We start from the raw sequence: 576,716 nt of genomic DNA, 5'->3' as shown, positions 1-576,716 counted from the left end.
AATTGGTCTAATAAAGCTTTTTTTCACTCCAACGTCTCCGTGTCTTCCTTAAAGTGGAGTTCTGCCAAAATTTTTTTTTTAAAAGCCAGCAGCTACAAAAGTGTAGCTGCTGACTTATAATAATCAGACACTCACCTGTCCTATGGTCCAGTGATGCGGGCGTACAAAGCCTCGCTCCTCTCGCCCTCCTCTCCACGACGCTGGCATCACTACTGTGCGCGCCCAGCTGCGGCTTCCCAGCTGGGCACGCACTGCGCGAGTCGCGCTGAGCGCTGTAATTGGCTTGGCAATCTCGGATCTGGTGGACAGATTACTGGGAGGGGCTGGGGAAGACCCAGCTGTCATGGTGCACATTGGCACCAATGACAAAGTCAGAGACAGATGGAGTGTCCTAAAGAACGAATTTAGGGACTTAGGAGCTAAATTGAGGAAAAGGACCTCCAAGGTAGTATTCTCAGGAATACTACCGGTACATCGAGCCACACCAGAAAGGCACAGGGAGATTAGGGAAGTAAAGAAGTGGCTGAAGAGCTGGTGTAGTAAGGAGGGGTTTAGGTTCCTGGAGGACTGGGCCGACTTCTCAGTCGATAACCGGTACTAGAGAAGGGGACGAACTGCACCTAAATAAGGAGGGTGCAGATCAGCTGGGAATGAAGATGGCCAAAAAGTTAGAGGGGTTTTTAAACTAGGTGATGGGGGGAGGGTCCAGAGGTAGAGATAGTCAGCGCGGAACATATTCCAGAGGGTAGTAGTATTTGGGGCATTAATGGTAGGTTGACCAAAGCACATAAACCCAAGGTAAGTATAGTAGCAAGTCCTAGTTGCAATCTTGGAACACCCAATAAGAGGATAATATGCGACCGGTCTAGTGGCATGTTCCCCAGTGCCAGGAGCCTGGCAGACAAGATGGGTGAACTAGAGATACTGTTGTACGAGGAGGATTTGGATTTTGTGGGAATTTCAGAGACCTGGTTCAACAGCTCTCATGATTGGCTGGCAATCATTCAAGGGTATACCCTTTATGGCAAGGATAGAGAGGGTAATAAAGGCGAGGGGTATGCCTATATATCAAGAATAATGTACAAGTGAATGTGAGAGATGATATCACTAAGGGAGCTAAGGAGGAGGTGGAATCCTTATGGGTAGAGCTCCAAAGGGATGAAGCTAAGGGGAAAATAATACTGAGAGTATTCTATAGGCCCCCTAACCTGAGGGAGGAAGGGGAGACAGATCTCCTATCACAATTTGGATTAGGAGTAAGGATGGGAAGTGTTATCATAATGGGGGATTTTAATTATCCAGACATAGACTGGGCGGAGGGAACCAGGCATTCATCTTAGGCTCGCCAGTTCCTAAATGTCTTTCAGGACAATTTTATGGGTCAGATGGTAGACGCACCAACTAAAAATAAAGCATTACTGGATCTACTGGTTACCAATAATACAGACCTGATCACGGATTTGGAAATACAGGGCAATTTAGGTAACAGTGATCACAGGTCGATTGCCTTCATTATAAATCACACAAATAGGAAACATAAGGGGAATACAAAGACACTGAATTTCAAAAGAGCCAACTTCCCTAAACTACGAACCTTGCTAGAAGGCATAAATTGGGATAAAATCTTAGGAACAAAGAACACCGAGGAGAGATGGGTTTGCTTGAAGAGCATATTAAATAAGGGCATTAGCCAATGCATCCCTTTGGGTAACAAATTTAAAAGAGCGAACAAAAGTCCTGGATGGCTTAACTCCAATGTTAAAATGCATATAAAAGCAAAGGAGAAGGCCTTAAAAAATACAAGGTTGAGGGATCATCATCAGCATTCAGACTTTATAAAGATTGCAACAAGAAATGTAAGGATGCAATAAGGATGGCTAAGATAGAACATGAAAGACACATAGTGGAGGAGAGCAAAAAAAATTCCAAGAAATTCTTTAAGTATGTAAACAGTAAAAATGGGAGGACAGACCATATTGGCCATATAAAGAATGAGGAAGGACATCTGGTTTCAAAGGATGTGGAGATGGCGAAAGTATTGAATTTATTCTTCTCCTCAGTCTTCACGAGGGAATCGGGGTGCTTCAGTAACCAAAACTGCAGTGTTTATCCTCAGGACACATCACAGGAAGCATCTCCATGGTTAACAGAAGACAGAATTAAAATTAGACTTGAGAAACTTAACATTAATAAATCACCGGGACCAGATGACTTGCACCTGAGGGTACTTAGGGAACTCAGTAAAGTAATTGGCAGACTATTGTTCCTAATTTTTACTGACAGTCTACTGACTGGAATGGTACCAGCTGATTGGAGAAAAGTCAATGTAGCACCAATATTTAAAAAGGGCCCAAAATACATCTCTGGGAATTACAGACCAGTTAGCCTAACATTAATAGTATGTAAAATCTTGGAAGGGATGATAAGGGACTATATACAAGAATTTAGTAATGAGAACAGTATCATTAGCAGTAATCAGCATGGATTCATGAAGAATCGTTCTTGCCAAACCAATCTACTACCCTTCTATGAGGAGGTGAGTTGCCAGCTAGATAAAGGAAGGCCCGTAGACGTGGTGTATCTGGATTTTACAAAAGCATTTGACACAGTTCCCCATAAACGTATACTGTACAAAATAAGGTCCGTTGGCATGGACCATAGGGTGAGTACATGGATTGAAAACTGGCTACAAGGGCGTGTTCAGAGGGTGGTGATAAATGGGGAGTACTTTGAATGGTCAGGGGTGGGTAGTGGGGTCCCCCAGGGTTCTGTGCTGGGATCAATTCTATTTAATTTGTTCATAAACGACCTGGAGGATGGGGTAAACAGTTCAATCTCTGTATTTGCCGACGATACTAAGCTAAGCAGGGCAATAACTTCTCCGCAGGATGTGGAAACCTTGCAAAAAGATCTGAACAAATGAATGGGGTGGGCAACTACATGGCAAATGAGGTTCAATGTAGAAAAATGTAAAATAATGCATTTGGGTGGCAAAAATATGAATGCAATCGATACACTGGGGGGATAACCTCTGGGGGAATCTAGGATGGAAAAGCATCTGGGGGTCCTAGTAGATGATAGGCTCAGCAATGGCATGTAATGCCAAGCTGCTGCTAACAAAGCAAACAGAATATTGGCATGCATTAAAAAGGGGATTAACTCCAGAGATAAAGCGATAATTCTCCCGATCTACAAGACTCTGGTCCGGCCGCACCTAGAGTATGCTGTCCAGTTCTGGGCACCAGTCCTCAGGAAGGATGTACTGGAAATGGAGCGAGTACAAAGAAGGGCAACAAAGCTAATAAAGGGTCTGGAGGATATTATTTATGAGGAAAGGTTGCGAGCACTGAACTTATTCTCTCTGGAGAAGAGACGCTTGAAAGGGGATATGATCTCAATATACAAATACCGTACTGGTGACTAGGGATGAGCCGAACACCCCCCGGTTCGGTTAGGCACCAGAACCTGCGAACGGACCAAAAGTTCGCACGAACGTTAGAACCCCATTGACGTCTATGGGACTCGAACATTCGAAATCAAAAGTGCTCATTTTAAAGGCTAATTTGCATGGTATTGTCCTAAAAAGGGTTTGGGGACCCGGGTCCTACCCCAGGGGACATGTATCAATGCAAAAAAAACTTTTAAAAACGGCCGTTTTTTCGAGAGCAGTGATTTTAATGATGCTTAAAGTAAAAAAAAAAAAAAGTGAATTATTCCTTTAAATATCGTACCTGAGGGGTGTCTATAGTATGCCTGTAAAGTGACGCGTGTTTCCCGTGTTTAGAACAGTCCCTGCACCAAATGTCATTTTTAAAGGAAAAAATCTCATTTAAAACTGCTTGCGGGTTTAATGTAATGTCGGGTCCTGGCAATATGGATGAAAATCAGTGAGACAAACGGCATGGGTACCCCCCAGTCCATTACCAGGCCCTTTGGGTCTTGTATGGATATTAAGGGGAACCCCGCACCCAAATTAAAATAAGGAAAGGTGTGGGGCCACCAGGCCCTATATACTCTGAACAGCAGTATACAGGCTGTAGGTTTGTTGTTAAGTAGAATCTCTTTGTAATTTTGAACGGGTACATTTTTAACATGTTTAGCTCCAGCCAAAAAATCTTTTTTAAGCTTTTTGGAAAACATAGGGAAGGGTTATCACCCCTGTGACATTTGTTTTGCTGTCTTTCCTCCTCTTCAGAAGATTTCACCTCACTTTTTGTCCCAATGGATTGGAAAGCATCAGTGGAAAGGAGAAATGTTTTTCCCATATTAACTCTTACAGGAGAGAATTTCCCTTCCTAGGGGTAGATTTATTCTCACTTCCTGTTGTCTCCTTCCGTTTGCAAGTAGGAGTCGTTTGTAAGTTAGTTGTTTGAAAGTAGGGTCCTGCCCTATATACTCAGCAGAAATTTGGGCCTTAGGTGTTGCTGTGGCCACAACACTGTAAGCCCTCACAGGGCTCTGCTGTGAAATATTAGATCAAGAATTGTAATTACATGCCCCTGTTGAACAGGAGCTGAAAAATTAGGCTTTAGGCACTGGTGCTGGTGCCACAACACTGCAACCCCTCACAGACACTCTAGTTGGAATGCAGGAACGAGACCTGCTGCAAAGTATTGCATCAAAAATTGTAATTACACGCCCCTGTTAAACAAGGGCTGAAAAATTGGGCCTTAGGCACTGGTGCTGGTGCCACAACACTGCAACCCCTCACAGACACTATAGTTAGAATGCAGGATCGAGCCCTGCTGCAAAGTATTACATCAAAAATCGTAATTACACGCCCCTGTTAAACAGGGGCTGAAAAATTGTGCCTTAGGCACTGGTGGTGGCACCCAGAACCAAAAATGTTCTTACAAGCTATCAGCGTGATGATTGAGGAGGAAGAGGATAATTACTCAGGGATAGTCACTCAGCATCAGCATAGGCAGTCTTTGAAGGGATCTGAGATTTCAAAAAAAATTATTCGGTTACATCAGCATCAGGTGCTTGGTAGCTGGTGGTGATCCAAGACTCATTTTTATGAAGGTCAGTCGATCGACCGAGTCAGTGGACAGACGCACCCTGTGATCGGTTACCACGCCTCCAGCAGCACTGAATGTGCGTTCCGAAAGAACGCTGGATGCAGGACAGGCCAGTAGCTCAATTGCATACTGTGCAAGCTCTGGCCAGTGATCCATCCTCAAGACCCAGTAACCCAGAGGATTTTCGGTGGGAAAGGTGTCCAAGTCTGATCTTGCCCCTAGGTATTCCTGCACCATGTAAAACAGACGCTGGCGATGGTTGCTGGAACCGATCATACCTTGGGGCTGCGGACCAAAAAATTGTCTGAACGCATCGGTCAGACGGCCACCTTCTCCACCGCTCCTTCTTTGACTGACCGAAGCCTCAGCAACACGTTGTCCAGAAACAGGAGTTTGTAACCTCCCAGTCTCTGGGAACGCGTTGCACAGACCTTTCTGCAAGGCCTCCCGAAGATGTTTCATCCTCTGCTCCCTCTGCGATGGCAAGATAAGGTCTGCAACCTTACCCTTGTAACGTGGATCAAGGAGGGTTGCCAGCCAGTATTGGTCCTTCTCCTTGATACCACGAATACGAGGATCCTTACGCAGGCTTTGCAGGATCAGGGAGGCCATGCAGCGTAGGTTTGCTGAGGCATTCGGTCCGGAGTCCTCTGGGTCACTAAGGACGACATGGTCCGCAGCCACCTCCTCCCAGCCACGTACAAGTCCATGTGTTTCTTGGGACTGATCCCTTAAAGACTGCTGCTGATGCTGAGTGCCAGGCTCCACCTCCATACTGACACAATCTTCCTCCTCCTCCTCCTCCTCTTCCTCCTCGTCCTCTTCCTGTGTGATCGGCGGGCACGCAGGAACACTGTCTGGATAAAGGGGGCCTTGAGAGCTAAGGAAGTCCTCCTCTTCCTGCCTCTGTTCTGCCTCAAGTGCCCTGTCCATTATTCCACGCAGCGTGTGCTCCAACAGGTGGACAAGGGGGACAGTGTCACTGATGCATGCACTGTCACTGCTCACCATCCTCGTGGCCTCCTCAAGTGGTGACAGGACAGTGCATGCATCCCTGATCATGGCCCACTGGCGTGGGGAAAAAAAACCAAGCTCCCCTGACCCTGTCCTGGTGCCATAGTTGCACAGGTACTCATTGATGGCCCTCTGCTGCGTGTGCAGCCGCTGCAGCATGGCCAACGTTGAGTTCCACCTGGTGGGCATGTCACAGATTAGGCGGTTCTTGGGCAGGTTAAACTCCTTTTGGAGGTCCGTCAGCCGAGCACTGGCATTATATGACCGGCGGAAATGCACACAGACTTTCCTGGCCTGCCTCAGGACATGCTGTTAGCCCGGGTACCTGCCCAAGAACCGCTGCACCACCAAGTTAAGGACGTGAGCCAAACAGGGCATATGGGTCATTTGTCCCTGTCGGAGGGCAGAGAGGAGGTTGGTGCCATTGTCGCAAACCACCATTCCTGCCTTAAGTTGGCGTGGCGTCAACCACCTCTGAACCTGCCCCTGCAGAGCTGACAGAACCTCTGCCCCAGTGTGGCTCCTGTCCCCCAAGCACACCAGCTCAAGCACCGCATGGCATCTTTTGGCCTGCGTACTTGCGTAGCCCCTTGAACGACTACGGAGCACCGCTGGTTCCGAGGAAGAGGCCATGGAGGAAGAAGAAGAGGAGGGGGTGGAGGAGAGAGGTGTGTCACAATCATTAGCATTTTGGAGGCGTGGTGGCGGAACAACCTCCAACACTACTGCACCTTGTCCTGCATCCTTCCCAGCTGCCAGCAGAGTCACCCAATGCGCCGTGAAAATTAGGTAACGTCCCTGTCCATGCCTGCTGGACCATGAGTCAGCGGTAATATGCACCTTACCGCTGACCGCCCTGTCCAGCGAGGCATGGACATTGCCTTCCACATGCTGGTAGAGAGCCGGAATCGCCTTCCGTGAGAAAAAGTGGCGTTTGGGTACCTGCCACTGAGGAACCGCACATTCCACAAACTCACGGAAGGGGGCAGAGTCTACCAACTGAAAAGGCAGCAGTTGAAGTGCTAGCAATTTTGCCAAGCTAGCATTCAACCGTTGGGCATGTGGATGGCTGGGAGCAAACTTCTTTCGGCGGTGCAGCAGCTGGGGCAGGGAAATTTGCCTGGTACAATCTGACGTCGGTGTACCACAATCAGATTGCCCACAAGTACGTGGCTGTGACACACCTAATTCTACACCTTCATTCCTCTCAGTGCAGGTCTCAGAGAGGACTGAAGGTCTAGTGGGGTTGGAAATCTCAGCTGATGAGGAGCAAGCAGAGGTCCTCTTTGTTCTTTGGTGTGGGTCTTTTAGATACGCTTGCCAACGAACTGCATGGCAGGTCAACATATGTCTGGTCAAGCATGTGGTACCCAAGCGGGAGATGTTTTGGCCATGCGAGATACGCTTGAGACATATGTTGCAAATAGCAGCGGTGCGATCTGATGCACTCGTCTCAAAAAAGGCCCACACCAAAGAACTTTTTGAATAACGCGCACATGTAGAGCTTTGGGGTGTGATGCAGTCAATGTGCTGCCCTTAGGCTGGCCCCTGGAGGGCATCCTGCCTCGTTGGTGATGTGCCGCCTCCTCCTCCTCCTCCTCCTCCTCTCTCCTATCAGGCACCCACGTTGAGTCAGTGACCTCATCATCCCCTCCCTCCTCATCACTGGAGCAAACCTGGCAGTAAGCTGCAGCAGGGGGAGCATGACTGCCAGATTGCTGTCCTTCTTGGGCACCCCCTCTGTCCGTGCTCGTGTTACTGCCTTCATCGAGCTCAGTATCATCATCAGAGCCTTCCAAACGCTGGGCATCCTCCTGGAGCATGTACCCAACACTGTGGTCAAACAGTTCGAGGGACTCCTCAGGAGGACATGGTGGGGCTAGGGAAGGAGTCACTGATGACATTGAGCCAAGGGAAGAGGCCGCTGCTTTGCCAGACAAAGTACCCTGGGCATGGGTGAGAGAGGATGAGGAGGATGAGGACGGCTTGGTCATCCACTCGACCAAGTCTTCCGCATGTTGCGGCTCAACATGGCCAGCTGCCGAAAAAAAGGCCAAGCGTGTCCCATGGCCACGTGCTGATGAGGATGCACCGTCTCCACGACCAGCACTAGACACAGAGCCTGCTTGCCCTCTCTTATTGGCTTGTGACTGTCTGCCTCTCCCTCTTGGCCTTCCAGACATACTAATGGCCTGTAGCTGCACTAAGCTGGGATATATATATATATATATATATATATATATATATATGTACTGATACTGCAGCTAGCAAAATCAACTGCCTGCCTGTAGTATGAGAACACCACCAACCTTCTACAGGTAGCTTTAGCTGAACACTGTGAGGTGGACGCACCCCACTAACTTGTAGGTTTAGCAGAACACTGTGAGCAGGACGCACTGCACTAACTGTAAATAGTCTAGCTGCCTGACTGTGGTACTAATAGGACCAAAAGAACACCAGCAATTTTCTTCAGGTAGCTGTATTTACTGTAACAAGACAAGCCTGCCTGTCAGTAAGAAGATAACAGAAACGGATCTAGCTGAACACTGTGAGCAGGACGCACCCCACTAGCTTGTAGGTTTAGCTGAACACTGTGAGGTGGACGCACCCCACTAACTTGTAGGTTTAGCTGAACACTGTGAGCAGGACGCACCCCACTAACTTGTAGGTTTAGCAGAACACTGTGAGCAGGATGCACTGCACTAACTGTAAATAATCTAGCTGTCTGACTGTGGTACTAATAGGATCAAAAGAACATCAGTAATTTTCTTTAAAATACTGTAACAAGACAAGCCTGCCTGTCAGTAAGAAGATAACAGGAACGGATCTAGCTGAACACTGTGAGCAGGACGCACCCCACTAGCTTGTAGGTTTAGCTGAACACTGTGAGGTGGACGCACCCCACTAACTTGTAGGTTTAGCTGAACACTGTGAGCAGGACGCACCCCACTAACTTGTAGGTTTAGCAGAACACTGTGAGCAGGACGCACTGCTCTAACTGTAAATAGTCTAGCTGCCTGACTGTGGTACTAATAGGATCAAAAGAACACCAGCAATTTTCTTTAAAATACTGTAACAAGACAAGCCTGCCTGTCAGTAAGAAGATAACAGGAACGGATCTAGCTGAACACTGTGAGCAGGACGCACCCCACTAGCTTGTAGGTTTAGCTGAACACTGTGAGGTGGACGCACCCCACTAACTTGTAGGTTTAGCTGAACACTGTGAGCAGGACGCACCCCACTAACTTGTAGGTTTAGCAGAACACTGTGAGCAGGACGCACTGCACTAACTGTAAATAGTCTAGCTGCCTGACTGTGGTACTAATAGGATCAAAAGAACACCAGCAATTTTCTTCAGGTAGCTGTATTTACTGTAACAAGACAAGCCTGCCTGTCAGTAAGAAGATAACAGGAATGGATCTAGCTGAACACTGTGAGCAGGACGCACCCCACTAGCTTGTAGGTTTAGCTGAACACTGTGAGGTGGACGCACCCCACTAACTTGTAGGTTTAGCTGAACACTGTGAGCAGGACGCACCCCACTAACTTGTAGGTTTAGCAGAACACTGTGAGCAGGACGCACTGCACTAACTGTAAATAGTCTAGCTGCCTGACTGTGGTACTAATAGGATCAAAAGAACACCAGCAATTTTCTTCAGGTAGCTGTATTTACTGTAACAAGACAAGCCTGCCTGTCAGTAAGAAGATAACAGAAACGGATCTAGCTGAACACTGTGAGCAGGACGCACCCCACTAGCTTGTAGGTTTAGCTGAACACTGTGAGGTGGACGCACCCCACTAACTTGTAGGTTTAGCTGAACACTGTGAGCAGGATGCACCCCACTAACTTGTAGGTTTAGCAGAACACTGTGAGCAGGACACACTGCACTAACTGTAAATAGTCTAGCTGCCTGACTGTGGTACTAATAGGATCAAAAGAACACCAGCAATTTTCTTCAGGTAGCTGTATTTACTGTAACAAGACAAGCCTGCCTGTCAGTAAGAAGATAACAGAAACGGATCTAGCTGAACACTGTGAGCAGGACGCACCCCACTAGCTTGTAGGTTTAGCTGAACACTGTGAGGTGGACGCACCCCACTAACTTGTAGGTTTAGCTGAACATTGTGAGCAGGACGCACCCCACTTACTTGTAGGTTTAGCAGAACACTGTGGGCAGGACGCACTGCACTAACTGTAAATAGTCTAGCTGCCTGACTGTGGTACTAATAGGATCAAAAGAACACCAGTAATTTTCTTTAAAATACTGTAACAAGACAAGCCTGCCTGTCAGTAAGAAGATAACAGGAACGGATCTAGCTGAACACTGTGAGCAGGACGCACTGCACTAAATGTAAATAGTCTAGCTGCCTGACTGTGGTACTAATAGGATCAAAAGAACACCAGTAATTTTCTTCAAAATACTGTAACAAGACAAGCCTGCCTGTCAGTAGGAATATAACAGGAACGGATCTAGCTGAACACTGTGAGCAGGACGCACTGCACTAAATGTAAATAGTCTAGAAGATAACAGGAACGGATCTAGCTAAACTGAATACAGTGTATATATATATATATATATATATATATATGCAACACCTGGGATGCATATATATACACAATACACTTTAAGTGCAGCTAACTGACTGACTGTCCTGCCTAATCTAGCTAACTCAAATGAAATGACACTGTCTCTCTCTCTCTCTAAGCACACCGGAACACACTGCACAGGGCCGCCGTGCAGGCGGCCTTATATAGTGTGGGGCGTGTACTAAATCCCCTGAGCCATAATTGGCCAAAGCCTCCTTGGCTTTGGCCAATTATGGCTCTCTGTTAAGGCGGCGCTGTGATTTTCCAAGCATGTGGGTCATAGTGCATGCTTGGCCAATTATCAGCAAGCAATGCACTGCGATGCCGCAGTGAATTATGGGCCGTGACGCGCCACACGAATTTGGCGCGAACGGCCCATATCGTTCGCAATTCGGCGAACGTTCGAACAGCCGATGTTCGAGTCGAACATGGGTTCGACTTGAACACGAAGCTCATCCCTACTGGTGACCCCACAATAGGAATAAAACTTTTTTGCATAAGAGAGTTTAACAAGACTTGTGGCCACTCATTAAAATTAGAAGAAAAGAGGTTTAACCTTAAACTACGTAGAGGGCTCTTTACTGTAAGAGCGGCAAGGATGTGGAATTCCCTTCCACAGGCGGTGGTCTCAACAGAGAGCATTGATAGCTTCAAGAAACTATTAGATAAGCACCTGAATGACCGCAACATGCAGGGATATACAATGTAATACTGACACATAAGCACACATAGGTTGGACTTGATGGACTTGTGTCTTTTTTCAACCTCACCTACTATGTAACTATGGAATCTTTTGGGACCTGTGACGTGTCCCAGAAGATTGCAGGGGGGGAGGGGGAGAGTTGAACTTCCTTCCATTGCCGTGGAGCCCCGGGAGGAAGTGGGAGCTGGATGCCTCTAAAAAGAGGGTATCTGCTCCCCCCCACAAAAAAATGAGATGCCAAATGTGGTATGTCAGGCGGTCACTTTGGATGGAACTCCGCTTTAAACCTCTTCACAATCTCTCCAATGCATCCCCAAAAAAGAAAAAACTCATAGTGCCGTATCTTCCAAACTACATTACACTTTTCACTCATGTGCTCTTGTGTGCATACCATCATGGTATGATGAACCAGTGATGAGTGACTTTATTATTCCCCTTTTGCCTAAATCCTTACCAAACAAATATTTACCAAAATATTACCCATTCTTAGGGTGTAGCATGTTGGTAATCACCATCCCCTTTAGCCCCAGAGCCCCTTCTTCTGTGACAGTGGATGGGGGTTCTTCTCTCAGCAGCCAGTCTTACATTTTAAATCGTGGCAGCTGTGCGGTGCTCCATCCGCACACCCCTGTCATTCATTCACATTCATTCATATGCGAATTAATACATTTCAAGCCCTGTCTACCACCATGGCAGATGGACTTCTCAATGAACAATGAGCGCGCTGATCAACACCCTCGTAGTCCACTGACACCTCCTGCAGAAACTATCTGCCCACATGTCGATAAGAGTAGAGAGCTTGTGGGCAGTGTCTGCAGAAGCTTCACATTGAAACCGCAGCCCACTGATCGTGATTGCAATTCTTTTCAGGCTCCTGTGTAAAAAAATAATAAATGCACATTTTTTTACATGTGGATATATTATTATTATAATTTATTTTTTTACCAAATTTACCAAATGTATTTTTTTTTTTACAAAAGGTGAACTTAGCTTTTAATGGCTGAGTTGATCATATTTGTGTATATTCATTTCTTCATACCAATAACACATGGCTATGGCCAACTGCTCATGTACCTGTTACAATTGCTGTGCAAAAAGTGCAAATACCATTAACAGGAGGCACTCGGGTTGCTTTACTAAAGGAAAATAGGCTGCTCACTCTTCAAGAGAAGTTGCACTTTGCAAGAAAATTTTCCACAGAGCTTAGTAAATGTAATGCATTTTTCACTTTTTAAAGCATACCCAATCATGTACAGGTATACAAAAAAAGCAGAAAAACAGTATTCTTGCTAACAAATGGTTGGATGATGGAAATCAGCAGAGCTTTGCCCCATTCACTAAGCTCTGGGATAATTCCCTTGTGAAGTAGAGCTTTCCTTGCAAAGTGAACAGTCTATTTGCATTTAGTGAATCAACCCCACTCCGTTTTTGTCTACTGAAGCTAGTTATCTTCCAGACAGTACACCACTTATAACCTTTGCTACACATTCAAGTAGCATGCACTCATAAGGGATTATGTGAATCAACTCTTGTGCGGCCCCCTGATTTGGTTGGTTCTTCTATTGTCCTCATGATATAAGCTGTTATGCTTCATGTCTGCATTTTCATTAAAGTAGTAAACTATAGGCAAAACTTTTTTTTTCAATTTTGGATAGAGTAAGGGAGGGTTATAACACCTGTCACATTTTTTTTTTCTCCCATTGAGGAGATTTGTCATCATTTCCTGACCCATATCCAAAACATGAAGTGAGTGGAAATCCCTGCAAATTAAGAGAACCCCTTGGGCCCCCCAGGTCACCAAATCTAGTGTTCCCATTGGAAGATTTTCCCACTATTATTTTTCTAGGGGTAACCCAACATTTGGGATTTTCTTTTTTTTTCATTTCCAATAATAATGGTAAACAGGACAATTAGAGAGGGTGAATCTCCCCAAAGGTTGCACAGACAGCAATAAAACCTAGTTGGTGCTCTAATCCATCTCCACTCTGTCTAAAACTAAAAAAAAGTTTTGCCTTCAGCTTATACTTTAAGTCTCTTGGGTTCTGATTATTGACCCAAACTTTTTTAGGTTTGGTCTCTCACAGTCTTTTTCGGCACTAAGAGATTTGGATCTAGTGTTTTGGCTCCTTTATTTCTCTTCAGGTTATGTGGCTCTGGTTCATCCAACATTCCTGTGACCCATGGTTGTTTAGCGTGCCGCTCAGGCTCGATCACTATGGGGAGTAGTGTAGGTGATGCTGCATCCACTGCAGGAGTGCCAGCAATAGATGGAGCTCGTCCCAGCACCTGTAGTCACTGGAAGGATGAGAGGAAAGTAGGGTTGCCACCTCATCCTTTTAAACCCAAACACAAATTAATTACACAGGTTCTGAGGCTAATTTCATGCAGGCAATGCATTAAGGGAGTTTAATTATCCCCTTAATCAGCCACAGAACCTGTGTAATAAATACGTGTTTGGGTTTAACCACTTGCCGACCGCCTAACGTAGATATACGTCGGCAGAGTGGCACGGGCAGGCAGAATCACGTATATATACGTGATCTGCCTCCCGCGGGCGGGGGGTCCAATCGGACCCCCCCCCGGTGCCAGCGGCGGTCGGCATCTGACTGGGAGCGTCGGGAGGCGAGGGGGAGACCATCCGATCGTGGCCCCCCCCTCGCGATCGCTCCCAGCCAATGGGAATCCTCCTCTGCCTGTGTGTAGTTTCACACAGGCAGAGGATGTGATGTCATCTCTCCTCGGTCTGGCAGTTTCCGTCCAGCGCCGAGGAGAGAAGACATGTAAGTGCACACAACACAAACACACACAGTAGAACATGCCAGGCATACCTTACACCCCCGATCCCCCCCCGATCGCCCCCCGATCCCCCCCCAATCACCCCCCCCCCTGTCACAAACTGACATTAGCAGTATTTTTTTTTTTTTTTTCCTGATTACTGCATAGTGTCAGTTTGTGACAGTTACAGTGTTAGGTCAGTGAGTGTTAGGCCCCCTTTAGGTCTAGGATACCCCCCTAACCCCCCCTAATAAAGTTTTAACCCCTTGATCACCCTCTGTCACCAGTGTCACTAAGCGATCATTTTTCTGATCGCTGTATTAGTGTCGCTGGTGACGCTAGTTAGTGAGGTAAATATTTAGGTTTGCCGTCAGCGTTTTATAGCGACAGGGACCCCCATATACTATCCAATAAATGTTTTAACCCCTTGATTGCCCCCTAGTTAACCCTTTCACCACTGATCACCGTATAACTGTTACGGGTGACGCTGGTTAGTTCGTTTATTTTTTATAGTGTCAGGGCACCCGCCGTTTATTACCGAATAAAAGTTTAGCCCCCTGATCGCCCGGCGGTGATATGCGTCGCCCCAGGCAGTGTCAGATTAGCGCCAGTACCGCTAACACCCACGCACGCAGCATACGCCTCCCTTAGTGGTATAGTATCTGTACAGATCAATATCTGATCCGATCAGATCTATACTAGCGTCCCCAGCAGTTTAGGGTTCCCAAAAACGCAGTGTTAGCGGGATCAGCCCAGATACCCGCTAGCACCTGCGTTTTGCCCCTCTGCCCGGCCCACCCAAGTGCAGTATCGATCGATCACTGTCACTTACAAAACACTAAACGCATAACTGCAGCGTTCGCAGAGTCAGGCCTGATCCCTGCGATCGCTAACAGTTTTTTTGGTAGCGTTTTGGTGAACTGGCAAGCACCAGCCCCAAGCAGTGTCAGGTTAGCGCCAGTACCGCTAACACCCACGCACGCAGCATACGCCTCCCTTAGTGGTATAGTATCTGATCGGATCAATATCTGATCCGATCAGATCTATACTAGCGTCCCCAGCAGTTTAGGGTTCCCACAAACGCAGTGTTAGCGGGATCAGCCCAGATACCTGCTAGCACCTGCGTTTTGCCCCTCCGCCCGGCCCAGCCCAGCCCACCCAAGTGCAGTATCGATCGATCACTGACACTTACAAAACACTAAACGCATAACTGCAGCGTTCGCAGAGTCAGGCCTGATCCTTGCGATCGCTAACAGTTTTTTTGGTAGCGTTTTGGTGAACTGGCAAGCACCAGCGGCCTAGTACACCCCGGTCGTAGTCAAACCAGCACTGCAGTAACATTTGGTGATGTGGCGAGTCCCATAAGTGCAGTTCAAGCTGGTGAGGTGGCAAGCACAAATAGTGTCCCGCTGCCACCAAAAAGACAAACACAGGCCCATCGTGCCCATAGTGCCCTTCCTGCTGCATTCGCCAATCCTAATTGGGAACCCACCGCTTCTGCAGCGCCCGTACTTCCCCCATTCACATCCCCAACCAAATGCAGTCGGCTGCATGAGAGGCATTTTCTTTATGTCCTCCCGAGTACCCCTACCCAACGAACCCCCAAAAAAGATGTCGTGTCTGCAGCAAGCGCGAATATAGGCGTGACACCCGCTATTATTGTCCCTCCTGTCCTGACAATCCTGGTCTTTGCATTGGTGAATGTTTTGAACGCTACCATACACTAGTTGAGTATTAGCGTAGGGTACAGCATTGCACAGACTAGGCACACTTTCACAGGGTCTCCCAAGATGCCATCGCATTTTGAGAGACCCGAACCTGGAACCGGTTACAGTTATAAAAGTTAGTTACAAAAAAAAGTGTAAAAAAAAAAAAAAAAAAAAAAACACATACAAAAATATAAAATAAAAAAAAATAGTTGTCGTTTTATTGTTCTCTCTCTCTCTATTCTCTCTCTATTGTTCTGCTCTTTTTTACTGTATTCTATTCTGCAATGTTTTATTGTTATTATGTTTTATCATGTTTGCTTTTCAGGTATGCAATTTTTTATACCTTACCGTTTACTGTGCTTTATTGTTAACCATTTTTTTGTCTTCAGGTACGCCATTCACGACTTTGAGTGGTTATACCAGAATGATGCCTGCAGGTTTAGGTATCATCTTGGTATCATTCTTTTCAGCCAGCGGTCGGCTTTCATGTAAAAGCAATCCTAGCGGCTAATTAGCCTCTAGACTGCTTTTACAAGCAGTGGGAGGGAATGCCCCTCCCCCCCAACGTCTTCCGTGTTTTTCTCTGGCTCTCCTGTCTCAACAGGGAACCTGAAAATGCAGCCGGTGATTCAGCCAGCTGACCATAGAGCTGATCAGAGACCAGAGTGGCTCCAAACATCTCTATGGCCTAAGAAACCGGAAGCTACGAGCATTTTATGACTTAGATTTCGCCGGATGTAAACAGCGCCATTGGGAAATTGGGAAAGCATTTTATCACACCGATCTTGGTGTGGTCAGATGCTTTGAGGGCAGAGGAGAAATCTAGGGTCTAATAGACCCCAATTTTTGCAAAAAAGAGTACCTGTCACTACCTATTGCTATGATAGGGGATATTTACATTCCCTGAGATAACAATAAAAATGATTAAAAAAAAAAAAAATGAAAGGAACAGTTTAAAAATAAGATAAAAAAATAATAATAATAATAAAGAAAAAAAAAAAAAAAAAAAAAAAAAAGCACCCCTGTCCCCCCTGCTCTCGCGCTAAGGCGAACGCAAGCGTCGGTCTGGCGTCAAATGTAAACAGAAATTGCACCATGCATGTGAGGTATCGCCGCGAAGGTCAGATCGAGGGCAGTAAGTTTAGCAGTAGACCTCCTCTGTAAATCTAAAGTGGTAACCTGTAAAGGCTTTTAAAGGCTTTTAAAAATGTATTTAGTTTGTCGCCACTGCACGTTTGTGCGCAATTTTAAAGCATGTCATGTTTGGTATCCATGTACTCGGCCTAAGATCATCTTTTTTATTTCATCAAACATTTGGGCAATATAGTGTGTTTTAGTGCATTAAAATGTAAAAAAGTGTGTTTTTTCCCCAAAAAATGCGTTTGAAAAATCGCTGCGCAAATACTGTGTGAAAAAAAAAAATGAAACACCCACCATTTTAATCTGTAGGGCATTTGCTTTAAAAAAAAATATATAATGTTTGGGGGTTCAAAGTAATTTTCTTGCAAAAAAAAATTATTTTTTTATGTAAACAATAAGTGTCAGAAAGGGCTTTGTCTTCAAGTGGTTAGAAGTGTGGGTGATGTGTGACATAAGCTTCTAGATGTTGTGCATAAAATGCCAGGACAGTTCAAAACCCCCCCAAATGACCCCATTTTGGAAAGTAGACACCCCAAGCTATTTGCTGAGAGTCATGTTGAGTCCATGGAATAATTTATATTGTGACACAAGTTGCGGGAAAGAGACAATTTTTAATTTTTTTTATTTTTTTTTGCGCAAAGTTGTCACTAAATGATATATTGCTCAAACATGCCATGGGAATATGTGAAATTACACCCCAAAATACATTCTGCTGCTTCTCCTGAGTACGGGGATACCACATGTGTGAGACTTTTTGGGAGCCTAGCCGCGTACGGGACCCCGAAAACCAAGCACCGCCTTCAGGCTTTCTAAGGCCGTAAATTTTTGATTTCACTCTTCACTGCCTATCACAGTTTCGGAGGCCATGGAAAGCCCAGGTGGCAAAAAAACCCCCCAAATGACCCCATTTTGGAAAGTAGACACCCCAAGCTATTTGATGAGAGGTATAGTGAGTATTTTGCAGACCTCACTTTTTGTCACAAAGTTTTGAAAATTGAAAAAAGAAAAAAAAAAAATTTTTTTTCTCGTCTTTCTTTATTTTCAAAAACAAATGAGAGCTGCAAAATACTCACCATGCCTCTCAGCAAATAGCTTGGGGTGTCTACTTTCCAAAATGGGGTCATTTGGGGGGGGTTTGTGCCACCTGGGCATTCCATGGCCTCCGAAACTGTGATAGGCAGTGAGGAGTAAAATCAAAAATTTACACCCTTAGAAATCCTGAAGGCAGTGATTGGTTTTCGGGGCCCCGTACGCGGCTAGGCTCCCAAAAAGTCCCACACATGTGGTATCCCCATACTCAGGAGAAGCAGCTAAATGTATTTTGGGGTGCAATTCCACATATGCCCATGGCCTGTGTGAGCAATATATCATTTAGTGACAATTTTTTGTAATTTTTTTTTTTTTTTTTTGTCATTGTTCAATCACTTGGGACAAAAAAAATGAATATTCAATGGGCTCAACATGCCTCTCAGCAAATTCCTTGGGGTGTCTACTTTCCAAAATGGGGTCATTTGTGGGGGTTTTGTACTGCCCTGCCATTTTAGCACCTCAAGAAACGACATAGGCAGTCATAAATTAAAGGCTGTGTAAATTCCAGAAAATGTACCCTAGTTTGTAGACGCTATAACTTTTGCGCAAACCAATAAATATACACTTATTGACATTTTTTTTACCAAAGACATGTGGCCGAATACATTTTGGCCTAAATGTATGACTAAAATTGAGTTTATTGGATTTTTTTTAGAACAAAAAGTAGAAAATATCATTTTTTTTCAAAATTTTCGGTCTTTTTCCGTGTATAGCGCAAAAAATAAAAACGGCAGAGGTGATCAAATACTATCAAAAGAAAGCTCTATTTGTGGGAAGAAAAGGACGCAAATTTCGTTTGGGTACAGCATTGCATGACCGCGCAATTAGCAGTTAAAGCGACTCAGTGCCGAATTGTAAAAAGTGCTCTGGTCAGGAAGGGGGTAAAACCTTCCGGGGCTGAAGTGGTTAAAGGATAAGGTGGCAACCCTACAGAAAAGATCCCTGGTGACGCACTTCCACGGAGTCCTATGATGGTAAGAGAGAGACAACCTTAACCTGGGCTCCCACAAGGCCAAATTCAACATTCCTATAGCTCTATGTTCGGCATTGTTCTGTTGATCTCTTGGTTGATTAACTTACTTGACTCAGTCTCATCCTTCAAATTCTTCTGGTTAATCCCCTGGTAACTTATCCTTGGTTCATGGACACCAAATTCAATACTACAGTCACATGCAGAGGTCCTGGGGCACCTTGGTATGGATGATGCACAAAAAACTTCCATGAAACGTCACTGTTAAAGGTGAAGTACAAAGCTGAAGAATCAGTGACTTGACAGTTTTAAGCTGCGTCATCCAACTGTGAGACAGCATTGCATACCTACGTGTTATCTATTTATATTTATTTTTAATATGCACTTACTGTGAGTCAGTGTGTCAGGTGCTCCTTAAATAATACATTACTAGTTGAGTGGAGTAAAGCAGGACCCCCAGCACGCTCTGTGTGTACACAAACAGTAGTTACACTACGTCAACACCCTCCACTAACAATGTAAAATGTAATGGAATCCTGCACCTTTTGGGAAGGATCTTTCTTTCAGCAGCTGTAATAAATGTTGGGGGTGCAGCTACTTATCTAAGTATGAAATTCCAATTGTCTTTTTTGTGGCTGAATTCCACTGTGCGTAAATGGACATTTACTTTGACTCAGGCATGGATGTATTAGGCATTAAGACATTTAGAAAATATTTTAATGACTTCTATATGCTCTGTCAGCTCTTCTGTTTCTAGATTTGTTTGGAAAGTGTGTAAGATTGGACACAGGTTCCTCCTCTACCATGATTAGATGAAACACAGGGGGCAATAATTTATCTCATATGAGTATTGCTTTTCAGCAGGTCTGGATAAAAGACGTAGGGGGTGATTTATTGAAGCAGTCCTCTGTATTCACTCCAAATACCCAATGAGGTTCGGGTAAAACATTTTTTTTCTCTTTTATTCCCTTAAACCAGATTGGTGAACACGTTCCGTTTATGGGACCCAATGCCTACAATAGATATGTATTAGCCATGCAAAGAAAAAAGGCAACAATTACAGTTTTTAATACTTTTAAAAGGCAGATTATTATAAAATGTATAAAAATGCTCTGAAGGGCCCTCCTTATTGTCTTAATTTTGCATGTTTTTAAGGAAGGTTACACCTCACCCCCCCCCCCCCCTTCTTTATTCTGTACCCACAATTATTTTCCAATATGCTAAAAATTAACAATAAAAATATATTCAACCTAAAATGTATATAATGAATATGTAATGTAATGTAAATAAAGGTTAAATCACAAATGAATAAAAATCGTATTATAGTTTTAGACAGGCACCAATGTGGTAAAGTATTATAAAATGTATATAATGAATATGTAATGTAATGTAAATAAAGGTTAAGTTACAAATGAATAAAAATTGTATTATAGTTTTAGCTAGGCAGCATTGTGTTAAAGTTAATTAAATCCATGCGCTAATGGAAAAGCAAGACCCACTACTTCAATACAAGTTTTCGCACACTGATGAGAACAGCTGCCAGGCATTACACTGTGATAACCCCTTCTTTTGGGGTAACCTGTGATCTAGAAAACAATATATACAGTACACTATATTGTCAAAAGCTTTGTGACGCCTGGCTTTACACGCACATGAACTTTAATGGTATCCCGGTCTTAGTCCGTAGGGTTCAATATTGAGTTGGCCCACCCTTTGCAGCTACAACAGCTTCAACTCTTTGGGGAAGGCTGTCCACAAGGTTTAGGACCTTGCTTTGTGCACTGGTGTACAGTCATATTGGAACAGGAGGGGGTCATTCCCACCTGTTTCCACAAAGTTGGGAGCATGAAATTGTCCAAAATGTCCGGGTATGCTGATGCCTTAAGAGTTCCCTTCACTGGAACTAAGGGGCCAAGCCCAATCCCTGAAAAACAACCCCACACCATAATCCCCCTCCACCACATGATTTAGATCAGTACACAAAGACATGGATGAGCGAGTTTGGGGTGGAGGAACTTGATTGTCCTGACTTCAACCCAATAGAACACCTTTGAGATGAATTAGAGCGCTTATGGAAGAATGGTCAAACATTCCTATAGACACACTCTTAAACTTTGTGGACAGCCTTCCCAGAAGAGATGAAGCTGTTATAGCTGCAAAGGGTGGGCCAACTCAATATTGAACCCTACGGACTAAGACTGGGATGCCATTAAAGTTCATGTGTGTGTAAAGCAGGGGTGCCCAACCTTTTGAGGAAGGAGGGCCATTTTATCGACATGGCAACCGGTCGCGAGCCATAATGAGCGTAAAGGGGGGATGGCAGGTCTGTGTCCACTCTGCATATGCATATGCAACCCACTCTACCCTAAGGGCCCTCCGATCCGCCCAGACAGAAGGGGACAGATCCCCTTCTGGTTTTTTTTAAGGAGATCAGATTGCAGATAGGCGGGTGTAAACGGACATGAGTCCGTTTACATCTGCCGCTCTATAGAGGTGAATGGAGAGTCCGTTTTAGTCCACCTGAAAAATACCCACTGTATAAATGACAACGGTCCCAAAAATGTGTCAAAATTGTCCGACGTGTCCGCCATAATGTCGCAGTCCCAAAAAAAAATTGCATTACTAGTAAAAAAAAAAAATAATAATAATAAAAATGCCATAAAACTATCCCCTATTTTTTAGACGTTATAACTTTTGTGCAAACCAATTAATATAGGCTTGATTTTTTTACCCAAAAATATGTAGAAGAATACATATCGGCCTAAACTGAGGAAAAAAACGTTTTTTATATATATTTTTGGGGGAATATTTATTATAGCAAAAAGTAAAAAATATTGTGTTTTTTTTGAAAATTGTTGCTCTTTTTTTGTTTATAGTGCAAAAAAAAAAAAACGCAGATGTGATCAAATACCACCAAAAGAAAGCTCTATTTGTGGGGAAAAAAAGACGTCAATTTTGTTTGGGTGAAACGTTGCACGACCGCGCAATTGTCAGTTAAAGCAATGCAGTGCCAAAAAAAAAAAGTGCTCTGGTCAGGAAGGGGGTAAAAGCTTCCGGGGTTGAAGCAGTTAAGGAAAGGAAAAGAAAGAGGAAAAAGAGCACATGAGAAAAGGAAAGGCAGCTGAGGTTGTGGGAAGAAGAGGGAAGGGTAGGGCACTCCATCATGGCTGGTCTGGGGGTAGAAGAATAGCACCCTACTTTTTAATTATATCAGTTCCTCTTTAATGCCCAACTCCATCCAAATTGTTTGTACAAAATGGGGAAGGTATAGAACCCCTGTCAGATTTGTGAAAGCAGGGGTTTAGTACACCTTTATAAGAAGCCCTGCCCCTAAGAGTAGTTGAGGGTTGGGTCACTCCTTTCTAATTTAAATACCACTGCCAGGCAAGGGAGATCGTGGTTGATGGAAAGTAGTGACCTGGTACAAGCTAAAGATGGGAGCCGGTCAGGGATCTAGAGCAGGGCCGACACAAGGGGTGGGCAGGAGTGAAAGCTGCCCTGGGCGCAATGGTTTACTGCAGGGATATGGGCGCCCCAACCCTAAGGGAGGGGGGGGAAACGCAGTTTGACATCTTTGCCCTGGGCACTGAATGGCCTTGTTCCGGCACTGATCTAGAGTACTTCCCTTCTGGGGGAGGCCCAGAGCATAGACAGGAGAGGTGTATCTTCACAAAAAGAACTTAATGGAACTTAAAGGAAGGAAGAGCTGGTTGGCAACCCTCTTATCTTGTACAATATCTTACAAGTGTTGCTGGGGAGAGAGAGGCTGTATGTAAAGCGGAATTGCTCTGTACCACGTTATGCTATCGTAGTAAAGCATTAAAAAAGGCTATTCGAGTGGACAATCGTTTTTTGAGTACAAATTGAGAAGCATCCTGTGGAGACAGGACCTGGCTGGAAGTATGTAACTAGCCAAAATGGTGGAGTTTCTCCTGAGAAAGGTGTGTTAGAAACCCACCTTCTTACTTCTTGTGAATTGGAGTCTGAGGCCTATAGGATACCGTCCAGCATTGGCACCATCTCATCACTGGGGGTTCCAGTATCCCAAAGCCTTTCAGACGCACTGCCGGACGGTATGTGCGTCCAACCGATCTGGTAAGAGTACCCATCCTCTTATTTGAATGTTTTCTCCTATTGTGTGGTTATTTTCTACTTCGGTTGAAGATTGAAGAGAAAGCCCCCCCCAATAATTGGACACTTCATATTTGGACTTTTAGCTTTTTTATTGTTATCACTTCATAGCACTTTGGGGACACACTTTGTTGTCAGATATTATTTATTTTTCATTATCTTTTGTATCCATTCTGCCCGTGTGATTGAGGTATTCTGGATGCTTATATACACATATTTTAATGATTCACGTTGACATTTTTTAGCACTACACTTATTTTTTGCATTTCTCTTCAGACTTGGTTTGTTTGTGTGTTAGCTGCTTTTTGTTTATGATTGTTTGGGTTTAGCGCAGTATTTTCACCCTTTCCCTACACATTTCTGATTATATTTCTTCAATATTTCTTCAGCATTTCTGTTCTTCACATGTTGCTGCTCTAAGATTTTATCTCACCTTGTTTCTAGGAGTTTTAATTCATACTGGTCTATAATAGCTTTGTTGTCCTTGGATCGCAGATGCGGCTTCCTGTACACAAGCCAGTATCATTATCTGTTCTTACTAGTGTGACCAGATGTCTGATGTTCTCCTGGGTTTGTGAAGTTCATCCACCATGTAATCTAGAAGACTCTTGCCCTGTCATGTCTGCTGAAAGACGCTATTGTTCTTGAACTCACCTACAAACAAGAATCTACTATATACATGTTAGAATAACTTCCTTTCAGTGGAACTCCAGGAAAACTGCTAAATACAGAGTTGAAATACAAATGTCCACCCTTTAACATGCCAAATAATATGTAATTCTATTAAGCCAGCCCTGTGACTCTGGGCAACCAGTTGGACAGGCCATCCAAGTTCAGGACACCTGTGAAGACTCTGAAGCTAAGTAACACATTCTGGTCTGGGTCCTGGGATATTGAAGGGGCAGTGATACACAGATAAAATCATCACTCTGATTGCTCCTCCTATCAGGAGGCTTCTGAAGTTAAACTGACAGCACTACCAGCTCGATGAAAAAATCTTTCATTACATTTACTTAATCCATAAATTAGATTAGAGTCCAACTCTAGCCAAAAGTTTTCTTTAAACAAGGAAGGGGTGTGGGAGGACCTACCATATCTGGTGGGGTTTTATTTCTGTCTGTGGTTACATTGATAAGATTTCCCCTCACTTTCTGTCCCAATAAGGCCCATGTCACGAATGAGGGGTGCAGTAGTCACAGTGACAGGGAAGCATGGACAACAAAAGGGACATTGTCAAAAGTTCTACCCCTTTCCTATTCTGCTGAACATATTTTTGTCCTCATCAGAGAGTTTTTAAAAACTGGGGAGAGGATTAAACCTTTGTCAGGTACCTCAATGGTGATTCTAGCATGGTTCTAAAGGCTCAGGGATTTTACTCACCTAAGCCCCCTCTTGATCCAGCGATGTGCATGAGAGCCTTGGCTGTCCCAGGACTCCCTCTCCTCATTGGCTGAGACAGCAGCAGGAGCCAGTGGCTCCTGCTGCTGTCAATCACAGCCAGTGAGCCAATGAGGAAATGAGAGGGGGTGGTGCAAAGTGGCTTGAGAACGAGCCTGATTGGCTGCCCCATTGCAAGCTGCTTGCCCTTGGGGCACTCGGCAGGAGGGAGGGGTCAAGAGTGCCGGTGAGGGACCTGAAAAGAGGAGGTTCAGGGCTGCTCTGTGCAAAACCACTGCACAGAGCAGATGAGTATGACAAGTTTGTTATTTAACCACTTCAGCTCCGGAAGGTTTACCACCCTTCATGACCAGGCCATTTTTTAAAATACAGCACTGCATTACTTTAACAGACAATTGTGCATTTGTCCATTTTTTCCCACAAATAGAGCTTTCTTTTGGTGGTATTTGATCACCTCTGCGGTTTTTATTTTTTGCACTATAAACAAAAAAGGATCGACGATTTTGAAACAAAAACCAAAATTTTTTCATCAATTTAGGCCAATATGTATTCTGCTACATATTTTTGGTAAAAAAAAAAATCACAATAAGCGTATATTGATTGTAGATGCTATAACTTTTGCGAAAACCAAACTGAGGGATATATATAGATTTTTTTTACTTGTAATGGCAGAGATCAGCGACTTATAGCAGGACTGGGATATTGCGGCGGACAAATCGGACACCTACCTGACACTTTTGACACTATTTGGGGACCACTGACACTAATGCCCCGTACACACGCTCGGACTTTGTTCAGACATTCTCAAAACAAAATCATAGGATTTTTTCCGACGGATGTTGGCTCAAACTTGTCTTGCATACACACGGTCACACAAAGTTGTTGTAAAATCCGATCGTTCTAAACGCGGTGACGTAAAACACGTATGTCGGGACTATAAACGGGGCAGTGGCCAATAGCTTTCATCTCTTTATTTATTCTGAGCATGCGTGGCACTTTGTCCGTCAGATTTGTGTACACACGATCGGAATTTCCGACAACGGATTTTGTTGTCGGAAAATTTTATATCCTGCTCTCAAACTTTGTTTGTCGGAAAATCCGATGGAAAATGTGTGATGGAGCCTACACACGGTCGGAATTTCCGACAACAAGGTCCTATCACACATTTTCCATCAGAAAATCCGATCGTGTGTACGGGGCATTATACAATGATCAGTGCTAAAAATATATACTGTCACTGTACTACTGACACTGACAGGGAAGATCAAAGGGTTAACTGTGTTCCTAGGGAGTGCTTGCTAACTGTGAGGGAGGTGCTTTTACTGGGAGGAAGGTAGAGACCCATGTTCCTGCTTAGCAGAAACACAGAATCAATACATTCCCCTCTCACAGAACGGCGGTCTGCCTTATTTACAGTGCCTTGAAAAAGTATTTATACCCCTTGAAATTCTCCACATTTTGTTATGTTACAATCAAAAACTTGAATGTATTTTATTGGGATTTTATGTGATAGACCAACACAAAGTAGAACATAATTGTGAAGTGAAAGGAAAATGATAAATGGTTTTCAAAATTGTTTACAAATAAATATGTGAAAAGTGTGGCATGCATTTGTATTCAGCCCCCTTTACTCTGATACCCCTAACTAAAATCTAGTGGAACCTAAACAGTAAATAGAGTCCACCTGTGTGTAATTTAATCTCAGTATAAATACAGATGTTCTGTGAAGCCCTCAGAGGTGTTTTAGAGAACCTTAGTGAACAAATAGCATCATGAAGGCCAAGAAACACACCAGACAGGTCAGAGATAAAGTTGTGGAGAGGTTTAAAACAGGGTTAGGTTCTAAAAAAATATACCAAGCTTTGAACATCCCATGAGGCACTGTTCAATCCATCATCTGAAAATGGAAAGAATAGGGGACAACTGTAAACCTAACAAGACATGACCATCCACCTAAACTGACAGGCTGGGCAAGGAGAGCATTCATCAGAGAAGCAGCCAAGAGGCCCATGGTAACTCTGGAGGAGCTGCAGAGATCCACAGCTCAGGTGGGAGAATCTGTCCACAGGACAACTATTAGTCGCGCACTCCACAAATCTGGTCTTTATGGAAGAGTGGCAAGAAGAAAGCCATTATTGAAAGAAAGCCATATGAAGTCCCGTTTGCAGTTTGCAAAAAGCCATGTGGGGGACACAGCTAACACATGGAAGAAGGTGCTCTGGTCAGATAAGACCAAAATTGACCTTTTTTTGCCTAAAAGCAAAACGCTATGTGTGGCGGAAAACTAACACTGCACATCACCTTGAACACACCATCTCCACCGTGAAACATGGTGGTGGCAGCATCATGTTGTGGGGGATGCTTTTCTTCAGCAGGGACATGGAAGCTGGTCAGAGTTGATGGCAAGATGGATGGAGCCAAATACAGGGCAATCTTAGAAGAAAACCTGTTAGATTCTGCAAAAGACTTGAGACTGGGGCAGAGGTTCACCTTCCAGCAGGACAATGACCGTAAACATACAGCCAGAGCTACAATGGAATGGTTTAGATCAAAGCATATTCATGTGTTAGAATGGCCCAGTCAAAGTCCAGACCTAAATCCAATTGAGAATCTGTGGCAAGACTTGAAAATTGCTGTTCACAGATGCTCTCCATCTAATCTGACAGAGCTTGGGCTATTTTACAAAGAAGAATGGGCAAAAATGTCACTCTCTGGGCTGAATACAAAGCACACCACACTTTTCACATATTTATTTGGAAAACATTTTGGAAAACCATTTATCATTTTCCTTCCACGTCACAGTTATGTTCCACTTTGTGTTGGTCTATCACATAAAATCCCAATAAAATACATTTATGTTTTTGGTAGTAACATGACAAAATGTGGACAAATTTCAAGGAGTATGAATACTTTTTCAAGACACTGTACTTAGGCAGATCGCCATTCTGCATGTCTCCCAAACGATCAGCGGTCCCAGCGGACATTGCTTCCACCGGACCCGCTGATTGGCTCCCGCCGTGTCCAATCACAGCAGGAGCGGTGATTGGACACCTGACCCGCTGATTGGCTCCCGCCGTGTCCAATCACAGCAAGTGTGCGTGGCCCAGACCCGGAAGTGTCAGATCACTTACTAGGTATGTGATCTGGCACAGAGCAGCCGCCCTGCCGCAGTATATGTGCATGGGATAGTCCAGAAGGGGTTAAAAAAAAGAAAGAAAGCCTTTAATATCACTTTGAAGTGGTATTAAAGGTTCAGCTTTTTTTTTTTCTTTTAAAACAAACATGTTATACTTACCTGCTCTGTACAGTGATTTTGCACAGAGCAGCCCTATTCCTCCTCTTCTCTGACCCCCCTTCAGCCTTTACAACCAGTTTAAGAAGATATGTGGCCACTTAATGGAGGAGAAGTGGTTCAACCTTAAGCTGTTTAGAGGGTTCTTTACTGTTAGAGCAGCAAGGATGTGGAACACCCTTCCGCAATCAGTTATGTCTGCGTGACGTGTCGATAATTTCAAAAACTCTTGGGCGCCTTAGCGAATGCAATATACAGGGGTATAGAAAATGGTATTAACATAGACACACTCACACACCAGGGGCGGATCCAGAGTCTAGTCTCGGGAGGGGCACTGCCAGAAAATAAGGTGTTGCTTACGGAACTAAATTTATTGTATAAGACAGTGTACAGTGTACAGAGGTCAGTAGGATGTAGGACAGTGTACAGGGAACAGTAGGGCAGAGAACAGGGGGTCAGCAGGGCAGAGGACAGGAGTTGAAAAAACAGAGGAAAAGGGGTAAGTAGGGTGGAAGACAGGGGGCAACAGGGCAATGTACAGTGGTCAGTAGGATGTAGGACAGTGTACAGGGGGGGATCAGGAGGGTATACACTGGAGGGATCAGGAGGGTATACACTGGCGGGATCGGGAGGGCACACACTGGGGGGGATCAGGAGGGCACACACTGGGGGGATCAGGAGGGCACACACTGGCGGGATCAGGACAGCATACACTGGGGGGGCTCAGGAGGGCATACACTGGGAGGAGGGATCAGGAGGGCATACACTGGGGGGATCAGGAGGGTATACACTGGGGGGATCAGGAGGGCATACACTGGGGGGGAGCAGGAGGTCATATACGGGGGGGCCATCAGGAGGGCATACACTGGGGGGGATCAGGAGGGCATACACCAGGGGGGATCAGGAGGGCATACACCAGGGGGGGGAATCAGGAGGGCATACACTGGGGGGAGCAGGAGGGCATACACTGAGGGGGGAGCAGGAGGGCATACTCTGGGGGGATCAGGAGGGCATACACTGGGGGGATCAGGAGGGCATACACTGAGGGGGGAGCAGGAGGGCATACACTGGGGGGATCAAGAGGGCATACACTGGGGGGACATCAGGAAGGCATACACTGGGGGGATCAGGAGGGCATACACTGGGGGGATCAAGAGGGCATACTCTGGGGGGATCAGGAGGGCATACATTGGGGGATCAGGAGGGCATACACTGGGGGGGATCAGGAGGGCATACACCAGGGGGATCAGGAGGGCATACTCTGGGAGGATCAGGAGGGCATACACGGGGGGGATCAGGAGGGCATACACAGGGGGGGGATCAGGAGGACATACACAGGGGGGACTGGGAGGGCATACACTGGGGGGGTTGGGAGGGCATACACTGGGGGGGGGTTTGGAGGGCATACACTGGGGGGGATCGGGAGGGCATACACGGGGGGGATCAGGAGGGCATACACTGGGGGGATCGGGAGGGCATACACTGGGAGCAGTCATAATGCTTTAAGGAGCTCAATTTCTGACTGGTCTACATGAAAATAAGATGTAATCCCATTTGTCAGATAACAGCACCTCTATGATAAGCTGCAGTAACTCAGCAGACTCAGCATAGAGGTGCCTGTAAACTAATCCACAATGTACTGCTAGCAGAGCTCACCTCCAGGAACATTCACTCGGCTCCCTCTGCTCAGCTGCTCACAACTCCCACTTCCAGACAAGCGTGATCTCGGGGGAAAAGGCACATCTCCATCCTGCCCACTCAAGCAGCAGCCTGCAGGAGAGAGGCTTAAAAACTGCTGGGGGAGGTACAGGGGCAGAGAGTGCAGTCCCGAGGTTTCTGATTAGTAATTAATGCTTAGAATGGCTGCAAGTTGTCCCGACCGCGGCTCTGGTTACCTGAGGTGCACTGGATGGGAAGAAAAAAATGCTCCCTTGCATTAGGGTTACCCCTTTGTTTAGGTGTAGGGGACAGCAAAAAACACTTTTACTTACCCAATCCTCCACTCTCATAGACTCTGGGTTGTATGACTGGTCCCATGCTCTGGCGGTTGCAGGTCTTCTGACATCATATAGTCCATTACAGAGCACATAACCCCACATTGAAGATGGGACAGTCCACTGCTGGAGCATAAGGAAGAAGTTACACTTGGCTAGAACGTTGAGCTGTAGATACGAGTTCATCTGAGCTTTTTCCAAGGTTGTTGTATGTTAGTCTCTTAGGAGGACGGATTTGCTGTCTAAGCCTTGAGTATATGCTCTCTAAAGGTTCAGGCTCACGATTCATCCCCCAAGAACTGCAACTAGGCTCTGGTTCTTCCAAACTGTCAGGAGCAGTCTCTCTTCCTGCCTCAGGGATAGGGGGAACTGGGGCTTCTCCAAGATTTTGTACTTCAGTGTTATTGGCAGGTTCCAATTTAACCCCTCCAGCCCCTCTCCCAGGGGAGTGTGCAGGCCCTTCTGTCTCAAAAGGCTGATGTTCTACCCTCTTGGGTTGAGATGTTTCATCCCTGTCTTTCATGGGAGGCTGAGAGACTCTGGTGGGATCCACGAGTGGGGAAATCCATAATCAGTCAAGGGTCGGCCTCCTGGGGGGTAGATTCAGGTGTCTGACGCGTTCTAGACTTCAAAGTAGGGAGGCGAGGTGCATCAGAGCAAGGAGGTGGAGATACCCGAATGGCTTCGGATATGGGCAGTAGGTGTGGACCCGTCTTCCCTTCAGGGCGAATCTGGTAAACGGGAAGCCCTGGTAATAGTTTTCAGACGATGTATGGTTGAGAACGCCATCGATCAGCCAACTTATGTTTTCCTGGCACCCCCCAAATTGCACAGTAGCACCCGATCTCCTGGTTGCAAGTCCCTCACCTTGAGATCAAAGTTTGTTTTGTTTATCTGTTCTCTAGCAGTGGATGCTTCCTTGGCTTTCTCATAGGCAGTCTTCAAGCTTCTCTGAAGTCTATCGACATATCCTCCATATGAGGCCTGAGAAGTGTGATTCAAGGACGTTCCAAAGGCTAGATCTACAGGCAAATGAGCCTCTCTTCCGAACATCAACCGGTAAGTTGAGTACCCAGTGGAGTCATTCAATGTACTATTGTAAGCGTGGACTACTGCGGCAATGTAATCACCCCAATGTTGCTTCTTTTCCAGGGGTAGGATTCCTAACATGTTTAATAGAGTACGATTGAAACATTCTAGTTGTGGATCCCCTTGGGGATTATAAGGTGTGGTTCTAGATTTTCGGATGCTCAATAGTTCACACAGTCTTTTTATCAGCTTGTTCTTGAAATCCCAGTATGCAAGTATAGGCGCAAAAAACTGGGAATGGCAATAAAAACAACGAAATAAACCAAAATCCTTGCTATCTACAAAAATATATACCGTATTTATCGGCGTATAACACGCACTTTTTTCCCCTTAAAATCAGGGGAAAGTCGCAGGTGCGTGTTATACGCCGATCCCCTGCGATCCCGAGCTGTCACAATTTTAAAATCGACGACCGCGATTTGAAAATGGCGCCGCCGGCGCCGAAATACACCGAGCCGGTCCTCGGCTCTTTCCGGCGGCTCTCGTTTACTTTCGGCTCCACTCGTAGTCCCGAGCGGAGCTATCCGAACCTACTCGGCTAGGTTCGGATAGCTCCGCTCGGGACTACGAGTGGAGCCGAAAGTGAACGAGAGCCGCCGGAAAGAGCCGAGGACCGGCTCGGTGTATTTCGGCGCCGGCGGCGCCATTTTCAAATCGCGGTCGGCGATTTTAAAGCTCAGGACAGGGGATCGAAGGCTGCACTGGGAAAGGCTGCACTGGGAAAGGCTGCACTGGGGAAGGCTGCACTGGGGAAGGCTGCACTGGGGAAGGCTGCACTGGGGAAGGCTGCACTGGGGAAGGCTGCACTGGGAAAGGCTGCACTGGGGAAGGCTGCACTGGGAAAGGCTGCACTGGGGAAGGCTGCACTGGGGAAGGCTGCACTGGGGAAGGCTGCACTGGGGAAGGCTGCACTGACGAAGGCTGCACTGACATGGCTGCACTGACATGGCTGTACTGACAAGGCTGCACTAACAAGGCTGCACTGGGGAAGGCTGCACTGACATGGCTGCACTGAGAAGGCTGCAATGATGGGCATTTAAATGTAAGTTTTTTTTCCTTCAACTTCCCTCCTAAAAGTTTTTTTTTCCTTAAAATTCCCTCCTAAATTGGGGTGCGTGTTATACGCCGGTGCGTGTTATACGCCGATAAATACGGTACATATATATATATACTTGTATGTATATACATACATGAATGGTTGGAGGAAAAAGGAAGTATCACATATGAAACCAAAAAGATGTATGTAAAGATATTGGAAATATATGTGGAGAAATGGTGAATGTGGTGAATGAAAAAACCACATGAAGGATATATATGTAGGTATGATAACATTTATATCACAGTCATAATAGTATAAAGGAAAAATCCAAGGATCCAAAGGATGATAAATCCACAAATAGGGCTGCCTTCAACGAGAACCGAAACCAGATTCCAAAATCCTGAGAAGAAACAAAAGAGAGAGGCGCCTCTGGGTGTAGACTTAAAATAATTTTATTCATAAAAAATAGTGGCGGTCAAACTCACATTTTAGAAGTCATCAAAAGGCATGTAAATGTGAGCAGGTCATAGAAACATCATCCATCATAGCGTGTACATCAGGTCAGTCTAGAACCATTTTGCCGCTGGCTGGAGGCTCTTGATGAAGGGGCGCGGCTGTCACATCACCGCAGCTCGTACGCCCTGCAACGCGTCGCTCGACCAGTGACATCATCCCTCCTCGCCGGTTGTTTTTCTTCTGTGATCTGAGCCTCGATTTGTGTCCTGTCACCGCTGCGGCCGGCCATACATCTCAGCGGTGCCTCTCTCCAAACACGGGCAGAGCCTCCAGCCAGCGGCAAATGGGTTCTAGACTGACCAGATGTACACCCTATGATGGATGATGTTTCTATGACCTGCTCACATTTACATGCCTTTTGATGACTTCTAAAATGTGAGTTTGACCGCCACTATTTTTTTATGAATAAAATTGTTTTAAATCTACACCCAGAGGCGCCTCTCTCTTTTGTTTCTTCTTGAAATCCCAGCCTTGGTCTGAATGCAAGCGCTGAAGTAAACCGTAATGGGGGAAAAACTTGTCCACCAGAGTTATAGCAACAGTACTAGCTTGTTGGTCTTTGTTTAGAAAGTCCTGAGAATAACAGGTACTGTAAAATGATATGTCACAACCAGGACATTGTCCCGAACTGACAAGGCCTTCTTAACAAGGTTACATAGTGGATCTTCATGCTGATCCCTTCTCAAGTCTTCCCTGGTCAGCTGAGGCAGTTCTTGACTGCGCACTTGACTCAAATCACAGGTGACTCCCACAGCTTCAGCTCCCATGGCCCCTTTATGATGATGCTCTACTCCATGGCAAACGGCACGCAGTCTCTCAGGAGGCAAATGGACCCAGCACTTCAGGCCAAGTCTATGCCATGCAGTCTTCGGGATAGGGCATTTACATCTCGATTTCCCACTCCTGACCGATACTTCAGGCTGAATTGAAACTCCAACAATGCGGCCAACCACCGATGTCCAGTGGCATCCAATTTAGCAGTAGACAACTGGTAGGTCAAAGGAATGTTGTTCGTTTTGACCCCAAATGTAGCTCCATATATGTAGTCTCGCAACTTGTCTACTACTGCCCACTTGAGGGCCAAAAACTGCCACAGGATAGTTCTTCTCAGGGGGAGTGAGACTCCGACTCACATATGGTACTGGACGAAGCTTCCCTTCCCATTCTTGATACAGAACACCCCCTAGCCCTTCTTGGGTAGCATCCACATTCAGCTAGTAAGGCTTTGAAGGCTCGGCATAGGCCAAGACTGGAGCTTCAGTGAGTCTCTCCTTTAAACATCCAAAGACCCTCTCACACTTCAGCATCCATTGATCCCGAATAGACTCATGTGGCTTTCTGGGTCCCAGCTGTTTGGGCCCCCTTGAATTCGGCTTCTGCGGACCTCGTTCACTTCCCTCTGCAACAGCTCTCCAAGAGGTTTTGCAATTTGTGCAAAGTTCTTCACAAATCTTTTATAATAGGAACATAATCCTAGAAATTACCTCAGTTTGGTAACAGTACTTGGTCAAGGCTTAAAGGTAACAGCTTCCAGCTTTCGTGGATCCATGGCTACTCCATCGGCTGAGACCACATACCCCAAATAGGTAATGGAAGATTTCTCCAATGACAGCTTCAGTCCCTCTGCATGAAGTCTTTGGAAGACTCTCAATTCATGCTTCATGCTCCTCTAATGTTTTGCCAAAAACAATGATATCATCCAAGTACATGAGCACTTCTATCAGATTCATGTCACCCACCATGTTCTCCATCAACCTCTGAAAGGTGGCCAGGCTCCTATCAATCTCTGCGGTATGCGATCAAACTTAAAGAATCCTAATGGGCTGCCGAATGGCGTTATCAGGATGCATAGGTATCTGGTAGTATCCACTCTTCAGATTCAATACACTGAACCATTTGGCTCCCGACAGACACTGCAAAGCATCTTCTATGCGAGGTGTGGTATACTGATCAGGAATAGTTCTCCGGTTCAGTGTTCTATAGTCAATACTCATCCAAATGGACCCATTTTTTTTGCGCACTACCACAATGGAGGAGGCGTAAGGACTCCTGGATTCTTTAATGACTCCAGACTTTTTCAACCCGGCCAGCTGCTCCCTGAGATCTTCAAGATCTGCCCTCTCTCTCGAAAAGGGAGATGTATTCCCGCTACCCCCTGCCTGGGGCCGCCCCCTTTGGGGTCAAATGCCTGACAAGTAGGTATTGGATTACTAGTTCTGGCTTCATGTTGTTGTCCAATTGCAACCTATACTTCAATACATTTTTTCCTTGCTATTACAGACATCAGATATACACATCAGCCCCTGATGAAGCGAGGAGAGCTTGCGAAACGCGTCGGTTTGGAGATGTATCATGTATATCTGTATTTTTCATATTTTGATGTTATGTCATGATGGTTATGTTTTTAGGACCATTTTATCATGTTGCTGTTCTTATGTATTTGTCACCTATGTTTATGACTTGTACTGGATGATATTTATTTCAATAAATTTTGTTATTTCTATACTCTTTCTATTTATATGTGATCACCATGGACACTTCATTTAAAGTCCCACGGGCGAAAAGGCCTGTCTTCGCTCAGTCGAATTCGGTGTTAGGCACTTTTGGCGCGGCCCACATCAAAATCATTTTTAGAGAACATCTTTTCCCACCTGGCCAGCTGAGCTCTAACCCTTTCTTCTCATCTGGGAGATAAAGTGGGACACTGGACCGGAGGGACGGGGTCCTTCTGAACCAAGTCATCCGCTATCACTGAGTAGCCGCACTCACTCTTCTTATAACCAAACAAGGGTACCATGGGATATGTAGTCCTTAGATATGGGAAGTAAACAGCAGAGGAGAAGCTGCAAAGCATGCAGGGAATCCAGAAAGTTGTGGAAAGAGACGGCCAGCAGACAGGCAGAACTCACAACATGAAAGAAGATTTTTCAAGTAATCTTATACTGAATTATCAAATATAATTATTGTTTGTATTGTTATTACACTTCAGATATTATAAAATGAAAGAGTATGCTGTGACCATGGAAATCCTTTGAATATAATAATTAATCTTACAGCAACATACTGTATAACAATAATTTGAGAAAGCTTTGTTCAGCTTTCCAATTAAGATTTTTACACAATGTGGTCTAACCACTGTGTGTTATGTATGAAAGGAATGAATGCCTTACAAAGCAATCTGCTGCCAAATTCACATTTCTTCTGCACACTTCCTATAGACATCAGAGCTATACAGCTGAAATTCATTATAAAAGCCTATATTTTAACGGCTTAATACTTGGGAATGACAGAACGAGACCGTGCCATCATAATTTGGCCTCACTTCTTAACACTGGCAGAAACCATATTTTGGCAGTTTTACCTACTCATGTGATATGTTGGCCATAATGCATAAGGTAAAGCCCAACTCCAGCTAAACCTTTTTTTATGTTTTTAAGAGTGAGGAATTGTTAAGCTGGCCAATGGACATATACTGATCCATTTTTGATCAGTGTGTAGGCTCCCCTGCTCAGCACTTGATTGTTTAATCAAATTCTGTTGAAATAACATGTTGTAAAACTATCTCTTGATTAGTGGCTTCAGCCAATCAGCAGGTGCCGCTGTCAGAAAACAATGCCCCAGTGGGGGGAATTCCTTCATGCACCTTGACTGTGTGGATGGAGGAACTGTCATTTTTCTTTGTTTTTTTTTAAATAACACACTGAAAACTTTTATTCTTTTTTCGGTGTGCTTGAATGATATATCTAAATCGTTTTTTTAATTGAGTAACAGCGGACAGTTCTAAATTTGTTGCGGCTGCGGAGATCACATCTAGGATGGAGGCTTTTGGAAGTCAACACTTTTTTGGATGTCTCAGTGCTTTTTGATGTCTACACAAGGGAGGCTATTACAGGTAAATAACATGCATAAAATACATTAAAGTGGTTGTAAAGGATGAAGATTTTTTTACTGTAATGCATTCTGTGCATTAAGGTAAAAAAAAACTCCTGTGTGCAGCTCCCATCCCCCCCGTATACTTGCTTGAGCCTGATTTCGGTCCAGCGATGTGCCCAAGAGCAGCAAAGCTGCTCTTTATTTCTCTCCTCATTGGCTCAGAGGCAGCAATTGAGGAGGGAGCAGGGGGTGTTGCTGAGCTGCACTGTGTGTGCCAATGGACACACAGAGAGCAGTTCAGGAGTAAACCCGCATGAGTACCCCCATAGCAAGAAGCTTTCTTTGGGGGCACTCAGCAGGGGGGAGGAGCCAGGAGCACTGGCGGGGGACCCGATAAGAAGAAGAAGATTGGGACTGCTCTGTGTAAAACCATTGCACAGAGCAGGTAAGTATAACAGGTTTGTTTTTTTTTTGTTTGTTTTTTTACCTTTACAATCACATTAAATGCACATAGAATCATATAGAAAGATTGAAAAAAAAATGGTCTAGGGACAGGTCTGTTTAATCCTTCCTAACTGGTGAGAGCCAGCTGTTCAAAAGTTTATAAGGCCAGAGCCATTATTTGGGCTTTCTGGTCATAAGATTACTGTGATTGGCTGTCACAGTGATCACGTGTTCAAGAGTGACTTGGAGCATTCAATGATATTCAACAGTTCTGGGGGCACAGAGTAAGCATGCTCCCAACAGAAAACAGCAACACCAGCTTTTTATACATATGTGGCAGCCCACCGTTAAAGCTTGCTGCCAAAGTTGGGAGCATGAAATTGTCCAAAATGTCTTGGTATGCTGATGTCTTAGGAGTCCCCTTCACTGGAACTAAGGGGCCAAGCCCAACCCCTGAAAAAAACCCCCCACACCATAATCCCCCTCCACCAAATGATTTGGACCAGTGCACAAACCAAGGTCCATAAAGACATGGATGAGCGAGTTTGGGGTGGAGGAACTTGACTGGCCTGCACAACCCGACAGTCCCGAGTCCTGACCTCAACCCGACAGAACATCTTTGGGATGAATTAGAGTGGAGACTGCGAGCCAGGCTTTCTCGTCCAACATCAGTGCCTGACCTCACAAATGCACTTCTGGAAGAATGGTCAAACATTCCCATAGACACCCTCCTAAACCTTGTGGACAGTCTTCCCAGAAGAGTTGAAGCTGTTATAGCTGCAAAGGGGGGGCCAACTCAACATTGAACCATACAGACGTATGGCATTATGCCATTAAAGTTCATGTGCGTGTAAAGGAAGGTGCCGGCGTTAAAGAAGAAAAAGTACAATTAAAAATTATGATCGCTACAAGAAAAAAAAAAAAACTGGTGTGTGTTTGTGTGCATGGCCAGCATTAAGCACATAAAGAACCAATAGGCAAAGGCTGGATGCTATGAGACAAGCAATTCTTCTTTCAGACACTTTTGGCCTATTATTAGGTATTAGCTTTGAAAAGCATTACGTCTGCCAAGGATGATAAAGACATAATAGATGAAGACAGCTCACATATAAAATCTCATCCCTCAAAAATTTTAAAGCTGTGATTAAACAAAATAATGTAAAATAGCTATTGAATACTACATCTTTGAGTATAGACATATGAATATACCTATTAACAATAAATTAGAGTGATGCTATTTGTTTACAGTGATGAGGGTCATATGAGGATGTCTGAAGTAACTGCAAATGAAAAACGAATTTATCCATTAGCAACCCAATGGTCTCTGCTGTCAGAAACACACAACTATCTATTGCAACACTCCACAGACTCTCATTTTGAAATTATTAAGGTCTAGGAAGATCTATTAAGGTTTTACTAAACCCACAATAGTAAAATCAGTCTATATATGCAGTAAAACATGCGTATTATACTCACTGTGATAACTAAGGCTTTAATCCTGAGCATTATGTAAAAAGGCTGTTTGATGCTGTCTTCTCTGATCCCCCCTTCTTTTACTGTCCTCAATCCATCAGCTGATAGAACAATGCCTTGGAGGCACTCCGCACACACTTGGTGTGTATTGCTAGAGAGTTGTTTTTTTTTGGGAGGGTGCAAGCGATCGGCACAGGGCCAATCGGCACTAACCAGACAGAAAGTCAGGGGTCATGCAGCCTCATAGGACAGTCAGAGTAGAATGAAAACGCCTCCTACAAGCTTTCTGTTTCAATAGTTTTTATTAAATGTTTTGTGGAACAGAGAAAAAGAGATCATTGGGTAGAGCAGCGAACAATCCTCGCACGCTCCAAGCATGTATCATAGGAGACATACAAATGAGAGGCTTAATAGAGATTAATGTAGACCATAACGCACAACTTATGTCTGCCATGTAGTCCCTAACATACAACTAAAATATAATGCAGGGCAGTTACTAATTATCCCTTTCATGACTAAGCCTATTTTTGAAATTTGGTGTTTACAAGTTAAAATCCGTATTTTTCGCTAGAAGATTACTTAGAGCCCCCAAACATTATATATATTTTTTTAGCAGAGAATCTAAAGAATAAAATGGCGATTGTTGCAATATTTTATTTCACACGGTATTTGTGCAGCGGTGTTTTAAACGCAACCATTTGGGAAAAGGGACACTTTCATGAATTTAAAAAAAAAACAAACAGTAAAGTTACCCCAATTTTTTTGTATAATGTGAAAGAGGATGTTACGCCGAGTAAATAGTTACCAAACATGTCATGCTTTATAATTGCACGCACTCGTGGAAGGGCGACAAACTACGGTACCTAAAAATCTCCATAGGCGATGCTTTAAATTTTTTTTACGGTTACCAGGTTAGAGTTACAGAGGAGGTCTAGTGCTAGAATTATTGCTCTCGCTCTGATGATCGCGGTGATACCTCACATGTGTGATTTGAACACCGTTTACATATGCAGGCGCAACTTCCGCATGCGTTTTCTTTTCTGCGCGAGCTCGCAGGGACGGGGGCGCTTAACAATTTTTTTTCTTATTTATTTTATTTATTTTTATATTTATAAATTGTGTTTTTAAAAAAAAAAAAATTTGATCGCTTTTATTGCTGTCAAAAGAAATGTAAACATCCCTTGTTACAGTAATAGGTGGTGACATGTACTCTTTATGGGGGGATCGGAGGTCTAAAACCGGCACCATTGGCAGCCAAGTAAACGGGAAGTGACGTCATGACGTCGCTTCCGTGTTTACAATTAGGAGGCTGGAACGTTCCAGTACGTCCCCAGCTTCGTTCCAGTACGTCCCCAGCTTCGTTCCAGTACGTCCCCAGCTGCCGGAGGTGGCCGATTGGTCATCGGCCTCCCGATGGAACAGGAGGCCCGGTAACAGCGGCGGGAGGTGGCGGGAGGGGGGACGTCCCCTCCCGCTTCTCCGGTATAACAGCCGAGTGGCTTTTAGCCGCATCGGTTGTTATAACTGGATAGCCGATCGCCAGCTCTAAAAAACAGTTCTGGGATAATGCCTGCAGCTTCAGGCATTATCCTGGTATAACCCCGGAAAGCAGAGTACACACATCTGCGTACGCTTGGCGGCAAGGGGTTATAAATCACTGATTGAACGTTTGAACTTCTTAAACTCTGCGAGGCAACCATCCAACCAGGCACCCAGTGTATTATGTGCATGCAAAACGTCATGCGCATAGATTCACAACATTAGGGGAGTAAAACCATGGTAAAGGGGTCTAGGTGACTATGGAGCCTCTTTCCCATGTTGTGAGATAGGCAAGGTTCTTTCAACAATCAAGCAGTACTACTGTCTCTTATGGGGGACCCTACTCCCAACAATATACCCAGGAGTGTCTGGTTTAAAAAGAATGAGAAGCATCATGAGGGCTATGGAAGCACAATATCAAGATTTAGCTTTAGGTAAAGAGGTGAAAGAAAAGAAGGAAAAGGAAGAGAGGAAAAGGTGGATCTATCCAGGTATCCCTCATTGATCATCCAGGTGAATGGTTCTATGTATCAGTGACCCACAGGTATGTAAGCCAGGGGGACCATATTTTCTCAAAAAAGGATTATTTGTCTCGTAGAACTCTCACTTTTTTTTTTGTTCAACATGATCCACATAGGTTTATGTTTAATCAATGCCGTGTCTAGAACAGGGCTTTTCCACGCAGACGCAATGGCAATTTTGGCCGCCAGGAACATGAAATATGTTGGCGTCTGACATTTTCCAGTGGGTTACACTAGTAAGGCGACTGGAAAATGTCAGACGCTTTACTAGTAAGGCGACACTAGCGTCTTTAATGATATTAACCATCATAACCGAGAATATGAATGTGTGAACCCTCATTTAAACGCAGTGAACCTTGGGACACATCCACCATATGTGTGTTGATGTAACCACCTGACCACAAACCCTGAAGCAGGAGGCTGAGGCACCTGGATACATTTTGGTCTAGTGCTCTGGCACTAAGTACCATCTGGCATACACTTTGTATCCCGCCTCGATTAGAGAAACATTAAGAATACCTTTGTGGAGTCTTGCGCTTCATTTGCTCCAGTCCTCTGCCTCAGGGGCTATCCTGAGCCTGGGAAGACAAGGATCGGCACACATAGAAGGCGGGGGGTCGGCAGCGCAGGAACCTGTTCGCGGTCCACCTGTCATCTGCCTGCGGTTGATAGGGGAACCGCGATCGACGGGTTGCTGACCCCCGGTTTAGATCAAAGAATATTTATGTTTTAGAATGGCCCAATCAAAGTCCAGACCTAAATCCAATTGAGAATCTGTGGCAAGACTTGAAGATTGCTGTTCACAGACACTCTCCATCCAATCTGACAGATCTTGAGCTATTTTGCAAAGAAGAATGGGCAAAAATGTCACTATCTAGATGTGCAAAGCTGGTAGAGACACCCCCAAAAAGACTTGCAGCTGTAATTGCAGCTAAAGATGGTTCTACAAAGTATTGACTCAGGAGGGGGCTCAATACAAATGCCCCCCACACTTTTCAGATATTTATTTTGTAAAAATTTTTAAAATATATTTCTCATTTTCCTTCCACTTCACAATTATGTGGCACTAGTTTGTGTTGGTCTGTCACATAAAATCCCAATAAAATACATTTACGTTTTTGGTTGTAACATGACAAAATGTGGAAAATTTCAAAGGGGTATGAATACTTTTTCAAAGCACTGTATAAACAAATGGCTGGAAGAAGTGAGCTTTATTGTGAGCGATGGATCTTGTCATAATAAACTTCCCACTGCACAACCTTGCTGAATCCTCCAGTGAAATATAATATAAAACATATAAAATATAGTGGATTACATATGATGTATTTATATGCCTGTATAAAATATGAGAACATCTAGACAAAAAACACAGATGGTTTTAATACACATTTTTACAAATTTAGGAAAATTTCAAGTACTGTCTTTTTTGATTCACTTTAAACCTCACTGAGAGAGGATATATGAAAGATACATCAACATCTGCTGCTCCTACCATTTATTTATATTGCATCAACTTTTCCCATGGTAGATAAATGGCAAACAAAAACAAAATGTATAAAAATACATAGCAGTCGAAATTGTTTATAGAAGACGATTGAGATAATGGACCCCATCGTCACGAGTGAATGAAGGACAATTGTCATCTCAGATGATCCCCTACCGAACTGGAGGAAAACTTTTTTTCTGTAGACATTTGTAATCATGAGTCTTATTAAGGAATAGGGATCAGCCAAGTTAGTTTTACCAAAATTGTGCCAAATGGCAAAATGTGGGTCAATGGGGGAGGCAAAATAAATAAAAAGGCTATGCAATAAATTGTTAAATACACCTCTAGATAAAATCTAATTTTGGTTAAGAAGAACAATGAGCCAGAGTTTCCAAAATCACACTCATGACAAATTTAGTTATTTTGTTGCAAAAATGATTTTGCCCAAATCGCTTCACTTATCCGTAGTGGGGCTACTGAAGAAGACAAACTAATGTTCAAAGTGCAGTATGTAACCCTAATGCCGCGTACACGCGGTCGGACTTTTCAGCTACAAAAGTCCGACAGCCTGTCCGACAGACTTTCGAAGGACTTTTGGCAGACTTTCGACGGACTTTCTAATGACCGGACTTGCCTACACATGATCACACCAAAGATTCGTACGTGATGACGTACACCGGACTAAAATAAGGAAGTTGATAGCCAGTAGCCAATAGCTGCCCTAGCGTCGGTTTTTGTCCGTCGGACTAGCATACAAATTAGCGGATTTCTGGATCCGGTGGAGTTACGACGTAAAGATTTGAAGCATGTTCCAAATCTAAAGTCCGTCAGATTTGCGACAGGAAAAGTCAGCTGAAGGTCCAGTGAAGCCCACACATGATCGGATTGTCCGCCGGATTTGGTCCGTCGGACCAGTCCGGTTGAAAAGTCCGACCGTGTGTACGCGGCATAAGGGCTCATTAAGATGAGCGTCGGTCTGCAAAAAGCAGTGATTTTTGCTTGTGGAGAATCTAGCCGTATGCATATGTTGTGTGCAAACAGGGGCAGCTAGATTTGTACCCTCTACACGTCAATGGCTAACACCGACACTGTTTGCATGTTACCGCTCATCTGAGCAGTTACATGCTACGAGGGCCTATGCTATGACTGTCCTGGACGCAAACAGTTTGCATCCAGGAATGGCATTTCTGTCCACATACATTTTTGGCAATAGCTAACTGTCCAGCTTGGATACAGCCATAGCACAGAGTGCTGCTGCTGTGTTTAACCCCATCTGAACATAGCAGTGTAGCTGTCAGGGAAGAAACCGGAGAAGAACTGGCAGATATGCTAATATCCATTATGGCTGCGCGAATCCGCGCATGTGCATTAGCAATCAGTGCATAACGGCGAGCGCACGTTAGCGATGGCTAACGTACGTATGCAAAACGTGCTAATTACCAGTGTTCTGCTGGCTTATATAAGGACTCCAAGTGCTCTCATAAATCGCTGGATCATCATCAGCTCTGTATCCTGTGTTCTTTGCTCCTGTTGGATTACCTGTTACCCACCCGGCTTACCCTGACCGGCTCTGGCTTCTCTCCTGGCTCTGAACCCAGCTTGTTTTACGGACCTGCTCTTGTCTGTTCCAGATTGACTTCCTGTGTTTGACCCTGGCTTACATACTACACCTCCTACACCTACACCTCCTGCCTCTGCTTCTGACTGCCTTCCTGTATTTGACCCCCAGCCTGGCTTCTGATGACGTCTCTGCTTTTCCACCTGTTAAGATTCGCCAGTACCTCCAGGGAATCATTGGCTGTGACCACCTTCTCTGCTCCTGGGTGTCCGCTCCTGGAACCATCAGACAGCTTCACCGGCAGGCAACCGTGCATCTCTGGGCATAGCACCCTCTGTCTTCAACTCCAGGGGTGCTCTGCACTCAGCCGCAAGGGGAGCCCTCTCGTCACCTCAGCCTCCAGCCTGGTACGTGACAGTAGCGCTACCTCCAAAGGGGACGCTGTAGATATAACCGGTTCCTTACAAGCACTTTAATGACCCTGTAATCTGTTTTTCATTAAATTTCCGTAAATTCATACATTCGGGAGGATCCAAAATACGAATTGCTATGCTTCCGAATTTTGTACGAAATACGAAATTTTGTTTACGAATTTCGGATCCAAATTCCTAACGAACATTCGCAATTGTTACGAAAAGTTAAAGAACCTAAAAGTTAAAAACCCAGGAAGTCAGCACAGCACAGGGATGGTGGGAGACCCTCATAATGATAAATTCATCATAACGAACATTCGTTATTGTTACGAAAAGTTAACAAAAATTCGTATTTCGTACAAAATTTCGGACACGAATTACGAATTTATGAATTAATTCTAATACGAAACGGAACGGAACGAAACAAATTTATTGACGGCGCACATGTCTACTGTGCACATCACACATCCCATAGTCCATCCTAGGAACAAACAAAAGAGTATGACTACGTTCCTACATACAATGGGACAATGGAGAATAAATGTAGTCACCTTCTAAAAGGAAGTCAGATCACAGCAGCAACAGAAAAAGGAAATTGGAGATTTAGGTGTATTTAGGTGTACTGCGCTTATATGCGTAGGAGCGTAAACTCATTCTACTGGTTATAGTAATAAATTATTGTAACCAGTAGAATGAATGTACACACATATGCCCACATTTAGGCATGTTTACACGTGTATGTGCGTAAATTACGTTGGAAAACTCCTTTAAACGCAGTTTTTTTTTTATACCCCTGAACATGGCTCTAAAATACGCCTGTGAGCTACACAATGTGCATATACATATTATAACCTAGAGCTGCTTTCAGGGGCATAAAAAAAAATGCCAGACGCCTTTAACAGCAGCATTTTTTCTTTTTTGAGTTAAAACAGAAATAAACTCTCCATCACTATTATTTTTTATTTTATATTTTACATTTCTTCAGTTGCTTCCTGGTTTCTGGCCTAGGCCAAAATAATGTCTTACATCTTACATTTTCTTTCATCTGAAGCAGAGGAAGAGGGGCTTTCTCAGCTAAGCACACCCACCTGCCTGCATGCCTGAGCTAAGGGCAAATAGATTCCAGGAAGTAAATGCTACATGAATCATCTGCCCTTACTCAAGATGACCACTGCCAGAAATGCTAGGGGGGGCATTTTTCAAAGTGATTTCTCAACTAAATAAAGCATTGAGACATGGATGGATGGGCAGTTTTCTTTGAATATTAACAATGAATTCAAGCGGAATTCCACCCAAATGTGAAACTTCCGCTTGTTTGTTCCCCCCCCTCCGGTGCTACATTTGGCACCTTTCAGGGGGGAGGGGGGACCTGGGACCTGTTTTTGTCTCTCAGAAGTTTGGCCCCCCTCCTACTTCCTCCGCCGCCGGGCCAGTTAGAAAGCGCAGCACGCTTCGCGCATGCGCAGTAGGGGACCGGCTGTGAAGCTGAAAGGCTTCATTGCCGGGTTCCCTTACCGGCAATGGTGACGGCTGCACCCAAGAGCCGATCGGAAGTTTGGCTGGGGTGCCGACATCGCGGGCTCCCTGGACAAGTAAGTGTCCATATATTAAAAGTCAGCAGCTACAAGATTTGTAGCTGCTGACTTTTAATTTTTCTAGGTGTGGGCGGACCTCCTCTTTAAATAGCCTTTTTGGGTCGTGGTGCTCAGATACAGTTTAGTTCTGCTTTAAGAATATATACTTAATTTTTTTTTTTTTTTCTAATCAGTTTAGTGTTTTTCTTTAGTGATTAGAGTATGGTCACCTTTCAAAGGGAGTTTACTAAAATCTAAAAAAAATGTAAAACTAGAGTTTATTGTCACTTTAAGATGTCGGTGCTTCCTCCGTGAATATAAATGCTGGGTATTTTTCTGACATTTTCTAGAAGTAAAGAAGTGGCTTGAATAAGCTGCAAAGCATCTTCAACATTACAGAACAAGTCCAGTTGAATGTGACAACTACTACAAGATAGTTATAAAAGAAGTAAGAGCTATTGATTCAATGTTCTGGGTTGTTTCCTCGGAGGGGGGGGGGGGGCTGTTTAAACAGAGTGGGTAGACCATTGGGGTCAGCTGAGGAAGAGGAAGGTCCCTCAAAATGTGTCCTGTGACCCTGGACTCCAAGTGGACATTCCTATCCATTGGACATTGGTGCTGAGAATAAGGAAGCCGCTGCATTACACTGGGCTGTCAGAGCCATTTCCCTATTAACAGTCAGCGGCACAGAGATTCCTGCAGCAGCTCATCATCCATCCACTCAGCTGCACCCTTCCTGTCATCTTCCCCTGTGGACCCATATATATATATATATATATATATATATATATGTGTGTGTCTTTTATACTTTTTTGGGTATTTTTAACTTTTTTTTGTAATTAAACCTTGTTGGAACTTACTACACCAGAGTGGTTGTGCTTTCTCCCTCCCTTCTCCTCTCTATTGATTCATTTAACTCCTGAAGGCATATCACTTTTTTACTTGATATTTGAACAGGTATGCAGTAAAAGCGGAACTCCGCCCAAAAGGGGAATTTCTGCTGTAAGGCCTCCCCTCCTCTTTCAAGAATGGCACTTTTGGGGAGGGGGGAGGGAGCGGGTACCCGAGTTTGACAGGTACCCCTTCCCATATTCGCTCCGTTCACCTAGGTGAAGGGAACAGAAGTTCTCCTTCCCCTCCCTCCCTTGCAGTCTTTTGGGACATTAAACAAGTCCCAGAAGACTGCAGGACCATTCACAATGCACAGCAAGGCTTGCACATGCTCAGCGGTCACCTAGCTGTGAAGCCGCAAGCTGTCACAGCCAGGTGCCCACAGTTAAGATGCCGGCACCAGGAACCCAAAGGCTAGTGAAGGACGGGGTGAGGACGGCTCTGGATCATGGGACAGGTGAGTGGCTGTTTATTAAAAGTCAGCAGCTACGGTTTTTGTAGCTGCTGACTTTTAGTTTTTACACAGGAGACTGGAGCTCCTCTTAAAGGAGTGTCTTTTGAGAAATAATGGTAGCAGATATTATCTTTGTATGAATATTGCTGGTCCTTGTTTGCACAGACAGTTGTTAGATCTTTTGTGGTTTCTGCCCACAGATCTGGCTATGTATGGCGTAGCAGTTGAGAAGGAGTTTCCTCTTCCATCCTGGTGACATTAGCTACACGATCAATATTAGAAAAACAAGCCATTCCTTAGATCTCCCTCAAATAGCAGGTCGCCATTATTTACATTGGGGTCAAACGATTCTAGTTCCGAGCTGATCTTTCATGCTTAGCTCCAGTGACACAACTTTCTTTCAATTGAAGGCTAATTATTTAAGTAATGTGTTTGCTGCTTCCTCGGCCCGTGATGAATGAGGCCAGGAGCTTAAGGTCCTCAAGTAAAAGCAATCCTGTGTTTCCCGGAAAAGACAAACAAGCATGTACTGTATCAGGTTTAAAATAGAACCAGGCTCTGAAAAAAGCCAACGTGCTTTCCTGTGAAACGCCACAAGGGGGTCTCCCTGTAATAGGCTTCCCCACAATGACTCAATGTGCCGAAACCTTCCCATCTATCATCTGCCTTCCAGCATCGATTGCTGGAGATACAGACAAAAAAACTATTGTATGTCTTCGTCAAACATAAACCAAATATCTGCCACTAAACAAACACACCACTGAGGATCACTGGAGGAAAACCTCATTTGTATCTGGACCTTCAGATCTGTCCCTTCATTCATTAACTGGAAAACAAAAACAGGTTTTATGTGCGCTGCATGGTAATTGGTGGACACAAAGGGCCAGATTTGCTAAAAGGTGTCATTGGAGTCAAGCGGAGATTAATGGCTTCCTATAGATGAAAAATCACTTGGTGCTCAGTGCCTTATTTCGCTGAGTCTGGAAATCACTTTTTGTGAGACAACATTGGGTTTAATAAGAGCTGTGTCAATATTGACATTGACACTAAATTGGGGCGAGCCAGAGCACGAACAAGGCTCTCCCAAAGACATTTCTTGAGTTATTTACTGGTTTTGTATGCTATGAACATATGTATTATCCCTTTACAGATTGCATTTTAAAAATGGCTGAACGGGATGTATGTGTGTTCCCCATAGCGACAAATCACATTCTATTCATCTTTTATTTTAGCAAAACATAGAAAATTATCATAAGAATTTGGCTGACTACATTCCTTGGCAATTCTCTTCCACACAGAGAGGAAATCTGTACACACTGGTGCAGTGTCAAAAGGGATATATCTTTTCCCCTGCTTATGCGGCAACATTTGGCTGAGCCTTAATAATAGGTCTCCCCCCTTTGGAATAAGTAGAATATTTAAATACATAGGTTTCTATACCCCCTTTCTTAGACATGCCATCGGTCTTTATACTTGAGGGGATTCTGTACTTACTCATTTAATACATTGGTACTGTACCTATGGGCCATTTTTTGGTACTATTGATACTTTGTTGGAAACACATATGCCCCGTACACACGGTCGGATTTTCCGATGGAAAATGTCCGATCGGAGCGCGTTGTCGGAAATTCCGACCGTGTGTGGGCTTCATCGGACATTTTCCATCAGATTTTCCGACACACAAAGTTTGAGAGCAGGAGATAAAATTTTCCAACAACAAAATCCGTTGTCGGAAATTCCGATCGTGTGTACACAAATCCGATGGACAAAGTGCCACACATGCTCAGAATAAATAAAGTAATGAAAGCTATTGGCCACTGCCCCGTTTATAGTCCCAACGTACGTGTTTTACGTCACCGCGTTTAGAACGTTCGGATTTTCTGACAACTTTGTGTGACCGTGTATAAGCAAGACAAGTTTGAGCCAACATCCGTCGGAAAAAATCCTAGGATTTTGTTGTCGGAATGTCCGATCAATGTCCGACCGTGTGTACGGGGCATTATAGTGGGAATTTGTGACCACTTACCTCTGTGTGTGATCTATAGTCTAACATTTTTTACATCTTTAATCTACCCTGTATATGATTGCTATACATCAGTGGTATCTACCATAGACCACATGATATGTCTGCACTTTATTACTGCACACATGCATTTGAAATGTTAAACTTCGTCTTTCCGCTTGTCTGTATAGTTTTGTGAGCTTCTCCCATACCCTGAGTCACAAGTTTAACAGCACCTACCCAGTATATTTCCTGAGGAAGCTAATATTTTAGCAAAACGCGTTGACTAGCAAGTTTTTGGAGGCATTACTGGATCAGAAATCTCTTTTTCACTTTGATACATTACCAAATCAATCCTTATACCTTAGATCCAGCCCTCTGTAACTGCATTATTGGGTAACTGGTAACTGTGTTCATACAGGGTGTTGTTTGTATGTTTATATATTTTTTAATTATGCTGTAATAAAATTTATACTTTTTTTATTGATTCTCCCTCTCATTATGTGCCCACAAAGTCCACCAATTTTTTGACTTGTTCAATCCTTATATAAAGCCCAAATAAGCTTTCCGTTTAAATCAGCTAAATACAGTATCTCACAAAAGTGAGTACACCCCTCACATCTTTGTAAATATTTTATTATATCTTTTCATGTGACAACACTGAAGAAATGACACTTTGCTACAATGTAAAGTAGTGAGTGTACAGCTTGTATAACAGTGTAAATTTGTTGTCCCCTCAAAATAACTCAACACACAGCCATTAATGTCTAACCCGCTGGCAACAAAAGTAAGTACACCCCTAAGTGAAAATGTCCAAATTGGGCCCAAAGTGTCAATATTTTGTGTGGCCACCATTATTTTCCAGCACTGCCTTAACCCTCTTGGGCATGGAGGTCACCAGAGCTTTACAGGTTGCCACTGGAGTCCTCTTCCACTCCTCCATGATGACATCATAGAGCTGGTGGATATTAGAGACCTTGTGCTCCTCCACCTTCTATTTGAGGATGCCCCACAGATGGTCAATAGGGTTTAGGTCTGGAGACATCCTTGGCCAGTCCACCACCTTTACCCTCAGGTTCTTTAGCAAGGCAGTGGTCATCTTGGAGGTGTGTTTGGGCTTGCTATCATGTTGGAATACTGCCCTGCGAAGGGAGGGGATCACGCTCTGCTTCAGTATGTCACAGTACATGTTGGCATTCATGGTTCCGTCAATGAACTGTAGCTCCCCAGTTCCGGCATCACTCATGCAGCCCCAGAACATGACACCACCATTACAAAAACAGAAAATGACTCCTGTGCACAAGTGGTCGACCAAATAGATGAAAGGGAAACACAGGCCTTGCTGCCCTCAAGGATGGGGAATCCTAGCAGACAAAGAAATAAAAATAGAAAAGGGCGCACCAGCCATGTGCATTATCTTTTGTAAAACATTTATTGAGTAAAATGATAAAAGGAAATTACTCACAAGCAGTAGTAAAATCATGTGCCGTAAACCTTGGACATCAACTAACAGCAAGTGGTTAAAATGATGAACGAAGCCTTCCAAAAGGTCTTTAGAGGAATATATAGCACTGCCCGCTAACGCGTTTCGAAGGGCTCGTCCCTTCTTCATCAGAGCTCAGCAGTCTTGCTGTTAGTTGATGTCCAAGGTTTACGGCACATGATTTTACTACTGCTTGTGAGTAATTTCCTTTTATCATTTTACTCAATAAATGTTTTACAAAAGATAATGCACATGGCTGGTGCGCCCTTTTCTCTTTTTATTTCCATGACACCACCATGCTTGACTGTAGGCAAGACACACTTGTCTTTGTACTCCTCACCTGCTTGTCACCACACAGGCCTGACACCATCTGAACCAAATAGGTTTATCTTGGTCTCATCAGATCACAGAACACGGTTCCAGTAATCCATGTCCTTAGTCTGTTTGTCTTCAGCAAACTGTTTGCGGGCTTTCTTGTGCATCATCTTTAGAAGAGGCTGTCTTCTGGGATGACAGCCATGCAGACCAATTTGATGCGGTGTGCAGCGTTTGGTCTGAGCACTAACAGGCTGACACCCCACCCCTTCAAACTCTGCAGCAATGCTGGCAGCACTCATACGTCTACTTCCCAAAGATAACCTCTGGATATGACGCTGAGTACGTGCACTCAACTTCTTTGGTCGACCATGGTAAGGTCTGTTCTGAGTGGAACCTGTCCTGTTAAACCGCTGTATGGTCTTGGCCACCATGCTGCAGCTCAGTTTTAGGGTCTTGGCAATCTTCTTATAGCCTAGGCCATCTTTATGTAGAGCAACAATTCTTTTTTTCAGATCCTCAGAGAGATCTTTACCATGAGGTGGCATGTTGAACTTCCAGTGACCAGTATGAGAGAGTGAGAGCGATAACACCAAATTTAACACACCTGCTCCCCATTCACACCTGAGACCTTGTAACACTAACGAGTCCGAGTCACATGACATCGGGGAGGGAAAATGGCTAATTGGGCCCAATTTGGACATTTTCACTTGGGGGTTGTACTCACTTTTGTTTTGTTTAGACATTATTGGCTGTGTGTTGAGTTATTTTGAGGGGACAGCAAATTTACACTGTTATACAAGCTGTACACTCACTACTCACGTTATGTCACATGAAAAGATATAATAAAATATTTACAAAAATGTGAGGGGTGTGCTCACTTTTGTGAGACACGGTACATTCCAGGTGTGCAAAACTAAAGGTGTGCAATCTCTTATACTGTAGCTGTTTTTTTTACTTTTTTTGATGCGTTATGCGTTTTGCATTTTTTTATGCTTTTTTGGGCAGTTTGTTGTTGGGCAGATTAAAAATGCAAATCGCGGCAAACTCGCAGTAAAATCACGGCAAAAACTCACTACTTTTCTGCAGCTTCTCAAGTCAATTCAACCAAAAACGCACTGTTTTGTGTTTAAAAAAATCCCTGACCCTTTCCAAAAATGCAGCGGCTGAAAAAAGCATAGATGTGAACGTGTCCCATAGGAAACGCTGTTAAATGGATTGTAGCGTGTTTCTGCAAAATGCACCAAAAAATGCAAAGGTATGAACCAGGCCTTAGGAAGTGGCCGTAGCCTGTGTTCAAAAGCCTGTCACCTTCCACCGTGCTGCAGAGAAGAATCCTTCTCTCTGGGGGGGGGGGGGAGAAGTGGTCTCTCTGCAGAGGTCCGGAACACCCTTTTGCTGAATCAGACTTCAAGCTCTCCAATTATCAAAGCTCATGCTCCATGCTGATTGGAAAGCTCTAGCTTTGACTCAGCAGGGAGCATGTCAGACTTTTGCGGAGGGATCACTGCTTTCACACATAGAGCAAGGGTCCTTTTATAGAGCATGCTGGCAGGGTACAGGCTTTTCTACTTAGGCTGTTAGTGCTTTCTAAAGAAAAGGGGACTTTATTAGGGCTCATTCATGCAGATGGCCAAGGGTCAGTAATAGCAGGTTACCGTGCACAGGACAGCTATGCATCCCCTCACACAGGGGTATGCATTTTTACACCTTGTGTGAATGAGGCCTAAATACCAGTTCCACACTATAAACCGCACAGGAATGTGCTGCGCATTCCTTTTCAATTCACATATGATTCAGTGTGGTGCGATTTGGAGCCATTCATTCTGAACAGGCTCAAATTGCACTGCATCGCGCCAAAAGTAGGGCATGACCTACTTTTGAAAACTCAGGGCAACTAGATCACTGCATTTGCGACCTACATTTGGGGTGTTCTTACCTTAACATTAACACCTCTTGCAGATTGCAACTGCAGTGTGTTTTAAAAACGGTTTAGGAAATGCGCACAGACCGCATGGTACACGATTTCCTCTACTGTGTTCTAGTATGATCCTAGCCTAAAGCCTCGTACACATGATCTGATTGTTGGCAGGGGATTGTCTGTTGACAGACTGTTGGCCTAAAATCAGACTGTGATGCCCCGATGGAAAATGTGTGATAGGACCTTGTTGTCGGAAATTCCGACCGTGTGTAGGCTCCATCACACATTTTCCATCAGATTTTCCGACACACAAAGTTTGAGAGCAAGATATAAAATTTTCCGACAACAAAATCCGTTGTCGGAAATTCCGATCGTGTGTACACAAATCCGACAGACAAAGTGCCACGCATGTTCAGAATAAATAAAGAGATGAAAGCTATTGGCCACTGCCCCGTTTATAGTCCCGACGTACGTGTTTTACGTCACCGCGTTTAGAACGATCAGATTTTCCGACAACTTTGTGTGACCGTGTGTATGCAAGACAAGTTTGAGCCAACATCCGTCGGAAAAAATCCTAGGATTTTGTTGTCGGAATGTCCGAACAAAGTCCGACCGTGTGTACGGGGCATGAGTACGCTCTTTCAGACAATTGTTGTCCAACTTTTGGCCAACAAATGTTGGATGGCAGACTAGTAAATTTTCAGTGGACAAAGGTCTGTTGTCAGATTTTTGTATTGCCAGTACACAAATCCGTCACACAAAAGTTGAAAGTACAAACACACATGCTCGGAATCAATGCTCACCAAACACGAAATTAGCAGAAGGTGCCCAAAGGGTGGCGCTCAAGAACTGAAATTCCTTGTAGTACGTCACTACGTTCGTGTTTGTTGGCCGTTAATTGTGTACCGTTAGTATGCAAGACAAGTTTCTGGCACACGCCCTTTGGAAAAAAATCAGACACTCGGTTGGCCAACAATCTGATTGTGTGTACGAAGCTTAAGGCCCCATACAAAGATTTTCTTCAGATTTTTGTCTTCAGATTTACCAAAAGCATATAATATGAGGTCAAACCTAAAGAGTTTCAATTTGTATGTCATCAGGCAGGCCCTTGCAGTACATGGTTTTGGTAAATCTGAAGACAAAAATCTGCAGAAAACCTAATAATGTGTATGGGGTCTAAAGCCTCGTACACACGGTACGATTGTTGGCAGGGGATTGTCTGTTGACTAAAATCTGACTGTTAGTACGCTCCTTTTGACAATTGTTGTCCAGTTTTCCGCCAACAAATTTTGGGTGACAGGCTAGTAAATTTTCAGTGGACAACGGTTTGACGTCAGATTTTCGTATGGTCAGTACACAAATCCGTCACACAAAAGTTGAAAGTACAAACACACATGCTCGGAATCAATGCTCACCAAACACGAAATTAGCAGAAGGGGCCCAAAGGGTGGCGCTCAAGAGCTGAAATTCCTCGTAGTACGTCACTGTGTATCGTTAGTATGTAAGACAAGTTCCTGGCACACGCCCTTTTGACAAAAATCAGATGCTCGGTTGGCCAACAATCGTACTGAGGCTTTAGGCCCCATACACGTGTAGCAATAACTCACGGTGGAGCTGCTGGTTTAAGCGGGTCTGTTATCTTCACTCTGCTTCCCTCTGTTTCACCGGCACCGGGTCTAGGGTTCCGTTGAGTTTACTTCTGGACGACACACGCACCAACACTGGAGTACGTTTTCTATGCTTTATTAAAACCAACAACTTAGGAAGTAGCAGGAAAGAGGTAGAAAGGAAACTTGCAGAAGAAACTCAAACATTCTCTGGTAGGGTTCTCTTGACAAAATGTCCTGGTAGAATTCAAATACTATTGGAAATGCGCTCCCCTCGTGGGACACACTCTTTGCTCGTCTGGATAGGCCTCTCTCACCGGTCTAGCAGCCAGCACGTAGCACGAATCAAAGTCTCTGCCACAGATTTGTTTGGGAATAAAATCTGTACGATCCTCTGCCACAGGATGTATAGATTTTCTGTAGTGAAAGTCAGTCACAGTGCCTGAACCTTTAAGCCGAGCCGGCAGTACTATGCTGTATAGTTACTTTTGGATACGTCCTCCAACCGAGTCACCAGGCCCCTCTATAGACCAGCACGCGGCGTGATCCTTCCATGACGGGTCCTCCCCTGGGATCTCCTCGGTTGTACAGCTTCGTCACACAGGACCGACAGCTCAGGACCGTTCCTCGGCCGCGGTGGCAGGCTCCAGACAAGCCTCTGGGCCCACCCCTGCGCCGCTGCATCGTGGGCTTCCCAAACGGAGGACCATGAGGTAGCTCCTTAACGCATACCTGTCAGCCAGGAGGGCCAGCAGGTGGCTGTAAAACCAACCCTAAAATATGGCGTCTGTCCCATAAATACCCTCGCCCAGAATGCAACTCGGAGGACCACCTCCACCGAGCGTGCCTCCGGGACAGAGGAGCATCCATACGCTTCAACACGTTGCCTTTCCAACACTGACCAGTGGCAACAGCGCCACCCACCGGTCAGCACGGAAACACCCACGTCAGCCAAGCTGGAACAGAGGTGAACTTTTAACCTTCCTAACGCACAATTTACTAAATTTACCTAACATGCGGTAGATTGAAAATCTACCAGCGCTACACACACTATTCAATTTTCTGCAGCTTTTTTCCTTCAGATTTACCAAAAGCATATAATATGAGGTCAAACCTTAAGAGTTTCAATTTGTATGCAATCAGGCAGGCCCTTGCACTACATGTTTTTTGTAAATATGAAGACAAAAATCTGCAGAAAATCTAATGTGTGTATGGGGTCTAAGACTTTGCACACCTTTGGATGATGCACCTGGAATGTAACTGATTTAAGCAGAAAGTTCAATTGGTCTTTGAAGTAAAAGTGCATATAGACCTTAAAAGCCCATACACAAGGTCAGAAAATCTGAAGACCAATCCTCTGAAGAAGACCCCAAGTACAGGGGTTGAAACGCGTCAGGTTCAAATATTCATGCTACCGAGTGTTGTTGTGAATATATGTCTGCCAATATATGTTCAGCCTATTAATATGTAATGTACATTTTATCTCAAATGCCCCCCACTGGAGCTCATTGTTTTAACTTTTATGGTATACTTTAATAAATTTGTTATATTTTTGATACTGAATTTGATTTTCTTTATCATTGTGCTGCCTAAAAACCCCATTTTGGGGGAACCTCTCTCTTGTTTAGAAAATCTGAAGATAAACTTTGTTCGATGAGCGGTCTGACGATTTTCTGATTGTTAGAATGCTGCTTTTGACAGCCGATTACAAATTTTTGGCAGACAAAAACTGGATGTGCAGGCTTGAAAATTTTTGTCTGATGTGACCACAACGTCCGGTTTTCTTTTCATTAGTACGGTTTTCTGACAAAAAAAATCTGAAGAAGAGCAAGACTAGGCATGCTCAGAAATGAAAGAACACATACGAAACAATTCAACACATTACGTCACTTCTGACGTTGAATTCTGTTGGTGAGTACCCTCTTCACTTTCGATTTGAGACTATCATCAAACAAAAAACTGACGAAAATTTGTCCAATAATCTGACCGTGTGTACAAGGCTTTACACTAAGGGCCGGTTCACATCGGCGCGGCATCAAAGCTGTGCCATACAGCTTGACTTCATCGCAGCTTGCATACAACGTCGTTAACAAAAGTCAATACAAGCCGTGCTGAAGTTGCCCTGAAGTATTGCAAGAACCTTTTTCTAAGTTGGAGTGACTTGAGTCGCACCAATTAGAATGGTTCCATTGCAGTTAATCGGGTGTCGCCTGTCAAGTCGCGGCAGTGTGAACCGGCCTTGTTCACACAGGGTTAATCAACACGTACACCTGTGTAAAAGCCATCTTTGTCAGTATTCCGTGTATCCCTGTGCAGGCAGTCCCATTCATGTCAATTGGGATGCAGCAGCTCCATGGGCACAGCCGCTGCTCCCAATTTGACATCTGTCCAGGTGCGTGTCCCCAAATGCACATTGTCTGTGTTCGGGGACACACACCTGCATTGACGTCAAATTGGGAGCAGCGGCTGTGCCCATGGAGCTGCTGCATCCCAATTGCCATGATTGGGACTTTTCACACAAGGATGCACAGAACAGCTATGCATTCCAAGTAGGCAAAGACGACTTTCTCACAAGTGTATACATTGATATGCCCTATGTGAATGCTGCCTAACCTTTTATTTTCTCCCTCTTATGCCCTGTACACACGATCGGAAATTCTGCCAGCAAAAGTCCGATGGGAGCTTTTGGTCGGAAAATGTAATCGTGTGTATGCTCCATCGGACTTTTGCTGGCGGAATTTCGGCCAGCAGAAGATTGAGAGCAGGTTCTCAATTTTTCCGAAAAAGTTCCAATCGGAAATTCGGATCGTCTGTACAAATACCAACGCACAAAATTCCTACGCATGCTCGGAAACAATTCGACGCATGCTCGGAAGCGTCGCACTTTTTCTCGGCTCGTCGTGGTGTTGTACGTCACCGCGTTCTTGACGGTAGAAAGTTCAGAGAACTTTGTGTGACCGTGTGTATGCAAGACAGCTTGAGCGGAACCCCATCGGAATTCCGTCGGAAAAACCATCAGAGCTTTTTCCAACCAAAATTCCGATCGTGTGTACGCGCCATTAGTCTGTCAAATATACTATTCCAATCTTTTTGTTTGATAAGCGGCAAAATAAGTTATTAATCCTGCCAGGAATCTTGTTAGCTGATCACTTCCTATGCTCTTTGCCTGTGCTGTTATTGGAGGCCATTGCTCCCAGATCACTCCGTGGACTAACTTTACATATGCTATTATTATTTTTTATTATTATTATTATCTGCATTGTTCCCGTTTGCTAAATAATGTATTACCTGAAAGTGATTTGCTGCCCTCCATAGCATCCAGTCCCTGTGATAGCAGAAATATTTCTTGTTGCCCATAGCAACCAAGAGGAATAAACAGCAAGGAATGACGAGTTTCGCTTTGATTGATTGATGGGTAACAAAAATGTTTCTGGCTGTCAAGCCGGAGATTGAAGAACCATGTTGGCCCCCTTTCCCCCCATTTTGACTTTAAGCAATCCTTTCTTTTTTTTGTTGATAGGTCTTGGGACTTAGATGAAGGCCATTACACTGAGCAGTAGAATGTCCTCATGCCTCTTCTGGAAATTTCTGTAGCACATGGTCTTGGGTATATTAAAAATGAGTGAAGATACAGTTCAAGCTGCAGCTGGTAATGGATTAAAGCTGAACATCCTTCCCATCAGTCTTGCACAGTTGTACAGCCTCCTCTTCTGCATTGAAATGGCTTATGCCGCGTACACACGGTCGGACTTTTCCACCGGACTGGTCTGACGGACGCCGACGGATCATAGCCGGCGGACAATCCGATCGTGTGTGTGGGCTTCACCGGACCTTCAGCGGACTTTTCCAGTCACAAATCTGACGGACTTTAGATTTGGAACTTGCTTCAAATCTTTATGTCGTAACTCCGCCGGACCCAGAAATCCGCTCGTCTGTGTGCTAGTCTGACGGACAAAAACCCACGCTAGGGCAGCTATTGGCTACTGGTTATCAACTTCCTTATTTTAGTCCGGTGTACGTCATCATGTACGAATCCGTCAGACTTTGGTGTGATCGTATGTAGGCAAGTCCGTTCATTAGAAAGTCTGTCGGAAGTCCGTCAAAAGTCCGTCGAAAGTCCGCTGGAAAGTCTGTCGGACCAGTCCGGTCGAAAAGTCTGACCGTGTGTACGCAGCATTACTCTAATTTCACTGGACATTGAGAGCTTCTGTCAGTGTTCATCAGAAGCTGCAGTTAGTTAGATAAAGTCCACCTCATTTCCTGACTGGATGACATCCAGCATCATCTAGCGCTTTACATCCCAGCCTTACTGTTTCTGAGACACCCCTTTCATTGGACTTCTGTTCTTTTAATAATGGAGGCTCAACATCACATGTGGGTGTTCCCTAAGGTGGTCTGCATTGAAATAAAGTCTATCTAGAAACACACACTCCTCCAGACTCACATCCACCCATCAAGGCATTTTATTATTTTCATAACTCTGCCCAAGAGCCAGTCGACTGTTTGCATCAGGGCTGGGGGCTCTTCAGAGGAGTACTGAGGCTGGGGGCTGTGATGTTTTCAGGAAACGATGTAAAGCACTCTGCCGTCCCCACCTGTCGGTCATGATCTTCCTGCATTGCATAGAGAAGCACAGAGGCCCATTGATGATGTCAATGGGTCTATAATAAGGTATTTAATTGTAGTGCTAACCCTGCAGGAGCTGCTGGAATTTTGGCCCTATTTCCCCCATTAGAATACACACAGCCAGGCACACAGCACATTTGGCATTCTGCTTGTGGCTCAAAGATCAGTCTAGGGGTTTCTTTTTAGGGTGTGTATTAGAACAGAATCTTGGAAAGGGATGGGGAACATAGTATACCCCAGAACTGCAAAACTGTACAACTTGAGGACTGTTTGACTTCTGGCTGCTATGCACAAAAGCTGTATTGCAAAACCTCTGGCTGTATTGCACTTGTAAAAGAAATGTCCCAATAGATCTTTAGGCTGATCTTTACCCTTTCCAGAGTCTCAAAGCACCACACTGTTACAGTCTGAAGCACTTTGGTCTTGTACTCACTTACCCACAGGACAGTTGGACTTCTTCTCATCAACTTCCTCCGGGCACTCTCTGGTAAGCTCACACTCTAGACAAATGGTCTACAGTAGACCCCCCAGCTAAGCTTATCTGAACCTCAATGTCTTCACTCTGGCTCCTCTAGCTTATCTGCCCCCCTCCACCCCCCCGGCAGAGTCTCTGAACAGGGGTCCCCTCTTGAAGGACTGGACCCAGGAACACACTGCCAGATCTCAGACTACTTATGGGCTCTCCCTTTACCTTCTAGAGCATGGATATGCAATTAGCGGACCTCCAGCTGTTGCAAAACCAGGTCCCATCATGCCTTTGTCTCTGGGTGTCATGCTTGTGGCTGTCAGAGTCTTGCTATGCCTCATGGGACTTGTAGTTCTGCAACAGCTGGAGGTCCACTAATTGCATATCCCTGCTCTAGAGATACACCTCCCAGGAATTGGTTGGATTTCCATAAATATTCAGGCTGCCTGTTCTGCCCCCACTATGCTTCCAGAAGCCTCTAGAGGACAGGGGGGAGTAGCAGAACAGCAGCCTGTGAAACACTGAACAGCCCTGAGCAATCAACCCCCTGGTCCACTGTTTACAGAGGAGCAAAACTAAATTTCCATAGCAGCCTGCTCTGAACTAGGGTACTACGTAATGAGGGTGATACATAATGAAAATGAAAAGATTTTGAAATTAGCATGTCAAGAAGGGTGAAGGAGGAACCAAGGGATGTAAAATATAAGCAGATTAAACTTCAGCCTTAATGTGTATTTAAAGCCAAAATCTTCTTTTGATACAGTGGGAAGAAGTTAGAAAAATCTGTTTTGGGTGGAATGCAGCTCCAGTGATAATACAAGGTATTTTCCATATTATTGTCATGAAGGTGATGTCCATAGAATGCTTACTTGAAGCTCAATCAGTTCTTTTATGTCATATGAGCACATAGCTGGCAGCAGCCATGGTTGGCCCTCTGATTCACCCTCTGCACACCTTCAGGTGTTTGACAGCAGGAAGAAATGCTGATAAAATCTGAAATCTGTCTGGAAAACTATGTCAGTGTATAAAACCATAGTGTCAGCAGGTATAGGCCTCCGTGTCCATATGTCCCTCTGTGATGGAATGGAAGATTGATCTTTTATGATGTTTTCAGAAAGATATATCTCTGTATCATGCCTGCAGCAACATTCTAGATGAACAGCATTCTGCAGATCTGATCAGCTGTCCAAAGGAGACGTTTTACTGGGTTTCAGATAGTAGACATTCTGGAATTATTATTATTGAACATACATTTTGACTTTAACACGTTACTTGCTGTACCATATTTTTTATGTGAGCACTTCACATACAGTACCTTGAAAAAGTATTCATACTCCTTGAAGTTTCCCACATTTTGTCATGTTACAACCAAAAACATAAATGTATTTATTGGGATTTTATGTGATAGACCAACACAAAGTGGCACATAATTGTGAAGTGGAAGGAAAATTATGAAACATCTTGAAGCCTGCTAAGAAAAGCTGTGAAAAGACTTAAGGGTCTATTCTTTAAAAATCTGCTGTACGACTGTCACAAGCATTCACACAGCTGTCTTGAATGATCTCTGTATTTTGTTTAACCACTTCGCATTTTTTTTTGCTAAAAAAATTACATAGAACCCCCAAACATTATATATATATATAAATATATATATATATATATATATATATGTTTTTTTAAGCAAAGACCCTAGAGAATACATTGGCGGTCATTGCAACTTTTTATCTCGCACGGTATTTGCGCAGCAATTTTTCAAACGCATTTTGTTTGTAAAAAAAACAGTTTAAGGCTAAAAAAAAAAAAAAAAACAGTAAAGGTAGCCCAATTTTTTTGCATAATGTGAAAGATGAAGTTACGCCGAGTAAATAGATACCAAACATATCACGCTTCAAAATTGCACACGCTCGTGGAATGGCGCCAAACTTCAGTACTTAAAAATCCACATAGGCGACACTTTAGCATTTTTTACTGGTTACATGTTTTGAGTTACAGAGGAGGTTTAGGGCTAGAATTATTGCTCTAACGTTCGCGGCGATACCTCACATGTGTGGTTTCAACATGTTTTCATATGTGGGCGGGACTTACGTATGCGTTCGCTTCTGCATGCGAGCACACAGGGACAGGGGCACTTTAGAATATTTTTTTTTATTGTTAATTTTACTTAAAAATTTTTATTAGACGCACCGGAGGGTGTCAGGAGGGAGGGGTCCCCTTCTGCCACCCGTAAGAATGATCACGCGGCGGAACAGCCGCTATGATCATTCTTATGGTGTAGGGAATCACCGGCTGAAAATGCTGATATCTGAATGATGCTTGTAGCTACAGGCATCATTCAGATATACCACCACAAAGCCGAGGACGTCCTATGATGGCCTGCCAACAGCAAGTTCTTAACCACTTAAAGGTTGGGGAAAAAAAATTGTGGGAAAAAAAAATAGCAAATAAAGAAAACATAATATAGCGTATACAATTGTGACACAAGTCATATTGTAATTGAATGTTATTAAAAATGACCTTTCCTTTTCAATCTGCAGCCGCTGTAATTTTCTGTAAATTCAATGCAATATGGCTACCTGGAGGTGTTCTGTACACAGAATGTGAACTGACCACTACCCAGAAATATAATTTCCTGCTTGTGTGATTGGCTCACTGATTTTCCCAGAAATCTGCACTAAGCTACAAGTCAGATTTTAGGCATCCCCTGCAACAAAAATGTAATTTTTGGTGAGATACTCCGAATAGGAACATGTCTAAAGGGATAATGGGAAAGAAGATGTCCTCATTAGTGCCCTGCAGGTTCACAGCTGAGAGATAATTATGAAACCACTCCCATTACACTTACTTATCACAGGCGCACAGAGGAACATACAGGGATTTCTTCAGAATAACAAAAGGTAGGAATCTGCAACAAATCTGCAATCCTTGCAATGGGAGCCGGCCACGAGCATCGGCTCCCCCCGGCCGTGTAGCTCTTCAAAGAGCCGACTTACAGCTATGGCAATTTTCGTGAACTACCCGACCTGCCGCAGTATAATGATAGCGGCTGGTCGGCAAGTGGTTAATATGTCTTTTTCCTAGGATGATCAGCTCCATCTAGTGGCTATAATGTGGTGTTTTCTTGTAAACCCTTTTGTCTTACTTTTATCTATAGGTAAGCCTAGAATAAGGCTTACCTATAGATATTTCACTTGTAGTGTGTCGATGTCGTCATCGACGCATGCGCTGTGAAGAAATGGACCACCGTGATGTTTCTCCCCTCAGCTTGTGCCGTGACTGACGGCTCCTACGCACATGCGCGGAAGTGACGTCAGGCGGCTCTGGCCAGTCACAGAGCCAGATTCCGCGGCCCCGGGAAGGAAGAGGGACGAAGATGGATGTGGCCTGCACAGGCGACAGTACAGGCTTCGTTTGCAGGTAAGTGTCACATAATGGGCTAGTATGCGATGCTTTTATTTTGCAGACCTTGCTGGGAGCAAAAGAGGAAGTAAAGCCCATCGGGGTTTACTTCATCTTTAAAATATAGCAATCACTAGATGGAGCTGACAGGGATTATTTCTGACAGCTCTGTGAATGCCTGTGACCTTTGCGCAGTGATTTTTTATAAACAGACTCCTTAAGCCCCGTACACACGATTGGATTTTCCGACGGGAATTGTGTGATGACAGGCTTTTGGCGGAAAATCCGACCGTTTGTATGCTCCATCGGACAATTGTTGTCGGATTTTCCACGGACAAATGTTGGATAACAGGTTTTAAAATTGTTTATGTTGTCAGATTTTCCGAGCGTGTGTACACAAGTCCGTCGGACAAAAGTCCAAAGTACAAACAAGCATGCTCGGAAGCAAGGACGAGCCAGAAGCAGATGGTCTTGTAAACTAGCATTCGTAATGGAGAATTAACATTTGTGACGTGGCAAATTATGAAATCTCAAAATGCAGCGCACAATTCTCTTCTTCTTTAATGGGATAATAATGAAGCTGCTTTGCTGGTGATACTGATGGAGTTATTTATTGCAAACACATTTTCTAGTGATTTTTTTTTCTAGTGATATCAAGAATAATATTATTATGCTTTTTTTTTTTTTTTTTTTTTTTTTTTTTTTAATTTGGGCAAGTTACCACAACACCATTATCCTGGAGTTTTTATGATCAAAGATACAACTATGTTGGTGTCCCTTGTTAATTTTACATTGTATTTTTTTAAATGTAACTGTCTACTCCCAAACTGTCATTTAAAGTAAAACACATAGCCAAGTATTATTCTACACATTTTTTTTATTGTGCATTAACCACTTCAGCCCCGGAAGAATTTACCCCCTTCCTGACCTGAGCAGTTTTTGCGATCCGGCACTGCGTTGCTTTAATTGACATTTGCGCGGTCGTGCGACGCTGTACCCAAACAAAATTGACGTCCTTTTTTTTCCCACAAATAGAGCTTTCTTTTGGTGGTATTTGATTGCCTCTGATTGCTATAATAAATATCCCCCAAAAAATATATAAAAAAACTATTTTTTTTCCCTCAGTTTAGGCCGATATGTATTCTGGTTTGGTTTGCGCAAAAGTTATAGCTTCTACAAAATAGGGGATAGATTTATAGCATTTTTATTATTATAATTATTCTTTTACTAGTAATGGGGGCGATCTGCTATTTTTATCAGGACTACGACATTATGGTGGACACATCGGACAATTTTGACACATTTTTGGAACCATTGGCATTAATACAGCGATCAGTGCAAATAAAAATGCATTGATTACTGTAAAAATGTCACTGGCAGTGAAGGGGTTAACAGTAGGGGCAGTGAAGGGGTTAACTGTGTTCCCTGGGAGGTGATTCTAACTGAAGGGGGAGGGACTAACTATAGGAAGTGACAGATCGTGGTTCCTAGCTAATAGGAACACACGATCTGTCACTCTTGTCAGAACAGAACAGGGAAGTGTGTGTCCCTGTTCTGTGTCTCCTGGTCATGATCGCTCGTGGCCAGCGGTCATTGCGACCGTCGGCCACGAGCATTGCTGTGCAGTAACGTGATTTCCCGCAGGGGAGCCAACCTGCCACAGTAAAACTGCGGCGGCTGGTCCGGGAAGCGGTTAAAAAAAGAAAACAAATAAAATTAGACATGCTATCTGCCAATAGAACTTAACCAAAAAGTGCATTCTATACATCCAAAAATATAGAAAATATAACAAAATAAATCATTATTATTCAACCAAAAAATAAAATAAAAGCCTCATGCATGTTTCCTGCTTCTTAATATAGGGGGTCAACAATGCCAAGAGTTGGTGAAAGCAGGGGTCCGTCATCCGGAGATAATTCCGACAAACATCTGGAATATTCTCCTGGAGCTCCCGCAGCAAAGGCATATGACATAATTGGTCACGATTAATAATGCAACCAATTTTTGGTCCAAGAAATCCTCCTCCTCCTGTTCCTGGACTGGACTTGGGTCAAAGCAATAACTCCAAGCCAATAATAAATAACACGTTATCTCCTCCGATTCTGCAACATGTCTGGTTGACGAACGGCTGTTCAGAAACAAATTGAGAAGCACGAACTGAAAAGCGTGAACTGAAAAGCGCGAACTGAAAAGCGCTAAATGAAAAGCGCGAATCAACACTAACCAAACTTCTACTAACATGAAATTAGCAGAAGGAGACCAAAGGGTGGCGCTAAAGAGCTGAAAAATCACGTAGTACGTCAGTACGTTCGTGTTTGTTGGCCGACAATTCCTTGCCGTTTGTTTGCAAGACAAAATCCAGGCTCACGCCTTCGGACAAAAGTTAGAGGTTTTGTTTGCGGAAAATCCGATCGTGTGTTTGAGGCTTTAGTGTCTGCTGCAGTGGATTTCCTGACAGAGGCCGAACAGGATCACAACAAATCAGCCCACTGATGGTAAAAATTTGGTTCCCTGGATGTGCCTCCAGAAACTTTGGCCACAATCAACAAAGGTTTACAAGCAGCCTGCTGTTCACATCGCCCTGCCAGCGCTGACTGTGTTATTAGAATAGTTTGTATAGCTTCTCCAAGATAGAGTATTTGGACACATTCAACAGGAAGCAGGCTGGAAGCACTGCACAATCCTTTTTATATAGATCAGAATTATTATAAGTACAAAATGATTGGTAAACCAAAAGTGTTTTTTTCATCATTGCATATCTGTTAAATCTGCTTTCTTAAAGTAACAAATGCAATAATTTAGAGAGTGTACTCAACTTTTTATTAGAGTCCATTCACACAATGTTTTTATGGTAACGCACATTACATGTGTTGGTGCAGTGTGGTGCTGTTCATTCTGAAAGGCACCCCAATACACCTGTCAATAAAAAATGTATTGCTGCGCAGTGCAACCAACATCAATGCACTAGCGTGCATTGTGGTGCAGAGTGCTGGCAAAAAAATAGTAAATGTGTTGTTCTTTGGCAGTCAGATTAGACTTGCAGGAAAATATAGGTAAAAAAAAAAATCTAAACCACTGTGTACATTGTTTTAAAATTTTTGCTTTCACCTTTTTAGCATATTTTTTTTGTATCCCAGTGGTGATGACCTCCTCCAGCCAATTCCTGTCAAAGTGCACTCACTCCAGCATTGGGCTGCACAGCATTGCTCTGGACCGGCTTCCCAATCATGGCAACAGCATATCTGTTTGAGTGACAACACAGGAACATAATTGGTAGTCCATGATTCCATACCAGGAAGCACCTGAACAAGGACCGCCATGGCAGGATCATCAGGTGTTTACTTACTTTTGACCTCTACACTTTAGTTTACTTACTCCTGACCCTCGCACGCTCTGCATCACCTAGTCCTATCCCCTTTAATTTAATAGGATCATCCACTTCATATAGTGGCCATAATGTGGTTTTCCCTATATTTACGCTATTCTTATGAACAAAGAACATCTGACCTGATGAGAAAATAGCCCACTAACATTTGATTTTGCCAACATTCACACAGAATGAATGTACATGCAGTTTCACAGGATGAATAGCTGTGATATATATTTTTTTTTATAAATACACTCCTTAGTTTATAGTTCCTGCTGCTGCTGGTATCTCAGTTAGGCCCAGTGGAGTGATATGCCCTCCACCTCTCTTAATAGCTGAGTAGCTCTGCCTGGAATTTGGAATGAAGGAGACGAAGCATGTAGGGTGGGGGTGTGGCTTCCTATCCTTGCAGACTACTCCAGGTTGTATGCCCCCAGGGGTTCTTTGGGCTACACCAGGTAATGAACAGGGCCACTAATCCTTGCACATTGGATGATACTTCGCCTGAAAGCACGCTCACCAATGCCTGGGAAGAGGTGGAGGCCATGGTCATGTAAAGAATCAAGCTTTAAAGCAGTCCACGACTCTTGTGTGTAGTACAAAAATACAGAGTTCCTCCATAAGATGTCTCTTGTCCTACACACTTGTACCACTGATGCATGTGTTGCGAGGTACATGTAGAGCCATTGCCCTCGCAACCAGTCAGCATATCTCCGTTATGTCACTTCTAGTAACAGATTGGGGTCCCACTGAGCACATAGCACAGACCTCAAATGTGCTCACACTTACCTCTTTCCTTTCCATACCTAGTGACCAGGTCATAGATCTCCCTAATGCTAGTCTGCTCCCGGTTACCTGCTGAGATGGACAGCTAGGGGGGAAGTCAGAGCACTGACCTCCTCACTTCCAGAGGACCTATCACCTAACCAGGTACCATTCCAACAACTGGTTGCTGTTCTTCTTTGTGACTACCCATGGCAACTATCTCATCTTCTGTGTCTTGCCGAGTAATCCTCTGTTGTATTGGTGATACACATAGCTCATAGTGCTATTACAGTGCCAGGTTCTTTAGGAATATGCACTGCTTAATTGACTTCAGACCAGGCTCTGAGCAGTTAAAACAACTTTTACTGTAAACTTGGCACAACATGTATGACATACAATATTGTCTTTCTCCTAACTAAATCTTATGCCTTGTACACATGGTCGGATTTTCCGATGGGAAATGTTCGACGTGAGCTTGTTGTCGGAAATACTGACCGTGTGTATGCTCCATCGGACATTTGCTGTCGGAATTTCCGACAACAAATGTTTGAGAGCAGGTTCTCAAATTTTCCGACAACAAACTGTTGTTGGAAATTCCGAGCGTGTGTACACAATTCCGATGCACAAAAGTCCACACATGCTCAGAATCAAGCAGAAGAGCCCCACTGGCTATTGAACTTAGTTTTTATAGTGCTGTCGTATATGTTGTACTTCAGCGCGTTCTGGCGATTTGAATTTCGACAACATTTGTGTGACTGTGTGTACGCAAGACAAGTTTGAGCCAACATCCGTTGGAAAAAAATCTGCGGTTTTGTTGTCGGAATGTCTGATCCTGTGTACGAGGCATAACTGTGGCTGCCCCAGATTACTTGCACAGGTGAAGAATCTCTGGGGAAAGTCCATACTTGGGAAGACCCGAATTGAGAAGTCCATGTTCTTTGGATGTCTCAATGGATCAGCGCTCTAAAGCGGACCACAGGTCCCCATAAACCTCTGCTTGTGTCCCAAACTTCCTAAGCCCCTCTATTTGTGTTCTTCCCCCCCCTAGGATCTGAAGCTCTTCTCTTTTATATATCACGGGGGACCCTTAGAGAAGGCCCGCAAACATTTGAGAATGTCGGCAAAAACATTAACCCTTTCTCCCTAACCTGGGCAGCAGGATGCTAACTAAACATATAGTAGGCCACCTGCCTACAAGCAGTGTGTGACTGAGACTATGCCTCCTCCTGACCTGACTTCTGACTAAGCTGTCTGGTCCCTCTACTCTGCCCATGTTTTACTAAATTGTTCATTCTCTGGCTTTTTCTGATGACTTCTGCAGTAATGTGTGTCTGTGCACACTGCAGACTATAGGTTGCAAGTGGCGCCATTTATCTCTCAGACAAAAACTCCAAAAACATGTACATACATTTCTTGCTCGGGGGAAGTTACGCACAGGGGAGAGACAGATTTTGAATGAGTGTTTTTGTAGCTCTTTATGAATTCCAGAGTTTGTCTTCTTATTGACTAACCCGGGACCAGCATAGAGGTGTAGCTTTTACTCCCGTAGGCAGGCCCGGACTGGGACAAAAAATAGGCCCGGGCATTTTAGACTGAGCAGCCAATTTTTCCATGGACCTGGGGGGGTGTATCGGTCCTCCACGCTGTAATGTGCAGTAACACTGATATAAATATAAAGGGGACTGCACTGTAATGGTTACCCCCCTTACATCAGAGTCCGCACAGAGGTCCCTTACATCAGATTCCGCACTGAGCCCCCTTACATCAGATTCCGCACTGAGCCCCCTTACATCAGAGTCCGCACTGAGCCCCCTTACATCAGAGTCCGCACTGAGCCCCCTTACATCAGAGTCCGCACTGAGCCCCCTTACATCAGAGTCCGCACTGAGCCCCCTTACATCAGAGTCCGCACTGAGCCCCCTTACATCAGAGTCCGCACTGAGCCCCCTTACATCAGAGTCCGCACTCAGCCCCTTTACATCAGAGTCCGCACTGAGCCCCCTTACATCAGAGTCCGCACTGAGCCCCTTTACATCAGATTCCGCACTGAGCCCCCTTACATCAGAGTCCGCACTGAGCCCCTTTACATCAGAGTCCACACTGAGCCCCCTTACATCAGAGTCCGCACTCAGCCCCCTTACACCAGAGTCGGGCACTGAGCCCCTTTACATCAGAGTCCGCACTGAGCCCCTTTACATCAGAGTCCGCACTGAGCCCCTTTACATCAGAGTCCGCACTGAGCCCCTTTACATCAGAGTCCACACTGAGCCCCTTTACATCAGAGTCCGCACTGAGCCCCTTTACATCAGAGTCCACACTGAGCCCCCTTACATCAGATTCCACACTGAGCCCCCTTACATCAGAGTCCGCACTCAGCCCCTTTACATCAGAGTCCGCACTCAGCCCCTTTACATCAGAGTCCGCACTCAGCCCCTTTACATCAGAGTCCGCACTGAGCCCCCTTACATCAGAGTCCGCACCTCAGCCCCTTTACATCAGAGTCCACACTGAGCCCCCTTACATTAGAGTCCACACTGAGCCCCTTTACATCAGAGTCCGCACTGAGCCCCCTTACATCAGAGTCCGCACTGAGCCCCCTTACATCAGAGTCCGCACTGAGCCCCATTACATCAGAGTCCGCACTGAGCCCCATTACATCAGAGTCCGCACTGAGCCCCCTTACATCAGAGTCCACACTGAGCCCCCTTACATCAGAGTCCGCACTGAGCCCCATTACATCAGAGTCCGCACTGAGCCCCATTACATCAGAGTCCGCACTGAGCCCCCTTACATCAGAGTCCACACTGAGCCCCATTACATCAGAGTCCGCACTGAGCCCCATTACATCAGAGTCCGCACTGAGCCCCATTACATCAGAGTCCGCACTGAGCCCCATTACATCAGAGTCCGCACTGAGCCCCATTACATCAGAGTCCGCACTGAGCCCCATTACATCAGAGTCCGCACTCAGCCCCATTACATCAGAGTCCGCACTCAGCCCCCTTACATCAGAGTCCGCACTGAGCCCCCTTACATCAGAGTCCACACTGAGCCCCCTTACATCAGAGTCCGCACTGAGCCCCCTTACATCAGAGTCCGCACTGAGCCCCCTTACATCAGAGTCCGCACTGAGCCCCTTTACATCAGAGTCCGCACTGAGCCCCTTTACATCAGAGTCCGCACTGAGCCCCCTTACATCAGAGTCCACACTGAGCCCCTTTACATCAGAGTCCGCACTGAGCCCCCTTACATCAGAGTCCACACTGAGCCCCCTTACATCAGAGTCCGCACTGAGCCCCCTTACATCAGAGTCCGCACTGAGCCCCCTTACATCAGAGTCCGCACTGAGCCCCTTTACATCAGAGTCCGCACTGAGCCCCCTTACATCAGAGTCCGCACTGAGCCCCATTACATCAGAGTCCGCACTGAGCCCCTTTACATCAGAGTCCACACTGAGCCCCCTTACATCAGAGTCCGCACTGAGCCCCCTTACATCAGAGTCCGCACTGAGCCCCTTTACATCAGAGTCCGCACTGAGCCCCCTTACATCAGAGTCCACACTGAGCCCCTTTACATCAGAGTCCGCACTGAGCCCCCTTACACCAGAGTCCACACTGAGCCCCCTTACATCAGAGTCCGCACTGAGCCCCTTTACATCAGAGTCCGCACTGAGCCCCCTTACATCAGAGTCCGCACTGAGCCCCTTTACATCAGAGTCCGCACTGAGCCCCCTTACATCAGAGTCCGCACTGAGCCCCTTTACATCAGAGTCCGCACTGAGCCCCCTTACATCAGAGTCCGCACTGAGCCCCCTTACATCAGAGTCCGCACTGAGCCCCTTTACATCAGAGTCCGCACTGAGCCCCCTTACATCAGAGTCCGCACTCAGCCCCTTTACATCAGAGTCCGCACTGAGCCCCCACTTACTGTAAGGGGGAGCTCTGTGGACTCTAATGTAAAGGGGAACACTGATTTAAGGGGGTCTCTGCTCACTAAAGTCCCCCTCTTGTATCAGAGTCCACAGAACACCCCTTAAATTAGTTTTCTATACACATTGGAAGGCTGGAGAGAGGGTGAGCTTACTCACCCCAGGATGAGGCTCAGGAGCGGGCTGCCTGCAGCTTTTAAATCTTTTCTTCCTTCACCCCATAGATGTGTGGGCGGGGCAGACGCAGGGGGTGTGGGCGGGGCAGACGCAGGGGGTGTGGGCGGGGCAGACACAGGGGGTATGGGCGGGGCAGACACAGGGGTATGGGCGGAGCAGATAGAGTAGAGGGGCGGGAAGAGGAGGAGCAGTGGAACTGTCAGCGTTGGCTGAGCTGTGTGTGAGAGAGACACACAGCTCAGCCGCTCAGCCAATCAGCCGCTATCGTAGTTGCGCCAGAGCCCAGAGATGACACAGGCACGGCCGCATAGCGGTGGGTGAGCGGCGGCCGTGGCCTGTGTTAACCCTGTCCAGGCCGCGGGCGCCGCTTACCTCCCGCTGTGCGGCCTGATCATCAACAGGCTATGGAGCTGGAGGTCCCAGCCCACCGGGCAAATGCCCGGTCTGCCCTATGGCCAGTCTGGGCCTGCCCGTAGGAGCCGTTGGGATTTTGCCCAGGTTCTTCCCCAGTGGATAGCCAGGCACATGATTTCAACCACTTTTCCTCAATAACCAATCTAGGGGTGTTGTTTTTATTGTTTTTATTTTTGGAGAACTTGAATGGGGTTGAAGGAATTGAGTGGGATACTCCAAAAACAGAACTATGTACAACAAATTCCTTTCTGAAAAACCTGAAGGAGAAGTCCTTGCTTGTAACAGACTGTAGACTTGTCTTTGTAATGAAAACAGTTGAAAGCAAACTCCTTTCCTTATGCCGCGTACACACGGTCGGACTTTTCGTCTACAAAAGTCCGACAGCCTGTCCGACAGACTTCCGGCGGACTTTCGGCGGACTTGCAGCAGACTTTCTAACGAACGGACTTGCCTACACACGACCACACAAAAGTCCGACGGATTCGTACGTGATGACGTACACCGGACTAAAATAAGGAAGTTCATAGCCAGTAGCCAATAGCTGCCCTAGCGTGGGTTTTTGTCCGTCGGACTAGCACACAGACGAGCGGATTTCGGGGTCCATCGTAGTTACGACGTAAAGATTTGAAGCATGTTTCAAATCTAAAGTCCGTCGGATTTGAGGCTAAAAAAGTCAGTTGAAAGTCCGGAGAAGCCCACACACGATCGGATTACCAGCCAGCTTTAGTCCGTCGGCGTCCGTTGGACTTTTGTAGACGAAAAGTCCGACCGTGTGTACGCGGCATTAGAGCCACAAGAACAGAGTCCCTTCACAAAGATTTAGATATACTAAGCTCTATCCAGCTGATGTGCCTTTTAGCAAACACACAGCTGACTCTCTAGCACACAAGGGGTGGCAGCAGCCTAAAAGTCTCAAAGATCTCTCACAGCAGTCTGTACTCTCAAAATTTCCAGGGACAGTTGGTGGCCTCCTTCCAACTTCCAAGCAACACCTTTCTCCAGTGATACCAGACTAGATCTTCATCAGACAGCCCCTCGGTCAGCTCTCTGTAGCTTCAGTATCCAGGCCCTCAGGTCACCCACCTGAGGCCTCACGAACAGCAAGCACATGGCAGCATTGCCCTGCAGGGCAGAAGTCCTCCAGACTGGACCAATGCTCTGCAGAAAAAGACCCAGAAGCTCAGTCTCTCAGCATATTTATGTAGACTCCCAGCAGCCTTCAGGGCCCTGCTCCCTTGTATTGGGCAGGGCTGCATAAATATTCATACTGCAATCTGCATAGCTCCACGCCTATGTTCCAGAGAATTCTACAGCTCTCTGGAAAGCAGAGGGAGCTATCAGACTAGCAGCAGCTGAGAACACTGAACTAACCTAATTAATCAGGCAAGCTAAATTTACCTAACAAAATACACCCAGCTCCACTGAACACAGTGAGCCAGCGCTAAATCGAACTAATCCTAGCACTTATCTAGGAGGGTGATAGAGAGGGAAGGAGCTCTGGCTTTTCTCTGACTTCTGCTCCATACCTTTCTGGGCCCACAACTTCAGGAAAAGCTCAGCAATGGCAACCTGTGCATTTCTCTCATGACATGTGATCTTTAAAGCATAAAATATTGAGTGGATTATTTACAGTAAGCCGATTCTATAATATAAAAGCTTGAAGAGCAACTTGCTTCGAGTAGCTCACACTGGTATTTCATATCAGTTACAGAACGAGACATTCAGAGGTGAAAACAGATGGTCACTTTAAACCCTGCCTCTGGCTAAGTCCTCTGAATGCCATCTCCCTACCAATCTGTCTGTCTGTCTATCTATCTATTTATATGTGGCAATACCTCCGAAGGAACTGCTGGTAAGTTTAGGTTCTCTGCTCTGTGCCTCGACTCCTATGCCCCGTACACACGATCGGACTTTCTGACAACAAAACTGTGGAATTTTGTTCGAAGGTTGATGGCTCCGACTTGTCTTGCATACACGCGTTCACACAAATGTTGGCCAACAATTACGAACGTAGTGACGTACTAGATGTACTACGTGGCTTTTCAGCTCTTTAGCGCCACCCTTTGGGCTCCTTCTGCTAATTTCATGTTAGTAGAAGTTTGGTGAATGTTGATTCGCGCTTTTCTTTTTGCGTTTTTTATTTAGCGCTATTATTATTATTCTTGATATCACTTAAAAAAAAAAAAAGCCTTCGAAAATTAGTTTGCAATAACTCCATCAGTATCACCAGCAAAGCAGCTTCATTATTATCCCATTAAAGAAGAAGAGAATTGTGTGCTGCATCTGGAGATTTCATAATTTGCCGCATCACAAATGTTAATCCTCCATTACGAAGGCTAGTTTACAAGACCGACCACTTCTGCTTCTGAGCATGCGTGAACTTTTATGCGACGGACTTGTGTACACACGATCGGAACAACCGACAACAAAAATTTGTTGCCGGTAAATTTGAGAACCTGCTAGCCAACATTTATTGTCGGAACGTCCGCCAATAAATGTTCAATTGAGCATACACACGTTCAGACTTTCCGCCAACAAGCTCACATCCAACATTTGTTGTCGAAAAATCCGATCATGTGTACGGGGAATTAGAATGACCTCAGCCCCTCTGGCGCACCTGGTTGAATGAAAGTCACTGTAAACTCATATAAGGACACAAGTATAGTTCCCCTGTCCTATTTGCTGTTTATACAGTATCTCCGATCCATAGGCATGCGCAGGGGGTGTGCCGGGTGTGCCTGGGCACACCCTAATCACCCTGCGCGGCGCAGATTCCCCCTGCTGATATTTCACCAAAACCCCCCAATAGGGGTCCTAAAAAATTTTTTAAACAAATAAAATAATAGAAATAAAAATCGACTGCCTACTAACACCAACCATGGCTTAATACATTTGGGGTGCACACCCTAATGCAATAGGCTGCGCACACCTATGCTCCGATCACTGTGATTGGTCTCTCTGCGCAGTGATCACAAGGTACAGAGCCACGTGAATCAGCTCTGTAAACAGCATCTGTGAGCCCAGCCATCTGAGCACAGCTCAGTTCACAGCCATGAACAGGCATAGGGGACAATCCATTGATGCCTTAGTGTAGTTTTACTGCTACAGTGTGAGCCAGCTGCACTGAATCACATATATATGTGATTCTGCATTTCCATGTAGGGGGCGTATGTGCCCACCCGTCTGTGCTATCACTGGCTCCAGCACATGCCAATCACTGGTTTCAGGCCAATGATTTATGACTGGGACCTGCCGATCGCTGGAGCGAGTGAAAACAGGGAATGAAAACCAACACATCCCTTTCTAAAAGAAGCACACAGTACGCACAGTAAACATAGTTAGGCACACATTTAACCCTTTGATTGCCCCAGATGTTAACTCCTTCCCAGCCAGTGTCATTAGTACAGTGTCAGGGTATACTATTAGCACTGATCACTGTATTAGTGTCACTGGTGATGTCAGTCAGTGGCAGTTAGCCAGTTCGCACAAAGTGTCAGTAAGTGTCAGATTGCCCGCTGTCCTGCTACAAGTCGCTGATCACCACCATTACTAGTATTAAAAAAAAAAAAAATTCCAGTATATATCCCATAGTTTGTAGACGCTATAGCTTTCACACAAACCAATCAATATACACTTATTGGGGATTTTTTTTATCAAAGACATGTAGCAGAATACATTTTGGCCTAAATGTATGAAGAATTTAGAATTACATTTTTTTTATTGGCTATGTTTTATAACAGAAAGTAAAAAATATTGTGCAGCAGAACTTAGACTAGGAGGCCAGGTTCACACTGGTACGACAGTCATACCACTTTTGATGCAACTTTGCCCTGCGACTTGATGTCCGACATGCGTCCAACTTCAATGAACAGGGATCCGACTTTGATCCCTGACAATATTAGGCACTGTGCCTGGCATGAATCTTTAGGGGGAACTCCACGCAAAATGTAAAAAAAAAGTCATTGGTTCCCCCTCAGAGAGCATACCAGACTGTTCGGTCTGGTATGGATTTTAAGGGGAACCCCCACAAAATCTATACCAGACGCTTATCCGAGCACACAGCCTGGCAGGTCAGGAAAGGGGGTGGGGACGAGCAAGCCCCCCCCGAACCGTACCAGGCCACATGCCCTCAACATAGGGGAGTGGGTGCTTTGGGGCAGGGGGGCCCTGCGCCCCCCACCCCAAAGCACCTTGTCCCCATGTTGATGGAGACAAGGGGCCTCTTGCCGACAACCCTGGCTATTGCTTGTCGGGGTCTCATCAACATGGGGACATGGTGCTTTGGGGTGAGGGGGCGCAAGGCCCCCCTGCCCCCAAAGCACCCATCCTCCCATGTTGAGGGCATGCGGCCTGATACAGTTCGGGGGGGGGGGGCGCTCGCTTGTCCCCACCCCCTTTCCTGACCTGCCGGGCTGTGTGCTCGGACATGGGTCTGGTATGGATTTTGGGGTGATCCCCATGCAGTTTTTTTCAGAGTGGGGGTTCACCTTAAAATCCATACCAGACCAAAGGGCCTGGTATGCTCTTTGAGGGGGAACCCATGCTATTTTTTTTTTTATTTGGCATTGAGTTACCCTTCAAGATCATCAGATCACAAGTCGCATGTCAAAGTCGGATCAGCTAGGACGGCGATCCGATTTTGATCCGACTTCAGTGATATTCAATGGGCTGAAGTAGGATCAAAGTCAGACCAAAGTAGTGCTGGGAGCATTTTCAAAGTCGGGCCGACTTGTTTTGGACCAGTTGAGACGGCTCCCATAGGAAAACATTGATTTTAACACGTCATGCGACATGAGCTCCCAATGTCGGAGTGTTTGTCGCACAAGTGTGAACCCGGCCGGAGAGAGACAGGCAGCACCTGCAGCCAATCAGGTGTGCTAAATGCACATATGTCAATAAGAAACATGCTGAAAGGAAGAGAAAGCAGAACAAACAGAGAGATTACCTCTTTAGGCTCCTTGAAAAAAGGAACAGGAAGGGTGAGACTTTAAATGAAGCACACGGTCGAATGAAAAGGTCAGCATTTTAATATATATTGCAGTGTATCAGAAAAGAGAAATGGTAACACATATTGATGATAATAATGGTTAGTAGCCCAATGCAATTCATATATATACAAACATATAAAGCCATATGATACATGGCAGTTGAAGAAATAATAGGTAACCAACGCATTAACTTCTCTGGAGGTATCCAGAATTGTTGAGTATAAATATCATAGTACAAAAACATATAATATGGGATCTTGAGCCATTTGATAGAGGTAATAAAAAATGACATATAAAAAATGACATTGAAATCTAATGAGCATATGGTGAATGGAAATTTGGCAGATAAAGGAGCTCAACGCGTTTTATGGATTTATCCACTCTTCAGGAGCAGCCACATGATGCAAATTTGTAATGATATGGGTAACTTTCTATAAAGTCTGACAATTTTTCCAAACAAATCTCTCTCTCTCTCTCTCTCTCTCTCTCTCTATATATATATATATATATATATATACACATATATATATACACATAGCTTTTCAGATAAAATAGTACGAAAGGTGCTGGACCCTCCGGCCAGGCCCCCGACTTTTTGGAATAAGAGTGGCTTTTACAGTTGTAGAAGGTGTCGGGCTTGCAAGGATGTAGAAAGACCATTAAGAGCATTGGAGAGTTTTACATCCACCTCTAACAATAAGGAGTTCGCTATCAAAGAGCTCATCACGTGCAACACCTCCCATGTTGTCTATGCTCTCCAATGTCCGTGCGGTCTTATGTATATAGGCCGCACTAAGAGACTTTTAAGAATCAGGATCGCAGAACACATAACTAACATTAAAATTGGTTTTAAAGACCATAGTGTCTCGCTCCACTTTAAACTAAAGCATAACCAAGATCCTTCTGGCCTTAAATTCTGGGGCATTGACCATTTAAAACCAAACTGGAGGGGTTCGAATTTGGTACGTGACCTGTCCAAGAGAGAGACCCAGTGGATCTTCTTGGCGGACACATTATCGCCAAGAGGGTTGAACGTGGAGCTTGACATTAACTGCTTTATAAGCGATTCATAAATGTTTACTATGGGGTAGAGGTGGTTAATGGTTTCGGAAAGCTTGATCGGCCTTAGGCCGCATACAGTTATGGCTTATGCCATATACAGGTGTGGCTTGTGCGCAGTTTGTAATGCCCAATTAGGTGCTATACCCTATGTTTTATATAGGTGATGATAACGCATAGTTTAGGCTGGTAGCCATAATTTTTATCATGGATGTATACTTTCTCTTTATTAATTTTATGTGTATTGATGTATGTCGTTTATATGCTTATGGGTCTCACCGTATCTGAATGGGCCTTGTTTTTAATAATTAATACCCACTATTGGTTTTTTCTAACCTATTGCATAGGAGATTACATTGTGAATGGCTCTATTTTTATGTATCTGTGTTGGCGTATTTACCATTCACACTTAATGTTTCTGATGAATTATATTTGACATATGGTTTATGTTTTTTATATATATTTATGTTTTTAATATGCTGTGTTAACATGCAGTGAGCACTTTACATCGATTGTCTGATATGCTGCAGTGTCATGCAGCGTTTTGTCGATTGTATGCTGCTGCACGTTTATACATGCTGAAGGGTTAATGATAATACATTCAGTATGTGCGCTGATCGCATAGGATCTTATACTATTTTATCCCCCTTATTTTTAAATTTCAATGTGCAATGTCATATTTTACTGTTTACAAATTCACCGGCTGGCGCTGTCTGGCCTGTGAGTGGGCTTACTCGCCTATGCGAACTAATGTGCAGAGCGGCTATAAGTCTTCCCCTTCTCCTGTGGAGAAGCCGTCAGTATGTCTCTCGGCGGACGTCTTGCACCTGACGTCACGCCGAACACTTGTTCTGATTGGTTAGGGCTGATGGGGTAGGACAATATAGCCTGTCCGTCAGTCGTGTAGGCACGCCCTCTGTTGAAGTCAGGATATGACGAAACGCGTCAGGGCGTGGCCTACACGACGCCGGAAGTGACGATTGCGCTCCACCACAGTCTGTACTGCAACCAGGAAGTCAGAAATTGGTGCCTGGAAAGCGGAACCGGCTGGAGTCGATTACGGTGAAGTGCTGTGTCTAAATGCTTCCTTGTGATATGCTCTTTTGATTGCTTTTATAATGTACGTATAATGTTTGAAGGGGGGATCTTTGTGTGATGTGAAGGGCTATATATATAATAAACAGGATTACGCTATGTGCGCTTTATCTTTTGTTGTTTGGTGATATATGAGCCTTGACCATCTTGGATTCCTCTGGAGGGTAGCAGACAGTGGCTGGTGGCTTGGATTTACCTTTTCTTGGATGCTTACTATTACTAGGCTCTGGTGAGTTTAACCCCCTGAGGGGAGTGTGTTCTCACAGGGGGGAAGTGGATGGATCGGTGGAAGGTGCACGCTGAACTTTTCTACTTTTGATCACCTATGAACACTATCTGAACCATCATTTTACTGCTCTTCTCTCTTGAAGGACTTTTTCTGCATGTGTAGTTGGCCACATTATCCGTTTAGCTCAACACTAGCGCTGTTTTTAGTGTGTTACTATGATCACTTTGCTGATTTTGGTATGTCACAATTTATGATGATATATATATATATATATATATATATATATATATATATATATATATATATATATATATATACTGGGGAAACCCCACTCTCTATATACTTACAAAACAGCTGTGTTTGAGATGAGACACTATGACCTGGAAACCCAGAGGGGCATCATTACTGGGAGCTGTGGCACATGATTAGTCCAACGCAGGGCATTGTCCAAGGGGGACAGAACATCCAGAAAATTACGTTCCCAGTGAATACCGTGAATATTGACAGAGCCATCATGAAGGGGCTTCTATGAAAAAAATATTGATATGTGTATTGATACTGTACATGGTATACAATCTATCCTGTGCTCAGCAATAGGGCAGGAAAAGTGGTTATCCTTAATAAATCTGACTACCTAGCGGAACTTAATAGAATTGTCTTCGATTGTCTTCGATGCTGAAACATATGAAAAATTGGGGGGTAATCCCACCAATAAATTTAAAGTCAAGCTGAGACGTTTGGTAAAAAATGCCCAGGATGAAGGTATTGTTACTAAGAAAGAGGCTAGATACCTGGTGCCCGATGCTCCAAGGGTACCAGTTATCTACCAATCACCTAAAATCCACAAGAATCCATCCAAACCACCCGGGAGACCCATTGTGAGTGGAGTAGATCATTTGTTTGCTAGAATTGGTGAATACCTTGACGGTTTTCTACAGCCATTGACACAGAGTTGTCCAGCCTATCTTAAAGATAGCAGGTATCTCATGAAGTTATTACAGGAGGTGGAAGTCGATGAAGGTCATATTTTGGCGAGCATTGATGTCAACTCTCTGTATACCAATATTCAACAGAAACATGCTATTGAAGCTGTAGTATGGGCTTTGAACAGCACTAAAATGAAAAATAGACAAAAAGATTTTTTGGTACATACCTTAGATATGGCCATGAGTCTTAACTTCTTTTGGCATGACAAGCAGTTTTTCAGGCAAAAAAGAGGAGTGGCTATGGAGGCTAAATATGCTCCCTCAGTGGCCAATCTATTTATGAGCCACTGGGGAAAAGATGCTATTTTTGGTGCTAACATACCTCAGCTTAAGTTTTATAAGCGTTATATTGACGATATTTTCATTATTTGGGCAGGATCACATGAGTCCTTTTCACACTTTTTGTCAAAATTTAGTGAGAATAGTTTTGGTATTTCCTTCTCAGCAACTTTTGACAATCAGAGTATCAACTTCCTTGATTTAGTTATCCTTAAAGATAACCATCAGCTGTTCACTAAAACCTATTTTAAGGAAGTGGACCGTAATGGTTATATTCCTTTGGGGAGCTGCCACCATCCCTAATGGCTTAGTTCAATTCCCAAAAGCCAATTCATGAGAGTCAGGCGCAACTGTGCAAAATTGAGCACTTTGACATTCAGGTGGAAATCCTGTTTGACAGATTTGTAGAAAAAGGTTACACCCTGCGAGAGTTGAATAAAACAGTAAGAAGCATGAATAGAGACTATTTGTTCAAGAAAAAGGAGGCAGGTGAGAGAGATTTTGGAATTGCCTTTATGACAGGTTTTACTCGGCAATATAGACAAGTGGAAAAAATTATCCGCAAGCATTGGCATTTGTTGTTGAAGGGCAATGATCTTGCCAAAACCTTACCTAGTAGACCCTTGTTCATTTACATTAAGCCCCCCACTTTACGACTAAAATTGGCACCTAATGTTGTGGATCCCCCCAAGAGGACGTGCACATTTTTGGATCAGGTGGGCTTTTTTAGCTGTGGGAGGTGTGTTATGTGTAAAACATCCAAACACAGGGTGAGAAAGACAACAGAGTTCACAGCCCATTCCTCTGGTGAGTCCTTTAAAATTAATACATTTATCACGTTGGGTACTACCCATGTCACATACCTTTTGTCATGTCCATGTGGGCTGCAGTACGTGGGTAGGACCACCAGAGCATTGGGAGTCTGATTACGTGAACTCGTTAACCTGATTAAAAAGGGTTTTAAACATCATAGTTTGTCTAATCACTTCAGGTTATTCCATGGAAGGGACACAAGTGGTCTCACCTTCTGTGGTATAGACAGAGTCGAGGGACATTGGAGAGGAGGTAATCTTAAGAGAGTCATCTCTCGCAATGAAACTCAGTGGCTCCATCGTCTTAGGACGATGAGTCCCCTTGGGCTGAACATCGAGTTGGATCTAAACTGTTTTTCCTGTATAATTTTTAGTATTGGAGTATCCTTTTATTTAGGTTCTGTTTGGATTTATATTTTGTATGATTCATATTTTTTGATTTTTGATTTTTTCATTATGTATTTTTAATTTCATTTATTTATTTTTACGTTTTTTCTTTTTTTTTTTCTTATTTTTAAGGTATTTTCTTTTCATTTTTTTCTTTTCTTTTTTCTTTTTCTTTTCTTTTTTTTTTTTATTTTTTATTTTATTTTTATTTTGTCTATTTTTATTTTTTATATGCGTTTATAGCCTTCTATATTTATTATGCATTTTTCAATGTTGTTTTACTACCAGTTCCACCAACCTGAATTAACGTCTAGTTTTGCATAGAGGTTCCTTTGGATTGTATCCAACCAGTAATATGGCATTTCAGTCTCTCCTGTGGATTGTGCTTTGTCACCAGGAGCAACGTTTCTTTCTAACCAACAAGAGGACCGCTGTGCTAAAAATGATTGGTTGTTTCAAGGGGAGGTTTCTCTCTCCCCTTAGTATTTAAAGACGGTCTGTTCAAACCTGAAATTAGGTCCTTTGATGATGCCCTGTGGGAGGGCGAAACGCGTTGATGCAATTTCCGGCACGACTGACGTCACTTACGGTCTTGTGGAACGAACACCAGGGGCTGCGTTTGTTGTACTTCCATTTTATGCCTGTTTTTAACTTACCTTTTGTAAGTATGCATTTCCATGTGCAATAAAACTTTTTATTTGCTGTACTTCACTATCAGTCCATCTTTTTCATTTTGGGTACCTGTTTATGGTTTAGAATCATCTTTAAGAAGTCTTTTTGATTTGATGACCTGACATTGAATCCGCCATCGCTGGATACCATTATTAAGTGGATTTGAGCACTTTAGTCACTTTTTATGGACTTTATGTTTGCTATTTTTTCTTTTTTCTGTTTAAATGATGTTTGTGAGTGATATATGATGTTTGTGAGCGCTGTTTTTATCTATTTACATTTTTCAAGTGTTTAGCACTTTGTGTATAGCAGCTACATTCACTAACTTTTTTATGTTTTTACACCTTTAGTGTGAGTGTTTATATTTAGAATATATATCTTTTTACAATTATATATTGTGTATACAATTATATACATAGCAATGTCAGTGAAGCCCAGACAGAGAGAAGCAAGAGATAGATGTAAGATGAAGGATGAGGGCTATGCCACCAAGAGAATTAATAAAACCAATAATGTTGTGTATCAAAAGCTTTTTTGTTTTGGATACTGTGGTCTGATGAGACCAAGATAAACTTATTTGGTTCAGATGGTGTCAAGTGTGTGTGGCATCAACCGGGTGAGGAGTGCAAAGATAAGTGTGTCTTGCTTACAGCCAAGCTAGGGCTGCATAAGTGCTGCCGGAACTGCAGAGCTACAGTTCATTGAGGGAACCATAAATGCCAGCATGTACTGTGACATACTGAAGCAGAGCATGATCCCCTCACTTCAAGGACTGGGTTACAGGGTAGTATTTCAACATAACGACCCCAAACAATCCTCCAAGATGACCTCTGCCCTGCTAAAGAAGCTGAGGTTAAAGGTGATGGACTGGCCAAGCATGTCTCCAGACCTAAACCCTATTGAGCATCTGTGGGGCATCCTCAAATGGAAGGTGGAGGAGCGCAAGGTCTCTAACATCCACCAGCTCTGTGATTTCGTCATGGAGGAGTGGAAGAGGACTCAGTGGCAACCTGTGAAGCTCTGGTGAACTCCATGCCCAAGAGGGATAAGGCAGTGCTGGAAAATAATTGTGGCCACACAAAATATTCACACTTTGTTCCCAGTTTGGACATTTTCACTTAGAGGTGTACTCACTTTTGTTGCCAGCAGTTTAGACATTAATGGCTGTGTGTTGAGTTATTTTGAGGGGACAGCAAATTTACACTGTTATACAAGTTGTACACTCACTACTTTACATTGTAGCAAAGTGTCATTTCTTCAGTGTTGTCACATGAAAAGATATAATAAAAATGTGAGGGGTGTACTCATTTTTGTGAGATACTGTATGTTTTTGTACTATGATATTTATACTCAAAAATTCTTGATACCTCACGGAGAAGTTAATGGGTTGGTTACCTATTATTCCTTCAACTGTCATGTATCATATGGTTTTATACTGTATGTTTGTACAGTATCTCGCAAAAATATTGGCCACAATTTAGAAGGGCACCCACATTAAGAGATCTAATAGCAAAAAAAATCACATGAAATTGTGTTTTTTCAGGGAAAAGTTTTTTTTTCCTTGTAAAAGGTGTTATGCGTGTAGAAACACCAATTTAAATGGTCAAAAATGCAATAAATTCATCTCTAGTACCACAAATAAAGAATACCAAATATAAACATTCATATCGTGCAGAACAGAAGGGGTAGTGTACTTATTGCAATGTCCCTGTTCATTGCAATATGTAGGAAGAACCAAGCGACCAATGTGGAAGAGAATACAAGAACACATACAGAATATTAGGAACGGTTTTCCGAAACACAGTGTCTCCAGACATTTTGCACAGTGTCACAATAAAAACCCTATGAACCTCAAGTTTTGGGCAATTGATAAATACAAACCCCACTGGAGGGGAAGTAATAAAGTTAGAGAGCTGAGTAAAAGCAAATCAAGATGATTTTTGAGCTCAATGCTTTCTCGCCACTGGGGTTAAATATTGATTTTGATCTGAACTTCTTTATTTCTGATTTTTGATAGGTGTTTTTGATATATGCCACTAGATGGAGCCAAATAAGCCTTTTAGATATAAGTGGGTTTTTAATTTTAAAAAAGGGGTCATAACAAATACGTCATAATTATTTTAATATAATATTTTAAAACACATATATAAGTTTACCATGGTAACCGATACACAAATCGTGGCTCTTATACCACAACGTTCATCACATGGCTTCATTTTCCTTGAGAAACTCACGTGACCTGTGACGCAACGCATTGGGAGGAGCCGGTGACGACACTTCCAGTATCTCATTACCCTGGATGTGTAGTGAGGAGAGCTGTCTCAATGCCAAACTGATTGTTTAATGGGGTTTTATTTCGAATGTGAGTGTATATGATGTAATTAATTAAAAGCAAGTATTTTAAGGCAATCTTGCGCAATGATTATGTTTTATTTGCTTTGAGAAATTGAATTTGGAAAAGTATTGTTTTGTTTATGGAGAAGTCCTGGTATTCCTGAAGCCATTAGCTGAAAACCCGTGTACGATCGAGCTGATCCGTTTGTGGATTATTGCTAAAAGTGCCAAAAGACCCAAGGGGGTCTTTATTTGAGGGGAGCAGACATTGCACACGGAGGTGGTGGTGATTACCTGCCAGCACTTATTCTTTGCAGAAACTGTCAAGGAGCATGGATTGAGTTTATTCACGTCTCTTCAGCAATCAAGAGTTTTATTTTTATTATTGTACATGTGGACTTTTTGCATAAATCTTTTAAGATCACATTTTGTCACGTACTCACTGGAGTTTATTATGAAGCATATATTTGAAATTTAGCGCACTTTTATTTGTTTTTATTAACTTCTTCATGTTTTCACATGAAAAGATATAATAAAATATTTACACAAATTTGAGGGGTGTACTCACTTTTGTGAGATACCGTATATATATATATATATATATATATATATATATATATATATATATATATATATATATATATATATGAATTGCATTGGGATACTAACCATTATTATCATCAATATGCGTTACCATTTTTCTTTTCTGATACATTGCAATATATATTAATACTTTGACCTTTTCATAAGACCTTACCAGGTCGTTGCTTCATTTAAAGTCCCAAAATACCCTTGTTTTTTTTAATGCCCCTTATTCTCCTCCATTAACTTTTCAATTATCAGGATTTGGATGGGGTATAACATCACTGTAATCCTTAAAGCAGTCTTAAACCCAAAAGAAAAAATATAATTAAACCCAAAAGAAAAAATATAATATATAGAAGTTTACCAGTTCTTAGATGTGGTGGCTGCATTCGTTTTCTTTTTTAGGCCTTTTACCCTTTATTTTTACCTGGTGATCCTGCCAGAAATTCTTTTTTTTTTAACTTCCTTTAAAAGACTAAGCTGCCCAGCAAAAGTCAAAGCTAGAGTGTTGAGACAAACCATTTACCCCAAAAATGTATGTAAAACCTTTATCCCAAAAGGAAAAAAAATGGTTTGCTGTAACTGCTGAAAGTATGTGCTGAAGTTTGGCTTCAATTTGTTAGTGTGTCTAAATCTGTGAGTACATCTAACACTAAAGCTGGGGACACTCTAATACAGGAGGTGTGTTAGTGGACAGATCACCAGGTGAAATAAAGGAACAATTTCGAAATAATGCTGTTTTTGTTAAGCCAAAGGTGATTTAAAGTGTCATTGTAATCATTTGATGAAGATTTTTCTTTTGTTTGTTCACATTGCCACATTCGAATTGGAAAAAAAATCTAAAGTTTTCGAATCGACCGATTCAAAATTTATAAATTCAAATGTTTTGAATCGAAAAAAAAAAAATCGGTAAATTAGAAGAAAACGTAACCACTTGCCATTATACGGCGGCAGGTCGGCATGTTCCCGCAAATAGGTGTCGTAGCAGGCGCACACGCTGTACGGCAGGCGACCCGATGCACGTGGTCGGCGGCCACGATGTCTGCCGACCACCCGCAATCGTGAGAACGAGAGCCAGAACGGGGATCTGTCAATGTAAACAGATGGATCACCGTTCTGACAGGGGAGTTAGAGAGAGATCTGCTGTGATTAGGAACAGCGATCTGACAATTTTGGAAGTTTACCATATATCCTCACAGGGTAAAACTGTGGATACACTTAATAAGAATGTGCCAACGTCTCAATAGTATAGGAAAAAGATGTTTTTGGAAATTTACAAGTTTTTAGAATAAAAATATGAAAATTTATTTAATTGTATAGAGTTAAAAAACTTATGTACAGCACATAAAAGAAAACACACGTCATAACAAATTACATAAAATGTTTGACCCTGGGGACTCAGATAACACTCAAATTGTAATAAAGAGTTATGCAATTGATAATTATAATGAAATGTAACCAGTAGCACTATTCAACATGAGTATAGTGCACGAGGTGGTTGAGTCCAGACGAGGGTCACAAAAGGTTTTATTCACTCGACATGTTGCGCGCCTATCAGCGCTTCTTCGGGAGCTACAAATCTGATAAATATATAGAGAACATAAACTAAAATAAGTATATGTGTGTATATATATATATATATATATATATATATATATATATATATATATATATAAAATATATAATCCAACATATAAGATATGATATAAACAATAATAAGAGAGCACAATCATTTAAGTGAAATTCCTTTGGAAGAGACCCCAAATAGCGGTGGCCATCGGGGAGAGGCAGAAACCTACCAAGGGGGACACAGCTACAATTAGTAATAGATGGAAGTAAAAATTGCACAAAGATCAAAGTAACAGCGTAGCATATAGAAAGAGGCTTAAACAAAATAAAATTTTGTAAAGATGAGTACTCACATAATATGTAGATTGATATGGTAAGGTGTGCAGCAGAAGTATGAAATACTTCAAACAGGTAGACCTTACTAAAAGAATTTTAATATAATTCTAAAAGAAAAAGAAATTAATTAAAAAATATATACCCTATATACCCTATAAGTCGACCCGAATATAAGCCAAGGCACCTAATTTTACCACAAAAAACTGGGAAAACTTATTGACTCGAGTATAAGCCTAGGGTGAGAAATGCGCAGCTACTGTAAGTGGAAAAGAGGGTCAACAATGCCCATTTGCAGCCTCACTGTGCCCATTTGCATGCCTCACTGTGCCCATTTGCAGCCATAGGTCCCCCGAACTTCAAACTCGGTAGTTAAGGGTTCCTTGATGCCCCCTAGCTGCAGCCAAAATTTGGAGTCTCTGGACCCAAAGGGTCCCGAAATGACATTGCTGCAGATGGACACAGTTGACCGATTCTGTGGCCCCGTATCCTGGGGCCACTTGCTGCTAGGAACCCCAAATTTGGTCTGCAAACCCAGTGGTACCAGCAATATAACATATCCAAAGTTGGGGTTCCTAGCACCAAGTGGCCCTGAGATACGGGGCCCCAAAGTCGGTTCGGAAAATGTCAAGCACTTTTCTGCAGCAGAGAATGACATTTTCTGAACCGACTTTGGGGCCCCATATCTCGGGGCCACTTGGTGCTAGGAACCCCAGCTTTGGATATGTTTTGTTGCTAGTTCCACTGGGTTTGCACACCAAAATCCAAAGTCAAATAGTGCTACTGGTTACATTTAATTATAATTATCAATTGCATAATTCTTTATTACAATTTGAGAGTTATCTGAGTCCCCAGGGTCAAACATTTTATGTCATTTGTTATGACGTGTGTTTTCTTATGTGCTGTACATAAGTTTTTTAACTCTATACAATTAAATACATTTTCATATTTTTATTCTAAAAACTTGTGCCTACAAAGTCCATCTTTGTAAATTTCCAAAAACATCTTTTTCCTAGGAACAGCGATCTCTCTCCTCCTCCAGTCAGTACACTCCCCCCACAGTTAGAAACACCTCCCTAGGGAACGCTTAATCCCTTGATCGCCCTTGTCAGAAACCATGAATCAGACTGAGACAGAAGTACAGTTAAATCTCACTTGTTTAATAATAATAAAAAAAGGTAAACAGAGTAAATGTAGTCAAAACATAGCCAGAGTTCAGGAACCGGAATGAATAATCAGACAAGCCAAAACGTCAGGGAGCCAGGGATGAGCATAGTAGAACAGCAAGCAGGATCTGGAGCCAGAAGAAATGTCAGCCAAGCAAGTCTTTAACAGGAACACAGGCGAGCGTCTCTAGAGATGTGACCAAGGCAAAGGCAGAGATCGTCTGGGCTGGACGGCTTAAGTAGGCAGGACTGAGAGCAGGATATCATCAACAGGTGAGTCACTGTGTAGAGATAGGAGCTGGCAATTAGCCGACAACTGAGCGACCAGCTCAGAGAAGGAAGGGCTGAGCCCAGCCCTGACAGTACCCCCTCCTCAATGACCCCTCCCCCTCAGAGGACCACCAGGCTTGAGGGGACAATCGGAAAGCAGAATTCAAGGCACTATTGTAAGCAAACTCTACCCATGGTAAGAGGTCTGACCAGTTGTTATGATGGTCAGAAATAAAGCAACGTAGGAATTGCTCCAAGGACTGATTGGCTCTTTCTGCTGCCCCATTAGACTGTGGGTGATACGCAGAGGAGAAAGCAAGCTGAATTCCCAACTGTACACAAAAGGCTCGACAGAACCAGGACACAAACTGACTACCCCTGTCATAGACAATCACCTTGGGTAGCCCATGTAAGCGAAAGATCTCCCGAGCAAAAATGGAAGCCAGTTCCTTAGAAGTGGGCAACTTCTTAAGTAGAATTCAATGAGACATTTTCGAGAACCGGTCAACCACCATAAGGATAACTGTGTTGCCCTGGGAGTTGGGTAACTACAATGAAATCCATAGACAGGTGTGTCCAGGGCCTCTCTCCATTGGGTATGGGTTGTAGGAGGCCCACTGGAAGGTGTCGTGGAATCTTATTCTGAGCACACAAGGAACAGGCAGCTACAAAGGCAGTTATATCCGCACGTAGACTAGGCCACGATTCTTTCCAGGGTGGCCAGCAGCCTTGGAAGAATGGTAAGTCTGAAGGACGGCAGTACGGAGACTCTCTGGGACAAAGCAGCGGTCACAAAGTTTCTCAGGAGGAGCATGAACATGAGCAGTAAGAATTTTGTCACTCAAAGGAGAAGTGAGAATGGTGTGAACCGTAGCCAGAATACGATCAGGAGGAATCACAGGAACCTGAACCGACTCCATCTTGGAAGTGGAGGAAAATTGTCGTGACAAAGCATCAGCCCTTACATTCTTAGTACCGGGTAAGAATGAGACAATGTAACTGGAACTAGACAAGAAAAGAGCCCACCGCGTCCTTCTGGTAGAGAGGCGTTTAGCCTCAGACAAGAATGTGAGATTCTTATAGTCGGTAAGAATGAGAACCGGCACAGTGGTACCTTCGTGGAGATGTCTTCATTCTTTCAGAGCTAAAATGATCGCTAAAAGCTCTCTGTCACCAATCTCGTAATTGCACTCCGCAGGTGAAAATTTCTTGGAAATGTAGCCACAAGGATGCATAGCGCTCTCATAGATAGGACGTTGAGACAGAAGGGCACCAACTCCAGTCTCAGAAGCATCAACCTCAAGGATAAAAGGTAACGTAGGATCAGGATGTGCCAACACAGGAGCAGAAACAAGGGGAGCCTTGAGACTCTCAAAGGCCTTAATGGACTCCGGAGACCAACACTGTGGGTTACTATCCTTTCTGGTCATATCAGTCAGGGGCTTGACCAGAGACGAGAAGTTACGAATAAACTTCCAATAATAGTTGGCAAAGCCAAGAAAACGCTGCAGAAGACTTAAACCTACGGGTCAGGGCCAATGTAGGACTGCTGAAAGTTTCTCTGGGTCCATTGAAAAACCAGCAGTGGAAATGACATAACCCGGAAATTTAACCTGTTCACGATGGAATTCGCACTTCTCCAATTTACAATAGAAATTGTTCTCTCTTAGTTTCTGAAGCACACGACAGACATCTGTGTGGTGGCTCTCCAGGGACTGGGAAAATATGAGGATATCGTTGAGATAAACCACCACACATAACTGCAACAAATCTCAGAGGACATCATTAATAAATTCCTGGAAAACTGCCGGGGCGTTACAAAAGCCAAAAGGCATTATGAGGTACTCATAATGGCCTGTTCTGGTATTAAACACAGTTTTCCACTCGTCGCCCTCCTTAATACTCACAAGATTGTATGCCCCTCTCAAATCAAGCTTTGTGAAAACCGTTGCTCCCTTGAGGTGGTCAAATAACTCCGTAATCAACGGAATCGAATGGGGATTCTTAATCGTGAAACCATTGAGACCCCTATAATCAATACAAGGTCTCAGTTCACCACTCTTCTTCTTCACAAAGAAGAAACCAGCACCAGCAGGAGACGAGGATTCGAGGATGAAATCTTGAGAAAGTGCGTCTGCAAAATACTCCTCCATGGCCTTATCCTCCAAGACCGACAAAGGGTAAACCCGGCCAAGAGGGGGTATGGCACCAGGTTGAAGGTCAATTGCACAATCATACGACCGGTGTGGAGGCAAACTAACGGCTTGACCTTTGTCAAAGACATCGTTAAAATCGCGGTACTCCTACGGCAGGGAGGAGAGAAAAGAAGTGCACAGGACCTTGGCTACCTTCTGAAAGCATGTCTTACTGCATTATGGCGATCAGGAGAAAACCTGAGCACGGAGCCAATCAAAATAGGGGTTGTGCCTCTGTAACCAAGGATAACCAATAAACAGCGGAAACTTAGGTGAGGAAATAAGTTGGATTTGGATTATCTCATTGTGAAGAGCCCCTACGGCCATGGACAACGGAACAGTCTCATGAGTCACATGGGCAGGCTGTAGAGGTCTCTCGTCAAGAGCCTCAATGGCAAGTGGAGTGTCACGCAGCTGCAGCGGAATCGAGTGCTTTGATACAAAGGCAGCATCAATGAACAGGCCTGCAGCCCCAGAGTTAATTAAAGCCTGTATCTCGACGGACGACTAAGCCCAAAAAAGGGTAACCAAAACCAGGGGCTTATCCCTCTGGATAACTGGGGAGGAAACAACATCACCTTAGGTCTGTCCATGACAGGACCTCAAGGTTCAGACGTTCCCTGGACGTGTAGGACAAGACTTCAAAAAGTGACCTGCCTGGCCACAATAAAGGCACAATCTTTCCCTCCTCCTAAGGCAATGATGGTGAACCTTGGCAACCCAGAAGTTTTGGAACTACATTTCCCATGATGCTCAACTTCACTGCAGAGTGCATGAGCATCATGGTAAATGTAGTTCCAAAACATCTGGGGTGCCAAGGTTTGCCATCACTGTCCTAAGGGTTCTCTCATCCGCAGAGAGACACGTGAAGCCCAAGTGCATGGGTTCATCTTCACTGACCGACTGAGTACCAGGAGGCATGGGAGGTGAGGGAGGCATGGGTGGGATTGCAAAGCTCAGAGACAAATATACAGGAGGCTTCCGCAAGCGCTCCTTAAAAGGGAGTCATTCTCTGAGTCTGGAGTCAATGAGAATGGCAAACGTGATCAACTTCTCCAACTCAGTGGGTATATCTTGGGCTGCTATCTCATCCTTGATGGTATCCGAGAGACCATGAGAAAAAGCAGCCACGAGGACCTCATTGTTCCAAGCAACCTCTGCTGCCAGAGTACGGAATTCAATGGCGTAATCGGCAACAGTCCTCGTACTCTGTTTGAGGGACACGAGGCACTTGGCAGCAGAAGCGGAGCGTGCGGGAACGTCAAATAACCTTTTAAAGGAAGCCACAAACTCAGGGTAACTCAAGACGACAGGTTTTTGAGTCTCCCATAGGTTTGGGCCTGGGTTTGCCCAGGCCAAGGCTCGCTCAGCAAGCAAAGATATCACAAAACCTACTTTGCTTCTGTCCGTGGGAAACGCCTGGGGCAGCATCTCAAAGTATATCTCTGCATAGGACTGGATCGCCCCCAAATCGCTGGGGAAGCAGAGCGGATCCAGACATACCTCTTATAGAGGTAATACTCGAGGCGGGTGCCTGCACAGAGACAGGAGCAGCAGCAGGGATGGCCTGCAACACAGGTTGTACCGGAGCAGCCACAGTGGGAGATTCCAGGTGAGCCGTGCGACTCAGGAGCGTTTGTAACGCCATGGCAAACTGATCCATGCGGTGATCCTGCTCATCCAATCTGGAAATAATATTACCAACAAGGTAATAAAAAGGTAAACAGAGTAAATGTAGTCAAAACATAGCCAGAGTTCAGGAACCGGAATGGATAGTCAGACAAGCCAAAACATCAGGGAGCCAGAGATGAGCGTAGTAGAACAGCAAGCAGGATCTGGAGCCAGAAGGAATGTCAGCCAAGCAAGTCTTTAACAGGAACACAGGAAAGTGTTTGTAGAGATGTGACCAAGATGTAGGCAGAGATCATCTGGACTGGACAGCTCAAGTAGGCAGGACTGACGAGCAGTATATCATCAACAGGTGAGTCACTGTAGAGAGATAGGAGCTGGCAATTAGCCGACAGCTGAGCGGCCAGCTCAGAGAAGGAAGGGCTGAGTCCAGCCCTGATAGCGCCCTAGTATTAACCCCTTCCCTTCCAGTGACATTTACACAGTAATCAGTGGCTATTTTTAGCTCTGATCTCTGTATAAATGTCAATGGTCCCAAAAAAGTGTCAAAAGTATCCGATCTGTCCACCGCAATGTCACAGTCCCGCAAAAAATCGCAGATCACCGCCATTACTAATAAATAAAATAAAAATGCCATACATATATCCCCTATTTTGTAGAGGCTATACATTTTGTGCAAACCAATCAATATACGCTTATTGCGATTTTTTTTACCAAAAATATGTAGAAGAATACATTGGCCTAAACTGATGAAGAAATTAGTTTTTGGGGGATATTTATTATAGCAAAAAGTAACAAAGATTACTTTTTTTTTTCAAAATTGTCAGCCTTTTTTTGTTTATATTACAGAAAATAAAAACCGCAGAGGTGATCAAATACCATCAAAAGAAAGCTCTATTTATGGGGAAATAAGGACGTCAATTTTGTTTGGGTACAATGTGGCACGACCGCGCAATTGTCAGTTAAAGGGATGCAGTGCCGTATCGCAAAAAAAATGGCCTGGTCATTAATGGGGAAAATCTTCTGGTCTGTAAGTCTGTAAAAGACAAAAAACTAATTCCGAATTCGTATTCTGAATACGAATTGAACGAATCAACCAAATTGAACTAAACCAAATAACTAGATTAACTAATCTAAACTAAATCAAACACATTTTTTCATCATGCACATGTCTAGTGGAGGCAGCAGCTTTTATTGGTTGCCCATAGCGTGGAACACCCCACCCCCCACTCTTTTTATTTTTATATTTGAAGGAATGTTTGTTTGAAGGTCTACCAGTGTATGGCTACCTTTGGGGTTGAACATACCATACATACCAGGGGCGGACTGACAACTCATGGGGCCCCCGGGCAATCAGAGGTTATGGGGCCACACAGTATACACATACATGTACACACAGTATACACAGACATGTTTCTATTGGCTGGGAAGGTACTGGAGAAGTGGGGCAGCTATAATCTTGGGATTTTTAGACCAAAAGGATGTCGGTAAGGGACATTTCAGAGACAGATGTAAAAAAAAAACACAGATTTTTACATACTGTCCCTGGTTTTACTGAGGCTGGCAACCCTGATGGGGCCCCCTAGTGGCTCAGGGCCCTCAGGCAGTGCCCGAGTGGCTCAATGGTCAGTCCGCCCCTGATACATACCATATGCTACCCTTTGGGGTTGAACATACCATACCTCCCAACATTTTGAGATGGGAATGAGGGACACCTACTAGCAAATGTATGTAGGCATAGGACACGCCCCCTGCCACACCCCCTTAAAGGAGAATTAACAAAAAAAAAAAAACTAAAATCTTAATCTAATCTTAATTAAATCTACAAGTGCTTTATTTTACCACTACTATTTTTTTATATTGGCTTTTAAAATTTACAAATGCAGCAATTTAGAAATTGGATGAAATGTTTAGCGCTGGGAAACACTTTTTGAAAGATAAAAAGTGCATTTTATATACAACTATATAGATCAGACCAAAATGAGGGACAAAGGAGGAGGAAAGAGGGACAGAGGGACATTGCTCCAAATCAGGGACAGTCCCTCAAAATCAGGGACAGTTGGGAGCTATGCAGGTCACCTTCCATTGTTCTCTTTGCCCTTTTTCGAGCTTTCCCGGCACCTGCATGGATCTGACCAGCAATCGACTTGTAGAATGACAGTCATTTAATGAGCTCTTAACTTTTAATACATTGACAAGGACAAACTGCCTTTTCGCGAGCTTGTCTCAAGCTGTTAGTTGTTATGTAGAATAAGCTTGATTGAGGTCATGCATGCAGCCACTTTGTAAACTGATCTCTCCTACTCTACTGAGCCACCAAGCATGCTTTGCATAGGGGCGCACTCATACATACACAACATTCCTGTCAAGCCAACTCTCTCCCTCTCTCTCTCTCTCTCTCTCTCTCTCTCTCTCTCTCTCTCCAGCTTGAATGTGCAGCCTTAATAAAACGCACAAGGCTGTGAGTGCAAATAGCAGTCCTGCTGCAGCCACAGCACAGGCTAAGGGGACCAGGCTTTGCATGTGCAGCCGAGTGGCTAATCTTTGGACTGCAAATGAGTGGAGACAATAGATGCTGGCTGCCAATGCTCTAAATATATCTATTGGAGCTGAAAAGACGTTTTCACTGGGGGTGACACCAAAGTAGTGCAGCTGGAGCAAATCCTTTCCTTTTTCTTTTTTCTTTTTTTTTTTCTTTTTTTTTTACAGTGATGAAACTTTGTATCCCAAATTTCCCAGGGAGAAATTAGGAAGCCCTTGAAAGGAAACCTGCAGACTTTTTTTTTTTTTAACAAGTTGAGGACAAGATGGCATTGGTGATGTTGTATGCCCTGTGGGCAACCCTGATGGTGAGCATAGAGGGCAGTGGGCAGAGGAAAGGCACAGACAGCACAGGGAGAAGATATAACCGGATCCAGCATGGCCAGTGCACTTACACTTTTATTCTGCCTGAACTGGATGGCAATTGTCGTGAGGGGGCTACGGAGCAGCAATATAACAACGCGCTGCAGAGGGATGCTCCGCAAATGGATCAGGATTTTTCCTCCCAGAAAATTCAACATCTGGAGCATGTCATGGAAAATTACACGCAGTGGCTGCAGAAAGTAAGTGTGATCCCCGTCCTTCTCTTCTCCAAGCCAGGGATTCCCAACCTCTTTAACTCAATCTTCTTTTATTGAAAGAAACAAGGTGGAAAATGCAGTCAGCATAGAAAATAGCACTAATAGTAGTAGGTAAGGGCAATAAAACATATGTATAGGGAGGTTACAAAAATATAGTATTGTATGTGTATCAAAAAACAGCAGTTAGGATTCCCAACCCCTTTCTAAAAGTTGGGATTTATAGAGTACCCCTGGAGAGGGTCACCTGATTTCAGATACTACTTCATGTGGCTTTACTTATTACCGGTTCCTCCTAACTGGGTATAAATGTTTTACTAGCATTTTATTATGGGTTTTTTTTTTTTTTTAACAATAATTTTTTTAATGAAATTTTGGTAATTCAAGTAAGAATAGTATAATATGCGACATACTGAACTATGATAAAGATACACGGGGGGTTATTTACAAAAGGCAAATCCACTTTGCACTACAAGTGCAAACTAAAAGTGCACTTGAAAGTGCAGTCTCTGTAAATCTGAGGGGTAGATCTGAAATGAGGGGAAGCTCTGCTGATTTTATTATCCAATCACGTGCAAGATAAACTGCTGTTTTTAATTTTCCTTGCATGTCCCCCTCAGATCTACAGCGACTTTACTTCCAAGTGCACTTTCAGTGCAATTTCAAGCGCACTTTGCACTTGTAGTTTGCACTTGTAGTGCAAAGTGGATTTGCCTTTAGTAAATAACCCCCTGAGTATCTTAAGAATTATAAATGAGGTTTCCAACAGAAAAAAAAGGAACCTATCAACAAAGGTTATGTGCATCATAAAACAATAGATCATCGAATTCAGATATAGACATCAAGATGAGATTTGCTCTATACCCAGAACTTCCACTGCTTATCAAATGTGCCCCGTGTAGCGTTCTTATGTGAGAACTTTTTCTTAAGACTCTGGGGGTTATTTATCCACTTTGCACTGAAAGTGCACTTGGAAGTGCAGTCGCTCTAAATCTAAGGGGTAGATCTGAAATGAGGGGAAGCTCTGCTGATTTTATCATCCAATCATGTGCAAGCTAAAATGCTGTTTTTTATTTTCCTTGCATGTCCCCCTCGGATCTACAGCGACTTTACTTCCAAGTGCACTTGCAGTGCAAAGTGGATTTTCCTTTAGTAAATAACCCCCTCTGTTTACACCTAGGCAGTTTTGGGCATTTTCTGCTGTAAGCCTCAGCTCTAAAAATGCCCAACAAGACAAATCCCATTCATTTCAATGTCCCCTGTTCACATCTAAGCGTTTTGTCATCTGAAGCAAAACGCCTGAAGCTCAAAAAAGTACAGGAGCTTCTTCTTTGGCAGATTACAGGCGTTTTCTGCTTTTTACATTGGTTAACTTTTAAACTGTACAAAATTGCGGCAAAAACGCAGAAAAACATTGCGGCAAAAATGGCGCAACTTTCTGCCTGAAAACAAAATGCCTAGGTGTGAACAGAGCCTAAATGAGTACTGAATGTTCACCAGATTAAAAACTTCAGAGGGGTTGGGTGCTTGGTTCTTGGTCCAATGCCTTGCTATCACTGTTTTCGTTGCAGATGTGAAGTATTCATTAGGTTTTTTTTTTTTTTATTAACTTGTATAATGCCCATTATAATTGCTGAAATCTAAATAGTAAATCGGCAGTGAAGAACTTCCGGCACCCATAGAAGGCACCCATGAGAAGCCCCTTGGGGTACCAGTTCTCCAAGCTATTTGAGCACATAGGTTGTAGAACTGATCACAATCTCTGCGTTTTATAATAATAATAATAAACGTTATTCTATATAACGCCTTTAGCCCTCATTCACATTGGAGCAGGGTTGCCAGCCATCAGTAAATTTACTGACAGTTTGTAAAAATCTGTGATTTTTACAACTGTCTGTAAATATCAGGGGCTGATAATTTATCATGCTGTGTGGACTTTTGTAAGTGTAAACCAGGCACATTACTTATTATGGGCATTGTCGGTGTTTCCATATTGTGATTATACTGTTTAAATATATCGATTGTCAGTTTTTATTAGGAGTTCTGTTATTTTTCAGGTTATCAGTTAAAAAATGTGCTCTGTCAGTAAATTTCCCATGTTTTGTCAGTAAAAAATGCTGTGGGAGTTTGGCAACCATGTATTGGAGCGACTTGTCATGCGCCAAATCGCATGTCAAATATACATATTGGCCAGCACACCACGGATCGTCAATTATGTCCTAATTTTTATGGAAGAATGATCCCATCGCAGAACAGGTAGTGCAATGTTTAGGAGTCTCGCAGGACCCATTTGTCAGGCGATGATCATTCTTCAATAAAAATGTGGACGTCATTGACGATAAGTGGTGTGCTGGCGAATATGTACATTTGTCATGAAATTTGGCGCATGACAAGTCGCTCCAATGTGAACGAGAGCTAAAGGCGCGATATGATGTGCTGGCAAATATGCACATTGGATCTGCGACGCTTCCGGTTCCAACTGGTTGCTGCTACAGCACCCTTTACTCCTAAAGCCTTATCCAGGAAAGTGTGCGATGGGAATATCGATACTAAATCGCATGACAAGTCGCATCCTATGGCCGGCAATCGCACTGTTCAAATCGGTGCGACGCCGACTTTGCCGATTCGAAAAAGAAACTATTGCACTACTTTAGGTGATTTTCGGGTTGCACTGACCTGCGGCTTTGAAACACAAATATATGGATCAGCTTTGCAGCTACAGTGTAGGATCGCATAGGACGCAGCGGAGAAATGCTTCTCAAGTGGAAAAAAAAAAGTTGTTCTGACAACATTTTGTAGATGTGGGTCAAAGGTTAAATTAGCATCAAATGTCAGCCCTCGATTTTTCAATTTCTTTTCAAATAAAAAGTATATTATTTAATTCTGTGCTCATCCTGCTTTAAAATATACACAGGGGCTCAAGAAAAGATTGCAGAACAAAAGTGGTCGCCTTGCTCATAGCACCCGATTTTCATTGTTCATTTTAAATTGTTCCACATTTATTCTCGTTTAATTTATTTATTTTTTTTAATTTGCGCAAATCGATCCCAGCATAACCGTAAGCTCTGGTTCCCATGAGTGCAATTTGTCATGCGATTTGTTAGTTCAAAATCGCACGACGCATCGCACCCCATTACCGGCAATGGAACCGCTCAAATCGTTGCGACTCAAGTTGTAGCAACTTTGAAAAAGGTCCCTGCACTGCTTTTTTTGCAATTTCATTGCAACTTGCATTGACTTCTGTTAAATGAAGTCGCAAGACGCAATGAAATCAGAAGTCGAAATCGCACTGATCTGCAGCTTTGAAATTGCACCGAAGTAGCGCAATTTCAAAGCCACACTGGAATGTGTGTATGACACCCGGGACGACAGAAGCTGGGCAGCTTTTGTCGGACATGCATGCTGGAAAATCAGTGACCGACTGGCTCCCAATCAGCGCTCTCAGCCAATAGCCGGAGTGTCCTGGGTGGAGGGGGGGGTGTTCTTTTGTCAGGACACAATGAGGGAGATTGCTGTACCAACATCAGATTGTTAGTACAGCAACTCTGACTGGAGCTGGTCGTTTTTAGAAGTTACTAGGTCTAAGGCTCGTTCACACTGATGGAGCTCCAAAGTCATGCGAATTCAAATGCGACTTTGGAAAGTGACTTATGCAACTTTACACTCAAGTCACAAGAAATTTGCATCAAAGTAGTGCAGGAACCTTTTTAAAGTTGCATAGATTGGAACGGGTGCAATTGAGATCAATGGGCTGTGACTTGTCATGCGACTTTATGGGTTTGACTTATTAAGACTGGAGAGTGCAAAATCTGGTGCAGCTCTGCATAGAAACCAATCAGCTTCCGGGTTGTCAAATCTTAATTGAACAAGCTGAAGTTAGAAGCTGATTGGCTGCCATTGCACAGCTGCACCAGATTTTGCACTCTCCAGTTTTAGTAATCCAACCCCTTTGTGTCCAAAGTCGTAAGACAAGTCGCATTAGTGTGAACGGAGGCTAAGATGCCTCGTTTGTTAGGTCAAACAAATGTTTGGAAACATTTCTACCTATCGGGGTCTTGAACACGCTGAAGGTATAAGCTGGATGAGGAGCCTACCTTCTAATGTCTATGTGACATCTCCTGATGATCATGAGCCAACGTTCCTCGGGGGGATCACAGAGATCAGACCAGATAGGAACCTTACCCGATCGTTACTGCTTTTCTGTAATAAACTACATAGAACGTTCCTGTTCAGGGCAGAAGATGATCCAAAATACACCGAGAGATGGTCAGAGGGTCATACACGTGTGGCTCTCCACTAATATCGAGGGGCATTTTAGCACACTGTGCATATGTCTGCGATCGATTGCGTACAACTGCATTAACATCTTATCACTTTAATGGTGGCCATACACACTTTATTTTTATTATCTGATTGATATGCCAATCCAGAAACAATTGAACAGCCATAACCTCCCTTCCAATCGATCTAGATCAGATTCAATCAAACTGAGTTGAGTGGTCAGGGCAGAAAACTATTGATCATTTTGCATCAATCAGCAGCACTGAGGTGGTCATGAATTCATTCACATTTCGATGGATCAGATCCTGAGATTGCACAGTGGAACAGAGATGACATCGATAATATACAATCATAGCTTCCAACTATCAGTCGAATTTTCAATGTGGGTCATATCGATCAAATGGACTTTTGACTATAAACTGATTATTCTTGATCATTTATCAGTTTGTATGGTCACTGTTTGTAAAGATCAGTGTGCAGAAATGAATGATCAGTGGTAGGAGGGCAACATTTGCTTTTGAAAATCGATCTTCTACAGACGTGTTGCTTGGAGCTCAGAGGCTCTGATGGAGGAACTGTATGGAGGAATCTGGATGGAGGAATCTTTTATATGAACAATCGGGTTCCTCTTTTGGTGTCAGTGTTCTGCACAGTCAGAATGAGAGGATGGTGGCTGTAGAACGCTTTTACTGCCCATGATTTATGTCAGATTGAGCATTAAGTGGTGGAGATGTTGCTCAGAGTAACAAATGAAATTTCCTCTAAAGCCGTGTACACACGGGTGGACTTTTTGACCGGACTGGTCCGACGAGACAAATCCGACCATGTGGGGGCTTAATTGGACCTGCAGCGGACTTTTTCTGTCGAAATTCAGTCGGACTTTAGACTTGGAACATGTTTCAAATCTTTCCGACAGACTCGAATCCGGTCGAAAAATCTGCTCGTCTGTATGCTAGTCCGACGGACGAAAACCGACACTAGGGCAGCTATTGGCTGCTGGCTATCAACTTCCTTGTTTTAGTCCGGTCGTACGTCATCACGTACGAATCCATCGGACTTTGGTGTGATCGTGTGTAGGCAAGTCCGTTCGTTCGAAAGTCCGTCGAAAGTCGTCGGAAAGACCGTCGGACCTTTGTTGCCGAAAAGTCCGCCCGTGTGTACACAGCATTAGTTGATTCTTTGTAAAGTAATTAGCTGCCATTGACAGTTGCAGTTTTTATAAGTCCTCATCACTTGTCTCTTTAAGCAGCACCCTATTGCTTAGCCTTAGACCATCCCGATTTTGGATTTCCTTCTTGCAAAGTGCAGTAACCCATAGCAACCAATTGGAATTCCCTTTACGCAAGCTAGATCAGAACAAGCAAGATCACAATTGGTTGCTACATTTTGCTCTTTCTGTTATATTATTGGTATTTTCTTGATGTTCCCGGTTTGGGATACAGTCCCAGGTTTGGAGATGATGTCAGCTGGAAATATTGGTCCCTGGAAATGTCATCAGTCTTTGGTCCACACAAATCCCTGTCAGTGTACAGCATGTTAAACCGAGTTCCTCTCATCTGGTAATATACGTTGTGTGTCTCCAGTTAACATTTATATGAAGGCAGCATTTTAAAAATGTTTGCATTCCATTTTTATGAACATGCCATAATTGGGGATTTACACTGGAACGCAAGAAAAAGCATTGCACAGCATTAAAATGTTCATAGCAGACCGCACATTGGTGGGTGTCCCTGCTATTTACACCTATTGCAGCTGGCAGGTTTAAAGCCGCCTTACCACGATGACCATCAGATTCATCGAGTACTTAGCAGTCAGCGAATACATTCACTCCGCCAGATCCAGTGTAACCAGCACAGGGGCTGAGTGGCCAGTGCAGCACATATACCAACCAATCAAAATCTATCTTGTGCTGATCTGACTTCAGGGAAGTAAATTCCACTTGTTGCTATGGGTTACAGCACATAAATCTTTGCTCCTTAAAGTGGAACTAAACCTATTGATTTACCGGTTTCAAAAAACTGTTGCATTGCCGGCATACCTGGATTGCTAACTGTCACGTTTGCTTGTGCCCTCAAAACTGTCAGACCAAAAATGTCAGACCATGAGATGGTTGGTGTCATGACTGATCACATGTGCAGCACCATGGCAACTGCAGATCAGACAGAGGCCAAGATGACAGCTACCTTGCCTTTAAAGAATAGGAGGGTTTGGTTCCACTTTAAGGCTAGACTTAGACATCTAAAGCCGCTATTCCTCTGAAGCTCAATCCGAGCTTGAATCGCTTCAATCAGAGGTGATTTAAAGGTGGTGAGGAGGCAACCTGATGTCTCCTCACTGCCTGTTTTAACCCCATTTTTGCCGAACCATTGCACTGCACCTAGGGGGACATTTGCAGCGCTTCTCCATGCACTTGAATGGGTCATGTTTGGGGGACTTGCCACACGCCAACTGCAACACGTTGCATAGTTTTTGCTGTGGGCGCAAAGCATCGTGACTGCCGCAGGTAAACATCCCTGCCCACTGCCATTGCAGTCAGGGGGGGTAGTTGGGGGAGGCACTAAAAATGAAATTCAACCACGCACTTTTAACATCTCTACCTAAGTAGAGATGTAAAATTTCTGGAAATTTTGAAGCCATAAATAAAGAAAGTTGCAGTGCCCTCTAGTGGCAGAAATGCATATTTCTCTTGTTTGAGAACTGCAAGTACAGTGTTACTTGAATTGTATTCCAGGATTTGATTGTCTTTAGCTGAGAGAACGTGCAATGATTTAAGACTTCACATAAGGTCTCAGAAATCTTTCATTATGGTCTACATGTTTTATAGTTTGGATACCATGTCATAGATATATTTTCTATCATTATAAAAGAACATATTACATACTTCCTTGCTCGCTGGAACACAAGCAGGAATAGATGCGCTGAGACCTTCTGGAAGGGCTCAGCTCAGTTGCTGTTAGATGGGGACATCAGGATGTCGATGTTGGTGGGAGGGGCTACGCATTTCAGAGCAGTCTACATCCCTTCGTCAAGCCCAATAGACTGTTTTCTATGTACCCTTGCTATGACTGGAGTTGATCAGGTGCAAAAAAAATGCCAGTCACCACACATAGTATGAACAAGTCCTAACATATGTTTCTTTCTTCAAACTCAAATGTAGCACAACCACATCTGTGCTCACAATAACATGAAATAATCAATCAATCTGTGCAAGCAATAATTATAATAATAATAGTGTACCCCACACAGAATATATATAATAATATTTAATTGTTCATAATATATGAACAATTTAAAATACACTAAGAAAGAAAATGGAAATCTGTGATATATAGAAAAAAAGTGAGTTCTAAATCCACAATAAAGTGTACTTATGTGCAAAAATCTTTTAAAGAGATAGACAAAATGAAATATCTTGCGTGAAGCAGTGCTCCAAAAACTTTAAAGCAATCTTGCGTGAAGAAAGTGCTACTGATAATATCTTACACCACAGTGTACCACCACCTCACACTCTGGCCCCTCACCTCACGCTTAGACCCGCACAAAGGTAAAGTCTAAAAATGCCAGTCCTAATATTGGGTATATATTCACGGATGTCTTCAGCCCCTCTGATATGGTATGTACAATATTTTAAATGACAAGACTCCAACCAGCACATATACATGAAAAGAATGGGGATACCATCATGACGTAGTACCAAATCTATCACGATTTATTAAAAAAGGTTAAAATACTCACAAATATAGTGCACTAGATGGTGAACATACAGCAACAACGTTAGATCTGAAGGTTCCCTTAAGAGTGAGCGTTCCTGGATTAGATGCTAGAGTTGGATGACATGCAGACAAACAGGCGCAAAGACGTCACACGGCCCAGCTTCTTGATGCGTTTCGTCACATGACCGTGACAAAATCATAGGACCCTAAAGCCGCGTACACATGGGTGGACTTTTCAACCGGACTTGTCCGACGGACCGAGTCCGGCAGACAAGTTGACCGTGTGTGGGCTTCATCAGACCTGCAGCGGACTTTTTCGGTCGAAAATCTGACGGACTTTAGATTTGGAACATGCTTCAAATCTTTCCGACGGACTCGAGTCCAGTCGAAAAATCCGCTCGTCTGTATGCTAGTCCGACGGACAAAAACCGACGCTAGGGCCAGTAGCCTATTGGGCTACTGGCTATCAACTCCCCCATTTTCGTCCGATCGTACGTCATCACGTACAAGTCCGTCGGACTTTGATGTGATCGTGTGTAGGCAAGTCCGTTCGTTCGAAATTCCGTCGGAAGTCCGTCGGAAGTCCGTCGAAAGTCCGTTGGAAAGACTGTCGGACCTTTGATGCGGAAAAGTCCGCCCGTGTGTACACGCCATTAGTTGATTCTTTGTAAAGTAATTAGCTGCCATTGACAGTTGCAGTTTTTATAAGTCCTAATCACTTGTCTCTTTAAGCAGCACCCTATTGCTTAGCCTTAGACCATCCCAATTTTAGATTTCCTTCTTGCAAAGTGCAGTAACCAATAGCAACCAATTAGAATTCCCTTTACGCAAGCTAGATCAGAACAAGCAAGATCACGATTGGTTGCTACATTTTGCTCTTTCTGCTATATTATTGGTATTTGCCTGATGTTCCCGGTTTAGGATACAGTCCCAGGTTTGGAGATGATGTCAGCTGAAAATATTGGTCCCTGGAAATGTCATCAGTCTTAAGTCCGCACAAATCCCTGTCAGTGTACAGCATGTTAAACCGAGTTCCTCTCATCTGGTAATATACGTTGTGTGTCTCCAGTTAACATTTATATGAGGGCAGCGTTTTAAAAATGTTTGCATTCCATTTTTATGAACATGCCATAATTGGGGATTTACACTGGAACGCAAGAAAAAGCATTGCACAGCATTAAAATGTTCATAGCAGACCGCACACGACCACGTGTGGGCTTCATTGGACCTGCAGTGGACTTTTTCTGTACAAAAATCAGACGGACTTTAGATTTGGAACATGTTTCAAATCTCTCCGACGGACTTGAGTTCGGTCGAAAAATCCGCTCGTCTGTATGCTAGTCCGACGGACAAAAAACGACGCTAGGGCAGCTATTGGCTACTGGCTATGAACTTCCTTATTTTAGTCCGGTCGTACGTCTTCAAGTACGAATCCGTCGGACTTTGGTGTGATCGTGTGTAGGCAAGTCCGGTCATTAGACAGTCCGTCGTAACTCCGTCGAAAGTCCGTCGGAAAGACCGTCGGACCTTTGTTGTCGAAAAGTCCGACTGTGTATACACGGCATAACAGATGACCTAGGGCTGGATTCACATCATCCATTTCTGTTTTTTAGTGCATTTTTTAATGTGCATTGTAATGCATTTACACACATTTTCATTATTCTATTGGCACTAGAACCTGGACATGTTGCATTGTTACCAATGCACTGCAACACAGCACACAGATGCGAACAGGCTCTTTGGATTTAATGTCTTTTTATGACACGTGTGTTTTTATGCATTCCAAAGGTGTGAATCAAGCCCAACTCTTCCTCTCCTTAGCTAAGGCAAACAAAACAAGTTTGGGTTGGAGTTATACTTTATTATTATTATTATAGGGGATTTATATAGCGCCAACAGTTTGCGCAGCACTTTACAACATGAGGGCAGACAGTACAGTTACAATACAATTCAATACAGAAGGAATCAGAGGGCCCTGTTTGTTAGAGCTTACAATCTAAGAGGGAAGGTGAAGTGATACCAAAGGTAATAACTGTGGGGGGTGAGCAGATAGAGAAAAGAAAAATACAGTTGTTAGGTGTGGGTAGGATAGGCTCCTCTGAAGAGAAGGGTTTTCAGGGATCGTCTAAAAGAAAACAGAGTAGGAGATAATAAGACAGATTGGGAAAAGGAGTTCCACAGGATGGGAGAGGCTCTGGAAAAGTCCTGGAGGTGAACATGGGAGGAGCTAACGAGGGAGTGACAGAGCAGGAGGTCTTGGGAGGAATGAAGAGAACGATTGGGTTGATATTTTGAAACTAGGCTAGTGATATAGCTGGGGGCCGAGTTGTGGATGGCTTTGTAAGTTGTTGTTAGTGTTTTGAATTTAATTTGTTGGGCGAGCGGAAGCCAATGGAGGGATTGACAGAGAAAAGTAGCTTACACAGAACGATTGGAAAGGTGGTTGAGCCTGGCTACAGCATTCATGAAGGGGGGATAGCCTATGTAAAGGTAAGCCCATACAGAGGGAGATACAGTAGTCAAGGCGAGAGATGACTAGCGAGTGAATTAAGAGCTTTGTGCTGTCATTGGTTAGAAAGGGGCGTATTTTGGAGATGTTGCGGAGGTTGAGGAGGCAAGATTTGGACAGTGATTGGATGTGGGGCTTAAAGGATAGATCAGAGTCCAGGTTTACACCTAGAACCTTGGCATGCGGGAATGGGCTGATAGTTGTGCCATCGATTTTGACATTGAGATCAGGGGAAGGGGCACGTGAGGACTTTTAACCAGCATGGCTTTTAATGTGTGTCTATGGCTGTGCCGGGACATCAGACTGAGAACTCCTTTGGGTCTGCATCTGATATGAATGCCTCAGTGTTCTTTCCAAGGAGCAAAGTACTATACAAATGACCAAATCCCTAGATTTCTGTGGTTAAATGAAGAGTTTTGCATTTTATAAACCTGGCAACTATGCAATTCAAGACACAAGCATGGAACAAAGAGTGTGGTTGCTCGGGGTAACAAAAACAGCTCTTCTTTCAGACACTTTGACAAATGAGGTCACTTTACCCTCTGCTACTAATTAATAGTAACTTTACATGTTTGTTTTCTCGCTGACAGCTAGTCTAAGGTTTCAGGTCGTGGTCAGTGTGTTCTTCTTCACACTTGTTTTTAGAAGGTATGCCCTATAATTGACTCCAGCCAGGCTCACAAAGTGCAGGGATTATTAATAAAGTGCCAAAACACAGCGTCTATTTATAGAGGATTCTGCTGAGCAAATGTCAGAGAACATACCTGGGAATGAGGCGGACCCGGCTAACCTTTCTGAAAATGTATTTATGAAATGTTTGAACAGGCTCTGTCTTCACATGGGGAGATGGCGTTATCTCAGCTACAAGCCATTGTATTCTGATCAGTACACAGTACCTTAAAGGCATAGTTCACCTTTACCAAAAAAATCTGCCTATCTAGGTAAGGGGTGTCTGTAGATAAAAGACAACTGTGCAGCTCTGACCAAAGTTGAATAATGGCCTTGTTATAGCTGTAGGACATTTACACTCACCGGCCACTTTATTAGGTACACCTGTTCAATTGCTTGGTAACACAAATTGCTAATCAGCCAATCACATGGCAGCAACTCAATGCATTTAGGCATCTAGACGTGGTGGAGATGACCTGCTGAAGTTCAAACTGAGCATCAGAATGGGGAAGAAAGGAGATTTAAGTGATTTTGAACGTGGCATGGTTGTTGGTGCCAGACGGGCTGGTCTGAGTATTTCAAAAACTGCTGATATACTGGGATTTTCACATATAATCATCTCTAGGGTTTACAGAGAATGGTCCGAAAAAGAGAAAATATCCAGTGAGAGGCAGTTGTGTGGATAAAATGCTGTGCTGAGGTCAGAGGTCAGAGGAGAATGGGCAGACTGGTTTGATATCAGAGAAAGGCAACAGTAATGCCCTGTACACATGATAGAATTTTCCGACAACAAAATCTATGGATTTTTTTCGACGGATGTTGGCTCAAACTTGTCTTGCATACACACGGTCACACAAATCTTGTTGGAATTTCCGAACGTCAAGAACACGGTGAGGTACAACACGTACGTCGAGCCGAGAAAAATGAAGTTCAATAGCCAGTGCGGCTCTTCCGCTTGATTCCGAGCATGCGTGGAACTTTGTGCGTCAGAATTGTGTACACACGATCGGAATTTACAACAACAGATTTTGTTGTCGGAAAATTTGAGATCCAGATCTCAAATTTTGTGTGAAAGAAATTCCAATGGAAAATGTTCGATGGAGCCTACACACGTTTGGAATTTCCGACAACAAGCTCCTATAGAACATTTTCAGTCGGAAAATCCGACCGTGTGTACAGGGCATTCCCCAAATAACCACTCGTTACAACCACTTGTCTGATGCCTGATCTGATGAGTCTTAATTTTAACTGCGACATTCAGATGGTAGGGTCAGAATTTGGTGTAAACAACATGAAAGCATGGATCCATCCTACCTTGTATCAACGGTTCAGACTGGTGGTGTAATGGTGTAGGGAATATTTTCTTGGCACACTTTGGGCCTCTTAGTACCAATTGAGCATTGTTTAAATGCCACGGCCTACCTGACCTTTTTTGAGTCCATCCCTTTATGACTACAGTGTACTAATGCACCATGTCACAAAGCTCAAATCATCTCACCACTGGTTTCTTGAACATGACAATGAGGTCACTGTACTCCAATGTCCTCCACAGTTACCAGATCTCAAGCCAATAGAGCACCTTTGGGATGTGTTGAAATGGGAGATTCGCTTCATGGATATACAGCTGACAAATCTGCAGCAACTGCGTGTTGCTATCATGTCAATATGGACCAAAATCTCTAAGGAATGTTTCCAACACCTTGTTGAATCTATACCATGAAGAATTAAGGTAGTTCTGAAGGCAAAACGGGGTTCAACTGGACATGCCTGTACATAGTACAGGTACATACCTGTTGAAACCTAACTGAAAAACTTCCAGAGATCTCATCATGTTGTCCTGCCTTATTGCTAGGACGTTTCTAAGAGTCACTCTTAGCTGTTACTGTACTGATATAACAGTTCAGCGATTTTAAACATCATCAAACAGCACTGGAAGCTGCATATTACCTTCAACGGAAAACGCTCATTGTTCATCAGTGGCCATGGGGCTGACATAAGAGAATATCTTCTTTATTTCGGGACACCATCACAGAATAAAGGAGCCTCAAGAAAGATTCTTATTGGTCAGTGTGGTCACATGATACCGACCAATGAGTGGCTGCCAATGTTTTTGTTATGCTGGTACACAGCCTCCAGCACTTTGCAGTGATGCTTTAAAGTGCTGGACCACAGCGGCGGCTGGTGCTTAATATTTTGGGGGGGGGGCGACAGACAAACCTGCCCCCCTCACTCGCACAACCGCCACTCTCCCCCCGCGGGAGATGGACGGGAAGGCGGCAATGGGACTGTGGGCCATGATCAGAGGTGGTGCGCGCTCTTGGAATCTGCCCCTGGCCCCCTCACTCACACTAGCCCCCACTCAGACTGGTCAGACAGGAAGGAGGCCATTCATGTCCTTACCTGCTGGATCTGGGGTAGAACTCCTGGAAGCTGCCCCTCCACCTGCTGCAGCTTGCCGAGGAAAGAGCCTCTCTTCCCATTGCTTCTCCTCCCGCCCGAACAGAAAGTGGGTCCTGAGACCCGATTGGCAGGGAGGAGAAGCAGAAAGACATTAGCGAATATTAATTTGCTAATGTCACTCAACTGGGTGGGCACAGGGCGCAGTGCTCTGTGCCCCAAGCCCACCCTTTTTTTAAGCCAATTAGAGCCTCTGGCTCTAATCATGTGCTTCAAAAAAGAAGAAAAAATTAAAATCTATGCGTCCGGCGCCCAGCATGTAGAGTAGGGGACGGGCGCATGGATTAGGGGGGGCGGCGCTCCTCTGCCCCTAATGGATTGGCCGCCACTGCTGGACCATTATATCTGCTTGAGAGGGAGGTGGCAGATAGAGATCATATAAAGTACATATGACAAGGACCAGAGGGGTGGGGAAGGTGTTGTGAGTTAGTTTTAATTTTTTGTGAAAAGGAAAACTAATACCCTTTAAATATTTTGTAATGTTACATGAATTATATACTTTGTATCTACCTATACACCACTCTATACATTCAGAATGAGATGATTATTTTACCTTTTTCACCATTGCTTCCTGCTATATCACTAGTGGCTTGTCTCTGTGATGAAGTTTATTCTTTCCTGTGCCTGTAGTGCGTGTAGAATGATTTACATGGTTGTAGTTACTATCGGTCACTGGGGATTGTGCTGGGGTCCTTGTTTTCTTTAAAAGAATTTACAAGATACAAAAGTGCAGATCGTGAATCTGTACATATCTAGTCACACAAGTCATGTAAGAAATCCAGTGATCTGTGTTTTGGTAGGAAATCACTTCCTTTTGATGTTAAACTGAACATAGGGTAGATAATTCCTTGCAGAAAAAATTTGGTCTACGAAATCCTAAAAAGTCAAATAGTTCCTAACTAGCATTAGAAGTGGAGACAGAGAATTCACTACAACTGCACAGAAGTCTCATAACAATGGGATGCTTGACTCTGTCTTGCAATCAATGTGTCCAGTTTACAAAAGTAGTTGAGAATCCTAACAAAATTTAGTCACTTCAATTATACTATCATGTGGAAAGCAATTTCCTAGTTACTTTTTTTTAACTCTTTCAGTAAACCAGTCCAAATGTCTAGCTGTACTAATGACATCTATTATCAGTACTTGGATCTGTCAGGAGCGGATCCGGGGGGGGTGGGGTTTAACGGGGCAAGTGGCCTCCCCACCCCCTGACAAAATATTACCAACTCTGTGACACAGCCACCCTTTTAAACTAAATTGCCGGAACTGGTGGCTAGGGCCACCGCGCCTGGCATCTAGCAACCAGTGACTTCACAGTCTCAGTCAGAGTGAGGCCTGCGCCTAGTGATGCATTGCACAGCTGTCTCCACCCACCTCCTCCTTCTCCAGCATGCAGAGGTATGAGAGGGAGAGACTTGGCAGTAGGGAGGGACTGGTCGGTGTGTGTGATCTTCATGCCAATGTCTCCACTGCTCCGCTATATCTCTAGCGCCCGCGGCCCACCACCACCCGCTGCCTGGCTGCATTGCATGCAGAGAGAGTAATCTGCAGCAGCTGACCCGACCTTTTCTGTCTGTGTGCTGCTGCTGCACTGCTGGCTGGGCTGGCTCAGATCCATGGCTGCCCGAGTTCCCCTCCTTCCCCCCGCAGCCCATCCGAGCAACTGTCTGAGGGACCAGAGTGGACCACTCACCAGAGCCCAGCCCCAGAGAGGGGATAAGGTGAGGATTGGATGGAAGAGTAGTATACAGTAATGAAGGAAAAGGTGAGTGACACAAGTGGGGGACAATTATGAAGGAGAAGGTGACACAAGTGGAGGACAGTAATGAAGGAGAAGGTGACACAAGTGGGGGACAATAATGAAGAACAAGGTGACCCAAGTGGAGGGCAGTAGAGAAGGAAAAGGTGGCACAAGTGGGAGGACAGTAATGAAGAAGAAGAAGAAGAAGGTGACACAAGTGGGGGACAGTAATGAAGGAGAAGTTGACTCAAGTAGGGGGACAGTAATGAAGGAGAAGGTGACTCAAGTGGGGGGACAGTAATGAAGAAGAAGAAGGTGACACAAGTGGGGGATAGTAATGAAAGTGACACAAGTGGGGTACAGTAATGAAGAATGTGACACAAGTGGGGGACAGTAATAAAGAAGAATGTGACACAAGTGGAGGACAGTAATAAAGAAGAAGGTGACACAAGTGGAGGACAGTATTAAAGAAGAAGGTGACACAAGTGGGGGGGGGCAGTAATAAAGAAGAATGTGACACAAGTGGGGGACAGCAATAAAGAAGAAGGTGACACAAGTGGGGGACAGTAATGAAGAAGAAGGTGACACAATTGGGGGGGCAGTAATAAAGAAGAAGGTGACACAAGTGGGGGACAGTAATGAAGAAGAAGGTGACACAAGTGGGGGACAATAATGAAGAAGAAGGTGACACAAGTGGGGGACAGCAATAAAGAAGAAGGTGACACAAGTGGGGGACAGTAATGAAGAAGAAGGTGACACAAGTGGGGGACAGTAATGAAGAAGAAGGTGACACAAGTGGGGGACAGCAATAAAGAAGAAGGTGACACAAGTGGGGGACAGCAATGAAGAAGAAGGTGACACAAGTGGGGGACAGTAATGAAGAAGAAGGTGACACAAGTGGGGGACAGCAATAAAGAAGAAGGTGACACAAGTGGGGGACAGCAATAAAGAAGAAGGTGACACAAGTGGGGGACAGTAATGAAGAAGAAGGTGACACAAGTGGGGGACAGCAATAAAGAAGAAGGTGACACAAGTGGGGGACAGTAATAAAGAAGAAGGTGACACAAGTGGGGGATAGCAATAAAGAAGAAGGTGACACAAGTGGGGGACAGCAATAAAGAAGAAGGTGACATAAGTGGGGGGGCAGTAATGAAGAAGAAGGTGACACAAGTGGGGGATAGTAATGAAGGAGAAGGTGACACAAGTGGGGGACAATAATGAAGAACAAGGTGACCCAAGTGGAGGGCAGTAGAGAAGGAGAAGGTGACACAAGTGGGGGGACAGTAATGAAGAAGAAGAAGAAGGTGACACAAGTGGGGGACAGTAATGAAGGAGAAGGTGACTCAAGTAGGGGGACAGTAATGAAGGAGAAGGTGACTCAAGTGGGGGGACAGTAATGAAGGAGAAGGTGACTCAAGTGGGGGGACAGTAATGAAGAAGAAGAAAGTGACACAAGTGGGGGATAGTAATGAAAGTGACACAAGTGGGGTACAGTAATGCAGAATGTGACACAAGTGGGGGACAGTAATAAAGAAGAAGGTGACACAAGTGGAGGACAATAATAAAGAAGAAGGTGACACAAGTGGGGCGGCAGTATTAAAGAAGAATGTGACACAAGTGGGGGACAGTAATGAAGAAGAAGGTGACACAAGTGGGGGACAGTAATGAAGAAGAAGGTGACACAAGTGGGGACAGCAATAAAGAAGAAGGTGACACAAGTGGGGGACAGTAATGAAGAAGAAGGTGACACAAGTGGGGGACAGTAATGAAGAAGAAGGTGACACAAGTGGGGGACAGTAATAAAGAAGAAGGTGACACAAGTGGGGGACAGTAATAAAGAAGAAGGTGACACAAGTGGGGGGACAGTAATGAAGAAGAAGAAGGTGACACAAGTGGGGGATAGTAATGAAAGTGACACAAGTGGGGTACAGTAATGAAGAAGAAGGTGACACAAGTGGGGGACAGTAATGAAGAAGAAGGTGACACAAGTGGAGGACAGTAATAAAGAAGAAGGTGACACAAGTGGAGGACAATAATAAAGAAGAAGGTGACACAAGTGGGGCGGCAGTATTAAAGAAGAATGTGACACAAGTGGGGGACAGTAATGAAGAAGAAGGTGACACAAGTGGGGGACAGTAATGAAGAAGAAGGTGACACAAGTGGGGACAGCAATAAAGAAGAAGGTGACACAAGTGGGGGATAGCAATAAAGAAGAAGGTGACACAAGTGGGGGGGGGCAGTAATGAAGAAGAAGGTGACACAAGTGGGGGACAGTAATGAAGAAGAAGGTGACACAAGTGGGGGACAGTAATGAAGAAGAAGGTGACACAAGTGGGGGACAGTAATGAAGAAGAAGGTGACACAAGTGGGGGACAGTAATGAAGAAGAAGGTGACACAAGTGGGGGACAGTAATGAAGAAGAAGGTGACACAAGTGGGGGACAGGATAAATGTGTCACTGTTTTAAACAAGGTTAGGACTGTATGAAATACAGTTTTGTAAGCATTACCTTATTTTCTGGCAGTGCCCTTCCTGAGATTAGACTCTGGATCCGCCCCTGGAATCTGTATTATATTGGAATGGGCAGAACTCAGTACAGTTTTATCATGTTAAAGAAAACCTTTACTGAGAAAAATATGATCCATTGCTCAATTTGGATATGCTTGATTGACCGATATGTGTAAATATTTTAAAAAGAGCATTTTGAAATATGATTTGTACCTATATATGTACATGGGGGCAGCTGTATTGCTTAATACATACACAGACTCCACTTCATTGCTTTGCAGTGCTATACAATGGTTATTCTTTACTGCTCCTCTTCACAGTGCAAGTCTAGTGCCGCGTACACACGGTCGGACTTTTCGTCTACAAAAGTCCAACGGACGCCGACGGACTAAAGCTGGCTGGTAATCCGATCGTGTGTGGGCTTCTCCGGACTTTCAGCAGACTTTTTCAGCCTCAAATCCGACGGACTTTAGATTTGAAACATGCTTCAAATCTTTACGTCGTAACTACGACGGACCCCGAAATCCGCTCGTCTGTGTGCTAGTCCGACGGACAAAAACCCATGCTAGGGCAGCTATTGGCTACTGGCTATGAACTTCCTTATTTTAGTCCGGTGTACGTCATCACGTACGAATCCGTCGGACTTTTGTGTGGTCGTGTGTAGGCAAGTCCGTTCGTTAGAAAGTCTGCTGCAAGTCCGCCGAAAGTCCGCAGGAAGTCTGTCGGACTTTTGTAGACGAAAAGTCCGACCGTGTGTACGCGGCATAGGAGTTGCTGACTCATTAAAAACACTACACTCCCTGCGCATTTCTTACTTCAAAAGTCCTAAAGCAGCAGCAATGAATCAATATAAAGTGAATATAGTCCTTGCGAGCAGCTATGGTATATGAATAAAAAAAATGTAAATAAAGATTAAGTATGAACCTACTTTATGTGTTTAGTGAATCGCTCACACCCTGCACACTCTCATATAATTGTGCTAAACTCAATAAAGAAAAAAACAATTAGTGCTGCGCTTCACCTTCACTCTATAGATCCTCCTATTATATCATAAAATCGTGATGACAAACTAAATAAAAAACATCATAATGCCCTCGTGTAGTTAATTATAACTTAAGTGAAAAACATAACATAAAAATTCATAAAGTCAGTCCATCCATTTGTAACCATACTATGCAAATGCGCTAAAAAAGTTTCCACATAGTATAAATCTGTAAATAAATTTGTGCGTGACTTCTTGTTAAATCCCACAACACTGTGCTCGCATTGATATGCATCGTTAGCGCTGAGAGCTCCCTCTACATTTCTACACCTATATTCCTGCCTTTCCTATAATAAAGATATGAGAAAGCAAGGAGTAAAAATGTAAAAGTCATATAGAAGTATTGTAGTAAAGTAGAAGTCCAGTCGAGTCTGCCCATTTTTAGTTTTTTTCATTAACTTTTTTGTCTAAATATGGATCTATGTTTGTCCCGAGCATGTGTGAAGCCATTTACTGTTGACTGCCTCACTACCTCTGCTGGAAGCCTATTCTAAACCTCAACTACCCTTTCAGTAAAACACTACTTTCTTTTTTTGGTGGTCTGTTTGGGGAACAAAAAAAATAATACTTTCTAAGATTAGTTTTGAACTTTCCTCCAGTTAGTTTGAGGTCATGTCCCCGTGTTCTTGATTTTGTTTCTTTTATATTAAAATAACTGGCCTCCTGAACCTTATTCACACCCTTGATGTATTCAAAGGTTTCAATCATGTCTCCCCTTTCCCTTGTTTCCTCAAGACTGTACATATTAAGTTCCTGATGTCGCTCACCATATGTTTTATCCTCCAGACCTTTCACCATTTTTGTTACCTGTCTCTGGATATCAATATCTTTGTATATGTGAGGTCTCCAGAACTGGACACAGTATTCTAAATGAGGTCTCATTAAAGATCTATATAGGGGAATCAGGACCTCCTTCCTCGGAATCATAACCTCCTTCACCCTGCTGGTGATTCCTCTAGTGATATAAAGATCTATATAGGGGAATCAGGACCTCCTTCCTCCTGCTGGTCATCCCTCTAGTGATATAAAGATCTATATAGAGGAATCAGGACCACCTTCCTCCTGCTGGTGATCCCTCTAGTGATATATAGATCTGTATAGGGTAATCAGGGCCTCCTTCCTCCTGCTAGTGATCCCTCTAGTGATATAAAGATCAATATAGAGGGATCAGGACCTCCTTCCTCCTGCTGGTGATCCCTCTAGTAATATAAAGATCTATATATGAGAATCGGGAACTCCTTCCTCCTGGTCATCCCTCTAGTGATATAAAGATCTATATAGGGGAATCAGGACCTTCTTCCTCCTGCTGGTCATTCCTCTAGTGATATAAAGATCTATATAGGGTCATCCCTCTAGGGATGCATCTTCGAATTCTATTCGCCGGTCTCACTGTTGGCTCATTTTGCAATTATCTGAACACTGTACTCCCAATATTGTACTCTTTGAAGGGATTCTTTTTACCTATGTGCATTATTTTACATTTAGAGACATTGAACTGCAGCTTCCACTGCTTTGACCAATCTTCCAGCAATGCCAAAACCTGCTCCCACCCCCATTCTAAGTCCTTTACTAACTAGCCTGTATATAAAAGATGTATTACTTACCTATTCCCTGGGCACTCTAGTCTGGTCACTGGCTTCAGTGTAGAGGAGGGACAGCTGACAACGGATGCTGCATAGTAAGCCTATGGGTGACGTCACTGCATAGGCATTGCAGCTTTTGTTGGTGATCTCTCCCCTTCACTGAACCCGGCTGCTGGAGAAACCACATGACTGGACCCTAGAGCCCTCAGAATAGGTATGTATACATATCTTTCCTCTACAGGCTAGTTAGTATTGGACTTAAAATGGTGGTGAGAGCAAGTTTAAGATTAGATACGATTAGACTGGACTTCCACTTTAAGGTGAACCCTGTACCCAGACTATATAGACTAAATTACTTACTTTTTCTGAACAAGCAGTAAAAACACTCAAGGACAGTCTCTCACTCACCTCTGTAGCTATAATGATTGTGGGTAAATTAATCTTCACAACAGAGGCACTGAAATATTTGCTTTCTCCATATTACTGTCTATTGCACCAGACTCTTTATAGCCTGCCATCTCTCTAATGTAAACACACAGCAAGTGCTTCTAAACTGTAGCATCAGACTTTTGCACCTGCATTATTGTGCCTTTTTATAAAAATGTTTTCTGTTTTAATGCATTTTTTGATGCATTTTCAAGCAATCCCATTAAACACTTGCCTACTGGGCACTTTTACCCCCTTTCTCCCTAGGCCAATTTTCAGCTTTCATCGCTGTCGCACTTTGACTGACAATTGCGCGGTCATGCAACACTATTCCCAATCAAAATTTTTTATATATTTTTTTCACACAAATAGAGCTTTCTTTTGGTGGTATTTAATCACCACTTAAATTTTTTTTTCTTGCTAAATAAACGAAAAATGACCGAAAAATTTGGAAAAAACCCCCAAAACGTTTATATAGTTTGTTATAAAATGTAGCAAACAGGTAATTTTTCTCTTTCACTGATGTGTGCTGATGAGGCTGCACTGATGGGAAATGATAGGCTGCACTGATGGGCACAGATGAGGTGGCACTGGTGGGCACTGATGAGGAGGCACTGACGAGAACTGATAGGCTGCACTGATAGGCACTGTTGAGGCGGCACTGGTGGACACTGATGAGGCTGCACTAAAAGGTAACACTAATAGGTGCCACTGATAGGTGGCACTGATGGGTGGCACTAATGGGCACTGATTGGCAGAGATTTGCAGCACTGGTGGGCACAGATTGGCAGCACTGGTGTGCACTGGACCGATAACCAGTGCCTTTTTGGAGAAGCCGGTTATTGGCTCTCTTCTCCTCTCCTTGTGCTGCCAGAAGAGGAAAGGAGTGCCGATAACTGGAATCTGTTTACCTCTGTGATCTATGATCAGCTGTGTGATTGGTTCTTTACCTCAATCTGTGAACAGCAGTGTCCAGAAGGACACTACGATCACAGATCGCGCCGCGCGGCCCCAGCAACGTGTGTGCAGCGGGCACGAACACGGGAGGCCATCATATGAAGACTAGACTAGAACTAGATGACCGTGCTGTAGCCATCATTCGACTATAGCGCGGTCGACAAGTGGCCACTATCTATGAGGCTGAGAACACACTACGCCACACCAAAACAAACATTCTCACCATTTTCCAAGTTGCATGGATTTGTGGGGAGTGCAGTGACTAAGTGATTAGTATTTCTGCCTTGTAACACTAGGGTTGTTGGTTCAAAGCCAACCACAGAACTACCTCAATGGAGTTTGCATGCTCTCCCTGTGCCTGTGTGGGTTTTCTCTGGGTACTCTGGTTTCCTCCCACACTCCAAAGATATGCTAGTAGGGTAATTGGCCTCTGTATATGTTTGAATGTGAGTTAGGGACCTTAGACTGCAATGCCTCGTACACACGATCAGACTTTCTGCCAACAAAACCGTGGAATTTTGACTGAAGGGTGTTGGCTCAAACTTGTCTTGCATACACGCGGTCACACAAATGTTGTCCAACAATTACGAACGTAGTGACCTACTAGAGTGTTGATTCACGCTTTTCTTTTTGCATTTTTCATTTAGCGCTTTTCAGTTCGCGCTTTTTAGTTCTTTTCTCAACGGCCGTTCGTCAACCAGACATGTTGCGGAAACGGAGGAAATAACGTGTTATTTATTATTGGCCTTGGAGTTATTGCTTTGACATTATTTTTTTAGTTGAATAATGATTTGATTTGGTATATTTTCTATATTTTTGGATGCATAGAATGCACTTTTTGGTTAAGTTCTATTGGCAGATAGCATGTCTAATTTTTTTAATTTAAAGCACATTAAAAAAATTGTGTAGAATAATACTTGGCTATGTGTTTTACTTCAAATGACAGTTTGGGAGTAGACAGTTACATTTTAAAAAATACAATGTAAAATTGACAAGGGACACCAACATAGTTGTATCTTTGATCTTAAAAACTACAGGATAATGGTGTTGTGGTAACTTGCACAAATAAAAAAAAAGCATAAAAATATTATTCTTGATATCACTAGAAAAAAAAATCCTTTGAAAATTTGTTTACAATAACTCCATCAGTATCACCAGCAAAGCAGCTTCATTATTATCCCATTAAAGAAGAAGAGAATTGAGCGCTGCATTCCGAGATTTCATAATTTGCCACGTCACGAATGTTAATTCTCCATTACGAACGCTAGTTTACAAGACCGACCGCTTCTGGCTTCTCCTTGCTTCCGAGCATGCGTGTTTGTACTTTCGACTTTTGTCCGATGGACTTGTGTACACATGCTTGGAAAATCCGACAACAGACATTTGTTGGCAGAAAGTCTGACAACAATTGTCCGATGGAGCATACACACGGTCGGATTTTTCCCGCGAACAGCCTGACATCCAACATTTCCCTTCGGAAAATCCGATCGTGTGTACGGGGCTTAAGCCTCTTGAGAGTAGGGACTGGTGTGTACAATATATATGTAAAGCACGGCATAAATTGACGGCGCTATAAAAGGCACTTGAAATAAATAAACAATGTGCATTGCATAGGTTTGAAGAGGGATTCCTCTTGTTGTGGATCTGATCATGATGCCAAAGCATGACAAATCTCTGAGATGTAAACAGGAACTAAGAAACTGCATTGGTTAATGAACTGCTTTCTGCTGAGTATTTGTGCAGTAAAATATGTGACTATAAGCCATATTTGGAGCATGTACAAAAGATAAGCCCATTTGCTACATCATACGCTGACCTAGCATGTTAAGAAAATATTCTCTCCCGCTCTTGCATCTGTGAAGCTTTAATAGACACTTCTGACCCGTCGGATTAAGTGTATCCAGATTATGTGCAGTTTTGGGGGCACCGCAGGAGACGTAGAACTCAAACACGAAGGCTAAACATTTATCTGTTGGGGGGCCAACATGCTTAGCTCGGTATTAAATGCCACAGAACACGGTGGTGACTCTTAACATTAAAAAACATTTTTCTCATAATAAATCATATTTTTAGAAACTCCAGGAATTTAAACTCTTCATAAGAAAAGCCCTTTTTTGTTCGAGGCAAGTCTGTAACCCACAGCAGGGAGCTAAGAGAACAATTCTTCTTGTATGTGAACTTTCTTTTGAATTTAAGTGGATCCTTCACCTAGCACAGGCAGAAACAACGCTGTGCAAACAACAGTGCAAAGTGTTAGGAAAGGAGACGCTACCCGTATCAACCAATCACATCGTAGCCATCAGGTTTCTACTGCCGGCTAGAAAAATAAAACAAGCATATCATTGCATGGCATGGCCACAAACACTCTTCTTTCCTTGTAATGTGTTTGATGAAAGACCTCAGTGCTGGCTTTACAGATGTACAGTATATTATGAAGTGTTATTTCTGTGACCTCAACTCAATCTGTGCTTTTGCTGGAAAATTACTTAGAGGTCCTAGAAAAAAAAAATGGTGGCTGTTGCAATTTTTTATCTCACACAGTATTTGCGCAGTGGTTTTTCAAATGCAATTTTTTTTTTTTTTAAATATACAACTGCAGTCTGCTCACATAATCTGTAATAAAAACATCTTTGCCATTCTGAAGCTTCCCTCCAACCACTTTGCATATTATTTGATATATACTGTGATTCTATACTTGCCGAATATGCTGCATAAATCTCCCTCCACTGAGTCTGGCTGCAACCATTTTAACTGCGGGCAGCTGCCTGTTCACTTCCTGGATTCACACAGACACACAGGGGCACACCTCCAGCCCTGCAGCTCTCATTGGTCCTCTTAGGACTCATCCCCCTTCCCTTCCTGGCAAACTCTCACGAGAGTGGGGGAGAGAGCTGTGCATGATGTCATAAGCCTAGGCTTTTTAATACCTCCCAACTTTTTGAGATGGGAATGAGGGACACCTTTTATCAAAAGTATGCAGGCATAGAACACACCCCCTGCCACGCCCCTTTTAATGGAGAATTATGCCAAAAAAAAAGATTGTTTAAACCCGCAAGTGCTTTTTTACCACTACTGTTTCTTTATATTGGTTTTTGCCATTTATAAATGCAGCAATTTAGAAATTGGATGAAAAGTTTAGCACTGGGAAACACTTTTTGAAAGATAAAAAGTGCATTTTATATACAACTATATAGATCAGACCAAAATGAGGGACAAATGGGGAGGAAAGAGGGACAGAGGGACATTCCTCCAAATCAGGGACAGTCCCTCAAAATCAGGGACAGTTGGGAGGTAAGCTTTTTAACAGACAAAAAACAGGAAGTGGGCTATATAAGGTATTTACCGGCAGAAAAAAAAATGTTTTACTATCAAATTTAAAACAACAAGGACAGTTCTGCCCACTCAGACTGACTGACCAAGGCCCATGAGGGCAGTACACAACCTGCCACTTCATATGGAGGGACACACTATTTCTGCTTAGAAATAGTTTGCTTACGTTGATAAGTTCATAAAACGTATGTTATCTTTCCGTACTAACTTTATGTCTTTTATATTTTCTGGGTTTATATTGTTTTGGTCTCCTTCACGGGGCTTACTCACTCCCTGGGATTTCCCAGGTAGAGCTCTATTGTTATTACATGCGATTGTGACTTTGTAAACCATGTTTATACCCATATCCCTTCTTTTTCTCTTCTGTATCCCTGTGAAATTTCAATAAAACGTTATGTAAAAAATGACTGAAGTTCCGCTTTAAAGTGGATGTAAACCCTCTCTGTAAAGTGAACAGCCTCAGATGATACGCAGAGATAAAACAAATCTCCCTACATAAGTTTTACATGTATATCTGCTGTCTTTACAAATCTTTCTTCCTGTTTCAGCAGTGGGAGTGGATTCTGGGTATACACAGTGTGTGAGCTGATTGGAGAAAATGCACACCCCCCCCCCCACCTCCACATAGGCAGAGGAACCAAGAAACATGCAGAACTGTGGCATGAATAGACAAGTTCTCTGCTCATCTATCTCTAATCACCCCCCCCCCCCCCCAACACAATTTTTCAGCTGGTTTTATCTCCTGTGTTGGAGAGCTTGTCAGAAGTTTGCATGCTGATAACAGAGGAACGGAGCAGCAGAAAGACACAGAACTAAGGCTTCATGCACACGAGACGCCAGTGCAAACTCTGCTAAACACATGTTTTTAAAAGCTGAAACCTGTGTTTAGAAACGCATGTTTTTCTGCATTTGCATGCCGCGTTTAGCCACGTTTTACCGCGTTTGTGTCTAGAAGTGTCTGCAGAGCAGAGAATGACATTTTGCGAATCAACTTTGGGGCCCCATATCTCAGGGCCACTTGGTGCTAGGAACCCCAAATTTGGCTAACACAGTGGAACTAACACTACAACATATCCAAAGCTGAGGTTCCTAGCATCAATTGGCCCCAAGATACGGGGCCCCAAAATTCGGGTCGCAAAATGTCATTCTCTGCTGCAGAAAAGTGCTTGACATTTTGCGACCCAACTTTGAGGCCCCGTATCTCGGGGCCAGTTAGTGCTGTTATAGTGCCAGTTCCACTGTGTTTGCACACCAAATTTGGGGTTCCTAGCACCAAGTGGCCCCAAGATATGGAGCCCCAAAGTAGGGTCACAAAATGTCATTCTCTGCTGCAGTTTACCATCATATTTCTGTGTTTTCTGGTCCAAAAAATAGGGTTCCTTTAAAAACACTTATAAACCCAAACGTGGCTAAACACGGTACCTGCATTTAGCCGTGTTTAGCCGCGTTTGGCGTCTGAAACGTGGAAAACTTTTGCGTCTGAACCCATTTTTTTGCTTTTGGAAAAACGAGGTTAAACACAATTGCCTAAAAACACCAAAAAAGAGACTGTGTACATGGACACATAGGATAACATTGAATGAGTTCAGGGGCAGTTGAAAAAGGTGTCCAACTGCCTCTGAACGCACATTTAACAGCGTCTCGTGTGCATGAGGCCTAAGAGCTTTGGAGAGACATAAGTAAACACTACAGATAGATGTGCTTAGGTCAGATTTCATGAATGGTTTTTACATCCTGTTTAATGAATTTTAATACAGAAAAACACAAAGTATAATTACATTTTATTGTAAAATTTAAACGATGATGTTACGCCAATTAAATAGATACCTAACATTTTAAAACATAAGTGCAAAACTTTAAAATACTCCAGTAGCGCTCCTCCGATACCATCTAAATTACATTAAAAACTCGGTGATGACTAATGAACAGAACCAGTCTATTAATCAAATAAGTAAAAAGTGTCTCCAGAAGAGTGTCATCCAACAGAAGATTTAATGAAATCTTGATGTTTCGTGAGTCCAATCACCAAAGATACACCAGGTGAGTACCACTTCCCTTTGACACGACACCACAATCACCCGAAAGCTATGGCTATGTAAAAATAGCGAGTGGTTTAAATCTTATTCAGGATTTCATCCAGGGACTAGTAATCCACAACAGGGTATACATCAAGTGATGTCACTCAGATATCTAATATGTCATGCGCACGCTCATTGAATGGCGACAAACTGCAATACCTAAAAATCCCCATAGGCAATGCTTCAAAAATGTCTACAGGTTACCAGTTTAGAGTAATGCCGTGTACACACGAGCGGAATGTCCGATAGCAAAAGTCCGACGGAGTCTTTTCATTGTATAATCCGCTCATGTGTAGGCCTCATCGGACCTTTTTTTTTAAAAATTCAGACGGACCTAGAAATAGAACATGTTCTAAATCTTTCCGCCGGAACCTATTCCTATCGAGAAAACCGCTCATCTGTATGCTGTTCTGATGGACCAAAAACGATGCATGCTCTGAAGCAAGTATGAGACAGAAGCTATTGGCTACTGGCTATTGAATGTCCTTTTTCTATCCCCGTCGCACGTGCTGTACGTCCCCGCATTCTGGACGGTCAGACTTTGGTCGGACCTTAGTTTGACCGTGTGTAGGCAAGACCGCTTGAATGGAACTCTGTCAGAAACCTTCGGAGTTTAGTCCGATGGCAAAACCGGTTGTGTGTACGTAGCATTACAATGGAGGTCTAGAGCTAGAATTATTGCTCTGACTATAACGTTCAGTGCATCTAATTTAACCAATAAAAGGGGGAAAAAAATTATACAATCCCATATACACAATTTTATACCCACAATTGATCCAGAGGAAGGCAAAAAACCCCAGCAAAGCATGATCCAATTTGCTCCAGCAGTGGAAAAAATTTCTCCCAGAACCCCCAATAGGTACCAACAGGTAATTAATGTTTCCTGAATCAACTTCACCTATAAATGTTTGTATCCAGTTATATTATGTACATTTAGGAAGAATCCAGGCCTTTTTTAAAGCAATCCACTGAGCTGGACAGAACCAGCTCTCAGTGGTGTCTCCAGCTTTCATATTTAGGGGGGTCACATGGGGGGACAGGGACAAAAGTAGGGGGGGCAACTATAAAATGCAATATATATATATATATATATATATATATATATATATATATATATATATATATACATACACGGTATATATATATATATATATATATATATATATATATATTTTTTTTTTTTTTCAAGAATAGAATCCACTCCAGAGCTCTTGTTACATATTCACCTTTGTATTATGTTCCACTACACTGACCTACCTGATTCCTATACTGACCTACCTAATTCCTACCTCCTCCATTGGGGGGCTGTGTCACATCCTCAGCTCTGAGGGGCCCATGCTGGGACCTACAGTCTTTCAGTTTTGGGGGATCACACATCTCCAAATATGAAGGACTACAAGTTCCAACATGAACTCCTCAGTTCTAAGGATGTGACTCCCTCCAAAATTGAAGGACCACAAGGCCTAGCATGAACCCCTGAGATCTAAGGATGTAACCTCTTAGAACGCAGGGGTTCATACTGGGACCTGTAGTCCTTCATTAGGAGGATGAGATCTGTGGGGATGGGGGTGGATGAGTGCCATCGCTTGGGGGATGGGTTCAGTGGCAGTGCTTGCTCATTTGCTGTCACCTGTTAGTCAGTGCCCACTCGGTTCTCCCTGCCTGATTGCAAGAGAGGGGAGGAGGGATTGGTGTGAGAGGATGGGGTGGAAGATGTGGAGCAGTATATGGGGGAGGGCGGGCAGTGGGCAGTATACAGTAAGGGGAGCAGTATACAGTGTGGGGGGATGCAATGAGCAGTATACGGGGGAAGGGGGTGGTCAGTATACAATGGGGAGGCAGTGAGCAGTATAAAGGGGGGAGCAGTATATTTGGGAGAGGGGGTAGTGACCGGTATACGATGGGGAGGTAGTGAGCAGTATACAGGGGGGAGAGGTATATTTCGAAGAGTCGGCAGTATACATTGCGGGAGGGGCAGTGAGCAGTATACAGGGGGACAGCATTTGGCAGTATACAGTGTGGAGGGAGAGCAGTGAGCAACATACAGGCCTTAAAATATAATAATAAAATACAATCTAAATAAATTATTATACAGTATACAGTGACAGGATGCAGCTAGCAGTATACAGGGGGTAGCAGTGACCATTATACAATGGGGAGGGGCAGTCACCAGTAAACAGTGGGGGGGGGGGGGGGGTATAAAGTGTGCTAACCACAGTAGGGAGCTGAAGAATTGCATATGGAGGAAATTGCTGCAGGAGTCACTCACCATATGGATGGAGGTGAAGCCTCCTGGGGTCGCCATCTATGCTCCTCCTCCATGTTCTCTACAATTTTCAGCAGCCACCTGTGCATGTAAGTGAAGATGGCTACACCCCCGCCCCACCCACCAGCTGAGTCAGCACGTGTAGCTGCAGGCTGGGAGAGAGATCATCAGGTCTGCCAGCCAGAGGAGGTTGCATGCACAAAAGCTGCACTGCACCCGGAGGAGAAACCAGAGGTAGCATATAGTTCCCTATGGGCTCCCTGGTTGCTTAAATAGACATGCCCGCACAGTTCCCCTGCAAAATGGCCGTGGCCATCTGGGTAGGAAGGGCGGCACATAGAGGAACCAATATGTTAATTTGTCTCCTGCCACGCTGAATGCCTGCAGGAGGAGAAGTGGGAATTCAGCGGCAGCAGGAGAGAAATGGACGGTTCGGTTCTCCTATGTGCTGCCCAGCAGCTCCTCCTTCCTAGGTGGCCATGACCCACCGGGCAGCTGCTTTGGGCCCCAGGAGCACTAGGCGCGGAGGAGGAAGTTAAATCCTCCTCCGCTTTTAACGCTGGGCAGAGAAGGAGTCACGGTCGTGACGTTACTGGTTGCTAGACGCCAGGTGGCTCTAGTAACCAGTGGCCAGAAGTAAAGTTAGATGGAGGCAGAGCCGGAGCCAGTGCTATAGCGGTTCTGTCTGTCCCAGTCCCCTGCATTACAGACTGCTCCCAGAGTCCCAGTGTCAGTTTCTTTTAATTGGGGGGGCACAGTTTAATTTTTGGGGGTCATTGCCCCCTCTGCCCTCCCTAGTGACGCAACTTCCAGCTCTATTCCAAATCTTCACAACTCTTATGCCCCGTACACACGATCGGAACATTGATCGAACATTCCGACAACAAAATCCATTTTTTCAGACGCATGTTGGCTCAAACTTGTCTTGCATACACACGGTCACACAAATCTTGTCGGAAATTCCGAACGTCAAGAACGTGGTGACGTACAACATGTACGATGAGCCAAGAAATATGAAGTTCAATAGCCAGTGCAGATCTTCTGCTTGATTCCGAAATTTGTGTGTCGGAATTGTGTACACACGATCAGAATTTACGACAACGGATTTTGTTGTCGGAAAATTTGAGATCCAGATCTCAAATTTTGTGTGACGGAAATTCCGATGGAAAATGTCCGATGGAGCCTACACATGTTCGGAATTTCTGACAGCAAGCTCCCATTGATGTTTTCCGTCGGAAATTTCCCTTAGCTAAGATGGCGGCGGCAGCATCCAAAAGCCGATTCAAGAATCGGCCCAGTTGAGAACACCGCTGGATGCCTGGGCAGGTAAGTACCCTAATAGTAATAGTCAGCAGCTACAGTGTTTGCATTTTTTTTTAGGAGGTGGAGGGGGTTGGAACGCCTCATTAACCATTTCAGCACTGGAAGGTTTACCCCCCTTCCTGACCAAGCCATTTTTTGCGATACGGCCAGTAGTGTATTTAGGTTTTGTGCTGCCCTAGGCCTGAATAAACTCGTGCCCCCCCTAATTTAAATATGACCCACCCCTTCCTGTCAAGGCCACACACCTTTCTATTTAAGACCCACCCTCAAGTTTTGGAGTGAGGACACTAGTTCTGAGGGCCTGGGAGGGGGAGGGGGAAGGATTCCCTTAATTTTCATAGATTTCCTCTCACTTCCTGTTTGGCTATGGGGCAGGAAGTGAAGGGAAATCTCTGCAATGGGACAGGGATGGTAAAAAAAAAAAAAACTGACAGGGGTTATAAGCTCCCTTATTCTATACAAAATGAAAAAAAAGTGTTTCCTATAGTTCTATTTTAAGCACAAATTTCTGATAATTTTATGGAGAGTACTAAGAAAATATAAGCATGCCAATGGTGCAGCAGAAAACACATAGCACAGTGAGGAAGGTTTGTAGTCCAGGATGATAGGACAGTCAAAATTAGCACCCCCCCACCCCATCCCACAAAGTTGCGGAATGGTAGCCTCCTGCATACCGGAAGAAGTGCGGCCGCTTTATGGGGGCGCTAGACTAATTTGCCCCTCGGCCCAGTCCACCCCATAAGATTGGCGCTACACTAACAGCGCAAGCCGGCGGGGACTCTTTCCGCGCTGCCCCCCTGCAAAGTGCTGCCCTAGGCCTGGGCCTTGTCGGCCTAGGCCAGGATACAGCATTGGATACGGCACTGTGTTAATTTAACTGACAATTGCACGGTCGTGCAATGCTGTACCCAAATACAATTTATGTCCTTTTTCCCCCACTAATAGAGCTTTATTTTGGTGGTATTTGATCACCTCTGTGATTTTTTTTTTTTTTTGCTCTAAAAAAAAAAAAAAAAGCCCGCCAACTTTGAAAAAAGCCAAAACAATATTTTTTACTTAAAACACATACAATAAAAAAATTGAAAAAATATAATCTCTTCATTAATTTAGGCCAATATGTATTCTGCTTCATGTTTTTGGTAAAAAAAATCCCAATAAGCGTATTTTGATTTGTTTACGCAAACGTTATAGCGTTTACAAACTATGGGATATATACTGGAATTTTAATTATGGCTTGTTTTTTTTTTTAATAGTAATGGTGGCGATCCGCAACTTATAGCATGATTGCAATATTGCAGCGGATAATCTGACACTAACTGACACTTTTGACACTTTGCGGGTACCAGTGACACTAATACAGTGATCAGAGCTAAAAAAAAATGCACTGTCACTGTACTAATGACACTGTCTAGAAAGGGGTAAACATCTAGGGCAGTGGTCTCCAAACTGCAGCCCCAGGGCCAGATGCGGCCCTTTGTTTGCCTTTATCTGGCCCTTGAGGCAATATTCCTGCCACTGACACAAACAATGGGGCACGATTCCTTCCAGTGACACCAACCATGGGGCATAATTCCTTTCACAGACAACAAAAATTGGACACTATTTCTCCCACTGACACCAACTATTTCTCCCCCTAATACCAAAGATTGGGCATTGTTTACTCCCACTGAGCACAGTCCGGCCCCCCTAAAGTCTGAAGGACCGTAAACTGGCCCTTTCTTTAGAAAGATTGGAGACCCCTGATCTAGGGCGATCAAAGGTTTAAATGTGCGCCCAGCCAGTGTTTGTGGGTACTGTGTGTTGTGCTTTTACTAGGGGAAGAGATTTAATTCTAGTCCTTGCTTTTCAGGAACACAGAATACATCCCTTCCCCCGTGTCAGAACGGAATTCTGCCTTGTTTACATAAGCAAAGCTCCGTTCTGAGTCTCTGCCCGATGATCCGTGGGTTCTGGTGGACATCAAGTGCCCGGCACACGCAGATTGGCTTCTGCTGTGAATATTCTGCATACGAAAATGCCAAATCACACATATATATATATACATGTAATCTGGCGTACAGCCGCCACCCTATAGCAGTAAAACTGTAATGCCGCGTACACACGACCGGTTTTGCTGTCGGAATAAACTCCGAAGGTTTCTCCGACGGAACTCCGACGGAATTCCATTCAAGCGGTCTTGCCTACACACGGTCAAACCAAAGTCTGACCAAAATCCGACCGTCCAGAACGAGGTGACGTACAGCACGTACAACGTGACTAGAAAAAGGAAGTTCAATAGCCAGTAGCCAATAGCTTCTGTCTCATACTTGCTTCAGAGCATGCGTCGTTTTTGGTCCGTCGGGACAGCACACAGACGAGCGGTTTTCCCGATAGGAATAGGATCCGTCAGAAATATTTAGAACATGTTCCATTTCTAGGTCCGTCAGAATTTTCGAAAAAAAAAAAAAGTCAGATGAGGCCTACACACGATTGGAATAGACGATGAAAAACTTCCGTCTGACTTTCTGTCGGACATTCCGCTCGTGTGCACGCGGCTTTATAGGGTGGTCAGCAAGTGGTTAAAGGAAAGATTTGTATGTCTCCACTGATCCCAATTAGCTCTCTTTTTTTTTAGATGTGAGGAAATGATCATCTTTCTTATGTTTTAAGAAGGCAAAGTCGTGTTATATTTACATATCAAATCCCCTTCTTCACTGCCAAAGTTTTCTAGCCAGACAGTGACTAATACCTCTGCAGATGTCTTTATGGTAAGAAATTCAGGAAAAAAGCAGAACTTGCAGCTATACAAAATGTGAGTAACTTGTTTGGCTCATCTCATTGACCTTCTATAGATCTTTCAGGTTAATAAGTTTAGCACTAACCTCCTTACAAATGATTGCTTTCTTGCTGTCATCTTCGGATAAGCATGCTCAATTCACTCATGTACCCGACACCAGTTTTGGCCTATAACATTAGTCAAAATCTGCGCTAAGCTGCAAAGGCTTGTCTCAAAGCAAATAGCACACCAAACCATATTTATATATTTGTTGAAATCCATGAGTTCCAGACTATGTATAGGCCACAGCTGTTTACTGTTTGAAATAAACAGATTATGAACGATCATAAATACTCTCACAAGGGCCAGACTTTCTGGCAAATGCCAGATTTGGCAGAGGGCTAGTCCAGGCCAGCAGATGCAACTTCTTGTTAAAGAAGAACTGTGGCCAGGCTGTAGACATTGAAATATTTGCATATTTTGAACAAGCATAAAATGTGCTCACTGATCTCTGTAGCTGTAGGCACTGCGGAGCACTTCATTCCCCAAGTTTAGGGCAAAAGCAAATTCACTTTCAGCAGCTCAGCTCCCCCTGCTCCCTCCTTCCAGCTGTGATTCCTCAACCTGCCAACCTTCTAATCTTTAAAGTGAACACAAAGGGGAGACAGAGTGCTGTAACCTAACTTTAATGATTTCACTGCAAAAATAACAAACATGGTATACTTACCTCCTCTGTGCAGTTGGTTTTCACAGAGCAGCCTGGATCCTCCTCTTCTCGGGTCTCTCTTCGCTGCTCCTGGCCCCTCTCTGCTGACAAGTGCCCCCACAGCAGGCAGCTTGCTATGGGGGCACCCGAGCAGATTCACAGCTCCCTGTGTCCATTCAGACACAGAACCCCGACCCGGCCCGCCCCCTCTCTCTTCTGACTAGCTAACTGACTTTGATTGACAGCTGCTGCTGTGTCTCAGCCAATCAGGAGAGTCCTTGACGGCTAAGACACTAATGGACATCGCTGGAGAGAGATGGGGCTCAGGTAAGTAATTAGGGGGTGCTGTGGAGGCTGCTACGTACAGAAGGTTTTTTTATCTTAATGCATAGAATGCATTAAGATAAAAAAAAAACCTTCTGCCTTTACATCTCCTTTAAGGAGAAAAGAGACATTTCCCTGTTGGTATATTAAGTGAAAGGATCCACGTTCTGCCTCATTACGAACAGCTCAGTCAGGCTTGGTATTAATTCAGAAATGATCCAGTAGACTAACAACGTTTGATCTTTAACATTTGTGTTTATAAGTCGGTCTGATGAAATCTACCTCAACACTATATGAGTGGCGCTGCCCGTGATGTACAATAGGAAGTGACTGCGGAGGGGTGTTTACATAGTTCCACCGTTTCTCACTGACATGAAGTGAACATTTGGCAACACAGTAAATGGATTTGTTTACTTCTCCCTGACAGCAAACCTCACAGTGCTCCGGTATTGAAATGAGCTTATTCCAGAACTTGGAAGACAATATAAGTGATACTTTGCGCTGTGATGCTAACAAACAGCGTTGTATGTTGCTGTTGGACGGCTTTGCTGACTCGTTCACATACGGGCTCTCAGGACACTGGCAGGCATCTGGTAGACTTTAGTTGGCTGCAGAACCTTGATTTTGGCAGAACTTAACTTGTCAGACATGTTCTCGAGTCATCTGGTTGATTGAAACTTTTTTTTTTTTTTTTTTTTTTTTACATGTCCAGATGAAGGGTTTACAACATGTGGATGGCTTTAAAACTCAACTCCGAGTCCCCTCCCCTATCACAGAGCTCCTCTACCCCCAGTAGTTTTTATTTTTTAATCATTATTCTGGTCATGTGATGGCCAGGTTTCTCCTAAAATATATCTAAACCCCAACATTTTGTATATTGCAATCTACTCATTCTTACATGTGGTGGCTACATTCATTTTCTTATTTTACCTGTTGATCCAGGCCTATTACATACCTGGTGCTGGAGGCCAATGGAGAGAGGGCTTCCCTTGCGGCTAAGTTCCAGACTCCCCTGAAGGTTGAACGGTAGGAGTCAGGCTCAAAGAACCACGGGCTGCATGCTGGAGTTGCTTGCACAGATGCTCTGATTGGAGTATTGTCAGATGAGACACCAGGATATTGTCTGCAGACAGGTGGAGCCCGTGGGAAGTAGCAGGATTCAGGCAGAGCAGGAGTCTGGAGGGAAATCAGTTCAAAGCCAAGGTCAGGTACCGGGTGTGGATAAGAGCAAGCGTGGTCAGAAGGGTAGCCAAGGTCATACATGGAAGAGCAGGATAAGACAATCCCTTCAGCAAGCTGAGATCAGATCAGGAGGCAGGCAGAAGACAGGTCCAGGGGCAAGCCGAGTCGATAACAGGTATCCACAGATGCAAAGTAAAACAGGAACAAACATACTGGAGAGCCGAAGATCAACCAGCAATCACAGAAAGGAAATGGCTCCCTCATAAAGGCTGTTTGGCACCAGTTTGGGCCGGCCGCGCGTCAGCGCGCATCTGTGCGCCAGCACGCATTTGTGCGTGTGCCAGCACGCATTTGTGTGTGCATTCCTTCGGTCATGTAAGATACTGGCAGGAACGTCAGGTTCGTGAGCATCTGCTGCGGATAGAGTCCTGACACGGCCTGTAAGTTTGTTATTTTTCAACTTCCTTAAACAGACAACACTGTCCAGTAAAAGTGGCAGTTAGAAGGTAAGGATGAACTTGGGTTTGGTGTAAAGACGCTGTAAATGTTGGCCCAGTCAGCCATGGTTGAGGCATTCCCAGCCTCACAGCGGCATATACAAAAGGGGCAGAGATGCTCATGACATCATTGATCTAATAATATGGACACATATTAGGTCAATGATGTCACAATTATCCCCACTCTTTTGTGTATGTGCAGCTGCAGGGTGAGGTATGCCCCGGCCACTGCTGATTGGGTAGGCACTGAAAGCTCCCTTCCTGGTTTGGAGGAACATGGGTTTGGACCAAAACCCAAGCTCATCCCTACTAGAGGGTTGAGACAATCTATTTATGTTGACAGTGGTGCTTACAGTATAGGGGCAGCTTTTACGCATTTAGTTAAAAACATTTCCCAAAAGAAAAAAGCTCTAACGAACAGGGCCCTATGATTCCTTCTGTAATAACTTGTATTGTAACTGTATTGTCTGCCCTCATGTTGTAAAGCACTGTTGGCGCTATATAAATCCTGTATTATAATAATAATAATACAGTCACTATTTCTAATGATTGGTATTTATTATATTTTGTTTGGACTAGATATGCTTTAACCTATTCTCAGGAGTTGTTGCCTATATGGTGTAAAGCAGGGGTAGGCAACCTTTCAGAGTTTGAGATCTACCTGGACAACATGGAGGAAGTCAAAGATTCCCGGGGGATTGCGTCTTTGTCGCCCCTTATTTGAAAAAAAAAAAAATCAAGCCCCCAATAAAAAGATGACAAGAAGAACGAATAGTGTGTCACAGTAGTGGGTTCAGCCCAACTTCAAATCACTCCTCCTCACAGAAGTATCCTACATGGTAGTGTTCTCTGCCCCTCCCACACACACATGGTAGTGTCCTCTGCCCCCCCACCCACACACACACATGGTAGTGTCCTCTGTCCCCCCCACACACACACATGGTAGTGTCCTTTGTCCCCCCCCCACACACACATGGTAGTGTCCTCTCCCCCTCCACCCACACACACACATGGTAGTGTCCTTTGCCCCCCCCACACACACATGGTAGTGTCCTCTCCCCCCCCCCCACACACACATGGTAGTGTCCTCTGCCCCCCCCACACACACACATGGTAGTGTCCTCTATCCCCCACATGGTAATGTCCTCTGCTCCCCCACATGGTAATGTCCCCTCCCCCCCTGGTGGTGTTTGCCCCCTCTACCGCCCCCACACAGTAGTGTCCCCTGCCCCTCATAGTACTGTCTTCTACATCTCCTCCACAGTAGTGTCCCATGCCCCCCCTAATGAAGTGTTCTCTGTCCCCCACAAATAGTAATATTTGCCCCCTTCCCAACACACAGCCGTGTGTAGGTAACTCTCTCCTACCTTACACCAGCTGTACATCAGAGTGGTGTAAGAAGAAAAACAGTGCTGGATGGAGGGCGGGAGCTGCCAGAGTTAACTTTTCATGTTAACAAGCTGATGATTGGTTGCTTCGACCGCCGAGCTGGTTAACATACAAGTGTAAAATGTGATAAAATCTGCACCTCACCTCTAATTCACATGCATACACATTAAGTGAAAACATCAGCTGTCCCTTTAAAGTAACCTCAAATAGCAAAATATATGTAAAGGTATGGCACTACCAGATTGTGAACAACAGTCATACCAAAATATAAAAATAAATTCAAAAAAACATTAGTCCATGTATATTGCTTCAAGTGTCTTCCAATCACCGTGCCTCAAAACGGATAATATGCTCTCATGAATTCATTTTAATAGCGCTCCACGACTCCACCTTACAACTTAAACTTACAGGATCTCAACTATCGGCTATGGATTCTGTTTATCCACTGAATCCTGAAAGGAGCAGTAGGGGGGCAGGAAGTTTGGTGGCACGCATGGCTCAGGCATAGTCCATTGTTGTCACTATCACAAAGCCAGTCCAATGATATGCAGCTAACACTGGAGGGAGTATATATATATATATATATATATATATATATATATACAGAAAGAGGCTAAAGTAGATGTGAGGAGATCAACAGCACTTAGATGCACAAAGCAAGGATGGAGGAATCTGCAGGCAGCCGCAGCATCCGCAGCTGTCAGTGAATGCATCCGATAGGAAAACAAAGCCTGCCCATGCTTTCATTTTACTTATTCTATCTATCACTATCTCTGCACTCTAAGTTTCAGTTGTATTTCTGAAAATTAATAGAACACAGAAATACAGAGTGTTTTATGGCTCAGCCAGACCAGGGGTCAATTTATAAACTAAATTAATAGAGCTGATGTGACCTGCAATTGAGAATTGAATTATAGCTGTAAGTGCACTTTGCTCTGTGAAATGGGTTTATGGTGGGAAAACACATACTGTACAAGAAACCAGCTTGCACTCATTACTTTAAAACCGATACAGATGCTGTAAACCTAATGATTACCTGTTGCTGCTTTAACACTAATGTATTAGGTGTACATGTGTTCCACACATTCAGATTTTTGTGCAGACTTTGCCATCAAATATATGTGATGTATCTCTTCAAACCAGATAGCTAACTTTTCACACTAATAGATCACACTCACATTTGTATACTGGTTCGCAAACGACAAATTAGAGTGACTGGAGGGCTTACTATAGTTAGTCATTTCTACTCATTGTTATAATAACACTGTAACATCTAAGGTCAGATTAGATCACATTCAGACAGTGCTGAGGGCATTAGTAGTGTCCTAAAATACCCAGAGAACCCTGGGGCACCACGCCTAGGGTGAAAGGTTGAGGAGTTTCCTTGGTGAACTCATGTCTTTTTCAGTTCTCACAACATCTCTTTTTGCTCTATCCACCTTTTCTGTTTCTACCATTGCCTTAGCACCTTGAGTATTGCTCATCCATAGGACGAGAGGCACCTCATTTTCAAGGGTTGGGCTTGGCCTCTTAGTTCCAGTGAAGGTAACTCCTAACCTCCCTGGCGGTAATCCCGAGTGTGGCTCGGGGTTAAATTTCAGTACCATTAGTGCTAAACCCGAGCCGCACTCGGGATTGCATTGCAGGATCCTAGTGCAAGTTACTTACCTTGTCCCCAGGATCCTGGGATGTCCCTTCGCTGGTTGTGCGGGCTCTGACCTCCGCCCGATGCCTCTGTGTGCCGGGCTTCGCGCCCTGCAAGCATCACAATGCGTGGGGGGCGGAGCCCGGTGACAAATTAAAAAATTTTAAAAATTCATAATACATACAGTACACTGTGATCTTACAGATTACATTACTGAATGAAATAATTTCACATCCCTTTTGTCCCCAGTGTTTTGTCCAATGTCCTGCATGCAGTTTTATATTATAAATACTGTTCTTTCTGCCTGGAAACTTGCGATTGTCCATAGCAACCAAAAAGTGTCCCTTTACATCAAAAGTGGTTTTAGACCAGCTAGAAAACAGCGATAGTAAATTAGAACACTTGCAGAATTGAGCGATAGTGAATCGTGGGGAAATTAATTGTATTATTATTATTATATTATTATTTTTTATAATTATTCATAGTTATTTATTATATTATAATGAATGATTTTGTGTTTCAAACTTCATCATAGCCGGGATATCTACTAGACTCTTGTTTGGACAGATTTAAGAGTTATTCCTAAGAATTACAGGCCTACAATATAAAAAAGCCAAATTTCTATGCAAAACAATTGTACTGCTTTGAGACGCAAAAATCTGACATAATCATACCGCCAGGGTGGCTACGGCTTGACTTCAACCCGGATAGAACACCTTTCGGTTGAATTTGAGCAGAGACTGCGAGCCAGGCCTTCTTGTCCAACATTAGTGCCTGACCTCTCAAATGCACTTCTGGAAGAATGGTCAAACATTCCCACACTTGTGGGCAGCCTTCCCAGAAGAGTTGAAGCTGTTATAACTGCAAAGGGTGGGCCAACTCAATATTGAACCCTACGGACTAAGACTGGGATGCCATTGAAGTTCATGTGTGTGTAAAAGCAGACATCCCAATACTTTTGGTTATATAGTGTATAATATATATATATATATATATATATATATATATATATATATATATATATATATATATATATATATATATATATATATATATATTAAGATAGAGAGAGAGGGAGAGAGAGATAGATAAATCAGTTGCAAGTAATAACAGTTTCTGCCTTTTGAGCTATACTCCTTTAGAAAGAAGCAATTAGCACTCTGACCCTTTCTAGGAAGTACTAGCTGCAGGCCTGATACACTTGGCTGGAGACCTGGGGCCAGGGCCTAGCAAAGCAGCTGTCTGAGCACTTGCACAACCAATCTTGGCTCAGGGTGCTCAATAAAATGATTGGACAACATTTGTTTTAAAATCCTCAACAATTTATTACAGTTAAACTTCAAAGGCAGGGGAGGTAGATGGAATACCCAAATACATTGTTAGTAGAAGTAGAGGTTTTCTGAAGACATGCTGTTACTTCACCTACTGCTTTGGTACAACATACCTGAAGTGCCAGATCTGTACTGCAAAAGTTCCTGTGTTTTTCTGCACCAGTCCCCGTATAATTCAGAATGCCAATGGGAGTTCTAGTGCCTTTTCATAGCCTTTTAAAAAAGGAGGCATCTGGATAAGGCCAATATGCATTGCTATTCGATATATCTGCACTCCCACAGAGGCCTGGAGTAGAGGCAAAGAGTAGACGGAGAGCCAACATGACTGGGTCAGAAGGGGTTTGAGACAAGGTGGAGTAATTAATAGGTGGGGCACGTAAGTATGGGCACTTACCTGATTGGTGTAAGAGGGGGGCAGGAGTGGCTTCAAGAGTTGGTATGTGGTAAGGGTCTGGGAGGCGCTCAGTCAGAAGAGAGATCAGACAGGACATCTTCAACCCTGCTGTCTTCCGTTACTGCAACAGAAAGAGAAAAGGACATTTGCCATGAGTGACTTGGAGAGCTTGTTACAAGAACATATTTGGGGGGCACACCATACAATGCGTTTAAATTCAAGATGGTGCTGCTATAAGACATACAAACAGTACAAAATATTTTACAGCGCACACATACAAGAATGACATTTCCTGCAGGGCTAGTTAAAAACACCTGAACATATTCAAAATATACGGGGGTTTGGTCACACTATATGGTCATATAGTGCTAAGCCCACTTACTGCGACAAAGTACCCCGAATTAGTGGGTCCTACACTAGTAATAGAATGGAAGATCCTTTGTCTCAACCATGGGAGCTGAACTCCTCTATGTGGGAGAACTGAAGGGGATACATCCTAAACACTGGTGGCCACTAAATAGGAGGTAATGAGGAGGGGGAGGGGTGCTCCAGCCCAAAAAACCTGGTCAGGGCCTGTTACAATATACAAGAACATATTTGGGGTGCACACCATACAATGCGTTTAAATTCAAGATGATGCTGCTATAAGACCTACAAACAGTACAAAATATTTTACAGCGCACACATTCAAGGAGGAAATGTCATTCTTGTATGTGTGCGCTGTAAAATATTTTGTACTTTTTGGAGAGCTTGTTGTCTCAGCTCAGGGCTTCTGCAGCAGCGAACAATGACAAGGACTGGCTAAAAGAACAAGTGACTGAGTTGCTAGAGGGAGTCGGGCAGAGGGGCCCAGTTTCATCCCCTCCCACCTCCACACGTGCTCAGAGGTCAAGTTCTCCGGTGCGTTAGAGTCCAGATATTTCTCCCAGGGTTCGGCGCCGCTCTGGGAGCCCGTCATCAGACCCTTCAGGGCCATCCCCCAAACGCCGGCCTGCTGTGGCTCAGGGGTGCCCTGGGAGGAACTCCCATCCTCGGTGGAACCCGGGGGGCGCAGCGTGGCAAGCTCCCTGCTCCCGCCACCTCCCCCGCACCTAGTACTCACCAGGACCAGAGGGTGGCACCGCGGGCAGGTGCTTAGCGCGGGAGAGTGATTCCAGTGGGACCCGGCCTGTTGCCTGATGCTCTACCTCCGGTGATCGGGGCTTCCAGGCGGCAGTGGGGGCTGCATCCAGCGGTCGGAAAGAGGCGGCTTCCCGGCTTCTGCTCTGGAGCGGGAGAGCCATGCAGGGACATGCAGTGGACTTAATTTTTGTTTGGTCTGATATGGTGGCTCGCACTCAGTGGCCTGTGCGGTTGTTAGTTTAGATAAGGCAAGGATTAAGACCAACAGGGAGGTGTCTCGCTTTGCCGTGAAAAATGGGGGATTCGTTTTTCGGCATGTGGACATGGAACGGGAACCTTGGCAGTATTTGAGTGGTGATGGGGTGCATCTCAATGCAGTTGGGCTTGACATGTGGTGCCTGGGTCTGCAGGATGGCCTTCAGAGAGCCCTGCGGGTGTGGAGAGGCACACAAACATAAGGTATCATGTTTGTGCGTTGGTGGCGGGGCACGAGGTCCTTGGATTAGGGGCAAAGGGTACATTTGTAGGGACCTGTCTCTGGTACGGCTCCCATTATTCTGGCTGGTGGTACCTGCAATGTTGGGTTTGTCTCCGAGCTGGTGCTTTCTGCGGCTGGAGGCCTAAAAATGGTGGTTTCACAGGTATTGGGAGTATATGCCCACAAGGACCTCGGGGGCCTCTGGAATACTGTCTGATATATTATGTGTTAATGTGGTAATATGTGAATATGCTAATATGTTATGTTATATATCTGGTTAATAAAAAGCTGCTATGGCCATTAAACGCCAGTTGGTGTCACGTTTGGTTTATATAGCATAAGGGCTTGGTGGAGTGGTGGTCAGGCAATGGGTTAAAGCCTCTTTGGTACCCTAGTCATGTCCACGGCTCCCTATCCCAACACACAGAACAAATATATTGGAGATTAGTTGAACTGTTTATAATTATAGGAGTCCTTTTACAGCTTATTGTAACATTCAACATAAGTTAGAAGGTGTATGTGGGCTTCCCCTGACTTTCAGCGGACTTTTCCAGTCGCAAATCTGACGGACTTTAGATTTGGAACTTGCTTCAAGTCTTTACGTCGTAACTCCGCCGGACCCAGAAATACGCTCGTCTGTATGCTAGTCTGACGGACAAAAACCGACACTAGGACAGCTATTGGCTACTGGCTATCAACTTCCTTATTTTAGTCCGGTGTACGTCATCACGTACGAATCCGTCGGACTTTGGTGTGATCATGTGTAGGCAAGTCCGGTCGTTAGAAAGTCCGTTTAAAGTCTGCCAAAAGTCAGTCGAAAGTCTGTCGAAAGTCTGTCGGACAGGCTGTCGGACTTTTGTAGCCAAAAAGTCCGACCGTGTGTACGCCCCATTAGTGGATTTGGCAGTGTGGTTTTCACAGCTTGGTCCCTCGTCTTTTGTCATAATCAATTAAAAATCTGCCTGTCTATGCATGGCAGTCACTAACAGTGGGGATCCTTAAACCCTAGACCAGGATTTCTCAAACTTTTTCCAGTCAAGGCACTCTTTAAAATCCTGCACAATCTGGAGGCACTCCATTCTTAAAGGTAAAAAAAACTAAATGAATAGTATTACATAATTGCAGCATCCACACATGTAGGGCACCGTAAGGCTGACGGAGAGGGTCAAACAAGGATGCTGCATAGATGCCCGATGTCCTGCTTATCAACTGATGATGTCATAAGTTGTTATGATGCCAGCGGCCCAAGGTTGTAATCAGTGGCGGCATGTCCATACAGGGTGCAGGGGCGCCGCACCACTGTCCATGCATCTTGCCCCCTAATTTACATGCGGGGTGCCGGACGCATGAATTTCTATGTTTTTTGTTTTTTTTTAAGCATGTGAATAGAGCCTTAGGTTCTAATTGTCTTCAAAAAAGGGTGGGCTCGGGGCGCAGAGCGCTGCACCCTGAGCCCACCCACTTGTGTGACAATAGCAAATTAATATTCACTATTGTCTTCCTGATTCTCCTCCTGGCCAATCAGGAAGCCCCGTCTTAGGACTTCCTGGCCAATCATGTCTCAGGACTCACTTCCTGTTCGGCCGGGAGGTGAATGTCTCTCTGCTGCAAATGCACGTTTGCAAATGCACGCATTCACATCTCCAGCGGGGGGGGGGGACTCGCCGCCGTCTGTCTCCTGCGGGGGGGGGGGGGGGATTGGGGTGGTGGGGCGATCTTCGCCCTCCATCTCCCTAGAGAGGGGGTGTTAGTTTGCCACCTCCCCAAATATTGAGCACCAGTCACCACCGCTTGTAATGCTGATCAATAAAAGCCAGTGGCTTTGAGCAACAAGAAGGAAGGCATAATGCACCTGCTGGCTTGTTGATATTTTTTGGGGCAATTTGGGGCAACTTTTAGGCATTTTGCCGAAGCACCCCTGAGGAACCCAGAAAGCACCCTGAATGAAAAGGCTGCCCTAGACATCCCTAGCCCTTTGTAATTCATTAAAAATCTCATCATTCCTATTGTCTCCCCAAGATAACACTGTCTGCGAATGTTTCTTCAGACTTGTACCCTTTTCTGAAATAAGTAACAATGCTTTCACGTCTATACAGTCCAATGTCAGTTTTAAGGCAATTCACTTTCAGTAATTGGAGTTAGGACTGCAATTACTTTTCTTTCTCTTTTTAGCCTCTGAGGAAGAATGGCAGAACATGTATGAACAACATTTTTTTTAGGAAGGCATTTCCCTTCAATCTGGAGATGTGCCAGATAAAAGAAATATAAATATAACCAATACGGGACTTTTATAGTTTCCGAGTATGACATGTTCTTTCAAATAAATCAGTGCCTATCTGTGGCAGATGAGGAAATTCCCTGAAGTTTTTTTTATGGTTGTACTCTGAATAATACTATGACAATCACTACAGAATTAGTTAGGTTATATATCATTGAGTACTACTGGATGAAAAAAAAATGTATGTTTGTTGAGCATTCTGTTAAAGTGAACCTATCAGACTAGAAACACAGAAGCTTGTTCTTAAAGATAAACTCTGTATTTATGATAATTTCACATGGCTGTAATTTAATATCAGCTTTCCATTTTAATCTAAGACCAACTAAGATTTTCTAAGACTGCCAAAACAATTGAATGTCTTTTTTTTTTCTTACAACCTTTGCAACAGCATTGTCTGCATTGGGGTCGATATACTAAAACTGGAGAGTGTAAAATCTGGTGCAGCTCTGCATGGTAGCCAATCAGCTTCTAAAATTAAGCTTTGACAAAAAAAAAAAAAAAAAAGACTGAAAGCTCATTGATTACTATGCAGAGTGTAAATGGGAAATGATACTGCGCTAACTCTTGTAAATGTAAAGTGAAAAGCTGCTACATAAACAATGTGACAAGGATAGCGAATAGTGAAATAATAAATAGTGTAGCACTAAAAAGTAAACACATGTATCTATATGCACATGAATGATACATGAATCAATCATACAAAAATAAAGAACAAAATGAAAATATAAAAAAGTCCAATAAATGTGAAGGTCCTAAAAAGGACCCGTGTAAGTCCACCACCAAATAGTGGCTTATCAGAGATGGAGTACACTGGCACAGTCCGGCATGGAGAGCATCAAAGATGGTACATCTTCAACCAAAAAAAGGGAAGTATATCTACTCTTAGTGGAACAGGTGGACTCGAATGTCAGCGACAATGAGTCATAAAAGCAAGATTGCCAAAATTGGCAAATCGGCAGAACTCCAAGGAACACAGGACCTCCAAACACAACTCCAAAGGGTGTGCAGGTAACAACCAAACCGGACCTCAAGTGTAGGGAACAGCAGGGCTGTGATTCAGAGTTGGAAGGCCAGACTGGACCGCAAAGGAACTCTCATCCGTAAAGTTATAAAAAGAAAAAATGCCTCCATATGGTATAGGTCAAAAAGATAGTTTTTTTAATTTCTAAAAACCGGCATACATCAAAAAGATAAAAATTGTGATCACAAAATAAAAGGAGAGAGGGGTAAGGTCTTAGCTTTCTGCTTCCCACATTGCCCCTCTCTTCTTTTATTTTGTGATCACAATTTTTATCTTTTTGACGTATGCCGGTTTTTAGAAATTAAAAAACCTATCTTTTTGAACTACACAATATGAAGCCATTTTTTCTTTTTATAACTTTACAGACGAGAGTTCCTTTGCGGTCCAGTCTGGCCTTCCACGTCTGAATCACAGCCCTGGTGTTCCCTACACCTGAGGTCCGGTTTGGGGGTTACCTGCACACCCTTTGGAGTCATGTTTGGAGGTCCTGGGTTCCTTGGAGTTCTGCCGATTTGCCAATTCCGGCATCCTTGCTTTTATGGCTCGTCGCTGACATTCGAGTCCACTTGTTCCGGTAAGAGTAGATATATTATTATTATTATTTCACAGGATTTATATAGCGCTTTACAACATGGGGGCAGACAGTACACTTACATTACAAATCAATACAGGAGGGATCAGAGGGCCCTGCTCATTAGAGCTTATACTTCCCTTTTCCCTTTTTCGGTTGAAGATGTACCATCTTTGATGCTCTCCATGCCGGACTGTGCCAGTGTACTCCATCCCTGATTAGCCACTATTTGGTGGTGGACTTACATGGGTCCTTTTTAGGACCTTCACATTTATTGGACTTTTTTATATTTTCATTTTGCTGTTTATTTTTGTATGATTGATTCACGTATCATTCATGTGCATATAGATATATGTGTTTACTTTTTAGCGCTACACTGTTTACCATGTTACTCTGCAGAGCTGTACCAAATTTTGTACTCTGCAGTTTTCAAATCAACCCCACAGTTTTAGAACCGAACACCTCCAAAAAATTTATTTTTTAGGACCATTATATTGGCCTGCTACATTCCCCTGCATTTTCTTCTCTAACATATTGCAATGCTCGAACCCAATGTAATTAAAAAACTAAAGTGAACATTGATTGGTTTATTGGACTTTCTCCTGTTTAGCCAAGTGCTTGTTTGAATATGGAATTACGACTGTATGTGTTTTAATAACATATTGGCCTAACCTGATGAAGAAATTTGTTTCTTAAAAAATAATTTTTGGGGATATTTATTATAGCAAAAACTAAAAAATATTGTTTTTTTTTTCAAAATTGTCGCTCTTCTTTTGTTTATATCGCAAAAAATAAAAACCGCAGAGGTGATCAAATACCACCAAAAGAAAGCTCTATTTGTGGGAAAAAGGACATCAGTTTTGTTTGGGTACAGCGTTGCATGACCGCGCAATTGTCAGTTAAAGCGACACAGTGCCGTATAGCAAAAAAATGGCCCGGCCATTATGTGGGGAAATCCTTACGGTCCTTAAGTGGTTAAGCCAGCAACACAACGCATTTGGACTACACATACTATGGGGTTGATTTACTAAAACTGGATATTGCAAAATCTGGTGCAGCTCTGTATAGAGACCAATCAGCTTCCAGGTTTTGTTTGCCAAGGCTTAATTTAACAAGCCAAAATTAGAAACTGACTGGCTACCATGCACAACCGTGCCAGATTTTGCACTCTTCATCTGTAGTAAATCGAACCCTATGTCATAGTTGTGCACAGCCAATAGCATTAGGGTGTGCACCCCAAAGCTCAAACGCACATGCGTTTATTTTTGGGGGCTTTGGTGAATTATCAGGGGTCTAAACAGACCCCTGATGTCTCACTTTTGAGATAGAGAATAGGACTGAGGACAGAGATTCCCCAGTCCCCTTCTCTGCAGCCTAGGCTGCACTGAACAGTGAATGAATGGGAAGTGCTCTGTGCTGAGCGGCTTCCTATTCATACACAAACTGAAGCACAGTAAACACCATTTTCTAAGCTTCAGTTATGAATAAACACAGTGAGTGATCAGTATCGATCACTAACCGTGTTTATTCAGAAAAGGATAGGACCAGTAAATTACATATTTGCTGGCCCCTTCCCCCGCTTTCCATTCTGAAATGAATCTTGCAGCAGCCAGTGGGGGAGGAGAGGAGGGAAGCATGCAGCGCTGCAGGGAAAAGAGGGGGACACAGGTAGCAGGGGCAATCTGCCCCCCATGCTGTGCCCAGGCACACCTGGCACACCCCATGTGCACACCTTTGCCCTATGTAATAAACATCTAGCTCCATCCCCTTTGGGGTAAGTGTCTGTATTGCCCCAGGCTATGTTAAAATGTTTGTTCCCACAAAAACAGGCTACAAAGTATTCAATGGCTGTCATCCTGTAAAAAAAATACCAGCCTGTCCAATTACCAAGCTATTAATTGTGTGGTTTGGGCCTTTAAGGGCCTCCTCAAATGTTGATGAAGGTGGCAATGTTAACATTTTAATACAGTACAACATGTTGTTGGCATCACTGGCTGCAGAGCAACCTATTAACTGCAAGACTGAATTCTGGCCCTGGATTTTTTAGAGATTTGCCCGCTGTTGAGATACTGTATCAGCGCCTGGTTCTGAAATAACTTTATACTTAACTCTGACTCATTCCTGTAAGTGTTTCGATATTCTCTTCCAACTGTTATAGTATCCAATATTCTCTTTGGCTGAAGTTTACCAGGATTAGGTCTTCTTCTAGAACAGTGAAGATCATACACAAAAATAATAATAATTTAATCTCAAAGTCTGGTAACCATTAAATGTATTTTTATGTTTTCTCATGACAAGAAATTATACTCAGAGGCTTCTTGCCTGACTGTAGGAAATGAGCAACGGGCGAAAACGAAGAAATAGTGTAGAAATACCAGATAATGATAACTTAAACACGATCTGTACTTTTTGTCACAGATAAGACATTTTCCATGTCCAGCTCTGGCTGTCATCACACAACAAGCTTGTAGGAACATTCTCTCGGAAACACCATGTGGACTCACCACAAACCATAATAGGACATACTTGAGGTACAGTACAAAGTCAAGCATCCCATCGCTAAGTCTCTACATTCCTGGTGTTGTATTTAGGCAACAAAACAATGGAGATTTCAATGCACATTACTTTACATAGCTAGTGTACAGATAGAGATTCCTTTATTGAAGGGAAAACGGGCAGGTAAGCTAGTCCTCAAGAAATACACAACATCGATGATGCTGCTTACCCAACTACAGCATGGTTTAACCAGTTCAGCTCTAGAGCAAATGTTTTCATTTTTCTTTTGCATACATGTAAAAATCCAAATTTTACAACAAAATTACTTAAACCCCAGAACATTATTTATTTATTGAAAGCAGAGAACCTATAGAATAAAAAGATGATAGTTGCAAATTTTAATGTCACATGATTTTTGCACAACTGTTTATTAAACAAATTTTCAGGAAAAATATAAGAACATTAATTTTAGTGCAAATACACACTATAATACCCATTTTTTAGTAAAATATAAAAGGTGAGGTTGTGTCAAGTAATTAGATACCAAACATGCCAAGTCTTAAAATTGGGTGTGCTTGTGATATCGCAAAAAACTACGGTTCCCAAAAATCTCCATAAGTGAAGCTTTAAAAGCCTTTAAAAGCCTTTACAGCTCATCAGTTTATAGTTAACCAGTAGCTCTTGTGCTAGAATGTTTGCTCTCATTCTGATGTTTGCAGCGATAGGTTACACGACTGCAGTATACATACGTGCATGCACCCTGGGTGAGCATTTACATTTGCGCATGTGTGTGCAGCAACAGGGGTTATGGCAATTTCAAAAACATTTTTTATATATTTATTATAATTTTTATTTTTTAAACTTTTTTCTTTTCTTTTTTTTTATGTTTTTATTTTTACTTGATTGCTATCACAAGGGGTTAATACACCCCCATGTGATAGCATTGGACAGGTGCCAGGTACTCTTTTTGGAGACATTAGCTGTCTAATAGACCCTAAATGTCTCCCCTGCCCTTCACACCATCTAACGGAGCACAGATCTGCTTAGTTAGATGTGTCCCCTGGCTGTACCAGCCAAAAAATGGATGGATCTGAAACCAGAAGTGAGGACATTATTGTCACTTCTGGTATCTTTGTTTACATGTGAGAGTGAGGCATGTAAATGCCTCGATTTCACACCACTCTCCATCCTGAAGCCGGCAGTTGTGGTCCTGGGCTCCGCAGAAGAAGGGGGGGCGCACTGCACTGCCCACTCTATGAAAGTGATAGGTGGCTACACACATGCTGCATCACTTTCAAGCGGGGAAGTACTCTCATTTCTCTGCTATCTGCATAAGTCACGTCTGACCAGTGGCGGCCGCTCCATTAGGGGTGCAGGGGCGCCGCCCCCCTAATCCATGCGCCCGACCCCTAATCTACACGCCGGACAAATGGATTTCAATGTTTTGGGTTTTTTTAAGCACATGATTAGAGCCTAAGGCTCTAATTGGCTTCAAAAAAGGGTGGGCTCAGGGTGCAGAGCACTGCACCTTGAGCCAACCCAGTTGTGTGACATTAGTGAATTAATATTCGCTAATGTCTTCCTGCTTCCCCATCCCAGCCAATCAGGAAGTGGGTCCTGAGACCCGATAGTCCAGGGAGTCTTAGGACTCCTAACCAATCTGGTCTCAGGACCAACTTCCTGTTCGGCCAGGAGGAGAAGCAATGCCTGTTCGGCCGTAAGGAGAAACAACGTCCTCTTGGCAAGCTGGAGTGAGGGGTAGCAGAGGCCTCCTAAGTTAAGGCCACTGATCCCCGCTTTCTCGTCTACCTCCCGTGTGTGGGGGGGGGGGGGTGGCTCTAGTGTGAGTGAGGCAGGTTTGTTTGCCACCCCCCTCAAAATATTGAGCACCAGCCGCCACTGCTTCTGACAGTCAACATCAAACGATCCCGGAGGATGGTCCCACCTTCTCTCCAGCACACTGCAGGCGACTGACATCCTAAGCTGTGTATGTCTCCATATGAGACAGTGTAGGGGTGGTGTCCATTCTCTCCACTCAGGCCTCAAATTTTAATGAGCTCTGTGCTCTATGCTGTGCAGTGTGACATCAGATCCCTGCCCCTGCCTGCTGGAGCTTAAAAATGCTGTGTAAAATGTGTACTTTAGGAGGCTGTAGAGAAGAGAAGGCTCCAGGTAAACAGGAACTATACTCGTATATGTAGAAGGATTTGTTTCATCTCTGTGACCCGAATTTGGCCAAAAGTGGGTTAAAGTCAGTGCCGGGACAAGGTCATCTAGAGCTCAGGGTGAACATGCCAAATTGCCCCCCACCCCAAGATGTATGAGTATTATGTGTCAGAAAAAAATCCCCTCTCCCCCCAAAAAAATCAAGTACTAATCTGCATGCTTACCCATAAGCATAAATTCCCCCTCCTCCCAGTACAAATCCACTCTCCTGCTGAAATCCCCCCTCCTAGCACAAGTCTTTTCCCGCATCCCCCCAGCTCAAATCTTCTCATTCCACATATGCTTCTAGCACAACCCCCCTCCCCCCAAAAAATTCTCCCTTCCTTGCACAAATCCCCTACCCTTTAAATTTCCACTTGAGCACAAGTCCCCCCACACTCAAAATCCCCTCTCTAAGCACAAACTCCCCCTATCTTCCAACCTAGCACAAATTCCCCCCCTCCCCTCCAATTTTCCTTTCTAGTACAAATAATGCCCCCAAACATCCCTACTAGCACAAACCCCTCTCCCCCCAAAAATTCCCCTCCTAGCACAAATCCCCTTCCCCCCACCTTTTCTAGCACAAACCCCCCAAATCCCCCTTCCTAGCAAAAAACCTCTTCACTCATCCCTCCTCTCAACACAAATCCCCCCCAAATCACCACTCCTAGGACACCTCCCCAAACTCCTAGAACAATTCTTACCTCCTGCCTTCCCTCCAAATCCCCCCTCTCAACATAAATCCCCTCCCTCCAATTTCCTTGTGGTGCCCCCGCACCTCACATGATACCACAGTGCCCAGGACAGTAGCCCCTTCTGCCCACCCCTTGTCCCAGCTCTGGTTAAAGTCCACTATGGGCTGACGATAATAGCTGGTCCAGACTCTGGAGGGATTCCGACTTTAATTTTGGGATCCACCCAGATGCCTGGACCGGCAGCTGGCTCAGCCTCTCAGTGCATCACTGCACAGCCCAGGGCCCCAGTGAGTGCTGGAGGAGCAAAACAGACAGCCGGTGACTGACAGTCACTGGCTTCTGCTCACTGAAGACCATGAACTGAGCGATCAGTGGTCCTATAGTCCATAGGCTCCCATAGCCTAGCAATTGTTAGTGCTCCCTCTTCTCCCCTGCTCTCTGACAAAGGGGAGCTGGAGCTGCAGGAACACATGACCATACTAGACCAGATTAAAAATAGGTAAATCCGCAGATTTTTTTTTATACAGGATATGCAAGATAGGTATGAGGAAAGGGGAGGGAATTGTCACAGAATGTCCCACACTCCGCTTGAGTGCTTCCGTCAGTATACCACTTCCTCCCAGTCTGGACTCAGATATCAGATATTCCAACCGCTCATAAGCACAAAACAAGGCGACACTTGTTTCACTGCTAACATGGACTATATTTATTAGAACCAGAATACAGTCTTATATACAGTAGAAGGGGAGGTCCCCCCTCCTGCTCATATTACTCTAACAATACACTTGTAACCTAATTAACCTAATTAGTTTACTAAATAATTTACCCAGATCAGATGACTCAGAGACATGACCTGTAGGACACAGACTTGTGGTCACCGAGCTTCACACAGTAGTATAAACACAATAGCAGGAGCTAATTACAATTAACAATGCAAACAACAATCTCCCCCCTCCTCAGCCTAGTCATCAACAAACTATAGTAGGAGTAGACTGTTCATCTCCTAGCCAGTCCTGGAGGCCAATGTGATCAGCTCACACAATTAACATGTTGAGTTCAGAATCAAACAAACCAATAATAGTCTCTACATACATCCTGGGAGATATTGTGGATAAATATTACTGTCCCATTTTAAGTAGTCCAAGATATATTTTCTTACTCACCCTGTGCCATGATAGCACAGGGTGACTTAGACATAAGAGGTGTATGGGGAGCTGAAACAAGGGCATCCCCTACTTTCCAAGGGATTCTGAGTTCCACAGGCCCTCCCGTCACAGGAATGTTTTTCAAAATAGTTTGAGTTAGGATTTTCTTCCACTGTGCCATGATAACAGTCTTGCTAAGGTGGATAAACAAAAAGAGATATAAGGACACAAAGGGGTTGATTTACTAAAACTGGAGAGCGCAGCTCTGCATGCCAGCCAATCAGCTTCTAACTGCAGCTTGTTCAATTAAGCTTTGACAAAAATTCTGGACGCTGATTGGTTTCTATGCAGAGCTGCACCAGATTTTGCACTCTCCAGTTTTAGTAAATCAACTCCCCAGTCAGGGACTACACCAGAATGTGGAGAGGGTATCTACAACAATACAACAATATAGCAATAGCTAAAACAATTCCATTCAAGCATATAGTCTTAACTCAAAATAGTGCCTTCTATTGCTCTTAGCCTCTTCCAAATCGTCAAATGCTGTAATGTGGGAGATACAGTACAAAGAAAAAATTGTTGCCAACACCCCTTTATGTACCAACCATGTATTTCTGACTCCAATGGAACCAGCAACCAATACTGACAATATGTCATAAAATATAATATCTTTATTAATACATTATAAAATGTGAACACAATTAAAATCATATTGTGGCTGACATAATTTTATATCATAACAACTTTCAATCTTACATCATATGAAATACCCAAATTGACCCAGAAGGGACCATAATTAGATTGTTATATTATTGGTGTTCCAGTATTTGTCCAGAAGATGGGATAACCCAACACGTTTTGAATATTACTGTATCTTCAGCAGGGGGATGGGTGTGCAATATCTAAAATGGATTTATGACATAATATAACATATTCATAATTAAATAAAAACCAAAACGTTGCCGAACTGAACATTCAAAATGAAAAAAGGGTCTATATGGTGAAACAATTCATGCTGTTCTCCATGGTGAAGAAAACGATTATCAGAAATCCAAAACTCTTATAATATATATCCAATGTGAATGAATAAGGCAAATGAATATACCAATCACCCAGGTGCACCTCCCCCAGAAATCTTTTCTTATCCTAGAAATCTTACTTTCTTACCGGAAACCTTAGACTCCAAATTATAAGAGTAAAAAGGCACTGTTCATAAGCCCAAGATAAAAAGGTCCAATCTGCCTCCCCTGTTATGGAAGTGGGGGTAGTGTCAGGGCTAATGCTGAGGATCGCTCCATCACAATGACCATGAAAAATAGATAAAGGATTTCACATAGTGTAAAATTTGTCTTTAGTAAATTAACCCCAATGCGTACCACTAGGCAGATGGAGCAGAGGCTGAGAGGAACATTGTTCCAGGAGGAGCGATTGGACACTGCAATACTGAGTAACCTTCAGTGGCCATCTTTACTGTGGGCAGGGTTAATAAATAAACACCATTTTATGGTGCCAGTATTAAAAGTACTAGTTCCTTATTCCTCGACCACAAGGGCAAAAGTGACCTTACATCATGAAATAAAAAAATTTAAGTGTATTGATATCCATTGATATCTTGCATCAAAGTTGTATTTCTTTTTAATTACATCTATACAGATCTAAGTGCCATGTGCAAAGCTGTGAATGGATTTGCATTTCAAAACAGACCAGTTCCATCAGGTAAATCAAGCAGCAAGACCCCAGTGTAAAGCATGATGCTGCTAAGCAGAAGCTTATCCTCCTTACCACATCTGTGCAATGTCTTCAAGAACTAAAGCATGCCTGAAAACAGATGTTCTCCATTTTGTATCAGACATACAGGACAGAACATTTTTTAGTTGGTTCTACATTACTTAATGGAAATTATGGGGCATTGCGACGTTATGTATGTGCTATGAAAATGTTTACATGCGTCGGCCAAAAGTTGCATTTTTTTATCTTTGCCTTTCTCCTCAAATTTCCTCCTCATATCTCCAGCCATCTACAGTGCCTTGCAAAAGTATTCACCCCCTTGGCATTTTTCGTGTTTTGTTGCCTCACAATCTGGAATTAACATGGATTGTTTGAGGATTTGCATCATTTAGATTACAGAACATGCCTACAACTTTAAAGATTTTTTTTAATGTGAAGCAAACAACAAATAGGACAAAATAACAGAAAAAGTCAATGTGCATAAATATTCACCCTCCTAAAGTCAATACTTTGTAGAGCCACCTTTTGCGGCTATCTCAGCTCCAAGTCGCTTTGGATAAGTCTCTATGAGCTTGCCACATCTTACCACTGGGATTTTTGCCCATTCCTCCTTGCAAAACTGCTCCAGCTCCTTCAAAGTTGGATGGTTTGCACTTGTGAACAGCAATCTTTAAGTCTGACCACAGATTTTCTATTGGATTGAGGTCTGGGCTTTGACTAGGCCATTCCAACACATTTACATGTTTCCCCTTAAACCACTCAAGTGTTGCTTTAGCAGTGTGTTTGGGGTCATTGTCCTGCTGGAAGGCGAACCTCCGTCCTAGCCTCAAATCACACACAGATTGGTACAGGTTTTGTTCAAGAATATCCCTGTATTTAGCACTATCCATCTTTCCCTCAAATCTGACAAGTTTCCCAGTCCAAACTGCTGAAAAACATCCCCACAGCATAATGCTGCCACCACCATGTTTCACTGTGGGGATGGTGTTCTTTGGGTGATGTGATGTGTTGGGTTTGCGCCAGACATAGCATTTTCTTTGATGGCCAAAAAATTCAATATCAGTCTCATTGGACCAGAGCACCTTCATCCATACATTTTGGGTGTTTCCCACATGCCTTTTCGCAAACTCAAAATGTGCCATTTTGTTTTTTGCTGAAAGTAATGGCTTTCTTCTGGCCACTCTGCCATAAAGTCCAACTCTATGGAGCGTACAGCTTATTGTCGTCCTATGTACAGATACTCCAGTCTCTGCTGTGGAACTCTGCAACTCCTCCAGGGTTACCTTAGGTCTCTGTGCTCCTCTCTGATTAATGCCCTCCTTGCCCGGTCCGTGAGTTTTGGTGTGGGGCTGTCTCTTGGCAGGTTTGCTGTTGTGCCATGTTCTTTCCATTTGTTTATGATAGATTTGATGGTGCTCTTAGGGATCATCAAAAATTTGGATATTTTTTTATAACCTAACCCTGACTTGTACTTCTCAACAACATTGTCCCTTAGGCCCTTTTCACACTGGGGCAGTTTGCAGGCGCTATTGCGCTAAAAATAGCATCTGCAAACCGACCTGAAACTACCGCTGCTGTGTCTCCAGTGTGAAAGCCCAAGGGCTTTCACACTGGAGCGGTGCACTGGCAGGACTGGCGGAACACCCTTTAAAAGTCTATGGGAGAAATCAAAAGTGCTAATTTTAAAGGCTTATATGCATGGTATTGTCATAAAAAGTGTTGGGGGGTGTCTATAGTATGCCTGTAAAGTGGCGCTTTTTTCTGTGTTTAGAATAGTATGACAGAAAAATTTCTAAAGGGAAAAAAGTCATGAAGTAATAGTGGTGTCGGCTATAGTGAATTGTCTATGGGAGAAATCAAAAGTGTTTTAAGGGTTAATATGCAAGTCATTGTCATAAAAAGTGTTTGGGGACCTGGGTCCTGCCCCAGGGGACATGTATCAATGCAAAAAAAGTTTTAAAAATAGCCGTTTTTTTCGGGAGCAGGGATTTTAATAATGTTTAAAGTGAAACAATAAAAGTGTAATATTCCTTTAAATTTCGCACCTGGGGGGTGTCTATTGTATGCCTGTAAAGGGGCGCATGTTTCCCGTATTTAGAACAGTCTGACAGCAAAATGACATTTGTAAAGGAAAAAAAGTCATTTTAGGGCTCCTTCACACAGACATGTCCGTGTACGGAGCCCGCTCTGCTCAATGGGGGATCGCTCCGCCGATCCCCGCTGAGCAGGCATATGACAGGTCCGTCGCTGCACACTCTCCCCTATGGGGGATCGGATGATGACGGACCGTAGAGTCCGTCGTCACCCGATCCGATCCGAAAACAGATGGAAAAGTAGGTTTTTCCTCCGTTACACTTTTTCGGATCGGAGTGGACATGTCACCTCTGACATCCGACGCTTCATAGAGATCTATGGAGGGTCCGTTTAGGTCCGCCTAAAAAACTGACAGGCGGACCTGAACGGATCGTCAGTGTGAAAGAGGCCTAAAACTACTCGCAGCTATAATGAATTGTCGGTCCGACAATACACATAGAACTTCATTGATAAAAATGGCATGGAATTTCCCCACAGGGGAACCCCGAACCAAAATTAAAAAAAAAAAAATGCGTGGGGGTCCCCTTAAATTCCATACCAGGCCATTCAGGTCTGGTATGGGTATTAAGGGGAACCCTGTGCCAAAATTTAAAAAAAATGGTGTGGGGGTCCCCCTAAATTTCATACAACGGTCTGGTATGTATATTAGGGGAATCCCGCGCCAAAATTAAAGAAAAATGGTGTGGGGGTCCCCCTCAAAATCCATACCAGACCCTTCAGGTCTGGTATGGATTTTAAGGGGAACCCTGCCTCAAAATTTTAAAAAAAAATGGCGTGGGTTCCCCCCAAAAATCCATACCAGACCCTTATCCGAGCACGCAACCTGGAAGGCCGCAGGAAAAGAGGGGGGTGAGAGGGCGCCCCCCCCGAACCGTACCAGGCCACATGCCCTCAACATTGGGAGGGTGCTTTGGGGTAGCCCCTCAAAGCACCTTGTCCCCATGTTGATGGGGAGAAGGGCCTCATCCCCTCAACCCTTGCCTGGTGGTTGTGGGGGTCTGCGGGCGGGGGGCTTATCGGAATCTGGAAGCCCCCTTTAACAAGGGGATCCCCAGATCCCAGCCCCCCCTGTGTGAATTGGTAATGGGGTACAAATGTATCCCTACCATTTCACAAAACAGTGTCAAAAAGGTTAAAAAAACACAAGCGACGATTTTTGACAAGTCCTTTATTAATTTCTTCTTCTTTCGGCTTCTTTCTTCTGATCTTCCTTCGGTGTTCTTCTTCCTTCATCTTCTTCTTCTCCATCTTCTTCTTCTCCATCTTCTTCTTCCTCCACTCTTCTCATCCCGCATCTTTCTCCTGCTTCTTCTCCGCTCCGTCTGCACGATCCGCCTCAGTGGGAGTCTTCCGCTGTGTGCTGCTTCGGTTCTTGTGACACTTCTTATATAATGGAGGGCGGGGCCACTCGGTGACCCTGCCCTCCTCTGACGCATGGGGACTTCCCTATGGCCATAGGAAAGTCCCCGTAAAGTTCCTGTGCGTCAGATGAGGGCAGGGTCACCGGTTGGCCCCGCACTCCGTTATATAAGAAGTGTCAGAAGAACCGAAGTGTCACATGGTAGAAGACACCCACTGAGGCGGATCGTGCGGACAGAGCGGAGAAGAAGCCGGAGGAAGATGTGGGACGAGAAGAGCAGAGGAAGAAGAAGATGGAGAAGAAGAAGATGGAGAAGAAGAAGATGGAGAAGAAGAAGATGGAGGAAGAAGAAGAACACAGAAGAAAGACCAGAAGAAAGAAGATGGAAGAAGAAGCTGAAAGAAGAAGAAATTAATAAAGGACTTGTCAAAAACCGTCCCTTGTGTTTTTTAACCTTTTTGACACTTTTTTCTAAAATGATAGTGGTACATTTGTACACCATTACCAATTCACACAGAGGGAGCCAGGATCTGGGGGTCCCCTTGTTAAAGGGGGCTTTCAGATTTCGATAAGCCCCCCGCCCGTGGACCCCCACAACCACCGGGCAAGGGTTGTGGGGATGAGGCCCTTCTCCCCATCAACATGGGTACAAGGTGCTTTGGGGGGCTACCCCCAAAGCACCCTCCCAATGTTGAGGGCATGTGGCCTGGTACGGTTCAGGGGGGGCGCTCTCTCATCCCCCCTCTTTTCTTGCAGCCTGCCAGGTTGCCTGCGGTCTGGTATGGATTTTTGGGGGGCCCCACGCCATTTTTTTTTATTTTGGTGCAGGGTTCCCCGATTTTGAGGGGGACCCCCACGCCATTTAAAAAAAAAAAATTGGTGCGGGGTTCCTCTTAATATCCATACCAGACCTGAAGGGCCTGGTATGGAATTTAGGGGGACCCCCACGTCATTTTTTAAAAATTTTGGCACGGGGTTCCCCTTAATATCCATACCAGACCTGAAGGACCTGGTATGGAATTTAGGGGGACCCCCACGCATTTTTTTTTTAAATTTTGGTTCGGGGTTCCCCTGTGGGGAAATTCCATGCCGTTTTTATCAATAAACTTTTAGGTGTATTCATTATAGCCGCGAGTAGTTTTAAATTACTTTTTTCCTTTAGAAATGACATTTTGCTGTCAGACTGTTCTAAATACGAGAAACATGCGCCACTTTACAGGCATACTATAGACACCCCCCCAGGTACGAAATATAAAGTAATATTACACTTTTATTGTTTCACTTTAAGCATTATTAAAATCACTGCTCCAGAAAAAACGTCCGTTTTTAAAACTTTTTTTTGCACTGATACATGTCCCCTGGGGCAGGACCCGGGTCCCCAAACACTTTTTATGACAATAACTTGCATATTAACCCTTAAAATTAGCACTTTTGAATTCTCCCATAGACAATTCACTATAGCCGACACCGATATTACTTCATGACTTTTTTCCCTTTAGAAATGTAAAATTTGCTGTCAGACTGTTCTAAAAAAAAGTGCCACTTTACAGGCATACTATAGACACCCCCCAGGTACGAAATTTAAAGGAATATTTTACTTTTATTGTTTCACATTAAGCTTTATTAAAATCACTGCTCCCGAAAAAACGGCTGTTTTTAAAACTTTTTTTTGCACTGATACATGTCCCCTGGGGCAGGACCCAGGTTCCCAAACACTTTTTTTGACAATAACTTGCATATAAGCCTTTAAAATTAGCACTTTTGATTATTCATGTTCGTGTCCCATAGACTTTAACGGTGTTCGCGTGTTCGAATAAATTTTTTGCCTGTTCGCATGTTCTGGATGCAAACCGAACCGGGGGGGGTCAGGGTTTTCATGTTGCTTCCAGCTGAAATGTATGTTTCTTTTCTTTTTTGATGTCCATAATACATTTTTAATGATTTCTGTTTTTCATCTAAAAAATAAAGATACTACTAGAAGAAGACAACCGTAGACAAAGACCATGCATGTCAGACTCAAACCTTCCAGTTATATCTTATAGCAATTTGGTTGTGTTTGTCTATATTGTGCTATATTGTTTTGTTTGGCATCAGTAAATAAGTAAATTTACATGTGTTGGATAATTGCATTAGATGGCTTATCTTGGTTTTATCTTACTGCCTATTTTTGTTAGATCATAACTTTAAGGCCTCATGCACACTGGGCTTAAAGAAATTCCACTTTTACAGGCAATCAGCCTTTGTTTCAGCTTGTAAAATTACTTCTATGTTGGCTTATGTGTCCATATATACATACTCGTTTATAGACACATTAGAAAAACATTTACATGCTAAAAGCTAACAAACAAAAAAAAAACATCAATAGCACATTCAGGAGAGTAGCTGAAGGGCAGAAAAAACGCTGAACACATGTAAATGCATCTAAACACATCTAAACATTACGAATTAACGAAAACCCGTTTAACTAATTTTTCCAAATATCAGTAAATTCGAAAATTCATAAATTCGGAAATTCAAAATTTGAAATTCGAGATTTCGAAAACCCGCAAAAACTAAAATTTGAAATAATAACTAACTAATAATAACTAACTATTAAATTATTGGTAATAGAATTTCCTTTCAAATTTGGCTGTTAGTGAACGTAACGAATACAAATTTATCCGAAGTTACAAATTATCCGAAATAATGAGAGTAATAGTAAAAACTTTTTATTATTATTATTATTATTATTTATTATTAATTAGTTCCGTTCCATTAGTTTAGATGCGGCATTCGTTATTTCGTATAATTCATAACTTTGGATAAATTCGTATTCGTTACGTTCACTAGGAGCCAAATTTGAAAGGAAATTCCAATACCTATAATTTAATAGTTTGTTATTATTAGTTAGTTAGTTATTCTTTCAAATTTTCGGATTTTCTTTCTTATTTTTGGATTTTTTAATTTTCAAATTTACGAATTTACGAATTGCGATCATAACAAATGACCTGAAAAACGGAAAAAACGAATGAAACTAAAACTACCAAATTTTCTTGGCAGTGCACATGTCTACAACCCATTCAGTTTAAAATAGCAATGAAAGGCAAAACATTTTTGTGTAGATATAAAAAAAACATAAATACCTTTTTTTCCATTTTTTATAAGTGATTACATTCCCTCTATTCTCAGCTGCATAAGAGCTGGGGGAGGGGAAGCAGAAGCACACTGCGCTTCCCAGTGACAGGCTGTGCAGGAGGGATTTTTTTGTTTTTGAAAGCCCATGGTGCGTGAAACACACTTAAAAACTTCACCTGGTGCCAAAAAAATGTGCACACACATAAAGAGTGAAACACAAAAAAAGTGGTTACACAGGCCCTCTAAAGTCAGAGGGCCCTGAATCCCTCGGGGTGTTAGGCTCCTGACGGGGACAAGGGTACTTACACTTGGTCCATCTGGCCGAAACCAGACGGACCCCTTTCTCTGGAGGGACTGCCGAAACAGACCCCCCCAAGTACTCAGTGGGGCTCCCCTGAAGGGAGACCCCATAAGAGAGGGTGAAGCAAGCCAAAAGGCCATGTCCGCCCCCTCCCAAGACTTTCAGGGCAGGCCCGAAGACCCTACTCATCAAACAGTGCAAAACGTGTACAACACAATTCTTCCAGTCCTAGCCAAAAGGCCCGGCCCAGGAGGCAGGTACAAAAAAGCGTGTAATGGTGCAGTGACCATGGTGCCTTAAATCAAAGTGACCGGTGATTATTTGTCTCTCCTCATGCAGGAACCTTTTCCTCACGCTATGTTTCTCTTCATAACAAGTGGGGTACCTGTCCCTATCCTGACCACTTGCAGAATGCATGCCAAATAAAGCAGGGCACTGATATTTATCAACAGTGGCCACAATAAAGAAGGCCACCGAAGGTTATTTAGTGTTGCAGTGTCCAATATGTCAACTTCTCCCCCTGGAACAATATTCCTCTCGGCCTCTGCTCTATCTGCCTAGTGGCACAGCAACATAGCGCCATCCACAGCATGGAGGATAAACTGCACCTACCTGCAGCCTCACTCAGCACAGTACACTTCCAGAGGACATCGAAACAATGAAAGCCTTTTTACTGTTTACTAAACCCAGTTGATAATTACATATGTAAACACTTAGGTTGCAAACAAAAGAGAGCAAAACCAAAAGGAGAACCTAGTCAAGCCTGAAACTTTTAGGGATGTTTGTGAGTAGTCATAAAAGTCCATAAAAGTCCATCACCATTCCTCCCTTGCTTTCCCCCTAAGGGGAAACTTCAAGAGATAGAGCATCAAAGCCTACATTCTTGCTGTGGCTTGGTCCTTCAGACACTTCCCATGATGATGACCGGACAGATTCCCAGCAGAACTATTTATCTACTTCCCAAGATGCCCCACACTGGCATGGACGGGACTGGCAGTACCTGACTATCTATGGTCACATTCTACTACTACTCTTCTAGACTCTAGTATCTACTTAGGATACTACACTACCTCCTCACTGGTCCTTAGTGGTCCTTAGTAGGGATTAGCTTCGAGTTCGAGTCAAACTCATGTTCGACTCGAACATCAGCTGTTCGCCAGTTCGCCGAACAGTGAACAATTTGGGGTGTTCGCGGCAAATTCGAAAGGCGCGGAACACCCTTTAAAAGTCTATGGGAGAAATTAAAAGTACTAATTTTAAAGGCTTGTATGCATGGTATTGTCATAAAAAGTGTTTGGGGACCTGGGTGCTGCCCCAGGGGACATGTATCAATGCAAAAAAAAGTTTTAAAAACTGCTGTTTTTTTGGGAGCAGTGATTTAATAATGCTTAAAGTGAAACAATAAAAGTGTAATATTCCTTTAAATTTCGTCCCTGGGGGGGTGTCTATAGTATGCCTGTAAAGGGGCGCATGTTTCCCGTGTTTAGAACAGTCTCACAGCAAAATGACATTTCAAAGGAAAAAAAGTCATTTAAAAATACTTGCGGCTATTAATGAATTGTCGGTCATTGATAAAAACGGCATGGGATTTCCCCACAGGGGAACCCCGAACCAAGATTTTAAAAAAAATGACGTGGGGGTCCCCCTAAATTCCATACTAGGCCCTTCAGGTCTGGTATGGATTTTAAGGGGAACCCCACACCAAAATTTAAAAAAAATGGCGTGGGGTCCCCCCAAAAATCCATACCAGACCCTTATCCGAGCACGCAACCTGGCAGGCCGCAGGAAAAGAAGGGGGATGAGAGAGCACCCCCCCATCCTGAACCATACCAGACCACATGCCCTCAACATTGGGAGGGTGCTTTGGGGTAGCGGCCCCCCCAAAGCACCTTGTCCCCATGTTGATGGGGACAAGGGCCTCATCCCCACAACCCTTGGCCGGTGGTTGTGGGGGTCTGCGGGCAGGGGGCTTATCGGAATCTGGAAGCCCCCTTTAACAAGGGGACCCCCAGATCCCGCCAACCCTGTGTGAAATGGTAATTGGGTACAAAAGTACCCCTACCATTTCACAAAAAAAGTGTCAAGAATGTTAAAAATGACAAGAGACAGTTTTTGACAATTCCTTTATTTAAAGTCTTCTTCTTTTTATCTTCTTCGGTTCTTCTTCCTTCCTTCTTCCTTCGGTTTCATCCTCCATCTCCTTCTTCCTCTGGTTCTTCCTCCGATCCTCTGCTTCTAGCTCCGGTGTTCTCGTCCGGCATCTTTCTTCGCTGCATCTTCTTCCCCTCTTCGTTCTTGGGCCGCTGCGCATCCATGGGAGGCTTCCAATGTGTGACGCTACTCTTCTTCTGACACTTCGTAAATAACGGAGGGCAGGGCCACCCGGTGACCCCGGCCCCCTCTGACTGTTCTAAACACGGGAAACATGCGCCCCTTTACAGGCATACTATAGACACCCCCCAGGTATGAAATTTAAAGGAATATTACACTTTTATTGTTTCACTTTAAGCATTATTAAAATCACTGCTCCCGAAGAAATGGCAGTTTTTAAAACTTTTTTTTGCATTGATACATGTCCCCTGGGGCAGGACCCAAGTCCCCAAACACGTTTTATGACAATAACTTGCATATAAGCCTTTAAAATTAGCACTTTTGATTATTCATATTCAAGTCACATAGACTTTAACAGTGTTCGCGTGTTCAAACAAATTTTTTGCCTGTTCGCATGTTCTGGTGCAAACCGAACAGGGGGGGTATTCGGCTCATCCCTGGTCAATAGATCTACTCTCACAGCTAAATATAAGCCAAACTGGGGAACTACACTTACCATTACTGCCTCCATTGCAGCCAATCTATACTTCTGCTGTCACTCCCTCCTTCCCCCGTCGCTACGCCACAAGTGTGTCCTTTTAAAGCTGTAGGGGCACATTAATAACATCACAGCTGAAAGGAGGGCAGAAGCCAAAGCATGCAGTGGGGAGACATGGGCATTCAACAAACCCGGAAGTGGTGGATGCTAAAGATTCTACCAGCGGCCCTTTGGTGCTTATTATTATTATTATACAGGATTTATATAGCGGCAACAGTTTGCGCAGTGCTTTACAATGTAGAGGGGGGACGGTACAATTACAAATACAGTTCAATACGTGGGTGGGAGGGCCCTGCTCATGGAGCTTATGATCTAAAGGAAGGGGAGGTGGTATAAAAGGTAATAGCTGTGGGGGATGATCTGATGGAGGTGGCTCAGGTACAGTTCTTAGGTGGAGGTGGGATAGGCTTCCCTGAATAAGTGAGTTTTCAAGGATCACCTAAAGGCGGACAGGGTAGGGTCTGCCCAGACATATTGGGGCAAGAAGTTCCAGAGGATGGCAGAGGCTCTGGAGAAGTCCTGGAGGCAAGCATGGGAGGAGGTAACAAGGGAACTAGAGAGCAGGAGGTCTTTGGAGGAGCAGAGGGGACGATCTGAGTGATATCTGCAGATGAGGTTGTTGATGTAGCTGGGGGTAAAGTTGTGGATGGCCTTGTATGTTGTGGTAAGTATTTTGAAGTCTATATGGTGGAGTAGGGGAAGCCAGTGAAGGGATTGGCAGAGAGGGGCATCGTCTAGCAGCAGCATTCATAGAAGACTGAAGTGGGGATAGCCTGTGTAAATGTAGGCCAGTGAGGAGAGAGTTGCAGTAGTCGAGGCGGGAAATAACCAAGGAGTTAATTTTTTTTTTGTGTCATTGGTCAGGAAGAGGCAAATTCTGGAAATGTTGCGGAGGTTAATGCGGCAAGATTTAGCCAGTGATTGGATGTGGGGGCTGAAGTAGAGGTCAGAGTCTAGGATTAGACCCAGCAGCCTGGCGTGTGTGGAGGGGCCAATGGTTGTGCCATTGATCTTAATGGTAAAGTCATGGGGAGAAGATCAGGGGGAGGAAATATTACAAGCTTAGTTTTATAAAGATTAGGTTTGAGGAAGTGGTGTGACATCCATACTGATACGTCACTCGGTAAGTTTGTGATACGTGAGGAGATTAAGGGGGTAAGTTGAGGAGTGGAGAAATAGGGGGTAAGTTAATATGTGGCCCTCATACCCTAGGAGCCAGTGGTCAGTTTTTTCCTACCTAGGAGCTTTCTTAGAGCCAGTATAGGACTGGCTCCTGCTTGGAGGAAAGTTTTGTTTTATTCCTTTACTTACTTTCTCATTTTTTGCGATGGCCAGTGCCTTTTCTTTTATGCATTTTTTTCCTCTGACCTTTCCTAAGAGAAAAATTAAATGCCAGCCATTTTTAGGGATCCTGTAGAGAACACAAATGTTGACTCATTTGTTATGCCGTTGTCTCTGAGGGGTTGATCTAAGGGAAAAAGACTGTGCATTTTGCAAAGAGCAGCTGCTCCAGAGCTTAGTAAATGAGCAGAAACTCTGCAGACTTCCATCATCCAATCATGTGCAAGCAAAAATGCTGTTTTTTAATTTTCCTTGCATTTGATCGGGTATTTTTTGCAAAGTGAAGCTTTACCTCATTTACTAAGCTCTGGAGCAACTGCATTTGCAAAGTGCACAATCTATTTGCCTTTAGTAAATCAACCCCGAAGTCTCAAGTAACATGTCCTGAATCTCTAGTGACTCTGGTAGCAGGTCAGCAGTCTCTGACCATCTACTGTAATATGTCCATTAATCTTAACAGTTTCCTGTAGCATTCCATATACTGAATGTTCAGTGATGTTAGGTGATGCATTTTAGGCCTCTTCTATTAAGTAAGTTGAGCATTACTGTATTACAGTGTCTAATAAGTTTTCTTGATGTATATTTATAATTATATATGTACACATATTTGCTTATTACACAGGTATGCCTGCCGTCCTTAGCAGTGCTGCACAGTTATTTTTACTTACTGTTCTTATCTTAATCTAAGTCTAAAGCTGGCCATAGATATCAGCCAACAACTGTATGTGTGTGTGTGATTTGTCTCACTACATCTTTTTGCCCAGCATTTTCCTCAAAAAGGAACATTCTGGTTGCACAAGCCTTTCCGATTTATGCAGAAAAGGAGCCTGGAAGGAGAATGCATATACAGTATGTCCAGGGCTGGATTATATCATGATAGGAAAAGCAATTAAACAGAGTTTTTAACCTGTTAAGTCACTTTGTCCACTGGCAATACCAAGTTGAATCTTGTGGGGGAAGATCATAGACATTAGATCTTTACACAGGCTGCAAACTGTTAGATTAACAGACTGTCCTGTGCAATCTACAGCCACCATTAATGAGGACAACACAATGATGGCCAAAAAACAATCCGTCCCTTCCCAGAGTGATGACCCAGGGTTGCATTTGAGCCATTTAGGGCACAACCTATCACCAAATTGTTCCATTTCCCTAAAAAAAAAGAAAAAAGGAACCAAGCTTTCACCTTGCATGCACTGTGCCCATCCATTATCTGTGTTAAGAATGATTTCAGCTGGTCAGACACTGACTAACAAGCAGAGCCCTCGGCCTTTTCAAAGTAATGTCAGAACTGCTAATCAGGTTTTAGTGCAAACTGTTACTTGACAGAAAGTATTCTAACAGCCTAAAACAATTTTTGACAAAAGATTGTTTTTATATTGAAAATAAGAAAAAATATCAGCCACACTCCAATGCCCCGTACACACGATCGGACTTTCTGACAACAAAACCGTGGAATTTTGTTAGAAGGGTGTTGGCTCCAACTTGTCTTGCATACACACGGTCACACAAATGTTGGCCAACAATTACAAACGTAGTGATGTACAAGACATACGGCAAGCCGATAAAAAGGAAGTTCAATAGTCATGCACCACCCTTTGGGCTCCTTCTGCTAATGTTGTGTTTGGTGAGCATTGATTCTGAGCATGCGTGGACTTTTGTGCGACAAACTTGTGTAGACATGATTTAAACATTTGTTGGCGGAAAATTTGAGAACCTGCTAGCCAACATTTGTTGGCGGAAAGTCCGCCAACAAATGTTCGATGGAGCATACACATGGTCGGACTTTCCGCCAAGAAGCTCACATCCAACATTTGTTGTCGGAAAATGCGATCGTGTGTTTGTGGCATAAGAGTGGTGAAACGCATCAAGGAAGGTCAGTTTTGGGTTGGAGACATCACTGTATGCAGTAAATTCACTGATTATTAAAAATACTGCAAGACGAGCTAATTGGAATGCGGGTGATATTTTTTCCTATTTTCAATGAAGAGTGGATATGGACTGTGATGTCCCAGGTTGTCCATGTGCAGCAGACGCTGGTTTTGAGCAGAGCTATGGATCTGTGATCATTTTTTTATGCTTAAGTATTTTTATGATATAAATAGCAGAAAGACTTCTACTCATTCTGAAACAGTGGCCAACAGTCTGAGTACTACAGACAGACGTACACAAATTAATTCAGATACAGTTTTTCTGGACACACCAGGGGAATGTAGTACAGAACAGCTGTGGGTTTGGAGGAGGAATGTTACAATATGACAGGTCTCTTGCCTCATATACATAAAAACAGAGAGAAGAAGTTGAAGTCAGTATGATGCCAAGTTTCTGAAGATGATTCGAGGATTACTGATAGAACACAGTGCTGAGACAGATATGAAATAAACAATAAATTACCCATAAAGATCAACAAATGAAAAAAAAATATATTCAAAGTTCATGTATTTGAGCCCTAATGTACAGTATATGCCTGGGAAATGGTTTCTAAAATGCTATATAGTTATTATTTAGTCTTTATCATTGATTCTAAGTTACAAAATGTAACGTTTTATTACTGTGTATGTAAAGCCAAAACTTTTTTTTTTTTTTTTTTAGGATTTGTTTGGTTTGTCTAGAGTAGGGAAGATTTAAACCCCTGACAATTTATTTTTTACAATCTGTGTACTACTGGGGGAATTTCACTTCACTTCCTGTGCTGGAGGAAAAATATCTACAAAAGTAAGGGGAATTCCCCTGTTAGACAGATGTAACCAGCACCAGAATAGGTGTCGCCATTGTAAGATTTACCTTCCAAGTGCCATAAAATTTGGGATTTTCCATCTATTTTTGTCTTTCTGCTAATGGTCATAGACAGATAAAATGAGTGAATCTATCTAGGGGAGTTACAGGCAGCCAGTGGCATTGCTAGGGGGTGGCTTTTGGGGCTATAGCCCCGAATATGGGGCCCATAGCCCCGAGTCTCTGGAGGGGTCCCCATGGGGAGGGGAGGTTCTCTGGGGACCCCGATGTAAGTGGGGGGCTCTCTGGGGACCCTGATGCAAGGGGGAGGCTCTCTGGGGACCCTGATTTTTAGGGGGAGGCTCTCTGGGGACCCTAATTTAAGGGGGAGGCTCTCTGTGGACCCTAATGTATGGGGGGCTCTCTGGGAACCCTGATGTAAGTGGGGGGGGCTCTCTGGGGACCCTGATGCAAGGGGGAGGCTCTCTGGGGACTCTGATGTAAGGAGGAGGCTTTCTGGGGACCCTGATGTAAGGGGGGCTCTCTGGGGACCCTGATGTAAATGGGGGGCTCTCTGGTGATATATACACACGTATATTACTGTATATACATGTGTAAGCCTACCCAAGTGTATGACTTTCTTTACTATGCTGCTATGGGCTCCAGCCCCAGATATTTTGCAGACCTACCAACGCCCCTGCAGGCAGCAATAAAAAAAAAATTGAAAAGGATTCTAACCCTTCCTGCTCTATTGAAAAAAACGTTTGGATCCAAATCCTTTCTACTCTACCCGAAAAAAAGTTTTGGCTATACATGTACTGTAATTGCCACCTTCCAACTCATTCTGCTTTGCCTCCTTTCTGTATGTTAGAGCCAAAAGTCTATTAAGTGAAGCAAACTGTTAACTCCTAATTCCTCTAATGGAGTTGTCCTGAGCAAAAGTGTTTTTTTCTAAGTCAAAGTGAGGCAGTATGTGACCAAACATTTTAATTACCAGGCGTGGATATTAAATCATTAAAAATGGATAAACAAAAACATTTCTGACATGGACTTTCAGCTTTGTTACCCGCTGACTCTGGAACCCCACTGGCACAACATTCAATGAGCTTACACCACTAATCCATTTACTTTAGAATGAACTTGGTGAGAAAGAGGCCAAGTCATTTCTTCTGTATTTTGATGCAAATTGGGAGAGATTAAAAATTCCATTATTACTGCCCAGGAACCAACGTCACATGCCATTGTATGTCATATAAGTTATAATTGTTTAATTTACTTTTGCTACACATCCTCATTGTTGCATGGAATACTTATGTGCTTATCTTACAGAAATGGGTTAGTGACAATGTAAAAGTTATTTCTGGTAAAAAAACTTAATTGATAAGGTGGGCAGTGGGCATTATTATGATTAATAAAGTGATTACTTGTACACGGTAACCAGATTATCATTAACAGTGCTGGAATTTTTCCTTAATTGGAACTGTCAGTACACAAGTCAGTCTAACCTAATTTTCATATTACTGAAATATCTATAAGTTAAGATAACTCCCACTGCAAGCTCAACTCTTACTGCTTAGAATACACTACAGAAACTTAGATGCATGATGACTATATCTACATAAATGCATGTTGACTGGTTGACTAAATAGTTTTATTATTTAATTAATATAAATGCAATGATGGCTATGATGTCACCTAGTGTGCACTGTATTGTTGCTGTCTAAAGGATGCTTCCAGGATACCGGAGCGGTCTCCAGGCCATAGGACCAGATGCAGCAGACATGGGCATGGGGATTAGTTTTCATGCCAGCCATTCCAGAAACATGAGTAGCTTTATTATGTTCGAAGTTGTGGTTGTCATTAAAATCTTATGCTAGAATAAAACATTGTAAATTTCTTTTCTTAGGTTCAGCAGTGTCTGTGCTGAATTCAAAAGCTTTAGTGACTCTTTAGCCCCTTAGTCTGGACAATCATCATCTCTAAATGTGGACTCATTGCATACATTATAAGGTTCCAGCATGGGCTACAGCTTCAAGTAAATTAGTGCCAATATTCCATGCAGAGCTTTTTTTAGCATCCTGAGGAACAATAACATGAGTTGACTGCATAAGTAAATGGCTATTATGTTGTTGGCTACATTGGTTCAGTATTCAATTAAAAAGCATATACGCCCACTCCTGACTAACTGTCATAAGAGCTGCTTGGAAAAAAGAATGCAACTTTGTTTTTAGACTTCAAGTCTGCTTTGATAATGAATAGACCTACATTTAGTTAACCTCCCTGGCGGTATGATTATTTCAGATTTTTGATGCTGAAAGCGGTACAATTATTTTGCACGGAAATTTGGCGTTTTATATTGTAGGCCTGAAATTCTTAGCAATAACTCACTTAAATCTGTCCAAACACGAGTCTAGTAGACATCCTGGGTATGATAAAGTTTGAAAAATGAAATAAAAAATTATAATATAATAAATAACTATAAATAATTATAACAAATAATATTATAATAATAATAAAAATTATTCAATAATGTAATCAAATCAAAAACAGTGAAATTTGCTCAGTTGCAGAATTGTTGCTGTCTTTACTTTTAGTGTTTGATGACGAATTTCCCCACGAATCACTATCGCTCAATTCTGCAAGTGATTCTAATTTATTATCGCTGTTTTCCAGCTGGTCTAAAAGCACTTTTGACGTAAACTGACATTTTTTGGCTGCTATGGACAATCTCCAGTTTCCTGGCAGAAAGAACAGTATTCATAATATAAAACTGCATGCAGGACACTGGACAGACCACTAGGGACAAAGGGGATGTGTAATTATTTGATACAGTATACTGTATCAACACTCGCGGAGAACGGAGCTCGGCACTGTGAATCGAGCGAGACACGGCGGCTCGCAGATCACAGCAGGGAGACATCGCAGGATCCAGGGGACAAGGTAAGTAACCTCTACATGGATCTGGCTCGGGGTTACCGCTTTTGGTACTGAAAATCCACCCCGAGCCAGACTCGGGATTATCGCTAGGGAGGTTAACTACTTTTAATAATTATGTGTATTCATAGTCATGATGTCTATGCAGACCTTAAAGAGCTGAACTGTATAAGAGCAAGACCTGGGCAAAATGAACCATGATATGTCATGGCCACCAATTCTGGTTATTCTCCAGACTAGAACTGGAAATATGCAACATGTCAAACATTACATCATAAACTATTTAGGAATGGCACTCCATGGAAAACAGCCTTGTCACTCACCCAATGGATACCATCCTTGGCAAAGTGTGGTATTGCAGGTGAAATGGCCTTTGGACCTTCCAATTGTTGTTATTCTGTAATTTTCCAAAGGGATGATTAAGCTGGAGAGGCATAGGAGGCATTTGCCCCCTGGGTCAGTAATACAATATGAAGGGCGGGTGACCATTGAATGTAGATGCTTCACCAGACAGTGATCAGAATGGGACCTGCAGCCAGTGATACATGGTAGATGTCATATAGCTATCTCAAGGTCGGACAGGGGAAAGGCTTCCAGCACTTACTTCCTGCGCAGCTCTAAGAAGTCATGAGAGCAACTAAGAACCACAAAGGAATCTGATGTTGGAAAATGTAAAAAGATGTCCTAGATTAAATCAAGTTCTTTAGGAACACCCAACTTTTACCATACCCACCAATCAGTGCAGTACCTTGGCACACTTTGTGCAGGGCTCTTTCTTTAGCCCACAAATCTGTTCCTAACATGACAGGACCACTTGGTTGTGTTTGATCCCTCCCGGGCCAAAGGTTTATGACCCTCATTTGTATAAAGGATTATTATAAACTGTTGATACCTTATTTCTACGAATGAAGTGGTAAGGGCTAACATTATCTAGTATTTGTAGAGCACAAGAGGTGGATTCCAATCTATGGGGGGGGGGGGGGGTTTAATTAAAAAAGAAACAGAGATTACCAAGTTCTGTGGATCAGTGAATCAGCTCCATCAGTTTCAAGAATTAAACTGAGTCAATCAGATCACTCGCCTCTAACTGGAAGCTCCTATAATGGTAGGCTCAACCCTCCTACAAAAAAAGTTACAGTATATCCAAAGTACTGTCTTCATATTGTATTAAAGGACCTTTATTTATGATAGTGGTGAAAGTCTATACTAATCTGAGGGTAGAGAAAATTACAAACACTCACCAACCATTCAATGGCTTTATAGTAAAGGTCAACTCTGATTCAGTGTATCAATGTAAGTAGCCCCAACATCTATCACATCAACTTCATGAGCATAATATACATGTTGTTTTCTCTATAAGAATGATTAACAGCATGTCCAAAATTGAATGGAACCTGCCATTACAGTATCTGCACCTCTAATGTGATTTACAATCACTGCTAATTTGGGGGAATTATCTTAATTCTTTCAGGATTTTAGCTGTTTACTCAGATGTACTAGTAATCACCCCATGATTCATGATTAATGAGCCTATTGGTGTTGTATTTAATTGTTCTACATTTAAGAGAATTGTCTTAATTGTAAGTTGTTTGACTAAATAATTATAGCATTATCTTTGTATGCTAAAGCGGGCTTTATATAAACAATAATATGAACAATGAAAATAAAATAATGGTAATATATGGTATAATGTGCTCCCTAAAGTAAAATGTAAGCACATTAATGATATAATTTACTAAAGGTTGACCAGAACAGCAGACCTCTGTTTGGAAATCTCAAACAGCTCCAAAGGAAGTTTCTGGTTTTTAAAAATGCCCTTTGCAGTAAAAGCATTGTGTATGTTAATGGAGAGCATATATTAAGATATTATTGGAGTGTTTACTTTAAAGTAGATTTACAGCTTGAAGTTTTTTTTTTTCAAATTTACATTGGTCCAGCTTGGTTACACTCACCTGGGATGTCCGCCATCCAGTGAGTGCCTTGTTTTTTTTTTCAAAGAATACAAGGCATCCTCTGATTGGATGAGGCAGAGATTGTGATGTTATCCACCATTCCTCTCTGCATCGTCCAATCAGAGAACGCCTTATATTCATTAAAGAGTGTTATAGAGTTGCAACAATCTGTCCTTGTTCCCCAACTGTGAATTTACATTCTGGCTTCCAATGGAGACTATGGGGCTGATTTACTAAAACTGGAGTGTGCAAAATCTGGTGCAGCGATGCAAAGGAAACCAATCAGCTTCCAGGTATTTTTTGTCAAAGCTTAATTGAACAAGATGAAGTTAGAAGCTGATTGGCTACCATGCACAGCTACACCAAATTTTGCACTCTTCAGTTTTAGTAAATCAACCACTATAAATTGCTATTTTAGCTGACTTCACGCAGCCATGGCCCACTGCAGCCACTGTCAGGAAACCCATCCTGCGAGATGCCATGGTGCCATTGTTGAAGTGCAGGAAGTAGAGCAACAATTCTTTTTTTCAGATCCTCAAAGAGTTCTTTGCCATGAGGTGCTATGTTGAACTTCCAGTGACCAGTATGAGAGAGTGAGAGCGATAACACCAAATTTAACACACCTCCTCCCCATTCACACCTGAGACCTTGTAACACTATGGAGTCACATGACACCGGGGGGGGGGATGGCTAACTGGGCCCAATTTGGACATTTTCACTTAGGGGTGTACTCACTTTTGTTGCCAGCGGTTTAGACATTAATGGCTGTGTGTTGAGTTATTTTGAGGGGACAGCAAATTTACACTGTTATACAAGCTGTACACTCACTACTTTACATTGTAGCAAAGTGTCATTTCTTCAGTGTTGTCACATGAAAAGATATAATAAAATATTTACAAAAATGTGAGGGGTGTTCTCACTTTTGTGACATACTGTATATATATATCTATATATATATACCTATATATATAGATATATATATAGAGATACATAAATTACCACTAGCATTGTCCATTGTTATCATCCAACCCACTTCATGTGAGCCCAAGGCGTCAAGAATACGCCCCTGAGTGTGTGTCATAAAGCCACTCTGAGCTTACAGTAGTATTCTGCAGAACACCACATGGCCAGACCAAAGACTTCATGATTTAAGATATGCATAATGTGAAATGCATAATGAAAAATTCCTGTGCCCTGCATCTGGTATCCATTTATACAATTACTTTATGGTTTTCATTTATTCTGGTACTTTTCTATTCCTGTTGTTTTTTTGTTTTTTTTTCTTTCTTTTTCTATTTTTATTATTTGGCGGTTCTCATCACCTGTTATATTGCTGATATGTGATATTGTGATATTGTGTTGAGGTATCAGTAGGGTCCTCTTGAATTTGACGTGGATGATTAGGGACAGCTGACCTGCCTATACAGATACCGAACCTGTTATCCTTTGAGCTATATTTTTGATAAGTATATTTGCAATGTATTGTTGGGAGTTTGCTCTGTACACCACATATTTTCTTGTAATGATGATGTAATGATGATGGATGCGTTGACATTTGTTTGTAATGTTTTATTTGTTAAACACTAAAACTTATATTTTATTTTATATTAATATTATTTACTTTATATTAAAAGAATGCATAATGAAAAAAATAAACTGCATAGGAGCATTGGGGGTTGGGAGTTTAAAAACATAATAAATATAAAATAAAGTTTACCCCAATCCATTATAATTTCCCTTTAATATTACAACCATTGAATTTACAGAAATAAGAGGAGGTAGATTAATCATGCATTTGGGTTATATAACTGAAAGAGCAAAGCGTATTTGATTATTTTACTTTCATTATGGTTTTTAAAAAAAAAAGCAGTCTTGAAAGCAGCAAATTAATGAATTATTCAGAAATGCATTTACTGTGATGAATAATAATAAAATCAAGTACAGTAACTAGTGGCAAAATCATAAATGTAATCAAATGTAAATGTTTACATTTAAATACCACTACGTTAACTTAACGTTAACTGTTCTAAAATAAATAATTTTTTTCTCTTAGGTAATTTTGCTATTTATCTTAATTGCTTTGACATTAAAAAGATTAGTGTGGTGAGCACTTTGAAATATATGCGGTAGAAACCAGACCACAGCTTACAGCTACCCCAGCATCGACTTTAAGAACTGATCTGAGTGTGATGAGATGGCTGAGTCATTAAAGTAAAGGAAAAAAAACCCACTAATTTTTCACTGTCGGTTTCCCTCAAAATATTCCACCATGGCCCACGTCTGGGTTGATAAACAGGCTTTGTTATCTTGATAAAGCTACCCCACGTTGCTGGCACCAAGCATATTTTATGGTTTTTTTAATGATATCCTATTTACTGTCAAAATAGTAACAATAATTAAAATGACATGTTTTATTTCATATTGGATTGTTTTTGTATTGCTCTTTGAAGTTGGTTGAGGGCGGCATTATGTATTGAGAAAAATATGTTCTTAAAGAAAGCCTTATTCAAAGCTTGAAGTTGACTCACAGGAAAAGCCATTAATAAACCTGCAATATATTTGAAATAGCAGTAGTTGTGGAACAGGGAACAAACTATCTTTAGGTAATTATACAGCATCATGATTAGACCGTGTATTCTTTAGGAGGTTGAAGGTTCAGCCTCATGGTATATAGTCTTTAAAATGTAACTTTGAAGGAGGTGTAAAGGGTTTATGTGGCCTAAGTCGAGACACATTCGCTATTTAATTACTCAATAGTCACTTTTATTTTTGTGTTACTCTAGAGCAGAGGTCTCCAAACTATGGCCCTCCAGTTGTTCAGGAACTACAGTAGGTGACCGCGATATTGTGTCAATCTCGCCGCTTTTATCGGCGAGATTTGACACCTGTGAGCCCCGTCGCGGGAGCCAGCGCTGAGATGGCTCGCTGATCAGGAAAGGAAAACTTTTTTTTCCTTTCGTGATGAGCGACAGGCAGTGCTTACAGCCGTCTGGTATGAATCATGAGGGGGAATGCCGCGCCAAATTTTAAATGAAAAAAATGGCATGGGTTCCCCCCCAGGAGCATACCAGGCCCTTAGGTCTGGTATGGATTGTAAGGGGAACCCCATACGCCGAAACAATCGGTGTGAGGGTCCCCCCCAAAATCCATACCAGACCCTTATCCGAGCACGCAGCCCGGCCGGTCAGGAAAGGGGGTGGGGACGAGCGAGCGCCCCCCTGAGCCATACCAGGCCGCATGCCCTCAACAGGGGGGTAAGTGCTTTGGGGGAGGGGGGCGCCCTGCGGGCCCCCCCACCCCAAAGCACCTTGTCCCCATGTTGATGAGGACAAGGGCCTCTTCCCTCTTCCAGCTCTTTTGCTAGCGGGGGCCCGGTCTGCTGCCGCTGTCTTGTCGCCGCTGTCTTGTCGCCTCTTCTCTTCTCTTCTTCCGATGTTGACACGATGCTCTCTCCTGCTGGAATGCTGTGTGCGAGCTGCCCAGCCATTTATATAGGCGGTAACCCCGCCCCCTTGTGATGTCACAGTCCCAGCATGCGCAGGGACTCTGGTGTCATAAGGGGGCGTGACCCCAGAGTCCCTGCGCATGCTGGGACTGTGACGTCACAAGAGGGTGGGGTCACCGCCTATATAGATGGCTGGGCAGCTCGCACACAGCATTCCAGCAGGAGAGAGCGTCTTGCCAACATCGGAAGAAGAGAAGAGAAGAAGAGAAGAGGCAAGAAGAAGAGAAGAGGCGACAAGACAGCGGCGACAAGACAGCGGCAGCAGACTGGGCCCCCGCTAGAAAAAGAGCTGGAAGAAGATAGTGGGGGAGTCCGACAGAAGATACCAGAGAAGAACCGGACAGCGGCAGCAGACCGGGCCCCCGCTAGCAAAAGAGCTGGAAGAAGATAGTGGAGGGGCCCGGGAGAAGAAGCCGAACACTGGGAGAAGACACCAAAGTCAGAAGAAGACCCCCTGCCTAATAAATTACTTTTAAAACCTGTGTAGTGTGTTTTTTTTATTGACACTTTTTTCCTAGGTGAATGGGTAGGGGTCCCATGTACCCCATATTCATTCACATAGGGTGGGGGGCCGGGATCTGGGGGTCCCCTTATTAAAGGGGGCTCCCGGATTCCGATAAGTCCTCCACCCGCAGACCCCGACAACCAACGGCCAGGGTTATCGGGAAGAGGCCCTTGTCCTCATCAACATGGGGACAAGGTGCTTTGGGGTGGGGGGGCCCACAGGGCGTCCCCCTCCCCCAAAGCACTTACCCCCCATGTTGAGGGCATGCGGCCTGGTACGGTTCGGGGGGGGGGGGGCGCTCGCTCGTCCCCACCCCCTTTCCTGACTGGCCGGGCTGTGTGCTCGGATAAGGGTCTGGTATGGATTTTGGGGGGGAACCCCCACGCCGATTTTTTCGGTGTATGGGGTTCCCCTTACAATCCATACCAGACCTAAAGGCCTGGTATGCCCCTGGGGGGGAACCCACGCCGTTTTTTTCATTTAAAATTTAGTGCGGCGTTCCCCCTCATGATTCATACCAGACAGCTGTCAGCACTGCCTGTCGCTCATTGCGAAAGGATAAAAAAAGTTTTCCTTTCCCGATCAGCGAGCCAGCGCGACATGCACAGCACCCTGTCGCCGAGAACCAGCGCGATGGTAGCGCGCTGGAAACACAATCTCGTGGTCAGGTACTGTACAATTCCCATCATGCCTAGTCATGTCTGTGAATGTCAGAGTTTTACAATGCCTCATGGGACATGTAGTTCCACAACAGCTGAAGGGCCGTAGTTTGGAGATCCATGATCTAGAGCAGTGATGGCGAACCTTGGCACCCCAGATGTTTTGGAACTACATTTCCCGTGATGCTCAACTACACTGCAGAGTGCATGAACATCATGGGAATTGTAGTTCCAAAACACCTGGGGCGCCAAGGTTCGCCATCACTGCTCTAGAGGAACAGAACATGTAAATAGCTTTTTTCAAAGTTCACTCATCAGTTGTGGCCAACAATGGCTGCATGTTGTTTAGGACGTGTGATAGTCATGTTCAAGCTCTTAGTGTCCAAAGTTGAATAATGCTCTAGCTATAAGTTTAGGTCATTTATGTATCTTCCGAAGAAATACACCCAGAGATGGCACCTCCAATCCTGCTTTGTTGTTAGGACATCGCTATGCCACTCCCATCTGTTACTGCTCACATCCACCATCACAGGAGCTGATTCAAACTCCCTTGGATGTGCTCTCTATCCCCATCACAGTAACTTTAAGCTCAGCAATGATTCAACAGAGGAGACAGGGAACCGTGCATGTGTGGGGGTATGAAAGCTTGCCCCTTTGATAGGGGAGAAGAAAAGGAACAGCTGGGAGTGTCTTAGCAACATCCTATCAGGGCAGGAGGTACCAACTCTGGGAGTTTTTCAGCCAAGTCTTAGGAGGAACATAGATGGTCTACACCTATAGCAAGGGCATTGTTCAACTTTATTTAAAGCTTCACAGTTTTATGTTTTTACCCCTTGCCTGCATAGGCATTTTTTTTTTTTTTTTATAAAAGTAAACTGACACTTTAATGTGCCCCAAACCATCAAGGAACATCAGAAGAAGCTTTAAAATGCAGGCAAACTGAATTCTCACCACATTCACTAAGTTAAGGGAAATTTCCATTGAAAAGTAAAAATTCCCTTCCCATCAATTACATCGTTTTAAAAATGTAACTTGGAGGATTTAATGTTTGTTCTTTGGCGTGGGGGGTTACAACCACTTTAAATATGGGCATGGTCTTCACCTCTCATTGATAAACACTTGATTGTTCCTTTGCTTTTAGTGCCAGTGCCCTATTATGTTCAAGATACACATTTCTGAACATTAGGATAAGAGAACAACAGAAGGCAAAGGCACTGGTAACATTCCAAACTGCATAAACCTCCCATTGACTGAAGGATTATTCTGTTAGTTAGTCTGAGAAAACAAATAGAAAAATAATTGCTTTCAAACCAACATATGATATTCTGAAACTTCCTAAACAAAGTTTGCAGGATATGAGGAAGTATGAGCTTAATTCAAGGCACATTCCCTATTTAATTACTCAATAGTTACTTTTATTGCTGTGTTAATATATGGGAATAGAACAAATAAATACACTTTTTTCAAAGTTCACACAGCTTTTGCGGCCGATAATGAGAAAGTTAATAAAACTCTCCAGTAACAGTCCTGCTCCCTGACAATTATCTGTGTATCGTAAAACCAGGTAATAACCATCCCTTTATCAGGAAGAAAATAGGGCACTGCCTGCATCTCAAACCATCTGCTTTCAATCGCTAACATCAGTTTTCCCATTGAGTATAGGGCTTGGAGATGAGTATGATAGTATTTGAAAATGCACATAGATAATTCCAAATAAAGAAAACCTCCATTAAACAATCCTAGGTTAGTAATACCAATGAGAATCCAGCTATACACTATATTTTTTACATCAATACATAACCCTATATATATTATTATTATTTAAGGTACTTATATAGCACTGTCAATTTACATACATTGTATATTCACATCAGTCCCTACCCTCAAGGAGCTTACAATCAAAGGTCCCTAAACTCACATTTATATACTAGGGACAATTTGGACAGAAGCCAATTAACCTACCAGCATGTCTTTGGAGTGTGGGAGGAAACCGGAGTACCCGGAGGAAACCCACACAGGCACAGGGAGAACATGCAAACTCCAGGCAGGTAGTGTCATGGTTGGGATTTGAACTAACAACCCATGGTTACTGCTAGGCGAGAGTGCTAACCACTACATCACTGTATTATATATAGTCATTTGGTGCTGCATATCTGAACCTAACTTGATAAGAACATAAACCAATGCACTTACTCTTACCGCCTGATCCCGGAACAATTCAGAATCAAAGAAGGAAAGACAAATCAGCACGGACACTGGTAAAATCCTCTTTCCGTTGCCCCAATTTATATTGTGCAATTAGACTTCTCTATAGGTTGGGGCACAGAGGTGGCTCATTGCTATTCTCTTTATGACCATTAAATGTATTAGTAGCCAGAAAACAAGGAAGACTCATAAGTTGGTGGAGATAAGATAAGATAATTACTTTATTGTCATTGCAACCATTCACAATAAAAAAATTCCTTCATATAAAACACTCACAATATTAATAAACGAATAAATAAAAGCATACATCGGTAACAACGCACACAAACCTAACCCCCCTTACACTTTTCTGCTAAAGTACGGTAAGAATACCAGGCCAGAATACAGTGGTCAGCACACTCTCAATAGAGGACCCATAAAAGGACTCTAGGATGTTTTTACCTATACAGTGTTTCCTAAGGAGTCGCGGAAAATACATACGATGCTGACATTTAACAGCTCTCATGTTTGCTGACCAAGTTAAGTTTTCTGTTATATAAACACCTAAAAACTTAAAAACAGGGACTTGCTCTACCAATTCTCCTTTGATATAGAGTGGCGCCAGGTCAGTTTTCTTCTTCCTAAAATCTAGGAAACCCCCTTTGTGAGCAGCAGGTCTCTCCTCTCATGCCACAGCTCTCTGAATTATGCTGGACTGTTTTGTAACTTAAGCTGAGTGCTGTCACCTTCAAAGGATGGCTAAAGTATGTAAAAATCTTTGCTTTTGCTGGTTCAGTAAATAGCTAAAATGCATTCCTGTTATGAACTCCTTCTTTTAACCTCCATATGGGAGGTGTCCATCAATTGAAAAAGTATTTGTTATAGTAGTTATCTGCATGCAACAAACTATTGGCTATTCCTATCCCCTCCAAAAAAATGATAAAGTCATGCTGTTAAATAGAGAAATGTATACGGTGTATGCTAGCATTATATCTTTTACATAGGTCATAGGTTTAGGTTTAGCGGTTGTTTAAATCCAGCTGTATGCCTTGAAAAACATTATACACATGGTCCTGAGGTCAGTCACTTGGCAAAATAGACAAATGTGAGAGCACTGGCTGGTCATCGATTGCATAGCAGACCCCTGCAGGGAACAGCCTGAAAGGGAACTGTAAGCTTAAAATAGCTCAATGGGAATGGGCCATTGCCAAAACATCTGATACGTTTATAGACTATCGCCATGGAATAGCAATACTATGAAACACAGGTCTTCAGTTTCAGTGGTACGTGTGGAAATTACATAATGATTACCTTACCATACATGCTTACTCAGCAAGCGTATGTCTTTGGAAAGTTGGCTGACATTGAAGTGATCGAAGAAACTGGATTCAGTGTTGGCGTGTTTGCAATCATAACTGTACTGTTATACCTAATGGTTTAGAAATGATCTTGTTCACTAAGCTTAGATAGAATCCAAGTGCTAGCTTTCAGTATGTCAGCTGAACTCAACCATAATATTATTACTATTATCATTATTTACATATATGCAGCATGATTTCTTGTGGTGCTATATAGAAACTTTACATCCCAATATCAATCAAAATCATTCAAGGTGCTATAACTAGTTTATAGATACATTTTTATTTGGTTTTTAGTTAGATTTTAAGAATAAAGTAAATTGATAATTCATAAACACACACACACACATATATATATATGTATATATATACTTTATTATCAAAAGTATTGGCACGCCTGCCTTTACACGCACATGAACCTTAATGGCATCCCAGTCTTAGTCCGTAGAGTTCAATATTGAGTTGGCCCTCCCTTTACATCTATAACAGCTTCAACTCTTCTGGGAAGGCTGTCCACAAGGTTTAGGAGTGTGTCTATGGGAATGTTTGACCATTCTTCCAGAAGCGCATTTATGAGGTCAGGCACTGATGTGCACCAGTGCACAAAGCAAAGTCCATAAAGACGCAGATGAGCGAATTTGGGGTGGAGGAACTTGACTGGCCTGCACAGAGTCCTGACCTCAACCCAATAGAACACCTTTGGGATGAATTAGAACGGAGATTGTGAGCCAGGCCTTCTCCTAAACCTTGTGGACAGCCTTCCCAGAAGAGTTCTTGACAGAACTTCAAGTGAATCTGTGCTTTGCCTCTGCAGACCAGGTTAGGTTTAACGCGGCCTCTCAGCAGAGACCCGAAACCCCCTGCAGATTCATAGCTAGACTCAGTGCTTTGCTCATGTAGAACAGGTTTGCTTTATTTTGGTCTCTCTGCAGAGGTCCGACACCCCCTTGCTGAATCAAAACTAGAATGCTCTTACCAGCAGAGAGGCTGCGATGATTGCAGAACTATGGATTGGACTTAGTAGGGGGTGTGTTGGACCTGTACAGAGAAACCACTGCTTCCACACAGAGAGCTTGGGGTTGATTTACTAAAGGCGAAAAGACTGAGTACTTTGCAAAGTGCAGTTGTGTCCAGAGCTTAGTAAATGAGCAGAAGCTCTGCTGACTTTCATCATCCAAACATATACATGCAAAAATTCAGTTTTTTTTTTTTTTCTTGCACGTGATTGGGTACTCTTTGCAAAGTGAAACCTTACCTCATTTACTCTGCTCCAGAGCTTAGCCTTTTGCCTTTATTGAATCAATCCCCAAGTGTCTTTCTCCACTCCGTGCTGGCAGGGGACAGGCTTTTCAACTCAGAGTGTGGCTGCTTCTAAAGAAAATAAAATTTGGTTTATTTAACCTGAAATGCATTTAGCTGATTTAAACGTAAAGATCAGGTGAGTTGAATGAGGCAAAGCACAGGTTTGCTATAAGAGCTGGCAAGGCATTAGGAATGACAAAGTTTATCGGACTTCTTTGAGGACTTGGTTGGTGGACCTGGTACAGGATTGCTGCTGCTTTTATGTGATTAATTATTGATTTACATAGTGCTGGCAAAGTTGGCAGCACATCACAGAGAACACTGAAACATTTACACCATTCTTTGCAGCTATCCAGTGTAACTAGACTGGTCATACAGATGCATACACGCAATGCTGTGGTGACATGGATGAAAGACAGTAAAAGTACCAGCGTGTTTTTTTGGTCCTTGGAGAAAGCTGGAGCACCTAGAGGAAACCCATGTAACAATGGGGTGAACTTCATAGAAGGTAGTGGCATAGTTGACAACATTGCAAAAAAAATATGTGGGACACTTGTAGGCATGGCTTAGCAAAAAAACTACAAGTGCGGCGCGCAAAGCGCGCCACAGCAAAAAAATGGGCGTGGATTACGTGAAATAGTGGGCGTGGCTTTAATGGGAGTGGCTCAAGAGGGTGTGGTTAGAGTCTGAGATGAATGAGGGATGGAGAGGGAAAGGGGGAGAGGGAAAGGGGGAGAGGGAAATGATGGGACAGCAGCCCCAGATCCTACACAATAAAAATATGTGTATTCTAGAAAGTTTAACAATCAGCAGATAAAGATACTCCAAACACCTGGTGTTAACGCTTCAATCATCCCGGCACCATGGTTGTTATGGTGTCAGGATGATTGAAGTGCATTATTTCTATTATTACATTATAATATAAAATTAAATCATTTAACTCACCATAATGCCGAATCAGTGGGATCCCTGAGCGTGTCACTAGCCACGTTGCCTGCCACCAGCAGAGTCTGTCCTTGCATCAGGTGCCCCCCGCAGAGTCAGTATAGACCCCCTCAGTGCAGACCCCCCTCCATCAGTGCAGACCCCCTCAGTGCAGACCTCCTCCATCAATGCAGACCCCCTCAGTGCAGACCCCCTCCATCAGTGCAGATCCCCTCCATCAGTGCAGACCCCTACATCAGTGCAGATCCCCTCCATCAGTGCAGACCCCCCTCTATTAGTGCAGACCCCCTCTATTAGTGCAGACCCCCCCTCAGTGCAGCCCCCCTCTATTAGTGCAGACCCCCCTCAGTGCAGCCCCCCCTCTATTAGTGCAGCCCCCCCCTTAGTGCAGCCCCCCTCTGTTAGTGCAGCCCCCCCTCAGTGTAGCCCCCCTCTATTAGTGCAGACCCCCCTCAGTGCAGCCCCCCTCTATTAGTGCAGCCCCCCTCAGTGCAGCCCCCCTCTATTAGTGCAGCCCCCCCTCAGTGCAGCCCCCCCTCTATTAGTGCAGAGCCGATTCATTGGCTGCACAGATCGAGCCCCCTTCCTCTCTCCACTGACTGAACACTAGGGGAAAGATTGAGTGGCGGCGCCGGCCGCCATTTTGCTGGAGCCAGCTGCTCCAAAAATAAAAAAAAACAACATTCCTGATTTTCCTTATGGAAAATCCCGATTCGGGACAGCCTCCAATCGGGACGAGGGTCCAAAAATCAGGACTGTTGGCAACTATGTAGTGGGCCTGGTGGGACTTTAGCCCAGGCAATGAAATAGTGCTAAACACTCAGACTATCAACAATCAGGCACTGCCTGCAATACAAAGTGCTGCTTATTAATAATCTGGTCATTTCTGCGTATTGGCTCAGCTGTGGAGATGCTTCAACTTGTAGTTCTTCAGTAGCATCCTGATACCTGTAGCTTCCTTACAGAACTGCAGCAATATCAGATTTTCTCTCTATTTCTGGCCTATTTCTGTACATTTATCTGCACACAGTTCACTTTAGGTTTCCCTATTTCAACAATGATTCCTGTTCTTCGACTAGTCATTTTGGTCATTTTCAGTAACGCTGCCAAATTTCAATCATTTATTGTAAAATATTGTCAATTTATGTTGGCAGAGACATAAAGCATATGTTTTTCTGGCCTTGTATGAAATTGTATATAACAGTTACCAAAAATACAGGGTGCAATTTTGTATTTACTGTCGCCTCTGAAAATAGCACATGAAAGGAAATATTGGAAGTAAAAAATGCATGGTCAGTATATTACTCAGATATACTTAGAAAGGATTGTCTGTTGTACTGGCACCTTACTGTTAGCTGGGTATGGCGTGTAATGTGAAACGACGGAATATGTTAAAGGACAAGTACAGTTACTTGTGGCATAGCTAATGTAGCAAGCTCTGCCAAGAGAGCATCTGGCTAATAAAAGTAATATTGTTAACCATGTGGTGTCTGCATTTTAACTAATACACATTTGCTGACTAGTAGAATCACACACTAACATGCAAAATCATTTTGTTAGATGGTATTAATTTATGAGATTAGGGTTGTTTGATATAGAAAAATGACAGAACAATAACAATTTTTGAGTACCAGCATCCAAACGCAAGAGAAATTATCCTTCCTTTTGTGATCTTGCACCTAAGAAGCCCTTTTATTTAGTAGTACAAAGGTTATTGTCAACTGACTGGATATAACTCGTTCAGGTCCGCATCCCCAATACATAGTGTGCAAAAAAGTTCTTCAAAAATGGGACTTTAATGGACCATGAACGAAAATGATTCTTAAAAAATTGAAAATGTATCGTTCATGGTCCATTAATGTCCCACTTTTGAGGAACCTTTTTGCACATTTCATTTAGTAGAAGGACTGCTGTAACTTTCCCATGTTAATGATCAGCCAACACTTAGGGGACTGCATATCATATTTCACCCAAGATTCACACAAATTTCACTCAATATTCACCCAATGTTACAGAGTTTGGTGGAAAATGGGTGAATTTTGGATGAAAGTTGGATTAGTCTTTGGTGAAAACATTATTAACTACAGCCCTTATAGATGCCTGCTTATAGTTTCACTCTTTATTCAGTGCTTGAATAGAGTTCCCATCAGGAAGACTATAACCAATTAGAGAATTCCACACATTGAAAATAACTGAGACATGTTAAGAATATTTGAATCAACCAGATGACTCAGGAACATGCCTGCCTTGTTAAGAATTTTGTGTATACAGTATGTATTATATTTGTAAATTTATCCTTATGCCTGCAGTTTCATTTTAAGTCCTAATTACTGTGGTGCTCATTGTAAAAATGCTGGTTGTGGGTTTCAAGACTAAAATAAGTGATTCTATTTCCAGAAATTACATATTAGCTTAGCAAGGCCCTGATTGAATGTTTGTGCTCTCAAGACTCCCTTTGAGGTGCCAACTTTATTCCCAACAGCCAGGGTAATCAGAGACTTGTATTTAAAATACACTCCTCTTGCTCCACAGGAGACAGATATAGGCAACAGATTTGTTGTGGAATGGATTTGTATTTTTTAAACCTACTTTTATATAAGATATAAGTTAACATTGTAATCCTATGTATTTAGCACTACTGAGGTCAACTATGTAAGTAAACTTAAAGGTGAAGTCCACCTTAACACTAAAATCTCTAAATCTGCAGGCATCCACGACCTAAGACTAACCTATGTAGGCCTGTAAAGAAGAAATCACCGTACATACTTTTTTGAAGCTGTTTCAGTCCAGTCCCACGCTGAGCTGTCAGCGGCGGCTTTGCTGTGGTGATGGGTGCAGAAGAGGCAGCCGACAACGGAAGCCCCATAGTAACTCTATGGGTGACGTCACTTCCCATTCATTTTTCAGCCATTGTCAGCTGTCTCCTCTGCAGAGCTTCCCCCTCGCTGGAGACCGGACCAGAGCAGCTTAAAAAAAGATATGTATAGTGATTTCTTTTTTAAAGGGTTAGATAGGTTGGTCTTAGATTGTGGATGCCTGTAGATTTAGAGATTTTAGTGTTAGGGTGGACTTACCCTTTAGGAGATATATGAACTCTGTGCTGGTAATGTTGTGACTGGCACCACAGTGCTGGCCTTATCAAGACGAGGCAGTAGTCTCTTAACTGTGCATGCACAGAAGGCCTGGCTCTAAGGATGGTGGAATCCAAGTAAGAGCATGTATTATTTCAAAACTGTTGTCTAGTAATAGAAGCAATATAACTTTCTATGTTCCAAAATTGTATCCCCAGTTCTTTAGGACTGGGGATACCCAAGGTCGCCCAATTCATCCAGTGACAGTTGGCTCGATGAACTTGTGTTTTTAGTCCCTCACAACCCAGGTTGACATTCCCTGTCCAAATCTGCTCAGGGAAAAGTGGATTGACTGGAAGGGATTCTCCCAGCCCATTACTAATAATTGCCCCAACACAGCCAGAGCTTGTAGGACTTTCCCTTCCTTCCTGCATAAGTACAAATTGACATTCTCCTGATGAAAACTTGTAGGCCCGCAGAAAGAAGCTTTCTTTCTGCATATTTACTAATGTATATTAAGGCAGGCCATACATTATCGCTAGTAGAAGGAAAGAAAATTGCTTCAACCCATGGTTGATGGAGAAGTACCTCAAGCCACTGTAGTCTGTCAGCGGGTGGTCTCTTTGTCATCAGAATACAATGATCACTCCTGGCAGCTATAGCCGCCAGGAGTGATTAAATGGAAATAAAAACAACAGGCTGGTAGTACTTCAGTCGATCGATAGAACCAGCGTGCCCAAAGATGGATCGAAGTTCAGCCGGTTCCTGCTGAACCAGCTGAATTTTGATCTGTCTATGGCCAGTTTAACAGCTTATGTTTTGAAGCCATGATCATCATCTTATCTGTGCTGAAATGGGGCTGCCTGAGTTGGTTTAATCTACATGAATTCTTCCTCTTTTAAGTCCTATTTACCACATGTTTAGTGGCAGTGCAACTTTTTGTATCAGACATGGCACCTTGGCAAGGGTGGTGGGGCTTGACAGGAAGGGAGTAGGGTGTCTCATCACCACAACGCTAAGACTTTATACAGGGAACCCATCTTTCTTTCTGATTTCCTAGACAGCAAACAACCAAACACCCCAAAAAACACCACAAATCTCAATAGGAGCTTAACAATACCTTCATCATTTACCATACCCTCTCCTGTGGTCCAGAAAAGCCCTCTCACCTTGACATGCTGGAAAACAACCTTGGAGATCAGCATGTACCTGTGCCATCCTAGTATCTAAAAAGAGATTGATAACCCTTGATAATGGCCTCTCTTTGGATAGTGGGGCACAGAGGTGCCCACGTTTGACATGTAGATAAGGCTACAGTTTTGCTGGCTATATACAACTTTACAGCAATTTAAACTAACAACTTTTAATCACAAACACCATAAATCAGATTGAAGGAATCTCAAACAATATGGTTGTCATATAAATGAAAATTTTGGTAGGATTCCTTGATGTATTAGTTAGTTATGAATAGTTTTTGAAAATTTAAATTGTTTGATGGTGGTTGTTTTGATAGAATATTGCTTTGTCTGCCTAGCAGCAGGATAAAAGGCTTTCCCCATGTAGAATAGGATTTGGTTAACAGTGAAATAATTCTCAGACACCCTGCGGTGGTTGCTGATATGTTGGTATATTGTCTGCTAGGACATTTGGAAAAGCAAGCCAAGTTTGCTTTAATAAAAAGTGACTTGATATACTTTGTGCAGGAGTCCAGCTCTACTTATGAAGTGGGATCAGAGGAGCTGTGCAATGGTTCTGACATGAGTAGCGTCATACAGCACTTCATACATTTGTCTGTGTAGGCGTGAGCCTGGTGTGTTAGACCACCATTTGTATATATAATCAAAGTCTGCCAAGCCTAAGTTATTAATGAAATGTGTTTGTATCTCAACCATCTCAGTGCACTGTTGTGATTAAGTGCTGCTTGTGAATTGGCTGCGGTCATTTCATTTTTTTGTCTGTTATGTTAAAACAGGCTAAGCCATCTTCAAAGAAAAAAGTTCTAAGCTGTGTGTTTGATTAAAACTCATTTAATATTTTTAGTGGACATTTTGGAAAACAAATGTAAACTCAACTCTCTCTGAGCAAACTTTGAAAGACACATGTTTTATGGGAAGGAGCACTGTCACAGTGACTAAATCCAGACAATACAGTGAAGACATTTTTATTCTCAGCATTTTGGACTCCTTAGTAGAGTTTAAACTTAGAAGTGGTGTCCCGTTTACTTGTTTCTGCCTGGCCTTTGGACTGCTTCCATTCTCAGTCATTTTGGAACCCAAAATCTCTTGAATGGTGTTTTTGTGTATTTCTGTCCAATTGTTATAATGTTTTCCAGTCTCCACTGACTTCATTAAATTTTAGATCTGCTTTTTTTTTGTAGATTTTTGTCTTTACATCATAAATATGTGTTATTTTGAAGCCAAACAAACACACATTTGACTTGCACAGACAAGAATTCATATTATTGGTAAGAGGACATAATGATCACTCTGGGAAACAAGAAACTAACCAGAAACATCACCTCTCATTACAAGTTGAGAAAAGATCTTAAAATGCTGAAAATTAAAAGATAAGTTGACCTTAAACCAGGTTAGGTTCAAAACGTGTATCTTAAAGGGGAATTCCAACTATGCAAACAAATGGCAACCACCCCAAACTATAGCTAGCCTTTGCAGCAAGGAACACATGGAAGGGAAACGCACATCAAAAACAAACAAAAATTCCCAGCTCACTCACCAGCCTGCCTTTAAGAAAACCGAATTGACCCTGTCCAACAATTCACATTAAAAACTAGGGATTTAGTCACACAGATTTACAAACATATGTGTTATGCCGCATACACACGAGCGGACTTTACGGCAGACTTTGCCCGGCGGACGGGATTTCGTCGGACAATTCGATGTGTGTGGGCTCCAGCGGACTTTGTTTTCTCAAAAGTTGGACGGACTTAGATTTGAAACATGTTTTAAATCAATCCGTCGAAATCGAGTCCGGTCGAAAAGTCCGCTCGTCTGTATGCTAGTTCGATGGACAAAAAGCCACGCTAGGGCAGCTATTGGCTACTGGCTGTGAACTTCCTTATTTTAGTCCGGTCGTATGTCATCACATACAAATTCTACGGACTTTGGTGGATTGTGTGTAGGCAGTCCGTTCATTCAGAAAGTCCGTCATAAAGTCAGTCGAAAAGTCCGCCGGGCAAAGTCTGCCGTAAAGTCCGACCGTGTGTACGCGGCATAGGCTGCAGTGGCCACAACAAGGCATCCCTGTTTACTGTGGTCCTAACTCTATAATTTTGAGCGTCTCCCAAACTGGAGCACACATACAATAGTTGGATAGATTAAGGGTGGTTTGACTGGAGGGAGCCCATCCCTCCTTAAAGGTATAGGGATGCACGAGACACCCAGCAAGGGGACAATGGCAGCTGAAGGTATCCTGTGCGTGCCTGCACCAATTCACAAACTTTATGAACAAATGGCAACCCCAATCTATAAATAGCCTAGGCAGCAAGGAGCACATGGAAGGGCAATGGACATCAAAAACAAACAAAAATCCCAAGCTCATTTACTAGCTACATGTTGTTTTTAAATAACATGATGGGTAAGATTTACTAAAACTGGAGCATGCAAAACCTGGTGCAGCTGTGCATAGAAACCAACCAGCTTCCAGGTTTTATTGTCAAAGCTAATTGAACAAGCTGAAGTTAGAAGCTGATTGGCTACCATGCACAACTGCACCAGATTCTAAGTGTTTCAGTTTTAGTAAGTCTAAAACCCAATGTACCAAATCTACCACCTTGTAACAATTATGTAATTAAAGGCAAAAATCAGCACACAAGGGACCAATTTGTGTTGTAAGTTGCTCGATAATAAAAGTCTTTTCCAATGATTTACTTAGTGGTCTAAATCCTTGTGATGAAGACAGAGAAGATGCTACCCTACTGAGTTGTCAGTACACTCACATGCAGGAGGATAATTCATGTTGAATGGGGGTTATGTATAGCACTGTAGAGCAGCAGAAACTGTGTTTTACACAATGTACAATTGTATTCTTCACTCTAGCTCAATGATTCTTCAAGAGGGCAATTTGTCATACACAAATAAAACTTTTTTTTTTTTTTTTTAGTGAAAATAAACCTATGGGGAACTCAAACATCATAAAACAAATTGGTTTCAGAACAAAGTTCCATATGCCTTTGCTTTTATATGGCATCCCTAGAGTGATGTCCAAACACCCTTTATAAATTTAGCTTTTTTTTGTAAATCCAAAAAAATACTTTGCATTAATTGATAATTGCTTTTCTTTTAACTACCTGCTCAAACCCTGCTTTGATAGTTATTACACTTCTGATTGCTGCCTGCCCTGACTCATGTCTGGATAATAGACTTCACTACTACCATTGCTAGCTTGGCAACAAACCAGCCACTAGTCCTGATTGCTCCTACACACAGCATCTGCCTTGAGACATCTGACCATCTTGAAGCCATCTGACATGGTACAGTACATGAACTCTCTCTCTGAGGGTTACCAGCCCCAGTTCAAATATAGCATTGTGCCATAAGTCCTGGGGGCATCCAAGTACTGGTAGGTCTACTTGACTTAAAGTGGTTCTAAAGCCTAAACGTTTTTTACCTTAATGCATTTGTTGCATTGAGATAAAAAATGTTTAGGCATCGGCATCCCCCCTCACCCCCCTTTGACTTACCTAAGCCCTCATTCCATCCAGCGCTGTGCATGTCTGCAGCTCTTCTCTCCCCTCACTTCTATGTCTCACTGGCTTTGCTGGGGCACCAGGAGCCATTGGCTTTCACTGCTGTCAATCAAAGCCAGTGACGAGGGATCGAGGGGCGGGGCTGGGTCCCACTGTCTGTTTCAATGGAAGCAGCAGCGGGGCTCGGGAGCGAGTACGCATGCATGCCCCATGAGAAGTGGCTTACGGTGGGGGCACTGGACAGAGAAGAGGGGCCAAGAGCACCAGCGAGGGACCTGAGAAGAGGAGGTTCGCAGCCACTCTGCAATTCCATTGCACAAAGCAGGTAAGAATAGACATGGTTGTTATTTTATTTTTTTAATTACCTTTAGGTTCACTTTACGGTAAAGGCTGTTGCCTGAGTTGAAACAACGGTGATGTCTCACCAATTTTGCATAACAGGTTGTGAAAAGGTAGGAGCAAGAGGCTAGGAGTCTTGGAACAGCTCTGGAACCAAAACCGATTTTTCTGGTGACTAGGGTTTGCTTAAGCTTCAGAGTAAGTCTAGAGCTGTAGCTCAACTGCTGGAACCACTCCAGAGCTGACAAACACTGAAAACTGCCAGCCCTAGTTTAAAAGCCATGCTTAAAAATGTTAAGTGGTGGGACAAGGATTAGTCACCAGTATTGCCTGTGAGCACTCCAAAATGTATTTCTTCTTCATGACCAACCTACTTTGACCATCTTGGCAGAGGAGCTTTCACATCTACAATGTGCCCCTTGAATGGTGTTGATGAACCGATCGCTGGAGGGGGATCAAGAAGTAGGAGCAGAGAAGGAGGATGTGTGGATGCGGATTTACATAATAAAAGAAAGAATAGGGAGATCCTCGCACAGCAGGTCCTCAAGTATAGCTGTCTTACTTAACCATAATTTTAAACAGCTTTAAATTACAAAATGCATTGTGAAGGAACTATATGTGTTATGTTCGTTTTTTTCGTTCTAAACTAGAGTTATCCTTTAAGTATTGGGGACCTCTGGTGGATTAGAATTTCCTGTATTTTAGAGCTACATTTATGCAGTTAATTTATCTTATTGTAAATTAGCATCTGGTAACATTCAGAAAATTACTGTTTTGCTACTTTTACAAGAACTTATTGTCTAAAGCAAATGCAATGCAGAAGAAAAATCACATTGGATATTTCAGTTGTAACACATTACTGTGATCGTTGATCTTTACTGTATGTAATTCAAGAACATGTAGAAAATAAGGCATTTGTACAAAATAATCTGCTTCATTCAGGCCGTTTAATCCATGCTATTTTGATTAAAATCCTCAAACACATTTGCAATGGAAACATAATAATTTACCTTTCACTAAACCAGAATAATGACAATCTGTTAGTGATTTTCACCCAAGTAAACCATTACTTGTAATCGCTATGATCACATTTGCATGCGATCAGTATTTTATTGTGCAGTTAAAGGACAAATATATGTTTATTACCAACCGGGCTGGAGAAGTTCTGGTTTAAATTGCCTGGATCATCATAATTATATCTAAAAAGAAAATGTTTTTTAAGTTTTGGATAGAATAGGTAAAATCCATTGGTGGGGGATGCGGTTTTTGAGCGATTTGTCGGGTCAATGGCTGGTGTTAGCGCTTCAATCATCACAACACTATGGCTGATATGGTGTCAGGATGACTGAAGCTCATTATTTCTATTATTACATTGTAATATAAAATGAAATAATTCAACTAACCATAATGCAGAATCAGTGGGAGCCCTGAGTGTGTTACCTGCCAACGTTGCCTGCCAACAGATGGCGCTTGTCAGTTTTCACATCGCCTGCCACTGATGCTCCTTGTTGCTTGCAACGTCACCTGCCACCAGATGTAGCTTGTCACTTGCCTCGTTGCCTGCCACCAGGTGCGGATTGTCGCTTGTCACGTTGTCTGCCACCAGATGCGGATTGTCACTTGCCACATCACCTGCCACCAGATGCGGATTGTCACTTGCCACATCACCTGCCACCAGATACGGATTGTCACTTGCCACATCACCTGCAACCAGATGCAGATTGTCACTTGCCACGTCGCCTGCCACCAGATGCGGATTGACATTTGCCATGTTGCCTGCCACTAGATGTGGATTGCCACTACATTGGTGGCAGCACAGACAATGGTTCAGTGAGCACTCAGGCAGGCCTCGGTGCAGTGGTGAGTTCCAGGTGAAGGGGGAACAGCGGTGATGTGGGGCGGGCGATGAGAGATGATGTCATCTCTCTGTTCGCCTGCCATACCTCGGTGTAGTGTTCGCGGCCAGCTGTAAGGGCGGAACAGTGGTGATGCGGGGCAGGCGGTGAGAGATGATGTCATCTCTCTGCTCGCCCACCGCCGCACCTCTGAAAGTGCAGCCTTCGTGGCCCGGCTACAAACAGGCCACGGACCAGCACCGGTCCACGGCCCGGGGGTTGGGGACCCCCGCTTTAGCTCTTATGAGCATTTAGATATTTATAGTTTTAATGAACCAGTATATTCATTGTATCAAATGTGTCTATACAATGGCTGCTGGAACACAGCATTCCACATTTCCATGCCATCAAGCACAAATGTGAGCATTTTCTGTTGGTGGCAAAGTATAATTCAAAATTCAATGCATGCGATCAAGGTAGGTAAAATACTATTCATCATATCAATTTGATTTTGTCTTTGCCCTGTCTATATTTGATCTTGGAGCATGGATGGAATAGGGAAGACTAGGATATCATAGCTAGGCCTTTCATCCCTAGAAAATTCCTGACACATGGTCATCCCCTATATCATTTCAACACAAAAATCATGCATTGCTTTCCTTGCATTATCACTGGAGATATTCTGTACTCTGTATGTTTACAACAATCTCCCAGAAATGTGATTTCTTGTAATTGGCTCATGGTTTTCCAGCAATTTTTCTCTGATTCCAATTTTGAAGCTAGTCACAATACTATTGCGAGCATACCCTACTACACAGAGCATTGGAAAAAGATGGTTAGAAGAATTCTGCAACACAGCAGGAGACATAAGTGTGCAATAAAGTTGGATGGATGGATAGGACTGTTTATTTCTCCATAAAAGTAGGGTTACAATTTTATGGTCATGATAACATACCAGATTTTACCAGCAGAGGTCCCTATAAGCGTGGATGTTATAGATCACTGATTAAAGCTGGCCATACACTGAATTGATTTTGCCTGGTTTCTGATGAAACAGATGAAAACTGCTGATGTTTAGCCTGCAGGCTGCATGAAAAGAATCAACGTGTACATGGCCAGTAATTCAGGAATTGAGAGTGTCTTAATTCATAGAGGGGTCTAGAACAGATGACATTTCTCTTCAGTGCCATATAGCTCAATAATGTAACCTCAGTGATATACAGTGCTTGTTGCCCATGGAGACAAAACAAATGCATATTTCCAGAGCTATGGTATACAGTATAGTGCTGAATACTGTATTCATGGGCACCCATTTCTTTTTTAGGCACACTTATTTATGAGACCTTATTAACCCTATTAATCTATAATGTACATAGGTAGCTTTAAAATACCTGTTTTATGTAATTGATTCCAGTGAAAAAACTGTAGAATGTGTTTAGATGCCCCGGGTAACATGGGTAACATAAACAGCTCTCTTTGGAGACACTTTCACCTGTAAGACCAAATTTTGTGTAGAGGACATTGCAGTTTTTATAGAGAAGCAGGTCCCAATGGGCCACATTTATTATAGCGTTAGAAGGAAGAACTGTTGATGTTGCAAACGATTAGAATCTAACTCTAATTTTTGCCCTTCAACTGACATTTCTCCAGGTTCCGCATATTTGCTCTCTTAATCCCTCCCCAACATTTTGCCTTTCTAATCCTAGACTGAGGAATCCTTTCCGCAAATTTGGCTGACAAAAGGAGGCCAGCCAATAACATATAAGGCTAGGTTCACACTGCTGCGAATTTTATTGCGAATTTGAGCCGCTGCGATCGCTCAAATTCGCAAGTAATTTTAATAACATTGTTTTCCATGAGTGCTGTTCACATCAATGCGTTGCGAATTTAACCTGCGTAAAAAAAGGGTCCTGTCCGAGTTTGATCCGTGTGCAATGCGAATTCAGCTCCATAGATTGCAAAATTTGCAGTAGAATCGCAAGAACACACAAAGAATTCGCAATGCAAATTTGCAACGCAATCGGATCAAAATCGCGCTAAATTCGCACTGCAGCAGTGTGAACCTAGCCTAAAAGGAGAATGGTTGAATTTAGCTTGCCATCTCTTGATACTCTGAGCTGTGAATGGTGTTTGACTTTAGATTTATCTCTTCATCCACTGGACATTATTATATCCAGAATTTAGGAATCCATTAGTGGCATTTTTTACAGTAATAATTTCCTATTGCAGCAAAATTCCAACTACTCTTCCTACTGTCTGACTTATCATATAACAAGTTAAAAGGTATGCTAAAAATGTCTGATATATGAAAGTAGATTCCCCAGTAGTAAACTTTTCAAGCACCCTTATCTAAATTGAATTAAACATTAAATTCAATTTAATATAATTAAGCATGTTACCATTCACCTATGGACGTAGAGTACTGAGCTCAGCTATGAGAAGAGACATGGTAAGACAAGAGTGGTGAGGTGCAGACCAAAACATAATATGGGCAGAGACAGAGCTAAAACAGAACACTGAAATATTAGGAGAATTCAAGCCATAGTACCAATGGAGTTGCAGCCTCGTATGAGAACTAAGTGTTAGGTTGGCATTTTTTCCAAGTGCCCACGTGTAATGTTTACAATTAATTTTTGGTTAGTCAATTCTAGATTATAGTCCTAAATATATAAGAGCCCCCAAGTACCTAACGTGGGGTTACTTTATAAAAACGATTACATTCACTGCAAAGCTGGCACCTAGAGGTGCCTGGGTGTGCCATCAGACATTGAAGGGAGTACCAAATCCAAAGTACTCTGCTGAAGTATATCAAAATCTATTTTTCAGCATCTTTGTAATCATGCCTCGCTGTATACAGTCTTTTTTAAGGTTTTGTTGATGGGCTTTGGGCTTGTGTCAATGGCATCAGTTCTAGACACCACTGAGGTAGTTCGCAATTTATTGATATAGGTGCATTAAACCTGCTGTAAACCTGATTCTGATCTGCTTAAAAATGAGTTTTAAATTCCTTGTCTTGTATGAAAATGCAAAACCCACTTGAAACAAACAAAAGCCATCAACAAAGGCCCCCTAAGCAAAACAAAACTTACCTCCCCATGCTCCCTTATGGGAGCCGACATCTTTACCTTTTTTTTCCAGGTTCAGGATCTTTGGCCATATTGGTTGGCCAGGCTGGAATGGTGTAAGCTCCATGCATGCACTGGGAAGTGTCAGTAGCGTGTAACGCTCCTGTTCCATGACAGCTGTTGGTCTCATTTGAGCATCCTGGTTTTGATTGAGCTGCACTCTGTCTGTCTGACTGTCACCTGCGGGGTGATTGATGTAGGCTCCTGGGTGGAGACCAAGCCTGTTTTAAGCCTGCCAAGCTCTCCATGTCACACTTGTGATTGTTTGTAAGTGTTTGCAACAAGTGCTTCAAGCTCCCTGTTTGTCTGCGCTATTCCCATACCTGTACCTGTGCCTTCGCCTGCTCTGCCTGCTAGTTTGGATCCCCTTGTTGACAACCTTGGATCGGATTTTGACTGCGCTCAGAACTCAGCCTGCTTTGAACCTGGACTGTCACTGACCACTCTGCATGTTTGCCAACTACAAGTACATGTTCACTGTGTTAATTACAAGTACCTGTTCACTATGCTCAGTTCGCACCTGCCCCAGCGTGGTGGCCAGGCACTATAGCATTGTGTATAAGACCTGGGGACAACCGAGTACCAGTAGGCCTGCTTGCCTCATGGAAATAGGGGCTGCTATAGGCAAAGAACAAAGAAGCCAGCTATAGTGCCTGATTATCAACATTAGGAAGTTCATCCATTCTGGCACTAAAGCATATAAGTGAGTTGTGGGAGGAAACGGGTAAGCTTGGTTGTTCCTGATGTTAAGACACTTCTGTGGATACCTGAGAAGACATCTCTGGGTGATAACTGTTCCATGATATCAGACCTGAAAATCAGTGAAACTTTTTTTTTTTAAACAACTTATAAAATTAATGTACTTTAGGAACAGAGTTTCTTTCACATCTTTGTCTATGAACACAGCTTAGTGTGGTCTCAAGAATAGTCCCATATTAACAAAGCAATTATCATCAAAATCATGTGTGAATACCACGAGAGTAAATTACTGCGTCTTACAATTTTTCACACATTTTTAGTTATCATTTTGGTGATGGATGTGAGGAAGAAGTGAATAGAACCCATTGTAAATTATTCATGTTGCCATCTGTTTAGAGTATAGCTAATCCCATTTAATTGGGGAATGCCTTGAAAATTAGAGGTGTATAGTTGAGTTGGCACTTGGTGACATAAGGACAATACTATAGGCATTCAGTGTATTTGGAGCCAATATGTATACTTGGGTGAACTAATTAATTCCCTTGTCTTTGTATGATTTTCAGTATCTCAGGTTGCCTTCATTTATGTTCACCCTTGAGAAAGAAGCCACTTATACTCAATGGTATCTCAGAGATGAAGGTCTTGAGAGCTAAAGTGCACCATGCATACTGATTACCAGGAATATTTCTGGTGATGATTAAAATGCAACTTGCTTTAGGAGAAATGTTTCAAAACCAGTTAACAACATAAAATAGATCTTTTCGAGAACTCTTTAGGCTATTCAGAAATATGCCATGTCTTTAGTGTTTTTAATTAAATGCATGCAATCTTATTATACCTGTTTTTATTTGCACATGTACTGACCCCTTATAGTTTCCTCTTTCCTTACTTATCCTTTTTCCGTTTTTTTTTTTTTTTTTGTCATTCCATTCCTTCCTCCTTCCCTTCCTTTTTTTCTTCCATCATGCCATTCTTCCCTTCTTTTCCTATCTTTTTCTTCAATCACTCTATCCTTCCCTTCTTTTCTTGTCTTTTTCTTCCTTCCATCATTCTGTCTTTCCCCCTTTTCCTTGTTTTTTTTTTCTTCCTTCTATCATTCTATTGTTCCCTTTTTTCCTTGTCTTTTCTTGTCTTCTTTGTTCAATGCACATAGACTGATCCCTTTTCTTACTTTTCCTTTACTTTCCCTTTTCTTTCTATCTATTCTTTCTTCCCTATTCTTTTCCTTCTTTCCTTCCTTTCCTTCACTTCTTTCCATTCCTTTTCTTTTCCTTGTGTCCGTCGTTTCTTTCTTATTTTCTATCCTTGTCTTCTCCTTCCATTCCTTCTGCCTTTTCTCCCTTTTTGTCTTCCTTCTGTCATTCTGTCCTTCCCTCCTTCCCTTGTCTTTTCCTTCCATCATTCTATCCGTCCCATCTTTCCTTGTCTCCTTTTCTTACTTCTTCCTTTTTTTTTTTTTCTAACTATTCATCCTTCCTTCCCTTTTCCTTCCTTCCTTCCTTCCTTCCTTCCTTCCTTCCTTCCTTCCTTCCTTCCTTCCTTCCTTCCTTCCTTCCTTTCTTCCTTTTCGTCTTTCCTTTTCTTTTCCTTATATCCATAATTTCTTCCTTCTTTTCTTTCCTTATCTTTTCCTTCCTTCTATTCTCTTCCTTCCTTCCTTTGTTTCTTCCTGTCATTCCTTGACTTTTCCTTTTCGTTTTTTTTTATTTATTCCTCTGTTGTCTCTTTTTTCTTCTCCTTTCTTCCTTTACTCACTTTTTATGGCTTCCATGTGGTTCTCTATAATAGTTACATTTGTAAGGCTACACTTTTTAACAGTGCGTTGGGCAACATCTGTATAATTACAGGCAGTGTGTGACCCCTGATATTCATGTAAAAGAAAAAAAAAACTATCATTCAGAATGTTTTTCCAGGTTGGTACTTTTTTCACTTAGATAAGACTGGCTCCAGGGATGTCTGCTCGGAACATAATATGCACCCTCATCCAAAACAAGCATGCATGTTTATGTCACAATCATTCTACAGAACAATTATACGGTGACATTTTCCAGCATGTGCTCATTATCCCCTCAGGGTGGACTATGCTCAGAAGCAGCCCTGACATATAAAGAAATAGAAGATACATTGCGTGGAGATTAATAGCCATTATTTGAAGGTTTGATTATGTACTGTATCTACAGGTAATAATATATTTATTTAATTTGATGCGACATCTGATGTTTCTTTGCAAACTATAAGCTACTATTTTCAGCATTTTTTGTAATACTTATGTAACATAATACACAGTATGGATATCCGTAGTTGAAGTTTATAGGTTTGACCCTGGGGAAAATGTGTGCAAAGTCAGAGAAGGCGATATGACATATTTGTATAATATTATGACATTGTATGGATGGTAAATTATACACAGTCCCAGCTTGAGTACTTTTCTGGGCATATGAAAACTGTGTATCTACGAAAAGTCTCTCTAACACATATTACACACACACAGCTATACATACCATGACCTGAGTGACATAAATATACCAAATGTATGCATTATCTCATGTAAATATATACACGCGGTGAGGACAGGGTATGCATTTTCTGGAAAGGATTTGACACTTGGAGTTTCCAAGTAACCCAAAACCAAGTGTGTGTTCACGTATGTGTATGCGTGTGTCCAAAAAAAAAAAAACCTGCCTACTGAGGTTGCAGTAAATTTCTAATATACTGTATATGTCAATGAAAATGTTTCCCTGTAACGGATTTTGATATTCCTCCATTCCAATCAAACATGGACATTAGGCATCTAAACCCGACACCAGCGGACCCCTTTAAAGTGGTTGTAAAGTTATAAGGTTTTTTTATCTTAATGCATTCTATGTATTATGATAAAAATCTTCTGTGTGCAGCAGCCGTCTCTCAACCACTCTATTACCCGAGCCCATCTTGATCCAGCGATGTTGAAGGAGTGTCTTGGCTCCAGACTCTCCCTCCATTGACTGAGACAGCAGCATGGCACCATTGGCTCCCACTGCTGTCAATCAAAGTCAGTGAGCCATTGAGGAGAGAGAGAGGGGGTGGGATAGAGTCACAGATCCATGTCTGAATGGACACTCGGAGAAGCACCTCCGATCGGGTGCCCCCATAGCAAGCAGCTTGCTGTGGGGGCACTTAGCAGGAGGGAGGAGCCAGGAGAGCCAAAGAGGGACCCAAGAAGAGGAGGATCTGGGCTGCTCTAAGTATAACATGTTGGTTATTTTTAAAGAAAAAAAAAAAGAGACTTTAGTATCACTTTAAGACTCTAATGAAAGCTATGGACCCTCTCCCCTGAAATATTTACATAAACACAACTTTGCATGCATATATATATCTCTGTTTCCTCATCGAGGGTGGTGCAAAATCTATTCCCTCATTGAGGGTGGTGGATGCGGGGTAGATAGACAAATTCTCCTCTCTGTACCATTGTATTCTGACAGCAGGAGTCCTCCACTGATTTGTTGCAGCAAAACAAAAGTTTTCCAAAAGTTCCGCTCAACAGAAGTTGATAGATTGACTTCTCTTGAATGGTAACAGCCATAGATGGATTGAAATTCAGCCAGTCCCTGCTGAACCTGCTGAATTTCGATCCATTTGTGAGCAGCTTTATCTTCCATATAATGTTTTTGTTAGGAATATAGTGACTTCACTAGTGCCTAAATTACTTAAACATTCCATTGGGAAAAATGTAAAGAAAATGCAATTTTTCAAAGAAAATCTTTTACTATCCTATTCTTTTACTATTTCTAATAAAATCCAAGGATAAAAATATTTGTATCCAAGTTTGTTGCCAAAATTAAATCACTATCTATACCAAAAATAAAAGTCGTATAATACACCTAAAGGATATAATGTGCTGAATGGAGACATCAATGAAACCAAAAATACAAAAATGCTCTGGGGCTTATTAAAAAGGTATTTTGACTGAAAAAGTCCCAGGGACTGAAGTAGTAAAGTACACCTGTTCTCAGTCTAAAAGTGAAGGTGTGTTCACACCAATCTTTACAGGACATCCTGGAAGGCGGCCAATTTGCTCAGTTATTCAAATCTCACCTTCAATTGAGCAAAACCATAGCTTTGCTTTAATCTCTCAACTCATTCTAGCATGTACCTTTTTAAGTTATTGTAGCCAAATAATGATTTAGGGGCTTTGTTTCCTGGGTACAGTTCCTAATAATGCTTTTTCCCCAAGTGCTTTTTATCAGCCATTTTTAACCAAGTGTCAGAGATATCAGAATGCTAGGACCCTTATGCATGCTTTATTTCCTAAAGGAGTAGTATTCCTGCAAAAATCTACTTTAACTGGAGAAATTTTAATGAAAATTAAATGTATATTCCCATGGGGAATAAGTTTAAAAGGCTAAAAATAAAACCTATGTGGCTCACAGCCAAAGTTAAAAAAGCTTTAAACAATAAGAAAAGAGCTTTTAAAAAATATAAAAATGAAGGCACACTAGTGTCCTTTAAATGTTACAAAGAATATAACAGAATATGTAAAAAGGAAATCAAGGACGCAAAAACTCAAAACGAATGACAGATTGCAAAAGATAGTAGGACAAACCCCCAAAAATTCTTCAAATATCCCCAAATGATCCACAATGGCTCAAAAGTGATATGGTCCAGAAATATTTAGACAGAATAAAGGTGGATAAAGCACCTGGACCAGATGGCATCCACCCACGGATCATAAAAGAACAGAGCTCTGTAATTTCAAAGCCATTGTATCTAATTTTTAGGGACTCATTATTGACGGGAATAGTACCACTGGATTGGTGCAGAGCCAACGTGGTGCCTATATTTAAAAAGGGAACAAAGTCTTTACCAAGTAACTATAGACCTGTTAGTTTAACTTCTATAGTTGGGAAGATACTGGAAAGTTTAATAAAAGACCACATAGATGAGTTCTTGCTGGAAAAAAATCTTTTAAGCAACAGACAGCATGGATTCATGAAAGACAGAAGTTGTCAAACAAACCTGATTTCTTTTTCTGAGGAGGTAAGTAAAACCTTGGACAGAGGGGTGGCTGTGGACGTGGTATACTTGAATTTTGCAAAAGCGTTTGACACAGTTCCCCACATGCAGCTCATGTGTAAGGTCTACAGGCTTGGAAATATCAGTTTGTAAATGGATAGAAAACTAGCTAAAAGACAGAATTCAGAGAGTAATGGTTAATGATTCTTACTCTGAATGGTCTAAGGTTATCAGTGGTGTGCCCCAAGATTTAGTGCTGGGACCCTTACTTTTTAATAACTTTATAAATGATATTGGGTCTGGGATTAAAAGTACCCTTACAGTCTTTGCAGATGACACTGAGCTATACAGTGGAATAACGTCCTTACAGGATGTCTCCAATTTATAAGCCGACCTCAATGCAGATTGGGCAACTATGTGGCAAATGAGGTTTAATGCTGGTAAATGTAAAGTTATGCACTTGGGGGCTAAGAATAGGCATGCATCATACATACTAGGGGGAGTACAACTGGGGGAGTCAATGGTGGAGAAGGATCTGGGGGTTTTGGTAGATCATAAGCTCAATAATAGCATGCAATGCCAAGCTGCGGTTTCCAAAGCGACCAAAGTCCTTTTTTTGGATTAAGAAAGGTATGAACTCCAGAGAGAGAGATATCATTTTGCCCCTGTACAAATCATTAGTAAGACCTCATCTGGAATATGCAGTTCAGTTTTGGGCACTGGTTCTCAAAAAGGATATCAGGTAACTGGAGAAAGTGCAGAGAAGGGCAACCAAACTGATGAGAGGCATGGAGGAGCTCAGCTATGAGGAAAGATTAGAGGAACTGAATTTATTCTCTCTTGAGAAGAGGAGAATAAGAGGGGATATGATTAACATGTACAAAAATCTAAGAGGTCCGGTTAGTGAACTTGGTGTTGAGTTATACACTTTACGGTCAACCCAGAGGACATGGGGGGACTCTTTACATCTAGAGGAAAAGAGATTTCATCTGCAAATACACAAAGGTTTCTTCACAGTAAGAGAAGTGAAAATGTGGAATAGACTCCCTCCAGAGGTGGTTCTGGCCAGCTCAGTAGATTGATTTAAGAAAGGCCTGGATTCTTTCCTAAATTAACATAATATAACTGGGTACTAACCTTTATAGGTAAAGTTGATCCAAGGAAAATCCGATTGCCTCTCTGGGATCAGGAAGGAATTTTTTCCTCTGCTGTAGCAAATTGAATCATGCTTTTCTGGGGGGGTTTTCGCCTTCCTATGGATCAACTGTGGGTATAGGATGGGGTAACTGTGATTGTATGATATTTTTATTCATTTATTTATTTTGTTTTATGGTTGAACTAGATGGACTTGTGTCTTTTTTCAACCTGACTAACTATGTAACTCTCACAGTGCACACACACACACACACACACAAAAACATCCTATATAGCAGCTAGACAAAAATACTCATAAACAAAACATTATATTACAATATAAGCAAGCCTTACAAATAATACACAGTCAAACTTTGCAACATTTTAAACCCTTAAAATACATATGTATAAATAAATATACAGTATATACACTCACTGACCACTTTATTACTTTATTAGGTACACCTGTTCAATTGCTTGGTAACGCACATTTCTAATCAGCCAATCACATGGCAGCAACAATGCATTTAGGCATCTAGACATGGCGAAAACAATTTGCTGAAGTTTAAACCGAGCATCAGAATGGGGAAGAAAGGGGATTTAAGTGACTTTAAACGTGGCATGGTTGTTGATGTCAGACGGGCTGGTCTGAGTATTTAAAAAAATCTACTGATCTATTGGGATTTTCACATACAATCATCTCTAGGGTTTACTGAGAATGGTCCAAAAAAGAGAAAATATCCAGTGAGCGGTAGTTATGTGGAGGAAAATGCCTTGTTGATGTCAGAGAAGAATGGGCAATACCATATCTGAATGCACAGCACATTGAACCTGCACACTGTCGCTCCATTTAGCTAAGAACAGGAAACTGAGGCTACAATTCGCACAGGATCACCAAAATTGGACAATAGAAGATTGAAAAAATGTTGCCTGGTCTGATGAGTCTGGATTTCAGCTGCAACATTCAGATGGTAGGGTCAGAATTTGGTGTAAACAACATGAAAGCATGGATCCATCCTGCCTTGTATGGTTCAGGCTGGTGGTGTAATGGTGTGGGGGATACTTTCTTGGCACACTTTGGGATCCTTAGTATCAATTGAGCATCATTTACACACCACGGCCTTCCTGAGTATTGTTGCTGACCATGTCCATCCCTTTATGACTACAGTGTACTCATCTTCTGATGGCTCCTTCCAGCAGAATAATGCACCATGTCACAAAGCTCAAATCATCTCATCACTGGTTTCTTGAACATGACAATGAGGTCACTAAACTCCAATGGCCTTCACAGTCACCAGATCTCATCCAATAGAGCACCTTTAGGATGTGGTGGAACAGGAGATTCGCATCATGGATGTGCAGCCGACAAATCTGCAGCAACTGTGTGATGCTATCATATCAATAGGGACCAAAATCTATGAGAAATGTTTCCAACACCTTGTTGAATCTATGCCACGAAGAATTAAGGCAGTTCTGAAGGCAAAAGGGGGTCCAACTGGTACTAGCAAGGTGTACCTAATAAAGTGGCCAGTGAATGTATATAATACAATGTCCAAATCATAGTGACAAATAAAATGAATTAGTCCAAATACTGTATATGATCCATGTGAAGTGATTATTAAACCCAAAAGCAAACATTTATTATATTTCAGCTTACAGGTTCCTAGATTTGATGGCTGTATTAGTTTTCTTTTTAAGGATTTCTTTCTTCTATTTGTCAACCAGTGATCTGGCCTGTAAGTCTGTTTTTTTTTTTTTTTTTTAGAACAAGCTCTTCTACAGATGTATCAGTTTACAGAGATGAGAAAAAAACATGTACCACTGGCAGGGGTGCTTACAATGATCTTTTTTTTTTAATATTCATGTAAAACCTTTATCCTAAAAGGAAAAACACTGTTTCCTGCATATGATTATAAAGTGTGATCTGGAGTTTGGCTTAAATTTGTTAGTGTATTCAAATGTGCTAGTACATCTAACACTCCCCCTACTCCCACCATGACAATGCTGCTGTCTGACGGTGTCTCCCTTGCTCATTCATCCAGAGTGGAGGCGCTCTAATGCCTCGTACACACGATCGGAAATTCCACCAGCAAAAGTCCGATGTGAGATTTTGGTCAGAAATTCCGACTGTGTGTATGCTCCATCGGACTTTTGCAGGCGGATTTCCCGCCAGCAAAAGATTGAGAGCAGGTTCTCGATTTTTCGGTCGGAAAAAGTTCAGATCGGAAATTCTGATTGTCTGTACCAATTCCGACGCGCAAAATTCCTACGCATGCTCAGAAACAATTCTACGCATGCTCAGAAGCATTGAACTTCATTTTCTCTGCTTGTTGTAGTGTTGTACATCACCGCGTTCTTGACTGTCAAAAGTTCAGTGAACTTTTGTGTGACCGTGTGTATGCAAGGCCAGCTTGAGCGGAATTCCGTCGGAAAAACCATCCAAGTTTTTTCCAACAGAAAATCCACTCGTGTGTATGCGGAATAATACAGGAGGTATGTTACTGGTCAGATCATCATGTAAAAACAGAGGGGAAAAAGCCTAAAAAAGAAAACGAATGCACCCGCCACATCTAATGATTGGTAAGCTGCAATATATTCAATTTTTTTGTTTTGGGTTTATTGCGGCTTTAAGTGAACATGGCAAGATGGCAGCCCTCCACCAAAAGGCAAATGTTCTCACTGGAAGAGCCAACCTCCTGGTGATAGGTATGTCATAGAGCACTTCATATAACATCAATCAAATGGAACCCAATCCTCCACACTCAGCATCCTATGTAACCACAAATAATAATGCAATGCCGTTTTCTACTTCAACTGAACACAGACCTCACCGGTTGTATTCTCTTTTACAATATTTCACATTATTATTATTATAATACAGGGTTTATATAGCGCCAGTAGTTTGCATAGCACTTTACAAAATTGAAAAGAAAGAAAAAAACTTTAGAAAAAGGGAATGTTGATACAATACAATGCAAGAGACGAGGGTTAGGAGGGCCGTGTAATTGAATAATATAATGACATCATTATGCCTTCTCTGATATTGCACTCCTATCTTCTCTGTGCCCTGCACATCTACCTGTACTGCCATCCCATAGTTATACCTCTGATTGCAATACATACAGGGGTTGATTTACTAAAACCGGAGGGTGCCAAAAGCTGGTGCAGCTCTGCATAGAAACCAATCAGCTTCCAGGTTTTATTGTCAAATTTTAATTGAACAAGCTGACGTTAGAAGCTGATTAATTCCCATGCAGAGCTGCACAAGATTCTGAGTGCTCCAGTTTTGGTAAAAATCTCCCCCATTGGGATGGCCAAGCGTGTCAAACCTAAAATGTTACATAGTTACATAGTTACATAGTAGGTGAGGTTGAAAAAAGACACAAGTCCATCAAGTCCAACCTATGTGTGTGTGATTATATGTCAGTATTACATTACATATCCCTGTATATTGCGGTCATTCAGGTGATTATCTAATAGTTTCTTGAAGCTATCAATGCTCCCCGCTGAGACCACCGCCTGTGGAAGGGAATTCCACATCCTTGCCGCTCTTACAGTAAAGAACCCTCTACGTAGTTTAAGGTTAAACCTCTTTTCTTCTAATTGTAATGAGTGGCCACGAGTCTTATTAAACTCTCTTCTGCGAAAAAGTTTTATCCCTATTGTGGGGTCACCAGTACAGTATTTGTAAATTGAAATCATATCCCCTCTCAAGCGTCTCTTCTCCAGAGAGAATAAGTTCAGTGCTCGCAACCTTTCCTCATAACTAAGATCCTCCAGACCCTTTATTAGCTTTGTTGCCCTTCTTTGTACTCGCTCCATTTCCAGTACGTCCCTCCTGAGGACTGGTGCCCAGAACTGGACAGCATACTCCAGGTGCGGCCGGACCAGTCTTGTAGAGCGGGAGAATTATCGTTTTAACTCTGCAGTTGATCCCCCTTTTAATGCATGCCAATATTCTGTTTGCTTTATTAGCAGCAGCTTGGCATTGCATGCCATTGCTGAGCCTATCATCCACTAGGACCCCCAGGTCCTTTTCCATCCTAGACTCCCCCAGAGGTTCTCCCCCCAGTGTATAGATTGCATTCATATTTTTGCCACCCAAATGCATTATTTTACATTTTTCTACATTGAACCTCATTTGCCATGTAGTCGCCCACCTCAATAATTTGTTCAGATCTTTTTGCAAGATTTCCACATCCTGCGGAGAAGTTATTGCCCTGCTTAGCTTAGTATCGTCTGCAAATACAGAGATTGAACTGTTTATCCCATCCTCCAGGTCGTTTATGAACAAATTAAATAGGATTGGTCCCAGCACAGAACCCTGGGGAACCCCACTACCCACCCCTGACCATTCTGAGTACTCCCCATTTATCACCACCCTCTGAACACGCCCTTGTAGCCAGTTTTCAATCCATGTACTCACCCTATGGTCCATGCCAACGCACCTTATTTTGTACAGTAAACGTTTATGGGGAACTGTGTCAAATGCTTTTGCAAAATCCAGATACACCACGTCTACGGGCCTTCCTTCATCTAGATGGCAACTTACCTCCTCATAGAAGGTTAATAGATTGGTTTGGCAAGAACGATTCTTCATGAATCCATGCTGATTACTGCTAATGATATCATTCTTATTACTAAAATCTTGTATATAGTCCCTTATCATCCCCTCCAAGAGTTTACATACTATTGATGTTAGGCTAACTGGTCTGTAATTCCCAGGGATGTTTTTTGGGCCCTTTTTAAATATTGGTGCTACATTGGCTTTTCTCCAATCAGCTGGTACCATTCCAGTCAATAGACTGTCTGTAAAAATTAGGAACAACGGTCTGGCAATCACCTGACTGAGTTCCCTAAGTACCCTCGGATGCAAGCCATCTGGTCCCGGTGATTTATTAATGTTAAGTTTCTCAAGTCTAATTTTAATTCCGTCCTCTGTTAACCATGTAGGTGCTTCCTGTGTTGTGTCATGAGGATAAACACTGCAGTTTTGGTTACTGAAGCCCCCCGATTCACTCGTGAAGACTGAGGAGAAGAATAAATTCAATACTTTTGCCATCTCCCCATCCTTTGTAACCAGATGTCCTTCCTCATTCTTTATGGGGCCAATATGGTCTGTCCTCCCTTTTTTACTGTTTACATACTTAAAGAATTTCTTGGGATTTTTTTTGCTGCCCTCCGCTATGTGTCTTTCATGTTCTATCTTAGCCATCCTAATTGCACCCTTACATTTCTTATTGCATTCTTTATAAATTCTGAATGCTGTGGATGATCCCTCAACCTTGTATTTTTTGAAGGCCTTCTCCTTTGCTTTTATATGCATTTTTACATTGGAGTTAAGCCATCCAGGATGTTTGTTCGCTCTTTTAAATTTATTACCCAATGGGATACATTGGCTAATGCCCTTATTTAATATGCTCTTAAAGCAAACCCATCTCTCCTCCGTATTCTTTGTTCCTAATATTTTATCCCAATTTATGCCTTTTAGCAAAGTTTGTAGTTTAGGGAAGTTGGCTCTTTTGAAATTCAGTGTCTTTGTGTTCCCTTCATGTCTCCTATTTGTGTGATTTATACTGAAACTAATTGACCTGTGATCGCTGTTACCTAAATTGCCCCGTATTTCCACATCTGTTATCAGGTCTGTATTGTTGGTAATCAGTAGATCTAGTAATGTTTTATTTCTAGTTGGTGCGTCTACCATCTGACCCATAAAATTGTCCTGCAAGACACTAAGGAACTGGCGAGCCTTAAATGAATGCGCGGTTCCCTCCGCCCAGTCTATGTATGGATAATTAAAATCCCCCATTATGATAACACTTCCCATCCTTGCTGCTAATCCAATTTGTGATAGGAGATCCGTCTCCACTTCCTCCCTCAGGTTAGGGGGCCTATAGCATACTCCCAGTATTATTTTCCCCTTAGCTTCATCCCTTTGGAGCTCTACCCATAAAGATTCCACCTCCTCCCTAGCCCCCTCAGTGATGTCATCTCTCACATTCACTTGTACATTATTCTTGATATATAGGCATACCCCTCCCCCTTTTTTACCCTCTCTATCTTTGCGGTATAGGGTATACCCTTGAATGTTTGCCAGCCAATCATGAGAGCTGTTGAACCAGGTCTCTGAAATTCCCACAAAATCCAAATCCTCCTTGTACAACAGTATCTCTAGTTCACCCATCTTGTCCACCAGGCTCCTGGCATTGGTGAACATGCCACATAGTTTAGACCGGTCGCATATTGTCCTCGTATTGGGTGTTTCAAGATTGCAACTTGGACTTGCTACTATACTCACCTTGTGTTTTTGTGCTTTGGTTAACCTACCACTAATGCCCCCAATACTACCCTCTGGAATATCTTCCGCGCTGGCTATCACTGTCTCTGGACCCTCCCCCCCATCGCCTAGTTTAAAAACCCCTCTAACTTTTTGGCCATCTTCATTCCCAGCAGATCTGCACCCTCCTCATTTAGGTGCAGTCCGTCCCTTCTATAGTACCGGTTACCGACTGAGAAGTCGGCCCAGTCCTCCAGGAACCCAAACCCCTCCTTACTACACCAGCTCTTCAGCCACTTGTTTACTTCCCTAATCTCCCTCTGCCTCTCTGGTGTGGCGCGATGTACCGGTAGTATTCCTGAGAACACTACCTTGGAGGTCCTTTTCCTCAATTTAGCTCCTAAGTCCCTAAAATCGTTCTTTAGGACACTCCATCTGCCTCTGACTTTGTCATTGGTGCCAACGTGCACCATGACAGCCGGGTCTTCCCCAGCCCCTCCCAGTAATCTGTCCATAAGATCCGTGATGTGCCGAACCCGAGCGCCCGGTAGACAACATACTGTTCGGCGCTTCAGGTCTTTGTTACAGATTGCCCTCTCTGTCCTTCTAAGAATTGAGTCCCCTACCACCAGAATCTGTCTTTCCTTTCCCTTTGCTGCCCCCCCACTCTCACTGGAGGAGTTCTTCCCCTGGCAGCTAGGAGAGTCCCTCATCTCCAGCAGTGCTGGTCCCTGACTGGTTACACCAATGTCACTCAATGGAGCGTACTTATTGGGATGCTCCAGTCCTGGATCGGCCTCCCTGGCACTTCCCCCTCTACCCCTCCTGACTGTCACCCATCTACTCTTTGCTAGTGCCTGCACCTCTTTGTCTCCACCCGCCTCTGTGCTGGCCCCTGCCGGCACCTGCCGTGTACGTTCCTGGCTAACCTTTAGCATGGAGGGACTTCTCAGTGCTGACAGTTGCTTCCCCAGATTCAGAACCTGGGCTTCCAGGGAAACAATGTGCTTACATTTTGCACAGCAGTATTCGCCCTCGATCGGATGATCAAGGAATGCATACATGCGGCAAGATGTACAAGGAGTCGCCTCTCCACACCCGCCGGGCATCGTACCTATTAAATTTACTGAGGATTTGGGGATTTTACCCTGTCCAAATTACCTAACAACTAGCTTCCTGGCACTAATACTCAAGACAATACACAGGTACACGACAAGACAATACACAGGTACACAATACACAAGTACTAACGATCCACGCACACTACTCAGACAACACTCAGATAGTGATAGTGATAGTCTGTTGTGATAGTGTTAGTTCACCTTTATAAAAAAAAAGTGGTGGTTTGTTCGTTCCTCGGGGAGACACCTCATGCTACTATGGCCTGTTTAAACACACCTCTGGAGCCTATATAGTTATACTGACTGTGGGCAGGTAAAGGAGAGTTCGATATATCCAGTTTGGAAGGAATATATATCTGTCCATATGAATTATTGTTGAAGCCCTTGTTACTGTGGACCGAAAACAGGTAGAAGGGTGTTGTTTGTTCTACCCTTCTCCTCTCTATTACTCTCCCCCTTTAATTATTTGGATACTCACGGTGTATCTCCTTCCTCCCCCGGTGAACCTTATGAGTTTATACACGGTCGCTGGTATTAGTAGGAAACTGCCTCCTGATTTACACGACCCTGCAATTGTCAGTTAAAGCGGCAATGGAGAATTCTGATTTACGTTAAATTTCTAAATTAAATTTAAGTGATTCCTGGGTGATCATCTGGGAGCTCTCCATATGGAGATATTTTTATGTTGACAAGTGAGACCTGTTCCTTTCAACTACCCCCAAGTGTGTCCTGACGAAGCAAAACAGCGAAACGCGTTGACGCACAGGGGCTCACTGTCGTTTATTTGGTGTCAACTCTCTTGTTTACACTAGATACTCATTACTATCATATGCCTATCGTATGTTTTTAATTCTTTTTTACTTGACCTGTTTGATATTACTTATTAATAAAATATATTTTTGTACTATATCATTATCCATCTTGCCTGTAAAGTCCGAATTAGGGCCCTGTGGCGCTTTACCCCTTCTCTCTTCCAACCAAGTTTATACGGATGTGGCTTTAGGAGTGTTATTCAAATTTTTGCGGTTCTGTAAACTCTCCTCCCCCCCTTCCCACTTTACTTACCCCTAGGGTTGCTGAGCTGTCAGCAGGTACAGCAGTCCGGGGATTTGAAATCCCTGCTCTTCCTTCTGCAGTGCTTTGGGGATGGAACAGGTTGATTCTGATTGGTCAGCGCTCTTGCAGTGAATCAATCTGGCCCATCCTAGAAGCACTGCATGGAGAACAGGGAGAAGATGTAAGTAGCAAGGACCAGGGATGGTGGATAGGGTTTAAATGAAGGGGTGTTGAGACAAAGAGATGTCTCCTGAAAGCAATCAAGGGGTGGGTCAACCACGGTATAATTTGAACATGCTATTAGCTTTATTGATGAATTACAAAATCTAAATTGATCCAGCTGGGACGGCACAAAGACCTTCCAGGTGGAACACATTCCTCCAATGTATCAACTTCTAGAATAAAAAATACAAAATACACTGTAGTAATTAACAACGTTGTCAATTTAGAAAGATGCTAGACATCCAACCCCGCTACTCCATGAATGAAAATCCCACCTCCAGAGAAGGAGTGGTGTGTGGGGCTACTGTAATATGTCCTGCACTCTGTAGCAGTTTTCCTGAGTTTTTGAATGTTCTCAATAATATATTGTGTCCATGAAGGAGCTAATGAATAAACTTATGATCATGTAGACAGGAAAAGGATAAGCTTCCCTTAATAATGGCATTGGTGCCGCTGGTAGAGATATAAAAGAACAAGTCAACCATTCCAATAAAGTAAATTGCAGCAGTCTGTGGTTTTGATACACAAATGTATTGTTCAGGTCTCCGATATTTCAGCAGTAAAATAAACACACTAATGCAAAATTCGCTGATTTGAGTAGTGTGGAATGCCGCAGAGACCGTCACAGGCTGTATGAGACACAGAAAATACGTCACTGTCCACAAGCAAATGCACTAGTTGGCAATCAGGCACTGTAAGTGTACACAGGAGGAGGGAAGCTCTTAAGTAACGTGAGCCTGTGATGGGTTCTTACCCTTCCTGTGCCATGGCGTCCTGGCCAAAATGTATGATCACTCCATGTGTCAATGCTGATGGGCCGTGGAAGACGGCTGTGATAGCCGGAGTGTTACGGTATCCCTGGATCATGTGGAATGGCTGTTGATTTGTCCAGAAGGGTTTTGATAAGCACTTCCAGTTCAAGGTCCGGGAAGCAGAGCTACGGTGTCCTGTAAGTAAATGTCGAAGTAGACTTGTCCAGAAAACCAGTCCTTGGATGTTGAAAGTAAGGTATCACCTTACGGTCATGGATTAGGAATCATTGAGGAGCACGGGGATGAGCCTGCGTCGGCTACGTTGACGGGTTTCGTGCACTCAACCGTGTACTTCGTCTGGACGTTGTGCGTAGGTGATCATAGTCTTTATATAGGACGCCATATCCAATCACATTCCTCTACGCACATATACTATATACAACCATCTTGTGATGACACCTAGAACTACAGTTAGTAAAAGCAGACAGGTAAATTCAATGAGTTAGTAAAATAGATAGCACGATCAAACACGACATAGAAAACAAATCATATATGTCATGTTATTATCGTCGCTCCAAGCACTAACACTATATAAGATGGTAAAAAATGGTGGATAGGGTGGCCACCTCATCCCTTTAAACTCAAACACATATTAATTGCACAGGTTCTGTGGCTAATTTAATGCAGATAAGGGGCTAAGTGTATTTAATTACCATCTTAATCAACCACAGAACCTGAGTAAATAATTTGTGTTTGGGTTTAAAGGAATGAGGTGGAAACTCTAAAGGTGGAGAGGGTGTCCAATGCTAGTTCAACTTTTAATTTTTTCTGTAAAGGTGAGGTCACCCTTTAATATAATATTTAGATGTACATACAGTTATATTACATACGTAGATGTGCTAATATAAATGGATGCCAATGGGCATGAATTAGCTTGAATTAGCTGAAGGCCAGTGGGCAAAGTCTGGTCATTGATCTGCAAAGCCTAGAATAGAACACAAGCTGTGTTTTGCAGGGACAGAAAAGGCCACACATGTGGATTGAACTTTGAAGAGTTAACACTGTTCCCATGGCGGGGAATTTATCACATCTCTGGAATTAATTGATAGATAAGCCAGTGATGGCAGCTCCTTCCTAATCCTTCGGGAGATGGCCCAATCCCCGGTGACATGATGCAGAGCCTGTGCTGCTTGTCATGTTGTCTTAACATTCAGTATAGGTTTAAAGTTCACCGTTTTATTAGAATTGGGGCGGTAAGAATGGTGCTCCAGTTTATCTCCCTTAAATAAGCCACACTGCTCAACTTCTTGAAAAAAAAAATGTTTTATTTGTTTTACTTATGTGGACAAATAGGAAAAAAAAGACCACCTTAATTTGTTCATAAATATGTCATATTAATAAAATTAGCAGGTTTATCCAGAAAAATGGAGGAGACTTTTAAAGTAAGCAATATTTATGTTCTCCAAAGATAATCGGTACACATCCACTACCTAATGGCCTTGTAACATATTTTTCACATTGTTTCTTACTTTGCTTTCTGCTTCTTGTAACTCTCTATGTGAGTTCACTAACCTCTCTTTTTCCCCCTCACTTCCATTTGTTTTTTTGTTATTTGGGGCCATGTGTACTGCTCTATGCACACTACACATCCCAGAGTCCATGGTCCATCTTGGGAGTGAGCAAGAGCAGGTGGATACATACAGTGGGACCAGTGGCGGCCCATCCATAGAGGGCACATGGGCGCTGCCTCCCCTATCCATGCGTCCGGCCCCCTGATCTACATATCAGTGGTGCCAGACCATGGATTCCAATGCGGCAGGGTGTTTTTTTTAAGCACCTGATTAGAGCCAGAGGCTCTAATAGGCTTCAAAAAAGGGTGCCTCGAAGTGCAGAGCATTGTGCTTCGAGCCCACCCAGTTGTGTGACCATAGCAATTTCATTTTTGCTATTATCACACTAAAGTTCCTCCCCACCAATCAGAAGGCAGGTCTGGGAAACCTGTTTCCCTATAGGCCAAAGCGTCAGGTGATCCTTTTGGATGCCTAGCACTTTGGCGGAAGAGGAAACACACGGCGGAGGAAGCTGGAGGAGCGGACAGCAGAACCGCTGCGGCCGCACTCCAGGAGAGGAGGAGAGGACACCACAGCCTTGCCACACGAGCAGGTAAGTGCCGGACCACCACGCGCAGGGGGTGTGCTGTTTCAGTGCCATGCCACGCCGCCGGCGAGGAGATGTTGTTTGCCAACTCCCAAAAGAAGAACCCACCAGCCACCACTAAGTGGGACCAGGGAGAACCGATAGCCACTCTCTAACAGCAAGACCCATGACTCTGAAAATAGCACTACATACTCCGACACTTCGGGTTGGGTGGGGAGTATGTATTGCAGATGTATGTACAGTAAACTGATGGATATTAATATATATATATATATATATATATATACTGTACATAAAGCAATACGTGAACAGTAGAAATACTGTAAAGGAGACATTAAATTGGTGTAGAAACTAGAAAGCATCTCCTATTAAACTCTACACTTGGCCAATCCTAACTATGGAGTACTGCATAACCACGACAATCTAGCAGCCTATAATTCCCCTTCTTTAGCTGGCCAGTTCATTGCAGCCCAACTCTTGTAGCGCAGCACTCAGGCTAATGTCCCTTTAAAAACGAATACAGGCATTGCATATTTGCCTTTTGGCTAAGATCAAGTGTAGTATCTGTTCTTATCTGTTTTAATATCTGATACGTCCCCTATTGGGGACCATGTATTGAATGGATTTTTAGAACAGGGAGATGGACAAAGATTTTGATCTATGCACTTCATGCATCAAACTGGTATTGCAGTACCTCCAGGACTATTGCACCAAAAAAAAGATAAAAGAATTAAAAAAAAAAAAAGAAAAACTGATACAAGCACTGGCTCGCAGGGAACAGAGCCTGTCTCTGTGATGAATCGAGCGGAGGACGAGCCGCTCACAGTGCGGGGAGACATCGCAGGATCCTGGGGACAAGGTAAGTAAGCTTTTCCTGGATCCTGCGATGCGATCTCGAGTCTGGCTCGGGGGTTACCGCTTTTGGTTCTGAAATTCCACCTCAAGCCAGACTCAGGAATATCGCCAGGGAGGTTAAAAGCTATAGCAGGCGCGTGAGCCTGCTGCACGGCGGGGGGTGCCAATGCGCGTGGCTGGTGGCCGCAATGTCCGCCGGCCACCCACGATCGCTCCACAGAGAGCCAGAACGGGGATCTGTCAATGTAAACAAACAGATCCCCGTTCTGACAGGGGAGTAGAAAGAGATCATCTGTTCCTAGTGTTTAGGAACAGCAATCTCTCTCCTCCTCCAGTCAGACCCCTCCCCCCCACAGTTAGAAACACCTCCCAGGGAACACATTTAAACCCTTGATCGCCACTAGTGTTAATCCCTTCCCTGCCAGTGACATTTATACAGTAATTAGTGCATTTTTATAGCACTGATCGCTGTATAACTGTCAGTGGTCCCAAAAAGTGTCAAAAGTGTCCGATCTGATCACCGCCATTACTAGTAAAAAAAGTAACAATAATAAAAATGCCATAAATCTATCCCCTATTTTGTAACTTTTGCGCAAACCAATCAATATACACTTATTGCGATTTTTTATTTACCAAAAATATGTAGAAGAATACATTTTGGCCTACACTGATGAAGAAATGTGTTTTTTTACACATTTTTGGGGATATTTATTATAGTAAAAAGTAAAAAACATTGCTTTTTTTTTTCAAGATTGTTGGTCTTTATTTGTTTAAAGCACAAAAAATAAAAAACACAGAGTTTCAAATACCACCAAAAGAAAGCTCTATTGTGGGGAAAAAAAAGGATGTCAATTTTGTTTGGGTACAGCATCACAATTGTCAGTTAAATTGTCAGTTAAAGCGACGCAGTGACGTATCGCAAAAAAAAATGGCCTGGTCATTATCCTCCCTGGCGATATTCCCGAGTCTGGCTCAGGGTGAATTTTCAGTACCAAAAGCGGTAACCCCCGAGCCACACTCGGGATCGCAGGATCCAGGCACTACTTACCTTGTCCCCAGGATCCTGCGATGTCTCCCCGCTGTGTGTGCAGGGTGTGTCCTCCACACGATCTATCACAGTCCGTTCCCTGCGAGCGTCGCGACACACGGGGACGGAGCACGTCGCCAAATTCTAAATGTGAAAAACACACAATACATACAGTATACTGTAATCTTACAGATTACATTACTGTATATAATAATTTCACATCCCTTTTGTCCCTGGTGCTTTGTCCAGTGCCCTGCATGCAGTTTTATATTATATACACTGTTCTTTCTGCCTGGAAACTTGAGATTGTCCATAGCAACCAAAAAGCCTTTACGTCAAAAGTGGTTTTAGACCAGCTAGAAAACAGCGATAATAAATTAGAATCACTCGCAGAATTGAGCGATAGTGATTTGTGCGGAAATTCATCACCAAACACTGAAAGTGATGACAGCGACAATTCTGCAACTGAGAACATTTCAGTGTTTTTGATTTGATAACATTATTGAATACATTTTATTATTATATTATTATTTGTTATAATAATTTATAGTTATTTATTATATTATAATTTATGATTAAGTGTTTCAAACTTTATCATACCCGGGATGTCTACTAGACTCTTGTTTGGACAGATTTAAGTGTGTTATTACTAAGAATTACAGGCCTACAATATAAAACGCCAAATTTCCATGCAAAACAATTGTACCGCTTTGAGCGTCAAAAATCCGACATAATCCAAAAATCTTCTGGTCCTTAAGTGGTTGAACCAGAGTTTGGTGTCACTTTAATTTACACTCCTTTAATTTACTAAAGAAGTAGAGCATAGTCACCTTTCAAAGTGAGTTTAGCTTAGTGAAAAAAGGGGAGTGAAAATTCACTTTGTAAAGGATACACAACGTGCAAGCAATAGCAAAAATATCCCCCAATTTTATTAGTGGTGAAAGGATAGTATGTGAAGTTCCATTAGAGATATTTATCTTTTCTGTCCAGGTGACAACTGAAGGGAAAGGCTAACACCCCGGTCGGCTTTTTATTGCTATCTGTGTCCTTTTTGCAGACTTTCCCTCACTTTCTCTTTAGTGTAACCATTGCCATTGCAACCTTTCTCACCATGCCTCTTCTTCCACTAGCGATACCTAACCTCATAGCAGTAATTATAAACTTTTTTTTTCTCCTTGTACAGAACATCAAAGCTATTGTAGCATTAATGTACATTTTATATTTCAATAAAACTTACAATGCCCCACATATTTAAGCCAGTAAGCTATACTTATATGATTGTACTGTGACAATTAGATAACATTGTACAGATGCAGAAATCTCTGTGGTTTTGAAAGGGGTTCTCTTCTTGGTTCATTTTTTATAGCTTGGGTTTTAGTGGTGGCTTTGAGGTTGGCAGCTCCTTGTTTTGAGCAATTAACCACCACTGTGACATTGACAATGATGTATCTGTGGTTTGGGGCAAATGACATATAAAGCAATAGCATGGTATACAGCAGAAAATAGATACCATTATATTGTTACATTCTATATTTGTGACTCATTTTAAGATGTTGAAAGAAGAAATAATAACAGTGATCACAAGGAAAAGAATCATCATTGCTTTAGTTTGGCACCACCAAGTATTACCAGTTAACATGTTTTCCTACTTTTCATGCAATTGGAATAATGGTTACATTGGAGCAGGCCTTCACCCTCCACCATCCTCCTTCTTTAGCAACTTTTTTTTTTGTTTAATCGAAATACCTTCTTTAGGGTTCCCCTAACTCTCCTTTCTGGCTTTTCCCTCCTAGGTGAAAAATAATGTAGGCTCCTGCTGCCCGCAACCTTCTGGGATACTCATGTCATATATCTCAGGAAGCTTTGACAATCTAGAGAGAATCATCATCAGGAAGGTGACAGTTTCTTCCTGGTCCTTGTAACCGGTTCTATGATGACATAAGAGAGGAAGATGGTGGAGGGGAGGACCATTGGATTTACCGGGTGTCTGAATAGGTTTATTATGGCTACTATAGCAAAAAGTTAAGAGAAAATTTTTGAAAAACACATTGTTGGGACATTGGGAGTTCATCTTTAAGGATTGGACATCCTGATGAATGTTGTCTACCAGTGGCATCACTAGGGTTGGTGTCACCTGGTGCGGTAAAACACGGTGCCACCCCCCCTTAACCAAGTATAGTCCCCCCACAGTACAGACCCCCCTCTTCACTAAGAATAGACCCCCTCCTCCCTCAGTCCAGATCCCCTCTTCCACAAAGCACAGACTCCCTCCCACAGTACAGACCCCCCTCCCTCAGTATAGACCAGCCTCCCTCAGTCCAGACCCCACTCTCCACTAAGTATAGACCCCCTCCTCCCTCAGTCCAGATTCCCTCTTCCACAAAGCACAGACCCCCTCCCACAGTACAGACCCCCCTCCCACAGTACAGATCCCCCTCCCTCAGTATAGACCAGCCTCCCTCAGTCCAGACCCCACTCTCCACTAAGTATAGACCCCCCATCCCTCAATCCAGACCCCCTCCACTAGGTACAGACCCCCTCCCACAGTATAGACCAGCCTCCCTCAGTCCAGACCCCACTCTCCACTAAGTATAGACCCCCTCCTCCCTCAGTCCAGATCCCCTCTTCCACAAAGCACAGACCCCCTCCCACAGTACAGACCCCCCTCCCACAGTACAGACCCCCCTCCCTCAGTATAGACCAGCCTCCCTCAGTCCAGACCCCACTCTCCACTAAGTATAGACCCCCCATCCCTCAGTCCAGACCCCCTCCACTAGGTAAAGACCCCCTGCCTCAGTACAGACCCCCCTCCCTTAGTATAGACCTGCCTCCCTCAGTCCAGACCCCCTCTCCACTAAGTATAGACCCCCCCATCCCTCAGTCCAGACCCCCTCCACTAAGTTCAGACCCCCTCCCTCAGTACAGACCCCCCTCCCTCAGGATAGAACCGCCTCCTTCAGTCCAGACACAAAAAGGAGGCAATGAAAAGAGAACAGGTTACTATTTTTATGGAAGCACACGGTACAACAAACACATATCAGGAGCATAAAATATTGGGGTAATGCACACTTTAACCACTTGGCGCTTTAAGAGGTACAGGGGGCACGCTCACACCCGCCGCGTCACTGAGGAGCCGATGTGCTTACCGGCAGCCGCGATGTCCACTGGGCACCCGCGATCGCTCCTGACAGAAACAGAATGGGGATCTGTGTGTGTAAACACACAAATCCGCGTTCTGTCAGGGGAGTGTGGTGTGATGGTCCCAAAAAAAATGTCACTGGTCCCAAAAAAGTGTCAAAAGTGTTCGATCTGTCCGCCGTAATGTCGCAGTCCTGATAAGAATCGCAGATCGCCACCATTACCAGTACAAAAATAAAAATAAAAATCGCCATAAATCTATCCCCTATTTTGTAGACACTATAGCTTTTGTGCAAACAAATCAATATACCATCCTCTGGAACTCCCTGCCCCAGTATATCCGATCAGCTCCAAACCAGTCAACCTTTAGGAGATCCCAGAAAACTCACTTATTTAGGGAAGCCTATCCCATACCTACCTAACAACTGTCCCCGAGCCACCCCCCATCAAATCATTCCCCACATCTATTACCTTTTGTACCACCACCCCCGCCCTTTAGAATGTAAGCTCTATGAGCGAGGCCCTCCTGTCCCTTCTGTATTGAACTGTAATTGTGCTGTCCCTTCTCTACATTGTAAAGCGCCAAGTGTAAACTGTTGGCGCTATATAAATTGTGTATATTAATAATAAAAATAATAATAATATACACTTATTGCGATTTTTTTTTACCAAAAATATGTAGAAGAATACATATCGGCCTAAAGTGATGAAGAAATTTGTTTTTTTTTTATTATTTGAGGATATTTATTATAGCAAAAAGTAAAAAATATTGTGTTTTTTTCAAAATTGTCGCTCTTTTTTTGTTTATAGCGCAAAAAATAAAAACCGCAAAGGTGATCAAATACCACCAAAAGAAAGCTCTATTTGTGGGGAAAAAAAGGACGTCAATTTTGTTTGAGTACAGTGTCCCACGACTGCGCAATTGTCAGTTAAAGTGACGCAGTGCCGCATCGCAAAAAAATGGCCTTGTAACAAGGGGGCAAATTCTTCTGAGGTTGAAGTGGTTAATAAATAGGGTAATGGGCTTAATGGGGCAAGTGTGATTTACTAAAGGAGTGGAGAATGTTCTCTTAGCTATAAAAAGTAAAGCTATGATCACATTCATTTCCCAGTCACGTGCCGGAAAATGTAAAAGAGGATTTTTCCTTGAACCCGATTGGATGATTGCAGTGAACATTCTCCTTTCCATTAGTAAATTCCCCTAGTGCAGAATCCAATTTGAAAATCCAATGCCAGTGGTTTAGCTTTGCAATCACTGAAACCATCTACTGTTTCAATTACACATAATAGTGCACATTCAATATAAATGGAATGTTAGAATGCATAACATGTTTTACAAAAAAAAAAAACCACCTTGGAGAAGAATCATCATAATACTATTCATTTGTTCATATTGAATCAGTTTCTTAAAGCCACATTTTTACCTTTCTGTATACGGGATATTTTACTATGAATGTCATAACAGATTAACGCATGGCGCTTGTCATTTCAAACAAAAAGAAAACATCCGACTCTACTCCCTACCGATGATTCACAAGGCCTAAGAATCCCAGAATTCTCCTAGGAGTCTTTAATATCCTCCTGCTAACTCTCCCGTCCATGTAATCCCTCAATATGCAACAGAAGCCCTCCAAAAAAAAAAATCCATCCTTCTTTAAAGGTTTGCCTTGAAGTACTGTGCACACAATTTTCTTCATTAGTGAGGTTGAATGATATGAACCCTGACTGATTGTATCCCTATAAAAACAGAATTATCTCAGTGAAGGGACTCTATGGGATTTGGAGCTATGGGTAAATCCATGGATATCAAGGGGAAATCTCCTTTTCTGGAGGGTCTCTGGCACGGTGGTGGGACCGTGTTCATGGACTTGATTAAGCTCAGCCTGTGTGGTTTTTGTGGGTTGGAAGTCGGAGGTGTTAAATAATGGACTCGTGGTTAAAGCTCTTTTAAAATTCAAATTCAACAGAAGAAAAAAAAAAATAAAACATTCATTTTCCACACTGGCGTCCCTTTTTTTTTTTTTTTTTTTTTGCTCTCTTTTGCTTCCGTTGGCTTTTATGGACACAATTTTTGTTTTGTTTCACAGTTAATTTAAAAAATACCACAGACACGATACAGGGAACACATATATATGGAGCAGATTATTGCAACCCTTGCGTCCAAATTTGTGAAACCCCCACAATGTGTTTGTTATGTGTTCCCATTTACACAGCATGCCTAAAAAATAATTTAAAATATAATCCTTTCTGGTTGTTTCTTTGGAGCATTTTGTGTTGTTCTTGAATAGCTTGCATCGTTCAGTTCGAGATTGGTTTAAAAGTACATTACTATACAATGTACCACCCAAGCTGTGCTATTTTTATAAAGGACAGACAGTGTACATACTGAGTTTAAAACTGATAATGAAATTCTGCCAGCACAGTATGGACAAGGTTATTTATGGCAAACATAACTCCCACGCCTGCTCCTTAAAGTCTTACTAAACCCACAACAGTAAAATCAGTCTGTATACAGGCATACCCCACTTTTATGTACACAATGGGGTTTATTTACTAAAGCTGGAAAGTGCAAAATCAGGCTCACTTTTGCAGAGAAACCAATGGGCTTCCAGGTTTTATTACAAAAGCTTAATTGAACAATCTGGGGTTAGAAGCTCATTGGTTTCTATGCAGAAGTGAGCCTGATTTTGCACTTTCCAGCTTTAGTAAATAAACCCCATTGTGTACTTAAAAGTGGGGTATGCCTCTATGCAGTAAAGCATGCTTGTTATACTCGCCGTGGAACCAAAGGGTTTAATCTTCTGCATTGTGTAAAAAGGCTGTTTGACCCTGTCTTCTCTGATCCTCCCCTTCCTCCACTGTCCCCAATCTATCTCCTGATACAACAGAGCCTTGGGGGAACTCTGCACATGCTCAGTTTGGTGTGCATTACTAAAGAGTTTTTTTTTTTTGTTGGGGGGGGGGGGGGGGTGCATGTGATCAGCACAGGGCCAATCAGTACTGTCCAGTTAGGACAGTTAGAGGAGAATGGAAACTCCTCCTACAAGCTTTAACCAGACACTGATAGAAGTCACAAGACTGCTATATACTGCTGATGAGAAAAAGGTATTTAGCAGTTTATATTTACTAAAATAATTTCATTTCTATGTTCTGTGTACTGTGGGAGACCAGATATAGTGAATGCAGGGTCCTGAGTTTGGTAAAACTTTAACCTCCCTGGCAGTATGATTATTTTGGATTTTAGGTGCTGAAAGCGGTATAATTATTTTGCATGGAAATTTGGCGTTTTATATTGTAGGTCTGTAATTCTTAAATAACACACTTAGATCTGTCCACCAAGAGACTAGTAGATATCCCGGATATGATGAAGTTTGAAACACAAAAACATAAATTATAATATAATAAATAAATATAAATAATTTAAAAAAAAAAATAATAATAATAATAATAAAATAAATGTCCCCACAATTCACTATCGCTCAATTCTGCAAGTGTTCTAATTTACTATCTTGTTTTCTAGTTGGTCTAAAGCCACTTTTGACATAAAGGGACACTTTTTGGTTGCTATGGACAATCTCCAGTTTCCAGGCAGAAAGAACAGTATATATAATATAAAACTGCATGCAGGGCATTGGACAAAGCACTGGGGACAAAAGGGATGTGAAATAATTTCATACAGTAATGTGATCTGTAAGATTACAGTACTGTATGTGTTATGATTTTAACAGTTTTTTTAATTTGCCGCCAGGCTCCGCCCCCGTGTGTCGCAACGCTCGCAGGGAACGGAGCCTGGCAAGGAGAGGCTTCGGAGGAGGACAGAGCCCGCAGACACTGCGGGGGACATCGCAGGATCCCAGGGACAAGGTCAGTACAGTGCACCAGGATCCTGCAATTTAATCCCGAGGGGTTACCGCTAATGGTGCTGAAATTTAACCCCGAGCCACACTCGGGAATACCGTCAGGGAGGTTAACCACTTGCCGACCGCTGCACGCCGATATACATTGGCACAATGGCAGCGGTTTCCGCCATTATGTCGCAGTTACGATAAAAATCGCAGATTGCCGCCATTACTAATAAAAAAAAAATAATAATAATAAAAATGCCATAAATCTATCCCCTATTTTGTAGACGCTATAACTTTTGCGCAAACTAATCAATATACGCTTATTGCGGGTTTTTTTACCAAAAATATGTAGAAGAATACGTATCGGCCTAAACTGAGGGAAAAAATTAGTTTTTTTTATATATTTTTGGGGAATATTTATTATAGCAAAAAAGTAAAAAATATGGCTTTTTTTTTTTAATTGTCGCTCTTTTTTTGTTTATAGCGCAAAAAATAAAAAAACACAGAGGTGATCAAATACCGCCAAAAGAAAGCTCTATTTGTGGGGAAAAAAAGGACGTCAATTTTGTTTGGGTGTAACGTCGCACGACTGCGCAATTGTCAAACAAATCGGCACAGTGCCGAATCGCAAAAAGTGCTCTGGTCAGGAAGGGGGTAAAATCTTCCGGGGCTGAAGTGGTTAAAATTACACAAAAGGGGAAAGCTAAGATTCTTTTATAGGTTTATTTCAGTAAATAAAACGGTAAGCAGCAATTTTTAAAATATGTTTGTAATGCGAATGTGTAAGAAATATAAAGTAGGTATTATCCCCATTTGGCTGCTAACGTGGAAATACACTTTCAGTTAAAAATACTTACAGAAAAGCTTCTTAACGTAATAAAATATGTGTGTTATATAAACTTTTGTAAATGCTGGCTGCACGAGTTACGTTTTTTTTTTTTTTTTTAGATGCAATCATTTTAATCACAAGATTACCAGTTCAAGTGCTAACACATTTGACATGAGTATATTGCCCTGGTAAGAATAGATGGATGTAAAGTTTACATTATCCCATGAGTAAATCGATCACCTGCCACTGGCACGAGCCTGCAGATAGATTTCCTATTATAGATTCTGGAAGTCACTCCGCCCATTTTAGTTGTGTTTGTCCATGTCATGGCAGTATTGGAGGGGTTATAGAATCTTTGAAGGCCCCTTCCTTGGTAAACTATGAAAGGGGTTGGAGAGCTGTCTCAGGTATGGCATCCATTCTTCAGAGGGTGAGTTTGCAGTAACCTGGTATATTTGGTACTACAGCTTGTATCTTTAATTCAAGTAGAATTATACCCTATGCAAAATCGTCTTGCCTATATACGGCCAGTGTATTTAACCACTTCAATACTGGGCATTTTCACCCCCTTCCTGCCCAGGCCAATTTTCAGTTTTCAGCGCTGTCGCATTTTGAATGACAATTGCGCAATCATGCAACACTGTGCCCAAATGAATTTTTATAATTTTTTTTCCCCCCACAAATAGAGTTTTCTTTTGGTGTTTTTTGATCACCTCTGCGGTATTTATTTTTGCGCTATAAAAAAAAAAGAAGAGTGACAAGTTTGTAAAGAAAAAAAATATATATATTTTACTTTTTGCAATAATAAATGAGCAAAATGGGTACATTTCTCCACCTGTGGTGGGAATGCCCCAAGATCAAAGCATTTTGGGTAACAATTGCACCATGATTTGAAAAACTGACCCCTAGACCTATGGAGTTTACACCACTAAGCTTCCTATTCCATGGAACGCCGGGCTCCATTAAAGCCTACAGGAAGAGTATTACACCACACTTATTGAATGCAGCTAAATTAAAAATCCCCAGATTTTGGAAAAACAGATTGTCTGCCCAACACTAGAGGACTGGAAAAAGGAGGTTAACCGAATAAGGTGGAGTAGTGAGGGACCAAAAAGGGGAATTTGAGAAGATATGGGCAGGCTGGATACAGTGTGCATCTGAGATGGGCTAGGAGAAGAGACAGGGAATGGGAAGGTAGGGTGGGTAGTGGATCCATAAGGTCCCTAGTATAGCTGCTTATGGTCTTAGCCATAGAGGAATAAAGAGTCGAATTATGAACCTTGACCAGGATTGATTTATGGTTTTTTTTTCTCTCTTTTTCACTTCCTCTCCCCGCAAATTTTTTCCTGCCTAGATAGTGTGGCGTGAGATGCCTGCCCCTAACGAGGAGTGAGAGAGAGAGAGAGAGAGAGTCAAGTCATGTGGTGGGTGGAGGGTTTGGCACTCAAAATGGAGGGAGGAGTGGGTCAAGAAGTTTGTTCATATGCAATAAGGTTGATAATATGTTTGTCACATGGTATGATTATTTTTAACACTATGGCCATTAGAGACCTCTTATATTATATGAGGTTTTGGTAAACACATGGAAGTAGGAGAGGGGATCATTCCTTTTTTTTTTTTTTGGAGTGTCACTTAGAGTTGGGGAATTAGGCCACAAAGGCAGTTATACACAATTATGGATAATCAATATTTAATCACATGGCACAATCCCAATTTTTTCTTTTTTTTTGTCACTAAAATGAACCATGGCCAACAGTGACCTCTTTGTGGGGGTGGTCCTTTTTTTTTTTTTTTTTTTTTTTCTTTTGACATAGGAGGGTATAGTAGGAAAATACATGACTTAAAGTAGAAGGAATGGAGTGGGAAGGGATAGAGCAGACCTACCCCAGGGGTGGAGGAAGGAGGGGGGGGGATTAATAACCTTTTTTGGGTTTTTTTTTCTCTTTTTTTGGAGGGGGGGATAGTATAACTGGTAAACTTTTGACAAGATAGCTTTGATTGTTTTTTGCTTTTTGCATGAAGGGAGTAAAACCTTCTGAAGATCAAGTGGTTAATGTACTTTGAGGCCTCATGCCTCATGCACACTGGACGTTAAAATAATGTTATTTTATTTCAGGTACTTATATAGCGCCATCAATTTACGCAGCGCTTTACATATACATTAACATCGGTCTCTACACCCTTAAAGAGCTTACAATCTAAGGTCCCTAACTCACATTCATATACTAGGGACAATTTAGACAGGATCCAATTAACCTACCAGCATGTCTTTGGAGTGTGGGAGGAACCTGGAGTACCCGGACTTACAACGTGACTTAAAGCCACCTTTTTTTATATACACCTGTAAGGTAAAAGGCATAATGAGCTAGTATGCACCGCATACTAGCTCATTATAAAATACTTACCTTAGAACGAGGCATCGGTATTTTACCTGGTCCACGCCGAGGTAGATGACATGTTACCTCGGCGTGTCTTCCGGGTATCGCGGCTCCCTAGGGGGTTTCCCCTGTGCGCTGCTGCAGTAAGCAACTTATTGCAAGGGGAATATCTCCTGAACCGTACAGGTTTAGGAGATTTATTTTTTTTACCTACAGGTAAGCCTTATTATACTGTAGGCTTATCTGTAGGTAAAAGTTAAAAATTTGACTATACAACCGCTTTAAAGTTGCCTCCAGGACAGGCGACTTTGGCTGTGGCCAATCACAGAATAATCAGCTCTCTGGGAGGGAGGGGTTTGCCTGGGTAATCTATTTTCTTTTCCTGTAAAGTCGCTTCAATATAGATGGGAGATCCGACTTGGGGGCGACTTCCATTGAAATCTATGGGTACAAGTCGCCTTGATGTAGTACAGGAACCTTTTCTGAAGTCGGAGCGACTTCAGTAGTGTACATTAAGACGGCTCTCATTGACTATAATGTAATTCCTAATGTCAAGCGACTTGGGGCGACTTGAGGTCTGACAAGTCGGATCCCAGGTCGCTGTAGTGTGAACCGGCACTTATAATGGATGAAAATAAAAAAACAAACCATTAAAGCCGGCAGGTCTAGCAGTAAAGGTATAAAAGATATTTCATGCTAGCAGCAATAGTTGAGGTCTCAGTATGTGAATCTATGAATCTGGCAGCTGAATTTATTTATTTATTTATTTATTTTTTGGACATTCCCACCTAAACTGGCTTGCACACATCTATAGTAAAAAAGAAAGTAAAAAAAAAAAAGCATTAAGTAAGAAGAGAAAAAGAGTGCAGTAACCCCGAGTAATTAATCATGATCTCACCTGACAATAGCACATGAAATACTATTGGTCGTTATGGGTTAATGCACTTTGCACCTCGGCTTTGCTCATTTCTTGGCCTTACTGAATGAGCCCGTATGTATGTATGTATGGGACGGGTTCCTTTTAGCTCTGTCATTGAATACATATGTGAGCCATAAGGATTTTAAGCAGATGGTCCATTTCACCCTCTCTACATAATCCTTCGCTTTACTCCCGAAATACTTACAATTCCTGCCTCCCATCCACCTGTAATTCTTTTTCCCTTACAAGAATTGTTGTGAGCTTCTGTAATATTAGAGATATAATACTGATAATATGGGTAGAATTATCTTGCACAGCTAATATAAGGAACCTATCCTTGCTAAGCCTCTCGGTATGCAGTTCAAAACTCAACTCCAGGCAAGCAGCGAAAATACCGTAGATGGAGTACATATATTGGAACCTGTCAAAGAAGTTCCACCGCTGTCCATCCAGTCCTGAAATTTACAAAGCTCTGTCACATTGCACAGTCCTGTCCAGCAGGGGAGGGGACTTGATCTTTACTCACTCCTATCATTATATTCTATGCACTTTAACACCCTAATTGGCACCTTGTGCTACTTCTCCTTCACTCAGTTTGAGCTCTGCTGTAGAGGAGCTGGAAGAGGCTGACACCAAGTTGTATTTAAGTACTCACACTTATTTTAAAAATATATTTAACCGCTTCAGCCCCGGAAGATTTTACCCCCTTCCTTTTTGTGATTCGGCACTGCGTCGCTTTAACTGACAATTGCGTGGTCGTGCGACGCTGCACCCAAACAAAATTTGCGTCCTTTTTTCCCCACAAATAGAGCTTTCTTTTGGTGGTATTTGGTCACCTCTGCAATTTAAATTTTTTGCGCTATAAACAAAAAAAGAGCGACAATTTTGAAAAAAAAGCAATATTTTTTACTTTTTGCTATAATAAATATCCCCCAAAAATATATAAAAAAACACATTTTTACCTCAGTTTAGGTCGATATATATTCTTCTACATATTTTTAGTAAAAAAAATTGCGAAAAGCGTATATTGATTGCTTTGTGCAAAAGTTATAGTGTCTACAAAATAGGGGATAGATTTATGGCATTTTTATTATTATTATTTTTTTTTAATAGTAATGGCTGTGATCTGCGATTTTTATCATGACTGCAACATTATGGTGGACACATTTTGACATTTTTACACTGTTTTGGGACCAATGTCATTTACACAGCGATCAGTGCTATAAAAATGCACTGATTACTGTATAAATGACGCTGGCAGGGAAGGGGTTAAACACTAGGGCGCGATCAAAGGGTTAAGTGTGTCCTAGGGAGTGATTCTAACTGTGGGGGGGGCGGGCTACAACTCACATGACAGCGATCACTGCTCCCAATGACACGATCGCCGGGAGACCGGCGGACATCGAGTCCGCAGGTCCCGTGGGCACGGTCACGCTGTACGCGATGCACCTGCTAACTCCGCCAATTAAAGGGGATGTACTGGTACGCCCATTTGCCCACCGCTGCCATTGTGCCAACGTATATTGGCGTGCAGTGGTTGGCAAGTGGTTAAAGGTGTATAAACTGCTTACCGACCAGCCGCCACAGTTATACTGTGGCAGGTTGGCTCAGTTGCGTGAATCGCCATGGTTGTACATTGGCTTGTACATGGCAATCTGTGGTAGCACACGCCGCCAGGGGGGAGCCAATCAGCAGGTTCGGTGGACTCGATGGCCGCTGGCAATTGTTCCTCGCAGTGACAGGATAGGGATCTGCCCTAGTAAACAAGGCAGATCTCCGTTCTGACAGGGGATCACACAAAGATTCAGTCTTTCTGCTATGCATGATGACAGATCTGTGTGTTTTCTCAGGCAGCCCATTAGAAACACACTGAGGGAAACCGTTAACCCCTTGATCACTCCTGATGTTAACCCCTTCCCTGCCAGTGTCATTAGTACAATAACAGTGCATATTTTTAGCACTGATCACTGTAATAATGTCACTGGTTCCCAAAAAAGTTACAAAAATGTCAGCTAGGTGTCCGATCTGTCCTCTGCAATGTCGCAGTCCCGCTAAAATTCACTGATCACCACCATTACTAGTAAAATAAATAAATAAATAAAAATGCCATAAATCTTTCCCTTATTTTGTAGACGCTATAACTTTTGTCCAAACCAATCAATAAACGCTTTTTCTGATTTTTTTTTTTACCAAAAATATGTAGCAGAATACAAATTGGCCTAAATTGATGAAAAAATTTGATTTTTTTTTTTTTTAATTTATTGGGTGTGTTTTATAGCAGAAAATAAAAAATATTGTGTTTTTTTCAAAAGTGTCAGCCTTTTTTTTTTGTTTATAGTGCAAAAAAATAAAAACAGCAGAGGTGATCAAATACAACCAAAAGAAAGCTCTATTTTTGCGATAAAAAGGACATCAATTTTATCTGGGTACAGTGTCGCAGGACCGCGCAATTGTCAGCTAAAGTAATGCAGTGCGGTGTCGCAAAAAACGGCCTGGTCATTAAGAGGGCAAATCCTTACGGGGATGAGGTGGTTAGTGGACAAAGAGCATTCATTTGTGTCTTTTATAGCTGACTGGAGTTCAGCTTTAGGCTTGATTCCCACCTATGCATTATTACTACTTTTTGCATTTTGCTGATTTGCACTACAGAACGTGTTCCATAGGAAACCATGTTGAATGGACTGTAGTGCAAATCTGCAAAATGCAAAAAGCACTAAAAATGCATAGGTGTAAATCAGGCCTTACATCATCATGCATTATGTAATTTAGTCTGGGTGTGTCCATATTAAAGCCGTTCTTTGCCCTGTATTAAAGAAGTAGAAGTGAGCGGCTACAAATACTGTGCTGACTTTTAATAAAAGGACACTCAGCTGTCCAGGAGTCCAGTGCCATGCTCACCTAAACTGGTTCTTCTTCGGGTCCCTGGTGGCGACATGTTTACTGTGGGCAGCCGGCTGTGATTCCTTGCAGTTTCACAGCCGCTTGCCTACTGCACGTATGCAATGTGTCCCAGAAGGTTGCGTGGGAGGGGAGGGGGGGGGGACTTTGGTGGTTTGCCGTATCAATCTGACAGGAAGTGGGAGCGGTTACCTGTCCAAACCAGGTACCCGCTCCCCCCGCCCCCCCCCCCCCAAAAAAAAGTACCAAAAACAGAGGAGGTGGAGGAAGGAGGATATAAAGCAGAACCTCCCCTTTATGGTGAAGTTCAGCTTTAAATACCCATATGTAGGGTCCTAACAAAAACAGGTTCTGTTAGTCAATTCATACAACTTTCACCTAAGATTCCCAGGTTTCACTTAAAATTCCATTAGAAAAATATAAAATAGAAAAATGCATGAATATAAAAAATAATATAAATAAGAATGATGAACAGACCCACAGTATTATGAGTTTAAAAATTTAACAACTTGTTTACAGCTTTATACAAAAATCTTGTGTATTAAGTTTAATTTATATTTAGGTCATTTTATTGTGTTCAAATCTGAAGTTTCACTAAAATAATACCTGGAAATCCTGCCATGAAGGTCATTGTTCGGGTACTTGGGGTGGCAACGCTCTTCCTTACATCGTTTTAGCTTACCAAAAACAGCAGAGATTGTCTATGTGGTTTATAATAAGGATAATGTGTTTCTCCTCAAGGGCCTTGTTGACTCCTCTCCAAAGGATGAGTTGACCAGGGCACAGCTAGGATGTACATTGGTTTTTGTTCTTGTTATTGGTTCTTCCTGGGACTTGAAATGGCTCCCTGTCCCCTCTTCCCTTACCCTATCCCTCTATACTACATTCCCCATGGCTGGTCCTAAAATTCAAGGTGTGCTTTTAATATTGCTTTGAAAGTTTGATATTGATGAAAGCCCTTTCACTTGAATTGCATGCCTTTAGAAGTATTGTAGAACAGATGGATCTAAAGTCATATGTTGGGAATGTCTTATTCTTTTTGGAAAAGTGAAAATAAAGATTTTACAAAAAAAAAAAAAAAAAGCTTGAAAGCTTAAAACAAAATAAATACTAATAAAAAAGTGACAATAAAGTTTGAGAAATGATTTGAGAAATTCTGAGGCTTCTCTACAGTCACATAAAAAAGGAAGTAAGTCCAACATGATAAGGATCCAAAGCACACAAGCAAATAAACTAAAATGTCTCCAGATGAAGAAATGAAGGGTTTTAGAATGGCTTAGTCGAAGTCCTGATTTGAATCCTATTGAAATGTGTGCGTTCATGCAAGGAAACTCATAAACATCTTATAACTGAAGAAATCTTGTATGGAGGAGTGGACAGATATTTCAGTCGATTTCAGAAACTGGTGGGGACAATATTAGCTTCTGAGGCCAAAGATGTATTTACTTTTTTCTACATTATGCTTCTACATCTATTGTTATTTTTGTGGAATAAATTGCTTTTAAATTCAGGTTAGCACAGTGGCTAAGATGTTAGCACTTTTGCCTAGGAGCACTGGGGTCACTGGTTTGAATCCCAACCACGGCACTACCTGCCTGAAGTTTGCATGTTCTCCCTGTGATTGCGTGGGTTTCCTCCCACACTCCAAAGACACGATGGTAGGTTAATTGGCATCTGACTAAATTGTCCCTAATATGTGTATGTATGAATGTGAGTTAGGGATCTTAGATTGTAAGCTCCTTGAGTGCAGGGACTGATGCGAATGTACAATATACACTATACTACCAAAAGTATTGGGACACCTGACTTTAAATGCACATGAACTTTAGTGGCATCCCAGTCAAGTTCCTCCACCCCAAACTCGCCCATCCATGTCTTTATGGACCTTGCTTTGTGCACTGGTCCAAATCATTTGGTGGAGGGGGGATTATGGTGTGAGGTTGCTTTTCTGGGGTTAAATTTGGCCCCTTAGTTCCAGTGAAGAGAACTCTTAAGGCATCTGCATACAAAGACATTTTGGACAATTTCATGCTACCAACTTTGTGGGAACAGTTTGGGGATGGCCCCTTCCTGTTCCAACATGACTGAACACCAGTGCACAAAGCAAAGTCCATAAAGACATGGATGAGCGAGTTTGGGGTGGAGGAACTTGACTGGCCTGTACAAAATCCTGACCTCAACCCGATAGAACACCTTTGGGATGAATAAGAGCAGAGACTGCGAGCCAGGCCTTCTCATCCAACATCAGTGCCTGGTCTCACAAATGCGCTCCTGGAAGAATGGTCAAACATTCCCATAGACACACTCCTAAACCTTGTGGACATCCTTCCCAGAAGAGTTGAAGCTGTTATAGCTGCAAAGGGTGGGCCAACTCAATATTTAACCCTACGGACCAAGACTGCGATGCCTTTAAAGTTCATGTGCGTGTAAAGGTAGGCGTCCCAATACTTTTGTTAATATAGTGTATATGTGTAAAGTGCTGTGTAAATTGATGGCGCTATATAAGTACTTGAAATAAATAAATAAGTATATCACCTTTACATGTAGGAACGGTTTGAATGAAGATCTAATGTTTGACTCTTCAATGATATTGAAAGAGTCAACAAATTCCATGGGGTGTACTTACTTTTTTGCTGTTTGGCATATTGTAAGCAGGCTGTTTTGTAAAATTGCTACAGCAAAAATAACTAACCTTTTACAATTTCTGCCTGGGATATGTAAACTTATGACCACGATTGTCCCATTAGCAGGTCAATGACTGATTTTACTTGTCTAAAGTGTCTGCTTCTTTTTAACTCAGTAAAACATACAGAATAACAGAATCACTTTGAATTTGCAAATGGAGCCTGCGGAAAATCTCTTTAGATAATAATCTTGTGAAATTTGAGAAACATTTCTGTATCTTGTTCTTAAAACATAACTGAAATAAAGTTAATGATTAAGGCGAGCTATCCATGTAAAATCTTGGAGATTTATCGTGAACGCGGCGAACATTCCCTGTCGCTTCATTCAGGTATTCAGGCTCAGCATTTCTTAAATATTTACATTTTAGTCATTCCAGAAAAGAGGACTGCTCAAGAAAGCAAACAGACCAGGCTTTTTAGAGATACTGATGCTTTGTCAATAATTACCCACCATGATGTTTGTCCGGAAAGTTGGGGTATAGTTCTATTTAATGGCATGTGTGAGTTTCAGCCTGTTCCCACTACAGTCAAGACCATAAGTCTTGGCTCTGAGTTTGTGCCTTAGGAAATTGTAAACAGTTCTATTCTCTTTTATTAGCTTTTCCAGATCACAGATTAAATTCTACATTTCACCGAGAAGACAGAGCATCTGGAAAGTGATCTGTAGAAACATCTGTATTTATTCTTGCATGTATTTTAGTGCGCCTCTACATGACTTCATTGTAGGAGCAGGTTGTGTTTATGTGAAGGACATCTCTTCAAGTGGATTGTTCTCCCCCATCATTATAAACTGCCAACACTATGTAAAGTATATGGTTAAATATGTCCACTTACATATATCAATGCTCTTTTATTTGTTATCCCTTGCCAGATTCCCATTGGGGCATGTTCTGCCTGTGCCCTACTCCCATGCCAACATTTTTAAGAAAATTATTATCATTGGCTGTCGGCTTCTTCTTCTTCCTTGTTCCCTTTACCGATCCACCAATGACACCAAAGTCAGATCTCACGCATGCGCAGTATGAGATCTGGTGCTTCTGTTACTGTTTACATGCTGCCATGGCTGCTCAGAACATAAGCGGCATTAAAGTGATTGTACATGTTTTGGTTTTTCTTTCAAATAACAAACATGTCATACTTACCTGCTCTGTGCTCAATGGTTTAGTATAGAGCAGCTACAAGCCTCCTCTTCAAGGGTCCCCCGCCAGTGCTCCTGGCTCCCCCCTACTGAGTGGTGACTATAGCAAATGGTTTGTTATGGGGGCACTCCGCCATTGACACACGTAGCGTGGCTCGGCCCTGCCCCTGCTCCCTTCTTACTGGTTGGGTAAATATAAGGGGGGGGGGGGGGGGCTGCACACAGAAGGTGTTTTACCTTAATGCATAGAATGCATTAAAGTGGTTGTTAAGCCACTCTGAATAATTTATACCATCCCCTCTGTATCCTAATCCTGTGTTCCCTGTGTGTGTGATTTAAAAAAAGAATGCTGATTATACCTCATTTCAGAGCACCGATCGTCGCTCACGTGACCGGCCCGTTCTCTCCTCTCCCTATCTGACAGCTGCAGCGGGCGGGGCTGAGATCCTCTCCGCTGATGTCAGGTGGGACAAGAGGAGGAAAGGAGGAGAGAGCTGGCCGGTCATGTGAGCACCAAGCGGCACTCTGAAATGAGGTATAATCAGCATTTTTTTTTATAAATGACACACACTTGGGGGACAGAGGATTAGCACACAGAGGGGATGGTATAAAAAATAACATTGTTATTTCAGCAGCAGGAGGGGCGGGGGCAGGCACTGTCACAAGCTGAGAGGTAGAGAGGGAGGGGGGGAGAGCAGAGAGGAGAGCTGTGGATGACGGAGGCACGTAAACTGACCACGGTGTCAGGCTTAGCACCCATGGTGAATCGTGGTCAGTTTACAGAAGGAAGGGTAGAAACTGGCAGGATCAACCAGGTATTTCAGGTGATACAGAGAGGCCAAATTACACAGCACAAGCACTGTGCTGTATAACATGCTTTAAAGAGACAGGATCCTTTTTTTAATTTTTATTTTTAGGTTAACAAATGCTTTAAAGTAAAAACATTCAGCCCTTAGAACCACTTTAAGATACCCAACATGTTGCATACATTACCCGACAGAGTTAGTGGTTTATTGTGTGTCATGTTCTGTGCAATTGTATATCCATGTTTGTAATTGCATCTATTGTGGTTTCATTATCACGCTTTTCTTACTTGCTTTTTAACTTTTCTAATAAAATGTACTAATTTTTAAAACTGTTTGTTTTTAGAGGAGTCCTTGCCCCCCAAAGTCCCATTAGAGGAAAATTTGTTCATAGCTTGTCTGACATAGGGATGTGGGCAGCTTCTCCTACACTATAAACAATTAGCAATTTCTTGCAGTTCAACATTCAGCCATGGTAATGTATAAACATGATTAAAGAAACATCTGAGGTAAAAAAGCATTTTTCCACAGATTTATTTAAGAACAAGTTCTCCCTAGAAGACACTGGTGACGTAGCCTTCCCAGGGGCCTGCTCTGAGACCCTGGCTAAGTCACCAGTATCTGCTATATGGGTACTTCCTGTTCAAGTCTATGGGACATGAGTACGGCCAACACTAGGTTTTTACTGGAACAGATATTAGGCAAGGTACGTATTGACCTTCTGGAGAGGGATTCCAGATCTGTGTACTCAAGAATCTAGAAAGGGGAGCTAGGGAAAATGTTTAACCAACAAGTATATGAATTATAACAAGATTTTATACAGAATTTCAGTAATTTGGTTTACATATATTTTAATGAGGAACTAAACTCTGGAAAGCTGAGGGCAAACATAGGCAAGCAATGGACAATGGACTAGTCACTGAAATTGAATGTGTTCTCCTGACAGCTGATCTTTTCCCCATTGCTGATTTACAATGCTTTGTTTTTCACTAAGTCTCCATATGGAGGCGGCCATCTTGATAGAGGCAGATATTTGCTTCCTTTGCTTAAATTTACATTGTAGATATACAGCTATGAGACTGTAGGTACAGGAGTGCCTAGGCACACTCACATACTAGGAAGTGCTCTGCTATTTTTTGGGAGTAATTCCAGACAAAAGGCACATTTGTATGTATGTGCTCAGTTCCACAAAGTGTCCTTTTTATTAAAAATCAGCATCTACAGTATTTGTAGAAAGAGAAAAGAGACGGGGGGGTCTCATCCATCTAAATGCAAACTTTTTAATGAAAAAAAGCAATAAAAATAGTTAAAAATGCACTCACTGCATGATTGGGATAAACGGAACATCAGTGGTAAGGAGAAGTCCTGGTGCTGTAGCCTCGCTAGGCAGAGTCTGTCAGGCAGCAGCTGGCCTTGGTGCAGGGATCGTAGGGTGAGCCGCTGTAGTCATTGCAGAGAACTGCAGGGAAGCTGGAGTGCTGGTCCGGAAGAGTGTACAAGCTGTCAGGCTGGCGTGGAATGCAATTTGTCCTCCGTGGTGGAGCAGCTTCCTGGAGCCCTCGGCAATCTTTGGGAGCACTCGCTGATGATGTCAGGACATAGGGAGTGTGGTTACATGCTTCGGGGCAACAATCTCTGCCCCTTTGTCAAACCAACCAGGTTGGTTTAACAAAGGGACAGAGTTTGTTGCCCCGAAAATCCCTGCTCCTTCCACAGACCCCCCCCCCCCCAATCCAGATCCTTAACTTATGGGTTACTGGCAATGCAATAGTACATTTTTGATCTTATTGCTACAGTATTTGTAGCTGCTGACTTTTATTTATTTATTTTCGTAAGAAGGAAGAACTGCTTTAACTCTCAGTTCTACTACTGAGATCTACTATTTGTTACATTTAGGACTACCTCCCTAATAATACAGCTGAATATCAGTTATGAGCCCCCAGTTATTTATCACACTCCTCCATATAAGTGTAGATCTCTGCATGTAGAACATAACTCATGTCTGTACAACTCATAATATCCATAAACAGTAAACAAGTCTACTACTAAACTACTACACCCCTACTACAACCCTCAGTGGATCTTCTAATCAGATCAGAAATTGGGAAGATTCACTCTCCGATGAACGTCATACTAATGATCACATGAGTAAAAATAAGCAAGATTGTTTTGTTTTAGCTTGTGAACTTATCTGGAATCATTTGGAGGACAGGAAGATACATGATCCTGTTGTATCTCCAGTTGTGAATTGGTTTTTCGTAGAGAAGAGATGGAGCTTTGAAGACAGGTGATCTTATCTTTCCACGCAGAAATGTTTTACCGTTAAGAGAAAGTTAGAGAAACAGAGAATGTTGTTTTGGCTACAGGAGAGGATAACTAAAGTGTGAGATGGAGGAAAATAAGATAAGCTTCTGAACATACAATGTGAATACTGAGTATTAGGAAAGGCTTTACCACTCGGCTGCTACCTGCTGTCTATGGATGAGAGACACTTAGCACTATTGATGGTTAGAATAGAAACATAACAAAGTTCAATGCAACTTCAGAAAAGCAGCATGCCCTAATGTGATAGACTCAGGTTTGGTGTACGAGAATACAGTGGTGACTGTAGGGTTGATTTGCCAAAAATGGAGAGTTTGGTAAATTGAACAAAGTTAGTAGCTGATGCACTCTCCAGTTTTAGTAAATCAACCCTGTGAGTCTTTAAGTGGTTGTAAATCTTTCACCTCAATGCATTAAACTTCTGTGCTACAGCACCCCCCCAGACCCCCCTTTTTATTACCTGAGACCAAACTGATCCAGCGATGTGCTCCAGCCGCTTTCGCTCTCCTCACTGGATAGATTGATAGCAGTAGGAGACATTGGATATCGCTGCTGTCAATCAAAAGCTTTGACACGGGAGCGGGTCCGAGTCCCACTGTCTGTGTCAATGAAAGCAGCAGTGGGACTCAGGAGCAAGCCCGCACGGGTGCCCCAATGGAAAGCGGCTTTCCGTGGAGGCACCCGATGAAGAGGAGGAGCCTGGAGCGTCCACGGGGCCAGAAGAAGAGGATCGGGGCTGCTCTATGCAAAGCCAGAGCAGGTAAGTATAGGCGTGTTTGTTATGGAAAAAAAAAAAGCGAGGGTTTACAATCACTTTAATTAAAGCTAAACTCCATGCACAAAAACTTTCATTTATATTTAATTCCTTAATAGCCACAAAGGATATAAATCCACTTTGTGAGCACCAAATGTTTTTTCAAACCCGGTTATTACCTTGTAAAAGTAGCGGTGACGTCTTTACTGTGTTGTACATAGCCTGTGCAGAGAGCAGAGTTGAGGGAGGGACCCAGCAGGCCCTCCTCACTACAGGCCACCTACAGAAAACTACAGGAGGGGCGGAGACCAGACCAGTCACCCTGCACAAGGAGAGAGAGACCAGTAGTGACCGATCTTTATTACTAGAAGCTCCTGTAAAGTTTCATACTGGAATAAATACACAAAGCACACGAAGAGAGGAATACACATGACTCTTATATTCAGGCAATACAGTAAAACCTTGGTTTGAGAGTAACTTGGTTTGAGAGCAATTTGCAAGACAAGCAAAATTTCTTAATAAACTTTGGCTTAATATACAAGCTATGTCTTAATATACAAGTAGCGTCAAGTCACAACTGGGTATAAAAGAGAAGAGAGACACCTCTAAGTGTAGCAATATGGTTACATTTAATGAAGGTACAGCATTTAGCAACTCCCATGGTTGATAATTAAAACTGACACATCTAAGTATGCAGGCATCAGGGGTAGACCGTCCTCTGCACACCGCCATCAAAGTCATCCCTTCCATGCTGCGCTCCACAAGTGCTTCAAGCCTCACTTTCAGGGAAGTCTTCCCAGTCATTGCAGACTGACAGCGGTGAGAGCCCGCGGTACGGAGGACGGTCTATGTGGACAGCTTTACCCCCCCCACACACACACTGCAAGGGTTAAAAGCTCCTTAACTTTAGTGGATGGGGACAAGGTATAATACTTACCTTAATGCTTGCCTCTAGGCTGAGAGAAACCAATTGATTCCTCCATCCACATTAAACAGAGTGGATAAAGGAATTCCAGCTGCCTGCAATTGTTTTCAGCAGCTGCTGAATACCCACACAGTGCCTGCGTTTGATTGGACGCAGTCAACAAATTTTCTGACCAATTTCTTTGACATAAGTTGATCAAAAGACTGACTTTTGTTGAGTGAAGGGTTGCCAACATCTTGAATTTTTATCTAATTTAGCAGGAATCTGATACATTTCGGACTGTATATGACAACGCTACTTTTTATTCCAGGAGGCTCCCTCTATCTGTGAGTGATCCGCTGAAGCTTCCTCTCTGTGGTGCTCCAGGCTACGGATGCACTATGATGTCATCATGTACAATGCAGAGCCAAAAGCCCTACGTTCTAGAAGGGGACACAGAGGAACCACTCACAAGCCAGAGTGGAGGAGAGCCGAACTGCCAGCACTTGCATTTACATGCGTACACATATGAGCATAGTTTTCCGAAAACAAAATTTTGCATTTGTGAAAATATGTCCATATGCATGCATGTGTAAACATGTCTGTGGACAAAATTATGCTGCGGCTGGGACTCCTGGGCACCACAACAGACGTGTTTTACTCTGTACAGCTATGTGCAAGAGACCTTGGTCATCATTTTTTGTAAAACTGTTTTTAAAGTTATTACTGAATCTACTAAGGTCCAGCTTTACAAAGATTCTGAAGTGTGGTTACAGTAACTGAAGTGAACCTAGGCCTGGTTTAAAAGAGCGTGAAGTTAACATATGTTCACTTTCCGGGAGATTTGAAAAGAAAACCTCTTCTTCACATGGCTGGAAGTTTGGAGAGTGCACAGGTTTTGGCTTACAAGTCAGATCCAGGTTCATTTCACTTCATTGCAGCTCACCTCACATCACTCAGACCCCAACTGTGAGCTGGAGACCCCTTTCACCCAGGGCGGATTCCGTGTGGAGTCTATTCCGATCAGCAGGGGATCAGCTCACAGATCCCATGCTGATTGGAGAAGAGCGGGTTTATGACATATCCGTGTGCACTCAGTTCCTGCAGAGTGAACACGGACAGAGCCTGCTCTGCTCTATGGGTGGCTTGGGAGTAAACAGGCTCCACTGTCCGTTTACCCCCGACTACCCTTCGATCCCATCCGCCTAAACGGAAGACGATGGATCCCCTTCTGCTTTTTCTTAGCTGGCCTGATCAGACCAAGAGGTAGGCAGGTTTATACAGACACAAGTGCGTTTACATCTTCGTGTCCATAAGGATGCATGAACCATCTGATCAGGTCCACCTGAAAAACTGACAGGTGGACTTGATTGGGTGGCCTGTGTGAAAGAGCCTTGCAGTTTGGGGCAGTAAAAACAATTATTCAAGACATGCCCAGGCCATTTCACGTGGCCCTCGCACCTCTCCTGCAGCTATGACACCCCCTTGACTCTGCCCTGACCTTGTTCCAGCAGTCAAGATGACAGAACTCCTCTGCTAGATTCTGTGCTTCTCCATTTAGCCACAGAGATGCTTGTCTCTACCTCCCAACATCTCAGCAGTTGGCAGCAGAAAGGAGGACAGAACTCCTGCTACATATCCTGCGCCTCTCTGTGCAACAGCAGCACCTCCTCATCTACACCTCCCCTGGTCTCAGCATTCAGCAGACTCTGGAATCTGACTCCAGTCCTCCTCTGGACCCCTCCAGACCCTGCACTTTCTGCTTCCCAGCTCCACACCAGCTTCTTCCTGCCTGCAGCACAAGGTAAGAGGTGCACTGTGATGTAAGGGAGGGTGGGGGACTCTTATCTTCTGATGGTGAGGGGGCTCCTGACATCTGATATAAGAGGGGGTGGGGTGCTCTGGACATTTAGTCTTACAGATACAAATGGCCCTTTGGGGGCAGCCATAATGGCCGTCATGAAATTGAGTTTGACACCCCTGTGCTATAGGAGTCCCACAGATATGGCACATACATACTTACATTGGTCCAAGCCGAACCCATGTCACTACAGAAAAATTTACCATACCTGAAATTCAGCTTTAAAGAGGAAGTAAACCCTGGTGGGATTTACTTCCTCTTTATTTCCCTGCAAAGGTAAAGCATAATGGGCTACTCTGCATCGCATAGTCACTTACCTGACATAGGAGCCTGCAATGTCTCCATTGTCCCCACGAGCAGGGAGCGTCCATCTTCGCCCCTCTTCCTTCTGGGGCCACGAACTCCGGCTCTGTGACTGGCCAGAGTCGCGTGACGTCACTCCCGTGCATGCGCACGGAAGCTGCCAGTCACGGCATGGCCCCTATTAGAAAGGGCATGATGTACCCTTTCTAAAGGGTGTATGCGCCGTAGTCATCGGATCTTGTCTTTTTAGTAAATATCTCCTAAACCGTGGAGGTTTAGGAGATATTTCAAGCACCTACAGGTAAGCCTTAATATAGGCTTACCTGTAGGTAAAAGTGATTGTACTGTATGTACAACCACTTTAAGTAGCCGCAAACATACCAGAATACTTTCATCAGTCATTTCACAGCCAGACTGAATTCCTCTATTAAGTTCCTGAACTCAGTAGGTGAATAGAGTGAGAAAAACTGCACTGAGATGAGATAACGTCATTTGCAATACATTAGCCTCGCTTAAATTCGCATTAACACTTTGCAGTTTTTTTTCCTATTGAATCTCAGTGCATTCATTTTGACAAAGTTTCATGTTTAAGTTGAAAAGCAAAGGATTTGTGTTTTAGGCAGGCCCAGCGTGAGATTTCCTTCAAAAAGAAAGTATGACTCTTCAGGGGCTTAGGTCAGAATATGGATGAAAATGCAAAACAGTCTGGAAGCATTCCCACAATCACGCTTCCCGTACAAGACGCAGTCCTCCAGGCTCCTCTGCTATCATTGCTTTTCACCAACACTTTACCCACGCCCCAGCAGTAACTAAGATAAGACACCTTCAGGTCCTCTTTACAGGGCTGCTATCTGCTATCTTCTATCTGCAGTTGATTGCTCCTGTGTTTTACCAATTGAAGCTGTCCCATAGTTCCCCAGCTTCAGCGATATATTCCTCGGCATGTTTTATAGAGCCTGGTTAAGTAAACATCCTCAAACAAATCAACTCAAGAGAGCTTAAAATAAACAGCGCTACCGTGCCAAGTTCATAATTGCTTGCACATTTAGCGTTTTACCCCCCCCCCCCCCCCCCAGCCCGGTCCGTGAACATAAAAAAAAATGGGTTTTCTCGGACGGGCCATAATTGTTTTCGATTCACAGCTTCCCAGATTCGTGAGGATGTTTACATTTTTGGAATTTCTTTCTACAGATTGTCCAGGACCCTCACTCTGAAAAAATATATATCTTCCCTAATACCATGTATCATGGACAAAATGGCAGAGCGGAAGTCTTTGTGTCGCTAGAGTCGGACCTTTTAGTCCTTCTGACCACAAGAATTTCATTGTAAACAGAGCTTAAAAGTTGACAGGAAAGCGAGAAAGCTATAAAATGATGAAATGGACTAAAATAGAAGGCAATATTTAATATTAGATCCCCAACAGGACACGTTTGATCTAGCATCCTGTTTGTAGCTAAATATATTATTACTGTGTATCCAAAGGCAAGTTTTTTTTGGTCTACAAGACAGGCAAGGGAACGTTCTTGAAAGGGACACTGGCGGCAAAATTTTAAGAAAAAAATGGACCCGGGGTTTTACTATTCCATATTCTATCCAGAATTTAAAAAATTGCTTCAAAGAGCAATTATCCTCTTCAATTGAATTTGGTTCATTGATTTACTGATTGATCAATTACTCCAGTGTTAATCTATTATTTTTCTGCATGCTATTACTATATGTAATGAAACTCTACCAACATCTAAATCAATAAAATTAAACCTCTCATGAGAGAATATAAGGAGTGCCATATCTGTCCTCGTGAAAATGCTCCTGCTCCAGTGCTCTGTGCTGGCATAGACTTGTATTGTAAAGGTAGAGAAGAGGTGTGTCTGACCAGTTCTGTTACAGATTGGTGACTATAAGGTGCCCTGGGTCAAAAACTGGCCAGGCACAGTAAGAGCCCTTGCACACTGGGGCGGGGGCGGCGTCGGCGGTAAAACGCCGCTATTAATAGCGGCGTTTTACCGTTGGTATGCGGCCGCTAGCGGGGCGGTTTTTCTTCCAGAAGCACATTTATAAGGGTCAGGCACCAGAGGCGGCTCTAGACTTTGTGAGGCCTTAGGCAAAACTTAGACATGAGGCCCCACTCACGCCCATAATGGAAAAAATTATTCAATCGATAAAAAATTAATGGTATAAATCGCCTACATTAAGAGCCTTAAATACTATGAACTATGAATTCACAGTTTCTATAATTTTCTGTAACCAATTATCCTTTAATCAAATATCATTATACAAAGGTATGTATATATATTTTTTTATTACATCCACACAAATATAGATACAATTTGTGCAGCTGCTACTAGCAATGTGTTTAAGTTATAACAAAAGTCAAAAACCGTATTTCTTCATTTACATGGAGGTCAGGTTAATATAACCCAACAGAGTTTCCCCTCACATCAGAGTCGGGAAGGATTCCCCTTACAGTGCAAAGGGAAATTTGATGTAAAGGGGAATGCTGCAGATCATGATGTAAGAGGGAATGCTGCAGACTAGTGTAAAGGGGAACTCTGGTGTAAGGGGGGCTCTGGTGACCAGAGATCACCTTCCACAGAGTGAATGCACTAAGGTAAGGGGGGTTACTGATACCAGGGGGGACTTTTATATCAGTGCCACCATACCTTACTGTATTCACTCCCCCTTACATCAGTGATCCCCCTCAGACTATCCTTGCAGTGCTGTCACTGACCTCCTCTCAGGTGCACCTTGCAGGGCTCAGTCAGATGGTCCTCTATGGACTTCAGCTTGGTGGCTCTAGTTTCATCCTATATTATCCTCTCCAGAGTCTACACACATCTGACTCCTCACGTGACCCCCGTCCTGGCAGTGCTCCCGCTCTTGACTCCTCTGAAGGCTCCCCCCCCCAGAGACTGCAGACATGATGCAAGAGATGGTCAGAGACTGTGCAGACATCACATAGGAGATGGTCAGAGACTCTGCGGATATGATACAGGAGATGGTCACAGACTGTGCAGACATGATACTAGAAATGGTCAGAGACTGTGCGGACATGATACAAGACATGGTCAGAGACTGTGCAGACATGATACAGGAGATGGTCAGAGACTGCAGATATGATACAGGAGACAGTCAGAGACTGTGCGGACATGATACATGAGATGGTTAAAGACTGAGCAGACATGATACAGGAGATGGTTAAAGACTGAGCAGACATGATACAGGAGATGGTCAGAGACTGCAAACATGCTGCAGAAGATGGTCAGACACTGTGCGGTTATGATACAGGGGATGGTCTTAGACTGTGCAGACAGGCACCAAACACTAGAGCCATAGCCACAGTTGACCCCGCCACAGAGACAGGGTGCAGAGCAGACAGATGATCTCTCTATACACTCCTTGGGGAAACTTAATTTTAGCAGACCATCACCTCCTTTGCAAGCAAAACACATAACCTTTAGTAAATGTCCAGTAAAGTTTTCTGAGCCTGGGAAGTAGTGTAGTTGTCCTGGTCTGTGATCTCATCAGAGTTGCGGGATACTGATAATTTAACAGTAATCTGAATGCACTGATTGCAGGCTGACACAGACAGGATGTTTCACAAATCTGGTATTTCTGCCACTAATCCAGCTTGTTCTGCAAATACATTAGCACCTCATCTTAATGGCAACTTCCATGGATTGAAGAAAGAGCTTGTGAGCTGGCCTGGGGAGAGCTCTGGTGACTGCTGGGCTGGACAGTGTGATGAACTTTCTAAACCTGCTCCACCCACCTCTACTGCTGCTCAGACTGTACAAGCCTCGATCCAGCCAGGCCAACCTAGGAGGATCGTCCTTCTCCTGTATGGAGACTGGTATGGCTGCAGCTACAGAGAGGAGGCACCCAGCGTGCACAGACAGAACCTCTGCTCAGGCCATTTCCCATTTCTACCGCACATAATGAGCTAAGTGCAGCTCGCAATCCGGCGCCCCTCCTTCCAGCTCTGGTGCCAGCTTTCTGAGAAGATTAGGAGGACGGTAGTGATCATGAGCTGTTCTCTGTGTGAGGGGGATATTACAGCTGGCCCGGCTGGAACCTGCATGGCTTTACCCACTTACCTGCCAGCCTGGGGACACTAATCAGGGACATTCCCTCTCACACACGTTAGGCAAAGTTTGACTAATTAGAGAGCCGCCTCTGATCACAACAGGTATGTAGATTACAGTCAGGTGAACTATTTAGATGTGACCTCTGTGAGATTGTGAGACAAGCTGTGGATGGCTTTGTATGATGTTGTTGTTAGTATTTAGATTTTTATTGGTTAGGCCAGCGGAAGCCATTGGGAAGATTGGAAAAGGGTGTAAGGGTGCACACTGAAAGAGTCCTAAAGTAAAACCCCAGGAATTATTTTTATTGCCAACTTCCCTTGGTCCAGCTTTACATAATGTAATTATCCATATTGCATATTTTACAGGCTGCTGGAGACGATGAAAGCCTACATACAGTTATACCCACAATATATCAGGTCTTGCTCAAGCAGCTTCCCCTCTGCACAAAGAACACTTACGGTTGTTCAGCACTGCTGCCATTCAGAGAACACTTTGTATTTTGTGAATACAAGGCATCATTCACCCCTCCTCTCCACCTTGTCAAATCATAGAAAACTTCTTGTATTCATTATAAAAACACATTCTACAAGTCAGAGAAGAGATGGCAGCACCCATATTTCTATTTATCCTGACAGATTTATTTTTAAGGGAAAAGCTTGAAGTTTGCATTCTTTTAAATACTATAACATTTACAAATCAAGACTGTAAAAGCATAAAGTGAGTCTGATCTGATAATCAAATACCTACGTTAACAAAAGTGCTGAAATCCAAACATCTTTTAGGTCTAGGCTTTACACATTAAGGTACCCCCTACCTGGAGTTGTCACCTTCTATTTCTCATTGCACACACTGTGTTTTGCTATTGTGCCCAAATATATATTTTCATGTGTTGTGTGTTTTGCATTAATTTTAAAAGACTTCAGCACATCAAGCCATGCTTTAAAATGCAAATGTTCAATGCCAGCCTTACAGATCAACACACCCTGAGCCTGTCATGCTAATATATCTTGTAGTATGGAATCTCGAGTAACAAGCTATGTACCATACCTGCTCCTTGGTCCCCTACCCTACTAAAGGCAGCATGAGAAGCTGGCGACGAGTGATGTTGTCTTTGAGCTCCCTGCAGGCTGCAGTGCAATCTGGGAGTTGTAGTCTCTGCAGAGCACAGGCACCAGAGGGCCAAGTCTGTTGTTTGTGCTGTGAAAAACTACAACTCCCGCCATGCACTGGGGCCGCCGACTTTGGGAGAAAGGCTAGGAGGACGGCGCCGCGGCGGTGGAGCCTGCTATTGGATGCAGCCGACTGAGCCGAGAGCCGTCCGTGGAGGCTCATGAGCTCACACAGGCGGCGCTGGCGTCAGTCGTGCAGTGCTCGCTCACCCCAACGGCTTGCATGTACACATAATCACGGCTCACGAGGGATATTTCCTTCCACCCCCGAGTCCCCACACTTATGTCCTGTCAGGCAAATTAGGCGGCCGCGGCCCGCGAGGCCCTTGTGGGGGGTGAGGCCTAAGGCAATTGCCTAATTTGCCTAATTAAAGAGCCGCCTCTGTCAGGCACTGATGTGGACGAGAAGGCCTGGCTCGTAGTCTCCACTCTAATTCATCTCAAAGTTGTTCTATCCAGTTGAGGTCAGGACTTTGTACAGTCCAGTCAAGTTCCTCCACCCCATACTCGCTCATCCATGTCTTTATGGTCCTTGCTTTGTGCACTGGTACCCAGTCATGGTGGAACAGGAAGGGGCCATCCCCAAACTGTTCCCACAAAGTTGGGAGCAGGAAATTGTCCAAGATGTCTTGGTATGCTGGCGTCTTAAAAGTTCCCTTCACTGGAACTAAGAGGCCAAGCCCAACCCCTGAACAACAACCCTAATATAGTGTAAATTAATATGAAAATTGAAGGACCTGGGTAGAAAATTCTTAGTTACCTCAATCAGATGCAGACACTGTTCTGGTCTGACAGCCACAGATGCCAGATGTCAGAATGGAATAGATGGCAGGGTAAACTCCCCCATTAACCTGTTTTGCATGGATGGAGGAATCAATAGATTTCTTTCATTAAGCCCATAGTGTATGGCCAACTTTACTCTAGAATCATTGGAATAACTACTGTATAAAGTTTTCATAAGATTATGAAAATGAAGCTTATTAGTACAATGTCATTTCAACTGTATACAGTATCTATCTCTGTGACTTCAGCTGGGCTTAAAGTTGGGTATGCACATACTGATATTTGGACAGTTCAGCAGGAACTGTACGAATTCCAAGCCTTGTGTACCGCTGTTTGTTCAACAGAAGACAGTCTAGCGACTGGCTTCTGTAGAACAGGTCTTTAGGAAAACCAGCATTCAATCAGCACATTCAGCCAATGGCTACAGCACTGATCTGCGTATTCGAAACAAAAAAAAACTGGTTGAATGAAAATAAAAATCAATTCATGTATACCCTGCCTAAGTGTTCTAGAACAAAATATTTTTAGTCAAAATATTTTTATTGAAAACTCCTAGGCACATAAAGTAACTAGAATGTTGGTAAATTCATTCAAACACAATTCTTGAAGAGCTCAGGAAATGCACATACATTTATTTTAAAAATAGAGAAAAAAAAGAGAATTTACTGAAACAGGAGCAGTGAGTTAGATAGACAGTTAGCTATACATGCACTATATCAACATACACTTTAAAGTGGTTGTAAACCTCAGATATGAAATATGAACAAAACATATCCTTCTATATGGTGTCTCAATCCAGAGCACTAAGTGCCATTTCTGTCTGCTGCTTTGTTCCTCCGCTATCAGCACAAATCACTTCTGACACATTTTCCTGACACCAAAAGAAAAAAGGTGACAGGGGAGGGACCTCCAGCTGATTGACAGCCTCAGCTCTGTTCCTGTGTGCTGTGTGAAGGGGCGGTGTGCCCCATTCCCTCCAATCAGGTCTCAGAGCTCTCCTCAACAAGCTCGCAGTGTTAATTTCAGATCTCTGTGCCCTTTTACTGGCAGCTCAGACAAGCTTTATAAATTCTGAACTTTGAATGGATGAGAAGGAAAGACAGCAGATAAACAGGTGCAACTTATGTAGGAGGACTTTATTTATTTCTGTGCATCACCTTTAGCTGATCACTTCACTGGGTGTAAGAGTTTACAACCACTTTAAGCTGATCAATCTGTTTGTACAATCACAGTTAGATCTACCACCAGCTATACAGTGTATTGGCTTACCTGATTGCATACAGTCAGGTCCATAAATATTGGGACATCGACACAATTCTAATCTTTTTGGCTCTATACACCACCACAATGGATTTGAAATGAAACAAACAAGATGTGCTTTAACTGCAGACTTTCGGCTTTAATTTGAGGGTATTTACATTCAAATCAGGTGAACGGTGTAGGAATTACAACAGTTTGTATATGTGCCTCCCACTTTTTAAGGGACCAAAAGTAATGGGACAGATTAACAATCATCCATCAAACTTTCATTTTTTAATACTTGGTTGCAAATCCTTTGCAGTCAATTACAGCCTGAAGCCTGGAACGCATAGACATCACTAGATGCTGGGTTTCATCCCTGGTGATGCTCTGCCAGGCCTCTACTGCAACTGTCTTCAGTTCCTGCTTGTTCTTGGGGCATTTTCCCTTCAGTTTTGTCTTCAGCAAGTGAAATGCATGCCCAATCGGATTCAGGTCAGGTGATTGACTTGGCCATTGCATAACATTCCACTTCTTTCGCTTAAAAAACTCTTTGGTTGCTTTCACAGTATGCTTTGGGTCATTGTCCATCTGCACTGTGAAGTGCCGTCCAATGAGTTCTGAAGCATTTTACTGAATATGAGCAGATAATATTGCCCGAAACACTTCGAAATTCATCCTGCTGCTTTTGTCAGCAGTCACATCATCAATAAATACAAGAGAACCAGTTCCATTGGCAGCCATACATGTCCATGCCATGACACTACCACCACCATGCTTCACTGATGAGGTGGTATGCTTCGGATCATGAGCAGTTCCTTTCCTTCTCCATACTCTTCTCTTCCCATCACTCTGGTACAAGTTGATCTTGGTCTCATCTGTCCATAGGATGTTGTTCCAGAACTGTGAAGGCTTTTTTAGATGTTGTTTGGCAAACTCTAATCTGGTCTTCCTGTTTTTGGGGCTCACCAATGGTTTACATCTTGTGGTGAACCCTCTGTATTCACTCTGGTGAAGTCTTCTCTTGATTGTTGACTTTGACACACATACACCTACCTCCTGGAGAGAGTTCTTGATCTGGCTAACTGTTATGCCGCGTACACACGGTCGGACTTTTCGTCTACAAAAGTCCAACGGATGCTGACGGACTAAAGCTGGCTGGTAATCCGATCGTGTGTGGGCTTCTCCGGACTTTCAACTGACTTTTTTAGCCTCAAATCCGACGGACTTTAGATTTGAAACATGCTTCAAATCTTTACGTCGTAAGTACGACGGACCCCGAAATCCGCTCGTCTGTGTGCTAGTCCGACGGACAAAAACCCATGCTAGGGCAGCTATTGGCTACTGGCTATGAACTTCCTTATTTTAGTCCGGTGTACGTCATCACGTACGAATCCGTCGGACTTTTGTGTGGTCGTGTGTAGGCAAGTCCGTTCGTAAGAAAGTCTGCCGCAAGTCCGCCGAAGGTACGTCGGAAGTATGTCGGACAGGCTGTCGGACTTTTGTAGACGAAAAGTCCGACCGTGTGTACGCGGCATTAGGGTTAAAAAGGGTAAAGGGTGTTTTCTTCACTAGGGAAAGAATTCTTCGGTCATCCACCACAGTTGTTTTCCATGGTCTTCCGGGTCTTTTGGTGTTGCTGAGCTCACCGGTGCGTTCTTTCTTTTTAAGGATGTTCCAAATAGTTGATTTGGCCACACCTAATGTTTTTGCTATCTCTCTGATGGGTTTGTTTTGTTTTTTCAGCCTAATGATGGCTTGCTTCACTGATAGAGACAGCTCTTTGGATCTCATATTGAGAGTTGACAGCAACAGATTCCAAATGCAAATAGCACACTTGAAATTAACTCTGGACCTTTTATCTGCTCCTTGTAAATGGGATAATGAGGGAATAACACACACCTGGCCATGGAACAGCTGAGCAGCCAATTGTCCCATTACTTTTGGTCCCTTAAAAAGCGGGAGGCACATATACAAACTGTTGTAATTCCTACACCGTTTACCTGATTTGGATGTAAATACCCTCAAATTAAAGCTGAAAGTCTGCAGTTAAAGCACATCTTGTTTGTTTCATTTCTAATCCATTATGGTGGTGTATAGATCCAAAAAGATTAGAATTGTGTTGATGTCCCAATATTTATGGACCTGACTGTATACTGTACTTTGAATTGATTATTTAATTTGGTGATACTCTCAATTTTCCTTTGCAACCCCAAGCAGCATGAATGGGAGAGTCTCCCCTACTGGCTATTGTATTCTGACAGCCAGCACTAGCAGCTGTCAGAATACAGGAATAGTCACTGCAGCTGGCTACAGTCACAGTTCAGCCAACTTTTTTCTGCCAGGCTCCTTCAATTTCTTAATCGCAGTTTGTCAGATCAGGGAGAGTCGGCAAGTCTCCCCATGGTTTGAATTTCAGCTGATTAACAGGAATCGCTTGAAATTTGGGCCATGCGTGGCCATCTTTAGTTAGACCTTCATGTCAAAACATTTTGTTAAATCTAAAGGGGAATGCACAGAGATTGTACGATCAGACTGTAACGTCGGTGATCATTAGACTTTGATGTCTGTATTTATATAGTTTCATAGTTACACAGTAGGTGAGAAAAAGTGAAAAAAGACACAAGTCCATCAAGTCCAACCCATGTGTATGATTATATGTCAGTATTACATATTTTATTTTAGCTTGACAGAACACAACAAGAAAAAAGTGTATGAGATGCTTTCCTGTTTTGAGGTATCCATGTCTTTTATAGGGAACGTGAAGTGCAGCAGGAGCGTGCGCTCAGCGCTCCCTTGTGGCATTCGTAATTGCAAAGCCTAAGGTTATGATTGCTGCCAAGAACTGACGGCATCCTCAGGTGTGAGAAACTCAGAGAAGTACCACATCCAGCTGCCCTGCCAGCATTCTCCACCTGCTGTTCATTGCCGAGCCAGACCAAAAGTCCTTGCTGAGTGGCAGCCAACATCTGAAACAGCTTAGTCACCAAAGGATCCATAACCAGGCTGCTGAAAACATTTCCTGTAAAACAAGCTCATTTTCCAATAAATCACCTGCTGTAAAGAGAACCTGTCACCAAGTTGGCACTTTCCATTATTCCTTTTGTTGTGTTCTGAACTAAGCTTCCAGGGTTTATTATCTTCTCTGAGCATGGGCAGTGCATACATTAAACAGCCCCATTACTATGAACACTAAATGGGCTGAACTAGAAGCCCAACATTAATGGGCTTATTTATTGCAGAAAACAGGAAGCAATCTGCAAAGTGTAGTCTTCCACAACAGCCAATCAGAATTTCCTTTTTAATGACCAAATAGCCATAGGCAGAAATCTAATTGGCTAACTTGGTTTACTGCCCTTGGCAATCATTGTTGCCCCTTGCAATTATTAAAGAAGTATTGTGAAAGCTCTTTTGGCCATACTTCTCCCGTGGGTCACTGGAGTGAGCTTAGCTGCAATCCTTTGACCCAGATTCAGCTGACAGTGGGCTAAAGTTTTCTAATGACTGTTGTCACAGAGCCGGTCCAGGGCTCAGCAGGGATCCTGATAATAATGTTGGGATCTTTTCTGATCCCTCACCAGCAGCTGGTTCAGCCTCTCATCTCGCCTCTGAGAGCCTTAGCCGTTTCAGCCCTCTACTTTGACGCTCCAGTAAGGGCCAGTTCACACCAGATGCAGTTCCATACGCTTTTTTTTTGCACAAAATGCATGCACAGTGTTTTCCATGTATTCCAATGACTCTAGTTCACACCATGCAGTCAGTTTCTGCTCAGTTACTGCACCGGAAACTGACTGCATGGTGTGAACTAGAGCTATTAGAATACATGGAAAACACCGTCCATGCATTTTTAGCGCAGGAAAAAAGCACACGGGACTGCATGGAACTGCATCTGGTGTGACCTGGCCCTAGGAGCTGGAGGGGCAGAGCAAAGAGCCGGTCAGCAGCCTTTGATCGCTTGGTTCTCAGTCTTCGAGGCAGCGGGGGGACAGATGCATCTACCTAGGTGACTATGATCTTTTTTTTTTCAAAAACCCACACTTCTCTTTTAGATGAACCTAACTAGGCTGGGATGGATGTAATACTCTAATGAGATCCCTGATGCTTAATTGTATGCTTACTGGACTCAATATTGCCCCCCCCCCCAGGTCCACATCTCAGTCCTCATTTTAATTTTAGGCCTCTATGCAGTATTAGGTCTTGCTAAGGTGACCGTGATACTTCACAGCCACACCTTGTTATGTTCTTATGTTGTGGATTTCAAGGTGCTCATCCCCTCTACACCCATGTTTTTCCAGAGATGGTTAATCCCCGGTGGTTGGTATTAGGTGTGCCCCCATTGTGATCATAGTTGTTGTTTTTATTTATTTATTTATTTAATTTATTTGGTATTTTCTTTTTTTTTTTTACCTTCTCCACCGTCTGTTAGATATGGTCCTGGATGGTACATTTACTATTTTATTTGGTATTTTCTTTTTTTTTTTTTTCCTTTTCCACCGTCTGTTAGATATGGTCCTGGATGGTACATTTTATTATTTTATTTGGTATTTTCTTTTTTTTTTTTCCCTTCTCCACCGTCTGTTAGATATGGTCCTGGATGGTACATTTTAATATTTTATTTGGTATTTTCTTTTCTTTTTTTTCCCTTCTCCACCGTCTGTTAGATTCGGTCCTGGATGGTACATTTTATTATTTTATTTGTTTGTTTTTTTTTCCCTTCTCCACCGTCTGTTAGATATGGTCCTGTATGGTACATCTTAATATGGGATGACAGTACCCAGAATTTTCACGATAGCTCTTATCTGGGTATATCCTTCTAGTTTACAGGTTAGACTTTGATTGATTGATTGATTGATTGATTGATAGATGCACTTTGATGACACAATCTGTTAATATACAATCTACACTGTTGTACTGTCAGAATGTCAGGATATTGATCCTTTTTTTTTTTTAATGTATGTTTGTTGTTTGCTTTTTGTACTATTGTCTACTTATTACAAATTGTCAATAAACAGTGATTATTAAAATAATAAGGACTGTCTCAGATAACATTCTACTTTTTTGGCAAACGGACAACATGGTAGCCATTACTTACAATGCACTCCCTCATTCACTGACTATAGGAGGCTGATCTTACCTGTTGTAAAGTGATCTACCAATTTCTAATGTACAGGTGTTACTGTCGCTCATAGTAAGAAAGAGGAAGAACATGTACAGACAACCTGATATTATGTTAATATTCTGCTTATTTTATCCGGACGGAGTTCTCCATTAATCACTGCATGATGTGTTTTCAGTCAGTTGTAATACATTGTTATTGAACCTGGTCACTGTGATTAACCTCTATCCTAGTATAAAAAGTATTTTTTTTTGTCTTGACATCGATGGCTTAGGTAGAATAATAGGTGATTTTCAAAACATGAAAGTTCCTGCTGGTATTCTTCATATCTGAGCTGCCAGCTGAGTATGTATGGAAGGTATAGGGAAGAGCAGCAGCAGCGGACAATGGCAATCAGTGAAAGTTGCCCAAATGTATTTAATTTGCTGATACCTTTTGGATTGCATTGAAAGAGAGAATAAATAATACAACTTTTCCAGCACTCTTCATGTTTTTAAATTGGACATATTGTGGAGGTTAAGTGCATATATGGTAGGTGACATGTATTTGCAACACTTGCAGGTATTTTTTTCTTCTTAGACATTTAGCACTCCACCATGCCTCCATATGCTTTTCATTTTAGAAGAATGGAGCAATCTGTGGTCAGCCATTATCCAGAGGTCAGCATGTTCAGCAGCATTAACCGGGGTCAGCAAGTCAAGAGGGGCCCAGAGCAAAAATAAAGGACATAGAGATAGGGGTCACATAGCACGGTTGAAGCAGTGGCAGACAGCTGTAGGGTTAAAGGAAGAAGATTCTCTTACCTGAGTAGGGTTTCCGGGAAGGTGGGGGTCTTCTAAGCTGATTAGTGGGAAGGAGCAGAATAGTGGCATTCTCAGGTTTACTATCAAACTAAGAGCATCCCACCCTACCTCCACCTTGTTATTTATAATTTTTTATAGACCAGAACTGTAGCTAACGTGTGGTTTGAGGGTCTGTGAAGGCTTTCCTTTGTATAAGGTAGGTGGGAGCTGTTTATGGCATGTTGTGTCACTTTGTATGGTCCAATTGTTGAGACCCCAGATCAAATCGATGTACGGAGGGGTATTCTGTGGTAGGTTTCTGCAATCAACACCAAGGTGGTGCAGTGAGGCTGAGTGGCTACCAATATTTTTGGCCTCTGGCTGGATGCTTATTTCTGGTGCCTTCAGGGATCGTCAACCCAGCCTTCTTGTTATTGTTAATTTTTGTTATTTATTAGATTGAATTTTGTAATAAAGGGCTAATAGTGCTCTGGCTGGATGTTTCTTTCTGCTGCATTCAAGGAACATCAACCCAGCCTTATTATTGTTAATATTTATTGGATTGGATTTTGCAATAAAAGCCTACTATGTCCACTAAATCTCGTCCAGTTTGTTCTGGATGAATACAAATGGTAAGGTACTGGGTATGGACTAACGATAGTAGGGGCAGGCTCCCTCTGAAATATTCTTGTCATATAATATCCTGGTGCTTGTACAGTTCTGATGTTCCATAGCCCCTGCTGCAGCCTTCTACATTGTGACTATAACTAAAAGCAAAACTTTGTTTTGCTTTGGACAGAGTGGAGAGGGATCAGAACACTCATCAGCTTTTATTGCTGTCCCATTAGGGAGAATAACCCTCTCCATTTGTCCCGTTTAATGTTATCAGTGAAAGTAAAAGAAAATCCCTAATTTTGGGTTGTCCCCAGAAAAGTAATAGAGGGGAAACCTTCCTATGGGAGCAGTACTGGACACCTGGAGGGTCACATGGGATTCCTTTATTTGCAGGGATTTCCTTTTACTTCCTGTTTTGGCTATGGGACAGGAAGTGAAGGTAAATCTCCCTAATGGGACAATGATGGCAAAAATAATCCTTACAGAGGTTATAACCCTTCCTTACGCTATCCAAAAGTTAAAAAAAAATAATAGTTTTACCTTTTTTCTACCTTATTGGAGGGCATATAAATGAAACACATAATAACTTTCTTGATCCCCCTCAGTCTGGATTTTGTCTTCAACACTCCACAAAACTGCTCTCCTAAAACTAACAAACGATCTACAAGTGGCCAAAATAAATTGACACTATTCTGTACTCCTACTCCTGGACCTCTCTGCTGCCCTTGATACAGTTGACCACCCCCTCCTCCTCAAAAAACTACACGCCTTTGGTCTCCGTGACTGTACACTTTGCTGGTTCTCTTCCTACTTATCCAACCGCACCTTTAGCATTTCTTACAACTCTACTTCCTACTCTCCTCTTCCTTTCTCTGTTGGGGTCCCCCAGGGTTCTGTTCTTGGACCTCTCCTTTTTTTAATCTACACCGCCTCCCTGGGTCAACTGATAGCCTCCCATGGCTTCCAATACCACCTCTACACTGACGACACCCAAATCTATTTCTCTACCCCTCAGCTCACTCCCTCTGTCTCCTCACGTATCCCTAATTTACTATCAGATATATCAGTCTGGATGTCACACCACTTCCTCAAACTCAATCTATCCAAAACCGAACTTATAATTTTTCCTCCCCCATATGCCCCTTCCCCTGATCTCTCTGTCAAAATCGATGGCACAACTATAAGCCCATCCCCACATGCCAAGGTTCTAGGTGTAGTCCTGGACTCTGGACTCTCCTTCAAGCAACACATTCAATCACTGTCCAAATCCTGCCGCCTCAACCTCCGCAACATCTTTCTAACCAATGACACAACAAAGCTCTTAATTCACTCGCTGGTCATCTCTCGTCTCGACTACTGTAACTCCCTTCTCATTGGCTTACCTCTACATAGTCTATCACCTCTTCAATCCATCATGAATGCCGCTGCCAGACTCATCCACCTTACCAATCGCTCTGTGTCTGCCACTCCTCTCTGTCAATCCCTCCACTGGCTTCCGCTCGGCCAAAGAATTAAATTCAAAATTCTAATAACTACGTACAAAGCCATCCACAATTTCGCCCCCAGCTACATCACTAGCTTAGTCTCTAAATACCAACCTACTCGTTCTCTTTGTTCCTCTCAAGACCTCCTGCTCTCTAGCTCCCTCGTCACCTCCTCCCATGCTCGCCTCCAGGACTTTTCCAAAGCCTCTCCAATCCTATGGAATGCCCTACTCCAATCTGTCTAATTATCTCCTACTTTATTAGCTTTTAGACGATCCCTGAAAACCCTTCTCTTCAGAGAAGCCTATCCTACCCACACCTAACAACTGTATTTTCATTTTTACCATCAGGTCATCCCCCACAGTTATTACCTTTTGTTTCCACTTGACCCTCCCTTCTAGTAAGCTCTAACAAGCAGGGCCCTCTGATCCCTCCTGTATTGATTTGTATTGTAAGTGTACTGTCTGCCCCCATGTTGTAAAGCGCTGCGCAAACTGTTGGCGCTATATAAATCCTGTATAATAATAATAATAACAAGTTGTTTTTTTGGGGGGCATATTTCTAGCAGTTGTCAGCTTGTAAGAACTGATCTTCTTAACCTACTGCATTCTTTTTGCTGGAAAAAACACCTGAAATTTAAATACACATCCAAATGCTTTAAAGTAAATTTTCAAATCAAAAATTGCATATGAAAAATACAAAAACATTCAAATAAAGACCCCTGAAAATTTCTCAGGTCATGGTGTGAATGCTTAGGGAGAGGGAACTGAGGAAATGCTTCTTTCTGCCTGCAGCAGACAGCTGATGTTATCTCAGCCTAGGCAAAATCAATGGTCTGGAGCTCGAGGACTGCTTTTAAAATAGTAGTAGTAAACCGCCGGCAATTTCGATTTTTTTTTTTTACCTGCAAGGCAAAGTTATAATGTGCTAGTATGCATCGCCTTACCTTAGAACAAAACCCTTCCAGCGGCTTCCATCTTTACCTGTCTCCCTTCCAGGTTTGTGGAACCCAGTTGTGTGAGTGGCCGGAGCCGCAATGACACGTGCGCAGGAGCCGGCATATATTATATTATTTTCAGTTACTTATATAGCGCCATCAATTTACGCAGCGCTTTACATATACATTGTACATTCACATCAGTCCCTACCCTCAAGGAGCTTACAATCTAAGGGCTCTAACTCACATTCATACATACTAGGGACAATTTAGACAGGATCCAATTAACCTACCAGCATCTCTTTGGAGTGTGAGAGGAAACCGGAGTACCCAGAGGAAACACACGCAGGCACAGGGAGAACATGCAAACTCCAGGCAGGTAGTGTCATGGTTGGGATTCGAACCAGCGACCCTTCTTACTGCTAGGTGAAAGTGCTACCCACTATACCACTGTGCCACCCCAATACCACTGTGCCGCCCCAATTGTGGCACAGGACTCTGAAGGAACGGCCCAGGTAGCTATTTCTTCAGAGCGCATGCGCTGGTAACATCACCGGCTGCATGTACAGTAAATATCTTCTAAACGGTGCATGCTTAGGAGATATTTACACTACCTATAGGTAAGCCTTATTATAGGCTTACCTATAGGTGAAATTCATGTATTGGAGTTTACTCCCACTTCAAAAGAGGTTTTGTTCCCAAAAATATACAGTTTCTGTAAATTGTGATAGAATTGTATTATTGCATGTAAAGTTGGTGAAATTGATTTTTTCAGTCATATTAATGGCTCTAAATTACAGTATAACCTATTTTTTCTAATTCGCTTGCTGGTTGTATAGTTTTGAACCCACTCTACTTATTGTCTTCAGCTGCTCCCGCCTGTCAGTATAATAACATCTGAAAGTCAATACTTAACATTCTGTCATTTTTAATTCTAATTCCGTTGACAGACTGAAGTGATAAAATGATTTGACAGGGAATTGGCACAACACATGCTCTGAGACATCACTTTGCCGTCACTTTGAGCTCTGTAAGAGTCTTTCTTTGTCTAATACAATTGCTATAGCTTGGGGTTTTAACAGAGGACGTGTTGCTGGGCAAATCATTGCATATGGTAGGTTTTAAAAGAGGTCATTTTGGGGAATTGGCTGTGTTAGAGGATGAGGTCAAGAGAAACCTAAACTCAATTGAATGATCCCTGGGTAGCCAAACACCATCAGATTTTTTTTCTTGATTTAGACAAATAAACCAATTCTATCCAGATTACTGAAAAAAAAGTTCACAACAACACCACAAGTTTTCTTCCCATCTTTGGCCAAATCTTTTATTAAATGAATACAGTGAAACCTTATCACCATTGTTCAGTATAAAGGAAACTCCTACAACAGATGCCACAGATTTTGTCACCTATAAATACTCTTTAATATATATTTTAGTGCATGATTACTTAATTACGGCTTCACTCCAGACAGATATAAATACACCAGTCTCCAGTTTTGTATTCATTAAAAAAATATTAAAGTGATATTAAAGGTATGTTTTATAAAAAAAAAACAAAAAAAAAAACCAAACATGTCATACTGACCTGCTGTGTGCAATGGTTTTGCACAGAGCAGCCCTGATCCTCCCCTTCTCAGGTTCCCCTGTTGGCGATGCTCCTGGTCCCCCCCCCCCCTTTAATCAGTGCCCCCATAGCTAGCTGATTGCTATGGGGGCACTGATCAGGGCCGTCTTTAATGCAGGGCAAAAAGGGCAGTTGCCCAGGGCCCAATTATTGTTGGGGGGCTCAAAGCAACTGCCCCATGAGCAATGCTGCCCGCAAATATTCTTCCCGTGTAGTGGGTGCAGCCGATTCCCCACTTCCTCTCCTGGCCAGTTGATACAAGTGGCCCCACTGTGAATGTAACAGGGGAGAGGCAAGCTGTGGCTGTATGTGCTGGAGCCGCTCCTTCCGCTTCGCCCTATATTAGCACCGAGCGCCTGTTACAGGAAGTAAGGCAGAGCAGCTCAGTGTTTCCCCGCTCGCTCCTGCCCCTTCTCTGGTCAGTGTTCCCCCCGTTCAACCCTTCTCTGGTCACTGTTCCCCGGCTCTCCCCTTCTCTTGTCAGTGTTCCCCTGCTTGCCCCTGCCCCTTCTTTGGTCAGTGTTTGGTGTTCGCCTGCTCGCCCCTTCTCTGGCCAGTGTTCCCCCGCTTGCTGCTGCCCCTTCTCTGGTCAGTGTTCCCCTGCTCGCCCTCGCCCCTTCTCTGGTCAGTGTTCGTGTTCGCCTGCTCGCCCCTTCTCTGGTCAGTGTTCCCCCGCTTGCCGCTGCCCCTTCTCTGGTCAGTGTTCCCCTGCTCGCCCTCGCCCCTTCTCTGGTCAGTGTTCCCCTGCTCTCCCTTTCTCTTGTCAGTGTTCCCCTGCTTGCCCCTGCCCCTTCTCTGGTCAGTGTTCGCCTGCTCGCCCCTTCTCTGGTCAGTGTTCCCCCGCTTGCCGCTGCCTCTTCTCTGGTCAGTGTTCCCCTGCTCTCCCCTACTCTTGTCAGTGTTCCCCTGCTTGCCCCTGCCCCTTCTCTGGTCAGTGTTCGCCTGCTTGCCCCTTCTCTGGTCAGTGTTCCCCCGCTTGCCCCTGCCCCTTCTCTGGTCAGTGTTCTCCTGCTCACCCCTTCTCTGGTCAGTGTTTCCCCGCTTGACGCTTCCCCTTCTCTGGTCAGTGTTCCCCTGCTCGCCCTCGCCCCTTCTCTGGTCAGTGTTCCCCCGCTCGCCCCCGCCCCTTCTCTGGTCAGTGTTCCCCTTGCTCGCCCCCACCACCTCTCTGGTCAGTAGGACTAAGATGAAAGACACAGAGCGGGCTGTGATTGTTCTCCTTCACCCTTCTCCTGTTAGCAGCAGAGGAGGGTGGATTGATAAAGCAGCAGCTGAACTGGAGCAGCTTACAAAGGGGGACACTGTGAGTTACAGGAATCAGTGTGCAGTAACTTCTAGCAACCAATGGGTGAGTAGTGATGGTGTGCAGTAAGCTCTAGCAACCCAATCAGTGAGTGGTGATGTGTGCGGTAAAGTCTAGCAACCCAATCAGTCAACGGTAATGGTGTGCAGTAATCTCTAGCAACCCAATCAGCGAGCGGTAATGTGTGCAGTAATCTCTAGCAACCCAATCAGTGAGCGGTAATGTGTGCAGTAATCTCTACCAACCCAATCAGTGAGCGGTATTGTGTGCAGTAATCTCTAGCAACCCAATCAGTGAGCGGTAATGGTGTGCAGTAATCTCTAGCAACCCAATCAGTGAGCGGTAATGGTGTGCAGTAACCTCTAGCAACCCAATCAGTGAGCGGTAATGGTGTGCAGTAATCTCTAGCAACCCAATCAGTGAGCAGTGATGTGTGCAGTAACCTCCAGCAACCCAATCAGTGAGCGGTGATGTGTGCAGTACGGGGGAGCATTACACTGAAGGTTTTTTACCTTCATGCATAGGATATAAAGCAGATAAGCGAAGCTTCCCCTTTTGGGTGGAGCTTACCAAGCTGTGTTGCTGAAAGTGTTATTAAACCCTCAGAACTACAGTATATTACCAAAAGTATTGGGATGCCTACTTTTACACATGTGAACTTTAATGGCATCCCAGTCTTAGTCCGTAGGGTTCAATATTGAGTTGGCAGCTTTGCAGCTATAACAGCTTCAACACTTCTGGGAAGGTTGTCCACAAGGTTTAGGAGTGTGTCTATGGGAATGTTTCACCATTCTTCCAGAAGCGCATTTGTGAGGTCAGGCACTGATGTGGACAAGAAGGCCTGGCTCTCAGTCTCCACTCTAATTCATCCCAAAGGAGTTCTATCAGGTTGAGGTCAGGACTCTGTGCAGGGCAGTCAAGTTCCTCCACCCCAAATTCGGTCATCCAAGTCTTTATGAACCTTGCTTTGTGCACTGGTGCTCAGTCATGCTGGGACAGGAAGTGGTTATCCCCAAACTGTTTCCACAAAGTTGAGAGCATGAAATTGTCCAAAATGTCTTGCTATGCTGATGCCTTAAGAGTTCCCTTTACCTACTGTGCATGTGCAAATTGCATTGCACACTCTGATTGGGTCTACTGCAGGAGAAGGAGGAGGGGGGGTCGAACGTCCAGCTGAGTTTGCCTCAGCAAACTCAGCCAGAAGTGGGAACGGGCACATGGGCGGCCCAAAAAGGTGCCAAATGTGGCAGCGGGGTGGGGGGGACAGATAAGCGGAGCTTCCACTTTTGGGGAGCTTACTAAGCTGTGTTGCTTAAAGTGTTATTAAACCCTCAGAACTACAGTATATTACCAAAAGTATTAGGATGCTGTCACATTTGCCTTTACACAGCCATGAACTTTAATGGCATCCCAGTCTTAATCCGTAGGGTTTAATATTGAGTTGGCCCACCCTTTGCAGCTATAACAGTTTCAATTCTTCTGTCTTCTGGGAAGACTGTCCACAAGGTTTAGGAGTGTTTCTATGGGAATGTTTGACCATTCTCCCAGAAGCGCTATTGTGAGGTAAGGCACTCTTATTGGTTAGAAGGCCTAACTCGCAGTCTCCACTCTAATTCATCCCAAAGGTGTTCTATCAGGTTGAGGTCAGGACTCTGTGCAGGCCAGTCAAGTCCCCCCCCCAAAACTTGCTCATCCATGTTTTTACGTCTTTAAAAATTCCTATAGACACACTCCCAAACCTTGCGGACAGCCTTCCCAGAAGAGTTGAAGCTGTTATAGCTGCAAAGGGTGGGCCAACTCAATATTGAACCCTACAGACTAAGACTGGGGTGTCATTAAAGTTTATGGCCATGTAAAGGCAGGCATCACAATACCTTTGGTAACATAGTGTATGTAGTACTGCAGACCTCAGTAATTACCTTGATTGCTGTGTCTTTCTTTCCAAGCTTTGGTTGTTTTCCTTTTACTCTCTAAAAATTCCCCCTTCTCATGTTCCTATTCTCATGTGGCTCTGTCTTTTAACAGGGTGCCATGGAGCTACCTTTGCTGGCACAGTCAGAGCTGGCACAACATAGGCTTCTCAGTACCTTTCTTGCATTCACCTGGGTTGGAAAGCCACTCCCCTGCTCCTCCCTTCTTCCAGCAAATGATTGGCAGTGGCTGGAGCCTGCACAGTCCCCAGGACATTATGCGAATGTGATCTATTCAGAGCATGTGCCCCTCTATCTAGAGGTGGTCCTTCAGAACCTGGAACTGTCAGTGGTGAAAAGAGAGACCTTTAAGGTTTCCTCTACACAGGAAAAAAAGGAAATTTGGAACAATGTATAGATTGCTTAGAAAACATAAAAGATTAAAAATTGGCGCATGTACAGCACTACTGCTGTAGCCTCCCTGACGGTTTTCCCGAGTGTGGCTCGGGGTTAAATTTCAGCACCATTAGCGGTAACCCCGAGCCACACTCAGGATTACATTGCAGGATCCTGGTGCGGGTTACTTACCTTGTCTCCAGGATCCTGTGATGTCCCCTGCTGTGTCTGGGGGCTCTGTCCTCCACCCTGATGTCCTGTGTGCCGGGCTCCGTTCCCTGCGAGCATCGCAACGCACGGGGCGGAGCCTGGCGGCAAATTCAAAAAAGTGAAAATTCATAACACATACAGTACAGTGTAAACTTACAGATTACATTACTGTATGAAATCATTTCACATCCCTTTTGTCCCCAGTGCTTTGTCCAATGCCCTGCATGCAGTTTTATATTATATATACTGTTCTTTCTGCCTGGAAACTGGAGATTGTCCATAGCAACCAAAAAGTGTCCCTTTACGTCAAAAGTGGTTTTAGACCAGCTAGAAAACAGCGATAGTAAATTAGAATCACTTGCAGAATTGAGCGATAGTGAATCGTGGCGACATTTATTTTATTATTATTATATTATTATTTTTTATAATTACTTATATTTTTTTATTATATTATAATTTATGATTTTGTGTTTCAAACTTCATCATACCCGGGATATCTACTAGACTCTTGGTGGACAGATATAAGTGTGTTATTGCTAAGAATTACAGGCCTACAATATAAAACGCCAAATTTCTATGCAAAATAATTGTACCGATTTGAAGCGCAAAAATCTGAAATAATCATACCGCCAGGGAGGTTAAATGCCAAGCAAAAAAAGTCAAGCAAAGGACCTGGCTCTTCTGTCTTGTAAGACTGTGTATATCTCAGGACAGGGTGGAAATAAATGAAAGTCCTTTTGCAAAAAAAAAACAATCCTATACATGTATTTCAACTGTATATTTTACTGTTAGCCTGGAGTTTAACTTTGAAGCTAGTGCTGGTAGACTCTTTTGTATCACTAATGATATATGATTAATATTGTATGACTAAAAAACCTTTAATCATAACAATGTAAATATTGGTTACAAAGGAGTGAAAGGGTTAACATGTGAAGAACTTAGTTGACCCCTCTCATTTGGAGTCTCTCCATTGCTCCCAGGGTTAAGTATTTACTGGAGATGTTCCAAATGTGTAACATGACAGCCTCGTTCCTGGCTGTATGACATAGCATTTTTACACCAGTAAAACCATTTTCCTTCACTTAGTGGCTGGAGTAAAATTTTATGAGCTAAATATTGAAAGACTATATTGTGTCACCATCCGGCCTTTGTTTTAAATTATTTCCTTTATCTGTAGCAGCTGTGAGCAACCTGAGGTCCCCTTACTCTATAGTGACCCAGCATTTCCCGATAACTGGTGGCAAGCTAATGGTAGCTGTCAAACAGCCTAAGGGCCACAGTTAAGACTATTGCTATGTGTATTTAGTCAAAGTGCTAGTGGATCTAATTTTAACTTAATGAAGAACTCCAGGATCCTGCAGAAAAAAAAAAGTCAGCAGCTACAAACACTGTCACTTATCTGTTCAGGAATCCAGCAGTGTCTTCACCTGAGCCAATTTTTTTCAATTGGCTATTGGGTGCAGCCGCTGCCATGTCCACTATGGGAAACTGGCAGTGAAGCCGTTCTTCACAGCCGGTTACCTACTGCACATGCGTGAAGTGCGTTGCACTCCCTAATTGGACCAGCTGCGGAGAAAGTTGGAGGTGGGACAAACTTCCATCTGAGTTTGCCGCAGATACCTGGGTTCGCCCAAAAGGTGCCAAGGGAGAGAGGCAGATAAGCAGAGCTTCCCCTTTTGGATGGAGCTCCACTTTAAAGAGAACCAAAAGTCAGAAATAGGTATTCGTCATAATCTGAACCACCATTCTTAGGTTGTTATAATAGTGACCCCTATTTTTCAGAGGTGGTTGTGCTGTTATTTTCTTGTATTCCATCCTTGTCATGGAGGCTGAAATGAGCACAAAGCTCATAACTGATGTTCTGCCCAGGCTGCTGTAGGGAGGTAAATCTTTCAGAATGTAATTTCATTTTTATTTTTTATGTAATCCTCCTATGTGGCTTTTTTGATTGTCTTCTGATAGAATGGCCTTATGGTCTGAGACGTCTGATATAAAAGAAGGAAAATACAAGTTAAAAAAATTAAAAAATCAAGAAACTCCTAAGAGCTAAGGCTGCACTATTGTAACAAATTGGAAGTGCACATTATGACAAATGACTGTTGGTGACAGTCACCATGTTTACATCGTCTGCTGCCTCTCCATCAAACAATGGTACTCGCAGTCAAGATTTAAACTATGTCTGTTGGCTCTTTGGCGCTGTGACATACCATAACAGCGGAAAAAAGGGGTGGGAGGGTGGGCAGCTCTTCCATCCACTTCTTCCGAAAGATGCAGAATTCCCTGGGGCACACGTTCCCTGAGCTCAGGCCCATTCCATCCCCATGTTGACACCAATCATCACCATCCACCCCTTTGTCCGGCATCTAGCCATGCCCACATCACTCAAGGCTCTCTGTCCTTGGGGGGGGGGGGGGTGTTCAAGAGGCCTTCATTTCCTAGCCCTTCACATAGTTACAAAGGTACATCATAGGTAAGGTTAGAAAAGTAACAAGGACCATCCAGTCCAACTTGTGTGTGTTTGAGTTTATTTTCTAAGAGTATGCATCTTCCTGTGTATTGTGGTCATAGAGGAAATCATCTAGAAGTTTTTAGAATTTGTCAATATTTCCAGTTGATACCACTACTGGTAAGGAGTTCCACATGTTTGTTGCTATGACCATGAAGAACCCTTTCCATAATTTCAAGTTAAACCTCCAACCTTAGGTTGTGGTCATGTGTCCTCATCAGAATCCTAAGATTAAGCAAGTTCTTACAAGCTTAAACTGATTGTAAAGTCCCGTTTAAATAATTAAAAAAAACAAACATGTTATACTTACCTCCTCTGTGCAGTTGGTTTTGCACAGAGCAGCCCGGATCCTCCTCTTTTCTGGTTCCTCTTTGCTGCTCCTGGCCCCTCCCTCCTATCGAGTGCTCCCACAGTCAGCAGCTTTCTATGGGGGCACTGGAGCTCCGTCACAGCTTCATGTGTCCATTCAGACACGGAGCCCCGCCCCCTCTCTCCCCTGATTGGCTGTTCGACGTTGCTTGACAGCAGGAGCCAATGACACTGCTGCTGTGTCTCAGCCAATCAGGAGGCGTGTCCCAGATATCTTAGACATTCAAGGACATCAACACAGTCAGCTCTATTGGGTTTTTCCTGGCAGGAAAAGGGGGCAGGGAGCCTTCCTGGCTGGCAGAACACAACGATCACTGCTAGTGGCTATAGCCGCCAGCAGTAATTGCATGTGAAAAATTTGACAGGCTTGATCGACTTGAATACAAACAGCCTGCCCAAAGTGGATCGAATCTTGGCCAGCCCCTGCTGAACCAGACAAATTTCAATCTATGTAAGGCTCGCTCTACCTAAACAAAAATGAAAATATACATTTTGATATTTTTTTTTTTTCATTTGGAAAAGGGGTTAACTTATAGGAGCAAAAAGCTTACCATTTCACCTGTAGTTTGTCTGAACCAGTGTAACTGCTGCTGAACAGCTTGACTTGTTAAGAAGTGAAAACCCAATGGCACAACTGTTAATAAAACTATCATACAGGAGGACTCAGAGATACAAAAAAACTGCTGTGCTAATGTTAGTGCCAGACTGCATCATATAGTATATGTCATTTTGAAATTTGCTCATACTTCCACTTTATTATTGCTTTAGCAGGGTCGAGAACAGACTTAAAATGCAGACTTGTATTAACAATGTAAAACTCAGAGAGTTTTGCATAAAGTACGTGTCCGAGGATAACACACACCATGTTTACATCATCTGCTGCCTCTCCATCAAACAATGACACTCGCAGTCAAGATTTAAACTATGTCTGTTGGCTCTTTAATGGAATGTGCATATTTCCGCAGGCCGTGCTATTAACATTGTGAATGTTTTCGGGTTATTTGACTGATTATTACAATGCATTTAGTAAACACGCACATGTTAGAGAGTGTACACTTGAGCTAAAAACCACTGAATTCACTTGAAAACCACACGCGGTGGAATATTTTTAACATCATATACACACGCTACTTTTACTGTTTACAAGCATGCACATTTTTGGACTTCTTAGAAATCTGACAATTACAGAAGGATTTCTTTTCGGTGACCAAGCCAGTATTTAGACACATATGATGGGTGATGGTCTTTGGTCTAGGATCCATCACTCTACCACTGACCATGGTATGTGATTATTAGATCATGCTATCAATGGTGACATGCCTTTTTCGATATACAGTATGTTGAATTAATATTGGGCTGCTCTCCACTCTCGAACCCATAGAGAAATAGAAGATTGCTATGTGTCGTTTCAGCAACAGAGAGTCTTGTGACTGCACTTAGCAGGTACTTTTTCACCGCTTCAGTTCTTTTAAATTGCTAGAAAACCACCATGCTTTTTTTTTTTATAAAAACCTGCAAGCTAATTATTATTATTATTATTATACAGTATTTATATAGCGCCAACAGTTTACGTAGCGCTTTACAACTTGAGGGTAGACAGTACAAATACAATACAATTTGATACAGTAGGAATCAGAGGGCCCTGCTCCTTATGCCGCGTACACACGGTCGGACTTTTCGTCTACAAAAGTCCGACAGCCTGTCCGACAGACTTCCGGCGGACTTGCGGCGGACTTTCGGCGGACTTGCAGCAGACTTTCTAACGAACGGACTTGCCTACACACGACCACACAAAAGTCCGACGGATTCGTACGTGATGACGTACACCGGACTAAAATAAGGAAGTTCATAGCCAGTAGCCAATAGCTGCCCTAGCATGGGTTTTTGTCCGTCGGACTAGCACACAGACGAGCGGATTTCGGGGTCCGTCGTAGTTACGACGTAAAGATTTGAAGCATGTTTCAAATCTAAAGTCCGTCGGATTTGAGACTGAAAAAGTCTGCTGAAAGTCCGGAGAAGCCCACACACGATCGGATTACCAGCCAGCTTTAGTCCGTCGGCGTCCGTTGGACTTTTGTAGACGAAAAGTCCGACCGTGTGTACGCGGCATTAGAGCTTACAATCTAAGAGGGAAGGTCAAGAGATACAAGAGGTAATAACTGTGGGTGATGTGCTGATTGAGAAGATAAATGTACAGTTGTTAGGTGGGGGCCAGATAGGCTTCTCTGAAGAGATGAGTTTTCAGGGATCGTCTGAAAGTGGATAAAGTAGGAGAAAATCGGACGGATTGGGGTAGAGCATTTCAGAGGATGGGGGAGGCTCTGGAGAAGTCCTGGAGGTGAGCATGGGATGAGGTGACAAGGGAGTTTGAGAGCAGGAGGTCTTGGGAGGAGCGAAGAGAACGATTAGGTTGGTATTTTGTGACTAGGTTAGAGATGTAGCTAGGGGCCAGGTTGTGGATGGCTTTGTAAGTTATAGTTAGTATCTTGAATTTAATTCGGTGACTGAGTGGCAGCCAATGGAGGGATTGGCAGAGGGGTGTAGCAGACGCTGAGCGGTTTGTGTGGTGGATGAGCCTGGCCGCAGCGTTCATGATGGACTGAAGTGGGGATAGCCTATTTAGAGGTAAACCAATGAGGAGGGAGTTGCAGTAGTCGAGGCGGGAGATGACCAGGGAGTGGATTAGAAGCTTTGTGGTGTCATTGGTTAGGAAGGGGCGTATCTTGGAGATGTTGCGAAGACAGAGGCGGCAAGCTTTGGATAGTGATAGAATGTGGAGTCGAAAGGTTAGTTCAGAGTCCAGGATTACACCTAGGACCTTGGCGTGGGGAGATGGGTTGATAGTTGAGCCGTTGATCTTGACAGGGAGATCAGGGGAAGTGGCACCTGAGGGAGGAAATATCATGAGCTCGGTTTTGGATAGGTTGAGTTTGAGAAAGTGATGTGACATCCAGGCTGATATGTCTGCTAGTAAGTTGGTAATGCGTGAGGAGACAGATGGAGAGAGCTGGGGGGTGATGCTAATGTTAATGTTAAGCTAATGTTATGATGTGCTAGCAAGCATCGCATATTAACACCTTATGTGAAACTTACCTTAAAATGAAGCCCTCCAGCGACGCATTGTCACTGCTAACAGGGCTTTCATCTTCTCCCGGTCTTTATTCCGGGTTCATGTCCTCCGGCCTTCTGATTGGCCACGCCGTGATGTCTTCACTCCCCTGCATGCACGTGGGAGCCGCTATTCAGGGCACAGGACATTGAAGAAACGACCCGGATGGCCGTTCCTTCAGAGCGCATTTGCCAGTGACGTCACTGGCTCATTCACAAGTAAATATCTCCTAAACAGTGCACATTTAGGAGATATTTATTTACTGTACCTGTAGGTAAGCCTTATTATAGGCTTACCTATGGGTAAATGTCAACCATGGGAGTTTACTCCCACTTTAAAGCCTAACATTCGTCCAAGCTATACAAAAATATGGCAACCACCCCAATTTATAACTAACCTTTGCAATAAGGTGCACATAGAAGGACAATGCACATGACAAACAAACAAAAATTTCCCAGCACACTTACCAGCTAGCCTGCAGAATAACCAAATTGACCCTGTCTAACAATTCACATTAAAACAAGGGTTTAGGACTCAGGAGTCTCAAAGTGGTGGCCCTCCAGCTGTTGCAAAACTACAAGTCCCATGAGGCATTGCAAAGCTGACAGTTTCAAGGATGACTCCCACAGACAGAGGCATGATGGGACTTGTAGTTTCACAACAGCTGGAGGGCCGCCAGTTTGAGACCCCTGGTTAGGTGAACACATTTGCAAATATATGTGGAAGCTGCAGTGCCCACATGAAGGCTCCTCTGTATACTGAGGTCCTAACTCTATAGTTTTTAAAGTCTCCAAGGTGGAGCATATACAGCTGTGGATAAATGAAGGGCAAGTGTGCCTGGGGGCAGGCCAAACCTCCTTAAAGGCACAGGAACACAATGGAAGAGCACAATGGCAGCTGAAGGCATCAAATGTGTCCCCACACGAGATCAGTGAATAAGCTATACAAAAATATGGCAACCACCCCTATTTATAACTAGTCTTTGCAGTAAGGTGCACATGGAAAGGCAACGCACATCAACATTGGTCTAAACTGAAAAAAAAATGCAAATTAATGCCAGCCAAAGCATAATGATCTGTACCTACTGAGGTCAGATTCCAGTGATGCTAACACTAAGTGGTTCATATCTTCTTGCCTCTTTAATATAAATCAACTTATTTAGAGCTAAGGGCATGAGAAAGGTTGAAGCCAAAATAAATTGGATAAAGCTTCACTGTATGCAGGAATCTATTCTGCAATCCACTTTAGCGATGACTAATTAATCCAAGATCTGCTTTGCTGGCAGTTTGCCTGATCCAGTTCCATGATTAATATTATAAGGTTTAGATCCACTGGTTGTTTTTTTTTTTTTTAATTTTTGATAAGTCCTATCTCCAGCCTAAACATATTATTTGTTAGTTGTGGGAATGTATAAAACCTCTGTAAGGTTTTTATTTGTAGTCTGAGTCTCTATTAGGAAGATTTTCCTTCTGGTACAGGAATTGAGTAAAAAAATACAGTATCTTCAAAGGATATACAAACTGCAGCCAATCACTTTTTTGTAGGAAACGGGGTAGAGTCTGATCTTCTGTCAGGTGATTATTTCTATCTTTGGCTCAGTGACAACCGCTCCTGTCATTTCTTGTTCTGCTGTCACCAGGAATGAGAAATGAGGGGAAATCTTCCAAAATGAGTCACAGACAGCAGTAAAAACATGATAGAAGAATTTACTCTTTCTAAGTTTATCCAAAACTAAAAGAAAATCTGTTATGGCTGATATTGGGCTTTAAAGTGGTATTAGCCTGCTAAGAAATGTTGGTGTCCCCAGGAGCTCTTTTCATAATGTGCAAATGTGTTCAGCATATTTGCACATTAAGACAGACTTACCTTACAAAGTGCCCTTCTTGAGAGATCTGACGGCCTTAATCTCATCCATTGCTCAGTTGCCAGTGTTTCCATCTTCTCTTGGTCCTTTGTGGGTTTGGAGTCTTCAGTCATCTTGATTGGCTGCAATGACATAACGCCCCCACTGGCACATGGGAGTTACTTAAAATCTTTTGTAGAGTAGAAGTGAGGGAAGTTAGGTGCCAGTACTAGTTATGCTGACAAGAGGACCTCATCAGTGTTCTGCTGCTCCTTCTAGTCACAGGCTGGGGCAGGGAGGTGACCAAACTGTATTGTTTAACTGAAGTAGAGAAAAATCAGGTCACCAACCTGGCCCTGCTGTAAATACCAGGACTGGTTGAATTACAAATCCTTTGCAATCCATAGCATCTCTTATATATGAACTCCTGGTCCTATATTGTGATAATGAAGAATAATCAACCGTATGCCACTTCTTTTGCAACATCATGTCTGTTACAACATGATAGGCCAGCCTGCTTAAAAAACGGAAGATAGCCAGTACTAACCTATGATTATGACCTGTGTCTTATTAATAGCTAACATGTAGTTACTTTTTGTTCTGCCTACCCTAAGAATTGACCATTGCCACGATGCAAATGCAATCATAATATATTAAACATGAGCCTATTAAAAGGTTGGCCAAGATGTAAGCATTTGTACAGACTGCCAGTTGTGTGCTGGTGGGAACAGCTCAGAATGCTGATTTGGTTCCAGCTCAGCATAAGAAACTTATAAAGCAAATGGTTTGCAGGAAGTGGGAAGCGTGCTTGTATGAAAGAAAGATTAGCGGTGAGATGGAAAGCATCGTAGCTTTGTGTCTAGCCCTGATATCATACGGTGGTCCTGGCTTAAATTCTCAGCAGGAATGATATCTTTATGGAATTTGCATGCCTTCCTTGTGCTTGTGTTCATTTTAGAGCTCACAAAACAATAATAAATAAAAAAAAACTTACCGGAAGGTACATTGGTTTGGACCGAATCAGTCTTGGAGAAAATATGTATTTAGACTGTGGTGGACAATAGACTGTAAGCCCCTTTTGAGGGGTAAGGCACAAAGTAAAAAAAAACAATGTTCTCTGCAATCTATTGAGGAAGCAGCTCTGTACCAATAAGAGAGAGGGCATGAAAATCTAAGGTGAATACAGGGGCCGATCATCTTCTGCATAGCCAGGACAGGTTGTGGTCTTGTGCGCCAGGACTACTATGGCAGCACACAGCCACTCACACGTATGAGAAAAGATTGTGGACTACCACCCTCTGATATTACAGTCTGTCTGGGTCCTCGTTCCTGTTACCTATGCTTAATGCTCACCTGCTTTGAGTTCATTAACCTTGAATTGCTAGAAAAGAAGGGTCTTGTCTATGTTGTTGTGGTTACAGGGTCACTGGGTGAAGTAGGAAAAAGATTGTGATCTTATTTTTGATGATTAACTTTCTCAGAACGTTTGTAGGCTTGAGTCTAGGTTGCTTCCAAAGACAAGCTGGTCTTTCCTAACTCAAAATAGGTTGATGTCTAGAAGCTCAAAAACATAAGAGGTTTTAACTCAGGATAGAGAAAATCTTGCCCTTTTATTTGCTCAAATATTTAAGGAAAACATGCCAATGTATTTCAGGGACCTTAGAATGCCCCTTCTTTAGGAATTATAATGCTTAGGATATAGTCCCGGCGTGTTCTCTTTTAGCTTCTAATCTCAGAATGTGACTTATGAGGCTATCAAATCTGATCTTGTTAGTAGGATACAGGCTAATTAGTCAAATGGGGTTGTAGAGGAGACACACAGGAGAGTTGGCAGACAGAAAGTATATATCTGTCCCTGGATCAAGAGCAAAGGATACATATACAAGCAGATAAGTGACCTGTAAATGGTTGACAAAACATAGCTGAATTGCATTTGTAGTTTGCTAAAGCATTGTGTATAAACAATTGTTCTTTAAAAAAAATCCTTATCATGGCATTTCTCAGGGTGGATTTCCTCATAGTGACAGTGAACCAAGTCTGCGTAATATGTGTGTTTGAAATTGCCACATGTAGTCTCTACTACAGCTTTTCTCAACCTTTTCAACACGGGGGAACCCTTGAAATAACTTTCCGGTCTCAGGGAACCCTGCTAATAATGACTATATCTACAACTCATGATACATGAGTGTGATGGTCAGTGGGAAGAATGCTCCTTAAATTTGTGGTCATTGGGAAGAATTATCACCCTTACAGATCGCTAAAAGGATCAATGATGTCAGTGGGAATTTATCTGAGAGATAGAAACTGCCCATTGCTCAAGGAACCCCTGGCAACCCCTGGAGAAACCCTAGGGTTCCATGGAACCCCGGTTGAGAAACCCTGCTCTACTAAAAGTCTGTGTGCAAGGACGAGAATGAAAGTATAACTAAAGACAATTTTTTTCTTTAGTTTTGTATAGGGCGGAGAGGAATTAGAACACCTGTCAGGTTTTCATTGCTGGCTGTGTCCCCATTTGGGAGATTCACCCTCTCAATTTGTTATGTTTACCATTATCTTCGAAAGTGAAAGTAAAATGAATTTTGGGGTTTTCCAAAAAAAAAGAATAGAGGTGAGATCTTGCAATGGTGACACTAGTTCTGGTGACCCTGGGAACAACCAAGGATTCTCTCACTTTGAAGGGATTTCATCACATTTTTGGCTATGAAACAGGAAGTGAAAGGAAATCTTCCCAAATGGCACGCAGATGGCAACAAATATCTGACAGGGGTTATAACCCTCCCTTAAATTCAAAATGAAAAAACAACATTTTGCCTTTAGTTCTACTTGAAGGATCACAATTGGGAGATAGAAACAATGTCATTATATAACAAAAAGTATGGGTCTTCACTGAAGTATCTCCAGGTATTATTTAATTAAAGCCGCAGATTTAAAAATATTGGAAATGGCTTTTGAAATTACATTAGTATGATTTTATTGATTTGATTTACATATATTTTACCTCCTGGCTCAGCTTACAACTCATCCTTGAGTTTCCTCAGCGGTATATCATGTGAGTTTTTTTTTTATACAGATACTTACATTTTCCATAAAGTGTCATTAAACCCACATCCTAAAAAATGATCAATAAATGGCGTATTACATGCTTGTCATACTCACTCAGTCACTGAGATTCGTTTTCTGTATTCTGTAAAACAACTAGTTGATCCAGCTGTTCTCTGTATCCCCTTCTGTCCATGTCCCCAATTTGACTAGGGACTTTGCAGAGCAGTGCTGGCAGCTCTGCACATGTTCAGTTTTCAGTGAGTTTCTATGCTAAGCATTTCCCCCCCATCACATCTGAGCAGCCCATGTGGCTATAGAGTCACACATGTGGGTGTATACACAGTGGTAAATGACAACCCATTCCCTCCCTTCTCTTCTATGCCCACTTTCCAGCTAAACATAATGGGGGTGGGATAGTACATGTTTTATTTTAAGACACAGGCTGGAGAAGCGTGACACAGCCTGTGACTGCAGAAATCCCACACCACGTTATTGCCAAAAAATATTAAATATTTGATTTCAAATATATAGCTGTCAGACAATTTAAAACAGTTTATTGATATTAATTATTTATTTTCATTTTGTAGCCCAAAGGCTGTTTTTTTTGTTTTTTTTTTTATGAACATGTGACCAGCAGCAGAGGACTAGAAGCTCCTCCTGCTTATGTTTCCTTGCAGACAGACTGGGAGAGATCTGGGTCATGTGACAGTTGTATATCAATTAGGAACAAGGTACTTGGATTGTTATTTTGCTTTTTTAATAATTACAGTGCCATCATCCTTATACAGGCATAGAAGACAATCTAAATTAAACAGTGTATGTATTACTTAACGTCATAGGCGTGCGCAGCCTATTGCATTAGGGTGTGCACCCCAAAGCTCAAACACACACGTGTGTGTATATATATTTTTAAATATATATATATATATATATATATATATATATATATATATATATATATATATATACACACACACACTCTTATAAATAAATGTGAACAAACATTTTAAAATGTATTAAAACATTTTTTAACACTTATCAATGTTAAAAAAATAAAATAAAACACTTTATTTTTTAACTGATTAAAACATTTAATTGTTTACACTAGTGGTCGAGGGGCAGGAAAACTCTGCAGCTGAGCCATTCTTTTACCGCCTTTTAACCGCTACACAAGAGTCAACTTTTATATCACAGTCCCCCCTTACGTCAGAGTCCCCAGAGTTCCCCTTTACACTGGGAAACCTGATGTAAAGAATGCCGATGACTCTGGTGTAAAGGGAACTTTCATATAAGGGGGTCTTTGGTCACTAGAGTCCCCAGCATTTACTCTTATATCAGGTTTCCCAGAGTCCCCACTTTTATCAAAGTCCCCCTTTATATATACACTGTAAGGGGGGCTCTGACACAAAGGGGATCTCTTCAGACTGTGATGTAAGGGGGGCCTCTGATGTGAGGGGGTCTCTGGTTACCACAGAGTCCACTGAGATCACACTTACTTTAGAGTTCCCCTTTACCCCAGGGTCTGCAGAGTTCCCCTTTACCCCAGAGTCTGCAGAGTTCCCCTTTAAACCAGACAATAAGTATTTCTAGAAGAGGGTCAGGTCAGCCATAGCAGCCCCCCTCACAACACAGATTATTTTACCTTATATGATCAGCCCCCTTTCCCAGTATGTGTGAGTATTGCCCCCCCTCCATGGGACTACAAATCCCAGCATAGCAGGTCGGACTCCCATTTCTCAGCTTCTCCCTGGTACTCCACATACAGTGTGACTTGCACTGCAGGAGAGGACACCCTCTCTCCCTGCCTGCTGTAGTGCCGCCCTCATACTGCCAGAGTCTGTGCCCCCCACTCTCTCCTTACCAGTCAGTGACACGTCCTGAGTCCCAAGTCTCGGCGGGTCTCCTTGACCTCAGTTTCTTCCATTGTCGGCACTCACTGCAGGGCGGAAGAAGGGAGGTGGGGCACTCGGAGGCGGAGCAGGGAGGAGAAAGTTACATCCTCCTCCTCTGCCTGGGACAGTCCTGGCAACCAATGGTTTTCTCGGCAGCGGACAAAGGGCAGTAGTGGGCTGTGGAAGCCCCGGGGTGGCAGTGGGCAGGACCTGATAACAAAATCAGTGGGGTTAATCCAGCCCTGATGTTACTTCCTTATTTCCGGCTACAGCATCACTGAAAGCAGGCAGCGCAGTGATATTCAGCTGTCAGGGATGCTGTAGCCGGAACTATAGAAGTAGCATCGGAAAATGCGGCCGCTTGCCTGCTCACTCTGTGATCAGTGGCTGTACTCACAAGAGTTACACAGCCAACTAAATAATAGTCCCACCACTCGCAGAGTAGCAGCGCTGCCATTGTTTATTAGAAAAGGCGCCGAAATAGAGATCCTGCACATTCTGCTAACAAAAAAGTCCTGGGGTGTGTTGGATGTGCCTGGGCATTAGGGTGTGCCCAGGCACACCGGCACACCCAGTGCGCACGCCTATGCTTAACGTATTCAGTTCAATCACATGGCACGCAGGGTCTTCTTTCTCATAATTCTGAACGATGGACAATTTGGTGATGCTCTCTCAGATCTAAATCAAATCAATATTTGGTGTGACCACCCTTTGCCTTCCAAATAGCATCAATTCTTCTAGGTACACTTGCACACATTTTTTGAAGTGATTCTGCAGGTAAGTTTTCCAAACATCTTGGAGAACTAACCACAGATCTTCTGTGGATATAGGCTGCCTCAAATCCTTCTGTCTCTTCATGTAATCCCAGACAGACTTGATGATGTTGAGATCAGGGCTCTGTGGAGGCCAAACCATCACTTCCCATACTCCTTGTTCTTCTTTACACTGAAGATAGTTCTTAATGACATTGGCTGTATGTTTGAGGTCATTGTCCTGCTGCAGAATAAATGTGGAGCCAATCACACGCCTCTCTAATGGTATGACATGATGGATACATATCTACCTGTATTTCTCAGCATTGAAGACACCATGTATCCTGACCAAATCTCCAACTCCATTTGCAGAAATGCAGCTCCAAACTTGCAGGGAACCTTCACCATACTTCACTGTTGTCATATCTTCAGTCTTCCAGGTTGAATGAAATGGGGGAAACATTCAGCCTGGAAAAGTCTGGGCATTTTGCAGCCAAATTAAATTACTGAGGGGAACAGCACCAGAATGTAGGTGGGTATGCAGCCAGAACTGCATTTTTATTGGTCAATGGATGGGAGACAATTTTCTTACAACATTTATATACAGGGTTAGGCTTTAACTTTCATTAGAAGGTCCAGCTCCTCTATTCCCAGAAACTGCCAATTTTAATAATTTTGAATATCTGATTGCTGTGAAAATACAGTATGTTGCAGCAAATACAAATCTAATTGTCAATGTCAAAGGCATATCTACTGTGAGTCCTAACTCTGAGCTATAAACTGAAGGAATATGGGATTCATTACTTGTATTTACCTTAGAGACACATTGGAGCGGGCTGTTCTCTAACAAGCTGTTATTGTATTTGGGGATGTATATCTACATCAGAAGACATTGTTTAATACAGGAGAAATCTGTGTTTGGGATCTTACAGTCAATGCTATAACTGTGGCTGGATTATTTTACACAATTATTAGTATTATTATTATACAGGATTTATATAGCGCCAACAGTTTACGCATCGCTTAAGCAGGATGGTTCAACGGGAAGATACTGGGAAAAGCACATTGAGGCCTTGCTCTTAACCTCTTCCCGTCCGCGCTATAGCCGAATGATGGCTACAGCGCGGACCTACTCTGCCGGGAGGGCGTCCATAGACATCCTCCCGTGCTCGAGCGGTCTGTGCGCCCCCTGCAGGGCGCACGTGGTGCACTCTGTGATCAGCGAGTCTATGAGACTCTGCTGATCACATATCAGAGTAAGGGGTCGATCCCGACCCCTTACCATGTGATTAGCTGTCAGCCAATGACAGCTGATCAGGTGATGTAAACAGAGCCAGTAATCGGCTATTTTTTCTCCTCACGCTGGTAGCGTGAGGAGAAAAATAAATGCCGATCACCGGTGGCTGTGAGAGGGACATCAGTCCCAATCAAGAAGGGCCTCCGCAGAGGCTTCTGTGCCCACCTGTGCCACCTATCAGTGCACAATCAGTGCACAACAGTGCCGCCAACCAGTGCCCACCAGCGGCACCTACCAGTGCCCACAGTACTACCCATCAGTGCTCACAGTGTCACCTATCAGTGCCCACAGTGTCACCTATCAGTGCCCACAAGTGTCACCTATAAATTTCACCAATCAGTGCCTCATCACCAGTGCTGCCTATCAATACCACCTACCAGTGCACATCAATGCCACCTTTCACTGCCCATCAGTGACATCTATCAGTGCCCATCAGTGCCATCCATCAGTGTCACTCATCAGTGCCACCCATCAGGGCCCATCAGTGCCGTCTTATCAGTGCCTATCAGTGTCACCTTATCTGTGCCTATAGTGCAGCCCATCAGTGCAGCCTCATCAGCGAATATCAATGAAGGAGAAAAATTACCCATTTGCAAAATTTTATAACAAACTATGAAACATGTTTTGTTTTTTTTTCAAAAATGTCTGTCTTTTTTTGTTTGTTTAGCAAAAAGTAAAAACCCAAGTGGTGATTAAATACCACCAAAAGAAAGCTCCATTTATGTGAAAAAAATGATAAAAATGTCATTTGGGTACAGTGTTGTATGACCGCGCAATTGTCATTCAAAGTGTGAGAGCGCTGAAAGCTAAAAATTGGTCTGGGCAGGAGGGGGGTTTAAGTGCCCAGTAAGCAAGTGGTTAAATGAAGGAATGTATTGTATGTGGCACATCTGGGAACTGTGGACTGTTTATGTGTTTATTTTATTAGATCATTTTAGGGTTTATCTCTAACTCTGCAGCCTTTAAACTCCTGAGAAACTGAATATCAGGAAGCTGATTGAATGTTCATCCAATGTACAAAACCAATGAACAGTGTAGAGAGCAAAGGCATTAGGCCGGGTTCACATATGTGCATGACGTGCGGGTGTGACTGTCTCTCAATGAAGCCGGTTCACACATGTCCGGGGCAGCCGCGGTGTGAATTCCAAACGGGTCCTGTGCGTTTTTGGTTCTGGTTCAGGTGAGAATTCAGGCAAAAAGTTGGACGCGAATCGCACCTGAACCAGTGAACAGGAACGCATCGGACCCCAGGCTGGAAATCACAGCTGCACATATGTGATCCCGGCCTTAAACTCTTACCTGCTTGTAGACATGTGCAGAATGAAAACATTTGTTTAGTTTAGTTTAGTTTCGATTAGTTATTTACATAAATGCATTTAGTTAAATTAGTTTAACCCGTTTAATTTGTTTTCGGAATTCATTTTGTTTATTCATATTCAAATCAATTCGAATAGTTTTCGGAATTCTAATCGATTTGAATACATTTCGAATCAATTTCGAATCGTTTCCTAATTCAATCAGTTTTCAAATTTGAATTTGCATAGTTTTCTAATTCTAAAAGTTTTCAAATTCTAAATCTTTTCAAATTCGGATAGTTTTCAAATTCAAATAGTTTCCAAAGAGAATAAAATAGAATAGAAAACAAAGAAATAGAATAGAAATAAATAGAATAGAATAGAAAAGAATATAACAGAAAATAAAAGAATAGAATATACTAGAGTAAAACAGAACATAATAAAACGGAAAATAAAAGAACAGAATAGAATAGAAATGAATAGAATAAAAAAAGAATAGAAAGAAAATAACCATCTTCATATTCTAATCTATTATTTTCTACTCTATTTTATTTTCTATTCTATTCTATCCTTTTCTGATCTTTTATTTTCTAGTCAAATGTATTCTATTAGAAATTCGTATTTCGGAAGATGGTTATTATCTTTCTATTCTATTCTGTTCTGTAGTTTTTTTCTATATGATTCTGTTATTTTCTATTCTATTCTAATCTATTCTTTTCTATTCAAATTTTATTTGATTCTATTAAAAAATGGTTATATTATTTCTATTCTATTCTTTTCTATTCTATTATATATTTTTTAAATTCTATTCGATTCTTTTCTTTTCTATTCTTTTATTTTCTATTTTTTTCTGTTTTACTCTATTATATTCTATTCTTTTATTTCCTGTTATATTCTTTTCTATTCTATTTTATTCTCTTTGGAAATTCCAAAACTATATGAAGTTGAAAACTATTCGAATTCGAAAACTATTCTAAACTGATTTAAAAACGATTCGATTCGATCTGTCCAAAATGTGTTTTCGTTATTTCGCATACGTTTAAATTTGTTACTATTGTAATTCAGAAACTCGAATACACCCAAATTTTCAAAAAACTAAAATTTGTCTGAATTTCAATTTGAACAAAGCAAACTACTGCACATATTTACCTGCTTGCACCATCTACATTAGTCAGCCAGGCTGGTGTAGAAAGACCTGAGGTTGGGAGACCCGGGCAGGTAGATCTGTAATGGCCCATTACTTTTCTAGTAAGAGGTTAGCTCATTTACGACTGCGCTATGGCCACTATGGCCACTCTCAACACTATACACGCTTATCTGTGTTCTTTATAGCTGGGAATAATGGTGAATACCTGTACAGAGAGTACACTGGAGATAAAGATGGTCATACAGAAGATCAAGGGGAGTCCAATATTTATCATGTCTTTTTTGGGCTGTCTTTTATGTCTTTTATCATCGCTCTTTTTTGGGCTGTTAGAAAATAAAACCAGCCAAAAATAACAGCAGGCACAAATTAATAATTCACAGAAATGTATATGTGGCTAAATTATGGTAACACTTGGCTACATTGAATAGCAAGATGATTTTTTATGATCACGGACCAACCAATTTAATTTAAGGACCACATTCCTGGATTTAATGGATATGGAAGAGAGAATTGGGATTTTTTAGGTGCAGAATAATTAGAGATAATATCAAATATAATGATAAAAGATTTTTTTTTATTTTGAGAGGCATAGAATAGTCTTTTAAACATTCTATAGAATAAGAGTCTAGCTGGGAATCAATTCTTCAGTAAACCAGTTTTTGGACTCCCTTTGATCTTCTGTATGACCATCTTTATCTCAAGTGTACTCTCTGTACAGGTATTCACCATTATTCCCATGAACAATTATTTATGATTATTCTCATAAATAGCATCCCACTCAGTGAAGTCCAGGGTGGCTCTGGTAACACAGTTGAACAGCTGGAGGGTTCCCAGGCCTGAGAACACAAGGTCACCACAATGGAACAAGACTACTCAGGTAGCAATCTGGGAGATGCTCCCCAGAGTAGCTAGGTATTCTGGAAAAGCAGCAAGCTATTAGGCCTTTTAGGCCGGCCATAGACAGAGCAAATTTCTTTCCTGCAACCACGGGTTGCAGGAAAGAAATTGGATCAATTTGCCCATCAACACAGTCTGTGTTGATGGGGAATCCTTTCTACCAAGCCATTGCATTATTCTCGGTGGGGGGGCAGGGGATGCCACCCCCGCAAGGACAACACAGTGATTATTTGTAGCAGCTACAACAGCCGCTAGCAGTAAACACATGTAAAATCTGGAAAGCTGGTTGTATGCAAGTTCAATCAACTTGAGTACAATCAGCCTGCCCATACATGGTTTAAATGTGCTTGTTCCTGCTGAGCCGGCCGAGATTCGGACCATCTATGGCCAGTTTCAAGCTCTGGCCTGGTTGCATGCACTTGGGTTCTGACAGTGAAAGGCCTCTCACCTGGCTTTAGATATCCATCCACCTCTGCCTTAGTTGTGGCCTCTCTGAACTGCTGAGGGAGGGAGGTAGAAAAACTTCTCTGGGAATATCCAGGGAGTTGTGAGAAAAAGATTTAAAGAACCTGCGCTTGCACCTAAGCATAGGGAGTAAATGGTCACTCAACTACAATTTTAAAATCCATTTATTGATTTTAACTTTCGGTTGAATTGATTATCGTGTTTCTTTTTTAACTCCATGGAGTTCAGATTTATTCAAAATCATGACCATTGTGACTTCACATATGGAAAGTTTTAAACACTAAAACACACACAACTGTAACTAAAGGAAACTGCTTCTTAACAGTCTGCATCTGCCAAGCCTTTCATTTTCTTTATGTCGTCAATATAATAGTCTCTATTTACATGTTCCCTTCTCATTGTATCTGCTGTCATGAATTGTAAGAGTTCAGTCAGGGCTTCCTTGTCTCCCCTCTATTGGAGATGACCTGAAGGTTCCACCAGATGAATTGGTAGAGTTCTATGTTCAGAAAGAAGCCGATTTTGAGATAAACGGTTCTCAGAGTATAAAACACAACTTCTTGATATATTCTAATGGTTTTATAGTTGATTCATTTTATGTAAAGAAATCATTTAGTTATAAAGTTAATAGACTAACTAATGAAAGAGGCTGGAGGGATGTCCTCGCAACATCTTCGGAGCTTCCACTCTCTTATCTCCCACTCAAAAGGAAGTGTTAATAGAAGAGCCCTGACAGTGCATTTACTGGAGAAGAATGAAAGATTTCTCTATATAGCAAAGGTTTTGTCCTTGTCAATTAGTATCGGGAATACTGAGGTTCCTCTGAATGAGAACACCAAGATGCCTCTCCGTGAGTGTGGGAGTCTTCTTAATAGGTTTAATCATGTTGACAATGCACAGACAAAGGCTATTTGGTGGTTTTCAACTTAAAGGCAACCCTTGAACAGTTTTTGTCCCTCAACAATCCCCAGGACACAATTATATACCATTGAGACAAAAAGTTTGTTTTATTTTAATTGGACAGTGGCGGTACAATATCTCCGTATGGCGTCTCAAACAGCACAATTTCCTTGTTATTGGATGTGTAAATGACCCTATGACACAGTTATGGAATAGTTTGTCTCTGTGCAGGAAAGATTAAATAGCATGAACAGAAATATCGACACGGTCATTTAAGTTTTAGCATGGATTCAGGCTGTGTACAATGTATTATTATACATTTTATTTACTGCCAGTTCACATATAGAGACCACCCATACTGAAACCTTGTTTCTGTTTCCATATTCATCCTGATGCATCTCATCATCTTTTAACTGAATCTGAGTATACATAGAAGGCCTCATTTAGATGAATTTGTATCTCTTCAGCTATAGAAGAAATATGAAGAATGACATTGTTTTTTATTTTTTGTAAACCACAGTAACATCCAAGTGGGATACCCCTAATGAATGTTACATTAACACAGAAATATTATTAAATAATAGGAAATTTACTAAATATTTTCTACTTCTTCAGACTAAACAGCTGTGTTTTTTTTAGATGTTACAGCTGTTTGGTTTATTTTGTATTCACATTTGTACATTATCATAAAGCATTGTAAAATAAATATTTGTGAGTACTGTTAAAAGGGAAATGAATTGAGTGTACTGGTTGTAACATGTTCCCTGTTTTTATCACAAATCCAATAGTCAAAATGTAATCAGAATCCCAGCTGACAATGACAATTATATCCAAATAATAAAAATATACCAATGTATGTGTCTACATCCTAGCTCATTCTCATTATACCAAGAATGGAGCTGGATTCTGGGGATGTTGTCCTGTGTGCATAGGTGTGCGCAGCCTATTGCATTAGGGTGTGCACCCCAAAGTTAAAACACACACGTACAGTAGAGCAGTGGATGATGTCAGTAGATCAGAGGATGGTGTCAGTAGAGCAGTGGATGGTGTCAGTAGATCAGAGGATGGTGTCAGTAGAGCAGTGGATGGTGTCAGTAGGGATGAGATTGGTGTCAGTAGTTTTTTGTTTTTATTATTTTATTTTGTTTTTTACAATATTCTTTTTTTTAATTATTTTTGTATAATGTATTTTTTTATAATTTTTTTTTTTTTTACAATTTGTTAGGAGCCCCATTGAGGGGCTTTGGTGAAATAGCAGAGAAAGGTACTGAGGACAAAGATTCCTCAGTCCCTTTCTCTGTAGCCTCAGCTGCCACAGGGGTTCGGCAGGGGGAATCTGCATCACACAGGGTAATTAGGGTGTGCCTAGGCACCCCCGACACACCCTGTGCACACGCCTATGTATGTGTGTATGTGCAGGAGTTACTTTTTACAAAAATGGTCAGCACCTCCACTTGAAGGTAAAACCAATACTTTATTTGTTTTGTTTAAAACATTAAAGCCAATGCAAAAAAAAAATACTTTTTTTCCCAAATGAAGGATACAAGAGAAAAGTCACTTTGTCTCTGTGGGGTTGGTTTAGTAAAGGAGTAGAGAATGTTCACAGCTTAGTGAATAAGGTGAAACTATGTTCAATTTGAAAAAACAAAACAAAAAAAACAGGATGTTTGTTGTATATGGTTGGATGATTTAAGTACATTCTCCTTCTTCACCAGAATAAACAAACATTCACATTGCAAAGTAAGCAGTCTCTACCCCTTTGGTATATAAATAGTTGTGAGTGGTATACTTAACTTTAAGTAAGGTCCCTCCCCTGAATTTCTATGGGGTTATTATGATCATGCATGTTCTGTCCTGACCGATAAAAGCAGATGTAAACCCTAAACTTATTTATTACAGGTACGTATATTGCACTGTCAATTTACACAGCGCTTTACATATATATATATTGTATATTTACATCAGTAAAGGAGCTTACAATCTAAGGGTCCCTAACTCACATTCATATATTCACATACTTGGGCCAATTTAGACATGAGCCAACCAGCATGGCTTTGGCATGTGGGAGGAATCCCACGCAGGTACAGGGAGAACATGTAAATTCCAGGTAAGTAGTGCCGTAGTTGGGATTCAAACCAATGACTCCAGTGATGCTAGGTGGAAATGATAACCACTTAGCCACTATGCTGCCAAATGTCATTTGTTTGTCAAAGTAAAATACTTATTTCACCTTTGTTTCTGATCTCTTGCACACCCTTGGTAGTCACTTCCTACCTATATGCAGTCCATGGCATGGGTTTTCTGAAGGAATGGAAGAGTAGACAATGTCTGCATAATGTTGCGTTGAAACAGTTACTTTTATTCTCCATTAGAAGCCTGTGTGACAATGCAGGGATACAAATGGGACATTGTGATAGAATGTTGTCACTCAATAATAGAGGGATATTTATGGCAAGATTACCAGGAATTATTAAATGAAAGCGACAAATTTAAAATGTTTGAAATCACTCTTAAAATAACATTAACATGTTAAATGTTATGTGAGATTTTAGTGATTGGGTGTACTTTAATAATAGGGTGGATAATATTTAGGCAGAGGAATTGTTTGCTCCTTATATATGGGGGTTATTTAAAAAAAAATAGAGAGTACAAAATCTGGTGCAGCTCTGCATACAAACCAATTAGCTTCCGGGTTGTTTTTGTCAAAGGTTACTTGAACAAGCTGAAGTTTGAAGCTGATTGGCTACAATGCACAGTTGCAGCAGATTTTGCACTTTTCAGTTTTAGTAAATCAATGCCATAGTCTGATTATCATCCAATTAGATTTGAAACATTAAAACAAGAAATGACTGCACCTCACAAGGGCTCCAAGTAAAGTTTATTGCAATATTAAAATATCCAAAATGACACCAGAGGACACCAGCAGTGGACAAGATAGACACGTTTCCCACAACAGATATGTGCTTAATGATGATTAAGCACATTTCTGTTGTGTGAAAGGCGTCTACCTTGATCATTGCTGTTGTCCTCTGGTGTCATTTTGGATATTTTGATATTCCAATAAACTTTACTTGGAGCCCACGTGAGGTGCAGCCTTTTCTTATTTTGACGATTTACCACAGAGGCGAGCCGGGGGTAGCACTCAGGTGTGTATTCCAGTGGGCGTATCAGTAATGCCGCGTACACATGAGCGGACTTTCCGGCAGACTTGGTCCGGCGGACCGGACTCCGTCGGACAATTCGATCGTGTGTGGGATCCAGCGGACTTTTTTCCCCAAAAGTCATACGGACCTAGAAATAAAACATGTTTCAAATCTTTCCGACGGACTCGAGTCCGCTCGAAAAATCCGCTAGTCTGTATGCTAGTCCGACCGACTAAAACCGATGCTAGGGCAGCTATTGGCTACTGGCTATCAACTTCCTTACTTTAAACCAGTCGTACATCATCACATACGAATCCGTCGGACTTTGGTGTGATCGTGTGTAGGCAAGACCGTTCGTTAGGAAAGTCTGCCGAAAGTCTGTCAGAAGAACCGTCGGACCTAGTCTGCCAGAAAGTCCGGTCGTGTGTATGCGGCATTACACCTGGAGCGGTGAGTTGTTTTCACTAAGATCTGAAACATACTGAAGCCCCTTGCACACTGGGGCGTCAAGCTTCTGCACATTCCTCCCGCCATTTTAGTGCACCCAGGAGGGACAGGTGCAGACGACCTGCATTCCAGACATTCATTCATGAATGCATAAGGCCCTAAATGCGAGTACCATTTGGTACAGTGATCAACCCATCCAGACACAGCATACTTCAGCCCGCCATAGAATTTGACAGGCTGCAGGCAGTGAGGCTGAACGCTGCACCTGTCCCTCTTATTTGCACTAAAACATCGGGAGAGATGCACAGCAGCTAGATGTCCCCATGTGCAAGAGACCTAATTAGGAAAATTACTGGCTAATATATATAATAGATCTGGGCCTAGGAAATAGGGGAGTTTTGGGGTTCCAGTTAGTCAGAAACCAATACAGAAAAGTTAACACAAACCGCAACGAGATAATCACAGTTTAAGTGCATGGCGTTTCGCAATCAGTCATACATTCTTTGTTCTTGGAACTGTGATATAATTGAAAACAGTTTTTCCAAGGAGCTATTTGGCACTTATCTTGATTAATGTGTTTAATTGTGGATAAGAGTGGAAGGTTACATGATATGGCATGTAAAATGTCTGCAGATTGACAGCGTCCAAACATGACCTGACAATGTGATCACACAGTGTTCCTTTTATGGGATCAAGAATAATTAATAACAAATACTTGGGGACAAGAGCTTTGAGACACTGCGCCTTCTCTGCCAAAATGGACTTCTTGTAAACTTGATACATAAAGATTCCTTTATTACACTACATAAAAGTTGTTTATTCTTCACATTTTGCTTGTTCAGTCAACCAGAAGCATAATCAAACAATTACTTGGTGCACCGATAATGCTGAGCAGGCATGGCCTGTCATGTAAAAATAGCATTTTTTTTAGAAGTCCTTCACCATTTGGCCTGATGTCTCCTCAACCTGTACCTTGTACTCTGGTGAAGTAATTCCCTACCAGATCCAATTATTCCTATACTGATGAGAATTTAGCGGGCAAAATACTATTTTCCTTGGGTCATTATTCAGGAAATGCTGTATGATAGTTTAAATCAGCCTTTCTCAGCCAGGGTTCTGTGGAATCCTAGTGTTCCTCCAAGGTTCCTTGAGCAGTGAACATTATGTGACTCTCAAGTAAGTTGCCTCTGAAACTAATACTCTTTTTAGTTATTTATCCTTCCCAATGACCACAAATGTAAGGACAATTCTACCCAGTGACCATCATACTAATGTACCGTGAGATGTAGAAATTGTCATTTTTGGCAGGGGTTTCTTGAGACTGTAAAGTTATTTCAAGGGTTCCTCCATGTTGAAAAGTTTGAGAAAGGTTTAAATACTCAGCGAAAGGAGTGTATCCTTTAAAGAGGAAGTAAACCCAGATGGCTTTTATTTCCTTTTTTTCCCCCTGCTTTCCCCTGCAAAGTAAAAGCATAATGGGCTAGTATACATCGCATACTAGTCCATTATGTGGCACTTACCTGCAAACGAAACCCGCGTTGTCCCCGCTGGTGGCCACATCCAACTTCGCCCCTCTTCTTTCCGGGGCCGCAGACTCCGGCTCTGTGACTGCGGCATGCGCGTGGGAGAATCAGCACGGAGGGCCGTTTCTTCACAGCGCCTGCGCCAATGACGTGGACGCAAGCATATATGGTAAATATCTCCTATACCGTGCAGGTTTAGGAGATATTTACAGTACCTACAGGTAAGCCTTATTATAGGCTTACCTATAGGTACAAGTGGTGTAACTAGGTTTACAACCACTTGAAAGCAGAGGTCTGCCTTAAAAGAAAAATTGAAAAACCAGCAGCTACACATACTGCAGCTGCTGACTTTTAATAATAGGACACTTACCTGTCCTGGAGTCTAGCAATGTCGACACCGCAGCTTCACGCTGGGAACCCTACTGTGCATGTGTGAGGCCCGCTCCTCTCTCCTACTGGCCCAGCGACAGGGGAAGGAGGAGGGAGCCCCAGCCATGGCGTCAATAGTTACTTCCGCTGCTGAGGCTCCCGGAAGTGGGAAATGATACATGTCAAAAACAGGTATCCTGTCCCCTCTCCCCCCGAAAGGTGCCAATTGTGGCACCGGGGGGGGGGGAATCAGATAAGCGGAAGTTCCACTTTTGGGTGGAACTCCGCTTTAAGCATCTGTATGTCCTTAGGTTGCAAGCCAACAACTGCCATCCTAATGCTTCCGTTTAACTTCCCAAGAAGAAAAAATGCACATCAGTTCTTATTTCTTCTTGCCTTTTTTAGCCATCATGATCTCTGAGAGGGCTGCATCATATTTCACCTTCAGTGTTGAAAGAAGTACTCCCTACAGGAGTTGCTGTCAATCAAAAACCATGGGCAAGCCCGAAGGTGTAGCTGCCTGTGATGACTACAATAGTCTACTGAATGTGCTGCAACAGCAATGCATTGTAGTCTGAAATGGGAAGCTAGGAGGGAGTGTTTGCAAGGACCACCAATGGGCAAGGTATGTGGCCGAACTATAGGGGTCGCTGCAGACGCACTTGCGACTGGGCCCTGTCGTTCTGCTGCTGTGGGGGGGTCCCAAGACCCGGCATTTCCCTCTGCACCCCTGGCTGTCCATTTAACATGCGGGGGTAGGTGGGAGGCGGCGTTCGGCAGCTCTATGGTGCCCGCGAGCTGGCGGAATCTCCCTGGTGCTTGTAGTTCTTTCTCCGAATGTACACAGTGGAGAGGGGAGGGGACTCTGGCCCGGCATGTATCGGCTTCACTCTTCAGTGAGTCGCTCTGCTTCTACACTCTTTATGATACATGCCTGGATCAGAGGCCCCTCCCCTCTCCAGTGGATACCGTCAGAGAGAGAACTTGCCTCAGGTAAGATCAGTGTTAATGATTTAACAATAAGATAGAGACTGGGCAAAAATTACATCCATGGGAGAGTTCCAAGGCCAAAGCCACTGCTGACCAAAAAGAACACAAAGGCTCATTTCACATTTACCAAAAAACATCTTGATTATCCCCAAGACTTTTAGGCAAATATTCTGTGGACTGATGAGACAAAAATGTAACTTTTTGAAAGGTGTGCATCCCGTTACATCTGGCATAAACTAATATAGCATTTCATAACAAGAACATCATACCAGTCAGACATGGTGGTGGTAGCATGATGGTCTGGGGCTGCTTTGCAGTTTCAGGACCTGGTTGACTTACCATAATTGATGGAACCATGAATTCTGAGCTCTACCAGAAAGTGCACTTGGGTTATGCAGCAGGACAATGATCTGAAACACAACAGCAAGTCCACCTCCAAATGGTTCAAACAAAGCAAAATATAGGGTTTGGGAGTTGCCTAGTCAAAGCCCAGACTTAAATCTAATTGAGCTGCTGTATCATGACCTTACACGGGCCGTTCATGCTGGAAAACTCTCCAATGTGGCTGAATTAAAACAATTCTGCAAAGAAGAGTGGGTCAAAATTGCTCCACAGCAATGTGAAAGACTCATTGCCAGTTATCGCAAATGCTTGATTGCAGTTGTTGCCGCCAAGGGTGGCACATCCAGTTATTAGGTTTAGGGGGTGTGACGAACCCTTGTCCTCAACAGGACTATGTCCCCCATAAATGCTTCCTCTGACCAGAACCAGCACTATAAAGACCCTTTAGCCCACCCAGTCACCAGCCATAACTCAGTGTAGGGTGAAAAACATCAAACTCTGTTTATTCAAGCACGTTACAACAGATATATAACTCTGGGACACTCCCCACCACCCTTGGATTCAGGGTGGGGTAAACTGTCAAATAACAATAGACACACAGGTCAGGTGTATTCAAACTACTCATCAGTAAACAGTCGTATCAGTAGGGTGGGGCTGCTGAAGGCGCCCCCCCTCCACAAAGACATACATCCCCATACATCCCATAATATACTTTTCTTCCAACGCAGACGGACACAATACAACAATGGAAAACAACCACACCCCAAACGATCCCAGCAAAGAGTTCACAACAGCATGAGACAACACACAATATATACATATATACAACATTCCAGTGTGGCTGCACAGTGTGTCTGATAAGCACAGATCATAGTGGGGTTCTCGGTCACCCTGTGCCCCTAATGGACACAGGGTGATTTACACATAAGAGGGGCTGAGGAAGCTGGATGCAGGGGTTCCAGAGCTCTCCAAGGTAAGCTGGGTTGCACAAACCCCCCACCCAAAGTGACTCCTGTCATGGGGGCAATTATTTTTTCACATAAAGCTTGGCAGGTTTTAACAGCTTTTTTGCCTCAATAAATAAAACCATCATTTAAAAAACGCATTTTGTATTTATTTGGGTTATGTTTGTGTAATAATAAAATTTGTTTGATGCTCTGAGTCATTTAAATGTGAAAAATATGCAAAAAAAAATCAGAAAGGGGGCAAATACGTTTTTACAGCATTGTGATATATATATATATATATATATATATATATATATATATATATATATATATATATATATATACAGTGTGTGTGTGTGTGTGTGTATACAGTGGGGACAGAAAGTATTCAGACCCCCTTACATTTTTCACTCTTTGTTATATTGCAGCCATTTGTTAAAATCATTTAAGTTCATTTTTTTCCTCATTAATGTACACACAGCACCCCATATTGACAGAAAAACATAGAATTGTTGACATTTTTGCAGATTTATTAAAAAAGAAAAACTGAAATATCACATGGTCCTAAGTATTCAGACCCTTTGCTCAGTATTTAGTAGAAGCACCCTTTTGATCTAATACAGCCATGAGTCTTTTTGGGAAAGATGGAACAAGTTTTTCACACCTGGATTTGGGGATCCTCTGCCATTCCTCCTTGCAGATCCTCTCCAGTTCTGTCAGGTTGGATGGTAAACGTTGGTGGACAGCCATTTTTAGGTCTCTCCAAAGATGCTCAATTGGGTTTAAGTCAGGGCTCTGGCTGGGCCATTCAAGAACAGTCACGGAGTTGTTGTAAAGCCACTCCTTCGTTATTTTAGCTGTGTGCTTAGGGTCATTGCCTTGTTGGAAGGTAAACCTTCGACCCAGTCTGAGGTCCTGAGCACTCTGGAGAAGGTTTTCGTCCAGGATATCCCTGTACTTGGCCGCATTCATCTTTCCCTCGATTGCAACCAGACGTCCTGTCCCTGCAGCTGAAAAACACCCCCACAGCATGATGCTGCCACCACCATGCTTCACTGTTCACTGTTTTTTTCCACACATACCGCTTGGAGCTCAGCCACAGTGAACTTTGGGTTCTTCTTTACCTCTCTCACCAAGGCTCTTCTCCCCCGATATCTCAGTTTGGCCGGACGGCCAGCTCTCGGAAGGGTTCTGGTCATCCCAAACGTCTTCCATTTAAGGATTATGGAGGCCACTGTGCTCTTAGGAATCTTAAGTGCAGCAGAAATTTTATTGTAACCTTGGCCAGATCTGTGCCTTGCCACAATTCTGTCTCTCAGCTCTTCAGGCAGTTCCTTTGACCTCATGATTCTCATTTGCTCTGACATGCACTGTGAGCTGTAAGGTCTTATATAGACAGGTGTGTGGCTTTCCTAATCAAGTCCAATCAGTATAATTAAAAACAGCTGGACTCAAATAAAGGTGTAGTACCATCTCAAGGATGATCAGAAGAAATGGACAGCACCTGAGTTAAATATACGAGTGTCACAGCAAAGGGTCTGAATACTTAGGACCATGTGATATTTCAGTTTTTCTTTTTTAATAAATCCGCAAAAATGTCTACAATTCTGTGTTTTTCTGTCAATATGGGGTGCTGTGTGTACATTAATGAGGAAAAAAAATGAACTTAAATGATTTTAGCAAATGGCTGCAATATAACAAAGAGTGAAAAATTTAAGGGGGTCTGAACACTTTCTGTCCCCACTGTATATACAGTGTGTGTGTGTGTATGTCTATCTATCTATATATATATATATATGTACATAATGTGTTTATTTTGTTGGTGCCCTGAGACTTTCTAGTGGTTGTGTGTGCGGTTATCGCTCTTGTTTCTGCAGGAAAATCCTCGGGACCCCTCTCTTCCCTGCCCTCCAAAAAGAGTTGACAGGTAGACAATGGCTAAAGTTACTCCTTATAGATACAAAAAAACACAATCACTTCCAGCGCTAATGTGTCTTCCAAGGTGTGGAGTAACAGATGTCAGATAAAATGGACATTGGAAGAAAATGGAAGGCGAGCTTCTAAGGTGTGGAGTAACAGACGTCAGATAAAATAGACATCTGAAGGAAATGGAAGGCGCGCACACCTAGTGTATTACCAGAGATAATTTAATAATAAGACATTTTTGTATAAAAGTGGGTACTCACAAAATGCAACTGACAAAAGTCCATAAACACAGTGCATGGACAGAACACGGGGTACAGCTAATGCATTTCGGGGGTGCACCCCTTCCTAGCTCTGGGGAAGGGGGTGTGCCCCCAAAATGCGTTAGCTGTACCCCATGTTCTGTGCATGTCCATGCACTGTGTTTATGGCCTTTTGTCAGTTGCATTTTGTGAGTACCCACTTTTATACAAAAATGTCTTATTATTAAATTATCTCTGGTAATGCACTAGGTGTGTGCGCCTTCCATTTCTGTTTTTCTTAAAGTTACTAATTCAACAAGGCTATGATTAACTGGACCTATTAATGTTCCTGTAAGGCTGATGTCACACTTGTGATCGTGTTGATGAGAAGTGGCCAGGCACAGGATCACCAAAATTTGGTGCTGATTTTCACTGTCAAAAATGCCAAAGAATGTGAGTCGCCAGAGAGATTACAACACCTCACTCATCCAGCCAGCAGGGAGGCAGATCATGCATAGGAGTGCTTTACTTCCCTACGTGTCCTGATCCCGCCCCTTTGTAACATCGATCTAACCCATGACAATAAAACATAACGAAAAACACAGACTTAAAGTGGTGTTCTGGCCAAAATTATACTTTTTAAATAAAAATTCCCCTATAATACACACGCTTAATGTATTCTAGTAAAGTTAGTCCGTAAACTAAGGTCTGTTTTGTTAGTTTATAGCAGTAGTTTGTTATTTTATAAACTTACAGCAGACCGTGGCCATCTTAAGTGTGGGCATCTAAAGCCAGACTGTATTTCTTCCTGGATCTCATCCTTGCAGATCTCGCACATGCTCAGTGTAGCACAAACAGTGTAATAGGTTTCAGGTCAGGTTTCCATAGCAACCGCAGTGTCAGAGGAAGTTGCTGGCCCTTCCCAGAAGACTTGCAAACAGGAAATGATGCGATGGGCCGCGGCCACGGAGGGGGAAGTGAAAAATGAATACAGCAGATATACAGGAGTAGGTGCTGAGAATTTTTTTTTTTTTAAATATCCAATTCGTTTACAGTGCACAGTTTAGTGAGGGATGCTAAAGAGTTGTAAAAGTGGGTGGAACTCCACTTTAAAGAAGAAAAAAAGAAAAAAAGAGCTCTTGCATATTTTGCCTTGCTACATTGTCATTCTTTGCTGCTGCTTACATCTTAACTACAGTGCATAGCAGAATCTATAAATCTCTATACAACACCGTATGGTAGTCAACAAAAGATTGAATAAACTGAACAGAGTTTAAGAATCTAACTAGAAGCTTTGTTCACTTGTAATAATTACAATTTGTCATGGTTGGAGAGTTCAAACTATAAGGCATAGTCAGATAGCAATCCATGTCTGCATTAGTATTGCCAAAGCGGCATCACATTCTCTAATTGGCACGTCTCCATGCAGGCAGCCTGGGAATAACACTGGTATTCTATAGCTGTGCAGTGACCTTAAAACCGACCATCATTTCACTGTAAGGAGAGTTTTATTTTTCAGGGAACCATCCAACAAAGCTATTTTTACCAGTCTACTTAATATTTTCTTTTAGTTCTTATTGATTCTTTGGATTACACTGTCATGCTTAAACTTGTTGTGCCAGTTATTACCATTTATTTATTAGCCAAATTTATATAGCACCGACAATTTACACAACACTTTACATATTGTACAGCCACATTAGCCCTGCCCTCAAGGAGCTTACAATCTAACACATTTTTATAGGCCAACAGTTAAACTTAACCAGCTGATATTAATTTGCAATGACAAGGCAGGATTGCTTTCTAATTACTGATAGATTTCAGTTGATGTGTTGGCTTTCTATGGCTTTTTGCACCTCCCTTTCTTTATGTGTTTAATACTTTTTCCCTGTATAATTCCATTTTATTACACATAACTTAATTTCTGAACTTATTTGTTTTGGTATCTTCATACGTATGGATTGCAAGGGTTGTGAACGACACGTGGTGACATTTTCATGTCAATAGCACCTTTAGAAATATATTTACCTAGAAAAATGGTGACATGTTCAATACTTATTTTACCCGCTATACATACACACACATATATATACTGTATATATATTTTATTACCTAAATTATTGGACATCTGCCATTACACGCACATGAACTTTAATGGCATCCCAGTCTTAGTCCGTAGGGTTCAACATTGAGTTGGCCCACCCTTTGCAGCTTTAACAGCTTCAACTCTTCTGGGAAGGCTGTCCACAAGGTTTAGGAGTGTTTCTATGGGAATGTTTGACCATTCTTCTTAAACCGCATTTGTGAGGTCAGGCACTGATGTTGGACGAGAAGGCCTGCCTTGCAGTCTCCGCTTTAATGCACCCCAAAGGTGTTCTATTGGGTTAAGGTCAGGACTCTGTGCAGGCCAGTCAAGTTCCTCCACCCCAAACTCGCTCATCCATGTCTTTATGGACCTTGCTTTGTACACTGGTCCAAATCATTTGGTGGAGGGGCGGATTGTAGCGTGGGGTTGTTTTTCAGGGGTTGGGCTTGTGGGACTTTGTGAGAACAGTTTGGGGATGGCCCCTTCCTGTTCCAACATGACTGTGCACCAGTGCACAAAGCAAGTTCCATAAAGACATGGATGAGTGAGTTTGAGGTGGAGGAACTTGATTGGCCTGCAGGAGCCCCAAATTTTAACCAGTGGTAAGGTAGGACTTACCCACCTACTAAATTTGGAGTCTCTGTGACCCCAGGTCATCAAGCTACGATCCTCGAAGCTCGATTGTTTTTTGTTTTTTTAGTTATGTTCATGGCAGGTGAGACTCTGCCTCCCTTGCCTCCCCTGACTGCACTTCCCTGGTTCTAGCAGGCAATCAGGAGCTGCTGGGGATCGCAGGAAAGATGAGTATTAGTGGGTGGAGAATGTGTGGATCCTTTTTACAGACTTTGTCACTTTGCAACTCTGCATTGCAGTGCTAAATAAAAGGCACAATAATACACCGCAGATTGTGGATCACTCTGTATTGTGGTGTCACAAAGCTGCAAAGCCAGCCTAAATGAAAGTTGTCCTGGGAACTAGACATGTGTGATTCGTTTTGTTAAGAGTTAAAATTCAGACAAAACTTTTCGTAATTCGGAGATTCGGATGTATCTGAATCTTCGAAACACAAAAGTAATGAATTTCAATGAATCTGAAAACATTTAGAACAAAACAATGACATTTATTTATATTCATTCAGACCTTTTTTTAATGTTTGAAGTATCTGAAATAACATAAAAACATAGTGAATAATTCATATTAATTCAGATAAATGATGTTTTTATATTGCATTAACATTTCTGGTTATTATAAAAAATCCACTCCATATGAAATGGAAACATATTGCAATAAATACAGTACGATATAAAAGTGAAATAAGATAGTGGTTCCTACTCATTGTGTTTGGGTTGCGTGGAGGTGGATCCATCAGAATCTCTGAATCATAATATAATGAATGAATTTGAAATTATTTTTGTTCCATTCATTATGTTATGATTCAGAGCTTTTGATGGATCCACCTGTATCCAACCCAAACACAATGAATATGTAATCTCCCAAAATAACGACTTAACACATTAAACAAATATAGCCAATCTTCCGAAAGAACTTCCGAAAAATACAAATTGATATACATAATGAATCCAAATATAAGAAACTAATTTGAATACATGAAATGAATTCCGAAAAACGAATCATTCTAACAGATCGAATATGATGAAGCAATATGAGTAACTTAACAAATGAATCCAAAACAAAATACATTTTTTCGACGTGTTCATCTCTACTTGGAACTGCCACTGTAGAACAGCCAGTAGAAGGGAAAGTTGTGCTGGAAACGGCCACCACTAATATCCTTCTGAAAGTCTTTATCTGCATACTTTTTCTGAGTTTGCTGCTTGCAATGCAATGAAACGATTGGATCGGAGTTCCAGCCAAGGAACTGGTATTTAAAAGGAATCAGTCAGCATTGGCAGTCTTACTTCCTTAGTACAGACTTCTTTAATCCTCACTGGAGTATACCTCCTTTGAATTGTGTATAGCTCATGTCTTCGCGAATATTATGGTAATTTGTATCTTAGTTTTTATTTTTTTTGCCTGACTTCTTTTATGAATTACAGGCATGTTAGTAAAAGTAATAAATAACAAATTCATGGATACTATAATCAGTCCAAGAGAGGGTTGTTTTTCCTTTTTTTTGAAGGGAGTGAATTTGCAGGCCATTCTCTGTAATTAAAGTTATATTTTTTTTGCTTTCAGTATTGGGCACATTAATCTCTGCTCTGCTACCACAATTTATATCAATGATATTTCCAAGTAATGTTTGATGGAACTATAGATACAACACAACATGACTGCCAATAAACCTGCCAATGACCCTCGTAAATCTCTAACATATTTTGAGCAATTGCAGGATATAAATGCTTTCTGCAGAAACAATTAGTGATTTGTATCCAGCCAGTTCACATCACAGAGCCAGATAGTACAATGTCCACCGATTTAATGGATCGAGCACACTTGTGCCTTTTTAAATAAAGCAGAAAAGCCATGGTTTATGTTCAAAGCTTGTCATTGATATTAGCTGTGAACATTTTTTTTTTCTGTTTGAGTCATTTTCAATCAACTGAAGAACAATTAAAGCTGAACTCCAGGTTAAAGTAAAATATAACCATGGAGTGCCCTCCCTTTCCCTATCCACCTTACTGCAAGGGTTAAATGTTTGTTTAGTCCTGTCGGGTAATAAATAAGATAAATACTTCCCTTATTTTATGCTCCCACAGGCTGCCTCGTCTCTATACCACTGGCTCCTCTTTGGTGCTTGATCGGATGCAGCTCCTCAATGTCATAGTGTGCAATGCACGATTGGTAGACCCACATTGCACATGAGGACACCGACATTCTGGAAACATGGAAGAGGAGTGGAAGAGGGTGCCTCTTCTGGAGTGGAAGAGGGTGCCAAGTACTGGGAAAGTGAGGAATAAGGGAAGCATTTTGCTTAGACAAAACAAGCATTTAACTCTCGCATTTTACACCAGTCTGGAGTTCACCTTTAAATTTATAAGCTTCTGGATGATCTCTCTCTTGTACACCATGCGTTCTTATCAGGATGCCATTCAGAAATATGAGTTTTGCTCTTGATAAGTTTCATTAAATTCTTGAAGTGAACTACATACAGTCATTGCCAAAAATATTGGCACCCCTGAATTTCTGTCAGATAATGCATCACTTCACCCAGAGAATTATTACAATTACAAATGTTTAGGCATTCTCACGTTTATTTCTTTTGTTTGTATTGGTGTGACACAAAAAATTGAGAAACAAAAAGCCAAATCTGACACATTTCACGCAAAACTCCAAAAACGGACTAGAAAAAATTTATGGCACCCTTAATTTAAAATTTGGTAGCACACCCCTTGGAAAAAATAACTGAAATCAATGGCTTCCTGTAATCATCAATGAGTTTCTTGCACTTCTCCCAACTGCTGTTTTAAGATCTCTCCACAAGTGCTCTATGGGACTTAGATCTTTTATGGGGCGTACACATGGTTGGACTTTTCGGCTATAAAAGTCCGACGGACGCCGACGGACCAAATCCGGCGGACAATCCAATCGTGTGTGGGCTTCCCCGGACTTTCAGCGGACTTTTCCAGTCGCAAATCTGACTGATTTTAGATTTGGAACATGCTTCAAATCTTTACGTCGTAACTCCGCCAGACCCAGAAATCCGCTCGTCTGTATGCTAGTCCGACGGACAAAAACCCACGCTAGGGCAGCTATTGGCTACTGGCTATCAACTTCCTTATTTTAGTCTGGTGTACGTCATCACGTACGAATCCGTCGGACTTTTGTGTGATCATATGTAGGCAAGTCCATTCGTTAGAAAGTCTGCCGCAAGTCCGCCAAAAGTCCGTCGAAAGTTTGTCGGACGGGCTGTCGGACTTTTGTAGCCGAAAAGTCCGACCATGTGTACGCCCCATTATATTTCCGGGTTCTTTTTGATGTGTGCTATGGGTCATTGTCTTGCTGTAAGACCCATGACCTCTGTAGGAGACCCAACTTTCTGACACTGGGCCCCTACATTGCACCCCAGAATTCTTTGGTAGTCTTCAGATTTCAGAATTGCATATGTACATCCAGTGCCTGAAGCAGGAAAGCAACCCGAATATATTAGTGAAGCTCAACTATGTTTGACTGTAGGGACTGTATTCTTTTCTTTAAAGGCCTCTTTTCTTTTTCCGAAAACAGTAAAACCATAGGCTTTACCAAAAAGCTGTCATTTTGTTTCGCCTTACCACAGCACATTCTCCCAGAAGGATTTTGGCTTCCTCAGGTTTTGGCAAACTCCTCAGGTTTTGGCAAACATACTGGCTTTTTTATGTTTTTGTGTCAGCAGTGGGGTCCTCCTGGGTCTCCTAGCACAGCGTCCCTTTTCATTCAGATGGCGACGTATAGTGCGAGCTGACACAGTTGTACCATGAAGATGAAGCTTGAATTTGTCTGGAAGTTGATCAAGGTTCCATTCGATCAATCCTTTGTTGCAATCTTTGATCAGTTCTTCTCTTTCTTCCAAGTCCAGGGAGATTAGCTACAGTGCTATGAGATGTAAACTTCTTGACAATGTTGTGTACAGTGGACACAGGAACATTAAGATCTCTGGAGATGGACTTGTAACCTTGAGATTGTCCATGTTTTTCCCCTTTTTTTGTTCTGAAATCCTCAGACAATTCTTTGCTGCTCTTTCTCTTCTCCATGCTCCATGTGGCACGCACACAGAGAGACACAACAGAAAGGTTAAGTCAATTTTATACCATTTTAACTGGTTGCCAGTATGATTTCTATTTTGTCAGCACCTGTTAATTGATACAGGTGAGTTTAATTACAAAGTACAGGATCATCACAAACTTGGAATGCAATTATTTCTTACAATTTTTAGAAGGTGCCAATAATTTTGTCCAGTCCATTTTTGGAGTTTTGCATGGAATGTGTCATTTGGGTTTTTGTTTCTCCACTTTTTTGTGTCATACCAATACAAACAAAAAATAAATAAACGTGTGAATGCCCTAAAGATTTGTAATTGCAACAATTTTCTGGGTGAAGTGGTGCATTATCTGACAGAAATGCAGGGGTGCCAATATTTTTGACCATGATTGTACCCCCCAACTGTTCCCCATTTGTAACCAAATGTCTTTGTATTACATCCAACTTCTGAATTATTGCATTTGTGATATTGAAAAGCCAGGTAAATGGAAACGCCACTTGTGCTTTAATTCTTCATGATCCACGTAAAGTTTGTAGTTTGTACTATGGTATGTCCCTCTTTCCCATCTCATAAAGTTGGGGGGGGTGTGACAGACTTCACCAGGACAGAGGCTTTTGGAGAGGACTAGGAGCAAGCCTCTTACCCACCGACTATGGGCCCTGGCATTTAAGGGAACACTACTGTTTGGGGAACGTATGCTTGGGGGATCCGTGGAGGGGTCTTGTTTCTGATTCGAAGTTCATGCCTCCCCAAACCATACAGACTCTGGGAACTGGAAGCTCCATAGACCTAGTAAATGGAATCAAACGCTATATTTTATAATAAATATGAAATGTGCATAAAAATAATTAAAACCTAACTCCAGCTTTGCTATCACTTTAAGAAGTGCATTTGGGGCAAGCTAGCCCATACAAACTACTTCCTTTACTACTTTCTGCAGCTACTGTCAGTGCTGTATAAACGGTAGGTAGTATTACCTACATAGAGAATGCAGCTCAGTGGTTCCCATCCCAAGTGGACATCCCATCTGCTGCTGGCACAAAATCGAGATGGGCTGAGCACTGCACAGGAATCTTTGAATTTTACCAAGGCTTCTTCTGAATGGCTGAAGTTGTGACATCATCATCTGCTATCCTCTCTAGCTCAGCCATTCAGAGGAAGCCATGTATTCATTGATAAAAATACAAGAATTCATGTGAATGGCTGAAAAGCACTCGACTCAGTTTTGTTTTCGCAGCACAAGGGAAGTCCCTGTACTGCTGCAAGAACACGGCTCTGCATACTGCATGCAGCCAATGATGCTACATAGAGTCTATACAGCAATGACAGCAGCACAGCATGTAGTAAAGGGAATAGTTCTTCTGGGCCATCTTGGCCCCTATGAATTATTTAAATCTAGAGTAGGCTTTTTTTTTTTTCATTATGCAGTCCCAGAATTATTTTCCAATGCTCACCTTTTGGATCTTCCACAGAAATATATGGGGGATGCACTCCAAAGAAGAATAATAGGAAGTTCAATTACAGCAAGAATTTTTTTGGTGTCAGAATGTGAGGACATAGTTAACGTAGATGTTAATGCAGTCACTAAAATTTCCTTTTTTTTCTCTAAATGACAGCTGGAAGTCTGCTTAATATGTAAAGATATAATCCCCACTATACTAGGATCCTTTGTTCTGCTAATGTGAAAGTATTATGTGTTTATTCACATACCAAATGTATTCATATGTTTATCTACATAACATTTTTTACATAATTCAGGTTGTAATTTATGTATTATGGTCCTTCAAAAGAATGTACAAAGTGCAGACTCCCATATCTAGTAAGCAGAAATCTTCTATTGGTGATGTGAAGAATATGTAAACCCAACATTTCTTATTCCTGATACGTGCCTGGTGTACCATGTGCTTGTATGAAAAAGCATCCAGTTCTTTTTGTATTGCTTCCTTTGTTTGAAATCCATGAGGTTCCTGCCAATCCCTCTGCTTTGCTTTTAAAAACTGACTACACTAGGCATGGGAGAACATCTATCTCAGCTTGGTCAGTTTTCTGGCTGTGCTGGGATCACATCCTGCTCTCCTCCAATGATCAGACTTGTCCCGCACCGTCATTCACTGAGAAGATCAGTGGGCTGATATTTCTCCTCCCCCAGTCCTCTGAGCTCCTTATGCAGCTGAGAATAGAGGGTATGTGATCACTTATAAAAAAAGGGGGGAAAAAGTATTTATAATGTTTTTATAAAATATACACAAATGTTACATAGCTACATAGTCAGGTCGAAAAAAGACCGTCCAGTTCAACCATAAAAAATAAATAAATAAATAAAATAAAAAATATCATACAATCCCATTAAGGTGAGAAAAACTTTTACCTTTACAACCCCTTTAAAGCAATCTACTGAGCTGGCCAGAACAACCTCTGGACGGAATATATTCCACATTTTCACAGCTTTTATGCCCCATACACACGGTCGGATTTTCAGACGGAAAATGTGTGATAGGACCTTGTTGTTGGAAATTCCGACCGTGTGTAGGCTCCATCACACATTTTCCATCGGATTTTCCGACACACAAAGTTTGAGAGCAGGCTATAAAATTTTCCGACAACAAAATCCGTTGTCGGAAATTCCGATCGTGTGTACACAAATCCGACGGACAAAGTGCCACGTATGCTCAGAATAAATAAAGAGATGAAAGCTATTGGCCACTGCCCCGTTTATAGTCCCGACGTACGTGTTTTACGTCACCACGTTCAGAACGATCGGATTTTCCGACAACTTTGTGTGACCGTGTGTATGCAAGACAAGTTTGAACCAACATCCGTCAGAAAAAATCCTAGGATTTTGTTGTCGGAATGTCCGAACAAAGTCCGACCATGTGTACAGGGCATTACTGTGAAGAAACCTTTCTGTATTTGGAGATGAAATCTCTTTTCTTCTAGAAGAGTGCCCCCTTGTCCTCACTGTTGACCGTAAAGTGAATAACTCAACGCCAAGTTGAATGTTGTGCCTTTCATTTCTATATTAAACTGAATAGGTTGTTTTACATCGTGAGGGTTTACATACAGTATCATTTAAGAAACTGAGATCTGGTTGGCTCTAATGAATAAATTCAATAACTCTGAGGTTTGCAGGAAATAGAAGTACTCTACTACATTTATTACACAACATGACAAGTTACTCCTTGGTTTTTCTAACTAGATGTTGTACATACATATACTTTTCAAAGTGTCCAGAGAGGGCTCTTTACTTTCCAATAGAATACATGGGGATAAACGAGTAAAACAATCAATATTATGATACTGCTAAGGTCCCTTGGTGTTTCAGATGAGATATGTTATTTGCCAAACATTACAAAGTCCGCTTATTTTTAGCTCCAGCCTTTTGAAATATTGCAGATGGATTTGTGGTCACCAAAGAAAATATTTGCAAGTGTTGTTTGTGCTCAGGCAGGAATGCAGAAAATGGCTTGAAAACTCGAATGTAACCACTGCAACACTTGCGGGATTGGCAGAGCCTTATGTAATTCCCTCCAGTGGCGACATTTTTAACAGTAAGGGAAGATAGATGATTTAGAAAGGTGCCAAGAACGGGGACAGAATGACCAATGTGAAACAGCACAAACAAACAGAACACATTCCAAAAGTAAAAATGACAAAGCAAAAACATGAAATGGTAGCTAGTCCAAACTAAAGGCTTTATTTTAGTCATTTGGTTCTGACTTAGTTTATCAAATATCTACTGTGAACTATTGCAGTAATCTGGATGTAACCATTTCATCGATTATATGCCACACAATATTAGTGCAGCTGGTTATTAATCCCATAGTTTCAGTATAAATAACATTAAACGTTTTATAAAATATAAAAGGTAAAATTGTGCACACCTAGGAAACAGTGACAAATGTCAAAACTCCAAACTGTCAAAGGAAGGAACAATCCTGGACGGCCGCACACCGCTGAAGCCATCTTTATTGAAAGATTAAAATCCAAAAACAATCATATCTGAAGCATAGAAAACAGGGAAGAACAGCTAACGCGTTTCACATCACAAACAGATGCTTAGTCACAGCTATGACTAAGCATCTGTTTGTGATGTGAAACGCGTTAGCTGTTCTTCCCTGTTTTCTATGCTTCAGATATGACTGTTTTTGGATTTTAATCTTTCAATAAAGATGCCTTCAGCAATGTGGAGCCGTCCAGGATTTTTCCTTCCTTCCTAATTTGAGCAGAGCCAGCACCTGCAAGATTGTATAGGGCGAGTGTCTTCAACAGGTCTGGAGCCTTTGAGCTGCAATATTTCTTCTCCAAATTGTCAAAGGCTGATGCTTTAACCTGTTGCCAACCCCCCCACATACATTTACTGCGGAGCGGCGGCTCCTAAAGGCGAAATCACGTACCTGTATATGAGCAACTCTTCTGGGTTTGCGATGCCATCTGTGACCAGCTCTCGCTGTGATTGGACACAGTGGGAGCCAAACAGTGGGTCCGGTGGATCCCATGTTTCCCGGGACTCGCCAATCGTTCTCGGCAGAGGCAGAACTGCGGTCTGTCAATGTAAACAAGGCAGATTGTCGTTCTGTGGCAAGGGAAGACAGAGATCCTGTGTGTCTGCTAAGCAGGAACATGGATCTCTGTCTTCTCACAGGACTAGCACCCCCCACAACACAGTAAGAAAGCACTCCCTGAGGACCCATTTAACCCTTTGATCGCCCCTGATGTTAACCCCTTCCCTGCCAGTGTCATTAGTACAGTGACAGTGCATATTTTTTAGCACTGATCACTGTATTTGTGTAACTATAAGTCGCTGATCACCGCCATTACTAGCAGAAATATATAAATAAATAATCCATAAATATATCCCATCTTTTTGTAGACGCTATAACTTTTGCGCAAACCAATCAATATGCGCTTATTGGGATTTTTTTTTAACCAAAAATATGTAGCAGAATTCATATTGGCCTAATGAAGAAATTACATTTTTTTACATTTTTTTATTGGGTGTGTTTTATAACAGAAAGTAAAAGATCTTGTTTTTTTTGTTTTTTTTTCAAAATTGTCGCTCTTTTTTTGTTTATAGTACGACAAATAAAAACCACAGAGGTGATCAAATACCATCAAAAGAAAGCTCTATTTGTGGGATAAAAAGGGCATCAATATTTTTGGATACATTGTCACACGACTGCGCAATTGTCAGTTAAATAACGCAGTGCCGTATTGCAAAAAGTGGTTAAAAGACTTTCAGTTTAGACTTAACCATATGATGGACCATACCATGATGGACATAGAATTATTGCTCCCATTCCCAATATTTGTAGTAAAATTCTCATTTTCTTATGTAGGTGTACCCGATGGCTGCGTTTACATTTGTATGAGGGTGTACTCATATTTTAAACTAATTATTTATTTAACGTTATTGCTTTGGGAGCTGACAACATAGCACAATAAAAGTGACAGATTCTCTCCAGTTTATATACATCAGATCTTTTAGATCACAGCCTTATTGATCCCTAGACTGCAAAGCTGAGGGTCCATTAACTCTGCTGAGTGGGGTCACAAGAGGGGAGTGTGGCACTTGAAACACCTTATCCTGAACCACAAAGCACTTGAATTTGGAGCACGTAGCACTTTATTCATTATATAAGTATATATCTTAATAATATTGTCACGGCCAATATCTTTTGAGCACATTATTAAGTTGATGTTCAATATTCTGCCAGCTCTGTTAATTCATGCATTCATTTAATGATACATTAGAGGTCTAATTGACACTTAATTTCTTACCTGCACTCGATTAGAGCTAATCAAGCAGGGATTGAGCTTGAGTAGCTTCTTCCCTGGCCTATGTGGCACTGCTGAAAAAAGAAGTGAGAAAACACTTCTGGCTTCTAGGTTCATTCACTAGATGGAGGATCACAAACAGACTAGTTACTAGTATCATAGCGCCCCAACTGTCCCTGATTTTGAGGGACTGTCCCTTATTTTAAGCAAAGTCCTTCTTTCCTCCTCATTTGTCCCTCATTTTTGGTCTGATTTATATGACTGTATATAAAATGCACGATTCATCTATCCAAAAGCGTTTTACAATGCTAAACCTTTTGTCCAGTTTCTAAATTGCTGCTTCTGAAATTCCAAAAGCCAATATAGAGGAATAGTACTGATAAATAAAACACTTGTGGGTTTAGCCACCCTGCAACTGATCTTTTCCCAAATTCATCCTTGCCATCGTTTATTCTGCATTGTGTTTCTGTGTGGAAGTGACCCTCTTGGTAAAGGTAGGGTTTTGAATCCTCATTTTAGAGCTGTGCGCCAATGACCAGTGGGGAATTAAGAAGCAGCAGAAGAGGTGCAGGACTGGAATTAGCAGAAGCAAGGAAATTATCACACAATAGCTTTCCCTCCAGCAAGGAGAACAGTGAGCAGCACAGTACTTATATCACAAAATCTTAATCCAAATCTCTAGAAACTAGTAGTTAGAGGCAGCAGTGCAAAAAGATAGCTATGAGGATGTAGCCACTGGACACCCAAAGAACTGTAATGCCCTGTACACACGACTGGTTTTCCCGTTGGAATAAACTCTGAAGGTTTTTCCGACGGAATTCCACTCAAGCTGTCTTGCATACACACAGTCACACCAAATTCCGACCGTCCAGAACGCGGTGACTTACAACACGTACGACGGGACTAGAAAACGGAATTTCCATAGCCAGTAGCCAATAGCTTCCGTCTCATACTTGCTTCAGAGTATGCGTAGTTTTTGGTACGTCGGAACAGCATACAGACGAGCGGTTTTCCCGATAGGAATTGGTTCCATCGGAAAAATTTAGAACATGTTCTCTTTCTAGGTTCGTCAGAATTTTCGACGTAAAAAGTCCAATGGGGCATACACACGGTCGGAATATATGATGAAAAGCTCCCGTCGGACTTTTTCTGTCGGACATTCTGCTCGTGTGTACATGGCATTATTTTTCCAAAGGATTTTAAGACAAAAAATAATTCTTTGGGGTAATGCTTAGGCAAAATTAGCAATTCTAAATCTTCTGTTTGAGTTAAGGTCCATTTCAATTTATATTTCATTTTCACTGGGAAATATAGGTTCCTGCAGCCTCCAGAAAAATGCTAATAAGATAGTTCTCCTTTATTGATGATAATTCTTCTTTTTAGCAGCATGGCCTACAGTCTACAAGTTTACATTCTGCTGTTCTGTGATAAAGCTGATCCTTGGGGTAGACCAGTGGTTGTCAACGTACTAGCTAAAGAGGCCTCAAACGCAGCCCCTGACATCACCAAAGCGCTGCACATAATGTTCAAGATATGTAACATACCTCCCAACTTTTTCAGATGGGAATGAGGGACGCCTATAGCAAAAGAATGTAGACATAGGACACACCCCCTGCAACGCCCCCTTAAAGAAGAATTATAAAAAAAAAAAAAATTAGGTAAACCCACAAGTGCTTTTTTTTTTTTTTTAGCACTACTATTCCTTTATATTGGCTGTTGATGTTTACAATTGCAGCAATTTAGAAATTGGATGAAAGGTTTAGCACTGGGAAACACTTTGTGAAACATAAAAATTGCATTTTATATACAACTATATAGATCAGACCAAAATGAGGGACAAATTAAGAGGAAAGAGGGACAAAGGGACCTTCTTACAAATCAGGGACAGTCCCTCGAAATCAGGGACAGTTAGGAGCTATGTATGTAATGCTTGAGTTGACTGTCAGAAACTGCAGACCTAATAGGTCAGAAATGAGGGTCAGAGAGTATGGACATGAAACATTTTTGGCTGGGGATATGCTGCAGAAGACATTATGAAACATGTTATGTTAGGCTAAAAGAGAACAATGCTATTACCCTGATCAATGTTCCCACTACAAATTGCCGAGGGTTGATGACCGCACATCATATACCAAAGGGCCAAATGCTGCCCTTGGGCTGCAGTTTGGGCACTAGGAGGATAGACTGGTAATTAAAGTGACTGGGTCTCTTGAAAAAGAGAAATGCTAAAAAAAGTAGCCTGCAATAAAAGACTCTTGATGCTCAGCTCTCAGGCAGATGGTGAGCTTTTACTTTGCTTTCTTTAGGAGCTCTTCACATTTAGCACACTTTTGAGTTTGCCAGATGCCTGGTCCCACACTGCATGATGTGGTTCTTACCACCTGCCTCTATGCCCCTACTATGAACCAGCAGATGGAACATCATACACAGCAGGGGAATGCGGGCCTCTGACACATCAAAAAATGCTAGGTGCTGAATATTCTGAATATTTTAGGCCATAGCTTCTGAAAAGAGGGGCAGCTTGTTCACAGCAAAATATGGTGTAGCCCAGAGCTCAAAATTTCAAGTCCTGAGCTACTAGCCAGGCCTCAAGGTTTACCAGGATTGGACGGGGGATCTGTCTATCAAAGTGCCCGGACAAAAAGGAGGGGCTGTATGTGACGGCGAGAGGCGGGGACCACACAGCTATTGAAATTAAAGCTGTTATGTTCCCGGCACTCTGATCATCCGGTCGGTGGCTCTCCTCTCTCTTCCCCTCCGATCGCTGGGAGAACGGCCCCCATACAACCCGACTGCTGGCGGTGCTGGCCCCCCGCTCCCAGGCAGCCATAGCTCACCAACCCTCAAAATTCACTCGCAAAATGTGAGCAGGCAAGTGTAATTTTTGAGGGCTGGTGTAGCCATAATGTGTCACATTTCCCTCCGCCATTTACCCGGAGCACAGATTCAGATCGTTTATTAGTAAATGTATCTGGTCTGTTCATAGGAAAAAAATAATGAATTGCATGATGTATTTATTAGATGTTTACTGAAGAAAAAAAAGCACAGATCTTCAATAAGTCACCTATTATGATATCACTATCAATGAGTCTATGAGTCTGAGCTGTCAGCATGAGCAAGGCTGGTGTATCAAGGAGCGATTGTATGCAGATGGCATTTGGGTTCCTGGCAGCAGCAGTGCCAATGAGTTGTATCTGGGCTGCTAGTAATGCATTTTCAGTGCCCTACAGTGTTCTGGTCTAAGAAGAGAAGATCCTGAAAACCCATATTTCAGCTTGTCAGGGCTTTGGGCTTGTGTCAATGGCATTAGGTAAAAGGCATGGTTCACCTTTACCAAAATCCCATCACAGGAGTGAGCACTTTCTCTAATTTAGACCCTCTCTCCTGATGCAGTAACTCTAAGCTCAGTATCTGAGAGTGCACTCCTGTGATGGTGGAGGTAACAGTAACAGCTGGGAGTCTCTTAGCAACATCCTAGCAACAAGCCAGGACAGAGTCATTTGATCTCTGGGAGTTTTTCAGGCAGGCTTGATTAGGGATCCAAATGGCCTACACCTATAGTAAGCACAATATTTAAATTAGGTTAAAGCTATACAGTTTGTTTTTAATTGCCCCTTACCTGCATAGACAGGTTTTTTGGTATAGGTGAACTATACCTTTCAGACACCTCTATAATCATTCAGAATTCATTAACAGGTGGATTTGACCTGCAGTTGATCTCCTTCTGACCTGCATTTGACTGCTTTAAGAGGGTTTAACATTCCCCTAGACAAAACACTCTTGGATCGAACAAACGCCAATTGACACCGGCCCTTAAAGTGGTTGTAAACCCTTACAGACCACTTTTACCTACAGGTAAGCCTAGATTAAGGCTTACCTGTAGGTGCAAGAAATATCTCCTAAACTTACATGGTTTAGGAGATATTTCCAAAAGGCAGGCGCCGATGTCTATGGCGCATGCGCCGTAGACAACAGCGTGCAGGCGCACTGAGCATGCCGTTTCTAACGACGATCATGTCGGAAAGAAGATGGACGCTTCGGGGAAGAGGGGACAGCAGTGACATCGCAGGCTCCTGTGTCAGGTAAGTGACACATAATGGGCTACTATGCGATGCATAGTAGCCCATTATGCTTTACCTTTGCAGGGAAACAAAGAGGAAGTAACACCCACCAGGGTTTACTTCCTCTTTAAAGTTGCTATTTGAAAATGTTTTAATATAAGACCAGCTTGTAAACTAGATTGCGGCAGATATTAACCCTTTTCTTTACATGCTGGTCTTATTTTAAAAACATATCTAGGGACAGAGCTGCTTTATGCAGCTGACCTGATTTTGTTTTGCTATGCGGAAGTGCAGTAAATCTCACAGCTACTGGTGTGATAGAGTTAATTATACAATAACACACAAGAAAAAATATCCCGGATCTGATAGTGAAGGGAAGCTCTTCAGCTAAAAGTAAGAAAATAGTCTCTGGCTTTTTTCTGTCTCGCAGATTAGTATCTTGGAAGTGTTGTTTTTTGGCAAGACCCATGTGATAGAGACAAAGAAATAAACAGATTTTAGGACAGATGAAAGGAAATTCCTCAGTAGATATTATTTAGACTCCTTGTCCTGATAAAGAACACACAGATGTTAGCTTTTTATTACTGTTATTTCAGGATTCCAAAATAATATTTTATGATTTATTTTATTATTACATTTATTAATGTTGTGTTACAATAAATAATACAAAATTATTTGATCATCATTTAATATTCACACACAAGAAATTTTAAGGGGGATTGCGAAGCTAGGAGTAGTGTAGACGTTCACCCCAACCATTCACTGACTCTGCTTTCTTTAGACAGAAGAGAAGTACAATTACAATGTATATGTAACTGAAGTAATTGGTGCAAATAACTATTATTCAGGGGTGGTTATTCCCTATATCTATTGCACCTATGAATTAACTTGTCTATTCCCCTAGTTAGCTAGTCTATTAAAACGCTGATCACATGTTACTGTTAATATCACAATAATACATGGTTAGCTATGAAACAAACACGGCTTAATAAAACAAAGTCTTATTTATTTCCCAAGAGAATAGGAATACGCTACCATAAAATACTAAGGAAAAATATTACAAACATATACCAATAGAAAACATACTACAAGAATATCAAAGATACTTATCACAAAGCTCTCCACAAGGCTTTGTATCATCAGGCTAGGCTCAGATGGTAAAGAAAGATAGCCATGTGGCTCAGGCAGCCACCAGGCTTGAACCAACAGTGAAAAAGGGACGAATTGCCCTTTTTACACATTCAACCAAACCCATTCGTAACCACCCCCACTATCCTCCTGTCCAATGAGATATTGCCAAGAGGTAGTTCTTTTATATTACTGTCAGTCCTGCTGTATTGGCCTCTAGGGGCAGCATTGCCCATGTATCATCTCTGGGTGCCTGTTAATCCTTTTATATTTGTCACCCACCGTCATCAAACATCCTGGCAGCCATGGCTTTCTTTGAAGATTACTTGCAGTGTATGGTCAGCAACAGACGTTCCGGAGCCAAGCGTTCAGATGCAGATTCTGATATGCTACAAAGCTTTGATGTACAACTTGCTACATTCCAGACCTAGCATCAACCAGGAAGAACATCAGACCTTTTAAAACCATGGAACTGCAAGTATCAGCATGGCTGATCTTAAGGAATAGAAAACAGATATGTAACGGATCTATGCCAGATCCAGTTTAAACTCTGGATAATACCCAAAACACTGTTACCAATAAATGCAATAAACAAAGTAACATTGACAGAGAAACTCCAGAAATATGACATTAGACTATGTTGCCTTCCAACAGTAACACATCACTCCATGTGCCGCCCTCATCCTAATGTAGCCATAGCTCCCAACTCTCCCTTATTTGGAGGGACTGTTTTTCTTCTGGAACCAAATTCAACTGTCCCTCTTTCTTTTTCTTTTTTGGCCTGATCTCTATATAAAATGAATTATTTAACTACAAAAGTGTTGTGTCTAACCTTTAAATTATTCCATTTGCTATTTTTAAAGAAAAATAAGTGATAAAAATATTTTATACCAATGAACCCTTATAGTCTGTGTAACTAGAGGTGCGGCAGGGGCATTCCCTTACTTGGTGCTATAATGTGTCCCTCTTTCCCAGTTCACAAAGTTGGGAGATAGGATGTAGTATTATTCCAAAAATAAGAAAAAAGGCAGGATGTAGGTCACACTACTAATTGTAACATAATAATAATAATAATAATAATAATAATAATAATAATAATAATACAATTTTATTGCACAAAAATCAATAATTAAAATGTATAAATTTAAATGAGTAGATGTGAAAATTGTTCTCAAAAGAACAACTCTCTAAAAGTGAATGTGGTCTGGGTAAGTCCATTCATTTCAAAATCGAATGTTAAAATTAAAGAAAATTTTGAAGTACTTTGAACAATGTTTGTGAAATCAACGAATGTATGGAGAATTTTTGTATGAATGTTCGTATGAACGTTCATGCTAAAAATCTACTAGTGTTTGGCCAATTTTACTTTGCACCCAGTGGCTAGGAGAAGAAGCGAGAGAACATCTGCCCACTGAGGACTTCAACAGCAATAAATATCTGATGTGGTTCTAACATTCCCTACTCCATCCAAAGCTAAAAAAAGTGAGTGGAGGTGAACCTTAACTGGAAGCTTTTAATTGCATAGGCATTATGGGTTATTGTAGCATGATAAAGACAGCAGAATGGTTTAACACTTGCCTTAAAGTGATGAGGTTATTACCAAGGATATTGCCGCATGTTGTCCCTTTGTTTTCATAAAAATGAATACATACTGATAGGATTAATAATAACTTCCATTAAAATTGTGACTACATAATTAGGCCTAAAGTAAGGGTTTTAAACTGTGAGCTCTTTGCACGGTCTGGATGATTAATTTAAAGGGATGCTGTTGTTAAAATACAATGCAATACAGTACAGGTTAAAATACAGGGCCCTTTTTAGACATGAAATACTCACCTTTCCTCTTCACATCTGGAAAGGTAAATATAAAAAAAGCAAAAAACACATTAGGGATCTTAGAATGTAAGCTCCTTGAGGTCAGGGACTGGTGTGAATGTATAATACTGGTATATATGTAAAGTGCTGCGTAAATTGATAGCACTATATAAGTACCTGTAATATTAATGATAATAATAATAATAATTGGGGGGGGGGCTTTTATGTGGGGGAGAAGAGAGCAGGGGGGGGAGGGTTCAGAGTTAGACTTTCCTGCCATTTCCTTTCCTGGTTGTCCTTGCCGTAGTTGTTTTATGGCTCTCTCGCTGTAAATCTCTTATTTAAAACTAGTGGATAAAGTTGTGCAGAAAGTCCAAGGAAAACTCTTGTAAGAAGCTTGGATCACCTTTGTGGGTTTTTGGCTGCCTTTTCAGTTTGGGGAAATCAAAATTTGAAAGAAACACAGATCTGACTCCCTCGCATCGAACCACTGGCTTTGTGTCAAAGTTTAATGCGACATGAGCCAAACATGATTTCAATAACAAAAGAAGGTTATACTAAGCAATACCTAAAATCTGTCATTCTGAACCGTGTGACCACATGTCGAGAGGCAGTTATCAGGACAATGAAAAGGAAGATAGTGCTCACACGGGAACTGAAGGACAACTCCAGCCAAAAAGCTAAATGCATATTTGAAACTGATAAATGGAAAAACGCATCTGCCAGAAGATTTGTGAAATAAAGTACATAATCTTCTCAGCCATCAAAGTCCTTCAGACCCCATGCCACCTTGCCCTTCTAAGTACCTCCTCTGCCCCAACAAATTCTTCCTGAAAAGCCACTTCCACTGTAAGTTTAATATAAGCAATCAGTGGTTATGTGGCAGTTCAGTATGGACACACCTTATGCAACTATATCAGACAAAGTAAAAAATAGATATACTTCACTTTTGAATGTAAACAATATGGTGTCTGTTTATGTAATATTTGCAAGTTGTACATTTACAAAAATACATTTAGCTTTGGTTATATTGAGTGTGCATTTGTGTACATTTTTCTTCCTTTTCTTTTCTTTTTCCCTTTCCTTTTCTGTTACCAGTTCCTTTCTTCTTTGCCTTTACTTTCCTTTGCTTTTCTCTTCTACTTCCTTTCCTCATCCTCCCTTTACGTTTTCGCTTCCTTTTCTTCTCTATCCTCTTTCTTTCCTTTTCCTCTTTTCTTTCTTTCTATTCCACTCCTTCTTTTCTATCCTCATCCTTCTTCTTTCCTTTCTTTTCCCTTCTTTTCTTTATCCTTTTCCTTTTCTTTTCTTTTTCTTTTCTTCTTTATTTTCTTATCTCATTTTCTTCCTTTCCTTTTTTCTCCCTTTCTTCATCCTCTTCCATCTCTTGCTTTTCATTTCCCTTGTCTTGCTTTCCGTTGCCTCTTCCCATTCTCTCTATTCCTTCCCTTTTCCTCTTTTACTTTGTATTCATTTCCTTCTTTCCTTTCCCCATATTCATCCTCCCCTTACTCGTTCTTTCCTTTTCCTCATCCTCTTCCTTTTCTTTCCCTTTACCACTATTTTTTCCTGCCTTTCTATTTCTTCTACCTTTCTTTTTTTCTCTTCCATTCCTTTCCTCATCCTCTTTCGTCCCTTCCTTTTCCGTTCTTTTCTTCATCCTCTTTCTTTCCTTTGTCATCATTTCCTTTTCTCTTTTCCTTACCCTTTCTCCTCCTCTTCATTTCCTCATTCTCTTTTTTACATTTTCAGCTCCCCTTCCTTTCTATTCCTGTCTTTTCCTCATCCTCTTCCTTCCCTTTCTTTTCCATCATCCTCTTCCTTTTATTTTCTCTTTTTTTCCTAATCCACTTTCTTTCCTTTTCCTTTTCCTTTCCTATTTATCTTCTCTAAGGCTCCTTTCACACTGAGGCGCTTTGCAGGCGCTAAAGTGCTAAAAATAGCACCTGCAAAGCGCCCCGAAAAAGCCGCTCAATGCACTCCAGTATGAAAGCCCTGAGGGCTTTCACACTGGAGTGGTGCGCTTGCAGGGCGGTAAAAAAAGTCCTTCAAGCCTTTGGAGCGCTGTAGGAGCGGTGTATTTACTGCTCCTAAAGCGCCCCTTCCCCCTTGGCGCTTTGCGGGCGGTTTTAACCCTTTTTTGGCCGCTAGCGGGAGGTTAAAACCGGGTTATAGCCTGCCCATTCTCCTATGACCTCTGACATCAACAAGATATTTTTGTCCACACAACTACCACTCACTGGATATTTTCTCTTTTTTAAACCATTCGCTGTAAACCCTAGAAATGGTTGTGCATGAAAATCCCAGTCGATCAGCAGTTTTTGAAATACTCAGACCAGCTCGTCTGGCACTAACAACCATGCCACGTTCAAAGTCACTCAAATCCCATTCTTCCCAGTTGTGATACTCGGTTTTGAGCTTCAGCAAGTCGTCCTCACCATGTCTAGATGCCTAAATGCATTGAGTTGCTGCCATGAGATTGGCTGATTAGCAATTTGTGTTACCAAGCAATTGAACAAGTGTACCTCATAAAATGGCTGGTGAGTGTAGATGTTATAAAACTATAAAGAGTTTGTCATTATGAATCATATTGCAGAGTCAAACAATGTATATTATTGAGTTGGACTACGAGCAGTCATGCCAACGGCAGTTCATCTGCGCGCTCTGCCAAGTTTACCGTAATAAAAACGTGACTTCATAGATCATACACGTCCACGGGAAGTGCAAAGAGCAGAATTCAAGAAAACTGTACTTTTTAACCACTTCAGCCCCAGAAGATTTTACCCGGTCCTGACCAGAGCACTTTTTACAATTTGGCACTGCGTCACTTTAACTGACAATTGCACGGTCATTTGACGCTGTACCCACACAAAATTTGCGTCCTTTTTTTCCCCACAATTAGAGCTTTCTTTTAGGGGTAATTGATCACCTCTGCGTTTTTTATTTTTTGCGCTATAAACAAAAAAAATAGAGAATTTTGAAAAAAAAACTACTGTATATATTTTACTTTTTGCTATAACAAATATCCCCCAAATTAAAAACAAACAAACAAATTTCTTCATCGGTTTAGGCCAATATATATTCTTCTACATATTTTTGGTTAAAAAAAATCACAATAAGCATATATTGAATGGTTTGCGCAAAAGTTATAGTGTCTACAAACTATGGGAAAGATTTATGGCTTTTTTATATATTTTTTTTTTTTTACTAGTAAAGGCAGTGAACTACGATTTTTAGTGGTACTGCAACATTGCGACGGACAGCGATCAGTGCTATAAAAATGCACTGATTGCTGTGTAAATGTCACTGACAGGGAAGGGGTTAACACTAGGGGACGATCAAGGGGTTAATTGTGTGTTCCCTCAGTGTGTTCTAACTGTATGGGGATGGGATTGACTAGGAGAGGAGCCCCATATAGTTTTTCCTACTTAGTAGGAACAAACGATATGGCTCTTCTTCCCTGGCAGCACAGGGATTTGTGTGTTTACACATACAAATCCCCATGCTGGCGCTCGTGCACGCGATATCGCGTGGCCAGCGGCAATCGCATCGGGTCCCCCGCCGTGCAAAGGGTGCCCTCTGGTGGTCAAAAAAGGGAAGGACATATCCGTACGGGAATTCGCCCAGGGGAGCCATTCTGCCGCAGTATATCTGCATGAGCCAGTCGGGAACCAGATAAACAGAAAATAATCCCACAATCCTGGCTCCTCTTCCCTGGCAGCACAGGGATTTGTGTGTTTACGCATACAAATCCCCATGCTGGTGCTCGTACATGCGATCGCACATGGCTGGCGGCGATCGTGCTCGCCGGCCATGCACATCGGGTCCCCTGCCGTGCAGTGGGTGCCCTCCGGTGGCCGAAAAAGGGAAGGACATACCCATATGGGATTTCGCCCAGGGGAGCCATTCTGCCGCAGTATATCTGCGTGAGCCGGTCGGGAACCGGATAAACAGAAAAAAATACCGCAATCCTGTCCTACTTATAGTGATCTATGAAACTAAACATTCCATTGTGAGAGTTTGCTTCTACTTAATTTTTTTTTTTAAGTGTTAAATTCTGGCAGTGTCCATGATTAAATGTGTAGTTGTCAGTTTAAAATTAATTAACGTGTCTTAGCCTTGTCCCGCCATATGGTAGAAAAAGTTAATTAAAACAAATAGTCATTTGGAAGTAAATTGCGAGTTTCATTTTACTAATAAGAACGTTAACAAGTACAGCCTCTGGAAATGACTCAGCTAAGCTTTGATGATTAATTTTGGGGGAAACAAATAAGATTGACATGGGAAGCTTGTTCATTTAATGGGCACTTGCGTCTGTGCACCTAACCGCTTTCTTCCTCAGCACTGTGGAATAATGTGACTTTATTTGCTTTCAACATGTTTCTGCCCTGATTCTGAGATTCCTGTGGTGTCTGTGTGAAGCTGCTCAGACAGTAGGTAAATTTATTAACCACAATTCACACACTAGCTGGCACGTCTGCTCTTACAACAAACTCTTCAGAAAAGACAAAGGTTTTGCCATGGAATTGAAAGCATAATATTGGCTTCCTATTAAAGCGTGATTGCCAAATGTCAGGATTTCCAGGCATAATTCGGAGGTTAGGTATAATGAACCCAGAAATCATCATCCCTGGAAAAGTCCCTTATTTTGAAAAAAGAATTAACTTTGCAATAAAATATTTTTTTTTAAAGTAAATATTCAGGGTGGATTTGATTTAAATCAAGTCGATTTAAATCCTGATTTAAATCACTAGTTAAAAGGCTTGATTTAAATCAACTCGATTTAAATCATAATTTTTAAAGAGTAACTGTCATCTCCGTCCCACAGCACCTCCTCCTCTGACCCGCTGTTGACTCACCGACAGTCTCATTCACTTTAATGGGACAGCTGGTGATACGGCAGTGACACAACAAGGTGAGGGACGTGGCGGCAGCAGGTGAGTGGATGCCCTGCTAACAGGCGCTGCCATGATGGATCTGAAATGACAGGTGCTCTTTGAATGTAAGGACTCATTCTTGCTGGTAGTTAGAATCTTTAATATTTGCAAACAAAGTGAAGGTTTCCTATTTAGAATAATAAGCTGCCAGGTTAGTAAAACAGCAATAAGAGAAACGATATTAGGTTAATAGGTTAATCACACATAGTTGGAGAACTACTCAAATTCCTTTATTTAATTAAAACAATAACATTGCCAGTGCATGTTATCTCAGCTTGTAGAGTTTGGATTCATTGAATGAGTTTACCAAAAATGTAAATATTGCAGAATATAGAGCCTCATGCTACAGCTAAGCTCAATTTCATGCTAAATAAACTAAATTATTAATGTATCTTAAATATAAAACTATCTTTATTTTTACTCTAAAAGCATTTTATTAAAAAAAATTTGATAGAAAAAAAAATGCAATTTAAATAAAAAAAAAATCTGATTTAACCCTTAGCACACATCTTCCATAATCCGGAATTTCGTCCAGGCATTGACATCAGAGCATTTCAGTGGTGGCTGGATAAGGGGATGTACCGGATCGGCCACTACTTCACCTCCGCAGGACTTGTCTCCCTTACCCACTGTATTACGAATCTAGACCTCCCCAATTCAGAGAGGTTTAGATTTCAGCAACTGTCACATTTTCTACACTCAATCTGGAATACGAAACCTGAGCCACCTCAATTCACCCCTTACGAACAATGATGTGGACAACTCCTGGAGCAGAGGGGAGGGATCTCCATAATCTATTCGTCGCTTGCTATGAATGGTCGGAAAGCTCGATATATGTTGGAATGGGAGGAGAACACGCAGGAATCTTGGGATCTGGACTCCTGGCACAGAGCATTCTTTAGATCCTTCAAGGGTGTCCTCAATATATCATTAATAGAAGCCAGTCTGAAGGTCATCACCAGATGGTACATGACCCCCTCCAGGTTCTCCTCCATGTTTCCATCAGTTTCCCCTTTATGCTTCCGAGGGTGCCATATGAGGGGTACCATGATGCACATATGGTGGGACTGCCCCAAAATCAGAAGCTTCTGGAACAAGATTTTCCAAATCATATCTAAAGTCATGGATCTGACCATTCCCAAGTCTCCCTCGACAGCGCTTCTTAACCAGCTAATTCCCAAGGTCCCGAAATTCTCTCAAAAACTAATATTTTTCATATTACTAGGCGCTAAACTCACCATAGCTAAAGCTTGGAAGCTTCCTAAGGTCTCAATTGCAGCAGCGAAATGCAAAATATCTTGGATAATGTCCCAAGAGAAGATGGTGAGCTCCATATTGGACACCTCAGCCCAGTTCCGGAAAAGACTTGGGAACCTTGGGCCAATTACATGGGAGTGGGCAACTTCTGGAGCTCGCTTCAACCATAACATTTCTATTTAAGGTCTGACTGGTAGACAGCACACCCCCTTTCTCTTTTTTTCTCTACCTTTTCTCTTCCCCTCCTTACCCACCTTTTTTTCCCCTTACCCATTCCCCATTTGTGGGCTTTGCCCCATTGTTATAGTGTCCTGCAGGTGGACACCTGTTTTGTTATAGTCAATAGAGGGGCATATCCCCCTTTATGCCATGCATTGACATTTGCAGTACGACAATATCGATCAGCTTTGGTCATATAGAGGTTTGGCAGATTTCTCCAAAATCCTGGGGATTTTAACTGAAAAATAAGCCGATGGACGAGGGTTAGCTCATTCTTCCCCTACACAGTTTGATCCCTTTTGGGGTGTGGGGAGAGGAGGTAGCAAGTCTTTATCCCTAGACCCACTGGGCCCTTGGCTTATAAGTCGCTTTTTTACATCATTCCCAGAACGCAGTAAGACTCCTTGTCGGCTCACATTTCTAGTCTACAGTTCTCCGTTAGATGATACTATATTGTTGTACATCCCTTCTCTTTATTGTTTGCTCTGCCTCATGCAATGGTATACCGTGTTATTCTCTTGAAAACCAATAAAAATATTGAAACGAAAAAAAAAAAAAAATCCAATTTAAATAAAAATCATCTGATTTAAATTTAAAAAAAAAATCAGATTTAAATAAAAGAAAATCCGATTTTCTTGATATTTAAAAAAAAATATTGAATTTTATCCACCCTGTAAATATTTATTACCACGTTATTCAATATTATCACAGTTATAGCTATATTTATTTTAAAGGCAAAATGGAAACATCTAATTTTTAGTGAATATGTTGGGATGAAATCGTAGTGCTCTGTGATCCTCCAAGATAGTACTGAAACTAGAAAATGTACAGATCCTAATTAGGAATTTCCAAAATTTGAAACACATATTAAAGAACTGCAAGTAAGTCTACATTTCAGTGATGAAAAATTAAAGACAAGTGAAAATAGACTTACCTGTGTCTTTTTGGATGACAGTTTGCAGAAAAAATATATATTTAGCTTTATTCAGAGTCTATAAGTCTAATGCCGCGTACACACGGTTGGACTTTTTGGCTACAAAAGGCCGACGGACTAAGTCCGGCGGACAATCCGATCGTGTGTGGGCTTCCCCGGACTTTCAGCGGACTTTTCCAGCCGCAAATCTGACGGACTTTAGATTTGGAACATGCTTCAAATCTTTAAGTCGTACCTCCGCCGGACACAGAAATCCGCTCGTCTGTATGCTAGTCCGACGGACAAAAACTGACGCTAGGACAGCTATTGGCTACTGGCTATCAACTTCCTTATTTTAGTCCGGTGTACGCCATCACGTACGAATCCGTCAGACTTTTGTGTGATCGTGTGTAGGCAAGTCCAGTCGTTAGAAAGTCTGTTGGAAGTCCGCCAAAAGTCCGTCGAAAGTCTGTCGAAAGTCTGTCGGACGGGCTGTTGGACTTTTGTAGCTGAAAAGTCCGACCGTGTGTACGTGGCATAAGTCTACCCTTAAATATACTTTTAGTGGGTGGGTGTTGGCTTTCTTAGGCCCATGTCATCCACCTAAATAAAACTGGCCATACATTGACACTGCTGCTCAAATTTCAGCCAATTCTTACAGGCTCACCTAAAATTCAAACAGTGTACGGCCCTTATGGAACCGCTCGATTTGACAGAAGAGGATTTAACAAAGAGTATGTTTTTGGCTGATCAGTGCCTGCATGTAATTAAATAAAGGTGATGTTTGGGTATTCTGAAAGCCAGCATCATCAGCTGTCAGAATACAATAGTCCAGCACAAGAGATTGATCCATCCATGCTGCTGGATGGAAGTATCTGTGGGCTGAGTGAAAGAGGTCTATACATGTATGGCCCGCTTAAGGCTTAAATACCATAGAAAACAACAGATTTACTTTAATATCAGCCTCACCAGCAGCTAAAACTTACTTTCCCTTTGCCCTCAACTCTGTGCCTTGATAGAAGTGAAGAAAAAAGTACACTGTACAGGGCTGGGAACTCTCTGGGCTGGGTCTCTTCCCCATATGACAGAGCTGAATGTCTAATCACCAAGTGCCATAAGTGTCACATGGGAGGAAAATGAGTAAGTCACATAATTCCCCATACTCAGAGTAATTATTTTCTTTCCCACCTCCCACACAGAGTGGCTGGGGGTAAAATGAAGGGAAGTGATTGCTGCTAGTGGATCCCCCCATAAACAGGGGTTCCGCCCCTGTTACCTGTCCAGGCATCCAGCAGTGTCCTCACTCAAGCCGTTTCTTGAATCGGCTCTCTGGTGCTGGTGCTGGTGCTGCCACCTTGGCTAAGAGAAATGGCTCTCGGCTTCACAGTCAGTTCCCTACTGTGCATGTGCAAAGCACGCTGCAGTTTGTGAATGGACTGTAGTTTTCTGGAACTTGTGTAGAGTCCCATGGCTGCATGGGAAGGAGTGGGGGGCTGATCTCCCGGCTCAGTTCGCCACGGCAAACTGAGCCAGAAGTGAGATCGGGTACCTGTCAAAACCAGGTACCCACTCCCCCCCCAAAGGTGCCAAATGTGGCAAACAAGCGGAGCTTCCCCTTGTGGGTGGAGCTCTGCTTTTAGGTGAATTTGCCAGAACCATTGGCTGGGAATCCAAGGCTTACCTTTTCCCACCAGCTCCAGCCATTATGATCTTGCTTGGCTATGGTCTATGGACTGGCTATAAAGGTTTTTTTTTTCAGTATAAGTATAATTTTTATGCTGAAACATTTCCTTAGTCTCCTCTTCACCAGTGATCAGACTGCAACCTTGTTATGTTGTTGTGAATCACAAAGTAGAAAGAACACAGCAAATAACTGTATTACACTTGCATATTACCTAGCATAGATGTAGTTAACCTAAAATTTATATACTTGACACTGGGTCCGCTTTCATTTATGAAATGATTTTCAACTGATTTTTTTTGCTTGTAAACGCCCTTAAATACATGTTCCTACAGCTGGAAATGTGCTCTATGCTCTCCCACTTGAATTTTCTATATTGACACCAATGAATAACAGCCACACTCTCATCAGAAGCTTCCTCGTATAGACTTGTATTGCCAAGGAAGACGGAAAACGGGGGGGGGGGGGGGGGGGGGGGGTTGACATCGTGACCAGGTCTGCTAGATTACAGAATGCTGTGGTCAGACCTTGGTGCCCATTGGACAGTGCAGCCATATTTGATCACACTGCACAGCTAGAAACAGGAAAGTGGAGACAAGACTATGAAAATATAGATTATTGGTCTATATGAATGAATATCCTTTTCTGTTACGTTTGTTGGACTTTAATTAGCTCTTTTATTAGAAATGTAATATTTTTTCTTACTTTATACAATTTCATTTGGGCACATTTTAAAAGCCAACATTTGGACACATTTTGAAAGCCAACATGTGCATTAGAAAAAGAAACATATTTATGCCATATAAACACCACAACAATGTGTGTACAATTCACTAAGCTACGATGTAGGCGTTATTTCCCAAAAGAGCTGTTTACTGGCTCTTCTTTTTGGATCTCATTGGCCCTTGATGTTGAAAGTAACAGCCATTATGGCAAATAATGATCGTTAAAGCTTAGTGAAGTGAGCCTTATATACCATATGACTTTTTTTATTTAAAAGTTTGCGGAAAATCAAGATTTACAACTCATCGAAGATATTTTATTTTTGATGTACAATATATATCTATATATAAAGTCAGCAAGAGGCTTGAATACTTACAATTCCAAGAGCACTCTTCTTTAATGTTTAACCACATGCACCAAAGGGAAGTTTGCAACATTCTGGTCCGGGAATCTATCACTCAATAGCTTGATATATTTACAATAGCTGGGCTAATCCTTCATTCACTTTAGACCGTTTTCATTTGTTAAAACAGATGTCTTCAAGATGCAAGTAAAAAACCCTTTATAGCCAGTCCATAGACCATAGCAAACAACAGTGCCCTATGGAATTACTCCAAGCTCTTTTCAAGCATAAAAATGATCTGAAAACACTTCCAGATGTTTACATTTGTTACAGCATGTTAATAATAAAGCCTTATCTTTAGCAGGAACCCTAACATTTATAGCGCGTGTCGCAGTATGGTCAAGTTGGAGTATTTATGGCCATCACCTATATGCTAGAGAGTAACTAGGTGACCCGGAAGCCGTACATAAAAGTCAAGACCTGCTGTATAGTAGTGAATGACAGTCTCAGCCTGGACCCCCCCTCCCGGCCACACTCCAGTGTGTTTCACTTTGCCTACCGGAGCTCCAGTGAGCGGAGTGAAATGTGTTGGGGGTGTGGCCTGGCAGGAGTCAAGGCTGAGACTGCCATTCAGTACCATACATGAGGTCTTGACTTGATGGGTGGCTCCTGGGAAACACCTAGTCACTTTCTACCATTGTCTGGAGCATAAACAAGCCCCTACCGGCTGGCACTCACAGCAGTGGGCACAGGACTTAATTCCCATAGAGCCTGAGCAGCTCACACACATATCCTTGGTCCATCCCCTATATGCTCTATACACCTTACAAAGCATTGACAGTCTACTAGCACTTGTGTTGTATTAAAGTGGTTGTACACCCTGTTCAACCACTTTTACCTACAGGTAAGTCTATATTAAGGCTTACTTGTAGGTGCTGGAAATATCTCCTCAACCTCCACGGTTGAGGAGATATTTACAAAAAAGCCATGCACCGATGTCTACGGTGCATGCACACTTTAGAAAGGGCACATCGTGGCGTTTCTAATAGGGGTCATGTTGTGACTAGCGGCTCCAGCACGCATGCGCGGGAGTGACATCACGCGACTCTGGCCAGTCACAGAGCTAGAGTTTGTGGCCCCCGAAAGGAAGAGGGGTGAAGATGGACGCTCACTGCTAGTGGGGACAGCGGTGACATCACAGGCTTAGGTTTCAGGGTTTACTTCCTCTTTAAACCTGAATGTAAAAGAAATTGCAGATACCTAGGTGTCTGCTATTGAATAATAAATATTTAAGGTGGTTATACCTGACCTGATCTGCAAGCCTGCAAACATGGCTTGCAGTATGGAAAAAGATAAAGTTGGTAGTCTTCCCAATTCTTTACACTTCAGAATGTATGTCACGACAAGTGATGAGTGAACTGAGCAAAGTTTGTATTGCTGGATGTTTGCAGAGCCATTGAAAAAGCCAACCCAAAACATAACAGCAAACCCCATTGTAGTTTATGGGAACCAAATCTTGTTATTTTTCTCTAGCCTATTTAAAGTCAGCTTTCAAGCTTTTAGGAAAAAAGGGCATGGTTAACTTGGTACTGCCAAGGGGTACATATTTTGCACAGCATCAGTGGTTGTTATGATAAATCATAATAATTAGTGAATGTGTAGCCACCAGCTTCAGAGCAACCAATAGTATTATTGCATGCTAGGGCGCAGGTGCCCAGCCCGCACAGCATCCTTGGTAGCTAGGTTGACAAGTTGCTCCAATGGGAACAAGGGCTAACAACTACTTTAAGAATCTTACTCAAAAAAGTGTGTGAATACCATATATATATATATATATATATATTCACTCATTCATCTTATATATATATATATATATATATATATATATATATATATATATATATTCACTCATGTGAAAACAAATATCTATTCGCTCTGCATATTCAATCTTGTGCAGATGCTTTTCGCATGATTGGGTTACCAAAGTGAATATTCTCTCAATACAGCCTAGTTATCTCACACCTGTTACTGATTCTCACCTTATAACTTGCCAAAATACTAAATTGAATGGAGTAGTCCTGGGCAAAGAGAATCATCCTTTGCCTGCAATAGATTACAATGACATCATTCACCCAGCCTGCTCCTCCTGGGCAGACACTGAGATCAGTGCCTTGGCACATTTAATTGCTGTTTTATGATAAACATTGTAGACACATGATTCACAAAAATATATTTCCTATTTTGGAGTCTTAGAAATATGATTTATCCCACATCAACTTTTATTTCCCCAACTTCCCTATCATTGATAGCTATTGCTCTTATCTTCTGACAGCCTTCTAGATAGCATCTTGTTTCAGTGGTCCAAGATTTGACAGTAAATGAGCTACAGATCGCAAAATCGAACATTTCTGTGAAATCATGCAATGTATACCCTGAGTTGGATTTTGTACATTGTATTTCGAGTAAGATTCTTAGTTTGTTTTGTCTCAGCATTTTAAGCTTTAGATCAACTTTATCCATGTTATTGTAAGAATATATATGATGATAAAGTATTCCTAAAACTTAATCTTTTGTTTAAGTACAACATCCTTGTGATATGTGACTATGCTGACACAGTAATAACCAGCTCAGTGTATCTGCTGATAAGGCTGGGAAACAGAAACCATTGGAACTAATCTGCGGTAAAACTTTGTATGATGATGAAAGTCTGGACGTAAATATATACCACAAGGGTTCTGGGATTATAACCATAAAACTTTCATAATGAAGGAATGGTCAGTGACCCAATGACTCATGGTAGAGGCTGTGGTTAGTCATATCCACCAAAATTAGATTACATTCTATCTAAAGCCAAAACTGTTATTTTTTTAAAGTTTTTGCATAAAGTTGGAACTGGTTAGAACCCATCAGATTTTTATAGTTGTTTGAGCCTTTCCTGATTAGAATGTTCCTCACTATTTGTCCTGATCACTATCACTTGTCACTAGGACAGAAATTGAAGGAAATTACCAAATTCTAAAGCTGGCCATAGAGGGATCAAAATTCAGCGGTTCAGCAGGAATGTAAAAAAAAACTTTTGGTGATCAACGTCTGCAACCAATTGGTTGCAGCCACTGATCAGCGTATTCTGCCAGCACAGGTTTAATTTAGCACTGGCATCTACTGATCCTCCAGAACCGACATTTACACTACTGTCCTTTCCCAGAACCAGGAAAGCTCACATAAAATGCCAATAGGGTAACAATGTTTTGTTCAACTACTGTATCTACAGTTATGTTTAAAAATAACCAACAGGAAATAAGCATTCCTCTCTATATAGAATACGTTGTATACTTTTTATTTAAAGTATACAACAATGGGCCTGGGTGTGATGTATGTGGCCGTACATGGTGCCTAGGTGGGCACAACTGAAGAGCATGCCAACTCCTATGTGAGGATTTCTTCTACAAAGTTTATAGCAGGAATTTCGATTTTCTTTTTCCTTTATATAATCTGTATTTCTGCTGAATAATTAAACATATGGACATACTTTAGAATTTGATAGTGAGGAACACTAAGGGGCAGCACAGTGGCTAAAGGGTTAGCACTTCCACCTGGCAGAACTAGGGTTGTGGGTATGAATCTCAACCACAAGTAATACTCCATATTCCCATCGCACACGTTCCTGGAAAAGCTGTCAAAGGTTTGGGTGCTGCAGCAACAACCAGCTGGACACTGGTTCCGAAGTCACAAGGAAAATGTTTGCCAACACACCATGGATCAACAAGGAATCGTCCAAGCGAATTGTTTAATGCATGATCACATCACAAGAGTAGTGCAAGGTTTCGGAGTCACGTAGGGTTCTTTTGTCAGGCATGTGATGACGAAGGAGTCCTACGTGACTCTGAAACGTTGCACTACTCTTGTGATGTGATCATGCATTAAACAATTCACTTGGATGCTTCCTTGTTGATCCATGGTGTGCTGGCAAACATTTTCCTTGTGAATCTCAACCACTGCACTAACTGCACAGAGTTTGCATGTTCTCCCTATGCCTGTGTGGGTTTTCTCCCACACTCCAAATACATGCTGGTAGGTTATTTGCAAAAGTAAGGCGAAGTAGGGACAGTTGCTGAAGCTGTCTTCCTACAACCACAAGGAGAAAATGGACTATCTCGGTACCAATGAGCGAAAATAGACTTTGAATACAATTATTATTTATTACATATAAAAAACACATATAATTACAAAGAACAAATCATGAAAGAAAAAATAGGGGGAGGAGGTCAATACAGTATGCATGTGCTTGTAGACTTCCAAGTGGATTGTTGGTTATGGAAATTGCTCACAGATTATATTATCCTCTACCAGTTTCGCAATCAGAGGACCGCTTCGTCAGGAGGATAAATCTATAAAGTAAATAGCATATATGAAACTCTATACAAAAGTTAGTGATGAAGGAAATACATTTACATTAAAAATACAACAAAGAACAAATATGTAATAGGTACAGCAAAAACCGAGTACAGTTGCTCACCAATGAGTCCACGGCCAGGGTCACACTTCAGTCACCACAGGATCCCCCAACGGCGGACATGGGGGATTTATGCAGATAATGATACATATAAATAGATATATATGTGAATGTACAATATATATATGTAAAGCACTGCATAAATTGATGGCACTATATATGTACCTGTAATGCCGTTTACACACGGGTGGACTTTTTGGTATCAAAGGTCCGACGGACTTTCGACAGACTTTTGACGGACTTCCAACGGACTTTCAAACGAACGGACTTGCACACACACGATCACACCAAAGTCCGATGGATTCATACGTGATGACGTACAACCAGACTAAAATAAGGAAGTTGATAGCCAGTAGCCAATAGCTACTCTAGCTGCCCTAGCGTCGGTTTTCGTCCGTCGGACTAGCATACAGACGAGCGGATTTTTCAACCGGAGTCCGTCGGAAAGATTTGAAACATGTTCCAAATCTAAAGTCCGTCTAATTTTTGACCGAAAAAGTCCGCTGCAGGTCCGATGAAGCCCACACTTGGTCAGATTGTCTGACGGATTCGTCCCGACGGACCAGTCCGGTGGAAAAGTCCGCCCATGTGTACACGACATTATAATAACCTATTTATAAAACATTCGTTTGGCAAATGTCAAATACACGTGTTCATCCTAAACTAATTTTGACTGTGATTTATCTAATAGATGAATCTCTATGATTTTCAGCTCCATCTAGTGGCCAATATGCAGTATAGCTTTTTGTAATACCTCAGTGATAAAAAAACACTGCATTTTGGCTACTAGCTTGCGCTAACGATCATAGAGATTGCCCTATTAGAGAAATTACAGCCAAAATGATTGCAGCATGTATACATGTGTTTGACATTTGTCCATTGAATTTTTAAAAATAGACCTCTTATAGTGGTTATAAACCTTAGACATCAATTATGAATATCAAAAGAACTGGATGGGCATGCTAGTAAACACAGTATACAGAGATATGGGACATGATTTTTTGATAGGAACACACTCACACCCACACAGGTTGAACTGGATGAACTGGTGTCTTTATTCAACCTTACCAACTTACCATGTAAATATGAACAAAGCATTTCCCTCTATAGTGTGTACTTGCCTCAATCCAGATCACTAAGTGTCATTGTGTCATTTCTGTCTGCTGCTTCGTTCCTCTGCCATCAGCATGAATCACTTCTTCCAGGAGTTCCTGACACCAAGAGAAGGGCAGAGGGATCTCCAGCTGTTTGACAGCCTCATCTCTGTTCCTGTGTGTTGTGTAGAGGAGGGGGGGGGGTGTCCCTTCCCTCCAATCAGCTCTCTGTGTGTATGTAACTTCAGCTCCCCACCCCCTATTTTCTGAAATCTCAGACAAGCTGTATAAATGATGCACGTTGAACAGCTATAGTGAAGAGAATACTGCAGACAAAAAGGTACAACTTATAAAGGAGGATTTGTTTCATTTCTGTGTGACAGTCACTTCACTGGGTATATGTGAGAGTTTATAATAATATTGTCTGAGCCTACTCTCAGTGTGTACCACACACATACTGTATGCCGCTTTTCTTGTACTCACAAATTACTTTTTAATTACAGTGGCACAAGTGAGAGTCTTACAGGCATACATATCATATTTAAAACTGAAACTTTTTTCTTACACAAGCCTTTCTCTGCACAGAATGTAGGGGATGTTTACTGAATGTAAGGAAACACAAGACTTCTGCATAGCTTTGTGACATTTCGTATTATGAATAGCTGAACATGTGCCCTACATCTGGGAAACAATGACTCTACTCTCCTTTCTCTCTTTTTTTTAATCCAATTTTGGGTAATGTTTGAAATAGTTTAAAGTTACCCTGACTTAGCATCAGATATATTTTTCATGTTAAATACGTGCATGCTAAGCAATGTGTAAGTGTTTAGGTGTAAGTATTCATTACCTCTCCCAGAGATCACACCTCTCCATTGGAAAATGCTTCCATCTGCTTTTATCTTCAAAAAGACCATCTTTGTGCAGGTGTTCTTTAGGGTCAGCATCTACTACACAGAGGCAGGCTCAGAAATAACATAATCATGGAAATCATAGGGGGGATTTATTGGAGAGTGCAAAATCTGGTACTAGCTGTGCATGGAAACCAATCAGTTTCCAGCAGGCTGGCCCAAGACATTGTTCTGCCTGGGTCAAAGAATAAAATGCTGCCCCCCCCCCCCAAAAAAAAAAAAATCACGCCTATCACAAGGCCCCCACATCCATTATTTTTAAATTATCAGAATGCAGGGTTCAGGAGTGCATTATGATCAGAATGCAGGGATCAGGAATATGTGGCACTCAGAATGCAGGGATCAGGACTGCGTTGCACTCAGAATGCAGGGATCAGGAGTGTGTAGCACTCAGAATGCAGGGTTCGGGAGTGCACTGTGCTCAGAATGCAGGGATCAGGAATGCGTGGCACTCAGAATGCAGGAATCAGGAGTGTGTTGCACTCAGAATGCAGGGATCAGGAGTGTGTTGCACTCAGAATGCAGGGTTCAGGAGTGCACTGTGCTCAGAATGCAGGGATCAGGAATGTGTTGCACTCAGAATGCAGGGAACAGGAGTGCGTTGCACTCAGAATGCAGGGATCAGGAGTGTGTTGCACTCAGAATGCAGGGAACAGGAGTGCGTTGCACTCAGAATGCAGGGATCAGGAGTGCGTTGCACTCAAAATGCAGGGTTCAGGAGTGCGTGGCACTCAAAATGCAGGGTTCAGAAGTGCACTGTGCTCAGAATGCACGGATCAGGAATGCATTGCACTCAGAATGCAGGGATCAGGAATGCGTTGCACTCAGAATGCAGGGATCAGGAGTGCGTTGCACTCAGAATGCAGGGATCAGGAGTGCGTTGCACTCAGAATGCAGGGATAAGGAGTGTGTTGCACTCAGAATGCAGGGATCAGGAGTTCCTGGCACTCAGAATGCAGGGATCAGGAGTGCATTGCACTCAGAATCCAGGGATCAGGAGTGCATTGCACTCAGAATGCAGGCATCAGGAGTGCGTTGCACTCAGAATGCAGGGATCAGGAGTGCATTGCACTCAGAATGCAGGCATCAGGAGTGTGTTGCACTCAGAATGCAGGCATCAGGAGTGGGTTGCACTCAGAATGCAGGGATCAGGAGTGCGTTGCACTCAGAATGCAGGGATCAGGAGTGCGTTGCACTCAGAATGCAGGGATCAGGAGAGCGTTGCACTCAGAATTCAGGGATCAGGAGTGTGTTGCACTCAAAATGCAGGGTTCAGGAGTGCACTGTGCTCAGAATGCAGGGATCAGGAATGCGTTGCACTCAGAATGCAGGGATCAGGAGTGCGTTGCACTCAGAATGCAGGGTTCTGGAGTGTACTGTGCTCAGAATGCAGGGATCAGGAATGCGTAGCACTCAGAATGTAGGGATCAGGAGTGTGTTGCACTCAGGATGCAGGGATCAGGAGTGCGCTACACTTAGAATGCAGGGATCAGGAGTGCGTTGCACTCAGAATGCAGGGATCAGGAGTTTATTGCACTCAGAATGCAGGGATCAGGAGTGTGTTGCACTCAGAATGCAGGGATCAGGAGTTTGTTGCACTCAGAACGCAGGGATCAGGAGTTTATTGCACTCAGAATGCAGGCATCAGGAGTGCGTTGCACTCAGAATGCAGGGATCAGGAGTGCGCTACACTCAGAATGCAGGGATCAGGAGTGCGTTGCACTCAGAATGCAGGCATCAGCAGTGTGTTGCACTCAGAATGCAGGGATCAGGAGTGTGTTGCACTCAGAATGCAGAGTTCATAAGCGCATTGCACTCAGAATGCAGGGTTCATAAGCGCATTGCACTCAGAATGCAGTGTGTTGCACTCAGAATGCAGGGTTCAATAGGGTAATGCACTCAGAATACAGGGTTCAGGAGTGTGTTGCACTCAGAATGCAGGGATCAGGAGTGCGCTAGGCTCAGAAAGCAGGGTTTAGGAGCGTGTTAGACTCAGAACGCAGGGATCAGGAGTGCGTTAGGCTCAGAATGCAGGGATCAGGGGAGGGGGTGGGGGGTAAAGTGAAGTTTAGTATAGGACACTGCTATGGGGGTGGCACTGTCCATAACAGTGTCCTCTTCCCCCTTCACATCACCCTCCTACACACACACACACAGTGGTGTGCTTTGCTTCTGGAGGGATCTCCTTTCCCTATAGCGGTGACCCCTGGCCCCCCTCAACCCTCCCCTTTCCTTCCCATAGTAGTGTCCTACCTCAGAGCTGAGAGCAGAAGGCAGCACAGTTCTGGACAGAGACCAGGAGTGGGAGCCAGCGGAGTGACTTTCCATATTAGCAAGCTGGTGATTGGTTGCTTAGGACTGCCCTGCATCCTAGCAACCAATCACCTGCAGTTGAAAGTTAATTTGGGCAGCTCCTCCCCCTGCCCTCCATCTTGAGCTAAGCTGCCTCCTGCTCTCCTCTGTTCACTGATGACAGAGGAGACTTGTGGAAGGGGAGAATGGGAGAGAGTGAGACAGGCGCGGCTGAAGAGGTTGGAGGCTTGGTGGTGAAAGAAGGACCAGCAGCTAGAAGGAGGGGGTCAGTGGTGCAGGAACCTGTTCTCGGTTTAACTGTCACCTGCGTGCTGTTGACAGGTTCACCATTATCATAAAAATTCACCAGCCTCCTCCCTATCCCTCTTAATAGGGCATGCTGACAACAATCTCCTCCACTCAGATGCATACTTAAAGGGGTTGTAAACCCTTGTATGTAATGCATATCGGCATCCACCGCCGATAAAAGTGATCTCACGGCGAATCTGCCACAGAGACCACTTTTATCTGAAAGTGGACCGCCCGCTGAAGAAGAGAATACCGGGGTTATGGTAGCTAGCTACTGCAATAACAACGATACCCCTCTTGAAAGTACCGACATATAACGACAGAGGTCAGTCAGTAAGTGGTTAAAACATTGTTTTTTCTGCCAGTAAACACCATTTACAGCCCACTTCCTGTTTCTTATCTGGTAAAAAAGCCTAGGCTTATGATATCACGCACAGCTCTCTCTCTCTCTCTCTCTCTCTCTCTCTTACTCTCGTGAGAGTTTGCTAGGAAGGGGGGGAGTCATACTAGGGCCAATGAGAGCTGCAGGGCTGCAGAGCTGGAGGTGTGCCTCCTGTGTGTCTGTGTAAATCCAGGAAGTGAACTGGCAGCAGCTTCAGCTACCCAGAGTTAAAATGGCTGCAGCCATACTTAGTGCAGCATATTTGGCAAGTACAGAATCACAGTATATTTAAAATAATATGCAAAGTGGTTCTAGGGAAGCTTCAGAATGGCAAAGATGTTTTTATTACAAATTATGTCAGCAGACTGCAGTTCCTCTCTAACACTGGCAGGGGTGATTTAAACGATCAACTTTTATATATTCATGCAAAACCTTTATCCTGTAATTGATTGCAAAGCATGAGCAGAAGTTTGGCTTCAATTTTTACTGGAACAAAATCTCCTATTACAATTAAAGACCCCCCCCCCCAGACTGACAATGCTGCTTTCTGCTGTGCCTCCTGTCCTTATTTCTCCAGAGTTGTGTCTCAGTAACACAGGAGGTGTGTTACAGGTCAGAACAGCAGGTAAAAACCGAGAGAAAAAAGCCAAAGAAAAGAAAACAAATGCAGTCACCACATCTAATGATCGGTAAGCTACAACATATTACATTTTTGGTTTTAGGTTTATTACTGCTTTAAATCCCATGGGTACATCTCATTCAAGTCCATGGGATGGTATTGCTAAGGCACAATCAGTCTGTCACTAGGGAAGGAGGCTAGGAGCAGAGTCCAAAGTCCAGTCCTCTGGAAGGATCTCTGTGCTGGGGGGCTTTGCCCCGGGGCAGAAGGAAGACCAGGAGAGGAAGTTAGCAAAGCTGGAAGCCTCACACCCTTTCCCATAGCTCCCAACTGTCCCTGATTTCAGGGGACTGTCCCTGATTTGGAGCAATGTCCCTCTGTCCCTTGTTTCGCTTCATTTGTCCCTCTTTTTGGTCTGATCTATATAGTTGTATATAAAATGCACTTTTTATCTTTCAAAAAGTGTTTTCCAGTGCTAAACATTTCATCCAAATTCTAAATTGCTGCATTTGTAAATTTTAAAAGCCGATATAAAGGAATAGTAGTGGTAAAAAAAGCCCTTGTGGATTTCATTAACCTTTTGTTTTGGTTAATTCTCCTTTTAGAGGGTGTGGCAGGGGGCGTGTCCTATGCCTACATACGTTTGCTAGTAGGTGTCCCTCATTCCCATCTCAAAATGTTGGGAGGTATGTCTTTGCCAGTCCAGTCTCAGCTAGGCTTAGCTGCAGACATCCAGGGAACCAGAATCAGCTTGTTTTTTTTGTTTTTTTATTGAAAGCCCAAAAACCTTACCTGGTGCCAAAAAAATGTGCACACCCATAAAGAGTGAAACACAAAAAAGTGCAACGGGTACACAAGTCCTCTAAAATCAGAGGACCTTGCCCTGAATCCCCCAGGGCGTTAAGCTCCAGGCGGGGACAAGGGTACTTACACTTGGTCCATCTGGCCGAAACCAGACGGACCCCGTTCTCTGGAGGGCCTGCCGAAACAGACCCACCCAAGTACTAGATGAGGCTCCCCCGAAGGGAGACCCCATGAGAGAGGGCGAACTAAGCCAAAAGGCCATGTCCACCCCCTCCCAAGACTTTCAGGGCAGGCCCGAGGACCTTCAACCCTACTCATCACACAGGGCAACAAACCGTGTACAACACAAAAATACAAAAAGGTGACAAACACAGGTAATAAATAAAATAAAATGGGGAAGGAATAAGTGGAGAGGAGAGTGAAAAGGTGGCCATTGTGTGAAACAATGACCAGGCCCTCCGGCCAGGAATAAAAAATCTCTCTGGTCCTAGCCAAAAGGCCTGGCCCAAGAGGCAGGTGTTAAAAAAGTGTGTCATATGGTGCAGTGACCGTGGTGCCTCAAACCAAAGTGACTCAAAGTGATTTTTTGGCACCCCTGGACTGCCACTCCAGGAGCACATACTCCATAGGCTTTCAAACCCCAACCCTGACCAACAGCCCCCACTCCAGGCAGAAAGGTATGAAGTTCTGGGAGCTTGGTGAGAGCCCTTTACCATCAGGCCCCACCATCGCTCCCATCACTCCTTCCTAATTACATTCGGAATTACTAACCGCTCCTCCCCCCCCCTCATAGAGAGGAGCCATTGTTCTGTCCTGAAAAACTGTAGCTAGAGCTACCCCAATCTAGGCCAGAAGGCCAAGGACCTGACCCATCCTCACCAGGAGAACCCTTCCGGACGGCTCAGACTCGGCCCCACTGACGTCTCGGCGGGCGACACCGGCACTGCCAAACCATCTTTCTATGTCCAATTACACCATTGGAGTTGCATGTGCCCTCCCTACACTCGGAAGTTGCATAGCACCTCCTCTGGAAACTGATAAGAACAGATACTACACTTGATCTTAGCCAAAAGGCCAGAATCAGCTTGTACAGCAGTCAGGCCAGTGCTGCAGACCTTTGGATTCAAGGAGCTAATTAAAGGGACCGAGTGAGTACTTTCCTTTCAACATACTCCAAGGCTATAGAGAGGACAGTAAGGTGCAATACTTTACATGTCTGAGACCAGGGGACAGCTTAGAGCCAGCAAAAAAACAGCCAGGAGCACCCCAATACCTCTAGCTTGGATCAAGAGCAGCCAGGTACCTGCAACACAACTAGGAATTGCAACTGTAACTCCGTTTTGGAACTTTTTGTTGCTACGTTAACGTTAACACCATCACAGGATCCCAAAATCATTGGCTGCTGATAAACTCATGCTGTGTCCAACCACAGCATGAGAGGCAGGGGGGCGTGCACGCACCTGTAAACCAGGAAGTTCGTCCGCGACGTACGGGTACTTCACTGGGGAACAACAAAGCCGGCCAGCAGTCAATGTTACACTGCTGGTTGGCAAGTGGTTAAAAAAAAATGTTCCAGGGGTACTTAGCAAAGCAAAGAGCCTGGCCTTATTGGCCTACATCACTTATATGTACGGTTTTATAGTTTCATAGTTCTGCTTCTACTATGGTCTGTATGGGAAACAAAAAATCTTTATGTATTTCAGGGCCTAATATTTCAGACCGAGGGGGGAATTTAGGCCTTGTCTATAGACAGATAGGCCACCAACACGGTCCAAGATAACGTGTTTCTCCACATCTGTTGCTGAGACTTATAGTACAACAACATCTGGAGAGGTACACATTGCCAGATTCTGAATAAAACAAGATATGACCTCTAAACTTTCCCCTGGGTTCAACTAAGTAATTAGCACAATGTTGTAAGCTATCTTCCAGAACGTTTTGAGAAGATGAAAACATAATCATTTCTTGGTCCTCCACTATATTAATGAGCTCACTTATCCACAGTGACCCGACTAGCAATTTGTCATCCTAGAATTGCTCTGTAACGACATGGACAATATAAGACAGAGCTCTGATTATAATGGATACGAAAAACAATATTTGATAAAGAAAAAACGACGAATGAGTATCACATAGTAAATGATCCCTCTGTCCATAAAAATAAATGTTATTTTGTTTAAATGTCATAGTAATTGCTTCCTTGGATGTGAGCCTGCAAGGCTGTAAAAAGCCCCAACTTTCCAAACCTTTGCACTGCAATCCCCCAGGCGGCTCTTCCTAAAACCAAATGATCCAGATGAGGAAAAAATGGCTTGGACATTTCCCTCGCGGTCTTATTTTATTCATTTTCGCTTTTAAATCAAGTACTATTAAACGCTTGCAAACCAGTCATCGCAGTTTCACTGCGGTAGAAAGGCACGGCTAGGCGAAACGACGTTACCGTATTTCGCTTAGCCTTTGGGCCACTAGGGGGGGTGCGCGCACCCGCAGCATGTGAGCGCGAGTGCCCGCTGGGCTCCCGCGATCGCTCGTGACAGAGCAAGAACCGGGATCTGTGTGTGTAAACTCACAAATCCTGGTTCTTTCAGGGGAGAGGAGACAGATAGTGTGTTCATACAAAGTATGAACACCGATCTCTCTCTCCACCTAGACAGTCCCACCCCCCCTACAGTTAGAACACACACTAGGAAACACAGATAACCCCTTGATCGCCCCCTAGTGTTAACCCCTTCCCTGCCAGTGACATTTACACAGTAATCAGTGCATTTTTATAGCACTGATCGCTGTATAATTATCAATGGTTTCAAAAATGTGTCAATTGTGTTCGATGTGTCTGCCATAATGCCGCAGTCCCGATAAAAATCGCAGATTGCCGCCATTACTAGTAAAAAAAAAAAATTATAATAATAAAAATGCCATAAAACTATCCCCTATTTTGTAGACGCTATAACTTTTGCGCAAACCAACCAATATATGTTTATTGCAATTTTTTTTCCAAAAATATGTAGAAGAATACATATAAAAAAATGCTGAATATTTATTATAGCAAAAAGTAAAAGATATTGTGTTTTTTTCAAAACTGTCGTTCTTCTTTTGTTTATAGCACAAAAAATAAAAACCATAGAGGTGATCAAATACCACCAAAAGAAAGCTCTATTTGTGGGGAAAAAAGGATGTCAATTTTGTTTGGGAGCAACGTCGCACGACCACGCAATTGTCCATTAAAGCGACGCAGTGCCGAATCGCAAAAAATGGCCTTATCATTGAGCAGCCAAATCTTCCGGGGCTGAAGCTGTTAAAGAACCTTCAGAATAGCAAGTTGTTATGGAGATCTAACTCTCAGCATGACCAGCAGTTTGGAATCTTGTGCAAGAGGGGATTTTGATCCCATATAATGCATGGCTGTTAAATCTGTTCCCAAGAAATCTTAAAAACAATAAATAAATAAAATAAAAAATATCGTACAATCCAATATACCCAATTTTATACCCTCAGTTGATCCAGAGGAAGGCAAAAAACCCCAGTAGAGCATGCTCCAATTTGCTACAGCAGGGGAAAAAATTCCTTCCTGATCCCCCAAGAGGCAATCGGATTTTCCCTGGATTAACTTTACCTATAAATGTTAGTACCCAGTTATATTCTGTACATTTAGGAAAGTATCCAGACCTTTCTTAAAGCAATCTACTGAACTGACCAGAACCACCTCTGGCGGGAGTCTATTCCACATTTTCACAGCTCTTATGCCCTGTACACACGGTCAGACTTTGTTCGGACATTCCGACAACAAAATCCATGGATTTTTTCTGACGGATGTTGGCTCAAACTTGTCTTGCATACACACGGCCGCACAAAGTTGTCGGAAAGTCCGATCGTTCTAAACGCGGTGACGTAAAACACGTACATCTGGACTATAAACGGGGCAGTGGCCAATAGCTTTCATCTCTTTATTTATTCTGAGCATGCGTGGCACTTTGTACGTCGGATTTGTGTACACACGATCGGAATTTCCGACAACGGATTTTGTTGTCGGAAAATTTTATAGCCTGCTCTCAAACTTTGTGTGTCGGAAAATCCGATGGAAAATGTGTGATGGAGCCTACACACGGACGGAATTTCCGACAACAAGGTCCTATCACACATTTTCCGTCAGAAAATCCGACCGTGTGTACGGGGCATAAATCTGTAGGGTTCCCTTTGCAGCTATAACAGCTTCAACTCTTCTGGGAAGGCTGTCCACAAGGTTTAGGAGTGTGTCTATGGGAATGTTTGACTATTCTTCCAGAAGCGCATTTGTGAGGTCAGGCACTGATGTTGGGGAGAAGGCCTGGCTCACAGTCTCCACTCTAATTGATCCCAAAGGTGTTCTATCAGGTTGAGGTCAGGACTCTGTGCAGGCCAGTCATGTTCCTCCACCCCAAACTTGCTCAACCATGTCTTTATGGACCTTGCTTTGTGTACTGGTGTACAGTCATGTTGGAAAAGGAAAGGGCCATCCCCAAACTGTCCCCACAAAGTTGGGAGCATGAAATTGTCCAAAATGTCTTGGTATGCTGATGCCTTAAAAGTTTCCTTCACTGAAACTAAGGGGCCAAGCCCAACGCCTGAAAAACAACCACACACCATTAACCCCCCTCCACCACATGATTTGGACCAAAGCAAGGTCCATGAAGACATGGATGAGTGAGTTTGGGGAGGATGAACTTGACTGGCCTGCACAGAGCCCTGACCTCAACCTGATAGAACACCTTTGGAATGAATTAGAATTGAGATTGTGAGCCAGGCCTTCTCATCCAACATCAGTGCCTGACCTCACAAATGCGCTTCTGGAAGAATAGTGAAACATTCCCATAGACACACTCCTAAACCTTGTGGACAGCCTTCCCAGAAGAGTTGAAGCTGTTATATCTGCAAAGGGTGGTCCAATTCAACATTGCACCCTACAGACTAAGACTGGGATGTAATTACAGTTAATGTGTGTGTAAAGGCAGGCACCCCAATACTTTTGGTAATATAGTGTATTTTAAGGCATTTACATGCTTTTTGTTTGATGGCAGGACTACTACACCCAAAAATAAAAATATCTTCCTGGCTTGCTTTACACTACCAGTGTAGTCAGTGCCCACTATGAATGCCTGTCAGATGTCTCCTCATCAGTGATGCCCAGCAGTGCCACCCCTCAGTGTCCATTAGTGCCACCCATCAGTGTCCATCAGTGCCGACTATCAGTGACCATCTGTGCCCATCCGTGCCCATCAGTGCTGCATACCAGTGCCACCTATCAGTGCCCTTCAGTGCCACCTATCAGTGCCCATTATCAGAACCCATCAGTGCCACCTCATCAGTACCACCTCATCGGTGCTACCTTATCAGGGCCGCCTTATCAGTGCCGTCTTATCAATGCTGTCAGGGCAGCCTCATCGGTGCCCGTCAGTGAAGGGGAGAACTTACTTATTTACAAAATGTTATAACAGAAACAAAGAAAAACTTTTTTTTCTAAATGTTTGGCCTTTTTTTATTTGTTGCGCAAAAAATAAAAACCCCAGCAGTGACCACCAAAAGAAAGCTCTATTTGTGGGAACAAAATGATAAAAAATTTGTTTGGGTACAGTGTAGCATGACCGCGCAATTGTCATTCAAAGTGTGACAGCGCTGAAAGCTAAAAATTGGCCTGGGCAGGAAGGGGGTGTAAGTGCCTGGTATTGAAGTGGTTAAAGTGGAACTTTGATCAGAAAATTAAGTCCTGCTAGATCATATCAGGCTGGCCCCTTTTGCTATGTCAAATATTAAAAATAAATCCCTATTCTGTTTAAAACCCAGGAATACACTGCCTCACCCTGCACTGCACATGCTCAGTTGCTCTCTATTTTTTGGCACTGTGCTGAAAATCAGAGCCACTAGAGGCTGATCTGCTGACCTAAATATTTACTCAGGGGCTCTGGTCTTCAGCAAAATGGCAGCCTCTGGCACGAAGAAACAGGAGCAATGCTGGGGGCAATTTACAGCACATACTAATGATGGTATCATAATTATTAATGTGGAATGTATGTTCCTTGTTCAAGAACATATTTTTTTTTTTTATCTTGTTTTTATAGGTAAAGTTTTGCTAAATACATTTGAAAAGTGCAGTCAGGCTACTAGGAATTCAAGTTGGTTAGATTGTTTGACTGAGTTGGACCTGAAATGTCAGAGGAAACTTCAACTATTACAGTACTCTGTTTTGGGGTGGGCTGTAATACACAGATACCAGATCAGAATACAGGAGGGACTTATATCAAATGTGATGAATTATGAAAATATGATACAGCAAGCAATTAGAGATCTTCTCAAATGTCCCATAAGGTAAACTCTGCTCTATCTCACTACCACTCTATAACTCTGAATTGAATGACTGAAGGAATTGCAATTACATTATGAGAGTATTTTATTGTCATATTTTCCATATCACGTCCCCGATTGATATCTTGACAATCCTGACACATGTGTCCAATCTGATAAACGAACTGTTGTAAAATGTCTCACTTTTCTAAGGCTCAGTTTCTGTCATGATATTTGGAAAGAGCTCTCCCAAAGTTATTGTACCAAATTCATGCAAGTTGGTGTAATCTAAACAGATGTGCTATTTATTTATACATTAGTAAGTCCGTGGCTTACTATCCAGCCATCACAAACACTCACATGTGGTCCTAGAGCATTAGCATAGTAATAAATCAAAATGAACTGACCGGCAAAGTACAGGGATGGCTCTGCTGTCTTTTCTTGCCGCAACAATACAAGATCTTAATATTAAAATATGTCTGGATGAAACATTGGAAATTCCACGGATTTTGAAAGTGTAAGCTGCAGCTCTTGTCATCATCCTTCCTTAAATACTTGGTGAGGCAGAGAGGTTGATTTACTAAATGCAAACAGGCCGTTGACTTTGCAAGGCAAGCTGCACTTTGCAAGGAAATTTTTTCCCAGAGCTTAGTGAATGTAGTTAAATTTCAGTTTGCAAAGAATACCCAATCACATGCCTAGAAAATAATTTAAAAAAAAACTTTTTTGCTTGCAAAAGATTGGATGATAAAAGTCAGAAGATCTTCATCTCATTCACTACACTTTGGGGAAAATTACCTTACAAAGTGAACAGTCTATTTGCCATTAGTAATGCCGCGTACGCATGACCGGTCTTTCTGTTGGACCGAAGTCTGACGGTCTTTCCGACGGAGTTCCGCTGAAATGGACTTGCCTACACACGATCACACCAAAGTCCGTTCGTTTAGAACGTGATGCCGTACGACGGGACTAGAAAAAGGAAGTTCAACAGCCAGTAGCCAATAGCTGCCCTTGCGTCGTTCTTGGTCTGTCAGACTAGCATACAGATGAGCGGTTTTCCCGATAGGAACTGAGTCCGTTGGAAAGATTTGAAACTTGTTCTATTTCTAGGTCCGTCGGAATTTTCAAAAGAGAAGGTCAGATGAAGCCCACACATGATCGAAATTTCCGACGGAATGGTTCCGTCAGACATTTTCTGCCAGAAAGTCCGGTCGTGTGTACGCGGCATGAGTCAACCCCAGTAACTTGGGACAAACATGTACCGTATGTATTAAGTGTTTTGATGAAGTGTCATTAATTGAACACCTGTGATTGTTCTAGGTAGGTATCTCAGTAAGTAGTAAAAGAAAGCTAAATCGCCATAAACCAGTTTTTCTCAATCTTTTTTCAGTCAAGTCACCCTTTAAAATTATACACAATCTCAAGGCACCCCATTCTAAAATGTAAAAATGAAACTAATAGTTTTAAAATTTGCAGCAGAATACAAACACATGGGTCATCCAGCATTAGAGGTGATTTATTCCTCCACCTTTGCAAACTGGTACTGACTAGTATTCTAGTGTTTCTCTTCTCCATCAGTTTCTTTCCCTTTTTTTCCAACATGACCCCAGTGCTGGGGGGGGGGGGTTTCAAACAAGGATGCTGTGCAGATGCCCAACGTCCTTCTTCTTAAGCAATGACATCATTGGTTGTTAGGATGCAAGTGATTGGCCGGTGTGTTGCCCAAGGTTAAAATGCTGCACTATGAAAACCTGTGGCTCTGTGTAACAAAAAGGCAGGCTTGGTCCACTTGCTGGCTTATTGACATTTTTTGGGAAGTTTGTGGAAATTTTTAGGCATTTTGCCAAGGCACCCTTGAAGAACTCAGAAGGCACCCCAGGGTGCCATGGCTCCCTGGTTGAAAAAGGCTGCTTTAAACTACACATTATACACCTCTTTCTTCCCAAGATGGTGACTCCCATACTGCCTCTTCTGCAGATTGTCTGAACCATGTTTAACGCAAAAGTTGCAACCTTCTATAACCACATTTAAGTCCAACTACTGCAAAAACTTTTTTTTTTTTTTTTTAGTTTTGAGCAGGCTTATAAAGGGATAGAACGTATGTCAGATTTTGATTTGCACACTGGGGTTAATTTACTAAAAGCAAATAGACTGTGCACACTGTAAAGCGCAGTTGCTCTTCTGCAAGTGCAGTTTCTCCACTTAAATGAGGAAAACTTCACTTTGAAAAGAATACCTAATCATGTGCATGGAAGATAAGAACAAACAGCATTTTTGCTTGCACATGATTGGATGATGGTTGTCAACAGAGATTCTGCTCATTTACTAAGCTCTGGTGCAACTGCTCTTGCAGAGTGCAACTGCACTTTGCAATGTGCACAGACTATTTGCCTTTAGTAAATCAACTCCACTGTGTCCTCTGTTGGGACAGGAGGTAGTGGGAAAACTCTCCAATAGGAACGCATGCTACACAAAACACCTCATTCGGGTAAATGGTGAAGGGTTAGAACTTTGGTCAGATCACTGTCTAGTGACCACTGCTCATCCAATTTCATGTCTTGTTGTCACAGGGACAGGAAGTGTGATGGACTTTCTCCAATGGGATTATGGTCAGAGGTAAAATCTTGGCAGAAGTATTTACTATTCCTATGTCTATAAAAAAAAATGGCAAGAATTGGGCTTTCAGAACTATTCCTGAGAAGGTTGAATGTATGTGGCTTTATATATCTACTCCTCCTTCTCTGTGCATCACATCTCTGCCTGACTCTGTAAAATGTCTTCAACAATAGAGAACAAATCCAACTGAATGTGACTAGCTACTAATATCTATACTATGACCTGGACGAATCTTCACAGATGGACAAAAGAAAGTTGAGATGATGAGGGTGGCCACTTGCACAATTCCCCTCTAAGCACCCCAGAAAAATGAGACTGGGTCTGCTAGGGCAATGGAAGGGTGCAGGTGCCAGGAAGCTGGAACGTAAGACTTGAACTTCGGATCGCTGGTGCCGGGTAAGCAGAAGTGCAGTGATTATCTAACAAAAAAAACTACATTGTCATTACCAAGATAGTAATAGACCAGAGGACCAAATGAGTGACACAGCATACAATGTATGGAAAAATAGAAAATTATGTAAAGCATTTATTGATGAATAAAATATCACAAATCTGCACAATGGGAGGTAAATGTTTAAGACACTAATAACATGACATATATCTAGAGACTACTGTGTCATATAGTCTCCAGATATGGCAACACACAGTACAAGACAACGACAACAATAACAATAACAATACACTACACGTAAATAAACATCCGGACGCCAAAGATCTATGTGTGGATGTCCATGCCATGACCAATATGTTGTATAAGTATTAATAATAAAAATGATGAATTAATGGCATGGGTATCCTCACAGGGGTCCCTGGAAGACTCGAGTTCAAAAGATGTTAATAGAAAGTGGGGGAGGAGAGATGAAATCTGGTTCCTGGTTTGGAATACAAATGGCTGTAATTCGAGGAGCGAATATGAATTATTGCTTCCTTAATTATTGTAAAAAGTGTAGTCCATGGGAATAGTTGGTTTTTGAGGCAACAGTTGGCAATAATGTTACTGATATGGACATAGATAAATAGTCCAGATTAGTGCAAGGATATAAACATGAGGTATCTTGTATGTTCACAGGGAGACCAATGCTCCTAAAATATTCCAAGGAGAAGAGCCAGTATTATCGTGGGGAAGATTAACTACTTCCTGTGGATCACATTGATGCTATGTCCTAATTGGGTCCAACCAGGAATGGAAGCATAAACACTATTCAGATCCTTAACACACTTGTGAATGATGTGGTTAATTGGGTTAAATAGACCTAGATTGATGCCCCGTATCTAGCACTATGTCTGTGATATTGTAGGGTATAGGGGGCCGGTCATACGATACTCGTTTGTGATGATGTTCAACACGATTAGTCGGCTCTGAATACCGGACTTATTGCTAATGTCCATACAGTCTGTGACCTCCCTCGATGTTGGCACTGAAGCACGCATGTATTTCTTCCGAGCTTCCAAGGACTTCACACTGTATTACGGCCGCCAGGCCAAGGAGCTCCCTTGCTCCTTTACTCGTCGTGGGCTCACTTCCTGGACATACGAAGAGGCGTCACATGATGCAGTGATGAGGGCTCCCTAACTTCACCCAGACAAGTACAGACAAGAGTTGGGGTCACAAGCCGAGTTCAGTAACAGCTGGGCAGGAAGGCACCAAAGGACGAGCATGATCAAGGCCATAGATGAGCAGAGGTTGGCGATGTACTGTACTTGGTCCAGAGCCCAGGCCAAGATCGATAGCACAGGTGGGCAGTAGACATAAACAGGCAGGGGTAATCCAGAGGCAGGTCAGACAAAAGCTGAGTCAATAGCAGAGTCAAGCAGGATTCAGGATCAAGAAAAACAGATACAAGTTCAAAGACAATCCCAAATGATCCCATGCAGGACTAAAGTTTAAATAGTCTATTTGGTGCCAGTATCTATGGTAGACATGCAGGTGCGTCCACGAGCATTCTGCTGTGTGTGCATGCATTCATATGTGCATGCACATTCTTTTAATCAGGTTCCTGACAAAGAGTGAAACTCCATAGTGCCTAGAGTGACCCAACTGGTTTTCTTCTTTAAATTTACCAAAATATATATATAAAAAAAAACTTTATTATATAAAAAAAAGAAAGAATGAAATGGTTTGGCTCTGTTGTCAGGTTCTCCAATGTGTGGAGACCTTTCTTTTTCCTGTATTTATAAAGAGACCTCTTAGCGCTACAGTATATAAAAATATACAATAAGTAAATTCTATTTAATTCTTACAGTCGTATACATTTTTTTGTATTAAGCCATCTTTTCCTCCCCTATTGTATGCTAAAGTATTACCAGGAGAAAATCTCTTTCCAAATAGTTACAGGATGTCAAACTCAGGTTCCCAGACACTTACCAAAAAAGCTCTCTATTATACAACAGAAGCAGCAATAAACCTCCCAGAGCTTTGTTAAGACATAGTAGATTACTAGGCTTTACTTTGACCTTTCACCTTTCAGAGCCCAAGCTGGAAGATGCTTTAAGAAGTATAATGCATTGCCCATTTCAGGAAACTGGAACCTTCGCTGTGCTACTAAGTACATAAAATATGTTAAATCTGTTGTTTTCTTAAGTAGTCTATACCCAGTACAATGACAGAAATATGTAGGTGCTTTTATTTTTTGTTTAAAGGAAACAAATCATTAGGCTAAAGCCAAGCTATAAAAAACGGCCCTGACAAAATCTAAAACACCCTTAATACAGGCAGAAAGTTTTCATTGTTTTCGGAGCATGTGTATGAAAATATTTTTAAAGTAAGGTTAGATTGCTAAAATGGAACAGAAGCAAAATCTGTTAAAGCTTTCTCATTAGTTAACAACGACGGACAAACTCAATGCTAAATGGTTATTTTTCCCAGGGGCCAATTCTAGCTCAGCTTTCTGATGAAAACCCTTATTTGTATTAGTTGAAATATTTACGTATTGTTGGTGAAAAGTACAATGCTACCAATCATTTAGTCTTTATTTTGGTATGTCTAGCTTTTCATTATTTTGTATTTTATAAATTTCACACTGAAAGGGCTGGCCATTAGCGGTAAAGCGGCATTCGTTGTAGCGGCGCTTTACCGCGGTTTAATCGGCGCCTTTGCGCCACTTTTCGCTCGCTAGCGGGGCAATTTTAACCCCAAAGGAGGGGTTGAAAATGCCAGTGTTGCGGCACTTCCGAAGCACTTTTCAGGCGTTTTGGAAGCACTGCCCATTCATTTCAACAGGCAGGGCATTTTGAGAGTGCTGTATACAGCGCTCTCAAACTGCCCCAAAGATGCTTTTTGCAGGACTTTTCCTAACGTCCCACAAGCTCCCCGCCACAGTGTGAAAAGACACCGTTAAATGAATAGGAGGCGGTTTTCAGGCACTATTTAAAGGCTGTTTCTTGCGCTAAAATGCCTGAAAACCGCCTCAGTGTGAATGGGGTCTTAATAAAATTAGTGCCATGTAATATTTGAAACAACATTTAAACTTCCTGGGGGTATGATTATTTAGGATTTTATGTACTGAAAGCGGTACAATTATTTTGCATGGAAATTTGGCGTTTTATATTGTAGTCCTGTAATTCTTAACAATAACACACTTAAATCTGTCCACCAAGAGTCTAGTAGATATCCCGGGTATGAAGTTTGAAACAAAAAAACATAAATTATAATATAATAAATAAATATAAATAATTAAAAAAAATAATAATAATATAATAATAATATATTTAATTTCCCCACGATTCACTGTCGCTCAATTCTGCAAGTGTTCTAATTTACTATCGCTGTTTTCTAGCTGTCTAAAGCCACTTTTGACGTAAAGGGACACTTTTTGGTTGCTATGGACAATCTCAAGTTTCCAGGCAGAAAGAACAGTATATATAATATAAAACTGCATGAAGGGCATTGGACAAAGCACTGGGGACAAAAGGGATGTGAAATGATTTCATACAGTAATGTAATCTGTAAGATTACACTGTACTGTATGTGTTATGATTTTTAAATTTTTTTGAATTTGCCGCCAGGCTCCGCCCCATGTGCTGCGATGCGCAGGGAACGGAGCCTGACACAGAGAGGCTTCGGAGGAGGTCAGACCCCGCAGACAGCGCGGGGGGGAACTTGGAAGGATCCTGGGGACAAGGTAAGTAACACTGCACCAGGATCCTGCAATGTAATCCTGAGTGTGGTTTGGGGTTACCGCTTATGGTGCTGAAATTTAACCCGAGCCACACTCGGGAATACCGTCAGGGAGGCTAGGCTCCCAATTATCAATTTCATTTTAGCTGGAGGGTTGTGTGGCTAGACTCAATGTGAAATAATAGCTACATATTCAGTCCTGGTATGACGATCTATAAAGTTTTTCCAGTAATACCCTATCCTTTCTGCACTTGTTGCCTGTTTGCTAATGGAAGGCACTCATAGGGGTTTATTTACGAAAGGCAAATCCACTTTGCACTACAAGTGCAATGTGCACTTGAAATTGCACTGAAAGTGCACTTGGAAGTGCAGTCGCTGTAAATCTGAGGGGTAGATCTGAAATGAGGGGAAGCTCTGCTGATTTTATCATCCAATCATGTGCAAGCTAAAATGCTGTTTTATGTTTTCCTTGCATGTCCCCCCTGAAATGAATGGGCAGCGCTTCCAAAACGCCTGAAAAGTGCTTCGGAAGTGCCGCAACACTGGCATTTTCAACCCCTCCCCCTCGGATCTACAGCATTTTCAACCCCTCCCCCATAGTTCAGTTAGGTAGAAGGAGCAGAGAAAGGAAGAAACTGCAATAGGAACCTCCCCAGTTAACAAGGGTTTTTTTGCAGAAAGAGTGGAACTCTTAGGCTCGGTTCACACTAGGGGCAGCACGACTTGCAGGTCGCCTCACCGAGGCGACCTGCACACGACTGCCTGGGCGACTTGCAAAACGACTTCTGTATAGAAGTCTATGCAAGTCGCCCCAAGTCGCCCCCAAAGTAGTACAGGAACCTTTTTCTAAGTCGGAGCGACTTGCGTCGCTCCCCTTAGAACGGTTCCATTGTACAGAATGGGACGCTACTTGTCAGGCGACTAGGTCGCCTGACAAGTCGTCCTAGTGTGAACCGAGCCTAAATCACATCGATTCTTATGGCAAAAACAATAATGGAATAACCAAAGGTTTTACTTCAGTCTTTGAATGAAAGACTTTGATACAGCTCACAATAAGCAAGCAGCATTTCTTGCCTAGAAAAATTGGCAACAGTTGTTCAGGGGGCAGTTTTCCATTCCTCTAGACCAGTGGTCTCCACACTTTCTAAGCAAAGGGCCAGTTTACTGTCCTTCAGACCTTAGGGGAGTCAGATTGTGGTAAGTGGGACTAGAAAATACCCTACTGTTGGCCGGAGAAGGAATATTCCCTTATCGTTAGTATTAGTGGAGGAAAAGTGATCCATCTTTGGTGTCAGTGGGAAGAATAGTGCCTCATAGTTGGTATCATTGGGAGGAATAGTGCCCTATCATTGGTGTCAGTGGGAGAAATAGTGCCCCAACATTGGTATCAGTAGGAGGAGTAGTGCCCTATTGGTGTCATTGGAAGAAAGAGTTCCCTATCATTGGTATCAGTGGGAGGAATAGTGTTCCATTGTTTTATATCAGGATGTTTTATATATATATGTTTTATAACAGGAAAAATGATGTCCCAATGGTGGTGTCAGTGGAAGTAATGGTGCCTCATCATTTGTGTCAGTGGCAGGAACAGTGCCTCATATCAGAGGGAGGAAAAGTGATCTAAGGGCCTGATAAAGGCAAGCAAAGAACCACATCTGGCCCACAGGCCCAGTTTGCAGTTCACTGCTCTAGACCAAAAGACTAAAGAGGTATGTACCATGATAGAAAACTGGCTGCGGGAGCGCACCCGAAGGGGGGTGATTAATGGCATATTTTCTGAATGGTCTAGAACTGTGAACAAGGTACCCCAGAGCTCTGCGGCTAGGGCTCTGAGGAAGAAGGTAATCCTTCGAAACACGTCAGCCAGCAGTGGTCCTCATGTCCTCTCCTTTATCGTCTGGAGACTGTGGTTATCAGATCGATTGCCATCATTTGAAAGGCTTTTACATTACGGATTCTTTCACATGCTTGTGAGTAGTTTTTAATTTGTTTTTTAAATACCCTTATCTAAGGATAATGCACAAGGCTGGTGCTCCCTCTTTTCTTTATTCCCTTTTTGACTGCTAGGATACCCCCATCCTGGAGGGCAGCAAGCCCAGAGACATTATCCATCTTCAACTATTGATCACCTGATCAACACACTTGTGCGCAAGAGTACTGTATTTGTTTACTACCCCAGGGCTCTGTACTGGGATAAATTTTGTTTAACTTATAAACAATATAAACTTTGGAATAAATAGTTCAATCTCAGTATTTGCTGATGATACAAAGCTAAGCAGGGCAATAACTTCCCAACATGATATAGAGACTTTACAAGAGGACCTGGATAAAATAGAATAGAGGGCAGTGAGGTGGCAGGTGATAATTAATATTGGAATATGAAAAGTAATGCACTTTGGAGCTATATGAATGCAAGTTACTAAATAGGGCGAGAACCTGGAGAACCTCTGGGGGAATCAAGGATGGAAACAGATCTGGGACCTAGTAGATGACAGACTCAAGAGTTAAAACTATAATTCTACCACTTTACAAAACTCTGGTTGTGCCACATCTTGGGTATGCAGCCCATCAATCCTAAGGAAGGATGTCCTTGAACTGGAGAGAGTTCAGAGAAGGGCAATTAAGATAATAGGGTTGAAGGAACTCAGTTATGAGGAATGACTATAAACATTAAATGTATTCTCCCTGGAAAAGAGACACTTAAGAGAAGATATGATCATAGTATACAAATCTTTAAATGGTGACTCTAACATTAGGAGTAAACTGTTTAAGCTAAGGTCTCTAATGAAGACTCATGACCAAATAATGAAGTTGAATGAGAAGTAGTTCAATCTTAAATTTACTGTTAGAACGCTGAGGGTGTGGAACTCTCTTCCACAGTTGGTGTAATCATCAAAGAGTGTAAATAAATTCAATGTGTTTCAATGTACAGGGATATGGAACATGGTAATGACATAAACACACACACACTCAGCGTAAACTGGATGGGCTGGTGTCTTGTTTGGCTGTACTTCACAGAAGTGCACTTCATTCTGCACTCATGTGATCCGGTTTCAGACAATAGCGGGCAAAAGCCTGCTGTTGGCTGAACTCACAGAGCCGGTCCTATCTGGGCAAAGGTCATGATCATATGGTCCGGATCTGCCCAGGAGGCTGGACTGGCACCTGGCTCAACCTCTCAGGGAGCAGCTGAGAGCCTGAGTCGGTCACTCCCACCCCCTCCATAACCCAGCGCTCCAGTGAGAGGGGAGGGGGGGCAGAGCAGAGAGTCGGGGGAGAACTGACCAATTAGTAGTGTTTGATCACTCAGTAGTCAACCTCAGAGACAGCGAGGACAGATGCAGCATTGAATAAATGCTGCATCCACCTATGTAAGTATGATTAAGAAAAAACATGCTTCTCTTTTAAAAACATATTTACTATACTGCACATTAGAATGTGTGAGTATCCAAACAACATATGAAAATACTCCAGCATAGTGTAAAGAGTCTTGTTGTGAGACTTGGGATCCCTGGGATTCCCAGGATCTCACTGGAAGAATCATGTCATCACTATTGCCCAGGCACTGCAGGCAAAAGCAGAGTGTATAGTAAGTAAATATTTCAACTTAAGTGGATTTCAGCATTTTCGCATTGGGATAGGGGGCTAGTATTTAATAAGCAGACCTTGAAATTGTATGTTGCTTTAAATATATAACCATGTAAATTGAAAGAACTGTATTTTTAAACTAGGGGTTGCTAATAAGTGTCATTTTGCTGATTGTTACTAGTCACGGGAGCTAAGATAGCTGTAAATACAAGGAGGCTGAACAGCCAGTATTTTGCATTTGAGTATGTTATTCTATTTAGGGATTAGATATGGGTGGCGAGGGAGTCATTTGGAGATAGATAATGGAAACTACAGTTATCCTTTTGGGTAGATGTAAACTTCAACTGAATGACATATAGCTTGCTAAAACACTGTGTATCATAAACAATTTCCATTTTATAAATAGAATACTTTAGCTTTGTTGCATCTCTGTACTGCAGATCATCTTTTTCCTTTTTGCAGTCACTTCCTATCTACACACACTCCAGTGAGGGCGGCATGACATTTCTAACATCAGGCTTGTCTGACTGTGACAAAAAAGAACTATGCCTGAGTAATGTATGCTGAAAGGGTCACTTGTGGTCCTCAACCTATGTGACAAGCTGACAAAGCAGTAGCACAACTGGGGATCAGGGACAGAGTGCTGTCACCCTTTAACCACTTCAGCCCCGGACCATTTGGCTGGTAAAAGACCAAAGCACTTTTTGCGATTCGGCACTGCGTCGCTTTAAATGACAATTGCGCGGTCGTGCAACGTGGCTCCCAAACAAAACTGACGTCTTTCTTTTGGTGGTATTTGATCACCTCTGCGGTTTTTATTTTTTGCGCTATAAACAAAAAAATAGCAACAATTAAAAAAAAAAAATGCATTATTTTTACTTTTTGCTGTAATAAATATCCCCAAAAAATATATAAAACATTTTTTTTTCCTCAGTTTAGGCCGATACGTATTCTTCTACATATTTTTGGTAAAAAAATTGCAATAAGCCTTTATTGATTGATTTGCGTAAAAGTTATAGCGTCTACAAAATAGAGGATAGTTTTATGGCATTTTTTAAATAATTTTTTTTACTAGTAATAGCGGCGATCAGCGATCAGAACATTATGGCGGACAGATCGAACACTTTTGATGCTATTTTGGGACCATTCACATTTATACAGCGATCAGTGCGATTAAAAATGCATTGATTACTGTGTAAATGTGACTGGCAGTGAAGGGGTTAACCACTAGGTGGCTCTGTAGGGGGTAAGTGTGTCCTAGGGAGTGATTCTAACTGTGGGGGGGAGGGGCTATGTGTGACATGACACTGATCACGGCTCCCGATTACAGGGAGCTGTGATCAGTGTCAGTGTCACTAGGCAGAACAGGGAATTGCTTGTTTACATCAGCATTTCATCAGCATTTCCCCCGTTCTTCCTCTCCGTGAGACGAGACGAGTCTGCGGGACCCGCTCGCACGCCTGCAAACCACTTCTTAAAGGGCAGCATACAGGTACGTTAATATGCCTATACGTGCCCTTCTGCCGACGTATATTGGCGTGAGCCGGTCGGCAAGCGGTTAATAGGAAGTGCCTGAACAAGGCTCCGTTATGGCAGAACCACCAAGTATTATTTACAGGAAAGCAGTTGATTTTAAGATATTAAAGGTTACATAGTTGGTAAGATTGAATAATGACACAGGTCCACCCAGTGCAACCCGAGTGTGTGTGTGTCCATGCTATTATCATTCTCAGTAAACCTGTACATTGTGTTCTCTACAAAATGCATCTTGTCTAATTTATGCAAACTCCCCGCTGACACCACCAACTGTGGAAGGCAGTTCTATATCCTTATCGCTCCAAAAGTAAAGAACCCCTTATGCAGTTTAAGATTGAATTACTTTTCATCCAAGTTCATTGTGTGGCCGTGTGTCTTCTTTAGAGAACTCCCAATGATACAGTTGTTATTACAATGATCCCATATAAAAGATCGGTAAATTAATTTAAAGATTTGCATATATATATATATATATATATATATATATATATATATATATATATATATATATATATATATATTTATATATATATATATATATATATATATACATTTTACATTAAAATGTTAAAGCTTATATGACATTTTATTGATTGGGTTTAATTTTTAAATATCGCACTTAAAAAAATAAATCATCCAGAAACAAACCAAGTACAGCACTGACCCCACCTACCATCCTTCTTGGCATTCTAATTTCTGCTACTGGATAGGTGGTCTTCCACACTACTGTCCTCTGTCATTGGAATCACAAAACTGTAAGCCCCAGGCCTGTACATTGTGTTCTCTACAAAATGCATCTTGTCTAATTTATGCAAACTCCCCGCTGACACCACCAACTGTGGAAGGCAGTTCTATATCCTTATCGCTCCAAAAGTAAAGAACCCCTTATGCAGTTTAAGATTGAATTACTTTTCATCCAAGTTCATTGTGTGGCCGTGTGTCTTCTTTAGAGAACTCCCAATGATACAGTTGTTATTACAATGATCCCATATAAAAGATCGGTAAATTAATTTAAAGATTTGCATATATATATATATATATATATATATATATATATATATATATATATATATATATATATATATATATATATTATATATATATATATATATATATATATATATATATATATATATATATATATATATATATATATATATATACATATATATATATATACATTTTACATTAAAATGTTAAAGCTTATATGACATTTTATTGATTGGGTTTAATTTTTAAATATCGCACTTAAAAAAATAAATCATCCAGAAACAAACCAAGTACAGCACTGACCCCACCTACCATCCTTCTTGGCATTCTAATTTCTGCTACTGGATAGGTGGTCTTCCACACTACTGTCCTCTGTCATTGGAATCACAAAACTGTAAGCCCCAGGCTTAGAAAGATTGACTTTTGCTTGTTTCCTCCAATACATTGTAACAGTTTAGACATTTATTGCCCTATAAATACACATGTCCAATGTATCTTGATGGTATGTCTGCAAGGGAAAGCATTAAGCATGTAAAACAAGACAAATTGAATGTTAACGGTATTAGCCATGCCTAGGATAATGTTTTATGTGTGCCATTTATAAATCCTAGAGCAAAATGCTGCAAGCTGTTGACACTAGTCAGTAATTGTAGAAACATAAAACTTGTGGAAACAGATACAATCATAAAATCTTCTACTATCTCTTCATACCTGGCAGGCAATTGTAAAGCAGATTAGTGCGGGAGACTTGTAGGAACCTTTGAAGTCAGATGATATTTTATTACTCAAATTTTAAGACTTAATTTACTTTTTTTTTTCTATGTCAACTTGTCTTTTGAAAATGGTTAAAGTAATAATAAAGGGATAGCTATGAAAAGCAATATGTTCTGCTAGATATTCTTTTCTGCTTTTCTAGCCTTACTCTGGGGTTAGTAGATGTATATTGCCTTGTTTCCACTGAGTGGATCGGTTCGGGTCGGTACAGTTTGGAAGGCCTAGAATGGTCCGGCCTATTCAGGTGAGCGTTTCCACTGCAAGTCGGACCGCCACGGGCCATACGTGGGTTTAGAAAAAATGCCTAGCATGGCGTCACACGTCCGCCAATCAGTGGAATGTATCGTAGCTCTGCCCTAACCAAACCGTACCATTTTCTATGGCCCCACATCTGAAGCAGGACCCAGAATGGTGCGGTTCGGTTGTATGGGCCGCGTTCATAATGGAAACACTCAAAATAGCGTACCGTACCAAACCGAACCAATCCGCTCAGTGGAAATGAGGCATATGAGACCTAGTAATATTATATCTATTTGATACTTATGTGTGTAGTTGTGATGTGAAAGCTAGACATACTGTATTAGAATAGTTCTTCCATTAGGCAGTACTCTCCCGTCCAGGGCTCTAGAAGACCTGTTGTACCCTGTTGCTGGTAAGGGTTGTACATGAACTCCACAACACTAGATCTTCATTTTAGAACTGTAAAGGTAAGTATAGTTTTAAAGTACAGCTCAAATTTATAGTCAGAAAGTGAATAACCCAGCCTTAGGTAAAGCAATAACAACTTCAAATGCAATACTCACTCTCTGGTGTAGTTCCCCTTTCCATCACTATATGACCTTAGTCTTTTGGGAAAATGATGCTCAGCATCATTCAACCAACGGCTGACAACAGCTATGAAGGAGACGACTGATTCACCGCATCAGCTTGTCTTGGCTGTGAGCACTTTCCCAAGACGAGCACTGGCAGTAGGAATGCATAAGGGGGTGTCAGCCTTTGCATTCCTCTTACCGTTGCTTGGATAGACCGCATCAAAAGAGGAGGGAGGAGGGTTGGATCTCATAACTAAGGTTAGGAAGAAGTGCAGCGCTAACCTATAAACATAAGTAAATATTATTGTGAATACACTTGTGAATAAGTGAAACAAGTAAAACAAACAACGTGGTTGGTATAATGAACTATAGTGGAATATGGGACAGCAAAGAGCCACAGTCCATAAAATATGAATGAGTGGAGTGGAGGTCTTCTCCAAGAGTGGGATACCATAAACCCGGGGGGGTTGGGTAGGCACTCGGATGGTAAGGCGACCACAGATGGTAAAGCACGTGAATCTTCAAATGGAAAGGAGTTAGATACCCTTACCGGATCCGTAGGACGCACCTGCCGTATAGCAGTACGTCAGTAGAGCATAGGGGATGATCTCCCGAAGTAACCAAATGGATGTTGTCCTGTGGGTCACGGACACCAGCAAAGAGTAGCCGTCTTGGACAGGAGTTGAGGCACTGTCGCGCACACCCTTCAGCATCACAGCAGGATGGTCAAACAGGAACAATCCGGAGTAGTACCATGGAGGAAGAAAAAAAGGCACTCCACATGGTGTAGGTCAAAAATGGTTTTATTGGATAAAATCCAAATAGGTTAAAAGTGGTCACAGGCAAATAAAAATGGCAATGTGGGAATGTTGAAGACTGTGTAGTCGAAACGCGTAGGCGTCTCCAGCTTCCCACATTGCCATTCACATGCTTTACCATCTGTGGTCTCCTTACCATCCGAGTGCCTACCCAACCCCCCCCCCCCCCGGGGTTTATGGTATCCCACTCTTGGAGAAGACCTCCACTCCACTCATTCATATTTTATGGACTGTGGCCCTTTGCTGTCCCATATTCCACTATGGTTCATTATACCAACCACGTTGTTTATTTTACTTGTTTCACTTATTCACAAGTGTATTCACAATAATATTTACTTATGTTTATAGGTTAGCGCTGCACTTTTTTATTTATATTACGTTTGGACTTGGTTTGTTTGTGTGCTAGCTGCTTTTGTCACATATTTGTCTAGTTTTGTTTCGGGGTAGCGCAGCATTTTCCTCTATCCTTGTTTAAGGTTAGGAAGCACCTGCTTTTCCTGTATTATCCAAACAGCAGAGTGTTCTTCATCAAGCTCTGCTGCTTCTGCAGTGGGAATGCGGCTGTGATGTTTGGAAGTGTGCCTTGGTCATTGTAAGGCAGCAACTACTGTATTTTATGTGTAATGTTGGATTGTGGGTCTTATAATCCACCCAGCTTCAGCTCTAGAGTTGTTCTGTGTTGTGAACATTTTAAGCTGTTTGTAAGCCGCACATAAACCTTGAGCCATATGAATCATCAAGAAAGAACAGGACCTCACTTTGGGCTTCTCTAGGGAAAGGCAAAATATTTTCTTTCCTTTGCTTCTAAACAATTTCCAACAAATTAACAATTTCCTTCACCTTCAACCCTTGTTCTATAATGAGCTTGTTGTAATTAATCAAGTGATTAAACCTTGATATTTGAAACACCCTAATGATAGCTTAAAGTAACATTTACAATCTTTTAATTAGAAACCTTTTAAACAAACTAGATTATGCTTAAATTAAGTTTAACACGCCAAGAATTCTGTGGTTGGTTCACCACAGATTTCATAAACCTCTACAACAGTCTGTGATAGGCTTCCTTGACTTACATAACTATTTGTCATATGCTTTACCGTATTTATAGTCTTATCTATTCATGATCTAGAACAGACTTTCTCAAGCTTTTGACCCCGGAAGAACCCTTGAAATAATTTTTAGGTAACATAACACATATCAACAGTTAAAACTGTATGTTAAATTTATTCTTGAACTAAGAATTTTCATGCAAGGCTTATTTTATTAGACACCTTAATACTGTATAGTGTACTCCTATACATTATTGTTTTATTATCTATTTTTCTGACATATCTTTATTTGGTTATTAAACTGTATACACAACAATCAGTACTGAATAGTGATGACAACCTTTCATTTGTGATTTATAGTTCTAATGTAAGGGGACCTTTTGAAACCCCTGAAATGCTTTTGCTTTTTATGGTATAAGACTACCAGTAAAATAAATCTGGACACATTTTCTTTTTTTGCATATCTAGGACTTCACCTGCCCAGTTCAAAGTAATAGAGGGCTTTTTGTATTACAAATTTGTTTCTGCATGTTTTTTTCTGAACACTGAAAACAAAAAATACATTGCTTACCTGCTAATTTAATTTTTTTAAACTTTTTTTTCTTTTTAATTAGTTGGAGAACTATATTGTGGACAACATGAAGTCAGAGATGGTTCAGATGCAGCAAAATGCGGTTCAGAACCAGACGGCTACTATGCTGGAAATAGGAACAAGTTTGCTGAGTCAAACGGCAGAGCAGACTAGGAAGCTCACTGATGTGGAGACTCAGGTAGGTGACAATATCTGTGTTTGTGAGATACAATATAGTTGCTGGAGGAGAAGCAGCAGAGCTAGTATGGAAGCATGGTGGCTAAGTGGAAGTGGTTAGCACTCTTGTCTTGTGGCTTTATGTCCCTAAATGAGAAAATTTGGATCCTATCTGGAATTCATATGTTCTCTCCACCCCGGTTGTGCCTATTTCCATGCCATAAACCCCAAAAATATGGGCAGTTTTATTGGCTTCCTGAAAAACCACCACACCAGTTGTATATGTGTATGGTAATGACAATAGATTCTAAGCTCCTTTAGATGGCACCGACTGAATAAAAAAGAATACAATGGAGAGGGCAAAGCAGCAAGATTTATTTTTGTGTCACTGCCCACAGCAATTACTTTCATGCTGGTCAACCCCAACCAAAAGCAAAATAAGGAGATCAAAATTTCCCCTTTACAGTAAAAATTAAGGAGGACCTGTGCTATGGAAGCTGCACTTAAAAAAAGGCAAGAAGAGGGTAAAGGACTGGTCTGTGCTATTACCTGCTTGTTTTGCACTGTGTCTTTATGTGGAGGAGAATGAAAAAGGAAACAAAGTCCCAGGAGCCTCACATTACACAAAGCCCTCATGTAAAGAGTGGAAGCAGCCTCAGCCTAGACTCTGTCCAGGCCACCCCCCCCCCCCCACATATTTCTGTCCCACCCATGACTAAGCCCCATGGGTGGGGTGAAACATTTTGGGGCATGGCCTGGATGGAGTCTAGGCTGAGGCTGCTTCCACTGGGATGTCTTTTCCTTCTTTATTGACTTTTTTAGAGCTGAGACAAGCTCTTTTCCTGCCTGCACTACCAGCTGTGCCCATTATATAAGGACCCACTAGAGCCTGAATTGGCTATCTCAATTTCCTTTTATGTTGAGGAGGCCAACTTGGTAAAACAGCAGGGCTTTTCTATCTGTTATAGTAGCACATTTTGATAAATGCGATCTTATGGCTGGTGGAGTAATCTCCAAGACACAGCAAACAAAGTGGTAGAAGCCAGATTCAGAGAGATCCTTGCACTACAGGTTCTCAAGTACAGCTTTCCCTTCATCAAGCAGAACAGTGAGCAGCACAGTAGTGCCCAATCACCAAATCTCACTCCTATTCCTTGAGAATAGCAATCACTTGGGCACAAACTTTTAGATGTTCCCTGTAAGATGGCAAATCTTTTAAATTCATATCCATTTTATTTATGTACTTTTTTAAATACTTATATGTGAGCAAAAGTAAAGTTTAATTTAGAGCCCTATCCTTTTACCATCTTTAAATTGATCAAAAGGGTGCAGCTGTACTCTAAGGATTCAGAAAATAGTTATGATGATGACATTTTCATCCACCCCTGGCTATAAGCAGTAATACAACAACAGTTAAAATTAAGGTTTTATTCCTTTATCCAACTACTGCAAAAATCAATGTCATACATGATACTATCATAAATATACTCATAAGTGTGTCAGTGGTACATGTTAAACAAATGATATACACTGAAGCGGGAAAAGTCAACACTGAGGGTGTGTAGCCAAAAGTCCCATGTTTTAGTGTTGTATTCCATGCAATGAAAACACTGAAGGCCCCATTCATATAAAGGTTGAGGTCAAACAGTAAACTAAACAACATTTAAGTTCAAATAAACACTGGAACTAATGGCTGCGAGTGATACATATGTTAGCCTAAATAAATGTGTTCATTCGTCTATTAATTCCTTTTTGAAGTAGATTATTAATTTCCGATATAGTGCACTCCTATTTATTTTGTTTCAACAATTTGACTCTAGGTTCACAGTAATTGTACCTGTGACATTTTTACAACTTTGGCATGAACGAGAACAAAGATCAATGATTTAGCAATTAGGCAATTATGGGAAATGCTTGCTGGACCATTATTAAAAAGTGCGTTCTTCTTTGTGGCTTCTTTTATTTTAATAGACTGCCTTGAAACTACTTAAAGGGAACTGTAGTGTATTTTCAGTAAATGATACGTTTTAAGCTATTATTGTAACATTTACTTCAAACAAATTTTTGAGGAGCCACACATTTTTTTTTTATTTGCTTGTCCAAATTTCTAATAATGCATTTCATGTACACATTTATAAATGCTTCCACTGGTTGCTATCTGTATGAAAGCAAACATGATTACATCCCTCCTCTGTGATTAACAAGTCTTTACTTAAAGTGTTTGTCAAAACAGAATTTTTTTTTTTTAGTTTTGGATAGAGTGGGCAAGGGTTTGAACTCCTTGTTGTTATTTTTACTATTATCCAGGGCACTGTGATATATAATTTCCCTCACTTCCTGTCCTGCTGACAACGCTTAGCCAGACAAGAAGTGTGTGGGGCTATTCAACAGCATCACAGAGCAGGAAAAGCCTATTATCCCTTTAGATTTTTTTCATTTCTGTCTGTTTTCTTGTTGCAGATTTCCTCTTAAGCCCTATACACACTATCAGATTTTCTGCTGATGTTTTCCTTCAGATTTACCAAAACCATATAATATGAAGTCAAACCTTAGGAGTTTCAATTTGTATGCAATCAGGCAGGCCCTTGCACTACATGGTTTGGGTAAATCTGAAGACAAAAATCAGCAGAAAATCTAATAAGCCACACACGAGCGGAATGTCCGACAGAAAAAGTCAGACGGAAGCTTTTCATCGTATATACCGATCATGTGTATGCCCCATCGGACTTTTTTTTTCGAAAATTCTGACGGACCTAGAAATGGAACATGTTCTAAATATTTCCGACAGGACCGAATCCTATCGGGAAAACCGCTCGTCTGTATGCTGGTCCGACAGACCAAAAAAGACGCATGCTCTGAAGCAAGTACGAGATGGAAGCTATTGGCTACTGGCTATTGAACTTCCTTTTTCTAGTCCCGTTGTAAGTGTTGTACGTCACCACTTTTTGGACGGTTGGATTTTGGTCGGACTTTGGGTTGACCGTGTGTAGGCAAGACCGCTTGAATGGAATTCCGTCAGAGTTTCATCAGAGAAACCGTCAGAGTTTATTACGACGGCAAAACCAGTCGTGTGTACGCGACATTAGCGTGTATGGGGCTTTATTTCCTGTTTGGCTAAAACATTGTCAAAGGGACAGGAAAAATCCTTCTAATGGTGCCCCGGATAGCAGCAAAAATCAGACTAAGGTTCTTTTCTTTCCCCACTCTAGCCAAAACAAAAAATGTTTTTGGCTTCACTTACATTTTAATGAATCAGCCTGTTAGGCTGACTTCTAATATGCCATCAATAAGCCAACAGCGAAATCTCCTGACTCTTCTCATTTGAAAGTTTTTGATATTCCTGCCCTTTGTGACCAAGGAACTGTTTGTTATGTTTACAATGTAATATATGATTTTTCACTTTAATTATAGTTTAAAACATTACTACATTAAAAGTAGAGTTGCACTGATACTAGTATCGGTATAAGTGCCGATCTCTTGTGCAAATTCCCCTAATGCCTAATCCAATACCAGGGCAGTCTGGGGATGATCGATGTGGCAGTGGGGGCCATTACAAACACCAATCTCCCTGTATAGATTTCAATAAAGCATCTGACAGCTGCTTTTCCACCTCTCCCTCCTGCGGCTTTCAGCTGCTTTATTGAAAGCTATACAGGGAGATCTGTGCTTGTAACGGCCCCCATCGCAGCACCAATCGTCCCTGACTGTCCCCTGTGTCCTTCTCCATTTCCTCCCTAATGCTTCTAAAGTCCCCCACCATGTCCATCTCCAGTCCCACTCTGTCCTCCTCCGCTCCCCTCTGCTCCCCCTCTGTGTCCTCCCCTGGTCCCCCCTGCCCCAGATCTGTCAGGATGGAGAGCGGAGAAAGGAGCTGGTAAATCTGTCATTTACCGCCTCCTTCCTTTTCTGACTGCACGGAGTCAGTGATCACTGATTCTGTCCATTCATAACTGAGTAGAGTAAACTGTGTTTACAATGCTTCAGTTTACGAATGGACAGGATCCTCTGTCTCCTATGCATTCATCGTCAGTGCAGCTGTTGCTGCAGAGAAAAGGACTGGGGAATCTGTGTCCTTAGTCCCTTTCTCTGTCTCAAAGGGGAGATGTCAAGGGTCTATTTAGACCCCTGATATCTCACTAAAGCCCCCCCCCAACAGGGTTGGTAAAAAAAAAAAATCAAGACCTTTGTGACCACGCAGTCTCGCCCCAGCAACCTGACATTCATTGAGAACCTTGCAGCCAGACAAATCGTCTTAGCAGCCTGACACTCTTGTTGAGAACCTTCCAAATGCAATATCGTCTCAGCAGCCTCACGCTCACCGAGACTCTTGCAAACGCAATATCGTCTCTGCAAACCCCATGCCCATTGAGACCCTTGCAGTCATGCAATATTGTCTCAGCAGCCTGACACTCATTTGCAACCCTTGCAAAACACAATATCGTCTCAGCAACCTCACACTCGTCTAGACCTTTGCAACCATGCAATCTCATATCAGCAACCTGACACCTTTTCAGACCGTAACAGCCATACAGAATCGTCTCAGCAGCCTCACACTCATTTGAGGCCCTTGCAAAATGCAATATTATCTCAGCAACCCCTCACTCATCGAGACCATTGCAACCACGCAATATCATCATAAAAAAATAAAAAATAAAAAAAACCTCATACTCATCGGGACCCTCGCAATAATGCAATATCATCTCAGCAACCCTTGCAACCACGCAATATAGTCTCAAAACAACCTCATACTCATCAAGACCCTTGCAACCACGCAATATCGTCTCAAACGGCCTCATACTCATCGAGACCCTTGCAACCACGCAATATCATCTCAAACGACCTCATACTTATCGAGACCTTTGCAACCACGCAATACCGTCTCAGCAACCTGACTGAAACCCTTGCGACCACGCAATATCGTCTCAGCAAACCAGACTGAGACCCTTGCAACCATGCAATGCTGTCTCAAAACAAACCTCATACGCATCGAGACCCTTTCAACCACGCAATATCGTCTCAGAAAACCAGACTGAAACCCTTGCGACCACGCACTATCGTCTCAGCAAACCTGACACTCACTGACACCCTTGCAACCACGCAATATCGTCTCCAGTACTATAAAACACTTTGCAGCACGCACCTACATGCAAACCCACATAAAAACTAGCTTGTAAACACACCTCAGTGGCAAACAATCAGCCACACAAACATGCAGCGGCACCCAGTTGGCCATTCATCTCCAGTGGCACGCGGGCCACTCATCTTTTCTCTGTCTTTCTCCTGAGGTTAGTTTAGGTTTCCATCCGGCACCAGGTTGGACTTTATTTCCCCAGATAAAAAAAAATAAAAAATAGAAGGGGAAGAATGTACAGTTCGTATCTTTACCAGGGTCAGTCGCATGACTGGGGTGAGCCAGTTCATTTCAGGTAAAGTCACACCAGGCCCACCGTCAGACGGTTATCCACCACCTCAATGACTGCCTGCTCACCGAACAACCGGGCATGCCCCCAGGGGATCTGAACACGTTGAGAGTGGTGAACACCAATCTCAACGTGCCCATGGCCGAGCATATAGTGGAAGCCCGGCACACTCTGTCACCTTCCTAGGTGTCACTCTTAACACGCGTGCCATAGCCTGCCCCCCAACAAAACTAGCCCATACCAGGACAGTTATCCACGACTTCACCGGGTCACAAGGGTGCACCATGAGGCAGTTGCAATGCTTACTAGGGATGCTGAACTTCGCAATGGGGATTATTCCTCAAGGACGGTCCTTTATATCACAGCTTTTAGTCTTTCTCACACCAGTGCAAGTTCCAGACCAAGTTCTCAAACTAGACCAAGCAGCAGTAGCAGACTTAGCTATGTGGGACAAGTTCCTCACCAGCTGGAATGGCATTTCAATGTTCGTCCCGGCAGTGTCAGTCGAGTCACCACGCGTGGTCACCGATGCCGCAGCCTCCATGGGCTTTGCGGCGATTTTTCGGCCTCCACTGGTTCGCCGAACCTTGGCCCCCAGAAATTCTCTTAAATTTCTGCTTTCACCCAGTCTTCACCACTATTTGAGCTGTATCCCATCGTGGCAGCTGCCCAGGTCTGGGACCACACTTGGACAGGACAGACGGTGCTCTTCACCACGGACAATCAGGCCACGGCCGACATCATCAATAAAGGTAGATCCAAGTCACTCCCCATCATGTCCTTCCTGTGCAGGCTCGCGCAGCTGTCACTCTGTCACCAGTTTAATATCTTCTATAGACATATTCCAGGCAAATGCAAAATCTCAGCTGATGCACTGTCCTGTTTCAACCTTACTTTGTTTTACCAGCAGGAGCCTGGAGCCGACCCAACAACTACTCCTGTCCCACCCTGGTTGCTGCTGACGATGGACTGAAGTCGCATCTTGCCAACACAACCCAGCCCATTAACCACTCCTTGACACGCAACACACTGAAGGCTTATCGCACTGCTTGGAACACTTACAGCAAGTTTTTGGCCTCTTGCCCTAGAGCAGCGATAGGCAACGGTAGGCATGTCCTAGCCTTTATATCGTATTGCCACACGCAGCTGGCCCTTTCTCACAATACTATCAAGCTATATCTAGGCAGCATCCATGCAGTCAAGTTCCTCCTACAGGGCATACAGAAGCACCAACCCGTAGTCAGACTCAAACGCCTCCCTTTTACGAGTGCTCTCTTCACGGACATGTCTGAAATCCTTACTCGTTCTCCATTTTTGGGGCTTTCAGGTCATAGTCATCCAGGCAGCCATCTACCAGGCCTTCTACAGTTTCCTATGACCTAGTGAATTTACCGTTAGCAACTCCGGCAGTCAGACACTGCTCCGACGCCACCTGACTGGCTTTCCGAAACCATTACACTTTTCATCTCACAGTCTGCAAAACGCAACAAACCAGCCCCGGGGTTGACATCAACCTGTTTCAGACTAACAACGCCTGGTGCCCAGTGATGGTGCTCGACCGACTACTGTCCCATCTACTCAGCCAATCTGATGGTAGCTCCCTGCTACCCTTTCTAACCAGCCCCCTGGGTGGCAGACAGTTTATCAAGCATGTCAGGATCCTCCTAAGCAACTTGGGCTTCAACCCCAGTCAGTTCTCTGGACATTCCTTCCGGATTGGAGCAGCCTCAGCTGCCTCCCAACAGGGAGTACCAGACCATGTAATCAAGAAACTAGGCCGATGGAATTCCTCTTGTTTTGCCACATACATCCCAAATCCTCAGGAAGAAATGGCACAAGCCTTCACCAAGCTGGCTCAATAACCACAAGAATCAATTAAGAGTTATTCCCCTTATCAGAGTCTTTTGCCCCCTTTTCTTGGCATATGGACCAGACCACCAAGCCACACTTCAGGTCTATTTATGTTGTAAGTCTTGTCGCGTGTTAATGTGATCCACATCTCTCTCGGTCATAGGGCCACGACCATAAATAAGAAGGCCAGTATGGTGGCCTGAATTTATGGAAGGAGCCCTGAGGGTATTTAAGCAGCCCACTCACCTATGCTCTTTGTCGGTTCCAGTGCGCGATACCCTCCCGCCTTTCCCTTATTTAGGGCACTTCTCAGCACATCCTTCTTTATAAACTACCCATTACTTACCTTGGGTATGCCCCCTTTTCTTGGCATACCGACCAGATCACCAAGGCTCACTTCAGGTCTATTTATGTTGTAAGTCTTGTCGCGTGTTTATGTGATCCACATCTCTCTCGGTCATAGGGCCACGACTATAAATATATATATAAATATATATAAATATATATATATATATATATATATATATATATATATATATATATATATTTATATATTTTCACAAACATAAACTGAGATTCATATTAATGGGTACTAATATGGAGCTGACCTCTCCCCTCTGCGGTTAAACAGCCTTAACTAGTCTGGAAAGGTTTTCCACAAGATTCAGAGCATTTCGGAGCAAAAGAACATTTGTGAGGTCAGGTACTGTTGTAGAACAAGAAGACCTGGCTCACAATTTGTCCCAAAAATGTTCAGTAGGGTTGAGGTCAAGGCTCTGTACAGACCGCTCTAGTTCTTCCACGCCAAATTCATCAAATGATGTCTTTATAGTGCTGGATTTGTGCACAGGAGCACAGTCATGTTGGAACAGAAAAGTGCCTTCTGAAAACTGTTGTCCAGCTTTTAATATTATGGCCAAAAGTTTTATGGCCGACTCTTTACTATCTGTCTATAAGCTAATTCTACAGCTAATACTAATTCTTTAGCCTACAACAAAGGCTAAAAATTAATACATCACCCAAAAAAAGCTTCAAGAATTGACACAAACTGGATTCTCATACATTCTCATTATATCGAGCACAAGAAGAAAAATCAATCTAAACTCTTCATGTCTGTATAACTTTTTCTTGGACACCAACTATACCAAGACTGTGGTTTTCAAGTAAAGTCTGACACAACTGCTGTTTAGAAATGCACTATTTAATCTAAACAATTAAACTGAATCTGAAGCACAGAAACAACTTCACGCCAAAGATAACGTGTCCCTTTCCCAGCTCTAACATGCACGTTTTAGTTTCTTTCAACAGTTATGGTTAAATTAGAAATCACAAGCTTTTATTTTATCATCATCTGAACAGAAGCTGGCCCAGCTGTTTTTAGATCCCTAAATCCCCCTGCTGTAAGGATTCTGACGAGTAGTAGAGTTATCAGCACTGAGCCAAAGTGTGAAATAAAAATGGCTGTCAAACCTCACATGTCCCATGAGCCAATAAGAGTTCACCATCCTATCAAGCATGGGTTTCTGCCGGACCACCATGAAAAGGCCAGGGGAGATATATAACTACAGGTTTACAATAACATTTACTTATGCTTCAATGACATGCATTCATTGCTTTGGATTGCTATAATGCATCCTTACACAATCACGCTGTGCTTGTTTGCTATCCATCAAGGCTTGTTAGACTAGGTCATATATTTTATATATCCCTGTGCTAATGTAACAGGACAATTTGAAAGATGGCATTTTTACCTCAACATTCCATTTCTTTCTTCAAGGTTCTCAATCAAACTTCCCGACTGGAGATTCAGCTGTTGGAAAACTCTTTGTCGACATACAAGCTTGAAAAACAGCTCATTCAACAAACTCATGAGATTGTAAAAATTCAGGAGAAAAACAGGTAATGCATTAACATTGTAACACTCTTGCTTCTAACAAGTGAAATATAAAGTTATATTTAATTACTGCATATATTTAAAATTTTAAAGTTTATATGAATTCTTATTATATTTGTCTGGCTTTGATGCAAATAACAAAACAATTTTCAAGCAATTTAGAGGGAAACTTATAGATTTGATTTTTAAGAAGAAATAGTCAGGAGTATTCCTCTGTCAAAATTCCATTCAAAATTGGGATATTTCATTAAAAGTTTTGCCATTCAATGAGGTCCTTTGATGTCAATGGGTATGAAAAAATGAATGTGGTTTTTGGTGTTATTTTAAGGGTGCAATTTCCTTTATTTGACTCCTTTCAAATCTCCCTTTCCTGTTCTTTTGCCATAAAATGCTAACCCAGGATTATCTTTTATCCTAGCCCTATCGCTATTATTAACGCTAACCTTGGAGCTAACTTTACTGCTAACCCTAATACCTCGTACACATGATGTGATTATTGAATGAATGATCATTCGTTTTTTTTTGGATGCTAATCTTGTATCGAAAATGAAGAGGTTACTAAAGTTATGAAATTCTCGTACGACGGAACAAAAATTCGGAAGCGATGTCATGTATTGTATTGTATTTTCAGATGAAAGATATCCTGATTAACTGCATTATACGGTGGCAGGTTGGCTCCCCTGGGCGAGCCGTCGTGGCTGTACGTCGGCAGTTTCAAGAGCACTAGAGGGTGCGCACGTGGCGCGACAACGGAGCCGATCCTCGTGCCTGACAGTCGCGATGTCCACCGGGCACCTGCGATCGCTCCTTGGAGAGACAGAACAGAGGTCTGTCAATGTAAATAGACAATGTAAATAGACCTCCGTAGATCTCTGTTATGTCAGGGGTGAGGAGACTGATCAGTTGTTCCTACTGCTTAGGAACAACAATCGGTCTCCTCCCCCAGGCAGTCCCATCCTCCCACAGTTAGAAATACTCCCTAGGTAACACATTTAATCCCGTGATCGCCCCCTAGTGTTAACTCCTTTAATGCCAATGACATTTATACAGTAATCAGTGGCTATTTTTAGCTCTGATCGCTGTATAAATGTCAATGGTCCCAAAAAAGTGTCAAAAGTGTCCAGATAAACATCGCAGATCACCGCAATTACAAGTATAGTTATAAATATATCCCCTAAATTGTAGATGCTATAACTTTGCGCAAACCAATAAATATATGATTTTTTTTACCAAAAATATGTAGAAGAATACATATCAGCCTAAACTGAGGAAGAAATTCATTTTGAATATTTATTATAGCAAAAAGCAAACAATATTGTTTTTTTCTTCAAAATTGTCGCATTTTTGATTTATAGCGCAAAAAATAAAAACCGCAGAGGTGATCAAATACCACCAAAAGGAAACTCTATTTGTTGGGAAAAAAGGATGTAAATTTTGTTTGGGTACAGCGTCACAGGACCGCGCAATTGTCAGTTAAATTGGCGCTGTGGCGTATCGCAGAAAATAGCCTGGTCAATAAGGGGGCAAATCTTCCGGTCCTTAAGTGGTTAAACTTCACCTTTATGTTCAGTAAAGTTGGTTGCTCATTCTTTGTTCTAATACAACAATCACAATACTCAGCTTTTATACATGTGTTTGCCTACAAGAGATTTATGTTTGTCACCTTATGTGTTTTATTTGCTGTGGGTGAGGATGACACCAAGCCCTGGAAGTTAGAGGTTAGGACTCTGAAATCTGACTCAAGCTGCTGCACCTCCTTGCCTGACCTCATGTAATACATGACATCTCCCAAGCGTGCATAACAGTATCATATACAAAAGCCTACAATTAAGAGGACTGTAGACAATTAAAAGTATCTTTGGCTAATATTGGTATTAGTACTGTGACAGCAGGCAGGTAAAATCACCTGGTTGCATCCAGGATGGAAAATATGTATGCCCTAGATTCAGGCTTTATGCTGACTTATACCACTAGGGGGAGTGCTGGGAGTCCTGCAGGGGAAGAGTTAATGAGCCCAGCTGAAGTAAGTGGGCTCATTAAGACCTATAGAAAACACCCCAGCAGGCTTAGGGAGATGCTCCATCCTGGAACCAGTTCTGTGATTGTGTAGACTGGGGAGTGTGGTATCTGAGCTTTGCGGTGAGTTAACGCCTGTGTGGCAAAACTTCTCAAAGAGAGATAGGGTCTGGGGCAGCACAAGGCTGCACCCAGTTGTTAGTTAGGGAATCTACGTGTGTAGTAAGCGGTCAAGCTGACCAGGATTTCTTTTCATGTTTCTTTTTGTTTTTCTGTTATTTTTCAATGCATCTAGTCTGAATAAACCGCACCTTTGTTTTTGTTTCACCTACCAAGCTGTCTGCTGTGCCTGATTTTGTGTGGTGAACCCATCCAGGGGGTCACACACACCCGCTGCCGAGCTAACCCCTCACAGTTGGTGGAGAAGCAGGGGCAGTTTTTTTTAAAGGCCAGCATGGAGGAGATACTGAGACAGCTGGCTCTAGCAAATGCAAATCAGCAGCAGACAAATGCAGGTTTGCAAAAGAGCCTTGCAGCTCAACAACAAAGCCTTGCAGCCCAGCAGCAGATAAATGCAACTTTGCAGCAGAGTCTGGAAGCTCAGCAGAAAGCTCAACTGCAGAGTCTGGACGCTCAGCAACAAGCCCAGCAGCAATCTGAGGCCCGCTTCATAGAGCTGTTACAAAAGCAAGAGCAGAGACTCCAACAACAAATCGAGACATTAATGCAGCAACGGCCGCAGACCAGTGAGGCAAGTGGTTCCACTAATACTGCATCCTTTGGTGTGAGCCGTTTACTGACAAAAATGACTGGAGAGGATGATCCGGAGGTGTTTTTGACCACATTTGAAAGGACTGCTGAAAGGGAAAAGTGGCCTAAGGAGCAGTGGGCTGGACTTGTGGCCCCTCTGTTAACAGGGGAATCGCAGAAAGCCTATTATGACCTAGAGCCGGACCAAGCAAAAGACTATGTGGTGCTAAAAACAGAAATATTGGCACGGCTGGGTGTCACCCTGGCCGTCCGGGCTCAGCGTGTACATAACTGGACTTTCCGGCTTGGAAAACCCCCCAGGTCTCAAATGTATGATCTCATTCACCTGAGCAGGAGGTGGCTGCAGCCAGAGACTTTGACCGCACCAAACATTGTGGAACGTGTTGTTATGGATCGTTTCCTGAGAGCTCTTCCTACTGCCATCCAAAAGTGGGTAAGCCATGGAGACCCAGAAACTGCAGATAAGCTTGTGGATCTGGTTGAGAGGTACTTGGCTACAGAGAACCTGACCACCTCTTCCAGGGACTCACGGACTTTCCACCCTAAGACCAGACCATCCCCAGTGGCGGGTAAGATGACTCCAAGGGGTGAGGGTGGAGAGAGTGAGAAGGTGGGGGTTCAACCTAATGTCTGGCGGGAGCAGCCCGGGAAGCCCAGGCCGCAAGAGGCAGCGAAAAAGATTATTTGCTACCGCTGCCGGCAAGAGGGACATATTTCAGCTAATTGCCCAGTTGTGGATGAACCTATGCAATGTGACTTTATAAGGGACAGACGTCAGTCGATGTTTGCGACAGTCGCTTGTACTGCCATTCGGGGACCTGAGAAACATTTATGTAAAATGTGTATTAATGGTAGAAATGTGGATGTGTTGCTGGATTCAGGTAGCCTGGTGACATTGATAAAGGCTGAATTCGTTACTACAGTGGTCTCTGGGAATAACAAGGTGGCTGTTATTTGTGTGCATGGGGACACCCGAGAGTATCCTGTAACTTCAGTGTTTTTTGAGACCCACAAAGGTAACCTCTCTCATCAGGTGGGGTTAGTGTCTCACTTACCACATGATGCCATTGTGGGAAGGGATTTTCCAATGTTCTGGGAACTCTGGGATTGTCCTGAGCCCCCCACTGGTGCCCCTATAGACCAGAAAGATGATGACCAGAATTCCTCTGAGAGTGGTGAGGACTCTCCAGAATTTCCCTTGTCGGTATTGGCAGGGGAAACTCGAGAAAATGGGGAGGAGCCAACATCCTCAGATGAAAACATGTCGTCTGTGGAATTTTCAGATCTTGAGGTTCACAGGGAAAATTTTGCCACAGAACAGTTAAAAGACCCCACCCTAATAAAGGCACGGGAAAATGTGGTGAAAATAGATGGCGAGTTAGTGAACCCAGAAAAAACTTGCACTTACCCGTACTTCACTGTGGAAAGGGACCTACTGTATCGAGTGGCTCAAAGGGCAGAAGAAACCGTTGAGCAACTTGTGGTGCCCAAACCTTACAGGAAGTTGGTGTTGGAATTGGCCCATGGGCACATTCTTGGAGGTCATCTGGGGACAGAGAAAACCAGAGAGAGAGTATTGCAGAGATTCTATTGGCCTGGGGTCATGAAGGAAACAGAAAATTATTGTTCCTCCTGCCCTGTGTGTCAGAAGTCGGCACCTATGCCACATTTCCGTAACCCGCTGGTACCTCTTCCTATCATTGAGATCCCCTTTGAGAGGATCGCAATGGATTTGGTAGGTCCGATAATGAAGTCCGCTAGGGGGCATCAGTACATTTTGGTTATAATGGACTATGCCACCCGTTATCCGGAAGCGATTCCTCTTCGAAATACCTCGGCCAAAACCATAGCCAAAGAACTATCACTTGTTTTTAGCCGTGTGGGTATTTGTAAGGAACTGCTTACGGACCAAGGTACACCTTTTATGTCCCGAGTTATGAAAGAACTATGCAAGTTGTTCAAAGTGACACAATTACGTACGTCTGTGTATCACCCCCAAACAGATGGGTTGGTTGAAAGATTCAACAAAACCCTAAAACAAATGTTAAAGAAGGTGGTGGATAGAGATGGAAAGAATTGGGACTGTCTAATACCCTATTTGATGTTTGCCATTAGGGAGGTACCCCAATCCTCTACGGGTTTCTCACCCTTCGAGTTACTCTATGGGAGACACCCAAGAGGACTGCTGGATATCGCCAAGGAAACTTGGGAAAATGAGAGTTCTCCCCACAGGAGTGTGATTGAGCATGTCGCCCTGATGCAAGATAGAATTGCACAGGTAATGCCAATCGTAAAGGAACATTTGGCCCAATCGCAGTTAGCACAGCAGAGAGTGTACAACCGTGGGGCCAAGACCCGTACTTTTTCCCCGGGGGATAAGGTATTGGTGCTAGTCCCTACGGTTGAAAGCAAATTCATGGCCAAATGGCAAGGTCCATACGAAGTTCTTGAAAAATTGAGCGAGGTGAACTATAGGGTCAGACAGCCAGGAAGGCGAAAGCTGGAACAGGTATATCACGTCAATCTGCTGAAAGCCTGGAGGGATAGGGAATCCCTAGTTGCAGAGACTTTGTCACCGGTCCAGTCTGATTGCTTTGTTCCTGAGGTTGGAATCGCAGTCACCTTATCGAAACCCCAAAAACAGGAGGTTAAAGAGTTTGTACTTCGCAACAAAGAGATTTTCTCTGAGCTGCCGGGAGAAACATCTGGCGTAGAGCATGATATTATTACCCCGCCAGGAGAAAGGGTAAAACTAAAACCTTATAGAATACCAGAGGCCCGACGGGAGGCAATACGTGGGGAGGTTCAAAGGATGCTGGAATTGGGTGTGATAGAGGAGTCCCAGAGTGACTGGTCCAGTCCTATCGTACTAGTGCCCAAACCTGATGGGAGCTGGCGGTTTTGTAACGATTTTCGACAATTGAATAAAGTTACAAAATTTGACACCTACCCCATGCCGCGTATAGATGAGTTGATCGACCGGCTGGGAACAGCCCGATACATGACAACTCTCGATCTCACCAAAGGGTATTGGCAAATTCCCCTGGCCGAGTCGGCCAAGGAGAAAACTGCGTTTGTAACCCCAGATGGGGCGTTTCAATACAAGAGAATGCCGTTTGGGTTACAGAATGCACCTGCAACATTCCAGCGGAAAATGGACAAGATTCTGAGGCCCCATCAGAAGTATGCTGCAGCTTACCTGGATGATGTGATTATCCATAGCACAGATTGGGTCTCACATCTGCCAAAAGTGCAAGCAGTCTTAGACTCCATTCGGGAAGCTGGGTTTACGGCCAATCCAAAGAAGTGTACCATTGGACAGGAGGAGGCCAAATATCTGGGGTACACTATTGGGAGGGGAGTGATAAAGCCTCAAGTCAATAAAGTCGAGGCCATACAGAGTTGGCCACGTCCCAACAGCAAGAAACAGGTACGAGCCTTTCTGGGAATCGCTGGCTATTATCGGCGATTCATCCCCCATTTTGCTTCTCAGGCTGTGCCCCTCACCAACCTGACAAAAGGGAAAGAGTCTGTCATGGTCAAATGGTCCCCGGAGGCTGAAGCAGCATTCCAGTCATTAAAAACTGCCTTATGTAGCCAGCCAGTGTTGTACTCCCCAGATTTCTCTAAGGACTTTGTTGTACAAACTGATGCATCAGACGTTGGGTTGGGAGCAGTGTTGTCCCAGGTCTGGAACGGGGAAGAGCACCCAGTCATTTACCTCAGCAGGAAATTGAAGTCCCATGAGGTAAATTACGCCACAATTGAGAAGGAGTGTTTAGCTGTGAAGTGGGCTCTAGATTCCCTTCGGTACTATCTATTAGGTAGGCACTTTGACCTGGTAACTGATCACGCTCCTTTAAAGTGGATGGCTCAAAACAAGGAGACCAATAGAAGGATAAATAGGTGGTTCCTGGCCCTACAGGAATTCAACTTTACAGTAAAGCATCGCCCTGGCGTTAAAATGGGGAATGTGGATGCTTTGTCTCGAGTACATGCGTGCCTGACTGCGTGTGTTCCAACCCCAAGGTTGAAACAAGAGGGGGGGTATGTGACAGCAGGCAGGTAAAATCACCTGGTTGCATCCAGGATGGAAAATATGTATGCCCTAGATTCAGGCTTTATGCTGACTTATACCACTAGGGGGAGTGCTGGGAGTCCTGCAGGGGAAGAGTTAATGAGCCCAGCTGAAGTAAGTGGGCTCATTAAGACCTATAGAAAACACCCCAGCAGGCTTAGGGAGATGCTCCATCCTGGAACCAGTTCTGTGATTGTGTAGACTGGGGAGTGTGGTATCTGAGCTTTGCGGTGAGTTAACGCCTGTGTGGCAAAACTTCTCAAAGAGAGATAGGGTCTGGGGCAGCACAAGGCTGCACCCAGTTGTTAGTTAGGGAATCTACGTGTGTAGTAAGCGGTCAAGCTGACCAGGATTTCTTTTCATGTTTCTTTTTGTTTTTCTGTTATTTTTCAATGCATCTAGTCTGAATAAACCGCACCTTTGTTTTTGTTTCACCTACCAAGCTGTCTGCTGTGCCTGATTTTGTGTGGTGAACCCATCCAGGGGGTCACACACACCCGCTGCCGAGCTAACCCCTCACAGTACCTAAAGCTAAACTCCATGCTTATATATCAAAACCTGTTGTTTGTTAAAAATAATATAATGCATTTTTTACATACAAGTTGCATAAGCCTCCCAGCATTACCTGCACAATGACACTCAGGCTGGGAGAGAGAGAGGCATCCCTATTAGCCAATCAGCTTCTGATGAATGCATATGTGCTGACTGGGATGGAGAGCATAGTGATGACTTATCGTTGTGTTGCTGCCTTTAATTGTCCAATCTGCAGGCTGCAGGCAGGGAGGTGACAGCACTTTCTTAGCACTAAAAGAGAAAGGGGTACATTTGTAACATTTGTAAAAAAAAGAGAAAGGGGCGTTACCCTCCAAGCTGACTATATACAACAAACGGTATTCAAACAGGCAAGCCTTTCTACTATATAGATCTTGTCTGATATAAAGGATCAGATCAGATAATACCATGTATGATCAGCTCTAAGGTTGCCACACAGTTTACAATCTGACTGTACAATCTCCTAAATCTACCAACAACTCCTGTAGATAGTAAAAGGGAAAACCAAAAATGCATTCAACGATCCACACTGCTCACTGGCTACACAGTCACAAGACACAGTCTAATAAAAGAGATATCTCCAAGCAAATGACACAATAAAGATGCAAACAGGAAGGCAGTGCAGGCCACTCAAGTCTATTGGCTCTTAGGAAATGTATTATACTGCCCTGAAGAAATAATGTAATACGACAAAACCTGCCGGAATACATGGATGTTTTAATGAGCATTTATATTGTGAGTATAAAAAAATAGCTTATAAGCCTTTGGCCTTGTGTGGTCTGCACTATCTTCTTCCTTGCTGCTCCACAGACTGAAGCAATGAAGTGAACCTGCTATTAGAAGTCAAGCATTACTTTGGATACAAGTGAAGAAATCTGGAAACACATGACCCAGGAGGGCCACACAGATGTCAGGATCTCTGAAACCGGGAAGCACGGAAGGCTATAATTCTGTAAACGGATGCATTCTCTAAATGTTACTGCCTATTATGGTAGAAGTAAGATTGGGGGAGATTTAAATTAAAATTGGAAACTCTGTATATGCATGTGTTTGCAATTGCTCATGGACAAACTTTATTTTGGAAAGTACATGGATCTGTATTGAGACATTAATTTGGAGATATTTCTTACTACTGTAATTTTTAACAGGTTTGGAGTATGGATTGCTGGATGCACTTTTTCTCTGGATTGTATTTTGTTAAGGGAAAGCTATTTTCCTATACATTGTAATGGACCTGTTGGATTGCATACATATTGATTGGGTAGTTATGCAGGTCTTCATATTAAATAGCTTTGGTAAATCTAAATGAGCTTGTACAAAGATTGTATAGTCAGATTGTACTGTCTATGGACAACTTAAGTTCTAATGCCACAAAATGTTTGGTCTTACTTTAGCTAGCCAAATAACGCCTCTGTGCCCCGCCATAATTTAGTTTAACTTTTCTAATGGTACCTGATTTTATGACTAAGGTCCTCTAACTGCCATTTCTTTATCCAGTAAGACAGGCTCAGTGGTCAGTGGTCAAAAAAAGGCACTCTCATTGGACTGCACAATGGCACTTGGTAGAGCTTAGCCAATACAGTAAATAAGGCAAAGTAAGTAATAAAGTGAAACTAAATCACAGATGTGCATAGAATCGTCTTATCTGGCTAATAAAGGTAACCCTGAGCATCTTGTGGTTCATGTTTATGGACAATACTAGCCATATGCTAGGCTGTATGTTCTCCATGTGTACAGTCACATGGTGGTGAAGCACATGTACTCTTTAATCCATTCCTGCCTAGCATGGGTTGGTCCCTTTAAACTCACTTTAAAGGCACTATGGGCACGAAACCTTCCCTGGACACCAATACAGAAGCACCTCAGGAGGCCCCCAGCCTTGCCTAACCAGCACCAGTCTGTATCCTCTTTTCTAGACCTTCCTCAGGCCTTATAGCAATGGACCCCAATAGAAGCTTCACCATTTTGCTTTCAGAAGACAATCCCATCTTGAGGTTAGGAGAAGGAAGAGTCCACATAATGGAAGCCTTTTAACTATTAAACACAGTTTATTTACATATATACATCCTTTCAGCCATCCCAATTGTGAGGACACATTCCTTAGTTACAAACAGATGAAGACAGCAGAGATGAGAGCTGCGTCAGGGAGCAGCCCATACCTTTAGGGGTTGGAGCATGAATCCTACATCTCATGCCAAAAGGAGTAGACCTATAAGTTCTGCACATCACCTTTCCTGCTTCCCCCTAAGGGAAAACTCCCAGAAGCTAGAGCCTTAAACAGTACGTGTTTGCATACCTTGGTCCTTGCATTGCTTTCCATGACCAACCAACTTGGACAGCCTCTTGTCAGACTATATACAACTAAAAACTGGCAGGAGCAGGGCTGGCACTACCTCACGATTTATAATACACCCCACTTATTACTCTGAGGACCTCTAAAAACTACCTAGTAGGGATGGGCCGAACATCCTGGTTCAGTTCGCACCAGAACATCTCGAACAGGCAAAAAGTTCTAGCGAACATGCAAACTCTATTAAAGTCTATGGGTCACGAACATGAAGAATCAAAAGTCCTCATTTAAAGGCTTATATGCAAGTTATTGCCATAAAAAGTGTATGGGGACCTGGGTACTGCCATGGGGGACATGTATCAATGCAAAAAATGTTTTTAAAACAATCATTTTTAAAGGAGCAGTGATTTTAATGATGCTTAAAGTGAAACAATAAAAATTAAATATTCCTTTAAATATTGTGCCTAGGGGGTTCCCTTAGTCTGCTTTAAAGTGGCGCATCTGTACAGAAAAAATGTAATTTAAACTTGCTCACTGCTGTTTGTATTGCCAGCTCCCAGGGAGAGAGGCAGTCGGTGGGAGGCCTCCCATGGAGGCAGAAAGTTTTCCATTTTTGCTATTTTTCAGGTCTGTTGGACGGCGTGATAGACTGGATTTACATTGCGGGACACTTTTTTTTTAATAAAGAATTTGTCAAAAACTGTCTCTTGTGGTTTTTACTTTGACACTTTTTTGGTGAATGGGTAGGGGTACCATGTACCAGATATCCATTCACATAGGGGGGAGCCAGGATCTGGGAGCCCCTTTGTTAAAGAGGGCTTCCAGATTCCGATAAGCCCCCCGCCCGCAGACCCCGACAACCACAGCACAGGGTTGTCAGAAAGGGGCCCTTGTCCCCATCAACATGGGGACAAGGTGCTTTTTGGGGGAACCCTAAAGCACCCTCCCCATGTTGAGGGCAAGTGGCCTGGTACAGTTTAGGAGGGGGCGACGCTCGCTTGCCCTCCCTTTCCTGGGCTGCCAGGCTGCATGCCCAGATAAGGATCTAGTGGGGATTTGGGGGCACGCCATTTTTTTATTTTGGCGTGAAGTTCCCCTTAAAATCCATACCAGACCCAAAGGTATGGATTTTGGGGGGGACCCCCATGCCATTTTTTTCTTAATTCTGTCATAGGGTTCCCCTTAACCACTCCAATACACTGTATTATATACTCTGCACTGCACTGTATTATATACTCTGCACTGAACTATATACTCTGCACTGCATTATGTACAGTGCATTGACTGCACTATATACTCAGCACTGCGTTATATACACTACACTGACTGCACTATATACTCTGCACTGCGTTATATACACTACACTGACTGCACTATATACTCTGCACTACATTATATACGCTACACTGACTGCACTATATTATAAACACTACACTGACTGCACTATATACTCTGCACTGCGTTATATACACTACACTGACTTCACTATATACTCTGCATTGTAATATATACACTACACTGATTGCACACTCAATCCACTAACTACCCTGCCTAATCTCTCTCCATTAATTCACACTATACATGACCGCCATGTAAGCAGCCTTATATAGTGTGGGGCGTGGACCATGATTGGCTCAAGGCACCCTGCCCTGGGCCAATCATGGCTCTCACTGTACATTGGGCTGTGATTGGCCAAAGCATACAGGTCAGGTGCATGCTTTGGCCAATCAGCAGTCTTTAATGTACTGCAATCTCGCAGTGCATTATGGGGCGCTCCGCGAACATCCCGCGAGCGCTCCATATGTGTGTTTGCCCTGCGAACAAACGAACACCCTATGTTCAAGCCGAACTTACGTTCGACTCGAACATCGGGTCCATCCCTACTACCTAGGAACCTACACTGTCCACTCTCATTAACCAACATTAACTATGGTGACAACTAGTGGCCAACTTGAGGAAACAGCACCAGACCCTCCTATGCCACTAGCCTAGACTTTTAAAGTTTAAAAGGAGGGCAAATTCACCTTCAAGTGCACTTGTTATTGATTATTGACAATACATTGTTTACATATTCTTAACAAGCAGTAAAAGAGCTATAACAACAAACCACCGCTGACCTATGTAGCTGCATATATTGTGAAGTAATTCATTCTCAAAATCACAACAGAGATTTGGAAGTTGGGTTTCAGTCAGATTCTTAAGGCTTATGACAATATTCTGTTACCTTAGAAATTACAGGGAGAGGCAAAGTGATTTCAGTGCCTATGTTTTTTAAACTTTGAAGATGAGTTTTTCCATAATGTCTATAGCTATAGAGATAAATTAGGACGTGTTGTAAAGCTTTTAGTGAACATTTAAATACCGTATTTGAAAGCACATTTTCTGGGCACAAATTCACTTAAAGTGTCCAACAACACTTGCATGCATTCCTGAGGTAAAAGGTATCTGCATTAGTAGAGCTACAACTCTGTGTCTTGCAGAGTTACAAAATACACCTTCCTTTATGTTGAAGCTGATCATACAATGAAATGCATGCAACCCTAGTTCATACATGTGCCTCAAAGTGATAATGAGCTGCTGGAAACAACAGAAATGAACTACCTTGATCAGAGCTGGCTTTCAGCCTGCTGAAACACTTCTGTGCAATCCACAACTATAGTATTTTTAAAAAATTAGATGTTGTTTTTAAAACTAAAGCAAATAAAGCTCAAAATATGTTTTATTTAATTTCATTCATTCAATATAATTCCACTTGTTTTAGTTTCCACTGTAATGTGATTGTTATCATTAATGTCATTCACAGTAAAAGCAGAAGTATATTATTTTTACTTTATTTCATTATGACGTGCTCTCTGTGTAATTTGGACTTTTTTCCATAACAATCCATTAGACACTTTGAAACATTTTGCTTAGAAACTCCCAGAGGTAGGCGTGCTATTGAGGTCTGTGCGATTTTCTGACATAAGTGAAGACAGTATGAAATTAATGGAGTAAAACAGTGATATAGTGATATTGTTTAGCTCCGTATTGGAGGGAATAATGTGTTCTCAATACATTTTTCACAAGAAAATAATCTAATCGGAATAGACACAGCAGAGAAGGGTTGAATAGGAGCAATTGGTTATAAATGAGAAGGATTTGGCCAAGGTTATTGTCTACCAAATAGACTTCTATCATATATGAAAATGTTATATATTAACTGGTGCCGTCTTTGATTTGAGACAGTTAAAGCAGATCTAAAGTCTCCCACCTAATCCACTTTTTTAGGTACAATAAAGAAGTATGATTTGGTCAATTTTTCGACAGGTAAATTGATTTTGTCAAAGCAATCACTATCTTGAACAATTTTAGTACTGCGTGTATGGCTGCCTTTGAGCACTTGGAGGTTGATTTACTAAAGGCAAATAATCTGTGAACTTTGCAAAGTGCAATAGCACTCTACAAGAGCAATTGCTCAAGAGCCTAGTAAATTAGCAGGACATCTGCTAACTTCCACCATCCAATCATGTGCAAGCAAAAATGCAGTTTTTTTCCCTTGAACGTGAGGTATTTGGGATCTTTCTCTATGCATATCCAAGGGTACAGATTGGCTTTAATGGATTCAGCAGGCCATAAGTAACACGGTGGAGCCCCCCTGTTTTCCACATTTAGTAGTATGACCCCTGTACATTTTTGTCAGCAAGATATTTAAAGAAGGAGTCATTAAAAGGAAGTAGGGATGTCACCACAAGAAGAAGGATGTAGGCACCAGAGTGTGCATGTGATCTTTGCTCTTCAGGGGAAACCTGGTACACAGCCAGTCCCTTTCCCATGCAAGACATTGGAAGTTACATCAGGATGTGTGAGTACCAAAACATCCCTCCGGTAACACCTGACACTGGGAGGAGCTATACTCAAACTAAGAACATGCATTGAATTTTTGACCATATGTTTGGAAGAAGCCTATGGATGCAAATGACTTTTTGCATAATATGTGCAGTAAATGTTTTAAATGAGTCCTGGTGATGTGTTCAATGCAAACCGTAAGCTGGACTTAATGAGAATATACATGGAGCTGTAAGGTAACAATTTATGCTGCTGCTATGAGTGCTGGACTGGTCTTCTACTCTTTCAAAGAAGTTTACAGTAAAGCCAATACCTGGGGAGTATAGACATTACATTCGGTTTTGGTAGGGAATGAGTGGCGGCCTAGTGTCGGAAGGTCCTCCTGCTTGATAGTGGTAAGAAGCACTGGGCACTTGCGACCAGCAACCTGGGTCTCCACGTCTCATGGGCCTCCAGTGTTTGGCGGGACCCCCTGTGAACTAGGCCTGCAACCAGTGATAATGGAAAGGCATCTCATAAGTGTGCAAAGGAATGATTCCTGACATGGCTTGAGGGCCAAACTGAGTGAGGAGCCCGAAAAAAGGAATGAAATGGAAGGATCATTATTATGGTCTTGGAACAGCCCTCACTGAAAACTTAGCTGTAGGCCTCAGCACAAGAACCTGATCATAAAATCTCTGTAAAATTACCTATAGATTTAACAAATTCATGTAATGTGAGAGACTACCTCATTACCTGATTCAGTTTACATCAAAGCAGGTATTCCATGGTTGTTGGTAGATCTGTGGAAGATTTAAAGCTAAAAAATGTGTGCTTAATTTCATATACTGCATAAACTATACTGTATAGATAAACCCAAAGATCAAAAATCTTAAAAAACCTGCATGGGATTTCAATGGCTGTAACAGTAAGACACATATGTAAGAGTTCTTAAACAAATACCTGTTTGTAGCCACTCCCCTTCTTTGGAAGCATGGTAATAGCAGCACAAATCCTATAATAAGACAAGCTCATCTATTCTGATTTGTATAAGTCATGGTATTGGAAATTATATCGCTGTGGAAAAGAGTGGGCAAAGACACAACATGATTTGGCTGTCGGGTCTAAGGTTGCATATTAGCAGATTTTTCCATTTTGGAAAGAAAAGCAAAAGGGATAATTTTGTTACCCTTTAAAAACATTGTTTTTGTCATTTTAAGAGCTCCTAAAATTAAGTCACACCCTTTTTTCAGTTAGACGAGATCTAGAATTCTAAACTATTCTTAGGAATAGAAGTGAATTGGTTATTATAGTTGCTGATGTTGAATCTTGTATAACTGTATTGTGTATGTTGCTTCCCACAGTTCTGCCTGCAATGTGATCCCGGTGTAGCCTGGGGCTCAGTGTCCATGGGAAGGCACGGGGCTAGCTCTGTTAATGGATGGCACTGTCACTTACATCCTACATATGAAATGGAATGGCTGGGAAAATGGTGACACTGATATACATTAAGGTCATTACTTGACGGACATGAGCATTTTGTTGGATAATGATTCACTTATCGGCAGTGTCATGCTATGCTTCCTAAGTCTCAGCTGCTACCAGTAATTACTGAAGAAGACATGAGTCATCCCAAAATGCTGCCATCAGGTCTTTGGTTGGCATAAGACCTGCTGCCTATATGATGCCATCAAATATAAAAGTTAATTTATTTTAAAGGGCAGCCTTAGGCCAATAGTGCAAACCTCATTTTATCTATACCCTGATAAAACTATTACAATTTGATTTGTCTTTTGTCTTCTGGGTTAGTGTGACCAATCACAGCTGCGTAAATATCAGAATGTCTAGTCTAAAGATTAGTAAAGTAAACTGAAAGACATTTTGTTTGATAAAGTGGTGTATCATGAACAATTGACTTTTTAAAAAATAAGGTACAATTTTATTTATTTATTTATTTTCATCTCAGTGTTGCTGACCTCTCGCAGCCACTACCTGTCTACATGCATCTACTCCACTGACGAATGCATGGCATTTCTCAGGGTGGGTTTACCAAAGTGACCATGCCTACATAATGGGGGGTAAAATATCCACTTATAGTCTCCAAGGGAAGTGTAAATGACAGTGTGACAACGCAGAAACACAGTTGGAAGTCAGGGCAAAGCGTGGTTACCCAATCACAAGCTACACTATATTACTAAAAGTATTGGGACACACAGGCCTTTACACACACATGAACTTTAATGGCATCCCAGCAAGTTTCATAAAGACATGGATTAGTGAGTTTGGGGTGGAGGAACTTGACTGGCCTGCACAGAATCCTGACCTCAACCCAATAGAACACCTTTGGGATGAATTAGAGCGGAGTCAGGCCTTCTTGCCCAACATCAGTGTCTGACCTCACAAATGCACTTCTAGAAGAATGGTCAAGCATTCCTATAAACACTCCTAAACCTTGTGGACGGCCTTCCCAGAAGAGTTGAAGCTGTTATAGCTGCAAAGGGTGGGCCAACTCAATATTGAACCCTATAGACTAATGCCCTGTACACACGGTTGGATATTGATCGGACATTCCGACAACAAAATCCATGGATTTTTTCCGACGGATGTTGGCTCAAACTTGTCTTGCATACACAGGGTCGCACAAAGTTGTCGGAAAATCCGATCGTTCTGAACACGGTGACGTAAAACACGTACGTCGGGACTATAAACGATGCAGTAGCCAATAGCTTTCGTTTCTTAATTTATTCCGAGCATGCGTGGCACTTTGTGCGTTGGATTTGTGTACACACAATTGGAATTTCCGACAACAAATTTTGTTGTCAGAAAATTTTATAGCCTGCTCTCAAACTTTGTGTGTCGGAAATTCCTATGGAAAATGTGTGATGGAGCCTACACACGGTCGGAATTTCCAACAACAAGGTCCTATCACACATTTTTCATCGGAAAATCCTATCGTGTGTACAGGGCATAAGACTGGGATGCCATTAAAGTTCATGTGCGTGTAAAGGCAGGCGTCCCAATATTTTTGGTAATATAGTGTATTATTTGAATTAAAGCTGCATAATAAAAAAATATATATTTTTTTTTAAATAACAATAACATGTTAAAACTTATATAAGATTTTGGTGATTGGGTTGACATATTTAGGCTTAACTTAGCTTGTCTAAGGAGAACTCCTGTAGCCAGGCCCATTCACACCAGCAGGCACCATAATGCATGGTGGCTGGTGTGCTTGCGATGTAATGTTGTGAGCCTTCCTGAGGTTTGAGCCCATACTGATAATACACTCTGTCCTCCAGCTGAGCCTGCAAATATATTTGATTGTAAGACAGAATTTTCATATTCATGGTTAAGGCCGGTCATTACTGTTTCTCAGTTTTTTTGGGTGAATACACGGCAGGCTCCTAGAGTGGGCTGCTGCTTGAACCAGTAAACACGCTCCTTTCTGGGCCTTCCAGATGATGAGGATACCAGCTCTTATCCAGATGTAACTAGCAGGATGTCAGGATGAGAACTGGAACCAGTCTATGTTCACTAAGTGAGTTTAAATGCAAAATATGTAACGTTAGACTGGACTGTAAGGTTAAAGAATATCTGTGGTCTAAACAAAACTATTCCATTTGGATGTTTAGACTATAATAACAATAAAAAAAAACCTGTTCATACTGTACTTTTCTTAAGTGTACAGATTTGCTAATCTCCTAAACCAGACATAGTTTTTCATATGTGCTCTCCCTGCTTTAACATAATTGGGATACAGTGGTAGTCCTGTTGTGTCAATGCCTACTCCACCATGAAGCAAATAAAGAAAGCTTGTAAAAGTTCACATGATCTGAGTTATTTCTTTTGTTTTTGAGGCATAATCAGTTAAATGATGGCAGGATAACACCTGTGTGCGCATTAGTGCTGCACTATAATGTGCATTGACAAGCATTTAACATGTATAGTCATGTGCTTCCCTTGACTTCAGTAGTCAAGTGGACCTCCATTCACAAGGTAGACTTTGCCTCACTGAATTCATTTCCCTTCAAAAGGGGGAAATGTAAACCTTTTTTTATAACTTATTTTAAAAATAATAGAATTAATTCTTATCATTACATATAAAATCTACAGCAGAATTTGACAATTACCATATTTTTCGCTTCATAAGACACACCTAGGTTTTAGAGGAGGAAAATAAGAAAAAAATAATTCTGAACCAAATGGTGTACTAAAATATTTACCAGTGCCAATTAAATGCAGCCTTACAGTGCCAATTAAATGCAGCCTTACAGTGCCAATTAAATGCAGCTTGACCAATGCCAATTAAATTCAGCCTTACTAGTGCCCATGAAATGCAGCCCGACCAGTGCCTTTTAAATGCAGCCTTACAGGTGCCCATGAAATGCAGCCTGACCAGTGCCAATTAAATGCAGCCTTACCGGTGCCCATGAAATGCAGCCTGACCAGTGCCAATTACATGCAGCCTTACCTGTGCCAATGAAATGCAGCCTTACCCGTGCCCATGAAATGCAGCCTGACCTGTGCCAATGAAATGCAGCCTTACCACTTAGAGCTCTGTCATGGAATATCCCAGTGCCCACTGTAACAAATTCCCGCCTCCTGTGATACACGTCACACTGATCTGCCTGTCACTCAGATAGAAGACAGAGCAGCCCGAGTGGCCACCGTGACTGTACTCCTTTCGGCTGCTCAGGCTGCTCCTGCTCTGTCTTCTATCTGTGGCTGAGTGACAGGCCCAGCAAGGAGATCTCCTGGCGCTCGCGGGAGACTTGGGATGTCTGTCCTCCTCTCTCCTGCCTCTCTTATGCTGTTAATGTAACATGGTAGCGGCAACAGGGGAGGGGTTGGGAAGCCTGGTCAATATTCGCTCCATAAGAAGCACAGACATTTCCCCCCATTTTTTTTGGGGGGGGGGGTGCGTCTTATGGAGCGAAAAATACAGTACTCATTGCAACCATTTAGATTTCTTCATTCAGAATGCTAATGTGGTCGTAAATCTTAAACATGAAATGTGAAAAAAGCACACCCTTCTATACTGCATACTTGTCTCTCTCCAAAACTCTGAGCATAATTTCTCTTTGCTGTGTTGCTCTTCTGTTATTACCATGAGCAGCTTTTCCCGATACCAAGAATTAAAAAGGTGATGGGGGATTAAGCTTCAGCACACGGCCTGTGCTTGTTCTCTATATACTCTATGGAGGGGCGTGTGTTCCTTCCCTCCAATCAGGGCACAGAGCTGCCATCTCTGTGAAGACTTCAGATGCCCCCTCCCTATAGAACTAAAGAGAAATCTGTATCTGAACGATCTAAAAGAAGTGGCTGCAGATACACAGCTACAACTTATGAAAGGAGGATTTCTTCATCTATGTGTATAGCCTGGTGCTACTCACTTCACTGGGTATACGAGTGGCTTTTTTTTGTTGCAGGGGATGCCTGAAATCTGAGAATATCAGTGAGCCAATCACACAAGCAGGAAATGATGTTTCTGGGGGGCGTTCTGTACACATTCTGTGTACAGAACTCCTCCAGGTAGCCATATTGCATTGCATTTTACAGAAAATTACAGAGCTGCAGACTGAAAAGGAAAGGTCATTTTTTAATAACATTATGATAATCCCCTACTGTGTGTTATATAAGGTCCAAGTAGAAAGAAGGTTCCTAGCTGTCATATAGCAAGTTGAAATCTGGTGGCTGTGGGGACAAAACAAATTTAGTTCAATCACTAGCTGTGCCATATTTATAAAGTAATGAATGGGACTTACATCTTCCAATAAACAGCCATTGGTGGTGAAGTCAGTAAAACACAAGTACCTGCAAGACGAAACTGCAGTGAATGTTTGTTGAATGTTAGAGTCACTACTTTATAAAAATGCCCCGGAATTATTATTTTAATTATAATGACAGAACCACATACCTCCCAACTTTTTGAGATGGGAATGGGGGACACCTATCAGAAAAAGTATGCAGGCATAGGACACACCCCTTGCCACGCCCCTTAAAGGAGAATTGTACAAAAAAACTAAATTTGTTAAACCCACAAATGTTTTTTTTTTACCACTACTATTCCTTTATATTGGCTTTTGGAATTTACAAATGCAGCAATTTAGAAATCAGATGAAAGTTTTAGCGCTGGAAAACACTTTTTGATAGATAAAAAATGCATTTTATATACATCTATATGGATCAGACCAAAATGAGGGACAAATGAGGAGGAAAGAGGGACAGAGGGACATTGCTCCCAATCAGGGACAGTCCCTCGAAATCAGGGACAGTTGGGAGCTATGGAACCAGGGTGAATAAGATAAATTGACACAGTGATATTTTTTTAAAGTGAATTAGATGTGCTATTGCATATCCTCTTTTATTGTTTTTTCCATAAACAATACAAAACACTCTCCGGAATATGGAGAAAAGACGCTGTTGCGTATCTTGAATCTTAACCACCAGTATAGTACATAATAAAATGGTTTGCAGGATGTTCTGTATGTCAGGCTTCACCGTTCATTGTAGTTCATTCAGTAGAACCAGCTGTACACTGAAAATATACATCAGCCAGCTTGCTTATTCAGATGATTTTCAGCTTATTCCCATAATGCCTGTAAAACACACAGACAGAGGGGTTGACTGTCAAACTAAACACGTCCACCATGCAATCAGAGGAAAGCAGCTTGGACAAAGGTCTGACAGCCGGACACATTAGGTGCTTTGTTCCTGCAGTGTGTACCCAAGCTGAGAAAGAATCGGGGGAAAGATCAAAGCTTTGAAATTACCCCTGCTTAACAGGGAAACTTGTCAGTAATTCCTTCCACCACCCATCTCTTTGTGGTTTGTCACTTGCTGTAAATTAATTTATAAGCTAGTCAGCTAATGAATTGGCCATGATGGGACTAATAGGTCCTTTAATTTATGAACGTTGAATGGAAGTAGAATTCCTCCACTTTGGCAGAAAGAGCTGAGAAATCCAATCTACAGAAATAAAGATTCTATAAGATTAGTGTACAGCTGAGATTTGCAGATACTTTCTGATCTCCGGTGATTAATACCTCTTTATGTAGCATGTACCCCTTTAAGTGCGTGTTAATAGTAGCCTGGATGCCATTGTGCAGTGGATGGTGTTCCTCAAGATGGGTGGCCTAGAAAAAATTGGAGGGCTAGTCAAATACTTTTGGCCATCTAATATAAGATGAAATGAGTCTGAGCAAGTGGTTGGCTTCACTGCTGGTAAAATGATAAGCCCATGCTCTGCTGGCTTAGTACTCGCTGCGTGGAATGCAGCTTACTATGGGTGATCAACAGCCAAACAAATAAGAATTTGATTTATGATGTTTTTAAGACTTTTTTGATGTTTTCTACCACACTGATAAGAAAAATAAATATATAAGCATAAAAGAACAAGGCAAACAACAAATACCAGTTCATGTAGATGAAAACCCCAACTGAATGACATTTATTTGCTAAAGCACTGTGTATCCTAAGCAAGTGACTTTAGAAATAAAATAGTTGTTTTTACCCTTTTCTATCTTTGCCCCCCCCCCCCCAGTGCTGCTGATTTCCTGCATCCTCTTTGCTGTCACTTCATATGTACATGCACTACATGACTGGTAGTGGCAACAGTGGGCCAAGCCTATGTAATGCCACTCAGTGACAAGGGGGCAGCACAACTGGAAGACAGGAACACACCATTGTCACTCTAGAACAGGAAGTGTCTAGTTAGTAGAACTATATATATATATATATATATATATATATATATATATATATATACTCACCGCTCACTTTTTTAGGTACACTCTGCTAGTAGCGGGTTGGACCACCTTTTGCCTTCAGAACTGCCTTAATTTTTCGTGGTATAGATTCAACAAGGTGTTGGAAACATTCCTTAAAGAATTTGGTCCATATTGACATGATAACATCACACAGTTGCTGCAGATTTGTCGGCTGCACATCCATGATGCGAATCTCCTGTTATACCACATCCCAAAGGTGCTCTATTGGATTGAGATCTGGTGACTGTGGAGGCCATGGGCTTAATATGTTACTTATTGGTGGTTGAAGTAGACTGCACCACTGACTTCCGGCTTGGGATGAATGAAATTGAGAGCTTTCATTTTCCTAAAATTTCTATAAAATGCTAAAGATTTTGGGAAAGTTCATCATTTTGGCAAAATGCATGAAGTCATGCCTTGAAGTCAATAAGGAAAATAAAATATGTCTCAAGCCAAATTTTGCCCATTTCACATTGGGCCAATTTGGAATGCGATTTGACATGTCAAATCACATGCCAAATCGGCGGTTTTTGCCGGTGTTCTGACATATACTGTCCTCCTATCGGATAGTGTCCACTCCGTACTGCGCATGCGCAGCGCTTGCGCAGTACGGAGCAGAAGGAGATGCCGAAAGTGTCCGAAGTTGATCAGCTGACCATCAGCTGTACACGGCGCTTCGGCACTTGTTGGCGATGGCTGTGTAAGAGGGCCCCTTGCGGGCTCGCTTCACTCGCCACGCTTCGGGCACGGCCTCGCTGCGCTCGGCAACTATTTATTCTCACTCTATGTCCACTTGGATAGTAGGGAATGAACCTGGACATAGGGTGAGAATAACAGCGCAGGCGCCGTGTACAGCTGATGATCAGCTGTTAAACTTCGGAGACTTTCAGCGTCTCGTTTGTCCTCCGTACTGCACCTGCGCAGTACAGGGCTGACACTATATGATAGGGGACTGTATTTGACAAGACACCGGCAATGGCACAGTCCGAATCGGTGCGACGCTGACGTTGCGGTGCCACACCGATTCCCAAAAGCTGTTCCTGTACTCAGTCACTGCCCATCCATTTGGGGCGCCCGGCTGCCGCCCCCTCTCTCCACTCCACCCCCTTATATGGTAATCGATAGATTCATGCATAGCATGAATCTATCCACCGCTGCCGCGGCCACCCCCTATTCATGCGTCCGGCCCCTTTCAGGGCACCGGGTGCATTAATTACAGCGGCTGTTTTTTTTAAAGCACCTGATTAGAGCCAGAGGCTCTAATAGGCTTCAAAATCGAGTGGGCTCGGGACGCAGAGGATGCGCTCCGATCCCACCCCGGTGTGTTCCAACAGCAAATGAAAATTCACTGTTGAAACTCTGATCCTCAATCCAGCCAATCAGAAGCGGGTGTGAGACCCATTTTCCGATTGGCCGAAAAGAGAAGACTCCCGATTGGCCAGGGAGGAGGAGGGAGGAAACAGAAGAATGAGATGACATGGAGAACAAGAGGCCGAAGAAAAATGGTAGGGCGCTGAGCAGGGGAAGCCACTGGTGATGGGGTAAGGGTGACTGACGGACCGACTGTCCCGGGGGGTGGGGGTGACATAATGTTTGCTGCCCCCCCAAAAATTTTCCACCAGCCGCCACTGCCTGTACTACTTTTGGTGACTTTGGGGGTGATTTGAATAGACATCTGTGCATGAACTCACACAGATGTCTGTCACATAGCCCCCGAAGTCGGACTGCACTCGCAGTAAACTGAACTCGCACGATTTCTTACCCACATTCACTGTGAACGTGGGCTTTTGTAAATTTTTGTTTTTAATTACCAAAATACCCATATAGAGCAGGATTTTTAATGAAATTTGACTAAACATTTTATAGTTTTCATTGTGAAGATACAGGCTCTTTGAAGATACAGATTGTTCAGTGCATAGACAGACTTGTCAGAGGAGGAGACCGTTTTTTTATATTATGTTGTTGTGAAGTCATCAGGATTTTTACATTAATTACACATGTACCACAATGACTATCCTTTGATTGGGATGTTTCCCACTATTATGGATGATTGTTTTTTTTTGTTTGTTTGTTTTTTTCCTCTTTTGCATTTATGGCAATGGTTTTGTCTTTTGATAATTCTGTCTTAGCTTGAACTACAGATTTATTTTGGTAAACAGAATGTTACCAAACGTTAACAAAAATGTTAAACTGAATATAAAGGCCTTTATAGTTTCCCATATCGTGATATACAGTATATAATATTGTATTGATATCTGGTGACTGTGGAGACCATTGAAGTACAGTGACCTAATTTTAATGTTTAAGAAACCAGTTTCAGATGATTTGAGCTTTGTGACATGGTGGATTATCCTGCTGGAAGGAGCCATCAAAAAGTGGGGACACTGTAGTCATAAAGGGATGGACATGGTCAGAAACGATTCTCAGTTGGTACTAAGGGGCCCAAAGTGTGCCAAGAAAATATTCCCCCACACCATTACACCACCAGCACCAGCCTGAACTGTTGATACAAGGCAGGATGGATCCATGCTTTCATGTTGTTTACACCAAATTCTGACCCTACTATCTGAATGTTGCTGAAATCAAGACTCATCAGACCAGGCAACGTTTTTCCAATCTTCTATTGTCCAATTTTGGTTCACATTTGGTTCACATTCAAAGTCCCTTAAATTCCCTTTTTTCCCATTCTGATTCTCGGTTTGAACTTCAGCAAGTCATTTTCACCACATCTAGATGCCTAAATGCATTGAGTTGCTGGTAAGTGATTGGATGTTTAGAAATTTGTGTTACACATGTTATAAATTCCTTTTTATTCAAACCAAATGTGCCCTTTAAACGCCATTATACTTGTAATAGGTTTCAAATATGCTCCCGCCTTATTATAATTAAATATGTAAACGCTCAACATCCGAGGAAAATAACATAATGATCTAGAACTGTCAGGGAGTTCAAACGTCTGTGGCCAATAAAAATACTATTCCAAGTGCATGCTCTAAAATGATTACTGTTATCAGTGATAACGTAGAAGAATGGCTTTCATCTCCGTCCAGATTACCACGAGGCACAAAAATAAATGTTCGGTAAGGAATTTTAAAAATACAAATGTCCAGTATATTTTTGTTCATGAAAAATTATTATTTTATAATTCCGTCTCGTTACATTTTCAAATACGAACTATTCGTAATCAAAAGATTTCGTTATATTGGCAAATATTAAGAAAATAGAATAAGTTCATCAAGTCATTGTCTTTGGAAGTGGAAGCATTTTCAATATTTGGTTTTAGAATGAGTGATGAAATATTATGATTTATCTCAGGTCCTTAGGATCATTTAATGAGTAAGATATCTACTTATCTTTGACAGGATGTTCCAATACATTAAGGAAAGCAACATGTAATGAGGAAGGCAAATTGATTTAGTTTAGATAGTAAGACAGCAATTTTTTTTTCTGGCAGATCATGGAAATGGGTGATGAAAAAGAAAGGAAAAAAATTGAAGTTAAAAGGGGCTACAAAAATGTAGGAAAAGGATGGAGATTATTAGGGTTGTATTTCATATCTTTCAAAAGCTACTTTATCTCGACCACCCATGCAGATCTCAGTAGCCATAAAATTCACAAAATCTTGTTTTAAATATGTAAGTGTAATTAAATATTTGTGTAAAGCTAAACTGGGGGCTACAGGAGAAATTGAAAAGTATGCTTTGCTTTATAGCAAGAATAAAATAAGTGCGCTTACAATCAAGTGATCAAAAATATATAAATTAAGTAGTGATAAAATTCAAAAATTGCCTGTAAATAAATAATGAAATCCAATAATGAATAAATTCATAAAGTGCCTGTGAATAAATGATAGAGTCCAATAATAAATTAACCACTTCAATACAGGGCTTTTATACACCCTTCCTTCCCAGACCAATTTTTAGCTTTCAGCGCTCTCACATTTTGAATGACAATTACTCAGTCATGCTACACTGTACCCAAACCAAATTTCTATCATTTTTTTCTCACAAACATAGCTTTCTTTTGGTGGTATTTAGTCACTGCTGTTTTTTTTTATTTTTTGCAATATAAGCGAAAAAAGAGAGAAATTTTTGAAAAAAAAACATTTTTTTTAGTTTCTATTGTAAAATTTTGCAAATAAGTAATTTTTCTTCATAAATTTGGGCCAAAATGTATACTGCTACATATCTTTAGCAAAAATAACCCAAATTAGTGTATATTATTTGGTCTCTGTGAAAGTTATAGAGTCTACAAGCTATGGTGCAAATCATTGAAAAATGATCACATCTGATCACACCTGATGTACTGAAGGCCTATCTCATTTCTTGAGGCCCTAACGAGCCAGGAAAGTACAAATACCCCCCAAATTACCCCTTTTTGGAAAGCAGACATTCCAAGGTATTTAGTAAGAGGCATGGTGAGTTTTTTGAAGTTGTAATTTTTTCCCACAATTCTTGGAAATTTTTTTTTTTTTTTTTGCACAAAATTGTCATAATAAGTTATTTCTCTCACACAGCACATGCATACTTGCAATGACACCCCAAAATACATTCTGCTACTCCTCCTGAGTATAGTGATACCACATGTGTGAGACTTTTACATAGCCTGGCCACATACAGAGGCCCAACATTGAAGTAGCACCGTCAGGCGTTCTACATGCATAAATTACATATCTCACTTCTCAACCACCTATTACAATTTTGAAGGCCCTGGAGCACCAGGACAATGGAAACGCCCACAAAATGACCCCATTTTGGAAAGCTAACACCCCAACGTATAATCTATGAGGCATAATCAGTCTTTTGAATGGTTCATTTTTTTCCCGAAGTTTTTGAAAACTGTGGAAAAAAAATGAAAACGCATTTTTTTTAGACAAAGTTGTCCATTCATAAGATATTTCCAACACATAGCATGTACATAGCAAAAATGACACCCCAAAATACATTCTGCTACTTCTCCTGAGTATGGCGATACCACATGTGTGAGACTTTTACATAGTCTGGCCACATACAGAGGCCCAACATCCAAGTAGCACTGTCAGTTGTTCTAGGAGCATACATTACACACAAATTCCTGCCAACCTATCACATTATTGAAGGCCCTTCATATTTCTAATGAATAGCATGTACTGTACATACCAATTACAAACCAAAATACATTCTGCTGAGTAAAGGGTAAAGAAAAGATTACCTGCAGTTTTAGTAGTGCAGTGGTCCACAGAGAAGAGCATCGGTCCAGGCAGCAGGCAGGAACGTGGACAGCGACAGCAAAACAGGCAGCAGGCAGGAATAGTCAGTACAGGTAGAGATGTCAGCACAGCCAAAGCATTAGTCCAGATAGCAGGCAGGGATGTGGTCAGCAGCAGCAAAAGGATCAAAGGATCGTCCATGCAGCAGGCAGGAATACTGTCCATAGTTAGTACATGCAGCAGGCAGAGGTATGGTCAGCACAGCCAGAGTATTTGTCCAGGGAGCAGGCAGTACCATCAAGCTTAGGGCATCGGTCAGGAAAGAATGGGGACAGGGGTAGAGGCTTCTCCCACCCAAATCGCTTTAAAGCCTCCGGGCAACCAGACCCTGTTATGGGAACACAGAAAACCAAAAACTGGTTTTCTGAACTCCGAACACTATTCTTGAGCCCCTCGCATATGTGAGACCCCTGTGTACCAGGGTGAAAGATCAATCCAAGGGGCAGGCAAAAACATGGTCAACAGACCGAGGTCAGCGCAGGTAAAAGGCAGAAATAGACGGTAGGCAGAGGCATAGTCGATACAGTCCAGGGTCAGTTCACGTGAAAGGCAAAAACATGGCGGAAAAACAATGCAGACGGTAGGCAGAGGCATATTCGAGAAACAGGCCAGGGTCGGTTCACATGGAAGGCAATGATATGGTTGGTTGAGGAAGGGAAATATTCAGGACAGAAATTAAAAACGGGGAAATGGCAGTATTAGAAATATGGACTAATAATTTTCCAGAGTGTGATATTGCCTGAAGCATTCTCCGATGCAAAGGCCAGGTTGGGAGGGACAGTCGGTACAATGGAAGCTGGTATCTTTCCTAATTCCTTTTTTGGTGCACACCCGACATTTTTTTGGGCGTCGTCTTCCGGATCCTGTTGGTGGAATATGGTCCGGGAAATGGCGCTCATGTAGTCTGCTGACAGAATCGGAGCGAATGCTTTCTGGGGGGGATACTTGCTGATAAATCAGGGCAGTAACAATGTCTTCAATAAACTTTATGAAGGTGGTGGGTGTTTCTGTTGATTTTTGGTAGATTATGAAAGAATTTAAAAGGGCCAAATGAAAAAAGTAAATTGCGACTTTTTTGTACCAGAATAAGGATTTTCTTGTTGAAAGATAGGGCTGCAACAACTGATCGTTTAAATCCACCCCCCCCCATGTATTTATTGTACTCAGTGATACAGGTAGGCTTGCGAACGGTACCGTGTCTTCTGTGAAGTTCCACCGAGGTGTCATCGTGGATGGTGGACATGATGTACACATCTTTTCTATCCCTCCACTTCACAGCCAACACTTCTTCATTCCTCAAGCTTGTTGATTCCCCCTTTGAATGTTTGTGGTGACAAGACGCTGTGGGAAGCCCTTTCAGTTTTTTCTTGTTGTACCACAGGCCAAAGTTTGTTTGAGATATAGGTGGCGGAGAAGGGGCAAACTAGTATAATAATTGTCCATATAAATATGGTACCCCTTTTGGAGGAGTGGGAATGCCAACTCCCAAACAATTTTCCCACTTATTCCCATGTACGAGGGACACTCAGGGGGCTGGAGCTGGGAATCTTTGCCTTCGTACACGCGGAATGCGTACACATAACCGGTGGCGCTTTCACAAAGCTTGTTAAGCTTCAAGCCGTACCTCGCCCTCTTACTAGGGATATATTGCTTGATTCCCAGCCGGCCTGTGAAATGCACCAGGGATTCGTCCACAGATATGTTTTTGTCAGGGACATAAACTTCGGCAAACTTCTGGTAAAAAAAATTAATTGGGGGGCGAACTTTATATAATTTGTCAAAGTTTGGGTGATTTCGGGGGGTGGCACTGTGAGTTGTCACTGAAATGCAAGAAGCGCATTATGATTTCATATCGGGACCTGGACATGGCTGATGAAAAAACTGGCATATGGTGGATGGGTTTGGTCGACCAATACTTATGAATTCCTTTTTTTTTTGTAAGCCACATGTTGAGGGTTAGGCCTAAAAACAATTTTAGCTCCACTACTGTTAGGGGTCTCCATTCAAAAGGATGGGCATAGCTGGAGATGGGGTTTTTTGCAATGAATTTTTGGGCAAAGAGATTAGTTTGGTCCACGATGCCTTGAATCAATTCGTTAGGGAAAAATAAATGAAAAAAATCCATTTGTGAAAATCCTGCAGTGTTGACCTGCACACCCGGCTGTGCTGTAACAGGGAGGATCGTGGCTGACCCTGTGGTAGAAGGCAGCCACAATGGGTTTGCCAAGGAATCTGGAAGATGGGTTTGGGCCCTACTTCCTTGGCGTGCACTTGTGCTGGGCCTTTCCTCCTGGGGTCTAGCAGCGCTTGTACCTGGCCCCTCCTCCTGGGGTCTACCGCCGCTGGCACTGCTGGTAGCTGCCTGGTGTTCAGACTGTCGTCTTTTTGGACGGACTACTTCCTCCTCTGATTCGGATCCTGATGTGCTGCCTTCGGGGGGCTCATATTCCGAATCAGAACCAGAATCTGAACTTAGCGGTGAGAGCTCCCCGTTGCTCTCATCGGTCAGACTCAGTATTTGGTATGCCTCTTCTGGGGTGTACACCTTTCTGGACATAGTGGCTGACTGGCTGTATGTACTCTGGTGGCAGTTGGTGAGGTGGCAGGTACTCTGGTGGCAGGTACTCTGGTGGCAGGTGGTGAGGTGGCAGGTACTCTGGTGGCAGGTGATGAGGTGGCGGGCACGCTGGTGGCCGGTGGTGAGGTGGCAGGTACTCTGGTGGCAGGTACTCTAGTGGTGAGGTGGCGGGTACTCTGGTGGCAAGTACTCTGGTGGCAGGTGATAGGTGATGAGGTGGCGGGTACTCTGGTGGCAGGTGATGAGGTGGCGGGTACTCTGGTGGCAGGTGATGAGGTGGCGGGTACTCTGGTGGCAGGTGATGAGGTGGCGGGTACTCCTGATGGACAGGTACTCTAGATGACAGGTACTTGACAGGTACTCTGAGATGACAGGTACTCTGAGGTGACAGGTACTCTAAGATGACAGGTACTCTGAGGTGACAGGTACTCTGAGATGACAGGTACTCTGAGGTGACAGGTACTCTGAGGTGACAGGTACTCCTGATGACAGGTACTCTGAGGTGACAGGTACTCTGAGGTGACAGGTACTCCTGATGACAGGTACTCTGAGGTGACAGGTACTCCTGATGACAGGTACTCTGAGGTGACAGGTATTCTGAGGTGACAGGTACTTTGAGGTGACAGCTACTCCTGATGACAGGTACTCTGAGGTGACAGGTACTCCTGATGACAGGTACTCTGAGGTGACAGGTACTCTGAGATGACAGGTACTCTGAGGTGACAGGTACTCTTTATTTAGGAGGGGCAATCTGGGCACAGTAGTACATATATTAGGTAACTCACTGTTAGCTGATCTCTTCTCCTCACACTGGATCGGTGTGTGAGGAGAAGAGCCCAGCAACAGCAGTTACTCACAGTGTTTGTGCTGTTTACATTAGTGACCGGCTGTGATTGGACACAGCCGGTCATGTGATGAAGAGCCATCTCATTGGCTACAGTGATCGGGGCTGAGCTGTATCCAGGGGAAAAGCCTCAGCCCCGATCACCGCTCTGCGCGCCACCGGAACCGCTAGAAGAGACGATACACGCCGCTTCCCAGTGCCGCTCTGCATTGTTAGATCCGACGCTCCGCCGCCCGCCGCCGCCCACCGTCGCCTCTTCAATACCCCCATCGGGGAAAGGCTGTGTCCTGAGGGACACAACGGTACCCTGATCGCCGCTCTGCGGGCCCCCGGGGGCCCCCGGGGGCCCGCAGTAGCGGTGGAAAGCCGAGGCCGTCATATGACGTCCACCCAGGATGGGAGATCCCATCTGTGGACGTCATTTGACTATGGCCGGATATTGAAGTGGTTAAGTGCACATATGGTTAAGTGACCAAAAATATATATTAAAAAATGAAGTGATGAATAAAGTTCATAAATTGCTAGTGAATAAATAATTAAGTCCATTCATAGAGAACTCGATGTGGACACACAAATCCCATGAAGGAAAGTCACACATCCACAGTTCATCGGTCCCAGCCCCTGTGAGGGGAAAGAGGAAGGAGGGAGTGTGAAGGAATACAAAATAAGGTAGTACCGAGTAGGGATGAGCCGAAAGTCTATGGGACTCGAACGTTCGAAATCAAAAGTGCTCATTTTAAAGGCTAATTTTCATGGTATTGTCCTAAAAAGGGTTTGGGGACCCGGGTCCTGCCCCAGGGGACATGTATCACTGCAAAAAAAAGTTTTAAACATTTTTTGGGAGCAGTGATTTTAATGGTGCTTAAAGTAAAGAAAAAAAGTGAAATATTCCTTTAAATATTGTACCTGCGGGGTGTCTATAGTATGCCTGTAAAGTGGCACGTGTTTCCTGTGCTTAGAACAGTCCCTGCACAAAATTACATTTTTAAAGGAATAAAAGTCATTTAAAACTGCTTGCGGCTTTAATGTAATGTCGGGTCCTGGCAATATGGATGAAAATCAGTGAGAGAAACTGCATGGGTACCCCCCAGTCCATTACCAGGCCCTTTGGGTCTTGTATGGATATTAAGGGGAACCCCACACCCAAATTAAAAAAGGAAAGGTGTGGGGCCCCCAGGTCCTATATACTCTGAACAGCAGTATACAGGCAGTGCAAACAAGACAGGGACTGTAGGCTCGTTGTTAAGTAGAATCTGTTTATAATTTTGAACTGGTACATTTTTAACGTGTTTAGCTCCAGCCAAAAAATCTATTTTAAGCTTTTTGGAAAACATAGAGAAGGGTTATCACCCCTGTGACATTTGTTTTGCTGTCTGTGCTCCTCTTCAGAAGATTTCACCTCACTTTTTGTCCCAATGACAAATGTTTTTTGAAAATTTGGGGTTTTTAGTGAAACAAGGATTGGTGATAAAGCAACAGTGTAAAGAAGAAAAGTTTTTCCCATATTAACTCTTACAGGAGAGAATTTCCCTTTCTAGGGGTAGATTTCATCTCACTTCCTGTTGTCTCCTTCCGTTTGCAAGTAGGAGTCGTTTGTAAATTGGATGTTTGAAAATAGGGGCCTGCCCTATATACTCAGCAGAAATTTGGGCCTTAGGTGTTGTTCTGGCCACAACACTGTAAGCCCTCACAGGGCCCTGCTGTGAAATATTAGATCATGAATTGTAATTACATGCCCCTGTTGAACAGGGGCAGAAAAATTGGGCCTTTGATGGTGGTGGTGGTGGTGCTGGTGCCACAACACTGTAAGCCCTCACAGTTACTCTTGGTGGGTGCAGAAACAGGCCCTGCTGTGAAATATTAGATCAAGAATTCTAATTGCAATTTTGCCAAGCTAGCATTCAACTGCTGGGCATGTGGATGGCTGGGAGCGAACTTCTTTTTGTGGTGCAGCAGCTGGGGCAGGGAAATTTGCCTGGTACAATCTGACCACGGTGTACCGATAGCAGATTGCCCGCAAGTACTTGGCTGTGACACACCTAATTCTACACCTTCATTCCTCTCAGTGCAGGTCTCAGAGAGGACTGAAGGTATAGTGGGGTTGGAGATCCCAGCTGATGAGGAGTAAGTAGAGGTCCTCTTTGTTTTTTGGTGTGGGTCTTTTAGGTACGCTTGCCAAGGAACTGCATGGCAGGTCAACATATGTCTGGTCAAGCATGTGGTGCCCAAGCGGGGGAGATGTTTTGGCCACGCGAGATACGCATGAGACATATGTTGCAAATAGCAGCGATGCCATCTGATGCACTCGTCTCAAAAAAGGCCCACACCAAAGAACTTTTGGAATAACGCGCAGAGACAGCAGCGCTCTGCACATGCGGAGCTCTGAGGTGTGATGCAGTCAGTGTGCTGCCCTTAGGCTGGCCCCTGGAGGGTATCCTGCCTCGTCGGTAATGTGCCTCCTATCAGGCACCCACGTTGAGTCAGTGACCTCATCATCCCCTCCCTCCTCATCACTGGAGCAAACCTGGCAGTATGCTGCAGCAGGGGGAACATGACTGCCAGATTGCTGTCCTTCTTCGGCACCCACTCTGTCTGTGCTCACGTTACTGGCTTCATCTAGCTCAGTATCATCATCAGAGCCTTCTAAATGCTGGGCATCCTCCTGGAGCATGTACCCAACACTGTAGTCAAACAGTTCGAGGGACTCCTCAGGAGGACATGGTGGGGCTAGGGAAGGAGTCACTGATGCCATTGAGCCGAGGGAAGAGGCCGCGTTGGCAGCTGCTTTGCCAGACAAAGTCCACTCGACCAAGTCTTCCGCATGTTGCGGCTCAACACGGCCAGCTGCCGAAAAAAAGGCCAAGCGTGTCCCGTGCTAATGAGGATGCACCGTGTCCATGACCAGCACTGTTGCCTCTAGACACAGAGCCTGCTTGCCCTCTTTTATTGATTTGTGACTGTCTGCCTCTCCTTATTGGCCTTCCAAACATACTAATGGCCTGCAGTGAGATGTAGCTGAACTAAGCTGGGATATATATATATATATATATATATATATATATACTGATACTGCAGCTAGCTAAAACAATCTTCTACAGGTAGCTTTAGCTGAACACTGTGCAGAGGTCGCACCACACTAACTTGTAGCTTTAGCAGAACACTGTGCAGAGGTCGCACTACACTAATGTGTGAATAATGTAGCTGCCTGCGGTAGTGATCGGATCAGGAAAACAACACCAACCTTCTACAGGTAGCTTTAGCTGAACACTGTGCAGAGGTCGCACTACACTAACTTGTAGCTTTAGCTGAACACTGTGCAGTGGTCGCACTACACTAACGTGTAAATAATGTAGCTGCCTGCGGTAGTGATAGGATCAGGAAAACAACACCAACCTTCTACAGGTAGCTTTAGCTGAACACTGTGCAGAGGTCGCACTACACTAACTTGTAGCTTTAGCTGAACACTGTGCAGAGGTCGCACTACACTAACTTGTAGCTTTAGCTGAACACTGTGCAGAGGTCGCACTACACAAACTTGTAGCTTTAGCTGAACACTGTGCAGATGTCGCACTACACTAACTTGTAGCTTTAGCTGAACACTGTGCAGATGTCGCACTACACTAACTTGTAGCTTTAGCTGAATACTGTGCAGAAGTCGCACTACACTAACTTGTAGCTTTAGCTGAACACTGTGCAGAGGTCGCACTACACTAACTTGTAGCTTTAGCAGAACACTGTGCGGAGGTCGCACTACACTAACTTGTAGCTTTAGCTGAACACTGTGCAGAAGTCGCACTACACTAACTTGTAGCTTTAGCTGAACACTGTGCAGAGGTCGCACTACACTAACTTGCAGCTTTAGCTGAACACTGTGCAGAGGTCCCACTACACTAACTTGTAGCTTTAGCTGAACACTCTGCAGAGGTCACACTACACTAACTTGTAGCTTTAGCTGAACACTGTGCAGAGGTCGCACTACGCTAAAAAATAATGTAGCTGCCTGCGGTAGTGATAGGATCAGAAAAACACCACCAATCTTCTACAGGTATAAGGGTGGCTAGATGGTACCAGAGGATACAGCACCTCATCCCCAAAGTAATCAAATAGTTATTGGGTATGTGGACGGGGGATTATAACGGTGCCAAGGTCAAAAAAATATTTTCAAAGAAAAGTAATAGAGAGAAGGAATAAGAAGCAAAAAATACAAAATTTATTGATAATCTGACATAGACAGAATACACATTACATACAATATCATGTTACACTAAAAGGAAGATTATGGATACATGTACTGTAAGTGACCCTAAGAATGGTAGGGTGGGCCAGGTGGAGATGGCCGTTGAAGGAGAAGGGCTCGATTTCCTACATGTTTCGCCAAGACATTGGCTTCTTCAGGGAACAAGAGCTCATAAGGTAGATATTTAAAAACAATTCTGTGTGGTAAACATGAAAAACATGGTGAGAGCAATAATTTAACCGGACACTACATAGTATAAACAATAAAAATAAAAAATAGAGACTGTGGCTGGACAGTCATGCGACCAAAGGCTCCACACTAAGTAACGGTGATGCAAACATACCTGGGGCCTCAGTGCCCGAGAAGGGAGGGAGGAGAAGGGAAGGGGGAACACAGCCACCCAAGGGGATCCCCGCAGGGGAGCGGCCAGGCCACGCCGTAAATTGTGCCTGCAGGGGGCATACAGTAAACCTGGCAAAGGAATGTAAAGATAACCATAAGTCATGATGCACTTGTAATAATAATCCAGAGATAAAATAGCACTTCCGTGCATTATATTCGAGAGAATACATAAAATGTATATATATGTATGTATATGAGTAAATGTATCTATATCTCTAGAGAAAAAAAAGAAAAAAAGTGCAGACTTACATGTATGTTTAAAAACCATAGAAAGAAAATATGGTCACGAGGTGCCTGTAATAGATGTATGCACACAGCAGGGGCAAAACGTCAAGATTGGACCAAATCAATGGTCCAATTGGACCCGGCCTGATTAAAGAAATAGATACCATTAGGGGTGGTACTGTTAGTAACTAGGACCATATGGAGTAGTAGTGCCTGTACTTACTTAATAATGTCAGCTGTAGAGAGAGATTCTCATAGCAACACGTTCACAGGTGTGTAGTACCTAGTCTGTCATGGCGTAGACACTGTTAATTGAAAGAATCAATCTTGGCCAGCAGAATGAAAAGCAGGTCCAAGGTGGCTCCTAAAGGATGTATAGGAGCATGATGAATAGTTCGTTTAAAAGGCATAAAGTAAGAGTGTTTTAAAGGGTAAAAGTTACCTTGTAACTATGTGCAGAGAAGATACAGGCACGTCTCTCGTCCATCAAGGAACTGAGGAACTGGCCGGTTACTTGTATGCCCCCCACACCTGATCAGATGATGATCAGGCGTGCGGACGCAAACGAGGGGTGTCCACGGCTGCGCACTGCGCGGTGCCTCGGAACTACAGGTTCCATCATGCATCGCGCGCGCATGCTCAGAGTGTACGGCCCGTGTGGCGAATGGGGAGGCGAACAACCCTGGAATGGGAGGTGCCCAGGTGTCGCCTCGTCCAATCTGCCGATGGAAGAGGAGGGCCGGAGAGTCTGAGAACAGACGTGGGCACCCTGGGGCAGACAAAAGTCTGCACCTTGGCGTCCGTACAGGCAGAAACAGCGCTGGCCACGCCGGCCCCAAGCGGGGAGAACCCACACAGTGACCGCCCACCCCCCACACATCAACCAACCCCCCCCAATCAGGAGCTGACCAAGGCACCCAGGAACGAGTGCAGACCGGTGGTGGGGCACAGCGGGGCATGAGGGGTAGTGTGCTAAGACACAGGGTAGGGGGATGAGGCCTATACTGCCCAACATTCCGCAGGGGTCACTGGGGAAAGTGGGAAGTACCTGTGTGTCGGCACACGACAACCAGCCACAATGTGTGTAAAGTGCATAGAAAACCATTGGGTCCTAGTGTGCCAATAAAGTTTATAACCAAAATTACAAGTGCAGAACAGGAAAAGATACGTTGAACAACACATATCTATAGCACAACTTATATGCTGCAGCACATATATGGCGATATTTTTAGTAATAACAATAAGAATTTAATATAACGAGTAAATACAAACTGAATACACTGTGTATATCAAACAGAATATATAGGGTATCATGTATCATGGTACATGTATCCATAATCTTCCTTTTAGTGTAACATGATATTGTATGTAATGTGTATTCTGTCTATGTCAGATTATCAATAAATTTTGTATTTTTTGCTTCTTATTCCTTCTCTCTATTACTTTTCTTTGAAAATATTTTTTTGACCTTGGCACCGTTATAATCCCCCGTCCACATACCCAATAACTATTTAATCTTCTACAGGTAGCTTTAGCTGAACACTGTGCAGAGGTCGCACTAAACTAACTGTAAATACTGTAGCTAATAGGACTAATAGGATCAGAAGAACACCAGCAATTTTCTTCAAATACTGTAACAACACCTGCCTGCCTGTCAGTAGGAAGATAATAACAGGAACGGATCTAGCTAAACTGAATACAGTGTATATATATATATATACATATACAACACCTGGAATGCATATATATACACAATACACTGTAAGTGCAGCTAACTGACTGACTGTTCTGCCTAATCTATCTAACTTAAATCAAATGACACTGTCTCTCTGTCTCTGTCTCTCAACGCTGGAACACACTACACAGGGCCGACGTGCAGGCGGCCTTATATAGTGTGGGGCATGTACTAAACCCCCTGAGCCATAATTGGCCAAAGCCACCCTGGCTTTGGCCAATTACAGCTCTCTGTACAGACGGCGCTGTGATTGGCCAAGCATGCGGGTCATAGTGCATGCTTGGCCAATCATCAGCCAGCAATGCACTGCAATGCCGCAGTGAATTATGGGCCGTGACGCGTCACTCGAATTTGGCGCGAACGGCCCATATCGCTCGCAATTCGGCGAACGGTTGAACAGATGATGTTCGAGTCGAACATGGGTTTGACTCGAACACAAAGCTCATTCCTAGTACTGAGTATTACCAGGGAGGCGGACTTTTTAGGCTAAGAAACAGTGGAGAAGATATAGCAGTATAAAAAATATAAATTTATTTCTATATCTATATCATTATTTTCTATATCATACATCTATATCCGATAGTGTAGTAAAATTAAAAAAATTTTATTGCTTATGGGGGCAGGGAACACATCTCCGCCATAGAATATATTAAAATATATTAAAAAGCCGGCTTTTTAATATATTTTAATATATTCTATGGCGGAGATGTGTTCCCTGCCCCCATAAGCAATAAAAGTTTTTTAATTTTACTACACTATCGGAGCTCTTTTGCCTCTCTTTGCACTCACGGCCCTCCGGACTAGTGAGTGCTTCTCCCTAGGCTGACACGCTGGAGTGGCCTCCCCCTGGAACGCTGTATACATCTGTGAATCCGGACGCTGTTATCCATCTGTCCCTGCAGAGGGCTGTATCTGCATGTGCATATGACCTTGCTATTAAGGAGGTCCACCACTTCTGGTAAGGGCTCAATTTTACTGTCACCTGGATTCACTGTCTGCCTGGATACTTCCTTCACACTCCCTCCTTCCTCTTTCCCCTCACACGGGCTGGAACCGATGAACTGTGCATGTGTGACTCTCCTTCATGGGATTTGTGTGTCCACATCGAGTTCTCTATGAATGGACTTAATTATTTATTCACTAGCAATTTATGAACTTTAATCATCACTTCATTTTTTAATATATATTTTTGGTCACTTAACCATATGTGCACTTAATTTATTATTGGACTCTATCATTTATTCACAGGCACTTTATTATTTATTTACAGGCAATTTATGAATTTTATCACTACTTAAAGTGGGGGTCCACCCACACCGCCAAAAAAAAAAAATATTAAAAGCCAGCAGCTACAAATACTGCAGCTGCTGACTTTTAATACATGGCCACTTACCTGTCCCAGGGTCCAGCGATGTCGGCAGGCGACGCCGAGAACCCGCTCGGTTCTCGGCAGCTGCCGCCGCCATCCTAGGTGAGGGAATCAGGAAGTGAAGCTTTGGGGCTTCACTTCTCGGTTCCCTACTGCGCATGCGCGAGTTGTGCTGCGCGTCCCAAATGGTCCCCGCTCTCTCCTGGGAGCTGTGTGTTTCCCAGGAGACAGCGCGGTGGGGAGGGGAAGAGGCGTAGACTCTCATGGGAGTCTATGCCGGAAGTGGGTGCAAATACCTGTCTTAGACAGGTATCTGCACCCCCCTGAAAGGTGCCAAATGTGACACCGGAGGGGGGGAGGGTTCCGAAAAGCGGAAGTTCCATTTTTGTGTGGAACTCCGCTTTAATTCATATATTTTTGATCACTTGATTGTAAGCGCACTTATTTTATTCTTTTTAGTTTTATTACACTGATATTAGTGTTTTTTTGTTGCAGCTGCAGTTAAGTGTTTATATAATTGTTTGCTTTTTAGCGCGTTTTTTTTCTTTTTTATATTTGCTTTATAGCAGACTAGCCTTTTTTTTTCCCCTCCTCCAATGTTCCCCACCACCTCCACTCTATCCTGGTTGGTGCCATCATCTCTGCTGCTTCTTCCACATCTGACATCTTCTTCCTTTTGCCATTGGACAGCTGAAGCAGTTACAGATATGCAGGCAGCTATTTTTTATATAGAAATTCCAACATTTCATGTAAAACATTTTTTTAAAATTTTGCCTCTACTTAGCCTCACTGCATTAAAAGATCAGTAGAAAAGCTTAGAAGGTGGATGGGGACATCCAACTTTTTTGGAGTTATGTCAATTTTTAAATTTAATTTTAGCTGCTTATATATCTGAACCTAATGTTCATTTAAACAAACTTTCTCTAAAGTTTGGTTTATGTTGTACAAACGTATGATAGGTGTACATTAACCGGTTTAATACCGGGCATTTTCACCCCCTTCCTTCCCAGACCAATTTTTAGTTTTCAGCGCTGTCACACTTTAAACGACAATTGCGCAGTCGTGCGACGTTGTACCCAAACAAAATTGACGTCCTTTTTTCCCCACAAATAGAGCTTTCTTTTGATGGTATTTGATCACCTCTGCGGTTTTTATTTTTTGCGCTATAAACAAAAGAAGAGCGACAATTTTGAAAAAAACACAATATTTTTAAATTTTTTCTATAATAAATATCCTAATTTTTTTTTTTTTTAAATAATTTTTTCCTCAGTTTCGGCCGATACGTATTCTTCTACATATTTTTGGTAAAAAAAATCGCAATAAGCGTATATTGATTGGTTTGCGCAAAAGTTATAGCGTCTATAAAATACGGGATAGATTTATGGCATTTTTTAAAAAAAAATATTTATTTTTTTTTTTTTTACTAGTAATAGCGGCGATCGCGATTTTTTTTCATGACTGCAACATTATGGCGGACACATCGGACACTTTTGACACATTTTTGGGACCATTCACATTTATACAGCGATCAATGCTATAAAATTGCATTGATTACTGTGTAAATGTGACAGGCAGTGAAGGGGTTAACCACTAGGGGGCGGGGAGGGGTTAAATGCAGACATGTGCAGGATGAAAAAATTCGTTTAGTTTAGTTTCGTTTCGATTCGTTATTTAACTAAATTCATTTAGTTAAATTCGTTGCATTCATTACATTCGTTTTCGGAATTTGTTTCGTTTCGTATTCGAATTCGAAAAAATTCGACCGCATTCGAAAAAATTCGACCGTATTCGAAAAAAACTATCAAATTCGAAAAAATTCTAACACATTCGAAAAAAGCTGTCAAATTCGAAAAAATTCTACCACATTCGAAAAAACTATCAAATTCGAAAAAATTCTAACAAATTCGAAAAAAACTATCAAATTCGAAAAAATTCTACCACATTCGAAAAAAACTGTCAAATTCGAAAAAATTCTACCACATTCGAAAAAACTGTCAAATTCGAAAAAATTCTACCACATTCAAAAAAAACTATCAAATTCAAAAAAAATTTTACTACATTCGAAAAAAATATCAAATTCGAAAAAATTCTACCACATTCGAAAAAAAACTGTCAAATTCGAAAAATTTCAACCACATTCGAAATAAACTATAAAATTCGAAAAAATTCTAACACATTCGAAAAAACTATCAAATTCGAAAAAATTCTACCACATTCGAAAAAAACTGTCAAATTCGAAAAAATTCTACCACATTCGAAAAAAACTGTCAAATTCGAAAAAATTCTACCACATTCGAAAAAAACTGTCAAATTCGAAAAAATTCTACCACATTCAAAAAAAACTATCAAATTCAAAAAAAATTTTACTACATTCGAAAAAAATATCAAATTCGAAAAAATTCTACCACATTAAAAAAAAACTGTCAAATTTGAACAATTTCTACCACATTCGAAAAAAACTATAAAATTTGAAAAAATTCTACCGCATTTGAAAAAAACAATAACTGAATTTGAAAAAGTAAACTATATATATGGTTATATATATATATATATATATATATATATATATATATATATATATATATATATATTATATATATATATATATATAATATACACATACACACACACATATATATATATATATATATATATATATATATATATATATATATATATATATATATATATATATATATATATAACCATCTTCCGAAATTTGAATTTCTTATAAAATGAATTCGAATTTGAATAGGAAAGATAGAAAACAGAATAGAAGAAAATATAATATATATATTATATTTTCTTCTATTCTGTTTTCTATCTTTTCTATTCAAATTTGAATTCATTCTATACGAAATTCAAACTTCAGAAACCATGTACCGAAATTCGAATTTCGTATAGAATGAATTCGAATTGAAAAGACTATTACAGAATATATAATATATATATATATATATATATATATATATATATATATATATATATATATATATATATATATATATATATATATATATATTATATATTCTGTAATAGTCTTTTCAATTCGAATTCATTCTATACGAAATTCGAATTTCGGTACATGGTTTCTGAAGTTTGAATTTCGTATAGAATGAATTTGAATTGAAAAGACTATTATAAAATATAAAATAATAGAAAAGAAAAGCATAAAAAAACAATAGAAGAGAATAATTAAAAAAAAAAAAAAAAAAAAAAAAAATATATATATATATATATATATATATATATATATATATATATATATATATATTTATATATATATATTCTATTGCTTTATTATTTTATATTCTATCTTATTTATTGTTTTTTTTTAGAAAAACGTTTTCTATTTTTTTCGAATTCGAGTATGTTTTCGAATTCGATTCGAATATGTTTTCGAATTCGATTCGAATATGTTTTCGAATTCGATTCAAATATGTTTTCGAATTCGATTCGAATATGTTTTCGAATTCGTTCGTTTTTTTTTCGGATTCGTTTAAATTCTTTACTTTTGTAATTCGGAAATTCGGATGCATCCGAATTTCCGAATAATGAAAAATTCGTCCGAATTTCGATTCGGAACGAAACGAAATGCACATGCCTAGTTAAATGTGTTTCCTAGGGAATGCTTCTAGGGGGGAGGGGACGCACAAGGGGAGGAGACCGATCAGTGTTCCTCCGTTCTGGGAACACAGATCGGTCTCCTCTGAGCTGACAGGACATGGATCTGTGTGTTTACACACACAGATCCACGGTCCGGCCCGGTTAACGGGCAATTGCGGCCGCCGGGCACACGCACCGGGTCCCGAGCAACGCGACGGGCGCGCGCGCGCGCCCCCTAGGCGGCCGGGAACCCGAGGCCGTCATATGACGTCCTCCCAGGATGGGAGATCACATCTGTGGACGTCATTTGACAATAGGCCGGTGCTGAAGTGGTTAAGGAGGAGTTGTGGAAACTGTGCTCGGAAAAGGTCAGGGTGATGACTAATGCTGTGTACACACGGCCGGACTTCTTGACCAAACTTGTCCGATGGAACAAATCCATCGGACAATTCAAGCGTGTTTGGGCTTCATCGGACCTGCAGCGGACCTTTTCTGTCGAAAATGACTTTAGATTTAGAACATGTTTCAAATCTTTCAGACGGACTCGAGTACGGTCGAAAAATCAGTTCGTCTGTATGCTAGTCCGACGGACAAAAACCGACGCTAGGGCAGCTATTGGCTACTGGCTATGAACTTGCTTATTCTAGTCTGGTCGTACGTCATCACGGTGGAATCCGTCGGACTTTGGTGTGATTGTGTGTAGACAAGTCCGATTCGACAGAAGTTCGCCTAAAAGTCAGTCGAAAGTCCGTTGAAAAGTACAACGCGATTCAGTCCGTCGAAAGTCTGGTCGTGTGTACACAGCATAACACAATAAGTATCTTTAGATGTTCCCTATCAGGCAGCAAATCTTCAAACTATTGAGTTTGGGACCATTTTAAATTACAAAATGGTTATTTACCTTTGCAAATATTATAATATTTTACACATTTTGAAACATGTCTTTCTTTAGCTTTGGCGTTTTGTACATTATTTCTTTGTTCAAATATTATTGTAAGAACTATTTGTAATTTTTTGACTGGTAAATATGTCATCTCTTATTTTACTTTTCATATTTTTTCGGATCTTTCCGGATGTTTCCAGGGTCCTCATAGCTTAATTTGTTGAAGGTTGTCACTTGAATTTTACATAAACAAGTGTGTGTCGGTGTGTGAGTGCCGATTCACACCATTCCTGTCCGAATCGACAGTTTGCACTGTGATAAGCGAACCGATCTGGGGGTGTCATTAACTTTTTATTGACACCCGCTGCAGTTCGCATAGGGCAGTGTGAACTGCTGGTGGGTGACATGCGATGCGGGAACCTGTACTGGATTTGCATGGGTTCTCGCCTTCGCAGCAGTGTGAACCGGCCCTGAGTCAGAGAGTGACTTATCTCTTATCAGATGTCTTTGTCTTAGGTTTTAGTTAGGCATATTTGGGGGATTAAACAGGAGTTGTGCAACCACAAGCTTGGACGACTTTTGTATATTTAGAACACGGCACCCCTGCTGCTAATATTTAACAAAAGGGGTGCATGCCCCTTTGTTAATTAGGAGAAATAAGTTCTCTGTTTTATGGCTTTGACAGGCGCAGTACACAGCACAGAGAATGGAGAGATGAAGCTGCATGCTCTGACCTCTCTGCTATCCACGCCCCCCACTCAGCTTAGAGTACAGGGAGGAGGAGGGCTGTTAACCCTCTGCAGTCTCTGCTCATGTTGTGTAATCACTGCACAGGCAGAGAGAGGGAGGTGAGACACCATACAATACAACATACCATACAACAGGGTTACACCTGGTGGGAATTTACTGCAATGTTCTATATGGAAAACTGCCGCATTCCCTCTGTTAAAGCGGAACTTCACCCAAAAAGGAAGTTACGCTCTTCCTCTTCCTCCACAATATTTGACAGGTGTCTGCTAACCCTCTTCTGGTCACATCTCACAGCGATCTAAACAGATGTTCGTCCCCCCTCCTTCCCCCTCAGCATGTCACAGGTCCCAGAAAGCTGTGGGATCAATCAAATAGCGCAGCGCGGCTCACACACGAGCAGTGAGCAGCCAGCTGTGATGTTGCAAGCAATCAAAGCTGGCTCCCCACATTTAGTATGCCGGCACAAGGGACCAAAGCCTGGTGAAGAAACTGTCCAGGTGGGGACATCTCTGGATCCTGGGACAGGTGAGTGTCACATTATTAAAAGTCAGCAGCTACAGTTTTTGTAGCTGTTGGCTTAGAATTTTTGAACAGATGACTGGACAACCGCTTTAATCAGGTACAGACTTGCACTAGTTTCTACTTTACTCTGAAATAAAAACTGGTACAGGTGGTACTGATAGACTTGGAACAGGTCTATCTGCTCTGTTAATGTAGTGCACACTACTTCTGACAATTTCCTTAGTTAATTCCCCAGTCTGAAAGGTGATAACGACTGCTATGCTTTAGATAACTCACGGTGCTCTGGGAATCCTTTTGTCATGTAATAAATGTCTATTTGCAAAAAAAGTTTGTATAGAAAAAACAAAAAATCAGTTTAAATGATATATTTAAAAAAATCTAAATAAAATTGATCTTTGTAGTTTCTTTTTAAAGTACTGTGCCTGTGATGATACTATAACAGCACACATTCTTTCTATGGAACATCCCAGATGCTTAGCAACTGATGCAACCTGTGTGTTCTAAAAGTCTGTTTCTTCTTATGCATATTTCCACAGAAAACATTTAGTAACCGGTGAGAGGGGCACAGCTTTCATAAATTTGCAGTGTATCACAAGATGTAGAAAGTGATTTTGGAGATATTTATGAATGCTGTGTTTTATACCTGTAGGAAAGTGGGCATGCTGAGAGCTTTACCCAGCTGTGTGCAGGACACTTACATATTTTTTAGAATGCAATGTGATGATTATATGACATGTTCTAAATCTGTCATAGACAGTGCAGGTGTCTAATTCTTTTTGGAAACAAAGAATAAGGCACAGAAAAATAAAACTGTATAGAAACTTTGCCTATACAGATGTAAAGCAAATAAAACCGCCTTCAAAGTTTAACATGACCCTGTATATTCTATATAAATGTAGGCACCTGCACCCTGTAATAGAAGAAGATATATATTTACCCTTTCCAGGTGGCAGCATGTCCACTCTTTGCTCTCTTATAGAGCTAGCATCACCATTGCTATCCCTGTGGGACAAATAGTATGTTCCCCCCGATGGACACTGGTTTCTTTGGTCAGCCGCTGTGTCATTTCAGGACTTACCCTCAATGTGTCAGATAGAAGAGGTGCTGCTAACTCTGCAATAGAGAAAATATTTGACTCTCCACCCCCAAAGATGTAAGTATCCATTCTCTACTTTTACAGGGTGCAGCTCTGTGGATCAAGCAACAAGGTCTTTTCAATGGTCTTCCTTTGGCATTGGACAACTGAAGCAGTTACAGATATGCAGACAGCTATTTTTTATATAGAAATTCCAACATTTTATGTAAAACATCTTTTTTTTATTTTGCCTCTACTTAGCCTCACTGCATTAAAAGATCAGTAGAAAAGCTTAGAAGGTGGATGGGATGGGGGCACATCCAACTTTTTTTGGAGTTATGTCAATTTTTAAATTTAATTTTAGTTGCTTATATATCTGAACCTAATGTTCATTTAAACAAACTTTCTCTAAAGTTTGGTTTATGTTGTACAAACGTATGATAGGTGTACATTAAGGAGGAGTTGTGGAAACTGTGCTTGGAAAAGGTCAGGGTGATGCCTAATGCCGTGTACACACGGCCGGACTTTTTGACCAAACTTGTCCGAGGGAACGAATTCGTCGGACAATTCGACCATGTGTGGGCTTCATCGGACCTGCAGCGGACCTTTTCTGTCAAAAATGTGACGGACTTTAGATTTAGAACATGTTTCAAATCTTTCCGACGGACTCGAGTCCGGTCGAAAAATTCATTCGTCTGTATGCTAGTCCGATGGACGAAAACCGACGCTAGGGCAGCTATTGGATACTGGCTATGAAGGGAACGAATTTGTCGGACAATTCGACCATGTGTGGGCTTCATCGGACCTGCAGCGGACCTTTTCTGTCGAAAATGTGACGGACTTTAGATTTAGAACATGTTTCAAATCTTTCCGACGGACTCGAGTCCGGTCGAAAAATCCATTCGTCTGTATGCTAGTCCGATGGACGAAAACCGACGCTAGGGCAGCTATTGGATACTGGCTATGAACTTCCTTATTCTAGTCCGGTCGTACATCATCATGGTGGAATCCATCGGACTTTGGTGTGATTGTGCGTAGTCAAGTCCGATTCGACGGAAGTCCACCGAAAAGTCAGTTGAAAGTCCGTCGAAAAGTCCAACGTGATTCAGTCCGTCGAAAGTCTGGTCGTGTGTACACAGCATAACACAATAAGTATCTTTAGATGTTCCCTATCAGGCAGCAAATCTTCAAACTATTGAGTTTGGGACCATTTTAAATTACAAAATGGTTATTTACCTTTGCAAATATTATAATATTTTACACATTTTGAAACATGTCTTTCTTTAGCTTTGGCGTTTTGTACATTGTTTCTTTGTTCAAATATTATTATAAGAACTATTTGTAATTTTTTGACTGGTAAATATGTCATCTCTTACTTTACTTTTGATATTTTTTTGGATCTTTCCAGATGTTTTCCAGGGTCCTCATAGCTTAATTTGTTAAAGGTTGTCACTTGAATTTTACATAAACAAGTGTGTGTCGGTGTGTGAGTGCCGATTCACACCATTCCTGTCCGAATCGACAGTTTGCACTGTGATAAGCGAACCGATCTGGGGGTGTCATTAACTTTTTATTGACACCCACTGCAGTTCGCATAGGGCAGTGTGAACTGCTGGTGGGTGACATGTGATGCGGGAACCTGTACTGGATTTGCATGGGTTCTCGCCTTCGCAGCAGTGTGAACCGGCCCTGAGTCAGAGAGTGACTTATCTCTTATCAGATGCCTTTGTCTTTGGTTTTAGTTAGGCATATTTGGGAGATTAAACAGGAGTTGTGCAACCACAAGCTTGGACGACTTTTGTATATTTAGAACACGGCACCCCTGCTGCTAATATTTAACAAAAGGGGTGCATGCACCTTTGTTAATTAGGAGAAATAAATTCTCTGTTTTATGGCTTTGACAGGCGCAGTACACAGCACAGAGAATGGAGAGATGAAGCTGCATGCTCTGATCTCTCTGCCATCCATGCCCCCCACTCAGCTTAGAGTACAGGGAGGAGCAATGGCGACCCTAGGGGGGGGGGCAGAGGGGGCCCTGACCCCCCCCCCCCCAACATTATGCTGTGCCCCACCATGTGCCCCCCCCCCCCCCAAAAAAAAAAAAAATTTTTTTTTTTTTTTTTTTTACAAAAAAGGCAATGTCTAAGAGGGAGAGCGTCCCCAGTCAGCTCCTGCGGGTGATTCCTCCCCCCTCCCTCTGCTCGCTGACACTGCATAATGCGAGCACTCACACAACCACGGCTGCCCGATCTGCTCCTTCCCCTGCATCCTCATTGGCAGGGAGAAGAGCGAGTTGCAGGAAGGACTCCACCAGGACTCTCAGTTACTGAAAAAACAGACTGATTTCTCCCGTCCTTAGGACAGGAGAACCAGCCTGTAAATTCCAAGAGATGCCAGACCAGCGCTGTCAATAGCAGGGGCAGGACAGCAAGAGGAGGCTGGGGAACCCCACAATGGCAGAACACCAGGGCCCGGTGGCAAGACAACCTTTGCAACCCTGATAGTTCTCCCACTGCTTTGGACCCTTATATTTTCTTGGTATGCTGGTGACATATATCTCTTGTTTTCTGCCACCCTGGGGGCCCCAATACATTAGGAATGGAGCTCACTGCAGAACATGTGAAAGGACCGTTGTGGGATCGTAGTAAAGGGCCCCAGGATATATATAATTGCATTTTATAGTTGCCCCCCTACTTTTGTCCCTGTCCCCCCATGTGCCCCCCCTAAATATGAAAGCTGGAGACGCCACTGGGGAGGAGGAGGGCTGTTAACCCTCTGCAGTCTCTGCTCATGTTGTGTAATCACTGCACAGGCAGAGAGAGGGAGGTGAGACACCATACCATACAACATACCATACAACAGGGTTACACCTGGTGGGAATTTACTGCAATGTTCTATATGGAAAACTGCCGCATTCCCTCTGTTAAAGCAAAATTTCACCCAAAAAGGGAAGTTGCGCTCTTCTTCCTCCTCCCTCCTCCATAACATTTGACAGGTGTCTGCTAACCCTCTTCTGGTTGAATCGCCACAGGGATCTAAATGGAAGTTCAGCCCCCCTCCTTCCCCCACAGCCTTCTGAGACATGTCACAGGTCCCAGAAAGCTGTGGGATCAATCAAATAGCGCAGCGCGGCTCACACACGAGCAGTGAGCAGCCTGCTGTGAAGCCGCAAGCAGTCAAAGCTGGCTCCCCACATTTAGTATGCTGGCACAAGGGACCAAAGCCTGGTGAGGAAACTGTCCAGGTGGGGACATCGCTGAATCCTGTGGACAGGTGAGTATCCTATTATAAAAGTCAGCAGCTACAGTTTTTGTAGCTACTGACTTAGAATTTTTGAACAGATGACTGGACAACCACTTTAATCAGGTACAGACTTGCACTAGTTTCTACTTTACTCTGAAATAAAAACTGGTACAGGTGGTACTGATGGACTTGGAGCAGGTCTATCTGCTCTGTTAATGTAGTGCACACTACTTCTGACAATTCTTGACTACTTCTTATTTAATTCCCCAGTCTGAAAGGTGATAACAACTGCTATGCTTTAGATAACTCACAGTGCTCTGCGAATCCTTTTGTCATGTAATAAATGTCTATTTGCAAAAAAAGTTTGTATAGAAAAAACAAAAAATTTGTTTAAATGATATAATTAAAAAAAATCTAAATAAAATTGATCTTTGTAGTTTCTTTTTAAAGTACTGTGCCTGTGATGATACTATAACAGCACACATTCTTTCTATGGAACATCCCAGATGCTTAGCAACTGATGCAACCTGTGTGTTCTAAAAGTCTGTTTCTTCTTATGCATATTTCCAAAGAAAACATTTGGTAACCGGTGAGAAGGGCACAGCTTTCATAAATTTGCAGTCTATCACAAGATGAAGAAAGTGATTTTGGAGATATTTCTGAATGCTGTGTTTTATAGGAAAGTGGGCATGCTGAGATCTTCAGCCAGCTGTGTGCAGGACACTTACATATTGTTTAGAATGCAATGTGATGATTATATGACATGTTCTAAATCTGTCATAGACAGTGCAAGTGTCTAATTCTTCTTGGAAACAAAGGACAAGGCACAGAAATATAAATCTGTATAGAAACTTTGCCTATACAGATGTAAAGCAAATAAAACCAACTTCAAAGTTTAACATGACCCTGTATATTCTATATAAATGTAGGCACCTGCACCCTGTAATAGAAGAAGATGTATATTTACCCTTTCCAGGTGGCAGCATGTCCACTCTTTGCTCTCTTATAGAGCTAGCATCACCATTGCTATCCCTGTGGGACAAATAGTATGTTCCCCCAATGGACACTGGTTTCTTTGGTCAGCCGCTGTGTCATTTCAGGACTTACCCTCAATGTGTCAGATAGAAGAGGTGCTGCTAACTCTGCAATAGAGAAAATATTTGACTCTCCACCCCCAAAGATGTAAGTATCCATTCTCTACTGTTACAGGGTGCAGCTCTGTGGATCAAGCAACAAGGTCTTTTCAATGGTCTTAAAGCCCACGAAGAAGCTAGTGAAGTGATACAACCTATCTACAATTTTGCTAAATGAAAACTGAATTTTAGTCAAACAGCTAATTACACAAATAAGATACATATGTAGGGTTGTTGTACGTGCTGTAGGATTTGTATTTCTGGTCATCCAGTCATAGTTGCATGAATATATATTTGTATACCTGCGTAGAGTTCAGCTTTAAATATTACATTTTCTTGGACTTGCATATGAAATCATACTATTTTGTGCAAAATAAAAATGTTCCACTTTGTAATATCCTTAAATAATTTGGCCTCACTGTTTTAGCATGAAGCAGGGAGTAAATCCTGAGTACAGGGCTGGCAATCTAATAGTGCCCTACGATGAATGATTTATGGGTGTTAATGCCGTGAAATCACTCTGGTTAACAGGTGCAACATCATGATGGCAAAAAAACCTGGAGCTTGTTAAGTGAGGATTTAGAATCCATGGATTGGTTTCTTTAGAGAGGTAAAAGTCCTGTTGAGATTGTAAAGGAGGAATGAAATGAATGTCTTTGCTTAAATATAATACGAGCCCACTTTAACTGTGAATCCCAAAGTATGGATATCGAATTTTATGTTCTTCCTTTTGAAATCCATGTATGTCTGAAATTTTGCTTAAAGCAAACTTCTGTTAAAACAAGGAAGCTAAAAAAAGACACTAAAAGAAGAATGTCTTTGTAGGAAATGGTCCTCATGATAATTGTGAGTCCTGTTCAGTCTGGTGATCACATGCTTAGCATCTCAGAAACCAAGCTGGATACTTTTACAAATGTGTGAATCCAGACCACTGTTCCAAGGCACCCTTGTAGATTGTGGTCCCTAACATAACTGCTAGGTTCTCCACCTGGGATATACTATATATATATATATATATATACCCTGTTCCAAATTATTATGCCAATGATATTTTTCTCATTTACCTAAATAATTGATGTAAACAACAGTCAGCATAATTCTCATGTTATCAACTATTAGGAGTACAATTCAAATTTTATTGAACATACCTCCTAATGATAACTGTTTTTTTCTTCTAAATAAAAAACTTACAATGCACTGTTCCAAATTATTACGCACAGTAAGTTTCAAAACACTTTATAGGTTGTAAAGAACTGAAAAGTGTCATTTGTTGTGTTTGCAGCAAAAGCTATTTCAATCAAACTTTGAACAACATTTTAACTTTTTAAACATTTTACCAGGTCACGTTACATTTTAACATAGGACCCCTTATTTGATAGCAGCTTCACAAGTCTTGAATCCATTGAACTTGTGAGTTTTTGGACAGTTTCTGCTTAATTTGTTTGCAAGATGTCAGAATAGCCTCCCAGAGCTGCTGTTTGGGTGTAAACTGCCTCCCACCCTCATAGATCTTTTGCTTGAGGATGCTCCAGAGGTTCTCAATAGGATTGGGGTCAGGGGAGGATGGAGGCCACCCCATGACTTTATCTCCTTTTATCCCCATAGCAGCCATTGATGCAGAGGTATTCTTTGCAGCATGAGGTTGTGCATAGTCATGCATGAAGATGATTTTATTATGGAAAGCATAGTTCTTCCTTCTGTACCAGGGAAGGAAATGGTCAGTCAGGAACTCCACATACTTTGCAGAGGTCATCTTTACACCAGCTCTCCTCCCATGATTCCGGCCCAAGACATGACTCCACCACCGCCTTGCTGACGTCGCAGCCTTGTTGGAACAGGGTGGCCGTCCACCAACCATCCACTACTCCATCCTTCTTGACCATCCAGGGTTGCACGACACTCATCAGTGAACAGCACTGTTTGAAAATTAGTCTTCATGTATTTTTCTGACCAATGCAGCCATTTCTGCTTGTGAGCATTGGTTAGTGGTGGCACAGTTGCAAGACTCTGGAGGACTCTACACCTTGATGTTCGTGGGACTCCAGAGGCACCAGCAGCTTCAAATATCTGTTTGCTGCTATGTAATGGTGTTTTATCAGCTGCTCTCTTGATCCGATGCATGGATCTGGCAGAAATCTTCCTCAATATGCACGAAACCCGTCAAACTCTGAATAAGCCACAAATCTCTTAATAGTGCGATGATCACGCTTAAGTTTTCATGAAATATCGAATGTTTTCATACCTCGTCCAAGGCATTGAACTATTTCACTTTTTTTGGCAGCAGAGAGATCCTTTTTCTTCCCCATATTGCTTGAAAATGGTGCTCTGCTTAATAATGTGGAACACCCTTCTTTAGTAGTTTTTCCTTGAGCTCACCTGGCAATCTAATTATCACAGGTGTCCGAGATTGTTTTCTATGTGTGTGTTCACATATGTGTATTTTATAAATTAAAGTCTCTATCATATTTATGCACTTCTTCCATCTGAATTACCTGTTTGATTCTTATAGGGCGTACACACGGTCGGACTTTGTTCGGACATTCCGACAACAAAATCCTAGGATTTTTTCCGACGGATGTTGGCTCAAACTTGTCTTGCATACACACGCTCACACAAAGTTGTTGGAAAATCCGATCATTCTGAACGCGGTGACGTAAAACACGTACGTCGGGACTATAAACGGGGCAGTGGCCAATAGCTTTCATCTCTTTATTTATTCTGAGCATGCGTGGCACTTTGTCCGTCGGATTTGTGTACACACGATCGGAATTTCCGACAACGGATTTTGTTGTCGGAAAATTTTATCTCCTGCTCTCAAACTTTGTGTGTCGGAAAATCCGATGGAAAATGTTCGATGGAGCCCACACATGGTCAGAATTTCCGACAACACGCTCCGATCAGACATTTTCCATCGGAAAATCCGACCGTGTGTACGGGGCATTACAGTTACCATTCTCCTTTGTGCTAAACTAACCGCACAAAGCACCAATTCTCATCTTTGGTCTTTCATCAGTTAGCTGGCCATTCAGAGGTACAGGACACCGTACAGACATACAGCTTGCTTGTTTTGGGTAGTTTGTTTAGCTACCACAGACCCTGATCAATCACAACTTGTCTCTGTCACGCGTCCTCCCCCAAACACAGCCTGCCTCTGGCACACACCCCCTTCCAATCACAGCCTGTCTCTGGCACACACCCCCTTCCAATCACAGCCTGCCTCTGGCACAAACCCCCTTCCAATCACAGCCTGCCTCTGGCACACACCCCCTTCCAATCACAGCCTGCCTCTGGCACACACCCCCTTCCAATCACAGCCTACCTCTGGCACACACCTCCTACCAATCACAGCCTGCCTCTTGAGCATGCCCCCTGCTCAAGCAAAACCTGAATTGCAGCATGCCACAGTGTAAAAACTAAAAAATAAAAGGTAAAAAAAATAAGAAAGAAAAAACTTTTTTTTAAACGCGTCTGTCCTGCCGAGCTCGCATGCAGAAGCGAACACATACGTGAGTAGCACCCGCATAGGAAAACGGTGTTCAAACCACACATGTGAGGTATCGCCCTGATCGGTAGAGCGAGAACAATAATTCTAGCCCTAGACCTCCTCTGTAACTTAAAACATGCAACCTGTAGAATTTTTTAAATGTTGCCTATGGAGATTTTTAAGGGTAAAAGTTTGTCGCCATTCCACAAGCGGACGCAATTTTGAAGCGTGACATGTTGGGTATCAATTTACTCGGCTTAACATTACCTTTCTCAATATAAAAAAATTGGGCTAACTTTACTGTTTTCTTATTTTTTAATTCAAAAAAGTGTATTTTTTCCAAAAAAGTGAGCTTGTACGACCGCTGCGCAAATAAGGTGTGACAGAAAGTATGGCAATGACCGCCATTTTATTCTCTAGGGTGTTAGAAAAAAAATATATAATGTTTGGGGGTTCTAAATAGTTTTCTAGCAAAAAAAAATGTTTTTAACTTGTAAACAGCACATTTCAAAAAGAGGCTCGGTCCTTAAGTGGTTAAGCTGGGTGTATCCTTTACAGAGTGAAGGTCCTAGGATAGTAAAAATAAAGTCTTAAAGTTAAATCATGTTAAAACTGTACTAAAGCTGGCTAATACAGGAGCTATACAGTAGATGACATGGTTTAGAATGCAATTTATCAAACAGAGAGAATGGTTATCACTGTATTAATGTATATGATGGCGTAAAACAGATGGATCTGACCTATGAACCAAAAGAGAAGAAAATCAAGTCAGCATAAAGAGAAGTAACACTGTGTCATTATTCCTTACAGCACCTATGACACTCCTCTTAAAGAAGTCTACAGACCTGGCGGCAGTTCCACTTAGAAACGTAGTAATTGGCAGCTTGTGTTTTACCAAACATGACATTGTAGAGAGGAAAGGTAATATGGAATGTATTGCAGCTTGTTATGCTCCAGACAAGATAATAGAAGTTAATAGCAAGCCAGAAAAGTAATGGGACCCAAGGGTAACTTCAGGCATTTATCTTAACTTATTCTCATCAAGAAAGGAACACAGGAAAAAGAACTTCCAATACAAGGAGTGAGTTCAAGGTCACAAAGAAAAATGGCTAACATTCCAATAATAAATATATGACCAAATGATGGTTCATCGATTTACAAAATGCAAAAATATGCAGTACAAACCAGGCTAATGCCCCGTACACACGATAGGATTTTCCGACGGAAAATGTTCTATAGGAGCTTGTTGTCAGAAATTCCGACCGTGTGTAGGCTCCATCGGACATTTTCCATCGGAATTTCCGACACACAAAATTTGAGAGCTGGTTCTCAAATTTTCCGACAAAAAAATCAGTTGTCGTAAATTCCGATCGTGTGTACAGAATTCCGATGCACAAAGTTCCAAGCATGCTCGGAATCAAGCAGAAGAGCTGCACTGGCTATTGAACTTAATTTTTCTCGGCTCGTCGTACGTGTTGTACGTCATCGCATTCTTGATGTTCGGAATTTCCGACAACATTTGTGTGACCGTGTGTATGCAAGACAAGTTTGAGCTAACATCTGTCGGAAAAAAAACATGGATTTTGTTGTCAGAAAATCCTATCGTGTGTACAGAGCATAAGAGTGACTTAAATGCATATTTTTTTATGTGCAGGAATATTTTTTGGTAAATAAGAAGTATAAAGCAGTTAAAGGTTCATACAAGTTTCACATTTGCCTCGGCCAGTAGATTTGGTCTGTAATAGACCTCCAGCAGAACCTTTTTGTCTAATATTGTGGAGGGTACAAGATAAAAGATCAATAATGGAAATTCAGGCTGTGGCTTGGGGTGGGTTGGCCAGGGTGTGCAAAAGCAATGTGTATCAACTCCAGTCCTATATGTGTCCATAATATTCATATTGGGAACAGCTGTGGTAATTGGACATGATCGAGAAATTGAAGTAAATGGAAGTAAAGCTAGTAATGGAAAATTGGCTCCTCCACTTATCTGGCATTCTCTACTTGCTTTGCAAATATTAATTTGCCCAGAAATATTAGTGAAATGAAAAAAAGACCACTTACTTCTTCATTAAAGTGGTTGTAAAGGTAGAAGGTTTTTTTTTTTTAATCTTAATGCATTCTATGCATTAAAGAGGAGGTACAGACCCCCCACCAAAACATTAACAGTCAGCAGCTACAAATACTGAAACTGCTGACTTTTAAAATTAGGACACTTACCTGTCCAGGGACCCCAGCCAATTTTCCAATCGGTTCTCAGGTGCTGCCGCTGCCATTCGTAGTAAGGGAAATCTACCCTACTGCGTATGCGCGGAGTGCACTGTGCTTTCTAACTGGCCCGCTGGCGGAGGAAAAAGGAGGGCGGCAGAACTTCTTGGGGACCTTGCCGAATCTCGCCAATGCCAGGTCTGCTGGAAGTGGGGATGGGTACCTGTCAAAAACAGGGAGGAAGCAAACAAGCTGACCTTCCACTTTTGAGTGGAACTCCGCTTTAACATAAAAAATCTTCAGTGTGCAGCAGCCCCTCTCAGCCCCCCCATACTTACCAGAACCCCATCTCGATCCAGTGACGTGCACGAGTGCTTCAGCCATCCAGGAATCTCCCTCCTGATTGGCTGAGACACAGTGGCGGCACCATTGGCTCCCGCTGCTGTCAATCAAAGTCGGTTAGCCAATGAGGGAAGAGAGGGGACAGGGCCGAACCGTGGCTTTGTGTCTGAATGGACACACAGAGTGGCGGCTGGGCTCAGGTGCCCCCATAGCAAGCTGCTTTCTGTGGGGGCACTCAACTAGAGGTAGGGGCCAGGAGCACCAATGAGGGACCCACGAAAAGGAGAATCAGGGCTCCTCTGTGCAAAACCACTACACAGAGGAGGTAAGTATAACATGTTTGTTATTTTTAAAGAAAAAAAAAAAAACGAGACTTTATTATCACTTTAAATGATGACTGACAATGTCCCCACCAAAAAGGCCTCTAGTTATGGGTTGAGAATCCATGTCCCTGTAACAAGAGTGTCCAAATATGGAAAGTTAAATAATAAATAAATGAATATTACACTATTCACCAAAGACACCTTATCATCACACCAAGATGATTTTGGATATCCAGTTTTTGGATATCTAATTACAAAAACCACGGGCATCAAGAGTTGACCTCTCCCTTTTAAAACAGCCTGCACTCTTCTGGGAAGGTTTTCCACAAGATTTAGAAATATCTATGTGGTCAAATGTTCAACAGGTCAGATCAGGGCTCTGTTCATGCTATTCAAATTCCTCTACACTAACCTCATCAAACCATTTTTGTATGTGTATATGAACTTAATAATTTGGAGGGGTGTCCACTACTTTTGTTATATAACGTATTTGTAGAATTCATTATTTTGCTGGTAAAGCAGCCACAGTAAAGTACTCTGTCTCCTGCATTTTTTGTGCAAAATATGACCACTACTGTCTGTGTGGAAGCAGCGGCCTCCCTGAAGCAGTCTGACCCATTCCCTTTGAGTCAGAGCTAAAGCTCTCCAATGAGCAAGAAACATGAGCTTTTCTGAGTACAGCTGAGTTGGCTTATTCCACACAGACAGCATTTGACGCGGCATGATTAAAGGGGCAAGCTATGGAATTGATCTGACCACCTTTGCGGAGTCACGTAGTTAAATTTTTCCCTCATAGAGGTAAAACTGGGCATGACTTCTGACCACAACTCCTGGGGTTTGTGAGATGTTGATGGAATGTATTTTTTGTGTCTCCCCAACCCCTCATTAACCACTTACAGACCGGAAGATTTTCCCCCTTCCTGACCAGGCCATTTTTTGCAATACGGCACTGCGTCGCTTTAACTGACAATTGCACGGTCCCCAAACAAAATTGATGTCCTTTTTTTCTCACAAAAAGAACTTTCTTTTGGTGGTATTTGATCACCTCTGAGGTTTTTATTTTTTGTGCTATAAACAAAAAAGAGCGAAAATTTTGAAAAAAAAAAACATATTTTTTACTTTTTGCTATAATAAATACCACCCCCAAAAACGAATTTCTTCAACAGTTTAGGCCATTATGTATTCTACATATTTTTGGTAAAAAATTGCAATAAGCGTATATTGATTGGTTTACGCAAAACTTATAGCGTCTACAAAATAGGGGATCGATTTATGGCATTTTTATTATTATTTTTCTTTTTTACTAGTAATGGCACTGACCAGCGATTTTTAGCGGGACTGCAACATTGTGGCGGACAGATTGGACACTTTTGACACTTTTTTGGGATCATCGACATTTATACAGCAATCAGAGCTAAAAATAGCCACTGATTACTCTATAAATGTCGCTGGCAGGGAAGGGGTTAACACTAGGGGGCGATCAAGGGGTTAAGTGTGTTCCCTGGGAGATGTTTCTGACTGTATGGGGGCTGGACTGACTGGAGGAGGAGAAAGATCGCTGTTCCACTAGAAAAGCAGATCTCTCTCTAACTCCCCTGGCAGAACAGAATTCTGTCTGTTTACATTGACAGAACCCCGTTCTGGCTCTCGTTCCAGTGATCGCGGGTGTCCGGTGGACATCACAGCCGCCGGCAACGCGCATTGGGTCCCCTGCCATACGGCAGGAGCACGCACACCTCTGGTGGTGCACGCGCCCCTGCTACGGCTCCTTGAAGGAGCCGACACACTCCGGCAATTTGCAGGAACGTGCTGACCTGCCACCGTATAATGGCAGCGGCTGGTCGGCAAGTGGTTAATGTTTGAATAGAATAAGGAAGGATGACCCCCTGTTTTATTTTAAAGTATATGTGAACCCTTTTCTTGTTAAACAATTCAGTTTAAAATAGAAATGAAAGGCAAAATGTTTGCATGTATAGATATAAAAACATTATAAATAATTATTTTTTTTATAAATTATTACATAATCTCTGTTCTCAGCTGCATAAGGGACTTGGAGAGGTAGGGATGGAGTAACAGCATTACACTGATCTTCCCTGTGATTAGCTGTGGGGGGGGGTAACCCAAATCTTGGCCATTGGGGGACAGATAGTCTGTTCTCCCAGCACAGCCAAAAAACTGCCTACACTGGGATGGATGTGTTCTCATGCCTAGAGTGGTCAATCTGAAATAGGAAAGAAGGGGGGCTGGAAGGATCACTAGGTATTTCACACAAAGTTTGCAATAGAAAGAGAACAGGATACTTTTTAACACAAGTATATGGTACAACAGACACATATCAGCAATATGAAATGTTCGGGTAACATATTTTTTAAATACTATGTCCCTAATATAAGGATTTCTTCTCACTTCCTATCATGCTGACCTACAACAAGTTGGGTGGAAAAATCAAGGACAAGGACACAAACAACAATAAAAGGTAGATGGAGATTGTAAGAAATCCCCACACTATCCAAATAAAATGTGGCTGGAATTCCACTTTGTATAACCTTTTTTAATATTGGGATCATTTATCTTGCAAATGAATCTTATCAATGAACACCAGTCAAGCTTATTAATACATTCAGTATCTCACAAAAGTAAGTACACCCCTCACATTTTTGTAAATATTTTATTATATCTTTTCATGTGACAACACTGAAGAAATGACACTTTGCTACAATATAAAGTAGTGAGTGTACAGCTTGTATAACAGTGCAAGTTTGCTGTCCCCTCAAAATAACTCAACACACAGCCATTAATGTCTAAACCGCTGGCAACAATAGTAAGTAAACACCTAAGTGAAAATGTCCAAATGATCACTGGAAGTTCAAAATGGCACCTCATGGCAAAGAACTCTCTGAAGATCTGAAATTTCAACGCACTGCAGTGCCGACAGTTAAATAAATTGTTTTTGATAACTTTGAATAAAGAAAAAAACCAATGCAACACAGCGTAGGTGCGCAACGCACACCAGGAGGCTTAGATTATGCATAGAATAATGCATGCCCACAGGTGTGAATGGGTCCTACAAGAGTAGTAGCTGACCAATGTGGTAATCTCTCAGTCTGCTCTCTTCTCCTAGCTGCATGTTCTTTGTTAACACACTGGCATGTACAAAGTCCTACTCCTCCCTCACACAGAAAAGAGTGTATAGTGGCGCTAGGTGGGTGTATTGGGCACATATAACATGAAATATATTATAAGTGTTAAAATAAACTTGATGGTGATAAACTTGATGGCAGCACCCTAATGCCCCATACACACGATCGGACATTCCAACAACAAAATCCATGGATTTTTTCCGAAGCATGTTGGCTCAAACTTGTCTTGCATACACACGGTCACACAAATCTTGTCGGAAATTCCGAATGTCAAGAACGTGGTGACGTACAACACGTACGACGAGCCGAGAAAAATGAAGTTCAATAACCAGTGCGGCTCTTCTGCTTGATTCCGAGCATGTGTGGAACTTTGTGCATCGGAATTGTGTACACACGATCGGAATTTACGACAACAGATTTTGTTGTTGGAAAATTTGAGATCCAGATCTCAAATTTTGTGTGACAGAAATTCCAATGGAAAATGTCCAATGGAGCCTACACACGTTCAGAATTTCTGACAACAAGCTCCTATCGATCATTTTTCGTCGGAAAATCCTATCGTGTGTATGGGGCATTAGAGTGAAGCAGTAGACTCTGTGGGTAAAAGCAGGAACAGAGGGGTGCCAGACTAAGTGCAGCATATCATATTTGTGTGATTCAATGTTGTGAAAGAACTCCATGGTTGTAACCTATGACACCCTCTACAGATCACTATAAATGGCTTCAGAAGTAAAGTTATACCAGAAAAGAGTGTATAGTGGCTCTAGGTGAGTGTATTGGGCACATATAACATGAAATACATGACTTCCAATACCCTTTCTACAACAATGACGATCAAATCTATCCCATCAGTCTCCTCACGTGTCACTAATTTATTAACAGACATATCAGTCTAGACCACTGTCACACCATTTCCTCAAACTCAATTGATCCAAAACCAAGCTTATAATATTTCCTCCCCCACGTGTCTCTTCACCTGACTCCTCTGTCAAGATCAATGGCACAGCTATCAACCTGTCCCCAAATGCCAGGGTGCAAGGTGTTATCCTGGACCTGAACTATCCTTTCAGCCCCACATCTAATTGCTGTCCAAATCTTTCCGCATCGACCTACGCAACATCTCCAAAATATGCTCCTTCCTAACCAATGACACCACTAAGCTTCCAATTCACTCATTGGTCATCTCTCGCCTTGACTACTGCAACTCCCTCCTGACTGGCTTACCTTTACATAGACTATTCTCTCTTCAGCCCATCATGAATGCTGCTGCCTGACTCATCCACCTTACCAACCATTCAGTGTCTGCTACTCCTCTCTGCAGATCCCTCCACTGGCTTCAACTCACCCGACAAATTAAATTCAAAATACAAACAACAACTCACAAAGCCATCCACAACTCGGCCCCCAGCTACATCACTAATTTAATCTCAAAATACCAACCAAATCATTCTCTTCTTTCCTCCCAAGCCATTCTGCTCTGTAGCTCCCTTGTCACCTCCTCCCATGCTTGCCTCCAAGACTTCTCCCAAGCCTCTCCCATCCTATGAAATTCCCTACCCCAATCTGTCAGACTGTCTTCTACTCTGTCCACTTTTAGGCGATCCCTGAAAACCCATCTCTTCAGAGAGGCCTATTTTGCCCCCACCTAACAACTGTTAGCTCTTTACCCACAGTTATTACCTTTTTGTATTTCTTGACCCTCCCTCTTAGATTGTAACCTCTAATGATTAGGGCCCTCCGATTCCTCCTGCATTTACTTGTATTGTAACTGTACTGTCTGCCCTCATGTTGCTGAGGGCATAAAGCACTATATTGTTATACTGCACAATAATAATAATAATAATAATATATTGCTTTGTGGGGGAAAGAATTTGTAGAAAGCTGTCACTGTTCCAAATGCTGTGAATGCATTTACTATATTCTATACCATATTTACCATTTACTATACCATATTTTTATTTATTATTGTGTAAAGGGTCCTTTGTTTTCAGGTATTGTTCATATAGCAAAAAGGAAATAACCCTGTGTGGTCTAAAAACACTGAATGTTCTTACACTTGAAAGCGGAGCTTGGAGTGCTGGAAGCTTTTTTCTGAGGTTTTCTTTGTATGGTGCTATCAGTCTAAGGATACGGCAGCCATATGGAAGTGTTCTGACTGCTCTTTGGTTATGTGGTTTGGCTGAGTTATTTGTAAGGAGAGAGGACAGTTTGATATCTGCTCACATATAGAATTACAAGGATGATAGATGCAGTCATAGGTAACTGCATCTGTCAATGCATGAGGTCAGAGGCTGGCTGCTATTATTTTCCCTGTGTGATCCAGATGTTTAGATCCAACAGATTCGGTCATATGTGTGTTCACCAAATCAGATAATTCAAGGGAACCAATAGTCTGTTTTTAGTGAGTACATATTTTGGCTATTATTGTTAAAATGTACCTGAAGGAATTTGTACCTGTAGTTACAAATTTTGACTGTAATATTTCATATACACTTTGGGAAGCACAGTAAAGCCCTCTAAGAACAGATTGTGTCCACGTGTCTCATCCCAAAACAAAATACATACTCCTTATTTTAGTATAATAAGTGGAGTCACAGAATACATTTCTTTAAGGCCAACTATACATCCAAAACTGCTGGTAATTATTATACTGCATGCAGCTGTTTTTTTTTGGAGCTTCATGGTACAGTGCTTAGTCGATCCCTTCTGAATAAAAATATGAACTGTGAAACCACAGCACACAAAAAAGTGCACAAGGGTACAGAATAGGAACAACTTCCAAAGTGGAAGGGCCTCAATACTTGAACCCCCTCAGAGGTGCAAGCCTCCTGACAGGTGAAAGGCAATCTATGGTCTACCTAGGCCAAAGCCAGGTGGACTCCCTTCCCTGGGGACCTGCCTAATTTGGCTCTCCAAGTACTTGGTGAGGGCTCTCTCAAAAAGAGGGGGTTGGGAAGAGAAAAAAGACCTGTTGACCACAGATCCTCTCCACGACATTGGGGCAGGCTCCAACAAACCTGAACCCTTAGTCTCTGTGCAAACAAACACCCATGCAGTATAAGTGTCTATGATAAATAATTAAAATGTAGCCAAAAGTTCTGCCCCAAGAAGTGTATGCAAAGTAGCAAAGTGACATGTCCTAGTGTCGGTGAAACTCAGTGTGCTTTCAAACCCATAGTGTTTTTCTGGCACCCCTGGGACACCACTTCCTGGGGGCACATCACAAGCAACTTCTTGCACCTAAAGCATGCAGTAATTTTAAGCCTACTAGCCATCATCAGTACATGGAAACAATGGCTTCTATGAAATAGGACTTGGGAGCAAAGACAAAGTATACCTAGACTAGTTAATGGTGGACCCTATTCCATAAAAGTCATTGTTTTTATGCACTGTGCTTATTGGGACCAACAAGCCTCAAACTGCTAAGTAGTATGGAATAATTAACCCTATAATATTGGCCTGTAGTTCTGGGTGTGCAGTTGGCCAGGGGTCATAAAGGAATAATTTGCATGTCTCTGGTCACTATCCTAAAAAGAGCAGTGAACACCTTGTTTTTGGGAGTTGTGAGGGAATTGAGGAATATAAATAACCTGTTTTTATTAAGCTCCAATGTGTTTCACCCTGGTTTAATGAAGATTCTTTGGTTCCTTTTGGCCCACCTCACTATGACCTGTCTGATTAAATTTCTTAATATACATATACATAAACATATATACCATTATAAACAATACTATGAAAATAATACTTCTCAGTTGAAAAATTTACATCAGGATAATCACCATTAGATACAATCATGCATATGTAAAAAAACTAAAAGCATCCTAAATGTTTCCTCTACTACTTGGGCCAAACATTCAGATCTACATGTGCTTGGATTGTAATATTTGTTCTCTTGCTTTTATTCTTTCAGTCTGTTAGAAAATAAGATAATGGAGATAGAAGGGAGACACAAGGTGGAACTGGACACACTAAAAATGGAGAAAGAGACGTTACAAGGCCTTGTCTCCCGTCAGACCTACATCATACAAGAGTTAGAAAAGCAGCTGACCAAGGCAACAAATAATAACAGTATCTTACAGAAACAACAACTGGAGCTCATGGATACTGTTCACAACCTGGTTAAACTCTGCTCCAAGGAAGGAGGTAATTCATATATAAAATGTTTTTCTTTATCTTTGTAAAGTGGCATGCCAAAAATACATGAGAATAATTAAGCAACAGCACATTAATGTACTGTTATCCAGTTTAAGCCACTTCCTGCCAAGCCTATTTTAATTGACGGCTGGGGGGGGAGATTCGTCAATCAGGGTGGACATCATATGACATCCACCCAGGATGCTCCCTGTGCACACCCCATGGGTCCAGCTCCAGCGTGCTCTGTCACCGGCTGTGTCCACCGGATACAGCCGATGACTGATCAGTGTACTGGCCCGCTGCCAGTGCCATGTGATCCCTGTGACCAATCACAGCAGATCACATGACAATTGTATGCAATGGTTGGCTTCCTTTCATATACAATTGTGTACAATTGTGTTGCTAGCTGTGATTGCTCACAGTGATAACATGGTACAGACAGGGTCAATCTCAGCCCATCTGTACCATGTGATTAGCTGAGGCCAATCACAGCTAATCACAATTCACACTGAATGAATCAGTTTAATTCAGTAAAAATGGTTGCTTATACCAGTAAAATTCACTGGTATAAGCAATCATAATGTGTAAAAAAAATCCTGATCACTTCCCCAGAGTAGTACAGTGCTACTATGGTAACACTGTATTGCTCTGATCACAGTGTGTTAAAAAAAAATCATTACAAATAAATGTAATAAAAAAGAAAAACAATTTTTTGTTTTGTTTTTTTTTCTACATATTGTCACCAATGTCCCCGAGAACCGTCACACCGGTTATATGATGATGCTGTACTGTACTGGCAACATTTTTTTTATTTTTTCATTTTACAAACGATTGTGACAAACAATTACAACTTCAAAAAACTTGCCATGCCACTTACTAAACACCTTGGACTGTTTCCTTTCCAAAAAGGGGTCAGGAAGGGTATTTGTACTATCCTGGTTGCCTCAAGAAATGAGATAGGCCTTTAGTACATCAGGTCTGTTCAGTGTTCAGATATATACCATAGTTTGTAATGCATAAAGGTGAAAAACCTTGAGGGTTTAATACCCCTTTAATTGAACAAGCTGAAGTTAGAAGCTGATTGGTTACTATGCACAGCTGAACCAGATTCTGTATACACCAGTTTTAGTAAATCTTCACCATTGTGTCTATGAGAATAAGATTTCTTACACAGATTTTACAGGGACAGGACCTTAGGGAAAATCTGCCCAGTGGGTCTACAGACAGAAATGACAATCTGACATAAATCATAAATCTTTCTGACTATCCAAATCTAAAATAGCTCATGTAGCTTTGAGAAATGACCCTAAAAAATATTAACAGATTAAGATAAATATGCACACAGAGAAACTAGAAAAGGATATATATGTTAAAAAAAAAAATGTAAAGAAAAACCAGAAGACAGAAGATGTGCCGCTAGACCAGTGGTTCTCAACTTCTGTCCTCAGGACCAACTAACAGGCCAGGTTTGCAAGATAACTAAAATACATCACAGGTGATATAGTTTGCTGATCAGTGATTTCAGTATTCTAGTCTGCATCTTCCCAAGGTAAGACTTAAAATCTGGCCTGTTGGTGGAAGGAGTTGAGAACCATGGCGCTAGGCCAATAAATTTACAGAGGCTGATTTGAAATTGAATCAGAGGCAAGAGATATAGAACAAAGGGAACACTTTGTCCAAGAGTCCAGGGCCTTTCTTGGATTGTAACACTGTGAGTAAACTAATTTACAAAATAAATTAATTCCCTTTGGAATAAAAGCTAAACTCAAACCAAAAGGCTAAATACACAGATGAAAGACATAACAGATTTTTTTTTATGTTACAAGGATTTGTATTTCTGTCCAATTCATCCAAATCAATCAATTTATGGAATTTACACAGCTTTGTCTAACCCTTTTTTCTACTAAAGGTCAAAAACCTTTACAGGGCCCCTCCGCACCCCCCACTCTGACTGGACAGTGAAAGGAGAAGCAGCACACTGATGAGTATATCTCTCTGTCTGCTCTCTCTTCCTATCAGCATGCTCCATGCAGTACTATTGACAGGATCATTGTGCTGCTTCTCTTGGCCCCAGTCTGAATTCTGCTGTATAGGGATTACAATTAAGGATGTATTATTGAAATCTGAGCTCAATTATTGCTTGTTTTTGATACATGCCTGGAGTTCAGCCTTCGATAATCAAAATGGCAATATCTGTGATTATCTGTAAGAAAACAGACATATTAAGCAGTTTCCAGAACCATATTTAGGTGGCTGTTTTCCATTCAATCTATACATACTCACAGGTCAACTTATTTCATATTTTGTCATTTCAAGCATGGTCCCCTCCAAGTTCTCCTTGTGAAGGAGCCGTGCTCATTTTATGTCTGAGCTACATAATTTATGATCACTAGCCTTGGGTCAATTGCATAAATTCATACACCCCCTTATCTTCTGAAATATGAAATTATAAATATGTTAAGCTGTATAGAACAGTAAAAATAATATCTCTGGGTCACCACCTCAAAAACAATAACTCAGCAAATGGAAGTAGCCAGTTCTTTAGCATCTTATGTTCCAGGAACACATCCAACTCACTTAGAAAAGTAATACCACGTGTTTTGCATTGCGTCTAATAAAAGCAAATTGCTCATTTGAGGCTGTCACCATAATAGATTCTTTCAGTCAAACAAGAAGAATTACCTTACAAACGTATACATGACATTACAATGGGTGCAGTAATAGCCTGCTGATCTGTAACAATGCAAGCAATTGTCTTTGGGAACAATTTGTAGCAGGAGGCATCATAAGCCATCCTACTGGGCAGAAAGACTGAGGGCTGATGTCACCTATCAAATATGTTCTTCCCATTTTTATGTTAATAGATGTGTGTTCATGGAGAGATGGCCAACAGCAGATGTCAAGCTTATAGTACAGCATGAGAACAGATCTGTGCTATACAGGTGTATTGTGTTGTATGCATACACACTCTCTACTTATATATGAGCGAGTATTATGTGTGTGTATAAATATATATCTATGTATCTATCTATATATATAGATATATATATCTATATATATACTGTAGATAGATGGATATACTGTAGATAGATATATATTAATATATCAATATATCAATATATATATATATATATATATATATATAGATCGATATATATACAGTATCTCACAAAAGTAAGTATACCCCTCCCAGTGGTGGTGCGTCCATAAAGGGTGCAGGAGCGCCGCCCCCCTCTACTGCACCGCTCTAATCACCATAGATAGATTCATGCATTGCATGAATCTATCTATGGTTGCTGCTGACACCCTCTATTCAGGTGCCCGGCCCATTTTCAGGCGCTGGGCATCTGAATTACACTGGCAGGGGTGTTTTTTGGAAGCACCTGATTAGAGCCATAGGCTCTAATTGGCGCCCAAAAATGTGAGAAGCGGGTGCAACGCTGTGCGTTCGCTTCTCACTCAGCTGTATGTTAGCAAAATGAAGGAATTTGCTTTGCTAACATTGAACCGCCTCTCAGCCAATCAGGTTGGCAGGTCTGTGTTACCTGTCACCTGATTAGCTGAAATGACAGGCGCTGTGATTGGACGCCTATCAGGCGTCCAATCATAGCAGAGGACGAGAGGAGGAGCGGGCGGGAGAAGACATCGGGGTCGGGAAAGAAATGGAGGACACCGGACACCGCTCGCCACCTGCCGCCGTTACCCACTGCCCACCCGAGAGAAAGTAAGTGCCGGCAGATGGCGGGTGGGCGGGGGGCACAGTGGCAGCACTTGGGGCACAGTGGCAACATTTGGGGCACAGTGGCAGCACTTGGGGCACAGTGGCAGCATTTGGGGCACAGTGGCAAAATTTGGGGCACAGTGGTAGCACCTGGGGCACAGTGGCAACATTTGGGGCACAGTGGCAGCATTTGGGGCACAGTGGCAGCATTTAATGGGCACAGTGGCAGCGTTTGATGGGCACAGTGGCAGCATTTGGTGCACAGTGGCAGCATTTGATGGGCAAAGTGGCTGCGTTTGATGGGCAAAGTGGCTGCGTTGGATGGGCACAGTGGCTGCATTTGATGGGCACAGTGGCTGCGTTTGATGGGCACAGTGGCAGCGTTCAATGGGCACAGTGGCTGCGTTTGATGAGCATGCGTTTGATGGTCACAATGGCAGCGTTTGATGGGCACAGTGGCTGCGTTTGATGGGCACAGTGGCTATGTTGGATGGTCAAAGTGGCTGTGTTTGATGGGCACAGTGGCAGCATTTGATGGGCACAGTTGCAGCGTTTGATGGGCACAGTGGCTGCATTTGATGATACAGTGGCTGCGTTTGATGGGCACAGTGAGGCTGCAATTGATTGGGTTTTTTTTCATAATTTTTCAGTTTGTTTGCGCCCCCCAAAAATTTTGAGCACCAGCCCCCACTGCCCCTCACATTTTTGTAAATATTTTTTTATATCTTTTCATATGACAACACTGACGAAATGACACTTTGCTACAATGTAAAGTAGTGAATGTACACCTTGTATAACAGTGTAAATTTGTATAACCCTCAAAATAACTCAACACACAGCCATTAATGTCTAAACCGCTGGCAACAAAAGTGAGTACACCCCTAAGTGAAAATGTCCAAATTGGGCCCAAAGTGTCAATATTTTGTGTGGCCACTATTATTTTCCAGCACTGCCTTAACCCTCTTGGGCATGGAGTTCACCAGAGCTTCACAGGTTGCCACTGGAGTCCTCTTCCACTCCTCCATGATGACATCACAGAGCTGGTGGATGTTAGAGACCTTGTGCTCCTCCACCTTGCATTTGAGGATGCCCCACAGATGCTCAATTAGGTTTGGAGACCTGCTTGGTCAATCCATCCTCCTTTACCACCTCAGCTTCTTTAGCAAGGCAGTGATCGTCTTGGAGGTGTGTTTGGGGTAGTTATCATGTTGGAATACTGCTCTGTGGCCCAGTCTCCGAAGGGAGGGGATCATGTTCTGCTTCAGTATGTCACAGTACATGCTGGCATTCATTCATGGTTCCCTCAATGAACTGTAGCTCCCCAGTGCTGGCAGCACTCATGCAGCCCAAGACCATGACACTCCCACCACCATGCTTGACAGTAGGCAAGACACACTTGTCTTTGTACTCCTTACCTGGTTGCTGCCACACACGCTTGACACCATCTGAACCAAATAGTTTATCTTGGACTCATCAGACCACAGGACATGGTTCCAGTAATCCATGTCCTTAGTCTGCTTGTCTTCAGCAAACTGCGGGCTTTTTGTGCATCATCTTTAGAAGAGGCTTCCTTCTGGGACGACAGCCATGCAGACCAATTTGATGCATTTTGCGGCGTATGGTCTGAGCACTGACAGGCTGACCCCCCACCCCTTCAACCTCTGCAGCAATGCTGGCAGCACTCATACGTCTATTTCCCAAAAACAACCTTGCGATATGATGCTGAGCACGTACACTCAACTTCTTTGGTCGACCATGGTGAGGAGTGTTCTGAGTGGAACCTGTCCTGTTAAACCACAGTATGGTCTTGGCCATCGTGCTGCAGCTCAGTTTCAGGGTCTTGGCAATCTTCTTATAGCCTAGGCCATCTTTATGTAGAGCAACAATTCTTTTTTTCAGATCCTCAGAGAGTTCTTTGCTATGAGGTGCCACGTTGAACTTCCAGTGACCAATATGAGAGAGTGAGAGCAATAACACCAAATTTAACACACCTGCTCCCCATTTACACCTGAGACCTCGTAACACTAACGAGTCACATGGCACCGGGGAGGGAAAATGGCTAATTGGGCTCAATTTGGACATTTTCACTTAGGGGTGTACTCACTTTTGTTGCCAGCAGTTTAGACATGAACGGCTGTGTGTTGAGTTATTTTGAGGGGACAGCAAATTTACACTGTTATACAAGTTGTACACTCACTACTTTACATTGTAGCAAAGTGTCTTTTCTTCAGTGTTGTCACATGAAAAGATACTAAAAAATATTTACAAAAATGTGAGGGGTGAGACTGTATATGTATCTATCTATCTATCTATCTATCTATCTATCTATCTATCTATCTATCTATCTATCTATCTATCTATCTATCTATCTATCTATCTATCTATCTATCTATCTATCTATCTATCTATCTATCTGTCTATCTGTCTATCTATCTATCTGTCTGTCTGTCTGTCTGTCTGTCTGTCTGTCTGTCTGTCTGTCTGTCTGTCTGTCTGTCTATCTATCTATTTATCTATCTATCTATCTATCTATCTATCTATCTATCTATCTATCTATCTATCTATCTATCTATCGGGCAGGTGTCTAAATACTTTTGGTAATTTAGCGTATATTTATATATATATATATATATATATATATATATATATATATATATATATATATACACAGTGGGGCAAAAAAGTATTTAGTCAGCGACCAATTGTGCAAGTTCTCCCACTTAAAAAGATGAGAGAGGCCTGTAATTGTCATCATAGGTATACCTCAACTATGAGAGACAAAAGGTGGAAAGAAATCCAGACAATCATATTGTCTGATTTTTGAAAGAATTTATTTGCAAATTATGGTGGAAAATAAGTATTTGGTCAATATCAAAAGTTCATCTCAATACTTTGTTATATATTCTTTGTTGGCAATGACAGAGGTCAAACATTTTCTGTAAGTCTTCACAAGGTTGTCACACACTGTTGCTGGTATGTTGGCCCATTCCTCCATGCAGATCTCCTCTAGAGCAGTGATGTTTTGGGGCTGTCGTTGGGCAACACAGACTTTCAACTCCCTCCAAATGTTTTCTATGGGGTTGAGATCTGGAGACTGGCTAGCCCACTCCAGGACCTTGAAATACTTCTTACGAAGCCACCCCTTCATTGCCCGGGCAGTGTGTTTGGGATCATTGTCATGCTGAAAGACCCAGCCACGTTTCATCTTCAATGCCTTTGCTGATGGGAGGAGGCTTGCACTCAAAATCTCACGATACATGGCCCCATTCATTCTTTCATGTACACGGATTAGTCATCCTGTTCCCTTTGCAGAGAAACAGCCCCAAACCATGATGTTGCCACCCCCATGCTTCACAGTAAGTATGGTGTTCTTTGGTTGCAACTCGGCATTCTCTCTCCTGCAAACACGATGAGTTGTTTTTCTACCAAACAATTCTACTTTGGTTTCATCTGACCATATGACATTCTCCCAATCCTCTTCTGGATCATCCAAATGCTCTCTAGCAAACCTCAGACGGGCCCGGACATGTACTGGCTTAAGCAGGGGGACACGTCTGGCACTGCAGGATCTGAGTCCCTGGCGGCGTAGTTTGTTACTGATGGTAGCCTTTGTTACGTTGGTCCCAGCACTCTGCAGGTCTTTCACTAGGTCCCCCCGTGTGGTCCTGGGATTTTTTCTCACTGTTCTTGTGATGATTTTGACCCGACGGGGTGAGATCTTGCGTGGAGCCCCAGATAGAGGGAGGTTATCAATGGTCTTGTATATCTTCCATTTTCTAATTATTGTTCCCACAGTTGATTTCTTCACACCAAGCTGGCTGCCTATTGCAGATTCAGTCTTCCCAGCCTGGTGCAGGTATACAATAAGGTTTCTGGTGTCCTTCGACAGCTCTTTGGTCTTCACCATAGTGCAGTTTGGAGTGTGACTGTTTGAGGTTGTTGACAGGTGTCTTTTATACTGATAACAAGTTCAAACAGGTGCCATTAATACAGGTAATGAGTGGAGGACAGAGGAGCCTCTTAAAGAAGAAGATACAGGTCTGTGAGAGCCAGAAATCTTGCTTGTTTGTAGGTGACCAAATACTTATTTTCCACTATAATTTGCAAATACATTCTTTCAAAAATCAGACAATGTGATTGTCTGGATTTGTTTCCACATTTTGTCTCTCATAGTTGAGGTATACCTATGATGACAATTATAGGCCTCTCTCATCTTTTTAAGTGGGAGAACTTGCACAATTGGTGGCTGACTAAATACTTTTCTGCCCCACTGTATATATATATATATATATATATATATATATATATATATATATATATATATATATATATATATATATATATTATTTATTTTGTTATATTTTATATATATATATTTTTTTATACATATACCAAAATCCAAAATATACCAATCAGCCCTTGAAATGTCCTTGAAAGTCTGTTCCCTAAATGAGAGTGTCTAATCTAATCAGTTGATGCACTTGCAGTGTTTTACTAGGAAAGTTGCTGTGTCTGCATCCCTTTAGAAGTAATTAAACTTTAGGATATATCTTACCAAAAATATAATTCCTACTGCAGAAGATGCCTAAAATTTGACCTAGTGCAGACGTCTGTGAAAATCAGTAAGTCAACCACACAAGCAGGAAATTACATTTCTGAGGAAGTTCCATACACTAACTGTGTATAGAAGGCTGACAGGTTGCCATATTGCATTGATTTTTACAGAAAATTACAACACTGTGGATTGAAAGGGGAAGGTCATTTTAAATAACATTCAATTATAATATGGTTTGTGTCACAATTGTATATACTATATATATTTTATTATTTGCTATATTTTCTCACAAAAGTTGAGTTATCCTTAAAACAGACTTGTAATAGATTGAAGAACACACAGAAGCTTTTACCAGCCAGCAAATACTTAGGCTAACCCACTATTAAGATTAGGACTATTAGGATAGATGCCAAATTGGTAGACTTGCAGTCCAAAATGGCTTTCTCATATATCTCCCATTCTGCTGCCCTGTACCCAAATAATCTAATTTCACTGACCCATGGAAAGAGACAAAATATCATCAACCTGTAAGAACCTTCATAGCTATCCAACTGGCTCTATTTTGGCAAGATAACAAGACAGACACTGAATTGAAGATCCAGTGATTTACTATTTGTAATAATGCCTGAAGAAAGGTTGAGTAGGATTCAGGCATATGAATAGTTGGACCCGGCAGAACATTCCATTTTGTATTCTTTCTTTAAACCACAGAATCCTCTGAAGTACACACAGTCCTTTTATTTATAACAATGGAGCTGTGCCTAATGTCTTTTGCCTACACGACCATAAATATCCCTAGAGCGGAGGAAATCCATTGAAAATTCACACAACCCTGGGTAGGGGCCAACCTGAAAGAAACATTTAAAATCCATTGAATAAAAGTATTTTTTTTCTTATGTACTCCTTTAACAATATCATTCATTCATTCATAATAATAATCAATGTGCAATAAAAAATAAATGGTCCATAAAAGGAGGGGATGGATGGAAATGCTAGGTCCTCCTGGGAAGTTAGATTATACTAAAAAGTTACAAACATGGGATAAAATGTAATTCCAATGACTGGCTTCTTAGTAGTAAAACATAGTGGTGTTGCCCATACGAAACTTCATACAATCAATTTGGTCTCCCAAAACTCTCACCTCAGAGCTGGTTAATTATTGCATCTGTGAGTTCAGGTGTGCTGATATTGCCACTGTTGTATGTAGTCAGTAGATGGATTGTAGATTTCTCCTTGTGAGCCCTCTGCTGGAATTCCTAAAAAACTCTGATGTTACCAACACCGTGATAGGGGGAGGAAAGGAGAAAAGGAAGGGGTTCCACTAGTGTAGTATGTTAAAAAGTGCAAAGATACTGACTACATACAACAGTGGCAATATCAGCAGACCTGAACTCACAGATGCAATAATTAACCAGCTCTGAGGTGAGAGTTCTGGGAGACCACATTGATTGTATGAAGTTTCATATGGGCAACACCACTATGTTTTACTACTAAGAAGCCAGCCATTGGAATTATATTTTATCCCATGTTTGTGACTTTTTAGTATAATCTAACTTCCCAGGAGGACCTAGCATTTCCATCCATCCCCTCCTTTTATGGACCATTTATTTTTTATTGCACATTGATTATTATTATTTATTAGCATCTCTGTCATTATTCACCAGCCTTTCCATTTGTATTTATATATTTATACTAGTCATGAATTTATGATCACTTTTTATTCAATGCACTCTATGCGCTTTGGTAGGCCTGTTATCATTGTTTCACTTTATCACATTGAGAGGAGAAATCCCCAGTTAATTGGATCACTGCGCAAAATCACTTTTATTGCTTGATCTGTAGACATGTAAGGCTTTGTACCGCTTGGGATCTGGGTGCTTCTCCTCCTGGTCAAACAACAAGTAGGTCCTGAGAGTCCCTGGCCAATCGAGTCTCAGAAACCCCCCCTCCCCTTGGCCGGGAGGAGAATAAGGAAGACAATAGCGAATATTAATTTGCTATTGTCACACAACTGGGTGGGCTCAGGGCACAGTGCTCTGCTCCCCAGCCCACCCTTTTTTTGAAGCCAATTAGAGCCTCCGACATTAATCATGTGCTTAAAAAAAAACATTGGAATCCATGCGTCCGGTGCCCTGCATGTAGATTAGGTGCTGAGTGCACCCCTTATGGATGGGCCGCCACTGGTTCTTGGTGTAACCTATCCTCAACTATATCCAAATCAGCTGACCACCTAAACCATACAACCTACTGTAAATAGTTTAGCTATTGTCCTTTTTTTCTGGATTTTCTGCTATGTTTGTACATACTCCCCACCTTTGAAAGTAATATCATGTGGAGATAGATTAATTCTTTTTTTTATTCTTCCAAATGTATATAGCTCATAGAGAGTTATGGGGATATCATAACTTTTTTTTTTTTTCACTGAAAGGTTTCTTGCATTTTAAACACTGAAATTGGGTTATGTTATATTGTTACTGTAAATGCAAGTTGTGCATTGTTTAGTTACTTTAGCCATGCTGTTGTAGGGCAATGGAACTACTTTCAAATGGCAATGGCTGCCTGTGTGGTCTAACATATTAATTGCTGGATCTGACAGCTGGTGTCCAGTTATGATCCCAGTAGTTGAAGCATTTTTTACTTGTAATTCTTCTACAGAGTGCTTTATTAAATTAATTTATTTGATGAATAATGGCTGGAAAATCTCCAGCTCTACAAATTGGTTTATCTGGCCACATTTGTCTCTGAAAGATCTGTTATTATAATATACATTAAAAAAAAAAATCAGATGAATGAGTATCCATGATTTAGCCATCTCACAATTTCTCTCAAAAATGGATGAGTTTTCATGTTTAGGCCAAGGAAGGATGGAGGAACACACAGAGACTCTGCATGGCAAAAAAAACAATAGCAGGTCATTTCTGGTCCTATTGACTACCTGTATTTAGTGGATAAGAAATTAAGGGAATGATTGTCTCTGGGGATGAGCTTTGGGTTCAGGCAGACCATGAGTTTGACCCAAAACTAAGCATTTTGCAGTTCGCGAAATAGGCAAACGAAATGGTCAGATTTGGCGGCTGCAGCCAGATGACATTGATTTAGTGATGCTTTTACTAACACCACTAAATGACAGCTTTTGGCCAACCACCAGCATGTTTCAAGTTGGAGCAGCCAGCAGGCATCTTAGATGAAATCATTGACTAAATACGGCCATGACCCTATTTGGATAGTGACATTGGCCAGTATCCTATGTGGTTTTGTGGACAGTTAGCAGGTGGCTGAAGGGCTGTCATTTGAAAAAGGATTAGCAACAGAAGATGATTGATGTGATGTGGGATGGCATGTTGTGTTTGTTTTGACTGGCCAGGGATGTAGGGTTGAGGCCTTTGTCCTCAATAATTTGGGGACAAGGTGCCTTGCCAGGAGAGCCACTCTAAGCAGGGCACTCTCCCATTGTTGAGGGCATGTGGCCTGGTATAGTTCGGGTGCACTCTCTCGGCCTCTCCCTTCCCTGGCAAGTCATGCTAAAAACCCTAGTTAGGGTCTGTTATAGAATTTTGAGGAAATCCTATGCTGTTTTTTTTTTTGCATATGATCCCACTAAAAAAATCCTAACCAGATCCTTATAAATTTATGCAGCCTGGGTGGCCAGGAAGAGGGACCAACCAAGGCCACATGCCTGAAGAAAAAAATTTTTAATATCCATACCAGACCCTTATCCTGAATAGTAGACGTTGGCAAATGTCCAGTAAGCCAAGCTTTGCTCAGTTCCCTCATTACTAATAACTAAAGATGAGTGGACATCTAAAACAAAAGTTACATCTCAGAAATTCAGATTTTTCAGTCTCCAAAAAAACTATATTACAAAGTGGCAAACGATGCAAATGGTGCAAAATAGTTTGGTAAGATCCAGGTAGCCCTGGCAGAAAAGAGGATTCAGACAAAACAAAAGCCACTTCCTTTAAAAATTCTACTAGGTATACTAATTTAGATGGGTGCCACCTTAAAGCTAAAGCTTATCACGCATGTTACAATTTGTATAATTTCCATTAGATCTGCCAAAAACTATGTAGTGCAAGGACCTGCTTGTTTGGATACATGCTTGATAAATCTAAAGTTGGAGGAAATAGCATATGTATATATACAGTATAACAGAGCTTTTAAACCCCTTCTTCCAGAAGAATTTGGGAAATATGAACCACCAAAAACAACGCTGAAATTCAGATTTGGATTTGGCCATCTGAATCCATGGAATTTGATCATATATTAAAGTGGTTGTAAAGGCTCAAGCTTTTGTACCTTCGTGCATTGTATGTATGAATAGTAAAAAACCTTCTGTGTGCAGCAACGCCCCCAACCCCCCTAATATTTTTTTTTTTTGTAACCACTTCAGCGAAATTTATTCTAAGAGACGTTGTTTCAACTTTGGAAATCAAAATTTATCCCATCTCTTTTTTTTCACATCATTGTGGCTGATATTCAACTTATCTTTATTAATTCTAATCATCTGAATTAAAAGTAAAAAATTCCTCCAACCGAGCAAATACTATAAACAGCACGTGTACATTCTTCAGTGGTATCCATAAACATTCTTTTCCTCCATTTTCCCTTCAAACCCCCCCCCCCCCCCCATCACCCCGTTCACCTCCACCCTCCTCTCCCCCCATGTACACACCACCCATTCAACCTAATGCTCTTATACCTATCCAACCCATTTATACTCCAGCCATAGCTTCCATATACTCTTATATTTCTTTAACCACTTGCCGACCGCCGCACGACTATATACGTCGGCAGAATGGCACGGGCAGGCAAAAGGACTTACATGTACGTCCTTGCCTGCCCGCGGGTGGGGGGTCCGATCGGACCCCCCCCGGTGCCTGCGGCGGTCGGCAAATCTCCCCCGGCGATCGGAGGTGAGGGGGAGGCCATCCATTCGTGGCCCCCCCCTCGCGATCGCTCTCAGCCAATGGGATCATTTCCCTGCCTCTGTATTGTACACAGAGGCAGAGGAAATGATGTCATCTCTCCTCGGCTCGGTATTTTCCGTTCCGGGCCGAGGAGAGAAGACTGTAATGTAAGTGCACAACACACTACACACACAGTAGAACATGCCAGGCACACAAAACACCCCGATCGCCCCCCGATCCCCCCCCAATCACCCCCCCCCCTGTCACAAACTGACACCAGCAGGTTTTTTTTTTTTTTTTTTTTTTTTTCTGATTACTGTATTGGTGTCAGTTTGTGACATTTACAGTGTTAGGACAGTTAGTATTACCCCCCTGTAGGTCTAGGGTACCCCCCTAACCCCCCCTAATAAAGTTTTAACCCCTTGATCACCCCCCGTCACCAGTGTCGCTAAGCGATCATTTTTCTGATCGCTGTATTAGTGTCGCTGGTGACGCTAGTTAGTGAGGTCAATATTTAGGTTCGCCGTCAGCGTTTTATAGCGACAGGGACCCCCATATACTACCTAATAAATGTTTTAACCCCTTGATTGCCCCCTAGTTAACCCTTTCACCACTGATCACTGTATAACCGTTACGGGTGACGCTGGTTAGTTTGTTTATTTTTTATAGTGTCAGGGCACCCGCCGAATAAAGATTTAGCCCCCTGATCGCCCGGCGGTGATATGCGTCGCCCCAGGCAGCGTCAGATTAGCGCCAGTAACGCTAACACCCACGCACGCAGCATACGCCTCCCTTAGTGGTATAGTATCTGTACGGATCAATATCTGATCTGATCAGATCTATACTAGCGTCCCCAGCAGTTTAGGGTTCCCAAAAACACAGTGTTAGCGGGATCAGCCCAGATACCTGCTAGCACCTGCGTTTTGCCCCTCCGCCCGGCTCGGCCCAGCCCACCCAAGTGCAGTATCGATCGATCACGGTCACTTACAAAACACTAAACGCATAACTGCAGCGTTCGCAGAGTCAGGCCTGATCCCTGTGATCGCTAACAGTTTTTTTGGTAGCGTTTTGGTGAAATGGCAAGCACCAGCCCCAGGCAGCGTCAGGTTAGTGCCAGTAGCGCTAACACCCACGCACGCACCGTACACCTCCCTTAGTGGTATAGTATCTGAACGCATCAATATCTGATCCGATCAGATCTATACTAGCGTCCCCAACAGTTTAGGATTCCCAAAAACGCAGTGTTAGCGGGATCAGCCCAGATACCTGCTAGCACCTGCGTTTTGCCCCTCCGCCCGGCCCAGCCCAGCCCACCCAAGTGCAGTATCGATCGATCACTGTCACTTACAAAACACTAAACGCATAACTGCAGCGTTCGCAGAGTCAGGCCTGATCCCTGCGATCGCTAACAGTTTTTTTGGTAGCGTTTTGGTGAACTGGCAAGCACCAGCCCCAGGCAGCGTCAGGTTAGTGCCAGTAGCGCTAACACCCACGCACGCACCGTACACCTCCCTTAGTGGTATAGTATCTGAACTGATCAATATCTGATCCGATCAGATCTATACTGGCATCCCCAGCAGTTTAGGGTTCCCAAAAACGCAGTGTTAGTGGGATCAGCCCAGGTACCTGCTAGCACCTGCGTTTTGCCCCTCCGCCCGGCCCAGCCCAGCCCACCCAAGTGCAGTATCGATCGATCACTGTCACTTACAAAACACTAAACGCATAACTGCAGCGTTCGCAGAGTCAGGCCTGATCCCTGCGATCGTTAACAGTTTTTTTGGTAGCGTTTTGGTGAACTGGCAAGCGCCAGCGGCCTAGTACACCCCGGTCGTAGTCAAACCAGCACTGCAGTAACACTTGGTGACGTGGCGAGTCCCATAAGTGCAGTTCAAGCTGGTGAGGTGGCAAGCACAAGTAGTGTCCCGCTGCCACAAAGAAGACAAACACAGGCCCGTCGTGCCCATAATGCCCTTCCTGCTGCATTCGCCAATCCTAATTGGGAACCCACCGCTTCTGCAGCGCCCGTACTTCCCCCATTCACATCCCCAACCAAATGCAGTCGGCTGCATGAGAGGCATTTTCTTTATGTCCTCCCCCTAGTACCCCTACCCAACGAACTCCCCCAAAAAAGATGTCGTGTCTGCAGTAAGCGCGGATATAGGCGTGACACCCGCTATTATTGTCCCTCCTGTCCTGACAATCCTGGTCTTTGCATTGGTGAATGTTTTGAATGCTACCATTCACTAGCTGAGTATTAGCGTAGGGTACAGCATTGCACAGACTAGGACACACTTTCACAGGGTCTCCCAAGATGCCATCGCATTTTGAGAGACCCGAACCTGGAACCGGTTACAGTTATAAAAGTTACAGTTACAAAAAAAGTGTAAAAAAAAAAAAAAAAACCACAAACAAAAATATAAAATAAAAAGTAATAGTTGTCGTTTTATTGTTCTCTCTCTATTCTCTCTCTCTCTATTCTCTCTATTGTTCTGCTCTTTTTTACTGTATTCTATTCTGCAATGTTTTATTGTTATTATGTTTTATCATGTTTGCTTTTCAGGTATGCAATTTTTTATACTTTACCATTTACTGTGCTTTATTGTTAGCCATATTTTTGTCTTCAGGTACAGCATTCACGACTTTGAGTGGTTATACCAAAATGATGCTTGCAGGTTTAGGTATCATCTTGGTATCATTCTTTTCAGCCAGCGGTCGGCTTTCATGTAAAAGCAATCCTAGCGGCTAATTAGCCTCTAGACTGCTTTTACAAGCAGTGGGAGAGAATGCCCCCCCCCCCCCCATCGTCTTCCGTGTTTTTCTCTGGCTCTCCTGTCTCAACAGGGAACCTGAGAATGCAGCCGGTGATTCAGCCAGCTGACCATAGAGCTGATCAGAGACCAGAGTGGCTCCAAACATCTCTATGGCCTAAGAAACCGGAAGCTACGAGCATTTTATGACTTAGATTTCGCCGGATGTAAATAGCGCCATTGGGAAATTGGGGAAGCATTTTATCACACCGATCTTGGTGTGGTCAGATGCTTTGAGGGCAGAGGAGAAATCTAGGGTCTAATAGACCCCAATTTTTTCAAAAAAGAGTACCTGTCACTACCTATTGCTATCATAGGGGATATTTACATTCCCTGAGATAACAGTAAAAATGATTAAAAAAAAAAAAAATGAAAGGAACAGTTTTAAAATAAGATAAAAAAGCAAAAAAATAATAAAGAAAAAAAAAAAAAAAAAAAAAAAAGCACCCCTGTCCCCCCTGCTCTCGCGCTAAGGCGAACGCAAGCGTCGGTCTGGCGTCAAATGTAAACAGCAATTGCACCATGCATGTGAGGTATCACCGCGACGGTTAGATCGAGGGCAGTAATTTTAGCAGTAGACCTCCTCTGTAAATCTAAAGTGGTAACCTGTAAAGGCTTTTAAAGGCTTTTAAAAATGTATTTATTTTGTTGCCACTGCACGTTTGTGCGCAATTGTAAAGCATGTCATGTTTGGTATCCATGTACTCGGCCTAAGATCATCTTTTTTATTTCATCAAACATTTGGGCAATATAGTGTGTTTTAGTGCATTAAAATGTAAAAAAGTGTGTTTTTTCCCCAAAAAATGCGTTTGAAAAATCGCTGCGCAAATACTGTGTGAAAAAAAAAAATTAAACACCCACCATTTTAATCTGTAGGGCATTTGCTTTAAAAAAATATATAATGTGTGGGGGTTCAAAGTAATTTTCTTGCAAAAAAAAATAATTTTTTCATGTAATCAAAAAGTGTCAGAAAGGGCATTGTCTTCAAGTGGTTAGAAGAGTGGGTGATGTGTGACATAAGCTTCTAAATGTTGTGCATAAAATGCCAGGACAGTTCAAACCCCCCCCAAATGACCCCATTTTGGAAAGTAGACACCCCAAGCTATTTGCTGAGAGGCATGTCGAGTCCATGGAATATTTTATATTGTGACACAAGTTGCGGGAAAAAGACAAATTTTTTTTTTTTTTTTTGCACAAAGTTGTCACTAAATTATATATTGCTCAAACATGCCATGGGAATATGTGAAATTACACCCCAAAATACATTCTGCTGCTTCTCCTGAGTACGGGGATACCACATGTGTGAGACTTTTTGCGAGCCTAGCCGCGTATGGGACCCCGAAAACCAAGCACCGCCTTCAGGCTTTCTAAGGGCGTAAATTTTTGATTTCACTCTTCACTGCCTATCACAGTCTCGGAGGCCATGGAATGCCCAGGTGGCACAAACCCCCCCCAAATGACCCCATTTTGGAAAGTAGACACCCAAAGCTATTTGCTGAGCGGTATAGTGAGTATTTTGCAGACCTCACTTTTTGTCACAAAGTTTTGAAAATTAAAAAAAGAAAAAAAAAATTTTTTTTTTTGTCTTTCTTCATTTTCAAAAACAAATGAGAGCTGCAAAATACTCACCATGCCTCTCAGCAAATAGCTTGGGGTGTCTACTTTCCAAAATGGGGTCATTTGGGGGGGGTTTGTGCCACCTGGGCATTCCATGACCTCCGAAACTGTGATAGGCAGTGAAGAGTGAAATCAAAAATGTACACCCTTAGAAATCCTGAAGGCGGTGATTGGTTTTCGGGGTCCCGTACGCGGCTAGGCTCCTAAAAAGTCCCACACATGTGGTATCCCCATACTCAGGAGAAGCAGCAGAATGTATTTTGGGGTGCAATTCCACATATGCCCATGACCTGTGTGAGCAATATATCATTTAGTGACAACTTTGTGCAAAAAAAAAAAAATAAATAAATAAATTGTCACTTTCCCGCAACTTGTGTCAAAATATAAAATATTCCATGGACTCAACATGCCTCTCAGCAAATAGCTTGGGGTGTCTACTTTCCAAAATGGGGTCATTTGGGGGGGGTTTGTGCCATCTGGGCATTTTATGGCCTTCAAAACTGTGATAGGTAGTGAGGAGTAAAATCAAAAATGTACGCCCTTAGAAATCCTGAAGGCGGTGATTGGTTTTCGGGGCCCCGTATGCGGCTAGGCTCCCAAAAAGTCCCACACATGTGGTATCCCCATACTCAGGAGAAGCAGCTAAATGTATTTTGGGGTGCAATTCCACATATGCCCATGGCCTGTGTGAGCAATATATCATTTAGTGACAACTTTTTGTAATTTTTTTTTTTTTTTTTGTCATTATTCAATCACTTGGGACAAAAAAAATGAATATTCAATGGGCTCAACATGCCTATCAGCAATTTCCTTGGGGTGTCTACTTTCCAAAATGGGGTCATTTGTGGGGGTTTTGTACTGCCCTGCCATTTTAGCACCTCAAGAAACGACATAGGCAGTCATAAATTAAAGGCTGTGTAAATTCCAGAAAATGTACCCTAGATTGTAGGCGCTATAACTTTTGCGCAAACCAATAAATATACACTTATTGACATTTTTTTTACCAAAGACATGTGGCCAAATACATTTTGGCCTAAATGTATGACTAAAATTGAGTTTATTGGATTTTTTTTAGAACAAAAAGTAGAAAATATCATTTTTTTTCAAAATTTTCGGTCTTTTTCCGTGTATAGCGCAAAAAATAAAAACGGCAGAGGTGATCAAATACCATCAAAAGAAAGCTCTATTTGTGGGAAGAAAAGGACGCAAATTTCGTTTGGTTACAGCATTGCATGACCGCGCAATTAGCAGTTAAAGCGACGCAGTGCCAATTTGTAAAAAGTGCTCTGGTCAGGAAGGGGGTAAATCCTTCCGGGGCTGAAGTGGTTAAGCTACCTCTCCTTCTATACCAGAATTCCTCCTTTATGATCGTATCCTTAACCTCTTTTCTCCATTCTCCTGTTGGGGGTTCTTTCGCCTGCCACTTCCACGCTATGATTTTCCTTCCCTGAAACAGGCATCTCATCATTGTGGTCTGAGTATCTTTCAGCATATCGTTTTTCTCAAATAAACTCAAAAGGCAGGTTCGAGCCTCCATTACCAATGAAGACCCAAATACTGCGTTAATTTCCTCCACTAATTTTTCACAATACCTATATAGCTTGGGGAATCGCCAGAACATATGTATCAGGTCTCCTCTCCCGTCTCCGCAACACTGACATTTCGCATCCTGCCTCTTTCCAAACCTAAATAAGAGAACCCCGAGTAACCCCCCTAATACTTACCTGAGCCCCACCTCGATCCAATGGTGTGCATGAGAGCCTCAGCTCTTCAGGGGCTCTCCCTCCTTATTGGCTGAGAGAGCAGCAGTCACCATTGGCTTCCACTGCTGTCAATCACAGTTAGTGAGCCAATGAGGAAAGAGAGGGGCAGGGCTGAGCCACAGCTCTGTGTGTTAATGGACACACAGAACAGCGGCTCAGGAGCGAGCCTGCTCAGGTGCCCCCATAAAAATATGCTTGCTCTGGGGGCACACAGTAGGAGGGTAAAGCCAGGAGCGCCAGCGGGAGACCAGGGAAGAGGAGGATCAGGGCTGCTCTGTGCAAAACCACTTTTTTTTTTTTTCAGTTCTGCCTCTAATATCGCTTTAATGTCATTTGAAAAACGGGGATCAAATTTACTGAAAAATAAATTTTGTTGCAATCTGTGTCCTCAATTAGGAGTTTCCCCATCACTTCCTGTTCAAAAAGAAAATCGGCTGATGGGTCGCAGACCACAATAAAAAATTTACAGATGGTTCTATAATGCTTCCACCCTGTCCAAAACTAAAAAAAAATAACATTTATGGTGCTGGACTTAAAGAATGAATATTTTAATCGGAATCACCTATTTCTTTAGTCCTCTGGGCAATAGCTATAGGTAACCGAAGTTATGTAAAGAAAATTCAAAGACTTTATCTTCATTGTATCAATTGACAGAGGCAGACCAGACAAAACATTAGCTTAGCTTTCAGATCTGGTCTATAGAGAAAAAAGATTCCTACATGCTATTTATAACATTTTTTAAATTTTTTCCTTTTTTTATTTTGCAAAATGCTCAAAAAGTTGCAAAATAAGGCAATGAGAGGAAATTCAAAATTCAGTTACCGGATTTTTTTATTTACAAAATAATTGTTCCCTGCAATGTTTAAATATATTTATGTATTTCCTTTTTATTCCTTTTGTTTTTACTTTTTTTTTTTGCAAATGTCAAACTGTCTTTGATAAACTCTTCCATATTAGTTACTTTTTACAGGACTCCAAATATCAGCTACTGAAACCTGTCAGACAAAAGCGGAATGTTGACAAACATTCTCCTATTGTACTTCGGTAATAAAATTAGATTAGTGTGGCGAAATGCACCAAAATTGGAATGACAGAGGAGCTGCTGTTAATGCCATGTGTCACATGTACAGCCTTTCACTGAGGTTTGATTGCTTCTTCTGAGTGTTTACAGCACACAATACTAATTAATACTTATGAATGGCGGGGTTATGCAGTCGTCTGGTGTTAAAAAGCAGAAAATTACCAAGATAAAGTACTTAAAAAGGACAAGAAGGCAAAAATGTTAATGGATAAAAAAGCGTTGAACTAGGTTTCTTCAGTCTTTGAAATAGCTACAGCTATTGATCATTTGATGTGTGATATTGAAATAAATGAGAAGTTCTGCACTGTCAGAACATATCTTCTGACTCAGAAAGTAATTCAGCAGTGCCCTTCTCACAAGCTGATTACCATGATACAGAGAGCTTGTAGCTTTGGAGTATGTGATAGTTTACAAGGAACTAGAAAATTAATAGCTAGTCTGATACTATTGCTATTAAAATGTCTATTATGTTTTCCCACCGGACTTATAATGTTGGGTCGTGCCAGCATAAAACGTTCACATAGAATTTCCTGTACACAGTGTAATTCTTACTAAAGTAGAAATGCAATGTTCTAAAGTTCTTTATATAATTTTGCTGGACAAGGAAAGCCATTTCCCTATTAAAATTGAGTCCTCATTATAAAACAGAAAACAGAGTCATCGTTATAAAGGGAAAACAGTCCATTTATAGTGTGCAGGACTTTATACACTTTATAGTATTAAAAATAAATAAATAATAATTGTGCATTTCTGCATGTGATTTCAAAGGATGTCCACTTTAGAAGGGGACTTTTGGATAAGCTGGCTCCCTCATTAAAATGGATGGGGGGCATAAGGAAAAAATACTGAAAGGTAAAAAATTGCATTAGGGTCAGTTATGAACGTGTACTTAAATTCTGATTGCTAGATTTTTGGGCAATAAACCCCTTGGCTGCACTTTTGTTCTTATTATTGGGAGGGTTTTTGTCTTTAATTTTATTTTGTATGTAGTGTTACCCCCGGAGGGGCCATTGGAAATAAATTAGGTCCCCCTTATCTGTTCAGAGGCTGTCCACCTGGTTTCTGAGCTCAAAAGCACACCAACAAACTCAGGCTCAGTCTAGGGGTGTATTTTGAAGATTTATTGCAGTTCTTGAGGGAGGAAGGTTTAAGGTTGCAGGATACTCAAAGCACAACTTCCCAGGAAAAATTCTGTTCCAGCAGTATTTGGTCTTTCAGGAGCAGTCTCAAAAATATTGCTGAAGAAAGAGGGAACAGACAGTTAATTTGAGACCCTATATGAGCAGTCAAAGTGCTTAAGCAGCAACCTCTGGTATCTCTTAGACATTGAGTAGTTCTGTACCTTGAGTTTCAGGCGAAAGGCACCCACCTCTCCAGCCAAGCTTCCAAAGGCAAGTTTCCTCAAGGCCCTAAGCCATAACACCTGCTGAGGCCTGGTAGCAGTTACATCTCTGGAACACACACATGCATTCTCCCCCTCCCAGGGAGAAAGCTCCAGGGGAAGAGCCCCCAGTTTACATTCTCATAAACATTTATATTCTCCCCTGCCACACCTTCTGGGTCAAACTCCTCAGAGTATGCCTAGAGTCAGACAACTATTCATTCCAGGGATTGATCCTCCCACACTATTTTTGGAATATTCTTCCAAAGACAGGCAGAAGCAATCAGCCACCAGGTTTAGAGATAAACATGATCAGACCTAAAGTAAATTGCAGCTCAGCTAGCTACAGCAGAGCTCTATTCTAATTTTGAAGTCAGAGGTCACTTTTAGCTACTGTCCCTGCAATAGGAAACTTTTTGCTACAAGACTTCAAGGTCTTTGTGAAATGGTGTTTTACGGTTTTCATTTATGGTATATTGTGAGCATTTTGGTTGCTCTTTGTCCATAGTAAATTTGGGCCTAGCCTTCCTCATTAAACTTATCCTGTTGCTGGCTAGTTTGATACTGCTGTATCATCTGCGGTATCCTAATTATTGTAGTAAAACACTTGCTGGTACTATATTCCTCTAGGACATTTGGACAATTCTCCTTCATTAAAAATGTCCTTCTGCTTACCAATTTTTCAGTGTTGTATCATTGTCAGTCTCTTAATTCTAAATGAGAGTTTGACAGAAATTGACTATCAGCAGGACAGCAGCAGCAAAAACAGGGACAGTCTCAGGAAACTACTGGCCAATTTCTATCTGCTGGTTGGATTGAACCTTTTACCACTTGACGAAAAAGTATATGTCACTACTAAACCTACCTGAATAAAAGCCTTTTATTCAAACTGAAATTTATCAGATTGGAATGCTGCTGCTGTATTAAGTTAAGTGAATTGTAAAAGAAAAAGAAATCAATTCCACAGCCTAATATGCACCCAACCTACCCTGTCACTAAGACTTGAAATGAGTGTGAAATTTGTGAAAATTGTACTCATTGTAAAACATGCTTAAAGGGGTTGTAAAGGTTTGTGTTTTTTCACCTTAATGCATCCTATGCATTAAGGTGAAAAAACATTTGGCAGTAATCAGCCTCCAGCCCCCCGTTTTAATTACCTGAGCCCCTTCATCTTCTTCAGTCGGGACGCGCAGTCCTTTTCTCCACGGAGTCCCGGCTTTTATTGGATAGATTGATAGCAGCGCAGCCATTGGCTCCCACTGCTGTCAATCAAATTAAATGACCCGGGTGTCGGGGGTGGGGCCGAATCATACATTCGGCTTTTATGGATGCCGAATGAATGACTCGGGAGCGCGCCCACAAGGTAACCCCCTGTGGGAGAGGACTTCTCCTAGGGGTTATCTAATGCGGGGAGGAGCCACGAGAGCCGCCAAGGGACCCCAGAAGAGGATGCTCGGGGCCACTCTGTGCAAAAAGAGTTGCACAGTAGAGGTAAGTATGATATGTTTGTTATTTAAAAATAACATAAAATGAAGCTTTAGTATCACTTTAAGGGTATCCTCTGTCATGTCATTTTAAAGATTTGTGTTTTTTCATTATTGCCCTTGATGCTGAATGAAAGATCTTCTCCCCATTGTATGGTATTTTTGTAAAAAAATGTTTTTGCATTGGTACACATTCCCTGTGACATTGCTTAGCTTCTTATGCCCTTTTTCTTTAGAAAAGCTTGTCAATTAGTCCTAAAAATGGCCAGAATTTCCTAACAGGATTTGCCTCCCAATTAACCTCCCCCTGGTTCTGATTGACTTCAGTGGGATTCACCACTTAGTACTGGTTTGCAGTATTTGAAACCATATTTGTCAGACCCTCTTCAAATCAAACCCAGACATATTCAATCATCCCTAGTTTCACTGACGTTGCTTGGGTGTTGGGCCTGCATAAATGTGGGGGACATAGCTCTCTCTGCGAGTATCGCTGGAATGGCTGGGAAGTGGGAACCATAACACTGCTTTACAGCAGATCACTAAAACATGGCAGTTTCTATACTTCCCAATATTCAAATCATCTACAATGTTTTCTATCCATAGAATATTTGTCCTTTATTGTTTCATATGCTAAATATCAAGGGGAAATTTCTATTTATATGATCACAAACTTTTTTGATATACTCTACAGGATATAAAGGACCAACATTGGCTACCAGCCTAAATCCTTATATTATTATTTATTTATTTTTTCGTAACTTTTGGATACAGTGAGAAAGGGTTCAATCCTTTATCATGACTTTATTGTTGTCTATAACGGCACTGTGGGAATTTCCCTTCAGTACCTGTTCCTATGAAATCAGCTCAAGAAACGAGGAGAGCACATCACGACAAAGCCACTGATATTGATTGTAAATATTAAAACATCCCTGTACTGCCACACACCAAACTGATGGAAATCACTGCTCACTCAGCATAATACCAAAGTCTACAATATGAACTGGCCTGTACAAGTGCAAGTAGCACTAGTCATGTCCTAAGTGTTTTTGTTGCTGTCTCTGTTCCCATTAGAGAGGTTACCCATCTAATTATGCCCCTATGACAACTTGTAATACTTCCTGCCCCTCTGACACCCTTCCATGAGGGGAGAAGATGTGAAGGAATCTCCTCAGCAGGACCACACACAGCTAAGAAAAATTGTTTGGGGGCCTAACCCTTCCTCATCCTGGAGTAGCACTTTAAGGTCTTATGCACACAGATGCATTGGGGCATACAGCATAAAATGTTGGCTTTTTTCGATGTCCTGGAAGCCCAGGTGTTGCCCATAGATATATCCCATATCCCGTATACACTGTACTCATGTACAACCGCATATTTACGTGTTCATCAGTAAGCTATATGTGGTTTTGTGCAAGTACCAGTCTATAATTATGTACAGCCATTCATATCTATGGGCAGCTATACGCAGCACCTGGGCTGCCTTTGCATGGAAAAAAGCCAGCATTTTACATTGCACCAGTTGTTACAGGCTGCAGTACTCTAGGGTAATCTTTGATTGGTTTCTGCTTCTACTGTTAATCGGTGCTATTTGTCCTGTTTCACTACTTAAAGCCCACTGACTTGACATCTCATTTGTAAATGTTTTAGATACAACACTAGTGTCTCTGCATAAGCAGGACCAGATGAGATCCTTAAAGTAAATTCATATCTTTACAGTTTGACAAGTTGGCAAGTTTGTGAATTCAGAACAATTTTATGTGAAGAAAATGTGCTTTTACAATTCCCCAATGTGTCAATAAGGGGAAAAAGCCTATAAACGAAGGGGGAAGGTTACACTCCTATAAAACATGAAACTATCTAATCTTTATAGGTAACAGAACTGTGTCATTACTCAGAGTTTTTCTTTTTTTAATGTTCTATATTATATAGACTAAAAGTATACTTTTTTGCAATCCTTGCCACACAACTTAAAGTGATTGTTTTTTTGTTTTTTTTTAATAGCAAACATGTTATACTTACCTACTCTGTGTAATGGTTTTGAACAGAGCAGCCCTGATCCTCCTCTTCTCGGGTCCCCCACTAGTGCTCCTGGCCCCTCACTTCTCTCGCAGTGTCCCCCTAGCAAGCCGCTTGCTATAGGAGCACTTATGCGTGCTCGCTCCTAAGCCCCACATATAACATGGCTCAGACACATATAGCATGGCTCAGACTCACCCCCACTCCCTCCACACTTGCTGTGATTGACTCTCACTGCTGTATCTGAGCCAATGGAGAGGGAGTGAGCCAAGAGAGCTGAGAGAGCCTCTGCTCACATGCATATTGCTGGATCGAGATCGAGCTCGGGTGAGTATAAGGCTGGCCATACATTATGCAACTTTCTTGTACAATTTCCTTTAGATTTATTAAAACCATACAATATGAGGTAAAACATAAACACTTTCAATTTGTATGAAATCAGGCAAGCCCTTGCACTACATAGTTGAAGGTAAATCTAAAGGAAATTGAACAAGAAAATTGTAAAGTGTTTGGCTGGTTTTAGGGGGAGGGGGGGCTGAGGAGCTGCATGCTAAAGGTTGTTTAACTTAATGCAAAGACTGCATTAAGGTACAACTATAGGCACAACTTTTTTATTCATATTGGATAGAGCAAGAAAGGGTTATAATCTCTGTAAAGTTTATTTTTGCTATGTTTGTCCCATTGGGGGTATTTACCTTCACTTCCTGTCCCATAGCAAAACACTAAGTGGGAGGAAATCTCTGCAAATTAAGGGAATATATTGGGGTCCCCCAGGTCACCAGAACTAATGTCCCCATTGGAATATTACCTCTCTATTACTTTTCTGGGGACAACCCAAAATGTGGGATTTTCTTTTACTTTCAATTTCAATATTAATAGTAAACTAGACAAATAGAGAGGGTGAATTTCCCTAATGGGGGCACAGACAGCAATAAAAACCTCTCCACTCTATCCAAAACTAAAAACAAAAATGTTTGCCTTTAGTTATACTTTAAGGTAAAAAAAAAACCCTTCAAGCTTTGGAATCACTTTAACCACTTCAGCCCCGGAAGATTTTACCCCCTTCCTGACCAGAGCACTTTTTGCGATTCGGCACTGCGTCACTTTAACTGATAAATGCGTGGTCCTGCGACGCTGCACCCAAACAAAATTGACGTCCTTTTTTCCCCACAAATAGAGCTTTCTTTTGGTGGTATTTGATCACCTCTGCGGTTTTTATCTATTGCGCTATAAACAAAAAAAAGAGCAACAATTTAAAAAAAAAAGCAATACTTTTTACTTTTTGCTATAATAAATATCCCCAAAAAATATATAAAAAAAAACAAATTTCTTTCTCTTTAGGCCAATATGTATTCGTCTGCATATATTTGGTAAAAAAAGACATCGGACGCTTTTGACACTATTTTGGGACCATTGTCATTTATACAGCGATCAGTGCTATAAAAATGCACTGATTACTGTGTAAATGACACTGGCAGGGAAGGGGTTAAACACTAGGATTAGCGATCAAGGTGTTAAGTGTGTCCTAGGGAGTGATTCTAACTGTGGGGGGGATGGGCTCACTACAACATGACAGAGATAACTGCTCCTGATGACTGGGAGCAGTACATCCCTGTCATGTTGCTAGGCAGAACAGGGAAATGCCTTGTTTACAAAAGCATCTCCCCATTATGCCGCTCTGTGTCACGATCGTGGGCCCGTGGAGGACATTGAGTCCGTGGGACCCGTGGGAGCGCTCACGGAGTACACGGCGGCGCGTACGCGCCCACAATGCCACATCTTAAAGGGTATGTACAGGTACATCCATTTGCGCAGCTGTGCCATTGTGCCGCCGTATATCGTTGTGCGCTGGTCGGCAAGCGGTTAAAGAAGAATTTCAGGTATGGATATTTTTACATAGTTACATTGGTCCAGTTTGAATGAGAAGGATGAGTTTGGGGGATCCCATCGTTCAACTAGTAGACGTTTTACCTAGTAGAGATACATGCAAACACCGGATGGTGAATTCTTGCACAACTGCAGCTCACATCTATAACTGTGATTGGTTTGATACATCATGAATTCATCTATCTATGTATGTCAATTTATTTAAAATGCGTCTCTAAAAATGTTAGCTTTAAAAAATAGGTGCCACGGCATACCTATATTCTCACACCTCAAGCCCTCCAGAGTGTTTTCTGAAAGCTGGTATTTGCCTAGACCTAACCACCCTGCACCTCATGTGACAATGCTTAGGTCTGCATTGAGCAGCACCGTCTTGGGGGAGATGGAAGGAGGTATGCACAATCTCCCCTACTCTTATATTTCCTATATATTTTGGGCTGGCTTTGGTCATGCTCTAGTCTAGAGGAGCAGAGGCATCTTGAATAAGGAGAGTTGTGTTACCCTATACCACTGTATTGGTTGGTAGCTGCATTTCTTGGCGAATTTTGAAGGATGATGTACTAACAATGAAGCAATGAAATCCAACATAAAAATATAGTTCTTTCTAATAGCAATCAATCGAGCATTATCTAAGAAATGCAATAAGGAAGCTAATGCCACGTACACACGATCGGACTTTCTGGCATACTTGGTCCGGCACACTTTCCGACGGACTTTGTCCGCCAGGTGCGCCGGACTTTAAAACGGACAGACTTGCCCACACACGACCGGACTTTCCGGCAGGCTATCTCCGCCTGTCTTTCCGACGGACTTCCGCTGGAGTTATGGCGGACTTTCAGAATGAACAGACTTGCCCACACACACGGACAAGTCCGTTCATTTTGAACGTGACTCAGGTACGACGGGACTAGAAAAGGAAGTCAATCTTGACGCTTTTATCGGTGAGATTGACACCTTGCGAGCCCCGTCGCGGGTCATACCAGGCCCTTAGGTCTGGTATGAGTTATAAATGGAACCCCCTATGCCGAAAAAACAGCATGGGGTCCCCCTAAAATCCATACCAGACCTCGATCCGAGCATGCAGCCCGGCCGGTCAGGAAAGGGGGTGGGGACGAGCGAGCGCCCCCCCTCCTGAACCGTACCAGACTGCATGCCCTCAACATGGGGGGTGGGTGCTTTGGGGGAGGGGGGCGCCCTGCGGGGGCCCCCCCACCCCACAGCACCTTGTCCCCATGTTGATGAGGACAAGGGCCTCTTCCCGACAACCCTGGCCGTTGGTTGTCAGGGTCTGTGGGCGGGGGGCTTATCGGAATCTGGGAGCCCCCTATAATAAGAGGGCCCCCAGATCCCGGCCCCCCACCCTATGTGAATGAGTATGGGGTACATGGTACCCCTACCCATTCACCTAGGGAAAAAGCGTCAATAATAAAACACACTACACAGGTTTTTAAAATAATTTATTAAACAGCTCGGGGGGGGGGTCTTCCCCTGGCTTCGGGGGTCTTCTTCCAGCTTCGGGGGTCTTCTTCCGGCTTCGGGGGTCCCTCCGGTTCCTCTTCTCCCGGCGTCCGGTTGGTTCTTCTCCGCTCCCTCCGGCCTCTTCTCCCGGTGTTCCAGTTCTTCGGCCGGCTCCCCCGCTGTCTTCAGGCCGCTCTTTTGCCAGCGGAGGTCCGCACTTCTGGGCTTCTTGTCTTCGTCCCTCTTCTCTTCTCCAGATGTTAACACGACGCTCTCTCCGGCTGGACTGCTCTCTGAGCGCTCCGTTGTGACTTCTATAGGCGGAGACCCCGCCCCCTTATGATGTCACAGTCCCTGGGCATGCTGGGACTGTGACATTTTAGGGGGCGTGGTCACTGGGTGATGTTAAAACGTCACAGTCCCAGCATGCCCAGGGACTGTGACATCATAAGGGGACGGAAAGATTTAAAACATGTTTCAAATCTAGGTCCGGCGGGCTTTTGGGAAAAAGTCCGCTGGAGCCTACACACGGTTCGGATTGTCCAGCGGACTCTGGTCCGCCGGACCAAGTATGCCGGAAAGTCCGCTCGTGTGTATGCGGCATAACTGGTTGCTACGGAAAGCAGCATCTCTTTTTCTCCAGTTCCTTTAATCCAGGGTGGCCCCATCATAGCGATTCAATTCAATTAGTCAAACTGCTGTTTAGCGCAGTCACCCTTAGCAACCACGAGAAAAAAATGTTACATCCAAGATCATTAAATAGGTTTCTTTTGATTAGTACTCTTTGCACTGCCTTATTGAATAAACATACCTTTGGTCTCTGTGGTAGGTAGTGTGTCTTTGTCCTTGTGTGTTCAGGGTGATTTCTTGTCACCTGGTTATCATTTCCATGTATGAAATAGATAAATGTGAAACTTCCCACAGAGGAGATACGACACATGTTTTAAAAATGTTCCAATAAAAAACAGATGTTTGGTGTCTACAAGCAAAGAATGTATATTCTTAAACAACTACTGTTCTCTTCCCGTATGGGTAAGTTTAAGAACATAACTTCAAGTTGAAACTCTTCTGGCATTGTTATATGTCCAAAGCCGGAGAACAGTACATTCTTTTAGGCATACATCCATTTCCATATTATCAGAATTGGGTCTGGCTAATCTGCTCATTATGGATCTCAGGCATCTCTACTGGAATCTAAGCTTAGTGTTAACCCCCCATATTTACATGCCACTTTCCAAACACAGCTGTGCCGAGAGCGTGTGCCCTGCACTTTCCTGGTACAGTTACCAGGGGCTAACAGAAAGCTCCCGATTGCTGCTTGTGAACGGGAGCTTTTCGATCATATGACCACTGTGACAGCCAATTGCGGCGGTCACATGATCATTAACACCACCTCCTGCCATCTGAAACCCCTTAAAGGGCCAGAAGGCGCCGGTGCCAAGAGGTTATCTTTGTACATATTCTGAACTAATATGAATACTTGGGTTTTGTTCTAAATTGGGATGACCAATGAGAGGCAGTGGGTTTTATTTACTAAAGGCAAATAGGCTGTTCACTTTGCAAGGGAAGTTGCCAGTGAATTTGCCCCAGAGCGTAGTGAAGCGGGTGAAGCTCTGCTGACCTCCATCATCCGATCGTGTGCAAGAAAAAATGCTGTCTTTTATTTTTCTTGCAGATTATTGGGTATTTATTGCAAAGTGAAACTTCACCACATTTACCAAGCTCTAGGGAAAATATCCTTGCAGAGTGCAACTTCCCTGGCAAAGTTAACAGCATATTTGCCTTTATTAAATCAACCTCAATGTCTATTTTCTAGCATCTCCCCTTACCTAACTGTTTAAACAAAGCAATAAACAATAGCTTCTTCTATATTGCAATTCTGCAAATGTAATCAACAGCAAGTCAAGATTTTGCTAGTACTTACTAAAGTTAAATGGGGTAGCAGAGCACACAAATAAATATATGAAGTTGCTATAAGCAATTACCAAAACGTTGGTTAAGATGGAGAACATTTGTGAGTTACTTGTAGATATTTGAAAAAAAATTGGTTGCTAGGAAATGATGTGATCACTTTCCTCCTCACAGTGCATGCATAAACATAAACCCATGTCTTAGCATATCGTGGTTATGAAATAGCAGAACCTTAACAGTATTTCTATTGTTACATGAGGACAATAAGCTACATGAAAAAAAAATTACTTCAAAGGTTGTTTTCATTCTTTTTTAATATGCAGCTTTTGTTAAAATAATACCAGTGGTCCTGCCAAGAAGTTTCTTGCAAAGACGCTGTTTGTTATAAGGTAAACAGTCCCTGTCTCTTGATCGTGCCCCTTCATTGTCACCCTGTCACATGCACCTACTGGAAACTATAAGCAGCTGTGATGATACACATTGGAATCGATTTACTAAAATCTGCAAAATCTGGTGCAGCTTTGCATAGAAATCAATCAGCTTCCATTTTTTTTTTTTCAAAGCTTAATTGAACAAGCTATAGTTAGAAGTGGATTGGCTACCATGCAGAGCTGCACCAGATTTTACACTCTCCAGTTTTAGTAAATCAACTCCAATGCGCAGGCATAGTCCACTGTGGCCACTGTCAGGACGCCAACTTGTCTGGCATGAGGGGACAGGTTGATAGTTGAGCCGCTGATTTTGACAGAGAAATAAGGGGAAGTGGCATGTGGGGGAGGAAATATCATGAGCTCGGTTTTGGATAGGTTGAGTTTGAGGAAGTGATGTGACATCCAGGCTGATATGTCTGTTAGTAAATTGGTGATGCCTGAAGAGACAGATGGAGGGAGTTGGGGGGGTGGAGAGGTATAGATGGTATTGAAAGCCATGGGAGGCAATCAACTGACCCAGGGAGGATGTGTAGATTGAGAAAAGGAGAGGTCCAAGAACAGAACCTTGGGGGACCCCAGCGGAGAAAAGAAGATGAGAGGAGGAAGTTGAGTTGTAAGTGACACTGGAGGAGCAGTGGGATAGGTAGGATGAGAACCAGTGAAGAGTACTGTCACAGAGACCAAAGGAGTGGAGTTTTTTGAGGAGGAGTGGGTGGTTCACTATATCAAAGTCAGCAGAGAGGTCCAGGAAAAGTAGTACAGAATAGTGTCCGTTGGTTTTAGCCCTTAGTAGGTCGTTGATGAGTTTAAGTTGAGCAGTTTCCGTAGATGGGTTGAGGGCAAAATCCGGACTGAAGGGGATCAAGGAGTTTGTTCATAGTCAGATGGTCGCTCAGTCAGTTGTAGACCAGTCTTTCAAGGAGTTTGGAGGAGAAGGGGAGTAAGGAGATGGGGCATAGGTTGTTAAGATTGGTGGGTCCAGTGAGGGCTTTTTAAGGATGACTAGTGCATGTTTTAGAGAGTTGGAAAGGATGCCAAAAGAGAGGGAGAGAATGTGAGTTAGAAAGGTTTAGCAACCTCGTTAATACTAGCAAGGTTGAATGAGTGAAGCAATGATTGTACCTGTGGCCTTGGGTTGTTATGTGGGGGAGGTTTCTGCACATTGGAGATCTCCTCACGAATTGTATCAATCTTATTTTTTAAGAGGTTGGCGATCTCCTGGGCAGTGAGTGAGTTAGAGAGTGAAGTCAGTGGGAGATGGGAGCGTCAGGCAAAGACAGATGATGGAGGCCCAGAGTTTGGGGATATGTCACCAGAGGTTAGGAGAAGCAGGAGGGTGAGGGAGGTAGTGTGGGAGTGTGATTTTTATGAAGGGACAGTCCTGGAGGTTTTATCAGTATCTGAATGTAGAATAAGCAAGAGTTGGTAGGAGCACTAATAGGGAGAGGACAGAAGGCAGGGTGATATATATATAAGCTGTGGGGTGGACTTAAGCGGTGAACTTAATTTTCTCGGATCGTCGTAGTGTTGTACGTCACCGCGTTCTTGATGGTCGAAAGTTCAGAGAAGTTTTGTGTGACCGTGTGTATGCAAGGCAAGCTTAATTGGAAATTTGTTGGTAAAACCATCCAAGTTTTTTCTGACGAAAATTCCGATTGTGTGTACAGGGCATTAGAGAAAGAAGCCCTTAAGGAAAGACGCCCACCAACCTGCTCCCCCAGCAATGTGGTATGACAAAAGCTAATTTTGAATGGACCTACTAACACCTTTAGACCTACAGAATCCCTAAGAACACAGTTGCATTTATGTAACCTAGTGTTTGGGATGTATTTCCAATGTTGGTGGACATCATTGCAAAATGTATATCCCTATCACACTATTCTGCATAGTGCATATACTACTATTTGTAACACTAATGGCGATGAAGATAATAATAGTAACAGTAATTTAAATGGTATAAAAAGAAAAATTGTTATTTGAAACAGCTGTTCTATAAATGATAATTTCTCCAGAGAATTAGCCCACCTCCCCAGGATGTGTGCTTCTCAAAGACAGTGGTCTTCCCATAACTGTAAATGAGAGATACACGTAGAACGAATGACTTGTTTAAAGGTTTCATTTATTATCATTAGCACTCTTATAGGATGCTAAGACACCAAAGGGAGAATCTGTCACAAAAAAAAAAAGTCTGGGTATATGTAAGAAACACAATGTGTTAAACAGGATATGTATCACCCTAAGGCACAGTCTACCGGGAAAATGCATCACATTGATTGATTCAGGATTTTACATTAGGAAGTGGGTAAGCAGGAGGAAGCTAAGGAAAGCAACTTCATCTCCCCATAACCATAAAAGGTCAACAGTTAATGGTCCTTGGAATCCATAAAATGGTCTAGAGATTCCATAGGTTTGAATATGACAATATGACAGATATATTGCCTCTTGAAATATGATACTGTCTAAGAAAAGAACAAAAAGCCTTCCCGAGAAAACAGGGGCTTCCAATTTGTTTTTAATTTTCAGGACACAAGCATTTCAAACAAGCAAAATCCCATCAGGCATACAGCCAGGTCCATAAATATTGGGACAGCAAAACAATTCTAATCTTTTTGTCTCTATACACCAGTACAATGGATTTGAAATGAAACAAACAAGATGTGCTTTAACTGCAGACTTTCAGCTTTAATTTGAGGGTATTTACATCCAAATCAGGTGAACGGTGTAGGAATTACAACAGTTTGCATATGTGCCTCCCACTTTTTAAGGGACCAAAAGTAATGGGACAATTGGCTGCTCAGCTGTTCCATGGCCAGGTGTGTGTTATTCCCTCATTATCCCATTTACAAGGAGCAGATAAAAGGTATAGAGTTCATTTCAAGTGTGCTATTTGCATTTGGAATCTGTTGCTGTCAAATCTCAATATGAGATCCAAAGAGCTGTCACTATCAGTGAAGCAAGCCATCATTAGGCTGAAAAAACAAAACAAACCCATCAGAGAGATAGCAAAAACATTAGCTGTGGCCAAATCAACTGTTTGGAACATCCTTAAAAAGAAAGAACGCACCGGTGAGCTCAACAACACCAAAAGACCCGGAAGACCACGGAAAACAACTGTGGTGGATGACTGCAGAATTCTTTCCCTGGTGAAGAAAACACCCTTCACAACAGTTGGCCAGATCAGGAACACTCTCCAGGAGGTAGGTGTATGTTTGTCAAAGTCAACAATCAAGAGAAGACTTCACCAGAGTGAATACAGAGGGTTCACCACAAGATGTAAACCATTGGTGAGCCTCAAAAACAGGAAGGCCAGATTAGAGTTTGCCAAACAGCATCTCAAAAAGCCTTCACAGTTCTTGAACAACATCCTATGGGCAGAAGAGACCAAGATCAACTTGTACCAGAGTGATGGGAAGAGAAGAGTATGGAGAAGGAAAGAAACTGCTCATGATCCAAAGCATACCACCTCATCAGTGAAGCATGGCGGTGGTAGTGTCATGGCGTGGGCATGTATGGCTGCCAATGGAACTGGTTCTCTTGTATTTATTGATGATGTGACTGCTGACAAAAGCAGCAGGATGAATTCTGAAGTGTTTCAAGTAATATTATCTGCTCAAATTCAGCAAAATGCTTCAGAACTCATTGGATGGCGCTTCACAGTGCAAATGCACAATGACCCGAAGCATACTGCGAAAGCAACCAAAGAGTTTTTTAAGGGAAAGAAGTGGAATGTTATGCAATGGCCAAGTCAATCACCTGACCTGAATCCGATTGAGCATGCATTTCACTTGCTGAAGACAAAACTTAAGGGAAAATGCCCCAAGAACAAGCAGGAACTGAAGACAGTTCCAGCAGAGGCCTGGCAGAGCATCACCAGGGATGAAACCCAACGTCTGGTGATGTCTATGCGTTCCACTTCAGGCTGTAATTAACTGCAAAGGATTTGAAACCAAGTATTAAAAAGTGAAAGTTTGATGGATGATTGTTAATCTGTCCCATTACTTTTGGTCCCTTAAAAAGTGAGAGGCACATATACAAACTGTTGTAATTCCTACACCGTTCACCTGATTTGTAAATACCCTCAAATTAAAGCTGAAAGTCTGCAGTTAAAGCACATCTTGTTAGTTTCATTTCAAATCCATTGTGGTGGTGTATAGAGCCAAAAAGATTTGAATTCTGTCGATGTCCCAATATTTATGGACCTGACTATAAATACTAGATGATTGTTTTCTGAATACTTCAATTTTGGCAGGTGTTAAGACATAGGAATTGGAGTTGCAGCAACTAAATGTGATAATCTCATTCTTCTATTACCAAAGGAAAAGTCCACTTATGGGGTTCTCAGTTTTAGCCATGATGTAAAGCCAGTCCATGGCTCTTCAGCACTAGTGAAGATAAAACCCAACCTCAGCCAATCTCTTTATTACATGTTTATTGATAGGTAGGGAAGGGTTAGAGCCTCTATAATTTTTTGTTCTTATTTGTGAGCTTTCCCCTTGCTTTCTGTGGCTCCGTGTACACAGAAATAAATTCTTTTAGTAGAGCAAGGAAGGATAACAACTCCTTACAATGTTTTTATTGCTGTCCATGCCTTCTTGTTCTGGTGACAAAGATGTCCACCATTTCATGTACACTTGTCACAGGGATAATAAGTGAGGGAATATTGCCCCAGTGGAGTTACAGACAGAAATAAAAAACTGAGAGAAATTTTTAACTTGACCCCACTCTAGCAGAACCAAAAAAAAAGACTTATGATTTTAAGCCCATCTCTGGGTATCTGCCACCCCACCCCCCTTCCCAATCCCTATCACTATCCCTTGTTTCCATGGTCTTTACTCCATTTTATAGGGTGTTTGTAAAACAATTACCTTCAAAGGCGTTTTTTTTTCACCTAAGTCAGCTGTCTGTGCCCCTCGCCAGCACTACTTCAGGGAGTGTCAACCTTTGATTCAGTGCTTCAGTCCCTGCCCACTTCAAGCAGTCGCCTCTGTGTGATGCCATCATGCTGCTGCAGTCTTTTTGTTTCAGGGAGAACACCTCCACTAGCTAAAGAAGGAGCAGCATGGGGAGCACTGGAAAGGTGAGTATAAAGCACTCAGGATGTCACTTTGCTCTGAGTGGGAATGGTGGCACCATCTACGGGGCTGTGAGTATTTTTAGGAAAATGTAACTAAATAACAGGCCAGCACAGATGTTGCTAAAAAGATATTGATTTGCAGCCGCTCACCCAACATGTCTAGCAAGCAATTTAGCACCCCAGGAATATCTAATCACGTCTGACCTGCAGAATACTCACTTTGTTAAATGTGGATTTTATCACCCCACAGTTTCTGACGTGGATAATTTCATCAGCTCGCTATTCTGCTGGCAGCAGCATAAATAAACATCTCTACTGAGCAAAGGATTTAGTTTGTTATGAACAATGGTTTTATCCAACATTCTTCCTCAGTTTATAAAAATGTGTCTCCACCAGCTACAAAGGCTCCTTGAAGGCCCACTTAAGCAGAAATGAAGCAGAACGTCAACTTTTCATGCTCTGGCTTGTGGTCAGTGTGCTATGTATTCTCAGTCCTTCTAATGAGTTCTGCAGATGTCAGACAATAGTGGTCAGTGCAGCCTATTAGCAAAAATAAACGCTTTGTCTAGCCTTGCTATCTGGTTTCAGTTAGATAGTTCTGTGAAGAAGAAGTGACAGATTCTGTTCAATATGTGTGTATTCTCTCAGGCACCTGCAATGTTTGCAATCCACTTAAGGCATGTCAGAGCAACAAAAGGTTACAGAGCATAAAAGGACTAATTTACAAAAGCGGGAGTAAACAAAACTGAAGCAAAAGTGGAACTGTTGTCCAGAGCAACCATTTAGGCTTCATTTTCGATGGAAAAAATACATTTGAATGGCCTCATTGGGCTGTTTCTTCATAGTTGCATCAAGAGTCTATACCTTATTGTGTAAAAATGAGCCCCATTAATTTCTAAAAAAATGGAGGGTCAAACGGATGTCAAAATGCTTAAACAGACCACAGACTAGAAGATTTTCATAGGAAAATTCGTATGAAAATTCTCTATATATTCAATGACTTGACTTGATTGAATGTCATTTAGTTTGCTTTTAACATTGAGTTTTGGAAGGAATGAACTAACCTGAACGATAACCAAATACACTGTTTGTAATTCGTTTGTCCTGCTCCTTCAAATTTTCTCATCAAATTTTCAAATCAAGCAAACATTCTGCAAACTAAACGTTTCGAACAAAATTCTACTAGTGTATGGCCAGCTTTAGGTAGAGTAGAAGCTATTTAGAATCTCTACTAGGTTTTGTAAGATATGCCCTCCCTTCCTGTGACACCATGCTGCACGCTCATTTACAGGGTGTCACTAGGGCTAAAAGTGGGGGCATATCCCACAGACAGCAATAAAAACCTGATAGAGGTTGTATCTGACTCTGCTAAACAAATTGACATGTACCAGCAGGCAAGTGGTACATGCAAGTATGCACATATTTTTAATCAGGCCTATGGTGGGTTCTTCAGATACAATGACTAATCCTGCCGTGGGAAGTCATAAGAATCTGTTTATCAATGTTTTTATCCAAGATTTGCACAGCTTTCACCTAGTTCCCACATAAGAATCAGTCAGTGGGTGAATCTTGGGTGAAAACATTGATAAATAGAACCCATAGTATATTTTCTAGAGAGAAAGTGGTATTATTGAAAGTGGTTCTTAAGGTAGAAGGTTAATAAGCCTTCTGTGTGCAGCTCCCCACCCAGTTCCCCCTTATACTTACCTGAGCCCGATCTCAATCCAGCGATGTGCACAAGAGCAGTGGCTCTCTCAGCTCTCTCCCTCCTCATTGGCTCAGAGACAACAGTGGTAGCTTTTGGTTCCCACTAGGGTCAACCAAGCTCTATGTGGAGACACAATGGACACACAGAGCACAGCTCAGGAGCTAAACTGCATGGGTGCCCCCATAGCAAGCTGCTTGCTATGGGGGCACTCAGCAGGGGCAGGAGCTAGGAGCACCAGCAAGGGACCCCAGAGGAGGAGGATCTGGGCTGCTCTTTGCAAAACCATTGCATGGAGCAGGTAAGTATAACACGTTTGTTTATTTTTTTAAATAAAAATGTATCATTTCCAATTACTTTAAAGCGGAGTTCCGCTGAAAAAAAAAAATTAAAGTCAGCAGCTACAAAAAGTGTAGCTGCTGACTTTTAATAATCAGACACTCACCTGTCCCACAGTCCAGCGATGTGGGCGTACGAAGCCTCGCTCCTCTCTCCCTCCTCTCCACAGAGCCGGCATTCTTACTGTGGGCGCCCGGCTTGTACTGCGCATGCGCGAGCCACACTGCGTGCTGTGAACGGCCGGGCAATCTTCTGGGGCCTGTGACATGTCCCAGAAGATTGCAGGGAGGGAGGGGGGAAAGGTGAATTTTCTTCCGCCACCGCGGAGCCCCGGGAGGAAGTGGGAGCTGGATACCTCTAAAAAGAGGGTATCCGCACCGCCCCCCCGCAAAAAATGACATGCCATATGTGGCATATCAGGGGGTCACCATCACTTAGCAGAAGTTCCATTTTTGGGCGGAACTCCGCTTTAAGCTCACTGCATGTAATTAACTCTCCTTTGCATTTGAAGTAAATGTAAATAACTGAGAAACAAATAATTGTAGCATAGTATAATCCTTCCCTATTGATCTCAGGTCCCAGTGATCCATGTGAAACTTCCAAATGTACAGTTCTTCCAAGCAGTGGGAATATTAATGTAGCTAATTATAGCATTTTAATATATAGCATGTTGTGTTTTAGTTTCATAAGAAATTTGATCTTGAATGGAGATATTTTTAAAGTGAAATGCTGAACATATTTTCATTTGTTTTTAGTTCTAGACACACTGTAGAGCTACAGGACTATATTTCCTAACATGTCTTTATTAGGGATCAGCCCGATGTTCAAGTCGAACATAAGTTTGACTTGAACATCGGGTGTTCGCCTGTTCGCCGAACAGCGAACATTATGCAGCGTTCGCGGCAAATTCGAAAGCCGCGGAACACCGTTAAAGTCTATGGGAACCCATGCCGTTTTTTTCAATGCGTTTTATCTATATTGCCGAGACCCGACAATTTACTACAGCCGCGATCAGTTATAAATGACTTTTTTCCTTTAGAAATGTCATTTTGCTGTGGTATTGTTCTAAACACGGGAAACCTGTGCCACTTTACAGGCATATTATAGACACCCCCCAGGCACGATTTTTAAAGGAATATTTAATTTGTATTGTTTCACTTTAAGCATTATTAAAATCATTGTTTTTAAAACTTTTTTTTGCATTGATCCATGTCCCCTGGGGCAGGACCCAGGTCCCCAAACACTTTTTATGACAATAACTTGCATACAGGCCTTTAAAATTAGCACTTTTGGTTTTTCATGTTCGTGTCCCATAGACTTTAACGGTGTTCGCGTGTTCGTCCGAATTTTGTGCCTGTTTGCATGTTCCGGTGAGAACCGAACCGGGGGGGGTTTTCGGCTCATTCTTAGTCTTTATATATGTCCCAGTGATTACACAGAGAGTGCAGGGATGGATTCTATGTTAACATTATTCTCCAGGGCATAGGGGCTTTTAGTTATATCTTTTAAGTAGGGTGGCAGTACCACATACTGGTGAAATAAAAATTCCAGAATTGTGTTTTTTATTAAGTTATACAGAGTGTGGTGCTGTCTATTAAGATTCTCCCTTGCTTTCTATTTCAGAGACAGCTGTCCCCCAAAAAATTGAACTGAGTTTTTAATGAAAATTTGAAGTCAAAAGGTTGGGTCTCCTAACCAATACAATATAACTTAGGCAGAGCTTGCTATTACAAACTCTGTGCTATATGTAATCACAATATTATTGAACTTGGAATACCAATATCAGTGCCAACTTATCAAAAAATAAAAATAAATTGCTTGCATGCAAAATAAGATGAAATTAATAAAACATTGTGCAAAGACACAGTCCATATATATGGTGAAGTCCTAAGATTATTGGGGTGCTTATTTCCCAGGAAACCCCCTGTAGTGACTATTCCACCTCATGCACACAGCGGTATCACCACACACTCACCAGATGGCGATGACTCTCTTGCTGTATAGCAAGGGAAGTCTACAAGGCATGTGGGCCTTTAGGGAGACCTGTCCTGATGGTCCTGGTGGTTTCTAGTTGTCTAACTGCCAAAATCACTCTAGTGGATTCAAAAAGCAGGCAGTATGATGGATGAGAAGACAGAAGAAACAGAGAGGGAGCCTCTCATAGTGCGTAAAAGTAAAAAATATTTATTAAAAATATTTATTGAAATAATTAAACGTGCCACTGGGTATAATGCAAAAACGGCCCGTTCTAACAATTCAACAAAATGGAATTTAGCCTATGGCTTGGCTAGCGTTCCTGTCATGAGACCGAAGTAACGCTGTTGACTAATGTGTTTCGTCATCTATTCTTGACATTTTCAGAGCCAGCCTGTATTGTTCAATAGCCCATATTGGGAATGTTGGACAGCAGCTGCACATTTTCAAATTTTATTATTAATTTATTTCACTTTATTTCAATCACATTGTATCCACATAGGTGCAGGTGTTACCTTGGTTCTTGGATCTCCTTTAAGACTCGGTGACTATAGACATGAGTGGAGAATGAATTTCTGATCATAGAAACAGATAAATGCCTAAAAGCCCAAAGTCTGTCTCTGAATAGATGAAACATTTTGATGGCTTGTCCACTTGCACTGTTGGTTCATACAGCTGGTGATTGCCCATCAGTATTTTCGAAAACTTCTGGCGACTCCTCAGAATATTGATTATAATTTTCACCTCTGTAATTCTCAATACAGTTCAATAGTCTTTTAAAACCAGCTTATTATCAGTAATTTCTGGACCAAAATTCCAAACCTATATTTTTGTTTCCTCTATTTCCTGTCTTATAGACTCATAAGGCAGTGGTAGGATATTTCTGAAAAATGATAGAAATCCTCTCTAAAGCTGGCCATACACTGTTAGTTTTTTTGTTGAGCCAGGGGCTGATTGAAAATGAAAAAAACTAACAGATTCTAACTTCCACAAAAATGAGGTGGATGGAGGGATCCACCCGCTGCTGTCAAAATACATAGATCAAGGAAAAATATCCAACATGTCCCTTTGACAGAAGCCAATCAAAAGATTGATTTCTTTGAATAGGGGACTGCCACAATTGGCTGAATTTTGATTAGTGTATGGCCAGCTTTAAACGGTTGTCCAAGCAAAAAGTGTACTTAATGGAAGTTTATGCATTTCTGTTTTACTGACAGCTCAGAGTTTTGGATTTTTCCTAACTTTTCTGTCTTGGTGACATTGCACAGACAGCAAAAAAAACAAAACAAAAAAAAAACTTGTCAGGTTTGATTGCCCTATCCGATACTAAAAAAAATAAATAAAAATAAAAATTCAGTGTTAGATACAATTTAACACAACTTTGCAGCAGCAACTGGTTTCCCACATATGTATCTAACTTACAATGACTGAATACAAGGCTAAATTATTAGTGAGAATCACAATTTACAGCAGATGTTTTTTGTACAATTTCTAGGCGAGTCTGTATACACTGAATATTGCATTTGTCTACAGCTTGGGCTTAGTCTGTCAGCCATGTCTGTCTGTGCTTCAAGTGGATAATGATGATATCTGGCTATCCATACAATAGTTGACATATGGACTTAAATAAAATCAGCAGTGTAATAACAATACAAACAATAATTATATTTGACAATCCCATATAAACCTCCTTTAATGTTGGAAGTTCTGCCTGTCTGCTGGCCATTTCTTTCCACGACTTCTTGGATTCCCAGCATGCTTTGCAACTTTTACTTTGCTGTTTACTTTCCATTTCTAAGGACTACATGTCCCAAGGTATCTTGCTGCCTGCAAGCAGTGATTCCTGTACTGACCCAGCTTCCTGAAACTCCTCCTCTCAGCAACTATGTAGTTCAGAAGGCAGGCTCTGTGAAATGTGTGACGCAGCAGTGCCTACCCACAGGACATAGTGACTAAGGTGTCCGTTTATGAAGCAGTGATCAGTGGTGATCCCGAGGATCGCCGCTGATCACAGTCCATAAACAGTTTATGAAACAGTGATAATCGGGGGTGAACATGTTTGAACTTGTTCTCCCGCCGATTATCTCTACACACGGAGAATCCTCATTGAATGACACAGAAACGGCCAGTTTATGAAGCGGTGATCTCACTGCTTCACTGGCGATCTGAGTCAGAATTCACACTCCCAGGTTCACCAGCTCAGAGGTGGTGAATCGGGGAGTGAAGAGGAAATCTGGGCGGATCTGAGGGGGAAGGAGGAAGATTTTTAACTTCCTTATGCCTCGTTCAGACCCCTCAACACTGTAAGCATGTCCTCCTGTCATATTTATGTGTATACATATATATACATATATACATATAATGTGTATATGTATATATATATAATGTGTGTGTATATACATGTATATATAATGTGTGTGTGTGTATACATATGTATATAATGTAGGGGGACTCATTATTTTATTAACAGTAATCCACGCCGTCTGTCCGTGTATTGAGCGGTGATAATTTATCACTGCTTAATAAACTGACATCTCGGTATTCTGGTGCTGTAATCTCGTAAAGTCTCACGAGATTCCAGTATCAGGGGCCGTTCTCCACTGTTGAAAGCATTTGTAGATCTCTTCACTCCTCCAAAGGTGAAGCGATCTACAAAGCTTCATAAACTGGCACACAGAGGAGAAAAATCTTCACTGTGAATGCCGGAGAATGAAGCAGTGAATAGATTTCACTGCTTCATAAACGGACACCTATGTGTTACAGAATTCAAGGAAATAAATGTGTGGGGGTGTTCATGGAGTAAGTTTACAGACTTCAGGATCATTAAGATTAATAGGAGTAGGCTAAAAATAATTGAAAAACAATGTGGATAATAATATAATGATTTTACATTTTGACCATAGATACACCTTAAATCCCAAGACATATGTATGACTATACAACAATGTGTATGTGGAGACATGTTGATATATGAGGCTGTTTTGTATTGAGTTTGTGTTTTAAAGGACGGTGTCTAGTTTTTAAAGCTGGTGATGGTGGTTAGTATAATTATACTGGACTTTTTTTATGGAATAAACATGATATCCCATCCTTTACCGTTTTCACATTCCTGTGGTTATACAGTAGTTTATGTGCCTGTAACACACATATGAGGGGGGTGGATGCAATAGAGGCCTAAACTGCTCATACTGATTCCTGCTCAATTGGCTGAAATTTGGGCATGGGAAATAAATTATTATGGCAGTGGGCGTGCTCTCTGTGAGTGCTAGCCATATCAGGATGCATTGTACTGGCATGTTCTTATTAGCTGCGTGATCCCCATTTATGATGGGCTGTGTATGTAGCCAAGGGCTCAGAAGGAAACTGCACTGGTTCAGTAATACTAACTCTTGCAATTGGATTGTGTCATAGTGTTGCAAGCTCCTCCCCCCCAATATTAGGGTACCAGCATAGCCTGTCATCAAAAAAGAAACGTCTATTGTTGATGGGACATCAAGTGGGAAATCTTCCAATGGGAACACCTGTTTTGGTGAAACTTTTTAATATAAGCATTTTCCTTACTTTGGAGAGATCTCTACTCCCTTAATTCTTAGACAGTAAAAGAAGGGACATCTCCCCAATGGCAGACAGAAAAAAAAAAACCATGAGCGTGATTCTGACCTGAAAGCATGTCCAAAATGTGATATCTGTCACCCAGATGGTCTCCACTATGGACCGCTCAACAGGGCTTGTTCAGGCCTAACACCTCAGCCATACTTACTGCCCACAGCCCTTACAGAAGTCCCCTTCTGCTGCACATGTGCATGTTTGGTGTGTCTGAGACATAGAGAGTTCTGAACACATACTCACCAAGCTCCTAGCCACCTACAGCAATGACACTTCTCCGACTGGGAACACCTCACGCGTTGGGGCTGGTGTCTTTACATGGTACAGGATAGGGCTCCTGCCCCCTATCCACCATCATACCATAGCCCGACAATGTTTGCACAGACTAGGTTCACTGAGTGAGACCCTACCTCCCAAAGTGGGTTCTTAATGAGATTCAAAGTCTAGCTTTGCTTAATGGGGTGCTATCTCACTTTACAGCATCAGAGGTATCCAGGATTCGCTCCACATACTTGAAGCAGCCACAAGCTTGGTCCAACTCAATTTTATTATAATGTTTATTAATAAATGTCATCTCCTCCATTTAGCAAAACAGTTCCTCGCTCTGTGGTGGTCTACTGTCAGTGCTCAGTATCAGGAATGCCCATCCCTGGGGTAGCAAAGAAAGAATTAAGCCCTTACATCATCCCTCTTTCTCTAGGCTCTGCTGTTCCCATCAGCTAGTCAAAACTAACTGTGCTAAGCTAAACCCCATGCTTATATAAGATCCTGCCAGGAAGCAAATGAAACCTTTCCTCTTCCTGGAAGGATGTAAAGAAGAAGCCTTCTTTAAAGGGGCAACCAAGTGACCCCTGCCTACACATCATGTCCTATTCTTTTCAAAAGTACAAATAAAAAGTTTGGGCTAGAAGCAAGTTCTGCATTGTGATTTTTGTGACGTCATTATACATGAGTAAAGAGTCGTCAAAGTAAGCCAGTTCTTTTTACAAACCACTAAATACAGTTATGTTGGTATCAGGCATGTGTAAAGTCTGCCCAATCTCCTGGGGAAACTGGTCATTACATGTACCCCACACCTGCCTTCACAATCCAAATCGTTCCTAAGATGAATTGCATCCACATTGAAATGTAGATAGTGCCAATGTGTGTATCCTGAGAATAAAACACAGCTGTGATTGCTTTATTAATGATCATTAGCTATTTCATTCAAAGTAATTATTGTTTTGATGGCCTCCTAATTAAAGGCCAGGCATAATTTGAGGAGGGAAATATTCCATACTGGGCTATTTGCCCAACAATTACTTCCTAATTTGATTTTTTAATACCACAGAAGTAGTAATTAAGGAAGCAGATATTTCAGTTTCATGAACTCTGCAAGAAAAATACGTAAAATGCTTATCTGGGCAAAATAAAAAAACATGTTGAGTACATCTTTGTATTTCCTTTGTATTTTTTATGATCCGAATTGCATGCTTATATTGCACCAGCTTGGACCAATGTAAACATGCATGTTCTATTCCTGAGGGACCACTGTGCAAGCTGACAAATCACTGTAGTAGCCGGTGCAAACAGTGATGACCGCAATCGTCAGGGTTCTGTGTCACCACCATTATTTTATCAATGAATACAAAGCATTCTCTGTCCCTTCTCTCCACTGTGTAAGATCAAAGAACCCCTTGTATTCATGGAAATAAACACAAAGAATTATGTAAGTGGCAGAGGTGCCAAGCAAGAAACCCTCTGTGGTTAGTAAGCAATCTTTGCTTACAGTGATCACTGTAGTAGGGCTGACTACTACAGTAGGGCTCTCAGGTATGAGATATGCATACTTACATTGTGCCAAGCTGGACTAATGTAAGTATAAAGATCATCCCTGGAGTTTGGTTTTAATTACACTGTAAGTACAGAAAAATACCTGCTGATCCCGCCAGAGATTCATTGAGCTCCTAACATCAAGTAGTGAGCTAACAATGCTGCTTTTGCTGGGCTAATATCCCAAGCAATGTTTATCAGTCCTGCCCAATTCTCTCCTGCTGGACTTCAGAACACCTCCCTGTTATGTGATATGCGATCGTATGGAAATAAGGAGAGAGGGAGGTATTCTGTAGCCAAGCAGAGAAGAATTCAAGTAGGGCTGACAACACTGCTTAAGATTTAACCATTTGACCTCTGGAAGGTTTTACCCCCTTCATGACCAGACCATTTTTTGCTATTCAGCACTGCACTGCTTTAACTGGCAATTGCTCAGTCTTGCAACACTGTACCCAAATTAAATATTTATATCATTTTTTTTCATGCAAATAGAGCTTTCTTTTGGTGTTATTTGATCACCACTGTATTTTTATTTTTTATTATATAATTGAAAAAAGATCGAAAATTTTGAAAAAAAACTATATTTTGTACTTTATGTTATGAAACATATCCAATAAAATAAAATTTCTTCATAAGTTTAAGCTAAAACATATTTTGCTACATAGTAAAAAGTGTACTAAAGAGCTGATATGAACTAGTAGATAAATAAATAAGTGATAAATACTAGAAGATGACCAAATAATATAGCTGCAATTATTGTGTATGTGAACTGATATCACACAAAAAGTGTTGCATATATTCAGAATGTATAATGCGCTAATATTAACCTCCCAATATAACACGGTGTGATCTCCTAATGGTTAATCAGTGAATCATGTGCAAAATAATCAAATGGAGCCTATTATAAATAACATAACATCCATAACAAAATCCTATAACTAAATATCAATGTGATAATAAATTATTGAACACAATTAAAAAAAGAGAAAAAGAAAGATGAGATATATTAATGTGATGAACCACGGTGCACAGATATCTCAATAGGACAGCATACTACTGTGAACAAATATAACGTCTTTGGTGATTGATAAATTAGCATGGGCTGGCTTCTGGCTTTCAAAGAAATTCCGCAGTATGAAACAAAAAAAAAGAGACCATTGCGCAGGCAGTGTAATATGTAATCCCTATAAACTAAGGGTAAAACTTCACTCACACTTTTCAACAGAATAAATCTCATATGGTAAGGTCAGTTGCATACAGCTAACAGCTGAGATCTCCTCACATGCCAACAGTGTACACACAGCACTGCTCGTCACTGGCTCCTCCCGAAACCTGTCTATATTTTGCTACATGTCACAAGTGCTGACAGTTATTGGGGCTGATCCTGTTACCACTGCGTTTTTGGGGACACTATATTATTGGGGATACTAGTATAGTTCTGACTGTGCTGAAATAAGTTGTTATTTTCCGCACTATAGTAAAACTGGTGTGGCTGCTGCCTACCCCCAAAGCTCCACAGAGTGGATTTGGTAAGAACGATATAAGGAAAAGGGAGGTGAAATGGCGCTGCTTAAATCGAATAAGTGGCTGTGTTAAAAATATAGTTCTGACTGTGACCAGAATAGGGACCCGGACTGCCACTATTCTACTAATGGTGGTGATCAGCGACTTATAGTGTGACTGTGATAATGTAGCAGGTAAATTAAGGACTGGCGCTAACTGACACTGGCTGGGAGGGAAGCTAACTAACTCTAACTGATGCTGCTTGACATCGCTAGTGACATTAATACAGTGATTAGTGATAATACTGTGCACTGTCACTGTACTAATGACACTGGGTGACAGGGGTGATCAGAAGGTCAATCAAAGGGTTAACTGTGTGCCTAACAAGTGTATGTGTGCTACTTTTACTCACAAATCTGATTGGCATTTCTCCCAGATTTCAGCTCTGTACGGTAATGAAATCAGGAAGAAAAGCCAGCCAGATTTTGGTTGTGTGTTTACTTACACTCACAGATCTGTGCTATGATTAGCCACGGCAATCAGCAGATCCACAGCCAAAATCATTGGCTGTAAGCCTACAGAACGAGAGGGGGGGGGGGGGCGTCTGCCCAGGGAAGCCACAGGCCAGCAGTAAAAATACTACTGGCTGGTCAGCAAGTGGTTAAATGCAGTAGAGACACTGTGTGGAAACCATGTCAAAAACAAAATGCTTTTAATGGTGGTATAGTTAACAGACCAGGAAGCAAATAAGACAAGTTCATTCATTGTTAGAGTTTACATATACTTTGAGCAAGGAATGCTAATCACTTTCCCCAATACACAGAGGATTGCTAGAGAAAGCATTCACAGATCTGTATGTGAAATAGTCCCAACATGGAACTAAAAATAAGTAACATAATGAAAGGATCAAGTATTAAAATAATAACCAAAACGCATATTTGTTTAAATTAACCAGCAGTTCCACCTAAGCTGAAAGAATTAAAAAGGAGGCCTTGTGTAATAAAGTCCTACAACCAATGAAAACCATTTATTTGGATCATAGACTAATTCACAGCCTAATTATTTTTTACTTTTCCATTTTATTTGCAGTTTCCATAAAGAATGCAAAGAGAGATGAAGAGAAACCCTTCAGAGACTGCGCCGATCTATACCATGCAGGCTTCAACAAAAGTGGGGTGTACACGATTTATATAAACAACGTTTCTGAACCTAAAAAGGTAAAGACTGCTATTTCAATGTATTACGTGTACAATCATGTATTCAGGTACAATGTGTAATTGAATCTTTGCTTAGTTTTGGATAGAGCAGGAAAGTGTTAGAACCTCTGTGAAATTTGTGTGGCTGTCAGTGTCTTAATTGAACAGATGTTTCCATACTTCCTGTCCCAGAGACTTAAAATCAATAGAGAATTGCAATAGAATTTTTTTTAGGAAATCCTGTTTTTTACAGTTGCTATTGGATTGAGTGTCATTATTGAGAGAATTCCCTTTCACGGCTCTTCTGGTAACAACTGTTACACTTTAGATTTCCACTTTACCTGCTCGTGGCAGGAGACACCAGGACAAAAAGTGACGGTGAATCCCATCACTTTAACTCTCACCCAACCTAACTACCTACCAAGGAGATCGTTTTGACTGAACTAAAGTCTAAGGCTTGCCAGACATGTATAAATCTCTTGTGGGCTGAACTAGAAAAATGTAGTAAACTCCTCTATTCACGCTAAAGAGCAAGGATGGAGGAATCTCCCCTACAGACTATTGTATTATGGCAGGTGGCTCCTATGGCACTCAAAATACCTGAACAGTGAATACATCACTTTGTTAAACTGAGTGGTGGCATCACCCACGGTTTGAATTTAGGCCGATTCAACAGGATTTGGCTGAAATTTGAGCTGCGTATGGCAGGCTTAAAGAATGATTCAAGGCCTTGGTAAGTTATAGATAGTTATTTGTCCAGCTTGGATCAATGCAACTATGTATATACCGTACCTGAACAAAGCCCCTGGAACCTGGAAATCACTGAAGTAGACACAGCTTTTTAACGCAGTTGTACAACCGCACAGAATTTTTTATTTTTTTTAAAAAAACCTGTAAGGCAAAGGCATAATGAGCTAGTAACCTTAGAACGAGGCATCGGCATCTGATCCTGGTCCATGCAGAGGGAGCTGACATTTTGCCCTCAGCGTTTCTTCCGGGTTCACGGCTCCTGCCCTGTGAGTGGTCGGAGCCGCGATTACATCACTCCCGCTCATTTGGGCGGGAGTCTCCTTCCCGACAAGGTCTGGCAGCGTCTGCCGGGCCTTCACAGTGCATGCACCGCTGACGTCAGCGGCTGCATGCAAAGTGAATATCTCCTAAACCGTACAGGTTTAGGAGATATGGCTGGCCACTGCACATGTATGAGCCACGCTGTGCTTTGTGAATGGTCCCTCAGCTTTCTGGGACCTGTATCGTGTCCCAGAAGTCTGCAGGCAGAGAGGAGGTGGGAGAGCAGAACCTCCACTCAGAAGGTGATCCAAGCAGAAGTGGGTACTTGTCAAAACGAGGTACCCACTCCAACCCCCCCCCCCAAAAAAAAGGATTCCAAATGTGGCAGGGGAGGAGAGGAGGAAGAGGAGGAGTGGAATTTCCCCTTGGTAAAGTTTTGCTTAGACCTCGGCAGGTCCAGAGGTCTAAGCAGATGAAGTTATGTGCACATCTCAACTTTTTCCCCCAAAAGACTCACTTAACTCTTCCTGCTCTTGAGTTTTTCCATTAGTCCATAAATTTGATGGGCCAAGTCCAATTTTTACAGGTCTGCTGATAATTTTAGCATGCAGTTTCTACCTGAAGCTTATCACTGCTGAGTTTTTTTTATCATTTGTTCATATTGAGGTTTCCAAGTATGTGACTTTTCTGATATTTTTGAACAGGCTATGGTACTCTTATATTAGCTTATTTTCTTTCTGAGCTTCACAAGCCTCAAAGTAGGTTGCTGGTAAGCTTATTTCTCTAATATAAATACATTGCTCCACAAACCTTGTTCTACTGTATTATTATTGTTTATTCAAAATAAACTGTGAAATCGTCATAGAACATTGGGATTAGGGAAGAGTGTGGATTCTGATCAGTAGATTGTACTCTATGCCAACAAACGCATGTAGTGTAAGCGGTTTGTTAGGCGAGGCTAGACTGGATAGTAAATCACACAGAATTCGACACAGAGACTTGTACTGTATTAAGTAAAGCATGTACTTCCAAAACGTTAAATCACTCAGGTCCTTTCTTTAAAGTTTTGTGCCACCTTACTTACTCACTGGGCTTTTTCCAAAGTAATAAAACCAGGAATGAGAGCAAAACACAGGAAAGCATTGACCTGCAAAAGCCACTGTTGTTCAAAATGAAATTGACTCTGGTCTAGAAAAATGCTTCCACCTTGGCTGGGTGTTTTTTTCGTAAAACTATTTCAAGTATACATTAGCAGGTCAACTTTTATGGATTTATTTTGGTCCTTAATTATCTCAACAGTATCACAAATCTTGCTGCAACTGCTGTTTACATTCTATACTAGCTTTTAAAAGAGGTCAACTGGAAAAGTTTGAGCAGTTTTTGTTATTGGGTTACTGTACTCTGTAAAGTTTGGTCCGTCTGCAAAGTCTCACCAGTAAACTTACCCTCATGCAGCTTCCTGTGATGGTGTGAGAATGCTGCTATAAATTTAAGAGTAGTGCAGCAGCATTGCCACCCCATAGCATCCTCATATGGGATGTGCCCTACAGCAATGGAGTCTTTAGATCAAATATCAGCCAGAACACTATTTGCATGGATTTGTGTGGGTTTCCTCCCACACTTAAAAGACTTGCTGGTAGGATAATTGGCTCCACTGTAAACTGGCTCTGGAGTATTTGAACAAATTGACGATGCACACGTGTTATCACATTGTGCATGCTGGTCCCAAGTTGGGAAGGGTTGAGGAAAGACATGGTAACTTACCTTGTGAAAGATTTGCAAGGAAAATTCTAAGTAAAAAGCCTCTCAAGTGTATCAGGCATGGAGCCCAAAGAGCTGGCCCACAGAGCTGATGAAAGCTGGATACGACTGAACAGATGTTAAAATACATGCATTACAGTGTCATGACGTGAAATGCAATGAAAGGAGGAGTCAGTTTTGGGCAAGGGTTGTTAACACCCTTCCAAGTGAGCTTTTGTTGCTGTGTTCCATGCCAAGAACCAAGTATTTACTGCTACTGCAGTGAGCACCTACTATACCATTGGCTTTTGGATCCAAAAATGATAGTCAGCATGTATCAAATAACCAGTATTATTCCACCAGTTCACATACCTGATTTCTAATCCGGTGAAAGCAGTGGGATGTGTAGGTATATGGATCCTGGAAGTCTTGGCAGAAAGAATAAATCAAATAAGTGAGTTTATTTCCACTTTCCCCTCCACCGTTGTATGAAAAATTAAGTTTTCCTGTACTCCTATTTTTTTACTTTTTACTTTTTATAATACTCTCAAAAATAAATAAAACGCATCTAAATGAACATTCAACTAACATTTACATTTCTCCTTATCTCCTTTGGATCCTTAAGGTGTATTGTAATATGGAAACGGCAGGTGGGGGCTGGACAGGAATTCAGCACAGAGAAGATGGAACCGTGGATTTCCAAAGAGGCTGGAAAGAATATAAAATGGTAAACGCATTAGGGAAACTCTCTGGTATAATTAGTAGCAAACCAGATTGTCTCTTTTCTGTTTCTTTTGCGATATGGGAGAAGGAAAGTGTACAGTATATAGATAAAAAAAATATTTATACCTTTATACATGAGGGGATTGATTTACTAAAGGTAAATAGGCTGTTCACCTTGGAAGGGAATTTTCCTATAGCTGAATTAATGTGGTAAAAATCATATTGCAAACTATAACCAATCAAATGGAAAAGAAATATTAGAACTGTATTTTTGCATGCATGTGATTGGATGATTATTATTATTATTATACAGGATTTATATAGCGCCAACAGTTTACTTAGTGCTTAACAATATAAAAAGGGAGACAATACAGTTATAATACAATAAAATACAAGAGGATTAAGAGGGCCCTGCTCAGAAGAGCTTACAATCTAATAGGGTGGGGCAGGTGGTACAAAAGGTTGTAACTGTGGGGAATGAGCTGATGGAAATGGTAAAAGATTAGTTGGAGGCGTGATAGGCTTCCCCGAAGAGATGAATTTTCAGGGATCGCCTGAAGGTAGCAAGAGTAGGGGATAGTAGGACAGGTTGAGGTAGTGAGTTCCAGAGGATGGGAGAGGCTCTGGAGAAATCCTTGAGACGAGCATGGGAGGAGGAGACAAGAGAACTTGAGAGTAGGAGGTCTTGAGAAGAGTGGAGATGGAAGTCAGCTGAGCTTCACCTCATTCACTAAGCACTAATGACAGGGTTTTTTTTGCAAAGTGATAAACCTTTATGCCTTTAGTAAATCAACCTTATTAAATTCTAATAACTGTTATTCAATAATGGGCACGCATTTTTTTTAACCTAAAATTCAACCAGCTCTCTCTTTCTGTGTTTTTTTACTGATTTTGATTGAGAAATAAGAGAAAATGTAGATGTTAATTTAATTAGGGTTCTTTGTAAATAAAAAATGAAAGGAAAAAATCTGAAAAACATTTGTTTTTTTACATTTTTTTGACCTCTCAGTTGCTTCTTTTGCAACTGAACTTGGTTTATTTTTTTTACTTTTAACTGGAATATTGAATGACCGTTTGGGTGGGTCAAGCAGACTGTAATTTGTATGCCAAAAGGTTCCCAGGCTGTGCTAAAGGTCTCATCCATGCACCTCTGAAAAAGTAGTCCCAAGCATTCCTGTCACTGGGTGTTTCACGTCTGCTGACAAAGTTTAGTTTAAGACTACTTAATTTAATGCTTTTCTGTGATAATATCTGGAGTTTACTTTGGAGTCATTTCTTTCATATGCAAGTAATCACTTTAAACAACCAGTGAACATTGGATAAGCCTGTTTTACGTTCAGTGATAAATGGCACGGTATCAAAGTATTTTTAGCAATTTCCATTATATTCGGTATTCTGTGCAGATGTATGGAACTGTGCTTTCATGCTTGAAGTGGCAGAATGACAAGCAGAGATAAAGCAAATACTGTTTAATGACCACCATATATAGAGGCCTTCTGGTAGAATTCACAGAAGATATGGTCCATTAGCTAAAATCAAGTTTGCATCTAAATTTAGCAATGTGGTATATATATGTTTATTGATTTAAAAGGAATATATAAAAGAAAATACTTCTTGTTCCCATGTATGTTCTTGTGTAGGGTGGAATAAGAATCTTCTCATCCAACTCACCAACCCAAATGCAAAATACATTTCCTCACCTCTAAAGCCATGTACTTGCCTTTCTTGCCCCAAAACAATTTTGTCTCTGCCTACAGTATAATACATAAGATAGTTGCCAATGAAAGCAGTGGGTACCCCTGGGTAAAATGTGTTCCCAATTGCCTTCCCCCACATGTCCTGGGTATTAGGCCCCAGTCCTATCTGAAATATATACTTAGGGAGATGCTGTTGGCAGATCATTTCAACAAAAATCTTCTGATAAGATTATGAAGCGAAGTTGAGAACGTTCAGAAAAAAGATTCACCTCAACTATCTAACTTTTCATGTGAACATTTTCAACATCCTTAATAAATCAGCCTTGCTATGTGCATTCAAAGTTTTCTTATGCATGCTATCTACCTGTAAATGCATCCCTTGTGTAGACATCTAAAAGCCCTGAGACTGCTGCTTAGTGCTGCCATTTTTATAGAAATATTGACAGAATAGACAGGTAGGCATCCAAGCAGCACTCTATCACTACGGGAGCTCAGGAGCTGTCAGATTTCCAACTGGCATTTATTTCAGAGATAGCAATTATGCAGTGACCTTTCATTCTCTGACTGATACCAATTTTGGCTGCTTAGGAGCAGGAGGGAAAGGTTCCTCATCTTTAGAGAAAAGTAGAAGTTGGACCTTTTACAGTTTCTGAAATGGACTCTAGGAAGAGTTGGCCAGAACACCATCTGTTCCCTAACAGTTTGATAAATTTGACTGTAAATCTGTATAGGAAACTTTTTAAGAACTCTTAAGAAAGTGTACCTGGCAAATCAATCTCTCTGGCCTTTTTCAAGGCAAGGTAGTCAAACAGTCCAAGAGCTTTCAGTGCTCTATGGCTGAGCTTTCTAGGAACTGACAACCATTTTCTTAAAGTAGAACTACAGTGGAACCTCGGATTACGAGCATAATCCGTTCCAGGAGTATGCTCGTAATCCAAAGTACTCGCATATCAAAGTAAGTTTTCCCATTGAAGTCAATGGAAATGAAAATAATTTGTTCCGCATTGACTTCAATGGGATGCAATACTGCATGCGGCCAGAGGCCGGGGGAGCCGGAGAGCCTCAGAAATGGCCAAAAAGACCCGAGGTCACTTCAGCTGACCTCGGCAAACCTTGGAAAGACTCTGTTCACGAGCCTTTCCGAGGTTTGCCGAGGTCAGCCGAACTGTCCTCGGGCCTTTCTGTACATTTCCGAATGGCGCCGATCGGCCTCTTTCGGCTCTGCTCAGCTCCGGCGCCCCCCACCTCGGGCCAAAGGCGGTACTGCACACCGCTTTTGGCTTGAATCCTGCTCGTTTTGCGAGACAACACTCGCAAACTGAGTTAGGATTTTTACAAATACAGTGCTCGGTTTGCGAAACGCTCGTTAACCGCGTTACTCGCAAACCAAGGTTCCACTGTATGGGGAAAACTTTTTTTTTCATTTTGGCAAGAGCAAGGAAGGGTTATAACCCCTGTCAAACTTTTCTTTTTCATTTCTGTCCCATTGCAAAGATTTTCCTTCACTTTCTGTCCCATAGCCAAATAGGAAGTGAGCAGAAATCCCAGAAAATTAAAGGAATCACTTGGGGACCCCCAGGTGACCAGAACTACTGTCCCCATTGGAAGATTTCCCCTGTATTACTTTTCTGGAGACAACACAAAATTTGTGATTTTCTTTTACTTTCACTTTCAATGATAATGGTAAATAGGACAAATAGATAGGGGAAATCTCCTTAATAGGGACACAGACAGCAATCTGACAGGGGTTCTAATTCCTCTCCACTCCATCCAAAACTAACAAAAAAAGTTTTGCCTTTAGTTATACTGTAAAGTAAAACAATAATGTAAATTGTCCATTGAACCACCCGTATTTCCATGGTGCATTTTACCCCATGCTTCCTAACCTGGAAACACGATCTTTACTTTGTTTGAGTACTTTTTTGGGGGTTTCTCTATATTTAGCCCTTGTCCCAGCTCTCAACACTCATACATATTTGCTAAGTTAACCATGGATGTCACTGGCTCTTTCTAGTCACCTGACCAGCAAATCAAGGCATTATTATTTATTATAATATTTATTTGCTACATATTTATAATATTATTATAAGTCAGCCTGCTAATAGTGCTCTAAAGGCAGCATTTCAGCATCAAATAGTAAAGTAAATAATAATAATAATAATAAAGTTAAATATTGCCCATGCAAGAGGAGTAAAGGGGGACATGTGATGCAATGTACACAAATGATGCATTTTACTCATTTATTTTGAACCTCATGTTCTAAAATTATTTTTTTTTTTAAATAACAAACATGTTATACTTACCTGATATGTGTAATGGTTTTCCACAGATCAGCCCAGATCCTTCTCTTCTCGGGTCCCCCCGCCGGCACTCCTGGCCCCTTCCTCCTGCCGAGTGCCCCCTGAGTAATTCTATCATATTCTTACCGAGAGCTCCCACTCCATACCTCCCCCCTTCCCCCCTTTCTCTATTGTTTAGAGAGTTATATACATTTATATACATTGATGGATCCTTGGTTTTAGTTTTTGTCCCGCAGAGCAAGCAGCCAATGGCTCCCGCTGCTGTGCCTCAGCCAATCAGGAGGGAGAGTCCCAGACAGCCGAGTCTCTAGTTCAAAATTGCTGGATCGAGATGGGGTCAAATAAGTATTAGGGTGGCTGAGGGGGGGGGGTGCTGCACACAGAAGATTTTTTTATCTTAATGCATAGAATGCATTTAGATAAAAAAACATTCTGCCTTTAGAATCACTTTAATTATCTTACTGTACTTTTTTTTCTAAAAATCTTGCTGCCCATATTTTTATCTTAATTACACGGTCTGAATTTAAGCCAGATACAGTAAAAAGGGGGTAACCCTTATACTAAGAGTCTTCTAAAGGATAAACTGTTTCTTCTATCATTCCTGCTTCCATATTGCTATCTCCTGCTCTTCTCTATGCATGGAATAAATTGTCTAGTTTTGTACCTTTTGAAGCAGATTTCTCACTGTGGCAATACAATCTTAGATCAAACATTGTGTTAACTCAATTATGATTTCAGCGGATAGAATATCACGACATTTAATTGTGACTTGGATAGATGTTATCTTCTTCTTCATTGTAAAAATGTGAATGTAAAACTGTTTTCTTTAATGCGTATTTGGTTTTTAATCGTTTCATACAAGTAACTGGAAACTGGGTTGACCAGTCATGTTTATAAGAGCACCGAGACAAATGTAAATTAATTTAGAAACATTTCATTTTGTGGGAAATGAAAGTACTTGATAGGAAACACAGTTTGCCTAGCACAGGTGGCTGGTTTCATTTTATCTCTCTGAATAAAAAAAATCTGTTTAACTAGACTCCATTCTTCATCTACCCCAGAATACTTACATCTAATTTCATTTTAGCACAAGAGGGAAGCTAATTCAAATAGATGTTTTAATACTGACTTGCCAGAAAGTTCTGAATATAATCTCATGGTGAAGATGCTGTAAGATTCCAATGAGAGAGGAAGTGAAAGGCAGCGATGGACATTTTGGTCCATTGGTCCTAGTCCCCCCCCCCTTCCTCAACACTTCCTCATATCCTTCCAGAACACTCTTCCACCTTCCAACCTGAGCATTGCACAATGTACTGTATACCAGCCAACCTTATTAAAGGAAACTTTCCAATAAAGTCCGAGCTGCTATGCTTCTTTTTAAAGGTGCAGACGTGGGGGTTATCATGCCTATCCTTGCTTTACTGCTATCAGTCACTGATCTGGAAAAAGCATACCAGCAGAGAAGTGTCAAGACCTGACATGCACATATTGTATAAAGGTCAATCATTTACAAAGAGTTAGTTCAAAGTGTGGATGAGTTACATATCTTTTGCAAACTGACATCAATGTAAAACATTTTTAAATGAAAAGTCCATCAAGTCCAACCTATGTGTGTGATTATATGTCAGTATTACATTGTATTTCCCTGTATGTTGTGGTCGTTCAGGTGCTTATCAAATAGTTTTTTGAAACTATCGATGCTCTCCGCTGAAACCACCGCCTGTGGAAGTGAATTCCACATCCTTGCCTCTCTTACAGTAGAGAACCCTCTATGCAGTCTAAGGTTAAACCTCTTTTCTTCTAATCTTAATGCGTGGCCATGTGTCTTATTAAACTCCCTTCCATGGAAAAGTTTTATCCCTATTGTGGGGTCACCAGTATGGTATTTGTAAATTAAAATCATATCCCCTCTCAAGCGTCTCTTCTCCAGAAAGAATAAGCTCAGTTCTCATAGCCTTTCTTCATAACTAATATCCTCCAGTCCCTTTATTAGCTTTGTTGCCCTTCTCTGTACTCGCCCCATTTCCAGAACATCCTTCCTGAGGACTGGTGCCCAGAACTAGACAGCATACTCCAGGTGAGGCCGGACCAGAGTCTTGTAGAGTGGGAGAATTATCATTTTATCTCTGGAGTTAATCCCCTTTTTAATGCACGCCAATATTCTGTTTGCTTTGTTAGCAGCAGCTTGGCATTGCATGCCATTGCTGAGCCCATCATCTACTAAGCCCCCCAGGTCCTTTTCCATCCTTGATTCCCCCAGAGGTTCTTCCCCCAGTGAGTAGATTGCATTCATATTTTTGCCACCCAAATGCATTATTTTACATTTTTCCACATTAAACTTCATTTGCCATATAGTTGCCAATCCCATTAATTTTTTCAGATCTTGCAAGGTTTCCACATCTTGCAGATAAGTTATTGCCCTGCTTAGCTTAGTATCATCCGCAAATACAGATATTGAACTGTTTATCCCATCCTTCAGGTCGTTTATGAACAAATTAAATAGGATTGATCCCAGCACAGAACCCTGGGGGACCCCACTTTCCACCCCTGACCATTCCAAGTACTCCCCATTTATCACCACCCTCTGAACTCGCCCCTGTAGTCAGTTTTAAATCCATGTACTCACCCTATGGTCCATGCCAATGGACCTTACTTTATACAGTAAACGTTTATGGGGAACTGTGTCAAATGCTTTTACAAAATCCAGGTACACCACGTCTATGGGCCTTCCTTTATCTAGATGGCAGCTCGCCTCCTCATAGAATGTTAATAGATTGGTTTGGCAAGAACGATTCTTCATGTATCCATGCATATTACTTCTAATGATACTATTTTTATTACTAAAATCTTGAATATAGTCCCTTATCATCCCCTCCAAGAGCTTGCATACTATTGATGTTAGGCTAACTGGTCTGTAATTCCCAGGGATGTATTTTGTTTCTTTTTTAAATATTGGAGCTACATTGGCTTTTCTCCAATCAGTTGGTACCATTCCAGTCAGTAGACTCTCAGTAAAAATTAGGAACGATGGTCTGGCAATTTTACTGGACTGTTATGTTTTCCAAACCTATTTCAAATTCGATCCTCTGTTAGCAATGAGGGTGCCTCCTGTAATGTGTCATGAGGATAAACACTGCAGTTTTAGTTACTGAAGCCCCCTGATTCCCTCGTAAAGACTGAGGAGAAGAAAAGAATGTAATACCTTCGCCATCTCCCCATCCTTTGTAACCAAATTTTCTTCCTCATTCTTTATGGGGCCAATATGGTCTGTCCTCCCTTTTTTACTGTTTATATACCTAAAGAATTTCTTCGGATTTTATTTGCTCCCCTCCACTATGTGTCTTTCGTGTTCTACCTTAGCCGCCCTAATTGCACCCTTACATTCCTTGTTGCATTCTGATGCTGATGATGATCCCTTAGCCTTGTATTTTTTAAAGGCCTTCTCCTTTGCTTTTATATGCATTTATACATTGGAGTTAAGCCATCCCGGACTTTTGATCGCTCTTTTAAATCTATTTCCCAATGGGATGCACTGGCTAGTGCCCTTATTTAATATGCTCTTAAAGTAAATCCATTTTTCCTCTGTGTTCTTTCTTCCTAAGATTTTATCCCAATTTATATCTTCTAGCAAGGTTCGTAGTTGGGGAAGTTTGCCTTTGTCTTTGTCTTTGAATTCCCCTTATGTTTCCTATTTGTGTGATCTATACTGAAGCTAATTGACCTGTGATTGCTGTTTCCTAAATTGCCCCTTATTTCCACATACGTGATCAGGTCTGTAGTGTTGGTAACCAGTAGGTCTAGTAACGCTTTGTTTCTAGTTGGTGCATCTACCATCTGACCCATGAAGTTGTCCTGCAAGACACCTAGGAACTGGTGAGCCTTAGACGAATGAGTAGTTCCTTCCACCCAGTCTATGTCTGCCTCCCCTCCTCCCTCAGGTTAAGGGGCCTATAGCATACTCCCAGTATTATTTTCCCTATAGTTTCATCCCTATGGAGCTCTACCCACAAGGTTTCCACCTCCTCCCTAGCTCCCTTAGTGATGTCATCTCTCACATTCACTTGTACATTATTGTGGATATACAGGCATACCCCTCCCCCTTTTTTACCCTCTCTATCCCTGCGAGTGGTTCTTCATACATTCTACTGTAATTCTGGCCATTTCCAAAGATTATCCTTTTTTAACATGGTGTATTCCATTGTCTCTCTTTAAATTTAAGAGACATAAGTCCAATAACTGTGGGATGTTTGCATGCTATGTTACAAAGTCAAGCTATGCAATGCCAGACAGAGAGAAAAGGTGGAAGGAAGATTTAGTCATTGCATTTGGACACCACAAAGGAAAAAAAGTAGTGCGTTTGAACTATTCAGCTTCAACTTCTTAAAGCTGAGTTGTAGCCTGAGTGAAAAAAAAGCAACAAATACTGTAGATGCTGACTTTTAATATAAGGACACTTACCTCACCTGAAGCTGACCTGTCCATCGGCTCCTGGTGCAGGCGCTGGCATCCTTACTAAGGGAAACAGGCTTCACATCCTGTTTCCTACTGCACATGCGCGAATCGCATGGCGCTTTCTGAATGGTCCCATCGTCTTCTGGGACACAGACAGGTCCCAGAAAGCAATGGGGGGAAGGAGGAGAGCTCAGTAAAACCGCAGAAATGACGTACCTCACCGCAGCGACATTGGACGGAAGTCCCAAAGAAAACATACCAAAAAAATCTGAAAAAGAAAAAAAAATATCCAAGAACGAGGCGGGGGGGGGGTTATTTTGTTTCAAGCTAAAAAAGAGTTACATTTTTGCCTGGAACTCTGCTTTAAATCATAAGACTTCAAACCTGGAAGCTAGGAAAAGCAAATAGAATTCTAGGATTCATCACATCACCAGCAGAAGGAAGTTAGACCCCATTTAGAACAGTATGTCTAGTTCTGGAGAACTCACTTACAAAAAGATATTGATAAGATAGAACGAGCCCAGAGACAAACAGAAAAATAGTGAAAGGTCTAAAGGAATAAAACATGTCAGGAGGAACTTAATACTGGAATTTAATATGTCAAGTCTGGAGGAAAGAAGAAAAAGGGGAGACATGATTGCAACCTAATACATTCAGGGTGTGAATAAGGTTCAGGAGGGCAGTATTTTCAATATGAACCTAAGATCAAGAACATGACCACAGCTAGAAGAGTAGTTGATGCTTGAAATAGACTTCCAGCAGAGAAAGTGAGTCAGTTAACAGGACGTGTATTCAAACATGCTTGGGAAAAACATAGATCTATATAAAAATAGGGCAGACTCGATGGACCACTTGGTCTTTTATCTGTATATCTATATTATTTATAAGGAAATTACATGCCATTAACTATAGCACAAATCTAAAAACAAGAGGTCTAAGACAGAACTGCACTTGTCATTAGACCCATGGACGACTGTGCATTCGAACCACTGGGTGTAAAATAGATACATTCTAAATGGACAGAAATGTTTATACTAATTTACATACTGCATTTGCCCTTAGCTTGTTTTCCATTGACAGTAAAAACATGGTTAACAATATATCCAAGAAGTAGGGCTTGGGAATATCCAGTCAGAATATGGTTGAATGGCCACAAGGTGATTGGGCTCTATCTTTTCACAACAAAAATATTTTTGCAAGGCAAAGACGACAAATGGGAAAATAAGAGATAGAAGATAAAGATAAAATATATATATATATATATATATATATATATATATATATATATATTAAAGGTGATTTAACTAACAGCTGTGGTATAATAGGGCCCATATTAGTGCACATTACAGCAACACGTGTTAATGCATATGCCCAAGTACAGTGCGATATGTTACAGTGCCATTATTTGTGAAAAGAATCCCAATACACTATGTAGTAGTGGCCAATGCACATGCATTACAGTGAATCACAATGCACACATTGCGCCTTGAGTTGTGCTGCATTTCCAATTAAGGGGCATAAGCATTATGTAGTCCATTGGAATATCGCTGTCTAAATGTGCAACTGTAATGCATTGCAAGGGGCTACAAAAGTGTGAAAACCTCCTTAGTGATTATTATCAGTATTAGTATTATGTATTATGCTTAAAAAACATATTGTTTGGGCCCTTTACATGGGCTGTCTGATCATGTCCGCCTGTCAGTTTTTCAGGGTGACCTAATCGGACCCTCCATTCACCCCTATTGAGAGATGGATCTCAGCGGTGACATTTCCGCTGACATCCGCCGCTATCCGATCCGATCCTGTCCGCCAAATCCAGACGGATGGTGACCCTATTTTCCAACCGTCTGGAGGATCGGATCAGATAAGATTGCTGCCTGTCCATTTTCACCCGATTTCCCCATAGGGAAGAGCAAGACTCTGTTTGTCTCTGCTCTGCACAGTGAGCGGAAACAGACCTGTCATCCACCTGCTCAGCGGGGATCAGTGGAGCTGAGCAAAACAAAGTCCGCTGAGTGGACCGCCCCGTGTGAAAGGACCCTTATGTAGAATCACTCTGTAAAAGTTCAGTCACTCGAAAATGTAAACCCTAACAAAGAACCCCATTTTCTCCCTTCTAGTGTGGTAAATGCACTATTGAAAGTAGAAAAAGACCAACCGCCGCACACCTCATCCAGCCCGAGTGGTAAGCAAGTAAAAGTAGCCTCAGCTCGATTCATCCAGACTACAACTCCAACATGTTTCACAATGCCGCTGGGGCTTAATCATGGAGAGCACTATTGAAAGTGTTTTATTATATAAGTGCAAAAAAACATGTTGATCATGTCAAAAATTTTGACATACCGCGTGTCCGGTGCTCACATCCTGGGTTGGGTCAATGGGAGTAATTAGCCCTCGTAGTGCTTATCTTGGGATTACAGAATGATCAACCTTTATTTTGTGGAGATGGGAGAGTAGGTGGGTCTGAGAATTTTGTCAGGAGAATACTGGGCAGGGTTATCAACACTCAGTCCCCAAAAATTCTGTGTGTTGTCAGCGCGAAAAATGACCTAGGAGCTGAATGTACTTCTGGGAGATCAACAGGTATTTTTCTATACCTGCAGAGTCTTTAAAAGGGTAAAACAAGGAGAAATGTGCATGTATTGCAGAGATGTACTGCGTATGCCTTGTTAATTTGCCCTGACATATCCTTTAATATCACTTTACAAGATTCTATGAGGCTGTTTAGAAAACTTTCTAGCTTCTTTCCAAGTATCAAGAATAAGCTGTGTCCATGTCTAATGGCAGTTATGTTATGCAGTTAGTAAATACATGTATGAAATAACACATAATGACCCCTTGTAAAAAGCATTAATATCACTTGTGCTCTCTGATGATAAATCTATTTTATTCTACTAATTTTCCTCTAGGGGTTTGGCAGCCCATCTGGTGAATTTTGGCTGGGGAACGAGTTTATATTTGCAATAACGAGCCAAAGGCAGTACTCAATGAGAATTGACTTAATGGACTGGGAAGGCAATCACGCACACGCACAGTATGACAGATTCCACATAGGAAATGAGAAACAGAATTACAGGTAAGGAATGTGATGTCATCGAGTTATACATCTAGGAGCCGAAGCTGCCCACAGGGTTAATTTAATACTTTGAAACAACTGATAAAAAAACAAACCAAGGGAGAAGTGAGACTGACAATTTATGGGCTCGTAAAACGCCTATGACATGATTCAGAACATGAAGCAAGTGTAAAATAGAATCTTCTAAGATGGGGAATAAGAAATACACTGGAGCTTGGATATTCTAATGGAATTCTGATTGCATTTAAAGCTGTTAGGGCTCAACTAAATGGTAGCTTAAATGGTATGGCTCTGTTGCACCTTAGTACTTTTGAATTTCATGCAGTCTAGGCAGTTTAGACTTTGACACTGGGTGTATTCCAATAATGGTTAAATAAGCGTTGATCCATCTAAAGGCAAGAATTAGGGAAGCTTTCTGTTCCCGTATGTTACGGTTCTTGCTCTGACTTTTTTTATGTTAAAAGACACCTGCACCCTTTTAGGGACAATTACATCTTAGAGATTTACATTGCCTAATATACCTTGTTATGCTTACCCTGCCTCATTGGACTTGATTTATTAAATGAGTGTTGAATGTTCACTTTGTATAGTGATGTTGCGCTCTGAATAACTATATATATATATATATATATATATATATATATATATATATATATATATATATATATATATATATATATATATATATATATATATAATAAACAGACTGTGCACCTTGCAATGTGCAGTTGCACTCAGCAAGTACAGTTGCTCCAGAGCTTAGTAAACGAAGTAAGGCTTCACTTTGCAAAGAATACCACGGTTAAGGAAAATAAAAAAAAAAACAATTTTTGCTTGCACTTGTTTTGTATTACTTTGATTCAATTTTTGATATCGCCAGCAACATGTTCTAGGCACTAGTAACTTGCAAAGCTAACCAAACACCTTAAAATCAAGTTGAGAAGATTTTGCTAGCAACATGTTTTAGGCACTGGTAACTTGCAAGGCTTACCAAACATCTTAAAGTGATTGTAAAGTCAGAAGGTTTTTTATCTTAATGCATTCTATGCATTAAGTTAAAAAGCCTTCTGTTTACAGAAATCCCCCTCAGCCCCGCTAAACTGAGCTCTCTATAGATCCAGCGATGTTGTAGGAATGTCTCGACTACCCAGGACTCCACTCCTCATTGGCTGAGACAGCAAAGTGGTGCCATTGGCTCTCACTGCTGTCAAAGTCAGTCAGCCAATGAGAAGAGAAAGGGGGTGGGGCTGGGCCACGGCTCTGTGTCTGACTGGACACAGGGAGCTGTGACTCAGCTTGGGTGCCCCCATAGCAAGCTGCTTGCTGTGGGAGCACTCAACAGACTGGAGGGGCCAGAAGCGCCAGCAAGGGACCCAAAAAGAGGGGGATCCAGGCTGCTCTATGTAAAACCACTGCACAGAGGAGGTTAGTATAACATGTTTGTTATTTTTACCTAAAAAAAAAATTAGACTTTGCAGTCACTTTAAAATCAAGTTGAGAAGCTATTGCTTTAATACATTCCTTTAAAAAAAACTGTTTTCCAAAGTGTGCAAACCACCAAAGCATATTTCTTCTTACCTTAGGTGTTATCACCATTGCATATTTATAGTGGAAAACTTAATTGTTGATTGACTATAAATGTATCTACACTAGACCTATAATTTCATATCAAGTTGTGCTGACTATTGCCAATGTGCTGTTGTGTCTGAAATGTGCTGTTACTGTACTGCTGTTCCTGCTTTTATGGAAAACTTAAAAAAAACTCCAGTTAGGAGTATTTCATAGGTTTCGTACCATCTTTAGACTGGTTATCTCACTATTTTGCACCCAAAGATATATGCTATATTGGCAGCAAATTTCTAGTTATTACAATGTTTGAACAAAAAAGAATGAATGGACCCCATCACTGATATGTGTCAAGGGCCTCATAATTACTAATAGAACGCTTGGGTAATCAGAGTGACTTACATGGACAGCTGGACATTTCTAACCCTCTTCCCATCCATGATCTGCCTATTAAAGTTCCCCAGTGCGATGACCAATCTTAACAAATGTCCTACCCTTTGTCACTGAAAGCTGAGGTCTTCACTGACATTCAGGATATAGTTTCTGATCATGTAGTCACTATTTCAGCTCTGACATGGTGATCGCAGACTCGACTCATTGAGAAAAAATGCAGATAAATATTGCAATTTTTAGGCTGTAGTTCATTTCTGTAGTGCCATCCACAGTATTTAATAGAAAATCAAATATAAAAAATTCTTTAGTGGGGGAGCAGTTGGGTACTGTCCTGGGTAGTATTTAATATTCAAACTCGGCAAAGATAACTCTTGGTTTAGATAAAGCAGCTTGTCCTGGTCCCCAACATGAAGGTAACAGTATCCACAGAAGAAGAAAAAGGAAGAGCACTTCTTAGAGTAGACTGTAGAACACATTTTGGTATCACTAATATGGTATCGCTTACCTTCTCTTTGTTTTCTGCACAATAGGAAATTCCCATCAATTGCACTGCTGAATGACACATTTTACTTAAAGACAACTTGAACTATTAAAGCTGTGCCCAACAAAAGACAGCCAAAGGGCAAAGGGCTAGTCACCAGCATTGACTATGGTTTCCCTGCAACTGATCTTTTTTCCCATTATTGACTTACCATGCCTTAATCTACTATGTGTCTCCATGTGAAAGCGGTCATCTTGGTAGAGGCAGGGCTTTTGCATCCTCATGTCAGAGCTTCCAGAAAAAAATTCAGTAGCATCACAGTAGATACATCACCAAATCTCACTCAAAAATCTGATGAGATTAGCAGTCACAGACAGCAGTGCCTTAGACATCACACTGAAGGTATACAGCTATGAGGCTACAGAACAGGAATGTCTAGGCACACTAACATAACCAAAATTGCACTACTATTTTTCACGAGAAATTCCATACAAAAGATACATTTTCAGGGTAATGCTTAGGCACAATTAACATTTCTGAATTTTCCCTATAACACGGCAAATTTTAATTTTTTGAGTTTAGTTCCACCTTAAAATTGACATATTAAGAATACCCTGCATATGCCATTCAGCTCTGCAACTGATGAGAACTTGTTGGAATCTATTGTTTCTCTTTTCTAGCAGGTTATGAACATCTGTAAAATTCAGGAAAAGAGCTATAGCAACCTCCTATATAGGTTGCTAATAAGATTAAGGCAAATTTATTTATTTTGACTCCTCTTTAGCTAATGGAGCAATGTTTGATTTTTTTTTTGCGGTTCTGGGTTCTGTTGGTTGCAGGCTAAACCCCCCCCCCTCCGGTTTCTAGTGATTTATAGAATTTGGTGGGTTGAACAAGGCAGACCCTTAACTTGCATACAGCCTCAGGCAATCTCTGAGAGGAGCCAGTAAGGGGCTGAAGTGTGTATAAATAGGCTAGGCCTAGAACAGAAGGGTCCTTGTCCTGTGGACAGAGGTCCTCTGGGTCACTTAGCTGAAATTTGCAGGAGGCCATCAGGGTCCCAGCTCAGGGAAGCTGGTACACAGGGCACAGTGAGTACAGACCTAAGAGAGATCCTAGAAACTGTTGGACCTTGGAGACACTATTCCATATTTTCTGGCTCAGGTTTGCTCTTGCACTGGAGTCCACTGAGCTGTAGTTTACCTATTACTAGGCTCGAGAGGGGTTTCACCCTGAAGAGTCAGTCATAGCCAGGGAGTGTTCTCCATTAAATCCTGCACTAAATTTGGAGTGTCCCAAGACTTACACTGCACCCTAACCAAATTCAACCAGCATTAAACTAAAAAAAGACATGCACTGTCTATTTCTTGAGTTGTGGGACTGTGGAACTGCTGTGTGCCTGGCTGCCGTGTGCCTCAAAGGAAATGGAACCTGAGATAAAACTGGCAGCCTGGTCTGGGGTCTGTGCTACAGAACTGTAGGTGAAGTTATGTGCAAGAGGTGTTGAAAGACATCAGAAGACTCACTACAGTTGTAGAAGCATTAAACCATCTCTCATTTCTTGTTCATTGGTCATAAGGAAGACATAATGCTTCCTCGAAAAGCACATTCTAGCATTATGTTTTCCTACAATAATTGCACCATACAAGGGAAGGCCTTACCATTCAATTTTGCCTAGGGCAGCACAGTATTTTAATGCAGCCCTGGTTAAACGTCCTTGACACAGAGGGTAATAAAGCTCATGTCTCCTTGTATTTCGTTGACCTGTGTATCCCGATTTCTCTGTACAACAAAGCTTATTCCTCATGTCAAACACAGCTAAATCATTTGGAGTTTGAAATGATCAAGCAGCTAGGTTTACCAATTCCTTATTTAACATAACCTTCCTTATCTTATGATCAGTTCTCTTCTTGAAGTATCAAGTAGCAGTCACTTGAAAACGAATAAACAATTTTCAAGTTGAAGGGTTTACATCTCCACTTTAATAATGTCTACTTTAAAGACAATCAATTCTTAAGCCCTTTCAAATACAAAATGTCCTTGCCCCATGAAAAGGTTACTATAGGGACCCAAATCTCTAGGCATCTATGAAGAAGCAATTTTTTTTTCTCATGCTGCAATCTCTAAAGCTTTAAAAAATGACAGCTTAAGAGCTCCTGGCATGTCAGAAACCTGGATCTGAATTTTAAAATACCTACCCCTTTGAACTGCAATTGCTTTCTTAGCCTGTATCCAAGAAACTATTCTGAAGAATCTTTTGGAGTCACTTGGGCAAACAAGAACATTGAAAAGCTGACGGCCTTCTGAACAGGGCAGCAATGTGTTCATTGCTTCTTATTTCACATCGATGTCAGTGTCACTCGTGATAAAGCTGGCAGCATAGAGAATATTTATCTCTCTTTCCCAGCTTGCAGTAAATGCAGGTCACGTTGGCATGAAACACACATTAGTGAAGAGGAATGTAGCCTGCTAACTGAAGGTTAATTAAACCTTAAAGTGGACCTCAAAAAGTGAAAATTTACAATGTAATAGGGAACATCTAGAACTTTTAATTTTGCCTAAGAAGTACCCAGAAACATTTTACATTTTACCTGGAATTCCTCCAGAAAAAGAGAAGTGAACTTCCTCTGCCTAGGTACTCCTGTGCCTACAGCCTCATGGCTGTATATCTGAGGTCCTGCATTGTGCTTAAGAAGGTCAATATACGGGGGGGGGGTGGTCAAAGAGCGAAGGGTGAATAAGTATTGCTCCTTATGAGGTCTCCCATAAACAAACTGAGCAATTAAAGCTTACAGTTAGCAAAACTTATACCTTGTAGCACTAGGGTTGTTGGTAGCAAACCCAACAAGAACTTTGCCATGGAGTTTCAAATGTATAGTATGCTTACAAACCTTTCCCACATCTCCAAATGGCAGTCCATTATTATTAGTTTTTTTTTAATTTGATGGTAATTATTTTTCCCCTTGGGTGTTACAAGAACTTTTGAGCACTTTGGAGTTTGCATGTTCTCTCTGTGCTTGTGCGGTTTCCTTCAGATACTCCGGTTAACTCCTACAATCCAAAGACATGCTTGGTAGGTTAATTGGCTCCTGTCTAAATTTGGCCCTAATATGTTAATGTATGCCTGTGCGAAAGGGACCTTAAATGGTGAGCTTCTTTGGGGCAGGGACTGAAATGAAGGTATGATATGAAAAAAGCTGTGTAATATTGTTGCTGCTATATAAACGTCTGTAATAAAGGATTCAATAAGTAACTGAATAAATAAATCTAAACCTCAAAACTAAAAAGTTATATATTGTAACTTATCAGTCCTTAAATGAGGTGGCTGCATTTATTTTATTTATTTAATGCTTTTTTCCCCCCTTTATTTCCATCTGGTAACTCTGTGGATACAACACTTCCTGTCCCTGGATGGCTACACTAATTTATCCACAATATCTATGGAAGGGTCCATGGTTGTCACCCAGTGTGGACTTCACATATGTCTGCATTTGTTCATCTCTATTATGTGTGGAGTAATGGGATTAGTCTTAAGAAATACACGATTATGTTGTTTCCAGTTCATTTCATAGGATACTGCATTTCTGGTTAAATCAACATGTATTTTCTGTAACTTCTGAACATGTTGTTAGCCTGATTAAAGAAAACAAATGCAGCCACCAAATATAAGGACTGGTGACTAAGTGACTCTAAAGCCTAGTACACTCGGGTGGCATCAGCCGGATCCACAACCGTTTGATCCCCCTGTCAGAACACAAAAGCTCAGCAGGGGAGCTCTCTGCACTAATGTCGGATTGTTGGTACAATGGCTCCGACCACAGCTGTCAGTTTGTTTTTGAACGAAAAATAATTAGTGGTGTGTGTGGTTTTCATCACTTGGGTAATGGAGGAAGTCGGGGTGATTCAAATGTTTAAATTAAAGTACATTTTTAGAGTTGAGAGGAGTTTAGCTTAATGATTTTGCAATTCATCCAATGCTGAAATGAACGGTCTATTTTATATAGAATGTCTCCTTTGAAGAGCCACTGACTATATGGCCTTGTTCACATGGGCTTACTTATTGTTCAATCATCTGTTCACAAATTAAAAGTCAGCCGCTACAAAAATTGTAGCGGCTGACTTTTAATAATGGAACACTCACTTGTCCCAGGATATAGCGCTTCTTCACTGGGCTTTAGTCCCCAGCACCAGCATACTAACTGCGGGCAGCCAGCTGTGACCGCTTGCGGCTTCAAAGCTGGCAGCTCACTGTGCATGTGCAAGCCACGCTACGCCACCTGATTGTTCCTGCAGCTTTCTTGGACCTGTGACGTGTCCCAGAAAAACTGTGGGGGAAGGAGGGGGTGCTGATCTCCCACTCGGATTGCTGCAGCAATCTGACCGAAAGTGGGGGAGCACGTACCTGTCAAAACCAGGTACCCACTAGTGTTAATTATAGTCTTAGGACTAAAACGGCTTTTAGTTTTAGTAGTATTTTAGTCATCTCAATTGTTTTAGTTTTAGTCATATTTTAGTCGACTAAAATAGTATTCATTTAGTAGACTAAAATGTTTTAGTCGTTTTAGTAGACTAAATTAACACTGATACCCACTCCCCCCCAAACAAAATAAAAGATATGCCAAATGTTAAGGAGGAGAGGGGGTGAAGAGCAGAACTTCCACTTTTGGGTGAAGTTCCGCTTTAAGCTAGGACCCATGATAAATGCTTAAGGGTCCCCACTCAGGCTGTCAAAGTTCGAACAGTTGGATGCCGCTGGCTAGTGAGGGTGCTGGCTGAGGAAAGATCCATCCAGACCTAAAGCATACTGCAAAAATAGGAAGAAATAGCCCGACCACCGCACACCTCACCCAGTCCGAGTGGTTAACAGGTAAAGCGGCTGCTTTCACCTGTTAACCACTCGGGCCGGTTGAGGTATGCGGCGGTCTGGCTATTTCTTCCTATTTTTGAAGTCCGCTTTAAGCTTTACCCGTGTGAGGGTCATGTTTTGCCTGCATGTGCATCAGCGTGTAGGCAGTCCCAATAATGTTTTTTGGGACACTGCGGCTGCATGGGCACAGCTGCTCTTCCCAATTTGACACCTCTGTGGGTACATGTCCCCGAAGACAGACAGTCCCACACGGATGTCAAATTGGGGGCAGTTTCTGTGTCCATGCACCCAATGCATTCCAGTTGACATGAATAGGACTGCCTGCACAGGGGATGCACTGACCACCTGTGCATCCCATGCAGGCAAAACACGGCCCTCACACCGAAGCATGCCTGTGTGAATGAGGCCTAATGAGAGCAAGAGGATATTAAAACTGCAATTACTGCAATTTATGACAAAAAATCTGTGCAAGAAAGCATTGTTTAATTATGAATTAATTACATCAGATAGGCCCTTTAGGGCACATTCACACCAGCCTGATCCTCTGTGGTATGTTTAACATAGATGCATTAATGCATGTTGCATTACACATTACTATGCATTGTGTTAAGGAAGCCCTTTAATTTAAATGGGATTACTAATGCACCAAAATGGACCAAAAATCATGCACACAACACAGTGTGTTCCAACAAAGATGCACTGAGAAGGTGCGTTGGGGTACCATTTGGAATGAATGGAACAACATCTCACCTATGACTGTAACAAGTATTCATTTTCTACGAGAAACAAGAACATTTTATTGGTTTCTAGGAGCATCACACAGTTCTTTCATTAAATTTCAATTAGGAGGTGTATCGCTGGCTAGCACACATAAATTACATTGGCCAATGGTCTTCCTTTACCAAACTGAAAAAATTATGTTGAGCCTATGTTCCAAAAAGTTATGTAAAACATAATGCTTAGAAACACATATAAATACAAAAACGCATTTAAATAGCAATCCTCTGGTGGATCTTTTTTTTCATTCCACTTAATTTAGACCAATAAACCATGGATCTGTTTGTGTTGGCCGCATACTGTAATATTTTTATTATTTTATATGTATTTGTTTTATCTTATAATGGGCTTAAAGTCAAAATAACAGTTAAAATTTGGAAAGGGTTTACATAAACAATTTCCTTAAACTTATCACAATAAACCCCATTCCATAACGGCTTTGCGGAAGGTTATAAAGTTGATCCTGAGAAATGTTTTTGATGAACTCACGCTGTTTGTTGAACCATTTTTCCTGCTATTCGAATTCACTCACCGTGACTTGTGATTTGTTATTAGAAAAATATGAGGGTTATGACTTTTAATTGCTATTGAATCTTAAATGAAGTTCTTTGTTTATACCCGGAGAATATTTGTAGGGGAAGCTCTGAGCTAGAACAAGATAAGGGAACATATTTTATAATATCTTTTTTTGTATCAGATATTCAGAATGCTTAGGACGTTAGACTTTCTCAACCTTTTTAACATGGAGAAACCCTTAAAATAACTTTCCAGATTGAGAGAACCCCCCGCTAGTAATTACTATACTTACAGCCCACAGGTCACTAGCGTGCTGGTCATTAGGAAGAATGCTCTCTACATTTGTGGTCAGTAGGAAGAATTCCCCCTCCCCTTACAAAGAACTAAAAATATTATTGGTGTCAGAGGTTACTTATTTGAGAGGCAGAAATTGCTCATAACTCAAGGAACTCCTCATAACTTCTGGAGAAGCCCAAGGATTCCATGGAACCCTAGTTGAGAACAGCTAGCTTAGGGCTTCTATTTTGCCATACAAAGAGTGTCTATTTATTTTTACAATTTGCAGTTAAGCATTTTTAAATTCCAAACCAAAAATGTAATCTATTACAGTAGTGGTACCCCAACCTCTCCGGTTCCAGTAACTGGCCTTGTGGAAGACAACCCTTCTATGTGAATGCTCTTGCGGTGTAAGTGGGAGCATCCGCTCAGCTGTGGCGGACTAGGCGGGGACTGAGCGCTGTCAGGTGCAGTAGGTGGGTAAGTCGGGGACTGAAAGGCGACTGCGGGCACTTTGAATGAATTCTCTGGGCTGAAAGTGGTGCTGGGAGAAGAGGAGCAAACACCTTCTAGTGGTTGGAGGGTGCCAGTGCAGGTTGTGTTGGCTTGCTAAACAGCCGACCACCCCCTGCTGCAGCAGGCCATGGACTGGTACCGATCCGCCACCCAGGGGTTGGGGACCTCTGTATTACAGCTAACTGATCATTAGATGTGGTGGCTGTATGAGTTGTCTTTTTTTTTTCTGTTTTCACCTGGTGATCTGGCCAGTGACCCATCCCCTGTATCAGAGTGCTTCTACTCTGGATGAAGGAACACAGGGGGACACCTTTGCACAGCAGCATTGTGAATCTGGGGGGAGGGGAGTGTTAGATGTATTGCCAGATTTAAATACACTAACAAATTGAAACCAAGCCCCAGGTCACAATTTATAATCAGTTACAGCAAACTGTTTTTTTCTATGGGATAAAGATTTTACATAAATAAATAAAAGCTGATCATTGTAAGCATCCCTGTCGGTGTTAAAATGATTGTCTCATCTCTGTAACTGATACATTCTGCTGGAGAGCTTCTTCTGTTGAAAAAAACAGACTTACTGGCCGGATGACCAGATGAGAATAAAAGAAAAATCGAAAAAAGAAAACTAATGCCATCACATATAAGAAATGGTATGCTGCAATATAATAAATATTTTCTTTTGGGTTTAATACCATCTTAACATGAATCAACATTGTTGTGAGTACAACAAAATATATTTTTTCGTAAAAAAATAAAACATTTTAAGTTCACAAGCTCCCTTATGTGCCAAAAATCCCAGGCAAAATTTTTTTGCTATTACAGACTGCAGATTGTCTACTATTTTCAGTCAAACAGACCTTGGCTGACAGAAGTAATTATGGTGGACCCATCTATATATAATATTACAACTATACATAGAACCAAGATTAATAACATCATCATAAACAGATAAAATAATCTATATTAAATGAAAGTATGGCCAATGCTTTTTTGGCCATACTTTACTTATGTGTCACGGGAGTACACTTACTTTTGCTCTCTCTCCTGTGACCAACATATAGCGGGCTCTAGCCTACTGTCAGCTGATGTCACAGATCGGCTCCAAGCTCTGGAAAGATTTCAACCATATTGTCTGATTGATAGCTGGCTCAGGCTCTCAGCGTGCGGCTGAGAGCCAGAGACAGCTGCACCCACCCCTCTACAGCCTGGCACTCCAGACAGAACTGGAGGGGCAGAGTGGAGAGCGGTGACTGACAGTTGCCACTCTCCACTATGATCAGTCTGAGAAGTGATCAGCGGTGTTGTGATAGAGCTGACATGGGACAGCTCTAGCATCACACAGATGCTGCAGCATAGAAGTGAGTATGTGTGTTTTTTTTTTAATATGTATAAAGGAAAAATATGAAAAAATACTATTGGCCTGTGCATAGATAACATCAGTAACATTTATGCATATAAAATCTATTATTTTTCTCTGCTACTGGTATTTCTTTTTGTGGGTAATTCTATGACAGACTTAACAAGAGTAATACCATGTTTTCTAACCATGTTAGCTGTTATTTTTCTACATATATTATTTTTCTTCATATGTGACTTTTGTTAATTCTAATGCCGCGTACACACGGTCGGACTTTTCGTCTACAAAAGTCCAACGGACGCTGACGGACTAAAGCTGGCTGGTAATCCGATCGTGTGTGGGCTTCTCCGGACTTTCAACTGACTTTTTCAGCCTCAAATCCGACGGACTTTAGATTTGAAACATGCTTCAAATCTTTCCGACGGACTCGAGTCCGGTCGAAAAATCCGCTCGTCTGTATGCTAGTCTGACGGACAAAAACCCACGCTAGGGCAGCTATTGGCTACTGGCTATCAACTTCCTTATTTTAGTCCGGTGTACGTCATCACGTAAGAATTCGACGGACTTTTGTGTGATCGTGTGTAGGCAAGTCTGTTCGTTAGAAAGTCCGCCGCAAGTCCGTCGAAAGTCCGTCGAAAGTCTGTCGGACAGGCTGTCGGACTTTTGTAGCTGAAAAGTCCGACCGTGTGTACGCCCCATAACTGAACTCTTCCTGAGTTTGGTGTACTGCCAAAGCTCTTCATTACGCCTCCCCATCCCAAAATAAGAGCATGGGACTATCAATGTTACCCAAGACTAAGAAGAGAAGGTGGTTATTCATGGTATTCTTGGTTCTTCCTTCTCTGCAATATATACTGTGTATATATCTATATATCAGATATACAGTATATCTTGCTTGTCACAGTTACATTTACTATGCAGTCTACCATAACAGATCTGAATCACAGTTTAATCGGTACAGAGACTTAAGCCGGGTACACAAGGGCTGCATATTGGGAGGCATCGGCCAGTTCAAAAAAAAAAAAAATCCGACATTCGGTCTGTGTGTATGTCGGTCTGTCCAACAGAAGCCAGCCTCCAGCTATTTGAGCATGCTAGAAAATTAGCAGCCGACCAAATTCTGATCAGCGCTGATCGAAGTGTTCTGGAGGGGGGTCGTCCACCTGTCAGAACACAACAGCTCAGTGGGGGGAGATCCCTGTACTTACTTTGCATAGTGAGTACAGCATCTCTGACCGGAGCTGACAGTTTTTTTTTCGTTCGACCCGCTGGGTTGAACAGAAGAAAACCTACAGGATGTACCAGGTTTTAAGCTGGCCATACAATATACACTTTTCTTATTCAATTTCCTTTAGATTTACCTTCAATTATGTAGTGCAAGGGCGTGCCTGACTGCATACAAATTGAAAGAGTTTAGGTTTGACCTCATAATATACGGTTTTGGTCAATTTATAAGGAATAGTGTACAAGAAAATGGTATAATGTATGGCCAGCCTTCGCTTGTAAATCCAAAGACTTTCCTCTTTTTTCATGTGAGATAGCTTGCTGTGGTTTTCTTGTAACGTACAGTTACAATGAACTGTTGTCTTACTTCAAGATATATATATCTATAGCTATATATAGATCAATATATAGCTATTGATATAGCTATATATCATTTAAGTCCTTAAAAAAGGAATCTAATACTCAATATCTGCCTTTTCCAGACAAATTACATCTGCTCATCTACTACACTACTCTGACCACTATGCCCATGTAGCAAGAGGGCGCAAGGCAGGGACAACTTCCACAAAATCTGGGAAGCAAAGTTTTTTCTGCTTCAGATTTTCTCAGCTATGACTTGCCCAGGAGGAATGGCCGCACAGTATATAAGAACTTAAAGTGGAAGATAAGGCTAATATCAAATATTCCTAAAAATGTTCCCTCCCCCCTCCTCCTACCTATCCTGCATACCTTGTAAAAAAGATATGTGTAGCTACCGATTTTTAATCTGCTGTAGTCTGGTCACATGATCCTGCCACTTCGGCTCCCCTGTGTTAATGAGCTGCTGCAGGGGAGAGAAGGGAGCACCAACAATAGCTGGAACATGGGAGCCTATGTGTGATATCACTGCTTCTGGAATTAACGGCAGTTTTTGAGTGCTACCTTACCCAGGGGAGCCAGAGATCTAAATCATGTGGCTGGACCAGTCCTAAGGTAAGTACACAGATCTTTGTTTATACAGGCTACATAGAAGAAGAGGGAATGAAATGCTTTTAAGAATATTTTATTTCATACGTCTCCATATGATGGCTGACAGTGAAAACGTTTAGGCTCCATTCACTCCTGTACGACTCCAAAGTGCCGACTTTGGTGCAACTTTGATGCAACTTTGGATGGGTGCAACTTGGATACAACTTTGGCTTTGACCAGTCATAATAGACAACTGTTGCATTGTATAACATTCAGGTATGACTTTCATGCAACTTTTGAGGGTTAACATTGAAGTCTAAGGCCCTCAAGTTGTATGAAAATCAGACCAAAGTAGTGCATGAACTACTTTGAAGTCGCTGCAACTTTAATTCGCACTTATATAAATGGCTATCATTGGAAAAAATGGGGAACGACGTGTCGTGCAACGTTGATGTCCAAAGTTGCATGACAAGTCGCACAAGTGTGAATGAAGCCTTAAGGACACAATAAAAAATGTAACAATTATCATATAATTTTCACACAAAAAATCTTGTAGTTTATTAAAAATAATGATGGTGTACAGTTATTTTCCATTTATTTAGCAATATTTAAGGCTGTCTGGGGGGATAGATGATCCTGATAGATAGACATAGTTATTAAGTAACAATACGCCATCTGTTTATTGCCATTCCATAGGCTTATTTAGTGCACCAGCTGCTCAGCTGACCTGTACATTATAGAGTTTGTGTAATGAAGCCGGTGATGATGGACACATGAGTGCTGATATTTCCTGTGTAAGGCCTTATGTTACATGTTCTATTATATTATGTTACACATTGTAGAACAGTAATTGAGCTTGTTGTACCACATAATGAGTGTATTCATTAACTATACGTGATCAGCTAGATTCCTCAATCTTCCTTTTTTTTATTTGTATATGCCCCTCTATGGTAATATGTAGCTTTAATGTTAACGTCTCCTACATTTTAATTGTAGGTTTTTGAGTAGCATACTGTGTTCTGATCATGTACAGTTATATTCCAGCTCCAAAAGTGAGTATCCAAACCGTATAATAATTCATTAAGGATAAATATGTAAAAAGCTGTTGACTATCTCACTTTCTGAAAAGTCCAGTTACTTGGCTTGTCGAAGAACAAGTATGGATTAGGCATTCTGAATCTGCTTGCTGCACGCTTGTTTGGTACTAATTCAGGAACAAAGCCATAGCATTAGCAAACCAGGTCAGTAACGTTTTCAGCAAGGTCAACAATGGCAGTCTACGTCAGTGTTTCTCAACTCCAGCCCTCAAGGCGCCCCAACAGGTCATGTTTTCAGGCTTACCATTATTTTGCACAGGTGATTTAATCAGTTTCACTGCCTTAGTAATTACCACAGCCGTTTCATCTGAGGGAAATCCTGAAAACATGACCTGTTATTTTCCTTTAGTGAATTAACTCCAGAATGTGTGAAAGGAGATAGCTACTGCTGTGCGCTCTTTTTCAAAGAACCCAGAGAATCCTATGCCAAGGTGTTACATTTTTTTTTTTTGTAAAAAAACATTTTTAAATCAAGTATCAAATATTGCCAAAAAAATAAATGTAATTATTTTATTATAAGTCATAATTTAAATCACATAGGACAAAATGTCAACAAATCAACGACTGCAGTGTATGCAAAGGTAAAAGTCCTGGTGCCAGAAAGAATCTATGCCACTTGTATTTTTAAAGTGATTAATTACCTAAATTCCCACTGTGAGGCTTTAACTTATATGCATGAAGTGCAGCTTTTAAGCCGTACTGAGTGACATGCAAATTAAATTGACATGACTAAATGGAAGTATTTATTACAAGGTGACAGCTCTTTAGGTAGTGTGATAGATTGGTTTAAAAGTGTGTGGTGGTCAGAAAGTCAGGTTTAGGGCTACATTTTGTTTATTGATTAACTGAGCACTGAGGGATAGACATTATTCAGTCCTAAATTGAAAGCCCTGTTACTTTGTAATTAGGACATGTTATTATAAATAATAATGCATAGAGTTAAAGCATAAGTCTGCTTTTCTTCAATTTGATTAAAAGATAGCACATTCTAACAGTGTTTGTTACCTGTTACATAGTTACATAGTTACATAGTAGGTGAGGTTGAAAAAAGACACACGTCCATCAAGTCCAACCTATGTGTGTGATTATGTGTCAGCATTACATTACATATCCCTGTATGTTGCGGTCATTCAGGTGATTATCTAATAGTTTCTTGAAGCTATCAATGCTCCCCGCTGAGACCACCGCCTGTGGAAGGGAATTCCACATCCTTACCGCTCTTACAGTAAAGAACCCTCTACGTAGTTTAAGGTTAAACCTCTTTTCTTCTAATTGTAATGAGTGGCCCCGAGTCTTATTAAACTCTCTTCTGCGAAAAAGTTTTATCCCTTTTGTGGGGTCACCAGTACAGTATTTGTAAATTGAAATCATATCCCCTCTCAAGCATCTCTTCTCCAGAGAGAATAAGTTCAACGCTCGCAACCTTTCCTCATAACTAAGATCCTCCAGACCATTTATTAGCTTTGTTGCCCTTCTTTGTACTCGCTCCATTTCCAGTACATCCTTCCTGAGGACTGGTGCCCAGAACTGGACAGCATACTCCAGGTGCGGCCGGACCAGAGTCTTGTAGAGTGGGAGAATTATCGTTTTATCTCTGGAGTTGATCCCCCTTTTAATACATGCCAATGTTCTGTTTGCCTTATTAGCAGCAGCTTGGCATTGCATGCCATTGCTGAGCCTATCATCTACTAGGACCCCCAGGTCCTTTTCCATCCTAGATTCCCCCAGAGGTTCTCCCCCCAGTGTATAGATTGCATTCATATTTTTGCCACCCAAATGCATTATTTTACATTTTTCTACATTGAACCTCATTTGCCATGTAGTCGCCCACCCCATTAATTTGTTCAGGTCTTTTTGCAAGGTTTCCACATCCTGCGGAGAAGTTATTGCCCTGCTTAGCTTAGTATCGTCTGCAAATACATAGATTGAACTGTTTATCCCATCCTCCAGATCGTTTATAAACAAATTGAATAGGATTGGTCCCAGCACAGAACCCTGGGGAACCCCACTACCCACCCCTGACCATTCTGAGTACTCCCCATTTATCACCACCCTCTGAACACGCCCTTGTAGCCAGTTTTCAATCCAGGTACTCACCCTATGGTCCATGCCAACAGACCTTATTTTGTACAGTAAACGTTTATGGGGAACTGTGTCAAATGCTTTTGCAAAATCCAGATACACCACATCTACGGGCCTTCCTTTATCTAGATGGCAACTCACCTCCTCATAGAAGGTTAATAGATTGGTTTGGCAAGAACGATTCTTCATGAATCCATGCTGATTACTGCTAATGATATCGTTCTTATTACTAAAATCTTGTATATAGTCCCTTATCATCCCCTCCAAGATTTTACATACTATTGATGTTAGGCTAACTGGTCTGTAATTCCCAGGGATGTTTTTTGGGCCCTTTTTAAATATTGGTGCTACATTGGCTTTTCTCCAATCAGCTGGTACCATTCCAGTCAATAGACTGTCTGTAAAAATTAGGAACAACGGTCTGGCAATCACCTGACTGAGTTCCCTAAGTACCCTCGGACGCAAGCCATCTGGTCCCGGTGATTTATTAATGTTAAGTTTCTCAAGTCTAATTTTAATTCCGTCCTCTGTTAACCATGGAGGTGCTTCCTGTGTTGTGTCATGAGGATAAACACTGCAGTTTTGGTTACTGAAGCCCCCCAATTCACTCGTGAAGACTGAGGAGAAGAATAAATTCAATACCTTTGCCATCTCCCCATCCTTTGTAACCAGATGTCCTTCCTCGTTCTTTATGGGGCCAATATGGTCTGTCCTCCCTTTTTTACTGTTTACATACTTAAAGAATTTCTTGGGATTTTTTTTGCTCTCCTCCGCTATGTGTCTTTCATGTTCTATCTTAGCCGTCCTAATTGCACCCTTACATTTCTTATTGCATTCTTTATAAAGTCTGAATGCTGAGGATGATCCCTCAACCTTGTATTTTTTGAAGGCCTTCTCCTTTGCTTTTATATGCATTTTTACATTGGATTTTTTGATTTTTGTTCGCTCTTTTAAATTTATTACCCAATGGGATACATTGGCTAATGCCCTTATTTAATAGGCTCTTAAAGCAAACCCATCTCTCCTCCGTATTCTTTGTTCCTAATATTTTATCCCAATTTGTGTTACAGTATGTCTATATTGGCAATGGTGTCATTAGTATACATACAATGTAGTTGCTACATAATTATGTGTCAGAAATCCTAACTCAGCATCTACTGCACAGAGATGCTGACATAGAAAAGATACAGCGCAGTCGTGTGAATCTTGGTACTTGAAGTGCAACACCCCTGCTAAGAGGTCCAGCTACAACTTTATTCAAATAAAAGTCAGGGGCATAATCCAAAGAGTAGCCAACACGTTTTGGGGGTCAAAAAAATGCCCACTTCCTCAGGGCTAAATTGAACACAGTGTGCATGGACTAGAAGTGATCTGAACCTTTAATATTGTTTCTTCCAGTGTGATTATAAGCACAGGCCTTGTCAGCAGCTGGTTTGCTTAATTTGTATTTGTAGCTGTACAAATAAAAGATAATAATAGATATTACTATATAAATATCATTAGGCACTGTGATAAATCTATAAAGCAAAAAGGAATGATGTTAGGACCCAAATGTCGATGACACACTGATAGATGGAAAACTGCTTTCTGCTTTTATTAAATTATGTAAACTAAAAAGTCCACAAACCTTTATATTCCATGTGGTTTTATCATTAAGGTCTTCGTCTCTCTCTGTTGAAATTTAGAGACTGTATGATAGTTGTTGGATGATGTAGAACTGTTAGACCTTGAGGCTCAAGCAAATATGCATCATCCTTTTATTTATTCACATTCTGCACAGAAGAAAGTACTGCTAGTTCAGGGGAAAAGAGTTTCAAATTAAAGTTTGTTCCAATGAACCTTTGGATGTTTCAGCAACCCCTTCTTAATGCTCACAAAATAAATTATTATATTATAAAATTCACCCACAATGACCTACCCAAGCTGGCCCGAGCTGACCAGACTCACCGACACACTTTGTAGAGTTTGACAGGCTTTATTAAACAGTGAAAGACCTTCAAATGGCTAAATCAAAGGCTAAATTAAACACAAAAATGTACTCTATAAAGACAAAGCAAACATGTACAGCATACATTTCTACTGCCCTGTACACACGACCGGTTTTCCTGTCGGAATAAACTCTGAAGGTTTTTCCGACAGCGTTCCGACGGAATTCCGCTCAAGCTGTCTTGCATACACACGGTCACACCAAATTCTGACCGTCCAGAATGCGGTGACGTACAACACGTATGACGGGACTAGAAAACGGACGTTCAATAGCCAGTAGCCAATAGCTTCCGTCTCATACTTGCTTCAGAGCATGCGTCATTTTTGGTACGTCGGAACAGCATACAAACGAGCGGTTTTCCCAATATGAATTGGGTCCATAGGAAAAATTTAGAACATGTTCTCTTTCTAGGTCCATCAGAATTTTCGACATAGAAAGTCCAATGGTGCATACACACGATCGGAATATACGATGAAAAGCTCCCATCGGACTTTTTCTGTCGGACATTCTGCTCGTGTGTACACGCCATAACTGTAGAGGCACAGCAAAGACACACACTTAAATGTGATGGCCAATAATTTAACAAGCTTAAAGTGGAATTTAGACATACAAAAGGAAAAAAATTGCAAACAAGACAGATTTTTAATGCAGAAGAGACCTACTATGTTACTTACTTGCCTGTCCACAGTGTTCACTGAGCTCAGTGTAGAATATTAGCAATGTCAAGATGACTAAACTCCCACACACGGGCAGGAGTGAAGTCATCTCAGCCCGGCTAATGAGGACAGCCAGGAAACGATACCTGGAAGCTCCTGGGCAGAAGATGGAACATCTATACCACTCTCTGGCAAATAGCACAAGTATCAGTAATATCAGTAAGTGGGGACACCAACAGACCCCTTCCCAAAGTCTCTTGGTTAACCAGTGTCTCTCTCACACTAAAAGGGAGTTTACAATCAAGGACCTAAATCCAGGGCACAGTCCCTTTCTACTCCACTGGCCATTAAGGTGTTAGTTAACGTTGGCATGTGTTAGGGTGGAAAGTCCTAAGTTGGAACGCTCAAATAAATTTGTAATTCATTAGGGGAAACTCCTTCTAGCAGAACAACCAATAAGGAAATCTGAAGCCAAGAGGCCTCTCATCAGTCCTGTTGTATTCAGGGTGCCCATTGTTGTGCAGCAAAGATCTAGGGGCCCACCTCTTAAGCTGGTGATGGGGGATATGAGGCTTTTGTTTACAGGTCCTGAGTCACCTCTGGAACAGCATGCTCTGGAACACCTGTGTCCAGATACAGCATGCTTTGGAGCCACAGCAACTGGAAACAGCATGCTCTGAAATCACAGGATCTGGATAAAGCACCCTCTGGAACCCCAGTAAATAGACAAAGTTCACTCTGGGACCACAGGATCTGGATACAGCTTGCTCTGGTTTGCACCAGCAGAAGTCCTGGGCAGCACAGCTTCCTCATAATGTTCTCCACCAGCAATAGCCTGTCTCCACTTCATCCCTCGTCTTGGTGCTCTCTCTTTCAGCAACTCACAGCCTCTCAGTCCTTTCTGAGCAGCATTGGACAGAGATCCTCTTCACTCTACTCCCCATGTAAGACTGTTCTCTTGTAGCCCAAGCTTTAAGACCTCTGCCCTCTGTTCAGCTGCTCCCCTCCTGGAACTTGTATTCCCACACTGCCTTTCCCAGCCTGGCTGTCTTCCCCCAGGAACTACACTCCCCAGAAACATTTGTACTCTCTCAATCTTCAGGTGCAGTGGGTGGTAATTCATTACATGGGCTGTTTTGCAGCCAATCCAAGTCCTCCTAACACTGCCACTCTGTATCTTCTAGACCTCTGTGCTATCCAGCGTTAGAAAACTTAGGAGCTGTACAGAGTACCAGAGAACTAAGTGAACCAAGTATGTGAAAAACATCTGTGCTTTTCAAGGGAATTGGGTGAACCAAATATAAGGCAACTTCAGTGCACTTCAAAACACAAAGACTTTAATATCCCATCACCGCATAGATTCACTTCTTACCAGATAGCAGTAGTTTTAAGCATTGGATAATAATCCATGCTCCAACAGACTGGGCTGTAAAAACAAACCAAATTCCAGATAACAGCAGTATCAGACACTGGACAATGAAACCATCAGGCTCCACCACCTTAAGCTGTAAAAATGGACCTGGTTTTTCAATGGACGCAGGGATCCCGGTATCTTTGGAAAAGCTGAAATCCAATCTGGCAGCTCAAGGATAAATCCCAGAGCATAAGAGAAGAAGTGGAAAGCCTCGTAGTGCAATATGTTTCAACAAAGGGGTTTATTAAAACAGCACACTAAAAACTTACATCAAGGCAACCAAACATCAGCAAAAATAAATGCACATAAAAAACAGAACGTTTATTGATTGGTTTGTGCGAAAGTTATAGTGTCTACAAAATAGGGGATATATTTATGGCATTTTTATTATTATTATTTTTTACTAGTAATGGCGGTGATCAGCAATTTTTAGCGGGACTTCAACATTGCAGCGGACACTTTTGACACTTTTTTTGGGACCAGTGACATTTATACAGCGATCAGAGCTAAAAATAGCCACTGATTACTGTATAAATGTCACTGGCAGGGAATGGGCTAACACTAGGGTGCTCGCCCCCTATACCTCTTAAAGTGTCTGACGTACACCTACGGCGATTTGTGCAGCCGTGCCAACCAGCCGCTGTGTATCAACGGTGGCTGATCGGCAAGAGGTTAAATCATTTTTACCAGGTAACCCTAAAGTACTATATATAAAAAACATTTCATATTTGCCACTTGCAGCCAGCAGTTAGAGTTCAAAGCAAGTCTAGATAGCAGGTGAAATTTCATATAACTGCTATTGCCGAACAAGGGCCACAAAAAGGGATACACACCCTCCTCCCCCAGAGACAGCAAAGTCTTATGCTGCGTACACATGATCGGAAATGCCACCAGCAAAACTCAGATGAGAGCTTTTTGTCGGAAAATGCGACCGTGTATATGCTCCATCGGTCTTTTGCTGGCGGAATTCCAGCCAGCAAAAGATTGAGAGCTTTGTTGTCTATTTTTCGGTTGGGAAAAGTTCCTATCCGAAAATGCATTTGTCTGTATTCAGTTCAGACGTGCAAAAAATCACGCATGCTCGGAAACAATTTGACGCATGCTCGGAAGCATTGAACTTAATTTCCTCGGCTCGTTGTAGTGTTGTACATCACCGCATTCTTGATGGTCAAAAGTTCAGAGAACTTTTGTGTGACCATGTATGCAAGGCAAGCTTCAGCGGAATTCAGTCGGAAAAACCATCCAAGTTTTTTCTGACGGAAATTCCGATCACGTATATGCGGCATTAAAGTGTGACTAAACCCAGGACCCTGCATTCACTATATCTGGTCTCTCACAGTACACAGAACATGGAAATGCAATTATTTTAGTAAATATAAACTGCTAAATACCTTTTCTCATCAGCAGTATATAGCAGTCCTGTGACTTCTATCAGTACCTGGTTAAAGCTTGTAGGAGAAGTTTTCATACTGCACAGGTTGCCCTATCAGGATGCAGGACCCCTGACCCTCTGTCTGGACAGTGCTGATTGGCCCTGTGCTGATCACATGCACTCTTCCAAGGAAAAAAAAACTCTCTAGCAAAACACACCATACTAAGCATGTTTTGGGGCAATGCAAGAAGAGGAGGATCTGTGCCAACAAGATCAAACAGCCTTTTTACACAATGCTGAGGATTAAGCCCTTATACAGACTGATTTTACAGGGTTTAGTAACACTTTAACTAGCATAATAACGCAGTTTACTATAAATTATAAAGGCAGTGCTGGGCTTTCTTAAAGGAAAGCTAAGTATGTTTATGTATGCATAAAGGCAAACTGTATAACATGTTTATTTAAAAAAAAAAAGATGTTAATAAATATAAAATTGACAGTGTTTTTTGTAAACCTGTATATTTTATAAACTAAGCTTGACCATGAACCATAGTAGTTTCTTTTAAGTGTTCATTCAGAAAACGAACTCCTTTATTATGACCATTATCAAGAAAATGTCTTGATGCTGAGAAAGGACACTGCATTTAGTGATCCCGGTTTAGATGCCTATTATTCTGTATAAGTCACACTTTGCTTAGTTGTGATCAATCCGATTTAGCTATTGGTTTGTTCCGTGACTAATGAGTCAGTTTTCCCGTGTTTATTTTTTTTTTTTAATTCAATTCTATTTGATGAAAAGTCAAACTTTTAAAATGTGAGTTTTCAACCAATATCAACACAGAATCACTTGATACCCTGTTAACAACCCGGTAGTAACGGCACATCATTATACTTGTCAAAACAAAAGGCCAGCCGCTCTGAGTGAAGAGAAGCTAATCCTATGTGGTCCTGTTTTAATGTCTCTTCAGTTTATTATTTTAAACTGCCATCATGTCATAATGACATCTGAATATTAATAGAGTGATCACAGAATATGACTACTGGAGATCAGAGGACAGGTAGCAGTTCTACAATAGTAGCAGCTCATGTTTGAAAAAAACAGTAGTGTCTTGGTAGTTCTATACTACTGCAGACTGTGCTAGAGATTAGGTCTTAAAGTCGTAGTATTAAAGCCTCTGCTTTTTGTAATTTAACAAAATGAGCACAAAAGACATACTGTATATTTGATAAAATTCTTACCCTAGCATTTGCTGTTTACAACTGTCAATACTGCTGGTTACCTACTCTCTCAGTTGTTGTCTCTCCAACCAGTCTGTTAGCTTAGAAAAGGGAGTAGTAAGTGAGTGCCTTGGCTTTATAGTTTATAGGGTTTCAGACATCCCAACCTGCAAAAACTCATTTCAGGGGGTGCCACTTCGCGCCCGCAAACGACCCCCCCCCCCGCGCGGCAAAATATTATTTAAATCACTTCCTCAATATTTTTTCGCAGTGCTTCTGGGGAAGAGGGTGGGGGTGGGTGGCAGTGGACGGTGTCAGTAGTTTTTTTTTTACTTTTAATAACTGATTTTTTTATTTTTTTACACTTTTTCATTTTTTAGAATTTTTTTTACAATATTTTATTTACTATTTTTGGGGGGGGCTTTGGTGAGATGACAGGGGGCTAAACAGACCCCTGACATCTCCCCTTTGAGACAGACAAAGGGACTGAGGACACATTCCCCAGTCCCTTTCTCCGCACTGAAGATGAATGAACAGGAGACAGAGGCTCCTGTCCATTCATAAACTGAGCAGAGTAAACACAGATTACTCTGCTCAGTAATCACAGAACACAGGAGCGATCTCACTCACTGTGTCCAATTACTAGTCCCCCCACAGCTGGCTGGAGAGGAGGGGAGCCGGTTGTGGGGGACGGGGGGGGTGGAGAAGGACACGGAGGGGGACAAGGGAGGAGTACACAGGGAAGCTGGGGATGATCGGTGCGCAGCAGGAGGGACAGCCGCCGCACCGATCATTCCGATCGGGAGGTGCTTGCGGGTGTGCGGGAACCTTTCGGAGACTTGAGATGTCTGGGATTTCCGTTGATGAACACAGTTTAGGGAGACACAACTCTAGTCCCTACATGCAAGGGTGACTCCATAGGATGCTGTAAGTGAAAGAAGGAAACTACCCTGAAACAGAAAGCCTGGGGCCATGGCACCAGCTTAAACTGTTATAGTGCACACTGTTAAGGCAGGTTTACCATGTCAAAATTGCCCCAAAAATGTAAAAAAACAAAATTTGTGTGGGTCAAGATAATGGTTTGCATTAATAGATGTTTAACAATAAACAAAACATTAAAAATACACAATCTTCTTATATTGCCTGTGGACAGGCATTAATAGACGATGCAATGGATTTCCTGTATACTGTAGCAGTGTTGGAGGAGGAGTGACGTCCTCACATATGGCGCGACGTGACAACATCAATACGTGCATCATGCCTGATGATGTAATCTCGTTGACACTGTACTAACAATACAATGTTAGTACAGTGATCTCCCCTTCTGAGTTATTGTGTACTGACAGGAGGACCCCCCCACACACACACGAACACTCCAGTCAGTGCTCTCAGCCATTGGCTAAGAGCGCTGATCGGGAGGCGGTCGGCTGCTGGTTTTCCAGCTTGCTCATCCGACAGAAGTTCCGCCGGCTTCTGTCAGGCCAGCTGCCATACACATGGGCCAAATGGCGGACGTTTTTTATTGAACCGGATGATGCCGCCCAACATTCGGCCTGTGTGTACTAAGCTTAAGAATCTGAGGGTTTAATGTCACTATCATATCATATTAATAGGTTGATCCATTGTGTATCAAATTGTCTTTGGGGATCAAGAGCTATTTTTTCCCTATTTAAGCAAAGAAGGCCATACTTTTCAAGTTTTTTTTTCTTTTCTTCTGGATCAACTGCAGGTTTAAGGTTCTAAGCTTTTTTCTCATTTTCATTAGGACTTCCTAATGTGCAGACAATGCTGAGTTCACAGTTCTAGCAAATCATAGTGGTGTGGATGTGGGTGTGGTGTGCTATGGGTGGATGCTGGTAGAGCACTCTATTGTGGACACTGATGTGCAGCTTTGGGTAAACACATCTATGGGTGGACACTGATGGTGTATTTATAGATGGACACTGGTTGTGTATGTATGGATGGACACTGGTGGTGCAGCTGTAGGTAAGCAATGGTGGTGCATCTATAGGTGGAAGCTGGTGGTTTATCTATAGGTGAACACTGGTGGTATATGTATATTTGGACACTGGTGGTGCATCTTTGGCTGGACAATCGTGGTGAAGCTATGGATGGACACTGGTGGTGCATCTACAGGTGGGTTTATATTTCTGTTATAGACCAAGGAGCCACATAATGCATGTTTATTCGCAGACTTTTATAATTACAGACAAATGCCCTGTACACACAGTCGGATTTTCCGACGGAAAATGTGTGATAGAACCTTGTTGTCGGAAATTCCGACCGTGTGTAGGCTCCATCACACATTTTCCATCGGAATTGCCGACACACAAAGTTTGAGAGCTTGCTATAAAATTTTCCGACAACAAAATCCATTGTCGGAAATTCCGATCGTGTATATACAAATCCAACGCACAAAGTCCCACGCATGCTCGGAATAAATTAAGAGACGAAAGCTATTGGCTACTGCCCCGTTTATAGTCCTGACGTATGTGTATTATGTCACCGCGTTCAGAACGTTCGTATTTTCCGACACCTTTGTGTGACTGTGTGTATGCAAGACAAGTTTGAGCCAACATCCGTTGGAAAAAATCCATGGGTTTTGTTGTCGGAATGTCCGATCAATGTCCGACTGTGTGTACAGGGCATAATGCTACCGTATGAATGGTGCTTTATAAGAAATTGTAAAAAATGTTTGCAAAATCTTGACCAGCCTACCATTTACCTAAATAAATAAATGTATAAATACATCTTGAGTTGGCAGCCTTGAAGAGAACATGTTCAGGAAAGGTGGGTCATTGCTTGTACTGGCTGCTTGTGGTTAACAAATGTATGTGGTCAGCTGCTGTATATAAACTGCTGCACTGTTAATACTCTGTTCTAATGCCATTCCTTAAATGCTCTTGCTAATCTGCAATCTCAGCTCTTTTCATCTGTTCCATAACTCTTGTTACACAGATGCAGTCCTAGCAGCCAAATTCTGGAGGTGTTAAATACATGTTATCATTTCCAGCTGACTACTGTAATGAAGCAATACAATTCCTAGGTGGCTCACAGCTTCAGAGAAATGCTATGCTAATGACACTTAACGTTTTTCAGCAGTGCTAATTCCTAGCTTGCTAGCTGTGATTTGTTATGACTTGTATTACAATTCATAAATCCCAGGGACAAGTCCAGTAAGGAAATAATACAATATAATTTCAAATCCAGACAGTCTTTCAGTGAACTGCTGTTGTCATTTAGGAACGACAGCAACCTGTTAATCGACCTTTGGTTTTGATTTAATATAACTCTCTGCAACAAGGATCAGTAGGATTTTCACAGTGTTTCTGAAGGGGATTCCAGCCTCTTGATTCTGTGCTGTCTAACTTTTATCCCAAAGATATACAGCTTAGAAACTGGAAACATTTGGCTCGTCTTTTGTTTTGAGCTCAGATTCATGGCGATCCGCACAATTAAACTACTGTTGGCGTTGTTGGGATTTTCTGTTGAATATCATGTGACCAACATGTCCTGGGCACACTGCTCCTATGTCCTTCAGTTCATCCTCAGGTGCGGTCGGCGGGCTGTTACAGTTCCCCACTGGGTTTTGACAGAGACAGTTAGATCTCACACTGCACATCGGCACCTTCTGCTGACATCTCATCCAGAGATAGGTTGCCGTAAATCCAGAGTTTTTGGTAGACATATTCAGGATGCATTTTTTTGCTTGAACCATGTGAGTGCAATCTTGTTGTGCGTAGTTATGTCTGCCTAATTAAAGGTTTATTGTGCTAGGTCGCGCTTCCTCTTCTTTGTGTTTTTGACACACTGCTAAAGGGTACTTATAAGGCCCCATTGGTGTTTAGCCCCAGTGCATGGGGTTCTGGTGTTTAGCTGTGGGGGGCGGCCACAGGTATCCCATCCAACCTTACTGCCAGCAGCCTATCAAACCTGATGGGAGGTTGTCAGCTGCTGGTGCTACACAGGGACCAGAGCAGCAAAAATGATTATTGCAGGGACCACTCATAGAACTTGACAGGCTGCCTGTAACAGGGCTGGATGGGACTCCTGTGCCTTCATTCTGTAGTTAAACACCAGAGCCCCATGCACTGGGGCTATACGCCCATTGTGCACGGGACCGGAAAGGTGACTGAGCCTATCCATTTAAACTATACCTACCCCCAAATATCTCCAATAATACTAGTCAAGATTCAAAGATTGTTGAACTTTTTTTTTATATGCTTAAAAAAGTTTATGTTGGCATATTTTAGTCTTGTATCAATGGCGTCAGTTTGATATCAGTCTAAGATGCTTCTGAGATCATTTAGAATTCAATGACAGGTTCATTTGGCTTGCAGATAGCCTCCATCTGACCTGGGTTTGAACTGCAATACAAGTTCTTACATAGCACTTACACTTCCCATACAGGTGTCAGACCAATAGTTCCTGTATCTCTAGGAGTCTGATTTGAATGGCTGCCTTTAAGTGGGTTGAATCTTGGGGGTTGACTTGCTAAAAGCAAATAGGCTGTTCACTTTGCAAGGGGAGTTGCACTTTGAAAAGGAATTTACCTTTTGCAAAGAATACCCCATCACATGCAAGAAGAAAAGAAGAAAGACAGAATTTTTGCTTCCTTATGGTTGAATGATGGACGTCAGTAGAGCTTCACCTCATTCATTAAGCTCAGGGGGAAATTCCCTTGCAAAGTGCAACTTCCATTGTAAGGTGGACAGTCTATTTGCCTTTTGAAAATCAACCACTTGGTGCCCTTTGTATATTTTCACCAGATCCTGCTTCTCTCTAAGTGTGCAGGGTGAGTGGACTGGTATCCACCCATTTCCTGTAGTTTTCGGGAGGCAGCCTGTAGTGGGAGGACTTGCTGTATCCCTCCTACAGCTCTGCTTTTTGCACAATGTGCATGAAGTGACGATGTCACAATTACTTTACAAGTTAATTTTTGGGTTTGCAAAGGCATTTGGTGCAAACAAGATAAATGTATACCCTGTGTACCCCAGAATCTGGAGGAGCCATTGCAGCCTCCCAATGACTTCACAGATGAGCATGGCCACGTGGGACACAGCGGGGGCTGTAGAGAAAAGGATTTCAGCAGGACAACGCTGGATCCTCTATGTGGGTGAGTATCTGAAGTGTGGCCAACTCATCATCAGGTAAGCGGGGGAGCAACAAAAAAAAATCAGGGAAGGGTGAAATTTCTCTTTAAGTGAATTTTTCAGGAGGAGTTCCAGACAAATGGTATATTTTTTAGTACACTGCTTAGGCATATTTAACCTTTTTAAAATAGAAAAATGTCATTATTTAAGTTCATTTCCACTTTAAGCGCTCTTTCTCACCAGTGGCCTCAGTTAACGCTTGGCCTCTGCTATGCACTGGGAGGAACAGTGCAAATGTGCCTATCCTGATTCCTTTTTCTCCTTTTTTTGAGTAAGTGTTTTTGAAATGTTATACATCGCCGCACTGAGTGGCTGTTCACACCCCAAAAACGTCCTCCAGATCCATTCCAGATGTGTTTCTGCATGCAGGTTTTTAACGTGTTTTGATGCATTACGGTTTGTTTTTGTTCTGTTACCAGATGAATTCCAGATGCTTTTATTCTTCTTTTATCTTTTTTTTCACTGTGCTGGGATCCAGTGCGTTTTTGTTGCATTTTTGATGCTTGTCTTGCATTGGCACTGCTGTAGGCAAGGCTGCCAAGCACAATTGCATTGGACCTGGTGTAAACAGGCCCTTATAGTGACTAGATGGCAGCATGTCTGCTACTTTCACTTAGCTCTTTCTAATAGAAACTCTTACCCACTTCCAGTATCCCCACACCCAAGGTTTCCAGAAGTCTTTTTTTATACACACAAGTAAATGTATCAGAGCAATGACTCATCTCACTCTCTTCCCCTACCTCCATACAGCTCCATGGCTCCATTGAGAAGCATTGTGAAAGGAAAGGAGAGAGCTGCAGCTTTGCTATCTCTTTAGAAAACACATACTGCTCTGGGAATCCTTTACCACGTATTTAAAGTAGATCTAAACCCAGACTTGATGAAATTTTGTTTGCTAAAGCACAATGTAGCATAAACATTTGCCCCCTTAAATGCTTTTTTGACTCTCAGTACTGCTGATCTCTTTTAGCCTCATTCCAGCCACTTCCCCTCTACATTTCTCAGGTTGAGTCTCCTTATAGTGACAATGGCAGAACATGCCTTGGCATGGCCATTTAAAGACTCTGCTGGAAGTGAATGTGACTGATCACAGACCATCATGGGAAGATCACCAAGTATTTATTTTTTTTTAATGAAAGCTGCAGATGCAAAAATATTTCTTTTTATTTACAATAACTTTTAGTATTTTTGTGATTTTTTTTAATGGGGTTTACTTATACTCTAATGTCCGTTTATAAAATAAAGATTTTACTGTATACTGAATAAAAAGATGTAAAATATAAGTTTTAGAAGGAATAAACTTATTTTTTTTTAATTATAAATAATAATAATAATTAATAAATACATAATTTAAAAAATTTAATAAAATAAAGATTGTATACATACTGTACAGTGAATAAACAGATGTAAAATATCAGTTTTAGAAGGAATACACTTATTTTTTTCTTTAAAATAGAAATATTATTATAATAATAATAAATAAATAAATAAATAATTAAAAAATATATATAAAATAAAGATTGTATACATACTGTAGAGTGAATAAACAGATGTAATATATCAGTTTTAGAAGGAATAAACTTGAAAAAAAATTCCCCAATGTTATTCAAACTTTCCAATTATAGTACTTTTATCCTGTTTCATCAGACATGCAAAGTTCAAGGCTACCCTTGTCCTCTCGATGTCATTAGACAGTGCCCTCCCATAGCAGTCACCTTCCTGTTACAGAGGGTTTGCTCTTGCCAGATGGCACTCATCATCCGTAAGAGTTCAACTGAGCATCCACTGTGCACTGATAATTAATCCTTGCTACAGTAGCTGCTTAACAGCCGTGACCTCTAATTAATTACATTAATGAAACTTTACATTCAATTCCGTTTTTTCACATAAGGCTTAAAATACCTACAGTATATGAACCATAAAAAGCAGGAAAAAAAAGTTTTTAAAAAAAAGTGTTTAAATAATGAAATAGCAAGGTCTGACTGCAAGATCAATTTTATTTTAAAATTCTACATTGAAAATTGCGTGGTATAATTTGAAGCAGAAGATTGCAACTAATTTATATCATGCTTATTCTAGACTTTCTGGCTTCTAAAGTATTAGTAAGTCACTTTGATAGAGGAAGTATGGTGGGTTTTATACACTGTTAATTACCATGGCCTGACAAGAAAGGAATTGTAAATGCAAAGTAATTACTGGACTGTCTAATTAGGTCTAATTAGGTTGTTCATTTAATAAAGAAAACACTGTCTTCAGTTAGACAAAAGAAAGAAGAAAGTCTATTAAAAATGCATTAAACCTGTTTTTTGTTTGTTATTTATTTATTTTACCTATCTATATATCTTGCAGATACCAAAACGTATAATACATCTTAATACGTCTTAAATCTTGTATCTATTATTTATACAGTGACTTATCAAACCTAAGCAGTAGTTATTAGCCCTTTTGCTGTTGGGCATTGCCTCCCATTTTGCACCTCAGCCGACTGAACAAAATTCTTTTTATTGTTTTTTTTTTTTCACATTTACTACAGAAGTTAGAAGTTTGCAACTGACTGTTCCTGCCTGAAAACTGTATATTTTCTGAAAGCAGAGGGTGCACAGTAATAAAAGATTGTAACGCTGATGTTGTGTATCCCATGACAGTTGAGCAAATGTTTTACAAAACTATATCTGAGAATGAAAGATATAAACCAAAATTACTATTAGCACACAAAAACACTGCAATTTAAAATAAAATATTCCACAAAGTACAAAAGTTAAAACTGTATCAGGTGCATAACAAGTATGTGTTCCCATAATTCATTGCACTTTTTTATCTGATATTTTTCTATGGATAGTTTTTTTTAACAAATCAAAAGAAAAAATTGTACGGAAAATAGAAAGAAAAAAAAAAAAGAGTTATACATCAGAGATCATATTCTTAAGGAAGTACCTGAAGTATGCTACATCCAGTCATCTGTCAAGGGACATCAGATTAATACCAGCTCTAACGAACAGGGCCCTCTGATTCCTACTGTATTAAAGTAAAGCTGTATTCTGGCCTAGGCCGACAAGGCCCAGGCCTAGGGCAGCACTTTACAAGGGGGCAGCAGGGAAAGGGTCCCTGCTGGCTTGCGCTACACTGTTAGTGTAGCGCCAGTCTCATGGAGCTGACTTGGCTGAGAGGCAAATTAGTCTAGCGCCCCCATGAGGCGGCTGCACTGCTTCCGGTATGCGGGCAGCCGGCATTCCGCAACTGGGGGGCGCTTCTAATTTTGACTGTCCTATCATCCTGGACCACAAACCTTCCTCACTGTGCTATGTTTTCTGCTGCACCATTGGCATGGTTATATCTTCTTGGTCCTCTCCATAAAATTATCAGAAATTTTTGCTTAAAGTAGAACTATAGACAACACTTTTTTTTTGGATAGAATAATGGAGGGTTATAGCCCCTGTCAGTTTATTTTTTACCATTCCTGTCCCATTGCAGAGATTTCCCTTCACTTCCTGTCCCATAGCCAAACAGAAAGTGAGAGGAAATCTATGCAAATTAAGGGAATCCATTGTTGCCGCCCCATCCCCCCCCCCCCAAGGCCTTTAGAACTAGTGTCCCCATGCGAAAATTTCAGGGCGGGTCTTAAACAGCAAGGGGTGTGGCCTTGACAAGAAGGGGTGGGTCATATTTAAATTAGGGGGTGCACGAGTTTAGTAAGGCCTAGGGCAGCACAAAACCTAAATACACTACTGTATTAAAGTGTATTGTATTTGTACTGTCTACCCTCATGTTGTAAAGCGCTCCGTAAAATCCTGTATAGTAATAATAATAATAATAATAAAACCATAAAACAGCCTTTCTCAACCTTTTCAAAACAGAGGAACCCTGGAAATACGTTTTCGGTCTCAGGGAACCCCTGCTAAAAATTCCTATATCTACAACTCATGATACATTAGTGTGATGGTCAGTGGGAAGAATGCTCCTTAAAATTTTGGTTATTGGGAAGAATGACTCCCTTGCAGATAGTTAAAAAGATCCTAAGGTGTCAGTGGGAACTTATCTGAGAGGCAGAAATTGCTCATTGCTCAAGGAAACCCTTACCAACCTCTGGAGGAACTCTGGTTGAGAAACTCTGCCATAGAGAGTAGTATAACTCAAAAGAAAAAAGTGTAATAAGAAAAACAAATTAAAAAGAAAAATCAAATACATTAAAAGAGTAACGTTTAAAGGTTTTGCTACCACAAAAACACAAAAATAGTGCTACACGCTGGTAGGCTTCATGTACATGGGACATTTTTATAACCTCTCCTGAACGATTTAACTTGATAGATAAGTAACCGCCATTTAAAATGTCAATTCTGCCACGTTTACATACTGCGTTTAGCGGCATTTTGCTACGTTTGCATTTAGAAGCTTTTTTTTTTGTTCAAATAGCCAAAAATGAAAAACGCCTGTAAACGAAACACGGCTAAATGCGAGTTACCGCATTTTGCAGCGTTTAGCCACGTTTGGCGCTTGAAATGCCTGTAAACTCAGCTTCTGAACACATTTTTTTGCGTTCCAAAATTTGCCTCTAAACTCAACTGCCTAGAAATGACTGTAAACGACCCTGTGTATATGTACTGATAAGATAACATAGAGGAGAGTTCAGGGGCAGCTGAAAAAAATGCCCAATTGCTCCTAAATGTCCGTTTAACAGCAGCAGTGTACATGAGGCCTAAGGATGTTATATGTGTTTCAGTTCAGCCTTTGTATTAAAAACTTCTACAATCGCTCTCAGGGAAAATGTATACTTCCATCAATATCATCCATCGAGTAGTTATCATAACAGTTGAAATCACTATGATAACAACGTATCACAAACTAACTGCACCAGAGCCACTCTAGGTGTACTTAACCAGGCCAACCACATTTTCTTAAATTTGTGTGGCCAACCCCCTTTGTGTATAGGTTAATTTTTCTAAGTGAAGGGAAGCAATAACCTCCTTAATCCAATACTCAACCGTAGGAGGTACAGGCGACAACCATTTTATGGCCACCACTTTCCTAGTAACAAATAGGAGTCGGCTACTGGAAACAGTCTGCAAAGTGTTCTGCTCTGGTATCTCCAATTATCTACAAGTTTAGAGAAGTGAAAGAAATATGGGTATTAAATTATTATTATTTTTATACAGGATATATATAGTGCCAACGGTTTATATCAGACTGATTATTTCAGTTATATACATGCCAATATCTTACAGTTTGGGACGGACCCACAGCATGTGTATCAGGTCACTGTCATCCCTGTGACATCTGGGACAAAGTAGGGAATCTCTGCGTCCATATTTATTTAGGTGTCCGACACGTTATGACAATTTACTTCACTTAGCTACAATCTGCAATATACTGGTGTTTTCTTCGTTTATTATTTTTTACGTTGGTAAAGTATGGCATTTTTCCCAAATTAATACCAGCTTGACACACCAGGAATGCATGCTGGTATCCCTGTATAGCAAGTTTAAACCTGCAAAATACAGTACATGCCCGATATGCCTTTCAGTAAATTAATCAATGTGTCTGGAAAAGTCTGTTTTTTAAAGGGAGCTAAACTCAGATCTCACAAAAGTGCTCTGATTATTCTGATGAATGGACCAGACAGCACCCTTGTGAAAGGAACTTAAAACAGCTAAATATTTATTAGCATATCTTTTTTTTAATGCAAGCAATGTAAGTACCTACATTTGCTCTAGTATCAGTCTGTTGTAATCACCCATACAGCAGACCTCAGACTGGGATTGAAAGAAGCAGCAGAAGAAGCCAAACAATTGTTCTGAACTGCTCACTGGCTAACAAGAAACATGCTGATAGGAGGAGAGAGCAGAGTGGCAGAGGGATGAGCTCATCAGCGTGCTTTTCACCTTTCACTTCCCAATCACAGGTTGGAGGTGAGAGGAAATTTTTAAGTGACGTGCAGCAGAAAAAAGATCTGGCCTCCTGTCCTGCCAGGCAGGGCTGTGCAGTGTAGCAGAGCTATGTCAACATTAGAATTGGATGAACAGAAATACAAATCGATTGGCAGGAAAAACAACTCTCATATACAGTTGATATAGAAAAGAATCACCCCTCTTTAAAATAATCACATTCTGTTGCTTTGCAGCCAGAAATTAAGATTGGGATATGTCTCTACTAACTTTTCACAACTAGACGTTGCAATATTTGCCCACTGTTCTTTGCAGAACTGCTCACGTTCAGTTAAATTTGATAGTGACTATTTGTCTACTGTAGTCTTCAAGTCATTTCACAGATTTTCAATGTGATTTAAGTCTGGACTCTGATGAGGCCCTGCAAGGACATTCAACTTTTTCTCCTTCAACCACTGTATACTTTGAGTCATTGTCATGTTGGAAGGTAAACCTCCTTCCCATTGACAACTTTCTGGCAGAGGGTAGCAGATTTTCCTCAAGACTGTAATGGTATTTTGCCCCATCCATTTTTCCTAAATCCTGACAAGTGCTCCAGTCCCTGCTGCAGAGAAATGCCCCATAACAGGATATTACCATTATTGGAAGGTGAGCTGAATTGGATTTGTGCCAGACATATTGTTTGGTGTTATCTGACCATAACACCTTTTTCCATGTGGCCTCAGAATCTTCAAGGTGCATTTTGGCAAAGCTCAGTCGTGACTGCATGTGGTATTTCTTGAGGAATGGCTTTTTTCTTGCAACCCTCCCATACAAGCCACATTTGTGGAGAATTTGTGGTATTGTTGTCACATGCACACAATGACCACTATTTGTCATACATTCCTGCAACTGCTTTAGAGTTGCTGTAGGCCTCTTGGTAGCCTCTCTGACCAGTTTCCTCCTGGCTCTTTCATCCAGTTTGAAGCAATGTGCTGATCATGGGAGGGTCTGTGTTCTACCAAATACCTTCCACTTCTCAATAATAGACTTCACTGTGCTTCTAGGCATTGATAAAGCCTTTGAAATATTTTCTTATCCGTCTCCTGACTTGTGAAATGAAATGCTCCAGGAAAGCTCTTTTCATGCTGAGCTAGTCAAAACGAGCACAGCTGATTACAGTTGAAAGTCAAATGGCTTTGTATGCCATTAAGAAGGTGATTAGCTACACCTGATTGGGTTTACAAGTAATTTTAAGAGGGGGGCGGGGGTGATCCTTTTTCCAACCCAGTGATTCTGTTTATGGCAATAACTTGCATATAAGCCTTTAGAATGAGGACTTTTGATTTTTCATGTTTGTATCCCATAGACTTTAAAAGGTTTGCATCTTCGCTAGAACTTTTTGCCTGTTCGAGGTGTTCTGGGGGGTGTTCAGCCCATCCCTACCTGTTATTTTTACAGAAAAATTGTGCATTTTGCAATGGATGAACAGAAATACAAATCTGACTCAAGCATATAAATTATCTCAGATGTACAATTTGAAATGTAAAAAAAAGTGTTTGTGTTCAAGGACATACTACCTATTCAATCCTGGCATTTTACTGGCCCTCAGTGCGAGTGAATCCCTAAATAAAAAATGAATTTAAATATTCACAACCCCTTAAAGGCAACTTATGCTGCATACACACGATGGAACTTTCCGCCAACAAAACCGTGGATTTTTTTCCGAAGGATGTTGGCTCAAACTTGTCTTGCATACACAGGGTCACACAAATGTTGGCCAAAACTTCCAAACGTGCTAATGCGTTGATGTACCAGAAGTACGACGAGCCGAGAAAAAGGAAGATCAATAGCCAGTACGGCTCCTTCTGCTTGATTCAGAGCATGCATGAACTTTTGTGCGACGGACTTGTGTACACACGATTGGACTTTTCGACAACAAGTTTTGTTGGCTGAAAATTTGAGAACCTGCTCTCGAACATTTGTTGGTAGAAATTCCGACAGCAAATGTTCGATGGAGCATACACACGGTTGGACTTTCTGACAAGGAGCTCACATCGAACATTTCCCGTCGGAAAGTCTGACCATGTGTACGCGGCATTACCCTTTTCAGCTTGTGAAATGTTGCTCCACATTGCAACTCAAAAGATTTTTTCCTAATCAGTTCCATCAATGTTATAGTTGAGTGTTTGTCATTCTGTTGTTTTCTATGTAGACAAATTGTCTCTCTGTGATATGGCAGCAGAAAAGCCAACACATCTGGAGGCGCTGAAAACAGACTGAGGTTAAACAGAATTGTTGTTTTAAATATTGCTTTCTGTATGTTTTATAAATCTTCCAGGGAGAAATAATTGCTTAATAATTTTACTCGTCTGTTGACAGGGATTCTTTAAGTGGAAATGTAAGATTTTATTCAGCTCAAAATGTCCTTGACCACAAAACTTGGGAAAGAGTTATAAAAATATATTTATTACATTTTTTCCTTACATTTCAAATTGTACATGTGAGATGATTTATTTGCTTGAGTCAGACATTGCAAAATGCACAATTTTTCTGTAAAAATAACAGATAGGGATGGGCCGAACCAGAACACCTCGAACAGGCAAAAAGTTCTAGAGAACATGCAAACCCTAATAAAGTCTATGGGACACGACTATTAAAAATAAAATGTCCTAATTTTAAAGGCTTATATGCAAGTTATTGTCATATAAAGTGTAGGGGGACCCGGGTACTGCCCTAGGGGACATGTATCCATGCGAGTGAGCGCCCCCCTCTCCTGAACTGTACCAGTCCATGGGGACAAGAGTCTCTTCCCGACAACCTATGCCAGTGGTTGTCAGGGTCTGCGGGCAGGGGGCTTATCGAAATCTGGAAGCCCCCTTTAACAAGGGGGCCCCCAGATCCTGCCCCTCCATGTGAATGGGTATTGGGTACATTGTATTCCTATCCATTCACCAAAAAAAGTGTCAAAAGCTAAAAACCACAAGAGTTTTTGACAATTCCTTTATTTAAAAAAAAAAAAGTGTCCGGCGATGTACATCCATCATCAATCCCGCCGCCCAACGTACCTGAAAAATAGAAAACTCCACCTCCATGGGAGGCCTTGCGTCGACTGCTGTCTCTTTGCTTTGACAGCTGTTATATATGCAAGGGCAGAGCCACCCGGTGATGTAATGTGACGTCATGTGATGTCAGAGGGGGCGGGGTTATCCGGTTATGTCACTTGGTGGCCCCGCCCTTGCCTATATAACAGTTGTCAAAGCAAAGAGGCAGCAATCGCCAGAAGGCCTCCCATGGAGGCGGGTTTTTATATTTTTTTTATTTCTTGGGTCCATCGGGCAGCATGATTGGATGAACATCGCGGGACACTTTTTTTTTAAATAAAGGAATTTTCAAAAACATTCTCTTGTGGTTTTTATTTTTTAAAACTTTTTACCCATTCACATGACGGGCGGGATCTGGGGGCCCCCTTGTTAAAGGGGACTTCCAGATTCTGATAAGCCCCCCCGCCCACAGACCCTGACAACCACTGGCAAGGGTTGTCAGGAAGAGGCCCTTGTTCCCATCAAGGACAACCCAAAGCACCCTCCCCATGTTGAGGGAAAGCGGCCTGGTAAGGTTCAGGGGGGGCACTCACTTGTCCCCTCTCTTTCCTGGCCTGCCAGGCTGCATGCTCAGATAAGGGTCTGGTATGGTTTTTGGGGGGGACCCCACACCATTTTTTTCTTTTTTTACATTTTGGTTTGGAGTTCCCCTTAAAATCTATACTAGACCCAAAGGGCCTGGTATGGATTTCGGGGGGGGGACCCCACACCGTTTTTTTCCTAATTTTGTCATAGGGTTCCCCTTAACCACTTCAATATACTGTATTGTATACTCTGCGCTGCACTATATACTCTGCACTGTATTATATATACTACACAGACTGCACTATATATTCTCCACTGTATTATATATGCTATACTGACTGCACTATATACCCTGCAATGTATTATATATACTACACTGACTGCACTACACACTGTGAACTGTATTATATATACTACACTGACTGCACTATATACTCTCCACTGTATTATATATACTACATTGACTGCCCTATATACTCTCCAGTGTATTATACATACTACACTGACTGCACTATATGCTCTGAACTGTATTATATATACTACACTGACTGCACTATATACTCTGCATTGTATTATATATGCTACACTGACTGCACTATATACTTTCCACTGTATTATATATACTACACTGACTGCACTATATACTCTTAACTGTATAATATATTATACACTAACTACTTGCCTAATCTCCATTCATTCACTATATATGGCCTCCAAGTAAGCAGCAGCCTTATATAGTGTGGGGCATGGTCTGGATTTCGGGGGGGACCCCACGCTGTTTTTTAAATTTTATTTTGGCTTGGAGTTCCCCTTAAAATCTATACCAGACCCGAAGGGCCTGGTATGGATTTTGGGGGGACCCCATGCCATTTTTTTCTTAATTCTATCGTAGGGTTCCCCTTAACCACTTTAATACACTGTATTATATACTCTGCACTGTATTATATATACTACACTGACTGCACTATATATTCTCCACTGTATTATAAATGCTACACTGACTGCACTATATACTCTGCAAAGTATTATATATATAATACACTGACTGCACTATATACTGTACTCTGCACTGTATTATATATACTACGCTGACTGCACTATATACTCTGCACTGTATTATATATACTACACTGACTGCACTATATATTCTCCACTGTAATATATATACTACACTGACTGCACTATACACTCTCCACTGTATTATACATACTACACTGACTGCACTACACACTGTGAACTGTATTATATATACTACACTGACTGCACTATATACTCTGCACTGTATTATTTATACTACACTGACTGCACTATATACTCTGCACTGTATTATATATATACTACACTGACTACACTGTATAGTATTAACTGTATAATATATTCTACACTAACTACCTGCCTAATCTCCAATCATTCACTATATACGGCCACGGTGTAAACAGTAGCCTTTATATAGTGTGGGGCGTGGACTTAGCCCCTGAGTCATGACTGGCCAAAGGCACCCTGCCTTTGGCCAGTCATGGCTATCACATCACGCTGTGAATGGCCAAAGCATACAGATGTCAATGCACCGCAATCTCGCAGTGCATTATGGTGCGCTCTGGGGTGGACAAACTTCCCTGCAAGCACCCCATATGTTTGTTTGTTCATCGGGCCCATCCCTAATAACAGGTATGATCTGTATGGGTCAGGTGAAGGAATTTTCTTAAGAAGAAAGTAAACATTCAGTTCTGACTATGTAGAATAATGTATCCAAATTTATTATGCGGCAGTTAGTTTAATTTATTTTTTTTCTTTAATTTTTTTATTATGCAACAGTTACAATAAAACGGTAATGTCACAGAACGTTTGTCCAATACAATGAAATAGATATACATATAGTATACAGGCATATCCTGTCACAGATAGACTTGTTAGTAAGGATAGAAGGAGGAAATATGTGAATAAGTAACCACATATAGCTCGTAGCAAGCGTACCATGGAGTAGGTCCCCTCTAAACGGCGCATGGAAACGTCAACTTAGTGTAAGAGGGAGGGTCTCTCTCTCTCTCTAACTTAGGTACCGGGACTGCTAGTTTATTTTTAAACAACCCTCCTCAAAGGTTGCTGAATCTATATATACACTATATATCTCAATATAATGTCCTGTTCAAACGTTTTAGGTAGGTGCTGCAATTTCTGTAAATGTAGAATGCTTTCAGAAATAGAAGCGTTAATATCAATTAACAAAATAGAAAGTAAATGAACAGAAGAGAAATCCAAATCAAATCAATGTTTGGTGTGACCAACCCTTGCCTTCAAAGCAGCATCAATTCTTCTAGGTACACTTGCACACAGTTTTTGAAGGAACTGAGTAGGTAAATTGTTCCAAACATCTTGGAGAACTAACCACAAATCTTCTGTGGATATAGGCTGCCTCAAATCCTTCTGTCTCTTCATGTAATCCCAGACAGACTTGATGATGTTGAAATCAGGGCTCTGTGGGGGCCAAACCATCACTTCCACGACTCCTTGTTTTTCTTTATTCTGAACATAATTCTTAAATCTGTGACCAATCACACGCCTCCCTGATTGTGTGGCATGATGGATAAGTATCTGCCTGTATTTCTCAGCATTGAGGACACCATTGATCCTGACCAAATCTCCAACTCCATTTGCAGACATGCAGCCCCAAACATTCAAGGAACCTTCACCATGCTTTTCTGTTGCCTGCAGACACTCATTATTGTACCATTCTCCAGCCCCTTGTGAACAAACTGCCTCCTGCTACAGCCAAATATTTCAAATTTTGACTCATCAGTCCAGGGCACCTGCTGCCATTTTCTGCACACCAGTCCCTATGTTTTCATGCATAATGACTCAACTATGCACAAAAACTTAATAACTGGAAATAATAAATTGCAAATTAAGTTTACTTTTGAACACTTGGCAATTGAGGGGATTAAACTGGTATTAAATCCCCAAAAAATAATAATATTGCAATTTTGCAGCTTACCGATACGTAAACGTGGTGGCTTTTAATTAATACAATACAATATATTAGACAATTAATACAGCTACCACATCTAAGAATTGGTAAGTGCAATATGATAAATTTTTGGTTCTAGTGTTTAACCACCTCCCACCCGGCCACTGCACATATACGGCCAGGTGGGCGCATTTCCGATGGGCTGGAGGGCTCTGTGATTGGCCCTCCTGATTACATGACGACTGTGTCCAATCACAGCTGTCATGTGATGTAAATAGAGAGCCGGTTGCTAGGCGATCGGCTCTCCTTTCCTCACATGGAAGTTGTCAGTGAGGAGAGGAGAGCGGATAGCTGAAGCCAGCCGGTGATCAGTGAGTATGAGCTGTTTTTTACAGCTTTTTACACACCTATCACCGGCCCAGAGTCCCCACACATGTCCCCAAACAATGTAAACACACAATGCCCCCAAAATAGTGTCCCCAAAACACTGTCCCCACACACATGTCCCCACACAGTAAAAACGCCTTTCCCCCACATATGTAACAGTAAAATCATGTCCCAATGATCATCTGCACAAATCCGTGATCATTTGCGCACATCTGGACATGATCATCTGCGTACATATGTCTGTGATCACACAAACCAATTATTATACACTTAACAAGATTTTTTTTACCAAAGACACATAGAAGAATACCTTTTGGCTTAAATGTATGACAAAATTAGATTTTATTGGATTTCTTTTAAAACAGAAAGTAGAAAATATTGTTTTGTTTTTTTTAAATTCCGCTCTTTTTTTCGCTGATATCGCAAAAAATAAAAAAAAAGATTTGTGAATAAATACAATCAAAAGAAAGCTCTATTTGCGTGAACAAAATGATAAAAATTTGGGTACAGTGTTGCCTGATCGCGCAATTCTTAAGAGCGCTGAAAGCTGCAAATTGGCCTGGGAAGGAACGGGGCGAAAGTGCCCAGGATTGAAGTGGTTAATACAACTTTAATTCTCTTGATATTTTACCAATGTGATACAGGACTTGCTGTACGGGTGAGTATGTGTTTTGAAGAGAATGCAGCAATACATTTAAGAGGAGGAGACAAAAAAAACATGGGGAATGTTGATTCAAATAGTTCAAACATACTTTGTAAATATATTGTATTTATAGCAGATCTGTGTAGTTTTTCCACTAATTTTCACAGTAATGTTATAAAGGAGAGGTCAGTCTAACTGATCATTTTATTTTTTTTTTTTGCATTGCAAGAAAGTTGGAGAAGGAGGATCAAAGATGGTGATTTTTTTAATATCTTTCTAGCTATTTTTTTTAACTTTCACACTGTACTTCAACTTTGTTAGAAGTTGGAGGAAGTCCTTGTGAAATTTTGTATTTAATAGAGCAAAGTGCGCAAAACAAAAACAGTTTGACAATATTTGTAGTAGGCTCTTAAACGTGAAAAGATAAGCAGAAGTATCCCTTCTAAAAGTCCACAACAGCATTAGGAAAACACTAATGAAAGGATCAGCTTTTTCTCAACCTGACATACACTGATTTGTGAATTATTTTGTCTGGACTCTTGAAATTGTGATTATTTTTGTTTGAGCTAATGACTTCAAACTTTTAGTGAAATGTCTCAGCTCCAGTCTGAGCAGTGTTACTGCTCATGTCAGTAAAAATAAATCGACCACTGGACATGAAAGAACAAGGAACGCTAATGTCCTATGGCTGCTACTAGGAACACATGAGATTCTATAAACATTTGGGATTATCCTCTGCTCTGATAATACTACACCTATGGTTAGGCTGCTTACAGCTGTTCATGGATGATGTCAAAACAGGACATGTTAATGATCAACACCAATTTTTCCTAATGGCCGGTGTCAGCACTCCCTGTCTTTTACTTGCCATCTTTCAGCACTTAGTACATTTCTGTCTTACAAATCAGTTACAAAGTATCCCACTTCCTTAGTTATATAGGAGTTTAGCAGGACACAGTGCTTTTTTTGGGGGGTCTTTTTTATTTTGACTATTGTAACTATTGTGATGTAAAGTTTTAAAACCAGCAGCTGTATTAATGAAGGCATAAGGGTTTGTAACCAGGAGGTTGTAAAGGACAACTGTGTGTTGTGTACAGTTGTACTTTAATTAATCCCCCTGTCCCCCTGAGTAGCCTACCTAGATCCTGTTCTCGAGATATCTAATGTGTGGCTCTGTCCAAAGGCCCAAAAGGTTTTCAATACAAACATCAATGCCTGGGCAGCACAGTGGATAAGTGATTAGCCCTTCCGCCAAGAGCAATAGGGTCAGCAGTTCAAATCCTAACCATGGCACAACGTGCAGAGAGTTTGCATGTTCTGCCTGTGTGGGTTTCATCCCTCACTCCAAAGATAAGCTGGTAGGTAACTTGGCCCTAGTATGTGTATGTATAATAATGTGGAGACTGTAAGCTACTTAAGGACTGGGACTGATGTGAATGTACAATATTTATGTAAAGCACCGCATAATTTGTTGGCACTAAATAAATGCCAGGACCACTTCCTACTGCTGTGTCCACAATAAATCCTATGGAAAAGCAATACGAGGTGGTATCAAAAAGTTTTGAGACTAGCTCTTTTTACAAGAAAGTACTTTATTTATCTATGTTTACACACTATCACCTTCAAAATAGTCCTCTTGCACAGCAATACAGTGCTCCCAGCGTTCCTGCCATTTCTGGAATGTGTCCTGGAGGTCTTCTTTTCGAAGCGTGTCAAGCGACTTCCGCTATTCGCGCTGGATCTCCGCAATGGTGTCAAAACCTTTGATTTTTGACCTTTGGATCTTCAACTCATTGCAGCATCACCGTAACCTTTCTGAATCATGCCAAATGTCTCTGTGGCAGATTTGCCCAGTTTCACGCAGAATTTCATGTTTGCTCTTTGTTCTAACTTGCTGTCCATTTTGAAATAGCAGAAGTGGTAACGCACATGGTCAGAATAGTACCAGTTGCACATCTCCCGATGTACATAGGAGGATGTCTTTTGGTGCACTGACTTATGAAGGTCGGTGCTCCTTGTGACTGTGTGTTCAGCCTTGTGCTGCCATCTGTTGGTGTGTTACAAAACTAATCAAATTTGAATGGTCAAAGCAGTCACATGCTGGCACTTACCAATTGGAATCATGCTGATCCTTCCCAGAAGCCCTACAGAAAGAAGAGAAAGTAGACTGGGGATGTCAAATCTGTGGACTGCTACACCAGCACTGACAGCTCATCACCCAAGAAGGGTGCAGTGCAGTGCAGTGGGACAATGGGAACCCGGGGGAGGGTATAGGATGTTAGTTCACCTTTTCATTTTTTGTGAAAAGGTGAACTTACATTTTAAAGCTGAACTCAAGAAACACAGCAACATTTACAATTTAAATACATTTATGTGAAAAGTTGTATCTACAAAAAGTTATGTAATTCTGTATAGCTTATTGTGTGACCTAGATACCTCTGCCAGAATGCCTATCCAGGCCCTGGAACACTCTGTCAACTTTACCGCATTTGGGCAATATATCTTGGTTCTGCTTTGCAGTGGGTTACAGCAGGTTAACAAGACAACTTCAGGTTAAATATAAATTATATTTAATAATTTTGTATTGAATGTACAACTTGATTAAATGGTGTTGTTTTAGTAGCTGCCTGGAATTCAGCTTCAGACTGCTCTAATTAGTGCCATTAGTATATATAGCAGCATCTCTGCTAACAACCAGTCTGTCTAAGGACTTCTGATTTCAGGTTATAACAGAGACATCACATAGTCCTTGGCCATTTTTGGAAAGTCAATGCCTCCTGTTAGAATGTTCAAATAAAATCGCTTTCAGTTGCATCTACCTCTTTTCTGTTTTGCACTGCCACTGTTTTGCACTGTTTCAGAAAGCAGGAGACGTAAAGCATATTTAAAGTACACCTGTCCTTAGTATAAAAAAAAAACTGACATAAATGAAATGCATATGCACCTTTAGGTGTTTGTACGTACTTTTCAATGTCTTCCCAAGAGTAAAATTTGAAGTGCTCTATTATAAAGCTTCACATTCATCAAGTCATGAGCTGACATCCCCCTTGCCACATGTTACTGTTCTCCACTGCAGACCAACAGAGCAGCATGCATGCATATGTCAATGTTGGACCTTCTTTGCAGAAGTCAAAGTTTGCATAACAAACTGTCCAAGGTTTAGGGCTCACTGAGCCTGTATATCACACAAATTGTTTAATTTTCAGAAAGACAAATGTAATCTTCTCTCTGGAATATCTTACTCCAGTGATCGGATGTATGAGGTTGTGATGGATTTTCAAGTAAGAAAAGGAAGAAAATTCAGGCAGGAAAAGAGAGCTGTGCAGGCAGGACCCTATCTACCATAAGACACCCAGGGGCTACTACCTAGGACAGCTGGGTAATAGCAGGAAGTAACAAGCCAACAAACATTTACAAAGTGTATAATTTCTCTTTATAGTTTTCCTATGTCTACCACTGACATTGTGAGTAGATGCAAAAAAAAGACTACAGTCACATAAACACACCTTGACCTTTAAGGCCCAACTCCAGGATATTATCATTACTCCTTCCACCCCCCTCTAACTAACCTCTAGTAGGAAAAAAATTAAGACTATCCAAATGGCCATTTTACTTACCTGAAGCCAAGGTCACATGATGGTCCCTCTCTCTTCTTCTGTTTACTTCTTTCGGTCCTTACTTGGGTGCCTGTTTGATTCTGATATCTCCTATTAGTAGAGGCAACACTTCAAGCAGCCAATTCTCTCTGATAGGCTCCAGGGGGGAGAATGTATGTAGGCAGTGAGGGGACCAATACCTGAGAAGATAATGAGCAGGGAAAATGTCTGGTGCACAGAGCAGGATATTAGCCTGGTTCATGAAGGAAACTGTGACTTTGATCCATTACACTGCAGGATGGTTTAGGAAGAGGTGTTTAGAATCGAGACAGAGAAGTAAATTAAGTAATGCACAATTTAAATTTCATTTTCTACTAGAGTTGGGCTTTATGAAGAGTCACAAGACTGTAACTTTAGCAACTTCAAACCATTTTTCAGATTAGTGTCTACAGTTGAAAAGTAGCTCCATGCAAGTGACTGACAACCATCTCCAAATGTGCAATGTTTTAATGGTTTACAAAAGCTATCATTTGCAAAAAGGGTGCTAAGTTAACCATATTGTAAGTCATATTTGCCTAGGGATGAATAGGTAGGAACTTGTGCATAAAGAGTATGTCTGTAGATCTATTACTGAGCCATGGTTACCATAAGATGATCCAAAGAGAGGTAGTTTGGAGTGCTCAAGTAAAGGCATCACAGAGAAGCAAGATAATGGGCAACTTAGATGTTTCCTCCTGTACATCAATTGCTAAATTGTCACGTTTGCCTACAGCATACATTTAAGTCACCACTTCCCAAATGAACACTTGTGTAGCTGTGTTAATGATGCAGTATTTATTATGTTTGGTGCTTGCACTCTTTGTGAAGACAGATGATGCTGACATGATGCAGTAGGATACAGGAATCTGAAAGCGTACTTCAGTCAGCACTGTGAAAGCTGTTTGTTTTGTCTCAAGTGAAAAATGAGCGCTGCTAAGCTCCTAATACACAACATGGCCAATGAAACACACATTAATCGTCACATTGTATCCTTGACATAATTAGAAGAAACTACAGAGTGCAATTTAAGCATGACTAAACACCAATCTTTTGCCCAAAATCTTGTGTAGATGACACAGAATAAATGTTGGAAAAGGCAATCATTCGTATCATTTTCTTTGTTCATTGCATCTTTTCTATCTCAGTTCTTATAGAAGAATGAAAAATGATCTTTAACAGAATGTGTAGCAGGTTTGCATAAACAATCTTTCTTATTTACTATGGTCGGGAATGAAAAACACTTTGCAGTCTATTAAAAAAAAAAAAATCTGCACACAGCCTCCATAGCTCAAGCTATACTTTAAGCACAACGAAATTACTCATCTCAGTGAGTGTGTTAGACAAGGCCAGCTACAATTCAGGTTGCTGCTGTTTTTCTCCTTTGCAAACTCATAATGCTCTAGGAACATTTTGTAATGTATAAAATGTTTGTTTAAAAGATTGTATACATATAGTGCAAAAAATGTTGTAAAACATCAGTTTAAAATGTATATATAACACATTGGCCCAGCTTTTAGAGTTTCATTTTTAGAGGGGCTATAACCAATTTATAGCCCCTCTCCACTATTTGTGGAATGACCCTTTAAAGCCGAAATCCTTTTTTTTTTTTTCTTTTTAATAAAATTTTACATTTATCAGTCAGCTTGTGTAAAAATAAAAAAGTAACTTGCACTGTATTATTCATCTCCTGTCCTTCACTGTTCCCCACACACTGGCAGCTCTACGATCCTGTATTGGCCCTCTTACTAGTTGAACAGTGGTCAGTGTCATCCAACTCACTTACTTTGAGCTCAGGCCAACATGACCTTGCTGTTAGGATTGAGCTCACCTGCTGGTGGCACTGTGCTGCTCTGGGCTGATTGCTGCAGTTCCAGTTTCCACCAGCAGGTGTCTCCCAGAAGCCAGCAAGCTGTAATGGTCAGTTACACCTGTGTTCAGCTGCCAGATGGCTATTTAAGGCTGCTCCTCCCTTTCCCCAGTGCATCACTATTCTGATTGCCTCCTTGTTGCCAGAGTCTTGTTCCTGTGATCCTGATACTTATCCATCCATCCCGCACCCTGTACCCCCTCTGCCTTGTTCCTGCTTTCTGCCCTAGTGCCCAATCTTGTTTCTTCCCTTTCTTTGCATCCCTGTATTACATGTTACCCTTGTCCCTTATATTGTATATATTTGTATATAGTCAGTTATTAGGTTCATTAGTTATTTTTGTCATTGCGGTTGGTTCTTGTTTGCTGGCACTTCCTATGTTCATTGTTTGCTGTGTATGCTTGTTTGTGTGTTTCACTGTAAATAAATCTCACTTTAAGGACATCTACATTGTTTGGGCTCAGTTTCAGGGCAGGTCATCTCTATGGCCGTGACTCACAGTACATAGTTACATAGGTTGGTATTTACTGAAAGTGGAGCACATAAAATCTGGTGCAACTGTGCATGATAGTCAATCAGCTTCTAATTTCAGCTTATTGAATTCAGCTTTGACAATAAAACCTGGAAGCTGATTGGTGTCTATACAGAGCTGCACCAGATTTTGTACTCTCCAATTTTAGTAAATCAACCCTATAGTTATATAGTTAGTCTGGTTGAAAAAAGACACAAGTCCATCCAGTTCAACCCACAAAGAAATTCTGGACAGAATATTGTTTACAAGTTTCTATGCAAGAGACAAGCTATCCAGGAGTTACTGACCACCTATTTCTTCAGGAGGAATAAAAAAAAAAAAGACTCTCTGTGGGGGGTGGGAGATGGGGGGCATTAGACCAGAGTGTATATTTTTTTTAGTGGTAGCATTGAATAAAGCTCATCCACAGGTCTACACAGTGCTAAAGAAGAATTGCTCTGCTATTCCACAGGAAGTACAGCAGTGTTTAGGCTTGGATTACCTATATCATGTATGGATACCCCCTGTATATATTTATTCCCTTTTGTAAGCTCAATGACTAATATCTATACATCCATTGTTATAATACAGTTTCGGTCAGAGTTTACACTGGTTTGGTCATTTATTTTCAGTGAAACTCGATGTAAAAAAAAGCCAATTTCCTTAATTATGCATGAACGTCTTATTTTTTGTCTTGTGGTCTGTTCTAGATTATACTTAAAGGGTCACAGCGGAACAGCAGGAAAGCAAAGCAGTCTGATCTTACACGGGGCTGATTTCAGTACAAAAGACGCGGATAACGACAGCTGTATGTGCAAGTGTGCGCTTATGCTGACCGGAGGTATGTACAAAGTATCTGCTTTCTTTCTGAATGCCAAAAACTTTGTTTGGTATTATCTCTGTATATTTGGGGACAAAATACATAAACAGTAAAACCCTGGTTTGAGAGTAACTTGGTTTGAGAGCGTTTTGCAAGACAAGTTAAATTTTTTAATCAATTTTGACTTGATATACAAGGGATGTCTTGATATACAAGTATCATCATGTCACAACTGAGTATACAAAAGAAGAGAGGCGCCTCTAAGTGTAGCAATATGGTTACATTTAATGAAGGTACAACATTTAGCAACTCACATGATTGATGATTAAAACAGGCACATCTAAGTATGTAGACATGCGGGGTAAAGCTGTCCACATAAACCGTCCTCCACACCATCATCGATGTCGTCCCTTCCCCGCTGCGCTTCATGAGCGGTTCAAGCCTCGCTTTCAGATCACTCAACTGCAGGGTAGTCTTCCCGGTCATGATTGCAGACTGACAGTGGGGAAGACTGAAAAGTGAACGCACAGTGAAGATTTTATTTCAACGTTTCGATGAGGCACAAGCTCGTCTTCCTCAGGACAGTTGTTTTGTATATAGCTTAGAAAAATCTAGAAACCAACCAAGTGCAAATGCAAGATGAATACCTGGGAATTTGTTATGTATTGCACAGTAATATTTAAAATAAGACAAGAGCTGTATACACATGCTCTGCAGGGAAGGTTTTTAAATGTATTTAACGTGATTCTAAAGGTAAAAGTTTTTTTTTTACCGTAATGCATTCTCTGCTTTAAGATAAAAAACTTCTGCATGCATCCCCCCCCCCCCCTTATACTTACCTCATCCTGCGTCTGATCTCGATCCAGCAATGTGCATGAGAGCAGAGGCTCTCTCAGTTCTCTCCTTCCTCACTAGTTCCACTGCTGTCAATCACAGCCACCGTGGAGGGAGTGGGGGGCAGGGCTGAGCCCCGCTCTGTGTGTGTTATGGACACACAGAACTGGCTCAGGAGTGAGCAGGTATGAGTGCCCCCGTAGCAAACACACAGGGGGGGAGGAGCCAAAAGCACCAGTGGGGACCTGAGAAGAGGAGGATTGGGGCTGTTCTGTGCAAAACCACTGCAAAGAGCAGGGAAGTATAACATGTTTATTATTTTAAAGAAAGAAAAATTGAGGCTTTGAAACCATTTTAAATGTATATTATAATATATATATATATATATATATATATATATATATACATCAATAATAGTGCCCTTCTGGTTACTATGCAAGAAATGAAATACTGAAAATGTATCAATATACAATCAAACAGTGAATTGATTAGTCCATAAAGTTCAATATGGAAATAAGTCTATGTGCCAATATCAATGAAAGCATATAGTGGAATTCTTCTCAAGATAATGATATAACCCACCGGGTGGAAAACCACATGAATTGTTAAGGAATTCCACCATACACACGTTCCCTCCACGGTAATCAAGCCTCTTACCAAATGGTTGTGATCCCCAATTACAGAGATCAAACACTCATGAGAAATAATGGACCCTCCAGGTGTCTCTAAATGGGATCAGTATGGTCCACTGGGTTTCAGCATATGATTTTCCCCAATACCAACGCCACAACTTCAGATTTAACTCAGACAGCCGCCTGTTTTGGATGCTTTGACATGCTCCATTGTCTGGCGAGTGTTCACTCCAAGGTTCTGAAAATCCTGTCTGCGACCTCCTCATTCACCGAGTGATATCTCTTGAAAAATCCAGCTGAGAGCTGCAGAATATAGTTCTTTTTGTGTAGGCAACTGATGGAGGTAAGGTAAAAGGCTTGATTAAGGTGGAGAGCACGTGTGTGTGGTGGAATTCCTTAACAATTCACGTGGTTTGCCACCCGGTGGGATACTGTATATCATTATCTTGAGAAGAATTAGATACACCTTCATTCCACTATATGCTTTCATTGCTATTGACACATGGACTTACAGTATTGCAATATTGAACTTTATGGACTATTCATTTCACTGTTTGATTGTATATTGATACATTTTCAGTATTTTGTTTCTTGCATAGTAACCAGAAGCGCACTATTATTAATATATATATATATATATATATGTTTTTACATCACTTTTGGTATTCCGGTGATATATAGGTGCAGCTCTTTGATAACTCATTACACTTCAGCGTAGAAACACACTTTTGTTTAAAAAAAATGATATTGTAGTCTACAATAAATGATAACTCTGTAATTTTCTGGGTTATAAAGATTTATCTATATCTAAGGGTGAACATTATAAAAAGAGAACGTTCTTTTTCTGATAGTATAGTTCTTATTTAACCACTTGCCGACCGGCCGCATTACATATACTGCAGCCGATTGGCTCTAAAGCGAGAAATGACGTACCTGTAAGTCATTCTGTGCAATAGCCAGCGGGGGCGCACACGCTGATTGGCAACAGGTGGAGCCAATCAGTGGGTCCGGCGATGTCCGCCGGCCACCCGCGATCACTCTCCAGAGAGACAGGACGGCAGTCTGCCGATGTAAACAAGGCAGATTGCCGTCCTGTCAGGTATGAACAGAGTGATCTTGTGTTGCTGCTAAGCAGCAACACAGATCTCTCTGTTCATACAGTGAGTCCACCCTCCATACAGTAAGAATGCATCCCCTAGGGACACACTTAACCCTTTGATCGCCCCTGGCGTTAACCCCTTCCCTGCCAGTGTCATTAGTACAGTAACAGTGCATATTATTTAGCACTGATTACCGTATTAGTGTCACTGGTCCCCAAAAAAGTGTCAAAAGTGTCAGTTAGGTGTCCGATTTATCTACCGCAATGTCACAGTCTCGCTAAAAATCTCTGATCGCCACCATTACTAGTAAAATAAATAAATAAATACAAATGCCATAAAAATATCCTATAGTTTGTAGACGCTATAACTTTTGCGCACACTCATTGGGATTTTTTTAGCCAAAAATATGTAGCAGAATACATATTGGCCTAAACTGATGAAGAAATTAGTTTTTTTTTACATTTTTTTTTATTGGCTATGTTTCATAGCTGAAAGTAAAAAAATATAGTTATTTTTTTTTAAATTGTCAGTCTTCTTTATTTATAGCGCAAAAAATAAAAACCACAGAGGTGCTCAAATACCACCAAAAGAAAGCTCTATTTGTGGGAAAAAAAGGACATCAATTTTGTTTGGGTACAGCATTGCACACCATTGTCAGGTAATGAACCACAGTGCCATATAGCAAAAAATGGCCTGGTCATTAAAGTAGAACTTCAGTCCTTATTTCATCTTTCCATCTATTAAATCTTCTGCCCTTGTTGTTTTAACTTTGGATAGTAAAACATTTTTTTTTCAGCCAGTAAATACCTTCTACAGCCCACTTCCTGTTTCTTGTCTGGAAAAAAGCCTAGGCTTATGACATCATACACAGCTCTCTCTCTCACTCGCGTGAGAGTTTGCCAGGAAGGGAGGGGAGGTGAGTCATAAGAGGGTCAATGAGAGCTGCAGAGCTGGAGACGTGTCTCTGTGTGTCTGTGTAAATCCAGGAAGTGAACAGGCAGCAGCTTCAGCTGCCCACAGTTAAAATGGTTGCAGCCAGACTCAGCGGGGGGAGATTTCTGCAGCATATTTGGCAAATACAGAATCACAGTATATATAAAATAATATACAAAGTGGTTGGAGGGAAGCTTCAGAATGGCAAAGATGTTTTTATTATAAATTATGTGAGCAGACTGCAGTTCCTCTTTAAGGGGGTAAAACCTTCCAGGGCTGAAGTGGGTAAAATTTTAAACAAGCAGAGGCATCTGGAAGGCACGAAATCTGGAAGTACACAAGACAGAGCTATAACCTAACAACACAGGGTCATGAAACCAAATTAAATTTACACAACCCTCTCAACTTATCTACATCCAAACCTATCCTTTTATCTGTATAAAGCTAAAGTCAGCTTTAAAAAATAATAAGGAAGAAAATATACAGCTGTAAAAGCTATCTTGTACACTTCCCAGAGTGAGAGTCATAAATACTTCCAACTTGCCTTTTTTCCATCCAAATGACTGCTTAACTATAGGCTGAACTCAGCCACAAGAGACAGTATAGGAAGATCAATGCAAATTGTTTTCTTACAATTATATTGTCATCTCATGACAACATCAATGCTAGTACTGTTGTGTTGTTCTCTAAGCTATTATTAAGTTGCATGCAAATTATTGTTATTTTGGATCTATTTCCATGCATAGTATTCACTTTGTAAACCAAGAAGGGGCTCTACATGGATGCAGCACAAGCAGCCTTTTGTTTCTTGCAATCTTACTGTAGAAGGTTGTGTTTTTATTGGCTGTTGCCTTGTGCCATTAACAGTTCATATCACTCATCTGGAGAAACTCCTTTGAAAAATGACGTTGGAGGGACAGAGTAAATATTTAGATTATTACTGATTATGTTATTCATTTGTTTGAGTTCTTCTTTGATGGCTTTAATATTATTATCACAAAAACACGGTCATTTCCATTGGTTGGGCTGCGCTCTTTGCCGATGACATGAGCTTGCTCTCTTCAGCCTTTTCCATTTTTCAAACGTTTCCGATGCTTAATTCCCCCAGCCCCTCACTTGCACTTTAGTGTGACACGGTACTGATGGATTTGGTGAAAGACGTGAGCATGTGCAAATATACATTGCTTGTTATACATGTGTACTTTTAAACATGGCAAAGAATAAAGTGAAAAATAAAGACTCTTTATTTAATATTAGATTAACATGTTTAAAGAACGTCAACACATTTCTTGATTCTACTTTGCATGTTATGCAATGTGTGTTTTACAGATATCCGTATATGGGGATAAAACACTTTTAAAAGTTCTAATGTGATCTCAACAGTCTGCTAAAAATGTCTAGGTGCTAGTGTTCCCTGTAGTTCGTACATATTTTGGCTAACTGGTCTTGTTACACGCTAGCAAAACCATCCAGATTAGTTTGCATTCACAAATATACTTCCTTGAAACTGGTGCATTTGCAACATTAGTTGTCACCTCGATCCAGCGATGTTGCAGGAAAGACTCAGCTGGCCAGGACTCTCCTCATTGGCTGAGATAGCAGGAGGGCGCCATTGGCTTCCTCTGCTGTCAATCAAAGTCAGTGAGCCGATGAGGAGAGAGAGGGGGTGGGGTTCTGTGTCTAAATGGACACACAGAGCAGTGGCTCGGCTCGGGTGCCTCCTTAGCAAGTTGCTTGCTGTAGGGGCACTAGAGTTGCCACCTCATTCCTTTAAACCCGAACACATATGAATTCCACAGGTTCTGAGGCTAATTTAATGCAGATAATGCACCAAGTACGTCTAATTACTACCTTAATCAGCCACAGAACCTGTGTAATTAATATGTGTTTGGGTTTAAAGGGATGAGGTGGCAACCCTAGGGGGCACTTGGCAGGAGGGAGGAGCCAGGAACACGAGAAGAGGAGGATCTGGGTTGCTCTGTGCAAAACCACTGCACAGAGCAGGTAAGTATAACATGTTTGTTATTTAAAAAAATCAAACAAAAAAAAAAACAAGGCTTTAGTATCACTTTAATAGAGGTCCACCTTTTAGACCTTACAGGAACCTTTAGGCCCGGTTCTCAAGTCCTGTCCTCAGGACCCAGTAACAGGCCAGATTTTAAGTATTACCTTGGGGAGATGCAGACTAAAATACTGCAATCACTGAGCAGCAAATGATATCTGCTGTGATGTATTTCAGTTATCTTGCAAACCTGGCCTGTTAGTGGGTACCGAGGACAGGAGTTGAGAACCACTGCTTTAGAAACACAATTTTTCTAATAATTCAAATAATCTTATTACACTGCAGTGAAAATGCTTTACCAACATTGTCATTACCTGTAAATGAATAGCATAAACACTCACCTTTTCTTGTGTCTACGCTGCTAAACAGAACTCCAACCACTAGACCTGGTCCCCAAAGTCTGTGGAATACTGACCACCCCTGCAGGGTTGATCTCCTGGGGCCACCATAGCTCTCTTTTTTTCCTTCCCCTGACCCCAATTTACTACAATATAGGGACCAGTTAGAACTGTGTGAGACCCAGGAGACTGACACTCCCCAAAGTGTTGGTTTGGCAGCAATCTATGAGGAACCAGTTATTGCAAGGGTACACAACCTGTGGCCCATTGTATAAATGTCACTGGCAGGGAAGGGGTTAACACTAGGGGGCGATCAGGGGGTTAACTGTGTTCCCTATGTGTGTTTCTAACTGTGGGGGGAATGTGGCTATTGTTCCTACTTAGTAGGAACACACGATTTGTCTCCTCTCCCCTTTACACACACAGATCCTGTGTCTCACTCTGTCACTAGCGATTACGGGTGCCCAGCGGTCAACACGCCTGCTGCGCAAGTGCAACGGCTCCGGGGACACTGCGCATGCCTGCTACAGCGTCTTAAACCGATTCTCAGGATGTCAAAGGTCCTTTTTCTCATTCTTCCTCCAGCAGTGGGCGGTCCTGAATGCTGCAAAGAATGACACCATATAATTATGTCAGTGCAATTTCCTGCAGGCATTATTCTCCTGTGAGGCCAGGGTTACTTAATGAGCACCCCCAAAGTTTGTGTTCATGACACTTGGGCTTAGAATAAGTGGCACTGGGTACCGGATCCAAGATCAGTGAATCTACAGAGGACAGCAGAGGCAATAGTAAGCATTTCAGTGAAAGCTGTTTTCTTTAATTACAGTACAGCAATTCATTTTTTTTTTAAGTCCTAAGCACGAGTGGGGCTTTAATAACTTGTATTACAATAGCATAATTGATACTAATATATTATTGGAAAACAATAATATAAACAATGGAATTCCCCTTTAAATGTGATAAGAGCCTTTATCTCATTGTTGTAAAATGTGTGCTTATATACACATACTAAACTGACACTTGTACACAGCACAGGACAGCAAGCTGGTTCCCTACAGACAGTCTAGTCAGCTACTGATGGATGGAGAACAGGTCCATGTCAGGTCTACTTAGATTTGTTGTGACAGTGGGCAGTAGTTTCTTTGAGGTCTGGTGCTTTAATTTTGAAGAAGCAATGCTTTCCATCAACTTGTTTATAGTGATGTATTGTGTTATGGTAGTTGGCCAAGAAATCAGCTATGCAAACGAGTAGAACCATTGTTTTCAGAGCAATTATGCAATCAGGTTCCTTTGCAAATATTTTTTTGTTATCTACAGAAACTCGCACGATATACATCATTTGTGTCAGACATCAAAATATTATTTTACATAAATTGGTTCTTAGGTTGCTCTGGGTTTGCTCTTGTTATCGATGTTGCAATAAAAAAGGGTCTGTTTCATTTAATCCTAGTAACACAAAAAATAGGTTATCAACCCTAAAGCAAACCTGTGCTTTTGCCCATGCAGAGCAAAGCAAACGTCCCCACTGCTCCGTTCAGCCTCCAGATTTAAATAAAGCACCCAGTACATCTGATTGTGAGCAGCATGTTATATCTTTTTCCCCTTCCTCTCAGTGACAGCCAATTGGCCCAGCCCTGTCATGCAGGTTCAAGAAGAAAATCCTTATGTCTGTGTAAGCTCCAACTAAAGCAATTTAGAATTTGAATACAGCTTCCATTCCTCACTTCTGGAGGCTGATTGAAACAGCAGGGAAGTGAAGGAAAGGTGGGTATGTACTGCTGTGGAGGGGGGCATTAAAGTTAATCTGTTGTTTGCATAGCCACAGATTTACTTCAAGACTTAATTCAGATTTTGTGCAAAAACTGTCAACAAGATTTAGATTTTGCCATTTCATTATGGTCATAAAGTATGGTTAGAGGTCACCAATTACTGCAATCTTTGTTTCATATAGGTGTTATTATTATTATTATTATTATACATGATTTATATAGCGCCAACAGTTTGCATAGTGCTTTACAACATGAGGACAGACAGTACAGTTACAATACAATACAGGAGGAATTAGAGGGCCCTGCTCATTAGAGCTTACAATCTAAGAGCGAGGGTTAAGTAATACAAAAGGTAATAACTGTGGGGGGATAATCTGATGGAGAAAGTAAAAGTACAGTTGCTAGGTGAAGGCAGGATAGGCTTCTCTGAAGAGAAGGGTTTTCAGCGATCGTCTAAAGGCAGAGTAGGAGATAGTCGGACAGACTGGAGTTGGGAGTTCCATAGGATAGGCGAGGCTCGGGAAAAGTCCTGGAGGTGAGCATGGGAGGAGGTGACGAGGGAATTAGAAAGCAGGAGGTCTTGGGAAGAATGAAGGGAACAAGTAGTTTGGTACTTTGAGACTAGGTTAGACTTTGTAATGGCTTTTTAAGCTGTTGTTGGAATTTTGAATTCATTTTTTTTTGGTGAGTGGAGGGATTAACAGAGAGGAGTAGCAGACACTGAGCAGTTGGTAAGGTGGATGATCCTGGCAGCAGCTTTCGTGATGGACTGAAGGGGGAGTAGCCTTTGTAAAGGTCATTTAGTGAGGATGCAGTTGTCGAGGTGCGAGATGATCTAGGAGCTTTGTGGTGTCATTGGTTAGGAAGGGGCATATTTTTGAGATGTTGCAGAGGTTGAGGCATCAAGATATGGAAATTGTTAGGACATGGGAAAGGATAGTCCAGAGTCCAGGGTTACACATAGAACCTTGGCATGCAGGGACGGGCTGATAGTAGTGCTATTGATCTTGACAGAGAAATTAGGGGAAGAGGCACGTGGAGGAGAAAAAATCATGAGATCCGTTTTGGATAGATTGAGTTTGAGGAAGTGGTGTGACATTCAGGCTGATATGTTTGTTAGTAAATTAGTGATACGTGAGGAGACTGAAGGAGTGAGCTGAGGAGTAGCAAGATAGATTTGGGTTTCGTCAGCATAGAGATGGTATTGGAAGCCATGGGAGGCTATTATCAGACCCAGGGAGGAGGTGTGGATGGAGAATAAGATAGGTCCAAGAAAAGAACCTTGGAGGATACCGACAGAGAAAGGGAGAGGAGAGGAAGAAGTAGAGTTGTAAGTGACACTGAAGGTGCGGTTGGATAAATAGGATGAGAACCAGCGAAGAGTGCAGTCACGGAGACCAAAGGCATGGAGTTTTTTTAGGAGGAGGTGGTCCACTGTGTCAAAGGCAGCAGGGAGGTCTTATAGTAGGAATACAGAATAGTGTCCACTGGATTTAGCTGTTAGCCGATCACATTTTGCAACCTCGTCTAAAGTGGCGGGGTTCAACGAAGGAAGTAATGATTGTATCTGTGGACAGGCATTGCAGGTGCAAGAGAAGGGGAGTCTGGCTTTGGGAAGAAGAGGAATGGAAACTAAATTGTGTGGATTGTGGCTGCTCCCAGAGGGTGCAGGGTAATGGGTGTGTTGGGTACAGTATAACACAGGCCCCTTTCTGTAAAAAAAAAATTGTGGGCTCACAGCAGCAATGGCAATTATGTGTAGGGAACGATACAGGTTTCTTTTTTTTTTTGGCAATGATACATGCCCCTATGGCAGTGCTTGGCTTTGTTTTACAATAGTAATCTTATTAGCCTTACAAATGGCCAGCTTTGAATAACATGATTTGCCGTTATAGACCTAAATGTGGTTCACCACAAAGTTTTGTGAACTTTAGAGACAAATATATTTTTATTGATTCTAATAAAGGAAGAACAATAGAGGGTGACCTCCCCATCAGGTAGATAAAATGTATCATTGATATAAAATACAATAGTAGTACAATCATCAAACTGTTGAGGGAAGGCTTCTCATAAAGGGACATCGTCACATAATGAGTGAGCATAAGAGTTTTAAGTGGTTGTAAAGTCAGAAGGTTTTTTTATCTTAATCCATCCAGCCCACCCCCAATACTTACCTGAGCCACATCTCTGTCCAGTGATGTCCGCAAGTCCCTCGGCTGTCCCAGGACTCCCTTCCTGATTGGCTGAGACACAGCAGCGGCACTGCTGTCAGTCAAAGTCAGTCAGCCAATGAGGAGAGAAGGGGGCGGGGCTGGGTCGCAGCTCCATGTTTGAATGGACACAGGGAGCTGTGACTTGGCTCAGGTGCCCCAATAGCAAGCTGTTTGCTGTGGCGGCGCTCACCAGGAGGGAGGGGCAAGAAGAGAGCAGAAGATGGACAAAACCACTGCAACGGGGCAGGTAAGTATAACATGTTTCATATAAAGTAAAACAAGACTTTACAATCACTTTAAGATATAGAAAAACATAGGAAAAAAGAGACGGACGAAAGATAGGGGGAAAGAAGGAAGAAAGAAGAAGATATTGGCCCATGAAGACCTATAAAGGAAAGAAGTAAGAAAGCTTTAGCAAGTCCTCCGAACCAGACTGAGGATGGGCTATATCGGTATAGATTCAGGATCACCTGGCCTTCAAAGCACTAGAAGAAAGATTGTGAACTTTAGGCTAGATTGACTCATCCCAATTCTCTATGTGTATCTTCAAATATCTGAATTATACTTTTGGCAATAATGATAGAGAACAGCATCTCCAGTTTATATGTTGTGTTCAGGTGTGGTAAAATGCACTGCTCACTGTTAGGTCAAGCCCCAATGAAGACATAAACTATTTTCTTCACTATACCATTATGAACTTAAAGGATTATTTCATCTATAACTGATATTTCTGTGCAGGTCAACTTTGCTTGATGGACAGTTCAACCAAAATGTATACTAAAGCCCAGAACACATGGGCTGAAAATCGTTTAATCAAGCAGGTACTGGCCAACTTTCGGTCCATGTGTATAGCTGTCTGTTCAACAGAAGGCAGTCTAATGATGGGCCTCTGTCGAATGGTGCTACTGGAAAACTAGCACTCTGTCAGCACTCACAGCTAATGGAAGTCCCCCCTGTCAGAATACAATGTCATAGTGGGAGAGATCTCTCCATCAACATTGCTTGTGTTGATCCAAGGATATGTCAGTTGTCTTTTTTTTTGTTCAACCCACTTGTTGTGTACCCAGCTTAAGATATAGATAAACGCCAATAGATTGATTCACCCACTACCTTCTTATATTCATTGGGTCCTTTCACCTACTGCCCTATTATATTTTTTGGGTTCTTCTAAGCTGAAACCCCTGTATCTGAATTCTGAGGTCCACCCAGTTAAGGACATGCAATTCTAAAATATTTTTAAAAATGTTGGCCTGTGTGATAGTATTGATAGACTGGTGAGAGAGCAAGTAACAATAAGTTGTGTGGTAAGCGAGCATGTTACACTACAATAAATAAAACAAGAAGAATGTGACCTAATGTCAGGGAGTGTTCAGTCTGGGGCTCAGCCCATTAGCATTAAGCAATGATTTCAAATATTTATTTTGCATCACTGATCTTTTTAGAGTTAGAGCCTCATCTTATAAAAATGTGTTAGCCAACAGAACAGTGGCTGAATACATTTTACTGGCCCTTGGGTTATACAAAGCACGGTTATACACAATGCCACCTCACTTCATAGACTGTGATCTGTGGGGCAGCCAAAACTATGATCTAGCTAGAATATTAAAAGTTCCAGCTTGCTGTTAGTGAACTGGAATGTTTAGTGAAGGTTTTTTAAATGGAGGGCTATGGGACAAAAATGATGAAAGCATGGGACTGGATATTTTATACATCTTTAAAAAAAAAATGTTTTAGCAAAGGGTGTTTTTTTTTTTTTTTATTCCCTTGAAGACGCAAGAAAGTAAGGTTCATTTTGAAAAGGCTGGACTGTATTTCATGAATTTAAGTGTGAGCAGATTGCACCTTAACCTGGCTTGTTCCAGTAGAGAAGTTGATGTGACGTGTTAGATGATTTACAAGTAACATTGTCCAGTAACATTTACACTATTTAATATAATAAAAGCTTTATGCTTTTCTTTTAGTTGTGGAGTTCCTAGCTATACATATATATCTATTTAAAAAGAAAATTCAACAGAGTTTTTGGTGTGCAAGTCAGGCCTGGAAACTGGAGCCTCAAAGAGATATAAAAAGACTGATAAGATAAAAAGCAGCCCATCAGAATAAAACCATAACTATGCCATCAGTTTTAGGGGGACTGACCCTTTAAGGTTTAAATCGTAAAAGATTATTTATGATGAAAAGTTGTACAGTCACCTATTCATAGGACTAAAGATTAATTGAAAAATGTATCTTTTATTCACTATTGCTCCCAGTGGTGTTGTTGTGTAGTTGATTGTAGGAACGATTTGAAAACACGAAACATGCCAAATGTATTTGGTGTAAATCTTTCCCTGTAGACCCATCATGAAGTGTTACCTCAAAGGAAAACACAAAGTTATTACCGAGACATCAGTGCAGAGTGATAGCTGCTTGATGCGATGGCCAGTGTTAACTACGTATACATAAATGAATTTCCCTGGCAACGAGCCCCTTGTCATCTCCATGGAGATAAATGATGTACTGTCTCTTTTGATGGATCACCTAGAAACAAAATCCATATGAAGGAGCACAGAATGAAGATTTGGAACGTGGGCACCTCAACAAAATGTCTTTGGATTTAGCCACTGCCAAGTATAATGCAAAATTGTAAAATGCAACAGCAACTTAATATATCAGAAACAGATATTCCTTGCAAGTAAATGAATATTTCTTAATTGTACATAGAAGAACACAGAATGATTTTCTGGAACCAATGCAGCTGCTTTCAGGAAATTGGACGCTGGCAAACAAAGCTGTAAGGACAGTCTAGTATAACACCTTCCACTTTTATACTAGGTTTGGCTGGTTAATACAACCCTGACATGAGTTCCCCCCTCTTGCACTTCAAAATTAGAAAATAAATCTATTTTGTGTTTTAAAGTGTACCTAAACCAAAGAACAAAAAATGTAAAATATTGCAATATACTGATCTTTAAATGTGGTGGCTGCATTATTTTTTTTAACCAAATGTTTCCTTCTTTTCACATTAACCAGTAATGTGCAGTCCAGTAACACACTTACTGTTCTAGGGCAACAATGCTTACTCTCTGTATTATATCTATAAGGAGCAGCATTGACTCTGTACTTCAGAACTGCAGAATATCTACCCCTCTCCGCTTCTCCATAACATGGGGGGGGGGGGGGGGCTTTGCAGTCCACAGAGGGAACAAGGAGCAGTGCTAACTGATAACAGTCAGCAGAGGCAGCATGCACAGGAAGTTATTAGCTCATTGAATTTGGCGGGCTAAAAGGTTTATTTTTGTAATTATAATTGTAAACACATTCAGTGGTATATTTAACATACCAAACGTGAGCAAAAAAGAGATATTTATTGTTAGGGATTACATAAAGTTAAAGCCTGTCCATGCTGTATAATAATTGCCCAAAGTATAGGCAATATAAATGTAAAACTCTATGTAGAAATATACATTGTGCACAGGAATCCTTACCTCTGTAATAGATACTTTCATTAAACTTAATTACATTAGAAAACATTAGCTTTCAAGGTGACTCGGTGTAGAGACACATCAATGTTAATCTATCAATTAGAGACAATAAGGCTGATTTACTAAAGAAGTTCAGACACTTCACCCAAAAAATTGAATGAATGTTGACTTCAATTATCCAAGCATGTGCAAAGCAATTTCCTGTCATTTCGCATGTCATAGTCTCAATATACCATTTAGAGACTTGTGCACAATTTAGTTTATAGATACACTCCACCCAAACCACAAGTCACAGTTTTTGGGAAGACAACAGAATGGCTTGCTAGATTCTAATATCTTTTACTAACACCAATAGTAAGGATTTGCCTACAAACCTGTAGCCAAGTGATAAGTCTAATACAACTTTACTCTTCTATTTGTTTATTCTTCACTTTTTAACAATTTCAACAATGAAGTATGCCACCATCTTTTGGATTTGCAATGGCTGTATGGGTTTGCTAAAAATAGAAATTCTAATAGGGATATCACTGGAGTCTGCCAGGTTATGATTCAACTAATTTGTAACCACCCAAAGTAGATTTTTAAAGCCCAACTTAACACTCATATAAAATGCAGTCAATAGATTCTAGGTGGCGAGAAATAGTAAATGATCAGTGTGTTGCCTTTTACTTAGCCATAGACATAGTAAAAAGCCTGACCCCCCCCCCCCCCCCAACTGCGGAAAAAAAACTACAACTCTCTTTGACACATCTTGGGTGAGTTAGAGCTATTGCTCTTTAATCAGAAGGAAGCATGACCACTGATTTGACATAGAGAGCAGGGGTCCTTCTCTGCAGCATGACAGCTGGGGATAGGCTAATTTACTATATCTGTGACTGTTTTATAAACCAAAAAATAGCAAGACTGTGATTTCTTACTGTTTTACTGCACCTTGAATCAATCGAGAGCATTTTTCTTTTTTTATTTTATATATATTTACCTACAGTCAATATTCTGTTAACTATCTGTGAAATGTTTTTATATGTCCTTATACAGGTTGGTGGTTTGATGCCTGTGGCCCTTCTAACCTTAATGGGATGTACTACAACGCTGGCCAAAACCATGGAAAACTGAATGGAATAAAATGGCATTATTTTAAAGGGCCAAGCTACTCTTTGCGTTCAACAACAATGATGATTCGACCTTTGGACTTCTAGTTCAGAAGATGAGGACAATGGAATACTTTCAGTTATGGGAAGTTTCTTTGTATTTTATATCAGTTGTGAAAATATGGAATGACAGTATTCCCAGCACACATAAGGAAATCCGTGTGAGGGCTTGCTGATCTCCTTTTGGAAATATACACTCACAATCAAAGCTGCTGGATCTACAGCAAACAACTGCAAAAATGGTTGAGCCATTATGGATTTGTTCTTCATTAACTCAGTGCAGAACTTGCCATATGATAACAAGTACTATATATCTCATGGTATTGAAACTGAGTAGTCAGTATGTTTTGATAATAAGCCACATACTACCCAACAATTCTCGATGATTATGTGGACTGGGGGAAAAAAAAAAACATTTGCATCAACGCACATATAAAACATTCTGGTTCATGCTATTTCTATATTTTTCTATGGACTTTTTCTGAAGACTGTCTTTATGGGCTGGATGTGTAGATAAGCATCAAATCTTTCAATATACTTTAAAAATGAAAATGTGAATTTGTTCCATTAAGTATTAAAACATGAACCTTTTATATCTGCTTAAAGTGCTTGGAGGGTGTAGGCACAAAAACTAAAGTACAAAGAAAAAATAACATTGTTACCAAACAAAACCAATTTAATTCTTCCACCAATGTGGTTGGTTGGCATGTAATATCCTTGTTTTACCAATAAATGTGTTTTTGAAAATAGGCCCCTTGGGCAGGAATAGATGAGAAATGTAAAAGGAAGGGTAATGAAAATGTACCTGCTGGCCACATACAAAGTAATAATCATTTTGTGACAATGAGTTTTTAGTAGCTCACTGGGAATCAACATAACTGATTTAATAGTGGTATCAATATTAAATACAATGTATAAAGACCTGGGTGAGTGCAATGGCCACATGGAGCTGAAGTCCTTTATTCCAACATGGGAATAAGCGGCAGGTACCTTTATTTTGTGATCTTATTACAGACATCCATAGGCATGGAACTAACTATGATTAGTTAAGGCAAATCACTTAAATACAGCCCTTGGTATAAGCCACATTTAAGACGGTGTCTTCTATTAATAGAATAGGTATCGATAGCTTGTCAATATGAAAGTATATAGGAGGTGGCACTAGAATTTGGTGAGATGGTTCAGAGATGGTTCAGAGAACCAGCACATATCTGTCTTCTGGGATGAATAAGTGAGTGATTCCTTTTGCAGCTTCCTTTAGGCCAAAGGTGCCAGAACAAAATAGTGGAACTTTGGATGTGACCATGAAAAGAGAAAAGGTGGAGTCCAAAATGAAGAGTTCAGTAAGCTTCAAGTTGAAAGTTTCTAAAGTTTTTACTCATTACATCCCACATATAAAATCAACTTTCAACTTCCTGCCACTTCATTTGGCACTCAATTTTTTCCCATTGAATGTATCTTGTTGAGTTCACCTGTTCCTACGTAACTGGATGGACTGCATTTTTTTAAATACTGCTTCAACTCACAAAGGGTCTTAACTAATACAAACACAAATTTAACTGTGGCTGGCAACAACCAATGAAAATGCTTGTTTTGTGCCACTGCACCAGCTGGTATACCGTACGTCAGCCTCAATATGACTGCCACAACCTTTCTGATTTCATTAGGAGTAATGGAAGCTGGTATATTAGTACCTATGGGTATCACAGAAATCTCTCTTAAAGACTTTTCAAGTCATCAAGTCCAATGGCAGGGATACAGTCGCTATCAGAGTAGGCCTGCAGTGTACTAGGGTATCTAAAATGGTATCATCTCACCCTAGACTCAAACTATTTGTAACAATAGAAGGTACTGATCACAGTTCTTATAACAGCCTCCTATGTTAAGAGAGTGAAGTGTTTGCATCAGGTTGTGTTAAAAGGTGGGGGGTGCTAAGAGGTAAGTGGCAATGCTTTGAATCATTGCAACTCAGTACATTTCTAAAATACTGTTTATCTTTTCAAATAAAGGGAAGCTGCACTATATGCTGTCAGTTGCTGTGTGAAGAGTGTAAGGAGACTGAATTATACAAGGTATTAAACAACATACATACAGTATACGTATGCATGTCAAAGTTGGCCGTTGAGTTGCAAAAAATGAATTTTACAATCAAATGTTATTAAACATTTGCTCTACAGCATGCTACTAAGGAGGTTGTATGTGTAGCACACAGTTACACTTGCAGAAAAGACCAAAAGCACATCTGCACCAACTATACTTTTAAATGTAGTTTACATATATATTTTAATAAGATCACAACAATATATGGGTTTGAAGCACAAGTACCACATGGAGAATAAACTCATTTAAGTAAATCAATTCTCATTTTACCCAACCACAATACAGTATTACAGTACAGGCAAAAGCTAAATTGTTACACAAGGTATCTGTAAAAAATACTTTTTTACACTTTTATTTTTTCATAGCTTTGTTTATCTATAATAAACCTTAGTATACATGTATGGAGTATGGTTGTACAACATATATATTATGAATATGTTTGGTATATGTCAGTATAAAAAAAATACTTTCTGAAATCAAAATCTGCAAGTATTCAAATAATTTTTGATAAACCAAAAACCTATTCTGAAATTGTTTTATACACTACTTATGGTAAGTAAAAGGAAACCTGTAGTAAGATAACTGTGGAGTTTGGCAATGTGGACCTCCTTGTAAGAGGACCCTACTTTCTATAACTTCATTCCCTTCCAAGTCACTGTTTGAAAAAAGCAAGCGGCTAGGGAGATCAGAACTTTTGATAAGCATGTTTGTTCCAGATCTGTGGCTCAACATATACTGAAGCCAGAGATCTATATTACAGCCAATCATGTTCAGAAGGAGAGGTTAGAAATGGTGGCCTTCATATTTTTATTGGTACAGGTTCCAAAACTCAACTCAAAACTGAGTTTTGGTTGGAGACTGGAGGGTTTAATCACCCACTGTCCGATGATCTCTCTTAGATATGGTGGACCCTAGACATGAGATCCTGGCTCTACCCACATAATGAAGAGGGTCTCACTTTCTCTGCTGGAAACTCCCTATACACTTAGGATAATGAGTGAGGCCACCTTGACTGACTGAGGGTTATGAGTCATGGGTTTCATTGAACACCTCTATATGACTCCCTAAGAAATGTAAAATACTTATAAACCTCTGACCAACATAGAGGTTAGGCAATCAAACAAAAAAAAACATGAGACAGTAAATATGAAAAGTAGATCTAGATAAATGTTACTAAATTACTTTTTGTAGACTCTTTTAAACCATGTACAGAACTGTTAATGCCTGTCAATTATTGAGGCCAAATCCCTTTACTCTTACTTTTCACAGTGATACACAATACATTTTCATAATACAACAGGCCAAAAAGAACCTTGAGTCTGTGAGGAGAGAGGAGAAGTGAGACACACAGGGGGCATCCAATATTAATTGAAGTGCACTGGAATGAGATAAAATCAGCTGATTTAAGGGTTCATTTGCTAGGCTTTAGCTGTATTTTAGGCAATAAGATCTGTGAATAACTATCACATGGCTGATAAAAAGAAATGATTGTTGTGGCAAACGCATTACCACATTACCAAATGGATCATCTTGACTCTGCTTCCCATGCAGACTTCAGAGAGCAATGAGGGCAAGCAAAGAGTAGTAACCAATGTCAGCTAATCAGATTTCAGATACTGCAGATGACTGTAAGTAAGATGAAAGGGGTAGTTGTTAAAAGTTACTGCATTTGGCACAGCTCAAGGCACTTCACATATTAATTACTTAAACCTGTTAAAGCTCACTTAAAGGCTAAGTTCATCCTTTGTATCAGATGGCTTATGTCAACAAGAGGCCCACGTAGGTTAAAATGTACTGCTCTGTTCTTTAAAATATTGTTTAATATAATTGCCACGCCTGTGGGCCTGTTCTGACATTATCTGAAGTCTGGTCAAAATACTCCAATTCTGTTTTCATTTTGATTTAGCCTTCTGGACAAGCTAGACATTGGACACTAACCCCCAGCATTACAGGAATGAGATTACAGCAGCTGAGGCTAGGAATAGGTCAAGGGAGTGTCATGGTTATGCAGTAATGTTTGTCTGTCAGCTTACCTCTCCATTTTTTCAGATTAAGAGGCCAGCCACTCTCACCTGGATGCTTAAGTAATCTCTCCTCAAAGCATGGCTCCACCTCAGCCCCTATCAGGGAACTCTATATTAACCTGTGCACTGCAAGTCAGCCTTGCTGACAAATATTGTGTGTTTTGGCTTCTGTGTGCTCATTGCTCTGTATCCTACGTCTGATCCTGTTTACCGACCTTGGCTTGTTCTTGACTGTCCTTGTCTGTTTCATATCCTGACCTTTGGCATGTTCTTTGACTATCCCTATCTGCTTATTGCCCTGAACTTTTGGCTTATCTCCTGGCTATCCATGTTATTCCAGGCTGCTGCTTCCTTTCTATCCTCCAGTAGTCTACTGGAAGCATGAGCTGGGAGACCCTGGGGGCTGCAACCTGGAGCCAGACTGCAGCAAAGTCCATCCTCACCATCAGGGGCCCTAGTGAACACCTGCTGGCTCTTAGATTCCGCGCCCTGGGAAATCTCATGTTCTAGCTCCCAGTGTGATCCGTGCTGGTGCTCCAGAGTATCTGCTTTCCTGAAACATCCAGGGCTTCATCCACAGCAGTCAGCCATAAGGTCCACTACCTTGCGGTGCACTCCAGACCCCAACGGGGTGCATCTGCCACCTGGACTCAGGTGACCTGACAGGGAGAGCACACTGTGCATGCACAGCTTTACAACAAGGAGCGCACTGTAATGGTTGGGGTGAACACCTAACATCGGGCCTGTCCAGGAAACTAGCCAGACAAGACATGGAGATGTAACCAGCATGGGAGTATTTTGGCCAGGCTTTAAGTGGGGTCAGAACAGACCTACAGATATGACAATTAGGATAAACAAAAGCTTCAAAAATGACACAATGCATTTTAACCTACTGGGGCAACTTTTCTGAATTGGCCATTTTATGCACAAGGTGAACTTAGCTTTTACACCAGACTTCTACATAAAAGCCATGATTAAGGCCTGATGGGCGAAACACGTTGGTATTTTTTATTCAAATCTCATGGCACCAGCCTTTCTCCCTTGTTTGCATGGATTGTACATGAAGGTGTATAGAGACGTCTGTGTTGTGCTGTGTTCTTGAGGCTCACCAGACATTACACAGGAGGTAGCTCGGATGCATCTGTTCCAGACTTCTACATAAAGGTCACTGAAAAATAATTTACACTCCCCATTCAGGCAGGCCTGACCAATCAGTCAATGATCATTTTTCCCGTCAAATTGGTTATATGAACTGGCACTGTCTTTGCTTAGGAGACATTATCAGTAAACACAGCATGGGAGGTAAACTGTTTAATGTAGATACATTTTAGAATAAATGTTCAGAGAATGCTTTTTATAAATAAAAAAATGCACTGGGATGAGATAAAATCATTAAAAAAAATACCTTTTACCCTAAAAAAACACAGATGAGTGAACAGATTAGTTTATTGTCTACATCCATGTGACCCTTAAAATAGTTAATAATTCACTAAACAGTTCTAAATAGACTTTAAAATAAATATTAAAAAATATATCAAAATAAATTGAAGACATTTTTATTTATGTAGCTACCTGTTGAGTAAAATGGTATTATAACAGCTACTCCTATTTTCTTTCACAATTTTCTCAATAATCTTAGCAAATTATTACAGAAACATGTGCCTTACTAATGATCAAGGGACTTTATGAAATGCATATATAATGGGATTGGCCAATTAAACAATGAATCCACATTTTTGCTTCATTTGAAGTGCATAATGTTTTCTCCTGCAGGTTCAGGAGTTCTTGTAATATTGGAGCCATTGGTCAAAATTGCCACCTCTATTTTATATGAGTACTTCAAAGAACTGTGTCATGTAAAGCATAGCAAATCATGATCATCTGTAGAGCGAAAGCAAAGTGTGAGCCAAATGTATAGTAGGAATGCATCAATTGTCTGATGCGGTAAATTTAAACAATTTAAATTTGACATACCTGCTGATAATGCTAATAAACTAATTATTTTTACTTGTCTGAAGTCCCAAAAAACATCTAATTGGTTTGTAGATTGAAAGCAGCACCGTGGCTAAGTGGTTAGCATTTCCACCTAGCAGCACTGAGGTCATCGGTTCATATCCCAACCACAAGCACCACCTGCCTGGAGTCTGCCTGTTCTCCCCGTGCCTGCGTGGGTTTCCTCTGGGAGCTCTGGTTTTCTCCCAAAGACATGCTGGTAGGTTAATTGGATCCTGTCTAAATTGGCCCTAGTATGTATGAGTATGAGTTGGGGACATTAGATTGTAAGCTCCTTGAGGGCAGAGCCTGATGTGAATATACAATATATATGTATAAAGTGCTGTGTAAATTGACTGTGCTATATAAGTACCTATAGTCAAAAAATAATAATAAGGTGCACACAAGTGGTAAGGGTCATCAACTTCTTATATACGTACAGAAAAAGACACATAAACACCAGAATATTTTCCTGACATTCATTAGAACTGAAGAAGTGGCTTGTACAAGTTACAAAAGGTCTCAAAATTTCAGAACAAGTCCAGTTGAATGTGACTAGCTACTACTAGATGCATCACAACCTGGATAAACGAGAACCTTCACAGATACGTAGGTAGTTAATCTTTTTCGGGATCTTGTTGACTTCGGGGCATGCTTTGGCCACCAAAAGTGCCTAGAAACCCTACTTGTGAATCTATTTTCAGCAGAGTAAGTGAAGTGAAAGACATACAAAGCCAGTAGATACCTGATTACACCTTATTTGTCCACCACTGAATTTTCAGATTTGGGCAGACCAACCTGTGTTGAACTGGGAAACAATGGGACAGATTATACCAAGCAAAAGTTTTACTTTGTTCCCTCCTGTTACTTGGAGAGAAACTTTTTCTCAAATTTGATCATCTTATGGATTGTGTCCTAAAAATAAAGGGTTCCTATACTTGTTTGTACTTCATCTGGTACCTAAAACAGAGCAATCCTTGTCATATGTGGACTCAGTGAGAGTAATGTCATGATTCTGGGTTTCTATTTTGAAAAAAAATAAATTAAGCAAATTTTCGGGTTATTTATGTTTTTGCTGCACTGAACTTTGCAATCTGTAATATCAAAACACATCTCTTACATTTACAGCGTGCTTTATGTGTTGATGACATGTAATAAAGTATGTTAAGATTTAAATGAGTACATTGTGGGCAGTCATTTACTACCAATTGTATTTTGCATTGACACAAAAGCAACCAATAGAAATACTGGAGTTGATTTACTGAAACTGGAACATACAAAATGTGGTGCAGCTGCTCTGTGCAGAAACCAATCAGCTTCCAGTTTTTTGGGTTTTTTTGACAAAGCTTAATTGAACAAGCTGAAGTTAGAAGCTGATTGGCCACCATGCACAGCTGCACCAGATTTTACATTCTTCAGTATTAGTAAGTCAACCCCATAGTGTATATGAATTGTAACATCACTGAAACTTAAAGTGATTGTAAAGAAAACATTTTTATATAAACAAAAAACATGTCATACCTACCTGCTCTGTGTAATGGTTTTGCACAGAGCAGCCCCGATCCTCCTCTTCTCGAGTCCCCTGCCAGCGCTCTGGGCCCCCCTCCCCCTTACCAAGTGCCCCCATAGCAAGCCACTTGCTGTGGGGGCATTCGTACGTGCTCGCTCCTGAGATAGCTCTCTGCATCCATAAGGCCTGCCCCACCCCCCGCTCCCGCCTCACTGGCTGTGATTGACAGCAATGGCTCCTGCTGTTGTATCTCAGCCAATCAGAAGGCGGAGACCCAAGAGAGCCCCGGGTCTCAGGCACATCACTGGATCGAGAAGGGGCTTAGGTTAGTGTTAGGGGGCTGAGGGGGGAGCTGCACACTGAAAGTTTTTTACCTTCATATATAGAATGCGTGAAAGTAAAAAACCTTCAGCCTCTACAACCACTTTAATGAATTAAGTTTTGGGAAGACTTGGGTGGTTTTGATTAACCATCAGTCTGTAAAAAGTCACAGACATCTAACTCTGTACTAGCCATAGGTGTGACATTTTCAGTTCCTGAGTGTCTGGGTGAGACATAGCATCAAACAGCCTGTACTGCATTTTACATGTGCTCCTATGGGGAAACCAGGAGGTAGCAATTATGGTTTGACATTCCTGCCTGATGCATGCAGGGCTTGTCTCTGCAGTTATTACATGTGGCATTACTATTGCACTGAATGTTGCTGGTATCTGTAAAAAAGCAGCATTAAACCCAAAAGCAAACATTTATTGTACTGCAGCTTACTAATTCTAATTCTAAGGTGTGAATTCTTAGCTGCTTTTTTAGGCTTTTTTCCTTTATTTTAACCTGGTGATCCTGCCAGTAAGTCTGTTATTTTTCAACAGAACAAGCTGTCCTGTAGATGTAGCATTTGAGACAAACCATTTATTACTGACGGGGATGCTTACAAATGTCAGCTTTTATTTATTGAAAACTTTTATCCCAAAAGGAACAGAACTGTTGCTGTAACTTAGAAATATAGATAGATGTCTTGCGAGCTACCATTGAAGAGTGTGCAAAGAATGTTTTAAATGTAAGAGAACCAATCCACAGCCGCTAAGCATATTCACACTCCTATAATCTGTGTGAAATAAAAAATAAACAAATGCAGCGCTATGTGATATATCACTCACTCAGGTGAAAAAATATATATAATTGCCGTGGGCAGTTGCTGTAACTACTTAAAAAGTCTGAGCTGGAGCTTGGATTCAATGTATTAGTGTATCTAAATTCAGGGCTTTTTTTCTCAAACAATAGGTGCTGGAACTCAACCACGACCCCCCAAAAACCCCTCCCCCCACACACCCTCCAAATCACATCAAAAAGTGGGTGTGGTCAGATTTTACAAACAGTAGGAGGGTCTTAAAGGGGCATTAAATACCAGGATTGCATTACATACAGAGTGCAGAATTCAGGGGGGTTACACACAGAGTGCAGAGCTGTCACTTGTAAACACAGAAACCAGGCTTCTGTATTTACAAGTGATTGTGGTGAACAGGCAACAAAGGGTCTGAGCCAGAGGTGGTGGAACTGAGTTTCACCAAGTTCCTCCTGAAAAAAAGCCCTGTCTAAATCTACTAGTATATCTAACAATCCCCCCCGATTAACTAAGCTGCTGTCCAAAGGTGTGTTTGTTGCTTCTTCATTCAGAGTGGGGGCACTTAATACAAGAGGTGTGTTACTGGCTGGATCACCCAGGGAAAACAGCGGGAAAAAAGTTTTTAAAAAAAGAAAGCTAATGCAGCCTCCACGTTTAATGATTAGTGATCTGCAATATATTACATTTTTGGTTTTGTGTTTATTACTGCTTTAATTCCATTCTTCAGTACCTGCAAACACAATCGCATCCCCTGGTGCCAACCTTTCTTGAAAAGTAATAGTTACAGCCTCAGTAAATATATTGTTTAAACATAATTTAGTACATGGTCCTAAACCTAATGCAAAGCCAAGAAAGAAATGTTATGACCATAACGAATCTAGTACTGGGGTGTTAGGCATTCTAATGGCCTCCCTAAACCTACCAATGCAACTTTGATTTTAGATGAACGGTGGATTGAAATCAGGCTTGGGAAACTTGCTGTTTTGCTTTTGATGATGACATTAAAGTAATTATAAATGCTTTTTTTGGTTTTAAATAACAAACAGGTTCATACTTATCCGCCCTATGCAATGGAATCACCCCCCCCCCCAACTGTAGTTCCCCAAAACCCCTCCAACTGTTCTGTCCCCCTGTTTCCTTCATATCACAACGCCCCCACTGTAGTGTCATCTGCACCTCCGTAGCAGTGTCCTGTGCCCCATCAAAGCAGTGTCCTTTGTCCCCTACACCCCCCCCCGTAGTGCCCTCTGCCCCCCCAATGCAATGTCATCTGTCCCCTTCACCCCCCCCCCAAATGTAGTGACCTCTGTCCCCTTTACATCCCCCTACCAGTCACACAAGCTCAGTCCCACGCACACACACAATTCAAACTCAATCTAGGGGATGTCTTTTTCATATTTATTGCTGAAAAACTTTAACAGGAGAGGGGTTTAGGGTCACAGGATACTCCAAAATGTTCATAGCAAGTAATAGGAGGACAAACTTCTCATCAATCTTCTAATAGAAGTTAATAACAGGGAATGGCCAGTATATCTGGGACTCTATCAGAACAGACCCAGCCCCTATAGCAAGTTCTGGCACTTGCAAAACTAACAGTAACCAGCAAGGACTTTACTCACTGTGTCCCAGGAGCTGTCTGCTCTTCTTCAGGATCTCAGCCTAGCTCTTGCTGAGGCCCGGGCTGCAATTTCTTGTTTCTCTGGCTATCTCCCAGGGGAAACAGCCCCCCCCCCCAGGAGATTGGAACCCTCACTAGAGAGAAAAGAACCATCTGTTTAGGCCTCCTGTGCATTGATTGCCACCTCAGCCACTTTCTGGATGCCTCCTTTCAGGGAATACAAGAACATATTTGGGGGGTACACAATAAAATGCGTTTAAATTCAAGATGGTGCTGCTATAAGACCTACAAACAGTACAAAATATTTTACAGCGCACACATACAAGAATGACATTTCCTGCAGGGCTAGTTAAAAACACCTAAACATATTAAAAAAAATACGGGGGTTTGGTCACACTATATGGTCATATAGTGCTAAGCCCACTTATTGTGACAAAGTACCCCGAATTAGTGGGTCCTACACTAGTAATAGAATGGAAGATCCTTTGTCTCAACCATGGGAGCTGAACTCCTCTATGTGGGAGAACTGAAGGGGATACATCCTATACATTGGTGGCCACTAATAAGAGGTAATGAGGAGGGGGAGGGGTGCTCCAGCCCAAAAAACCTGGTCAGGGAATGACTGGGGCATAATAAATATTCTGATCGTTTGAATCTCCCAGCCCAGTGCTCTGGAACCCCCTTTAGAGGCAGGTGGGAGTAATCAAACTATCAGCCCAAGAAACCCTGAACAGACCAATACAATGAATCACTGCTCCACTCACTACTGTGGAGCTAAAAACAAAGTTTACTTAGCAACCTAACTAGAGGAGGGTGTTACCTGTCTATGTATGTACATTCAGAAAAACACACACACACACACACACATATATATATATATATATATATATATATATATATATATATATATATATATATATATAAAAACTATATTACCAAAAGCATTGGGACACCTGCCTTTACACACACATGAAATTTTATGGCATCCCAGTCTTAGTCCGTAGGGTTCAATATTGAGGATGCCCAACCTTTGCAGCTATAACAGCTTCAGCTTTTCTGGGAAGGCTGTCCACAAGGTTTAGGAGTGTGTCTATTGGAATGTTTGACCATTCTTCCAGAAGCTCATTTGTGAGGCCAGGCACTGATGTGTGCCTTTATGGACCTTGCTTTGTGCACTGGTCCAAATCATTTGGTGGAGGGGGGATTATGGTGTGGGGTTGTTTTTTAGGGGTTGGGCTTGGCCCCTTAGTTCTAGTGAAGGGAACTCTTAAGGCGTCAGCATACCAAGACATTTTGGACAATTTTATGCTCCCAACTTTGTGGGAACAGTTTGGGGATGGCCCCTTCCTGTTCCAACATGACTGCGCACCAGTGCACAAAACAAGGTCCATAAAGACATGGATGAGTGAGTTTGGGGGGGAGAAACTTGACTGGCCTGCTCAGAGTCCTGACCTCAATCCGATAGAACACCTTTGGGATAAATCAGAGTGGAGACTGTGAGCCAGACCTTCTCATCCAAAATCAGTGCCTGACCTCCAAATGCACTTCTGGAAAAATGGTCAAACATTCCCATAGACACACTCCTAAACCTTGCGGACAGCCTTCCCAGAAGAGTTGAAGCTGTTATAGCTGTAAAGCGTGGGCCACCTCAATATTGAACCCTACGGACTAATGCCCCGTACACACGGTCGGACATTGATTGGACATTCCGACAACAAATCCATGGATTTTTTCCGATGGATGTTGGCTCAAACTTGTCTTGCATACATATGGTCGCACAAAGTTGTTGAAAAATCTGATCGTTCTGAACGCGGTGACGTAAAACACGTAGGTCGGGACTATAAACGGGGCAGTAGCCAATAGCTTCATCTCTTAATTTATTCTGAGCATGCGTGGCACTTTGTGCGTCGGATTTGTGTACACACGAACGGAATTTCCGACAACGGATTTTGTTGTCGGAAAATTTTTATAGCAAGCTCTCAAACTTTGTGTGTCGGAAATTCCTATGGAAAATGTGTGATGGAGCCTACACACAGAATTTCCGACAACAAGGTCCTATCACACATTTTCCGTCTGAAAATCTGACCGTGTGTACAGGGCATAAGACTGGGATGCCATTAAAGTTCATGTGCATGTAAAGACAGGTGTCCCAATACTTTTGAGAATATATAATGAATATCAAAAGTGAGTTTAGCTGTATGGTTGTAGTTGCCATTTAATTTAATGATATAATTTTCTTTAATAAATGTACAATTGCTTTCTCAGTAAGTCCATTTACTCTTTACAGGCATTAAATATACTCTTTCAGGAGACACAAAGTCTATGGTAACAGCACGTGCTTTGTCACATGTTAAAGCCTGGTCTTTGTTGAGCAGTTTAATATTCCAATACCATAATGTCCCCCTATTGATTGCCCTGACATTTTTATCACCATGATTTTAGAGAGTTTTGTACGTTCCTTTGTCCCGCGTACTTCAGCGACCAGCTATTCTACATTGACGAGAAAGTCCACTGACTCCACCAATTTACTTGGTGCCTTGTAAACATCTCTCATTTTATTCACGTCTACCGAGAGGATCCTGGATGGCTTCTCTCACAATTAATTGTCGCCTTTCTTTCCCAGGATCTTCATCTCAATAAACTGTGAATGTATTAAGGGCCACACAATTCCCAGCAAGAACAATATACATTCCTCAACACTTTGCTGACTAATCCACCAACCCAGCTGAGTAAACTCCAGTGCAGGCTGCAGACTATTTCATCTCTTACAATAGGGTGACTGTTGAATAAAAAAATATTATTGCTGTTTTAACTTACTATGGAAATATTACAAAACATATTATATCTCCTATAAGAAAAGTTAGAAGTACACACAAGCTATAGATAAGGACCATTAAACCTAAAATACACATTAACTCACATAAAAGAGTTATTAGAGGCATACTTTATTCAACCAAGAAAATCTGAATTTCAAAGTGAACCTGTGCTTTGCTAATAATAGCAAAGCTGGCCATACTTCAGTAGAATTTCATTCAAAATTTTTGATTTAAGAATGTTCAATTTTCCAATCATTAGTGGGTCAAATCAATGTTTACACAGAGTATACAAGGGTGGCTTAAAGTATAGGCACCCTCCATGGAGGGAGGGATAACTAGTTTCAAGTTCCAAGGCAGACTGGGTGTAATAAAACAGTCTCTTATAGAAATAACAAGATAAAACCCACTAGTGGGTGAACAATATTCAACAGTAAAAGCGCAAATAATTAGAATGAGTGCTAGATGCCTCTCCCCAGCCATAGCTCTGGGTTGGATATGGGGCAGGTAGTTATCAAAAAAAGGTCAGAAGAAAAAGAGGAGAGGGTGGGAGTGAAAGGGAGGTGGGTGGAGTTCCCTACGTTGCCCTAGTAGTAACAGCTTCTGAAATGTCAGGGGGCGAGATGTCTCTGGGGTTCAAGGTTCTGGAAGAGATGTATCAATGCCGGAAGGTAAAAACTTGTCAACCCAAGTTTGCCAGACTTTAAAGTAAAGGGTCCTGGGTGTAATCCTTGACTCTGACCTCTCCTCCAGCCCCTATATCCAATCACTGGCTAAATCCTGCCACCTTAACCTCCGCAACATCTCCAGAATTCGACCCTTCCTGACTAATAACACCACAAAGCAACTTATTCACTCCTTGATTATTTCCCGCCTCAACTCCTGCAACTCTCTCCTTAATGGCCTACCCTTACACAGGCTATCCCCCCTTCAGTCTATTATGAATGCTGCTGCTAGACTAATACACCTCACTAATCGATCCGTGACTGCTGCTCCTCTCTGCCAATCCCTTCACTGGCTTCCCCTACCCCACCGTGTAAAATTCAAAATGCTAACCATAACATACAAGGCCATTCACAACATCGCCCCCAGCTACATCACCAACCTCATCTGCAGATATCGCCCAAATCGTCCCCTCCGCTCCTCCCAGGACCTCCTGCTCTCTAGCTCCCTTATTACCTCCTCCCATGCTCGTCTTCAGGACTTCTCCAGAGCCTCTCCCATCCTCTGGAATTTCCTGCCCCAGTATGTCCGATCAGCCCCTACCCTGTCCACCTTTAGAAGATCCCTGAAAACTCATTTATTCAGGGAAGCCTATCCCACACCCACCTAACAACTGTCCCCGAGCCACCCCCTATTAAATCATTCTTTGCAGCTATTACCTTTTGTACCACCACCCCCTCCCTTTAGAATGTAAGCTCTACGAGCAGGGCGCTCCTGTACCTTTTGTATTGAACTGTACTGTAATTGTGTTGTCCCCCTTATACATTGTAAAGCGCTGCGTAAACTGTTGGTGCTATATAAATCTTGTATAATAATAATAATAATAATAATAATAATAATAATAATAATTTAGCAGCCAAGATATCGAGTGCAGGTGTTTTCCAGGACTGGAATGAACAAGTTTCCAAAATGTGGTTTTTGTTTGGGAAAGTCCATTGACTCCAAAATCAAATGTTAATTGCAAACTTTTTTTTAACTACTTAAAAAACATTTTTCATGTCGTCTAATACCTAATGTACTAATGAGAATTTTCATACAAATGTTCATATGAATGTTTGTACAAACTTTGTTTGAAAATCTACTAGCACATGGCTCCCCACAATGCACAGTCCATATTCAGAACACTCAGAATTTCTGTTCTTCCAAAAGTTGAATTTTGCACATTAAGCCCCTTCTTGCCCCTTCCAACAACACACTTACTGCTGATCAGCTGCTTATGCATTGATCACTGAAATGTGGGGAGAACCGCATACCTAACATATTAGATATTTCTTTGGGGTCTGAAGAAGACCAATATCTATCTATCTATCTATCTATCTATCTATCTATCTATCTATCTATCTATCTATCTATCTATCTATCTATCTATCTATCTATCTATCTATCTATCTATCTATCTATCTATCATCTATCTATCTATCTATCTATCACAATTCCCATAGGAGCCACTAAGTAGATGCCAGGATCCCTTTTCCCAGTAGTTTCCTTGCCAAGTATACAATCCTGATCACTCTTCAAACTCATTAACCAGTCTAGGGGCAAGATTTTCTTGATGCTTTAACCGCTTGCCGATCAGCCGGCGTCATTATACTACGGCAGGTCGGCACGATCCCGCGAGCCGTCGTAGCTATACGTCCACCCCTTTAAGTGGGATAGCAGGCTCTCGCCGACACTGCACTGCAGGGGTGCCGATGCTCATGGCCGACGGTCGTGATGACCGCCGGCCACGAGTGATCGCGTGCACAAGAGGCAGAACAGGGACATGTGTGTTTGTAAACACACAAATCCCTGTTCTGTTCTGTGAGGAGATACAGATTGTGAGTTCCTAATAGCTAGGAACCACGATCGGTCATCTCCTCTAGGTCAGTCCCCTCCCCCTACAGTTAGAAACACACACAGGGAACACAGTTAACCCCTTGATCGCCCCCCTAGTGTTAACCCGTTTCCCTGCCAGTGACATTTTTACAGTGATCGCTGTATAAATGCCAATGGTCCCAGAAATGTGTCAAAAGTGTCCAATATGTCCACCATAATGTCGCAGTCCCGATAAAGATCACCGCCTTTACCAGTAAAAAAAATAATAATAATTAAAAAAATGCTATAAATCTATCCCCTATTTTGTAGACGTTATAACTTTTGCGCAAACAAATCAATATACGCTTATTGCGATTTTTATTACCAAAAATATGTAGAAGAATACATATCAGATTAAACTGAGAAAAAATTAGCTTTTTTAAAAAAAAATGGGGATATTTATTATAGCAAAAAGTACAAAATATTGTGTTTTTTTCAAAATTGTCGCTCTTTTTTGTTTATAGCGCAAAAAATAAAAACCACAGAGATGATCAAATACCACCAAAAGAAAGCTCTATTTGTGGGAAAAAAAGGACGTCAATTTTGTTTGGGTACAACGTCGCACAACTGCGCAATTGTCAGTTAAAGCGACGCAGTGCCGAATCGCAAAAAATGGCCTGGTCATTCAGCAGCCAAATCTTCTGGGGCTGAAGTGGTTAATAAGAACTTGGATAGGTAGTGGTAATGATAGGACACTCCAGTAACACTTAGTAATAATTTAAAGACACAAATGTCTTCAATTGAAAATGTTATTATACTGGACATATAGCAGAAGTTACCATCAGTGAAAATCGAAAATCAAACTGATTATTATTATTATACAGGATTTATATAGTGCCAAAAGTTTGCGCAGCACTTTACAAAATGACAGCAGACAGTACAGTTACAATACAATTCAATACAGGAGGAATCAGAGGGCCCTGCTCGTTAGAGCTTACAATCTAGAAATGATCACTTGATTCAGAGACACCGGTTGCTGAAATGATATGCAATCTTGACTACCACTGAACAGTTCCATCAAATTAAAAGTCCAATATGGCGGCTTCAGAGGAAGAAGGGAGTTGAACTTAGCTTGGCTTTTACGTGAAAAAAATGGATGTTATCATCAAACTTCAGTTCTAGATCTACTGATCATCTTGATATTCAGTTTTATTGAAGTCTCCAAACTTCTAAATAATGGTTGTATTGCCACAACAAAAGTTGTACGTCTAAAAAGAACATTATCTATAAATAATCAGACAGTTGGCTTCATGCAGTATATATCAGGAGGTGAATCTGTTTCTTGACTTTACTTTCTCAGATAATTATTCCAATTTGCTCAGTGATTCAGAGGATCAGTCATCAGTGAAGCCTCTTGGGGTACACAGCAAATCAAAAAACATCATTTTAACTGTTGCAGAACATGCAAATGTTTGCACTCCCCGTTGGACCAAAAGTTCAATAACTAGAATTACCAGCTATTCTGCAACATTATTCACGGTTCAGTAAGCTCTGAAAGAAGGGAAGCCGGGCTCCTTTGAACTGAAAAGCAAGCTATGTGCATACAAAGTCTGATAAAGAAACATAACTTTCTACAACGGTGACTAGGAACAAACAGATAACAGAGTTTGGGATGATCTAATATAACAAATAGCAGAATTGCACAATAAAATACAGGCAGTATGTGCACTAACTGCTTTGCTTTGTTCATTGTATGATTGCGCATTAATACAGTGGTTCTGCTTGCTTGCACCTTGTGGGGTTTCCTGCTGCTCTTCAATTGGTTTCACACTTTGAACTATTCAATTGCATAATACGCTGACAGCACAGAAACATTGATTGTTGTGGAACTTTAGTATGATAAGAGAATATAAAACATTTTACTTGTGTCTCAGGAATAAAACGTAATTGTTTAATGTGCTCAGAACCATAATATTTCATCAGGCTGTATCTTTTGTGGGAGGGGTACAGCTGAGAAATTAGACAACAGTAATAAATAAGACTCTTTGATAGAAATAGTATGTGACCGCTAATTTATTGCAAATAAGTTATTGTGACTCAACACCGTTGGGGTATCTTGTATATGGTTAGTAAATCTGCACAGCGATTACAGGACTGCATAAGAGGTCATGTTGTCCCTTGGCACAATAGAATGATAAACCTGTTATTAATGTTGAGGTTTTGTTAAAATACTTTTTTTTTTCTCTACAGCTTTAGTTACGTTACCTACCTGTAATGAAAAATGTCCCACCATGTACAGGCTGCTAGGTTATGTAGAAATCTTCACTAAAGGGCTGCCCTGTCCTCCTCCTGCTGCTGAACTTCTGGAACTATGGGGGATAACAGTTTTTCGAGTCTCTGGGCTCAGCTGCATTAAAAGATGATCCAACGAGGACTCACCCTTTCCCCACTTGCAAAACTTCTTTCATCGATTTCAGCGCCCATAACACGATCTTTGAATGGGGGAAGAGTCCGATCAGTCACAGGATTCTCTAGCCCAGGGGCGCCCAACCGCTGGCCCGCGGGCCACATGTGGTGCCCTCTGATGTGGCCCGCCATGTCTTGCCCAGATCACGGGTTCCTGACCTGCCATCTCCGAGCATTAGTGCGAAGAACGGAGCCACCACTAGAGGAAGCAGAGCGGATGCTTCCTGTATAGCGCCGGCTCCTTCACAGGAGGAGTGATACCAAAATGTACTCTGCCTGTGACAGGAAGCATCGGCTCTGCTCTCTACTGCAGCAGCATGCTTCTGTCACAATTATGTTTGGGGATGGCGGGTCGGGATACAGGAACCCGTGATCAGGGACAGCAGCCACCAGTATCAGTACCAGTACCAGCCAGCAGTACCAGTACCAACCAACAGTACCATTACCAACCAGCAGTACCAGTACCAGCCAGCAGTACCAGTACCAACAGTACCAACCAGCAGTACCAGTACCAGCCAGTAGTACCAATCATCAGTACCAGTACCTGCCAGAAGTACCCGCCAGCAGTGCCAGTGCCCACCATCCATACCAGTCATCAGTACCAGCCAGCAGTATAAACCAGCAGTACCAGTACCAGCCAGCAGTACCTGCCAGCAGTACCAGTACCAGCCACCAGTATCAGTACCAGCCAGCAGTACCAGTACCATCCAGCAGTACCAGTATCCACCAGCAGTACTAGCCAGCAGTACCAGTCAGCAGTACCAGTACCCACCATCCGTACCAGTCATCAGTACCAGCCAGCAGTATAATCCAGCAGTACCAGCTAGCAGTACCTGCCAGCAGTACCAGTACCAGCCACCAGTATCAGTACCAGCCAGCAGTACCAGTACTAGCCACAGTACCAGTCATCAGTAACAGTACCAGTACCCACCAGCAGTACTAGCCAGCAGTACCAGTCATCAGTACCCACCAGCAGTACCAGTACCAGCCAGCAGTACCAGTACCAGCCAACAGTACCAGCACCTGTCAGCAGTACCCACCGGCAGTACCATCCAGCTGCAAGAATCCTGAGGAAGAAGTGAAGATTGAGGTCAGTTTAGGTGCAGGTAAACCACTGTGCATCAGTGTGAAAGCAGCCTTAGGCCCCTTTCACATGATTGGTCCGATCAGGCCCGCCTGTCTGTTTTTCAGGTGGACTCAAATGGACTCTCCATTCACCTCTATAGAGCGGCAGATGTAAACGGATTTGGAAAAGGAGACAGAATGTATACATCTGGTCCACAAAGGGCCAGGAACTAGTTCTGGTGACAGCCCAGGATTCCCTTACTTTGGAGGGATTTCCTCTCTCTGCCTGCTTTAGCTATGGGACAGGAAGTGGATAGAAATCCCCCCAATGAGACAGATGAAAAAAAAAGACTGACAGGGGTTATAACCTTCCTTGTAAAAAAAAGTTTTGTCTTTTGTTCTACTTTAATTTACCTGACACTACTACTTTTACTACTTTAATTTATCCTGACAACAGCATTGAGATCTAACTGCGGCCGGTAGCAAAGGTGATATCTCAGCCATCGCAGCAGCTACAATGATGATATCATTCTTTAGTGTTGGTGATTCTGCACAAGAAATATAAAAAAGTAATCTGAGCAGCTAAAGAGCCGCTGGATTACTTTTACAGGTGGCGGAGGGGGGTACCACCCCCCTCCCGCTGCTGCCTTTACAGGGCTCTCCTGTGCTATTGGAAAACATAGTAAGGATGCATCCAGCAGCATCCTATTCCTGAGACACAGTGGAAGTAACGGATGACATTCCTCCCACTGTGTGACAGCAGAAACTGGAAGCGACAAGGCTTTAGTCACTTCCGGTTTATGTCTGTTGTTTACCGACCATTGACAGCTTAGAAAAGCTTTGGATCAAACCAATCAGTGGCGGCTGGTGCTTAATATTTTATTTGGGGGGGGGCTCAAACCAATGCTTACAATCTAAGAGGCAAGGGCTGGTGGAACAAAAGGTCATAACTGTGAGGGATGAACTGATGGGACCAATAGAAGATTTGGTTGTCAGCTGCAGGCAGGATAGGCCTCCCTGAAGAGATGAGTTTTCAGGGGTCGCCTAAAAGTGAACAAAATAGGAGATAAGCTGGCAGATTGGGGTAGGGAGGTCCAGAAGATGTGAGAGGCTCTGGAGAAATCCTGGAGATGAGCATGGGAGGAAGAGACAAGGGAGCTAAAGAGCAGGAGGTCTTGGGAGGAGCGGAGAGGATGGTATGGATGATATTTGAAGATAAGATTGGTGATGTAGCTCGGAGCAGAGTTGTAAATGGCTTTGTATGTTAGTGTTTTGAATTTTATTTGTTGGGCAATGGGAAGTCAGTGAAGGGATTGGCAGAGAGGGGTGGAGGACACTGAATGGTTCGTAAGGTGGATGAGTCTGACAGCGGCATTTATGATAGACTGAAGAGGGGATAGCTTGCGGAGAGGTAAACCAATGAGGAGGGAGTTACAATAGGCAAGTTGAGAGATAACAAGGGAGTGAATAAGTTGCTTAGTTGTTTCAATGGTTAAAAAGCAGTGTATATGTTATGGAGGTGAAGTCTGCAAGATTTGGACAGTGACTAGATTTGGAGCTGAAAAGACAGGTTAGAGTCCAGGATTACACCTAGCACCCTGGCATGAGGGGAGTGACTGATGGTTGTATTATTGATCTTGATGGAGAAGTCAGGGGAGAGGGCATGGGCTGGAGGAAAAGTGATGAGCTCAGTTTTATAAAGAAAGAATGAGGTGTGGGAAACCCACGTTCCATGTGTGTTTCCAGCACAACATTTAAAACGCACTGCACCTGCAGTGATCTGCAGCGGGTGTCAGTGGTAACTTAACGCCATCCCAAATGCAGGTCGCAAACACAGTGCGTTTAGCTGCACCAAATCACATGGTAGTAGTGAGTTTTACAAATGAATGGGCTGAAATCGCACTGCACCCGGCTCGCATGTGAATCATGGCGTGAACCGGCCCTTAGAACTTACATACCCTTTAACTTAAAACATTTACAGAATATATTTATTATTTATAATATTAGATTACATATTTTAATATTTACAATATTAACATTTAGGATGAAGTATGTAAAGGGCCTGATCTGGTAAGCATAGCAGTGTGTAGAGGTGAAGCCTCCCTTTCCCAGTCAGCAGTATAATTCTCGCAGCTTATAAAATGTTTAAGAATAAAGTAAAGATTAATTTATTTGTAACATAAAAATGCTAAGCTAGGGGAAACAAATGTGTAGACAGACTGGCCACAAGGCTATTAATGAGCTTTGCAATTTATAGGTTTTATGATTAATATTCAGATAGGAACAAAATATGGAAGAATTCATAGAAAACCTGTACAGCTCTGTTATCCCATTATTATGATTTAATTGTCACAGGAGAAATGAAACATACTAATATGCAAGATAGGAAGTAAATGGAAATTTTGATGGTGCTGAAAAAATTATTTGGAGACGGCCAACATTTTTACTCATTTTACTGACATATTTACTGATCAGCCATACATTTAAGACCACTGACAGGTTAAGTAAATAACATTGATTATCTTGTCACAATGGCATACGAAAGTCAGTGGGATATATTAGGCAGCAAAAAAATATGTTGTCCCTAAAGTTGATGTGTTGAAAGCAGAAAAAAATGGGCATCACTGTTTCTTGTGTATGGGGCTGTGTAGCTGCAGACCGGTCAGGGTGCCCATACTGTTCTGTGACTGCAGTCAGAAGCTCCTACAATTGGCATGTGAGCATCATAACAGGACCACGGAGCAATGGAAGAAGGTGGACTGGTCTTTTGAATCACATTTTTTTTTTACATCATATGGATGGCCAGCTGCATGTGCATCACTTACCTGGGGAAGAGATGGCACCAGGGTGCAGTATGGGTAGAAGGAAAGTGGAGGCAGTGTGGTGCTTTGAGCAATGTTCTGCTGGGAAACCTTGGGTCCTAACATCCATTAATATGGACGTTATTTTGACACATACCACCTACCTTAACATTGTTGCTAACCAAGTATACCCTTTCATGGAAATGGTATTCCCTGATGCAATGGCCTCAAGGATAATGCACCCTACCACACTACAAAAACTGTTTAAGAATGGTTTGAGAAACACAACTATGAGTTTGAGGTGTTAACTTCCAAATTCTGTAGCTTTCAATCCAATTGAGCATCTGTGGGGGGGATATGCTGGAAAAACAAGTCTGACCCATGGAGGCCCCATTTAGAGGCCTAATGGCATTCATGCTGCAATGGATCAGGGCTGTCGTGGCAGTAAAAGGAGTTGTTTTAGTGGCAAAAGGTTGACCTACTCAATATTAGGTGGGTCATCATAATGTTATGGCTGATCAGTGTATATGCATATATGCCATCAAAAACCACAGTTTACATTTATATATTTATATATTGTGACAGTGCTGTGCCCTACCACTGTGTGTAAAAGGTTTTGTATCACCAAGGGTTCCCATCCAGGCAGGTTGAGGGGCTCTCGGTTGCCTTTGGTCAAATCCGGTTAGGGTCCTGGAGCCCAGTGGCTTTGAAGCAATTGGGAGGGATAAAGTCTCAAATCCTGGGTCCAGGTTTTGCGGACAACCAGCACACTGATTGTGCAGGTGTGTGCAAAGTTTTTTGCTAGAGAAGTGACTATGGTTTGAATTTTGAGGCTAGAGCATGGCTGGATGTGTAAACCAGGAGACTGATGAACATTTGTTTTGTGGCAGAAAAATGCTGAAAAACCCTTGTGAGGGATGTTTTGAACTTTAAGGCCTCATGCACACAGGACGTTTTTTTAACCTCCGAAAAGCCAGCAGCGTTTTTGCATTTTTACAACCTTTTACAAACTTTTACAGGTGTCACGATCTTGGGCGTTAATTTATTTAATTGGCCAAAATAAATCATTTATTCTGGCGAATGAAATTAATTAATGCTCAAGCATCAGCGTTTAGGCGATTTTAGTAGCGGCAAGTGTTTTTTCTGGCCAAACTCTGCTGCTTCTGGATGTGTTATTTTTTTTTCCTTCCTCTAAAAGCCTCTAAAAGCTCCTGCCACTAAACGCTGCTAAAAGCCTGTGTGTGCATGGACACATATGGACACATAGAGGCAGGGAAAACAAATGTCAGATGCCCCTAGAAGCAGCAGTAAAAACATCCAGTGTGTATGAGGCCTAACTCCTAAATAAAAAGTTCTTAAAAATCTTCTCAACATTCAACAAACTGTATATATATATATATATATATATATATATATATATATATATATATATATATATATATATATATATATATATATGGCAGCTATGGCAGCTGTACACATACAAAACACCTAAACATATAAAAAAATATGGGGATTTGGTCACACCATATGGCCATATAGTGCTAAGCCCCGTACTGCGTCAGCCTACCCCTTTATCAGTGGGTCCTACACTATTCATAGAATGAAAGGTCCTGTGTCTCAACCATGGAAGACAAACTCCTCTCTGTGGGAGAACTGAAAGGACTCCTACTATAACACAGGTGGACACTAATAAGAGGTAATGGCAGAGGGGGTGCTTCGACCCAAGGAATCTGGTCAGGACCCTTACAATACACAAACAATAGACTTGGGGGGCATACCCTAAAATACATTTACTGTTGTTTGTGTATTCTAAGGGTATGTATTCCCTCACTGGGGCAGTTGCTTAAGCAGGCACCTTAACTCAACAAAGGCTTTTTTATAGCAAACTTTTTTTGGAGCTGTATTGTAAGGTGTTGCTGGGTATCACAAGGCCATCAAAGGAGGATCTCCAACTAGAACTCCAGCCATTTTTTGCTAGCTTTAGATACTGATGGGAAGGGTTTAGACATCTGTCCAGTTTTTACAGCTGTCTGTGTCCCCAGGGTGGAGACTTTCCTTTAGCGGAGGCGTGCGCAGACCTGACAGACAGCTCAAGGGTCAACTCATGTAGCATCCAGGGCAAGATGACAACACTGCTACGAAGTTCAAGGCAGCAGTTTAGCATTTTCAGCCTGAAATAGGACTTGTTATTTCTGGCAGGATCTCCAGGTAAAAAGCTTTGCAACAAATTCACAAAATAAGTTGCTAAAAAAGCTGTATCCATTGAGACATGATACCAAATTTGATTTTAATTTTAAACACACTTTAACTGTATGTAGCAGTTGCTGTTACAGAATGTGTAGAAATCACGTACTGAAAGAAGTTGTATATAAATACATATATATTTTTAGTATGCATCATTTAGAAAAAAGCTTTAAAAATCAAGTTAGAGACCCCCTGAAGAGCATGTATTATTTGGTTATAATCTCAATTGATAAAGGGAACTGGGAATATCCCTTGAGGTGTCAGTCATTATTAAATTATCATTCTTCACCTTATACAATATTAAACGGATTAAGGAAGGGATTGTCTCCAGAAAGTTTGCCGGGTTGGTTCATGCCTTTGTAGTCACACACCTGCAGTAATGTAAAGCACTTTATATGGTAAACTTTCACAAATAGAATTGCATGTCCTGCTGTTTTCATACAAAGTGGCTGCACGGAGGTTAAGTAAGTGGTCTCCATGCTGGCTCATACCACTGTCCCTGTGCATGAAGCCTATACAATAGATAATCTGCTTAAGTCTCAGTCTATAGAAAGACTGAACTTTATTACTCTATCCACTAATGTGTATATATGATTGATGCTGGATATGATTACATTTTCAAATTTATTACTTAGGCACAAACATTTCAAGGAACATTTTGGACGAGTGTGAGAGTAATGTCCTCTGTCAGATTGTTAGTGCTGCATGTTTTGGGAGATTTCCCTTTTATTTCCTGTCCTAGGGACACCGTGAGTATTGCTTTCATCTGAAATTTATGTTTCCCCTCTCCATGTTTTTTTCATACATTCCTTTGAGGAACCGGGCTCTTGGGTTCGGCACATCACGGATCTGGTGGACAGATTACTGGGAGGGGCTGGGGAAGACCCGGCTGTCATGGTGCATGTTGGCACCAATGACAAAGTCAGAGGCAGATGGAGTGTCCTAAAGAATGATTTAAGGGATTTAGGAACTAAATTGAGGAAAAGGACCTCTAAGGTAGTATTCTCAGGAATACTCCCGGTACCTTGAGCCACACCAGAAAGGCAGAGGGAGATTAGGGAAGTAAACAGGTGGCTGAGGAGCTGGTGTAGTAAGGAGGGGTCTGGGTTCCTGGAGAACTGGGCCAACTTCTCAGTCGGTCACCAGTTCTATAGAAGGGACGGATTGCACCTAAATGAGGAGGGTGCAGATCTGCTGGGAGTGAAGATGGCTGAAAAGTTAGAGGGGTTTTTAAACTAGGCGACGGGGGGGAGGGGGTCCAGAGGGATAGTCACCAATGAACATATTCCAGAGGGTAGTATTGGGGGCATTAGTGTCAGGTTGACTAAAGCACATAAACCCGAGGTAAGTATAGTAACAAGTCCTATTTGCAATCTCGGAACACCCAATAAGAGGACAGTATGCGACCAGTCTAAACTACGTGGCATGTTCACCAATGCCAGGAGCCTGACGGACAAGATGGGTGAACTAGAGATACTGTTGAAGGAGGAGGAATTGCGAATTTGTGGGAATTTCAGAGAATTGGTTCAACAGCTCTAATGATTGGCTGGCAACCATTCAAGTGTATTCCCTTTATCGCAGGGATAGAGAAGATAAAAAAGGGGGAGGGGTATGCCTATATATCAAGGATATGTACAAGTGAATGTGAGAGATGAGATCACTAAAGGAACTAGGGAGGAGGTGGAATCCTTATGGGTAGAGCTCCAAAGGGATGAAGGGGAAAATAATAATGGGAGTATGCTATAGGACCCCTAGCCTGAGGGAGGAGGGGAGACGGATCTCCTATCACAATCTGGATTAGCAGCAAGGATGGGAAGTGTTATCTTAATTATGGGGGATTTTAATTATCCAGACATAGACTAGGTGGAGGGAACCATGCTTTTGTCTAAGGCTCGCAAGTTCCTAAATGCTTGCAGGACAATTTCATGGGTCAGATGGCAGATGCACCAACTATAAACAAGGCATTACTAGATCTACTGATTACCAACAATACAGACCTGATCACAGATGTGGAAATATGGGGCAATTTAGGAAACAGTGATCACAGGTCAATTGGCTTCAGTATAAATCACAGAAATAGGAAGCACAAGGGGAACACAAAGACACTGAATTTCAAAAGTGTCAACTTCATTAAATTACGAACCTTGCTAGAAGATATAAATTGGGATAAATCTTAGAAACAAAGAACATGGGGGAGAGATAGGTTTGCTTTAAGGGCATAATAAATAAGGGCACCCCGGGTGACCCCGCCCCCTATGACGCCTCGTGACATCAGAGGAAGGCGGGGTCACCTGTTTACGTCACCGGGTGGCCCCACTCTCAGCTATATAAGAGCTGTCACAAAGAAGAAGCGTCACTCGGCGGGAGCCTCCCATGGAGGGAGAGCTGTTGCATTTTTTTTTTCGGCTCATCTGTGGCGTGATAGAAAATGAATGGACATCGCAGGACTTTTTTTTTATCATTTAATAAAGGACTTGTCCCTAAGTGTATCCTGTCTTTTTTAATATTTTTGACACTTTCTTTTGTGAAATGGTAGGCCTTACCAATTCACATAGGAGGGGGGCCGGGATCTGGGGATCCTCTTGTT

The 576,716-nt window shown here is 42.0% G+C and overlaps 1 protein-coding gene, 1 non-coding gene and 1 pseudogene across 2 annotated transcripts; 2 read left to right on the top strand and 1 right to left on the bottom strand.

Moving 5' to 3' along the window:
• The first annotated feature begins 94,137 nt into the window (after positions 1–94,137).
• ANGPT1 (angiopoietin 1) lies at positions 94,138–557,151 on the top strand. Its single transcript, XM_073632150.1, has 9 exons — positions 94,138–94,853; positions 351,868–352,023; positions 361,050–361,171; positions 423,701–423,933; positions 472,043–472,170; positions 475,526–475,627; positions 486,982–487,148; positions 535,254–535,384; positions 549,744–557,151. Exons 1-9 carry the CDS (start codon positions 94,557–94,559, stop codon positions 549,902–549,904), a joined length of 1,497 nt encoding a protein of 498 aa, XP_073488251.1. The 5' UTR covers positions 94,138–94,556; the 3' UTR covers positions 549,905–557,151.
• On the top strand, positions 210,861–211,051 carry LOC141146398 (U2 spliceosomal RNA). The gene has a single exon (XR_012244887.1). It is a non-coding gene; the product is annotated as a U2 spliceosomal RNA (small nuclear RNA).
• Positions 329,619–329,726, bottom strand: LOC141146481 (U2 spliceosomal RNA; annotated as a pseudogene).
• Positions 557,152–576,716: the final 19,565 nt, after the last annotated feature.

The sequence above is a fragment of the Aquarana catesbeiana genome, linkage group LG05 (genome assembly GCF_042186555.1).
Source record: "Aquarana catesbeiana isolate 2022-GZ linkage group LG05, ASM4218655v1, whole genome shotgun sequence".
NCBI lineage: Eukaryota > Metazoa > Chordata > Amphibia > Anura > Ranidae > Aquarana > Aquarana catesbeiana.
This window is presented reverse-complemented; position numbering and strand designations above follow the sequence as displayed.

What these genes read in the sequence shown, in the direction of transcription:
- ANGPT1 (XM_073632150.1), top strand. Translation starts at nt 94,557, where the DNA reads ATGGCATTGGTGATGTTGTATGCCCTGTGGGCAACCCTGATGGTGAGC. An exon ending in AAAATTCAGGAGAAAAACAG is followed by an intron (nt 361,172 to 423,700) that starts GTAATGCATTAA and finishes TTATTCTTTCAG; the next exon opens with TCTGTTAGAAAATAAGATAA. An exon ending in AATGAGAAACAGAATTACAG is followed by an intron (nt 487,149 to 535,253) that starts GTAAGGAATGTG and finishes GGTCTGTTCTAG; the next exon opens with ATTATACTTAAAGGGTCACA.